Raw genomic sequence first — 449,638 nt, 5'->3', positions numbered from 1 at the left:
GAACAGATCCAACCATTCTGGAGAGCAATAGGAACTATGCCCAAAGAGCAATAAAACTGTTCTTACCCTTTGATCCAGCAATTTCAATTCTAGGTCTATATCCAGAAGAAATTATAAAAAAAATGTGAAAAGTCCTACACATTACAAAATATTCATAGCAGCTCTTTTTGTAGTGACAAAGAACTGGAAATTGAGGGGATGTCCATCAGTTGGAGAATGGCTAAACAAGTTATAGTACATGAATACTATGGAATATTATTATTCTATAAGAAACCCTACATGGTCAGTCTCTAGAGAAGCATGACATGAGTTACAGGATCTGATGCTGAGCAAAGGGAGCAGAACCAAGAGAACAATGTACATACACATCAACAACAACATTGTGAGATGAACAACCCTAAAGGAAGCAGCTCCGCTCAGCAGTTCAGACAGCTAGGACAACTTTATTAGACCAACTATGGACAATGTTATCCCCATCCAGAGGAAGAAAAACAAAAAAAGAAAACAGAAAAACCAACCCTTTAGAATGTGATGAACACTTTATAAAATTATCTCTTATGAATCTCTTTCCCTTAATCCTAATTCCTCATACTGAAAATAACTAATCTGTAAACATGTTTATCAAAAATATATATGTGCAATGCTAACCTGACTGTTTCCCATTAAGGGGTGGTGGTGGGGGTAGAAGGAAATTTTGTAACTTAAAAATAAATATGTTCATATGGAGGAAAATTAATTTTAAAAAAAATCAAAGTACGTGTTGCTTCCATGATACTATCTATCCATCTCATATTCTGCCAGCCCTTTTTCCTTTTGCCTTCAATCTTTCCCATCATCAGGGTCTTTTCCAATAAGTCCTGATTTCTTATTATGGCCAAAGTATTTAAGCTTCAGTTTCAGCATCTGATTTTCAAGTGAATAGTCTGAATTAATTTTTTTAAGTATTGACTAATTTGATCTCTTTGCTGTGCAAAAGACTTTCTTTTTTTTTAATTTTTTAGGTTTTTTTTTTTTCTTGCAAACAAATGGGATTAAGTGGCTTGCCCAAGGCCACACAGCTAAGTAATTATTAAGTGTCTGAGGTCAAATTTGAACTTGGGTATTCCTGACTGCAGGGCCAGTGCTCTATGCAATGTGCCATCTAGCAGCCTCACTGCTACCTAGCTGTCCTGCAACAGACTTTCAAAAGTCATATTTATACACACATATATACAATATACAAAATTAGGAAGAAAAGCAGTTAAGCACCCTGAGGACAGGCCAGATGAAGTCTGGGGTGGGGGAAGAGAGAGAGAGAGAGAGAGACAGAGAGACAGAGAGACAGACTTGGTTTATTCTGGCCATATGAGGTCAACAGTGCTCCAGGTAGGTTAAGGAAGACCATAAGAATGCACCATCTGATGGGAGCCTGGAAGAAGGAAAAAGATTTCAAAGGGGTGGCACTTCCTATTAAATACTTCTATGGCAGGTTGGACAGGTGGTGGTGCTTGGGGAGTGGTCTTACACCTTGGGTCAGTTATCTTCCAATGTTCTGGTCCTTCCTTCCCAAATTGCTCTACCCCCAAGTTCAACATCTCATTTCCTGTCACACCAGCATCTAGACCAAGGTTAAGTGAAGGGGAAAAATGAGGAACAAGATACAAAAAACAATATCAAGGGGAGGCAGGATACAATCAATAGGGAGTCAGTTTACATATCAATAGGGAACCTTCACCCATTTTAACAAGATTTATCAGCATTTAAGATTACAGTTTTTGTTTCTGCTACATTCATAATTCTCTACATCATTTCCCTGCATCAGTTGGAGATATAAGACTGAATGTTAGAAAGCCTGTTAAGATTGGATAAGTAGATCTGAGAATCATCAACATAGAGATAACTGAATACAAAAGAAGCGATGAGATCACCATGCAATGTAGTATATATAAAGGAAGAAGAGAAGCATGTCCAAGACAAATCGTTGGGGAACATTTTGTGGACTTGACCTGGATGAGTATTCAGCAAAGGTGAATGAGACAGATAAGATAGTCATGCCATGAACACCTAGAGAAAAGAGGTTTGAAAGAGAAGATGGTAATGGTAAGTATCAAAGACTACAGAAAGATCAATAAAGATGAGGACTGAGGAAAAAGTCATTCAATTTGAGATTGTTAGTAACTTTGGAAAGAGCCATTTCTATTGAATGATAATTGTCAGAAGACAGACTTAAGAAGAAAGTAAGAGGAAAGGATGTGGGGGCACCTATTGTTAAAGACTTTCTCAAGGAATTTAGTCACAAATGGAAGAGAAGTGGCAAGATAGTTACAAAGTGGAACTTTTTAAATAGTTTTCAGAAAAAAAAAGCCATTTTAACACTTTCTAGCAATAGCCATAATTTTTATTTATGTAGACTTTTATAAATTACATCGTGCTTTACTATTATTTCATTTAATAATTAGATGAATCCTATAGCATAAGTTGAACCTTTTGGATTCTAAAGTCTCTTTTAAAGCTGAGTTCTGAAATAAATACCAATTTTATAGATGAAGAAAGTAAGGCCCAAGAGGGGAAAGGATCTACCTGAAGGGATTTGAGTTAATAGTGGATCACATTTGGGATGATAACCCAACCTTTAGATATCAGAGTTTCTGCTAAATTATCATGATTGAATTTGCCACAGATCCTATTTTGGAAGTGAAGTAATTTGTGCATATTCTCCATTTTCTACAATTAGGCTTATGTCATCTTGTGGTAAGAGTGGTGAATTGGCTAATCATTTGCTAAGTTCCTCTCTGAGTCAGGTAAACAAGTTTGGGGTGAACAGAAGAGGACTGACTCAGCAGAGTTTGATGACTCCAAGTCACAGTTGCTAAAGAATGATATTTCCAGAGTTATGTTTGGGGTGACAAGTTTCTAGGGGAATTCATTCTTTTTTTTGGAAGTTATTGTTACTGACCCATTTTCTTTCTTTTTAAAAAGTTATTAATTTTGAATTTTACAATTTTCCCCCTATCTTGCTTCCCTACCCCTACCCCCACAGAAGGCAGTCTGTTAGCCTTTACATTGTTTACATGGTATACATTGATCTAAGTTGAATGTGTTGAGAGAGAAATCATATCCTTAAGGAAAAAAATAAAGTATAAGAGACAGCAAAATTACATAAAATAACAGTTTTTTAAAATTAAAGGTAATAGTCTTTGGTCTTTGTTCAAACTCCAAAATTCTTTCTCTGGATACAGATAGTATTCTCCATTGCAGATAGACTAAAATTGTCCTTGATTGTTGCACTGATGGAATGAACAAGTCCATCAAGGTTGATCATTACCCCCATATTGCTGTTAGGGTGTACAATGTTCTTCTGGTTCTGCTCATCTTGCTCAGCATCAGTTCATGCAAATCCTTCCAGGCTTCCCTGAATTCCCATCCCTCCTTCTAATTGAGCAATAGTGTTCCATCACATACATATACCACAGTTTATTAAGCCATTCCCCAATTGATGGACATCCCCTTGATTTCCAATTCTTTACCACCACAAACAGAGCTGCTATGAATATTTTTGCACAAGTGATGTTTTACCCTTTTTCATGATCTCTTCAAGGTATAGACCCAGTAGTGGTATTGCTGGGTCAAGGAGTATGCAAATTTTTGTTGCCCTTTGGAAGTGATTCCAAATTGTTCTGGAGAAAGGCTGGATGAGTTCACAGCTCTACCAATAATACAGTAGTGTCCCAGATTTCCCACATCCCTTCCAACATTGATCATTGTCCTTTCTGGTCATACTGGCCATTTGTCCAATAATTATGATTGAGAGCAATTTTTCATATGACTATGGACCACTTTGATTTCCTCTTCTGTAAATTGCCTTTGCATATCCTTTGACCATTTGTCAACTGGGGAATGGCTTTTTAAAAAATTTTACTCAGTTCTCTGTATATTTTAGAAATGAGTCCTTTGTCAGAAATACTAGTTGTAAAGATTGTTTCCCAATTTACTATATTTCTTTTGATCTTGGTTACAGTGGCTTTGTCTGTGCAAAAGCTTTTTAATTTAATGGAATTAGGGGAATTCATTCTTAACAGTAGCAATTTTTAATCCAAATGATCTCAAAGTCAAATAGAAATAGATCATTGAGCCTCATTCACTTAGAAAACTACAATTCGCATTCTGTTTTATTGTATTTTTATATTTTTATTGAATACTTCCCAATTACTTTTTAATGCAGTTCAGCTACATTTAGGAGTTTTGCAAACTGCATGAAGCCTGCAGGTTGTAAGTTTGAACCCTGTGCTCTAGTCAATATAAGATCTTTTTATAACCCTGATGAGGATGAGGTTGAGGATTAGCTAAATTAGGAATGATCTTTCAAATTCTTGATGAAATGCAGGGAGTAACTATCGAAAAGGACTTTATATCTTGGGGATAATATTTTGATACATGAGCTCTCCTCACAAATAATCAGTGTATGTCCCACATATATTCCAATCTTTCTCTTGATGCTATGGAGTTGATACATATCTTAGCAATAAAGAGATAACTTCATTTCAGTCCTTTTCAGGGTGGCCCTTCAACCACTACCCATGACAGGGAAATATGCCCTTCTGAAGACATTAAGGGAATACAAAGGAAGGAAATTGGAATAACATATGTAAGAGTAGCAAGAAATCAATATAATTGTAAAGTACAGGAAAGGGATAATATATAACAAGATGGATATGATGCAGAGGAAGATGGAGAACTAGATAAGGCAGAAACCAAACACTACAGTGAAGGGATCTTCAATAGGCCAACTTGCAAATAGCACCATGTATCAGGAGTCCGTGAGCATTCACTATTCACCAGTCATTGTGCTAAGTGCTGGTGATATAAAAAAACAGCAAAAACACTGTCTCTGCCCTTAAAGTATTCACAATCCATTGAAGATAACATACAGTTATGTACATGTAAGATATATATATAGTGAAAATCTGAGGTTCTTAGCATTTTTTTGAGTGTGTCCCAGACCCCTTTGGTATCATGCTTACATTCAAAATTGAAGGAAATGCTAAATTTAGAGACAAGTGAAAATAAAAGTATATATATTTACTCCCTCTCATCCAAGTCCCCCCATCCCCTGGGTCTGTAGACCAAAAGTTAAGCAATGGGGGCAGCTAGGTGATGCAGTGGATAGAGTATCCACCCTGGAGTCAAGAGGTCTTCAGTTCAAATGTGACCTCAGACACTTACTAATTACCTAGCTGTAATGACTTGGGCAAGTCATTTAACCCCATTGACATGCAAAAAAAAAAGTTAAGCAATGGTGTAAATGGAAGGTAGTCTCCATGGCAAGACAATATCATACATATTGAAAGGCGAGACCTCTCTGGGTTTTCCACCTCCCTACTCTGATCCCTAAATCTCTTTTCTCCCCTCATTATTACTTTCCCTTCTTTTAACCCCTATCTCTTTTAACAGACCAGAGGAGGAAAATTATATGTATTATTTCCTGAATAATGCCTTCTAATAACAAATGCCCACAATTCTTATTCTGAAAAATTGATTTAAATATCTTATATTTTTAACTCTTAAAAAACTGAATTCAAATGTTTTTTGCTTGTAGTCATTGGTAAATTTGTTTTTGTTTCTTGTGGGTCAGTGACCCTTGTTCAAATGAAAATACCACTGTGACTAAGGATATGGCTACAGTTGGACAAAGATGATATTAGGGATTGGGAATTTTAGTCATGTAACAATCTGATCCAAATTTGGAATACTACCATGAGCCTACTGCTCACTGGCTACTCTGCCTCCCATTTCAATTCTTGCTTAATTGTTCTTTTAATATACATGATTTTAACTTAAATTAGCCAAGAAATGATTATTTAACTTCTTTATACCAGGGATTCTTAACTGTTTTTGAAGTGGTTTCCTCTGGCCAACTGATCATGCCTATGGCCCCTTTCTCAGGATATTTTTAAGCATACAAAATACATAAAATAAATAAATTATTTTCAAAAAGGTTATTAAAATATAAAAAAATAAGTTCATAGATCTGAGATTAAGAAACTGTTTTAGGCTAATCTGTTACAGATTTAATTATATAACAATAAGGGAATGATTAAATAAACTCTCAAATATTAATATAATAGAATACTATAATACCACACTTATCCCACTCCCAAATATCACTAAGTGCCCATTGAAAATCAGTGGTTACACATAGACTAAGCATTATGCTAATTTATTGAGGCAACTCTTCTTTGTTAGAGAGAAAAGAATACTAATTGGCTTTGGAATCAAAAGGCCTTGGTTGGGGCACCTGGTGGCACAGTGGATAGAGTACCAGCCCTGAAGTCAGGAGTACCTGAGTTCAGATCTGGCCCCAGACACTTAATAATTACCTAGCTGTGTGGCCTTGGGCAAGCCACTTTAACCCCATTGCCTTGCAAAAACTAAAAATAAAAAAAAAAAAGGCTTTGGTCCAAACCAAAACTCAACTTTGATATTTAATACATGAGTGTTTTTGAGAAAGTTGGTTACATTCCCTGAGTCTTCATTTCTTAACTATAGAAAGAAGGACTTGGTCTAGATTATCTCTGAGGCCCCCTTCAATCTCTAAAAATCTATGAAATGCCATGGCCGTGTCTATTCATTATTCATATCCATTTACACTCTTCATGGTGTGAATGGAATTATGAGGCAGAGACTGGGAATCAGAAGATGTGGTTTTACTTCCTGGGGTAAATTATTTTTATCTCTGAGTCAGTTTCTTCAACTTTAAATTGGGAATAGTGATACTTGCAACTTTTTGAAACTTGGATTGTTGGAAGAAGACAGGGTAAAAAGCCTTATATTTAAATGTGAATTGAGAAGTCATGCCTTTAAGTTTAGCTTTGGTATAAGAAAAAAGAGGATTCTCTTTCTAGTTGAGGCTGGCCCTCTGGCTGCTGGGTAAGGAAAATAGATATTGGGGCTCTGCCTAGATTCAAACAACCTTTCATTTCTGATTCCTGGCTCATTCTCAGTCATAAGAGGACATATCCCTGGGAAGATGAGCCTGGTAATGTCAACATGTTTATTTTCTTTCCCTCTGAAAAACCCTTCGATTACGAAATATATACTGCTGAGAGACTGGTTTCCGGACACAGCTTGCAAAACCTTTCTTTCTCTGACAAGATCATGCTAGTTATATACATTCTAGGTTCTTCCATATTGTTACTAATTGGACCTCCAGTATCTTTTGTATTCCATCTGACCTTCACTTTGTATCTAGACTCCAGTGGGCTATCATAGAGATGTCTGCCTGGAAAAGTCAACAGCAAGCCCTGGTCCTATAGGCCATAGTGTCAGATTTTCCCAGTATCATTTTGCAGGGTTCTATAACTATTCTTAATAATTTGTTTAATAGGATCTCAGGTTGCTTCTAATATATGACTATGTGATAAGAACAGGATCAATAGCTGGGGAATATTTGAGAAACAAAGAAGAAGAATCAGGAATTAAGGATAATTCCAAAGTTATAAGCCAGGGCACCTAGAAGAATGGTGGTATCATTGATAGAAACAGGGAAGTTTGGTAGATAGGTAGATCTGGGGAGAAAGATGAAGAGTTCTGTTTTGGACATATTGTGCTTATCCAAAAGGCTGTCAGTGCTGTGGAACTGAAGCTCAAGACAGAGCCTAGGGCTAGAGAAATCTATTGGTGAGTCATCTGAATAGAGATGGTAATTAAATCCATAAAAGTTGAAGTCATCAAGAAAGAGTTTAAGGAAGAGAAGAATGTCTAGTATAGAGTTTTGGGAAATACCCATAGTTAGAGGGTACAATATGGATAGTGAGTCAGCAAAGAAAACATTAGACAAATGAGAGGAGTTAATAGCATTACAAAAAACCCAGAGAGAAGAGAGTCCAGGAGGACATATACATTGTCAAATTTAGCAAAGGGGACAAGGATAAAGAAAGAAAAATGTCCTCTAGATCTGGCAATTTTCAGATTATTAGTAGTTTTACAGAGAAGGGATTCATTATGGAGTCAGAAGTCAAATTTCAGACATTTGAAGAGTGAGTAAAAAAAGAAGGAAGCAGTTTTTTAATATAAGCATTTGGCTTAGAAAAGGAAGGAAGTATAAAGAGATGGTAAAGCCTAGTGAAAATCTTTTTTTTTTTAAGAATGGAGGAGTAGATTTGAAGCAAGATGAATCAGTAAACAGGGAGAGATTGAAGATTAGAGAGAGAAGAGGAATATTCAGAGAACAATTTATTAGAAAAGACAGGAGGGAATGGTATCAAAGTCACATATAAGTGACAGGCCTTGGCAAGATGAATCATCTCATTATTGGATACTAGGGTAAAAAGAGGGAAGAATGGACAATGCTAAAGGAATTTTGCAATGAAGGATAAGGGGAGAAGATATAATTCATGGCAAATGACCTTAATTTTTTCAGGAAAGTATGAGGTAAGGTCTGAGAAATGGGGAGAGTGAAATCTAGCTTGCTTGAGGAAAGAAAATTCTTCTCCTGGGAGTTAGATGGGAAGTCAATCAAAGAGAAATAAAAAGTTTGCCTTGGAGTAGTAGACTTAGTCAGTCCTATTGTGTGACTCCTTTTGGCATCTTTCATCTGTGTGGAAGTTGAAGAAGAGGCAAACTGTAGGAATAATCCAAGGGTGAAGTTTGGCAAGGCATGGGCAATAACAGGACAAGAGGGGTGAGGGATTTAAGAGTGATGAAAGTGTGGAGTTGAATTGATTAACTATAGGGTTGATATCGGGAAGGGAGAGAAGTGAAGCGAGAGTTAGTATAAATACAGAACAGGAAAAAAGACAGTAAATGCCATGTAGATGCTCCTCATTCACTTGTTTTTCAACATTTAAATTGTTTTCAGGGTTCCATCTCACCCATATTACAGGCATGAGTACCATGTAGATCTTTTTACAGAAAGTAAATTTTGGTTTCATTTTCTTAAATAATATTTCAGGGTGTATTCTCAACAATGGAATTAATGGGTCAAACACTATGATTATTTTTATAATTTATACTTTATATATTTATATATATATATTTATATATATACTTTATATATTTATACTTTATATAAATTTATAATTTATATGCCAAATTGCTCTCTAGAAGGGTCCTACAACCTTGAAATACTACCAGCAATGAATTGGTTGCCCTTCTTTCTTCACAAAGCAAGCAACAATGAGTTTCATTGCTTTTAGTTATTTGTATTAGATTGACAGGTATGAAATGTTACCACAAAATTATTTTAATTCCTGGGTAGCAGTAAGATTGAGCATTTTTTCAAGTTTATTAAAAATTTGTTCTTCCTCTTTTGAAAGCTGCCAAATCAAATTTTTGGATCATTTATCAATTGTGGACTAGGTAGTTAGGTGGACCAGTGGATATACTGCTGGTTCTGGAGTTAGGAAAACATTTTTTTAAGCTGTCTTTTAAATTTTTTTTTCAATGAAGGATCTAGATTTATTTATTTTATATTATTACAATAAATTTTTTATAAGAGTAAACATAAACTCTCCTCCCCCCAGAAGTTGAGAAACCTCAAGAATAGTGAGAGAGAGAGAAAAAAAAGTACTTCAGTCTGTGTTCAGATTCCAATGGTTCTGTCTCTGGGGTGAGTTGCTTTCGTTATCATAAGTCCATAAGAGAAGTTGCTTCAATATTTTTCCCACGGTTGCTATTACTTAGCTGTATTTCCCTCCACTTTATTCCTCCCCACTCTCATTTATTCTTTTCTCTCTCTTTCCTTTCATCCTAGCCCTGTCCAAAAGTGTGCTGTATCTGAGTATCCTCTCTCACAATCTTCCCTCTCTTCTATCACCTATTCCCCACTTCCTTCTCCCCATTCCCCCTTATTCCATCCCTTTCTTCTAATTTTTCCTCTAGGGTAAGATAGATTTCTATACCCTATTAAATGTGTATTTTATTTCCTCTCTGAACCATTTCTTATGAGAATGAAGGCTCACTAATCCCCCCCTTGCCTTCCCCCATTCCACTCCATTGAACAAGCTTTTTCTTGCCTCTTATGTGAAATTTCTTAGCTTCTTCTTCATTTCCTTTCTCTTCCTCCCAGTATTTTCCTTTATCACCCATTGATTCCATCTTTTTACTATATAATACCATTATATTCTGCTCCTTCCTGTGCCCTGTCTATATATGCTCCTTCTAACAGCTCTTATCAGTGAGAAAGTTCATATGAGTTATCAATACCTTCTTCCTATGCAGGAATACAAACAGTTCGATATTATTAAGTTCCTCATAGTTAGTCCTTCTCATCCATTCCCCTCTATGGTTCATCAGAGTCCTGTACTTGGAGATCAAACTTTCTGTTCAGTTCTGGGTGTTTCAATAGCAAAGTTTGAAAGTCCCCTGTTTCATTGAAAGTTCACCTTTTCCCCTGAAAGAGGATGTTCAGTTTTTCTGGGTAGTTGATTCTCAGTTGTAAGCCAAGACCTTTTGCCTTCTGGAATATCATATTCCAATCCCTACGAGCCCTTAATGTAGATGCTGACAGATCCTGTCTAATCCTGACTATGGAGCCTTGGTAGTTGAATTGTTTGTTTCTGGCAGCTTTTACAATTTTCTCTTTGATTTGGGAGTTTTGGAATTTGGCTATAATATTCCTGGAAGTTTTTCTTTTGGGATCCCTTTCGGGTGGTGACTGGTGAATTCCCTCAATTTCTATTTTACCCCCTGCTTCTAGGATTTCAGGGCAATTTTGATGTATTATTTCTTGAAAAATGAAGCCTAGGCTCTTTTCCTGGTCGTGACTTTCAGGTAGTCCAATAATTTTAAAATTATTTCTTCTGGATCTGTTTTCAAGGTTGGTTGTTTTTTTCAATGAGATATTTCACATTTTCTTCTAATTTCTGGCTTTTTTGGGAGAGTTTTATTTCTTCCTGATTTCTTGCAAAGTCATCAGTTTCCTTTAGTTCCATTCTGCATCTGAAGGAGTTATTTTCTTCAGAGAGCTTTTTAATCTCCTTTTCCAGCAGGCTAATTCTGCTTTTTAAGGCATTCTTCTCCTCATTTGCCTTCTGTTTTGCTTTTTCCATTTGGTCTAAATTGGTTTTTAACATTTTTTCTTCAGTATTTTTTTTGTATTTCTCTCACCAAGCTGCTGATTTTGTTCTCATGATTTTTCTGCATCACTCTCATTTCTCCTCCCATTTTTTCCTCCACCTCCCTTAATTGCTTTTCAAAGTATTTTTTGAGCTCATTCATAGTCTGAGCCCATTTTCTATCTCTCTTGGAGGTTTTTGGATACAGAAGCTTCGACTTTGTCATCATATGAGTATATGTTTTGATCTTCCATGGGACTAAAGTAATTTTCTATGGGTCAGATTCTTCTTTTCTGTTGGTTATTCATTTCCTCATTCCTAAGACTAATTTACAGCACTTCTAAGGCTTTGAGGTTTTTTTTTTGGGAACACCCCACTGGGACCTTTATTCTTCCAAGGTCTTATGCTCTCTTGACTGTGCTTTGATATATAAATGACCACAGTATTTCTCTCTGCCCTGGAGCTGTAAGGAGGAGCCCTGCTCAGCTATCTTAGAGTGGAAGGCCAGACTGCAACCTGAATCTGAGTGTGGGCAAACAGCCGAGTCCTGCCCAAGGGAGAGCAAAGAAACTTCTGCAGTCTCCCCTGACCCACTTACCATCTGTGGGTTGTATTCTGGAGGTGCAGGCTGGTTTCCCTTGATTCCCACTGCAGGTTCTGTGGCCGGTATTCCTCACTCTTCACTCATTCTGGTGTAGCAGAATTATCTTCCCACCCCTTCAAGCTGTTCCCGGGCTACACTGAGACAGGGGCTTTTTACAACTCCCCATCCTGGTGAAACACACTTTTCCAATGGAACTTCTAAGTTATCTTGGCCTGGGAAAATGTATCACTCAGTCTTTCTGTGAGTTTTGCTCCTCTACATTTTGGCTAGAGTCATAATTTGATGGCTTTTGCAATTTTAGGGGGAAGGAATTCCTGGGAAATGCTGCTTTCATGCCTCCATCTTGGCTCCACCCCTGAAAACATTTTTTTGAGTTCAAATCTGGCCTCACTCACTTACTGGCTATGTGATCTTGGGCAAGTCACTTAACTCTTTTCTTCAGTTTACTCACCAGTAAAATAAGTTAGAGAAGGAAATGGCAAACCATTCAGAATCTTTGTCAAGAAGGTCTAAATGGAGGTCACAAAGAATGAGACATGACTGGAAAAAAAACAAAAAATGACTGAACAACAACAGATTCATAGGGGAACAAAGAACATCTAAAGCTTTTTAGTTGAAGTGCTAGAGTCAGGATTAGAAACTAGGGCTCTTGACATCCTGGCTAAGTATTTGCTTTGCCAATATCTTGCTGTATTTATTCACCAAAAAACCATATTGCACAGACCTTTATGTGTGTGCACACATATAAATACAGACTCTGGCTTCCCCAGAGTTAGGGATATTTATAGGCATGAACCAGCTTGTTCCTCTTCATTTTGGACTCTTGATAGTACAAGCAGACAGTGAAGTCTGAATGGAAAATAGTTGCCCAGAGGAGAACCATCCCAGGAGTCTCTTGGGTCATGGAACTGGTTGGCACCTGTCTGTTCTGTGGTTTTCTTTTTTAAAAAAAATTATTTATTTATTTATTCTTAGGTTTTTGCAAGGCAAATGGAGTTAAGTGGCTTGCCCAAGGCCACACAGCTGGGTAATTATTAAGTGTCATGTTTGGCTTTGAACTCAGGTACTCCTGACTCTAGAGCCGGTGCTCTATCCACTGCACCACCTAGCTGCCCCATTAATTTATTTATTTTTGAATTTTACAATTTCCCCCCCAATCTCACTTCCCTACCCCAACCCCCCACAGAAGGCAGTCTGATAGTCTCTACATTGCTTCCATGCTATACATTGATCCAAACTGAATGTGTTGAGAGACCAGTCATATTCAAAAAATAAAGTATAAGAGATAACAAAATTATATAATAATATGGCTTTTTTAAAAAAAAAATTAGAGGTAATAGTCTTTGGTCTTTGTTCAAACTCCACAATTCTTTCTCTGGATACAGATGGTATTCTCCATCACAGATAGCCCAAATTTGTCCCTGGTTGTTGCACTGATGGAATGAACAAGTTCATCAGGGTTGATCATCATCCCCATGTTGCTGTTAGGGTGTACAATGTTTTTCTGCTTCTGCTCAGCTTGCTCAGTATTAGATCATGCAAATCCTTCCAGGTTTCCCTGAATTCCTATCCCTCCTTGTTTCTAATAGAATACTAGTATTCTATGATGTACATATACCACAATTTCTTCAGTCATTCCCCAATTGATGGATATTCACTCAATTTCCAATTCTTTGCCATGTGATTTCCTTTTTAGAGCAAAATACTTAGGTGCCAAATTCTTCATCAGAAAGAGCAAAGCCTCTTGGAGATGAGGAAATAATACTAGTTAAAGTCTGATTCCTGTTTTATATAATGTCTTTAAGATCAGGAAGGAAGGACTCTTGAGGGTTTGAAAAGATGAAATGACAGATAGCAGGGAAAGGCAGAAAGAACATGCTGTGAAATCAAAGGAACTGATTGAGAATCCTTGCTCTTCTAACTACCTATGTGACCTGGGATAAGACACTTCCCTGCTTTTGGTCTTAGTTTCCTCATCTGTAAAATGAAAATTTATTTATGGGTAATTTCTAAGACCCCCTTGCAGCTCTAAATTCCATATTTGCAAATTTACTGCAGAAGGAGTTCTAGATTGAACCACATAATTCTAGAACTCTGAAGTTGTAAGGCATTTTAGAAATCACTATCTATGCCATCTCATACCTATCAGATCCATAAGATGACAAAAAGGAAAAACAATCAATATTGGAGAGGTTGTGGGAGGGAGATTAATGCACTGTTATGGAGTTGTAAATTAATCCAACCATTCTGATGAGCAATATGGAACTATGCCCAAAGAACCATACCTTTTGACCCATAAAAAAATGGGAAAAGTCCCACATGCTCCAAAATATTTATAGCAGTCCTTTTGTAGTGGCAAAGAATTGGAAATTGAGTGGATGCCCATTAACTGGGGAATGGCTGAACAAATAAATGTTATGGAGCACTATTGTTCTATAAGAAACCATGAATGGTCAGATTCTAGAGAAGCATGGAACAATTACAAGAACTGTAACTGAGCAAAGGGAGCAGAACCAAGAGAACATTTTACACATCAACAACATTGTGAGCTGATCAACTTTGATGGATGCAGCTCCTCTCATCAGTTCAGAGAGCTAGGACAACTCTGGCCTGTTATGGACAATGCTATTCACATCCAGAAGAAGAAAACCAAAACAAAACAAACAAAAAACCAACAAAAAACCCCACAGAATATGAAGGAACACTGTTCACTTTGTAAACTATGGCTTTCTTTCTTTTCCCCTTAGTCCTAATTCCTCATGACTAACATGTAAACATGTTAAACGCAAATGTTCATGTACAGTGTTCACTAAACTGTTCACCAAGGGAAGGGAGGGTGGAAGGAAATTATATAACTCATAAATATTCATATATGTGGATGAATGTTAAAAAACTTTCATAACATATAATTGGAAAAATAAAATAACATGGCAATTGGGAAATCACTATCTAATATATCACCACATTCAAAGATCCCTTCTTTATGCCTGACAAATGTTTAGATTCTGCTTGAATACTTCCAGCAATGCAGAGCTCAGTTTCCTAGTAAACAATCTCATTCCAGTTTCATAGAGCTTTAAGTTTCATTTGTTCTTTTTATTTAACACTGTGCTTACTATGCTATTTTCCTAAACTTTAGAACCAAAAGACAGCTTTTGATTACTTGTAGGAAGAAAAAAAAAAGAAGCACGTTTAATCTTTCTACTTCTTCAAGGATGCCTTTACTACATTACTCAAATTCACACTAATTTCTATCTTTGCTGAAATCCTGTCCCAGTAACACACAAACTACTTCGTGGCTCAGTTTCTTCATCTTTAAAATGGGCAATGATGATGACAATGAATTTCTATCTACCAGGGCTCTTAAGAGACTCTAATGAGATAATGTAAGGAAAGGGCTATAACATAGATATAGTACTATAAAGTTTGCTCTTTATTTTCATTATGATAATCTTTCTTTTTTCCTTTTTTCTTTTTCTTTTTCAATTTTTATTTTTTTGCAAGGCAGCAGGGTTAAGTGACTTGCCCAAGGTCATACAGCTAGGTAATTATTATATGTCTGAGAATAGATTTGAACTCAGGACCTCCTGACTCCAGAGCTGGTGCTCTCTCCACTGTGCCACCTAGCTGCCCCTTTTTCCTTTTTTCTAATTGTTTTCTCTGACTTTCCAATAATAGTTCACATCTATATTATCTCATACTATTTAGAAAGTATATTTCCTATAATAATTTCTTGACATATGGTTTTAGGATCATAGAATCATAGATTTAAAGCTGAAAAGGATCCTAGAAGGTTTACCCTTTCATTCTACAATTAAGGAAATGGACAACCAGAGACTTTAAAGGCTTTGCTTGAGGTCAATAGGTAGGATAAGGAATATAAGTATTATTGTTCCTATTTTATGATCCCATCCATTGGCTTGTGCTAACTTTAGGAACAAATATTATTTCATCTTTATTACATCCTTTAAATTTTTTTTTATTTTGTGTGTAGCAAATACACTTGCACTCTTCCAAAGTTGTTTAACCTTTTCTCTCAAAGTTCTAGGATATCTCAAGGGATTGTAGATATTTCTTCTTTAATGCAATCCACTTGAGCCCCCATTGGCTATTTTCCCTCATAGTTAGGTGTCTGATGATTAGAATCACCAATCTCATGACCATGTGACCTGAGAGGAAGACCTCAAGGCCTCTTTTTTTTATAGAATTGTCTCTCATGAGATTCTAGCCTAAGGTAACAGGCCAAGACTAATTCATCTTTTGGAAAGACACCCCTAGTTCTGGTCACATAGACAGATCAAAAAGATTGCTCTTAATCATGTGGCCAGAGGAACTGTTTCAGAATGTGTATGAATGCTCCAGTCTATCCGATGTACTTTCATTCCATGATGATAACTCAGAGTCACTCAGGGCCAGGCTTCTCAGCTTCCCCACATCAGATGGCACTGTCTCAAGTATTCTGCGGCACCTGTGCCAGACATAATATATATAAAACATGGACAGCTAGGTGGCAACAGTGGATAGAGCCCCAATCTTGGATTCAGGAGGAACAGAAATTCTAATTTGACCTCAGAAACTCGATACTTATGAGTTGTGTGACCTTGGTCAAGTCACTTAACCTGATTGCCTCATATCCAGGGCCATCTCCAGTCACCCTGATTGCTATCTGGCCACTGGACCCAGATGGCTGTGGAGGAGAAAGCAAGGCTGGTGATTCAGTACAGCAACCCCTCACTCAAATTCAATTCATATGCTTGTCATGGGATCATCTCCCTGATGTCGTGGTCTTCTTTGAAAATGAAGGACTTGGGGCGGCTAGGTGGCACAGTGGATAAAGCACCGGCCCTGGAGTCAGGAGCACGAATCCGGCCTCAGACACTTAATAATTACCTAGCTGTGTGGCCCTGGGCAAGCCACTTAACCCTGTTTGCCTTGCAAAAAAAAAAGAAAGAAAATGAAGGACTAACAAACATTATTATAATTAATATATTTAACAATTAGCAAAGTAGTATGTTTATGTAATAAAAATGAATAAATGTACATTTGTGGAAAGGGTGTGTTAAAAACTTTATTTTAATTGATTCAGGTTCCTGAACCTCAAAGTTTGGAGACTACTTAGGGAAAAAGTTGTTTTTAATCATCAAAGTGACCTACCCTGGATTCTGAAGCTAACTTTAGAGGTTTGGTGCAGGCACACAGAGTGACCACCAGATGGCAATAAAGACCTTCCTCAGCTTCTACACAACCTCCATCTTGTTGAATAAACCCTTGGAAAACTTCAGTCCACTGGCAAGCAAAGACTATTTAGCATTATTTAGACACCTTCCCGTCCCTAGAATAGGTCCAAGGTCAGAGTGGTTCTCCTCATCAAGGTTGTGATTCCAGAGGTTGTGTTGTGTTCTTTCCCAGATTTCATTTAACTCCTTCCCTCCCAATTTTCCCCAAGGGGAAAACTTTAGCTTCTATTTAAATTGAGAAACTTCTTCTCCCAAACCTGTTAGTGTCATTGTTGCCTCTATTTCCTTCCAAGGTTAATATTCTATTTACAGAGTAACCTATACCCATAAGATCACAGATCCCCCTCATTATGTATTTGAGTTCATGTACAGGCATAGGTACATACATACACACACACACACACACACACACACAAACACACACACACACACACACACACATACATACTCCTTCTAACTCCTGCATCATGAGAATGTTCACATTTATCTGATTCAGTCACAAAAGTACTTATTATATACAAAGCACAATGCTAACCCTTAGATATAAATTAAAAAAAAAACCAGACAATTCCTGCTTTCTAGTTTGGGAGATAGCATAAATGGGAGGTTTTAGCTTCAGATTATATGGAAAGGTGCCATGGTTCTTAAGGAATAATGATAAAACAGAGGGTAATGCTTCTTTTTAAATGTCCTTTCTACTGATTAAATCTTAACAGTTTTTAATGTTGAACTGTTTGATGTAGCCAATGTAGGCATTAACCCCATGGGCCTCAATTTCCTTAGAAATAAAATGAGAAAATTGTCTTAGATGGCCTCTGGTGTTCCATTTAGCTTTATTTCTTTGATGGTGGGCAGTTAGGTGGTGCCGTGGATAGAGCACTGGAATCAGGAGGATGGAAGTTCAAATCCAGTCTCAGATACTTTATACTTACTAGCTGTGTGACCTTGGACAAGTCACTTAACCCTGATTGCCTTACCTCCAGGGCCATCTCCCAGTTTTCTTGATCCATATCTGGCCACTGGACACAGGTGGTTCCAGAGGAGAAAGTGAAACTGGTGACTTAGCATAGCACCCCCCCCCAATTCAAATCCAATTCACGTGCTACTCATAGCATCACTTCCCTGATGTCATGGTCTTCTTTGAGGATGAAGGACAAAATATCATCATTTCTATGAGTTAATGAAGTGATTACAAAGATGTGCTCTGACCAGGCAGAACAATCTTCAACTTTACAGATGAGGAAATTGAGGAACAGAGAGTTAACTGACTTACATATTATTGAAGGGTAAGCTTCAAAGACAGGACTTGAATATAGATAGACCTCTTGGCTCTCTTTCCAGCACTCCATAAGACATCAGATCATGGGAGCCAAACCCTTTTGCACCAAATTTTGCTCCTTTGCCAATTGTACAAAAGAATAAATTGTTTAATTTGACTTGTAAGGCCAATGGGAGTCATTTAAAAGTTTTGGGAAGAGGACTGACATGATTAAATCCATACACTGACATGACTAGATCACACACAAGAAATATTATCCTAGAACCCCTACAGGTGATGGATTAGAGCAGGAAAAGAGTGAAAATAGGAAGACTATGTAGGAAAACATTAAAATAATTATAATAATCGAGGCTGATATGGAACAAGAGCCTATAATAGAGTCAGTATGGTAGGAAGAGAGAAGAGGGGACAGATTCTGAAAACGTTTCAGAAACCAGAACTATAAGACTTGGCAAACACAGGGATATTTAGCATGGAGAAAGGAGATTTAAAGGGATGTGATAACTGCCTTCAAATACTTCAAGGGGGATTAGACTTGGTCTTCCATAGGGGGGCAGAATTAGGGGTAATAGGTGAAATTTTTTAGGAGCAAATTTCAATTTTTGTTTCCTTATGTATAAAAGTAAGTTGTTGGACTTTAAAGTGAACACCTGTAATCTTAATGACCAGGGAGGCTGAGGCTGGATGATTTCTTGAACTTAGTATTTCTAAACCACAGAGGCCTAAATCCATTGGATTTCAGCACTGTCTAGAATCATTATGACAAGCTTCCAGGAGCCTGGTCAAAGCTGTTCTAGTCAAAGTAGCAGTGAAATTAGACTCATGCATGAGTAGATTATGAATTTGCAACCTGGATGAGATAGGGAGATTCTGTCTAAATGAAACAAACAAACAAACAAACAAACAAACAAATAAAAGGAGGAGGTTGTTCATTGTGCACCAGCAATACCATTCCATTCTTCTCCAGAAGATTATCCTTTCTATAATCTCTACTCACTCACTAATCCTTGCTCTTTTCCCTATCTACAGCTGCTTCCCTACTATCTCTAAATATGCTCATATCTTCTCCATCCTCAAAAACCCCTCACTTACTTATTTCTGAAGGCTATAATTCCACATCTCTCCTCATTTTTGGAATTAAACTCCTTGAGAAGGTTGTTGACCATATGTGTATTCATTTCTTTTCCTCTCACTCTTTTTTTAAGGTTTTTGCAAGGTAAATGAGGTTAAGTGGCTTGCCCAAGGCCACACAGCTAGGTAATCATTAAGTGTCTGAGGTAGTATTTGAACTCAGGTACTCCTGACTTTAGGGCAGGTGCTCTATCCACTGTACCAACTAGCCACCCCTCTCTCTCTCACACTCTTTTTTAACTCTAACAGTCTGCCTTCTGAGCTCAGCATTTAATTGCATGATGAATGATTGATTATCTAGGTTACTTTAAAGTTACTAAAGATCTCTCAATTGCCAAATCTAATGGACTTTTTTCAGTTCTCATCCTTCTTTGCCTCTCCACATCCTTTGATACTGAAATACCTTCTCCCTGATGGTATCTTTTTGCTAGATTTTTGTCACAATTATTTTTTTCTGGCTCTTCTTCTATCTATATGACTGTTCCATTTACATCTCTTTTGCTGGATTATGATGACAATAACAACACTTATTAAACATCTACTACATGCTTAACAAAGCTTAAGAAGCTTACAACTGATGGTGGAAGAGAACACACAAAAGGAAACTGAAAGCAGTGAGAAGGTATGTTGGGGGTGAGGTGAGGAAGTCCCAAAGTTGTGGAGTCAAGTGAGAAATTAAATGTTTTATCTGAGTTCCCTCCTTCCTGAATCTTTATTCTGGTCACATTCTCTAATTAGGATTGAAACCAGGAAAACAAGCTTGGAGAAGGGGGCTTTAAGGATCAATGTGGGTTCCTTTTGAGAGAAGAAATCAACAGACTTTAATTTAGGAAGGTAAAAAAAGGCATACATTTGAATTCATAGGTTACTACAAAAAGTTCATGTTACTAAAAAAAATTCATGGGTTAGGTTCTTTGGAGAAACAGCAAAGTAGGGAATTTCAGTAGAAGTAGTGGAGTTAAGCAAAAAAAAAGCTACAAGCTAGGTTGGTAGAAACTTCAAGGATAGCTAAGAGGGAGGAAAGGGAAACAGCTATGAGAGGGTGACTGAGAAGAGGACATAGGGAGAACTAGTAACTTTTGACTTGTTTCAGCAATGTTACATTACTATCATATACTGTCAATATGTTTAGTGATTAGTCAATGAGCATCTACTTTGTTTCTAATTCCTTGCTACTATGAAATGTGATGCTCTAAATATCTTGATATTTTTTAAAAAGGATCTTTCTTGTTATTTTTGATGTTCCTTACTATTTTATTTTATAGAGAACTCACACAGGGCAAGCACTCACAAGATCTCTGAAGAACTTTGGAATTGATTGTGCAACATGGCATTGGACTGCTCAGCATGGATTACCCTCATCATAGAAGGTGCTCTATGACCTAAGCAGCATGAGAGGAACTTGAGATGCACAAATCTAGAGAATCTACCACAAATGTGCACATGGACTGTTTGTGCCTGATCTGCAGTAGACCATTCTCAGTTGTAGACTTGTTTTAGATTAGATGATTGCAGAAGTTCCTTTAAACTGACCCATCTGTGAACTGATTGGAGATGAGGATAGGGAGAGGAAAGTTGAAAGTAATACCATGGGTGGCTAGGTGACACAGTGGATAGAGCAACGGCCTTGGAGTCAGTAGTACTTGAGTTCAAATCTGGCCTCAGACACTTAATCATTACCTAGCTGTGTGGCCTTTGGCAAGCCACTTAACCCCATTGCCTTGCAAAAAAAAAAACACTAAAAAACCCCAGTAATACCAGAATTTCAAACATGGCAGGTTGGCAAAATGCATTGTTGATGCTGATAATAGAAATAATATAACCATATTTTCCCTTAATAGTATTTAGGAATTTCTTAGTACTGTATAACTTTCAGAAAAAAAAGAGGATGGAATGTTGCTTTGTCCTTGAAACTGTCTTTCATATCTCTGGCTAATGAAAAACTTCATGAAGCTCAATGTGGATAATTAAGTCCCCTAAGGTCAATCTATGGTCTATTGTTGCAGCTATTAGAATTTCTCTGTATAGATCTCCAATTTGATTCAAGATCCTGGTCAGACTGGGGCAGGTTCAAAATAACTCTTGTAGAAGATTCTTTCTGAAACTCCAGAAGTTATCTTTGAAACACTAAGTTAATATGTTTAGTTCTCAGAATTACAATGTCCTAATGTTGTGACCTACTGTACCTGGGCCAGTGACCTATCCCTTGGCAAGACTGGGCTTTGTTAAAGTTTAGACAAGCTATCCTTTGCTTGTCAAATTCTTATCCTTGCCTGAAAGACCATCTCAGAAACCATTTCTCTCAGTAGGGCTTCTCTGCCCACCCCCCCCAACTATCAACCACAACTATCCCCCTCGGAGCTTACAGTATTCTTTATACCTCTCTACTTTACCTACCATTGTAACATTGTATATTATAGTTATGTCTTCTACTTCTATCAGACTGTAAATTTTAAAAAGATGGAAACCGTGTCTTATCTAAGCTACCTGTTGCTCCTACTGCCCACTATAGTGTTCTTCAAATGGCAATTGTTTAATAAATGTCTGTTGAGTGAACAAATCTATGCTCTCTGAGTGAGAAGAGAATTTTAAGTTCAAAATTGTTGTGAAGTAAAGGTCAGAGATGGGGGAATTAACATCTAATCCTTGAATTCTCCTCTATGAAGAAGGAAGCAGAGGAGGAGGCAGAGGAGGAGGAGGAAGAGAAGGTAGAAGAAAAGGAGAAGGAGGAGGTGGAAGAGGAGGAGGAGAAGGAAGCAGAGGAGGAGATGGAGGAGGAAAACGAGTAGGTGGAAGAGAAGGATGAGGGGGAGGAAGAGAAGAAGGAGGAGGAGGAGAAAAGAAGAAAGAGGAGAAGGAAAAGAAGAGAAGAAAAGGAGGCAGTAGCAATATGATGCCTTGCAGGTGACAAAATACTTTTCCTTCACAACTCCCAATTTTATAAGAGCTGGCTAGCATTTATATATATATATATATATATATATATATATATATATATATATATATATATAGAGAGAGAGAGAGAGAGAGAGAGAGAGAGAGAGAGAGAAAGAGAGAGAGAGAGATATTTAAGTTTTGCAGAACTCTTTATAAATATCATCTCATTTTATTCTCACAACTCAGAGGGGTTATTATTATCCCCATTTTATAGATGAAGAAACTGACACTAAGAAAGGTAGTTGACTTGTCCAGGATCACTTAGCTAGTATGATTCTGAGGCCTTATTTGTACTCAGGTTTTACTGACCCCCAAGTCTAGAGCTCTACCTACGGTATAATCTAACTTCCTTAACTGGCCAAGGTCATATCAGTAAGTGTCAGAGCATTGGGCTTGGATTTTCTGGCTTCATTATACTTCCCAGTACCACATAGCTAGACTCTTCCAAAAACATGGGGAGGAGGGGGAGGTGATTTTCCAAAATAATCTGTTTATAGCTTTAATTTGATTTGGCACTCAGATCTCCAGGTCCACTAGATGAAGAGAGAACCAATTGAAGAAATTTTAAAATGATGTTTAAAAATGTTTTTGGAAAATATTTTTTAGGGTGGTTTAGTTTCAAGTTTGAATGTGAAGAATTAATGAAAGTATTAGTTCTGTATTTAGGGACAAAAAGGTTTATTTAAGTATTGTTGTGGTTAGCAAAAGCTAACGAGAGAAAGAGTAAAGGCCTTTGGAAGGCATGAATCCCTAGGGGGATTAGCAGCAGCAGTAACAACAGTAACATAAACTGCTGTGAGAGGATAAGCAGCAAGGAAAGGACCATGAGAGGTTACCCACAGGATCATGCTCTTCAAGAACGGGCTAACTTCACTGGAAGATGAATCACTGAACTCAAGAGATATTATGCTTTTAAAGGTGTACATAGGGAACAGTAGGGAAACAGAGGTAGGTGGGAGGGTGGGTAACCCAGAGAGTAGAGATGAGGTGAGAAGAGGCTGTAGCTCAGACTCAATCCTTTCAGGTCAGGGAAAGGGTCCATTGTTTTGTTGATAGGGGCTTGTCCTTGCCAGGGAGGAACAAGGTTCCTTACTAAAAATACTTTGACTTCATCTTAATAACTTGAACAATGGGATAGGGTTGGGGGCAGATTTTGTCTTCAGCAATGTTAAATGTAGGATACCTAGTCAGTAAGAGGGAATGGATTAATCATAAAACATTTTTCTCTGTCCAATATTTCCTCTAGTCATACTGGCAAAGGGATACTGATCCTGCCCTTGGCCTTAATGGCAATACAGGGGACAAACTATCAGTAAATGAACAAGCAACTATTGGGTACTCACTTGGTGCCAAGGATTGGGACACAAAGAGAGGTAAAAAAGGAATTTATGTTTTAGTGGGAAAGGGAAAGGGCAAACAATTATGGATGTATAATCCACAGAGTAAATTGGAGGCCTTGGAGAGAAATGTGTGTGTGTAAGGTGTTATATGTACATATGTTGTATGTGTGGTGTTACATGTGTATGTGTTGTGAACTATGTGGGATGTTGCATGTGTTATTATTATGTGTAGGGTTGTGTGTTTATGTGTGGTGATGTAGGTGTTTTGTGTGTTGTGTTTGTATGTGTGTTGTTTCGTGTGTGGTGCTGTGGTTTGTGTGAGATGTGTATATATATATATGTGGGGTGCTGCATGTGTTACTATGTGTGGTGTTGTGTGTCTATGTGTGATGATGTGGCTGAGTGTGGTGTTTTGTGTATTGTATTATGTGTGGTGTTGTGGCTTGTGTGTGATGCACATATATGTGGGGTGTTGCATGTGTTATGTAGGGTGTTGTGTCTATTGTGGTGTTGTGAGAGTGAGAGTAGTGTTTTGTGCGTTGTGTTCTGTGTAATGTTGTGTGTGTGTGTGTGGTGTGGTGTTGTGCAGTGAGCGGAGAGGCCTGGGGCGGAAGCTGAAGGCAGAGCCTTGGGGGCTGCCCCAGGCTGCACTTTCAGGGATGCAGGGAAAGCTGCAAGCAAATCCCTGGCCCCAGAGTCGGAGGAGCGGAGGGTCGGTGAAGGACCCCGGGGCGCAGGCTCTTCTCGGGTCCGCACGAGGGGAGGGGGGGGAGGAAGAAAAGAGGCCGCGAAGGCCCGCGGTCCGGCCCGGGGCTCCCGCGGCCTGGGGGTGGGGGTGGGCTGCGGCCGCGCCCTCCGCGGTCCTTCCCCGCCCCCGGCCCCAGCCCCGGCCCGGCCCCAGCCCCGGCCCGGCCCGGCCCGCCCCCGGCCCGGCCCGACCCCGGCCCGACCTGCCCCGGCCCGGCCCGGCCCGCCCCCGGCCCCCGCCCCCGCCCCCGCCCCCGGCCCCCGGCCCCGGCCCCCGGCCCCCGCCCCCGGCCCCCGCCCCCGGCCCCCGCCCCCGGCCCCCGCCCCCGGCCCCCCGGCCCCCGGCCCGGCCTGCCCAGCCCCCGGCCCGCCCCCGGCCCCCGGCCCCGGCCCCCGCCCCCGGCCCCCGCCCCCGGACCAGGGGGTGGGGCTGAGGGTTGGATTGGCAGCACAGGAAGGAAGGCGGCCCCGCGGGACAGGACGGGCTGGAGGGGGCCGGCCCAGAGCCCCAGCCCCGCGGCTCCTCGGGCGACCCCCAGACCCAGAGCCGCACTGCGAGAGGCTCCCACGCACGCGCGCAGCGACGCCCCCTCCACGCGACTCCCGCTCCCCGCCTCCACTGCCATGGCAGAGGGCGCCTACCTAGGATGGGACTTCAGCACCCAGCAGGTACCCGGCCGGGCGGCGCCCCCAGGGCCGGGCCGGCCGCCGCAGTCGCTCCTCCCGAGCTCGGGGCCACACGTCTCTCTCTGCCCCCCCCCCCCCCCCCCCCCGCCAGGCCTCCCTTCCAGGGGACCCTCCAGATCCCTCCCCTTGGCCTAGGTTTTCCTCCTCTCCCTCCCAGGAGGGGATGAACGTATTTGACCCTAGGACCTGTCACCCCGGATCTCCCTCCTGGTTCCCCCAGAGTGGCAGAGGGCAGAGGTGCCAAGGATCGAGGCGATCTAAGGATGAAAAGCCCCCCCCCCCCCAGATGCATCTCCATTCCTGGCTTCCCTGGCAGAGCTGATTTCAGGGCCTGGACTCAGTACAAAGGGCACGGCCACCTTATCATCAGGGGAAGCCTTTGTTACTGCTTGGCATTCAGCATATATGTATTAAGTACCAACTGTTTACCAGAGGGGTGCTAGGCGTTGGACGTGCATAAGCAAAACTAAACCAGCCCCTACCCTCGACAAGTTTGCCTTAGATCTGGGGGGAAACCATAAGCAAACAAGCATATAAAAATAAATAGAAGGTACTGGGGTGGGGGAAGCAACAGCAGCTGGCAATATCAGGAAAAGCCTCTCTTAGGTAGCCCTTGAGGTGAACTTCAAAGCTTCAGATCTGGATTTTCCAGAAAGAGATTTCATTTCCTAGGATATCCACCGAAGATTACAATTTGGTAAAAACCCTACCTCCTGATAAAAGCATTACTATGGTTTGGTTTTGTTTAGTAAATAAAAAAAAAAAAAGCAACCATACTTAAAAGCAAATCTTGTTTTACTTTACTATGGGATTTTATTCTGGTGTTGCAGGATTACTCTAGATGTATAAGAAATAGACATAGTTTGGATTCCCTGCTATGGAACTGGATCCTTTTATTTCAGGATTACTATAGAAGAATAGGTAGAGATAGTCTGGGATCCCCCCACTCCCCAGAAGAGAAATTTTTTTTTTTGATGGAGACTTTGAGTGATTTACCCAAGGTAAGTGTCAGGTATCTGAGTTCACATTTGAACTCATATCCTCCTGAATCCACAGTCCATGCTCTGATTACAGCACCACATAACTGCTCTTTCTTAAGGGAATTATGGAAAAAAATTAGTCCTTCTAGTTCTGTTCTTTGCTAGAGATTCTTAACCTTTTAAAATTTGTGAGCACCTTTGGCTTTCTGATGAAGTTTATGGATCCTTTTTCAAAAATAATATTTTAAATGTATAAAATTTAAAAAGACTAGAAAGTTATTATTCACTATAAAGATGCAATTTTTTAATCCATAGTGTCCTTGGATGTAGACCCCTGCTCTAAGCAGAACTTATGCTTAGAAAATAATGAATACATTTATCTTTGACACCAAAATGCAGAGCATTTTTTCCCTTCCTTCCATCCTTATTACTTTTTTTATTTTTTCCAATTACATGCAACAATAGTCCTCAGTATTCATCTCTTTGCAAGCCCCTGAGTTCCACATTTTTTTCCAACCCCTTTCCCTCCCTTCCCTTTCCCAATGGCAGCAAACAATCTGATATGGGTCACACATACAATCATGCTTAACACATTTCTATACTAGGCCTGTTGTGAAAAGAATTTGAACCAAGTGGGGGGAAAGATCATGAGAAAAATAACATTGGGGCGGCTAGGTGGTACAGTGGATAGAGCACTGGCCCTAGAGTCAGGAGTACCTGAGTTCAAATCCACCCTCAGACACTTAATAATTACCTTAGCTGTGTGGCCTTGGGCAAACCACTTAACCCCATTTGTCCTGCAAAAACCTAAAAAAAAAAATAACATAAAAAGTGTTTTAAAAAGTGAACATGTATGTGCTTTGCTCTTCATTCAGTGTCATAATTTTTTCTCTGCATGTGGATGGCACAAAATGCAGAGTATTGACTCTTTTCCCATACCAGGCCTCAATTTCTCCATCTGTAAAATGGAGGAGTTTGGACTAAAATAATTTATGATGTACCTAGATGTGTGTTCTTATAACATTCAAAAATGAGAGGGTTGGCCTAGTTGACCTTTGAGGACCCTTCCTACTCAAAATCCTGTGCCCAGCATTTGGTTTTTGTTTACCCCAAGCACAGTCTTTCAATCCACTGTTGTTCTGGTTTAACAAGTTTTATAACTCAGGTTTCTTCAAATCTTCAGAGGATTAGACTGTAAGCCATTGATACTTTCTTCTTGCTTTAGGCTAACACACAGAACTGCAGGCTCCTTAGGTAGTATCCGTAAGAAATCTGTTCATTCCTCTGAAAGGGTTGCATTTGAGTTTTAGAGTCCACTGCCCATTCTTAGTAATAACAACAGTCATTTCAACAAATAGTGATTTTTCCAGCTATCAATGAAGATTCAAAATGCAAGGTAAACAGAAAATACGAAGAAACATGATGGGTGTAGTTAGTTTGAGAAGTCTCATTAGATTTCCCCCACATATATCCCTAAATAATGGTGTATATAGTATTGCACATTTATGTATTATATTGGTGTATATATGAAAATGTGTGTATACACACACACACACACAAACTCATCTGTATACCCATTGCTTTGGCCCAATAGAACTTAAAGGCAGTTTTTGTTTTCATTTCATTTGTGCTAGCATCTAGCATACTTCCTGGGTTAAAATTGGCACTTAATAAGACATCGTTGAGTTGAATTGGTAGTTAGGATCTATGTATTAGAGAGGAAATTCCCAGAATGGAAATTCCTTTCTCCCTTCCCTCCCAATACAGATAAACAACTCTTCCCATAACTTAATCTAAGTATTATTGACTAGAGCAGTAGTTCTCAAAATTTTGGATCACAGGATCCTTTCATGTTCTTAAAAATTACTGACAACTCCCTAGGGAACTTTTATTTATGTGGCTTTTATCCATAGATATTTATTGTCTCAGAAATTAAAAATCGTAGTATTATTATGAAAATCCATTTGACCTCAGAACCTCCCTGAAAGAGTCTCCTGGACCTTTGGGGGTGCCTGGGCCAAACTTGAAGAACCATTGTCTAGGGCACCATAGTCACATGGCTAATAAGTATCTGAAACAAGATTTGAACCTCCCTAACTCTAGGTGTTGTTTTGTGTTCATTTTTCAAGTGAGTTTACTATGTAGCCCGGGAGGAATGATTGATATTAGTTTTAAAAAAGATTTTCCCTCAATTATATGTAAAAGCAATTTTTAACTTTTTAAAAAAAATTTTCAGTTTCTTTCTTCCCTTCTCACCCCTCCTTGAGATGATGATAAGCAATCTAAAATATTCATGTGCAAAATGAGTAACAGTTTTAAGGAAAAAGTTTCAATAATAGTGAATTATACAGGTAAATATTTATTACTACAATTATAGGAGAGTGCCCACTGAAATTTAAGCTTAGAATTGTTTCATCAACAGGTTTTTATATCATAAACAAAGGGAACAAAATGTTTTTTCACTTAAGACAATTTGGAACTGATAGAAAAAAAAACTAGACACCAAGGATTAGTAAAGGAAAGGAACATCAAAGAAAGTGCTGCTGTCCAGTTTTCCTGAATTATTTACATTCTTTTTATCAGCAAGGTCTGATGTTGTTAGGACCAAGATCTCCCTAAGATTAAATTAACGTTTTGTATTTCTGAGGAAACCTGCTGCCTCCTCAAGGTAAAGCTTATTCTCAATTAAGAATTAGAGCTTTTCCTTCTCTTTATCTACTAACAAGAACTGCATGAACACAAAAACTCCATTGATTGAAGTGTGAATGTATTTTAATTGGTATTGATGAAGGGAATGCTTACAGATCCATCAAAGTATTAAAGTAAATGGATCTGAAATTAATATGTTGGCCTTTCCATCGACAAGTATCTAAATTTAGAGGAGACTTTCAAATTGTTGGGAGGAGAGCACTTTGTAAATCCTGAATTCTATTTTTTAAAAAAGATCTGATTACCTAACTGTGTGACCTTGGGCAAGTCACTTAACTCCATTGCCTTGCAAAAACCTAAAAAAAAAATCTGTAAGTTCAGTAATAAGGAGAGTCCCAACCATGGAAAGTCTTTCCACCAAGGGAAATCAATCATTTTTCAGTTATGTATGACTCTTTGTGGCTTCATTTGGGCTTTTCTTGGCAAGGATACTGGAATGGTTTGTATTTTCTTCTCCAGTTCATTTTACAGATTAGGAAACTGAGGATGAAAGAGATAAGTGATTTGTTCATGGCCACATTGCTAACAAACCATCTGAGATTGTGTTTGAACTCAGTTCTCACTGACTCCAGAACCTAAGTCTATTTGATTGTCTTATTTCACTAAGTCTGTATTATTAACTGCAGGTTAAGAGGGAAAATGTGATTATAATGAAATACCATAAAAATAATGAGCAGGGGGCAGCTAAATGGCACAGTGGATAGAGCACTGGCCTTGGAATCAGGAGGATCTGAGTTCGAATTTAGCCTCAGACACTTAATAATTACCTAATGTGTGACCTTGGGCAAGTCACTTAATCATATTACCTAACAAAAACAACAACAACAAAAATGAATTATGATCAGGAAACAGACCCAGGGAAGCCAGAACTGGAAAACAGCATGATGCTAAACAAAGGGTTCTTGAACTCAGTTATTTCTACTCTTTGAACCTGCCTGTTTTTTGTATCTTTCAGTTAATGATCTATGACTATACCTGGAACTGGATTCAGTTTGAGTCTTTCTCAGCATTATTTGCTTAGTTTTGAAATGACTTTTTGCTTACCCATTTGGATGGCAGAAGCAGACTTTCTATGCAACCACCTTATGATGCTTACAAATATTGCTACCTCTGTTTTACAAATGAGAAAACTGGGGCCCCAAGAGGAGAAATTACCTCAGCTAGGATCAGAGCTTCCAATACATATTCCCACATCTTAAAAAATTTTTCAGTATTTTATTTTCCCTCAGTTACATGTAAAACCAGTTTTTAACATTTCACATTTAAAACTTTGAGTTTCAAATTCTTTCCTTCCCTCTGTCCCCCCATCCCCCATTGAAGAGGCAATTTGATGTAGGTTATAAATGTGTTGTCAAAAAGCACATTTACATATTAGTCATGTTGTGAAAGGAAAAAAATTCAAGAAAAATAAGAAAGTACAAAGCTTCAATCTGTATTCAAACACCACCAGCTCTTTCTCTAGTGAAGGATAGCATTTTTCATGACAGGTCCTTCAAGTTGTCTTCGATCATTCGTTGTATTGCTGAGAAGAGCCATCATCTTACTGATACAGCTGATCATGTTACAATATTGCTGTTACACATTACTTTTCACTTTACATCAGCTCAGGTAAATCTTTCCAGTTTTTTTCCTGAAAGCATCTTGCTCATTATTCTTATTGCAGAATAGTATTTCATCATAATCATATACCATAATTTGTTTAGCCATTTCCCAATTGATGGGCATACATTCAATTTCCATTTCTTTGCCACCAGAAAAGAGCTGCTCTAAACATTTTTGCATATATATATATATATATTTCCTTTTTTAAAAAATTTCTTTTCAGATATAGACCTAATAGTGGCAATACTAGGTCAAAAGCATGGTTTGATAGTTCTTTGGGAATAATTCTAAATAGCTCTATAGAATGGTTAGATAAGTCTACAATTTCATCAATAATGTATTAATGTCTCATTTTTCTACATCCCCTCCAAGTTTGTCATTTTTTTCTTTTCTGTCTTATTAGCCAGGCTAATAGGTATGAGGTAGTACCTCAGAATTGCTTTGATTCGCATTTCTTCAATCTGTCATGAGTTAGAGCATATTTTTTATGGCTGTAGATAGTTTTGATTACTTCATCTGTTCATAGTTTTTGGTCATTTATCAATTAGGGGAATATTTCCACATTATACCACCATCTCAGATACAATGGCTTGCCTCTCTCTCCTAAGAATACTATTTGATCTCTACTGGTTTCTTGTTCTGGAACTCTGTTTATTTTCAAGTCTCTTTTCTCTGCTTCTCTGGCCCGGTCCATCTACTCTTTGGCTCACCAATTCTCCTCATGCTCCTTTAGGCAATTCAAGAAAGGGACAGAAAGAGGTTGAGCTCTTTGCTATATCAAAGGGATGAGATCTTACAGCATTAAGCTTTTCCTCTGTGTAAAGAGAGTTTCTCAATTCCCACTAACCTAGTGTTATCAATAGTGGGCATAGAGGCCCCCTGTGGAATGGAGTGGCCTGGGGCTATATGTCAGAACAAGAAAGTAATGATAAAATATGAAAAGACCCATTTCAGAAATGGAGGTGTGTGCAGCCAGTGATGACTCTGAAATGTATCTAGACTGGTGGGTTGTGTGTAGTGGTATATGTAAAATATATGGAACTTTTATGTAGGGGGCATTGAGGAAGAAGATTGTGTGTGTGTGTGAGATATAGAGGATTTCTGTCTAGTTTATACATATATTTGTGTGTGTGTGTGTGTATGTGTGCATATGTTCAATGTACAGGGGTGTTAATATGGATGGTTTATGAATAATTCCACCCTGGGCTCTAGGTTACTGACCATTTCATTTCTCCATTTCAGCTACCCTTTCTCAGAACTAATCCTGGAGACATTGATTTTAATCTCCAGATGTTTTTCCCCTTTGACTATTTTTTCCCCCTCATTTTTTAGGGGTTTTTTTTGCAAGTCAATAGGATTAAGTGATTGGCCTAAGGTCACACAGCTAGTAACTGTGAGGCTGGATTTGAATTTAGGTCCTTCTGACTCTGGGACCAGCATTCTATCCACTGTGTGACCAAAGTGCCCTGCCCCCTCCCATTTCTTCATTAACAAAGATTTATTTTCTTTCCCTCCTACTTTTTCTATTTAAAAAAAAGAGAAAAAATATGAATACTCAAGCAAATAAATTGCTTTATTGGTCATGCTCTTGTAAATTTTCCTTGTTTCTAATCCCCAATTGAAGGAGTCATTTCTTGGTGGCTGAACTCATGTTTCTTATCAACCACTCTTGATTACAGCACACTTCCTCCTTTTCTTGCAGTCACCATGTTTTGGTGCATGGTTCTGGCATACTCTAATTTTCTCTTCTTCTCCTCATCACACTTTCATTCCCTCAAACATGATCTTCAAGATCACTCTTTTTCTGGTTTTATAAATTTTTCTACCTAATGTTTCTCAAGAAATTCTAAAACACAAATATTGTTTCAATAGTTTATCAATAGGAAGGAGTAATATACTGAACTATTGTGGTAGATGAAAAGAGACCTCCTCAGAGTTAGCAAAATCAAATTTCAGATCCTGCCTCTGAAGCATTCTGACCATGATTTACAAACCTTTGCAGCTGCAACCTTAGAAACTGCGCCATAGTCCCCCAGCTTAGATCCATGAACTTCTATCTTTGAAGGACAGCTAGATGTCACAAAAGTTAAGTCCTGGAGCTGGGGTCAGGGAGATGAAGCAAATGCTGTCTCAAATACTTACTAGCTATGTGACCCTAGGCAATTTGTTTAATCTCTGGTTGCCATAATTTCCTCATCTGTAAAATGAAGATAATAGCACTTATCTTCCAAGATTGTTGTGAGGATAAAATATATTTATAGAGAACTTTGCAAGTCTTAAAATATTATATAAATGCTAGCTATTATTCTTAAATTGCCTGGAATCAGATCTCCATGCCACTTCCAGTTGTTTTCTCACCATAGGGAGTTTTCCTAGTCTCTTCTCTCTCTCTCTCTCCCTTTCTCATTTCTTCTTCTTCTTCTTCTTCTTCTTCTTCTTCTTCTTCTTCTTCTTCTTCTTCTTCTCCTTCCTCCTCCTCCTCCTTCTTCTTCCTTCTTTCTTCTCTCTGTTTCTGTCTCTCTTCTTCCCTTGTCTCCTCTCCCCAGGCAGCTTTCTAAGATTGTAATTTATAGAACAACCCCTCAGGTTGTCCCCTGTGAGAGTATATTCATTCATGCTAAATTAAAGCAAGTTCATTTATTGATTTACTAGTCCAAGCTCACACTTAGCCAGTCAGGAACCCACTTGATGGTTGGTGTGCTTTTGTTGATACATAGACATTTGTAGTAGCAACAAAATGAAAATGCTGCACTGTTCAGAGTCATTGGGTAAAACTAGGGTAAAACTAGCCTGATAATCTTGCCAGACTTGACAGTGGTGCTGTCTTGAATTGCCTTCAAAGTAGGAGACTGAATAGATTGAGGTTAAGCACCTTCAGACTGGTTAGGGGCAATGATGACTCTCAAACTATGGGAGTAAGCCAATGACAGAAGTAGTGATATTCCTGGCACCACTGATATTTCAGTGACAAGTCAGCATACCCCTTATTGAAGCCTTTAGGGCTTAGTCTAACTTCGCTTTTTCCCTTTTGTTTTTATTTTAAAGTCTATTCTCTCTATAACTGCTGTCAGGACAGCATTTACAGAACTGAAAAAAAAAGTGTTGTGTGCTTCTTTCAAAGTTCAGTGTGTTTGTGTGTGTGTGTGTGTGTGTGTGTGTGTGTGTGTGTGTGTGTGTATGTGTTGCCTAGGAAGAAAGGAGGCCAAAGCCTTGGAGCACAAGGGTGAGAAAGAAGAAGAAGGAGGCTAGGAACCAGGCCCAGGTTTAAGAAGCTTTAAAGAAATTTAAAACCAATGGAACTCACCCAGCTATTAAAAAATATGGAAGTGAACCTGCAGATTTATAGAATAATAAAATGTGAGAAGTGGAAAGGGATCAGTCAGAGTCAGTCCTTATATTTTATTTATTTTACAGATAAGGAAGTACAGGCTCAGAAAGATGAGTGATTTGTTCAGGGTCACGCAAATGAAGCAGAACTGAGACTAGAGCCTAGGTGTCCTGATCCCCAGTTGAGAGTTTAGAAAGGTGGGGGGGGGGGCACCAACAGAAAATGGGATATATTGTTTTGGAAATATTGTATACTAATGATATTTTATTTCTTGAAGAGGGAATGGGTTTGGGGACCTGGAAACTGAGGCAGTCAGGCAATAATCAGTGAGTCTTAAGTGCCTGTTATATGTCTCACTGTGTTAGGTTCTAGAGATACAAAGAAAGACAAAAGACAGGGAGTTTACAAGCTAATGGGGAAGACAACATGCAAGCATTTGTAAACAAGATATAGATAGGATAACTATAAGATGTGGGCATTAAGGGGGAATAGGAAAGGCTCAGTAGAAAGTGAGATTTTAGCAATTAAAATGTTATTGTTCAGTTGTTTCTGATTTTTTTCATGACCCTATTTGGGTTTTCTTGGGGGGGTTTACCACTTCCTTCTCCAGCTCATTTTACAGATGAAGAAACTGAGGCAAACATTTTACAGGTGAGGAAACTGAGACAAACAGGATTAACTTATTTACTCAGGATCACACAGCTAGTGTCTGAGGCCATATTTTAATTTAGGGTGATGAATCTTTCTAATTCCAGGACAAGTGTGCTAACCTAGTTATCAGAGCTCAAAATACTCATTCTTGTTTGATAGTTCTAAGATGAATCTGTGGATCCATAGGGTTACTGAAGAATAAGTAAAATGACAACTGGAAAGCACTTTGTAACCTATATTGGTGTAGACTGGTACTCGAGAGAACTGAGCAACTGTGTGTGGGTGGCCAGTTTGTCTTTAAGAGATGAGACCTTTCATAGACAGCTATTTTAACACTTTCTTGACCTGATCCAATCTTCTCTCCCCACCCTCAATTTTATTTCAGGTGAAGGTAATTGCTGTTGATGAAAAACTGAATGTCATCTATGAGGAGAACGTTAATTTTGATAAAGAGCTTCCAGAATTTGGGTATGTTTAAAAGTGTATAATTTAAACTTCAAAGTCCCCTATTCCCTAGAATATGTTGCATGTAACCTACCATCCCAACTATTTTATGCTTAACCTGGTGGTCTGAAGGAATACCAATTTTAGGAACCTTAGTTTTTTAAAAGAGAAGAATGAGTTGCAGGAAAGGTCCCTTCTAATTCTAAATCCTATTAACATCCTTTGACCTCAGTTTCCCCAGGTACAAGACAAAGGATGGATTTGGATTTAGAGGACTTTCTTTCAAATTCCATCTCAGCCACTTCCTACCTGTGTGGAATTGAGTGATATACTGAAATCTCTCTAAATCTCAGTTTCCTCATCTGTAAAATGAGGGAGCTTGGTTAGATTATCTCTGAAGTTCTTTCCAGCTTCAAATCTATCATATCAATTATATCATATCATATCAGTCTTATCTCAAATATCATATATCTAGTCTATATGGTGAGTTACTCTGAAGAGATACATAAGAAGAAATAGTAGCCAGAGGAGGAGAAAGACCAGAACTATACTTCCAGGAACCAAGGGAAAAAAACCTTCCTTGCCTCAAAAGAGTATTAACAATGAGGTTTCTCTTTGGGGAAAGCTTTCTTTCTGCCTTTCTTACAAAAGGTCTGTAGATCAAGACTAGCTCTACAGATTGACCATGAGGCAGCTTCTTTATTTAACTTCTATTACTTTTGACCCACCTTTCAAAGATTCACCTTCTCCAAGCAGACTAGGATTCTGTCATCATATATGACTATATCTGTATCTATCTATCTATCTATCTATCTATCTATCTATCTATCTATCTATCTATCCATCTATCTCTCTGTGTCTATCTATCTATCTGTCTGTTTGTCTGTCTATCTATCTCTCTGTGTCTGTCTGTCTGTCTATCTATCTCTTTATCTCTCTATCTATCTATCATCTCTCTCAGATTCCTATTTGCCACCTACTCAGAATGCCTGTTGAGGAGCCAAGCATAGGAGCCAGGTACAGGTAGTACACAGTTTACTAATAGTTTGTAAACTATGCTTAGAATTGAAAGCAGGAAAGTGGGCTAGATTGCATGGGGGTTTTATTATATTTACATATTTCTCCTTTTTAAATCATTGTCTTTATTTGGAATATTTGATTGACTTTGATGCAACATTTTTTTTAATGATCAGCCTACTTCCATCTCTGAAAATTAAACAGTCTATTTAAGCAGAAGTTGGGCCATGTCTATCAATGCCCCTGAATGTTACTCTGAAACAAAGTCCATCTTTTTGACATTAGCATTCTTCCAGACCTATTAAATGACTGCAAGCTATGGACTGCCTTGGTCTCTAAAGAATTAAATTTAATGGTCACTCAAAAAGGAAAAGGAGAAGCTCATGCTGATATGAATAGGGAATAGAGCATTATTAGTGCAAGAGAAGCAGTGTAAAGAACATCAGCAGAGAGATGTGCCACTGCAAAAAGAAATGGATTGTGTAATTAATGTTTGTCCTTCATTCTTGAAGAAGATCATGACATCAGGGAGGTGGTGCCCTTACATGCATGTGAATTGGGTTTGAGTGAGGGAGTGCTGTGCAAAGTCATCAGCCTCATTTTGTTTTCTGGATCCCATGACCAAATATGAACTAAGATAACTGGAGATGATCCTGGATTTGAGGCAGTCAGGGTTAAGTGACTTGCTCAAGGACACACAGCCAGTAAGTTTCAAGTATCTGAGACCAAATTTGAACTCAGGTCCCTGACTCCAGAGCCAGTGCTCTATCTACTGCACCACCTAAATGATGGTCCACAGACTGTCAGATAGTACTATCTGACAGTCTGTGGACCATCATTATATTATTATATTAAATAAACAAGTTATTTAATGCTAACTGCCTCAGGTTCTTGTGAAAGGGAAATCATAGTACTACCAACTTCCTAGGGTTGTTGTGAGGATCAAATGAGATAATATTTGTAAGCTTTTTACAAACCTTATAACACTATATAAATCCTGTTATTACCATTAACATATTAAATATAGCTATAACAAATAGCTATAAAATCTATTTGGAGGGGAATCATCAATCATTTTTAAGAATGTAAGGGGTCCTGAGACCATTTAGTCAGTCAGTAAATATTTATTAAGCATTGATCACTATGCTAAATATTAGAAATGCAAGTATGAAAGGTAGTCCCTGCCCTCAAAGTAGTTTACAATTCAGTGGGGAAAGACAGCACATAAAAGAAAACTGAAAGGCAGAGGTAGGGAGGAATGGTGGAGACATCAAAGAAGTTCAAAATGAGTGTAATAGGGTGGTAAATGAGATGTCTGTTTTGTCCCCTTGTCCTTTAAATGGACAAATTTATGACTCCACCCTCTAGTTGGAGGAATGGAAGGTAATTTGGGGGGTATTCAGGAAGGATTAGTCCCTTCAGTGTGAGTTTGTCAGGGCTGCTCTTCCACCTTTGGCTCCACTTGATTCACCCAACTCTCACCTAGGACTCCAAGAAGCTGCTACATTCCTAGTGACTTCACCTCAGCAAAACTGGCTCCCCAGAAGGATTAAGCCAGGATGAGGATAATCAGCATGCTTGAAGCTCATCCAGGAGTTAGGGAAATGTCTACTTCCCCGCCCACTGAAATGGGCAGATAAGAAATTTGTTCCAATGACTATAAAGGCACCTTAGAGCTTGAAGACACCAAGATTATATACTGAACTAGACAGTTATTTTGACTTTTGTACTGCCATGGGATTTTGATGACTCTAGAGAGGTTGATGACTTTGTGCATCTCTCCCTCACTTAAATTGGATTTACATGAGAGTAGAGATATCAGCCCAGGATGTTATTGATCCTCTTCTAAAACACACTGAGGCAGCTAGGTGGCCCAGTAGATAAAAGTGTTGGGCCCAGAGTCAAGAGGACCTGAATTCAAATTCCAGTCTCAGACTCTTAGTTGTTTATGTGAGGATGAAGAATTCACTTAATTAGAGACAAAGCAAAACTGATTGGATGGACAGCTAGGTGGTGCAGTGGATAGAGCACCAGCCCTGGAGTCAGGAGGATTTGAATTCAAATGTGGCCTCAGACACTAGCTGTGTGATCTTGGGCAAGTCACTTAATCTCATTGATTTGCAAAAATCAAAAACCACCCCTCCCCCCAAAACCCCAAAATAAAACTGATTGAATCTTGAAAGATTATGAGATTTCCAGTTAAGATAACCTTGAACCAAGCCTTCACTTTTGTAATAAAGTTCATACTTCACTATGTTTTGAATTTTGTCCTGCCACTAGTCTCCAATGACTCTGGAAATGAGATGAGGCTGATAACTTTGTGCAATTTTGTCTCACTTAAATCCAGTTCACAAAGGTGCCAAGACATCACCCTATGATGTTATTGGTCCTCTTTGAAAATGAAGGACAAACAATGAAGTTCATGCCCCCATTAATACACTGGATTCATTTGAAATATTACTAATTTGAAAGTAATATAATAACTGATACCTGATCAAGAATCTTTTCTACATCCTACCCAGTAAATTGCTCTCTGAGGGCCTCTGTTCTATGAAGGTAAAGACCTTGGCTTATTTCCTCTCAATTTTCCATGATCATTTTTTGGGATGGAAAGTTTTTTGGATGGAATTCCCAAAATATTGTAGGCATTGATAATCAGGGATTTAATAGGAATTAGAAGAAATTTTCTAATTCCTGGTCAAGCAAAGGCACTCTGAGCAGAAACTGAGATCAAAATTTAATCTCAAATTGAGAGCCTACTAACTTTTGCTGAGTGTTTGATTGGGTCAGCCTATTAGATGTCTGTATTTTGTCCTGAAGCTATCCATCTGAAAAACAATTTTAACTCTCCCTTTGTGAAGAAGAGGCTTACCACTAGCTGCAGATAGATTAAGGAGGCTTAATTGCAGTCCAGCTCCTCCTGGAAACAAAAAGCAGTTCTGTGAATCCAGTTAAAATTCAGCTGAGATGCCTTGCCTAGATGTTACAGCCCTCATAAAAAAGCATCAGAGTGCAACATGAATATAAAACTCACAGCAGGTAGATGGTTCAATGGATGAAATGTTCAGTGAGTTGGAGTCAGGAAGACCCTCAATTACTGACCTAGCTGTGTGACCCTGGGTGAGTCACTTAACCTGTTTGCTTCAGGTTCCTCATCTGTAAAATGAGCTGGAAAAGGAAAATGCCCAAGCACTCCAGTATCTTTGCCAAAAAAAAAACCCCACATGGGGTCATAAAGCTTTGGATATGATTGAAATAACTGGATAACAACATATACAATATACTACATAAGAGATGAGAGATACAAAGGCAGAAAAACATACAAAGAATCTCAAAGAGGTGCTTTTGACTTTATTTTTGGGAGAGGGAAATGATTTTGCATATATATATGTATATATATATACACACACATATATATATATATATATATATATATATATATATATATATATATATATATATTTAGTTAGGTAAATGTAAAGGAGAGTGATTAAAGTCCTCTAGGAAACTAGAGGAAAGAAAGAACACTTCCTGCAGGAAAATTAGGAATGGTTTCTTAGAGGAAATAGCATCTAAATTAAGCCTTAAAGAAAGTTAAGGATTCTGAAGGAATAGATGAGGAAGGCATGGTGGATAGATTAATACACAAAGATGGGGAAACTGCATCTAGAGTTTAGGAATCAGGAAGTAGTTCATGGGCTGGATCAAATGGAAAAGGAAAAGAGATGAGGCAGAAGAACCTCTTAGGAAGCAATTATAGTGGTTGGGTAGATAAGTTTAAGAGCTTAAACTAGGGTAATAGTGCTGTGAGTGGGGGAATAGGGACCAGTAATGTGAAGGAAGAATCAATAAGACTTGGCAAATGACTGGATAAGGAATGTTACAGAGTAGGGAACATCAAAAGTATGTTCAAAGTCTCAATTCTGTGAGACGGGATAGATTATAGAGATTTAGTACTGTTAAGGGACATTAGAGGTTATCTAGTCCAATCCCTTATTCTTTTCTTTTGATAAGGAAACTGAGGTGTAGATAAACTAAAACTTCTCTCAGTAAGTGTCAGAGACAGGATTTGAACTCAGGCTTAATGAGAGAGTACCTAGTTGCTACCAATGAGTTTAAATCTCTTGTTCCAGATGAACTGCATATTAAAATACAAAGATCTGGAGCAATGAATGCCCTAAAAAAAAAACACTAGAAAAAAAAGGGTAGAGTAAAAAGAAGAAAAATTTACTGTTCACCACCTTAAGGAGGTCCTAGGAGGGAAACTTAGAGGAATCTCTAAGCTCCAAAATTCCCAGGTTAAGGAGAAAATATTGCAAGCAACAAGGAAAAGCTAATTTAAATACTGCAGAGATAGAATAAGAATTTCACAAGACCTAGCAGGACTTTCGGTATTTGAACTTGCTATTACTTTTTTTTTTAAATAGATATTTTATTTTTCCAATTTCATGTTATGAAAGTTTTTCAATATTCATCTACATGCATATGCATAGTTTTGAGGTACATAAATTTTCTTCTACCCTCCCTTCCCACCCCCCTCCCTTGGTGATGAACAGTCAGGTGAGTATTGTAAACATTTGTGTTTAATTTTTACAGATTAAGGGGCGGCTAGGTGGTGTAGTATATAAAGCACTGGCCTTGGAGTCAGGAGTACCTGGGTTCAAATCCGGCCTCAGACACTTAATAATTACCTAGCTGTGTGGCCTTGGGTAAGCCACTTAACCCCATCTGCCTTGCAAAAACCTAAAAAACAAAACAAAAAAAAACTTTTACAGATTACTCATTTTAGGAATGAGGAATTAGGATGAAGGGAAAACAAAGAAAACCATGGAACAGGAAAGAAATACATAAGAGAAATTTTAAAAAAGTGAATGTAGTGTTCATTCAGGTTCTGTAGAGATTTTTTTGTTTTGTTTTTGAACATGATATTTCAGAGAGCAAAAGAGTTGGAAGTGTGGCCAGGAACACCTTATCTAGCATAGTTGAGTAAAATCCTGAATATTAAAAAATCCCCAAACATTTAATGAACTGCAAGACTTTCAGGTATTTGTGACAAGTAGATCAAAGCTCAGGGGAAAATTCAATACAGAAGATCCAAAAGAAATATAAGGAAAACATTAGAATATAATTATAAGGGATTCATTCAAGCCAAACTGTTAACTTTTTTTGTTTACTTCTTATATATGAAAATGTTATCATTATTCTCAAATCTGTTATCAAATATTATCAAATCTGTTTAAAAGAAAGATCAGGTTTGAGATGAATATGATGGGAGTGATTCTAAAAAAATTCAATAGGAAAAGGTTAAAAAAAAGGAAAAAATTATTTTTACAAAGGGACATGAAAGGAAGAACTGATACAGAGGAAGCATGTTGGGTGGAGGGCTGGAAGTGCTGGAACTTTCACAGGATCTAGATTAAAGAGGAGACAACATATGCATCTAAAAGGATATAAAAGTCTTCTAAACTTATAATGAAGTAGAGGACTGGGGACAGGATAAGGGAGAAACTTTTAGAAGGGTAAGGAATAGGAAATTAAGGGAACAGAATAAGGTAATAGGGATAGGGCAAAAGAGAGTGAGGACAATAGTAAAAATAAGATGGAGGGAAATTCATGAATAGTATTTATAACTTTGAATGTTAATGAGTTGAACTTACTCATAAAATAGAAATGGATAGTAGAATGGATTAAAAAATCAAAAGCCAACAATATGTTATTTAAAAGAATTGCATTTAAGAATGAGAATTTTAACACAGAGTAAAAATGGAGGGTGGGAGTAGAATTTATCACTCCTTAGCTGAGACAGGAAAAAAAGGCAGGGTAGCAATCATGATTTCTGATAAAGTTAAAACTAAAATAGATTTAATTAAAAGAGATAAACGGAGTAACTACATTTTTTTATAAAGAGTACTTTAGAGAGGTAGCTAGGCTGCACAGTGGTTAGAGCACCAGCCCTGGAATCAGGACCTGAGTTCAAATCTGACCTCAGACACTTAATAATTACCTGGCTGTGTGACCTTGGGCAAGTCACTTAGCCCCATTGCTTTGCAAAAACCTAAAAAAACAAAAGGTACTTTAGACAATGAATCAATATTATTACTAAACCTGTATATACCAAATATTATAGCATCTAAATTTTTAAAAGAAAAGTTTAATGAATTGCAGATGGAGATAGATAGTAGTATTATAATAGAGGGGACTTTAATCTTCAGCTCTCAGAATTAGATAAATCTAACCAAAAACAAATAAGAATTAATAAAAAATAAATAAGAAAAAAAAAGTCAAGGAAGTGAATAAAATTTTAGACAAGCTAGTTATAATAGATATCTGGAGACAATTGAATAGGCATAGAAAAAATATGCTATTTTTCTCAGTGGTTCATGTTGTGTTTACAAAGATTAACTTTATATTAGAACATAAGCATTTTTATTTAAAAACTGAAATATTAAAAGTATCCATTTCAGATCATCATGAAAGAAAAATTATTTTTAATAAAGGGTCACAGAAACATAGATTAAAAACTAATTGGAAATTAAAACCCTAATTTTAAAGAATGAGTGGGTTAAAGAACAGATCAGAGAAAAAATCAATAATTTCATTAAAGAAAATGATAATAATGAGATGATAACATAGTAAAACGTATGTCATACAGCAAAAGCAATAACCAATGGAAAATTTATATTTCTAATACTTATATCAATAAAATAGTGAAAGGAAAGACCAAAGAATTGAGTGTGTAATTAAAAAAACTTAGAAATAGAATAACCTAAAAACCTCAATTAACTACTAAATTGGAAATTCTAAAAATTAAAGGTGAGCATAATAAAATTGAGTGGAAAAATTATTGAATTAATTTAAAAAACTAGGAATTGGTTTTTATGGGGAAAATGTACTAAAATAGATAAACCATTGGTTAATTTGATTTTTTTTAAAAAAGAGAAGAAAACCAGATCCCTAGTATTAAAAATGGAAAGGGTGACTATACCACTAACATAGATTAAATTAAAGCAATTATAAGGCTTTATTTTGCCCAATTATATGCCAGTAAGTTTTTCAATTTAAGTAAAATGGAAAAATATTTGCAAAAATATAAATTGCCTAGATTAGCAGAAGAGGAAATAGAGTATCTAAACTGATCTATTTTAGAAAAAGAAATTGAACAGGCCCTAAGGAAAAAAATACCAGGACCAGATAGATTTAGAAGTGCATTCTATCAAACATTCAAAGATCAGCTAATTCCACTATTAAATAAATTATTTGGAATAATTAGTAAAGATGGGATTCTATGAAACTCCTTTTATCAAACAAATATGATACTGATACCTAAACCAGGAAGAATAAAAACAGAAAGAACATTATATACGAATTTCATTAATGAATATGAATGCAAAAATTCTAAATAAAATATGAGCTAAAAGATTACCACACTATATTACAAAGATTGTACATCATGACCAAGTAAGATTTATACCAATAATACAGGGATGGTTTAATATAAGGGAAATTATTATATCAATAAGAAAAGTTTAAAAAAATCACTTGTTTATATAAAAAATACAGAAAAACTTTTGTTAAAAGTGTAACACAATTTTCTATTTTAAAAAACTCTTGAGAGTATAGGTATAAATGTATTTTTCCATGAATTGTTAAAAAAGCATTTACCTGAAACCATCAGCAAGCATTAATTGTTAATAGGGATAAGCTAGAAGCCTTCCCATGAAGATTAGGTGTGACAAAAGGATGCACGCTCTCACCAACATTATTCAATTTTATATTGTAAAACCTAGCAATAGTGATAAGAAATAGATGGAATCAGAATAGGGGATAAAATAAGAAAATGATCTCTTTTTGCAACCTATTTAATAATATATTTGGAAAAGCACAAAACTTAACTGAAAAGTTAGTTGAAACTAATTATAGCAAAGCAGTAGGATATAAAGCAAATCCACACAAATCATCAGCATTTCTACATATCACAAACAAAACACTAATTCACTTTTGGTGGAACTATGAAATGATCTAGTCATTTTGGAGAGCAATCTGGTATTTTTCCCAAAGCTTATTTGGGAAGCAAATAAGCAGCTTATTAAGCTGTTTATACCCTTGACCAAGCAATACCATTACTAGCTTCATTTCGCAAGATTACTGGGGAAAAAGAAAAAGAACCTACATGTTTAAAATATTTTTAGCAGCTCTCTTTATGGTGGCAAAGTACTAAAATTTATGGGGATACGTATCAATTGGGGAATGACTAAACAAGTTGTGCTATATAATTGTAATGGAATACTTCTGGGCTATAAGAAATGATAAACTTGATGATATCAGAAAACATTGATATATTTGCATGAAATAATGAAGAGCAAAATGAGCAGACCCAAGAGAATATTGTATGCTTAACATCAGTATTCTTTTAAGAACAATTTTGAGTGAATTGGTCATTTTGACTATTAAAAATATACAAATTAACTACAAAGGACTTATGAAAGAAGATTCTATCTCCATCCAGAGGAAGAATCGATAAATAGTAGTTTTGCGCACACACACACACACACACACACACACACACACACAAACACACACACACCACACATACACACTTACTTTTGTTTGATGATTGTCATCTCTAGAATTGGTGGGGGAAGGAAGGGAAAAAAGGGAAAAATAAAAGGAAGATATAACTTTATTATATATATTTAAAAATAATAAGTTGTGCTATTCTACTGAATGCTTTTTTATTTCTTAAATTCAAAATAAAATAAAATGAAAAACCCAACAAGACAAAGATGAAAGAGATAGTGGCAGAAGGGCACCTGAGTGAGAGAAGATGAAGAAGGGGAGAGAGAGTTCATGGAAAATAACTTCAATTTTTTTCCCATAAAATTTGAGGTAATGTCAGCTGCAAGAGTGGGGAGAGGGAGAACCATGTTATGAGGAGGTAAGAGTTGCCTTGGAGAGTGGATTAGTGAGTTGATTTAGAAGGTATAGCAGGATTTTTTAGCAGTTGTGAGCCGTTGAGATTTTGTTATATAAATTTGTAGTGAACACCATCTTCTTTCAGCAACATGTACTTAGGAGTGAAAATGATGACTAGAGGGAGTGATCCAAGGTTGATGCTGGGCTAGGTGTACTTATCGATATGAGAAGGTGGCTAGGAGCATGATTAGACAGTAGTTTCAAAAAGAAACTGGGGACCTATGAAGTTGTTGTCAAGCCATCTCTTGACTGAAAGGTGCTGGATGCAGAATGCAGATTGAGACATAAATATTTTAGGATTGTGGTCAATATGGGCATTTGTTTTGATTTACTGGCACATTTGTTATTATGGTTTTATTTTTCTCTCTTTTCTATGGAGAGAAAAAAGTAAAGGGGAACCAAATAAATGCTTGTCAATTGAAAGATACTTTCCTACCCAGACTAAGGGAGTAGAGGAATTTTTCTTTGTTTGCATGCAGGAATATCTATACCGAGGAAATCTTTTTAAAATTCTAGATTATTTTTATCATCATGTTACTAATAAAGCCTCTCAGGCTTAGATTATGTGAATTACCTATCCAGGGCTAAAAGGCCATCAAAGAGAGAAATTCAGGACTGGGATATTGATTGGTCTTTGGATCATAAGGGTGACTTTGCTTGTAAAGGTGGTAGAGTGGTACATGAAGGAATGTTGACTTTGAGGTGAGAGAATCTGGCATCAAGACCTGCCTCTTCTACCTGTTAGTTATACAGACATAGACATGTCTCCTTACCTCTTCAAACCTCAGTTTCCTCATCTGTAAAATGATAGCAATGCCTGATCATCTTGAGGAAAACATTGTGTAATTGTTGAAGTGAAAACAGAAATGTAAATGATTTTCATTAATCAGAATGTATCCATTTATTAATTTATCCATTTATTAATCATAATGTATCCATCTAGAAATGCAGTATTTGATCTTACAGAATAGCTAAGTATAATTTGCTATGACTAATAATAACAAAGTATTTTTATTTAGTTAATAATATTTGTGAAATTCCTACTGAATTTCAGTCCTGGGGCTACAAAGACTCTTGAGATCTAACCTCAAGGAACTTACATTTTCTCAGGGAAGAAAACATACATGAGTGTATAAAATAATTATTTTGGAGGGGGGAAAGCTAGTCATAAGGGATTGGGAGGAATCAGGAAAGGACTCATATGGGAGAAGATAATTGAACTGAGTTATAAAGGTTCTCAAGAGACTGTGGTAAGAATGAAGGCAGTGCATTACAGCCTTTGTACCCACCTTGATTCAATAAAATTACCTGCCTCTGAGCAGGGGCTCCTTGACATGGGAGTTTCTCTGATTTAGAGAAAATTAATAAGTTTAACAAATTATTTAAAAAGTTTTTCCTTCCTGTTAATCCTAGGATATATGTGTTTAGTTTCCCTAATGAATTTCCTCAGGTATGTTCATATGACCTATGTTGAAAACAGCTATTTGTGGTCCCTTTCTGTTAGTGAGGACATGTCAAAAGTTGATCATCCATGATGTGGTATGTAGCCCCTGGGGAATCAGATATAACTTCTGACACAGAAATAATGGACATGACTCCTTACCCTCAATAAGTCTTTCCTTTCCATGATGCTCAGTCACTAGCTTTCTCCTGGCAGAGTGTGTGTGTGTGTGTGTGTGTGTGTGTGTGTGTGCGCACGTGTGTGTGTGTGTGTGTGTGTGTGTGTGTGTGTTTTGAGGAGATTGAGGAGGAAATGATGGCAAAACCTTTTGTCCCTTTTTATTGTTCAATATGGGAGGAGAAAGGAAGACTGGTAACTGCACAGCGCTCTTTCACTTAAATTCAATTGACTTGCAAGCCATGATATCACATTTCTGATGACATGGTCCTCTTCCAGAAAGAAGGACAAATGATGAACAAACAATCCTATTTAATCAGAACTGTGATTTTATCAGCATCTTAAAATCTAAAAAGTAAGCAAGAAAAGCAGAGGAAAGTATGTTTCAGTAGAGGGAGCTCTCAGTCTAGTCTTGGACTTGAACAAATCTTTCAGAATGGAAGTCAGATTCTGTCCCTGGAAGAGAACTTCTCTGTGGAGAGAGTTAATGGTTAAACCTATAGACATTACTTAATGCCACTAAGGACCGCATGGGTCACTTTACCCATTCCATATCTTCATAATGCCTAAGACACATCTTGTCACAGTCAAGACTGATCTAGTTATAAATTCATCTATTTTGCCTCTTCCAATTCATGCCTTATACTTGGTTTAAGGGGAATATCTTGGCAGGGGTGGGATGGTGATGGCACAATATGAACAGTCTTGTTGCAGGCAGATGTGCGTCATTTTGGAAGGTGGTGAAAGGAAGTGGGCTAGAGTTAGGGTCAAAGAGTGGGAACTGAATGTAATTGCATGGATTTTTTAAAGGTATTTGGAAGGCTGTTTCATTATCCCCAAGAGAGTGTATCTGTCTATTTTTGACAGTTATTACTACTATCAGGTCCTTGGTAATCCACCAAAAATAATGAATGTAGGTGGAATATAGTTATACACCAGGACTTGGGCTTCATTATTGACAAGCCACAACTTAGGGAAAATCACTTAGATTCTCCAAGTTTGACTTTCCTCATTGGTAAATAATGGGATTGCATTGGGTAGTCTCTATGGTCCACTCCAGTTCTAACATTCTCTAATTCTTTGATCCATTTACAATGAGACACTGCATGGTATATTGGAGGTAGAACTTAGGCTTGGAGTTAAAAGATAAGGGTTGATTTCTGCTTTTGTCACTAACTAGCTGTGTGACATTGAACAAGTCATTTAACTTCTCAGAGGCTCAGTTAGTGATACTTGTTTTGCCTCCCTCATAAGGTTGTTGTGAGGTTAGCTTTATCAGAAGATGTCTATTTATTTATCATTTATTTACCTATCAATCATCTTCTATTTGTCAACTACCTGTCATCTCTGTCTGTCTATCCATCTCTCTCTTTCTGTCTACTTGTCAGCCATTCCTGTGTCCTCTATATCGTATATTCAGACAGTACCTAATGGTTACAGAGCACTGACTGTCCTTACAACAAATCTGGGAGGTAAACATTGTTAAGTATCTATGCTTTTATCTATGACCTGGTATAGAAAAACTCCACCAATGTATAAAAGTTTTAGTTGCTTGCTTGTAGTCATGTAGACAATATAAGATGAACCAAAGACTTTCTGTTTATAAGGTTAACCCATTATTATGCCAAACTGTACCCATTTATTAAGTATTATTAACTCCATTTTAAGATGAGTAAACTGAGACCAAGTCAGTCGAATTGCTTAGTTTCACACAATTTGTATTATTTTGAGATTCAAATTAGCATCTCTTCTTACTCCTGATCTACCTCTCTTTCCATTACATGAGGTTGCCTCTAATGCATATCTTATACTTTGTAGTCATTAAATACTACATCCATGGGGCCTGTCCTTTTTTTAGCATTCAGTTTTTTATACTCTGGACTTTTCCTGTCTAGCCAGTCTTACTACACTTTACTCCCCACCATGAAATCTTGGACTCAGCAATACTGTCTGTTTTACTGTTCCCCACTGAAGTCAATCCATCTTTGTGCTCACTGGCCACCTGCCCTCCCTGCCACCCCCATCTTTCTGGAATTATTTCCCTTCTCATCTCTGCTTCTTAGCATCCCTGGATTCCTTCAAAACTCAGTTCACAGGTGACCTTCTGCATAAGTCCTTTTTCATTTCCACTAATCTCTTGGGATTTTCCCTGTAAATTTACCATACTTCTATTGTCTTAAATTCACTCATTTCACTACACTTTATTTCTTCTCTTTAAATATGAGCTTCTCCCAGACAAGGATGAATTTCACTTTATTTTGAATCTCTGGGACTTACCATTATGCCTTTTGTAAAGTAAGTTTTTAATAAATGGTTGTTGATTATTATCTTTAGAAGGGAAGTTTCTTGAGAGCAGAGACACTTCTTGCCTGGGGAGTCTCATCATGACAAGATAGTATTATCTTTTATCTTTTCTTTTCTGATGCCTTTAGGGAATTTGTCCATCTTACCTCTACAGAAGAGAAGCCACTGTTGCCAAATTCAGGAATTCTTAAACTTTTTGGTGTCATGGTCCCCTCTGGAAGTCATGAGAAATCTTTAAATTTTTTTCTAGTTTGTTTTTTAATTTCATGAGATAAAATATAGGTCATTACAAAAGAATTATATTGAAAAAGTCTTCAAAATACAAAACAAGTTCTTGGACCCCAGATTAAAAACCCCTGCTCTAGTTCAGTGAGAAGTCCATTTTCTCCAGAGGAATCATTTTAACTCATTTACCTTTTTTTCCTCTATAGTCTTGCTTTTGTTCCCTTAATCAGTTTAATAACTTAATTTGTTGTCTTTTGGACTCCATTTTTATTCTTCTGCCTCTTTAATTGCCATGTACAAAATTAGACATAGTGCTGTCTAATCAGGGCTGGCCACTAGCTACTTCATGTGCCATCTTTTTTTATCTTCCTAGAACCAGATCCCAGGATTATGTTCACTTAAAAGAATTAGTGACATTAAACAAAGTGGCAAGTGACTGGTCCTGTGATTTGAAATCATGGTATTACATAGTTTAGCTTATCTGTTTTAAGCTAATGTACTTTATTGAGGAGTTTGTTTGGAGATTTATTGGGAAATTGTGTTGTGTCCAAAGTATGTTGATAAAGAGTATAAATGTAAAAACAGACAATGTGGAATAATGGATAAAGGTCCAACACTCGACCAGTAAACCCTAGGTTCAAGTTCTGTTTTTGACACATACCAGAAGTATGACCATGGACAAATCTTTTAACTTCTAAGTGTCCCAGTTTCCCTAGATTCATGGAAGAATCTCAAAATTCACTACATCAATGTAATCACAAAGTTGAACTGAAAAGTACAGAATTACATTTGGAGGCAGGTGGCACACCAAATCTGTGATTTATCCTTGTGAAACCTCCCTCTAGCAGAGCATATGAATACCTGCTCTGCAGTTTATTATCTTGGAGCATTCTGAGGCCACTGAGAAGTTAAGTGACTAACCCAGGGCAACTCAACCAGCATGCTACAGGAAGTATTTGAACCCACATCTTCCTTGATCTGATTTCTATCTGCCATGCAATAAAATATAACAGTTCTACCATAACTTGAGATCCCCTGTCATTTTTCATGGTTCTTCCCCTATCATACTTATATCTAGATAAGTAGTTCTTTTCTTATATTTCTGTGTTTTTTTTCCCTTCAAGTGCTCTTGACACTCCTATTGAACTTTCCGCTCTTACTATTTTTTCAACTCATTCAAGGATTGTTGAACATTCTCTAAGATAGTACTGACACAACCCCACTTAAAGTCTTATGCAGACAGAGCAAGAATCTGGGGATTGCTGCACGTAGAGCAGTGGTTTATTCTCCCCAGGTTTCTGTTTCTAAGGAGGAAGCAGGATCTTTGTGGAAGGGCATCATTGTCTTCCTTGACAGCAAAGCCAAAAGATTAAAGACATTCCCCCAAACATATCTTGAGTACCTTAGTATCATCTTATGAATCTGACAATTTGCTTTTTTAATAGTCTCAATGTGTTTTTAATATGAATTTTCTTTTTTATTATAAGCTTAACCTTAACTAAATAAGCATTTCAATATGTAAAGAACTGACAAGAGAATTCTTTATGTTGTTTTTATATTTATTTAAACCTTTCTCTGTTTTTTTTTTAGCATTGTAGTTCCTCATGGGGGCAATAGGTTTCATAAACTAATTCCTTATTGTCTGTGTAAACTATTATTTCATTTTAATTGTCAGAAAGCATCGAAATACAATGGAAAGAGTGTTAGATTTGGAGTAAAAACATCAGGAATCAAATTTTACATTTGCCACTTATTTCTTGAGTGACCTTGGGGACCTCACTAGGCTTAGTTTCACCTGTAAAATGAAGGTGTTGAAAACCCTTATGTGCAAAATACTATGGGTTACAAATTTTAAAATGCACAGAGCATGCAAATGACTTGTCTGGCACATATGATTGGAAACAGGTTTGTCTTGGGGAGTTTCAAGGTAAGTTTACCTATTTATTGGTGGCAGTTGAACATCAGTTGGTGTTGGTGGTGAGGATCATGGGCTTCCTCTCCAAAGGATTTGTTTCCATTGATGATGGCTATGGAAGCAAGGCTGGAAGCAAGGTTGAGGCTCTTTCTAAGGCTGTTGGGCTATATCCACTGGAATATGAGGGGAAGTGATAGTTGAGGAGATGGAGGTGTTTTGACTCATCTGGCACAGGCTTTCTCCTGGCTGTTTCAGTAAAGCATTTATTCTGGATAAGGATAATATTAAGTATTGTGGGGGCATGCAAAGATAAATGTGACTTGGGCCCCAGCCTTACCACAGTAGGAGAGATTGTTATGATGTAAAGGAAATTGAATTTTTTATAAGAAAGATATGAAGTACAAGATAATTCATCCCTGGTAGGGGAGAATAAGGAAGGAGGAAGCTCTTGAATTGAGCCTTAAAGGATGAGGAAGGTTTCTCAGTCCAAAAAGAGGCAGGAATGTATTTTAGACATAAAGTTTGAACAAAGCTGCTGAGACAGGTGAAAGAAAATTAGAAAGTATGGTTATCCCTTCCACATTGTGGAGACCTAGAAGCTTGATGCCCCCTTGATCTGGAAAAATCCATGTAAACTTTTTTGGTCCACCTTTTGTACCAGAGAAGTATGATTATGCTATTAAAAATAAAATGTTGATATTATACAATATTTTACACCTATTTTATGCATTTCTTAGTTTCTAAACCTTTTCTGTGATATCTGCTGGTCTTTGCATATTACCTATGACTTCTGCAAAATCTCTCCAATTTCCCATTTAATTTTCTTTAATTTCTTTGATCCATGATATATTGAATCCATGATGAGGAAAGTAATGGTGTGGGGAGGGATAACTGTAGTAAGTAATCTATTGGTTGTTAGACCACAGAATATATGAATGGGACTGGTTTGAGATAAGACTAAAAAAGGTAGGATTGTTCACAGGGTCATTAGATTTAAAGACAGAAGGAATCTTAGAGATTATATAGTTCAGTTCACTTATTTTACAGTTAAAGAAATTGTAGAGAAGTTAAATTACTTAAGTTAAGACAATGTAGAAGTTGAACTCATGTTCTTAGCTCCTTAACCCAATACTCTTTCCATTCCACCATTGCTTAGTAGGCCTTAATAATAAATAGGCTTTTAAAACCCAGGCTCTGACCTGAGTTGGCCTGGTCTCTTGCTGTCTTATTTGCTTTTCCATGTATGATTTCTCCATTTGATGCTCATTCATTGCCTGATTCCATTGAACCTTACTCAGAAAAGGAGATTTCTCCCCTTTCTGCCCCTGTTTTTAAGGTAATACTTTAGTTGTAGATGACAAGAAGCCCCTATTTTCCTTTTAGACTTATGGAACTTTAATTTTAAAACCTTTTTTAATGTAATTTTTTTCAAATATTTTTTCAAATCTAACCCAACTTGTTTTCCTTTCAAGGATTCTATTAGATTTCTTAACCACTCATTTTATTCTTCTTTCCAAAGATAGAACATTTATTAAGCCCTTATTATGTATTATACCTGTATTAAGTGCCAGGGAAATCAAGAAAATATAAATAATCATTTTATTATTCTTTCCAAAGATAGGACATTTATTAAACTCTTTACTGCATATTTAAAGGCCGTGTTTTAAGAGTCAGGGATAAAAATAAAAGCATGATAAATGGTTCCTTTCCCCAAGGGGCTAAGATTATGGGTGAAATGACAAAAAGGGAAATTGAGGAATTGGGGAGAAAGATATATATGTTGGTAAGTCTGAGAAATAATATGGAGGCCTGGAACCTAAGGTCAAAGCTGGTCCAGGGAAGACTCTCCAAGGGCAGAGACCAATTTTACTCTGGGTGGTGGGTGTACAGAAGTGATTGCCAGAGTAGAAATAGCTCAGCTGGAAATTTCCAGGGAGGGGGATATATTTGGTTGTATTTTCAGTGAACCTATCTTTAACCGTAGATTTTAACCACTTGTCAGTGGTGTACAGGAGAGCCAGTTTACCAGTCCAATGCTTAGCGTGATATAGCAGGAAGAATATTAGCCTTGGAGAAAGAGAACCTTGGTTCAAATCCTGTCCTGACATATAAAACTTTTGTGACTGCAAATCATTTTCTTGCTCTCTTTAACTTTAAAATGAGGGAGTTAAGTATATACAAGAATATTTATAGCGGCCCTTTTTGTGGTGTCAAGGAACTGGAAATGGAGGGGATGCCCATTCATTGGGTAATGGCAGAACAAACTGTGGTCTGAATACAATAGAATGTTCTTGTGCTATAAGAAATGAAAAGATAAACCTGAAAAGACTTAGATGGACTGATGCTGAGTGAAGTGAGCAGAACCAGGAGAACAATGTATATAGCACGAGAAACATTATGTGATAATCAACTATGTTTGACTTAACTCTAAAGTGATTAAAGACAATTCCACAAAACTTGTGATGGAAACCACATTCAGAGAAAGAATTGATGATCTCTGAATGCAGATAGAAGCATATATTTCACTTACTTTTTTTGTTTTTTCTTTTGTTCTTTTTCTTTTTTCACAACATGACTATGTGTTTAACATGATTGTACATGTATAATCTATATCAGATTTCTTATGTCTTGGGGAAGAGAGAGGGGAGGAGAAAAGTTGGAACTCAAAAATCTTTTTATTTCCAATTGATATTTTATTTTTCCAGTTACATATTATAAAAGTTTTTCAACATTTATTCACATGTATATGTATATTTACGTTCCATAATTTCCTTCCACTCTCCCTTCCCATCCCCCTCCCCTCAGTGGCAAACAGTCTAGTGAATATTATATATATATATATATATATATATATATATATATATATATATATATATTTGTGTTTAATATGTTTACAGATTAATCATTTTCTGCATGAGGAATTAGGACTAAGGGATAATAAAAAAATCAAGATAGGAAGGAAAAACATAAGAGAAAATTTTAAAAAGTGAACATGGTTTTCATTCAGATTCTGTAGTTTTTGGTTTTTGTTTTGTTTTGTTTTGTTTTTCTACATCTGGATGTGAATAGCATTGTTCATAACAGATCCCCCAGGCTTGTCCTAGGTCTGAACTGCTGAGAGAAACTATAGCTATCAAAGTTGATTAACTCACAATGTTGTTGTTAATGTGTTTAGTATCCTCTTGGCTCTGCTCCTTTGCTCAGTTCCAGTAATTCATTCCATGCTTCTCTAGAATCTGACCATTCATGGTTTCTTATAGAACAATAATACTCCATAACATTCATATACTGTAATTTGTTTAGCCATTCCCCCAATTAATGGATATCCCCTCAATTTCCATTCTTTGCCACTACAAAAAGGGCTACTATAGGGACAGCTAGGTGGTACAGTGAATAGAGTACCAGCCCTGGAGTCAGGAGGACCTGAATTCAAATCCAGCCTCACACACTTAATAAATAATTGCCTAGCTGTGTGACCTTAGGCAAGTCACTGAACCCCATTGTCTTAAATAAAATAATTTTTTTTTAAAAAGGGCTGCTATGAATATTTTGGAACATGTGAGACCTTTCCCATTTTTTTTTTTGTTATTTCCTCTGGATATAGGCCTTAGTATTGGAATTTCTGGCTCAAAGGGTATGATCAGTAATATTGATCTTTGGACATAGTTCCATCTTGCTCTCCCAAAAGGTTGGATTATTTCACAACTCTACCAATAGTGCATCATTGTCCCAATCTTCCCATAACCTCTCCAGTATTGATTGTTTTCCCTTGTCATCTTAATCAACCTGAGAGATGTGAGGTGGTATCTCATAGTTGTTCTAATTTGCATTTCTCTAATTAGTAATGATTTGGAGTATTTTTTCATATGATTATATATAATTTTAATTTCTTTGTTTGAAAACTGTCTGGAACTCAAAATCTTATACAAATAAATGTTGAAAATTATCTTTATATATAATTAGGAAAAATGTTTTTTACATTAAAATAACCTTTTACTAATTAAAAAATAAAATGAGTGAATTGGACCAGATGACTTCTGAGGGCATTTCCAGCTCTAAATGTATAATTTCACAATTCTTTGGTATATTGACAATTGTTAATGATGACAGATTACATTAGATTTGATTGTTAGGGACAAGTTGCAGCATGCAGATTTGGTCAATAGTTTCAATATCATTGATGAATTCCTTCAAGACTGTTGGGTGGGTGCCCAGATATAATTTATGAACTTGTTGCTTAGGTGTAGATCATGCTACATGTTTACCAGTTTCCTCTAAGGTACCCACCAATCTTCAAAGGTCAGTTTTAATCAATTCAACATTTACTGAGCACCTACTAAGTGCAAAACCCTTAACTTTGCTCCAAAGAAGAGATAAAGATAAATGAGATGATATTCCTCCAAGGATTTACATTGTCACAGAGAAACAATTTTAGAAATAATTATAATAGAAATTGAAGCATGACTGAGAAGACTACATGGTTCTTGTCCTCAAGAAACTGATAACCGAAATAAATAAAGGACAGAAATAAATATAATCTTAATGGAATACAACTTAGAATGCAGTATGGTAGAAGGCAAGCACTGATTGTTGTAAGAAATGGGAGATGGGAGAGAGATCTCTTGGGGATGGAAAGTCTGAAGGGGAGATACCTGAACTAAGCTCTACTTGAAAAGAAGATGAAAAGGTGAAAACTTAAGGTGAAAAACTTAAGAATTTGCTAATGGTTGAAGCAATTGGGGATGCTTAGACCTGGTGGGATTTAAATGATATGTTGCAGCTGTATTTATTATTGTAAAGGCTTGGTGTTGGAAGGAGAGATTTGATTTGTTCTGCTTGGCTTAGATAGGGACCAACTATCTATGGCCTACAGTCAAATCCAGTCCACTTTGTTTAGCAGGGTCAATCAGCTAAGAATTTATTTTTAATTAAATTTAAAAAATTTTTAATTCCAAATTCTCTCTCTCTCCTTCCATCCCTTCCTCCAACCACTGAGAAGACAAGAAATATAATTATGAAGTAATATAAAACATGGTTTTATTTTAGATAAGCTCTGGGGTGTGGGGTAAACCAGAAAAATAAAGCAAAAATATGATTAAGAATGGTTTTTACATTTTAAAATAAAATTTTATTGCATTTAAAAATGTAAAAAAGACATTCTTAGTTTTCAGACTATACAAAAAGATTCTTTGGACTAAATTTGACCCTCAGCCTGCCCTAATGTAGATGGCTGATCCTTGCTTTGAGTCCAAAACTAAGTCCAGTGAGTAGAGGTTACAGAATGGCAAATAGAGACCAGATGCAAAAAGGTAAAGCTTTCTAACAATTTGAATCATACATGTATGGGATGGACTGCTTTGGAAGGTAATAAATTTATTATCATGAGAGGTCTTCAAGCAAAAAGTTGGGTATGTACCTTCAGTTAGAGAGTGCACTAATGTTCAGGTATAAGTTGGAGTAGCCACTTTCAAACCTTTCAAAGCCACCCAATTCTGTGATTCTAGGATCCACAGAACTGAGGCTGAGACATCTTTAGAGTTTGTGTTTCTTAGGAGGAAGTGCAAGAGTAGAACCTCAAAAAAAACCCATCTATTGCTTTCTTGCTCAGATGTTTCAATCAGATCCAACTCTCAGTGACTCCTTTTGGGGTTTTCTTTGCAGAGATACTGGAGTGATTTGATTTCTTTCTCCAACTCTTTTTAAAGATGAGGAAACTGAGGCAAATAAGGTGAAGTGACTTGTCCAGGGTCATAGTAAATGTCTGAGACAAGGAAGAATGAGTCTTTTTGATTCCAACCCAACATTGTCTCCACTGTGGCACCTCTCTACCCTAACTATTGCTAATAACTAGCATTTCTATAGCTTGTAGCAGTTTCAGGGTTACAAAGCATTTTCCACATGCTATTTTATTTGATTCTCACAAAATTCTGTGAGGCAGGTGTTGATAATTATCCTCTCAAATGAGGAAATTGAGACAGAGAGAGAGAGAAAGTGATTTGCTGAGGATTACATATCTAGAATTTGAGGCAGGATTCAAATTCAGGTCTTTCTAACTCCAAGTCCAACACTCTGTTAACTGTAGTGTTATTGCCTCTTATTGTTATTGCATTATACTATCCCATTCCAATCCCTCTTTTTTTTAAGGTTTTTTTTTTTGAAAGACAAATGGGGTTAAGTGGCTTGCCCAAGGCCACACAGCTAGGTAATTATTAAGTGTCTGAGACCAGATTTGAACTCAGGTATTCCTGACTCCAGGGCTGGTACTCTATCTGCTGTGCCACCTAGCCACCCCGCAATCCCTCTTTTTAAAAATCTACTTTTTTCTTTTCACTCCTTTCCTCCTTTCACTTCCCTCATTTATTTTATACCATTTCTAAAGAGCTGAAATAAAGCCTGCCACTGAGCAATAATCTGGTGAATTTTGAGACAAGTAGGAGGGTCATTTAGATAATCTAAGTTAAATAGATCTAGTTTTTTCTAACAAAAAAAAATTTGAAAGGAGAGGGTCTGCATTAAATGTACAGGTTTGGCTTTTTGGGGGTAGTTAGGTAGTTCAGTCCAGAGTGCTGGGCTCATTTTCCTGGGTTCAGATTTGACCTCAGACATTTCCTAGCTGTATGACCTTGGACAAGTCATTTAACTCTATTTGCCTCCGTTTCCTAATCTGTAAAATGAACTTGAGAAGAAAATGGCAAACCACTACGAAATCTTTGCCAAAAAACCTCAAATGGGGTCAAGAAGAAATTGACAACAGCAATAAACAAATAACAAATATGGCTTCAGGGAGGCTAGAACTGGAAAGGAATAGTGCAGTTCAATTGAATTATCTTAGAAACAGAGGAAATAATAAGCTCAAACTCCTATTTCTTTATCCCCCTACTAAAGGACTTTGATTTTTTTTCCCTCCAGGACCCAGGGCGGAGTGCATGTTCATAGAGACAAACTCACAGTAACTTCTCCTGTTTTAATGTGGGTTAAGGTAAGAACCAAAGCTAACCATTGCCAATTCCTTTGATTGATTTACCTATGAACCCTTTATACCATTCTGAGCCCATGGTGCCTTTTAATGAAATAGACTTCATATGTTCCTTATGATCTAAGATGCCCCTTGTTTTCATAGTTTTAATACTCAAATGTGCAAAAAAGGAATGGTAAAATCTCATCGGTTGATTGATAGACCTTGCTTTTGAGGATCAAAAAAAGATGGGCAAGGCAAGCGTCATCTCTGGTGACCAAATGATGACCATTTGCTTATATTGAACAAGAAAGGTCTGGAAGTACCAAAATAAGTTGGGAAATTTTCCAAAGAATCAAGGCTTCCCACCCATTCTGAATGTGAACATGGAATTTAAGTAAAACAGGATGGAGATATCTTTGTCAGCATTCTTGTGGTTTTACAAGTGAGCTTCCTAAATGGGATAGTGAACATTACATTGAAGTTTGAGTCCTACTATAAAGACCTACTAAAACAACCTATTTTTATCTAATTATCCCTACATGATTTAGGCAAAATTTCAAACTGATTAATACTGATTGGAATAGAGTAGGTTTTACTTTTGTCATCATTTGGCTTAGTACATAGCAATAAAGACCTGAAAGTAAGGATTGTGTCTATTTTATAGTAGAGGTAAGAGAATTGTGGTTTAATGAAAAAAGCATTCAACTGGTAGCCTGAAGCTCAGGCTTGGGGCCCCACTTCTGACGTTACCAACGTTATGAGTTTGAATAATTCTCTTTGCATGTCTGAGCCTTCCTAATTTCCTCAGCTGTATATGACCTCTTATTGAAGGTCCATCCCAATCCTGAACTTATGCTCCTATGATTCATAAGTATGAATTTTTAATGATTTCTAATCTTCCTTCTACTCTAAATCCTATGAACCAATGATTCTAGCCATTGAAAACCTCAAAACTTGCTCCTATTTATTTCATAAAATCAGGTTATTGACTATTCAAGAAGCAAGAAAAACAAATATTTTCATATTAAAATTTGGGTCACTCTGTGGTTATTAATACTGAGTCCCTTGAAGACAAAATGAAAGGAAAAGAGGGTTTTAAGATTAGTGATTTGTAATTCAACTGGTTTAAGGAGTTTTTTTGGGGGTAGTTGAACTTTTTTCTTTTGATTGGTTCCTATTTACTTAATTAATTTATTCCACTGCTTAAGAAATCCCTAGTCATTAGATAATTCTTCATTATCTGCTGCAGAGCCCTCATCCATAATGGTAGGCACTTAAAAATTTAATTTTGAGGATTGTGCATTTGCCTAATTCTGTAGTTCATTACAATCACTCTTGATTCTCTTTTTCTCCTTAGGCCTTGGATATAATCTTGGAGAAGATGAAGTCTTCTGGTTTCAACTTTTCCCGAGTCAGAGCTTTGTCTGGGGCTGGCCAGGTCGGTTTATAAAAGCAAAACCATAAATAACTTAATCATGTACTGTAGCATTGCGGTAGAGTTTTACAAACCACATAATTACCCTGCTTAGAAAAGGGAACTCATCTCTGTTGGTAAGAGGCAAATGACTCCTATGGCATTATTACTGGGAAATTGTATTTAGAAACAATTCTAGGTTTTTAATGCTTATTCTCATAAAAAATGTTTTCTATAGTAAAATGAAACTGTCTTGTTGCTATTATGAAATATCATTTCTGAATCTCTTTAGCTACTGATGATCACATTATTGATTATGACAGAGTAGTGATAGACCTGCACTTCTGAAAAGATTGAAGGTGGAAAACCAAATTAAATGTATGATGTAAGGGAGAGAACTCTGGACTGGTTATCAGGAATACCTGATTAGAATCCTATCCTAGACAGATATTAGCTGTATAATTAAGGCATGCCACTCAATCTCTCTCAGGGTTAATTTCTTCATCTGTAAAATCGGATAATAATATCTACTTTAAAAATTTGGCGTCTGAACAACTTCCAGAGACCAAATCTGAGTCATGGGGCCATGTATATCACCGTGCATGAAAATCTTCACCCTCAGCCCTTCATCCATCTTTTTTCTCTGAGAGTTCAAATTACATCAATACTTTTTATTGCCTTGAGAAAGGACATGTCTGATTGTTCTACTCATAATTCTTCTGATTTACCAGACCAAAATATTCTTCCCTGATCACCACTCCCTTAACTGTGTTGTCCTCTTCCAGAATGTGAGCTTTTGAATTTATGCATTTAGAACAGTTTGATTAATAGCAAGTACTTTTACATGCTTGCTCACTCTTCCCTCCCTCTCCTTTTTCCCTTCTTTTCCTCCCTCTCATTCCTTCTCTCCCTCCCTCCCTTCCTTCCTCCCTCCCATCCTCCCTACTTTCTCCCTCCCTCTCTTCCCCTCCCCCTCTTCCCTCCCTCCCTTCCTCCTTTCCTTCTTTCCTTCCTTCCTTCCTTCCTTCCTCCCTCCCTTCCTTCCTCCCTCCCTCCCTCCCTCCCTCCCTCCCTCCCTCCCTCCCTCCCTCCTCCCTCCCTCCCTCCCTCCCTCCCTCCCTCCCTTCCTTCCTTCCTTCCTTCCTTCCTTCCTTCCTTCCTTCCTTCCTTCCTTCCTTCCTCTTTCTTCTTTTCCTCTCTCCCTTCCCCTTCTCTTCCTTCTTTTTTCCATTCATAGAATCATTTTTGATAATCAAATGGGATAATATTTACAAAGTACTTTGCAAACCTTAAGATACTACATAAAAGGTAGCTTTTATAATTATTGTTATTGTTGCTGTTAATAACATACTGCAAAATAAGACAGCCAAGGATAAAAATGGAGCAGAGAGTCACTAAAGGAAGCCAAGGGAACAGTTGCTAACTTATATCTGAGATAGGCTAATGATTACATTTGAGCACTGAATTAGGCTTTAGGTTTTCAGGTAATGAGGGCAAAAAAATCAGGTTATATCATTTTCTTATTAACAATAGAAAAGAAGCATACATTCATTTGCAGGCATGTTTTTTTTGGTCCTGAATTTACAGACAGAAATATATGACATATCTTCTAGCTGCAATTTTGTAAAATATATGGAAACTCTGCTTAAATGGTTTCCTCTTATGTAGACATTCAATCTTCACTTCTTAATAGGGGCTTGTCCATAATGGCTAAAGCAAGAGACCTACCCTGTCTGATTTCATTTGTCCATAATGGGTGGGTCAAGGGAGGCTACTGTTTATTGGAGAAAGACCCAGGATGTCAGCATCTAGAGGGAGTTGTGCCTGGATGTAAAGATTAGTTAAAGATAAATTGAAGAGGATGAGAGAGACAAAGACAGCCTTCTTCTATGACTGGAAAGAGAGCCCTTGGCTATATTGAAAAGAAAGAAGTGGAACTGTGAGAGTGTATCTGTTATGGCATTTTTGTACCTAGGAGTCCCAGGAAGAAAAAATTTGTAGCTATGGATCAAACAGGATGAATAACTACACTGGAGAGATGTCAACAAGCACCATATTGGCTGCCAAAACCAAACAAAGCGGAAGTGCAAGGGTAGGGGTAGGGGTGAGGTTCTGTACTAACTCTATCTGCTCATGAACAGGAGAGATTGTTTTCTCATTTCCCCATTTGTTTCCTCTAGTAATTATATTTTCACAAGAGCTTTTAGGAGGTTGTTTCCATGCACAAATTTCATGCATGAGAGGGAAGAGAAAGGTAGAAAATTAAGGGTGATTCTGTGATTTGTTTAATTTTTTTGCATCTTCTATCATCTTTTAATTAAGTACTTTGCTATTTGAGTTGGGATTCCTCCATAGTCTCTGAGTAGATAGACCTTGTTCAGCAGAATGGAGGTTGAGCATTCTTTGTATCATTTGTATTAATAGTATCCTACTAAGCCCAAAGGAAGCTTTGACTTCAAAGATATCTGTGGTACTTTGTTGTAGCTTATGATATATTTCTATATCCACTCTCAATAATCTATAAAGCTAATTAGAACCTCTGCTGTGAGTACCATTCTTGCTTCTCCATCTTCCTGCTTGAAATCATCACCTGAATATTAGTGGGCATCTCAAACGCACTGCACCCATAAATGAATTCATCACTTTCTGCCTGTTCCTTACTCCATGTTCACCATTTCTGTTGATGGCACCTGAGCTTCCATTTACTTAGGCTTAAATTTTGAAAGTCATTTTTTTCTTTCCTCACACCCACACTCTACATCCAGTCATTTGCTAGGACTTATTGATTTCACATAGTCTCATTTGTCCTTGCCTTTCCATTTATTCTGCCACCAGCTTAGTTCAGACCCTAATCACATCTCACCTGGGTTATTATTATAGATTCCCAGCGTTTCCTCCCTCTTGTCTCTTATTCTGACTAGTCTATATTTCATAGTATAACCAAAACAGTCTTTCTAATGCACATGTATACATACCATTTCTCTGCTCAAAAACCTTCCATGACTTCCATCAGATAACATATAAACTCCTTAGCCTCACATCAGAGGCTACTCGTACTCTGACTCTAATCACTTTGTCTAGTTGTATTTCACATTATTCCTGTTCATATATTCTATGTTCTAGCTAAACAGAACTGTTAATTATCATTCTTAGATCTGGGTTTGTATTTTTCAACCTTTGTGTATTTGTACAGTTTGTCCCCATGTCTGTATCACATGCCCTCAGATCTTTGTGGGTCATACCCCTTCTTCTTCAAGAAATAGCACAAATACCATTTCCTTCATGAAGCCTTTCATTTTCCCACCAGGCAAAAGTGATCTTTTCCCTTCTTTGTATTTTCTTATCGCAATTTATCCACATACCCTCTATCACATTCTTTTATTATACTTTATTGTGCAAAAATATGTATTGTAGGATATAAGATCATTGAGGGGAGGGATTGTGCCATTTTTTTGTCACCATAAAATCAGAACTTTAGAGGTGGAGGAGACTCCAATATCCTTATAGTCTATTGCATGTCTGAAAAAAAAATCCTTTTTATATACTACCTTTTCTATAAGGGGTCATTTAGCCTCTTCTAAAAGATCTCCAATGGGCAAGAACCTGCCTCCTCTCAATCTTTGAAATTTGAGTACTTAATATTTTGGGGGGGAATTGATCTATCATTGGTATAGGGACCTCCTACTGAAGAAATGTCTTCTACCAATACAGATTGTCACCTGTTTTTCCATCTAAAATTTTAGAGAGTTTCTTGGGGACATTAAAAAACTGTGACTTGCTCAGAGTCATTATCAAGTTATTATATTTTAGAGGCAACTCTTGAACCCAGGTCTTCTTGACTCTAAAGGTTGACTCTATCCATTATGCCACATTATTTCTTACCTTTCACATAGTAGGTGCAAAATAAATATTTGCTTAATGGATGATGACATCCTATAATACTAACCTTCTATAAGAACTGAGTTTAGAACGTGATACCTTGATGGCATTTCAGTAGTGGTATTTCTGTGGGAAAATGAGATATCAGGGTCAGGTACCTGACACCTTTTAAAAGATCCAGCCCTGGACTTTAAACCTTTCCAAATTGTGTGAACTTTCCAGAGCCTCAAATCATCCTTGAAACTGGGCCCAGAGACTTTTTCCCTTGACTTCAGACCTTTCTCCTTTGCTAATTTCTTAACTACATTGATCACTGAGCCCCAGTCAAACCTTCTCTTGACCTTCTTGATCCTTCAGTTTGCTAATCTTCTTGGATTTAGTGGTCTGCCTCTCTACCTGGTCTAATTCTTTTATTTCTACTATCATCACTGCCTGATGCAGCTGACATCTAACTGCCTCTTTTGTTTTGATTTTACTCTTTCCTCCACACATGCTAGTCCACAAGAGTTCATTTTCAAGAGAAAAGTGTTTATACTAAATAAAAAGCTTGAGTAAGTCTAGAGAAGTAGGTATAAAACAAAAATGATGCCATCTCAGGCTTCTGATCAAATTATTTAAAATTTCTTGGACCTAAATGGACCTTCACAATTCTATTTAGGTGTACATCTTACAACCATATTGTATTCTCTTTTTCTTGACTTCTGAATGACTTTTGATTATATTATTAATTAATATAACATTAATTAAATTAACATGTAATATATAATTATAATATAGTACAATAATATATATTGATATATAATAATATATATATTAATATTTCAATACTTTTATGCTATTTTGGGATTTGCCCATCACATTTGTTGATTCTAAAATCCTAGGCATACTCTGAGCCAACCAGGGAACCTTTTGATTGTTGACTGAATTTTTGGACTTTGTCTACTCCTTTTCCTGTCTAATCATTGACTATCTAACATGATCTTTTCTCTCTGACCAAAGAAAGAATGAGATAATAGCAAAGGTCATAAAAACAACTCCTTTCATTACATTTCCTAGCTATATTGGGATAGAACTTGGTGAACTAGCCAAATGGAGTGTTAACATGTCTATTAGACTGACTCATGCAAATATAGTATTGGATGTCTTAAGCATACCTTTGCCAGAAGCTGGATCACTGTCAATTCATGACTGTATTTTCTAGCCAGGGGTACTGATGTTCCATGATGGGAAAAGTGAGAGGTAGATGCTGAAAGCCATCTGACATATGGGGGAACAACAGTTTAAGAGCTGGATTTGTAGCTAAAAGTAAGAAAAGGCAAGTCATTAAGCTCCATAACAGTAACCCTTTGGCTAATGATATCTGTGTTATTCTCCCTATTATTTATTTCCTAAATAACATCATAATGTGGTAATACCTGAGACTGATTAATACCTTTCTGGTTTAAGATATACACACCACTGGTCTAGATCTTTGTAATGGGGGGATTTTTGACTATTTTCTAGATTCTTTCACTTAAAGATCCAAGGCATAGAGAGAATGAGACAGGGGAATAAATGAGAATTAACTACTGAGTGGCATTGTCCTCAACTTTTCAGGGTCTTTATTTTCTCATCTATAAAATGAGGGGTTGAAGTCTGAAATCTCTTCTAACGCCAAGTTCTAAGATCCTTGAAGCTAGGAAGGTTAATTTTTTTTTTTTTTGAGTAGGTGACACATTTGACCTCAAGGTAAATTTGACTTCAAGGAACTGTTTATTTCCTCCAGTTTACTTTTCCTGCCATTAGGGTATGATGTTCATTTAAGGCAAGGTCCCCTCACTGGGTCTCACTCCTTAATTTGTTCTACTTGATGAACATTCCATGTACCAAAAAACCAAACCCAAATTCAAACTGCCACTAAAGGTAGAATTGTTAATAAAAGAAGGTAAGTTTTTTAGTTTGTGACAGACAAGTAGACAATTCTGTTAACAAGTGGTGGCCATACACTAGTAGGGAATGTGGTGAGATAAAGGTTCTGAAATATTTTGCAGTGTGTGTGTGTGTGTGTGTGTGTGTGTGTGTGTGTGTGTAGTGGTATGGAAAAAAATTGTCTTTGAGGTATATGTTTAGTAGTGACCTTGCTGGGTCAGATGGCATGAAGAATTTAGTGACTTTGGGGGCATAATTCCAAATCAAGGCACTCATTTTGCAGATGACACATCTGACACCAAGAGAAGTTAAATGACCTGCCCAAGGTCACATAGATATTAAACATCAGGAGTGGATGTAAAGCCTAGGTCCTTTTACTTTTTAGCCAGTGCTTTTTATACAATGATGTAGATTATATCTTATTTTTCCTATTTAGTAGATATTCTTCATGATTTACAATGATGGGAAAGAAGTCATTATGATGGATATTCTTTTGAATTTAGGACTTTCTCCCTTAACTAGGCTGATCTTCAGATTAGACTTGCATTCATCACCAGGTTTGTGCTCAAAACCCTTCTAGCTTTAAGGATCTGTCCGAGTTTATGTCCTGCTTGCAAAGCCTTTGAGAATACATTGTTACCCTTCTGAAACATCCAAGAAAGACTTTACAGGGAGGATTTTTTTCTAAACTTATTTACTGTTAGAAACAACAAATATTTCTCAGGATTGATAGATTTTTGATAATTCCTTCAAGTAAAGAATAAAGAGAGATTTCTTTTTGCTTATCTGTTTTCTAGCAACATGGAAGTGTCTACTGGAAAAGAGGGGCTTGCCAAATTTTGAGGAATTTATTACCTGATCTTCCTTTACACCAGCAATTAAAGGTAAATACCTAATCAGCCAGTTTCCCTCTCTTCTTTCTGCTCTTTGCTCTGGTTCATTTTATGGGTTGAGGTGAGAGATATAACAAGGTACCTTCTAGGTCCTGAAAAACTGATGGCTTTTATCTACTGATAATAGGCAAAGAGCATGATGAAAGCTGCAAAAATGCCATTTTAGCCATTGCTGCATATGTGGATCCCATTTTATAGCAGCTTTTAAATGAGTTTATTGGTCTGGCAGTTAACTGGCCCTATAATGCAATTACAAGGAACTTGAGAGATCTTATTTCCCTTGTAACTCAAGGTAATTGTTATTGGGCTTATTTATAGAGATGATATAGAAATGACTATAAAATATGTAGCTTCCCTTCCTCGTAGCAAATGTGAACTATATAGACTCGGAGTGGTCTCTTCTTTGTGGACACAGTACTATACTGTAGCACAGTAGACTATGTGCTTCAGTTCAAGAAGTAGGTGAAGGCATAAAAGTTCAATGAAATCATATTTTTATCGTTGTTAGCACTCACTCCCCTCTTGAATGTAACTGAGTGAATTTCTTTTAATCTTGGCCTAGTCCGGGAAATGCTGAATGTTTAGTCTTCTCTGGTCTTCTTGCAACATCAGAGATGACTAACCATTAGCTTTTTTATTTTTAATTCATATATTGTGGTATAATAGGAAAAGCCTTTGGTGAGAAGTCAAAAGTATCTAGGTTCTAGTCCTTACTTTGCCACTCATAATTACAAATATAGGCCAAGAAGTGAGTGGAGGGTTTGTGATCTTCTTTCTATTTGTGTGTGTGTGTGTGTGTGTGTATGTGTGTGTGTTAGGGGTGAGGCAGTCCAGAGACTGAATTTGTCAGAGCTAGGACCTAGTCACATTTTGCCTTTGCAAGTATTAAAGCAGGGCTAAAGAAACTTTTATTTTTTGTTGTTCTTTGTTTTGGGTGTGAGTTAAAAAGAGACAGAGACAGAGACAGAGGTAGAGGAAGAGGCAGAGTATGTAAGCTGGGGTGGGGGAAGAGAAGAGAGAGGGAGATAGATTGATTTAGGAGTCATTTACATAAGCTAAAGACAGAAAAGAAGATGGTCAATCATTGAACCTTGTGGAATGTCTCTAGACCATAGGAGCATAGAGGAGATCCACTGAAGACAGAGGGAAATAAAAAAGGAAGGTAGGAGTACAATATTATGGAATTCAAGAAGAAAAGAAAATTTCATAGTTAGTGTAATCATAAATGCTAGAGTTTAAAGGGAACCCAGAGATAATCTTGATGATCAAGTATCAAAGGTGGGGCTAGACCCAGGGTCTCCTGACCCCTTCCAGTTCTTTCTTCTCACATTGCCATTTTTTGAGTGCCTGTCTTCCAAAGAATTTAGAGAGGTATTGTATGTCCCAACACAAACCTATGAAATATTTGGTCCAGACCTTTTATTCAATTGTTGACAGGCACTCTTACTTAGATGATTTCCTTCAGAAGACTTTGTACCTCTGACCTAGTTGTCGTGATCATTTCATTTGTGGTTTCTTTTTCATCAGTCCTCTTTCTCAGTCTCTGACTGCCCCATCTGGATGGATTCTAGCACCACAGTGGAATGCCGCAACTTGGAGAAAGCTGTTAAAGGAGCCCAGAATCTCAGTGATCTCACAGGGTCCCGGGCCTATGAGGTAGGCATGGGATGGTAGCTGACTGTTCCCTGTAAGTGGCTGCTATGGATCAATGGACCTTAGGAAGAGGGTGGGGTTGTCAAAACAAGTGAAAGAAGTATATTAGGAATAAAAACACTGTCAAAGGAACAGAGGATGCTACTTCTATTTGGCATCAGTACAAAGAAGCTCATTAGTTGGGGCAAAAAAATAAATTGGAGTCAGGGTGGCTAGGTGGTGGAGTGGACAGAGCACTGCCCTGGAGTCAGGAGGACCTGAGTTCAAATCCAGTCTCAGACACTTAATAATAATTACCCAGCTGTGTGACCTTAGTCAAGTCACTTAACCCCATTGCCTTGCAAAAATAAAAACAAAAAAAATCAGAGTTATGAGATCCTAGAGCTTAAAGGGACCTTAGTGAACAACATCTAATCCAACCACCACTTTTTAAAAAAAAATGAGAAAATTGGCTTCTCCCAAATTGTCATTGTCTTTATTATTGTTTGACTGTGTTCTTGAAGTCCATAGCATCAGGGAAGTAATGCCATGCCATGCAAGTGAGTTGGGATTTAAGTGAGGGGATGCTTTCCAAGTCATCAGTCTCAATTTCACCTTCAGAGCCATCTGTATCCAATGGCCACATGTGAATCAGGAGACTAGAAATGGCCCTGGATAAAGTTGGAGGCTGTAGCTTTTTAAAGGTCACTGTTAGACGATTCATTAATTAAGGTTAGATAAGAGAGAGATGAGGCAAATAGACCAGGAATGACCACTTCCAAAAAGGAAGATAAAAACTGTTGGGAGGGTTTTTATTGCTTAGTATCATCATCCAACAATTTGAACCCTGGCCCTTTAACTTCTTACCTGGCTAGAAGGAGGTATATTCTTCCCTTCTGCTGTGATTCTTAGGGAACTAGGTACAGTAAAGATCTGAATTCAAATCCAACCTCAAATACTTACTTGTTGTGTGAAGCTAGGCAAGTCATTTATTCCCTCTTACCTTCTATTTGCAGTTTCCTCTATTGTAAAATGGAGATAATAATAATAATGCCTAGTTCATAAAGTTGTTTTCAGAATCAAATGAGATAATATTTAAAAGCTCTTGGGGCAATGTAGGTATTATATGAACTTCAGTTATTATTAGCGAGCTTCATTTCCTGTTTTGTGAACTCTGAGGATCTCTAGCATACATCTTCCCCTTGATGACACAGCCTCCCTGACCACCCTTTCCAGGTACTGGTTGCACCTTTATACATTCTCCTTGGCTCACTGGTTGAAAGCAGGGAAGTTGGAATGCTCCTTGTTCTCCACAGTTACTTCCAGGTTCTTCCCCTTCCTCCAACAGTTATTAACCTCTCTTCCTTTGAGTTTCATGTTATTTGTACTTACCACTTAATCAAAATCCTAGTAGTTGCCTGTAGACTTCTAGATCATTCCCTTTCCTTCTTCAATGAGTTTGATATCTGACTCAGATTTTTTTTTTGTTCTATCCAACTCTTGCCCTCATACTAGGGGGCTTCAAAATACATATTGACTCTTCTACAACTACTCTAAACACTGGATATGTGCTGGGGATTAAAGTCTTAAGAAGACTGGAGAAGTAGGAAGCAGCTAGGTAATGGAGGGATTTAATTGCCAAATCAAACATTTTGTATTTTCTCCTGCAGGCTATAGGGAGTTTATTGAGTAGGGGGTGCTATGATAAGACCTGTGCTCACTTTAGTAGATGAATAGAGGATGTTTTTGGTTGGAAGAGACTTGAGGAAGGCAGATGGATCAGCTGGCTATTGCAATAGTCCTGTTATGAAGGCCTGCTCCAGGGTATGGGTAGTGCCAGAGGAGATAAGGGGGCATATTGAAGAGATGCTGCAAAGGTGAAATCCATAGACATGGGAATCAGCTTGGATATGAGAAGACAGGTGAGAATAGTAAAGAAGACTCAAGGATCACCCCTAGGTTAAAAATACGAGGGATTGTAAAGATGGTGCTATCCTCTCCAGTAATAGGGAAGATGGGGGCAATTCAGGGGGAAAGAAAATTTCTTTTATTGAATTTAAGATGTCTACTACATATCTAGTTAGAAATGTCAGAAAGGCATTGAAATTCAGGATTGTGGGTCATCAGAGTGATTGAGGCAGTAGGTAGATTTGAGAATCATTAGCATAGAAAAGAAAATTAAATACATGGGAGATGATGAGACCACCAAGTGAAGTAGTATAGAAGAAGAGAAGCAGATCCAGGCTGAGCCATGAGGGACACCTCTAGTAACAGGGTGCAGTGTGGAGAAGGATCCAATAAAGGAAACAGAAGGAGCAGTCAGAGAGAAGATATGGAGGAAAACCTTAATCCTGTATAAAGAGTTACCATAATCCTTCATAGTCCTTCATAATCTAAGGGGACCGTGTTGTCAAAAACATGATGACATGACTTTCACAATTATGTTGAGGGGAGTTTTGTTCAAAGATATCCTTCTCACTTACCTTTACCAGAACCATTTCATCTTATGGCCTAATTTTATAGGAAATAGTACATTTGGTAATGGTCTGGTGCTGCAGTTGACCCTAAGTATGATTTTTTTCCTCCCATATTAGAAGGCAACTTGGCACTCCTGCAATGCCAGGCAAAGCACCAGAATGTGATATCTGGATAAAATGGTGACTTGTAGCAATGCTTTAGTCTTCGACAACATGACTAATCCAAACCTCCATTCATGTGCATCCCTAATTAGATGATGAGGCCTTTGGCTACTGTAAGAGAAGACAGTTTCAAGGAGAGGAGAGTGGTCAGCAGTGTCAAAGACTGCATCGAGGTCAAAGAGAATGAGGACAGAGAAAAGAACACTGGATTTGACAACTAAGAGATCATTAATAACTTGGGAAAGAGCAATTTCAGTGGAATGGTAAGATCAGAAGCCAGATTGTAAGGGGTAAGAAGAGAGTGAGATGAGAGAAACTAGAGGCAACTGTTGTAAACAGTCCTTTCTAGGAGTTTAACTACAAAGGGCGGAAGATGTATAGGATGATATTAAGTAGGGATGGAAGGAGGAAATGAGGATTTTTTTTTCAGGATAAGGAAGACATAGGCATGTTTGTAGGCAGTAGGAAAGAAGCCAATAGAAAGAGAGAGATTGAAATAGGATGGAAATAGAATGGAAATAGGAGGGGTTAGTTTGGAAAAGGAGTAAAGCTGGGGTGGCTAGGTGGTACAGTGGATAAAGCACTGGTCCTGGAGTTAGGAGTACTTGGGTTCAAATCCAGTCTCAGAATTTAATGATTACCTAGCTGTGTGGCCTTGGGCAAGCCACTTAACCCCATTTGCCTTGCAAAAACCTAAAAAAAAAAAAAAGAAAAGGAGTAAAGCCACTTCATCATATGAGACAGTGCAAAGAGTGGCAGAAGGCACTTGAGTAATAGAGATGAAGAATAGTGGAGAAAGTGGAGTTCACAGCAAATTTTGTAGATTATTTTCCCTGTAAAATATGAGGCAAAGTTCTCAACTGAGAGAGTTGGAGAAGAGAGTAATGGAAGGTATGAGGAGGGATGAAAAGGTTTGGAAGAGTTACTGTGGAGAGTGGTTGTTATATGGTAGTTGTTATGGGAAATATTGTAGGATTGCCTAGCAATAGCGAGGGACCATTTGAGCGTATGCAACATAAATTTATAGTGGACTTAGACAGAATGTTGCGGTATTCACCACCTTTATTCAGTAGCTTGTATTCAGGAGCAAAGGCCACAAATGGTAGGAGTGATTCAAGTCTGAGACTTGGACTTGATTGGTGATATGAAAAGGGGACTAGGAACTCAAGAGAGAGGAGGAGGAGATTGAGCTGAATTGGTTCAATTCAGCTGTCTGTCCTATTGGCTGTTCCATGAATAAGCCACTCCTGTTCATCTCTGGGTATTCCCTCTTGCTGTCCCTCTAATTTGGAATTTTCTCCCTCTTTTGCTCTATTGCCCTCCCTGGTTTCCATTAATTCCCAGCTAAAATATCTCTTTCCCCAATTCTTAATTCCAGAGTCTTCACTCTTTTAATTATTTTCTATTTCTCCTGTATATAGCTTGCTTGTACATATTTATTTGCTTTTTGTCTTTCCTATTCCCTTGAAACCTCCTTAAAGGTAGGGACTGTCTTTTGCTTGTTTTTGTAACCTCAGTGCATATTATAGTACTTAGCACCTAGTAGGTGCTTACTTAATAGATATTTATTGTTTTATTGCATTTATGTGACCATCATTGAATCCCTTTATAGATAGCTGTTTCATTTGTATTTACCATTCCTGTCAATGAATCATTTCCAACCACTGACCACTGATTGCAGTATAAATGCTCCCCTTCCTAGACCCCCTGAGAATGTTTAGGATACCCTAGAAGTAAACAGCCAGGATCTCAGCCAGGAAATTCAGGATGTAAGTGCCCTTGCCTGCCCCACAGAAGATGTTTAGGAAACCCTGAAGACAAATAGGACTCACAAATTCACTTAAAGGTGTCAAATTCCTTTGCACGCTCTGGACTGTTTACTCAGAACAGTGCTAGTAAGGAAGTGATCACCTGGAGTTTACTCTGCAGATTACCCAGTGGGTTTTGATTTGCTGATAGGAAGTTATGGTTCCCAAACACAGACATGCAGAGTTCTCTGAGACTAGTCCTAACCAGTCATCTTGAAATTAAGAAAACTGAGGTCTAGGAAGTTAAATGGAATACTCATGTTTTCATATGTATAACCTATATTGGACTGTTTACTATCTAAGGGAAGGGAGGAAGGAAAGAATTTGGAACTCAAAACTTCAAAAATATTAAAAAGTTGTTTTAACATGAAACTGGGGAAATAATATATGTATACCCAAACATGTAAATATGTGCACACATACAGGTATGTACACAATGCAATGCAAATACTCACATGCATGTAGATATAGGTGTGCACGCAAAAATACATATACACGTATATGTACATACATTCAGGTACATATACAAAAATAATGCATAAACATACGTATGTGCTAAGCATTCCATATATATGTGAATGCTCAGGATCATTCAAGTGGGAAGCATCAGAGGTGGAATTTGAATACAGGTCCTCTCATTACAGAGCAAGTGTTCTTTCTCTTGGTTCACATAAACTCTTTTTTGGGGGGATGCTCTGTTTCTTCTTTGTTTCTGTCACTTTAACACTGGACCTTTTAATTTGTAAAGTTTGATGAATTAAGAACACGCTTTTCTTTATGTTTCTAGGTTAGTCAACTTTCTGTTCTTTTATAATGGTGAGCATTTATATACATCTTTAAGGGCAGCCAAAAACTATATGCATATTCTCATTTGATCCTTACAAAAGTTCTTTGAGGGAGGTTCTATTACTATCCCTGTTTTACAAAGGAGGAAACTGAGGCTGTTGGAGGTTGACTTGCCCAGGGTCACACACCTACTAAGAGTCTGATCCCAGGGATAGCCTACTACACCATCTAACTGACACCAGTTAATCTATTTCTTTCTGTTTTTTAGTTTTTGCAAGGCAGTGGGGTTAAGTGACTTGCCCAAGGCCACACAGCTAGGTAATTATAAGTGTCTGAGGCTGGATTTGAACTCAGGTACTCCTGACTCCAGGGCCAGTGCTCTATCCACTGTACCACCTAGGTACCCCAGTTAATCTATTTCTATAGGTAGAGGAGTTGCAAATTTTTTCTGTCCATAAGTTTGGCAGTATCTCCTTGTCAAGGAGAATGCATGCTCTGGTTTCAGTGGTGTTATCACCCCTTTAAGCGTCTGAAGCAGTCTTGTTTATTCTCTCTTGAAGGAATTGGTAACTCTTTATACAGGTTAAGTAACTTCAGTTTTCCCCTAATGTTTGAAAATCTGTGTCTTAAAAAGATGAGGGTTTCTGCATTTTTGGCATATTTTTTCCCTTTTGGGTCTGTGCCTTCTTTCACAACATGACTAATATGATATTAAGTTTTGCATGATTGAACATGTATAACCTATATCAAATTTCCTTCTCAGAGTATGGTGAAAGAGGGAAAGGATAATATTTATGACTCAAAATTTTAAAAAAGGAATGGTAAAAATTGTTTTTGCATGGAACTGAGGAAAAATTTGTTTGTTGAATTGTTGATCTCCCTTCCCCTTTCTACTGAGCTGTGCATCTTGGTTGGCAAGGCTCTTTTCAGGAATGATGATGACTGCACTGTCTGGAGTTTGGGGCAGGTAATAAGTGTGACTCCTTCCATAGAGCTGTCATTTCTGAGATTGGCATCATAGATAGTGATGCTCTTTCTCAAGCCTCCCTTTTCCAACTGGTGACTACAAGCGTCATCACAAGAGTATGCATGACTGTCTGCTCAGTGCCAATTATCTGCTGGGGGCCAGTTTCCATTGCACATCAGACAAATTAAGCATCCAGAGTGCATTGGACTGAACTCATTACATAGAGTTAATGATTATTGACTCTTCTCTTCTAAACACTTGCATTTCTTTCCCAGCGTTTTACAGGAAACCAGATAGCAAAGATTTTCAAGGAGAACCCCGATGCCTACTCCCAAACTGAGGTTGGTTCAACATCCATGTCTTTAATTGAAAGGCATTAATGAAAACCCCTCTGTCGTGTTTATCTGTAGAAAAAATGCATGGAAAACATGCATACTAAAAATAGTCACTTGCAAAAATGAAAATGCTGTTTGCTGGCTAATAGCACATCCTAACTTGTCTTCATTTCCATAAACATTGTTCAAGCTATTTAGTGCTGGAATGGGATCTGAGGATACACAGGCAAAAAAGGAAACAGCCCCTTGTCTGCAAAGAATTGACGTTTTATGTTGTGTGGCAAAGTAGACTAGAGAGATAAAATAGAACAGTAACATTTTGCATTTATGTCCCATTTTATGATTACAATGCTTGAGCCTAACAATTCTGTGGTGTAAGTATGGATGTCATGATCAAGGTCATGGAGCTAGTAAGGAGGGCCCTTACTTGAACTCTTCCAAATCTTATACACTCTCCCTCACCCACTATTCGTGTTGGCTTTGTTATCCAGAGCAGGGCAGTTGTGACAATACAAGATCTGGAGATCTGGGTCCTGTTCTTTTTATATTATCATATCATCATTGATGAGGAGCTTAAAGAGACCCTGGAGGATATGTAATCAAGGGGTTCTTAGCCTGGGCTCCATGGACCATCTGAAAGGTCCATGGATTGATTTCAGTGAATCTAAGAACTTGGATGAGGAAAAAAAAATGACCTTTTTATTCTAACTGGGTTCCTTTGTAATCTTATAGTGGTTTGTTTTTATGCATTAAATAAAAAATTATTCCAAAAAGGTAGACCTCACTTGACCCCTTGAGGAGCCTTGTGAACAAAAAAAGGGGGATTGTTTCTGATCTAGTCTAATTCTTTCATTTTAGGGATGAAGAAAGTGAGGCCTAGAGGACCCTTTACTCAAAGTCACACAGGTAGTAGGAGGCAAAACAGAGACTCACATCCAGGTCATCTCCAAATCCAGCCATCTTTTCAATGTCCTATTTGGGCTTTATTCATATTACTTATTCTTATGAATGGTTTAATCAATGGCCATCATGAGGCAGTTAGATGGCCCAGTAAATACAGTGCTGGGTCTGGAGTCAGTAAGGACTTGAGTTCAAATCTGGTTTCAGACACTTACTAACTGTGTCACTCTGAATAATTAACCTCTGTTGGCCTCAGTTTCCTCAACTATAAAATGGGGAAGCACTACCTCCTAGGATTGTTGAAGCAAATTTGCCTGACACATAGTAGACACTTAATAAATTCTTTTTTTTTCTTTTTCCTTCCCATCTCTCCTCTTCCCTCCCCACTTTCCATCCCTCCCCTCCAGACTTCTCCCTTCCCTTTCAACTCCCCTCCCCCCTCCCCTCCGTCCCTCTCATTCCCCTCCCCCTTCCCCTCCCCCTCCCCTCCCCTGAATAGGGCCATCTCAGACACTTGTTAATTGAAAGCTTTAAAGAAACTCTCCCCAAACCCTGGTCTAAGCCCTTGCTCACTGTGGTGTAGACAAAACCAGACACTCGGCTAAACTGCTAGACCTGCAGGAGCTAAAAGCAGGCTCTTAAAAGTTGCATATGAATCAGCTCAACACATTTCCTAGTTATTTTGATCTCTAAGTCATAATTATAAAATGATTAGCTCATTTCAAACCAAAGTGCCTTTTTAATCTTCAAAATTAACATAGAGTTTATTATTTAACTATTCAGGATGACAGACTGCTCTTCTGAATTAGTTGGTAACTTATACTTTGGGAAAAGGTGCCAAACCTAAATTCTGTGTCTAGAGCTGAGGTGGACTTCGAGGGGAGTAGAGGGATGGACTACCACTGTCCATCACAAATTGGAGTGTCCTCATTGGGCCATATAGCATAGAAAATGATTGCACCAGTATTTGAAATAAAGGACTTGGTGTGTGTGTGTGTATGTGTGTGTGTGTGTGTGTGTGTGTGTGTGTGGTGTGTGTGTGTATGTGTGTGAACATGTGTGTATGCTTGTTATTTCTTAAGAAATTCCATAAAACTGATAGTTTGGGTTTTGTCAATATCAGTCAATCAATATTTGTTAAATAATAGTTCTATTCTAGTCTCTAATCCCTGGGGATACAAGGGAAAACAAAAATAGTTCCTGCCCACAAGAAGTTTACATTCTCTGGGGAGGTGACATGTAGTTTGATCGATATAGGCAGGATATATCTCTAGTAGATGGAAGGTAGTCTCAGGGAGAAGGTGTTAGCAACTGGGCAAAACTTCCTCCAGGAAGGTGGTTTCTGAGCTGGGTCTTGAAGGAAGCCAGGGGATCCTAAGAAGGTAAGTAAGGAGAAGAGCTAGCATTTTCTAGTCATGGGTGGCAGCCCAGGCAAAGCATTTGCTCTGAATTTAGTGGATGTTCATTCTGTATCCCAAGAAGTCTCTCGTTATTATATTTAAAGGGGAGTTGCACAAAAGAGAGATATGGTGAATCAGGAGAGCCAACACAGTAACTGAGAGATAGAATCTGATAGGAAAATCACCTTCCCTTTCTCAATAATTTGTTTTAACTGAATTTGACAGCTTGATATAAGTCAGGAAATGGAAGAGGCAATGCCTTTCCAAGCTTCCAAGGTATTAGCCCTTTTCCTCCCTGCACTCCCTTGTCTGCTGATTGATATGCCTCAAAGTATTCTCATCTACCTGACTAAGGGCAGGTGTAGCTTGGACTTTTTGCTGAGGGGCCAAAGGTGGCACTTTTTATTTGAGTAATTTCAAGTCCTTCACTTTTGAATGATGTTTGTTAAAATGTTCGCTTGCTCCTGTAGAGTAGTACGGCAATGAGTCACCCTTCATTGTGCTGTTTCTCCCACAGAGAATTGCTTTGGTCAGTAGTTTTGCAGCTTCCCTTTTCCTTGGATCCTATACACCCATCGATTACAGTGATGGTGAGTCTTTTGTCTGTGGGAATGTATGTTTTGTGTCATGTTACATGTATTAAATATCTTCTTGGTTTTGTATGCTCAGATCATATAATGTGTAAAAATATTATGGGTATGTGTACCACATGTATGATTTTATATATACAAGCTTGTCTGTTTCATGTTGGGGACCTTGGCAGATTAGGATACCACTAAAGGGGTAGACTTCCTATTCTTCTTTGTTATAGTTTATATACAGTTGATTGAAAGGACAGGAGTATTTAAATTCATGATCCTCTTTTTTTTTAACATAAGCTAGAGGTTTTTTCAAATGCTAATTTTATGTGAATGGTTCAGTATTTCACAGTATATTCATTGCTAGCCCACATGTCCTATGCCCTAATCAGATCACACAAGGAAGAAATATTGCTTTCAGTTCTGGTGCTGCATTTTATGAAGGACATTAATAGGGTGGCCAGTGGACACAAGAGCAGGATAGAGAAGAGCCTTAAGATCATGATAGGTTGAAGGCACTAGAGGTGTTTGACTTAGAGGTGAGAAGATTCAAAGAGGATATGATGGCTGTTTTCAAGTGTTCAAAGGCTTGTCATATGAAAAAGGACATGTACTTGGTTGGAGATGTCCCAGTAGAATAGATACTCCAGAAGGTGGAAGGTTCCTCTTTACTTCAACTCTTTGAGCGAAGGTGGGATGTGGAAGGAATTCTTGTATAGATATGTCTTGAGTTGGATGCACTATGATTTCTTTTCATCTCTGAGGATCTGGGCTTATGTTGCATTGGAGACCAGGGAGTTGTCCATCTCTCTAGCTCCATGGTGTTTTTAGCTCATGTTGAAATCAGGGGAAACAGATAAAACATGAGACAACTTGAGAGTTCAACCTGAGTTTCTTCTGGATAGTATTGGTTTTTAAATCAGTGGGAAGGGAAGGGACAGGAAGAAGAAGAAATGTGTCATGCAACTATAATATAAGGCAGCCTAGATAGTAGGTGTGATAGGGGTTTTGAAATAATCCAGAAAGACTTTATGGAGAAGTAAGCATTTGAACTAGACCTTGAAGAATGGTGGGACTTTGAAAGATGGGAGATGAGAAGCAAGGAGGCACTTCAGGAAGGAGAACAAAGGATCTAAGCATAAGCTGAGAACTGAGAAAGGGTAAATAAAATATATTCATAAAATAATGAATTATTCTGAAGGTTTGAGGGAATCCAGGAGCTACATTTTAAAGACTTTGAGGAGTTCTCTAAACATAAGAATTTAAGAATGAAAAAAATCACAAAAACATTTCCTATACAGTTACCATTGATGAGCAAGGTGACCCAGGTAGAGTATGGAAAAACTATTGCATCTTTGTTTCTAGAAACTTAACACAATTAATTTAGCCCAAGATGATTTTGCTTTTTTTAGATGCCATGTCACACTGATAACTCATATTGAGCTTGCACTGCACTAACCTCCCCCCACCCTGCTCTTTTTTTTCAGATAACTAGCTATCAAACCATAACTCCCCTATCTTGTATTTGTAAAATTGATTGTTTTGACACTTACTCCTATTGCATTTCATCTTTCTGGATTCAATCTATTGTTCTAGTCTGTCAAAATCTTTTTGGATCTTCATTCTGTCATCTAGTGTGTTTGCTATCCTTCCCTGCTTTGTGTCATCTGTAAATCTGATGAGCATGCCTTCTATTACTTTAACTAAATCATTGTTTAAAATGTTAAACAGCACAGGTAGAATCCTAGATCTTGGACACTATGCAGGAGACATCCTTCCAAACTGATGTTCAAATTAATGACTGTTTCTTAAATTTGAATAGCCAGCCAGTTCTGCACCCAGCTAACTGTCTTATTCATCTAATCCACAAAGCTCCATGTTTTCCATTAAGAATAGCGTGAGATATTTTATTAAATGCTTTGCCAAAATCCAGGAAAAATCTGACAGATCAGATTATTAACCTTGTCAAAAAAGGAAATAAAGTTTGTCTGGCATGACCTTTTCTTGTTAAAGCTATGTTTGCTCATTGTGATCATTGTTTCATTTTCTGGTTGATCATTAAGCATTTAAAAAATTGAGTGTTTTCAAATTTTGCCAGGAATCAAAGTCAAGTTTGCTGTCAGATCTGAGCAGGCAGGAGCTTTGTCTTATCTGAGCTTTTTATCTCTCCATGTCTGGCACAGTGGCTTTGAATGGAATCAGTGCTTAATAAATGTTTGTTGAATTGAATGCACTTGTACATGCTGTAAGATTATTAATCAGCAGTGATGGGGGGGGGACCATTTACTGAATGTCTGCTATGTTCAAGGCTCTGTGAGAGGTGTTGGTGACTAGAGAAAAGGGTTAATAGATAGCTTCTGCCTTAAAGAGGCTTTTAGTTTAATGAGGAGGTTCCAGCCCTTGTATACTGTGCTAGCTGTCTTCCCAGTTGGCTCTCTATGGGCCAGCTTTTAAACTGGACCTGGAAGGAACTTAAGGGTTTGAAAAGATGATGGAGGAGAACATTCTGGGCATGAGAGAAGTCCTATGCAAAAGCATTGAGAATGTTGTGTAAGGGAGCCATAAGTAAGTCAGTTTGGCTGGAAGGTTAAGTGGCACAGGTGGCCAGTGGAATAATGAATAGAGAACTGGAGTCAGGAAGAGCAGTGTTCAAATCCAACCTCAGATATTGACTGTGTGACCCTGGACAAGTCATTTAACCTCTGCTTCAGTTTCCTCAACTGTAAAAGGAGATAATAGCATTTACTTTACAGGGATATTGTGAGGGTCAAAAAAGATAACATTTGTAAAGTGTTTAACACAATATCTGTTACAAGATATACAAATGCTTATTCTTTTTCCTCCTCTCTCAATGTACCTAATGGCTCTTCAGATGTAGCAAATAATCATTCATGTATTCATTCATCCAATACCAATAGTTATTAAGTAAATTGTACAATCGATATTTGCTTACCATTTATCATTATGCACAAGCTACCATTCTAGACACTGTGAAGGCTACAGAGATAAAACTTCCCTTGAAGAGTTCACAGTTGAGGGTGGGAAATGTGATATCCAACTATAGTACAAGGAAGTCTGGATCGTAAATGTGTTAGGGATTTAGAAATAATCCAGAAAGACTTCATGGAGAAGTAGGCATTTGATCTGGACCTTGAAGATTGGGTAGGACTTTGAAAGATGGGAGATGAGAGACAAGGAGGTACTTCAGGAAGGGGAACAAAGGATCTCAGCAAAAGCTGAGAACTGAGAAAGTATAATTAAAATATATTCATAAAATAGAGAATTACTCTGAGGGTTTGAGCTACAATTTAAGGACTTTGAGGAGATCTCTAACTCTGTGTAATTTAGCATTGCTGGGATCTATTGAAGATTTTTCTCAAATTTTTCATAAATATACCTTGTATATAGGTATATAAATATATATACATATGCACATATATACATATGTACATACACTTACCATATATATAGCTGTATGATTCCCTTGTCCTATTACTCATCATCCCTTTTAAAATCCCAGTGACATCCTAAATTCCTACTCATGTGCTGCTAAAGAGAACTACAGGAAGTTACAAAATGTCTATACATACATCTCTATATATACACAATCCATCCAAACACAAAATAAAGATGCATACCTACAAATATACATACATATGTGTTCTTCCCTGGAGTCAGCGCTATCTCTGCAATATTAACTTTGTACCCAAGCCCTAGCTGTCTACTCTTACTTTCATTGGCTTCGTTCAAACAGACCAACCCTCTGGGGGTTCTGTGGATACCAGATTGTATAGTGGCTCACACTCCAACTTATGTTTTCTGTTGTATTCTCTCAATGTTCCCATTGAGAGAGAGTTCCCACTCAACCTTCCAACTAAACTGATTTGCTTATTGTTCCCTTACACAACATTCTCAATGCTTTTGTACAGGATTTCTCTCATGCCTAGAATGCTCTCTTCCGTCATCTTTTCAAGCCCCTAAACTCCTTCCAGGTTCAGTTCAAATATTGCCTCTTTAGAAACTTCATCTAATTCTTTCATTTTCATTGCATAAATAAGGGGTGCAACTTATGCCACTGGTGAATTCATTCTGAATTTGAAGCAATTTTAGGGAAAAAATACCAAATTAACAGAACAAACAACAGAAAATTTTAAACAACTCAATTTCAGAGAAAGACATTGAACAAGCCATAAATGCACTTCCAAATTAGGGGGGAAATCTCTCCAGGATCAGAGAGATTCAAATAATTCTATCAAGCATGCTAAGAATAATTAATTCCAATATATGTATAAATTGTTTGCAAAATAGCAAAAGAAGGAATTCTACAAACCCCCTTTATGCCACAGATATGGTTTTGCTGTATAAACCAGAAAGAATCAAGATAGAAAAAAAAAACTTTAGGATTATTATCTCTAATAAGCACAGATGCAAAAATTAAAAAAAAATAGAGGGAAGACTCAAACAACATGTCACAAAGATTATATAATATGACCAGTGTGAATTTATATCATAGAAATACCAGGTTGATTAAATATTTGAAAAAATATAAAATATATATATATAAAATATATTTATATGTAAAATATAAACAGGTAGTTCAGTGAATAGAATGTTGGATCTGAATTTAGGAAGAACCGAGTCTGAATTTAAATACTTACTACACCGAAACTTGTCAGCTATGTGATCCTGGGCAAGTCGCTTAACCCTGTTTACAGATGAGTTTCCTCATCTGTAAAATGAACTAGAGAAGAAAATGGCAAACCACTCCATTATCTTTACCAAGAAAATCCAACTGGGGGTCATGAAGAGTTGTGCATGACTGAATGACTTAAAAGCAGCAAATTGCTTTCTTGGAACCTGAGGTCTAGACAAGTTAAATAATTTATTCCAAGTGATGGGGGTAGCTCTTGGATTTGAACTTAGAGCTTTGGATTCCAGATTTGGTTCTCTACAGCTCTGATCCTTGCTAGCTGCATGGTCGAAGGCTATTCTTATATCTGGACTACCTGTTTCATAGTGTTGTTATGAAGCTCAAATGAGATCAAATAGATAAAGCACTTTGACACAGTGGTTACATAAATGTAAATTATTATTCTGGTCTCTCTATGTTTCCCTATTAATGCTTCTCAGAGGACTTCAAAATAATTTTCTAAAAGGTTCCTTCTCCTTTTGAGAAAGGTGATGTTCTTTTATCTTTGTTTTATCACTTTATTTCAGACAGTCTCATTGAGTAATAAACCAAAAATTAATTTCAATTTTCCTGTGACTGCCCTTTAAAAGGCTATGCTGTTGTAAATTGAATTGGGTCTGATTTATTTTGACTTCAGAGTACTCAGAGATAGTTTGGCTTAAGTTATATGCGATATCAAAGAACAACATCTGGAATAGCAGTTATATTTTTCTGTAGCAGAAGAAAAGGAAGCCAAAAAGGTGTCTGGTTTCTATTTTGAATCATCAAAATTCCTACTTGCTACTAACCTAAAATCTGCCAAGTGTGATCATATCCTCTTATTGGCTATCTGAAATCTATCTTCATTTTGGTGGAACTTCCTACTCTGGGGATATATCTGCTGTCCCCAACGTACAAAGAAGTTGAGTCAATTATCCAGATAACACAAGCTAAACTCCCTCTACCCCACATTTTTTTCTCAATTTAAAAAAATTTGTCTTTTTGTCTAAAGGTATTAAGAAATTTTCTTAATTTTAAACTTTCCATTGTTATCTTTAGTAATAATAATGAATTTTTTAAAAAATATTGTATAACAACCCTAAGATATTAGGTGGAACAATATTATATCTTCCAATTTTATAGTTAAAGGCTGAAGCTTGATACAGGATTATATAGAATCATAAGTGAATCTAAAACTAAGATTCAGATCCAAGTCTCAATTAACTCTAAGTATAGAGCTCCTTTTACCAGACTGCCATACCTCTCTAATAAATATAATGCATCTGATTCAATCAGCATTTACCTTATTATTTTTATTGTATTTTTAATATTGTTCAGATAGATAAAAGGCAGATATGATCTGCTAGTTTTCCTATCATCCTTTAGTCTCATTGTGGAAAGCTTTGGGCTTCTAATACCTCAGGATTTCTATATTCATAATATGAAATATTTATATATTGTATTATAATGTTCTACATTTATTATGTGAAGAAATAATGTTGCTATTTCAGAAGTCAGAATCACAAAGAGTAGCCGGGCTTGACCACAAACATCAAAAAGGCATTCAGAAAAATACAATTTTAAAGTCAAATAAATCAAAGATTTATTTAAAAATTATATATATGTATTTATATGAGTGTATTTTTGTGTATAAATATACACAAAATACACACACATTATTTTAAAATAATTTATATACACATTCACACAAGAACAAAACAGAAAAGATCCTTGATGATCTTTCACAAAAAACAGCAAGGAAATTGTTAAAATATGAGCAATGAGTCAGTCTGTCAGCCAACTAAGATCTATTAAAGCTTTAGAATGCACCAGGCACTATGCTAAGTGCGGTGATACAAAGGAAAGCAAAAAATAACCCCTGCCCTCAAGAAGGGTACAACTAGACCCTAATTAGTGAGACTAATAAGCCTCCTGAAGTGATCTCATTATTTGAATTCCCATTGCATATTTCCATTTGACTGGATCCAATTACCATATTTTACATAATGATAACTTTGAATAGTGTGAATTCAAATACATGGGACCACTCAGAGCATTCATTATTCTCTAATAGGAACCTGGCAGTACATTCCAGTGAGAGAGACAACATGTAAATAACTAGGTATGTGGAAGATATATAGATGATGGTAATCTGAAAGGTCTCACACAGAAAGTGGGATTTAAACTGAGTCTTGAAGGAAGGCAGGGAAATGAAGAAGAGGATGTGGGTGACAGAAGATTCCCAGAATTGGAGACAGACAATACAAAGGTATGCAAATGGACTATCCAACTGTCTGAAGTACTTTAAATAAGCCATTGTGACTAGATGTTCGAATGTATGGAAGAAGTAAAGTGAAAGGTTGGAAAAGTAGGTAAGGATCAAATTATGAAGAATTTTAGATGCCAAACAGAGGACTCTATGTATTTGAACTAAGGGTAATAGGGAACTCTTCTTGACCAGCTCCAATGCTTTAGGAAAATCCCTTTGGATGACATTTTGGAATGGGGAGAGACTTGAGGCAGGGAAACCAAATAAAAAGGCTATTGCAATGACACAGAGAAGAAGTAATGAAGGTCTGAAATAAGATTGTAGTTGTATGAGTGGAAAGATGTTGATATGTGTTTTAGAGAAGTTGTGAAAAGATGAGAATTGGCAACAGACTAGATAAGTGGAGTGAGTTTGATTGAAGAATCAAAGAGGACATTGAGCTGTGGTCCTGGGTGACTTTGAGTATGGTTTCCTTGATAGTGGTATGGAAATTTGGAATCAGGGACATTTGGGAAGGAAGGATAATGAGTTTCTGTTTGGGCTTGTTGAGTTTTAAATATGTTCAGGGCATCCAGTTTGAGATATCCAAAAGGCAATTGGAGATGCATGACTGTATTTCAGCAGAGAGATTACAGTTGAATATATAGATATAAGAATCATGTGAATAGTGAAGATAATTGAACCCAAAAGAGCTTATGAGATCACTATTTGCTCTAGCAAACAACATCTTCCTAGTATTATAACTGAGAGGTAGAGATAATAAAACATTCATCTGTGAAAATCATTATTTGATTGGAAAAAGAATGCTGATTTTTCTAGACTTTTCAAGTTTCTTTTTAAACAAGGTTATAAATGCATATATTAAAACTAGAGAAGATGCTGTAACAGATGGAAACTCAAAGATAACGTTGGTTAAAGATTTTCTGAGTAAAAACTTCAAGTGAGTTCTCAAACAATCTTCCTTAAACTGTGTATAGAGTGGTAGAGAAAATCCTAAACAGGATAAAAAAGAGAATAAGGAATCCTAGAGATTTCTAGGGTATCCCACAGCTGATTGCAGATTTCATTGTTCTAATTGCATCAAACCCCAGAAAATTACCAAGTCTCTTCAATGAATTTCATTGTCACTTCTTCGCTTCCCAATTTCATTATTTTTAATAAAAAATAGTTGATTTAAAAGCACATTTTCTATAAAATTGAATAGCAGCCCATAATTTTCTTAAAGAAGGACCACTATTTGATAATGAGTTGATCCTTGAATTAAATAGAATGAAAAGAGCAAGCTGTGCAGTTAGGTGGCACAGTGGATAGGTGCCAGACCTGGATTTAGGAAAACCTGAGTTCAAATTTGACCTCAGACACTTCCTAGGTGTTTGATTTCGGGTAAGTCACTTAAGCTTCTTGTCTCTGTTTCCTCATCTGTAAAATGAGCAGGAGAAGGAAATGGCAAATCACTCCAGTATCTTTGCTAGGAAAACTCCAAATGGATTTACAAAGGATCATCTATGACTAAAACAACTGAACAACAACAAATTAGCAATTGGTGTCATATTTGGGAAAACCGTATAGCACTCTTAATGATTCCAGAGTGCTCTTTTATGCAAAAGTCTATCATTTTAACCTCAATGGTCTCTTGGTAATCACTACAGTCTCAGAAGATAATTGCAGGCAATCCGAAAGATAATAGAAAGATGCATACTGGGTGGAAGTAAGTTGTAACTTATTGCTAATGCTAACATATTCTAGGATGTCATAAAGGACCCTATCAAGGTCAGCTATGACCAGAAAAGGAGGTGGGCTGGTCATATAGCTAGGGAGTTACAGATGAACAACTCAAGTTTGGCATGTACTTATATAATATTAACAGCAGCAATAACAGTCAAATAGACAGCTTCATAATAGAAAGATGTAATCTGCTGCTGAGACCCCTCTTGTCAGATGTGTGGGCTTTTACCTTATCTTGCTACCATGCTATTTGGCAACTATTTTTAAACTAAACTGCCTACCTCCTCCTCATCTGCCTCCCACTGGAACTTGGATTCTGCTTCTGGGTCCCCAGGCAGTGAGTCCTCCTCTTCGCCTGACTGGAACCAGGCCATCGCACTCAACTTCTCAATTCTGAATGATAACAGCAATCATATATGTTTACCACTACTTTCTGTCTCTCCTTTACGTGTTGTCTTTGCCCATTGTATTGCAAGCTCCTTAAGGTTGGGGACCATTTTGCTTCCTTATTCTTGTATTCCCAGTCCTTAGCCACTGAGCCTAGCATAAGATAAGTGCTTTATAAGCACTAGTTCATTCATATTCTCAATGATTCATTCAGCAGGATTACTCATACTGCTAACATTGGAATATGAAGTATCAAATATTATAACCTCAGGTCCTAATTTTTCATTTTACACTTGTAGAGAGATTATTCATTCTATCCCTCCACCTCACATATTATTAATGCTCTGAATTTCAAGCGTATGAGATTGTAACACAACCAGGTATACCAGGGAAGAGGCATGGAAGCAGGTGAGAGCCAGGGAGTAAGAAGACTAGTGTGGACTATTCTCATTAGATTCCTGTTTCTCCTGCTTATTACTGGGTGGAATGAATGCCTGGAAGGCTTATGCAGGATTTCATTAGGTGTGGTATGTGAATGTTTTATGAGGTAGAGCTTGACACTTTGCTGATTGCGCCTACTCAGCTGCAGCTTAGGAGGTCAAGCATCTGGGCAGGAAAGAGCGAGGCCAACAGCTATCCACCCTTCTGGGAGTTCTGGGAAAAAAGTCCAGAAACAGGCATTTTCTGTGAAAGTTTCCAGAAGGAGCAAAGACAGACTGTCAGTTCATCTAAAGTTGCACAGTATAGAGATAAAAAGTGGATGTCAGTGACCTGCTGGTTGTGTTATCACTGTATGCTTATTTTTTTACCTGAGATGTTTACCAGTTATATACATATATATACTGGAAATGTCAGCTGACATCACTATAAGAAGACACATTTAAAAATGTCATAAGGAATATATCTTCAACTAGTTTATTAGAGAACATCCAGGGTTTTTTGACAGGAAAGAATAATCCAAGAAGGAAACAAAAAACCAACAACATAAAGCAAAAATGCCTAAAAACCAATATCAAGAGATTTATAAATGGGATGGAATAAAAAGAAAAGAAGAATTATTGCGGACCCACAGTTATAGAATAGACACGAGATAGAATATTAGGGAACGAACAGTGATATTAGAGCACAAGATTTGGTTTCAAATCTTTAGTTGTCTTCCTCTTATGTAAATTGATTTACAAAGACCAATATGATTCAGAAGTGTTTGCTATGGAAAGCACAAAAGCTTATTCAATTTTTGGTTGCATCAAAAGATCCATTATGTTAAGGACTAGGGACAGAATCATTCCCTTGATCTTTGCCCTGGTCAGATCACATCAGGAGCATTAAATTCAATTTTGGCACCATCTTTTAAGATGGACACTGATAAACTAAGAGCATTTGATGGAAAACAGTCAGGAAGGTGGAAATCAAGTCATTCGGGAATTGATTGCAAAAACTGGAAATGTTTCACTTGTAAAAAAAGAAATCATATAGGGGCACATGATAGTTGTCTTTAATTATTAGAATTGTTGCCACTTGAGGTAGGCATTAGATTTTTTCCCCCATTTCTGTTTGTCAAGAAAGGGTAGATCTAAAAGCAATGGATAAAAATTGCAGTAAGGTGATTTTAGCCTGGTATAAGGAAATACTTCCTCAAAAATAGAGTTATCTAAAAATGGAATGGACTGCCTCAGAAGATAATAGATTCCTCAGCTAAGCCTGGAGGAACACCTGCTAGGGATGTTATAGGAGGCATTTCCTTGTTCTTTAAATGTTTCATAACATTAGTTAGTAAAACAATCTGGATGGGGTTTACTTTTCTTCAAAATTTCATTTATAATTTTCCTGAATTTCGTAGATAAGTTGTTTGTATTCTTTATTTCCTCTTTTGTTAGTAAAGATTACATTTTTTGTAATCTTTTCAGTTAAAGATTACATTTTTAGTAGATTAGTAAAGGTTACATTTTTGTTAGGAAAGATTACATCTATGTAAATATCCATTCTATTTAAGTCTATTTAGTTAGTAAATATTACATTTTTGTAAATATCCATTCTATTTAAGTTTGCAGATGTATGATTGCATATAGAAGGTTCTGATAATTTTTATCAGTTCTTTATGCATTGTGAATTCCCTTTTCTCAAAAGCAATCAATAAGTTTCTTATCAATTTTTTAGATTTTTCTTGACTTTCAAATTTTCTATTATTTGTTTATTCAAGTGTTAGTTTTTTAAAGTTCTACTTTTCTTTTTAAGTTACATGCTTAATTCACTAGTCAGTCTCCCTAATATAATGTTAAAATAAAAAAAATCCTTCATGGCCTTAGTTACATCTCATAAAACTCGATAAAATATCTCATTGTTGACTATTTCTTTAATATAATTATTGTTTCTATTGTTTTATCCACTCATGATTTAGCAATAGGTTAATTAGTCTTCTTTTAAGTCAATGCCCTTTACCCTATATCCTTTATTCTTATTATGTTATACTATTTAAAGGTTATATTTAATATGTCTAATTTTCTGCATTTGTTTCTGGGTTGTTTTTGTCTAATCATGATGTCATTTCAAAAAAAGATTTTATTCTCTGGGATAAGAATTGCATTTCTACTTGTTTATAGTCCTGATAAAATGCAATGTTGTTCAATTTTTTTCTCCTCTGCACACATTCTAGTATTCAGAATGTACAGATGTACCCAGTAGCTTAAATGTCACTTTTAAACTACTACTGCCTTGGCTACAAATATGAGTCTAGTTTTTGGAAAGCTGTGTGAAATGCAGCCAGTGAGATGTTTGGCATCAAGATTGTGTTGGTGAAGTTCATTGCAACTTGATTCTTTTTAATATCACCAGTTAAATGTTCTATGTTGTGATGTAGTGCTCTCCACTTTTCTATGTTGGAAGATTCCCACACAGGAATAAGGGGTGCCAAGAACAATGCCAACTGTGGGTCCCTTTGACATTGTTGCTAGGGTGTTGGAAGTCATAGCTAAGTTCTGTGGAGTAAAAAGGTTTGCTTTTTGTGCTCATCAGACCCTTTTATGACCATTTTTAATACAGAAAAATGTGAACACTTTTTGAAATTCCTATTCACGACTATCAAACTACATAGTTTTTCTAAAAATCTTTTCAGATCCTTCTTTCTTGTTTTTCTTTTGGCTAAATTAGCTTAGATATCAAATATTTAGCAATCTGTAATCATTATCTTATTTTCTTAGTCTTCTTTCTATTCAATGCACCTTTCCTTAAATCTTTATATGATATTCTATAAGGTGCATATACATTCAATTTTGCTATTCTTTCATTTTCTGTGTTATCTTTAAGGAAAATGTCATTTCCCTGCTTTTGTCTCCTATCCATATCTATTTTTATAATTGCCTTATCTGGATCATGATTTTTGCTCCTACTTTTTTGGATTTAACTGAGGTATAAAAACTCTAACCAACAACTTTTTAACTCTACATGAATCTTTATATTTTTCAGTGTATTTCTAATACAGAGTAAATTATTATGTTTGCTTTCCAATAAATACATTATGCCATCCTCTTCCATTTTATTCATGAGTCCATCCTATTTCCATTCATGTGATTATTTGTTTGGTTCTTCAATAAATTTTATTTATTATTTCTTTCCCACCCCATCGAGGAAGAAAAAAGTAAATCAACACTTGGCATCTGTAGTTTATTTGACTTGGAGCAGTCTGATCATGGTTTCTTTTCTAGCTCTCCTAGCAATGACCAAATCATGGAATCTTGCCTTCCCCTTCTTTCCCGCTGTTTTTTGTAATCAGCTTTCAGTAGCTATAGTTTCTTTATCTTTAAACAATCTTATTCTCCCTTCACTGAAGAAATTCTCTTCCATTCCCTACTAAATTTTATTCCCTTGGTTAATCTTTCTACTACTATATTTCCCTCTCCCCCTCTTCAAATAAAGGTAATGTTTGTGATATCCCTTCTTTTTACTACCTCCATTTTTGTTTTTGAATAATCTTTGTCTGTGACACTCTCATTTTAAGAAGTATTAAGTCGATGACTATTTGTTCCAATGGCTATGAAGGTTGCTGAAGTAGACACTGTAGAGCATTGAAGATGCCTAGTTTTGAAGATGCCAATGTCATCCACTGCATCCCTTACCATTGCCAATTATCTTGATTTTTGTATTGCCACTGGACTTGGATGATTCTGGAAGAGAGTAAGGTTGATAACTTTGTTCAACTTTGCCTTATTTACATCTAATTCACATGCCAGTCAAGACATTACTTCATGATATAATTGATCCTCTTCAAAAATGAGAGAATGAACAACACTCCTTTTCTGTCTTTTTACTAGGGTATTTTTTTCCTGAACATTTAGGTCCAGGGCTTATTTTCCTTTGTTTTATATTCCCCTAATTTGGAGGTAGAATTCCTAAGGGAAAAGCTGTCCTTTCTCCTGATTTCAATATGTAAGCACTAGATATTCATTTTCTAGCTCTTTCAAACTATTAACATTAGCTTACTTTTTAAAAGTTTTTTGTGTTTTTATTTTAATGATGATATTGTTATTTTTTCAAAAGGAATTCATGAAAAATTTCAATCTAGGTTACATGAGGAATAAAGGACTTAGGAAGAGGTGCTAAGAGCTACTGATTCTGGAATCAGGACCTGACCTATGTCCAAATTTCACTTCTGCCACTTACTGACTATGTGACCTTGAACGAATCACTTAATTCTCTTGAATGTCACTTTCCTCATCCTTGAAATGAAAGAAGTAGATGACCTCTTAGATTCCTTCTAGCTCAAGATGTAGGATTCTAATGAGTTGTCTTCAAATATTTGAAGGACTATCATTTAGAAGAAAGATTTGAATGTGACTAGAATGAAGCACAATAGGTAAACATAGCAGAAAGGTAGGCATTTCACCATAGGATAAGGAAGAACTTTCTCTCAGTTAAAGGTGTTTGATAGAAGGTTGCATATGAGTTAATCATCTATTTGGCAACCCAGGGGTTTGAAGAGAGACTGAACACTCCTCCAGGAATCTCCTCTGCAACTTTCTTGATAGATGGTCAACTATTTGGAAGTTGTAATGGAATTTTGCAGTAAGTGGGCAAATTTGGCTAGATGAACCACCAAAAATCAGTGTCAACTCTGAGGTTCTATAATATTTGGAATAATTATTCTGGGGAGAGATTGGAGGGAAATTAGTTAGAAGATTCTTATAGTGATCCTTATGTGAGAGGATAAAGACCTTTACTTATGATTGTAGTGATGGGAATGGCAAAGAAGGTGTTAATCTTAAAGACCTCTCAGTGTCATAAATGATACAGTTTGGTAAATTATTAAATATGAGAGTGATATTTATAACCTATGTGACTTTGGACAAGTTATTTAAAGTTCCTGACTCCCCACTTTTTCTTAGACAAAGTGAAAGGTTTGGACTAAATGAATTCTTAGGTCCCTTCTAGATCCAGATCTATGATTCTATCATTATACAGAATGATGGTCCTAGAACTTTGAGTCTGTGACTAGAAGAATTCTAGACCCATTAAGAAAAAGAAGGGAGCATAGAAGATAAAGGAAACATGATGATAGACAGGAGAGGGGTGAGTTTTTGAGCATGTTGAATTTTCTGTAGCAGTACAAGTAGAAATGTCCAGGAGACTTATCAGGGTAAAGACAAAGTCGTTGGAGTCTTAACCTGGAAATGTAAAAATGGAAATGGATGATACATGAACTCATTGTACTTTTCAAACACACAATTGAAGATTTTTTATAAATTTGATGAGATCTTAGACTCACTTAGCCTTTTTAACATCCTCATTTTATGGATGAGAAAGCTGACATCTGGGGGGCGGGGTGAGATTACATAGGAATGATCACATTTAGAGCTTGGACTAGTAGAATTCAAGTCTCCCTGATGGTTCTTTTATTTCCCATTGCTGGTGGATTGAAATACAGACTCCCTAACCTTCACAAGTTCACTCAAACCTACTTCCCCAATCTGCTTTCATACATTCTTTATTTATGTTTAATGAAGCTAGGCTTTTAGCTGTTTCTTCAACTCTATCAAATTGTCTGTATACATTCACATAGGCAGGTCTCCTGTGCCTGGAGTGTTCTTTCTCATCATACTGTCTCATTTTACTGAATGCCCCAATTTAGTTGCCATTTCTGCAATGAAGATTTTCTTCCTTGATCTCTTACTCTCTCTACAAACTTTTCTAGAATATTTTTTCTGGAGGTCTTTTGCTTCTATCATTCCTGTTTTTGTATTATATTTTTGTTCCATCATGTTTGGATCTTTGTGACCCTATATTGAGGTTTTATTTCCTTATCCAGATAATCATCATCATCAAAATCATAATCACCATCAACATCATCATCATCATCATTATTATTATTATCATTATTATTTTACAGATGAGTAACTATGGGTTAAGGGACTTGTCCAGGGTCCCAGAGCAAATAAGTGTTTGAGACTGGATTTGAATTCATGAGGATGAGTCTTTCTGATATCATGCTCAGAGCTCTATCCACTGTACCAACTGCCCTTACCTGCATGTATGTCATATATCCCCCATTATGAAGCACCCACTTAGCTGCATGACATTAGGCAAGTCACTTAACCTCTGTCTTCCTTGGTTTCCTTACTGTTGAATGCGACAACCTTTTGGGGTTGTTGTGAATCTTAAATAAGATAATATTTGGATAATCCTTGTCTGGCATATGGTAGAAGCATAATAAATGCTTGTTCTCTGTTTCCCTAGAAGAATGAAGATTCCTGAAGGGGAAGGACTATTATTTTTATCTCTATAGTCCCAGTTCTTAACATATAGTATCTTGTGCATAGTAGATAGTACTAAATTAAATTTATATAATTGAGTTCTTAAAAGGAATAATACCATAAAATACTGAATTGTGACACTATTCTTTTCACTTTACTGTATCTTCTCATAAGATCCTTTCTTGTAGGTAAATAGTATTAAATTTTCTTTCCCTCTATAACAAATTCATGCCAAAGGGGGCTAATGAATTGTTGAAGGACATGGAGAGTGCCACAGGCAGAATCACGACTGGAGGGAAGAGGAAGGGAATGATCATGTATTAAGATCTGGCACCAGACATTTACAATTTGGTTCTTATGAGTCTGTGAGGTAGCTACTATTTATTTATCTGCATTTTGAGGGAATTGAAGCAGAGAGAGGTTAATCAATTACCCAGTGTCACACAGCTAAGAGAATATTTGGGACTGGATTTGAATTCAGATCTTCCTGTAGTTAAATCTAATACTCTATTGTATCAGCTAGCTTCCCAGAATAGGGTGGACATTCCAAGTAGTTAATGTCTTCTTAGACCTTCTAAGTCTCTCCTTTGAAATAATGAAAGACAATTTTTGTTTCGATTAGAATTTATAGATATTGCTTATTCCTCCAATACAGGACCTGAGTCTTTGCTCAGTCAGGTCTTTTAAAGGGCTACATCCACCAAAAATCTGTCCAGGCAAATCTCTTTCTCTGATCCCAGTTTCAGACCTGTGATATAACTGATTGCAGTATGTTGGTCATCAAAGTACTCATCTAATGACAGCTGCTTTATTTATCACTATATCATATGCGGTTATATATGAGATATATATGTGTCTGTTGAGTTTTATGCGTATACTGTAGGCTTTTCTTAATTTAGAAAAGCATAAAGGACTTTGGAATAGAAAATCATTCAATAAAGTATGACAGTAAATTAACTGAATTTAACACCTGGAATTTATTTCCTAGATTTCTAGCCAAATGAACCCAAAAGTAATTTGTCCCTGGATGTAAATGAAGATTTAAGAAAATTTTCTGCTTTTATGTTCCTGTGACTTTCTTCTTCCTCCTTTTCTTACCCCTGTTCGTAATACTTTGTCTTTTTTAAAAGCTCTTATGTTTAGTCACACAGACAAGATTGGTCATAGGTAAACTTGCAACGTGGTCATATTTGTTTCTCCTTGTCACCTGCTTCCTGCACTTGTCTTTAATTGCCCTAGGACCCAGGACTGCCTAAATACTCCTTATTTTTTACACCTATTCCTGTCATCAGATCTTTCTCGTTCTTTATCCAACTCTGTCACCAGCACTACCATCCACCAAGTCACTCAGACTAACAACCTAGAGGCCATCTTTGACTCCTCCATCTCTATGACCTCCTATTTCCAATTTATTGCCAAGTTTTGTTGATTCTTTGCAATGCCTTCTTCTTTCTTCTGTCTCCTCCTGGGGGAGTGTGCAGGTCCTCAACACCTCACACCCGGCTTGCTAATTGATCTCCCTGACTCAAATCTCTCCCCATTTTCCATTGATAATTGGTATAAAGGAGTTACCAAGGAGGTATAGTATAACTCATGGGTTTCTCCCATCCCCACCCTCTGCTGCTCCATTCTGGGTCCTTTAGTGAGTCACCCACAGATTCTGTTATTTTATGGCTGAGGGATCCTTTTTAAGCCATAACTCTTGAGTTCCCAGTAATGCATTATATTTTTATCGGTCAGTGGGATTGACTTTGTTGTAAAATATATATATATACTAAATAAACAGCAATGTAAATAAGCTAATGATATATCTAGCAACCTCAATCCCGTTCCCCCATGCACCCCTTTTCCTATTCTCTGAAGTTTTCCTAGGCATATCTATTAGTTAAACTTTTCAGTCAATAACTATAAAACTCTCCTCTCCTCAGCCAGGCTATAGGAGATGATAGAATAGCCTAAGTTAAAGTCAATTCTGCCATTTCAGTTGCTCAATAAGCACTATTTAAGCATCTGCTATGTGCCCCAAAAAACTGCTCTAAATGCTGGGAATACAAAAAAAGGCAAAAAATAACCCCATCCTCAAGGAGATACCAGTCTAATGAGGGCAGTAATTTGTAAACAGTTATGTACAGACAAGCTGTATGCAGGGTAAATTGGAGGTAATCAAAAGAGGGAAGGCACTTGGAAAAACTTCCTATAGAGGGGAGAATTTTTAACCTGGGACTTGGACAAAGCCAAAGAGACAGAGACACAGAGAGATACAGATTATATATATATGGGGAGAGAGAGAGAGAGAGAGAGAAATACATGGGACAGCCAGTGAAAAATACCGAGTCAGGAGATGAAGTGCTTTGGTTGAGGTGCAGGAATGTCATATCAGACATGAATTTTAGGAATATTAATTTTACAACTAAGTAGAGGATGGACTGGAGTGGGGACAGACTTGAGTCAGGGAGATCAACTAGCAGGATATTTATTGTCCAGGTGTGGGGTGATAAGGACCTTGTATCTCCCTAGGAGGAGACAGAGAGAGAAAAAGGCATATACCAGAGGTGTTGCAAAGACAGAATCAACTGGACTTGGCCAGTGGATTGAATACTGAAGGTCATAGAGATGGAGGAGTCAAGGATGATCTCTAGGTTGTTAGTCATGTGACTGGATGGGTGTCTGTGACAGTAACAAAAAACTGTGGGAATGAGGAAGGAGGATTTGGAAGGAAATGTAGTAAGGTCAGTTTTTGAAATGTTGAGTTGAAGATGTGTATAGGTCAGCCTGGTTGGGATGTCCAGTAGGTGCCTGGAAATGAAAGTCTGAGAGATTAAGGTTGGTAAAGTAGATGTGACAAATCATTAGTATAGATATGATAATTGAGTTTAAGAGAACAAAAGAGGGCCCACAATAGTCACATGTGGTATCTATGGTTAGGAGCAGAGATGATGTTTGTCCTTTATTCTTGAAGATGATCATGACCTCAGGGAGGTAATGTCATGACAAGCAAGTGAATTGGATTTGAGTGAAAGGGTGCCTACTTTCTCTTCCAGAGCACAGTGGCCAGATATGGATTAAGAAGACTGGAGATAGCCCTGGAAGTGAGATAATCAGGTTTAAGTGTCTTGCTTAAACAGCTAGTAAGTATTTGAGGCCAAATTTAAACTCAGGTCTTCCTGACTTCATGGCTGCTCTAGCCACTGTGCCATCTAGCAGTATAACCTAGAAAACAATCTTAGAAAAGAGCCTATGAGCAGAAGAATTTGGTTTCATCTTTTAAGCTCATCTGTTAATTTTATTTTTTAGCTCTTCATTGAATACTACTAAACTGAATTTTAATTTTCTTTTCTTTTACTGTCTCCTCTGAGTCTCTCTCTTCAACTGCTTCCTAAATTATGGTCAGAAGCACATCATAGTTCTTTTATTTTTGCATATTCCTAGTCCGAGGTTAATTTCCCCAGGGCTCAATTTTTTCAAGTGCAAATGGCATTGAAAGATACTTTGGTAAGGAAATTGTTTTAACCTCCCTGGTTCAAACCCTCTATTTTATGAAAACTAACAACTAAGCGTGCTGATTAGAAAATTCTGAGATGACATATATGACATCTATATTACATAGCCTGTTTTCTGTCTCCCTGTCTCTGGGTCTGTCTGTCTTCTATCTCTGACTCTGTCTTTCTATCTGTTTGCCTGTTTCAGCTTCTTATAAGAACACTACTACTTAGCTAGAAGGTTCATTCTGATACTTCATTTCCAGATGCCATGGGGTAGAATCAAACTTTAAACTTTTAGTAAGCTTCTACTATATAGGCATAGTATTTCTTTAAAAAATATCACTAAAGGCATTAGGTTATATGTATGTCAAATTAGAGAGGGGCAGCTAGCTGGATCAATGGAAGGTTTTGGAGTCTGGAGTCAGAAAGACCTGAGTTCAAATTTCTCTTCAGACCTTTCTTAGCTGTGTGACCCTGGGCAAGTCATTTAGCCTCTGTTTGCCTTAATCTACTGAAGAATGAAATACAAATCACTTCAGTATCTTTGTCAAAAAAAAACCCCATGTACAGCATGGTCCACAGGGTCATGAAGAGTTGGACACAATTGAACAACAACATCTGATGAAAGAACTATGATAAGAGAATTATTAAGCACTAACAAAACTAATGTCAGATAATTCAGAAATATAAAATGTGTTATCTAGGAGTCCAGGGCAGAGGGAGGAAAGGAGAGAAGAGGAAGGAATGGAGTTAAAATTCTGTGATATTGCAAAATAGATATATCTCATTAACTCTAGACAAATGTTTACAAAAAGCAAGGACTTGAGAAAACCAAGCACATAGATGTGATGAGTTTAAAGCTTGAAAGGTTATACTTTTTAAAAAAAATGGGAATAAGAAAATCTGATTTAATAGTTTTCAAAGTTCTGATTAAATATGGATTTTCCCACCTGGCATACATTTTAAATCACCATACATTTAAAATTTTCAAAATGTATTACACTTTGAACTGTGTTAACCATTTAATCCTATTTGATTTATGTCCTAGATCAGAACTGTACTGCCTTGCGCTAAGAGGGGTAGGGGAATGACCAATATGCCCTCACCATAAAAGGGCCACTTTTTTTTTTCCCCTAAGTGCTCTCCTTGCCTTCCTCACTTCTCCCCCAACAATCCCCCACATTCACACCAGAGTCTTGGTCTGTATTCTCCTGTCTACTCTCTAGACCTCTTTACTATCCTGGAATTCTTCCCTTTGACCTTAGAACTGATCATTAGTTGACAAAATCATGGAATACTCTATTGTTTCTTGACTTGGTCCTTTTCCCAAGCCTGGTTGATTCTCTCCCTTGCTCTGTAAATCATTCTTAATCTGTGTAAATGTTGCCATACGCATCGCTCTGCTCTCTTGAGGAAGAAACAAGATGACTTAACTTCCAAGAGAGTTTTCTCCTCCCTTGACAAACACAGCTGAAAATAGGAATGGGAAACATCCAGATAGAATACATTAATCACTTTACCAGCAATATCAACAACAATTAATAAAAATTCCTTGTGTTTCACATGCATTATCTCAATGGATCTTCACTACACAATCCTCTTAAGTAGGTTAGACAGGCATCATGGTCCCATTTTACAGATTAGAAAACTAAATCTCAGAACAGTGAAGTGATTTATTTACTCAAGTCATTTCAATGGCTCTGCTAGTCTTTGATATGATTTCTGAAATGTTGGTTGCCATTCTCTCTTGGTCTTTTGACAAGGAGTCTTGTCAAAGTTTCAGAGATGTGAACTTGAGAAAAATGGGAGTAAGGGAAAGGAGGAAATCCATGCTGTCAACATTCAGCTTGAAACAAATTAGGAGAAATGCCTCCATCATGCACTGTTATCAGTTAACTTTTATCGAGTGTGAGAAATGCACTGGAAGCAGGGAAGCAGCGAGCCTGGGGAAGTCATTACCTGAGGGGGTGACTGAGCCCAATGTACTAGCTAGATTAGAAAAAATAGATTTAATTTAAGTACCAATAATAACTAAGACAAGAAAACCCCAATTCTGGTTTAATGGTGTCATTATTCACCATAGGGATAAGTAAGGAAATGACCCAATTCTTTGGGAAACAAAATGACCCTGGAAATACAAGATCTGTGAGGTTAACTTCTCAAGCTGAGAAAGTACTAGAAGTAGAAAAAAAATCACAATATCAGTTTGTAAGTAACATCAGACATCATTACAGATTTTTTGTGTGGATGAACCCTTAGAGATCATCTAATACTCTCCTTTTACAGATGGGAAATTGAAACCTAAAGAGGTCTATGTTTAAGGTAATAACATTAGTTAGAGGAATAGTCAGGACTGGAACCCAGTTGTCAGCTCCTGCCTGCTTGCTTTTTTTCTGTTGTGCCCCATTGCCTTTAAGAGAAGAATACAAGATTCTCTGGGAAAATGTCAGCTTCTTGAGATCAATTATCATTCGTTTTATTTTGATTCTATGCATATTATAGTTGCGTCCTAAGTATTTGTTGCATTGGATTGGATAAAAGGGATTCCTAAATAATCATCAGGAGGAATTTATAAACATGTGTCCTGCTATTGGAGAGAGGAGAGTCATGATAAATGTATGCCACTTCTCTGAACACAGGATGACCAACCTGGTCTGTTGAAAGGCAATGGAGATAAAAGACAACTAGGACTGAAAGGTTAAGGAAAAGAAGGACTTTCCAACTGTATTTGAGAATATCATTTTTCTATCTCTTAGATATAAGTTAAAATTGCCCTTTTTCCCAGTGAGTGACCTTAATTGTTGCTTAATTTTCAGTAGTCTTTTCTACTTTCATATTGCTTTTTAAAAAATAGGTCAGAACCCCCACAATGAGCAACAAAATACTGTGCAAATTATTTGGGGAATAGCTGAAAGTTGAGAGAATATTGAACTAGAGTGACAAAAAAGATCGGGTTCTTTTGACAGTTTGCAAGTTCCCTTACCAGACCTTAGAACCTTTATATTAGAGACGAAAACATTTATAGGAGACATGAGAACCAACATTAGTAGTGTCTTGTGGGAAAAGGAATTAGAGCTTTAGTTATTAGTTCTTAGCATTTGTGGTGTGTGTGTGTGTGTGTGTGTGTGTGTGTGTGTGTGTTTCAGCAGTCTGGTTGAAGCCTATGGACTCCTCAGAATGCTATTTTGAATACAATATAAAAATATATAAGATTACAAAATATTTAAACATAATTTAAGTGCCTTATAATATATAAATACCTTAATCAAAGTATTACTTAAAATTCCACAGAACCTGGTTGAGAACCCATGAACTTTTGGACTCTAGAGACCAGAACTAATAGCAGTTGGTAGACGTTACCATATTTGCTAAATGTAAAGAAAACCTTCCTAACAATTACAGCTGTCCAAGGTAGACTGCATTGTTTTGACAGATAATGGATATCCTATCACTTAGAGGACATTAAATCAAGGTTAGCTACAATTTGTAAATAGAGGAAATGTGAGTCTCTTCTAACACAGAGCCCCTACAGTTCTGAGACAAATCAACTATTGGTGGGGAAGAGAGGAAATAGCATGAGCAGGATGAGTATTCATACACATCATATTGTAGACATGGGCTGAGAGCTATCTACTAGCATAAATAGCAGCCATAGCTTAGGGACATTTCAATGACTCCACAGCAGCTGTGTGGATACAGAAAGGTGCAAAGTGAGTTTCCAGTACAGCAGGAAATTAAAACACAGAAACTAATGGTGTTCTACTGCTGATTGAGGGCTCTGGAAATGAAGGCAATGAAGGAGAATCGTTTTTGTGTGACTCGGTTGGCTAGGTGGTGGTGAGTTCTTGAAGTCTCACTCTCACATACTAGTTACTTGAGATGCATATTAATGAATAATCTTTTCTCTGCCCTCTAGGGAGACAAGAAGGTAATTAACGGAGGATTCTCTGTTAGCCTAAAGGCAGAAAACCAAAGAGCAGGAAGCATGAATAAGGTTTACTTCACATTTTTGCAAAGAGAAAAGAATTTTAGTTGAAGAATAAAAATGATAGTAGTAGCTGTACAAACAGTATCTCATTTGATTCTCAAAGCAACCTGCTGATTTTACTGATGAGGAGACTGAAACTCAGAAAAGTTAAAGTTGTCCATAGTTCCAGAATGTGAAGGAGGAAAGTGAAATCAGGGAAGGACAAGAAGAACATTGTGAGTTATTTTAGGTGTTACCTTCAAGATGGTTTGACTACCCCTGTGTCCCTACTGTGAAAAGAGATCTTTCTAGTTAGAGCACTTGAGTTTAAATCACTTCTTTGATGTTTACCATCTGTGTGGTAAGAGATAGTAGAACTACTCCCTCTTCAGTGGCCTTCACCTTTGGAATGTGGCAGTTTATCAGCTTTTCAGCCATACTCTTTCCCTTCCCACCAGGAAGACTTAATAATCACTGCTCTATACTACTCTACCCCTAAAGGGAGATTTCTCTATAAATGCACATATGGGGAAAGAGAACAGTGGAGAACATAGTTTTGCACAATAGCGCCCATCCCCTCAGCAGTCAACAATGACAACTTTTTTTTTCTCTAAATCAGTTTTTTACCTGTGGGGGAAAATGTAAACTTGGATACGCTGCTTAAGGACATTTATACAAAATGTCGAAGAAATCAATATCAGTTAAATCTCTCTTATCTTGTTCAATAGTCCCCATTCTGAATAGAGTCCCCATGACTTTAAGCAGAGGGTCCAAACTTCTGTCACTTTCACTATCCCCTGGATGCCACTGTTTGTTCCTTTTCCCACAATTGACAGTTTATAAAGAATGAATCATATAATTCAAAGAATCTGTGAACTGGTCACTTCTTTATCTAGTTGGCATTCAAATTAATTAAACTTAAAATGAAACAAGTTTTTAAAAAATCTAAGTTTTGAATTTAATCAAAAAAATTCAAATATACTTGTAAAATTTTTTTAAAATTGTAATTTAATCCTGGGCACTCTGGGTTTTTCTCAAAAGAATATCTTAACCTTCCTAATATAAATTTAAACAAGATCCCTAATTAATAGAGTTGTTATTGGATTGTCTTAGACATATATAACCATATAAATAAATGAGTATAAAAAGATTTTGTATACGGTGAATAAAACTAGTCAATAAGGATTTGTGAATAGAGGTGACCTTGAAAGCAAGAAGATTCAAGTTCAAATCCTGACTGTAACACATTCTTGCTGAGTTATCTCTCAGTGCTCTTGGTAACTCTTTAAGTCTCTTAAATTTCAAAGATAGTGCTAAGCTACACTGGTAGAGCTTCTTCACTAAGATATTTCTCATACCAGTGAAATCACAAGTCTGGACCTATTCCTGTACAAGTCTGAATGAGGAAAGTCATGTAAATAATTGGGAGGTGTTTTGGAGAAGGATTTGAGATAGTTAGAAGGAACTTCCTTAAGGTGCAATGGAGAATTGAGCAAATTCTTTGTACTAGGATTGACTGTGGTTAAAATATGTGTTTTAGATTCTTGAAGGTCATTTATGTGTTCAGTGAAGAAGCTCAGTCTCAAAGGTCATTACAGTTATTTGTGTGGCTTAATAAAATGTCATTTTCAAAGTGATTATTTCATATTGTCATAACTTTACTTCTTAGGTTCCGGGATGAATTTATTACACATATGTAAAAAATCTTGGTCTCAGCCCTGTCTTGATGCATGTGCACCAGAGTTAAAGGAGAAACTTGGATCGGCGGTACCCTCAAGCTCAATACTGGTATGTGTTCAGCCCAATGAAAAAAAAAAAACATGGATATTATTTTTTAGGAGAATTTGTAAACACAGATGATTTTAGTTCAGTAAATAGATTATTAAGTAGAATTTTATTTAAATTACTTTGCTATTCTGAGGAATTACATAAGAATGGGAAAAATTAGGGGGAAAACTAAAGTAGTTTATTTTCTGAAGTATTACACAATTAAGAAAAATATTTTGAATACTAGAAGAAGATAACTTTGAGACAAATCTGTTCTGCCCACAGCTACTGTCAAAATAGTCTTCTAGGGTGGCTAGGTGGCACAGTGGATAAAGCACTGGCACATTGGATAAAGCATTGGCCCTGGAGTCAGGCATACCTGGGTTCAAATCCGGTCTCAGACACTTAATAATTACCTAGCCGTGTGGCCTTGGGCAAGCCACTTAACCCCATTGCCTTGCAAAAAAAAAAAAACAACTAAAAAAAAATAGTCTTCTAAATGTTCAGTTCCTGCCATTCTCTCTTCAAAAACTTTCCATGGCTCCCCATTGCCTATAAAATTAAATTTTAGCTCCTCAATCTGGTATCAAGACTCTCCACAAAAAGATTATAACCCACTTTTAAAGTTTCCTTTCCTACTATTTCCTTTCATGTACCATTATCTCACCTAATAGGTCTTCTGGGTACCTTATACTTAACTGCTTCATTTGATCTTTTTTCCCCTGCTGTTCCTTCTACCTGGCATATCTTTCCTCAATCTTTGTTGAAATTCTACCCTTCCTTCAAGGACTATTTTAAATGCCACGTCCTTCATGAAACTTTCCCTGAGTCCTTCCCTTCTCCCTCTCCAACACCCTTCTGTGATTGTTCCTGTGGTATATTGGACTTCCATAGCAGGTTGTTTCATGTTGGTTATCAAATTTTGCCCTGTATTATATTTATGTGTTTAATGAACTTATTTAGTGAACTTTAAACCCCCTGAGAGTTTCTTTGGGCCTAACAGATTATTATTTTTTTCTTTTCTTTTTTTTTTTTTAGGTTTTTGCAAGGCAAATGGGGTTAAGTGGCTTGCCCAAGGCCACACGGCTAGGTAATTATTAAGTGTCTGAGACCGGATTTGACCCAGGTACCCCTGACTCCAAGGCCAGTGCTTTATCCACTACGCCACCTAGCCGCCCCTGGGCCTAACAGATTATTGAACATAGTTTCTGATAAATGTCTGTTGATTTTAAATGAGAGAGTTGTTACTCAGAGAGATTACCATGCCAACCTCCTCCCTCCAAAGCATGCTCTTACATACTTATGTTTAACTCAAAGTTATCTGTCCATGGTCACAGATAGTAAGTGTTAGAAGCAGGATTTGAAACCAGATCTTCCTGACTCTAGGTCCTACATATTACTTCCTGTGCCATGCTTCTTTTTTATATAATTTTGGGTAGATCATCAGTAAATATTCTTTAAGCACCTTCTTTATGCTCAGTAGATGAGCAGAATAGAAGAGAGAAACCTTGCCCTTGACGAGCTCCAGAATATTAGAATCAAAATAGATACACAAGACAATTATAAAACTATAGCTTTGTCACACTAGACTTTATGTTTAATTATTTGTTGTTATTTAGTAATATTTTTAGGGGAAATAGATCTTTGATTTCATTGGTAGAGGAAACTTCTTGGTCAAAAAAAAAATGACAGCAGCAACAACAAACAAACCTCCCTCTACCAAAACATGTCATTATCTACTCTGCAGTTTAGCATCTTAGAAGGTTGCCTGGGATACTTTAAAGGTAAATGACTTGGCCAGAGTCACACAGTCTGTACATAAGAGGTTAGATTTGAACCCAAGCCTTCTTGACCTTAAGACAGAAATTTTCCTACCCACACAAAAAATTCCAAGTGGTAACCAAGTGGTAGCTGTAACTCTTAGTAAGGCAAGGAATTGAGTAACAACGGCTGCATGCCATAACTATCCTTAGTCTGTCTTGGTTCCTCTGGGTACAGCATCGTGAAGTAGGGACCAAAACATATGATCAAGATTAATGGGTGATTATCTTCATTCATATTGTAGGAGAGTTAAAAAACCCAGAAAAGAGGGGCAGGATATTCCCATTCCACTGCCAAAATTTGGAAATCAGCAATTGCTTGTTTTCTTAAGAACTCTATCTTATATGTACCTTCTCTTTTGCTTTCCCTGTTAAATTAGACCATCCTGATATGCATCACCCCAAACCTCCTCTTCCTCCTTTTCTTCTTTTGACTCTTGGATCCTTGAGTATTTTGGATATTTCCCTCTATTGGTGCAGATTGCAACTCAACATGATTTGTCAGTCTGTATAAATCTTGTCCCTGTCCTTCAATAAATCCTCCAAATACCATCTACCTAACACACTTCTGCTAGGTCTTTGAGTAGTTTCTGGATACAAATATAACACTTGGATTGTCCATTATTGCTCTATATTGCTACCTGACTGGCCTACCTCTTTTTCTAGTTTACATGTGCTTAATGATACCTTTTATAATATATCTCATATGCAAATCATTAGTGATATTGTGCTGTAGACTCCTTTCATCTCCCTTGTATCTCACTCCACTGTTCTTTGGGTGATCCACAATGTAGATTCCTCAGAGATCATGGTGTGCCATGATTGATAGCCCTATAATTAACATCACTTCAAGAATATTGCTGTTGAAGAAGTAGGCTTCTGTGTCAAGGAGAATCTTAGAATTGTTGAAGGCACCATGTGGTTTTTCAAATGTAATTTATTCTTCTTACCTCCTATTCAATTCTGGGACCAAATAATTGTTCCTCTGCAATACCTGTTCAAGATAAATCATTGATCACCTCTGAAACAGGCTGGACAAGTGACCCAACAAGTCACTCAACCTTGTGGTGCCCCAAACCTGGGTGTCAAACAAAAATAGAAATGGAGGCAAGGAGAGTGCCAACTCTGCAAGTCACATAAAAACAGTCTTAGTTTAAAAATATAATGTTATCTATATTTTATTGTATTTTAATTTATTTTGTTTGGGAATGTTGTTTGTGAGTAATGTTTTGCTACCTCTGCTATGGGTAACTTTCTTTTTTTTATTAATTAAATTTATTTTTTATTCTCATTTTGTACAAATGTTTTTTTACATTAATAAAATATTCTTGTTTACAAGTAAACAAAATACCCCTCCCCCCCATGAATATAGATAGACTTGCTTGGGCGAAAAAAGTAAAGGGGAGAGAAAAAAATTAAAATTAAAAAAATAATAGTAATAATTGTAGGTATGGCCAGGTGGCGCAATGGATGAAGCACCAGCCCTGGAGCTATGAGCACCCGAGTCCATATCCAGCCTTGTAAACCCAGTAATCACCCAGCCATGTGCCATGCAAGCCACCCGATCCTATGGGTAACTTTTTAAGGATTTAAGTTGCAGACAATGTACTGACGTGACTTGGTAGAGGAAATTTTGTGACACTATAGTTTTGTATGTCAATGGAACCACAAGTTTAGTCCCTTCCCTCTCCATGAACCTAATAGTCTCTGCCCCATACATATAAAATTCACTTGAATTCTATGTGAACTAAAATACTGATATTGACTGTGCATTTTAATGAAAAGACTATCTTAGCATCCATGGTTGCATGGATTCTTAGGTATTCAAAGAGAAGATCTGTAGCAGAGATTCTTAACGAGGTCAATGAACATAATTTTTTTTAAACAATTGTATTTTTAACATAATTTATTTCCTTTGTAAACGTAGGCATTTTATTTTAAAACATTTTTGTGAGAAGGATTCATAGGCTTCACCTGACTGTTATTTGACCATAACCAAAAAAAAGTTGATTTATAATGAGAATGGCAATAATGATGTGGTTTGGTCCTCCAAAAGAGTTTGAATTCATCAGTCATTGGACACAGATTTCACATTTATAATGCCACCAGTTAGATTAATGTTTGTAACTGATCTAGAAACTTTGTGATTCTTAGTATTTTCTTCTACCTTTGCCAGCATTGCACATTGTCACTAGGAAGGAAGTGGAAGGGGGCTGTGCAGGGCCAAAAGCAATTTTTTCAATTTTTTTTATCTACTTCTAAGGTCACCAGGGGCAGAGAATTCATCACTTCATGGTTAGTCTTCTGGTGATGAGTCTCCTTTTACTTAGTTGGGTTGGTCTTTGGATAGCAGACCCAATCTATTGATGTGTCCTTAATAAAATAATTTCCAGCTTGATAAAACCTGCCAGAGCTTATATTCCACTGGCATGGACTTTGAGAACTCGGTGACATCTCTATGCATCGATGAGACATCAGAGGAGGATTAAAGTGGAGACTACTTTTCAGACAGATGTAATTTCTTGGCTAATACTCTAGAGAGGAAAATGCCACTAGCATTAAAAATTTTCTTTTTAAAAACTTTTTTTTATATCACATATACTTCCCAAAGTTGTCGCTCTCCTCTTTTCTATCGTGAACTATCTCTTTTAAACAAGAAGTAAAAAGACGGGAAAATGCTAACTTAAATATTGAAAAAGTCTGACATAATGTGTAGTGTTCTATACCCATAGTCCCCAATCTCTACAAAGAAGGTGAAGAAATGCCTTTGCATGAATCTTCTTTGAGGACTGTCTTGGCCATTATAATCTCACTACTTAAATTGTATTGTTATAGATTTTTCTTTTCATTTACATTGTTGAAATCCTTGTGCATAGAATTAGAATTTCATTACAGAAATGTTTCCAATTCTGATCATGTATATCACCAGGGCTCTGGAGAACACATAAGAAATTCTGCTATAAAGGATTCAGAGCAAGGAAATATTAGCATGGATAGTGACTGCAGAGGACAAAAGGTGTATATTGTTCTATAAAATATTAGGTTTAGTCCAACATTTCCAATATGATTACATTAACTTTCCTTGGTTGACCTTTGATTGGGATGAACTTTGACCATATACCAATATCTTTGGGATCATAGGAATGGAGATTGAGTTAGATGGAAACTCATTTAGTCATACCCCACGCATTTTATAAATGTGGAAACTTAAATCCCAGGAAGAATTGGTACTTTTCCTATTGACTGAGTTGCAAAATCATCTAGCTAATGAAATGTTTTCTTCTAAAAATAGCATAAATTCCCGCCCCCCCCTTGTGGGTAAAGGAGTGCACTGGGGGTAGAATGTTGTGTTGCTGGTTTGTGTAATTTCTTTTTATTGTTCTTTTGGTGGAAGACTCAGTAATGGGGTGATGGGGAAGCTGTGTGCAAGGGGTAGATCTAGAAGAAAACTGGTATAAAAACAAAATCATAAGCAAAATATTTTACAAATTATTTTTTTATACATTACCAAAATATTCTTGTTTCAGAGTAAACATAATACCCCCTCCCCCTAAAAAATATAGAACCTCATGGGAAGTAAAGTAAAGGAAGGAGAAAAAAAATGTGCTTCAGTCTGTGTTCCAACATCACCAGCTCTGTCTTGGGTGTATCACATTCTTTATGATAAGTACATCAAAAAGCCATTGCTGATTGCAACTCCCTTCATTCATACTCCCCACTACCATATACTATATGTTTTCTCTATTTTTACTCTGTCCCTCTTCTAAAATGTACTGTAGTGTAGCTGAGTGGCAGCAGACTGATCACTGGCCCTGGGGCCAAGAGGCCCTGAGACTACATACCACCCCTAAGGCCCAGCAACCAAACCAGCCCCATGGTCCTGGACAGGCCACCCAATCCCAGCCACTTGAAAGAAGTAAAAAAGAAAATGGGTTATATCTGACCACTCTCCCCCATGATCCACCCTCTCCTCTATCACTCACATTCCCCCCTTCTACCTGTCCCCTTCTCTGCTTTTTACTCTAGATGTCTATACCTCATTAAGTATATAGGCTGTTTCCTCGCTGAGCCACCTCTTATGAAAACGAAGGTTCCCTGATTCCCCCTCGCCTTCCCCCCTTCTATATCATTGCAATAGTTTAATGCAATAAAAAGAAAAATCTTATTATATGAAATATCTTAGCTTATTCCACCTCTCCTTTTTCTTACTCCCATTACATTTCCCTTTTAGCCATCAACTCCATTTTTACAATATATTACATCTTCAAATTCAGCTCTCTCCTGTGTTTCATCTATAAAAGCTCCTTCTACTTGCTCTATTAAATGAGAAGTTTTATATGAATATTATCACTATCATATTTCAATGCAGGAATACATGTAGTTCATCATCATTAAGTCCCTCATACTTTACCCTTCTCCTCCACTCTCTATGCTTTACCTGAGTCCTGTATTTGAAGGTAAAACTTTCTGTTCAGCTCTGGTTGTTTCAACAGGAACAATTGAAATTCCCCTGTTTCATTGAAAGTCCATCTTTTCCCCTGGAAGAGGATGTTCAGTTTTGCTGGGTAGTTGATTCTCAACTGCATTCCAAGCTCTTTTACCTTCCAGAATATTATATTCCAAGCTCTACGAGCTCTTAATGTAGTTGCTCCTAAGTCCTGTGTGATCCTGACTGTAGCTCTACGATATTTGAATTGTGTTCTTCTGGCTGCTTGTAATATTTTCTCTTTGACTTGGGAGTTCTGGAACTTGGCTATAATATTCCTGGGGGTTGTTTTTTTTTTAAATCTCTTTCTGGGGGAAATTGGTGGATTCTCTAAATTTCTGTTTTGACCTCTGCTTCTAGAATATCTGGGCAATTTTCCTATAGGAATTCTTTAAAAATGAGGTCAAGGCTCTTCCTGATCATGACTTTCAGGTATCCCAATAATTTTTAAATTATCTTAACTGAATTTGTTTTCCAGATTAGTTGTTTTTTCAATGAGATGTTTCACATTTTCTTCCAATTTTCATTCTTTTAGTGTTGAAGTATTGTATCTTGACTTCTCATAAAGTCATCAGCTTCCTTTATCTCCATTCTACATCTGAAGGGTTTGTTTTCCTCAGAGAGCTTTCTTATCTCTTTTTCCATCTGGCCAATTCTGCTTTTTAAAGCATTCTTCTCAAAAACTTTTTGAACTATTTTATCCATTTGACCTATGCTAGTTTTTAGCATGTTATTTTCTTCAGCATTTTTTTGGATCTCCTTGACTAAGCTGCTGACTTCTTTTTAATGTTTTTCCTGCATCTCTCTCATTTCTTTTCCCAATTTTTTCTTCTATCTCCCTTACTTGACTTTTTCTTTTTCTTTTTTTTTTTTGTTTTGCAAGGCAAATGGGGTTAAGTGGCTTGCCCAAGGCCACACAACTAGGTAATTATTAAGTGTCTGAGACCGGATTTGAACCCAGGTACTCCTGACTCCAGGACCCATGCTTTATCCATTGCGCCACCTAGCCACACTTCAAAATCTTTTTTGAGCTCTGTCTTAGCCTGAGCCCAATTTCTGTTTTTCTTTGATGCAGGAGCTTGTACTTCCTCATCTTCAGACTGAGTATTTTGATCCTTCTTGGGATCATAGACAATGTATTTCTCAATGGTGTTCCTCTTTTTTCTCTGTTTACTCATTTATCCAGCCTGTGCCTGGTTTTGGGGTGCTTCCTGAGCTTTTGAGTATTATTGGGAACCCCCCCACACACACACCCAAGGATCTCAGTGTGTGAAGCTCTGACTTAACCTCCTGGTCTGTGAATGACCACAAGTGCTCCCCTCTGCCATGAGGCTGAGGTGGGGGGGGGGGGACCCTGTTCTATGGGAGAACCTAGACTCTGAATGTGGTCAGAACCCCAGAGTTCTGTTTCAGGTACAGGGGCCAGACCTCTGAAGTCTCTCTCCACTCCCCTACCTTTGGTGGGCTGAGCACTCAAGGCTCAGTAGCCTGGGGGCTCCTGCTTACAGGCTCTGCTCCTTCTTAGCGGCTCCATACCTGCTTCCTAGATCTGGGCTGCTGTGGGGCTTCCGTTGCTGAACTGACCATGTTGACTGCTGCAACTGCCCTGAGGGCCTGGGCTTCATGTGTTCACTCTGGCAGAGGTCCCCTACACTGATCCTCCAAATTATGCTGGTGCTCTCCAGGGTGTAGGTCAGGAAACTACCCCCCTGACATGAGTCATTCATAGGCACCCTGGGGCTGCCTCCCGGAGGCTGAAGTTTCTTCACTATGGCCAGCCGCCCCTCTAACCCCATGGAGTGGAGCCTTTACACTATTTTCCAGGTTACCTTGGTCTGGATAATTGCCTCACTGGATCTATCTGTGGGTTCTGGCTCTCAAAAATTTAGTTAGAATCATAATTTTAAGATTTTTGAAATATTATGGAGAGAACACCTAGGAGAAGCTCTTCTCCTGTAGCCATCTTGGCTCTGCCCCAATAAAATATTTTAAAATGAATTTTTTTGTAGAATGAAAAATGTAAAAACAGTGCACATATATATGTCAACAACTAAAACCAATCTTTTTCAAGTAAAAAGCAAAAGAAATTTAAAACCAATGTGAAAAGTTAACTCAAATCATCGTAATCCAAAGTATTCATTAATTAAGAGACCATCTGCATGCTTGGCCATATATACTAAGCAAAACAGATGTTCTTAATAGACAACAGTGAGTCAGACAGATGCATTAAAAAATGTCCCAACACAAAAGTATATATTTTTTTTATTTAGCAAGAATGTTCATTTTATGAAAAATTTATTTATTTTTCCAACAAGTTGCAACAGTGGTTTTCAATAATTATTGCAAGGTTGTGAGTTTCATATTTTTCTCCCTGCTTGCTTCCCTCCCTTCCCTCCTTCTGACAGAACACAATCTAATATACAATATAAATATACTTTGCATCAGTTCATGCAAGTCTTTTCAGATTAAAGTCCAGTCCTCCATGATTTCTTTTTTCCTAATTTATTTTTATTAAAGATATTATTTGAGTTTTACAATCTTTCCCCCAATCTTACTTCCCTCCCCCCACCCCACCCTCACAGAAAGCAATCTGTCAGTCTTTACTTTGTTTCCATGTTGTATATTGATCGAAATTGAGTGTGATGAGAGAGAAATCACATCCTTAAAGAAGAGACAAGAAGTCTAAGAGGTAACAAGATCAGACAATAAGATATCTGGTTTTTTTTCCCCTAAAAATAAAGGGAATAGTCCTTAAACTTTGTTCAAACTCCACAGCTCCTTATCTGGATACAGATGGCACTCTCCTTTGCAGACAGCCCAAAATTGTTCCTGATTGTTGAACTGATGGAATGAGTGAGTCCTTCAAGGTTGATCATCACTCCCATGTTGCTGTTAGGGTATATAGTGTTTTTCTGGTTCTGCTCATCTCACTCTGCATCAGTTGATGCAAATCCCTCCAGGCTTCCCTGAAATACCATCTCTCCTGGTTTCTAATAGAACAGTAGTGTTCCATGACATACATATACCACAATTTGCTAAGCCATTCTCCAGTTGAAGGACATTTACTTGATTTCTAATTCTTTGCCACCACAAACAGGGCTGCTATAAATATTTTTGTACAAGTGATGTTTTTACCCTTTTCCATCATCTCTTCAGGATATAGACCCAGTAGTGGTATTGCTGGGTCAAAGGGCGTATGCCCTTTGGGCATAGTTCCAAATAGCTCTCCAGAAAGGTTGAGTTCACAGCTCCACCAACAGTGTAATAGTGTTCCAGATTTCCCACAACCCTTCCAACAATGATCATTATCCTTTCTGGTCATATTGGCCTATCTGAGAGGTGTGAGGTGGTACCTCAGAGAAGCTTTAATATGCATTTCTCTAATAATTAATGATTTAGAGCAATTTTTCATATGGCTGTGAATTGCTTTGATCTCCTCATCTGTAAATTGCCTTTGCATATCCTTTGACCATTTGTCAATTGGGGAATGGCTTTTTGTTTCAAAAATATAACTCAGTTCTCCATATATTTTAGAAATGAGTCCTTTGTTAGAATCATTAGTTGTAAAGATTGTTTCCCAATTTACTACATTTCTTTTGATCTTGGTTACATTGTTTTATCTGTGCAAAAGCTTTTTAATTTAATGTAATCGAAATCATCTGATTGGTTTTTGGTGATGTTCTCCAACTCTTCCTTAGTCATGAACTGCTCCCCTTTCCATAGATCTGACAGGTAAACTAGTCCTTGATCTTCTAATCTGCTTATAGTATTGTTTTTTTATGTCTAAGTCCTGTAACCATTTGGATCTTATCTTGGTAAAGGGTGTTAGGTGTTGGTCTAATCTAAGTTTCTTCCATACTAACTTCCAATTATCCCAGCAGATTTTATCAAAGAGGGAGTTTTTATCCCAATAGCTGGACTCTTTGGGTTTATCAAACAGCAGATTACTATAATCATCTCCTGTTTTTATACCTAGTCTATTCCACTGTTCCACCACTCTATTTCTTAGCCAATATCAAACAGTTTTGATGACTGATGCTTTATAATATAATTTTAGATCAGGTAGCGCTAAGCTACCTTCTTTTGTACTTTTTTCATTAAGCTCCTGGAAATTCTTGACTTTTTATTTCTCCATATGAATTTACTTACAATTTTTTCTAACTCATTAAAGTAATTTTTTGGAATTTTGATTGGTAGGGCACTAAACAGGTAATTTAGTTTGGGTAGAATTGTCATTTTTATTATATTAGCTCTACCTATCCACAAACAGTTGATATTTGCCCAGTTATTTAAATCTGATTTAATTTGTGTGAAAAGTGTTTCATAATTGTTTTCAAAAAGTTTCTGAGTCTGTCTTGGCAAATAGACTCCCAAGTATTTTATATTGTCTGAGGTTACTTTGAATGGGATTTCTCTTTCTAACTCTTCCTGCTGTATCTTGCTAGACATATATAGAAAAGTTGAGGATTTATGAGGGTTTGGTTTATTTTATAACCTGCAACTTTGCTAAAATTGCTAATTGTTTCTAGTAGTTTTTTGGATGATTTCTTGAGATTTCCTAGGTAGACCATCATATAATCTGCAAAGAGCGAGAGTTTTGTCTCTTCCTTCCCAATTCTAAGTCCTTCAATTGCTATTTTTTTCTCTAATTGCTGAAGCTAACATTTCTAATACAATAGTGAATAGTAGTGGTGATAATGGGCACCCTTTAGGTATTTAATCTCGTCTTCATTTAACCTGGGCAACTTATATTTTTGTAAATATTCATCCATTTCACTTAGATTATCAAATTTATTGGCATAGAGTTGGGCAAAATAATTTCAAATTATTACTTTAATTTCTTCCTCATTGGTGGTGAGTTCACCTTTTTCATTTATGATACTAGCAATTTGGTTTTCTTCTTTCTTTTAATCAAATTGACCAGAGGTTTATCAATTTTATTGGTTTTTTCCATAATACCAACTTTTGGTTTTATTTATTAATTCAATAGTTTTTTGCTTTTGCTTTTATTAATTTCTCCTTTAATTTTTAGAATTTCTAATTTGGTATTTAACTGGGGATTTTTGATTGGTTCTTTCTCTAATTTTTTTAGTTGCATGTTTAGTTCATTGATTTCCTCTTTCTCCAATTTATTCATGTAAGCATTTAAAGCTATAATATCTCCCCTGAGAGTCGCTTTGAATGAATCCCATAGGTTTTGGTATGTTGTTTCATTATTATCATTATCTAGGTTAAAATGGTTAATTCTTTGTATAATTTGTATTTTGGTCTACTCATTTTTTAAAATGAGGTTATTCAGTTTCCAATTTGTTTTGGGTCTATATCTCCTTGGCCCAATATTGCATATGACTTTTATTGCATGGTGATCTGAGAAAGATGTATTCACTATTTCTGCCTTTCTGCAGTTGATCATTAGGTTTTCATGTCCTAGTACATGGTCAATTTTTGTATAAGTTCCATGTACTGCAGAGAAAATATTCCTCTCTAACCCCATTCAGTTTCCTCCATAAGTCTACCATATCTAATTTTTCTAACAATCTATTTACTTCCTTAACTTCTTTCTTGTTTATTTTATGATTCGATTTATCTAGATCTGAGAGCGGGAGGTTAAGGTCTCCCACTAGTAGAGTTTTGCTGTCTATATCTTCCTGTAGTTCTTTCAGCTTCTCCTCTAAGAATCTGGATGCTATCCCACATATATATCCCACATATATATCCCACATATATATATATATATATATATATATATATATATATATATATATATATATATATATATATATATATATATATATAGATAGATAGATAGATAGATAGATAGATATAGATAGATATAGATATAGATAGATATAGATATATATATTCAGAATTGAAATAACTTTATTGTCTATGGTACCTTTTAGGAGGATAAAGTTTCCTTCCTTGTCTCTTTTAATGCTATTTTTGCTGCTGCTTTGTCTGAGATAAGGATTGCTACCCCTGCTTTTTTCACTTCAGCTGAAGTAAAATGTATTTTGCTCCAACCTTTTACCTTTACTCTATATGTATCTCTCTGCTTCAAATGAGTTTCTTGTAAGCAGCATATTGTAAGATTCTGTTTTTTAATCCACTATTTGCTTACATTTTAAGGGAGAGTTCATCCCATTCACATTCAAAGTTATGATTACTAATTCTTTATTGCCCACCATGTTATTTTCCCTCTGTTTGTATTTTTCCCCTTTATCCATATTCCCCAGTATTTTGTTTCTGAATACGACCCCCTTCAATGTTTGCCCTCCTATATCACCCCCTCCCCTTTCTTTCCCCTTTCCCTTTTCCCCTTTTCCCTTCCCTTCCTTTTGTTAGTTCCCCTTTTTTCCCCCACTCCCCTTCCCTTTTACTTTCCCCTTTTCATACCTGAAATGTTGGATGTTTTATAAGTTAACTGAGTATGTACAAGTTGACTTTAAGCCAAGTCTGATGAGAAGAAGATTCAGGTGTTTCTCATCTGCTCCCTTCTCCCCCTCTATTACCATAGGTATTTTGTACCTATGAGATTTACCCCATTCAATCCCCTCCCTCCTCACATCTCTTTCTTGTCCCCCTTTTTAAGGAGGTAGTGTTTTTTAGATCATTCTATCTGAGTCATAGAAAATTCTGAGTATCTGTCACTTCTAGCTAAGTACGTTCTATCTAATAGAGTTAAAATTCTTGAGAGTTAGAGTTTTTCTCCAAAGTGGGGTTAAAGCCAGTTACATCCCATTAGATAGAAGTCTCATGGATAGATCATGAATGTCCATCATTTCTGGCTAGGTATATTTTCTCTGTTAGAATTACAATTCTCAAGATTTATGAGAATCTTTTTCCCCATGCTGGGATATAGCCAGTTTCAACTTATTGGATAGCAGTTTTTTCCCTTTTACTACCCCCCCCTTTTTTTAACCTTTTCATGTGTCTCTTGAACTTCCTATTTGATGTCCAAATTTTCTTTAGCTCTGGTCTTTTCATCAGGAATTTTTGGAATTCTTCCATTTTGTTAAATCTCCATCTTTTTCCCTGGAAGAGAAGGTTCAGCTTTGTGGGATAGTAGATTCTTGGCTGCATTCTAGGGTCCCTTGCTCTTCTAAATATCTTGTTCCAGGCCCTTTGATCCCTTAATGTTGATGCAGCCAGGTCCTACACAATCCTTACTGTGGCTCCTTAATATTTAAATTGTTTCTTTCTGGCTGCTTGTAGGATTTTCTCTTTTATCTGATAGTTCTGGAATTTGGCCACAACATTCCTTGGTGTTTTCATTTTAGGATCTTTTTCTGGAGTGGATCAATGTATTCTTTCAATAACTACTTTGCCCTCTGGTTCTATGATACCAGAGCAGTTTTCCATCACTAGATACTGTAATATTAAGTCTCGGCTTTTTTTCTCTTCAATGTTTTCCGGAAGTCCAATAATTCTCAGGTTGCCCTTCCTTGATCTGTTCTCGAGGTCAGTGGTTTTGTTGATGAGGTATTTTACATTTTCTTCTATTTTTTCTATTTTTTTGATTTTGTTTAACTGGCTCTTGCTCTCTCATGGAGTCATTAGTTTCTGTAGACTCCATTCTTTTTTTTAGGGAGGAGTTTTCTTCATTAACCTTTTGCAACTCCTTTTCCAATTGGCCAATTCTACTTTTGAAAGAGCTTTCCATTTGACCAATTGAGGTTTTGAGAGAATTATTTTCTTTTTTCATTTTCCCAGTTGAGGATCTGAGAAAATTATTCTCATTTTGTATTTGTCCAATTGATGATGTGAGAGAATTATTCTCATTTTGTATTTGTCGAGTTGAGGATCTGAGAGATTCATTCTCCTTTTGTATTTGTCCAATTGTATTTTCTAAGGATTTGATTTCTTGTTGCAAGGTATTAATTGTCTCTCCCAAATTTTCCAGTTGATTTTAAACTCCTTCCTTATTTCCTCAAAGAAGTCTTTCTGTGCTTATGACCAGATTGTATTCTCCTCAGAGGTTCTAGGTCTCTCTGAGTTAGGGTCTTTCCCTTCCAAGAATTTTTCTGTGGATCCACCTTTCTGCTGACCCTTCTTCATTTTGCTTAGAAGTTGAGTTGGGGAGGGGCTGGTTCACAGGGTCTTGGGATCACTAGAGGCTTTACTCACTGAATGCAATTTCTCTGGCTGGCCAGTAGGAGGTGCTGGTTGCTTTCTCTGGAGTGTCTGTGACCTTGATTGAGGCCTTATCCCTTTGCTTGAAGGGAGGAGTTGGAGCTATTGAATTCGCCTTCAGTCAATGGTGCTCTTTACCCTGGCCTGAGGTCATTCCTCACTGGATTGTCAGCTGGTTCTTCTGCTCATACACCTGTGCCTGAGGCAGAAGTAGTCCGCAATTGTTTGTTCCTGGAAGAGGCCGCAGCCATAATGGAGGCATGGACTCAGAGTTCCTCAGACCAGAGGAGCCCAGGGATGGTGTCTGCAGCTCTCCTGCACTGGAATTCTCCCCCCAGCCCTGTCCGCAAGCTCCCCGGGGGACAACACCAATACCAGTACCTCTGCTCCCTAGTTGACTCAAGCCCCTGCCATCTAGCCCCACCACTGATCCAGCAAGTCTGGCTCTCGGGCCCTCAGACTCTCAGCTCCAATTCAGCTGCTAATCTGGCTGATCTGGGGGCTGATCCGCCCTCTGAGCCCAGACTCACCCACCTGAATTTTTCCAATGCTGCTACAGGAGACAAATCCTGAGGTAGATGTTCTTTCTCCTGGCTTTTCTTTCTGGGTTTTGTGGGTCGGATTTCTGTTAAGAGGTTTATTTCATATGATAGATGGAGAAAGGGGAGATTTTAGAACTGTGCCTGTCTTCTCTCCACCATCTTGGCTGGAAGTCCCCCTCCGTGATTTCTTTTAGAACAATAGTTTACCATCATATATTATATTTATATATACCACAATTTGTTTGGTCATCCTCAACTGAGGGGCATCCCTTCAATTTCCAATTATTTGCCACAATGAGAAGAGCTGTGATAAATATTTTTGTACATGTGGGTTTTTTTACTCTTTTTTGTTATCTCTTTGGAATATAGAGCTAGTAGTGATATTGCTAGATCAAATGCAATGCACAGGTTTATTGCCCTTGGGCATAGTTCCAAATTACTTTCTAGAAAGGTTAGATGAGTTTACAACACTACCAACAATGCATTAGTGTTCCTATTTTCCCACATCCCCTTCAATATTGATCATTTTACCTTTTAGTTATATTGATTGGTGTTAGGTGGAACCTCAGATTTGTATTTTTCTTATCAATAATGATTTAGAGCATTTTATGGTAGGATTATAGATAGCTTTAATTTCAATGTTTCCTAACTTACCTCCTTTTACTCTTGTTTACATTGGTTTTGTTTGTGTGAAAGTTTTTCAGTTTAATGTAATCAAAATTAACCATTTGCCTTATAATGTTCTCTATCTTTTCTTTGGTCATAAACTGCTCCCCTTTCCACAGATCTGACAGGTAAACTATTCATTATTCTCCTAATTGACTTATGGTATCACCCTTTATATTTAAATTTTGTAGCCCATTTGACCTTATCTTGGTATAGGATATAAGTCTATGCTGAGTTTCTATCATACTGTCTTCTAGTTTTCCCAACAATTTTTATCAACGAGTGAGCTTTTATCCCAGAAGCAGGAATCTTTGGGTTTATCAAACAGCAGATTACTATAATCATGCACTGCTGTTTCTTTTGCATCTAATCTGTTTCATTGCTCTACTACTCTATTTTTTAACCAGCACCAAACAGTTCTGATGACTGATGTGTTATATTGTAATTCTAGATTTGGTATGGCTAGACCTTTTCATTTTTTATCATTAATTCCCTTGATATTCTTGTTCTTTTGTTCCTCCATATGACTTTAGTTACTAATTTTTTTAGCTCAATAAAGTAATTTTTTTGAAAGTTTGATTGGTATTGCAATGAATAGCTAATTTAATTTAGGTAAAATTGTCGCTTTTATTATATTAGTTCGACCTACCCTTGAGCAATTGACGTTTTCCCAGTTATTTAGATCTGATTTCATTTTGTGAAGAGTATCTTATAGTTGTTTTCATATAATTTCTGAATTTGTCTTGGCAGGTAGACTCCCAAGTATTTTATGTTGTCTACAGAATTCTTCTATCTCTTGCTGCTGTGTCTTGTTTAGTAATATTTAAAAATGCTAATGGTTTGTTTGAGTTTATTTTATATCCTGCAACTTTGCTAAAGTTGCTGATTGTTTCAAGTACTTTTTTAGATGATTTCCTAGGATTCTCTAAGTATAGCCTCATATCATCTGCAAAGAATGAAAATCTTGTTTCTTTATTACCTATTCTAATTCCTTCAATTTCTTTTTCTTTTCTTATTGCTGAAGCTAATATTTCTAACACAATTTTGAATAATAGTTATGGTAATGACTATCCATTGTTTCTTCTCTGAGAAGAGAAGAATTATTGGGAATGCTTCTAGCTTATCCCCATTACATATAATGCTTGTTGATGATTTTAGATAGATAACTGCTAATTGCTTTATTGAACATTTCATTTATTCCTTTGCTCTCTAGTGTTTTTAATAGGAATGGGTATTTTGTCAAAAGCTTTTTTTTAGCATCTATTGAAATAATCCTATGATTTCTGTTAGATTTGGTTAAGAATGTTCTTTTTAAATAAGAATTGCTATTTAATTTATGGATTCATATGTAATTATTTGTAGGTAGGAGAAAATGATATTTTTCATTGTAGCAGGGTTTGTTCTCTTTTAAGCTAAAAAAGACATCTTTAGTATGTAACTAGTAATGAGAACAGCAGCTTAAAGGAATATAAATGAATTGATTTTTTTTCTAAAAAAGCACTTTTAATCACAACATGCTCACAACCTGCCTGGGAGATGAGGAGGAGGGAGGGAGAAGCTAAAACAATGTTCTAGAGAATCTCTGTCTTTGAAATATAGCCTCTGGATATCTTTCTCTAGCTTTTTTTGGTAGCAGAAAATGGAAAGATTTATTTCCTCAGTAGATATGTCTTATTCTGGTATGTAATTCTGTGTTTTGCTGAGTGAGGCAAAGTATTCCTTCCAGATACCAGGAAAAGCTCATGGCTTTTTTTTTAAACTTCCTCTGGGTCTGAGGCAAAGTCAGGGAAAGAAAATATTTTTATCTCTCTTAATTATATTTGTTCTTACAGAAGCAGGAATGATGATGGAGTCAAATCAGTGGATATTTATTGTTTACTGTGGACCTAGTCTTGTGTTATAGAGGATATGGAAGACAAAAGAGGAGGAGAAGATAGAATCCTGACTTGAGGACCTCACAAAAGTCAATTTTTGATTCATTCTTGATAATGGAAAGCATAAACAAATATGGGATGTGAAAGAGGAATTGGAGAGTAGAGAGGCTAATAACAGGAGAGGCAAGAAGTAGACTACTACAATAGACAAGTTACTAAGGGTCTCAACTAACAACTATATGAGTGGGGAGAAAGGAACAGATATGAGATATTCTGGAAGTACCGATGACAAGATTTGGAAACTGCATATGGAGCATGAGGGTAAGCTAGAGGTAGAGGAAAGAGTCAAAGAAGATTTTAAAGTTGTCAGTTTGGTTATGGAAGTTTAGAGAAGATTTAAGAGTGATGAAAATAATTAATATTTATGTAGCATTTTAATATTTATGAATTACTTTACATTTTTTCTCATTTGATCAATCCTTGTGATATATAAACTCTGGGTTATTATCCTCATTTTACAGTTTTTTTGTATATCATATTCTTTTACATATTACATTTTCATGTTCCATGAATAAACTCAGGCATAGGGATTTTGTTGCTTATGTAATATGTATCACAAGCACATTGAATCTATTTCTTCCTGATTACAGGTCTTTCACTCTTTCATTACATTTTGATAACAGTTTTAAATGGTCGTGAAATACCCAGACAGAGATATATATTAGTCATTGGTGTTCTGGTCTTGGAGTTCTAGGGAGAGAGATTAGAGTTAGATAGAAAGATGTTGATGTTATCTACCTAGAGATGATAACTGAATTCATGGGAGCTATTGATGTTAACAGGAGATAGGGTAGAAAAAGAGAATCCAGGATAAAGTTTTATATAAAATACATGATTAGGAAGTGAGCAGTGGATAGATGATGATCCAGTATCTGAAAATGGGTAGTCAAATCAATATAAAGAATACCAAAAGACCAGCATCTTATAAGCTAAGAGAATCCAGGAGAATGCTCAACAGTGCCATAAATGACAGTCAAAAAGAAGAAAGGACTGAGAAAAATCAGATTTATCAGTTCAAAAGAAGAGAACTAGATCTGGACTCAAGAGAGAACTAGTCCTAACAATTGAAAGTGGGACTATAGGGGCAGCTAGGTGGTGCAGTGGATAAAGCACCGGCCCTGGAGTTAGGAGTACCTGGGTTCAAATCTGGTCTTAGACACTTAATAATTACCTAGCTGTGTGGCCTTGGGCAAGCAACTTAACCCCATTTGCCTTGCAAAAACCTTAAAAAAAAAAAGAAAAGAAAGTGGGACTACAGAGAAGACTCTAAGGAGAGTTAGACATGGAAATACTGGAGTTGAAAGTTGTCTTGGTCAAATATGTTCCCTATATGCATGTTTTGCTTGTATTGTGTCTACTTATCCCACAGATTTTTTTTATGTATTTGTAGGAAAATATGCCCTAGGTTTATGAGGGAGGTATTTTTATAGCTCCTTCTCTTTCTATGCATTTTAGTAAAGAAAAATTAAGTTAGCTGACTTTTTGTTTTTGTTTTTTGCAAGGCAGTGGGGTTAAATGATTTGCCCAAGGTCACATATCTAATAAATAATAAATGTCTGATGTTGGATTTGAACCCGGGGCCTCTGATTCCAGGGCCAGTGCTCTATCCACTGAATCACCTAGCTCCTCCCCCCCACCCCAAGTTAACTGACTATTAATGGAAAGCACACTGGTGAGGGATCATGAGCTGTATAGTTTCAGAAAGCTACCTTATAGGACCCCAGCTCTCAAGGGTGATTGAAGTTGGAGGTGGTTATTCCAAAGGGAGTGCTATATATAAAAGCATGGAGGCATTTGGGCTTATTTGTAGGTAGCAGGAAAGAAACCAGTACTTAAAGAGAAATTGAAGCTGAAAGGGGGCAGGAAGATTATTAAAGGCAAACTCTTGTGAGAGATGGAAAAGGATGAGATTAAGACTACAAGCAAAAGGACTGGTCTTGGTATGAAGAAGATTCACCTCTTCTTCAGAAATTAGGTCACGTGAAGAAAGTATTGGAGGGGGGTTTTGTTTTGGAATGGGGGAAAGAGGGATCTCATTACAGCTTTGATATTCTCAGAGAAATGGGGAAGTGAGCTTTTATGCTGAAGGGAAACAAGGCTATCTTTTTTTATTTTTTTTTTTGAGGTCACACCACAAGAAAGTGGCTATTGGGGTCAGCTAGGTGGCTAGAGCACCAGCCCTGGAGTCAGGAGTACCTGAGTTCAAATTTGACCTCAGACACTTAATAATTACCTAGCTGTGTGGCCTTGGGCAAGCCACTTAACCCCATTTGCCTTGCAAAAACCTTTAAAAAAAGTGGCTATTTATTAGAATCCTTCTAGTCTAGGCTTTTTTTCTTCTTCTTTTCCATTATATTCTGCCTCTCTGGAAAAGCATAAGAAGGGGTGGGATTGAGGGAGAAGGCTGGGGGCTCAACCCTCAGAACACCTCAGTCTTCTGTGGCTAGCCTCTGCTTCTTGGGTAAGGTCATGGATCAGGATGGGGACTATTTTCTTCTGGCTCCAAGAGGCTTTGTGACATCTGTGGCTAGGGGCCATCAGAAATATCAGATCCCCAATACAGATTCACTGGGGTGTTTTCCCTTCAGGGCAGGTCAGGGGAATCTAATTCCCTGGGACATAGTACAGCAATTGAGGGCAAATCCAGGGGAGGGAGAAAGGAATAACTTTTTTTAAAGAAAGATTTTATTTATTTTGAGTTTTATAATTTTTCCCCTCTTCTTACTTCCCTCCCCTCACCCCCCCCCCCCCAGAAAGCAGTCTGTTAATCTTTACATTGCTTCCATGGTATACATTGATCTCAGTTGAATGTGATGAGAGAGAAATCATATCCTTAAGGAAGAAAAATAAAGTATAAGAGATAGCAAAATTACATAATAAGATAAGGTAATAAGAAAGTTATAGTTTTTGGTCGCAAAGGAATAACTTTAAAAGGAAAGCCTCTTACAATGGCTCCAGAGCTGAAAAGCTAAGACAACCTCCCCCCCACCCCACACAAACAGACACACAAATATAAGGGGGATAGCCAGTGGCACAGCTGTAAGCCTGTAAGCTCAGAGAGGGACCCTAAAGCTTCAACAATAGATTTTAGGGGGGGGTAAGGTTATAAATTTCCCTGTTGAAACCAAGGGAAAATTTTTGGCTTTGCTAGGATTCCATATTGAATCATTACCACAGAAACAAAAATTTAGAGATGGACAGGACCTTCAAAGCCATTTGGTCTCATTTTACAGTTAAACTGAGGCCCAGAAATGGTGACTTTTCTAATTTTCTGATGCTTATACATAACTGGAAGAGTTGGGACTTGAACCATACATGTTGTAGTAACTCTCCCAGGGTGGGGGGGTGATCCAAAGGAGAGGTCATTTGCTATGTGAAGAAGAACACAGGGGTAACCAAGGAGGGAATTAATGGGAGATGCAGTGCTGGGGCTTTATCATTTGAGTATAGTAACTCTCCCTGGGTTGAATGTGGATGGTTTGGTCTGGAGTTTTATCCTGTGACAGAGGAGAAGAGACATTTGTGTGTGGATTGGTGTTAGTATATATCTGTTTTCTCTGTGGTTCTGTGTCTCCATGTATGATTGTCTCTTCTTCTGTCCAGAGTCTGTTTCAGTATGTGTCTATCACTCTAGTAATGTTGCCTCTCTGAGACTCAGAATACATCCATCTGTCCTTGTGTGTGCTTATCTATATGTATTGGTACATGCGGCCCCCAAGAGGCCAGCCTTGGCTATCTAAGCCTAGAAATAAGAGGCTTCTGGATAGTGGAGGGCTCCTGGAGAAGGTATCCAGCAGACTCGTACTACTTGCACTTGTGGATGTAGTATCCGGTAATATAGCCGAAGATGAAGATGACCCAGAACAAAATGATTCCTCTTACCACCTTCACGGTGATGTCCAGCTTTCTGGTTCATAGTTTGGTACAGATATGCTCACAGTCTGAACTCTCCAAGGCTGACACGTTCATGCTGACCTCAGCCTGGCTGTTGTTTCATCTGCTATACTGGACAGTGCTCTCCTGGGACTTCATTCTTCCAATGTGGGAATGAGAAAGCTGGGCTTCAATGGGTGGGGTGCGGGGGGCAGGGCAAGGGCTGTGGCTGTCAAGTCTGTGGCTCTGGGGGCTCGGGAGTGGATGTGGGATGCAGGGGTGCAGTCCTCTCACCTGGGGCTCCCCACTGGCCCCCAGACCCCTGGTCCTTGAGTTTTTGTGTGACCTTTGGCAGAAGAGGCTGTGGGGTCTTTTTTTTTTTTGCAAGGCAATGCGGTTAAGTGGCTTGCCCAAGGCCACACAGCTAGGTAATTATTAAGTGTCTGAGGCTGGATTTGAACCCAGGTCCTCCTGACTCCAGGGCCAGTGCTCTATACACTGCACCACCTAGCCGCCCCTGCTGTGGGGCGTCTTGCAAGACCAGGAGTTGAGCTGGCTGGGCTGTTCTGCATGGTGGGCTGGAAGGCAGGGATTAAGGAGGGGGAGGAAGCAAAGCTGTTTTGCTATGTACATTGTAATGAACAGGGAGAACAAATAGGACAGTTTGAAAACTGGAATAAAATTGCAATCCAGACACTCATTTTTAGACTTATGAGGTGCTTTAATAGACATATAAATATACTCTTAAATAACCCTTTAACGGATATATAAATGACCTTGATTTCCTCACCTGAAAATGAGCTAGAGAAAGAAATGGCAAACCACTCCAGAAAATCCCAAATAGGGTCATGAAGAGTTGGACACAATTGAAACTGAACAACAATAAAAAATAAAGAGTTCGGTTACTTGACAAATGTTAGAGAGTAATTGGTAGAGATAGATTTTGAACCCAGGTATCCCTTTATTTCAGATCAAACACACTTCCTTTTTTTATTTTTAAATTAAACTAACTTTTCAAAGCTGCATTTTCTCCATTCTCCATTCATTCTCCCTCCATTCTCAACTAGAGAAAGCAAAAATAAAACCCATGTTAATAGATAGGTATACTCAAGCAAAACAAATTTTCACATTGACCATGTTAAAAAATGGCTTCATCTGTACTATAAATCTGTCATCTCTTTATCAGGGGTGGGTAATTTGTTTCATCTCAAGTTCTCTGGAATTTTAGTTGGTCAGAATTCCTAATATTGTCTCTATAATACTGATCTTATATAAATTGCTCTCTTCACTCTGTATCAGTTCATACTAGTCTTTGAAATCATCTCCTTCAGTTTAGTAATGCAGAAGTTAGAGTACTGATCTTGTATCAGGAAGGTCTGAGTTCAAATCATGCCTCAGATATTTAATAGTTGTGTGATTCTGGGCAAGTCACTTTATCTCTCTCAGCCTGAATTTCATCAGTTATAAAACAGGATAATAACTGTACCTACCTTACCAATTGTGAGGATTAAATGAAATAACATGTATAAAGTACTTTGCAAAACTTAAAATACTTTATAAATGCCAACTATTATTAGCAGCAGGAACAGCAGCATTTCCTATAGTACAATAGTATTCCATCAAATAAATATACCATAGCTCATTCAGCCATTCCCCATTTGTTGGATACTCCCTTACTTTCTAAGTCTCTGCCACAATGAGAAGCATTTGTTTTTGTTTACATGGGTCCTTTTCCTCTTCTTTTGATTTCTTTAGAGTGTAAAGATCTGGTAGAGCATTACTATGTTTGCACAGTTTGGTAGCTTTGAGGATATAGTTCTAATTTGCTTTCCATAATGGCTGGACCACAGAATGTTTTTTTAAAAAATAAGTTTCTTTGAGGCTTCTTGCGGTCCCCTACCTCAGTACTGAGAATATGGGAAGATAGTTCATCTTTAGTCCTCTAGAATCAGGATAAATTAACCTAAACATTAACCTAAAATTTGATCTTTTTGTGTTATTTTTCTTTATGTTATGGCCATTATGTATCTTCTCTTGGTTCTTCACTCTGTTCATGAAATGAATTTTTCTGCATTTCTCCTAATTTGTTATTTTTAAATTCACAATCATATTTCATTATATCGACATAGCTCATTAGTTTATTCCTCAATCTTTGGATACCTCTTTGTAACTTCTTTTTTGCTTCCCTCTGGCTTTGATGCCTTAGAATATCTGTTTATTAATGATATCACTGGGACAAAAATATAAACAATTTAAGTTATTTTTCTTTCATGATTCCAAATTGTTTTTCAGAATGGTTAGTTGGAGCAGTTCACATCTCTGCCATCAGTCTTTTGTTATTACTGTTTCCCACAGCCCTTCTAAAAATGAATATCTATTTTCTTTTTTAGCATCTTTTACCAATCTGTCAGATGTGAGATGGAATTTTAATGTTATTTTAATTTATCTTCCTTTTAGCAATTTGGAGCATTTTTATATAGTAGTTGATAGTTTGAATTTCTTCTTTTAAAAACTGTTAGGGTCAGCTAGGTGGCTCAGTGGATAGAGCAGTGGTCTTCAAGTCAGTAGTACTTGAGTTCAAATCTAACTTAAGACACTTAATAATTGCCTGTGTGACCTTGGGCGAGTCACTTAACCCTATTGCCTTGCAAAAACCAAAAAAAAAAAAACTAAGCAAAAAAAGAAAACTTAGTATGAGATAAAATTTCAGAGTTACTTTAATTTACCTTTTTAATAATTTGGAACATTTTATATAGATGTCAATAGTTTGAATTTCTTTTTTTTGAAAACTGCTAGTTTCTACCCTTTGAGTAATTTATTTAATGGGGATAGAATCTTGGCCTTATATATATGTTCCACCTCAAACAATATTCTGCCTCTACAGAGAGGACTGCAGTGAATCTTTTCCTCCAAACTATCCCAGTTGTTACTTACTGACTGGAAACTTGCCTGAGCATCACAAAGAGGCTGGCAGTATCCTTCAGTATACATGTTTTTCTCCAAATTGAAGTGGAAAATGAAAGCTATAAAACTTTCAACAAAGGAAACAAATACCCATCCACCCCTATATCCACCCTCTTTTCTGTAAGGAACACCTCAAATACAGAAACTTGGAATTTTATTTTATTTTTTTAGTTTCTTCTCTCTCAATCTTCCTCTCTTCTAAGGATGGATTACATTTTTGATAAGTGAAAATCTGGGTATGTGTTTAATTTTCCCTCATTTTAAAATTCATTTCTGTACATTGCTTTCAGACGTGTTCAATTTCTTTTCAGCAGTAACCACCTGCTGTTATATGCTATTAATCTTTGAAGGCATGTTTTTGATTTTGCTTTCCTGGAAAGTTACCATATCTTCTCAGTAAAATTTCTCTGCATATTGCTAAATTTGAAGGATCTCATAGTTGATGATACAGGAAAGGTAACAATCATTGTTTTGGCTAGCAACTCACGGTTACTTTTTTGATGAATTTAGATTGAAGAATATTGGAGTAATGTTTTTCTTCATTTGTTTAAATATATTATATATGAAATATTCATATCTTTTTAGCTTCATATCTATATAACTGACTCAGCAGACTAGTAATGAAAAAATGTTGGTAAACTGATTTCCAGATGATTGCTGCTGTTATTTGGGGGCAGGATGGGGAAGAATGGTGCATATGGTAGGAAATAAACTCTCTTGATTTATGAATGCCATTCATAGCTTTGTCCTAGTGATCCCACTACTAGGACTGAACCTAAGGACTTTATTTAAAGAGGAAATACCTATCAGTATAAAAATTTTCATATTAAATTACTGATCTGTAATTTTTATTCCTATATAATCAATACTTTCTCTGAAACCTATAGTTTTAAATAATTTGCATGGAAGTAGTGAGAGGTTAAGTAGTAAGAGTTATTACTGAGGGTCACACAACCAGTATATATCAGAGGTGGGACTCTTAAGTCAGGTCTATGAGATTCATCTCTACATTCATAACTACTTTTTGCTGTTTACTCATAATTACTTTTTTAGTTAGTTATTTATAATAACAAAAAAACCTGGGGTATAAATAATGCTCATATCTAGCACCAAAAGAATGGTTAAATAATTTGTGGTTTTTAAATATAAGTATTATTGCACTATAAATATGATAAATTCAGAGAATACAAAGAGATGTAGAATATTAAAGGATTTCAAATTTTAAAGATCTGTAATGTATGCAATGACAATGATTAGATAAATGCTAACTGCTATGAAACTGAGAGATTCTTTTGGAATAAATGTGACAAAGTAGAGACATAACTAATTAACTAGATATAGTTAGAAGAGACCTGAATTCAAATCCAGCTTCTCTAACTTACTAGCTATTTGACATAGACTAATCATTAAGCCTCTCTGATCTATTTATTCATCAGCAAAGTAATGACAATAATACTCTTTTTAAAATTTTTTTATTTTGAATTTTTTACAATTCCCCCCCCATCTTACTTCCCTTCCCCGCCCTACAGAAGGCAGTCTGTTAATCTTTTTTTTTTTTTAGATTTTTTCAAGGCAATGGGATTAAGTGGCTTGCCCAAGTCCACACGGCTAGGTAATTATTAAGTGTCTGAGGTCGGATTTGAACTCAGGTACTCCTGATTCCAAGGCCAGTGCTCTATCCACTGCTCCACCTAACCACCCCTAGTCTGTTAATCTTTACATTGTTTCCATAGAGTACATTGAACTAAGTTGAATATGGTGAGAGAGAAATCATATTCTTAAGGAAGAAAAATATTGTGCCTTGTTGTTGCACTTATGGAATGAGCAAGTCCATCAAGGTTGGTCATCACCCCCATGTTGCTGTCAGAATGTACAGTGTTCTGGTTCTGCTCATCTCACTCAGCATCAGTCCATGAAAATCTTTCTGGGCTTCGCTGAATTCCCATCCCTCCTGCCTTCTAATAGAACAGTAATATTCCATCACATACACATACCACATTTTGTTAAGCCATTCCCCAATTGAAGGACATTTACTTAATTTCTAATTCTTTGCCACCATGAACAGAGTTGCTACGAATATTTTTGTACAAGTGATGTTTTTTTATACATTACTAAAATACTCTTAAGAGCAAACATAATACCCCCCCCCAAATATAGACCCTCATGAAATAAAGTAAAGGAAAGAGAAAAAATTGTGCTTCAGTCTGTGTTCTGATACCATCAACTGTCTCAGGTGGATCACCTTCTTTATAAGTCCATCTTAAAAGTTACTTCCATATTTTTTCCACTGTTGCTGTTTGTAATTCCCTCCATCCATTCCTCCCTACTACCATATATTATATTTTCTCTCTCGTTTCATTCTGTCCCTCTTCTAAAATGTACTGTAGGGTAGCTGAGTGGCACAGGGGACTGATCACTGGTCCTGGGGCTAAGAGGCCCCCAAGCCCACATACCACCCCTGAGACCCAGCAAACACCCAGCCCCATGGTCCTAGACAGGCCACTCAATCCTAGCCACTTGCAAGAAGCAAAAAAGAAAATGGTTTATATCTGACTATGATCTACCCTCTCCTCTATCACCCCCCTTCCCCCTTAACCCCCTTCTCTCCTTTTTACTCGAGATGTCTATACCCTATTGAGTGTGTATGCTGTTTCCTCTCTGAGCCATTTCTGATAAGAGTGAAGGTTCCTCATTCTCCCTAGCCTTTCCCCCTTCCATATCATTGCAAAAAAAAAAATCTATCTTTTATATGAAATATCTCAGCCTATCCCACCTCTCCTTTCTCTTACTCCCAGTGCATTTCCCTTTTAGTTATTGACTCCATTTTTACAATATATTATATCTTTAAATTCAGCTCTCCTTTGTGCTTCATCTATAAAAGCTCCTTCTACCTGCTCTAATAAATGATAAGTTTCATATGAGTATTATCAGGATCATTTTTCTATGCAGGAATACATACAGTTCATCATCATTAAGTCCCTCATATTTTACCCTTCTCCTCCACTCTCTATGCTTCACCTGGGTCCTGTATTTGAAGATCAAACTTTCTACAACAAGAACAATTGAAATTCCCCTTTTTCATTGAAAGTCCATCTTTTCCCCTGGAAGAGGATGTTCAGTTTTGCTGGGTAGTTGATTCTCAATTGCATTCCAAGCTCTTTTGTCTTTTGGAATATTATATTCTACCCTACAAGCCCTTAATGTAGTTGCTGCTAAGTCCTATGTGATCCTGACTGCAGCTCCATGATATTTGAATTGTTTCCTTCTGGTTACTTGTAATAGTTTCTCTTTGGCTTGGGAGTTCTGGAACTTGGCTATAATATTCCTGGGGGTTAGTTCTTTTTTGGATCTCTTTCCAGGGGAGATTGGTGGATTCTTTCAATTTCTATTTTGCCCTCTGCTTCTAGGATATCAGGGCAATTTTCTTGTAGGAATTCTTTAATTTTAATTTTTTTAAGTATTTGCAAGGCAAATGGGGTTAAATGACTTACCCAAGGCCACACAGCTAAGTAATTATTAAGTGTCTGAGGTCAGATTTGAACTCAGGTACTCCTGACTCCAGGGCTGGTACTCTATCCACTGCACCACCTAGCCACCCCCTAGGAATTCTTTAAAAATGAGGTCAAGGTTCTTTTCCTGATCATGACTTTCAGGTATCCCAATAATTATTAAATTATCTTAACTGAATCTGTTTTCCAGATCTGTTGTTTTTTCAATGAGATTTTAAACATTTCATTCTAATTTTTCATTTTTTTAGTGTTGAAGTATTTATTGTGTCTTGACTTCTCATAAAGTCATCAGCTCGCCTTAGCTCCATTCTACATCTGAAGAATTTGTTTTCTTCAGAGAGCTTTCTTATCTCTTTTTCCATCTGGCCAACACTTCTTTTTAAAGCATTCTTCTCCTCAATAACTTTTTGAACTGTTTTATCCATTTGACCTTTGCTGGTTTTTAACATGTTATTTTCTTCAGCATTTTTTGGATCTCCTTGACTAAGCTGCTGACTTCTTTTTCATGCATCTCTCTCATTTCTTTTCCCAATTTTTCTTCTATCTCCCTTACTTGATTTTAAAAATCTTTTTTGAACTCTGTCATAACCTGAGCCCAAATTCCGTTTTTCTTGGAGTCTTTAGAAGCAGGAGCGTGTACTTCCTCATCTTCAGATTGAGTATTTTGATCCTTCTTGGGATCATAGACAAAGAATTTCTCAATGCTGTTCCTTTTTTTTTCTCTTTTTACTCATTTCTCCAGCCTGTGCCTGGTTTGGGGGTACTTCCTGAGTTTTTGAGTATTATTGGGACACCCACTTTGGGGTTTTTTTTGGGACTCCCCACTGGGACCTTTATTCCTCCAAGGTCTTATGTTCTCTTGTGCTTTGATATGTAGATGACCACAGGCACTCCCCTTTGCCCTGGAGCTGTGAGGAGGGACCCTGCTATCTTAGTATGGAAGGCCAAACTACAACCTGGATCTGAGTATGGACAAACAGTAGAGTCCTGCCCCAGGGAGAGCAGAAAGATTTCTGCTGTCTTGCCTGACCCCCTTACCATCTTTGGGCTGTGCTCTGGATGTACAGGCTGGTTTCCCCAGATTCCAGCTGCAGGTTCTCACTGCAGGGCTGCTCTGAGGCCGGTGCTCCTCATTCCACACTCATTCTGGTGCAGTAGAGTTCTCTCACTACCCCTTCTCTCACCACTGATCCCAGGGCTGGGCTGGGCTGGGCTGGGCTGGGCTGAGCTGAGCTGGGCTGGGCTGAGCTGAGCTGTGGCCTGGGCTTTTTTCCAACCTCTGGTCCTGGTGAAACACACCTTTCTCATAGAACTTCTAAGTTATCTTGGACTGGGAAATTGTATCACTCAGTCTTTCTGTGGGTTCTACCCCTCTAAATTTTGGCTAGAGTCATTTAACAGCTTTTGGAGTTTATTGGGGAACGAATTTCTGGGAAATGCCTTCACACTGCCATCTTGCCCCACCTCCCCACAATAATACTCTTGAAGGATTGAAGGATTGACTTTGTTTTGTTTTTCTGCCTAGGGACCAATTTCTTCCTATCATGTTCAGCGTTATGGGTTCACCTCTGAATGTAAAGTGATAGCCTTCACTGGAGACAATCCAGGTGAGAACATTATATGTCTTCAGAAATAGATGTTTGTGAATGAACATGTCAATCCACAAGAAAAACAAATCGGTAGGACGATTACACATAGTTACCACTTCTTAGAATAGCTTTTTCATCATTTTGTTTCAAGGTTGGTACCACAGTCCTACTTCCACTTTATTCCATAGATTCATAGAATTAAATCTTACAGGATACAGGGACCTGATCTAACCCAAGCTCTGGTCCCATATAGAAATTTCACATTTAGCATCTTCAGTGATCTCATCTACTCTCCACTTGCACATTTGAAGTAAACAGGTGGTTACTTTTTCCTGAGGTAATATTTTCCATTTTGATTTGAACCCATGAATTTTTCTATATTGTTCCCAAAATCTGTTTTCCTTTAGCTTCCACTTATTAGTCCCCTTCAACCCTCTAGATACATACAGAATAAGTCTAATTTTTCTTCTTTATAATAGCCTTTCAAATATTTGGATGTAACACATTTTCTCCTAATTGTTTTTCCCTCCAGTCTATGTTTCCTTCATCCATTTCTCTATGACTTATGTTTTAGTCCCATCACTGCTTTTAAACTTTATGTAATAAAAAGAGTCTCATTTTATTTTTTAAAAAATATTTGGACTTAAAAAACATTTTTCCTGGATCTCATATTCCTTGTCCCTATTCTGGATTCTCTTTTTCTTCCTGCCCTTTAACTGTGGGCATACTCCAGGACTTACCTCTCTGTTTTTCAAAGGGCAGCTGTTTAAAGTGTAAGAATCTGTTTTCTTGCTGTAGCCCTCTCCCTAGAATCATAAGCTCTGAGTTTACAAAAGAAATTTGATTCGATACTGGAGATAGCTGAGAAATCATTGAATTTGACCATGCTTTTAAGGTTTCTTCTGAGATAGTAGTATATTTTCTTGATCTTTATAGATTTTAGTAAAAGACCTCCAGCTTGCATGCAAGCATTCAGCTAACAGCCTTTTAGGTGTAGGACAGTCTTTGTTTGAACTCACAGAAAATATACAACACCACAAAGGAGGTATGCTGAATGTAAATTGTCATGACAATTTTCCTTTCCTCTCCTTTAAGTCACATTTTCCTCTAAGGATGATGCATCTCTCTATATAGTACTCTACTTTGTGGTTTGGTCTTCCCACCTCAGAAGGGAATCAAATTTTAGATTAAACTTTTCCTTCCACGGAGTCTTTCATAGGGAACTATATGAGTCTTCAGAATTTTATTGGTGTTCAGGGATCCCCCAAAGGATTTTGGTTTTTCATATTGTCAAAAAGTCAATCTTCTTTTCATCAGACTTTGACATTCCAAATACTGAATCAGGTTTGCTACCAAATACCTTTGGCACAAGGGCTATATGTTTACTCTTTTCTACACAAAGCTGGGGCCATTCAGCAATTCCTACTTCTTCCTAGGAGATGCTGTCCAGACAAGTCCCCTTTTCTCTTTTGGATTTTGAAGCTACAGATTAATAGCTATAGAGCTGGAAGGGACCCCAGAGGCCATCAGGTCAACCCCTTATTTGCTTGAGTTCACATAGGTGGAAAGTGATAGAACTGGGATTTGAGCTAGTGCAAAGGCATTTCAGAGCTATCAGAACCAGAGCTCTTTTTCTCATCCAATGATGCCCCTCCCAACACATTACTCTGCCATGACAGAGCCACAGTTGCCACCATCTCTTGGGTTCTCCTCTCTTGGGGCTACATAGTTCACCCCTTTCCATGGATCTCATCTCCGAAACTAAGAGGCTCCACCATTTTGTCTTCCTATCTGGGTGTCAGAACTTTGGAACTAGGAATGATTGCATCTCATCCACTAGTCAGGGGGACAAGCTGAGACTAAGGCCAAATGAAGTTTTTTCATTTGTATTTATTGTCTTTTTAGGCTGCATCACACACACACACACACACACACACACACACACACACACACACTCTCTCTCACTCTCTCTCTCTCTCTCACACACACACACACACACACACACACACACTCTCTCTCTCACTCTCTCTCTCTCTCTCTCTCACACACACACACACACACACACACACACACACACACACACACTGTTATTGACCAAACTACTTGTCCTGCTTTAAAAAATTACCAAGAGGGAGCTGTGTGACATTTTAGGGGGTACTTAGCAATGATTGAAAAGCATGGATAATCTCTCAAGGAGGCAGAGCTCATATACCTGCTGAAGATTGAAGGAGAAGGTACAGAGAGGGAGAGTGAGAGGTTTTTACATCAACCAAACTGGTTCTGATTAGCTCTAAGACATGTAGGTCTGGGTCACTGAAGCCAAGAGAAAGATTATCCCAGATCATGCAGAGGAGTCTTTGGAGTCTGAGGGTAAATTTCCTGGAGATGGTACAATGACTAGCACTGTTGTTCTCAGAAAGGAAGGGCCCAGAGGTCAGTTCTAAAATAGCAGCAGAGCTGAGTCAGAGCCAGAGATATAGCACAGCTACAGTTAGCTGTGTGCTAGGTGGACACATGAGTGCTATATGTAATCAAAGGAGAAATTTGGAATTAATCTGACAAAAGGTGAGTCCCACCTGACCAGCAGGAAGCAGTGAGCTTGAAGAAAGAAATAGAGATTATCCCAATTCTCAGATAGCCTTATTCTTGTCAGTAAATTTACCTGTATCCTTTTTACTAACTTATAAAACCTCATGCAATCATAATAGTAAAGAAAATAATATGGGGGCTGCTAGGTGGCACAGTGGCCAGAGCACTAGCCCTGGAGTCAGGAGGACCTGAGTTCAAATCCAGACTCAAACACTTAATAATTGCCTAGCTGTGTGTGATCCTGGGCAAGTGACATCACCCCATTGCCTCAAATAAATAAAAAAAATTAAAAATAATAATAATAGTGATTATAATTATAATAATGATAATAGCTAAATTAATATACCTCAAAATTTGCTAATAATTCTAAATTTATTATTTCATTTTATTTTTAAAGCATCTTAAAGATATAGGTGCTATTATTATCACCATTTTGCAGATGAGGAAACTGAGCCTGGAAGGCCAAGCTACTTCTCCAGGTTATATAGCTCATAAACATGTGAAACAGGTTATGACTTCAAGTCTTCTTTACTTCAAGGTTGGAACTGTACCAACTGTATCACCTAACACTGAAGGTATAGAGAACTCTGATGTCATTCTCAGTGACAGTTATTGACCATTAATTTAAAGTACACCTGCAACATATATGTCTTCACCCCTTGTGGGGACGAGGCCTCTTGTATATCGAGTGAGAAGGATTACCCTCATCTGTGGATTATACCAATGCACATTTGATTTTCCCTGGAGAAGTTGTGGATGTCAGCAAGCAGGTAGATACCATGACTGTAATATTCACAGATCCTGTGAACACCTCCGTAATATTAGTGTTGATTGGGACCAAGTCAAATCTGTTCAAAGTACAAGCAAAACATCTCATGCAGCAAGAGCCCTGTTTTCTGATGAGGAGGCTCATTGCTATTCTGGAACAGCAATCCACAGAAGCAGGGTTGTATTTTTTGATGAGGTGGAGAGATTAGTGGCGGAAGAGAGCATCAAAAAAACACCATGCTTTTCACCTCAATAGTGGATGTAGAAAAATTGGATTTTAGTGAGTCTCTAATACCTACAGAATAGAAGGATCATCTAAGGAACAAATTCACCATGGAGACTAATGTCCTTTGACTGCATAAATGGCACATGTGGTATGCCTGTGAAACAATGAATAAGATCTACCTCAATAACTCCTGACCTTTTTGACATTATTAATATAAAATTGTCCTTTTTGAGATGGAAAACTAGAGTAATTATCTGAAGATAGTACCATAATGGAGTCCTGCACTCTGTGTGACTCCCTCATAGGGGTGGTATGGAAAGAGAGTGGAAAAATCTGGATATGCATAGACTATCAGACTTTGAGCAAGAAAATGAAACCCCATGCCAGAAGCTCATGATATCTTGGATGGTTGTTTATGAATTGAAATGATTTCAATTGAACCATTGTAATGTGTACTTTGAGATACCCAGGAAAAAAAGGCAGGAAGAAGGTTTCTTCATCTGCTCTATTTGAATTCTACCAGTTTGGAAATATACTCCAAGGAGTTTCTTAGGCATCTTGTTAGCATATTTGGATGGTGTCAATATTCCAAAAGGCATTGGAAGAGCATGAGGAAAGGCTAATGGAAGTATTCATTCTATCATTTGAAAGATGCTTATCTGGAGTTGCTAATTTAGAAGTAAGTATTAATTTTCTAGAGATGAGATACCAATATGTAGCCTTGTAACCCACAAAATTCCTGAGTGTGGTCCAAACCATATAATGCAATTTGGAAATATTTAACAAAATAAATAAAAATACAATAAAATATTGGTAACATTATGTTTTAAAACTAAGAGGCCTGTAGGGATCCTTAGGTGTAGATTAGAGGTCCTCATTTCTATTTGAGTTTGATATCATTACTCTAAAGCCTCTATCAGATCCATGAGGAAAATAGTGTCTTCAGGGAGGGAGTAAGTATTGACTCTAAAAAGATAGAAGTACTTGTCTCTTTCTGATCATTGGAAAACTCTTGCCATTATCATTGCATCTCTCATTGATCTGAATCATGTATACAGTTGAGAAGTAAAAGTGGTTCTTATATTTTGAACAATGTGGAGGCAGAAAGGCATATGTTTATTCTAAACTCTCTAGCACCATTTAGAGATGAAAGCTGGCTAACCTGAACCCCTTCACAAAATGGAGGTCCTTGGGAAGGAACTCATCAATGGAAGAAAGAGTTTGACCTGGTGGGGAATATTGCAGGGTGAGAACAAGCATAGTTGCATGTTCCAGGGGGAGGAGACCCCAGTGAGGAAAGTTCCTGTATAAGATGGCAGCTGAGGAATGATTTTGAAATCTGTCACCATGAACAGAGCTAGGAGGGAAATGAAACTCAAGGAATTTGTATATTAGGACATTTACTTTAGCACTGGAGTGAAAATGAATTAGAGAATAGAAGGAATAGAGGCAGAGAGAGACCAGTTAGGAGGTCTGTTATAATATTATATTATAGTAATATGGCCTGGAGTTTGACAGTAGCAGTTGAAAAGAGGAGGTAGATGTAAGAAATGTTGTGATAGGTAGAATCAATATGACTTGGTAGAATCAATTAATTAGTGATAGATGAAGAGTCAAAATGATTTAATGATTTCAAGCCTGGATAATTTGAAGAATGGCAATAATGTCAATAGAAATAAAAAAATGAAAAGGAGCCTATCCTTTGGCAGAGGATTGGTGGGATGGGGGGGAATTTAATTTGGGACACGTTAAGTTTGAAGTGATGGCAGTACATGTAGGTCATTGGAAAGGTAGGCCTAGAGAAGAGGAGGATTGAAAATAAAGATTTTTTTTAAGATTCAAAAAAATTTTGAACTTAACAAACATTAAACAACATAAGCATTTCCATATATGTTATATAATACAAAGAGGGGATTGTATATGGATATATATACATATATATATATATATATATATATATATATATATATATATATATATATATGAGGTCTCTGTTATATAGAGCTTGCTTTTCTTTTGAAGTATATAACTTCCAAAGTTATCCTATTTGTGTGTGAGTCTTTCTACTGTCTTCTTATTATGGGGAAATTCTAGCTTTATTCTTTCTTTTTTCCTACCCCTTCCCAAATGAAAGGAAAAGAAAAGAAAAATCCTTATAATCATTATGAATACTCAAAACAAAATCCTTTATTGGCTATGTCCCAAAATATATGTGCACTTCTGCCTCATAAGTCTGTTATCTCTCTGTCAGGAGGTGCGTAGCATGCTTTTTTTTTTATTGATCCTTTGGAATGATGAGTGGTCATTACATTGATCAGAGTTCTTAAATCTTTCAATGTTTTTCTTTACATTGTTAATATATAATATTTTTCTTCTGTGGTTCTCCTTACTTCATTTTGCATCAGTTCATATAGGTCTTCCCAGGTTTCTCTGATACAATTTCCTTTCATTATTTCTTATGATACAGTAATATTCCATTTATTCATGTATCATTATATGGTCATCTGTTCTTCAGTTGATAGACATTCCCTTAATGTCCAATTCTTCACCAGTATGGATGATATAAACATTTTGATACATGTAGATATTTTTTCTTTCTTTTTGAGACATAGGAGTGGTATTATTAGTCCAAGGTTTGATGACTTTTTGGGAGTAGTTCCAAAATGCTTTTCAGAATGACTGGGTGAATTCACAACTCTACCGAGAGTTATATTAATGTACAAAAGATATAGATTTCATCAATCACCTCTATAAAGGTGATGATTAAAAGCCTGGAAATGGAAAAATAATAATAATAGAGTTGAGGGTAGAAAGCCTAGGACAGAATCTTGGGGGAAAACCTTCATTTGGGAGATGGGAGGGAGGAAAAGGAAGAAAAGCCTGTTGATGATAAAAGGAATGATTAGGGAGTTGTGAGGAAAATTCAGTGCTATGGAAAGGAAGAGGATATATCAATATAGATCTAATCAATGGTGTCAGATGTTGCAGAAAGGAGAAGAAAGGAAGGAAGGAATAAATGAAAATAAAGGATGAAAAAAAGTAATTTAATTTAAGCAATGATCCTATTAGCAATACTGGAAAGAGGTTTCAGTAAAGTAGTAAGAATGGAAACTATATTACAAGAGACTAAGCTGAGATATGAAGTGAATGGTGGAGATGTAGAGACTCTGAATATATTTTTAAAAACTCTAGAAATTTGGCACTGAGGAGAGGAGAGAGGAAATAATAGTATCAAGGAGAGGCTTGTTTAGGAAAAGGTATACATATGCATATTTGTTTGCAGAGGGAAAGGAACCAATTGAGAAAGAGAGGTTGAAGATGAAAGAGATAGGGATATGACTGTTGGGGTAAGCCCCTGGAGGAAAAGGGAGGGGAGACAAATTAATGAATACATGAAGAATTATTACCTGCTTATTTTCAGGGAGCACAGGTCCTATTTGGAGAAGACAATATATTATAGGAGGGCTTAGCTTCAAGGAAGATAGAAAGGCTCAGTGATGCTAAAGCTATAGATATTTGTAAAGTTGTAGTAATAGTAGTGGTGGTGGTGGTAGTAGTGATAGTAGTAGTAGTGGCAGTAGTGGTATAGATGTAATAGTGGTAGTAGTTCCTCATGGCTAGCATTTCTATGATACCTATCACTCTGTTTTATAAATATTGCCTCACCTGATACTCCTCTTTTGACTCTGGGAGGGAGGTCCTATTGTTATTCCCATTTTATATGTTAGGGAACTGAGACAGACAGAAGTTCATTGACTTGCTCAGGGTAACTTATCTAGTAAATGCCTAAAGCTGAGTTGGAACTCAGGTCTTTCTGATTCCAGACTCAGTGCTCTTTCCTCTGTGCCACCTCATTGATCCTGGTATCCTGAGGATATATTGTTTTGTCACATGATGGTGACTTAGGGTCTCGGGTGGGAGTAGGGCAGGTAATAAAGGCCTTTCACTTTCCTGCCCAGATAATGATCACACTCCCTTATCTTATGGGAGGAAACCCATAGGCCTTCCATTGGTAGAGCCCTTGGTTTGAGAAGAAGGTTGGAGGAGAGCACTATCTATAGTTGCTCCATCAGATCAGATCTGGACCAGTAAGCTGGGGTGAAAGTAGGAGAGATAAACTATATGTGGAAGTTTTAGCCTAGGCAAGGTAGACCATCCTCTGGAGTTAGGAAGGAGATATAGACTGCAGAGACCCTAGGTTTTTCTACATCTCTAAACAAATCATGGAGACCCTTCAGTTGTTTTCTGATGAAATTTCATTTCTAATTGTGGGATTATTCTATGTTATTTTGTTAGTGCCTCCTCCTGTGACAAATGAAAGATTCAGAGTTATTCACCCATTAGATTATACTTGATTATATGGAAGCATATAAGTATCTCATTCAGCACAGGGATGCTCCACAGCTTCTTCTCATTCCCATAGGGGGAATTCTATTTGGGTTCCAAGGAGGCAGACTTGAACAATATTACTCAATCAGTGCTTGGGAGGAAAGAGTCTTCCTTTCCCATTGGTGAGAATTATTCAAACTGTTTGCTTATGAGCCCTTATTCTGTACACAGGAAGCACTTAATAAATGTCTCTTGTATTGGTTTGTTAATTGTAACAATAATAATAATGATGATGATGATGATGTGGCTGTGTGCTGATTTATTGATTAAACAAAGACTCCTTTTTATCTTTTCAGCATCATTAGCTGGAATGAGACTGGAAGAAGGTGACATTGCAGTAAGTTTTATTTGTTATAATGAACATCATTCAATTAATACCTGTTCATTCATAAAGGAATTCATCACATTTGTTTCTCAAAGCAGGAGTATGTTTCCCAAAGGTTTCTCTCTGGATCCCATTCAGAAGTAGGGAGTGAAGGGAGGGGCATCTGCACACTGAGATATCACTTATAGGCTGCCAAGTCTTCTAGCATTGCCTTATTGTGTGAAGGAGAGTATGGGGTCCCAGAGAGTGAGAGAGGGAGGAATGGGGGGGAATGAATGGAGGAAGGGAGAGAGGCAGGGAGTGAGGGGGGGAGAGAAAGAGAGAGACAGAGACAGAGGAAGAAAGAGGGAGGATGGAGGGAGGGAAAGAAAAAAGAGAGAGGGAGAGAGAGAGAAGGGAAAGGATGGAAAGAAGGGGAGAGGGAAAGAAAAAAGGGGAGAGAGAGAGAGACAGAAATGAAGGAGGAAGGGAGGGAAGGGAGGGGAAAAGCCAGAAGTAGAGAGAGAAGATAACATAGAGGAGAGAGAAATATTGTCCTGAATTAGTGTAATTGTCTGTTAGAAAATAACACCCTATTTTTAAGGAAAGTTGTTTTCATTTGCTAAATGAATACCTACAGAATTTCTGGCAGTGTGCCTTTCTAACTTGTGTCTTCTACCTTTTCATAGTTGTCCAGTGTGAGTCATAAAATTATAGAATGTTAGAATCATAGAGCCATGGAACCATAAAATCTCCAACTACAAAGGGACCATAGAGGCCATGTACCCTCCCATCTAATCCTAAAGTGAGGATTCTTAACATTTTTATGCCATGGATCCCTTTGGCTGTCTAGTGCAGCCCATTGACCCATTCTCTGAATAATGTTTTTATTTAAATCCATAAAATAAAATACCTGGTATTATAATTTTTTTTTAGATTTTTGCAAGGCAAATGGGGTTAAGTGGCTTGCCCAAGGCCACACAGCTAAGTAATTATTAAGTGTTTGAGAGCGTATTTGAACCCAGGTACTCCTGACTCCAGGGCCAGTGCTTTATCCACTGTGCCACCTAGCCACCCCAAATACCTGGTATTATAAGGGAAACCAATTTTGTTGAAATACAGGCATCAAAATATGTATTTAAAGAACATTAATATACTCCTGGTTAGGAATTCCAACTCTTCACCTTCCAGGACAGGGTGTCCTGTAGTCTCTGTACAGACAACATTCTGTAGTAGAAAGGGTACTTATTCTGAAGTCCAAGGCCCTGAGAACAAGCCTATAGCTTTACTTGTTACCTTTGTGACTTTGAGCAAATCACTTAATCTAATTTCCTTGTGTAAAATGGGGTGATTGGATTAGATAGTCAGAAAAGTTCTTCCCAGCTCTAAATCAATGATCTTATGGCATTTAAGATGAATTTGCAGCTCTGACAGTTCATGAGTTTGTGTATTTGTGTGTATGTGAAGGGTTCAAGGGCTGAGAAAGCAAAGAATAGGAAAGATAAGGCTATAATTTATAGGGTGAGAAGCTGAGATCATGCTCTGATCTTAAAAGTAAGGTTACTGACTTAAAAGTAAGGTTCTATTTAAAAACAAGTAATTTTTCACAGTGGTCTTAATTTCCTTGCACACACTTTCTGTGGAAGAAGTTTACTGTTATTTTCATTATGCTTTCTTATTGCTTAGGTCAGCCTTGGCACCAGTGATACGCTGTTTCTCTGGATCAAGGAGCCCACCCCTGCTTTAGAAGGCCACATCTTCTGTAATCCTGTTAATTCTCAAGAATACATGGCCCTTTTGTGGTAGGTTCTTTATATTTCAGTGTCTTAAAACAGCAGATTCACTTTCATTATTCTGTTCAATTGTGTTGAAACCCAATACACAAAATCTTTAAGATTAGGAGATTTGATAAAATGAATGCCCTTTAAGATGATACAGAAATAGGGGCAGCTAGGTGGCACAGTGGATAGAGCATTGGTCCTGGAGTCAGGAGGACCTGAGTTCAAATTTGACCTCACACACTTAATAATTGCCTAGCTGTGTGACCTTGGGCAAGTCACTTAACTCCATTGCCTTAAATAAAATTTAAAAAAAAGATGATACAGAAATAACCAGGTTAAAAAATGGTACAGTACCCAAGACAGGTACAGAATGCTCATTTGTATCATTTCCATCCCATGTATCTCATAAACGCTAGTGGTGTGTCAGCTTCTTGAGGACAAAAATATATCTTATTAACCTTATGCTTTTTTTTTAAACATAGTATTTCATTCCTTCCAATTACATGTACAGATTTTCAACAGTCATTAAAAATTCTTTTTGCACATGCATAACCTATATCAGATTGCTTGCTGTCTTGGGGAAGGGGGAAGGAAGGAAGGGATGGAGAAAATTTGTGACTCAAAATTTTACAAAAAATGAATGTTGAAAACTATCTTTACATGTACTTGGAAAAATACTATTAAAAATGAAAATAATTTTAAAAATGAAATAAAATTTTGAATTCTAAATTCTTTTTCCTCTCTCTCTTTTCTCTCCTGTCCCTGAAAGGGTATGCAATCTGATATATGTCATACATATTAATCTTATGTATTAAGCTACTGGCTAATACAGCCCTTTGCTTTATAGTAAGTACAGGATAAATATGCTTGGAATGACTGAGTAAATAACTACTAATACTCTTACACTCTAAAGGTCAGAAGCTCTGAGTTAATGGGGACCAGGTTCACTTGTAGGGAAGGTCTCAAATCACTTTCTTTGGTTTATTCACCCATACAAAGGTAGCCCAGACCAGTCAGATCATACCAAGTTGAAATGTGTGAGATCATAACTAAAAATGACATTTACAAAGTAGGATAGCAAAGAAAAATTAAAAAAAAAATTAAGTTGCAGTTTAATTCTTGGCAACCATATCAAGTGAGTTTTTGTTGTTTAGTCATTGCAGTCATGTCCCCATTGGGTTTTCTTAGCAAAGATGCTGGAATAGTTTTACCATTTCCTTCTCTAGATCACTGGAGGAAATAATGAGGAAACTAAGGCAAAGAGGGTTAAGTGACTTCTCAGTGTCACAGGTCTAAGGCCTAATTTGAACTCAAGAAGAAAAGTCTTCTTGACTCCAGGCCCAGCATTGCACTCTATCCACTATGCCACCTAGATGCCTATACCAAATGGGGGTTCTACTCCTAACATCTCTTGGGAGTGCTAGTCTTCTCTCAAATTAAGCTCCTTGTGTTTCCAATCTGGCAGGAACAGCCAATCAAATTTCAATCACTTCCTTTCCCATCTTACCTTAACTGTCTCTACCCTATATATTTTAGTAGACACTATTCCACATGGTTGCTATGTCCAATTGTGCTGCTTCCGTTGAAGCCTCTGATTGCCTTGCCTCTCACTCTTGCCTATTGCTTTTTGTCACCAATCTCTCTAGTTGTACCTTCTGTTCTACTCTCCAGTTATGTTGCCTCCTCTCAACTGCCCATTTCATTGGTAGTGTCATTGCTTGACCTTCAGTTATGTCATTCCTGGCCACCTGAGCCTCTTCCACTCGGCCTCATAGTTTTCAGGGTCGTGTTCTGATTATTCTTTAGATAGATCTTCTGACCACCTTCCCCTGATCCTTATGTATTCTGGAAATAGATTCCTTACATCCTTCCCAAGACACAAATTTGCAGTCCCTGCTAATCACACAGGCAATACATTCAATACTTATTCTATAATATTGTCCCTAGGTAACTATCCCAAATGCACACTATATATGCCAGCACATTGTGCTCAGCATCTCCATTCTAATTGCAGGCAGTTGACCCAGGTATGCAAACCCTGTACAGAAGTAGTATACATAGTACATAGAGCCAAGTTGCATTCCATAGACCTAATTTTTGTCACCTGCCAAATATAATATATGATACCTTGTATCAGATTCATATACTTTAGACAAAATCAAGAGGTCATATGTAAGATCATAGGGCAAGTTACAATACATCTCCTATCCAGTCAGGTTTGCATACAGTCAGGCAAAGTAGATGTCATAGGTACAATACCATATAATGTCCTATCAGGACAATGTACAAAAGGTCAAAAGAAAAGGCTTTCTGATCTTGCCTGCCTGCCTTCCTTCCTTCCTTTCTTCCTTCCCTCCCTTCTTTCTTTCTCAGGGTGCACTTATTTTACCAGCTAGGGGAACAATATGTGGAAACTTCCTCCACTCATGTATTTTAACATCTAGTCTGAAATTTATATCTTTAGAGAGTTGCCTGGGGCACCAAGAAGTGCCATACAACTACTATGTATTACTACTATACAGGTCCATACAACTACTGTGTATTAGAGGCAAAACTTTTACCTTGGTTTTCCTGACTTGAAGGGTGTTTCTCTGTGCCCTTTGCCATATACTGCAACTCTCACAGAGGTCATAGATGCCACATAACATCAAAGAATGAGTTCCCAGGTGAACTGCACATTACAGTTGCTCCACTAATGGGGCATCCTGTAGTTCCATGTAAAATCTATCTCCATTTCTTTAAGTTCCAGAGCTCCAGACCCTGAAAGCTGATCAGATAGGACTGATTCTTCAACTGTGATTTTCCATCCATTCTGTTCTATTAGCAGGTATATAAAATTAACTTGACTGATCCAAAGAGAGATGACTAAGAATATCCTAAGCTGAATTCAGTTAAGTTCAATATATAAAATATTTATTCTGTGTCACTCTGTAAGAGATACAGGATACAAAGGGGAAAATGACATTAACCCCTGCTCTACTTGGGGGTAAATCACTGAATGGGTAAGGGATACCTTAGGACATTGAAAGACAGGAGGGAAGGAATAAAAGAGGAATAAAGGAAAGAATAAAGGTATTAAGGGACAACCTTTCAATTGTTCTCTTAGGCTCAGCTGGAAGGCTCAGATCAAATGCCACAAATATAAATTATAGAATTTTGGGCTGGAAGGGATCTTAGGAACCATTTTATCCAACCCTCTTGTATGAGGAAACTGAGTTCCAGAGAAGCGATGTGCCTTGTGAAGACAGGTGGTATAGAAAATAGAGCAATGTACTTGGAGTTAGGAAGATCCAAATTCAAATGCTGCCTGAGACCCTTAATAGTTCTGTAATCCTTGATTAAGTCATTTAACCTCTCTTAGCTTCAGGTTTCTCTTCCTGTAAAATGGGGACAACATTAACACCAACCTCTCAGAGTAATTGGGAGGATTAGGTAATATTTGTAAAGTAATTTGTAAATCTTAAAGCACTATATAAATGCTAGCAATTGTTGATGTTTGAAGTCACAAAGTCAGACACTTGCAGAGCTGAGACTAGAATTCTGGTCTTCTTGGATAAGTCACTTCATTTTTCCCTAGTATGATCTCCAGGGACCATTCCAAATCTAAATTGTATGCTCTAATGATCCTATCTCTAAAGTTCATATATTTGTACCTTAATATAGCAATATCCATATTTCCATGTGGCAGAAATGCATACGATTTCTACTTCACAAGAGTAACAGATGCTCGATAAATATTTCTTTGCCTCATTGCTTGATACTTTATTAGAGAAAATTGGGCTTTACTGAGTTTGGATATTTGGAAGAAGAGCATCTGATTTTGGGGTGCTTTAAGAAGATGTTCTAGTTATATTAATGTTGATCAGTTCTTTGGGGAGTGAAACTAATTTTAAAATTTAACATTTTTTCTTTCTCTAGCTTTAAGAATGGATCTCTGATGAGAGAAAAGGTCAGAGACGAAGCAGCTTCAGGCTCCTGGGATGAGTTCTCCATAGCTCTAAGATCCACTGAAATTGGAAATTGTGGAAATCTGGGTATGTTCTTTGGAGGGAAGACAGAACTCCTGGGGCTCTTTTAAGAGCTAAATTTTCTGAGACTAAATAGTTCATGTTGAATGTAGAGGACTCAAGAGGACCCTATGGGATAGTATGAAAGAGATTTCAGTGTGTTTTGTTTGGGTCTTTTTTCTTTAAGGTCTTCCTGCAGTTCTCTTCAGAAGTCTAAGGTTCTTCTAATACAGTGGAGGATTTTTCATTGTGATGATATCAGAGTATCAATAAAGTGTGTTTCTTACTGGCTTTTTCTTTCTGTATCAGGAGAAAGAATTTGGCAACTAGATATCTTAGTTGTCATTGGGAAACTCTCCTTCTATATTAGATTAGACCTGTTAGATGACTGCTAGTTTAGTAGAAGTCAGCAGTGAGACTTGGCAGGAAAAAAAGCAAATACAATTTTAGAAGTGAAAGCTCTGTAGAGCTCCACCCTATTCAAACCATACCTGGAGTACTTTATTTCCTGATGCAGATCTTAGGCAAGGTAACATTTAGAAGAAGACAATTGGACTACTGAAGGCACATAAGAATATTTTGAAAAATATGAGTTTAGCCTGGGGAAGAGAAGACAGGGGAACAGGATTGCTTTCCATGTGCCAAAGACTATCAAATGACAAAAGGATTTGACTGACACTGCTTTGCCCTAGAAGGGAGAACGAGGAACAATGGGTGCTATCTGCAGAGAGGTAGACTTCATATCATTGAATGGAAAAACTACCTAACAGTTAAAGCACCAAAGTGCATGGGGCTGCAACTTAGAGGATTCACTGTCATTAGAAATTTTTTTTTGGTTTTTGCAAGGCAAATGGGGTTAAGTGGCTTGCCCAAGGCCACACAGCTAGGTAATTATTAAGTGTCTGAGACCGGATTTGAACCCAGATAATCCTGACTCCAGGGCCAGTGTTTTATCCACTGCGCCACCTAGCTGCCCCTGTCATTAGAAATCTTAAGCAAAACATAGATGATCACTAAAGGGGAGTATGATTGGGAATTTTTAATCAGATATGGGATTGCCTAGAAAGCCTCTGAGATGTCTTTCAGCTGTGGGATTTTTGCATTCTATCAATCTACCAACCAAGAAACATTTATTAATTGCCTTCATTATTGCTGGCATTGTGGTAGGCTCCTATTCTGTACAAAGGGGAAAAAAGCCTAAATTGTCATTGCCACACCAAGTTTTTGAAAAGAGACTAGAATATATGATTCTTTTTTAAAAATATGCATATTATTTATTGATCTATTTATTTTTTGACTAGGTAAAAGTAGCCATTCTTTGCTTCACTTTCTTATCCTTTATCACTACCTCAGATAAAGACCTTAGCTTAAAAAGGCCAGAGTCTTTCACTGCATCTCTGGTTATCCTGATCCCTACCTGGTCACTGAGTCCATCTCCAGAGGAGAAAGTGACTTTGTACAGTGCCCCCTCACTTAAATCAAATTCACTTGCATTTCATGGCATCCCCTCCCTGATGTCATGGTCCTCTTCGAGAATGAAGGACAAAGAACAAAATGTATGTGATGTGAAAGTCACTCTATTAATGGGAAATTCCTGCCTTATTTCATTTAAGAGAAATGCTTCATTTCATATTTGATTTTTACATCAAGAAGTTGTTTAAGGAATCTGATCTGTATAATTTGTAAAATATCTATTGGAGATTGGATTATTCCTATCAAAGATTCTGGGTTCTGAGCATGCAATAGTCAATTCAATTAAAAGCATATTTACTTAGCACTTCTGATGTGCACAATCCATTTTTAGGTGGAAACAAAAGCCAGATTACAAGGGATTTAGTAGTTAGTGGTTGGTGAAAAAGGGAAGACCTCAGTGAAAGCAGACTATCCTTTCTAGAAATTTATTGAGCATCTAGATTTAAAGGCCCCCCTTTTAATCCTAACCTGGGATCAAATCTTGGCTCTGTAATTTATTACCTGTGTGACCAAGAGCAAGTCACATAATCTTTCTGGGATCTGGGCCTGAGTTTCTTCATCTGTAAAATAAAACTATTGGATTAAATGATCTCTAATGGCCCTTCTGACTCTTAAATATGTCTATGTATGTAGCTTATGTATATTCCCTTTTGGAACAAATTTTTTAAAAATTAACTTTTGAGTATAGGAGAAACCAAAAATGTTTATTGATGGTAGATGGAGTCAATAGGAAGATATTAAAATAGAAGAAAAATAAAAAATGAAAAATCAATGAAATAAGGTTTTTAAGGCTGCCTGGAAGGAAGATAACTTGGGCAAGAATGAGAGCAGAGTCATTTCTTCCTCACACAGGCAGGAAGGTTGAGGGGAGGAAAGAAGAAGAAGAAAGAAATTTTGAAAGGGAGAGAATAGAATTTGAGTGAGGAAACTCAGATTAGAAGACTTGCATCCTCTCAGAATAATAAGAGAAGCTATTCACTGAGGAGATTACTGAGGAATATGTGGAGCAGGGGTTTGAGGAGGGTGGAAAAAGTTTGGAATAACTATTATGGGAAATTCAATAGAGAATCAATTGGCTTTGAATAAAAGGTGTGTTCTATCACTGATTGCATATATCTATTAGCTCTGTAATATGGGAGGTCTCATGGGTTGAGTCATGTTCATTCCACATAGTCTAGTCAATTATGTTCAGATATAAAGTCAAACATTACCTCCATAACATAATACATTCAGAAAATTAAAAGTCGTCTCAGGTTAATTCAAACAATTTGTTGTGTTTTCAATTCCAATGATAGTTTGATGGGTCTGAGATTTCATTAGTGTGAGAACTGCCTCAACCAATGCAAATCTCAACCCCTTCTCATTTCATCATGTAATTCTTTTCCATATTTTCCCATAAATTTTCCATAGAAAGTCTAATTTAAGAAATAAAAGCATTCTTTTTATGTTTAAATCTCTGGTGTATATATCAAACTCTATGAATTGTTATTCAATACAGTTTGATTGAATCATTCATTCAATAAATATATATTCAGCATTTACTTTGTCTAGTTCTGTTAGGTATTAAGAAGAGTTAAAAAGGGGTATCTAGGTGGCACAGTGGATAGAGCACCAGTCCTAGAGTCAGGAGTTCAAATCTGACCTCAGACACTTAATAATTACCCAGCTGTGTGAACTTGGGCAAGTCACAACCCTGTTGTCTTGCAAAAAAAAAGTTAAAAAAAAACCCACCAAAAACCCCCAACATGTGAAAACTCAGAAACAGAAAAGAAGACAACCATAATCGATTAGGAATTGTACTCAAAAATCACCAACAAGTGATTTTTCAACTTTAGCCTGAAGGCTACTGATGAGAAGGAATCTATCACCTCCCAAGGCACTTTTGAATAAGTCTTTTCCTTAAATCAAGGTGAATTTTCGTCCTCGAAACTTCTACTCATTACTTCATTCTATTCTCTGAGCTCCAAAAGAGCAAATTGAAGTTTTTCTTCCATATGTACCCTCAGGTATTTAAAGATACCTTTCATGTCACCCTTAAGCCTTTTCTATAGGCTAACCACCCTTTTTCCTCCAGTTATTTTAACCATTCTGCTTATTGAATGATCTCAAGACTTTTTATCATATTAGTTACTCTCTTTCTATATTACTCAGCTCACTAATGTCAGTTAATCATCTAATAAGCCTTTTTAAAGTAACTACTCTGCACCAGATACTAGGGATAGATAGTAAAAAATGAAAAAACACTTGAGCTTAAGGAACTCAAATTCTAATGTGGGAAATGAGTATATACAAAGCAAATGCAAGGAAAATTTTGGGACAAAGTCCAACTACTGGAGGAGCAGGAGTGGTTTCAAAGGCCGAGATGCATTACTTGACCGAAGTTTGAAAGTAACTAGGAAACTCCATTGTGAGGTAGAGGTGAGGAGAAAGTGTGCTTTAGGCATGGGTAACTGCCTATATGAAGGTAAAGAGATGAGAGATGGAGTGCTTTGCATGTGAAACACAGAAGAACAATTTGGCTAGACTGTAGAATATGTGTAGGGAAATAATCTATAATTATATTCTTCATGAAATGGGCCTGACCAGGGTGAGAGTAGTAGAATTGTCACTTGCTTAGGTCAGAACCCTGGGACTCTCTTTATGTAGCCAATCACTGAATCAGTATTTTTTTACATCAATGTTGTAGTATTCATTCATGTTTTGTGTAACTCAAATAAAATTCTCAAATCATTTTAAGAAGAATTACAATCTATTCCTCTCCCTTCTTGTATTCTTGAAGTTACTCTTTTGGTACCCAAGTTTAAGACTTAACCTTTTTAACTATGTCACACCACCCTATTAGATTTGGCCAAACATTCTAGCCTATTGGACTTTTTTGGAGCCTTATGCCATCCTGTATGTTAAATGTCTCTAGTTTTGCATCATCTGAAAATTTAATTAGCATGTCCTCTATGTCTGATTCAAGCCACTTATAAAAATATTAGACAGCTTAGATTCAAGGACAAATATCTGGAGAACTTGCCTCAAAGACCTCCTTCTAAGGCTTTCCCTATTAGATTGCAAGCTCCTTGAAGACAGAACATATCTTTTTTGTTATTTGTATTTCCAGTGCTTAGCACAGTGATTAACATATAGTAAGTATTTGAAAAGTGTTTATTGGGTTGAATTGTTGAACTGACAAGCACAAACACATGCCTGACTTCTCTGTGGGTCTCCAGTTTCATCTGTAAACAGCCATATAATTGTACTATAACCCAATGCACATCTCTTCATCTTATCTACAAGAATAGCACAAGAGACCTCGTCAAATGCCTTGATGAAATTTAGCTAAACTATGTTCACTCTTTAGGAACCCTATCAAAAAAAGGAAATGAGGGGTGGCTAGGTGGCATAGTGGATAAAGCACCGGCTCTGGAGTCAGGAGTACCTGGGTTCAAATCCGGTCTCAGACACTTAATAATTACCTAGCTGTGTGGCCTTGGGCAAGCCACCTAACCCTGTTTGCCTTACAAAAAAGAAAAAAAAACTTAAAAAAAAAAGGAAATGATGGTTTGTCTGTCATAATCCCTTTTCCCCACCAATATAACATGTTACCATGTCAAAAGAGTTAATTATATTTTTTCTGGAACTATTTTCTTCAGTAAACTTTACTGTCTCTTTTTCTATTTGGCCAATTCTGATTTTTTAAAAAAATTATTTATTTATTTTGAATTTTACAATTTTCCCCCTAATCTTGCTTCCCTCCCCCCACCCAAAAGGCAGTGTTAGCCTTTACATTGTTTCCATGGTATACATTGATCTGAGTTGAATGTGATGAGAGAGAAATCATATCCTTAAGGAAAAAATAAAGTATAAGAGACAGCAAAATTACATAAGATAACGGTTTTTTTAAATTAAAGGCTATTGTCTTTGGTCTTTGTTCAAACTCCACAATTCTTTCTCTGGATACAGATAGTATTCTCCATTGTGGATATACCAAGATTGTGTCTGATTGTTGCACGGATGGAATGAGCAAGTCCATCAAAGTTGATCATCACCCCCATGTTGCTGTTAGGGTGTACAATATTCTTTTGGTTCTGCTCATCTCATTCAGCATCAGTTCATGCAAATCCTTCCAGGCTTCCCTAAATTCCCATCCCTCCTGGTTTGTAATAGAACAATAGTGTTCTATCACATACATATACCGCAGTTTATTAAGCCATTCCCCAGTTGATGGACATTCACTCAATTTCTAATTCTTTGCCACCACAAACAGGGCTGCTATGAATATTTTTGTACAAGTGATGTTTTTTACCCCTTTTTATAATCTCTTCAGGGTGTAGACCCAGTAATGGTATTAGCATGGTTGCTTCTTGAGGAAGCCAAGCTAACTTTTTATGAAGGCCATTTCTTTCTTTTAGAAGGATTCCATTTCAGTGGAGAATAGAAGACATGTACACAAATAACTATAATTCCAGGTAAAATGTGAAAGTTTGATATGAAAAGTAAAATAAGGGAGGAATCTCAGAAGAGGGAAAGATGTCTTTAGTTTGGGATTAGGATACATCAAGGAGACTTCTTAGAAGATAGAGGTAGCATTGGTGGAGCTAGCAGAGGTAGGACAGAGAAGAGAGGGAACACAGAAATGGGCACATATGCTTGGAGAATGATAGGAGACAATTTTGACTAGAGGGAAGTTATTAAATATGGAGAAAAAGTAAAAATAGCCACCTACATTTCACCATTCAGTCAATTTATTATCAGAACTTTTCCTGGCTTTTAACTTGACCCATTTTTCTAAAGCAGTCTTTTTCTACTCACATTCACGTTCCAGTTTTCTGGGACAGCACATATTAAGGCATTGTTGGTAAATATTTACACTGTTCCATTCTGTGAATAAAGCATTAGAGGAAAAAATAGACCATTGACTTTGGGGATCTGCAGTTTTCTGGACTTTATGATTCCTTTGGAGCATGGGAAAAATAGGAACAATGACTGTTCCTTTACTATGGGCTACATCTACTGGCAAATAATCTCTTCTGGCATGGACATGGTATGGGATATTTGAAGTCTCCAGATGTGTGCAGTATGTGTTTCCATTGTAGTGTGTCTGAAAGATTGTTGGCCCATGGTGGGCTGTCTAATGCTTTACCTACATGCATCATTTATCCATGTTGTTTTATGATTTTTGTTCCTGACAGAAATTTAGAGTAAAGATATAAGTGCTAGAGAGTTATTTACTGGTATGTAAAGAGTTATTGCTTGATTGGGTCTATGGTCATGTTTTTTTTAACCTGGGGCCCATAAATTTGTTTGTTTTAATATTTTGATAACTGTCTATTCAGTATATTTGATTTCCTTTATAACTTTTTCTTTATATTTTTAAAATTATGATTTAGAGAAAGGGTTCTTAGTCTTTACCACGAGAATCTATAGCCCCAACATAGCTTAGATCTGGCCTTCTTAACCACAGATAGAGATTATCTTTTTCTCACCTTGAGGTCTGACTTTTTTTTTTTTTGGTCTAATTATTGGCACTTGCAGTGGATTGGGTTGTCTGACTTCCCTAATAAAAGACTTGATTCTATAATGACCAGATTGATCATGATAGTATAGGAACCCCAAAAGGAGATGTTAAGGAATCATAAAACACCCACAGTGGTTGTCTCAGACACTAGGGAACCAAAATCGTTGCAAAAAAAAAAGTATTTGAAGTTCTGAAGGCTTCAAGTCCTATCTTAGACATACCTTATAGGCAGTGATTTAAGTCCTAAATAGTACCTCTCATTTATCCTATATATGCATGTTTGTGTGTGTACATATGTGTTCATATATGAGTATGCACACATTCACAGGAGTGTAAAGAAAATATCCTATAAGTAATGTTTTTTATTTTTATTTTATTTTATTTTCCATATTCCATGGGTCAGCCTAAGTGGCTTCACAGTGCATCTTGCCTATCAGAGCCATTTATATGCTGAGCATGCCCATCTCACTAACTATAGCCTTCATTGGACAATGTGAATGATTTTTCCAGAAGCTCAAGGAGAATTTAGATACCTCCCTTAGAGTCAAAACTGCTAGATCATTAGATTTGCCAACTCCCACAGAGACTATAAATCCTGAGAGATTATACCAAATCCTTTGGACCCCACATCTGGACATTATAGGAAACCCTGGATTTTTCTCAGAAATATTAGTGAATCAGATGGTCTATGGAAGAGGAGGAATATCAATATGTGTTTTTTAATACAGTTGAGGTAGAGAAGTCCCTCTCCTCTTCCCTCTAGGCCACTGAATTTTGCAATCAGCAAGATTTCACCAATGATCAATCCTTTACATGTACTGCCTTCACCACCACTACCACCATCTTCTCCTTCTCCCAGTCACTGGTACCCTCCAGGAGTCCTTGAGTCCTCTAATAACCATAATATATGGAGAGAGGTGGCCTTGCCTTTAATCCCTCTTGAATCTCATCCCCAATCTAGGCTTAATTCCCAAGGGAATATTGAGTCCTTCCGGAGATACCAGAAAGAATGCTCCCATATCAACAGATCTCAGCGGGGCAGATGCCAAGTTATTGAGAAAAAAGGAGAAGCCTGATTCCAAGGGTGTGTAGTTTTGGAAAGTCACCACTTTGAAATACTACTGGAGAGATATTTGCTTCATTTTCCTGCTCAGTTACAACTTATCAATTTTCTAGGATCATAAAGAAATTGATTTATTGGTTTTTTGACTATACAAAAACTAATCTTTTCTTGACTCTGTTACAGGCTTTTATTTTGATGTGATGGAAATTACTCCAGAGACCAGTGGGCGTCACAGGTTTAATGCAGACAATCAGAAGGTACAGACCAGTGTTTGTAATTTCCCTAATATCACTTACCCTAAATCATTCTTAATGATATTATTTGATTTTGATTGAATTACCTATTAAGTTCTGCTGCTTCAACAGAATTCCAGGCCTCTGCAACCATTTTCTATAATTTTAAGATTTTTTTTTAAGCATGTTTAAACATCAAGTACATAGATATCGACAGATAGATAGATGATGGATACAGGTAGAAGATGGGGAGGATATAGATTATAGATAGATGATTAGATAGTAATGTTTTTGTTCTCCATTTTCGAAGAAGACCACGACATCAGGGAGATGATAACCATGACAAGCACGTGAATTGAATTTGAGTGAAGGGCATGTTGTACTAAGTCACCAGCCTCACTTTTTCCTCCAGAGCCATCTGGGTCCAGTGGCTAGATGTGGATCAGAATGACGAGATGGTCCTGGTTGCGGGGCAATCAGGATTAAGTAACTTGCCCAAGATCACATAGCTAGTAAGTGTCAAGAGGCTGAATTCGAACTCCTCTCCTCCAGATTCCAAGGCCAGTGCTCTATCCACTGCAGCACCTAGCTGTCCCTGATATATAAAGTATAGATATAAATATAGAGTATAGATTATAGGTAAAGATAGAAGATAGTCATTGATAGATATAAATAGATAATAGATATACGATGGATAGATGACATAGCTAGAGGATAAATGGATATAGATGATAAAGATAAGACAGACAGATGGTATAGAGTATAGTTTGATGATCAACAGATAAAGCAACATGATAGAGGATAGGTGATTAATATAGAGATGGTAGATAGTGGATAGATGGATGGATGGATGGATATATAGATAGACAGAGTTGGCAGATAGGTAGATAACAAATTTATTAAACCTTTAATAGTTGCTAGAATTTCTATAAACACTGGGATTACATATAAGTAAGAAAACATGACTTACTCCCTAGAAGCTCTCATATTATAGAGAAGACAACACATAAAGAGGTGTGGGAAATGTGGGGAGACCCACAAGGTAGCCTGGTGAGGAGACAATGATATATTAGGACTTGGGAAGGTATGAGGGGCTGAATCCAGTAGAAAGGAAAGGGGGAAGATATACTGACATCAGACAGCATGGTAAGGAGACAGCAGAGAATACTATATTAAATGGTATTATAAAGCATCACTCAATTTTCTCTGAATCAATTAATTCAGGGCTTTGCACAAGATAAAGCACTTAGGAAGTGGTCAGAAATACTTTTGGAATTAAATTGGATTTTCATAGTCAAAAGATGACTTACTTTTAAGAAGTGGTGTAATAGCTATCCCAGGGATGCATAACCAGAAAAAGTGGCAATATCCACAACATTCCCCAAGAGAGCTAGTCTAGAGGAAGGCTGTAGGATGTTAGGCGGGCCCTTTGTAGAAGATTTATGGAAGGATATAAAAAGCCACGATATGGATGGATTGCAGTCTCCACCAATAGCGGAAGCACTCTTTAAATCAGAGATCACAGTGTCATTGGCACAAAAAGCTATGAAAAAGACAGTACGTTGTATGTACTTAGGGACTTGACAGATGCTTATGTATCTAATAAATACTTGGGAAATGTCAGTACAGAATATTTATGTACTAAATATAATAATTTGTATTAGATTTTTATGCTTTGGTTACTTTTATAATATGTAATTATCAAATTAAAAAAGCTTTACTTGAAACTAAAATGACTTAATTTAAATTTTCTCCCCAGGGATAGACAGTAGATGGTTATCACTGCTGATAATGAAAAGATAGAAATTTGTATATAAATTTACTCATTTCTGTCCTCTACTTTTCCCCAAAGTAGATGTTATTTCTGAGGCAAGTTCTGCAATAACTGTTGTTGCCGGAGTATAAACAATAGAAAATTTTCATTTAGCAATAGAAACTTTCTCTCATGTACCAGTTTGGAGGGTTAACCAGAGATCTGGTCTATACTCTGCTATTTAGCACCCAGTAGTAGTGTGTTTATATGTGAGACAGAGAGGTGGGAGAAGAGTGGGAAGAAGAGAGAGATAAAGAGAAAGATGAGTATGTCTGGCTGAATTGTGAACTTGGGTAGTTATGAACTTGGAGATTGCAGATCTTTGTTTATTGTGTTCATTTTTTATTTTTTTTGCAAGGAAATGGGGGTTAAGTGACTTGCCCAAGGTCACATAGTTAAGTAAGTTTTAAGTGTCTGAGGTCACATTTGAACTCAGGTCTTCCTGACTCTAGGACCAGTGCTCTATCCACTGTGTCAACGAGCTGCCCTGTTGTGTTCTTTTAAAAAATTCAACTCCAACTTAATGGTAGGAGAAACTTTATTTCTTTTATTCTCTTTCTCATACAGGTATCAAACTTCCCCAAAAAGATGGAGATCCGAGCTTTGATTGAAGGACAGTTCATGGCCAAAAGAATTCATGCTGAAAAGCTGGGCTACAGAGTTAGTAAGTATTGTCATATTTACTATGGTCAAAGGCTGGTCATAAGATAACAAAGTAGTTTTTTTTATGAAGCAACATTTGATATGAGTTTGTTGGAAGGGAAAAAAAAGTACATTTCTTTTGTAGGGACCATGAAAAAAATCCCAGTGGCTTGAATCTTCATAAGCTAGGCCATACTTTGAACTTAAGGAGCTTCATTCTAACATAGTCCGGATGGGAATAAAACCAACACTTATAGGCAATGAAAGGCTAGAGAAATATAATTATGATCTTAGTTTTGATTAATTATGCTGTTTTTTTATTTTAATGTCTTTTAAATATTATAAAGAATTTAACAGAAAATTCCTCATTGTCTTGGGATTTTAGATGTTCATATTAATCATCTTCAGAAATGAGCTTTAAAAATAGTGCAGTTTTGGGGCAGCTAGATGGTGCAGTGGATAGAGCACCGGCTCTGGAGTCAGGAGTACCTGAGTTCAAATCCCGCCTCAGACACTTAATAATTAACCTAGCTGTGTGGCCTTGGGCAAGTCACTTAACCCCATTGCCTTGAGCCTAAAAAGCAAAAAAAAAAAAATAGTGCAGTTTTCAGTCATTTTAACTTAAGGTTTTGGATTTTGAGAGAAAGTGTAAAGAATTCATTTTGAACCTCGGAGAACACAAGGGACAGCCTAACAAGTAACTATCATACAAAATAAATTGAGAAGGGGTAGAGAAATAACAATTTGAGGGTGTAGTGGGGAGGATCATGAAGGACTTTATAGAGATAATTGAACTTTAACTAAGATTTGAAAGAAGAGGAGAATTCAATGAGGGAGAGATGAATAGGTAGTGTCTTAAGGTTGGAAGAAAAATTATGCTAATGAATGGCAGTGAGAGATGGACTATCTAGTTCAGAAAATAGTTTGGATCCAGTATGTCTAGAGAACAGTGTGCACCAAGGGGAGTAACATGAAATAAGAGCATATATTTGATAATATTGACACCTATGATCAAAAGCTTCCTATTATTTCATGTGTTTGTTGTTTTAAGTGACTTTATTTTCTCATATGTGTGTAAATCAGGGGCATTGCCAAGGCAGCCACAGGTGGGACTTGAAATTCAATAAATCTAGTAGCTTTTAAGGGGTGAATTAGTTGTTTGACCAAATATAGCCCAAGAATGATGTTATAAATATTTAAATGGCCTTTGTCAGAAAAATGTTCCCTACCCTTGGTATAAAAAATAAATCAGCTGAGAAAAGAGGCCAAGTTACTCTGGAATTCTTGTTTTCTAGTCTGATAAAAAAAATTATAGTAAGCCAAAAAATAAATAATAAAATTTGGTTATTATATTACCACCTTCCAACCTTGGAAGTATTTCATTTGCAATAGAATTCAGAATTGTGGATACTCTTAGGAGGTTAAAAAAAAGTCATTTTTGTTCTTTTTAATCTGGAGGACGAAATTTAATGGAATTACTGTAAATGACTGTGAAAGATCCTGTTACAATATGGTTCAGCTTCACCAATCTACAATGTGATGTGGGAGATAGGAAGTTTGACCTGGAGAAAGGAGTTCTGGGTTCAAATCACATCCTACACTCTTGTTGGCTATTAAAGACTAGAGAAATATAATTATGATCTTAGTTTTGATTAATTGTGCTGTTTTGTTATTTTAATGTATTAAATAGAATAAAGAATTTAACAGAAAATCCTCATTGTCTTGGGATTAATGAGCTCTAAAAATAGTGGAGTTTTCAGTCATTTAAACTTAAGGTTTTGAATTTTGAGACAGAGTATAAAGAATTCATTTTGAACCTCCGAGAACACAGGGGACAAGTATCAAACAAATCTGCATTTGAAAAGTATCTGAAAAATATATCTCTGTGATTTCTAAGAAGACTTAACAGGTAGAAAATGTAAACTTTCCCCAATAATCTCCAGAAAGCATTCATCATTGAAAATTATCACCATATTCTAGTTAGTCTCTCTAGGCTTGATGATTTTGGATTTTAGATTAAATCAGGAGTTTTGCTCCAGGTGCCTTTGGGCCAATTTGTAGGTCCCAGACTGGACAATGATCAGTGGGAAACAGTGCTCAGTAAGCATCTTAAATGCTAGTTAAACTGATTTTCATGAAAAGCAAGCCATTTGGAAAGGGAGAAGATTAAATCAACCATTTGTATCAAAACATACAATTTCAAAGAATTTTTCCTCCAGTAAATTGATGGGATTTTCAAAATTGATTAGTCAATTGACAAAGCTTAACTGGAGTTGGCTTAAATACTAGGATTCCTTCTGCTCCTAATACAATGCTACAATACAACTAACAAAGAATCAGACCATTCAGAAAACATTTGGCATGGTGTCCAATTGAATTTTCAGCAAATTGTGTCAGTGATCTATTTGATCTTTTCTGTAGACACAGATTTAGAGGTAATGCCTGAAGCCACCAGACATAAATGTTCTGAAAAAGCAGAAGTTCACCTCAAATAAACAAGCAGTAATTATGAACAACATAAATAACAACTTGTCCTCAAGCAGCATATAGTTGTTCCTTCCCCACCACTGGGGTTAGGGGCACAGTGCTCCCATGATCTGGAAAATCCATGTAAAACCTTTTGATTCTCTCTTCATACTAGAGGTATGAATTATTATGGTATTAAAAGATGAAATATGTTGATATTATATAATGCTATACATAATATTTTATGTATTTCTGATCTTTTTTTGTGTCCTTTGCAACTTCCACAAAATACTCCCCAAATTCCCATTTAATTTCTGTATGCCAATCTATAATATATGGTGAAAGTCACAATGTGAAAGGGATAACTGTACATTCTAGTAGGGGGAAACTACATGTTTTTATGGATAATAAGTAAATATAGAATAGATAGATAGGTAGTAGATAATAAGCAAATGTAGAATAGATAGATAGATAATAGACTAATTAAATGTAGAATAGAGAATGTGGATTCTGGTTTGATCTGCCTTCTCATCCATGTGAAGAGTTCATAGAGTTGGCATCAAGTGCCCCTAACTATTAGTGAGCACTTTGGGAATATGAAGTGCCATACAGATTCACTAATGTAAAAATTCTTCTTTGTTTATTTCTCTACCATTTGAAAATAAATGTGGACAATATAGGTGGAGCTGCCCTTTATACTATTCATATTCTTTTTTAAAAAATTTTAGTGATAGCTTTAGTTTTTATATCACATTCATTTCTGGTTAATAACCTCTTCCTCCCACCTACCATCCAGAATAGAACCCTCTTTGTAATAATAAAAAAGCTATTCAGCAAAAACAACCCATATAGTGACTGTCTTGATGTATGTAATACTATTTTCATCATGCCCCTCCTCTCTTCTGAGGAGAGAGAAATAGTTTTTATTGCATGCTTTCCCTATTCTTGTGCACAGTCTTGAAACATTATCATGGCTCTGAATTCCTATGCATTGTAAACATCCAAGGTCATTTTGCTCCTTTTGTTGGAACATAAGGAATATAATAGCTCTTCTGCTTGGCATCTGTGACTCACAGTAGTCCCAGTTCACTTTGGACTCATCCAAGCCCTATGACAGGCAGGTTTTTCTCTTACATTGTGCATTTCTAATGGAATACTGGTTTTATGTTTTGGGATGAATTGATCTGCCATTGCAAACAACCCATCCATTTAGCACAACATCTGGTTTCTTTGTACCCTCTCAAATTTGATGAGCATACTCTCTGTGCCCTTATCTAAGTCGTTGATGAAAACGTTAAACAGCATGGAGTCAAACCTAGAACCCTGGGGCACTCCCTGGGAGATGTCCTGAACTTTTCATTCTGCTCTGAATCCTTCTGGCCATATTATATCCCTATCTTTCCATCTTTTCTACAAAATGAATAATAAGATCTTTTATCAAAAATTTGCTTAAACTTAGGTAAACTATAGTCATATTATAGCATTCCTCTCATTTACTAGTCTAGTTATCCTGTCAAAAAAAGAAATGAGGTTAGCTTGGCATGACCTGTTTTTGATGAAGCAACACTGGCTGCTTGTAATCACTGCTTTCATTTTTCAATGTCCACCAACCATCTCTTTCAGGATTCATTCTACAATTTCCCCAGGAATCAAAGTGAAGCTCACTGACTATAGTTTGGAGACTGTTCTCTTTCCTTTTGTTGAAAATCAGGACATTTGCCCTTTGCTGATCTGTTTTCCATGATCTTTCACATATCACTGATAATGGTTCAGCAACCTCATCAGCCAGCCATTTGATGTAGTTCACTTAGGCCAAATGACCTGAATTCATCAAGTACAGTGAAGTTTTCTTGAACTAGCACCTAATCTGGCTATCAGCTGCCAGTTGGTTATTTTTGTTTCATCATTTCTAAAGTTCATTCCCCCTTGCAAAGAAAAGAGAAACAAAATAAAGTTTTATTTTTTTTTAAATATATTCGATAGGGAGGTTAGGGAAGGAACAGTGGGAGAGAGAAATAGTAAATGATTATAAAAAATAATTTTAAAAGATTTAAACAATTCTGTCTTTTTATCTTGTCAGTTATGACCATTTCATTCATCCCAGGCTAAGATCCCATTCCTTCTTTGATTCTCCTTTTTCTCCCACTATGATTTGATAAAGCCTTTTTGTTGTACTTTGCTTTCCTTGATTGCCTCAGCTCATTCTTTAGCATCCATTATATTATTTTTACAGGATCATGCCATACCCTTAATATTCATCTTCTGTTTTTCTGGCCTCATTTTCATCTTCTTTTTAAAAATTTAAGCAGGTTGGTATATTCTATCACCATCAGAATCTTTGGACAAATCCTACCTTTCCTCCTCATAGAAACTTTACTCTTTGTGTCTTCAGAATGTCATTCTTGAGCATCCACTTTCTCTCCTGAGCTGATATTTCCTGAATCATTTTACTCCACAGGATTCTTCCTTTCATTCCTCTTAACTCTTTGACATTTACTTGCCTAAAATCTAGGATTAATTTCAGAATTTGATTCTGTTTTTCTTTTTCTCTATCACAAACACTAGGATGAAGTGGTTACTTTTCCCTACTTTCCCCAGGAATCAAAGTGAAGCTCACTGACTTTAGTTTGGACACTGCCCCATCATTTGCACTCCAACAACCAGTTTCTTCCTGTTAGTGAGAATCAGGTTCAGAATAGAATTTCCTTGTTGTAGGTTTCTCCAACTTTTGAAGGCAGATTCAGAACTAATTATATTTTCTGCTTTTGAGGTTGAGGGGGAGGAAAGGAGACACAGAAAGGAGAGAGGGAGAGAGAGTCAGAGAGAGAGAGAGAGAGAGAGAGAGAGAGAGAGAGAGAGAGAGAGAGAGAGAGAGTGGGGGGAGGGAGACAAAGAGAGAAAGGGAGAGACAGAAGAAGGGAAAGAGACAGAGAGGAGAAAGAGAGGGAGGGAAGGAGAGAGAGAGAGAGAGAGAGAGAGAGAGAGAGAGAGAGAGAGAGAGAGAGTGTTATAGCAGATAATCTGGATAATTGAAATCTCTCATCACTACTATGCTTGTCACTTCATCAGGCTTGTGATGTTTTCCAAACTTTCATATATTTCCTGTTTCTGTCTAGATGATCTGTAATATGTTGCAGTGACAAAATCCCTATTTTTTCCTCTTTTGACCTTTACCCAAAGTCTGCTTCATATTTTCTGCCTTTGGTTCCTGGATTTCTTCACATGGTATTTCTTCTTAATAATAATTTTTTAAAAAGCTACCTCTGTCCCTTTTACCTATCCATTTTCTTTTAAATAAGGTATTCCCATCCAGAACTATAATCCATTCCTGACTTTCATCCCAGCAAGAAGCAGTTAGGTGGCACAGTATATGGACTACCAGACCTGAGTCAGAAAAACCTGTGTGACCCTGAGCAAATCATTCACCTGCTATCTGTCTCAGAAAGGGAGTAATAAAAGCACCCACCTTTCAGGATTGTTATGAGGATCAAAAGAGAATGTTTATCACAGTATCTGATGCATAGTAATGTTTAATAAATGTTTGTCAAATGTATGCTCTTGTGATAACATTCCTCTAGTTGGGTTAGGACCTCTAATTCTTCTTGTATTCTGCCTAAATTTTGGCCATTTGTGCCTAGACATGGCGAACCTGGGTTTTATGACTGACTCATTTATTGGATTTTTGTCTCCTGTGAATTTCTTGGTGTCTTAGTTGCTGGGTCAGGAAGAAGTTTGATAGACTTATTGTTTTGTTGTTGCAAAAACAGAACCTTAATTCCAGTATTTGTTTGGATTGTAGTGTTTTACAATTCTTGTCGTTCTGCTTTGCAGATCCTGGGCCAGGCTATGATCAGTCTCAGGAGCAACGTGAAAACCGCTGTGGGGCTCTATGACTTGGGTATTGCCTAAATACTCAGAGCTGAGTGCGCAGTGGGTGCTCTAGAGATGATCATTGACTAGAAGGAGTAGAGTTTTCAAACTGTGCTCCTATCCTCAGCATCATGTGGTTCATTTCTCTATTTGGATACTGAGTAGGGGTGACCCTTCAATGGAAACCTCCACTGATGACTCCCAGGGGTCAGGTCAGCTGTGTACAGGGTGGCTTCTGCTTCTTTGATTTCTTCAGGGTATAAAGCAAGATTATGTAATGCCGTTCCTGTTATATGTTGGAGAATAATGTGCATTATATTTGCATTCACTGCATTCTCAGTGTGAGCTGGATTAGTCTGTTTTATTGCAATTCACATAGCAGAAGGGGGGTCATGTATCCTTGAAAAGCACTACTGGGTTTTCCATTTCTGGCAGCAGAGAAGTTTAGGGTACAATTCCTTGACTGCCTACAGATTAAGTGGATGATTCTTCCCCACCCCTAAGAGGGATTTAAATTTTTCAAAGAAAATCAATACTAAAATGTTGTGCTGACTACAAGCTGGTCTCTCAGCGTGTGTTGCTAAGGGTATGGATGTTGTTTAAACACTACATGAGAACCTACTCTGTGTCTGATAGTTTTGCTCCAGTAAATAAAGAAGAATTTGTGTTTTAAGATAAAGGTACTCCTCCTTTTATAAGTTGTAGGTAAAGAAAATTTCAGAAATTTTCTTGATATTTATGAATCAATCATATTGATTATGATTGTAAAGTATAATAATCATGATGATTCCTAGCATTTAGATAGTACTTTACAAGTGTGATCTCATTGAATCCTCACAAAAACCCTGAGGGGTAAAATTTATTATTATTATATATATTTTGTTGATGAGGAAATAGAGTTGTTTAAGTTCTTCAATCATTTCTGATTTTTCATGAGTCCATTTGGGGTTTTCTTGGTCAAGATCCTGGAGTGGTTTCTCATTTCTTTCTTCAGCTCATTTCACAGATGAGGAAACTGAGGCAGAGTTAAATAATTTACCCAGGATCACACAGCTAGTAGATGTCTGATTTTGGATTTGAATTCAGGATGATTAATCTTCCTAATTCCAAGCTTAGGGCTCCATCCATTGGTGCCACATAGCTGCACTTGTGAGGCCATAGAGACAGAGAGGTTAAGTGATTTCCCCTGAGTAAGTAAAGGTCTGAGGGAGTATTTGGAACCAATTCTTCCTTACTTTCAAGTCCAGTACTATGCCATCTAGGAGCTCTGGTTTTCAGAAAAATAAAATCCTTTAATAGCCCCAAGTATTTTTGAGTGAGTGAAGTACAAAGAGGAGATGAGTAATTCATAATCTGGGTCCCTAGGGACTGTACAATTTAGAAGCATATCACATACACACCCTTTCATTTTTGTAGTACTTAATATATAGCTCTGACAGTGTGCTAAGCACTTCCCAGTTACAATAAGAACAGTTTAAAGTCCCTCCTCCCCAAAATCTAAGGCATAGTCTCCCCTAAGTACGTGCAGGGGAAAGAGGACTCAAATTTAGGAAGCATATGTGGCAAAAGGGTGACTTTGACCTTCTGGATGCTAGAAGTTTTCTTTCCCTTTAAGAGACTCAAGAAATTCCACTTGGGTAGAGCTCATCTTTTGCTGGGATTGGAGAGAGTTCTCAATCTGAGCCTAGTCTGTCCTTGGTTCTTGATATCAACAGTGTCTCTAACTGCTGCTGACCTTGAGGGATGATGCTAGGATGCTAATCAGAAGACCTGCTGACCTTCTGTTCTGGACAGAGGTTAACTGGGATACTCTTTCTTGGTTCATTGCTTTCTGGAGTTCAAGTCCCTTGAATAACCTTGGTTCTCAACTGACTTGATGTTTTATAGGTGAACCCTAGGACATGATTCCAAGTTTTCTTTGACTATCTAAATACTCTTCCTTTTCAGCTTCTCTTAAATTCATCTAATGACTCATCAAGGCTTTATTTTACTTCCTTGGAATGATTTTGATCGATTTAATTCAATCAAGACAAATTTTCTCCTGGTGAAGTTAGCAGGGTTAGCATTTTCTCATGTTTTGTAAGTGGGGTGGCATGAACAGATTGATTTTCATTCAACTCCTTCCTTACATTGCTCCCAGTTTTATACTGTCCTCAGAAAATCTACTAGAGTAGGGATGTCCAACCTTTTAGCTCTTCTGGGTACATCACCTAACAAAACTTGTGAAGGATCACAAATAGAATCTAATATATATTATGAATACAATGTAACCCATAGTACTAATGAGTATAATAATAAAATGTAATAATGAAATGAAATGTAATAAAATGTAATAAATTAAATAATAAAAGAGTAGAATAATAAAACATTTACTTTTTGAACACAAAGTAAGAACCTGCCACTTTTAATGTGAATAATGAGCTTGTTTTTATGATATCATTGTATCTATTTCTGGTTTGAGAGAGGTTTGTAGCGATGAAAAGAATATTTTCAAGATTCTTGTGTGAAATTTTTGTTCTATTTTTACTTTTTGTATGCTTCATATGAGGAAAAAAGTTGCTCACAAATATACATATTCCCCAAAAGAGGTATCATGAACATGGCATGTTTGTGAAATGTTGGACAATTTTCTATAGGCAAGTACAACTTACAAAAGTTCAATAAAGACACTAAAATAAATTTTTCTCTAAGATGAATATCTGATTGTAGGCAATGTGTTGATGTCAACTGAGAATGGAGTAGCAAATATACTGAAATGTAGTTGATGTTTTCTAAAATCTTCAAATCTGTTCTCACAGTCCTGTGATAAAATAGCAACTAATGCTGCATTCAGTAAAGTTGTATGTTGCAAATATAAGGAGTCATATATTAAAATAAAGACCTTGATTCCTATAGGCATATCTTTATTAAAAAAAAACAGAAAAACTCTGGTGGTCTGTGAGACCACACAATGTTAGCTATGTGAAAAAGTTCAGCTGTGTTAAGTTAAATTATTCTGTGATGTTGCAATGTTGGTGCATGTGCTCACTCATTTCTTCATTTTTTAGTTACACAAAGCTGGGCACATGAGTGGACTTTGAGGGTCACATGTGGCTCATAGTTTGCAGGTTGGACATACCTCTACTAGACTGTTTAGAAAAAAATCCATAGTCCCAAATCCAGAGAGCTCTTCAGTGACTTGAGGAATGGTTCCTCCAGTGCTTTGTACTAAAGAGCCTCCCCAAGTGGCATAATGAATGATCAAATCCAGTAATTGACATTCTTCCATATTTCCAAATACTTGATAATATGATTTAGCAAAGTAGTACCATTTTATAAAATTCCAATGGATTGATAATTCTTTTGTTGCTTGCAAAAGGACTTCCAAAGCTATTCCAAGGCATCCAAAATAAGAAAGATAGGGAAAAGAAGAAAACAAAAAGAAAATCATGCCTCACTGAAAATCTGGTCTCTTTTAAAATTTTCTGAGCATAAGGAGCTCTTCCTTTGGGATTTAGGACCTGTGGTTGACTGGAAGTGACTCCCTTGCCTTTCACATTTAACTAAAGCAATACTTTTGACTTAATTCTTGTATAAGTAACACTGGTCCATAGACTCTGGGGAGATTGGTTTCCTTGCGTTCTCCCCTCACCATAGAGGTCACTCAACTCTGGACTAAGTCAGGTAACTAGTTGATTCAGGGCTTGTTGCACCTTAACCCTTTCTCACATTTTACTGCTCTCTTCCCTTCCAGTTCCCACCCTTTAGGTGAGACAACTCTTAGTAGTCACAAAGCTTCTGCTATTTCGCAGTGTCTGGAAGGCCACGAGCTAAATAAACATCTTTCTCATCTTCCCTTTTGTGGGAAAGGGTGAAGGTGAAACATCTCCTGAATCTTATATTGGTTTTGTTGTAGCAGTTGGTACCCTCATAGTATTATGACAGCCTCGTAAAGTGGATGTAATGAGCTTACCTATAGTCAGGAAGATGTGCATTCCAGCCTAATGTCCAACACGTACTGGCTATAAGACCTCAGACAAGTCACTTAACCTCTCATATATACTCTAAGGCTATAAATTATGGAATGGTTGTTCATCTACATAGGTCGAAGAGGACTTCTCACAGTGAATGCTCAGGATAGATGAAATCACAGGTCTGAAGACATTGATCTAATTCCATGAAATTGTCTGCATATAGGAAAGTTCCTTTGCTGAAATGGCTGTTATTTTGTATCTTTTTTCCTCTCCACATCCTTGTCTCCCCTCCTCATCTTCTTTTCTTACCTTATGCTAGGAAAACTAAACAAGAAGACAATGGGGAAAAAAGATTTAATAAAAAAAGTATAGAAGGTGCACTGTCAGCCTCTTTCCTGACATGTTGATAAAATGCTGTCACTGACTGAACAATTGCATTTCCTACATAACTAGCAGAAGTCAAAGTATTTACAGCATGTGATTTCTGCATTTAAGCAATGGAAGATTCTTTGTGACTGACTTTGTATGAAATTCACACATTTATTTTCCCCCAACGTTTGAATAATTCACTTCATTTAGTATTTATTAGTCCCCTACTATTTACAAAAGAAGGAATGATTGTAAGAGTGCTGGGCTAGTAGTCAAGAAAATCTGGGTTCAAATCCCATTTCTGCTATTTATTAGTCCTGACCCTAGGCAACTTATTTAAACTCAGGGTCTCAAGCTGATGTCTCTTGGTGGAAGGAGTTTAAATACTGGAATGCAAATGTAAATGTAAAAACATTGTGATGAAATTATAAATCATTTAACTATTCACATATTATGTTATTAGACACTGGGATTATACTTAGCGTATCTGGGATCTCATTTGTTCACAAGTTCCCTTTAACAATGGATACTGCAACAAATTCATGTCTGCCCAACTTTTGTACTCTCATCCATTGTTCCCAACAGTTTGCCATAGGGTTTCTAGCAATGTATTGGAGGCACTGGGATTATGTAGAAAAAATGTAGTCCCTGCCCTCCCTGAGTTTATATTCTAGGGAAAGCAACATCATCCATCTATTTATGTATGTATGCATGTATGCATTTAAGTATGTATGTATGCATGTATCATCTCTATCTATTCTCTTTCTAATCTATTTATCTACTAACTAGAGATTTTAAATGATTCTAAGAGGGCGAAAACACCAATTATTGGGGGTGGTCTCATGTTGGTGGCCTTGCATGATGTATGCCTAAATTAGAGTTAGAATCTGTGTATTTGGATATGAGAGATGTAGATTGACAAAGCTTGATAACAAATGAGATGTAGAGGATTAGGACTTGACAAGAGCCACTGAAGACAAAAAGATTTTTAATTCTAGTGATGGGAAGGATGCTGATAAACTCAACAAAAATGGGAACATTAGATGAAGGGGTAGATTTTGGCTCCATGATATTTCATAAAGACATTTCTAGAATTAAAAAAAATTTAACCCAACATTTTGGTCAATCTTTAGAATATCCAGGCCCTGAAGGAGGAGTGCTATTATTATTCTTTGGTTATTTTCAGATTAGCATGAGTAATATAACTATTTTAATTGATGTTAGTATCAAATTTCTCATTTCATTTTTTGTTTTATTTTTTTCATATTTTTCATTTCCAATGACCAAATTCCTCATTTCTATTATATGAAAAAAAATAAGCTTACATGTAATCATCAAGACTTAGGATTAGTTGAAAGAGAAGATGATTGGTAGAACAAATTAGGCATACAGTTTACAGAAGCAAACACAGTAGCAGTGGTTAATAAACCCAAAGATCCTAATAACTGGAAAAAGAACTTAATATTTGACAAAATCTGCAGGGAAAACTAGAAAGCAGACTGATATAAATTGGGTCTAGACCAGTACTTCATAATACACACCGAGATAAATTCTAAATGGACAGATAATTTAAACATGATGAAACTAAGCAAATTAGAGAATCAAGGAGGAAATTACCATTCTGATAGATGATGGGGAAAGACTGAAATGACCAAAGGCATAAAGAAGATCAATAAAATAAAATAAAATGGATAATTTTGGTTATATAAAATTTAAAATTTTTGCCCACACAAAAATCAATGAATAAAAATTAGAAGGGACCTAGGTAAATAGAACAAATCTTTATAGCAAGTTTCCCTGTTAAAAGTCTAAGATGTGTGTGTATATATGTGTGTGTGTGTGTATACACATATATAAACAGATGGAAAATATAAGAATAAGCACTATTCACCAATGAACAAATGGTCAAAAGATATAAACAGAGCCTCTTTAAAGGAAGAAGTCCAAACTATTAACAACTAACCAAATCACTAATGATTAGAGAAATGTAAACTAAAGCAATTCTATGGTGCAGTAGATAGAGCACCAACCCTGGAATCAGGAGTACCTGAGTTCAAATCCGGCCTCAGACACTTAATAATTACCTAGCTATGTGGCCTTGGGCAAGCCACTTAACCCCATTTGCCTTGCAAAATCCGAAAGAAAGAAAGAAAGAAAGAAAGAAAGAAAGAAAGAAAGAAAGAAAGAAAGAAAGAAAGAAAGAAAGAAGGAAGGAAGGAAGGAAGGAAGGAAGGAAGGAAAGAAAGAAAATGACAAAAAAAAGGAAAATGATAAATGTTGGAAAGACTTTGGGTGCAGTTGTGAATAGATCTTGCTTTTCTGGAAAACAATTTGATACTATGCTCAAGAAGTCACTAAATTTTGTATACCCTTTGATTCAACAGTACTATTACTAGGCTTAAATCCCAAAGAAATCAAAGAGGAAAAGGGCAATAGGAAGTGGAGAGAAAATAGTGGCTTGTTAATAGGAAAATAATAAAGTAAAATAAAAATAACTTATTATGCCATTGGCAAAAGTTATACCACATCAGAAATCACAATGAGCAGAATTGAGTCTTAAAGGAAGAGAGAAGTCTTTAGGAAAAGTAACCATTTAGATAGCATGGGTGATGTGTTATCAGCTGCTGCCTGAACTGGAAGAAATTGGCTTTACCTTCTAAGAATCAGGGTTAGCTGTTCATCTGATACTGGTGATCTGATTTAGATGTATATCTCAGTCTAGCTGAGATAGATTATTGAAGTGAGGAATATGATCTGATTATTTTGGAGCCAGAACACCAAATTCTGGTAAATAGAAGAAAGTTAGGACACAACTTCCAGTATGAGCTTAGAGATATTTATTGACTTCCTTCAGAGCAAAGCTGTTTCCTGGCAGTGATTCCTGTTTCCTAAAATGATTCTTATCTGTATCTTCAGCCGCAATTTGACCTCCGACCTCCAGTTTCAAACTGGTTGTTAACATTAGATATAGGCTAATTCCTAATCCCAATCATGAACAGATTCATAGCCCAAACTCCAGATTAACCTCCTACCACCGATATTATTTAAATTCTTATTCTAGCAAAAAAGTGAACCCTCTTATTCCCCCAACCATAGAAGACCCTCTAAAATCCAGTTAATCATTGAACAAGGGCATGCCATTAGTGGAAAAGGGGATTTGGAGAAAAGTATATGAATAGTTTGATTGAAACCCTTCCTACTTTTTTGGAGACTAACAGTGCATGATACAACCACCACAATTTTATGTATGATGGATAACTTATACTAATAACTAACAGTTATATAGCACCTACTATGGGCTAAACATTTTACAATTATTAATTCATTTGATATAACAACCATAGGTGCTTTTATTATTATTTCCATTTTGCAGATGAGAAACCTGAGGTAAACAGGGGTTAAGTGAATTGTCCAGGGTCATACAGCTGGCATATGTCTGGGATTTGAATTAACTCCTGTGCCACCTAACTGACTCTACTATAATAATGATTATAGCTTGTTAATCTACTTACTATATATATATATATATATATATATATACACTATACAACACTTAGATTGATTAGTAGACTGATGACTTTATAGCTTTTGAGTTAATTATCTTATGGACATACATATAGTATTTAAGAACAGTGCTTTGAAGATATGAATTAATGAATAACACATCTCAAGACAGCTGCCATTGTGAAGGTCTTTGAATGTAAGGCCAATTATCTCAATTGAATTTGATGCTTGGAAAAAAAAAGCTTCATCCATTTTCCTGCCGGTCTTTGCTCTTTTTCCTAAGGAATTTTAATGTATATTAATTAATTGCCTGAAGTAATGCCAATAAATCTAACAAGGCTTGTCTGAAGCTTAAATGTACAAAGGAAACCATGTTTATTTCAAGGGGAACACATGCACATACACACTCTTCCTGAAAATAGCATTAAGAAAGTTAATATTAATTTAGATGGAACTTAATGAAATCTTTAATGACTTTTTAAAATTGTTTTATTTCACTCCAGATTTTAATTTGAATTAAATCATTACAATTGTTAAATTAGCTAAACACTAAATTAAGAAATGTAAATGAGGCAAACCCCCAATCCATTTTAGATACTGTTTTTATTGATATGTTGTTGGTTAGTGGGGTAGAACAAATACCCATTATGTTTGTTATTCCTAGTACAAGTTCTTGACTCTTCATTAAATGTAGTATATTAGATTAAATACTCTGTTGAGTAAGCAGGACTAGAAAGCTCCAGTTGAATATTTATTTACTTTACTACTTACTGTGTTAAAAATCATAGAATCTCAGTTAGATGATCTAGTTCTACCCATACATGAAGAGGAATCTGTTCTATTATTTTCCTGAAAGGTGACTATCCAGCCTCCACATGAAGACATCTAGAATGGGGGAGTTCATTTATACTATAGACCATTCTATTTGGGAGGCAACTCCACTGGTTAGGAATTTTCCTTCCTTCATTTGATCATTTGTGTAGTTACTCCTTCCACCAGAACACATCCCTATTCCTCAACCATGTCTTATCCATGACAGTTGTTGTCATTGTTGTCTGTGTCCTGATCCTTTTTTAAAATTTTTTATTAAAGATTTTATTTGAGTTTTACAATTTTTCCCCCAATCTTACTCCCCCCCCCAGAAAGCAATCTGTCAGTCTTTACTTTGTTTCCATGTTGTGCATTGTTGATCCTTTTTTAAAGTTCATATTAAAAATGTTTTGATGATGCTCTTTTTTTCTTTTTCACATCAAATCTCTTTTTCCCCAATGACTCCATCCACCCCAGAACTTTCTCTTTTAAGCAAGTAAGCACAATCAAACAAAACCCTACATTGGCCATGTCTGAAAACATATGCTTTATTCCACAGCTGTAATCTGTCACCTTTCTACTGAGGGGCGGGGTATATGCTTCACTATCAGCCTTGGGAAGTCACTATTGGCCATTGCACTAATCACAATCCACAAGTATTGTTTTTAATTATATTATTGTAAATTATCTGACATTCCATAATATTATCATGTAATAAATGATATATACAATTTAATGACTTTAAAATTATAATTCCAAATCATTTTCTAAAATGGTTGAATTGATACACAGTGCATTATTAATGTGCCTATTTTCCCATAGTAACTCTGTTCTGATGCCTTTCAGTGTCTTTTATCCTGGCCAATCTGATCAATATAAGATAATACCTACTGATTGCTTTAATTCATAGTATCTCCATAAATTTTTCATAGAGGATCTAGTCAACTTGCTAAAAGAATTACTCAGTCTTTTAAAAGATATTATATATATATGTATTTATATATACACACATATATATATATATACCTTTACTGAAAGATGTACTAACTCAATGAACTATCCATCCAATTGTATCTCATAATTTGAGCAAAGTACATTCTTCATCTACTTTTAACGTGTTTCTTTCTATATGGATTAATAGGCTAAATATGCTAATGATTAATGCAATCAGTATATCATCCAGGAACAGGATGGAAACATCCTGGAACATCTGGAAAAACTTCCCTATTTATAGGGAATCCCTCTCTGCTTTGAATGCTACACAGTATATCTTCTATGACAATAGATAACACCTTTGATGAGCATATGTGCCAGTTTTTGTCAGACTCCTTAACAAGAAGATCATCAAAGTTATTTCTGTGGTTGTGTTTATCAAAAAAATTTATGTGATTCTAATATATAGGCAGGAGAAAATTTTTTCAAAAGAGCTTTTAAATTGTGCTTTGCTCTATTAAAGCTAATGCTTCTTTAGAGTCAACAAATAATAAATATAATGACATTTTATATTTTCTATACCTTTCACTCAGTTAGGCTGTGAAAATGTACCTGCTGTGGACAGTGATGTACAACAAAAGCCACCCATTCCCTTCTCACATTTTCATCAAGCATGAGGTCAATGTAGTCAATGAATAATACTCTCTTGGCTTTTTTGGCATGTCAGGTTGCTTTATTTGGATTTTTTGCAAATATTCATGTGATTTATTTTTTCTTATCTTATTCATTGGCTGATATTATTGATTTGCCTTTCCACAAGACAGCTTGGTCAAATAAAATTCCTCTAACATTTACTTTGATTATTATCTATGTGTATCACAAGATGTATAATTCTTAGCTGTTATTAAGGATAGCATTTTATATCTGTTCTTGTAGAGATGAGTAAGGAGGCTTATGGGTTGGTAATTACTGTGACATCAGAGTTTTTTCCATTATATTGGGCTGAAATATGCTTCTCCTTGATGTCTACTCAGTGTTCCTAGCTCTGCCTTCTGAGGTCAAGCATAACAGGTTGACCCAGGAGTTCTCTATTTTTTATTTTTGTTTTTTTTTTTGTTAAGTGACTTGCCCAAGCTAGGCAACTATTAAGTGTCTGAGACCAAATTTGAACTCAGGTCCTCCTGACAGCAGGGCCAGTCTTCTATCCACTGTGCCACCTTGCTGTCCCTGACCTAGGAACTTTTAATCTGTTGGCCAGGGACCTCAAAGGGATTGTGGAGAGGTTTCAGGGGATACAGGAACCTCAAGGATGGGGGTAAATTATTACTTTCCCCCCAATATAATCGGCTTTCTTTGTGATCCAAAGCATTTTTATGTGTATGTTAAAATATTGTTATAAAAAAAAGGATCCTTAGGCTTTTCCATACCACAATGATAAATACTTTTGGGAGTCTGCTTTGGACGTGTGTGTGTGTGTGTGTGTGTGTGTGTGTGTGTGTGTGTGTGTGTCTACAGGATGTTGGGTTAGAGATAAGACCTCTGAATTCATAAGTCTGAGGAATTCCCTAAATGAGAAAATAACCATTGGATGTCATCATCTGCTCTACAACTTATTATTTTAGAGAATTGCCTAGGGCACTGGCAAGTTAAGAGACTTGCCTGGGGTCACACAGATGGAGTCAAAGACAGTCTTCCTCACTCTGAAGCCAGTTTTCTATCCACTGCACCATGCTGCTTCTCATGTATAAAATATGAACAAAATGAATGCAAGGCAGTTTGGGGGAGGAACGTATTGGCGGCTGGAGGGGATGGGGTGAGCAGCAGGGAAGGTAGTGATTGAGCTGAGTCTTGGGGAAAAACCCAATGGAATTAATGTAGTGGAGGTAAGAATGTAAGTACTTCTTTATTGAGGATTAGCCCCCCCCTCCCCACCCCCCTCTCTCTCTCATCCTGCTCTCTGTTTTTTTTTTTTTTTCCTCTATGTCTCTCTCATTGTCAGTTGTATATTAGGGCATATGATGTGTGGCAATATAGACTGATCTTCATCTCGAGATTCCCGGTGGTTAGATATGAAGTAATTGCATCTTGCAGCTCTGGCCTCTACAGACACCAGCTCTCAGCCCTCCTTAGGTAGATTACAGAAAGAAGGTTGAACTTAATGGTCCAAACTTATTTGGACCAAGGCCCATACTGGTGCTTTTCTGATCTTTTGGGTTATGATCCAGAAAAATCTAAACTGAAAACCTAACTCCACTAAATAGATTCCAAAGTAATTTGTACTGCCTAAGGATCCTCGAGACTATAACCAGTAGGAAGCAATCCGACCCAGTATGATGATTTGTTTTGAAGTAAAGCTGATGCTCTAATGTTACTAATCTTGTCACTCAGCTCCTTAGTAACTAACCTTCAATGGATCCCAAGTGCCTAAGAAATAAAGTCCAGTTTGGCATTCAAGGGCCTTTATAAATGGAATCCAACTTGCCTTCCCAGTCTCGGATGCCTTCAGTTCTCCATACAAATCCTTTGCTCCAATCTAACTAAAGTATCCTGATCTCCAAATAAAACACACTTTTGCTCCTTGGCCGATAGTGATTCTGCCTCCCCCCCAACTCTACCCCTTACTTATACCTATTCTTCAAGTAAAGTCTGCTTCCTCCATAAAGCCCTCCCTTACCTCCTTCACTCTTATTTTTTTTTGAGGCAACTGGGGATAAGTGACTTGCCCAGGGTCACACAACTAGTAAATGCCTTAGGTCAGATCTGAATTTAGATCCTCCGGACTCCAGCACCTCTATCCATTGTGCCACTTAGCTGTCCTATCTCTTTTACTCTAAATGGTCTTCAATACTCCCTTCTCGACTTCAGGTCTTGGAAGACTCAGCTCAGGTAGTGTTATTTGTCTTTTCTCATTGTCTAACTTACTTTTGCTTTCTCACTCCCCTGCATTTATTTTTATACCTTTTGTATTTGCTTACATGGAGGGGGGAAAGATGAAATGAGTGAGAAAAGAAAGGTTTAATCTGAGAATATCAATTTATTAAGCAATGCATACCAATAGCCTAACACAGCAGGAGAAGCAGACCTCCCTCAGCATAGGCCTGGACTCTGACTAGAGGAGACACACTTTTATACATTAGAAGCAATTAATCAAATAAGACCAATTTATTCAAAGGGTACAATACAACATTAAGTAAGCTGATTTCTAATTGAAGGAAAGATTAGGGACTTTCCAAGTTGGAAGGGTGAGAGCAAATAGGTACAATTCCCTGAATTAAAAAAGAGAGGTATCCCACTCCTCCCCAAATATCTATAAACATGGAAATAACTGATTGATTGGTGGGTCTAGGGCTAGTTTTCTGGTAAGACATGAGTTACTGGAGGTGAATTGTGAGAAAATTCCTTGCATCAGTCTTTGAATCATTTAAGGATCTCTAAGCCACAAGAGGTGGTCCAGCTTTCCAACCACATAGGACTACATTCAAATAATTCAATAAGGTTTTCTCCAAATTCTTACAATTGAACAAAGTTTTCTCACAAGGTAGAATTTGAACTAGACTCAAAATTGAATAGAAAGAGAAAGCTAGCTCCAAAATTGAGTCAAAGATAGAATCTGTAGCGTTCACTCAGTTCCTAATTCTTAACTATCCATTGCACTTAACCTTGGGAACAAAAGAAGGCTGGAGAGACAGTTAACAGGAAGATGTGCATTGGGACCTTAGATGTCTATCATTAACTGCAGATGCCTCCTTCATCTCCTGATCCTGGCCCCCTAGTTTAAGCTTTTTCTACTCAATCCACCTAGTTCTTCATAGAGTTTCAATAGATTGGCTCTTTAGGTGGCTTTTCTTTTTGTCATGTCATTAACTCAGCTAGGAGCTTGGCTCGGTAATGAGTTGATGGTTCATTTTCCCCTACAGCATGTGCTGTGTTGAAAAGAGAACTAGAGAAACCAAAATGTTTTTGAGTCAAGGATGAATTCATTGTCATTCACTTGCCCTATTTTAATGACTTTCTTTAGTGTGTTTATAGCCATTGCCGAGTTTGTGTTTTTGCCTCCCCCCCAGAAATTGGCTCAGATCCTGAAGCTTTTATGTTTACGAAACTGCTGTTTACTCCCTTAGGAGTTGCTTATGGAAGCAGGCCCATAGGAGCTATAGGGGTTTCTATGATCTTATTAGTGTTGATTCTCTATGTTCTTGCAGGTGGGGATGGGAAGAGGACTATGGTATTGTTGCAGCCCTTTTCTTGTATTGGAGCCTTCAAAGATTATAGTCAGACTTTTTAAGGCATCCTTATAGATGCATAAAACTGACTTGTAATAATGAGACCAATAATCAAACACTGAGTTGAATGAGTATTGTAGCCAGAGTCAGAAGAGATGGATTCAAATCCTGTCATTTACTGTCAGTGTGACCTTGGACAAGTCTTCTCCTTGGTTGCAATTATAAAATGAAAGTGTTGGACTGAATGGCTGCTAAATCTACGATCCTATGTTAAATTAAAGTTGGAATGCTGAAGAAGAGAAAATGGGTGGAAGTGGTCCTTTTTTAATGATGGAATTTTATATAGATTAAAATTGAGAGGAGATATCAAAATATAAAGCCGCTAGGTGGTGTCTAGCACAGTGCTAAATCTGGAGTCAGGAAGACCTGAGATGGAAAGTCACCTCAGCAATGTGACCCCAGGCAAGTCACTTAACCTGTGATTGCCTCAGTCTCCTCAATTGTGAAATGGGAATAACAGTACTTACCTTGTAGGGTTGTTGTGAGGATCAAATGAAATAATATTTGCTCTTTTTTAAAGGGCTTGGTATACTACTCTTGCTGTCTGTATATAGTGGGTGCTATATGAATACTTATTCCCTTCCTTTATCATTATAAAACAGAAAATGAACAATTAATAGATAGCATGGCAATAGGAGATAGAAGACTGGTCTGTCTTAGAGACAGTTATAGAGGAAACTGTCCATTTCATCATTTCTTATGGTGCAATAATATTCCTTTGTATTGATATATCATAATTATTTAGCTATTCCCCAACAGGTAAGCACCCACACCCTTAGTTTCCAAACAGATTTTCCACAAGTATAGGTCTGATAGTCAGGTGACAGTTTGAAGACTAGTTCTCCCTTATCTTTTTTTAAAATTGGGGACATTTATTCTTCTCCAAGGAGCATCTAGGTGGCATTGTGGATAAATTGCAGGGCCTAAAGCAGGAAAGATTCATCTTCCTGAGTTCAAACCCAGCCTCAGTTACTTACTTATTGTATAATGCTGGGCAAGCCACTTGATCTGGTTATTCTCAGTTTCCTCATCTGTAAAAATGAGCTGGAGAAGGAAATATCCAGTATCTTCACCAAGAAAACCCCAAAGGAGTTCACAGAGACTTAGCTACAGCTGAACAACAAAAACTTTCAGTTCTGTGGTGACTCTTCTATTTCCCTTGCTTATATATCATTGAAAGTGGCTCCACATTGATATCACTAGCTGTTAGTCTCTGAGGATGTAGTTCATCTGGTATCAGGCAAATCAAAGTCATCAAGGGGAGTTTCATAATCTCCTACTATCAACATTTTTCTTGGATATCACTGCCATATTAGCCTCTTTTATTTTGTTCTTTCAAATCCAAAAATCTTTCTCCTTGTCAGAGAGAACAAAAGCCAAAGATCAATTGAGCAGCTCTGCCTTTCTTCCATTATTCCACTTTACCCCTAAACTACAAAACTGTTCCTTTTTTAATCTTCCTCCTTCTCTTGAAATAACTTTTTCCCCTTTAAATAAATATTTCTTTTAGCTTTTGTAGCCAATGTCAGCCCAGTCTGAGTTTTGGCATACCTGAGACTGATCTAAAAGTAGTATTTTGTTACAACTTTAATATACATATCTTTTTTTCCTGTCTTCTGTACCTTTTTTTTTAGATCTAAGTTGGTTGGTGAGTTCCCTATGCATCCACATAGCTTTAAAAATAAGTCCCCTCTCCTCTTATCATCTGCAAACTGAGAGGACTGGACAAGATCATAAAGCACATAGGGGTATCCACCAGGGTCCCTGTTCCTGTCTCAGGCTGGCAGAGCAGTAACCTGTCTCTCACCTCTTGGTAGTCACCCATTCTTCATTGGTAGTGTTCCATTCTTGGTCTAGGTGTTGTATCTGGTTTGCCCAATCAGATTTCATTGCTTATTGTCTCTTCTACTTCAAGGACTACTTTTTTCCTTCATCTTCAGGGCTGTGTACCTCATTAATTTCCCTTCTCCCCACCTCATTAATATATAAAACATTTAATTATATAATAGGTAATATAGACAGAAACATTATTTATATGTGCCATATTGACATAGTACCTGGTCCATATTAAGAGGGTGTTTAATAAATACTCATTGGTAGTTTAATAAATTGTATTTTCATCTAATACCAAGGTCAAGACCCTCCCCAAATCAGGAACTCTTTCCTTGAATGACATCCATTCATCACCCAGCTCAGGAATGACAGTGTTCAGACTTTCTTGGTTATTACTCTAAGGACTGTAGAAGTATCAGTCTTATCCTTTGATTTCTCCTCATGTTCAGAAACTTCAAGAGACTTTGGTCTGTCCTGTAGACTCCCTTGTGAGAGTATGACATCCTTTATTTGACCTAGCATAGCCACACCTATTACAAAAGGATTAGAGGGGGAAAGAAAATGTAGACATTGCTTTTAGTCAAATTTCCTCATTTTACAAAAGAAACAAACTCAGAGATGTGAAATTGTCTGCCTAAGCCCATATAAGCCATATAAACCCAGGTTTTCTGGCCCCTGAATCCATGTTCTTTCTGTTATGCCTCACTGAGTTGGTATCTAACTCTAAACTCTATAATTTATGAACTGTTATCCTGCATTAATGAGGCAGCCTGGGATGTGGATAGAGAATCAGTCTCAGAGTCAGGAAAAACCTGTATTCAAATCCCATCTCTAATGTCTGCTAACTATGTGAGCCCCGCCCCCCAATAAATTCACACACCTCTCAGAGATCTAGGTAAAGCAGACATAATAAGGGAGTGATAAATATTTGCTGAATAGAAGGTCAGTTCTACCATATACTATACACACAATGAGTATTAATGTTGGATGGTATTTCATTGATCTATCAGGGAGGAAGGGGGCAGCTAGGTGGCATAATGGATGAAGAGCCAAACTTGAAATCTTGAGTTCAAATTCAGCCTCAGACATTTTCTAGTTGTGTGACCCTGGGCAAGTTGCTTAACCTTGTTTGCCTCGGTTTCCTCATCTATAAGATGAGCTGGAGAAAGAAATGGAAAACCACTCCAGCAGCTTTGCCAAGAAAACCCCAAATAGGGTCACAAAGAGTCTGACATGACTGAAAGGACTGAACAGCAATCAAAGGGGAACCTGGGGGTAGAGAGAGATTAAATGATCAAAGACAGACTATTCCCCTGCTGAGGCTTAGTGATTAAGCATAGGAAAATAGATTTGTAGGCTTCCAGGGGCAGGCCCACCCTGCTCTCAGTAAAGAGTTGGCATTGGAGAAGCCAGTAAACAGGTGCGGGGAATCCATACCAGCAAACAACAGACAGTTGGTGCTCACACCTCAAATGGGGAATTACCAGCAGGTATAATGAATCACATTACAAGCCAGCTTTTGCTGGTGATTCTCTAAGTCTTTTCCTCTAGAAATATGGAGCTTCCCTTGCTGCTAGGCTGGGATGGGAAGGAAGATAGGGCAGGACAAAGGGAGGAGTGGAATCCCCACTCTCAATAGGCTGGACTCTACTTTTCTCTCACATCATGTGTGAATTTAGAGAGAATCTCCGAGATTTCCACCCCAGGGAAATTAACTAAGGATTTAGGTTTGTATACTTATGTTCCAGGAGGGTGGGTGGTTAAGGGAAAACTCCACTTGTCCGTGCTGCTGTGGAACTGAGGTTTAAAAATCACTCTAAGTTAGAGAGGACATTTTAGGAAACTCCTTAGAATGATATTGCAACCCATATTGTACAGGTGGGTGTTTGGAGAAAGGTTAGTTTTTTTCTGAGTATTCCAGTGAGAAAGAAAACCTCTGAACCCAACTACAATGTCTTTTTCTTTTTTATACTATAAAACCCCAATGGAAGACACCTACCTGTAGAAGTATTAATCTGTACACCAGATTTGCCACTTCGACTTTAGCCACAGATCCAGATCTGTATCTCCATCCACCTTCACAATCTCTTTTGTTATTTATAAATTATCCAGCATTTTATTTTCCCTAGTTATATGTAAAAAAAAAAGTTTTTTTGAAAATTATTTACTTTTATTCTGATCTTGAACATTAAATAAAATGGGCACTTCTACATACATTGAGCAAAAAACACATTGTTTATGAATTTGGATCTGTTATGTGCAGCTTGCTTCTTAAAAATACTAAATATATTTATATTAATATAAATAAAATAAATTTCAGCCTCTACCTTTCAAAGTTGTCCTGTTTAGGATGAAGGTCTTCCTTCTATTCTCTTCTGTGAACTTCTGAAAAAAAATGCTTCATAGAATAGATTCTTTCCCCCTTCTCTCTCTCCCTCTCTTTTTCTTCCTTCCTTCCTTTATCTCTTTCTTTTCCTTTCTTCCTTTCATCCTCCTTCCTTTCTTTTCTTTATTCCTTTCTTTTCATTCTCTTTTCATTCCCCCTTTCCTTTCTTTTTTCCTTCCTTCTAGTATCTTCACCTGCTGGGGGGAAAAATAGAAGTACTTTTATACACACACACATGTAGAGACAGAGAGAGCCAAGCAAAGAAAATGCTCACATTGGCCATGTCCAAGGAATATATGACATTCTTTCTCTTGAGACCACTATCTCTCTGTCAGCTAGTGGAGTGTCTCTGGGTATAAGTCACTTAGCCTTTGTTTGCTTCAGTTTCCTCATCTGTAAAAGGGGAATAATAATAGCACCTCCCTCCCAGGATTGTTGTGGGTATCCAATGAGATAATATTTGTAAAGTACTTAGTTCAGTGCATGATATAGAATAGGAGCTTAATAAGTACTTGTTCCTTTCTTTTTCATGGACTCCCATCTCCTTGTATGTTTTTATTTCTATTTTATTGAAAGAGGGAATGAGCACTAAATTGGAGTCATAGGGTGAAATCCCAGCTCTGTCACTTGCTCATCGTGATCCCAGACAGGTCTTAATCTCTCTAGGTTTCAGGTTCCTCATTTGTAAACTGAGGCCTCAGTGTTCCCTTGAAACCCTCCAGCTACCATCCTACACATTCCTACTAATAATAGCCAGCATTTATAGAGTCCCTATCTTAGGGCAAGGTGATCTACAATTATTTAATTTGGTCCTGATGAGATGGGTATTTCTCCCCATATTGCAGATAAGAAGGCAAAGGGAAGTTTAGGTGACTTGCTCAAGGTCACATTGCTAGTAAGTGTCTGAAGTTGCATTTGACTTGGGTCTTACTCACTCCAACTGCCTAATATTAACTAGCCAATATGAACTAGTTTTCTTAATTTTTTTCTAAAGGGAGCTGAATTAGATAAGCTCTAGTTTATCCTGAACAAAATTTGCTTTCTTTTACCTAGCAGTCGGTGCCCTCCCCAATCTGGTGGCACCCCCTTTTTGGTCATATTTCATGTCTCCACATCCTCTGCAGCCAAAGTGGACTATATTCTGTACCCTTCCCTGTCTTCACTAATACCCATCCTTGAAATCCCAGTCTAAATGCTTCCTTCTTGATGACTTCTGCCTCCATCCCTCTAGGATGAAGGCCTTCTGTTAACACAGAATTTCACTTTGCTCATAAGGGACAGCCGCTCCCATTAAGCACCTAAGAAAGACCTCAGATCCGAGAATAACATGGAGAGCAGGCTCAGTTTAGGAGGGTTCCAAAGAAGCCCAAATAGAGTTATATTTGCTGACCTTTTCTCTCCTGAGTACCCAATTACAGCCAGGCTAGAAAGGCTGGCATTCTTTTGCTGATGATCATATTATCAGTGGAGGTTGCTCCTACTGGTGCATGAGTTGGGCATAATTTGGCCCAGGATAGTTCTGAGTTTCACAGGTGTGAGCATTGCGCAGCTAAGGAGCCCTGGGGAATCTAGATTAACTGCAGCTGTCTCAGATTTCCCTTTCCTGTTGGACCCTCTGTGTCAATTTAATGCTTCTCCCTGTGATTCCACGTAGTTTAGTAGGGGGAAAAAGTGCAGCATCTGGAGTCATGGCACCTTCATCAAAATTTGGATCTGATGCTTGCCACCTGTGTTTCCTGAGGCAAGTCACTTAACTCCCCCTGGGCCTCAGTTTTTTCATCTGAAAAATGAGGATGTTTCAAGTCCTTTCTAGCTGTTGAAGCCTGTGGTTCTAACTCCAGGGTAGATTGACCTGTGTGTGTATAATAATTTAGGTAGAAGGACTTTGGGGATCTGCTACTATACAGGCTATACCCAAAGTCTTAGTGCAGTTTAAGCTAAGTGTGTTCACTAAGATGAACATAGTGTCCCAGGTTTAAGCTGCACTAAGACTTTTGGGACACTTTTCATCTGTGGGCAAAGAAGAAACCTCAGAGATGGGTTCCATTTCCTCCAGGATAAAAAAACAGAGATGAATTGCTTTATAGATCCTAGATAGGGCTAAGAAAATGTTTCTGAGGTGCTCATACCATTCCCAACTAATGAGATCTGCACCCAGAGATGTGAATCCCCTCAAGCAGTTTGAGCTGCATTCCTTGGATAATTGGAAACTGTTGACCATTTTGAGCATACAAGTTGAGAGATGTGATCAAATCCATGCATTAGCGAGATTAATCTGGTCATGATGTCAAGAACAAATTAGAGAGATGAAAGAGGGGGGCAAGAAGACCAGAGCAGAGGCTACCTGCAATAGCTCTGCTGTAGAATTTAAGAAGAGTTTGAACAAGGCTGATGATGGTGGGAGTAGAAAGAAATATCTTGTTGGCAGAGACATGCAGTTTGGGGGCAGCAGAGGAGGCAGAGCCTTACCTCACTTCTGATTGCAAAGGGTTGTGTTCTTATACCTGGCCCATACAATAAGTACATGCCAGGGCGGCAAGGGAAGGGAAGGGGTTCAAAGCTGATTCTGAGATGCTTGAGCCACTGATTACTGGAACAATCAATGAAAATCAATAAGCCAAGAGAAAGAGGTTTGAGGAAATAGGAAATTCAGATTGGAATATCATTAAATAGCAAGCATTAATAGAGTGTCTACTATCTACCAGACATGAATAGATTAAGTTTGAGCTGTTGTGACTGTTCTGTCTGCATACTAGCTATTATAGTAGGTATTGTAGACAAGGGCAGTTTGGTGGTACTGTGGCTAGAGCCCTGGACTTGAAATCAGGAAGATTCAATTTCCTGAGGTCAAATATGTTCTCAGACATTCATTAACAGTGATTTTGGGTAAGTCACTTAACCTTGTTTTGCCTAAGTTTCCTCATCTGCAAAATGACCTAGAGAAGCAAAGGACCTCCAGCATCTTTGCCAAGAGATCCCAAAATGGGTTCATGAAGAATCAGACATGACTGAAAAAAATCAGTGTTTAGCCTTGAAGGGCTCTTAGAGACCATTTAATCCAACATGTTCATTTTACAGGTGAAGAAAATGAGATGAAGATCAAGACTTATCTTATGTGTATTAAATGAATGAATGTATATTCTACCTTGAATAATCATTCCCAAAAAGATCAAATCAGGTTGTTCTTGATTGTCTTAAAAAATCTGTGATTCTGTATTGGTCTAGACTCAGGTTCCTCATCTGTACAATGATATGGTTGGTCTAGAGAGTGCCTAATTCTAGAATTATTTTCCTTCTGAAGGGCCCTAAATTAACCTCATACTATTCTGAAAACCACTCACCATTTATTTGCTCTCACTATTCCAGAGCTTGGTGAAATCTATCCTCTGGCATTCTGCTGCCCCCCAAACAGTATTAACTGGAGAAGAAGCAGGAATGATTTGAAATGTCCTGTGGGTACTGCTTGGTTTTTAGAGCCCTGTTAATAAGCAATGTTTCATAGCATCCTGTTTAATTCATGGGGAAAACCAAGGGCTGAGTAGGGCTCTAATTGATGCTACATTTAGAGGGAGAGCATCTTGCTAAGTAGCAGAATTATGGAGGTTTGTTTAAGCTGCATAATTTGAAATTAAAATTTTCAGCACCTTGTTTCCTTAAATTGTGAAGTCAGATATTTGGGAGTTGTAATTGCTGAAAGAGGCAATTCTAGAAAGCCTCATAAATTTACTAAATGTTCGGATATTGGTCTAGATTTCAGGGTTTGTTTTTGCACATGAATATATGAAGTTATGGGAGTTGGGGGTAGGAAGTATTTTCCATAAATAGTGCTGTTTTCATGCATTTCATTCATGCATTTAAAATTAAGGGGTGCAAGGAGATCAGTTATGGGAAAAGAAAAAATACCCTTGTGTTCTTTATGAAATGAACAATCTGCACTTATCTCTTGCTCAGAAACCAGTTGCCCACTGATCCCATCAAAGGACCAAGAGCTGTGGAAGAGATCTAGGACTGATGATGTAACAAAAAGCAGCAGACCAGGAGCCCTTTTGATTTCATTGGTGCCAGCAGAGGGCATCAAGGGCTTCATTTGGAACCAGCAGATGTACAGATCATATTGGAGTAATAAGAGAGAAAGTTGAGCACACAGGTCAAACCTTCAGCTATTGTGGGGGGGGGTTAATCAGTCAACAGGCATTTCTTACATGTTATGCAAATTTTGCTGAGTCTACTGTTAGGACTTTTAAACCTCCAAATCCAACCCTCTTACAGTGGAGATTCCTCTGCCCCAGTGGCCTCCTCCTCAGATTGATGAGCACCTACCCATGGTTACCATTTCAAGAAGGGATTAGGTCAGTCCATTTATGTCATTTCTCTCCTGGCTCCACTCCAGACTCTCCAGACTTTTCTATCTTGGTCCTATGTAAATTCCTTTATCCCTACCCCTTCCCAGCTCTCTTTTATGTGTGATATTCCCTATCACTGCAAACTTCTTGATGGTAGAAACTCTTTTTTTTTTTGGCTGTATTTTTATTTCTGGTGTTTAGCACAGTTCTTGATAAACTCTATCTACCTATCTATCTAACTAGCTTTCCATCATCTATCTATCTGTCTTTCCTCTCTGTCTTTCTCCATCCATCCATCCATCTGTCCATGTTTGTCTATCTGTCTATCTATCTACCTATCTATTATATGTCTTTCCTTATATCTATCCATCCAATGGGGAAAACCAGTAGGAGAAAAAGTCTGAGATCAGAATTGGAAGATGGAATACCAGTTGGATGAGATCAGAAGGAAGTAGTTGGGAGATGGTATCTGAAGCATACTCGAGGATGGCAAAATAGCAGGTCAGGAGTGAATGGGTGAATAATTGGCATCTGTGGATAAGAGATCATTAACCTGATCAGTTCTGCTCACACTTGTTTTTAAAGGGCAACTTCTCTTCCAATTCCTTCTATGTAACTGAGTTCCTGACATTGATTTTTGGTGTCTGGACCTTCTCCTGAGCAGAGAGCCAACCTCTATTTCTGATGCAGAATAATACCTCAGGTTGATTCCATGTGTAATGTAATTTGTTAGTCACCAGTATTTCATGTGGTCCACATACCCCATCCTCCTGGCCAATGGGCAAGCAGATTTACCTCTAGCTTTGACATTTTTCTTTAATGACTTTCTGCTTCCCCATCTCACCTAGTATTCTTTCTTTCTATTCCTATAAATTGTCACCACTCTAGAGCTAGGGTCAGAACATAAATCCACTATACCTGTTCATGGGAATAGGGACCCAACAGTTGACTTCAATAAAGTATATATGGGGGTGGCTAGGTGGCGCAGTGGATAGCGTACTGGCCCTGGAGTCAGGAGTACCTGAATTCAAATCTGGCCCCAGTCACTTAATAATTACCTAGCTGTGTGGCCTTGGGCAAGCCACTTAACCCCATTGCCTTGCAAAAACCTTTAAAAAAAGGTATATATGCTTGATCACATATATTAACTGGTGTCATCCCAAAATGGAATTTTGCCAATGGTGCCATTAATTACATTCTCCTAACCAGTGTCCAGAGCTCCTAACCTTAGGGTAGGGACAGGGAATGTCTGACCTAAAGACTGTATATGGTCAGTGTAATCATTTACTGTGGTGCTGCCATGGCAATCACAGGTGAGACAAAAATTCAATAAATCTAGGAGCTTCTTAGGGGTGAATTAATTGACTAAATATAGCAGGCTCATTTTTAAGTTAATAATTTTGTGTAGCCCATGAACAATACTATAAATATCCAAAAACCCTTGGTAGAAAAAAAGGTTTCCCACCCCTGCTCTAGGGCAAGGTATGTAGGGCTTCCACAAAAGGATATGATGGGAAATACAAGAGCTATAAGGAATGAGATAATTTTGTCTAGCAGTTTTTTCCACAATTCGTTTCTACAAAACAGGGTGATCAATCAATCAATCAATCAATACACATTTATTTAGAAACTGACATGTACCAGATACTAGGAATATAAAGTCTAAAATGAAAAGTCCCATTTTGAGGGAGCAGAGGGAAGCAGGGAGAGGAAGGAGAAAGACCACAATACCCATTGTTTATCAGACATAAAAGTATATCCAAAAAAACAATTGTGAGCATCAGCAAAGGCCTAACATTGAAGGCACTGTTTGAGCTGAGCCTAAAAGGAAAATGTGGGCTCCAAAAGTCAAATATGAAGGAGCCTTGGAGGTATGGCCTATGCAAAGATATCAAGAGAGGAGCTGGAATGTCCTATGTGAAAAACAACAGGAAGGCCAGTTGCACTGGACTGTGGAGTATGTGGGGAAGGAGAGCATGAAGTCAGGGGAATTAATCTGTGAGAGAGAAATGACTCCATTGATCAACCTGGGAGAGCTGCTTCAGCTACAAAGGGAACAAGACCCCCCCCTGGAGTGGTCAGCTGTCCAGTAGAACCCACAAGGAGAGGAGCTAAACTGTGACCCCCTGCTTATAACCATCAGCATCACTCACTAGGGGGTTGGCATCTGAAGCAATATAAAAATGTGAAGATATATTTGAAGGTTTGGAAAGCTAGAGGCAAGATTAGAGATAACAACTGTAAGAGCCACCAAAGGCAGAAATCCTCCCTCCCCTGAAGGTGAAGGTTAACTTAGAAGGTATAAATCAGCCTGGGCATTGTTTGCTTACATCATCCTTTGAATATCTCAGGTCTGTATACCTGGAGACAAGGAGAGGTGACTTCTGTGCCTGAGAGGCACCATTCTGAACTCTCAGTCATCTCCAATCTTCTCCTGTCACCCCCATTCTTGTTTCCTGAACTTGCTTTTCAGCAGTGATCTTTGACCAGTCTCTCCATTTCTCTCTTTCTGTCTCTGTCTCTCCCTCTCCTTCCTCCCCCTCTCTCATTTCTTCTTCTGTAAAAGGAGGACATTGGACTAAATGATCTCCAAATTTACCCTTTTCCCTCCCTCAACCACCTTTAGCATCCTGGGACCTCAGAAGTGATGTTGTCACAGCCTTTTCTTTTGACTGCAGGAGGGGATTTCATTTTACCTACCTCTTAGCTCTGCATGATCTGAGGTGCTGGAAGTCTAGGGTAGTGGATGAGCATTGGATTTGGATTCATTGGCTCTGTGTGTATCCTGATTCTGCAATTTATTTATTGGTGTGACCCTGAGCAAATAGCCCCATCTCTCTGGGCCTCATTGTCCTATCCTACATTTATAAAATGAAGGGATTAGATTATAGGATCTCTTAGTTTCCTCTAATTCTGAATTCTATGATCCTAATATTTTTTGCAGGAAAAGTATGAGGAAGTAGAGATGGCAAGTAAGTGTATATAATTCTTCATTTCAAACTATACAATGCAGAATAAAGAGAACACTGAATTAGAAAGTTAGGATAGCAGGGTTCTAATCCTAGATCTGCTATAAGATAATTGTGTGAACTTGGGCAAGTTACTTCTCTTGCCTTCTGTTTTCCTTTTAATACTAAGTTGAATACATGTTTAAGTGAATATAACATTTGCAAAGTGCTTTCTTTGCAACAGTTTTATGATGTATGTCATGTATTATCCTCTCCATTTAAAAATTAAAGAAATCACATATGAAGAAGTGTGTCAGAACCCAACTCTTATTATTTGCACTACCCTTCCTTATTTGCCAAATAAGAACATTGAAGTTGATAACCTTTCACAATTCTTCTAATGGAGACATATATCTAAAACAGAGGCAGTTTTTCAAGCTGGAAGGTTTTGCAATGATTAGCTATCCCAACTTCCTCCATTTGACAGATGAAGAAACTGAGGTCAAGTGATAAAGCCCTTAGGTACTTAGTGGGAAAGCTGGGACTAGACCTTAGGTCTTGATTACAAGCCTTGTCCTCATTCCGCAGCACTACATTCTGAACTTTTGTGACCTATGATTTATCTTCCACCTTTCCTCCCCAGTATTTTTAGATTTTTATATGTAGAAGTTGATCAGCTTCTGAAGTGCTAGTCCTTGTCCTTGAAAAGCCACCATAGTCCCATTTCCACCCTCATGGGCTAACTACTGTGATGACTGGCAGAAATGTCCTTTGTCCCTCTGCACTGTGTGTTTAGTGGGACTAACTAGGCTTGCTATGGCAGTGGCCTATTGTTTGATTGGAAAGGCACCAGGCAGGACTCTTGGCAGTCATTTGCTCTTGTTTGTGGACTCTAGGATGATGGGAATTGGGTTTGATTGTTTATTTACACATTTGCACAGACCTACATATTGCTATGGGGCAAGCTTCTCGCTTTGTTGCTTATTTGTCATAAGTCGATTAAAGCTCTGAAATGATGAAAACTGCCTTGGCTATGTGGAAGCTAGTTTGGATATTATAGGTCCTATTATTTATTGGTAGTCTGTACTATACAACAGAACACTTTACACAGAGACCTGGAATGAGAAGATTTAGGTGCAAAGCCCAGTTTTGTCACTTACACATAGCTTTGGGCAAGTTCTTCAAATTTGTGCCTCCATTTTCTTATTTATAAAAGGACTAGAAGACTTGCATAACTTATAGGGTCTTTGTGAGGAAAGAATATTTTAACATAAATATATATGTTATTATATAAATATAAATGTTATTATAATATATTTTATGTTTATTCTTCTCTTTTTAATTCTGTATGTGTCTTTTCTATCCAGAGATGAGATGTCTTTAAAAAAATTTTAAGTTAAATTTTATATTTTAATCACCCAAAATCTATCAGTTCTCCCTCTTACTCTATCCCCAATTGTAAACAAAAGAAAACCCTCTTAATTAACATTTACAGTCAAGTAAAATAAAGTTTTACATTGCCCATGTCCACATATACACAAGTATTATGTATATGTATGAACATTGCAATATGTGTATGTATATATAGGCATACACATTTACATACATATTTATGCATATATATACACATATATCTATCTCTGTCTCTATTTGTATTCACTTTTCTATCAGGAAGTGCATACATCAGTTTTTGCCATTTGTTCTCTGCCATTTTGTTTGGTCATTATGCCAATCAGAGTTCCTAGGTTTTTCAAAATGGTTTGTCTTTATAATATTTGTTGTCATTGTTTCATTTTTTAAGTCATTTTAGTTGTATCTAGCTTTTCATGACCCTGTTTAGGGTTTTCCTGGTAGAGATACTAAGTGGTTCGCCATTTCCTTCTCCAACTCATTTTATAGATTAGGAAACTGAGGCAAACAGGGTTAAGTGGCTTACCGAGGGTCACACAACTAGTATCTAAGAGGCTGGATTTGAACTCAGATCTTCCCAATTCTAAGACTAGAGCTTTATCTGATACTTCACATAGCTACCCAACAATGTTGTTCTTGTGTAACTTATTCTGGTTCTACTCACTTGACTTTGATCAGTTATACAAGTTTTTCCAGGTTTTTCTAATTCTATCCCATTCAAAACTTTTTATAGAATAATAGTATTCCATCTCATTTATATAACATAACTTGTTCAGTTATTCCCTAATTGATGGGTACCCTTTCAGATTTCAATTTTTTGCTAAGAGATAGTATCATATACTCCCCTGTATACCTATATACCTTGAATAGGCAGGCACAGAGAAGGCATGTGATTGAAATTCTTTTCCTATATATTTTTAGATAATCCTTAGAGACTATTGCTGTAATATCTACACAATCACATAATGAGTAAGCCTTATAATTCCTGTTATCCTTAGTTTCTTCATCTGCAGAGATAATAATACTCCTACTGCCTCCCAAACACGGTTGTTTTTGTTTTGTTTTGTTAAGCTTTAAATCACTGAATACATTTGAGCTATTATGAACATTATCCTTGGAGGAAGACTGTAGCTGAAAGGTGTCTATAGGCTTTTCTAACTTCTCCATAATATAAAAAATATAAAACAAAAAGGGCTAGGATTTAGTATATTTAAATCCTTGCTTCCACTCAGCTGTTAAATGCTGTATAACTTTGGTAAAGATAGTTAATAATGATAAGAAAAACAATGATATTGTAAATTGCTCTAATAGATTTGGGAATACAAAAATACAAATTCAATTCAATTCATCAAATACTTATTAAATAAAGAAACAAAACAGTTCATCTCTTTAAGGAGATGACACATGCCTCTATATATAGGAGATAACACATATACAAGTAAATAAAGTATATGCAAAATAATTCAAATTGGAATTCTTTTAATCATAGATCTGTAGCTGGAAGGCTGGAAGGCTATGTAGTCCAACCTATGAAGTATATTCTTTGAACTTACTCTCTTGATCTCCATTTATATTGGAAAGTTAAACCTTCAGAGGATAGTCATTACTTCTATACTTAAGGTATCTCTTCTAGTATCATAGATCATGAGCCCTCAACAATATACTTTGCCCTAGAGATTATTAGTTGATATCTATTGATCATTGACACTTAATTAGCTTTTAGAAATGGTAAGATGATATAGGAAAAACTGTTAGTATAAACACCCCCCCCAGACTATTATACTCTCCTTTTAAAAAAAATTCAATTTTACTTTATTTTCAGTTCTGAATTCTCTTTTTTCCTCCCCTCCTTCTTTACTCATTGAAAAATCAGGAAAAACAAAACCTGTTATACATCTATAAAGTCAAGCAAAATAAATTCCTGCACTAGCTATATCATAAAATTTTATATGCTTCAATGCATACTCTGAATCCATCATTTCTTTGTCTAGAGGTAGATAGCATGTTTCATAACGAGTCTTCTGAAACTATTTCCATTGATCAGAGTTCCTAATTCTTTCAAAGTTATTATTTTTGCATTATTATTGTATAAATTATTTTCTTGGGTCTGTTCTTTTCAATTTGCATCATTTCTTTTTTCTTTTTTATTGTTTTTTGAATTTTATAATTTTCCCCAATCTTACTTCCCTCCCCCCACCCCCACAGAAGGCAGTCTGATAATCTTTACATTGATCAAAATTGACTGTATTGAGAGGGAAATCATATCCTTAAGGAAAAAATAAAATATAAAAGATAGCAAATATCTTACATAATAAGATAATTTTTTTAGATTTTTTTTGCAAGGCAAATGGGGTTAAGTGGCTTGCCCAAGGCCACACAGCTAGGTAATTATTAAGTGTCTGAGACCAGATTTGAACCCAGGTACTCCTGACTCCAAGGCTGGTGCTTTATCCACTATGCCACCTAGCCGCCCCATAAGATAATTTAAAAAAAAAATTAAAAGTAATAGTCTTTGGTCTTTGTTTAAATTCCATAATTCTTTCTTTGGATACAGATAGTATTCTCCATAGCAGATATCCTAAAATTGTCCCTGATTGTTGCACTGATGAAATGATCAAGTCCATCAAGGTTAATCATCACCCTCATGTTGCTGCAAGGGTGTACAGTGTTCTTCTGGTTCTGCTCATCTCACTCAGCATTAGTTCATGCAAATCCTTCCAGGCTTCTCTGAATTCCCATCCCTCCTGGTTTCTAATAGAACAATTCACTTTGCATTATTTCTTACAAATTTTCTCAGATTTTTCAAAAACCATCTCCTTTCTCATTTCCTACAGCACAAAGCGTTCTATTTATCATACACATATGCTCTATTTTATTTAGCCATTTCCCAATTGATGGTTTTCAATTTTTTGCTAGCACAAAAATGATGCTCTAAATATTTTTGTATTTATAGGTCTTTTTCCTCTTTCTTTGATAGTTCTTAATTATATATCTACTAGCAGTATTGCTGGGTCAAAAGGTATTCACAATTTCATTGTTTTGGGGGCATAGTTCCAAACTGCTTTCCAGAATTATTGACCAGTTTACAGAGCTTCACCAACTGTGCATTGATGTACTTATTTTCCCACAGCCTCTCCAGCATTTATCATTTTCCTTTTTGTCAACAAAAGGGCATGAGGTGATACCTCAGAATCGTTTAATTTTATGCTTCTCTAATTATCAGTGATGGCTATTGAATACATGAACTTCTCCCTCTGGAAACTGCATATTCATATCCTTTGACCTTTTATCAATTGAATAATGGCTCTGATTCTCATAAATTTCACTCAGTTCCTTATGTATCATGTGTCATATTCTCCTCCTAGTACATAGAGAGTTCAGAGAAAAGTGGACTCAAGCTTAGAGAGCAGAAGTGGCAAAGGGATTTCTAGGAATCCTTTTCTCCTTTTTCAGGGGTATTCAGAAAGTTCCCCTTGGGCATATGGTAGCCTTCCAGGCCCTTGTAGAGTCTTGAAGTTGCTTTCCTCAGTTTGTCCTCAGGTTGGCTTTGCCCTACAGTGTGGCCATTGCCACCAGCCTCTGTTTTTCTGGGGATGCTTCCAGGCAGCTGATAAGAATGCTAAATCCTCCTACCTTCCAAATTTCCAAATTTAGAGATTTTTTTAATGCCAATTTTGTAAAAGATGGATTGAAGCAGGGTTTTTAAAAATCGTTTTATAGATGAGAAAACTGAAGCATATATAGATTAAGTGGTTTGCCAAAACTGACCCAGCCAATAAATGGTGAACTGGAAGTCATCTTTAATATCCTTTGATACTCAGCATTCTTTCCTCTCCACTTCCTACTTAGGTCTTGATTTCTTCATCTGTAAAATGACATTTGAATCATTGACTTTTAAATCCCCATCACATCCTCTGTTTCTGTCTCTCTTTCATCCTTTGATCTGGGTGGGCTGCCACATTCTGAAGACTTGTTTATTACTGAATCTTTCAGAATGAGCAAACCTGTATAAACTGGTTTGGCTGTTTTTGAACTTTTAAGTCAGCTTAAACAAGTTGCTCTGCTAATAAAATTGCCTTAACATTTTTGTGAAATGAAACATTTTTTCCATGAATGAGCTTACACATGTTTTCGAGAAGGTACATAGGCACCTTCTCTAAGGAAATATAAGACCTTGAGGAGTAGAAAAAATAGCAATGGGCTGGGGTGTGAAAATATTTAACAATCATCTCTCTAGGAAAAAAAACTACACTCAGCATACTGTTAAAGTTAACCTGCACTATTAGCTTTTCTCCATCACTTTCCTAAGTCTAGACAATCAACAAAACAAAAAAAAGATCAGTCTTGATTTGTCATATTTACTGATTTCCAAGGTGTAAATATCCACACCAAAAATTTAACAATCAGCTCTGCATGATGATTCCAGAAAGCTCTTGGTTTGAATTCAGAAGACTAAGATTGAGTTCCAGCTCTAATTCTTACTAGTGGCAAATTGTTGGACGAGTCATTTCACATCTTTGAGCCTCAATGTTCTCATCTATTAAAAAAAAAAGTGGATAATGCTTGCATTGCCTTCTTTTAGGGTTGTTATAAGGGTCAAATTAGTTCCTAAATTTCCAGTTGCTGTGTAAATTGTAAATGGTGGGTGTCACTTATGAGCAATATTGATATTTGATTTCTGTTTTTCATGATATCTTATTTAATATAAATAATATAAATCTTCAACTTGTTCACACAGGATGTACTAGAAAAACTCTTCAGTCCAAAGGTGAACAAGAAGGCTCATTTTTGGGAGACAGAGCAGATATTATTTGGTTTGTTGGCTGATCTTGGTTGTTATTGTCTGACTGTGGACAAGTGATTTCACCACTCGGTCATTTGCTTCTTTATCTATAAAATGATAACATTGGATGAGATGATCACCCTTTGCCAGGTATCCCTTTACTAACTTCCTTATAATTTATATCCTTAGTTAACTAACTTCTTGTAATAATAGCTCACATTTACAGAGCACTTTACATAGTGATTTTCTCATAACAATCCTAATATAAATTGTGGAGAAACAAATTAGTTATCTTATTTTACAGATAAGAATATTGAGACCCAGGAACCTGCCCAGAGCCACCATGATTAGTTTCAGGGTTCAGTTTGAACTCAGATTTTCTGACTTTCCATAAAGTCGGGTGCTCAAAACCATACCATGTCTTTCTAAACTATGTGTGTGTTTGTGTGTGTGTGTGTGTGTGTGTGTGTGTGTGTGTGTGTGTGTGTGTGAGAGTGAGAGAGAGAGTGCGACTGACTATCTGTCTGGGTGTTTCTGTTTCTATGTATAGATATGAGCTATAGGTCCTTGTCCAAGAGCTTCAGCTGATGTTTTTGTCTGTTTAGTTCTCTGTTCATGCTGGGAAATTGCCTCATCTACCCCTTCCATGTAGGCAATCTTTGTTGCTGAGCCTGCAGAAAAATTTTTCAATAATTTTATACTTTGGTTTGAAATTTGATTTCAAAAACTTAACAAAACAGATGTTTGGGTTAAAGGATAGTGTTGTACAGATGTGGATACTTGTCAGTAGGATAGCCAGTTTTTCCACATTCATATAATGAATGGTTTTGAGTGCATTTATTGGGTAGCATTCTTTGTACAGTTGTTTTTCCTTGATTTCATTGGTATAAGAAACTCCTGGTATGAAAACGCCTTCTGCCAGTGAAGATCAGCACCTGTTCTACAATTTAGAGTCACATGGAGCTATCTGGGACAATATATATCAGATGAACTCAAACCTTCATCTTCCTGACTCCAAAGCCATCTCTCTCTATCCACTGTGTCTTGCTGTAAAATATGATCTTCTGGCTCATTTTAGTGGGACTTGCCTAGATGATTTCTGAGCAAAAGAAACACACAGGAGCATATGGTGAGTAAGGTAGATTGGTATCCCTTTTATCCATTCCCCACTTTGTCCTGTTCTTCCTTTCTCAGAGTCATAATAAGGGTGAATCAAGTGAGGTGCTTCCATGGGGTATGCATAGCTGAAGGATTTCGAATAACACAAAAAAATGCACCTACCACCACAAGAATACTATGGCATAAAGAATGGGCACAATGGGTAGAATGTTATATTCTTATCTGAGAAATAAATTGGTTAGTTATAATGTTGTCACCTCTTCTGTTTTTTCCCCAAACCTTCATAGATTGAAAACTGGAAGGCACTTTAGAATTCTTGTTTTACAGATGAGAAAACTGAAGCTCAGAGAAATAAAGTGATCTCTAGAGGATCACATGGCTAAAGTATCTAGGGCAGAATTTGAATCCAGGTCTTCTTGAGTTCCAGTCTAGTGTCCTATCTACCATGGCATGCTGCCTCATACTGCAGTGGAAAGACTTGGAGTTAGAAGACCTTTTGAACCAAACTTATTCATCTCTTTAAAAAGATGATTGGGCTAGATAGTTTCTGACATCTCAATCTATGACATTATTAGCTTATGACGTGGGTTAATCTCATTTCTGCCACTTATGAACCTTGTGAACTTGGGGAAGTTGCTTTATTGTTTCAGTCCAAGTTCCAGCAGTTTGCTAGATTTGATGCTTATTTGATATTTTGATAGATATATAGGGGAACTTCCTTTCAGTGATTCAGATAAATTCCATTTATTTCTGCTCATCTTTTGTGTGATTCTTATTCATATGCCCTCATAAATTCACTCCTGAAGATTCACTAATGGCACTTGGAGCCATCTTGTTTTTATAAAATATTTTATTTATTTTAAATTTTACAGTTTTTCCCTTAATCTTGCTTCCCCCTCACAGAAGGCAGTCTGTTAGTCTTTACATTGTTTCCATGGTATACATTAATCTAAGTTGAATGTGATGAGAAAGAAATCATATCCTTAAGGAAGAAAAATAAAGTATGTGATAGCAAAATTACATAGTAAGATAACTTTTTTTAAATTAAAGGTAATAGTCTTTAGTCTTTCTTCAAACTCCACAATTCTTTCTCTGGATACAGATGGTATTCTCCATGGCAGATACTCCGAAATTGTGCCTGATTGTTGCACTGAAGAATGAACAAGTCCATTAAGGTTGACCATCATGGAGCCATATTTTAATTCCTTTGACATACCAGCGGTCCATGACAACTGTCCAATGGCTATTCCACATTCCTACTACTTGACTGGCTCATTTTCCCCAAGTTAGTTCATTTCTTTGATGATTTCCTTTCTAGTACATTTCCTATAATATTCCTCTTTTATAATATGTTATAGTGTTTTGACATTCCTCATGTTCCCTCTACATGGTCTTTTCTGTAATCTCAAACTTCAGTTCTTGAGAGATGGTGGCATTCTATGACTTATACACAACAAATATCACTGAAAGATTGTGTTTTAAAAAACCAACACAACAAAAACCAAAAAACAGCTGTTGTTCAAGAGAGAACCTTGAATTCATTGAAAAAACTAGATGATTTACAAAAAAAATCTGCTTCATTGTCCTCCAGTTTACTAGCATTTGACCTTTCATATATTATATGTGTATATAATCTATCTATCTATCTATCTATCTATCTATCTATCTATCTGCTGTTGTTTCCCCTGTTAGATTGTAAACTCCTTGAGGGTAAAGGTTGGTTTTGCCTTTTTTTTTTTTTTGTATTCTCACTGTGTTAGCACAGAGTTTGATACATGGTTGGTGCATAATAAATGTTTCTTGGCTTGGTCTATACAGTTCTTTACATCCCTTGAATGGGAATAGTAATACTTGTTCTATTCATTTCCCAGGACTGTGTGAAGTACTACATATCTATGAGCTGTTCTTATTTCCTCTTTCAACCAGTTATCACCTACTCTTCTTCTCTTTCCTTTGTTCTCTTGGGATTCTAAGTTTACACTGGCTCCCTCCCTTAGGCTCTGCCATTCTCTTTGAAGTTCCCAAGTGAGGTGTGTTAAAAGCTGTGGAAGTTGCCTGTGGTATGCCAGAGAGCCCCCAGTTTGGGGAGGGATATTTTGCTTACCCAATCGCCCTTGCAATTTCATTTGTATTGTGTATAGATTTTTCTCTTCTCTCCCTGTCCTAAGCAGGGAAATATTGCTGTTTAACAGCTGCTGTAATCTCTCCCCAAGGTCAAGGCCACTGTTCTTAAATGGAGGGAGAAGTGATTGGTGTTTATTAAGCCCACTGGAATCCTTTAGAAAAAAAAAACGGACAGGAAGAAATGGAGACAGTTTAGTTAGCACCACTAAGAGGTAGTCCCTGCTAAAAGGGGGCCGTTATGGAATACTGGCAGAGACTGTAAGGTCATCAGATCATTAGATCTAAGAGAACAATATGGGGAGGTAGAAATTGTACTGGCTCCAAAGTCAGAGAACACAGGGGTAGGGGTGGGGGTGTCAAATCCTAATTCTGCCAAATGACTAGCTGTGGGATATTAGACAAGTCACTTGATCTTTTAGTCACTCAGAATCCAAGCCTCAGTTTCATCTTTTTTTTTTTTAACATGAAAGCGTGAACTAGATGACTTCTAATGCTCATTTGCTATATGATCCTACAACCTTTCAGGTTGTCTAATCCTATCACAGGTGGCAGCTTTGTGGTTCAGTGGATAGAGTGTTGGACCTAGAGGCAGGAATACCTGAGTACAAATCTGGTTTCAGACAGCCTGTGTTGCTCTGGGCTAGTCATTTGCCTTAATCCATTGAAGTAGAAAATGGCAAGCTATTCCAGTGTCCTTGTCAAGAAAACCTCTTGGGGTGGCTAGGTGGCGCAGTGGATAAAGCACCAGCCCTGGAGTCAGGAGTACCTGAGTTCAAATCCGTCCTCAGACACTTAATAATGACCTAGCTGTGTGGCCTTGGGCAAGCCACTTAACCCCATTTGCCTTGCAAAAAAAAAAAAAACAAAACCTAAAAAAGAAGAAAACCTTAGACAATATGATCCTCAGAGTCACAAAGAGTTGGACACAACTGTACAACAATAACAGTTTAGCCATACCTGAAACAGGAATCTCTTGTGCAGTATTTCAACTTCTACCATAATCTACCTGAGAAGGACTATTTAATTTTCTATTAGCAGGAACTATCTCATTTTTTTTCACATCAACAACAACTAACATAGTGCTTAGTGTACATACAATAAATGCTCAATTAATGCTTGTTAAATTCATTCCTCCTACCCTCACCATAATTATTTAACCCCTTGCAGGAGTATTTCTAATGGTATACTTCTTACCTAACTCTCTCTCTCAATCTCTCTCTCTCTCTCTCTCTCTCTCTCTCTCTCTCTCTCTCTCTCTCTCTCTCTCTCCCCCCCTCCCTCCCTCTCCCTCTCCCTCTCCCCCCTCCCTCTCCCTCTCCCTCTCTGCCTCCCTCCCTCTTCAAGTTTCTCCTATTGAATCTAAATCTATAATATCTACAGTGGTCCCATTGCTTGCCTATGGGGTCAATTAGAATAAAACTTATCCCTCTTCCAGACAATAGTCCTTAATATATTTGATATCCTAACCCTCCTTAATCTCTTCTTCTTCTTCTTCTTCTTCTTCAAATTTATATTTATTTAAGGCAATGGGGTTAAGTGAATTGCCCAAGGTCACCCAGCTAAGTGATTAAAGTGTCTGTGACCGGATTTGAACTTAGGTCCTCTGGATTTCAGGGCTGATACTCTATCCACTGCACCACCTAGCTGCCCCCTAGTCTGCTCTTCTGCAAGAAAAACATACCTCGAATTTAGAACTCAGTAGAATAAGTACTTTTTAAAATTTTATTTTTTTATTTTAAACTTTTCCCCCTACATACAAAAGCAATTTTCAACATTTACTTTCAAAACCTTGAATTCTAAATTCTCTCCCTTCCTCCAACTCTACTTCCTCCATTGAAAAAGCAAGTTGCTTGATGTAGGTTAAAAATGGGTAACAATAAAAATAACAGTACTACGAGGCGGCTAGGTGGCACAGTGGATAGAGCACTGGCCCTGGAGTCGGGAGTACCTGAGTTCAAATCTGGTCTCAGACACTTAATAATTACCTAGCTGTGTGGCCTTGGGCAAGCCACTTAACCCCATTGCCTTGCAAAAAAACTAAAAACTAAATAAATAAATAACAGTACCACAATTGTCTTATTGTAAAAGTAAACAAAGAAAGAGAAAGCTCAAGAAAAATAAAGTGAGGGAAAAAGTATGCTTCAGTCTGTATTCAGATATTGTCAGCTCTATGTTTGGGATGGATAGCATTCTTTATCATAAATCCATCCAAAAAATTGATTCAATATTTTTTCCCACAGTTGCTATTGCTAGCTGTATTTCCTTCCATCTCATTCTTAGCCCCCCCACTGCCATTTATTCTATTTTCTCTCTCTCCTTTCACCCTTTCCTTCCTCAAAGTGTATTGCATCTGACTACCTTCTCTCATAATCTTCCCTCTGTCCCCTTTCTCCCATCCCTTTCCTCTCCTATTTTCCTCTAAGGTATGATAGATTTCTATACCAAATTAGTATAGAACCAAGGTTCACTCACTCCCCCTTACCTTCCCCTTCTTCCACTTCACTGCAAAAGCTTTTTCTTGCCTCTTTTATAGGAAATAATTTGCCCCATTCTGCCTCTCCTTTTCTCCCAGTATATTCCTTCCCCCCCCAATAACTCCATCTTTTTTATATATTTTTAATATATTTAATATATTTATACCTTCAAATTCAACTCTCTCCTGTTCCTTGTCTATATATGCTCCTTCTAACTGCCCTAATAAATGAGAAGGTTCATATGAATTACCAGTATCATCTTCCCATGTAGGAGTACAAACAGGTCAATATCATTAAGTCTCTCTATGCTTCCCTTGAGTCCTGTACTTGAAAATGAAACTTTCTGTTCAGCTCTGATTGTTTCATCTGAAAAGTGTGAAAGTTCCCTGTTTCATTGAATGTCCATCTTTTCCTCGCTGGGTAGTTGATTCTCAGTTGTAATTCAAACTCTTTTGCCTTCCATAATACCAGATTCCAAGCCCTATGAGCCCTTAATGTAGAAACTGCTAAATCTTGTGTTGGCCTGACTGTTACTCCACCATATTTGAATTGTTTCCCATATTTATTAGGACCTTTATAGCAAATTTATGGGAGGGTGGGTCTTAAAGATTAAGTGGTAGCAGACATCTAAGGAAAGAATACCAACTTTGATGGGATAATGAATTCCATAGAGTTTGGGCATTTTACATATTTATTTCTTTATGTTCTTCAATTTTTTAAATCAAATGAGAGAATGTCCTTTTTGAATCTTAAAATGCTTAATAAATATTATTTTAATAGAGTAATATAACAATTTCTATAGCTGTTTCCTAACTATTGGTGAATGATATTATCAGTTTATTACTATCATCATCACCACCATCATCATCATTATCATCATTATTTTTATTAGGAACATAGCTACAGATATTTTTAAACATAAAGATTTTTTTAACTTCCATTCTGGCATCAGTTTTATGACTTTGTAAATTTCTGTAAGCTTACTCTCCAGATTCTTTCCACTTGCAATATCATTGGGAATGTATGAGTATACATGTTTGCCTGCAGTCCTGACATTATTAGCTTGTCATTTAAAGTAGGTTTTGTTGTTGGGTTTTTTTTAGGATTTTTGCAAGGCAAATGGGGTTAAGTGGCTTGCCCAAGCCCACACAGTTAGGTAATTATTAAGTGTCTGAGGATGGATTTGAACTCAGGTACTCCTGACTCCAGGACCAGTGCTGTATCCACTGTGCCACCTAGCCGCACCTTTAAAGTTGTTTTTTATCTACCAGTATGATCATAATTTTTTGTTGATATGATATATCAATTGTTTAATATGAAAACATCTTTTAATTACTGATTTTTTAAAATTGTGCTTAGTTGTGATGAATCAAATAAGAATCTGTGTGTGTGTGTGTGTGAGAGAGAGAGAGAGAGAGAGAGAGAGAGAAAGGACTTTGTAAACCTTAAAGGGCTATATATATAAGTTGTAGGCTGTTGTTATTAATTATTATTATATTATATTATAATATTATATATATTTATTATTATATTATATAATTATAAATATATTATATATATTATTCTATTTACTGACATTTATCATTTTGCACCTATAATTATTATTTGCATATGATTTTTTCAAGTTTTTTTAAAATAGATTTTAAATGAAGGCAATACTTGTTTCATAAAAAATTTGGGTAGAAAATTATTTTTTCTCTTTTTAATAGCAGTGTATTTCACTTATATTTGATAAAGATTAGGAAAACTTTGCTAATGAATCTAACAATTAATAATTTGCTTTTTTATGAGGTATGTTGCTAAAGACTTTATTTCTTCCCCTAAAAATTGATCTACTTATATTATTTATTTCCTGCTGTGTGAGTTTTGATAATCTATATTTTGTATTTTACTATTTTACTTATGTTCTCTGATTCATTAGCATGCAGATTTTCATAATATTCCTTAATTTCTTGAATTTTAAAAGATTGGTCATCTCACCTTTCTACCTTTTAATTTTAGCAATTTGTGTTTATTGTTCATTTTTATTACCTCATCCAGTCTTTTAGCAATTTTATTGCCCTTTTTAAGGAAAATAGTGATTTTATTAATCAATTCAACTATTTCCTTTTTATTCTGCTCTAATTTTTATTATTTCTGTTTTCCTGATGTTCTTTGATTTCTTAATGTCTTTAGGTAAATAATTTTGTTTTTCTCTTTATTATAAACATTTAAAGCTAAAAATATAGGAGTTTTGACTACATCCCATATTTGTTTTGATATTTAGCAGCTATGGTATTATTGTCCCTTTAATATTATGTTCTGACTTTTCATACTTTTCCTTTAGTTCAACTACTAGTTTAAAAATTATTTTTTAGTTTTTGTAAGACATGCCTTTTTTTAAATAATTTTTTTTCTGATTTCAATGCATTCTGATCTGAAAATATATGCATGTTTTCCCTTTTTAGTTGACCAAATGCTTCTTTGTAGCTGATTATGTTTATTTTTTATGCAAGAATCTTGTGAATTTGTAAATAATTTTCATTTAGCTCCCTGTTGATATCTGTTCATCAGAAGCATAGCATAATGGGGAAAAATGTTGAACTTCAAATCAGAAAGACTGGTTAATAAGACCCTGATGAGATCAGAAAATCTGGAAATGGGAATAAGGCTTGCAATACTTACCTTTGAACTGCTATTAGAAAAGCATTTTATAAATACTGAAACACCCAGCTTACTTAAAAACTATTCAGATTTGTGATTTTTCATTAATACTTCTGCTCAATTCATCAAATTCTGATAAATAAGTGCAAAGATCATTATTATGTGATATCGATTTCTTGTAATGCTTTAAAAAACAATTAATAATCATGTTATTTGAAGCACATTCATTTAATATTGCTAGATTCTCTACTGCTCCCTAAAGACCATGGGATTTTTTTAATCTGACCAACAGTGGAGTTTCTCTTTATGTGATTCTCTCTCTCTCTTTATGTGAATCCTTTTAGAGCTCACTGAGAACTCCTTATAGTTCTCTTTATATTCTGAGATCTTAGCACAGTGTTTTTTACACAGTAAATTCTTAATGCCTTTTCTTTCCTCCCTCCTTCCTTTCCTTCTTTTGTTCCTTCCTCCTTCCCTCTTTCCTTCCCTTCCTTCTTTACTCTCTCCTTTCCTTCCTCCCTCCCTTCCACTTTTCCTCTTTTTCTTCCTCCCTCCCTCCCTTCTTTCTTTCCACAGTTTTAATGATTACTGTTACTTTACTATGATATAATATTGTTGTCTATTTTAATGATTGATTGATTAAATACAGTGTTATCTGATTTAGTACTACTATTCTTGCTTTTCTTGAGATAACTATTGCATGATAAATCTTAACCCAAATTTTCAATTTTTAATGTCTTTTTTATGTCAAATATTTATTCTATAGACAACATAACTGGATTTTGTTTAATGACCCATTCCCTAACTTTTTAACTTTGATACATAGGGATTAAGTTAATTTTACAATTCTTATATTTAACAGATCTGCCATTTGTGGGGCTATATTTGCTATCAGTGGTATTAGAAAGGAATATAATACTAAATCATTTTCCTCATCTGTAAAAAAGGGGGGGGGACTTAGACTAAATGGCCTCGTAGATTCCCTTTCAGCCCTAGATTTATGATCCTAACACTAAATACAACTTAAAATTAAATTTTGGTATTTTATATAAGCATGTTTCTATGTTTTCTTGAAGTTTAACATGCCCTCTCCCATGTATGACAGAGGGAAAATTTGTTTTGAGAATTTCCCATTTCTTTCTCTTTTCCCTGCTCCCCTGCTCTCTTTTATCTTGTATCTAATTACTCCAAAAAAATCCTTTTGACCACATGCTAGAGGTAGAAATAGCACCTAGACATCTCAGTTCTGCCCGGCTTCAATTTCACAGAACAAGATGCTCCTTTCAGGTTAAACCCATTTCTTTTCTTCTCTTATCACCATGTTCTTAATTCAAACCTTCACTGATACCCACCTCCCTCAGTCTTTTCTCCCTTCTGAAGGATAGAATACTAAACTCCTCCAAATACCTTCCTTTACAGAGGATAGAAACTGAACTTTTCAAGTCACTTTACTTTGTATCTGTTGTCCTTCCTGGTTTCAGTTCCACAGAGCAAGGTGCCTCCTTGCCAGGCATAAGTCATCCTACCCCCCCCAATACACACACACACACACACACACACACACACACACACACACTCCTTGCTCCATTTTTGTTTTCAGTCCTTTAGGTTATAAGCTCCTAGAGGACAGGAATTGTCTTTTCTTTCATTCATTTTATCCCCAATGTTTAGCATGCCATATGGCAAAAAAAGGAACTTAATAAATATATATTTTTGGATGGGTTTGGATTGATGGGGAAACTTCCTCTACAGCTATAGATTGGTACCATCTCTGTGACAGTTTTTGAAAGTTGCCTCGAGCAATGTGAGGTTACATGAGATGCCTCTTTATGTGTTGAGGTAAGACTTGAATCTAGTTCTTTTGAATTCTGAGCTCAGCTCCCCATCTACTACACTAATCTTGAGTCTTATTTCTTCACTCTCATTATTAATATTTTTTTAAATCAGCTATAATATTTTAACTAACATAGTACATATTTATATTTGCATCTCTATTAAAGATGTTAGTACTTTATATTTAAATTCCCTTTATTCTTAATTAATTCTTTGATGATATTTGTGTTTAATTTTAAGGTCTTGTTTAGAGTTACATCTATCAAGCAGAAATTTTGGTCAATAATTCTTTGAAACCTTGTTTGCTTTTAAGATTTACTTAGATTTTGAGGGGTGGCTAGGTGGCACAGTGGATAGAGCACTGGCCCTGGAGTCAGGAGTACCTGAGTTCAAATCTGGGCTCAGACACTTAATAATTACCTAGCTGTGTGGCCTTCGGCAAGCCACTTAACCCCATTGCCTTGCAAAAAAACCAAAAAAAAAACCCCCTTCATATAGAGTTGTTTGCTTAGGGGGCAGCTAGGTGGAGCAGTGGATAAAGCACCGGCCCTGGAGTCAGGAGTACCTGGGTTCAAATCCGGTCTCAGACACTTAATAATTACCTAGCTGTGTGGCCTTGGGCAAGCCATTTAACCCCATTTGCTTTGCAAAAAAACAAAACAAAACCTAAAAAAAAAGATTTACTTAGATTTTGAAATGATTCTTTGGCTACTTGGAAACTAGATTTTATGATCTAAGTCTTTGTCTTTTAATCATGTATATTTTTGGACTAATTTGTCACTAAGTGATATAGTAGATAAAGCACTTGGCTTGGAATCAGGAAGACTCATCTTCATGAGTTCAAATCTGGACTCAGACATTTACTAACTATGTGATCTTGGGCATGTCACTTAACTCTGTTTGGCCCAGTTCCTCATCTGTAAAATGAACTGGAGAAGGAAGTGGCAAAGTATTCCAGTATCTTTGCCAAGGAAACCTGAAATGGTGTTACAAAGAATCAGACACAACTGAACACTAATTATTTCATTCCTCTTTTTTTTTTTGAGAATTATGATGAAATCCAGATAAATGCCTTTTTAAACATATCATCTCTTTGTTTATTCTTTTAAATTTTTTTAGGTTTTCGTAAGGCAAACGGGGTTAAGTGGCTTGCCCAAGGCCACAGAGCTAGGTAATTATTAAGTGTCTGAGACCGGATTTGAACCCAGGTACTCCTGACTCCAGGGCCCGTGCTTTATCCACTAGGCTACCTAGCTGCCCTCTTTATTTATTCTTGAAGTTTCTGGACTTATTTTTTCCCCCTTTTCTGTAGCTTTGAAATATTATTATACTATATTTTTAAGATTTGAAATTTGGATTCTCCTTGCTGGCATATTGTGAATTCTTTCTGATTGAAGATATTGTTTCTCCTTGTTAATTTAGAGAAATTTTCTTTAATCATTTCCTTCAGAATAGCATCTCAGGTCACTTCCTTTTTATTTCTCATTGGTAAGTCATTGGTCTTAAGATTCACTCTTCTGAATCTGTCTTATAGACTGCTCATTTTTTTCATGCACCCGCTACTCATTGTCTCTGGTTCTTCAGCTCTCTTTGAAAACTGTTTCTTTGTCTTACCTTACTCTTCCATTTTGTTATCCTCCTTTGTACTGATTAGAGAGAGATAGTTTTTCATTATTTTGAAGGATTTCCAAGAATTCTAAGATGAATTCATAATTCCTTTATTTGAGCTTGTCCCTTAGAATTTCTTGATAATTGCCAATTCTGCTCCAGTATTCATTATTCTTTGTTTCTTCTTATAGTGCAGAAAATGTATATTAGACTGGAAGTGCTTACTATGTGCCAATGGCTAGGAGATACAAATAGAAAAATGAAATAGCCTTTTTCTCATAGACTTCACTCTCTGATTGGGAGAGACAACACATAAGAAATGACTCAATTCAAGGCAGATAGAAAGACAGGTCCTTATGAGAAAAATAGTTTGTAAGATGGCTGGGCCTCAAGAAATCTTGGGAAACGATGGCAGGAGATATGGTTTCTTATCAAGAGAAACTTATGAGGTTCTGAGATACTTCTGGCAGAAAAAGGGGAGGGAGGTGAAGTTAAGTATCCAGATGATATGGACATTCATTATTTAGTGAGGATTCAGCAACAGGAGTTGAATTAAGGAAGCAAAGAACAGTGGCTTCCCATTTTGATATTTGGTAGTGATAATCATGGTAGATCAGATAATTAGAATTATAGATTCAAAGATTTGTAAGGGATACTTAGGCCAACCTTCTTATTTATGAATAAGAAAATTGTGGCCCCAAGAGGCTATATGACTTACCCAGCATCACAAGGCTGTTAAATGCAGAACTGAGTTTGAGACCAGTTCCTTTGAAACCAGATTCAGGCTTCTTTTGAAAACATACTAAATTACTCCCCCAGTTCTTCCCCAAATTTCATATCATGATTTCAGATAATCTGGTCAAACACCCTCATTTTCAAATGAGGAAATCAAGGCCAATAGATGACGTAAAATAATTTATTCAATAAATAAAGAGATGAGGCAAGGATTGAAAACTGGATTTCCTGACTCTTAGACCAATACTGGTCTGGGTTGGTTCTTTCTTTCTTTCTTTCTTTCTTTCTTTCTTTCTTTCTTTCTTTCTTTCTTTCTTTCTTTTTTTCTTTGCTTTTTAGATAAGTTTTATTTCCCGTGTCATTTGTTTCTGGAAATATTGTTGTTTTTTCCTTTATTCTTATGGTCTTTGATGATAAAGTTAAGGAAACTCGGTACTCACTCCATAATCTTCCCAGAAGTCCTTTACTCAGCTCTTTTTCAAAGTCAATGTGTTGTGCCACTGAAAGATTCAAAAATCCAAGTGGTTAAGTTTAATTTTCCTCTGCATATTCAAGAGATCTGGGAGTTATAAAGATTTCTAGCAGAAAGATGCACTCAATAGGGGATGTTGACCCCTGAGTACACTCAAGGTGAACAAAATAATGGAAATTTTAAAAATTAAAAATGGTACACTTTTGACCTCAAGATAAAAAACTAAACTCATGTGCATTCTCTACTAAGGAGGGAACATGCTCTCTGACTACTTTGGGCATCTTTTGGTTTGACATCAAGGGTATAACCCCCATCCTATGGAAGACCCCTGGTCTTAGAAACTTGATTGAATCCCTTTTTTTGTTCTTTATATGGTTGGTGGGTCAGTCTGTATTATCCAGAACTGCACACTATGAGCAGAGATCTTACAGACAAATCAAAACATAATTCTCTCAGCAGTATTTGTTGAATTTTATTGTCTTCAAATTATGACAACACCTACTCCCTTGTTTTATAGTAGATAAAGCACCTAAATATAGAGACAGCATTCTTTCTTTGTAAGAAGTTAGAGTAAAAGAACGAGATATTAGTCTACTGACCAAGTAAAGCCAAAAAGTCAGGGTAGGCATTACCCTTGGAATATATTCTGATTATCTAATGAAAATAGGAATTTTGTATGGTTCAAAGTAAATGTCTTTAAATCAAGATTTATATCATAGAATGCCTGCTGGAAGCAGGTTCCACAGTGCTTTTTTTCCTTCTGAAGAGTGGTTGGGGGTGAAAGACTGCAGGGAAAGACACAAGAACTTGCCTCATCTCTCAGCAAGGAATGCCGGCTCCCAGAACAAAGACTAACTTGTTAAAGATCAAAAGCAAATGGATAGTTTGCCCCAGGATGGAAAATTGACTTCCTTCATGTAGCAACACCTTAGCCTCTCAGCAATGAATAAAAACCATAGGAAGTTTTATAAACTCCCGCATACTGCTCTGTTCTTGCCCTCAGCTACGTTCACAGTTTCCCACAGAATTTGCTATTGAAAGATAAAACCTCAGTGGATCAGTGATTTGACTATTTAAGAAAACCATGTAAAGAGATTCACACTTAAAAGAAAAGCAACAACTGAATTTCCCTCTATTTTTACTGGTAATGGAGCTTGATCATGTTATTTTTCTGCTGAAATATCTTAAGTGGGTTCCAATTGCCTTCAAGATAAAATTATCCATGATTGATCCTGGAATTTATGGCCACCATTGATTTGACCTCCAAACTGTCTTTCTGGTCTTATATTCTATTATTTCCCCCCATGTAATTTAATTTTCAACCAAAATAGACCACTTTCTACCTACCTACTCCTCCATTCTCATTCTGCTGTTTTCCAAGCCTTTTCTTACCCTGACCCTCATCATTTCCCTTCTGATCTGTACATTGAAGTCTCTTTCCTTCAAGGGACAACTCAGGTACTATTTCCTCCATGAAGCCTTCACACTAAACCCCTCCCCTCAGGTTAAAAAAAAATCCCTTCCTCCATCTTTAAATGTCTTATAGTGCTTTACTGTGTAATCCAGCTCTGTGAGCAAATACATAATAGGAGTTCATTTTTTTTTATTTCTTACGTTTTCATTTTATTTATTTATTGGTTGGTTGGTTTATTTGTTTGTTCATTTTTGTGTATTTGTTTTGCCCATCCTCCCAATCTACTTGCCACATTGAGAAAGCAAGTTACTTGGATTAGGTTAAAAATGTTCAGCCAGGAGAGAGAGAGAGAGAGAGAGAGAGAGAGAGAGAGAGAGAGAGAGAGAGAGAGAGAATGAGAATGAATGAATGCCTCGGTTTGTATTCAGATACCATCAGCTCTATCTTTGGGATGGATAGCATTCTTTATTATAAATCCTTCAGAGTTCTCTTGGGTCACAGCATTGCTAAGAAAAGATAAGTTATGCATAGCTGATTATCTCACAATATTGCTGTTACTCTATAAAAGGTACATTTCTCATTGTATCTGCTCATTTAAGTTTTTTACTGAGAACATCCTGTTCATCATGTCCCATAACAGAATAGCATTTCATCTCAATCACATACTACAATTTGTACAGTCATTCCTCAGTCGCTGGGCATTCCTTCAATCTCTAACTCCCTACCAGAAGAGAGCTGCTATAAATATTCCTATACATATAGATTCTTTTCTTCCATATTTCATATGTTCTTGAATATAGCCCTAGCAGTGCCACTGCTAGGCCTAAGGGTAGGCATGATTTTTATAATCCTTTGGACATAATTCCAAATTGCTCTACAGAATTAGTGAATCATTTCACAACTCCTCCAACAGTGGATTAATGCTCATTTTCCCTATGTCCCTTCCAACATCTCTTTTCTTCTTCTTTCCTATTAGCCAATCCAGTAGGCATAAACTAACCCACATTTCTCCTATCAATAGTGAGGGAGGACATTTTCTAAAACAATATTTAGATTGTATTGATAACCTCATCTGAAAAGTATTCATATCACTTGCTCATTTATCAATTGGACAATGGCTTTTATTTTTTTATAAATTTGACTCAATTCTATATGTTTGAGAAATGAGGCCTTTATATGAAAAACCTGTTTTTTCCCTTACAGTTGCTATTGCTAACCGTATTTCCATCTTATTTCTCCTACCTCCTTTTATTCTATTCTCTCTCCTTTCACTCTGTCCTGTCTCAAAAATGTGTTGCATCTGACTATCCACTCCTATGATCTTCCTTCCCTTCTATTACATATGCCTCCCCACTCCACAGTCCCCTTTCTCCCATCCCTTTCCTCTCCTATTTTCCTCTAGGGTAAGATTGGTTTGTATACCTAATTGAATGTGTATGCTGATTCCCTCTCTGAGCCAATTCAAATGAGAATAAGGCTCACTAGGAGATAGTTTTTGATGCTCCATCCATATGATTGGAACAGTGACTGGACACAGGTTATCACATCCTGTAGTTATATAGTTCTCGCTTTATCTTGGGTGTTTCTTCCCAAAACCCCTTTGGCTCAATCCTGATCTATAGTTTCTGGGAAAAATAGAATCTGATTCATGTCTAAAAGGATACTCAGCACTTATACATGCATAAGTTTTGTTTTGGTTTTTTTTTTTTAGGTTTTTGCAAGGCAAATGGGGTTAAGTGGCTTGCCCAAGGCCTCACAGCTAGGTAACTATTAAATGTCTGAGACCGGATTTGAACCCAGGTACTCCTGACTCCAGGGCCAGTGCTTTATCCACTGTGCCACCTAGCCGCCCCTATACATGCATAAGTTAACAAGGCATGGAATTGAGAAAAAAAAATTATTACAACAACAAAAAAATGAAGAAAAGACTTGTACTTGAGCACAGTCAGAAAAACTTCCCTTTCCTTCTGCTACTCCCAGAGATCCAGACAATATACTACATTTAAAGTATTACCTTATATAGTTATCCTTTATAGGCAAAGAATTTTGGAATGTTAGAGAATCAAGAAATCCCCTTCATCTGGTGTGTCTCTGCCTCCCTAGAACTATGTAGCATTATAGGTGCCTTATTGGGCATACATTCCAAAGAGATTCAACTGTAGAATAATGATCCTGTAGAATCAGGAATCAGAGGACCTGCATTCAACTCTTGTCTCTATATGACCTTGGGCAATTCATTTAACCTCTCCTTGCCTCAGTTTTTCCATTTGTAAAATGGGAGGGGGTTGTACTACATACTTTTAAAGTTCCATCTAGCTTTAATCTATGATCCAATGGGCTATGATGCTTAATACCTACGCATGATCCCACCTTTAGTATTGATCTAAGAGTCTTTCCTGTGTTTTACCTTCTCTTTTTACCCCTTTCCATGTGAATTAGACTGTCACCTCTCCTTAGAAAACTGAAGGTCTTATCACTTCTCCTCCTGGCTTCCCCAGTTCACAATTTCTTCTGTACTCTTCTTCCAAATACCCAATCTCCAAATGGAAGTTTCTAGTTCCTGTGCCATGTGGGATCAAGATAATTGTCAGTGTCTTCTGTTAGGGTCAAATTTCCCCCATAATCAGGTTAGCTTTTCAAGCCTCTCACCATCTGATGATGACCAGCTCAAGAGTGTATTTGGACCTTTGTTGACTGTTTTCTTTCCAGCCTGTGGATTTTATCCATTCAATTAATGGATGCTTTCCTCAGAACCAATTACCATATCAAAACCAGTTGTTAGAGTTTTTGCTTTGTTTTGTTGAGTCTGTCAAAGTGCTAGTCTTTGATGGCTATTAGTGTAGGTTAAAGGAATTCTCTGCCTAGGAACAGCAAAGACAAGATGTTCAGCTATAGATTTTCCAATTCTAAATGGTTTGAATGGTGTTATTCCTTAGTGTGAATCTGTGTCCTGATACAAGAATTCTGTTAAGTGGGAGATAGCTAAGTGAGCCTAAAGAATCAAAATTTCAAGTTGCAATTCCAGCCCTATCATAAGTCACCTTTCTCCAAAGAATTACTCAACTCCTATAAATCTATATTATTATTTGTAGTAATAGTACAAGTATGCCTAGAAAATGAAGATTCCAATGTATAATTCTCAAAGGCAATTGTGAGAAATATTGTGTGATTATAAAAGTCTTTTCAAAGGAAGTGTTCTGAGCAAATATTAAAATGATTTTACATTACAAAGTCTTTAAAATTCAGATAATCATTTTGTGCTTAATGAGGATCTCAGAGCCACTACATAATTGCCACATAATGCCTTGAATTTGTATGTTGTCATGTCCCTAGTGGCATCAAATCCCTTGCAACTCTGATCAGTGGCAAAACATTATTTTAATTTAGACATCTTCTTTATCTATCTTTCTCATTGTGCTGGGTCCAACGAGCTAAGGACACTGCTGGAAGTTAGCAGATAACAAATTATAGCCATTAGAAGATAACTGATAGCAAACTATAGCCATTAGAAGGAAATTACATATATATATATATATATATATATATATATATATATAGACACATATAGATATATATATGTATGTATATTTATCCCCCCATCATAGTGATTGGAGAAAGGGGCAAAACCTCTCTCTTGCAAGAAATGCACTCTTCTCTTTGAGACTGCTTGTGTTTTTTGCTGTTAGTAATGATCAAATGAGAAGTGCTAATTAATGAAATATTCAATTGATCAGAAAGAAGTTAAAGAAGTTTAATAAAGTCATGGTCATGTCTACTGCTAACATATTACTAAATGTTATAGTGTCTCTCCACTTAGAGATACCATTACCACTTGTTTGATTTTAGTAGTTTCCTAAAAGGTACCATATTTCCCCATGTATAAGATGCACCTTATTTTGGGGGGGCCTGAAATTTGAAAAAAATGGTATTACATAAAATTATTGAACTCAAGTTTTATTCATCATGAAATTCAAGGACCTTCTGCTCATAGCTTTCAGGAATCTTTTGGGCAAATTTGGTGTGTGGATGCATGCTTAGTCCATTCCCTTTCATGAACCAGAAGCACTAGTTGTGTCCCTTGAAACCAGTTGCATCTTTTTTCCAACAGCAATTCTTCTTGTCTCGTGCTGAAAAATCTTTGTAGTCACAGGAATTCCAGGAATATTTGCTCTTCAATCCATATCTTCAATTCCCTCTTGAAATCAGGTCATTTTGCTGACTTGCCTCTCATGGCAAGTTTCAGTAGTGTTTTCAGTAGGGTTTCTTCTTCCCATGGCTAGTCTCAGAGGACCAAACATACATTCAGCAGCACAATTTCCATTCACTTTTGCAAACTGGATCACTTTGAACTTGAATTCAGCACTGCAAGACATCTAAGCCATTGAAAGACTTCTAAGCCATTTCTGGGTAGAATGTGGCAAAACCTAACCTAATATACTGATAACAAATGCAAAACAATGAGCTCAAAGACAACAAGCATGAAAAAGCAGGAAATGCAAGTAAAAAAAAATCTACAACCCCTGTATAAGATGATCCCAATTTTCAGACCCCAAATTTTTCAAAAAAAAAAAGGGTGCATCTTATACATGGGAAATTATGGTATTCATAGCTTTATTCCCTCCCCATTTCAGTCCCCCTTTCTTATATATGGATTTGTTCCTCTTATTCTTTTGCTCAAGGAATGTGACTCTATAATGCTGAAGAGCAGTAGATTTGGAGCCAAAGGATGTCAGTTCAAATTTTAGCTCTGTTCTTTTCTACCAGTATAATGTTGGCAAGTCACTTCTATTTCCTCAACTCTAAAATGAGAAAATTGGACTAGATATCCTATCTGTATCCTCCAGCTTTGAATCAACCCTGTGATCAAATTCCTTTTCCTGGCATTCAAGACTATATAAAATGTGTCACCAACCCATGTATCCAACTTTACCTTCTATTATTCCCTTCCACACTGTGCTTCAGCCAAAATGGATGGCTCTTTCTACTTGAAATGCTCTCCTGTGCCTTGGTTCCCACTCTTCTCTTTTTCCTCTCTTTGCCTGTTGAAAACCTCTATATCCTTTAAAGCCCAATTCAAAGACCACCTCTTTCAAGAAAACTTCTCTAAATTTTCCTCTCAGAAACAATTCCTTTCCTCCAACCCAAATTTCACATGGCACTTCTTTTTTAAATAATATATTTTATTTTTCTGTCACTTGAAAAGATAGTTTTCAATATTTCCTTTTGCAAGCTTTTGAGTTTCACATTTTTCTACCATCCTCCTTTCCCTCCTCCTCCTTCCCATGGCAGTGAATAATCTGACATAAGTTATACATCACATGGAACTTATAATGCTGTAATTATGTAATAGTATATGTTAAGTTGTATTAGCTCCATGAGGGCAGGAACCTGTGACTCTTCTAAAATCTGGCTATCTTCCAGTTCCTAGTTTAAAGCTTTGCATATGGGAAGCAATTAGCAAATACTAGTATGATTAGAACAAAATGAATGAATGATAAAGACAAGTCTTCAGCACTTCTCATAGAAATGAACAAACTGAAATGTAGCTTATTTGGTCCCCTGATGTATTGTTATTACAAAACCTTGAAAGGGTGACTCAAAATCATTCACAGTGAAGTTAGCATTGACACAGACATAGCAGATTAGTACTGTGAAAAGGACCCTGGATTGACAGTCCAATTTTGCTACCAATTTGAAAGATGACTCTAGGTGGCTTCATCTTTCAGGACCTCTGTTTTTTCATTTCCAAAATGAGAGGGCAGGACTAGATCAGGTTTTGGCAAATTATGACTCATGGATCAAATCTGGCCCACCAGCTCTGGAGATATAAATGAGTCTGTACCAAAAAAACTCCCCCAAAACAAAAAACAAAACAAAATAAAAATGAGGTTGTGAATCATAGTTTACCAATTATGTACTCTGAAGTCAACTTTAAATTCTGTGATGTTGTATTTTGTAATTACTATGTGTAGAGCCCTCTATTGGGCATTGGGAATGGAAGGTAAAAAAAAAGACAAAAGAAATTTAAGGATAGCTGATCACTCTTCTGGGTCTGATAGGAGGGCACACTGCCCTTGAAGAGTCTCTGGTTTGATAAGGAAAGATGAACCCTGGCCTCTAGGAGCATCCAATATGATGGGAAAAATCTAGAACTCAACTCTGGGAAGGTCTGAACTGAAAAGAGAGATTCAAGTTCTGCTCTTGGTAAATCCTTTCTTATGAGGAAAAAATGGTTTTGCTCATAGAAAGTCTATTGTACAATGAGGGAAATAAGGCACACACACATGTGCATGCACTTGCTAGAATTTAGAATATTTAAAAAGCATAGACTTTCAAGCGAATGAATACAGCTTAAGCTGATTTATCTTTGGTACTTTGTACTTAAAATGAAATTTAAAAGAAAAAAATACCAAAGGTTCAACAGCTTTGAATCTCTTGCTTTCTGACTTTGCCTTAGGAGTAAAAATAATTTAACATGGATTGAAAGTTAATATTTCTGCTATTTTTTACAAGTTAGTGTTTCAAATTTAGATTACTGTAAATATTCCCCAAGTGAGTATATAAGACTGAAAAAAAAAAGATTTTTCTTTCTTATAGAAAACTAACCTAACAAAGGCCCCAAGTTTGAGTGGCAGCCTGTGATTTATTAGCAGATTCTTTACACAATGCCTTCTACATAGGAGGGACTTGATAAAAGTATATTGAATGGAATCCAGAGTTAAAGAATTACATGGTCTTTTAGAACTTAAAAGACTCTCAGAAAATCAAACCCCTCATTTCACAAATATGGAAGCTGAGGTTTACAAAGATTATGAGATTTACCCCTGGCCATACAGCTAATTAGTGGTAAAACCAGAACCAGAACCCAAGTCCTTCTTTCCTCTCACATACTTCATCTTTTTAAATCAGATACATATTATATTGAAGCAAAATGTAAGATGTTATGTATTGTATCTATCACCTGTTATAACTAAAAATGCAATATGTTGTTATATGCATGCACACTATGTACTCCATCAAGGTCCCATGTCTCTCTTAGTCTGTAAGTAAACTGTTAAAATCATCATTTTAGAAAAGAAAAAAATATATATATATATAGTAATTCAGGATATAATTTGAAAAAGATTTCTTGAAATGCAGTGGGACAATGTTTGTTTCATTTTCATTACTGCTCACTTACAAGGCTTTTCTTTGCCTGCTTAACTGAGAAGGGTGGAAGCTGGCCCCAGAGGCTCTTGGGCAATTGAGGTAAAGAACTTAATGAACACAGATCACAGAATTTAGAAATTATCTCATATGACCTCCTTGTATTCTGGAGATCAGATGTAAAGGCAAAAAGTAATAGACAGGAGAGCCATGATTCAGATCCAGGTCATCTGACTCCCAAAGTAGAACTCTTTCAGCCAAACCATAGAGAGCAAAAAAAATTACTATGTACCAGTAATAGATATGATAAACTATATATATATATATATATATATATATATATGTATATATATGTATATATATATGTATATATAATATACAAATTTCTATAAATGCATTAGGTGAACTCAGTCATTTTCTAATTTATATACATGATAAACTCAGGTTTTATAGAGTAGCTTTTCTTAAAGTGGAAACCTGCTTGCCTTTAGTAACTATTTGTGTAAGTTGCTGACAGGATCAAATGGATTAATATATGTCAAGCATTTTTGAGACCCTTAAAACACAATCTATATGTACATCATCAGCATCACTGGCTCATTTCATCTTTTCTGATTGAATTCACATGTAACAAGTCACTATCCTACTATTATTCTTTTATGTTGAATGTTCTGTAGACCATTGCATAGGTGGACAAAATAACGCTCTTTGTAGTTGGATAAAATATTATTTTGTATGTAAGCCATCCTCTAAAGACTCACTGAAAGCACTGTGGGGACAATTCCAATAGCTGACAGGGTTCCAGGGATGATACATATCTCATTCTGCTCCCACATGATTTTGAACTCCTTTGATGGTCTCTATCTTTGGAAATTGTTTTGTTCTAGGTAACTTGAAAAATGTAAGTATCTGCTAGGAAAACATGAGTTTAAAATGTTGTTTTTCTGCTTTTATGACAATGTTACAACTTCATGATTGTGTGCAATGAGTTTTTTATAGTAATGATCCAATTTGGCTTATTGGTTGAGATCTCTCAAATATTTTGAAGTCTGTATTTATAGTGTAGAAAGCACAGTGTTATCTGTTTGTTCATATTAGATAATGAGCTTCTGATATATAATTCTAGATATGATACTACATTTTTACAATGATATGTTATACAGTTTCTGTTTACAAAATCTACATTTGTTACTGAGTTTGATCAAGTACCTCAAGGATAACTATTCTCTAATTTCTAATGACAGTGATCTGAATTAACATTATAAACCCTCTCCCTTCCAATCCCTGCCCCCAAAAAACATGTTAGTCATGGATTTAGGACTAATTGGAACTCCTTAAGTCAACTCACCCAATTCTTTTGTTTGACAGATGAAGAAACTGAGACTCAAAGAAACTGGTGATTTGTACAGGTACTAAGTGGCAGTGCAAGGATGTGAACTCAGGTTCTCTGGTTCTAAATCCAGTACGCTTTCCATTGTATTTTATTAAATTAGGCAGCCCTGGAACCCAGGTTTTTCTGACTTCAATATGTCAAGCAGCTGCTGCTGCTACTACTACTACTACTGCTGCTGCTGCTGCTGCTGCTTCATGTTCCTCTATTCCTCTAACAAGACACTCTACCTCCTAAGTCTAGGCATTTGATTTGACTCTCTTCATATGCAGAATGTGCTCTCCTAATTCCAGCCCCTGGCTTCCTACAAGACCCAGTTTAACTCATACCTTCTACTAGAAGCCTTTCCTAAATATTAATAATAGTGCCTTTCCTCTGTTGAATATCTTCAATTTATCACACTCATATAGTTTATACATACATTATTTGTATGTATATATATATATATGAAATATGTTTTTTACATTATTTGCATGTTGTCTTCCCATTACACTGTGAGGTACTTGTTTGCTTTGCCTTACTTTGTATCCTTAGTACTTAGCACATAGTAGGTGGTCAATAAATGTTTATTTACTGGCTGACTATTCCTACCTACCATGAGTAATGTCTCAAGATGAAGACTTAGATTGAGAAAACTAGTATAAAAAAGGACTTGGCAAATAACAGTGCCATAGGGCCAGGTAAATGACCTGCATTTGCAGAAACCTTATTTGTTTTGAGAGGGTTTTAATTTCAAGTGATTTTCAGTTTCATTTGAACTGAGCTCATTGATCAGACTATAAGACCATTCTTCTTGCTGATTTGATTTTCTTCGTTGTGAGCATCCTCATGCAAACAGAAGCTGTTTTTCTTGACCTATGTCAGGGAATGAGTTTGTCAGGGCAACTAGTGCCGGGAAAACAAATAGAATGTTAAACAATGTGGTCAGGGGCTGGGGATCTGAAAGGAATGTTCTATTAACATAGAAGGGGAAAATGCATATCATAAAGTCTTCTTATCAATCTTATGAAGCTTGTTTGAGAATCAGAGAATCTCAGAAATAAAGGGGTCTTAGAGCAGGATTGTACAGTGGAAAGAATCCCAGACAGGGAAAGAGAGAGAGGACCTGGATTCAACTCTCATCCCTACTACTTACTATGGCTATGAACTGAATCAAATCACATCAGTGAACCTCAGTTCCTCCTCTTTAAGTGATGGAGTTCCCACCAGATGATCTCTCGGGATCTTTCCAGCTCTAAATTTATTATCATCTAGTCCAATCTCCATTTTATACAGGAAGTAATTGGAGCCCCATGCCACTTACTTGTCCATGGTAACAATTAGTGGAAAGGGCAGAGTTAGGATCAAGTTCTTCTCACTCTCAGTTCAGTACTTCCTCTCTATATTCAACTATTCTGTAGAATGAATAGAGAGGCTCTGGGACAAAAAGACCTGAATATGAATCTTTTTTATCCCCCATTTCCTATCAATATGAATTTGGGAAGTCATTTAAATTTTCTCAGCCTCAGTTTCCTTATCTGCAAACGAATGAGGTTAAACTCAAGGTCCTCTGCAATCCCTTTCAGCTTTAAAACTCTTATGATCTTCTAATTCTGTGATAATTGACTTACCTAAAGTTGACTACTGGCAAAATTGGATATCAGATCCTGGTCTAATCCTTCCTTTTAGTATTTTTTCCCACTATAATAAGATTCATATCATCAGGGAGAATTTTTTTAAATTAAATTTTGTTTTATTTTCAGTTCCAAATCTTTTCTTCTTCCCTTCTTATCCTTTTCTACACATTAAAAAGGCAAGAAACAAAACCTATTACATATATATGTGTGTATATATATATATATATATGTATATAGTCATGCAAACCAAATTTCCTCACTAGTCATGTTTCCCACTCCTCAAAAAAGAAAAAGAGAAAAAAATATGCTTCAGTCTATACTCTGAATCCATCAGTTCTCTGTCTAGAGGTGGTAAATAACATGTTTCATTGTGAATCTTTTGAAATTGTGGTTGGTCATTGAGTTGATCATTTACTAAGTTTTTTAAAAGAGTTGATTATCTTTATGATACTGCTGTAAACAAGTAGATTGTTCTCCTGGATCTGTTTATTTCACTTTGCATTTGTTCATATAGGTCTTCCCAGGCTTTTCTGAAACTATGATCTTCATCATTTCTTACAGTGCATTTCTTTTTTTTTTTAGTTTTTTTTTTGCAAGGCAATGGGGTTAAGTGGCTTGCCCAAGGCCACACAGCTAGGTAATTATTAAGTGTCTGAGACCAGATTCGAACCCAGGTACTCCTGACTCCAAGGCCGGTGCTTTATCCACTACGCCACCTAGCCGCCCTGTTACAGTGCATTTCTTACATCACATTCATATATTATAACTTGTTCAACCATTCCCCAATTAATAGGTATCTCTCTGTTTCCAGTTCTTTGCCACCACAAAGTGTTGTTATTTAAGTTTTTGTATGTATTCATTCTTTTATCTCTTTGGGGTTTAGACTTAGTAATGGAATTTCTGAGTCAAAGGGTATGCACATTTTTAATAACATTTTGGTTATGGTTCCAAATTGCATTCCAGAATGGATGAACTAGTTAATAACTAAGGAGATAGATATGCTTTTTAAAAATTTTTGTTTTTAGGTTTTGCAAGGCAAACGGGGTTAAACGGCTCGCCCAAGGCCACACAGCTAGGTAATTATTAAGTGTCTGAGACCAGATTTGAACCCAGGTACTCCTGACTCCAGGGCCGGTGCTTTATCCACTACGCTGCCTAGCCACCCTGATAGATATACTTTCAAACTGATTTTGAAAGAGATGAAATTATTGCATCCATCAGTCATTTAATCAACCAATCAACTAAGCATTTATTATGCACTTGCTTTTAAGCATTCTATTATGGAGAGGAGAGTTCAACTAATACCCTAACTATTTTGTCTGTCTACAGCAATAAATGCTGACAATTTTTTAAAATTTTGGCTCCCCACCCATGGGACTTTTAAAATCTTTGGTTTTCCATTTCAGCCTGTCCAGAAAGATGCTACAAGTTCACCAAGTTGGGAACTTGTGGAAATTTATCTGGGAGGAAATTGTCTCCCCATTCAGCACTCCATTCCAGACACACAGGTCATTCTGCCTCTGAGGCAGAGGGACTCAGACCCAGAAATACTGTTCTTCTCCCTAGGAATAGCTATATTTTTTAAAAGGTATGTTCAACTGTTGGTTTTGAAATAGCTCCATCACATGTCCCTATTTTTAGCCTTTGAAAGGATCTGCTTTGGAAAATGTGGGTGTTGTTTCATTTCCTTGTTCAAGAGATGTACATTGAAAGTCCTGTATTAAATTTGCCCAAAGGACTGTAAAACTGTGCATACCCTTTGATCCAGCAATAACACAACTAGGTCTATATACCAAGGAGATCATAAAAATTGGAAAAAACCCACATGTGCCAAAATATTTATAGCAGCTTTTTTTGTGGTGGCAAAGAATTGGAAATTGAAGGGATGCCCTTCAATTGGGGAATGGCTAAACAAGTTGTGTTATATGAATGCAATGGAATATTATTATTGTATAAGAAATGATGAGTAAGCTTCTTTTTTAAAGATTTCATTTATTTTTGAGTTTTACAATTTTTCCCCTAATCTTACTTCTCTCCCCCCCACAGAAGGCAATTTTCCAGTCTTTACATTGTTTTCATAGTATACATTGATCCAAATTGAATGTGATGAGAGAGAAATCATATCCTTAAGGAAGAAATATAAAGTATAAGAGATAGCAAGATCAGACAATAAGATATCGGGTTTTTTTCTAAATTAAAGGTAATAGTCCTTGGTCTTTGTTCAAACTCTGCAGTTCTTTATCTGGATACAGATGGTATTCTCCATTGCAGACAGCCCCAAATTGTCCCTGATTGATGCACTGATGGAATGAGTGAGTCCATCAAGGTTGATCATCACTCCCATGTTGCTGTTAGGGTGTACAGTGTTTTTCTGGTTCTGCTCATCTTGCTCAGCATCAGTTCATGCAAATCCTTCCAGGCTTCCCTGAATTCCCATCCCTCCTGGTTTCTAATAGAACAATAGTGTTCCATGACATACATATACCACAGTTTATTAAGCCATTCCCCAATTGAAGGACATTTACTTGATTTCCAATTCTTTGCCACCACAAATAGGGCTGCTATGAATAATTTTGTACAAGTGATGTTTTTAACCCTTTTTCATTACATCTTCAGGGTATTGACTCAGTAGTGGTATTTCTAGATCAAAGGGTATGAACATTTTTGTTGCCCTTTGGGCATAGTTCCAGACTGCTCTCCAGAAAGGTTGGACAAGTTCACAGCTCCACCAACAATGTATTAGTGTCCCAGATTTCCTACAAACCTTTCAACAATATTCACTGCCTTTTCTGGTCATATTGGCCAGTCTGAGAGGTGTGAGGTGGTATCTCAGAGATGCTTTAATTTGCATTTCTCTAATAAGTAATTATTTAGAGCAATTTCTCATATGACTATGGATTGCTTTGATCTCATCTGTAAATTGCCTTTGCATATCCTTTGACCATTTGTCAATTGGGGAATGACTTTTTTTAAAAAATTTGACTCAGTTCTCTGTATATTTTAGAAATGAGTCCTTTGACAGAAATACTGGTTGTAAAGATTGTTTCCCAATTTACTACATTTCTTTTGATCTTGGTTACAGTGGTTTTGTCTGTTCAAAAGCTTCTTAATTTAATGTAATCAAAATCATCTAGTTTGTTTTTAGTGATGTTCTCCATCTCTTCCTTAGTCACAAACTGCTTCCCTTTCCATAGCTCTGACAGGTAAACTACTCCTTGAGCTTCTAGTTTGCTTATAGTATTTTTTTTAATGTTTAAATTCTGCATCCGTATTGATCTTATCTTGGTATAGGGTTTGAGGTGTTGATCTAATCTAAGTTTCTTCCATACTAACTTCCAATTTTTCCGGCAGTTTTTATTGAAGAGAGAGTTTTTATCCCAATAGCCAGACTCTTTGGGTTTATCAAACAGCAGATTACTATAACTGTTTCCTGCTCTTGCACCTAGTCTGTTCCACTGGTTCACCACTCTATTTCTTAGCCAATACCAGACAGTTTTGATGACTGATGCTTTATAATTTTAGATCTGGTAGGGCTAAGTCACCTTCTTTTGCACTTTTTTTTTAATTGAATCCCTGGAAATTCTTGACTTTTTATTTCTCCATATGAATTTACTTAGAACTTTTCCTAACTCATTAAAGTAATTTTTTGGAATTTTTATTGGTAGGGTACTAAACAAGTAGTTTAGTTTTGGTAGAGAGCAGACAGATTTCTAAAAAAAACCTGGAAAGACTTAGATGAACTGATACTGAGTTAAGTGAGCAGAACCAGGAGAACATTGTACATAGTAATGGCAATATTGTGACATGATTAACTATGATAGACTTGGCTCTTCTTAGCAAAACAGTGAACAAAGGTAATTCTAAAAGACTTGTGATGGAAAATGCCAACCACATTCAGAGAAAGAACTATGGAGTTTGAATTCAGATCAAAGAATACTATTTTCACTTTTTTAAAATTTGTTCCTTTTTCCTTGTGGTTCTTCCATTTTGTTCTGATTCTTCTTTCACAACATGGACTAATATGGAAAATATGTTTAACATGATTGTGCATGTATACCCTATATCAGAGTGTTAACTGCTTTGGGGAAGGGGGAGGGAAAAGAAGGAGGGAGAAAATTTTACAAAATGAATGTTGAACTATTGTTCTATTAGAAACCAGGAGGGATGGGAATTCAGGGGAGCTTAGAGGGATTTTCATGAACTGATGCTGAGTGAGATGAGCAGAACCAGAAAAACACTGTACACCTACCAGCAACATGGGGGCGATGATCAACCTCGATGGACTCGCTCATTACATCAGTGCAACAATCAGGGACATTTTGGGGCTCTCTGCAATGGAGAATACCATCTGTATCCAGAGAATCAATTGTACAGTTTGAACAAAGACCAAGGACTATTACCTTAAATTTAGGGGAAAAAAACTGATATCTTATTGTCTGGTCTTGCTATCTCTTATACTTTATATTTCTTCCTTAAGGATATGATTTCTCTCTCATCACACTCAATTTGGATCAATGTATACCATGTAAAGGAACAATGTAAAGACTAGCAAATTGCCTTCTGTGGGGGGGTGGGGGAGGGAAGTAAGATTAAGGAAAAAAATATAAAACTCAAATAAAATCTTTAATAAATAAATTAATGTTGAAAACTATTTTTACATATAATCGGGAAAAAAATTTTAAAAACTTAAAAAGAAGGCAGAAATGCTATATTAATGTTTAGAGGAATGTAGAAAAAAAGGCATTAAGTAGCTCACCCAAGTGTAATATACTTCATAAATATGCAAGTGACAGGAAAATTAGGAGAGCATTTCAAAATTCTCTATCTGAATGGATGCTGGTCCCTGACATGGAAAGATGGATTAATCACCTAAACTAGTAAAGACTGCCATTTTATTGATCTTCTTTGATTACAAGATGTGATCGAAATGTTTAAAAAGGTGAATTTGAGCTTGTGGAAATTCAAGGGGATGGGATAGAAGGATGACTGTAAAAGAAAGTTATGTGAATTCAAATATGTTTAACTGCAAAAAATAGGATGAAATCTTCATCTTGAATCAGATTAGACTTATTCTTGCATTTTTAACTTTGACATCACTAATCATCCCCTCCTTTTGGATCACCCTATTCATTCTTGGTCCTTCTCTCCTGTCTTGTTGGTGAAAATTTTGTGGTCTTTTATGAGAAGTGGGTCCACCCCAGCTTTCAGTCCTACAAGTAAATGTAGTCTATCTATGTGACCAGGTAACCAGAGCAACCTCCAGGTATCTGGTGATCTTGCTCCCATGGAAACAGTGCTGATTAGTCTTGCTGAAAGTTACAGTTAGGGCAGATTTCAGTATGATGGAGACACAAAGTTACAGTTTTAATAGGTCTTCGTTCTTTCCTTTTCTAGGAAACTAGAGAATGGCAATACAAGCCTCATTTTTGTCTTTAAGAAACTTCTTCATCCAAATGTAAGGAATACCAGATTCATATGACATATAGACTTGCCAATTACCTAGAAATATTAACTTTGTCCCTCTCAGAGACACTCAAGTTTTCCACCTTCTTTCCTCTTCCTGACTTGCATCAACTTTTACCTGACTCCAGAGAAGTCGGATTTGCCTTCCAGGTCTGCTTCCTATTTTCCCATACCCCTAAATCAGTTCAGAGATCATCTCTCTCTCTGTCCGTCTGTCTTGTTGCCTCTGTCTCAATGTAGCTGGCTGTTCTACTATCTGGAATACTCTTCCTCCTGTCCCTTGTTCCTTGACATTCCTGAATTTTTTCAAGATTCAATTCAGACGAAGACTAAATTTGACAGAATGCCTTCCCAGTTCCTCTAGCCCCTTGAGCCTTCCGTTTCAAAGTTACCTTGTTTCTATTTTACATGTAGGTAGATACTTTTTTCTCCACTAATACATAAACTCCTGAAAGGAAGAAACTGTTTTTGTGCTTTCATGGTTTTTTTGTATCCAGCTTACCACATGGCTTTTCACCTGGTGTTTAATGAACACTTAATGATTGATTCATCTTACATCCCTATCAATACAATTTTCCAATTTTAATACTATGACCAAAATGCTGCTTCCCATTATAAACAAAACATAATGAAAACCATATGCTCTGAAGTCATATGACCAGGGCTTTGTGACCCCTCTCCCTGTCTTAGTAGGGTGACAGTATCCCAAAGCCAGTAGGTAAAATTTAGACATCCTTTCCCTGTAACAAGAATGGGGTCAATTGATCCTTCTTCTCTTTGTGTAAAGGGTTACAGGGCCACAGATTCAGAGTTAGTTGTCCTCTTTTCCAACCTTGGGTGAATCATAGAATAACTATGTAAAATGGGTCTTGTTCTGGAAGAATTCATTAATTTTAATGAAAAGGAAAAGGTTTCATTTTATGATTTGATCAAAACTGTCTTCTGAGTGAAACAGGTGGAGAAAAGCTTACAATTTAATTACTTGGAAATTATAATTGTCAGGAGCTTGACTGGGCTGCCAGGTCATTATTAAATAAGTGAGGTGGCTGATATATGCAATAGGGGAAGTCATATTGCCTATGGATCAGGACAAGTATCCATCACAGAGATTCATAGAAATCTGTCTATATCTAGGTAGAAGCAGGACACTAAAATCAAGTTAAAAATCATAAGGGTAAGCAAGGTTCAAGGCAGGGAGAGGCTGTTCAGGACCCTTAATAGCTCTCAGGGTGAGGTCTTTCTTTGTGAGCCCTTCAGGGGACTCCTCAAAGCCTTCAGATCTATTGAAGCTCATGGAATTAGAGCTAGGAGGAATCCTAGAAATCTTCTATTTTAATCTTTGTATTTTACAGTTGAGGAAGTTGAAGCCCAGTAAAGTTGACTTGCCCCAAATCACATGGGAAGTAAGTGGCACAGCTGGTATTCAAACCTAAATTCTCTGACTCCAAATCTTTCATTCTTTCCACTTGTATCAAAAACAAATTGTAGGGGCAGCTAGGTGGCATAGTGGTTAAAGCACCGACCCTGGAGTCAGGAGTACCTGGGTTCAAATCTGGTCTCAGACACTTAATAATTACCTAGCTGTGTAGCCTTGGGCAAGCCACTTAACCCCATTTGCCTTACAAAAAAAAAAACCCTAAAAAAAACCAAATTGTAATCACAGCATCTTAGAGTTGAAAAGCACCTCAAAGATCATCTAGTTTAATGAATAAATAAATAAATAGGAACTTATACCAAATCTTCACAAGTGGTCATGTGACCTTCAGTTAAAGGATTCTAGTAAAGAACCAGAACATCATGAAACTACGAAGTTTTCCCCTCTAGGTAAAGTCTGTGTCTATGACATCCTTTGCTCTTGTCTCTCCCATTAGGGCAAAACAACAATTCTGGTTTTACTTTCATAATCATAGATAGCATGATAGATCTCCAAGGGATCTTAGAAATCTTCAGGTTTAACAACCTCATTTTTTAAATCCAATTAAGTGGTTTTTCTTTAAATTTGGGTATTTATTTACTTTTACAATTATCTGTAAAGATAATTTTGAACATTCATTTTTTTTAAAGTTTTCTTCCCTCCCACCCTAGGACATTAAAGAGTCTGATATAGGTTTAACATGTACTATTGTGTTACACATATTTCCATATGAGTCACACTTGAAAGAAGACTCAGAATAAAAGGAAAGAACCACAAGAAAGAACAAAACAAGGAACAAATTTAAAAAGTGAAAATAGTATATTTTGTTCTGCATTCAGACTCCATAAGTACTTTCTCTGGTTGTGGACATTATTTTCTATCAGGTCTTTTAGAATTGTCTTTGTTTGTAGTATTGCTGAGAAGAGCTAAGTCTATTATAGTTGATCATCACACAGTGTGATTATTAAAGTGTACAATGTTCTTCTGGTTCTGTTCACTTCACTCAGCATCAGCTCATATAAGTCCAGTTTTTCTGAAATCTGCCTGCTCATCATTTCTTACAGAACAATAATATTCTATTGCATTCATATACCACAACTTGTTCAGCCATTTCTCAATTAATGTGCATCCCCTTAATTTCCAATTCTTTGCTCCCACAAAAAGAGCTGCTATGAATATTCTTGTGCATATGAGTCTTTTCCCCTTTTTTTGTGATCTCTTTCAGATACAGACCTAGATCAAAGGATTCACACAGTTTTATAGCCCTTTGGGCATAGTTCCAAATTTCTCTCCAGAATGGTTGGATCAGTTTACAACTACACCAACAGTGCATTAGTATCCCACAATCCTTCCAAATTTATCTTTCTCTTTTTCTGTCATATTGGCCAGTCTGATAGAAGTGAGGTGGTATTTCAGAGTCAGCAACTTCATTTCGCAAGTGAGGAAAATAAAACACAGGCAGGTTAATTGGACCAAATAAATGACTGATTGGATGTCTGCTCTAAAAATTCTCCCTAGGGAGTCTTCCCATTGCACTAAATAATTTAGTCTGGTTCTCTAGAAATTGCATGAATAGTCCATCTTCTTTGCCAGACATACTGGTAATAAGGGTAGGATTTGAATTCAGGTTCTCTGGTCCTAGAGCCAAGACTCTTTGTACTCTTCCCCTTAGGAAGAGGAGAGGTAAAGTCTTTTAGATGGAAGAAGACTAACACAAGTAAAAGCCAAGAGCCAGGAATGGGTATGTTATGTGAAGGGAACAGAAAGGCCTAACTATGGAGTTTTTAGCCTGTGTGCATTAGACTAGAGGCTTCTATCATTTAACCAAACCAAATGTTTTATTCACAGGAATTTCCACATTCTCCTGGGATCTAGGGCATTACTTAGGGAATGCCTGAATGAGACTTTCTCCCCATCCTCCTCACTGATATAATTTTTTGATTTATCATCCTAGGAACCTCTTGCCCTAAGACAGGTGTAAGGGAGATGACCTGGGACCAGGACCTCATAATAATCATGGAACTTGATCTCAGTTCTGCCTCAGAAAAGGCCTTTTGACCATCATGACCATAATGATCCCTGAAAAGGTTGATTTTTGGTGGAAAGGCTTTGAGAAGTAATTAACGGGTGAGAGTCATGTTGCCCTGATTATTCTGAGTACATGCCGTTTGCCACCTGCTGTTTTAAAGAATGTTTTGCATTTTCATTTTGGACTAGTTATAATAACCATGGAATATGGATCTCAGCCCAGACTGTGTGAAAGTCCTCAGAGCTGCCAGAAGGCCCATTGAGGGAGGGGAGTGTTGTTGGGAGTGTGGGGAGTGCACCAATTAGTACTGAGAACAAACTGTTGAATAAAAACACTTAACACACAAACAGCACTTTCCATTTCCAAAGCCTGGAGAAGAGAAGACGGGTGGGGGGGGGGGGGGGGGGGGGGGGGGGGGGGGGGGGGGGGGGAAGGGTAGCAGGGAATATGAAAGGAAGAGAATCTGTATTTATTAAATGCCTACTATGTATGCCAGATATGCATTAAATACTTTTGCTCTTAAATATTACCTAATTTGATGATCCCAACAACCCAACAAATCAGATGCCACCATCTGATTTTCTACAGTGAGAAAATGGAGGCAATCAACAAGTGACTTATCCAGGATCACACAATTGGTTAGTATTTGAGGTTGGATTTGAACTCAGACCTAGTCCTAATTTAAGCCCCATACTCTGTCCATTTCACCACCTAGCTGCCTCACAGACTTCAAAGTACTGATGGGTTAGCAGGAGTGAAAGGAAGTAAATTTACCCTCTGTGACTTCAGAGGATGGAGCGTGGACATCAAGGGAAGCAGATTTAAGATCAATAGAAGAAAAAACATTCTAACAATTATTGATGTTTGTTAATTGAATAAGGTATAATGACAGGGTGGGAATGGAGCTGCCTATGAGGAAATTAATTTCTGTAAGTGCAAGATGGCTATTCCTGGCAGAGATGTTATAAAAAGAGAAAAGAGGGGTAAGGAGTTGGGCTTCTAACCTTTAGACCTTCTAACTCTTAAGTTCCTATGATTGCTATTGCATCTGAAATCTCAAAGGTGTGGGAACTTCCTCCGACAATGCAGATCACTGTTCATCCATTTCCCCTCATTCTCTTTGACTCATGTCTGTCATCTAGTCTTCTCCTTTTAGGGCAATTCTCCATGTATTCTGGGGACATCTTGTATGTAACCATGTATTTACATCTCCCCAATAGAATGGAAGCTCCTTTTGGGCAGGGATTGTTTTTGTCTTTCTTTGTATCTCTAGTACTTAGTACAGTAGCTGGTACATTGTAAGCATTTAATTAGCACTGAAGGACCAAATAAATGACTGACTGGCTGGCCACTCTATAAATTCTCCCTAGGGAGTCTTCCTACTGCACTGAATAGTTTAGTCTGGTTCTCTAGAAATTGCATGAACAGTTCACCTTCTTTTCCAGACATACTTTTGTCTGAAGCCACTCTTTATGTCCCGTCTTTTACACAGCTCTTCCTTGCTAATATATTTCAGCCTGTTCATTCCCATTGCTTTTTGGGTGACCATCTATCTGTCTGTAGATCTGCCATTCAAGTTTTTGTCTTCTAGTCTATTCAGTTTTTCTAATGCTTGGACATCAGCTTTGGGACAAATGAAAGATAATACAAGTATCTGACAGATTATCAGAGGAATGGAAGAAATTTGTTATTGCAAAGAACTAAAAGAAAAAAAAACTTTGATGGATGAACCAATGCCCTTAGGAATCTAACCATTTGACCAGCCCAGATTTAGTTTACTAGGCAACCAATGATTGCCAAAGAAGGATTGTGAAATCTGGGTCCTTGAATAAAACCACTCCTGTATCTTCACCAGCTTGATGGGTGGCAGCTGCTGATGTGAGCAGTGGTGGACATTCATTTAGTCAATCTCCTTAGAACACCATCAGTATGGTTTATAAGTTAGTTCATTAGTCTTTGGTCAGTTTAGTCAAAAAGACATCAGTCATTCATTGTGCCCACTTGTCTGTCAGTCATTAGTTGTTGCAGAGTCTACAAAGGTGCTCTATATTCAGCTCATTCATGAAGGGGTTGGATTAACTTGCCTTTGAGGTCCCTTTTAGCTCTAAGTCTGTATTTCTGTAATCATAGCACAGCACAAGGAATTGCCCAGACCTGCCCTGCAAGAACTCATCCTTTCCCTTCCACAAGTCAGGCTTTTATCCTTCCTAGGAAGAGTACTAGCTTAAAAGTTGGCTAAATTATCCTCCCCTTTATTTCTCTGCTCCCCACAGGGAGAGAAGACAAGATTGCTGCATGTATGTAAGTAAAGCTCGTGAACCTTTGGATATTGATTCTTTTGGGTACAAATTAAGAATAAAGTAGTCATCACCCTCTCACTTTTCATTGAATTTCAGACAGACCCTGGAGGAGGTGAGGTTGAGGAGAACTTCAGAGAAGGAAAATGTTCCAAGAATGGGGGTGAGGTTCCAGGGTGTTGGAGTGGGAGTAAGTGTGGTAAAAGAGTCCTTCCTGCCAAGTTATCATTACTTGTGATTTTGTTCTCTGTATGTGACTGAGTATGTGTTTGATTGGGGTTGTCAGTAACAGCAAAGCAGGAAGGAGCTCAAAGCAGTCACACTCTAGTCCTGTCCAGGAAAGGGGAAGAAGCAGGTGGAAGGAATATCAACACCTGGTGAGAGCATTGGCAGGAAATTACACCCTGGAAGGGGCGGTAATTACATTCAGGTTATATAATGTGAGTTCTGTCAGTAAGTGACTGCTGGTGATTTAGACTGGCCAATTGAAATTCTTCCAAAAAGGAATAAGAAGTGTGTCTACGGGGTGCAGGGTCTAGGGTTTGACATGATCATACAACTTATTGTGCTGTCTGGAATTCCTGAGACCTGATCCTATTGTAGGGATTTTTGTGGAACCTTGAAAGTTTGTTCAACTTGGCCAAAGACTAAGCAGGTGAATTCTGGCTTCTTCCTCCTAGAGAATGAAACCTGGGCAACACCACTGGCCTTGATGCATGAAATACGATGGGAATGACTAAGTAGAGATGGGGCAGATTATCATTTGAGAAATGTCTCATTTAAAGAGTAGATTTAGGCTTGTTTCCCTCATACCTAAAGGCAATTACCCTACTTTTAGGGCAGGAACCACATGGAGGCATATTGGTGTAGACTTAAAGACTAAAGAAATGAATTATTTGATCATGGGCAAGTCACAAAACCTCAGTAATCCTCAGTTTCCTTGAAGATGAAATGGAATAATAATGTCTGCAGCATCAACTTAATGGTATTATTGAGAGTTTTAAATAATTTAGCTTGCAAAACACTTTGTAAAACTTAAACATATCAATGCGAAATATTATGATGTGTTGATCATAAATATTTCTAGGATTATGTGGGATAAAATTATATAGATGTAAGAATTAAATGTGATTTCATATGACAATGTATTACATGAATGTGTTTGTGTGTAGGACTTCATTGTGATATATTGTAGGCACCTGCTTTTTGACACCAGAAATAATCTTTCAAGTGTTTTGATATGAATTGTACATCTTGGGAGTTTCCCAAGAAAATTCCCAGAATTTTAGAGTTGGAAGGGATTCCAGAAGTCATATGTAATCCAGTGGTTACCTGACCAAAAAATTCATTGTACAACAACCCCAATGAGTGAACATCCAGACTCCACTGAAAACCTTCCAGTGCTCCGAAGCTATCTCCCAAGAAAACCCATGCCATTTTGGGGGCAGCTCTCATAATTAGAAATATTTTCCTGCTATTAAGGCAAAATCGTTCCTCTTTTTACTTATTTATTGCTCTAGGGTCAAGTAGAGTAAACATAATTTATTTCATGTGACCTGAAGATTGCTATCAGTTCTTTTTTCTAGTCTAAGTAGATGTAGTCAATCTTTATATAGTGTTTTCTATCATAATGTTGCCATTTTTTGAATGCTCATCTTCTAATCAATATTTCTTAAAATTTGGCACTCAGAAATAAACATAGTACTCCTGATGTGGTTTGTCCAAGTCAGAGACCAGCAGGGCTCTCACTTTAATGAAATTGAGAATAGAAATAGTTCTTTTGGCTGCCTTGTTACACACTTCTTTGAACATAGGCATCATCCTCTTACCTCTCAATAAGCTTTAGACATTCTTATATGGATGAGCACAAAGAGATTGAAGGAAAATGTTAAGTAGTTTGTTCAGATATGTGCTAGTAAGTGAATAAATGAGTATAATTATGGGAGATGTTAAAAAAATAGGTTCATAGCCCCAGAGTTGGAAGTGACCTTAGAGATCACCTAAAATCATCATCTCTTCAGCTTGCCATTTAAATCCCTTCACAGTATGACTTTAGATTACCTTCCAGGTTCATTCCAATTTCTCTCATTTACTCTCTCTAAAACCAGGCTCCTTGCTTTTGCTGACATTAACACATCATCTTTTACCTTTGTAGAGATTGTACTTTAAACCTTGGATCCACTCCCTATCTCTACCTTTAGAATTCTAACTTCTTTCAGATCTAAAAATCATGTGCCATCATCTCTTCTGAAAAACCCTTTGGGATTCCCCTGGGGTTAGTACCATAGCATCCTCCCTTGTCACTAGATTGCAGAATGCTTAGGGAAGAGTGAAATGTAGGAAGACTGGAAAGGTCCCTGCTCTCCATACTTACTGTTATCAAAGACTTTGGACTTTATTATATATATTTATTTAATGGATTTGGGGGCAGATGAGTCAGGAGGACACAGCAATTCACTAGGAACCTAGAGCTTTGTTAGTATGTAGAAGACAAAATGAGGTGTAAGTCTAAAGGGGGTATGTGTTAGTTATCCAGGTGACCTCAACACAGTCACTGGCTCATAATAAACTGTCACTTAATAAATGTTTATTTATAGATTGATGAATTTCATTGGTTGATCATAAGATCATAGATCTAGAACAGGAAGGTATATGAAAGACCATATAGTCCAACCCAAAACCTTACAAATGGTTAAAAGTTGTGGGAGGTAATAAATCTTATGGTAGGATTTAAACTTAGGTTTCTCAGAATATAGATTTAATGTTCTTTCCACTATACCATGCTCTCTCTTGAATGCTCAAATCAAAGATATCCCTGCCCCTTATATTTATTCTCTGGCTCAGTTTTGGTGGTAAGAAAAGTAACCCTTTTAGCTTGGTGGTCACATACTGTGATTTATCAAGTATTTTTATCATTTCATTAGATTTACTTCCCCATTTGAAAGACATGTCTTCTTTTGACCCTTATCCCCTATTTTTCCATTCCATGAACATCAAGTCCTTGAATTTGTAATTCTTTTTCCCATATTATACTAAATGTCCTAGGATGGGGGAGGGGGGTTATATGTGGCGAGAAATCAAGGAAAGGTGGTATGCTTATTCAGCATTTAAGCAGACTTTGATGAGTCAATAGTTTCAGCTGAAATAATTGAAAATTGACCCACTTGGGAAGTCACCTGTCTGCTAGAATATTTCATTTTGGATCCATCTCATAACTGTGATTACAAATGTTGGGTGAAACCTCAGCATTTCTGCTATACAATTTTCTTGATTGGCATTCTTTCCCTGGGCTAGAATGCAATGTCTATAGTATAGGCTTCATTTTTTTATAGTCCTGGGCTTTTCTTGACAAATAAACTTACTTTGGGTGAGTGGGAGAGATGCTCCCCTCAGAAAAAAAGAATTTTCAGGCACTCCAATCTTCATTTAAAATGCATCATTATTTAAAATGGGGCTTCAGGTTGTATGAATTCCCTTTATTGTCCTTCCTTCTGTTACTGAAGAATGCAAACTCCTCGAGGGTAGGGATTGTAGTTGCTGTTTTTGAATCCTTGGTGCTTGCTAGAACATAATAAATTAATCAACACTTATGGATTATGTGTCTCTTACCTTTACCAACCTCCCTCTGCTCCTCTAATTCATTTGTTCATCATGTTAACATCTGATTTTCCCTTAATAATATATTTTATATGAAGCTTCTCTAGGATGTCCTGCAGTTTTTTATGGTACTTCCCTCACTTCAGTATGTCAATCTTGTTTCTCCTACTAATCACATTTCTTTCTTTTTTAAAAAAAAATTATTATTTCACTTTTAAAATGATTAATCCAACAGTACCAAGTAATTGAGCAAAGAAAATAAAAAGCAAAACAATGCAATAAGTATGCTGTCTTTCCAAGGCAATTTATATTCATTTTGCATTGATCTTTCACCAGCTCCCATAGAAATGACCTATGCACAGATGAGAGTCCAGAAATATCTATTTGAATCCCAGAAAATGGCAAAGAAGTATCTTGGTCCACACTCTTAGGGTTTGTTCACATCTAGATTTTTAAACAAGGAGACTAAAGATCATACCCTCTTCCCTCCCATATATGTATAAAGCATCATAAATCACAGGTAAATAAGAGCTGGACAGTATTAGTCACACATCCTGATAAGGAGTTGTAGTAGAGTGTGTATAGAGCATATTGTAAAATGCAGAGTATATTGTATATATGTGTGTGAGTTATATATATTCATATATACATATATACAAATACATACATACATGTTGTTATTATGATTATTATTATTATTATCTGCTTGCTCATACTTTTCCTAATTCTCTACTTTAGCAAGGAAAACTCTAATAAATTAATTAGAATAATAAATAGAAATCTGTACAAGTGGAACAGCAAGATCAGGAGTGGTCAATTGAATTTTTTTCCCTTTTTTTTGTGAGTCAATGGGGTTAAGTGACTTGCCCAAGGTCACAAAGCTAGTGAGTATCAAGTGTCTGAGACTGAGTTTGAACTGAGCTCCTCCTGACTCCAGAGCCAGTGCTCTATCCAGTACACCACCTAGCTGCCCCTGGTCAACTGCATTTCAAGAACAAAACAAAAACCAAAGTTTTGAGTACATAATGAAACATTTCTGTCCTTTCTCTGGAAAGGAAGAAATACAGCAAAGACCTGGAGTTGCTTACTTAGAAAATGAAAGCTATCATGAGATCATTGTTTAGGACATATGCTTATAGAGTAAATGAAGCTTTGAAAAGATTTCTTTTTGTAGTTCAGTCATTGGTGCTTAGATATGATAGTTTCAGCAGTACCACTGGGATATTAGTCTGACTTTCTCTGGCTACTCAGTCTGGTAGGAAACTTCATGTCAGGAACATGCCAGATCTGACATGGAGGCATTTTTTTCACCTAGATTTTGTGTGCCCTTTGCCAGAAACTTCTCTGGGTAACTCAGAAATGATTTCCTCAAAAGGGTTGACATATTTTTAATCCTAGGATCATGTTATAGATTATTATAAAGTAAAAACATATATTTACAGTCTGAATCAAACTCTGGGAGTTTGGGAGGTTTTAACTTCTTTAAGAGGTGGGGCTAGATATCTTTTTTGTTTTTTTTTTCTTTTATTTCTTAATAAAATGTTTTATTAGAAGTAAAATCAAAAGCAGTATAAACCATTAAATTTGCTTAGTAACTATTTCTATTTAAATTGATTAAATTTAATACATTGAATAATCTGTCAGTTATTCAATAAACAATTACTAAGACCTACTATCTGAAAAAAAGAGTCCCAGTCTTCTAGTTTACAACCTAATGGGGAAGGCAACACTCAAAAAGAAACTGAAAGCACTAGAGAAAAGATTCTAAGGCATGATGGAGAAGTTTTAAAAAAAGAGTCCAGCTTAGTGGCAAGTGAAGGTATAAGATGGCATAACATTATTTCAATTACTCCCTCAGAACCTCTACCGATTTCTCTGTCCAATTAATCTTATTAACTTTTCCTCACATGAGCACTAAAATTAGTGTATACTCCATTTTTCTAGTTTCTGAACTTTTCCTCCATTTTTATCTTGCATTATCTTTCCAGATTTCTTTGTATTCCTCAAACTTGTCAGACTTTACTGCATTATAGTATTCCTTCATATTAATGACAACAGATTATTTAAACACTTGCTTGTGGTTTGATATTTGTTTTCAATTTTTTAATGTGATTGCATATAGTACTCCTATGAACATCATTAAACAGTAGCTATTTTTAAAAACAATTAAAAATTTCAGGGGATATTCTGAACAATGGAATTATTAGATCAAAGGATATGGTTATTTTTGTTACTCTTTACTGCTTACTGCTTTCCAAATCAATTATACAAGTTTGCAGTCCCATCAGCAATGAACTGAATGTGCAGTTTCTCTACAATCCTGTCAGTATTGAATTTCTTTGCTTTTAATTATTTTTTCCAATTTGATGGGAATGAGAAGGTATCTCAAAGTTGATTAAATTTGCATCTTGTTGATTATTAGTAAAGATGAATATTTTTTCATGTGATTATTAACAATTTGTGATTTATATTTTGAAAGTTGTTTATTCATATCCTTTGACTATTTATCTCTTTTATACTGAGAATTACCACTGTGATTCTTTTTGTAGCTATTCCTTATGTATCTTTTTTAAAATTTTGTTTTAATTTTTTTGGTTCCAAATCTTTTACTTCTCCCTTACCATTAATATGTTAAGGGGTGGCTAGGCGGCACAGTGGATAAAGCACCAGCCCTGGAGTCAGGAGTACCTGGGTTCAAATCTGGTCTCAGACACCTAATAATTACCTAGCTGTGTGGCCTTGGGCAAGCCACTTAACCCCATTTGCCTTGCAAAAAAAATGTCAAAAATATTAATTAAAATATGTATAATTTTGCAAAATAAAATCCTGCATTCATTATGTCCAAAAAAAGAAAGAGAAAAAATATGCTTTAATCTCTACTCTGAGATAATCATATCTCTATCTGAAGGTGAATAGAATGGTTCATCATAAGTTCTTTGAAATATGATTACTCATTGTGTTGATTAAAATTACTAAGTCTTTCAAAGTTGATTATCTTTACAGCAGTGTTATCATATAAATTCTTTCCTGGTTCTTTTCCCTTCACTTTGATCAATTCATATGAGTTTTCCCAGGTTTTTCTGAAAGTTCCACCCTCCCCCCTTAAAACTTCTTAGAGTACTATAGTATTCTACCATACCACAACTTGTTCAGCTATTCCCCAATTTATGGCTAACCCCTCAGTTTCCAGTTCTCTGACATTACAAAAAATGCTGCTATAATTATTTTTGTACCTTATAGGTCTTTCTTTGATGGCTTTGGAACATAGAGCAAGTAGTGGAGAGCATGCACACTTTAACAGGTTTTTGAGCATAATTCCAAATTACTTTCCATAATGAGTGGCCTAGTTCACAGGTCTAACAATAGTGTTTTAATCTATCTGTTTTCCCACAGCCCTTCTAGTATGTGCCATTTTCCTTTTTTTTGTCATTTTAGCCAATCTGAAGAGTATTAGATGGTATCTCAGAGTTGTTTTAATTTTAATTTCTCTAATTTTTGAATATTTAGGATTTTTTTTCATATGACTTATAGCTATTGAATTTCTTCCTCTGAAAATTGTCTATGCATATACTTTGACCATTTACCAATTAGAGAATGACTCTTTTTCTTGTAAATTTGACTTAGTTCACTATATATAACTTAGAAATCAGAATTTTTATCTGAAAAACTTACTATATGAACTGATGCTGAGTGAGATGAGCAGAACCAGAACATTGTACACCATAACAACAACATGGGGGTGATGACCAACCCTAATGGACTTGCTCAGTTTATCAGTGCAACAATCAGGGACAATTTTAGGATATCTGCAATGGAGAATACTATCTATATTCAAAGAAAAAGTTGTGGAGTTTAAACAAAGACCAAAGACTATCACTTTTAATTTAAAAAAAGTTATATTATATAAGTTTACTATCTCTTATGTTTTATTTTTTCCTTAAGGATATGATTTTTCTCTCAACACATTCAATTTTGATCAATGTATAGCATGAAAACAATGTAAAGACTAACAGACTGCCTTCTGTGGGGGGTGGGGGGGTAGGAAAGCGAGATTGAGAGAAAAATTGTAAAATTAAAAAAAACTTGCTATAAAAATTTCCCTCAGTTTTCATCTTTTCTTCTAATTTTAGCTGCATTGGTTTTGTTTGTACAAAGATTTTTTTAATTTTATGTAATCAAAATTATTCATTTTACCTCCTTGAACTTCTCTATCTTTTGTTTGATCATGAACCCATGCTCAATCCATAGCCCTAACAGGTAATTAATTCTATGGTTCACTAATTTGCTTTTGATGTCATTCTTTAAAACTAAAGCATATACCCACATTGAGTTTATCCTGGTATGCGGCATGAGATATTGGTCTATAACTAGTTTCTGACAGACTGTTTTCCAATTTTCCCAACAGTTTTTGTTGAATAGTGAGTGTTATCTTTTGGTTTATCAAACACTAAATTACTGTGCTCATTGTTTCAGTTTTTTGCATACCTGATCCATTCCACTAATTAGACTATTTCTTACCCACTATCAAATTGCTTTTATGATTTAAGCTTTATAGTATAATTTGAGATCTGGCATTCCTAGACCCTGTTTCTTCTCATTTTTTTATATATTCTTGACCTTTTGTTCCTCCAAATGAATAATATTATTATTTTTTCTAGCTCTATAAAGTAATACTTTGGTAGTTTAACAGGTATATCACTAAATAAGTAAATTAATTTTGGTATTCTTGTCATTTTTATTATATTGACAGCCTCCTCATGAGCAATTAGCATTTTCCAATTATTTAGATGTCTTTATTTGTGTGGGAACTTTTTTAATTCTGTTCATATAGTTCATATGTGTGTCTTGGCAGCTAGACTTTCAAATATTTTATATTTATTTATATTTATTCTGTAGCTATTTTAAATGGAACTTCTTTTTTTATCTTTTGCTGAAAAAATACAGAAATGCTAATGATTTATGTGTTTCTTTTGCACTCTGAAACTGCTTAATTTAATATTTTCTTCCCTAGCCTTCACTGGACAAACCATCATATAATCTGTGAAAAAAGTGATAGTTTTATTTCCTTTTCTCTATACTTCTTTCTTTAATTTCTTTTTTCTTGTAATTACTATAGCTATAATTTCTAGTACAATAGTGATTACTGATGATGATAGTGAACATACTTGTTTCACCCCTGATCTTATTGGAAAGGTTTCTAGCTTATCCCCATTAAAGATAATACTTATTCTTAATGATGCCAAAAGCTTTTTTCTGCATCTATTGAAATAATCATATGATTTTTGTTGGTTTGTTGTTATTTTTTATTATTTAAATAGTCAATTATGTTTATTTTTTATTATTTAAATAGTCAATTATGTTTGTAATTTTCCTACTATGAACCAACCCTATATTTCCTAGTATAAATCTAGCCTAATTATAGCATATGGTCTTCATGATGTATTGCTGTTGTCTCCCTGCTAATAGAGTCATTTAAAATTTTGCATTAAACATTAAGGAAATTGATTTAGGTATCAAGATTATATTTGTGTCATAGAAGGAATATAATAGTATCCTTTATTTACCTATTTTTTCCAATAGTTTATGTGATATTGGAATTAATTGTTCTCTAAATGTTTAGTAGAATTCACTTGTAATTACATTTATAACTGTGGAAATTTGGGGGGACAGGGGCAGGTGGAAAGTTCATTTATGGCTTGTACAATTCCTTTTTCTAAGATAAGGTTTTTTAAGCATTCTATTTACTTTCTGAAACTCTGGAAAATTTATATTTTGTAAACATTCATCTATTTCATATAGATTATAAGTTTTATTGACATTTTACTGGGCAAAATAGTTCCTCGTAATTGCTTTTATTTCTTCTTCATTGTTTGCAAATCCCCCTTTTTCATTTTGATAATGGTAACTGCTCTCTGTGACGTAGAAACTCTTCCTTGCACACTACATTTATGTGAGATAATATAGATAATATTCCCTATTCTTCTTTTCTCCTCCATCTTTGCCAGTGCATTCCTTTTCCCCACTCTTCCTTTTAGATCAGCCAAACATAATAGAATCACACTGTTTAAATAGACTACCTCTAAGAGTCCTTAGTAGTGATAAAGTTATGTGGCGTTATCTGTAGTTTTTTCCCTTAGAAAAAAAATAAGTTTTCTTAACCTTGTTTAATCCCATATGATTTCTTAATAAATTTATCTTTTTATGTTACTCCTGTGAAATAAACTCCTGTACTTATATCTCAAAGTTTCTTTGCAGCTCTGTTCTTTTCATCAGGAATGCTTGAACATTCTCTATTTCATTAAGGATGCATTTTTCCCTCTGACAGTTGTACTTAAGTTTTACTGGGTAGTTTATTCTTACTTTATTTGCTTTCTGTAATACCGTATTTCTTTATAGTTTATATCACAATAGTTTATTTATAATAGCTCTAAAAATCTTGTGTTATCTTGACTGTGACTTCCATAATACTTAAATTCTTTCCTTCTGGCTGCTTGTAGTCCTTGCTTTAGGAGTTCTGAATTTTGTCTGTACAGAATTTAGTGCAATAAATAATGTGGAATGTGAATCTAAAACCCTTCCCAAGAAATAAATGTCTAATTTTCTGAAGTATATTGTGAAATAATTAATCCTTTTCCCAGTCTTTTTATTTTCCAGTGGTTTGTCCATTTGTTCAGCTATCTAGTAGTCAACTAACATTTATTAAACTCTTACTAGTAATACAAAGAAAGGCAAGACAGTTTCAGTCCTCATAGAGCCTACAGTCTAGTGGAGGAGAAATCAGGCAAACAATTATCTACAAATAATATATATATATATGCAAGCTAAACTATGCATAGCCCTCATATTCCACTGGTCTAGTTCACTGTATGTCACATAGTGCCAAACAGTTTTGATGATGATGATGATGATGATGATGATATATTTTTAGATCTAGTTGTGCAAGACCCTCTTCACCAGATTTTCTGATTCTCTTTTTCTGATCCTCACCAGATTTGACCCTTACTATTCTTATCCACTATTTTTCTATATAAATTTCATTATGATTTTTTTGTAGTTCTAGAAAGAAGTCCCCTAGAATTTTGATTGGTATTTCATTAAGTGCCTTTCAGATATCTAAAACAGCATGTCCAGTGAACATCTTAAACTAATCACCAAGCCTGTACTCATTGTCTTTTCCCCTAAACTCTTCCCCCACCCCCTTTCCTATAACTGCCAAGGATAATACCATCCTCAGTCCTCCAGGCTCACTAGGTTCCATTTTTTCTTTTTGCTCCTATCTCTCACCATCTTTCCCCATTCCTTATCCCCCACTTACACACACACATCTCCATGCAAAATCAAAGGCCTATTTCACCTTTGCAACACTTTTCCAATGCACTCCCTTCTCTCCTCTAACTCTGCTCCAACTCTAGTGCATCATCTCAAATTTAGATTATTTATTGCAGTAACGGCTAAGTCTCCACACCTCAGGTCTCTTCCCATTCCAATCCATGCTCCATTCAGTCACCAAAATGGTTTTCCTACCATGCACATCTGATTGTGTCATACCTCTCCCCTGCTGAATAAACTCCAGTGGCTTGTTTCACTTCTAGGATCAAATGCAATGTGCTCTGTTTGGCATTCACAGTCCTTCAGAATTTAGCCCCCTCCTTACCTTTCAACTCCTACATCTCACTCCTTAAGACATCCTCATCAATCTAGTGACACTGGCCTCCTGGGTGTTTCACAAGCAAGATGCTCCATCTGGGTATGTTCTTTGGCTATCCCCCATGCCTGGAATGTTCTCCCTTCTCCTCTACACTGATGGTCTTCCTGATATCCCATATATCCAGACTAAAATCCCAACTTCCACAGAAAAACCTTCCCTAACTCCTCAAGTGTTTTCCCTCTTTTAATTATTTCCTATTTATGCCACATATATAGTTTTCTTTGTATATGTTTGTTTGCATGTTGGCCCCTCTAGAATATAAACTCTTTGAGGATCAGGATTGTCTTTTACATCTTTTGTATCTCAAGCATATGATCTTAGTAGATGGAAGTGCTTGTAAGTGCACCTTTCTGAATTTCCTTCTGTGTTCTTCTGTTTTTAAAATGTCTTATTTTTTTCATCACTATCACTATTTACCATTTCCACATACTTTTCTTTCCAGAAGCCAAACAAGTTAACAAACCTGGAACATAATATGCTTAATAAATGTTTATTGAATATATACATTGTCTTAGGGAGTATTATGTTTTTCCAATCAGTTCATGAACATTGACTAGCTATCCAGTTTTTTAGGTATTATTATAGTTTTATAGCTGTCCTTTAAGAGATCTTCTTGTTCTTAGATAAAGGAATTCTCAAATATTAGATGGTCTTGGTTTTATAAATGGTATTTCTTTTTTTAATTATACTATTCTGATCTTATTAGGAAATAATGATTTTTGCATCTTATTCTGGGAGAGACAGTCTGACATGGTGGAACATTAGATCCAGAGTCCAAAAGACATGAAGTTAAACCCTAACTTCAGTCCTTACTAGTTATGTAATCTGAGCTAGTCACTTAACCTTGCTCAGACTTAGTTTCCTTATCTATAATATGAAGAAATGTTGGTCATTATTGTTTCTGGTTTTGTTTTGGGGTTTGTTTTTTTTTTTTTGGTTAAGATGCTTTGATTTGCTAGATATACTATCCTATCATCTGAAAATCATGATACCTCTTCATAGGCAATATTCCTCTAATATCTTTTCCCTATCTTATCAAAATTGATAGAAGTTCGGATACTGAATCAACTACAAACAGTGAGAGTGAAGACCCTTGTTTTGTGAACAAGCATCTGTGCAACTTTTATGTGGCAGTCATTGTATTAAGTGTTGAGTATGCAAAGAAAGGCAAATCAGTCCATGCCCTAAAGGAGTTCACAATCTAATGGAAGAGATAACATGGAAAAAACTATCTACAAGCAAGATATAGACAGGATAAATTAAAGATAATCTCCAAGGTAATGTACTAGCATTAAGAGGAATGGTTTTAGAAGGATTGTCCCTAATATATTTACACTGAGTATTAAGTTGGTTCTTGGCTTAAGATAGATGTATTTTATTGTGTTGAGGGAAAATCCCTTTATTTTCTTGGTTATAGAAAGTTTTGAAATTATCTTTTTATTATGAATGTAAATGTCAAAAGACAACTCAGCATACAAAGAACAGAAAAGAAGATTGTACAAAAAAAACCACAAGCTTTTTATAGTCTATTTTTTCATGTATTTTAAATTAGTATGATAACAAAACTTTCCCACTTGCAAACACACCTTTCTGAATTTCCTTCTGCTCTCTTCTGTTTTTAAAATGTTTTACTGATGCTTTTTTTTGCATCACTGTTACTATTCACTATTTCCAGATATTTTTCTCTCCAAATAGAAGCCAATCATGTTAATAAGGCTTTATAGCCAAGCAAGATAAACTGACAAAATGGTTGTATCTCTAAATGCATATTTCATCTGCATCTTTAGTTCATCACCTCTTTGCCAGGAGGTAGGTAGAAAATTCTGTCATTAGTCCTCTGAAGTCAGATTGATCTTTCAAAATTGTTTCTCTTTAAGTATTATGGTCACAATATAAATTTCCTCCTGTTTCTACCAACTTCATTCTGCATGAATTCATAAAAGTTCTCCTGTGTTTCTCTGAACCTGTCATATTCATAGTTTCTTACAGCACGGAAGAAATGTTATTGGGAAATAATTCCATGACATTAATATGCCACAATTTGTTCAGTCATTTCATAGATAATGGGCTTGGTTTCCAACTTCTTTGATATAAAAAAGTTTTGCTATAAATATTTTTTTATATTTGAATACTTTTCCTCTCTTTTTAGTTTCTTTGGTGTCTATGTCCAGAAGTAACATTTCTGCCTCAAAGGGCATGTATAGTCGAGGGACCTGGTGAGGGGTATAATTCCATATCTTTGTGTTTTTTTATATTTAAATTCATAATAAAAAGATAATTAAAAATATCTGCCAAAACAAAGATTGGACCTAGAGGGATTTTTCCTCACCTTGACCCAAGATTCAACACAATATGCAATGAAGAAACAATAGAAGCAATCACACTAAAACAAGTACAAAACAAGGTTGACCACTCTTATTGCTACTTTTTTTAAAATTTGACAGAATTCTGGGTTTTAGATTCATATCCCACATTACTTATTGCACTAAATTCTGTATAGACAAAGTCCTTCAGAATTTAGCCCCCTCCTTACCTTTCAACTCCTACATCTCACTCCTTAAGACATCCTCTTCAATCTAGTGACACTGGCCTCCTGGGTGTTTCACAAACAAGATGCACCATCTGGGTATGTTCTTTGGCTATCCCCCATGCCTGGAATGTTCTCCCTTCTCCTCTACACTGATGGTCTTCCGGATACCCCATATATCCAGACTAAAATCTGGAATTAAGTGACTTGCCCAAGGTCACACAGCTAGGTAATTACTAAGTGTCTGAGGCTGGATTTGAACTCAGGTCCTCCTGACTCCAGGGCTGGTGCTCTAACCACTGTGCCAGCTAGCTGCCCCTCTCATTGCTTTTGTTTTGATATGTGATGAAAATTATTGTGACAAGATAAGGAAAATGTTTTGAGGCATTAATATAAGAAGTGAAGAGGTTAAATTTCTTTATTGTTTACAGATCACATGATAGTATATTTAAAATCCAAACTTTCTACGAACATTCAGTCATGATAAAAATAATTTTTAAAATATGCTGTCTCCATTGGTAAAGATATGAATTATTCTACCTCTTCTGGTCCACTGATCTCAAGTAAAAATGAAGATATATGAGAAAACCAAGGCACATAGTATCTAAATGACTGGCCCAGTTAGTAAATGTCAGAGCCAGGATTCAAATCCAGGTCTTGTGTCCAAGATCAGCACTCTTTACATGTTATCTGCTCTCCTCTCTTTCTGTATAAGCCCTGGAAAAAGCACACTCAATCTATTTGACATGTGATAGAGAGGGAAGAAGGGAAAGAAGGAACAGATGCTGGGAAAAGGGGAAGCCAAAGTTCTTACAAATCAAGGTGTGGTATAACATTGTTCAGGGACTAAAAGAGATACAAGTCTCTATCTCCAACAGGGGGGCTCAGTTATTTATAGTTTATGGAGAGCAAACAGAGTCTGAATTAGGCATTTACTAACCCAGGGGAGATCTGTGTCTTATTTTGATCTGACTTCCTGTGAATTAAGGGGTCTCTGACCTAGGGGATTCCTCACAGTCCAAGCAGCTGCTTTATGGCGATCTCAAAGGGCAACCACCAACAGGGTAGAAGGCAAAAATGCTTTAGGGATTTACAAGCTTGAGGCAGCTGTGCTTATCCCAGAAACCATAGCAGCAGAATAGCCATACTGACAGAGACACCAAAGCTCGAGTGGCATCAGCAATTACAGAAATGGGAGCTCTGTTTAAGTGAGACAATCACCATCGATAATGGGATCTCCAGACAGTGAAGATTTGTGACTTCAAAGTAGCCAGAAATCTGAAGGCAATCTATAATCTAATGCTTTGCATTTGCTGTATCACTGAATACTTATCTATTAACTAAATGTGTATATATATATATATATATATATATATATATATGTACACACATATGTATATGTATTGAATCATATTTTCTCATTGACTACATTACAATTTCAGAGACATGTTCTCACGCAAAGTGTTTTAACCTTAGTATGAAATTTTGGTTATTTTTTAGATAGAAAACATTATTATTATTATTATTATTATTATTATTATTATTATTATTATGCCTAAATATTTTCCTTTCTCTTGTTTGAGAGAAGGGGAAATTACTTAATTAGCTAGTTTGATCATCTACAAATGTTCAGGCAGAGAACCCAAAGCTCGTCCGTTGGTTAGTCAGTCATCAAGCATTTCTTAATCTTCCTCTGTGCTGGACTGTTCTATGTGATACAAAGGCAGCCTCTACTCGACCTCTTCCCCAAAACCTCATGCCCCTGTCTTCAGAAGATCACATTCTAGTGGGGGAGATAACATGTAAACAACTATGCACATACAAGAAACATACAGATAAATGAGAAGTTATCTTAACGAGAGGGAAGAGGAGAACCAGAAAAGGCCTCCTTCAGACAATGGAGTTATAGCTGAGTCTTAAAGAAAGCCAAGAGGGAGGGACAACTGGGTGGCTCAGTGGATAGAGCACCGGCCCTGGAGTCAGGAGGACCTGAATTCAAATCCAGCCTAAGACACTTAATAATTACCCAGCTATGTGACCTTGGGCAAGTCACTTAACCCCACTGCCTTGCAAAAACAAACCAAAAAAAAAAAGCCAAGAGGGAATGGGGGAAGAAGGGATCACATTCAAGGCATAGGAGACAGTCAATGAAAATACAAAAAAATCTAGAGATAGAATGTCACATGCCCCTCCCAAAATACCAGCAAGAAAGCTACTTAATTGTAGGCTACATGGAAAAGAGAATCAAATGTAAGAAGAATGAAAAGGGGCCAGGTTAGAAGGGTTTTAAAAACCAGACGATTGTGTTTTTGGTCTTGGAGGCAAAAGGGTTAGAGAACACCTTACTTGACTGAGGTTTGGATTAAGATTATAGCCTGAAGAATTAGAGTAATCAGTCCTAAACCCATTGAAAGGACAGAATGTTGTAGGGGCAAGAATTCTTGATTTGGATCAGATTGAGTGGAATGCCTAAGGGTTTGACTCCTGGGTCCGAAGACTAGACTTAGAGACCTTAGTTGAATTAAGATACTTTGAAGTATCAATGCATCTGGCCCAAGATCATATAACAATGAAAAGAGCATAAGATTTGGAATCAGAAAGTTGACATTCAAGATACTTTATTTGGACCTCAGTTTCTTCATCTGTAAACTAGAAGAATTTGAACTAGATGACCTTAAAGATCCCCTTCAGCTTTGAGTTTATGATTGTCACATTGTAATTTATTCTTTCTCAATACATTATTCACAGACAGAATCATAGAATCTCAAGAGTTGGAAGGGAATTTAGAAACCATCATGCCCCCAAAGCAAGAATCCTCTCCATGGCATCCCTGGCAGTGATCTGCTTAAATCAGGGGTTCTTAATGTTACTTTGGATGAGAAAAAAATATATACCATCATATTCAACCTCTAACTGAAATTTATCATGTCCTTCAATTATTTATTATTGTTATGTTGTTATTATTATAATAATGATCAATTATTTTAAAATGTTATTCTGAGAAATGGTTCATAAACCTTAACCAGAGTGTTAAAGGGTTTCATGGAACACAAACATCCGGTATCTGCTTAAGCACCTCCAGTGATGGGGAATTCATGGACTCCTCGGGCAATCTGATGTATTATTATTATTGTTATAAAGTTCTTATGAGTCACTATAGTCTTTACTCTTGGGAACTCATGGAGATGGATCTAATTGGTCAGGTTATGCATTGAGATTCATAAGGGAGTCCTTGTCCAGGAAAGAATCAGAGACCTTGGCTATTAGATCCTTCCTGCCCAATTCTTTCCATTGCTATGTGTGGTCACAATCCATGTACTGTCATTTCGGAAATTATTCTGAATATTAGAAATTGGGAACACAATAGGATAAAGTTAACCTTTTTTCTTGTTTTTTTGGTTACTGTTATTTTTAGTGGGGCAGTGGTGTTAAGTGATTTACCCAAGTCAAACAGCTCATAAGTATCAAGTGTCTGATGCCAGATTTAAATTCAGTTCCTCCTGACTCCAGGACAATGCTCTATCCACTGTGCCACCTAGCTGCCCCAATGACTCCTTTTAATGACTTTGTATTATAAGTTGTATGGGACACGTCTTAAGAATAAAGGTTTTCACTGCTAGGTGTATATTCCAAAAGCATCCACAAAAAGGGGGAAAGAACCTGTTTATAAAGGGATATTTATAGCATCTCTTTTTGTGGTGGCTAAGAATTGGAATTCAAAGGGATATCCATCAGCTGAGAAATAGCTAAACAAGCTATGGCATATGCTATAAGAAATGACAAGCAGGATGATTTCAGGAAAATCCTGGAAAGACTTACATGAACTAATGCACAGTGAAGTGAACAGAACCAGGAGAATGTTATACGCTTTAACAGTAATACTGTTCAATGAAGAATGGTGAATGACTTAGCTGTTTTCAGCAATACAATGATCCAAGACAAACCCAAATGACTAATGATGAAACATACAATTAGCTTCCAAATAAAGAACTAATATTGTTTGAAGCATGCTACTTTTCATTTTATTTTTTTTATTTGAATCTTCTTATATAAAATGACTAATATGGAAATGTTTTACATGATTGTCCATGTATAGTCTATATCTGCTTATCATCTCAGATGGGGAGAAGGAAGAGGGAAAGGAAGGGAGGAAGGTTAGGATATGGAATAAGGATAGAATATGGAACATGAAACTTTAAATACAAATATTTTAAAAATCAGGAAAAAAAGAAAAAAGGGTTTGTAATTCTATTTCCTTATGAAGGAAACAAGAAAGACAATCTGTGGCCCTAAGCTTGTGATAAAAAGACATAAATTATAAACAAGCTTGATCAAATCAATCTCAGCTTCACTCTTTTCCTTTTCAGTGCCAAGTACCAAGATTCTAGCTACTGGAGGAGCCTCACATAATAAAGACATCCTACAGGTGAGTGTAGATGGCATCTACTAAAGCTGTTCATGTTAAATCCCTGATTTTGTTACAAAGTTGTAGAAATTTAGAACCATGGAATCTCAGTTAGAAGGGAGTTCATGGATTTCCTCTAGGCTAAAAATTTTTAGACTTCCCCTGTCCTTAAAACAAAATAATCCCTTCCCTTGATCTGACTACTTCTCCAACTCTCTCTTCTCCTTTAAAGCCAAATCTCTAGGAAGAATAACTATATTTGCTACTCCCTTTTATTGGTATCCCCTTACTCTTTAATCCTCTACAATCTGGCTTCCATCTTCTTCATTCTACTAAAACCACTTACCCTGCCCCAACCTTGAAGATTTACTGATTCCCAAATCTGTTGACCTTTTACAGTCCTATTTTCCTTAGTTTCTTTTAACATTTAACATGGTTAGACAACTCCCCTTTCTGAATATTCTTTTCTCTTCTCTTGGCTTCCATATAAATGCACACTTCCAATTATTTTCTTATCTTTCTGTCTCTCCTCTAGTTCTGCTGCCTCTCTACACTCCTTCTACTTCCTAAATATGGGCATCATCTAAGGCTCTAATGTGACCCCTCTTCTTTATGTATGTTCCATTTTTGGCAATCTCATTTATTCCCATGACTGTATGCTATTAACTTTCAATTTTTTTATGACAAATCCCATGGTATAGTTCCATATTTTCAGTTGCTAGCTGAACATCTCCATCTGAACATCATGCCAGCATTATCCTAAGCATGCATGAGCTTAAAGCCTATTGCCTTTTGTGGCCAGAGATTATCACAGAAACAGCCATAAGCTCCCTGGGGGAAATTCTGAGGAACATTGGCCAGAATTGTAGAATGGGATTACAGTGATGGTGCTAGGCCTATAGTTTCCTTAGAGAGATTTTAGGACTTGCAGAAGTGTAAAGAGGGGTTTTATATCAATCTTAGTCTGGTTGAAACTGGAGAGGGAAAATTGGGTGGAGTCTGTATAAAGATGAATGTCAACATTTGTGGGAAAATGAGGGCAGTCACACTGAAAATGGAATCTGAGCGTACTGCAGAAGTCATGATTTGGCAGAGAGATAAGGCGGGAACATGGCTTCAAGCAACTGGATCAAAGCAGCTGGCTAGTGTTTATGAAAAGAGCTTTTATTATGCTCTATATTGGCTGGGCCAAGTGAAGCTTTTATCTGCAAGCTGGTCCTTCTACCCCCAGTGTAGTCATGGATAGCCAACTGGCCCCATTCTTGCAGATACCTCAAACTTAACAAATCCAAAATCAAATTCATCCTATTTTCTGCCAAATCTGCTTTTCTGTTACATGTGGGATCTCAAAACATATTCTTAGGTTGCTTAGAAGACTCTATTTTTATCTAATAGGATTTACTAAGTGGCTACTTTGTGTGTGTGTGTGTGTGTGTGTGTGTGTGTGTGTGTGTGTGTGTATGTGTGTGTGCTCAGACTTGTGATTTCACTGATCTGAGAAATTACCTGTGAGTAAACCCACTCTGTGGATACAAACTTAAAGCTTCTCTGTAATTTGTAGAACAGGGAAGTGTCTGAAACATTAAAAAGTAAAATGAATTTGTAAGGTAATATAGTTAGCCTTCGTGAATGGTGTGATGTTATTGTAGGTCTTCTTGATTTAGAGATCAGTTCTCTATTCACTAAATCATGTTACCTTTGGGGGATGCAAAGATGAAATAAAAACTGCCCATGATCTCAATTAATTTACATTCTACTGGGAAGATACAACATGTAAAGTGAAAAACATATATATACAATTTGAGTAGGAGTAAGGGAGTTAAACATCAGATAATAAAATAGCTTAAAATGGAAAACAGAACACCTAATATTTTTTAAAGCATTTTCCAAAATGATTTCCATCTATCATTATTCCCATTTTTATCATTATTCCAATTATTCCCATCATAATTCTCATTCCTATTGAGGAACCTGAGAGAGATTAAGTGATTAACCCAATGTAAACATCTGAAGTAGGATTTGCATCTGGGTCTTCCTCACTCCAAGTCGGATACTGAATCCACTACTCCACATAGCTTCCTTGGAAATGTAGACTCAGAAAAGCTGCCTCTGAAATGCCTTCTTTTCATAAACTTAGTCTTTACCAAAAGAATGCCTTGCAATGAATAGAAAATTAATTATGTACTCTGTTGCACCATAGATGTGTTGAAAACTTGGACTTTTATTATATGTGTGATCCTGGGTAAACCATTGTCTGCCTCAGTTTTGTTCTCTGTAAAATGGAGATAATAGTATCTACCTCCCAAGTTTGTTGAAAGGATTTACCATATGTAAAATGTTTTGCAATCTGCAAATCTCTAAACAAAAGCTATTATTGTTGTTATTGGTATTATTATTATTATTACTTAATTGGGGTATTTGTTTTTTAGTAAATTTTAGTGATTGCTTCCCATACAAACCATATTACCACATACCGTCATAAGGTATCATGCAACCAGGCAAAAGAACACAGACACACATCTACATGTATGGAGAGAGAGAGAGAGAGAGAGAGAGAGAGAGAGAGAGAGAGAGAGAGAGAGAGAGAGTGAGAGAGAGAGAGACCGAGACCCCTAGGCTTGGAGATACAGTAAATAAATCATCGTCAGACCTGAAATCAGGAAGACCTGTGTAACACTAGAAAAGTCATTTAACTTCAATTTCCTCATCTACAAAATGAGGTTAACAGTAGCACCTACCTCTCAAGGTTGTTGTGAGGATCAATTGAAGGAATATTTGTAAAGTGCTTACTTAGCACTAGGACATGGTAGGGGTTATATAAATGCAAAACATATCCACATGAAGGAAACTTTTCCTTGGGAAACTCATACAACATATCAGCTCTCTTTGTATGCCCCAGATGCTCAGCTGAGTCCTAGTACATGCTCTTGGAGCCATCAAATCATCTATTAGCACCGAGGTCATTTTTTTTTTACCAAGCTAATTCCTCTTTCTTGCACTATCACCATTTTTTAACACCCATCTCTAGAGCAGCAGAATATGGCTCTTGGTTTCCCTGTCCTTAGTACTGACTTCAGGATATACTATCCCTCTAACTTTCTCTATTTTCATTGACAGTGTAATTATCTTCCCAATCACTCTAGGTTCAAAACCGGAATCATCTTGATCTTTCTTCTCTCCCCTTTAACTATTCAATTAAAGAGTCCTGGCATGTCTACCTCTGCAAGGTCTTTTATATCTACCCCCTTCTTTTCATTATTGTTAGTTCAGGTCTTCATCTTCTCATGCTAAACTATTATAATCATTCTCTCACTCACCTTCTGCCTCTATTCCTTTCCCTTTTCTGGCATCTTTCTCAGTGCTACCAAAATAATCATCCTAATGACAGTTCTAATTTACCCATTCACTTATTCAAGAGCCTTCAATGAATCCCATAGTCCATATAGTAAATTCTGAAATTCTAGGTCTCCCACAATCTGAATCCAATGAAATTTACCTTTCTATCTTTATTCTATATTATTCACTTTCATGTATGCTACATTTCAGCCAATCTGAACTACTCTTACCTTTCCTTTCATCTTCATGCCTTTTAGTCTATTGTCTCCCATTCCTGGATTGTAATCTTCCTTTTTTCTCTATCCAATGAAATCCTTTTCTTCCTTTAAGACAAAAGTTGTAGGGGCAGCTAGGTGGCGCAGTGGATAAAGCACCGGCCTTGGAGTCAGGAGTACCTGGGTTCAAATCCAGTCTCAGACACTTAATAATTACCTAGCTGTGTGGCCTTGGGCAAGCCACTTAACCCCGTTTGCTCTGCAAAAACCTAAAAAAAAAAAAAAAAAAAAAAAGAAAGACAAAAGTTGTATTGTTTCTTCCATGAAGCTAACTCAGATCATCCCAGCTGAAGGTTGTTGGTCCCTCAGAATTCTACAGATACTCCATATGGACTTCTCCTTTGTACTTAAAATACTCCAATTCATCTTATTTTTGAAATTATAAACTCCTTAATCACGGAGGTGATCTCATTCAATTTCCCCTTAATAAATGCCATTTGAAAATGTTATCTAAACTGAGATGAAAAACTCTACTCCAATAACCCTAACAAATAGCTTATCTGTCCTTTTTAAAATATCTTCACTGGTAGGGAGCCCATTACATCAATGTTTCCCATTTTCAGAAAATTCTGTCCTCTGAAGATAAAAATCATCTTCTTTTGCATGATAATCCTTCAAATGTTTAAAAAATAACCTTCAGATTCACTACTCACATATACTCCATCTTCATCTATATCTGTATAAATCCTCTTCTTTCATTAATACATAGCTTAGGCTGCCTCTTATTTTAAGCCTTCCTTGTTCCCCTAGCTGAAAATAAGAAATTTTTTCTTAAAAATTTTTCTGGATCTCTCTTTTGCCTTTATAACATTCAGCCTTATATTGTACTTATGTGTCTCCATGACATTGCTACCATGTCTATATTATAGTTAATATAAACTTCTAGAGGGCCCTGACGATGTAAATCTTCATGTTTATTGTCCCAGTTTTTAGCATACTGCCCTGAACATTAAGAGCACTTAATAAATATTCATTGAATTGAATTAAATTGGGATAAAAAATGGAGGCAGCCAAAGTAAACCACATTGATGAGAAGTTGAAAAATGAAAAAAAAATAAGAATAGAGACCAGACAATAATTCCAAGAAGCAATGGATTCCAGTGAATTTTTTTTTGAATTGGAAATTTGAATGTGTTTGAAATCAGAAGGCCAAGAGCCTTTGGAAAGGAAACTAACAGAATTAGACCTGGAAATGCCCATTTTCAGTAATGGAAATGATTTGTGAGATAATGGAAACTTCATGTTCTCCCACAGGTTTTGTCTGATGTGTTCAATGCCCCAGTGTACACTATTGAAACTGCCAATTCAGCTTGTTTGGGATGTGCTTATAGAGCAATTCATGGTAAGATTATAGATAAATATATACACAGAAGCAGATCCATAGTCCTCTTGCTGCTTTGGTATTTTAGCTTATGTTATTCACTCTTTTAAAAGGCTTAGTTTATGTGCCACCTTCTCTGATTGCCCTAGGTGGAAGTTATCTCTTTCTGTTCTAAAACCCTATAAGATTGTGCCAATCTACCTTGTTTCATAGCTATTTATGTACATGTCTCATCATTTTTGCTGAGTTGCAAGTTCTTTGAAAGCTGGAATTATGCCTTATTCATTTTCACATACTCCAAAATGTCTAGCCACCAATAAGTCAATCAAAAAACACCTATTTAAGCAACTAACATATACAAATCACTATGTTAAGATAAAAACAAATGTTTGTTGAATGAATGACTGAAGACTCTTCCATACTGTGTTTCTGATGACTTAACAGTCAACTCCTTTGGGAATGTTGGTATCGTTCCCCTCTTCTATTAAGAACTCTTCTGTTCTTCCACATTCACTGCTTTGCATCCTTTTGAACCAGAGAAGCAGGTAAGTATTAAAAAGCACTGAACACTGTCTCTCCCCATCACCAAGTTGGGGAAGCAATAGTACTGGAGAGAGTGGGGGAAAAGAAAAGAAAAGAACACTCAGTCACCAGACTGTAAGTACAATGGAACATCCAGAATACGTAGGTGAACTTGAAGACAGTGTCTTTGGTGAGGACAAGGGCTTTTATCCTCAGATTCCTTGACCTGCTCTGTAGAATTCATCTTCTAGATGGGATGTTCTGGTTATCAAAAGACCCTTATTCATTTATACTGACCTTGGTTCTTATATGACAAAGAATTCTCATTCCTTCTCAACTACTATAAGCCACACTCAATAAGGCTTTATGTTTTCATATCAGGTAGGCAAGCCACATCCTTTAGACTAAGTACTCTTCAGAAAATGCCCATGTCCCTTGGAGAGCTGAGATACTCTTATATGGTAAGGGTGGGAAAGGTCTCACTGCCTCTTCCCTAGATGATTCTTACTTTAAGGATCTATAGTTTATACTGCTCTACATTAGAGGTCAAAGGAAGGAACCCCATCCTGGGACTCTGATAGTATGGTAGGATAATATAAGAATGTGAAGGATACAGTCAATGGAACCTCCAATTCTTGTGCTAAAAAGAATTCCTGACTTTTTTTTAGAATCTTGTCCTGATGTAACCCCATCTCTTCATCACCCTGTTCTTCCTTTACCAGCCTCTGTGAAGGGAAAAAAGCCCAGGAAGGAAAGGAAGCTATGGCAGTTTTCCTGCTGCCAAGGCTAGAACACTCTCATTAAATCTAACAGTTGAAAAAAATCTAACAGTTGAATTCCATTCAAGCACCTTTATATCCTCCTGAATTCAGTGATTTCCCATAACTAAACTATTGTCCTTGAGAAGTTGGCCTCTCCCATCTCTCCCTTTGGTCAGCTTCTCTCTTGTGTGGTATAGACATGGATGTGGTGACTTTTTGAAGTTAGACCTTTCTTCTTCCTGCTCTGGTCCTTTCCTGAGAATTATGTCACTATAACCATTACCTTTGATATGACTGAACTGAAAGCCTTGTTTTTACATGTTTTCAATACAAATTCAAAGAAAAGCTTAATTCTGTTTCCCATCCACATCCCATTAGAAGGTGAGGGCTACATTTCCTAGTCCTTTTGTATGCTGCTCTATGACATTAGTGGAACAATATGCCATCTATATTTTCCAATAAAGCATTGGAATCACAAAAAATCTTAAAATTGGGAAAGATGAGTTACATGAGGGTCCATCCCTCAAATCAAGAAACATTTATTAAGCCCTTAATATATTTAAGAACTTAATGATACCAGTACATACTTCTACTACCCTTGGGTTTACAATATAGTACAGGAGATGATACATATGTATAAGTAACTACAATGAAACAAAATATGATAAATGAATAGGAAACATAGATGAGAATGAGATCACTAATGGATGAAGAGATCAGGAATTCCTGGTGAATATGGCATTTTAGCGAAGCCTGGAAGATAGGTGGAATTTCAGTGGAATCTATATGAATGAAGAGATAGAGACAAGGCATTCCAGATATAGGGAATGTAGTTTTAATTCCAAGGGCCATTCCTCCTCTCTCCTGAGGGACCATTCATTAATCATCTCTCTTTGGAATTATCCTCCATTCCTCTTCATTTTCCCTCATTCTTCAAGGATAATCAAGCTCTCATCTTTTCTCAGTGTCTAGCCCTCCTCATTTCTTTTCTGAAACCAATTCTCATGATTTTACCACTTTGGTCTAAAATAATGATTTGTCCTTCCAGGTCTTGCAGTAAGGGAAAATGTTTCCTTTGCTGATGTTGTTAAATTAGCCCCGGAGCCCAGATTGGCCACTACACCAACTGCTGGAGCAGCTCAGGTGAGCACATCTGGTGGGGATGGGGAGGAGGAAGAATGAAGTTATTTCCAGATTACTTTTCTAATGAGAGCTATTTAAGCATATTGTATGTCAAACCCAGTAAGAGCTGGGCTTGCATTTCTGAAATAATGAGACCTGTTCCAAGAAACCTCCGAGGTCACATTGCCTAAGAAATAATTGTGAAATGAGCCTCCTCTATCTCCATTGGATGTGAAAACAAGGAACTCTCCAGGAGCTTGCCCTCTTCCCCTCACTGGCCACTTCAAGGACTTACTCTGTGTGGCAAGAAGGCCCAGAGCTCCTTAGGCTAATTCTCCTTCCTTCCTTGAATCTTTAGAAGAGGCTGACCTGTTGAAAACAGTCAATCTCTACTGGGAGCCTCCTTTAAATGAGCCATCTGTCATTGTGCCTGGTATTTATTTATACACACGGCAGTTTTTCCTCAAAGGATTTCTAAGATCGTCATAGATTCATGCTTATTCTGTCCTCATAAAATGCATTCATATAACACGTTCATATGAGGCTGCAGGAATCAGCACTGGTCTGGGAGTCAGAACCATGGGTTTTAATCCTGGATATATCATTTGGTTGGTATATGATCTTGGGCAAATCATCACTTCATCCTTATGAGACTCAATTTCCTCATCAGGAAAATGGATGGAATACTTGCCCTGTTAATTTTGCTATAATATTTAGGAGATCAAAAAAGATAACGTAGGTAAAAGTGCTTTGTTAGATGTTAAATGCTTTGCGAAGTTCAAGAACCTAGATCTAGAGCAGAAGGGAGCTTGGAGATCATCTAGATACACTCTGCACCCCCTTTATTTTTGTTTATTGAGGCCAAGAAAAGATAGGTGACTTGCCCGAGGTCACAGAAGGATTAAGTGGTAGAAACAGGATTTGAATCCAGGTCTTCTGGATTCTATTATATATTTTCTACTATATGTGTGTTTCTTCTATATATTTTACAGATGAAGAAACTGAAGCAAAGTAAAGAAAAGGGATTGGTCTAGAGTCCTTCCTAGGAGTGGGTGGTTCTATTGAATTCCATTGAGCAAATCTCTCCTGAGCCCTTAACTTTGTGCAGGGTAGATTTGGAAATATAAAAACAAAAAGGATTTGAACACAATTTTATTTGTAGCCCAGCACTTTGTCCACCAACCTCCAAAGCCTCAGTCAAGCATTGATCAGTCTTCTCTCCTGGAACAGCTCCTCTCCCCAAACTAATCTGAACCAGCCAGCATGAAAAAAACAACCTGGAGACCTCAGAAGTCCATGTGAACAGACAATGAGATGCTACAGCTGCTGCATTCAGATTTTCAGATTCAGCCCTATGTTAATAATTTATTATAAACTGAAATGCTTGGCTTCTTGGCTAATTAAGCAAAGAGGCATAAGAGGAAATAGGATTATCCTGAGATAATCACATCTGACCATGATATGGAGTAAAATTCAGTTACAAAAGATCATAATAACAATCTCTCACATTTGTATCACATTTTACAGTTCACAAGGTACTCACATCCATTATCTCATTTCATCCTCAGAACAACCCTATGCCTATAAAGGCATAGATTATAGAATCATTGATTTGGGTCTGAAAAGGACCTTGAAATTCATCAAATACAAATCCTTTAATTTGCATAAGAGGAAACTGAGGCACAGACCTTTCCCAAGGTCACACAGCTAATAAGTGTCAAAGGTGGGAATTGAACTAGAGTCTTCTTGCCCTGACGTCCAGGACTTCTACTATACCATGTTGCCCCACTAGATTATTTCCATCTTTTTATAGAAGAGAAAGCTGAAGCCCGGGGAAGGAAAATGCTTGACTGAAGGTCACAGTGTTGAAAGGATCAGCCAAGGGGAAAGTTGTATTTTCCAGGGAAAGGTATAAGCTCAAGAACATTCAATTAGTAACTATATTCTTCATGAATCCTACTTTGACAAGCTATATCTTACACTGCTTTCTTATTGGAGCACAGACCCCAAGAAGTCAGATCTGATATCAAAGGAATACAGCTTCAGATTTCTATGGAGACAGTGTGATCAATGAGGAAAAGTTGGCATAGCAAGGGAATAGGAGAAAAATTGGAGCTGGAGCTACTGCGGGGATGGGGATGGGGATGGGGATGGGGACAGGTTCTGAGCCACAGAGCTTTCAAAATGTCAAATTTTGACTCATTGAGGAGGTCATTCACTGAATTTCATGAGAATCAACTAACCAAGATGCAAGAAGTGCAGTGTTTAAAAGTTATAGAGGATCACAGAAGAAAAGCTACCCACAGCAAGGGTGGAAGGCGGTCAAGATGGTGGTTCTCCCTAGTTTACAGGGGGGCACCTGGAGTTGAGAAAAAGTTCCCTTCTCAGACTTATTTGAGGGGCACAAGTGAAAGAACCTATGGAGGAGTGTGTAGCTAAGAGGATTGCTAATTTTTTTCTTTCTCTTTTTTACTTCTCATTTTCTTTTCTGTTTCAACTGAATGCTTTTGCTGATTATGTGTTCCAACTTGCTTGGGTTTCTGCTAATGCAATAATAATTAAGAATCCAGGCCTGAGTTGACTTTAGAGACCCTCAACGTCACACTGGGGTGAAGAGTTAAGTCATGGGGGCAAGGCATATTTACTGGAAATATCACCCATAAAAATGAACCCAAGTTTATGAGGCATTAATGAAGTGTGGTCTAAAGGCAACTTTAATAATGGCCAATAAGACAAGATACCTCCATAAGAGGCATATCTCTTTGCCCGGTATTCTTAAATCAGGATCTGTGAACTTGGTTTTTTTTTTTAAATTATATTGATAATAATGGTTCAATATAATTAGTTTCTCTGTAACCTGGTGTATTTTATTTTAGTCATTTAAAAACCTTAGTATTTATATAATATTTATGTGATATAAGTCAGGCACTCTGCTGAGCACTTTAAAAAACCAAATAATCTCCTTTGTTCTCATAACAATTCAGTAAGGTAGGTGCTAGCTGTTTTTATTTTCTCCATTTTACAGTTGAGGAAACTGGAAGTGACTTGCCCAGGGTCACATAGCTAGCAGGTGTCTGAGATTGAATGTGGATTTGGGTCTAGAACCAGCCTTCTATACCATTAACTGTCTCTATTCTAGAAGAGATCTATAGACTTTATTAGACTGCCAGAGAGTCATAAGACACATTAAAAGGTTAAGAATCTCTTCTCTGAACCCTGTTATCTCCCAAAATCCTTTCCTCAAAGGACAGAGCCCACAGGCCACTTATAGATCTGTTTACCATTTAGTGGCATAATTCATTTAAAAAATCCACTTAACATGGGTTTAGTGTGTTTCTTCCCAGAGCAAATAACCATGGAGACAGAAGAAGACCAGAGTTTTTTCTGTTTTTGCAGAATTTTCCATTTCCCAGTAGGGAAGATCTATTCTCTTAAGTCAGGTACTGAAGCTTGTGTCCAGCCCACAGCTATACCCCAAACACAACACAAAGACCTTTCAGACATGAGCAAGTTTCACACTGTGATAATGACTTTGGTGACTATCCCTGGGTCAAATCTATTAGGTTTTAGGATGATAGAGGGAATTTATATTTCTAAGTTGAATGTATTGCATTTTCTTATTTCCTTTAGAGTTAGACATTATTTATAGAAAAGAAATCATATTGCCTCAGGAATTCACTTAGGAGAAGGCATTTAAGCTGAAGTCAGTGAACTAGGTCATTAGAAATTCAGGAACAATATTCTATCTACACACCTATTAATATCTTTTTATCCCCTTAATAAGTTGCAGTAGATTGTCTAATAACTGGCTAATGTCCCAAGGGGATAATTGGGGTTTTCTGTTTTTAATATTTTTCAGCCAGTTTGGCCAAGGCCATCAGGGAAAATGCATTTTTTGCCTTTCTTTAACATAATTGGGATTTTAACATCTAAACAGTCTTTTCATTTCATTTAGGAATAAAACTCTGATCCCAAACAATGCCACATATATTCCCAGCAAGAGTAAAGATGCTATGCATTGGTATAATTGTTTGTTGTTATAACAATCCATTCTTACCTTATTCAAATTCCCAGATAGATTTTGCATATGGAACTAAGAAATACTAGTCCCTCTGTCAAGATGTCCATACCTATATCTCAAGGTACTTAGGCCAGGTAGCCACCATTACCAAATATTCAGAAGTAAATAAAAACATAATTTATTGAACATGCCACCATTCATATGACAAAAGGATAAAAAAAATGACAGGATAGAGATCATATGATCATAGATAGAGAGCTAGAGAGAGAATCTGATAGGCCATCTGGCCCAATCCCTCAATTTTATAATAAATAATGCATGTTAAAGTTTATATGAATTATATTAATAACATTAGTATTATTTCCCTATTGAAACAATATCATTGTTGTATGAATAATATTAGTATTATTGCCCTAATTGTACACCTCAAAACACTGATACTGGTAGCTTTGACTTAAATCAGACATTCTCACCCCAAACCCATGACTCACTCTACTGTGTAGTGTGGTACTATGTAAGGAAATGGTGGACTAGATTCAGTCTCTGTCACTTACTAATTTTGTGACCTTGGTCAATTCACTTAACATCTCTGTACCTCAGTTTCCTCATCCATCAACAAACAAAGAAGCTGGATTAGGTGGCTTTCATAGTTCTCTCCAGAACAATGATTTTGTGGTCTCTAAACTCCATGTTAGTCTTTAGGTTCCACCTCATTCTCACCAAACTCTTAAACAATTACTTGTAAGCAATGGTTACCCTTTCCAATCTGAGACCCATTCCCAAGCACAGAGGCTCATAATTCTGCAAGCTAAGACCCCAGTTGTCCATTTGGTCCAGGAAAGTCCTTGATCCCAGTTTGTACTGATGGAGAAACCATAGAAAACATGGTTGAGGGTGGTCACTGATGGTATACATAATTGGTTCTTTGGCAGTAGTAACAACTGGAAAAACATGTCCATCATATATTTGGCTGTAGCAACTTATTAAACTATCTACTAAGTCTTGGGGGAGGAATTGCACTCTGTCGAAGTGGAGAGAAGGCTCATGCTGAGGAAATCAATTGAAGTCTTTGAGGTACTATACTAAAACGCACAGAACCTTACAATTTTCTAAATCTGTTAGCTCATTTGATCCTCTTAGCTCCCCAGGCCATGACTGTGTTTTCTATTTCTCTTGTAAGTAGAAAAGTCAAATATCCCCTCATGTTCTGGATACATAGTTTAATTCAATAAACAAATCCGATGTACTATTTACTGTACTAGGCCATGACTATACAATGACAAAAATTAAATAGTCATTGTTCTCAAGAAACTTACAATCTCCAGGGAAGATATCTCATGTACATAGAGGAATAAGCAAGTATACACACATACAAAATAATCCAAAGGATAAGATGGGGTCAGTAACAAAACAGAGACCCCCCCCATAAAACATTTAAAGCAATACTTTTTTAATAGCAAGGGAACCAATAGATCCTCATTTTGTGATACATTAATGGAATAATATTATGCATGAACAAATGATGAATATGTTAAATATAGAGAAGTTAGGAGGACTTATGTGAAATGATGCAAAGTGAAGGAAGCCAAACCAGAAAATTACATATCTTTGTATCTATAGCTATATCTATATCTATTCTTTGGAAAGTATCAGTATTTCAATCTAGGGCTACCAGGGACTTGTTTCATAGGAAACAAGTCAAGATCTAGGGTTTGAGCTTACCAGAGTTCAATGTTTACCTTAGGTATTTGTTTTTGAAAAAGGTAAGCAAGTTGTGTGAAGATCAAATGAGGGAAGAAGCTCCAAGACAGGAAGTGACTTTCATTGTCTTTTTGCACTTCAAAGTAAATTATTAACTAGCAGAACCTAGATTTGAAGCCAGGTCCCCTGACTCCAAGTCAAATCATCTCAACATGATACCACATTAGGCTACCTTCTTAGCTAGTACTTCTCTTGGCTAGAGACTGTTTTTTCATTAAAGGACTTGAAGGTATAAATCCATCTTCTATAATAAAAGAAGTTGCAATTTGATCTATTTCGGGAATTTCAGGGAAGAATTCCTTCTGTCAATGTGGCTATACAACTTAGAGTCATCTTGACAATATGTGTCAAAGGTAGGACTTGAACCCAGGGCTTTCCTTCTGTGATGACAACTCTGTATCCACTGGGCCTTGATGCCTCTCAAATCCAGTTATGCCAAAATACAAAAAATTTTAAATTCCTTTAAGCAGGCCATATATGATGTGCAAGTCAAGACTGCAAATGGTTCTCTACCCTACCCAACATTATAACCTCCAAATTTTCAATTCAATTGTTCTTTTTTCAGGTCTATGGGCCACTTCTGAAGAGGTATGCTGAGTTGGAGCAGCAAATTGTCCTGCAGTCTGATGTACCACCCAATTGAAAAGCCACATTCCTAAAAGGCTGCCCCAGAATTGCCATGAATGTTGAAAAGAGGAATCAACATATCTTCAAATTCCCTGTGATTGCTTCTGTTTCATCCTTTGGTTAATCAAGCATCATGAATATGGGTCCTCCTCCGGGAAGCTGCCTTTCACCACTCTGGTCAATGCTAAGCAAGCCCTCTTCTGACCTACAGCAAAATTGATTGTACACTGCCATAGACTCTTGTCCATTTTAATGATGTCTTATCTCCCCAACTAGACTGTAATCATCTAAAAAAAAAGGAATCTGATTCCATGCATAAGTTTGCCCTGACCACTGTCTCACAGAGGTGCTAATAGATTTTAACTAAACTCCCTGATAAAATGCAACATTTTGTAAACAGTGTTGACACAGAAACATAACATGGTTTCACCTAAACTTACCCAGAATGGTTTACAAAGTTAGATGGAATGTTCTGTTCTATGGAATGTATCCCATCTGCCCAAGAATTCATTGAGAATTTCTGAAATTTCTGAAAACAAATTGAAACCAAAATAAAAATCATAATCACCTACACATAGAAATCTCTAAAGTCTGCACAGCACTTCATATATCTTATCTCTCTTGAGCATCACAGTTAAGTAGATACTAAAGGTATTATTATATCCATTTTATAAATGAAGAAACTGATAAACAATTAGGAAGTATGAGATAGGATTTGGATCCAGATCTTCCTCACTCTGTTCTAGCTACTTGCCACACCTTGTTCAAAAACTGGGTCACAGATCAGTGGTTGGTATAGACAGATTAGAGATAATGAGATGAAGGGAACAAACAGAGGATGGTTAAGATCCACCTGAGTAATAGGCAGTCAGCAGAACTCTATGTAGACTGATGATACAGTTTCAGGAACGTCTGAGTAGGAGTTAAGAACCTCATTTTTGACAGAGTAAGGTTAAGAGGGTAGATGAAGTCACTGGGAGACTGGTACAAGGTAGAAACTTGTCATTAAGGACTCACATGCACTGATTGATTTTAGGGGAAAAAAAACCTTACATTTTGGAATCAATAGACTTGAATTTAGATCCTAGTTCTTTTATTTAATACATTGAACCAAGGTATTTTCTTTCTTAAGTTCAATTTCCTTATCTGTAAAAATAGGTGGAAGTGGTTGATCTAGATCAAAGGTGTCAAGCTCCAAGGGACCAGCAAAAACTCTGAGTGCCCTGCAATTAGACTAAGATGTAATTGGGAAATGTTTAACAAAATAAATAAAAAATAAAATATGGCATTGATCATATTAATTTAAGGTTTTCTAAGTCAATCTGTGCCCCAAGAATCCATTTCTATTTGAGTTTGACACCATTGGCTTATATGATCTCCAAGGTCTGTGGCAGTTTTAACATTCTGTGATGCTTTAGGTACCATTTTAGAAAAAACATTGATGAATGAACTCGTAATCTTGTGAATCATCCATCCACCAAAGATATATTGGAGTCTCTTGGAGAGAGTATTGGTTTTGGAACCAGGAAGCCTGGGTTTGAATCCTGGCACTGCCTCTCAATACTATATTGTCTTGGGCAAATCATTCACCTTCTCTTGAGCTAGACTATTTGAAAACTAAGCATGGTTCACTTGGACAGGGATAGACCATTAATTATACCAGGGTCAGAGCTGTGTCTCAGACTTTCTTGCCTTGGGTGTTGGAAGCCATATCCTTGAAAGTTATAATGAACATCAAAGAAATGAAAGAGAAAGTTAATTAGCATCTGCCTGTTCTATAAAATGAGGCAGCTTGTATTAGGTCAGGGATTTTTAACCTGGTGTCATGAACTTGAATTTAAAAATATATTTTGGTAACTAAATCTCAATATAATTACTTTCCTTTTTCATCATGTGTATTTCACGTATTTAAAAATATTATCCAGAGAAGGGATCCCTTGGCTTCACCAGAATGCAAAGGGATCCAGAACACAAAAAAAAGGTTAAGATATCTAAAATTCTCTAGATCTCTTAAGATTCCTTTCAATTCTATGAAACTCCAAATCTGTGATCCTGAGTCATGCAGAAGTTCCCCAGAAGTCAAGGTGATCCAAATGGACACAAATATCAATGGATTTTTCCTTGACTCGAGATCCAGCTCAAAAAGTTCATGTCTAAGAAAATTACGGATTTGGAAGTTATGACTGAGAATTAAACATTTGTCCTTGCACTGAACAGAAATGTTGAGCTTTAAACTTGATGGTGCATACACTGGTAAGAGCATTGAATTTGGAGTCAGACCTAGTGTCAGAGACTTGAATTCAAGTATTCAATCCTATTTCACAAGTTTGAATCTTGATTGTTACTTGTTACTTCTTATTATTATGGTCCAATCTCCCCATCTCCCTAAACCTATCAGTAAAATGAGGGCACTGACTGAGGCTTCTAGATGCCTTCTAGCTTTAGAGCTATGATGCTATTGAAATATTTCTTTTAAATTTTGTTGTTTTTTCTAAACTTGGAATTTTATTGGTCTGGGTTCTTGCTTCTGCTGCTGCTGTTACTACTGCCATCATCACTATGATCCATTTCTTTCTTGGATTGATCCTCAACAATGTTGGTGATTGGGATGTATTGATTCAGAACTGAGAAATTACAAACTTGGCCAAAAAGCTTAAAGATATTTTTAAAAATGTAAATGTGAAGAAGAAACCCCCAGTCTTTAATGCCAGCAAATAGTAATATATGAATGTTTTCTTATTTTCTACAATTGTCCCTTCCTCACTTTTGTCTTTCCCCATCCTAGTTTTGACATATTGTGAGTAGGCATGAGAAATTAAATGGGAAATTTTTCAGTTTTGTGGGAGCCTCATGATACATGAAAACCAGCAGAAGACAAAAAGTTTAGAAATTCAGTGATGCATAAAATACATGGATAGTATTGTATAGTATTAACCCAAATTTTGCAATAAAATGTGGTTAACACTTCATTAAAAAAAAAAGGAAAAATTTAGACTTCTCTGTATGGAGAAGGCCAAAAACTTTTGGACAGATTTTCCAGATCATGGGGGCACCATTTCTTTAACCTCTGTGATATGGAAGGGATAACTATATTCTGCCCCCAGGATAGAATGACTTTCTTTTTTTCCATAAGTGAATTTTATTTTATTTTTCCTATTATATGCTATGAAAATTTTTCAACATTCATTCACATGCATATGCATATTTATAAATTACAAATTTTCCTTTCATCCTCCCATCCCACTCCCCTTCCCTCAATATGGTCTGGTGAACATATACATTTGTGTTTAATATGTTTACTTATTAGTCATTTTCTGTTTTAGGAATTAGGATTAAGGGGAAAGAAAGAAAAACATATGAGACATTTTTAGAAAGTGAATAGTACTCATTCATATTCTGTAGGTTTTTCTTTGTTTTGTTTTTCTTTCTCTGGATGTGAATAGTATTATCCATAATAGGTCTCCCAGGGTGATCCTAGGTCTCTGAATTGCTGAGAAGAACTGTTTTCATCAAGGTTGATCAACTCACAGTGTTGTTGTTAATGTATGCAATGTTCTTTTGGTTCTGCTCCATTCAGCATCAGTTCCTGTAATTTGTTTATACTTCTCTAGAGTCTGACCATTCATGGTTGCTTATAGAACAATAGCACTCCATAATATTCACGTACTATATGAATTGGGCATCCCCTCAATGTCCAGTTCTTTGCCACTACAAAAACAGCTGCTATGAATATTTTGAACATGTGGGACTTTTCTCAATTTTTATGATTTCTTCTGAATATAGGCCTAATATTGGTATTGTTGGGTCAAAGGATATGATCAGTTTTATTGCTCTTTGGGCATAGTTCTATAGTGCTTTCCAGATTAGTTGGATTAGTCCACAACTACACCAACAATGATCAATGTCCAATCCTCCCACAACCTCTCCAACATTGATCATTTTCCCATTTTGTCATCTTAGCCAGTCTAATAGGTATAAAGTAGTATGTCATAGTTGTTTTAATTTGCATTTCTGTAAGCCATAATGATTTAAAGTAATTTTTGTGTATAGCTTTAATTTTTTCATTTGAAAACTGCCTGTTAATAGATAGGATAACCTTCTTAACCATGAGACATACTGAGCTGCCTTTAAGCTAAAATACACTCATAACACCAAACTCCCCTTATTACTTCCCCTGGATGCTTCTGACCCCTTATAACTATTTGGGATATTCTGAGATTTAAATCATGATGTTTGACTAGGAGCTTCTAGTTGTGATTCCCTTTATCTTTTTAATTGTGAATTTCTGTTCATTAGAGAGCTCCTGTTGAGAGACTTCTTCTCCCAGTATGTACTGACTCTTCTCTGAGAAGTCAAGCGATTTGCTTTGACACCAAACGTGTCAAAGGCAGGATCTGGACTTGGGTCTTCCTGATGTGGAGGCCAGATCTCTGCTCTCTTTCTTTGGTGCTTTCCCATAGGGTGAAAAAACAGTATAGATGTTTCTTATCTTACTAAATAAGGTCACCTAAGCACAGTTTAGTTAATTTCTATATATAGAATTGTATTTTTCTTGTTGACTTTTATTTTAAAATTGGGACTATACCCCTCTGGTAACATCAATCCTTGAGAACAATCACCACCATAATAATAATATCTGATATCTGTCTAGCACAGGAGTTTTTGACCTTTTTCCTGTCCTGAAATCTAGGCACCCCTTCTCAGAATGATGTTAACAGCCTATATTCCTCATCAAAGGAAATACTAGCTTTCAGTTTGAGGTTAGTGAAAATAAAAATGTAGTGTTTTCTCATCTAAGTTCTTCTGATGAAATACTTAACCTAAGAGTCAGAAACCATGAATGCAACATACCTTCATATTTGCCACAGTGACAACAATCTATATAGTAACATGTGTGAGAAGACTGCAAACTAAATCATCATTAATTTCACTTTAGTGTGCTATAGCCTACAGATGAAGGCCTCTGTTTTTGACTGCATCACCTAGTTGCCCCTTGGGAAAAACCACTCTTGATAAAGGAGGGAGAAAGAGAAAAGAAAGGAAATGGGATGGGGAAATGAAAGGGAAGCAAAGACAGAAGGGAGAGAGGAGAGAAAGGGGAAGAAGAAGGGGAGAGGAAGAAAAGAAACTAATTTTCACTGGAGTGAAGAAGAGACACAACTCCAAGACAATTATTTTAAATGGACAGAACCCATTTACTGAAAGACAGTCAAAAGGACCAGAAAATGATATGAAATGAGTCTGGAACTTGAACTCATGTCTTGTGACCCTCTCAGTGCTGTGCCCTACACAGCCAGTTAGGAAAGAAAGAGGATTGAAGAGGATTCATCACTAAAACAATGCTGATTTATAGGCTTCCAGCTGTATTCACCTTGAAGTTTATGGAAGACTATGTGAGCAAATGGCCATATAAGACTCCAGGGAGCTGGCAGCAGCATAGAAGCAGCCAGGGTCAAATAAATGTTTGAGTGAGTGAGTAAACCACTGAGTGCTTTTTCATGTTCAATTTTGTGTTATTTTTTTTTTGTGGCCCCAACTGCTTTCCCTCTGGGAAAGGTGATCAGAAAGCTGCGGGTGAGTGTCCTTGGTCCCTCAGGTATGTGAATTGGGGGAGGGGAGTCACCAGCTAGTTTTGTGTTACTCTGAACTCTGGTCATTGACTATGTCAAAGCAGGAACCTAAACAGCAATAAGATAATTTCATTTTCAGTCTTTGAGTTTACTACCTAGAAGAGGTGATACTAGCAACAGGCAACAGAATATCACAAACACACCCACCCATGCCAGCTAGGTCTCTCAAGGGTATTACATTCTTCCAGTGGTATAGATATGATGATAGATCCATGCATTCTGATCCATCCAAATCCTAGACACATCCCCCTTCTCCCTTAATTCTACTTTTTACTTTGCTATCTAGTGGAGATCAGGGCAACTATAGCTACGGTGGGTTGACCCAGAGTTCGTATCCTGGAGTTGAACCTCATTATGTCATCATTGAGTTATGATGACCAAAAGCCTGGGCAGTCTTGATAGATGAATTGGTCTTTTTGTTAATTAATTTCAATAATTGTGAAAGTGGGAAGAGTCAAGGGAAAGCTGAATGAGAAGATCAAGACTGAAACTGAGATGCACCTCATCCCTATTCAGGCCCAGATCCAGGGGAACATGATATCCATGATCAAATATTTTAAGGGTTGTCACATGGAGAAAGGACTGGGCTTGTTCTGTGTTCTCTTAAGGGGACAGAACCAAGAGAAATGCATGCATATTGTAATGAGAGCAACAAGATTTGACATCAGGAAAACCATTCCTAACAATCTGAACTATTTCAAGAGGTAGTAGGTGCATTTCCCCTCCTTGGCAGTGTTTAAGCAGAGGCTGGATGATCATGTCAGGAATGTGACAGTGGATGACTCAGATGTTTGTTGGATAAGATGACCACTAAGATGACTTACAAGTCTCGAACTCTGTTGTGATGCAGAACTATAAGGGACCCCAAAGATTTGTAGTTCACAACCCCGCTTATTTTAATATGAGGAAATTGAGGTCCAGAGAAGTTTTAGATTTGCCCAAGATCACACTGATAATAAGGAAGTCAACCCCAGATCTTCTAACTTCAAATTTATCATTCTATAGATATATGACCATGAGGACCCCCTTGGGTCTGTAAGTTTCACAGAACCCATGAAGTCCTCAGATGCCTAAGCATGCTCAAAACCTTAGGCAGCTCTTAACTGCTATCAACTAGTGACAATAGCACATATTATAAAACTTTACATAGTTTACCCTTTTTATCATAATATTGTCAATGATAACCTACATTACCATTAAGCTCCCAACGTAGTCACCAGAGTGTGGATGGAGAAGTGAGATCATGGCTCTTGAGGATAACCTATCCTTTATACAATGATGTAGAGTGGTTAAAACGTTTCTAGGTCTCAGATCTCATCTATAAAATGAGGGAATTGAATAAAATGATCTCTGAGTTCCTTTTCCATTCTAATCCTGTGGAAACCATAAAAAGATGAGCCTCAAGAACACCACTTCTCACACAAAGGACCAGCATCAAAGACTCAAACTAGAAGGAAAATAAAAGGCACAGAGGCAGAGAGGCAGAGAGGTGAAGAAGTAGTGATTATCACAACACTGAGGTTGACATCAGAAAGCAAATGATAATCTCCCTCTTCTTGGGCCAGAAACCCCAAGAAGAACAATCAGAGCTGAGAATCAAGACTGGTAATTTGACCAAGTCATTTAATCTCCACATTTGGGGAATAAATTATTATTAAGAGACATGATGGGCACCACGAGAAACAGGGAGATCTTGGCCTTCCCTTCCCATTCAATCATGTGAATCAGTGACACCTCAAGAACCTAAATTATCGAATCTGCTCTCTAGGAGAGTGGCAATATTTTGGCAGGATGTGAGGTTAGTTAGAGGGCACTAGATCAGTAGTTTTACTCAAAGAGAAATGAGTGATGTTTAAAAAATATATTCATCTAATTCATTTCAGTTTAATTCAACAGGCATATGTGAAAGTCTTATATGTTAGGCACTGAGAAAACAATTAAAAAGATGGAAAATTGTCCCAGCCTTCAAGGAGCTTATATTTTACTAGGAAGATTAACTTATAAACAGCTATGGGTGATATAGGTTGGTTGTGGTTCTTGTCCTTTGTTATCGAAGAAAACCAAAATGATGTCACTATGTTTTGAGACAAATAACAGCATGTCCGACTGGTTGATCAGACCAATACAAGCTCAGAATGCTCTACCACAGGTCAGACACAAATAGTCCAGGTGAACACCTGGAGTGGGTATTCTAAACTTACAAATGTCACGTTACCTTTGACCACTTCAATTCTGCCTTCTTCATGAAGATGAGGTGATAGAGGTACACTGTATACCACAAACATATATTGTAAAGCACAAATACTATCACAGAACTAATTATCAAAGACAGATAGTTTTCACTTGGAGACCCACCTATAGATAAGGATAATATCTCATAGGAATCTAAGTGACCCTAAGCAAGTCACTTGTCATAAGATTGAGTTCCCTCATCTGTTAAATGGAATTGACAATTGCACCTAGCTCATGGGATTGTTGCGAGGATCAAATGAGATAGTATATGTAAAAAAATTTGCAAATCTTAATGTATTATATAAATACTAACTATAATATCATTGTCATCTAGACTTTAAAGAACTTTTAACCCATTTTATTCCATACCAATTGCATTTTACAAATGAGAAATCTAAGATCCAAGCTTGAATAAGTAAGTAGAAGAGTTTGGATTTAAATCCAACCCCTTTACCTCCAAGACAGCACTCTGTCTGGTTTGGCCTTCAGAGTTACAATTTTTTTTTCCTCATTCCTGAAACCATTCTTAGCTAAATATTGTTGGGAAGATGGCTACTCAGCAAAAGTAGCTCACTCTCAAATTTCTAGCAGAAGAAAATCTGCAAAGAAAATTGAATGTGAATTCAATAGTCCCACATGCCTTTTCATTGAGAGTAGAAATAAGTCCAATCAGGTTTGGCTACAGAATAGAAAATGAATGTTATTTGAGCAGACCAATGATTTCATTCATACAGGATTCCTCTATTAATGCAAATGAAATCTCTGCAACTTAAAGAGTTGGAGAGCTACTCAGTATACTGAGAAGTGGTGACTTGCCCAATGTCACATTGTCAATCTGTGTCCAAGGCAGGACTCAAACCCAAGTTTTCCTAGTTCTGAGGCCAATTCTTAACTACTACTCCATATTATCATTCTGAAATACAGTATGATAAAAGCTGACAGCCCCAAGTCAATTTTTAGAGATGAGTTGAGAGACTCCAATTGAAGAAATATTAGATAATCAGGCCAAGGAGGAGCGCCAAGGCAGAGATTCTGGATCCACACTGCAAAAATATATATAATTGCAATGGGAAGAGATTCTGCTGAACCTTAATTAGATAATACCACCTTCATTACAAGTAAGAAGCTCTTTAACTCTTTTGGATTCCAGCATGGTCCAATACAAACCTTGTTGGATCTTGAATTAGAGGACCTGAGTTTAAATCCCAAATCAGCCATTATACTATCAGTGTTAACTTTATCAAGGCATATAACTTCTCTGGGGCTCAGTTTCCTCATTCATAAAATAAGAAAGCTGGAGTAAATGACCTTTAAGTTTCTTTGTATCTTGTACTGTATTACACCAAATTCCTTCTAGAAACATGCTATGAAAATAAGAACGAGAAATCACAGTATAGCCTAGGAGAAGTTACCCCCTCCATCGATATCTCTGGAAGGAGTAGACTTGATTGACAGATGCTTTATTATATCATATCATATCATCATGGGAGCCAGCTTAAAGGAATAACTTCCTTTTGACTTCAATTGGAGCTAACTTTGGACTTTAAAAGAGAAACAGACAGACAAACAGAGATAGAGAAACAGAAAAGATATTTTTACAATGATCTGCACATTTTCCAAAAGACTCTGATTTCCTGTCATTCTCCAAATCTCTTGGCAACATCTTTTACATAACACCATTTTGGGAATTAGGACCTCATGTTACCTGACCGTTGATCAGTTAGAAAAAAGAAGGCATATGGCTTAGGTAGAACAGGTAAACTTTCTAACCCTACTAAATGTTTTCAACAACAGCTCATATTTCTGTAATTCTTACAAAGGCATTTTCTTCATAACTCAGAGATGGCATAGGTCATGCAAGTATTATTAACTCCATTTTATAGATGATATAATTGAGGTAAAGGGAAATCAGGTGACCTGCCATAGTCACAGAGCAAGCAAGTTTTAGGAAGAGAATTCAAACCCAAATCTACAAGTCCAGTGCTCTACTATGCCACATTCTCTCTTGAGAGAAAACATTCTATTTACTTGTCTCTCTCTTAGCCCGTCCTTGGCAAACTAAATTAATTTTGTCCCCAGCAATCTGTCTTCCTGGGACACTGGGACAACAAACAAGGTTTAATTAGCACTTTAAAGTGGGTAGCCTTGAAGTTGATGATATTCAATAAAGAAAAATTGTTTTAACCTCATTCACACTTTTCAATTTACTGATTAGAGGTCCTCCGCAACAAGTGAAGGGGATGGAACTAAGGAAGATTGACTGACTCAGCTTAGAGGAGAGCAGGGAAGTTATGGACTGGACAAGGGAGTTTGAGGGTGTCCCGGTCCCACCTCTAACAGATTCCAGAGGTCCAGGCAGGCTAGAATAGTGTTCAGAACAAAAGCAATACAACACTGGACCTGAAACTGACCACTGCTAGAACTTGAGCCCATATTCTGAGCTCCATTATCATTCCTCATGATCAACAAGCATGGCTCCCCCATTATCAATTTTTTCAATTCTTTGTATTCTTTCGAATGGACACCCAGACCCAGCCTTTGATTACAGTTTTAATATCTGGATTTCAGGGCGGCTAGGTGGTGAAGTGGATAGAGCAACAGCCCTGGAGTCAGGAGGACCTGAGTTCAAATCCGGCCTCAGACACTTAAAAATTATGTAGCTGTGTGGCCTTGGGCAAGCCACTTAACCCCATTGCCTTGAAAAAACCTAAAAAACAAAAAAATCTGGATTTCACAGACATATCTGGAAGCACCATGAGCTCTTCCCTATCCTTACAACTCCTCTAAAAGTTCTAGACCAAACCCTATTGGAGAAATCCAATAAATAATGACAGCAAATTATTTTTCCATTCTGGGCCAAAAATGAGAGACAGAGAGATGTATTTTTAGGGTCTAGCCAGGAATTTTTTTCAGGGAGCAATCCAATGTAGGGAGAAGTGGTACATCATGGCAAGAAGAGGTCCCAGACCCAGAAAGAGGGTCATGATCTTGTACAGGGTGCAGAAATAAATGAAAAAAGGCAGTTCAGTTCTACCCAGTTTAACAAAAAGCAAAACAATCTGAAGATCCAGTAGTCTGAAGCATGCAGAGAGATAATCAAATCAAAAATTCCAGAACCTACAGTTCTGAAACAGTAAAGCTTTCCAAATGGTTGATTTTAGCTGCTGAGTGCAACAGTAGTCTACTGGAACTCCAAAAGGGGCAAGACCACAGATGTATTTCTCAGACATAAAATCAGTTTGATAACTTCCAGATCTCAGTCTAGGAGACAAAAAAATAAGACTTTTCCCTATATCAGACCATTTTGGGAACATGGAAAATTAGTACACCCCCAGTCTGACTTGAAATTCTGGAATAATATAACTCCAAATACCACTCCCACGCCCCAAAGAAGCAAAAGAATAAGCCCAGAAATTCCCTTTAGAAGTCTGCAGGATTAATTCTAACATAAAGACCAAAGTCAAGAAAAAAAAACCTGGAAGAATGAGCAAACAAAACAAAACAAAAAAAGAAATCCCTCAAAATCAGGACACAATCTCAGAAAAAGAGAATGACTTCAATTACAAGCAAAGCCTCTAAGAAAAACATAGCTTGGGCACAAGTTCAACTAAAATTCCTGGAAGAGATGAAGCAAGAATTTTTAAAATGAGTTTAAACTGCTTTTTATAAATGAAATGAGTGCTAGAGGGGGGAAATGGAAAATAAATGAGAGCTATGGAAGAATGAATTGGAAAGAGAACTAATAACTTGGCATATGAGGTACAAAACTATGCCCAAGCAACAATCTTTCTAAAATTAGAATGGACCAAATAGAAATTAAAGACTTCATAAGACAATAAGAAATATTAAAATGAAGTCAAAAGGCAGAAAAAATAAGAGAAAAATAAGATATATTAAAACAATTAACTGGACTATTATATATTGAAAAGATAAAAGAGATATAATTTGAGAATAATTGTATTACTATAAAGCCAAGAACCTCACCCCCAATAAAATCTAGATAGCATATTGCAAGGAACCATAAAAAGTAACTGCTCAGATTTCTTAGAACTAGAGGGCAAAGTGGAAATAGAAATGGCCAATTCCTGAAAGAAACCCTAAAATGAAAACTTCCAGGGATATCAAACCCAAATCCAGAGTTTACAGTCAAAAAAAAATAATGTGTGACTAGATGGTGCAGTGGATAGCGCAACAGCCCTGAGTTCAAATCCAGCCTCAGACACTTAATTACCTAGCTGTGTGGCCTCGGGCAAGCCACTTAACCCCACTGCCTTGCAAAAACCTAAATATATATATTACAAGTACCAGAAAGAAAATTCATGTACTGAGGAGCCACAATCAGAATTAAACATTAACCAGTCATCACCATAAAAGAGCAGAGAACTTTAAATACAATATCCCAGAAATAAAAAATATAGGTTTACCATTAAGAATAACTTACCCAGAGAAACAGAATTCTACAGAGGAGAAAATGAGCCTTCAATAAAGTAGATGATTTCCAAGCTTTCCTGATGAAAAGACCAGAACTGCACAGAAACTTTGAGATATAAACACTTGGTATCAAGAATATCATTAAAAATAAACATGAATAAAAAATCTCAAGGGACTAAACAAAAATAAACTGTTTTGATCAATGTTCTTTCCTGCAGGGGTAAAGGTGAAGAAGAGAGATGCTTAGGAGGAATAGAGACTAGGTGACTTGCTTAGGCCAGAGATGTCTACAAATGTTGCTGCTGATACATATACAAACACACACACACACACACACACACACACACACACACACACACACGTGTGTGTGTGTGTGTATATATATCTTACCATATAAAGGAATATATTTTTCTATTTCTCTTTCTAGATATCTTTATATTATTATATATCTTTAACTTTATATCTTTATATTATAATGCATATATCTTTATATTATATTATGTATACATATTTATATATTTTATATGTATATACAAATTATTGTGTATTCTATAATACATATTATCTTTATATATGTATGTGTATATACATTATACGTGTTTATATGTCTATATCTACATTCCTCTACCAAACAAAGCTTGATATTTTAAATTTTTGATATTTACTGTCAATGTTATTTGTCCAAGTTAATATGGATGAAACAAAGGGGTATAATATATTTAAAACTCTGAGCTACCTTAAAGGCCATCTAACCTTCCCTCTCCTCACTTTATAGATGAGACCACTCAGGGCTCAGAGAGCTTAAGTAATGTCCTCAGTCATATCATAAGCCAGAGAGCTGAGATCCAAACCCAGATCCTCACATTCAAATTCCTCTTTTTTTTTTTACAAGACAATGGGCTTAAGTGACTTGCGCAAGGTCACACAGCTAGGTAATTATTAAGTGTCTGAGACTGAATTTGAACTGAGGTCCTCCTGACTCCAGGTCTGGTGCTCTATCCACTGTGCCACCTAGCTGCCCCCTCCCACTCCAATTCCAAGCACATTTTTCCATGATACAATGTCTCTCAAAATGTGGAACATCCCCTGGGATAGAGGCAAGGACAAGTTAGAGAATTTAAGTATCTAGAACCTAGTGACAGAGAGAACAGATCCAAAAGAACTACTCCCGCTGCCTCCACCCTAGGAAAGTCACATTAATATATTAGAATCCTAAGGGATTATCATTACTGTTGTTGATGTTATTGTTTCACCCACCCAAGACTGGAGCCCTCCAAGGAAGACAGTCTCTTGTTTCTCTTTGCATTTCTCCACCTTACAGCCAGATAGATGACAGGCCAAATAATCACACCATCCTCCAAGCAAGGGATTATGACACAGGAAATTCACAGAGAAAGAGAATAATCACCATATATGGAAAATGCATTGACTATGGAATCTCCTTTACTACCCCCATCATCACACCCACACCCACACCTACACCCATACCCCGCACACACAAAAATGCATACAAATACATTCTTACATACCCCCACAAGACACACAAACACACACATACACACACACACACACACACACACACACACACACACACACACCTGTTCTGACTCAGTTTTTCACAAACCACGTCACTCAGAAGCACTTAGAGGCCTAGAGAAAATTTCACATACAGGGGCTGAGTGGCCCAATTAACAGCATCTCAATTCATCTCCCTGTCCAGAGATGAGAGATTAAACCTTGGACGATGTATTAAACTGACATGTTAATAGAATTTTTAGATTTTCTCTGTTAATAGTTTATATATAATTGAACTCTGGGGAACGAAGGAAAGGAACATAAGTCCCACCCACCAGCCAAGCTAAACCAGAGCCCCAGCTCAGTGGTGCACCTTGGGGGTTAAAAAGGAATTTATTTAACTGAGTGTTAGAAACATGCCACAGGACAGCTTTGGCACAAACTTGGGCTGTCTCACTCCTTTCCAAACTGGGAAAGAGCTCCCCGGAGGAGGCATCATAAGCCCTGGGTTTGACTCTACTACTAACTAGTTCTATGAACCTGGGCTTGGCATATTCCTCTCTGTGGGTCTTAAATTTCAGAAAATCATAGGATAAGAGTCTTAGAACTGGGAGGGACCCTAGATATCACTTCAACTAACCTCTTTATTTTGCAGATGAGGAAACTGAGGACCATAGAGGTAAAAGTGATTTACTGATGACAAAGAAAAATGATATTTGAACCCTGGTCCATTGATTTCTAGTTAAGGGCGCTTTTCATTTTCTGCCTAAAGGAGTTTGGACAAGATAAGCAGTGGGAAATGGCAAAAAAGAGCCATGGATTAGAGACAGTAATGAAGGTAAGAAATTGGAAACCTGTGCTATATTAGACTAGGACATGGTGGCCATAATTAGTGCTTCTAGTACCCAAACATCACCACCACCACCAAAAAAAAAAAATCCTCTGTCCTCAAAAAACATTCCAGAAAAATGGAGCAGCCAGAATTAAACACAATACTCCTTCCCCTTTAAGTTTCTTTGATTTTCTTTCTCTCTTTTCTTTTTTTCTCTCCTTTTTTTTCTCTCTTCCTATTTCCTTTCCCCAGTCCAGAATCCTAAATGGTTTTTACTCCTTTTATTAAATGGAGATATTGGGAGGATGGGAAGCTGAGAGAAGCTTCTAGTCATCATCAGACAGCATTTGTGCCCATCATTAATATGTATGGTATGTGTATGGCCATGTTGGAACAAATACCCTCAGTTATCCCACAGTGCGTGGGGAGAGCTCTAGGGCTTGGGTAAATGTCCAGATTCCCAGAGAAAGTAGAAGATGAAAATAAAATACCCCTAAATAATAGAGAGAGAGTTGATTGCAAGCCTCAGGGACCAGATATGGCCTCACTGACTTTGGAGTATCAGAAAGGCCCAAGGAAAAAACGAGGGAGATTGGTCCCTGTTTCTGCTGTCAGCTGTTCCCCTCTTCCCCACATACCTCAGCATCTCTCGGCCTACAACATTGATGTTTTCTGTCTTTTTTCTTTCTCCCTTTTCTCTCTCTCTCCTCTATGAAGACCGTGAACACCTGCAGCTGGGAGATTGTATATTTATAAACTTTAGGAGTCTGGCTTTTGCCCTAATTCCAGAACCCCCTTGGAAGTCTCACCAGGTGTCGCTGAAAAGGGTCCTATTGTTGTAAGAAGGCTTTGGCAACCATCTGGGCTGGGATCTGGGAGGGCCAAGGCCTGGTCAATGGAGCCTGGGGCTGGCTAGAAGCCTGACCTCCCCCCCTCCAGGCCTAAGGAGGGAGGACCCCTTTGATTTGTGGAGATGATTTCAAGACAAGTTATTCCTCTTGCCATTTTGCGCCTGTGTTCAGGGGGGCCCCAGTCAATAGCAGACAATAAAGTATTATTTTGCGGGCCAGGCCCTTTGCGTGGAGCCCTGATTGATGGCTTTAATTTCTGCCTCTCTCCCTCCGGCGAGTTGTGTGACAGACGCTCCTCTTGGATTTTTTTTTTTTTTTTTTTTTTTGCTGTGCCTCACTCTCCTTGGCGCCAGGGGCGTTAAATAAAACGACATATTTATTATGTCAGATTTACTTGACAGATTGCAGGGCAGTATGTTTTATGTGAATGGTTTCTTAAATGGTTACATACCATTACATGGTGGGGAGGGGGGGGCAGTAGAAAGGCACAAAAACACACATCTGTCTAGATATTACATGCTGGGCCAATCATAGCTTTCACTGATTCTTCAGAAATAAACTGAATTTAAATGTTATATTTTCAAACTTATTATTGGAGATTGGGCATCAGAAGAAATGATTAAGGTGTGGATATTTTCTGTGAGTAGCCAGTTAATCTGACATGAGAATTCAGGGCCATTCAAGGCTTCCCATAATCTGATTTTATCTTCATTTCCTATAGGTCCCCAACTTGATCAGGATCTTTATTGTCAGGCTCATTTTTCCTCCCTGTTTTTGCTTACCCTTTTCTCTCACCAAAAAAATCTCATTTACCCCCATTTGCCATATTTCCTTTTCACTTACCTAATCTTTAATAGACAGAATCATAGAATTTTGGATGCAAGAATGTAAGCAGACATCTAATTTAACCAATACTGGAAAAAAAATCATCCCTACTACAACATACCTCCCTAATTGCCTACTACATACAGTTATCCTTTCCACATCTTGGGGTTTAGAGGTTCAGGACCCCTATGATTTGGAAAATTCAAAAATTTTTGACCCTCCCTTCAGTACCAGAGAAGTCTAAATTACTATGGTATTAAATTTTAATAGGTAAAATATATTGATATATTTTATGCATTTCTGAATTTCTAAACTTTTTCTCTCATCTGCCAGCTTTAGCTGGTCATCTAGAGCTTCCATAAAACTCCCCCCAAATTTCCATTTGATTTCTTATGCCAACCCATGATAAATCAAAACCACAATGAAGAAAGTTGCTGCTGGGGAGAGGATCACTGTGTGAGTGCCAGGCATTGTGGGGTAGAAAAATCAGAGAGGACCAGCCCCTGCCTTCCCAGGGGAGGATAAGACAAACATAAACATAAGTCTCATGCAAGGTATAACATAGTAAGAGGCAGTTTGGTGTAGTGGTTAAAAAGCTGGGTTTGGAGTTTAGCCTTTGGTACATTTTAGCTATCCAAGCCCTTGCCTTACACTGCTCTCTGAGTCTTACCTACTGAGGTTTCCCTTCTTTCACCATGGTGAAGGAAGTTTTTACATTTATTTTTCCCTCCACTGAGGAAATCATAGCCTATATTCTTGCCCTATGGAAAGGTCCAGAGTGACAGCAGAGATTTGAGAAGGGTGAGATCTCTTCTATTATCATGAAAGGGACCTTTGAGGTTATCTGATCCAATTCCCTCATTTGTCCAAAGAGAAATAGAGACCCTAAGAAGGTAAACAACTTGCCCAAAGTAACACAGGTAAATCGAAGAGCTGAGATTTGGACCCAGATCCACTGACTCCAAATCCAGTCCTCTTTTCATTCTAATCTACAGGGATCTGGTTCATGGAGGAGCAGGAGGAGGAGGTCTTAGAATTGAACCTTGAAAGTAGGAAAGGATTCAAGCAGCAAATCTATGTATTTATTAAGCACCTACTGTCTTCTAGACACTGTCTTTAGTCCAGGAACAGCATTCTGAAAATCTGGAAGAGAGTAAAGCATAGGATAAAAATGGCAAAAAGCCAGTAATCTAGTTTTAATGGAATGGATGTTGCATTGAGGGTTTGAGTATGTAATAAGATTTGACAAGTGGACTGGAACCAATATTGTTGAAGGCTTGGGATGTCAGACTGAGGGGTTGTTTGTTTTGTTTAAGCAATGAGGGGCCACAGTGAACTGTGAAAGAATGTGACCATCACTCTAAGGATGACTCTTGTAGCATGTATGAAATGGATTCCAGAAGGGAAAGCCTGGAGGCAGGAAGATCCTAGAAGGCTATTCAAATAGCCAAGTAAAAAGTCAAGGAGGCCTAAACCAGGGTGTTTGCTATAGGAGTAGAAAGGAGAAGATGAATTCCAAATGGTTCAAAAGCAGAATAAGAAGAAGTTAGTGACTGAATATACGAGTCTGGAGAGACAAGGAAGAAGTAATCATGACTCTTGAGATTTTGAACCTTGGCCAAAACAGAGAGTAGTGGTGCTATGGTCTAAAGTCACTTCCCATTTTAAATCTCTTAACCTAATATGAATGCTAATGCACCCTTTGTGTGTTCAAGGTAGTTGTCTCAAGGAAATTATATAACTTGTCTGAAGTGATATGATTTTTAAGAACTAAAACCAGATTCAAACCTAGATCATGTGACTCCAAGACTAGAGATTTTTCCACTCTTACTCTAATCCACTTATTTTACAAATAAGAAATCTGGAGCCCAGATTTCAGGGACTTGCTCAAAATTATACAGGGAGGAGCAACCTTTCTATTACTGTTCATCCTTCATTTCTGAAGAGGACCAAAGACAACATGAGAATGATATCTTGACTTACATGTGGATTTAAGTGAGGCAGAGTTGCACAAAGTTGTCAGAATCACTCTCTTTTTCAGTCACTGAAATTCAGTGGCAAGACAAAAGTCAAGATGACAAATATTGGCAATATCCTGGGATGCAGGGGATGACCTTGGCATCTTCAATGTCTGACCAAGCTCTAAGATCTCTTCAATGCTTCAGCCACTTTCTTGGCTATTGGAACAAATTGTTCATTTTACTGGGGGAAATTTTCTCATGCTTGGAGTAGACATCCTCCTAACTCTCTGATGGGTATAAGGCTTGTAGATTACCCTCAATATGGTTTACTCCATCTGCCAAAATGACTGGATGTGGCTGTTACACATGCTACGGCTTCTTGGATGAGCGAAACCTTTACTTCCTGACTGTAATCTTCACTTCACAGAATTGTGTTTCACAAACTCATGAATTGTTTTGAGGCAAAATGCTTTGGGATCTTGATGCACTTCTACAAGTCGAGTGACTGTTTCCAACAGAAATTGTGAATTGGAGGATGAGGCAGTTCCATTTTGGACATATTGAATTTGAGGTGGTAGCAGGAGAATCAGAAAGAAATAGCCAGCTGTGATTCATTTGCTTTGCACATGGTAAATCTCTAATAAATGTTTTGCCATTCATTCAGAAATGCAGAAGTGCTCCTGTGAGGAGGATGTGCATTTGGGAGTCAAAGTAACAATTGAACCTATGGAGGTGGATGAGATCATGGGGGTGGGGAGAGAGAGAGAGAGAGAGAGAGAGAGAGAGAGAGACAGAGAGAGAGAGAGAGAGAGAGACAGAGAGAGACAGAGAGAGACAGAGAGACAGAGAGACAGAGACAGAAAGAGACAGAGAGAGACAGAGATAGGAGGGAGGGGAGAGAACCAAGAGTAAGAAAGAATCTTTAGAAATAATTTCATTTGATGAGTAGAAGGAAGCTAGATTTTAGTTTTATTATAAATTCTTCCAGGATAAGAATGAGTGAATTGAATGAATGAATGAATGGAAAAGCATTTGTTAACCATTTCCCATATTCCAAGCACTGTGTTAAACAGAGGGATACAGATGGAAATAATAGTCCCTGTTCTAAAGGGGTACTCTAATTGGGAGAGACAATACACAAAAGAAAGTACAGTTGCAAGGCTGCTAGAAATGTCTGGAAATCCTAAGGGGAAGATATTGAGGTAGGTAGCAAGACCTAAGGGTCCTTGAAGGTATATTGGGGGTCTGATGACTACAGAGCATAAAGACTGGGGCAGTGGTAGAGCTTGGAGGATCTGAGAAAGCAATGGCAGGCAGTAAGGTCTGGTGGTTCTCACTCATACAAAATGGAAGAGAGTTGATGGCACCTATCTCACCCAAACTCTCTCATCTTGAATAGTCAAGAAAGGTAGATGAGTCCTGGGAATCCTAGAGCTAAGGGAGGAGGGGGTGGAGAACTGACAACTTAGGAGGGGCTTAGCAAGAAATGAGTTAGTTCATAAAAGAGACAACTTATCAATCTCTCATATTTTCTTTTTCTTTCTATCATAGAGACAAGAACTGCTGTGAACTTCTGGGTGAGAGAAGGAGCTACTACACTACCTCCCACCCAGCTACCATTTATCCATGAGTACATGAACCCTGGTTTTGTTGTTCTTTTTTCGTGATATTATGTGAATTGTTATTCTGAGAGAATAATGTCCAAGCAACTCTGTGAATTTGGAAGGCTGATATGCATGTGCAAAATCATGGCCCTCTTGGGTCATATAGTTAGAGTTCACTGCCCATCTCCTCCTGAGCCCCTTATTTTGTAAATGAGGAGGTTAAGCAGGGGAAGTTAAGTGATTGGCTCAAAATTACAGAGTTGAGTGCTAATGGAAGGATTTGAATCAAGGTCTTCTGATTTCAGAACAAGTGCTCTTTCCATTGGACAATGCTAATAGGTAGAGTATCTGTGTATGATTGTGTGTGCATATTTTCTCTCTGCTATGAACTGGGTCTAATATGTCCAACTTCAGGACCAGCATTTCCTTCTTCTGTATTGCTCTCCCCTCAGCCCTCCCATGAATCTTCCCCAACACACACATACACACACACACACACACACACACACACACACACACACACTGTGCAACAATAAATATCCATTGACACATCTGGTGCATCTAGTAATCAGCTATTGAGAGAGATACAAGTGGGCTCCAAGTCTCAGTCGAGATTTGTGGTGAAGAGAAACCAAGTAGGCAGGGTCCAAAGCTGTCCAAGTGACCATCTGTCCCCTTGTTATATGCACTATGATGTGACTATGTACTCCTCCATCACCTGTTCTGCTATTTTCCCACCAAGGAGTGCATGCAGAAATCCTAGAGACTACTCCTAGAGAGTAACTGACTCTTAGGATAAACTTATAGATTCCAAAAATCCAGAACCATAGTTACTAAAGTTAGAGCATGTCAGGGATAGAAGCCAACTTCAAGACTAACTCATCCAACCTTCTTGTGTTAACTAAGACTTTACAAGTCATTCACCCCATCCATTTGGCTTGTAACTCAAGAATTAGATCCCACCAAATAATGACATCTAAGGTACTTTTCACTGGACCTGATTACAGAATCACAGAATTATAAAACATATTTTTTTTGCATTAGAAATTATCTCAACTTCTAGTTCATTCCATAGCTAAAAGACTTCTCTGCTGTGTCTAGGGTCACCTATTTTACTTCTGGACAGCTCTTAGTGTATACATCTCTCTTCACTGGTGCTAATTCTGCTTTCTGGGACCAAATAGAAGTCCAGTTCCCCTACCGCATGATAGCCCTTTGAACAATTGAAGATGACTGCTATGTCTTCCCTTCTCCAAGCCAAACACTCTCAGTTCTTTCAAGGAATCATCATTTTATTACTCCCAAAATAAATGTCGGATTAATTCTAGTATAGGGCAAAGTCCCAAAGTCTATGACTTGGAAAATGTGCCTTTAAAAACCAAAAGATTGCCAGAGTGAGGCAAGAGGTATAATGATATCATCTATCATATAGACAGATAGATATAACTCCTTAGATAAATTATCTCATTTGATACTAACAACAGTCATGTGATAGTTTTCGATATTATTCCCATTTTATAGACACAGAAACTGAGGATCAGAAAAGTTAAATAACTTGCTCAAGCTCATATTACTAGTAAGTGGATGAGGAGGTAAATGAATCCGAGACTCTCTGGACTCCAAGTCAATAGTCAATAAACATTTATTAAGTACTTAATACTGCCAGGCATTGTGCTAAGGACAAGAAAGAAGGAAAGTGAGAAAGAGAGAGAGAGACAGAGAGAGAGAGAGAGAGAGAGAGAGAGAGAGAGAGAGAGAGAGAGAGAAAGGAAGGAAGGAAGGAAGGAAGGAAGGAAGGAAGGAAGGAAGAAAAATAAAGAAAGAAGTGGAGAAAGAGAGGAAAGAAAGAAGGAAAGGAGAAAAAGGGAAGGACGACTGTCTCTACCCTCAAGGAGCTTATAATCTAATGGGGAAGACAATACAGAAAAGGAAGCTGAAAAGAGGTAGGAGAGGTATCTGACACAGAAGTCCCACAGTAGTATAGCCAGATGGAAAGTTTAGTCAGTAGTCTTTCCACTGTGTCATCATGCTTCTAATGAAGACCCTATTAAGAGGTCTTCCAGAGATCTCTGGAATGGAATAGAATTGACCAGATTCCATGATTCATCATCAAGAATGGTCACAGGGCACAGGTTTGAGAATGGTGATCTGGGCTTTTGGTAGAAATCATTGAGGAATAATTAAGACAAACTCTCTGGATGTGGTAAGTTTTGAACCTGGCTCTTCAAAAGTAAGAGAAAAGAGGGAAAAAAATCTCTAGAATGGATCAAAAGCATTAAGTAAAGGGAATGTAGGAAGCAAGAAATGTAGGAAGAGAAAGAGGAGACAGGAGAGGGAACAAGAGAGCCTGACTGAAATGGGACACTTGGAGATTAAATATTTAACAATCAAATTACCTCTGATCTTCCTTTCAACTCAGAAAATCTAGGATAATTAATTTTAAAATTTTAGAAAAGAATAACCTTTGCCTATTTGTGAAACTTCAGTGTGAGCCACCTGGTGATCAGCCAATCACTCAATAAACATTCATTTGGTGCCTACTGGGTCCCAGGTACTTGTGCTGGGAGCTTGCTGTGCAAACACAAAGATGAAAAGGTCTCTATCCTCAAAGAGCTTATATTCTATGGGGAGAGGCAAAAATGTACACATAAGTGTATGCAAAATTAGGTCAAAATGATTGGGGAAGGAGGGCACTAGTGGTTGTGTAGGGAAAGAGGGAGTCAGGCAAAGCCCATGAAGGAGGTGGCTTTGGGTTGAGCTTTGTAGGAACCTAGGATTCTAGAAGTAAAGGTGGGGATCAAGCCCATTCTAGGTACAAGGGATGCAAAGGCACAATGACAGAAGATAAAATATTGTATGTCAGGAATAGCAAGAAGGCCAGTTGTCAAGACTGAACAGTTGGGGAAAGTTCCTAATGGAAAATAAGCTTGGAAAGAGAGGAGGGAGCCTTGTGAATTGCAAACAGAGGGAAGAGTTTGTGATTTGACCCTAGAAGAAATAAGGAGAAGTCACTAGAGTTTATTGGGCAGGAGAGTAATAATAGTAGCTTTTAAAATATAGTATGACTCGGGCAGCTAGGAGCACTGGCCTTGGAGTCAGGAATACCTGAGTTCAAATCCGACCTCAGACACTTAATAATTGCCTAGCTGTGTGGCCTTGGACAAGCCACTTAACCCCATTGCCTTGCAAAAAAAAAAAAAAAATATATATATATATATATATATATATATTATGTACACACACACACACACACACACACACACACATACATACACTCTCTGGTTTGTTGAGTAAATGGGAGACTTCAGGCAAGGAGACCAATTAGTAAGTTATGCAACAACCCAAGTGAGCCTGAACTAGGGAGGTCACCGTATTGGGGGAAGAGGAATCAAATGTGAAAGGTTCTGGGAAGCAAGGCTGTGTAGTAATTGTTTAACAACAGTGCTGTGTGTGGGTGTGTATGTGTGTGTGAAAAATGTATGTGCAAGATTAGTTTCCATTATTAACACTTTCTTAGGTCTACACAATTAACAAAACAGAAGTCAAGTGCTTTTTTTGTAGCAATTGCCACTATCTTCTAGAAATGACTCCAACACATGATTGCTATGAAGGTAGAATCATCAAGACTTGACAACCAACTGGACATGTGGCATGAAGAGAACTGCAGACTTTTGTGACTGAAAAAATTGTGATGTCCTCAACAGAAAGATGGAAATTTTTCAGATGGAATGGGAATTGTTTTTTGGGTTAAGACCATGAGCTGTAATTAACTGAATATTTATATACAATTTAGCCATTGCTGTGTTTTCTATAATAATAAAGTTTCTCTGAAAGTACTAATATATTCTGATATTTGCCTTTAATTGTAAAACATAGCCAAAAAAATTAAATATGACAAGATTTTTAGAAATGAATACCTAAGTCCAAGTTAATATTCTCTCTCATTTTATCTATTCAGCTTAACAACTTTGGTTTTCTCAGATCTAATGGGGTTTGTTCTAAAAGGGTTTTAAGATCAATGCAATCGAAGTAACTCACCAGAGAAGTTTTTTAGTCTATTCTCCTTGGCTTTCACTGGCCTATTCTTTTTTTCTTTTCTTTTCTTTTTTTTTGCAAGGCAATGGGGTTAAGTGGCTTACCCAAGGCCACACAACTAGGTAATTATTAAGTGTCTGAGGCCGGATTTAAACTCAGGTCCTCCTGACTCCAAGGCTGGTGCTCTATCCTCACTGGCTTGTTTTAAGGATTTGGGAGTGTTGAAGGCCCAGCATTCTCTTCACCAGATCATAAAGAGTGCCAATTCTAATGCCAATTTCTGGACTTCTCTTCAGGAAATCAACTCCTTGCAAACATGGCAGCCGATTTGGTGGAATGGAGATCAGGACCATAACTGATGGGGTTCAATCTCACCTAGAGTGCTACAGGGTTAGAGGCAGTTAGGCAGTACAATGGAAATAATCGTTGTTCTGAAATCAGAAAAAACAGAATTCAAATCTAGTCTATCACTTTCTAGTGTGACCCTAGGCAAGTCACTATCAGTCTCAGCTTCCTTTGCTATAAAAAGTGAATAATAATAAAAGCCCACCTCATTAGCCTGATGGTGAGGATCACCATGAATTAAAATTATCACAGTGGCTGGCACATAGATAAAATGTATGTTTCCTTCCATTGCCCTACATAGCCTTCCCATCATATTGGTGGTCCAAAGCTGGATTTACTTACTAGGGATGTTCTTTACAGTTTTCCCTACTCTCAATCCAATATAACTTTCCAATACTCATCCTATGGTCCCAGCAGGCCCATTCTCAAGTTATCTCTTTCAAATAACATATTCCTTCCCACCTCTTTACTCATGAAGTTTCCTGCATTTGAAATGTCCTCCTTCCTTCTCTTGGTCTTATCAAATCCTCTCCGTCTTTGAAAACCCAACTCAAATGCCTCCTATTCCAAAAAGCTGACCCTGAGGAGGCCAAGCTCTTACTGATCTTCCCATTCCCATTCCCATATAGAAGAATCTGAATGAAACACTATAGCTCCTGAGGACAGACACGTTATACTCTGATTTTGAAGACGGAATATTTTTATCAATCAAATAACTTCTGACCTCCCTTTCAACTCTGACAATCTAGGATAATTAATTTGTGCTCTCTGATTCTTTTACACATGTGAATCTCATCTTCTCCTAGACTTTGAGCTTTCTAAGGTCATATTCTGAGTCTGTTCCCCTTATCACAAGACAATAATACATACACCAATTGTTCAATAAATATTTGTTGAAGTTACTGGATTTCCCCCATGCACAGTCTCTTCCCTATACTCCCTCCCTCTTCCTCAGTCCCATACATATCCAAAGAGTAATAATAATAACAGATACTTCGAAGTGTCCAAAGTACCACAGCATCTCTATTAGGTAAGTAAGGTATCAACCCCATTTTACAGAGGGGGAAATTGAGGTTTACAGAAATGAAGTAACTTGCTGATGGTCATACAGCTACTGAGTGTCAGATAAGAACCCAGGTCTCTTCTGACAACAAACCCAATACCTTTTCTGCTCCATCACACTGAACTAGATTTTTAAAAATAACTCCCATTTATATAACTCTTTAGATTTTGTCAAACTCTGGTGTACCATGAGGATTTGTGTAACTGTCATTTTGCTGGGCTTCTCCTAGGAATCACCAAGCAATTTAGGGGAAGCAAAGAGTCCTGAATTGCAGCTAGTTGCTATAGTGACCCCAAAGTTCCATTCCATCATTATGAAGTGCTTATGTGTAGAACATATATGGGAGCAAGTATACGTGTGCATGTGTATGTATAGGCATGTGAGTAAGAGAACAGATATGTGTGTCTCTATATATGGGTGCATCTATGTCCATTCACCAGTTGTGTGTGCATGTGCACTCCTGTCTGTGTCTGTGTCTGTGTCACACAGGTGTGAATTTAAATACAAGAAGATGCCAAGTCAAAAAGCATTTTTAAGTGCCAGATGATGATGATGATGATGATGTTCTTTGCTCTTGAAGAAGACTTTGACATCAGGGAGGTGATGGCATGACAAGCACATGAATTGGATTTGAGTGGGGGGGGGGGGGGCTGTGCTAAGTCACCAGCCTCACTTTCTCCTTCAGAGCCATCTGGGTCCAGTGGCCAGTTATGGATCAGGATGACTAGATTTGGCTCTGGATGTGAGGCAGTCGGGGTTAAGTGACTTGTCCAAGGTCACACCACTAATTATTAAATATTAAGTGCCTGAGGTCACATTTGAATTCAGGTCCTCCTGACTCCAGGGCTGGTGCTCTATCTACTGCTCCACCTAGCTGCCCCCAATGTATCAAGCACTAGGCTACTATATACAAATGAGATGTAGAATGGATAAATTGAAAATAATCTTAAGAGAAAGGCATTAGCTTTAAAGGAGACTGTGTAAAGACTTTTTGCAGAAGGGGAGATTTTAGCTGAGTCTTGAAAGAAACCAGGGAAGCCAGAAGACAGAGAAGAGTGAAATAATAGCTAGTATAATAATTGGGCAACTAATTGCCTCAGTGAATAAAGAATGAAGATACATCTTACTGAGTTCAAATCTAACCAGACCCTTACTAGCTATGTGACCCTGGTCAGGTCACATCACTTAACCCTGTTTGCCTCAATTTCCTCAACTGTAAAGTGAGTTAAAGAAGAAAATGACAACCCTAAAGAAGAAAATAGGGGCAACTAGGTGGCACAGTGGATAGAGCACCAGCCCTGGAGTCAGGAAGACCTGAGTTCAATCTGGCCTCAGACACTTACTTAACCAAGTTATATGACCTTGGGCAAGTCACTTAACCCCACCACCTTGCAAAAAAAACTTAAAAAAAAGAAAATGACAAAACCCTAAAAGGGGTTCAACAAAAGTTCAACAAAGAGTTGAAAAGAACTAAAAATGACTGAAAAACAAAATAATAAATGGTTTATAGAGTGCTTTAAAGTTTGCAGAATATTCTACATCTGCTATCTCATACATTCATCTCATTTGAAAATGCCCAATGTTAGAGTTATAGTATTTTGTGAAAGGGATCCTGGGTGTACTAGGGAGCCAGGGATACTGGGTGGCAGAGTATATGGGGGTGGGGGGAAATAAAGTATAAGTATGAAAGGGAGGACTTAGCAAGGGTAAGAGAATTCTCAGAGGATTTTGTTGTTTGATCTTGGGGATGACAGAGAACCACTGGATTTTATTGACTAGAAGAATGACATGGTCAGACCTGTGCTTTATGTAGATCAGTTTTACAGATGAATGGAGGGTTGTCAAAGGTGGAGAGACATGAGTCAGGGAGGCCAATTAGAAGGTTATTACAGTAGTCAAGGTGTGAGATGATGAGGGTAGGTATTAGTATTAGGCTGATGGCAGGCAGTATGAGAGCAGAGAAGAAGGAATAGATGAGAGTTATGAAAATAGAATTGACAGGACTTGGCAACGGATTGGATATGGGAGTTAGAGAGTGGGGAGTCTCAGGTGACAACTAGATGGTAAGCCTGGGAGACTAGGAGGCTAGAAGTGCTCATGACAGTAATAGGAAAGTTGAGAGAAGGGAAGAGTTTGAGAGAAAAAAATAATGAATCACTTTTGGACATTTTGAGTTTAAGATTTCTTTGGGACTTCTAGTTCAAGATGTCTAAAAGGCAGTTAGAGATGCAAGATGAGGTCAGAAGAGAGGTTAGACCTGGAAAACTAGATCTGCCCAGAGATGATCATTAAGTCCATGAGAGTTTAGTAGTATAGAAGGAAAAGAAAAGAAGGCTTAGGTTGAGCCTTGGAGAACATTTAGTGCTACCTGAAGAACCAGCAAAGAAGAATGACTAGTAATTTGATAGGAAGAGAACCAGGAGAAAGAAGTGTCATAAGAACATGGAAGAAAGTTTCAAGAAGAAGGTAATTGGTGTCAATTCAAGGTAGAGGACAAGAAGGATAAAGAATGAGGGGCAGCTAGGTGGTGCAGTGGATAGAGCACCGGCCCTGGAGTCAGGAGTACCTGAGTTCAAATCTGACCTCAGACACTTAATAATTACCTAGTTGTGTGGCTTTGGCAAGCTACTTAACCCCATTTGGTTTGCAAAAAAACCCCTAAAATTTTAGTTTCTATCAATCAATAAGTATTTGGAGTTCTTTTGGGGTTTTTTTCCCCAAGACAATTAGGTTAAGTGACTTGCCCAAGGTCACACAGCTAGGTAATTATTAAGTGTCTGAAGTCAGATTTGAACTTGGACCCTCCTGATTTCAGGGCTGGTGCTCTATCTATCCACTGCACCACCTAGCTGCCCTCTCAACAAGTATTTGTTAAATGCTTAATTGCATTTTTTTTCTGTCAAGGACCATTTGGAAATTTATAACAAAATTAGCCTTCTATATTTGGTCAAACATTTAATTAATTCATCCCTAAAAGCTCCTAGATTTGCTGAATTTCAAATCCTGCCTGTGGTTGCCATGGCAGTGTCAGATCAAATCATTTCTCCCAGCCTTATATAGCTCAGGGATGGAAGCTCCCCTACTCTGGTTTATCTAAGCCAGACCCTCAGGTAAGAACTAGGGATGTAAAAAAATTAAAAAATTAAAAATTAAAAAAAAAAAGAACTAGGGACGAAACAATCCCTACTCTCCAGATGCTTACATCCTCACAGGTATCAACATTATCCATTGCATTTGTCAGAGTTTTGTTGCCTTTTAAAGTTTGATCATCTGGCCTTCAGCGTATAAGTCTTCAGAGCTCTCAGTCTAAATCATTTAGTCTTTGATCAAGCTACTGCAAATGGGCCTGTGGTGTAACCATCCCGATTGCCCCCCTTGTGCTCCAATAGCATCCACAGAGACATTTAATCAGTCCATTTCATGAGACATTAATTAATGAGCTTCTCCAATTAGATCACCAGAAAGGAATTAGAAATTATTCTTCATGGTCAAGGTGACATCATCTTCATTAGTCTCTCTCCATATAGTGCATTCTTCTCCAGCCTGGAGAAAGGCCCCTTCATTAGGGATAATTAATATTTGAGCTCATTGACTATGCCAAGCAGATAGGGTCAGAATCCCATTATGCTGAGTGTCTGGGCCCAGACAATCAGTGAAGGCTTCCTGGAGGAAGAAGGATCTCATTTGCCCCAGACCTTCAAGAACAGGCAGAACAAAATCAAAGTAAGGAGGAACCTGGGGAGAAGGAGGAAGATACTACTATACCATCTCAGCAGCCTCCCTGTCCACCCTAGCAGGATTTGACCCTGGAGCCTGCTCTCCAGATTGGTGAGTCTATGGCCAGGATCATCACTTCTTGAAGGGGCAGACCCAACACATCTTGGGGCTGCTTCACCCCCCACAAGCTGCCCTGCCCTTGATCAGATGCCCTCCCATTGTCTACTTTCCAGCTCCCCTCTAGTCTTTTTTTTTTTTTTAGTTTTTGCAAGGCAATGGGGTTAAGTGGATTGCCCAAGGCCACACACCTAGGTCATTATTAAGGGTCTAAGGTCAGATTTGAACTCAGGTTCTCCTGATTCCAGGGCTGGTGCTCTCTCCACTGTATCACCTAGCCGCCCCTCCCCTCTAGTCTTTGTCTTCCCCTATTAGAATGGAGATCCGGGAGAATAGGGTCCTGGACCATTGCCCATCATGTTGAGTATTGTCTTGCCAATGGACTTCCATGCTGCTAGAAGAGAGAATGAGGCTGATCACTTAGTGCAGCTCCGTTTCACTTAAATCCAAATCACACATAAGGCAAGATAGCCTCAAAAATGAAGGAGGAACATAGACTGTCTTTTTTATTTGATCTATATCACCAGCTTTTAACAAAGTACCACTACAAATAAACACTTCATAATGGCATGCTCTCTCCATCTCTGTCTCTCTCCACCTCCTTTCTCTGTCTGTCTCTGTTTCTGACTCTCTGTCTCTTTGTCTTTGTCTCTCTGTTTCTTTCTCAAACTCTGTCTCTGTCTCTGTTTCTGACTCTATCTCCTTGTCTGTCTCTGTCTCTGTTTCTGACTCTAACTCCTTGTCCATCTCTATCTCTGTCACTGTTTCTCTCTCTGTCTCTGTCAGTCTCTGTCTCGGTTTTGATTTGTCTGTCTTGTCTCTCTTCCCTCATCCCCAAGGTATTAACAATCTCTAGAGTCAAGACTAGTACCCACAAGAATCAATCCATCAATAAGCATTTATTTAACACCTACTATATACAAAAGGAGGCTCAAGGCCACCCCTACCCTGAAGGAGATCACAACCTATACTAGATCCTAAAGGCAGATCTTGAGCACTGGATAAAGGGTGGACATTTATCATGCAATATTGTATGTCGTAGCTCTCTGTGTTATATCTTCTCTCCCTATTGGACTACAAAATTCATGAGGGCAAGGATTGTATTTTATCTAAATTTAACTCTTTGACATTTTCTTAAATAGCCCTGTTCCCCATGAGTAACTCAAGAAAGTGATTAGGAACTGCTGTTTTGCTTCTCAGTCTTTAGGGAATATGGCAGCCTCATGGCTCTGACAGTCAACTTAGGTGGAGGGAATTCCCTTTTTCATTATGTTACAGATCCTCTGCCCTCTGTCCTTTTGAGGTCCTAACTCCTGCCCCTTCTGCCATTGTTTGGGGATGCCTACCCTTTGCCTGCCACCTTCCTTCTCCCCCTCCCCCCTACTTTAATAGCTTTTCTCTTTGTTAGATTGGGATTCTCTACCCCTCTCCTACTTCTGCTCTCTACTGTCCCTTCTCAGGTTGCTGGCATTCTTAATCACTCTTACCTCTTATTGTTCCTCTTCAATAATTTTTTATATAATTCACCCATCATAATTCCATATAATTCTTTATGTTATAATTCCTTACATAAAGAACTATCTAAATGTGAGCTATTACTATTACCCAGAAGTCTTGGAGACAAGAAGCTCTAACTCCAAGTCCTTTCTCTTACAAAAGAATATAAGCTCTTTGAGAGGAAGGATGATTTCTTTTTTGTTTTTATATCCCTAGGGTCTAACCTTTAGTAGGGGCTTAACTAGTAAATGGCTATTGATTGATTGGCATGCATTAGCTGTGTGACCTTAGGTAAATTACTAAACCTCTCTGTGTTTCTTGAATAACTCTTGAGACAGTGAAAAAAAGAAGAGTTGCCCACATCTCTGAAATCACATGTGCACTGCCATTCACCCTTTAAAAAAATTGTTTCTTTTACTGCTAATCTTAGTCTTACTGTAAGCAATATTCATCAGCTATCACCTTGGAAGCAACACTTCCCTGATATGTTCCAGAATTCAGGGGAGTTCTTGGTTCCTATGGAAACAGCTTCTCTGGCTCTTCCCTCTATCCTGGAGGATGGATCCAGATGTGACTTTCCTTTCAGAGGTCATAGGGCCATTCCTCTATGGAGAAGCCACTGTGCATGTCGCCCCTCAGGTCAAACCATCTCCCCAATTTGAGGAGGCCTCCGTGGTCAGGGGACTGAGCACACCCACTGTCTGCTGTGTTCCCAGGCAGAATCTCTTGGAGATGAGATCAGAGACCCATCCCAGGGCAGGGCTTTCCCTGGCTGGCTCTGTCTGGCCAGAAGTTCCCAGGCTATGAGCCCTAAGCCCTGACTCCCCAGCCGGCTAAACCCAACTCAGACAGGGGGATTGCAGGGAGAGGGACTGTAATTGTTAAGCAGTTGCCTTTAATTGATGTTTTTCTTTCGCTTCTGCCATTAAAATGCATATAATCAGCCAAGATTGGCCCTGAATTGCTTGGAATGGAAATTGAAATCAGGGGAAAGTGTCTGGGGAGGCTGTGGGGGAGTGCTGCAGCTGGGGGTGGGGGTGGGGAGGCTGCCGAGAAAACCTCCAGCCTGGGCCCTTCTTCCTCCCTAATCCCTCCTCCTAGACACTTAGGATGGCAGCCTAGTGTTGTTGAAGGATTCAGTGTCATCACCCACAGGGAGTTCCGCAAGACAAAGGCTTGTCCCTAGGCTCAGATTGTGGGCAGTCACCTTGGGCTCTCCCAGTCAACAAACCAAGACCTGAACCCCAAATCTCCACTCCTTCCAACTCCTCTTAACTTACCCCTCTCCACTTCCAGCATCCTTATCTTTCAACCATCCAATTCTCTGTGTCTTTTTTTTTTTAGGTTTTTGCAAGGCAAATGGGGTTAAGTGACTTGCCCAAGGCCACAACAGGTAGGTCATTATTAAGTGTCTGAGACCGGATTTGAACCCAGGTACTCCTGACTCCAAGGCCGGTGCTTTATCCACTCTGCCACCTAGCCACCCCTCTGTGTCTTTTCAGTTCTCTAATTCTCTTACTCCCTTAGGCTCTGCAACCTAGTCCTCCTTCCCCTCAGTCCCCAAAAACAGTTCCCTTCGGGAACCTCCTTTCCTTCTGCCATCTGGCCTTCACATTAGACTGACACAATCCCCAGGTCTTCAAATCCCATCTTATTCCGCTGTGCCCCCAAGATTTACATAACCCCAGTCTTCTTCACATCCATAAGGCTCCCCAATTCCAAGACCTTTATGTTTCTATATAGCCCCCAAAACTCTACTGCCTGGGGTGGGGCGTTCCTAGACCCTAAACACCAGTCTCCAGATAGTTCTAGGAAAACGTGTAAGTTGGCATTTGGTACTATCAGTGTCTGGGTGTACCACCCTCCTTCCCTGCCTCAGTCCAGGGAGCTCTTCACACTGGGAGGGGAGGAGAGAAGGATCTATCCATCCTTATTATGGAGGTATTCTTCTCTGGATGTATCCTAAGGCAGACAGGAAGGAGCATTAACACTGAAATCAAAGGACTGAGTTCAAGTCTCAACTAATGTTTACTACTTGTGTGACCTTGGGCAAGTCATACTTTCTCTATACCTCAAGGGAGTTGTATGTTTGTACTCCATTCAGTCATTTTCAGTCGTGTCTGACTCTTCATGGCCCCCTTTGGGGTTCTTCTAGCAGAGAGACAGGAGGGGGTTGCCATTTTCTTCTCCAGATCATTTTACATATAAGGAAACTGAGGCAAATAGGTTTATGTGACTTGACCAGGGTCACACAGCTTGTAAACGTCTAAGATAAGTGTCTAAGAGCAGATGTGAAGATAAATCTTGACTCCAGACTGGCACTCCATCCACTGTGCCCCCCATGTACTCCATAACTATGATTTTATGGGACCTTGAATTATTCAACAGCAAAGAAGCACCATATGCCAGCTACGGGTTTTTATGCTTCTCTAGTCATTTTGCAAATAACTTTTTCAGGTTGTCCTATTTGTCACCTGTACAGACTCAGAACTATTTTCCAAGGGTAGCTGGATGGTTGCGAGATGAGGATGCTGGGAGGCAGAGAGGGGTAGGTTAAGGAGATTTGGAAGAAGGAGGAATGAAGGTTTGAGGTTAGGGTCTTGGTTAATTGGCTGGGGAAGCCAAGGTGACTGTCCACAATCTGAGCCTAAGATCTATGAAATATGAAATAAGGACTAGGAACATATATTTCACAGGTAAGTCTTCCCAAGACTTGTTTCATTGTCAGGAGTAAGGAGGGACAAGGGACAACCAACAATCTGAGAAACCAAAAAACTCTATGTACATCCTGACCAGAGAGTAACAGTATCCTGTCCCCAACCCTGAGTAAAGGCAAGTCATAATTTGGACATAACCATAAATACACTAATGGCATGGGATGAGCAGCAACACTGACTATCCCTATAGTGCAGCTTAAATGAGAGTAAATATCAAAACACACACATACACATGTTCACACCATGACTTAACGAAGTAATGACATTTTTTTCTCATATTATCTCATACATGGCTTTTTAAGGCCATTATAAGAACTCTTATTATGGTCAGTAATGCTGGAATAAGTTTTTGATCTACCAAGGTGACTATTTTTTCAGAGGGGATGGGGACCTGAAAATCCTGTTTGTTAAGATTTGTTTGTTAAATAGTCATAGATCTGAGTGGATGACAGGGTTATCAGCCAAAGAATTAGCCAGGCCTCCCAGATTCCTGTCATTGGTAAGGGAGTTCTGTGTATATACTCCATTCAATCATTTCAGTCCTGTCTGGCTATTCACAGTTGTGAATTGTGACACCTATGATTTTATCAAAGTCATAGATAATAGCATTCTGCTGAATTCAACTCCACTGCCACAAAGACTGCTGAGATTCCTATTGTACTTTAAAGTCTGCAAAGTGCTAAAGTCTTCACACAAGATCTCCTTTCATCCTAGCCACAGCTTGATGAGATAGATTCCATAATTAACCCTATTTTATAGAGGAGGACATTAAGACTTAGAGAAGTTAAGTGTCTTGCCCAAGGTCACACAGCTAGAAAATGAATGAGGAAGGGACCCAAACCTGGGACTTCTTCCAGTTCCAGCCCTCTACCCACTACATCAATCTGCCTTATACATGCTAGAATTTTATATAGAAAGTAAGAGCTGTAAAAGCTGAAGAAGGCAAGATGAATGGGGATGGATGGTCAGGGGAAAGCTTCAGGGACCTAGGCAGGAGGGATCTGGACTCTGAGGCATGTTCCAGGCACTGTATCTAGCTTAAACTGCAGTCACTGGGTCTGTACATTGCTCTTAGAAGAGTGCTGAAAGTGAGCAAGTCCCCTTGGATGAAAGTGGTGTTTGGGAGGAGGATGACAGTGATTATGATGATGATGATGATGATGTTTGGGTTTTTTTGTTGTTTTTCTTGTGTTATTTTTTTCCAATTACATGCAAAGATATTTTCAATGTTCATCTTTTTGGAGACTTTTGAATTCCACATTTTTCTACTACCCCTTTTTTCCTTCCACCCTCCCCAAGATAGTGAGCTGAGCTGATCTGTTATAGATTGCACATGTACAATCATGTTTAACATATTTCCATATTAGTCATGTTGTGAAAGAAGAATCAGAACTAAAGGGGAAGAGGGGAAGTCATGAGAAAGAAAAAACATGAAATAAGTTTTAAAACACTTCATAGATTTTTCTCTGGCATTTACCATCACAAGTCTTTTAGAATTGTCCTCAATCACTGAACTGCTGAAAGGAGCTGAGTCTTTCCTGGTTGATCCTCTCACAGTGTTGATATTATTATATAAAATGTTCTGGTTCTGCTTGCTTTTCTCAGCAGATGATGATGAAGATGACAATGATAGTGATAATGATGATGATGATGACAACAATGGTGATGGTGATAACTGTTCGTGATCCTTTTTCAATGATAGTTCACAGCTATGCTATCATTTGATCCTGAAAAAAAAAATTCTATAAGGTAGGAAAGGCAAGGATTATCTTCCCCATTTGAGTAAATTGAGTTCCCAAAAGGTAAAGTAACTTATCTAACATCACACAGCTAGTAAGTAAAAGAATGAAAATAAATTACCCAGGTCTACTGATTTCAGTTCTGATATTTCCAGCATATCAATGATGTAGGTGTGGACAACCTCAATGTGGAGAAAAACCTAGGTCTTTCTAGTGAAATAAACCCAAGGCTTGTTCCAAGTTCATATTTGTTGTAGCTACACACCTCCCCGAGCTTATTATAACTTTCCTCACTCTCTTTCACTCTGATGTTGTACCAGATTTTGAGAATTAACAGGGACTTCAGAGCTCATTCTAATTCAGCCTGTGCCTAAGCAGAAATCCACCCTGTCTATAACATCTCTAACAACTGGTCAACCAGTGTCTGCTTGAACACCTCCAGCAGGAGGAAACTCACTACCATCCAAGAAACGACATTCCATTCCTAATTGTTAGGAAATTCTGATCCCAGAGCTGCATCTTGGTAGATCAATAAATAAACAAATAACCAGAAAAAGCATCATCTCGTTGATCCTTCTAAATCTCTGCTGTGTTTTTGTGTATATAGCCAACAATCAACTAATCAACAAGCATAAAGCTCTTGGACTGTGCCAGATGGTGTACAACCTCTGAAGGTACAGGTATGAAGAATGAAACGATCTCTATTCATACGGCATTTATAACATTTGTAAATATATACATAGAATCAATTCAAGTCAATTCATTAATCACAAACATCTTATATACACAGAAGATATAAGGTTAGAACTCTATTATAGTGTCTCACACTATCTCTGTCTCTATTTCTCTGTCTATCTGTCTATCTGTCTCTCACATACACACACACAAAAACACATTCACATGCCAACATTTCCATGGCACATGATCAAGGAGACACTTCTCCTTGTAGAGGGAAAACCTAGAACCATCAGGAAGATTTACCCCTGGGTAACTAATGGTAATGGGAAAGAAAGACTAAAGACCAGAGACTAAAGTAGGGATGTTGCCACTAAGACCTCAGTTTACCATCTGCTTAGCAGTCATATGATTAAAGAATTGAGTCCTGAAAGCTCCCTAGACTCCTCTTGCTTCCAACAAGACCCACCGTTCCTGCTGTGCAACTCCTCCAAGGACAGAGCATGTGTCAATTGTTTGGGTTAAATAGCAGCAAAGGGGATCTGGGAGTTCCGGCAAAAAAAAAAAGCCCTGTCCCTAGCTGGGAATTCTCCACTCCTACCACCCCTCCACGGAGAGCTGCAATAAACCTCACCAGTCAGTCTCATAGAGTTGCCTCATTTTCTGGGTTCACTCCTGGGCCCCAAATCTACCACAAAACCCTCATTCGTGGAAGAGAATCATCACAGAGGCCTCAGTGGTACTGGACTGCTAGTCATCCAGGGCCTCTTATGAAGTTTAAAAATTTATAGAGTTCTAAAGAAATGAGGTTAAGGGAGGGGAAACCCTCCTCTTCTACCCATAACATCTTTCTGTAGATCTTATGTGCAGAGAGGAAAATGAATTTAACAGGATATTACAGGCCGCGTGCAATATTTCTGGTGTTCAACAATATTATATTTGGGGTTAAACTTTATTACCGGCTTGGTGATAAAATTAGTTCAATATTGGCTGCTTTGATAATGTTATTTCCAATCGTGATGTTGGTTCATGGGGTAGTAAAGACCAAAACATGGTGGGAGGGAGGGGGGAATGAACTGAAAGCTGCAAAAGTCTGCCCATTCTGCTGCTTCCATTTATAAGGCAGTCCATGACCACCATCTTCCCTCTCCCTTCCAGGGACTCAAGAGAATGGCCTTAGAATGAATACTGTCCATCTGGGATGGGGTACCAATTTGGAGGCTAATTGGGAGAGTTTATATTTATCTACAGTTTTAAGGTTTGTAAAAACACTTTATATACACCTCATCTCATTTGAACCTCACAACAATTCCATGAGTTGAGGCTGGGGGCACAACCCTGAAGGGGCAGTTCTACAATGTCATTGTTATTATTCCCATTTTTATAGTGGAGGAAACAAGTTCAGTGCCTAGGATCTCATTATAATTGTCTGAGGTGGGGTGGCTAAGTGGAGCACTGGCCCTGGAGTCCAGGGGTACCTGAGTTCAAATTCGGCCTCAGACACTTAATAATTACCTAGCTTGTGTGGCCTTGGGCAAGCCACTTAACCCCATTTGCCTTGCAAAATTCTAAAAAAAAATTGTCTGAGGTGGAATATGAACCCTTTCAGAAGACTCTTCAAATCACCAGATCATAGAGAGTAAGAAAGAATCTTAAAGGTTGATTAATCCAACCCCCTCTTTTTATTAGAGGGAGAAATAGAAAGACTAAACAACTTAAGTGTTCTCAGTGACATGAAGGCTAGGTTTGGTGGGCAGCTTCTGAAAGGAAGACAGGTGGGAATTCTGTGTCAGTCCTCTCTGGGAGCTGAGATCATTACTAGAATATTCCTCCAATCACAATTTCCACCATATACTAACTCATTTCTGTCGCTCACTGTAGGAGGTCTTCAGGGACTCCTTTGCAAGTGAAAAATAGAACTGAGGTAGACCCCTTCCTTTTTTTTGTACACCTTACAGTGTTTAGCTTCTGTCATATTTCTTCATATTTTTCAAAGATCAGTAATTAGTGATTGATCCTCCCTCCACTAATACAGGTGAACGACCTTCTACAACTTTAGTAGATAGTTGTTATAAGTTGCTTTGGCAGAAAAAAAATCTTTCACCATAAAGCCAATCTGGTAATAATTTGACTACACTGATCCATAGATAACATCTTGGGTTCAACCTTGAAGGCTTTCTGCTTGGTAGGAACTAACAAATATGGTGCTGTACTAGTAAAGTCTTGGAAAGCTTAGGGGGTGTTAGGGTTTCCTGATTCTCTGTATTTATTCCAGAGCCCAAAGTCAGCTTCCAAATCTGGAATCCATGGGAGAATTTGTCCTAAGTCTAAAAGGAATTCCCATAAGAACCAGACTTTAGGATCATAAAATCACATCTTCAAGTTGGACAAGACTTTGAAAGAAATATACTCCAAATTCTCTACCAATACAGAAATCACCTATATAACACCCCTGACTGGCTAACCACCCTCCATAAATACTTCTGTAGCACTGCCCCCTCCAGGACTGCCACTCTCATTAGCCACCTGATCCCCAAAGGATGATTGATTATAACTCTCAGAGGTCTAAGGATAACTCTGAAGATCTGAGTTTCATGGTGCTGTTGCTTTCAAAGCCCCTACTGATGTGTTTCCCCATCTCTAATTAGCCAGGCTTAATTAACTTTTAGAAGGGGAATTTACTAAGCAGGTTTAGAAAAGACAGTTGTTACAAAACAATCCCTAACCAAGGGTTTACTTTCCTGACATATATACCGAGAACAAATATGGTAAAGATGTGATGTACAGTTCTCAATTGTGGGGAGTTTATCTCTCTCTCTCTCTCTCTCTCTCTCTCTCTCTCTCTCTGTGTGTGTGTGTGTGTGTGTGTGTGTGTGTGTGTGTGTGTGTGTGTGTGTTTCCTATAAATAACCCTTTACTAGGCTCTGAGAGCTTTTATCTTGCTTAAAGAGTTCTGGATCCTGAAGTTGCCTTGCCTCAGAGTATTGATGCATACTGATGGAGATGTTGCCAAGGACATTGCTATAGGTGCCAGTGAATACTCCAGATCTTCTAACCTTTCTAAGTTCACAAGGTCAAAATCTGGACAATGGGAGGGATCAGAGGAGAAGAATAGACAGAAAGGCTCTCCTCCCTCCTGCCCATCTACCCCCAAGTTCAACTCCCTCTTAGTAGTCAATTAAATCCTATTCACCATTAAATCCAACCACCACTCAATTGAAGAACTCCAAATTAAGATTACTGGTTTCCCTTGCCCAATAGAGCATGACTGATTCTTTCCAAACAATTACAAGATAAGAGGAGGTGAGTTCCCCCTCAATGGAAGTCTTCAAGATGACCCCTTGCTGCCTGTGTTATGGTGGGGATTCAACTGCCAAGTAGGATTTCCTTGGCTAAGTTTATCTCTTTGAGCTTTAGCTTTCTCATATTTAAAATATAATAATAGTGGCATTATCTACCTCAAGGGATTTTTAGGAGAAAAGACACATTCTAATCTGAAAAATCCAATAGTTGTGAGTCACTGCCATATTATTCAATGCTTCCTGGAAGGTCAACAATGGACTAAGTGATGCAAAGAGTTGATTTTGCTTCTTCCTTCAAGGATACATACTCATTCCTAAAATTGCACCTTCAAATGCTTTTGTCTCTAAGTGAAGAATGAAAGCCTAGAATAACAAAGGAGCAGGAGGTAGTGTAGGACATACAGGGGGAAAGGACCTGCATATTGTCTTGGAGTTGAATTCTAAATGCAAGCCATTTCCCAATTTTTGGTAGTTTGGTTTCTTATTATTCATCTGTGGATGCATCACATGCCTGCAAGAGAATGCAAACTCTTTGTGGGAAGGGACTGTTTTATTTCTTTAATTCTTTATTGCATTTTCTAAACCTCCATTCTTCTCAATTTCCCATAGCTGCCAACACCACCACCATGCTTGCAGTCACCCAGGTGCACAAGCCCACAATCATCCAAAGCTCTTTCTTCATCAGGCCTCACATCCAATCACTTGTCAAGTGCTGTCAATTCTACTTCCACAACAACTCACGTGTGTAATCTTCTCTCTATTCATATGAGCACCATCCTGGTTCAGACAATAATCATCTTTTGACTAGATTACTATAATATTCTTCTAATTAGTTTCTTTATTTCTCTTGATTCCCCCAATTATTTGTGCCCTCCCACCCAAGTGTGTGTGTGTGTGTGAGCACACTCATGTATATACAATGTGTATATAGAGAGATATGTATATGAATATATCTACATATATAATGCATATATATGTGTATGAATATGAAAATATATAGTTTACTTTTGACTGCTTTCTTCAATTGACTTCTGTGATTAATATAGTTATAATATATATACATATCTAGTGATTATGCATATAAAAATATTTATATTCTACTGGTTTATCTTCATACATGTTGTTTTCCCTGATAAAGTGTAACCTCCTTGAGGCAAGGACCATTTCCATTGTTGTCTTTACATACAATGGCAATCCTTGTAATTAGGGATGCTTAGACTGGTGGACAGTTTAAGCTTGGTGGTTCTGTGCTACATCAGGGTTAAAGCTGATCAGAAGTCTGCACTATCCAGATGTTGAACCCCTGGGAGGAACGGATGGGAGGCATCAGGTTGTTTGCTCAAATCAAGACAAGGCAGGTCAAGGCTTCTGTGATCATCAGTGGGGTTAGGTCTATGACTGGTCTCTATATCTTAAGCCTAGGTAAAGTAGACAGGAGAGGGCTCTCAGGTCTTTCTGACTACAGATTTGGCCCTCTATCTACTGTTCTACCTTGCTGTATTTAACTACCTGTTTAATTTTAAGTAGGTGCAGTAAATATAGCACTGGGCTAAGAAGCAGGACTATTCATCTCCCCAAGTTCAAATCTGGTCTCAGACTCTTACTAGCTGTGTGATCCTGGGCAAATCACTCAACCCTCTTTGCCTCAATTTCCTCATCTGTAAAATAAACTGGAAAAGAAAATAGTGAACTGCTCCAGTATCTCTTTCAAGAAAACAAATGAGGTCACAAAAAGTCGGACATGATTAAAAGTGACTAAATAAGTAACAATTAACCTTAGGTAAGTCCATGGAAGATGTATAGAAAGAGATGGATGAGACCCACACAGGATGAGAATGGGGAGAAGGACTGTGATTTGCACAATATCTGCAATGATAAAGTCATGGATTCATCCATTATAAGTGTTGTACTATTTAGAGGCGGTGTGGTGTGGGAAGAGGGTATTGCATTTGGAATCAGGGGGCATTGGTTTGAATTCCAGACTTCTTATCTTTTATCTTTGTGTTTTGTAAAAGTCACGGCGCTTTCATCTATAAAAATGGAATAGTTGGAGAGGACCTTTTAAAGTTCTTTCCAGCTTGCAGTTTGTGATCATATTATAAAACAACAACAACAAAAAATAAATAAATACATGAATCCCCACACTAGAGTCTCTGAGACCCAAGAGGGCAGGGAGGATGAGGGAGGTGAAGGCTGGACAGCATTGAGGAATATGAGTACAAAGAGAGTTCACAGGCTCTTTGTCCATTAGTCCAGAAATACTTCCTGGAAGGGATGGGGCTTTCAGGAATTGTTTGAATGACAGGAAGCAGAGAAGGCATTCAAGGTCACCACAATCTGGGAAAAGAGGCATCAAAGAAAGGACAATAGGATAAAAGGAGACCTGATGAAAGGAAGGAGGAAATGAGGGAAGAAGTTGGCAAGCAGAGTTTCTATGACAAAAGAGTTTGCTTCAAAAACGAGTTGATCAGAGATGGCACTTGTAGTGGGCAAGGGGTAAAATGAGGGCTTGGACTGAAGCTTGGACATAGAATTAGGTTGGGAATAAAATTTGAAGACAATTTGAGATAGGGTCAAATATCATAAGGTTAGGGTTATGATTAGGGTTGGAATATAACCAGACTTAATTTGAATGCTTTGGTACCTGTGGTAATGGTGCTAACCTGGCTTTTGTTAAAATCTCTAAAACCAGTCATTGTCCAGTCATGTCCAACTCTTTGTGATCTCATACACTAGAGGGCACAAAACCCTATCTGAGGGGAAAAGTACCCCCTCCCAAAGTCCCTCTTATTTTTCTTCCCCTCTATAAATTACTTAGATTTTGGAAATCGCAAAGTGTCACTCTCCCTAAAGGGAGATATTTACATTCATGAAATCATGGACCCAAAAAACGCCCAACAACTTAAGGAACATGATTGTCATACTCTTGTCTCAAAGGTCCCCAAAGGTGAGGCAGAGGCTAGATTGTGTTCAGGAGCATGAAGAAAAAGAAATTTCACAAGCTTACCTTCTCTGTTCATGAAGACTCCTATAGAAAAAAAAATATGTAGGAAAAAAATGGCATAATCAAAAGGCAGAATCTAAATTCATCGGCATCATAGGAGATTTCTGATTAAAATAATGATATGATTGTTCCTAGGAACATTCAGATCTCCCACAAATGCTCCTTTAATGTTTTTAAAAGGCATTCAGAGGAACAATGACAAAAGAAGAAAAAAAGACAAATGACTATGAGTTTCTCTATCCAGTCCAAGACTGCACAAGATTTCTAGCAAACAGCAGGTGGCCTAAATAAAAACTTGCCAGGGGAGGCAGAAACCAGAGGTCCAAGCAGGAAATAGGGCCAGGTCAGGGCCTAGGTAGTGTATCATTCATCATCATCAATCACCCTTGCTAGCATTTGTATAGAACTTTATAGCTTGTAAAATGCTTTACAAATATTTCATTTTCACCCTGCAGTAATCTGGGAGGTAGGTACTATTATGATCCTCATTTTACAGTTGAGGAAACTGAAATTAAGTGACTTGTCCAGCTTCACACAGTTAGAAAGGCTCTAAGGCAAGATCTAAACTCAGGTCTTTATGACTTCTGGTCTAGAGAACTCTTTACTATACCACTTAGCTACTTTCTGCCTCAACCTGGAAGCCTGTGTCAAAATCACAGAAGACAGTCAGCCTGGCATCTGAGTAGGGTCCCAAAGGAGATTTTTCTACCAAGACTATAGACATCATTAAAATGACTGAAAGGAGGAAACATGAAGCCAAGGCTTAAACCCAAATTAAGCCACCAAAGAGACCCTATATTTAAAAATAGAAGGTACTTTATAAAGTCATTTAATCCCTAGGGTGGGAATGGGGAGAGAATCTTTGCAGCAAGTTTCTCTGATAAAGTCCAATATCCAAGGTATATAAGAAATAGATTTATATATGTTAGGACTGTCCTTTCCCATTATGATCTAAAGATATCAGTAGACAGTTTTCAAGGGAAAAAGTTCAAGCTATCAAAAGCAATATTAAAAATGCTCTAAATCACTGATAATTAGATAAATGTGAATTAAATTAAGTCTGATGTCCTCTATCATGCCTATCAGATTGGCAAAGATGACCAAAAAAAAGAGAAAAGATAATTGATGGAGGGATTGAGGGAGGATAAGCATACCAATGCATCGTTGGTGGAGTAGTGAATTGGACCAGCCTTTCCAGAACATTTAAGTATCATAGCTAAAGAGATATTAGGTTGTGCATATCCCCAGACCTATACTCTAAAAAGATCAAATGTGTCTAAAATGGAATAGATATTTATAATGTACATTTATATGTCCACATTGTCTTCCCCAAAAGAATATATGAGTCCTGGATCTGTTGTCTTCCCCTATAGAATACACTGAGGTCTATATCTGTTTCATCTCTATCTTTATATTTCAAGGTCTAACATAGTATCTGGCACTTAAGGGATGATTGTTGCTTGACTGAATAATTGATAGATTGGACGAGGTAATTTCTGAGGTCTACTGTTTCTAACCTTCTATGATTTGCTGATTCTTTGATTCTGTGAAAGTCAGCAGATGGTGCCGTGGGGAATAGGAGCGGGGCTGGGAGCGGAGCCTGTGGAAGTAAACAGCCTCCTGTTTCCTAAATATTGATATATCTCTCCACAGACTAGGGAAACACGCGTGGTAGGGCCAGGGTGGCAGATGTAATTGGGTGAGTGTCTCTTCCACCTGGCACTGAACAGTGACAGCTTGATTCTATAAAAAACGCTGAGCCTAGTTCCACAGGGAGGCAGGCTCCCAGGGACAGAAACTGGGTCCTGCTCCATATCTCTCACATCTGTCCCTTCCTTTTCACCCACACTAATATCATCCTCATTCAATTCTTTACCAGCTTTCAGCCTGTATATGTTGCACAGTGATGTTCACATCACCAAGGCTTAGAAAACATTTGTTGAATTGAATGAATGGATGGATGGATGGATGGATGGATGGCTAGTTGGATGGATAAATGGATTTGAATAGTTTCCACACCAGGCTACCCCCAATAACTAAAATTTTTCCTTCTTCTGCACCTTCTGGCTTTACTTGGCTTCCTTCAAATCTCATCTAATATCCCTCTTTTGATAAGAAATCTTTTCCAGTCCTCCTTAATCTAAATGTCTTCCCTCTAAGATTCTATCCAGTTTAGCCCATATTTATTTTGTTTTATACAGATTTTTGCTTATTGTTTTCCCCATTACTCAGTGACCCTCTTGTAGGCCAAGACTGTTTTTTGCCTTTCTTTTTATCTCCAGTACTTAATACAAATAGAGTTAAGCACACAGTGAGTGCTTAATAAATGATTGTTGCTATGGAAATATGTTTAACATGATGGTACATGTATAAGCTAAATCAGATTATTTGCTGTCATCAGAAGGGAGAGGGAGGAGAGGGAGGGAGAAAAAATGTAGAATTCAAAATCTTACAAAAATGAATATTGAAAACTATCTTTACATCTACTTGGGGAAAAAAATTAAATCAAAATTTAAAAAGAGGTTTGAATCTGACTGACCAGTTAGCATTCTACTCTTCAGTTCAGTCTTACCCTCCTATCGTTACTTTTTTTTTCAGTTTTAACATTCATTTTTTTAGTTTTTCTCCCTCTTTCCCTTCCCTCCCCCATCTCCTTGACAGTAAGTAATCTAATATAGGTTATTATACATGTATAATTATGATAAACATATTTCCACATTAAACATGTCTACCTCTACTCTTCTTTAGAAAGATTTTATTTCTTTTGAATTTTACAATTTTTACCCTAATCTTACTTCCCTCTCCCCCCCCCACCAAAAGGCATTCTGTTAGTCTTTACATTGTTTCCATGGTATACACTGATCTCAGTTGAATGTGATGAGAGAGAAATCATATCCTTAAGGAAGAAAAATAAAGTATAAGAGATAGCAAAGTTACATAATAAGATAACAGGTTTTTTTTTTTTCCTAAATTGAAGGTAATAGTCTTTGGTCTTTGTTCAAAGTCCACAGTTCTTTCTCTGGATACAGATGGTATTCTCCATTGCAGACAGCCCTCAAATTGTCCCTGGTTGTTGCACTGATGGAATGAACAAGCCCATCAAGGTTGATCATCATCCCCCTGTTGCTGTTAGGGTGTACAGTGTTTTTCTAGTTCTGCTCATCTCACTCAGCATTAGTTCATGCAGATCCTTCCAGGCTTCCCTGATTTCCCATCCCTCCTGGTTTCTAATAGAGCAATAGTGTTCCATGACATACAAATACCACAGTTTGTTAAGCCATTCCTCAATTAAAAGACATTCACTTGATTTCCATTTCTTTGCCACCACAAACAGAGCTGCTATGAATATTTTTGTACAAGTGATGTTTTTACCCTTTTTTCATAATCTCTTCAGGGTGTAGACCCAGTAGTTCTACCTCTACTCTTAATGCACAAGTATGACCATTTTTCACCTCTGCTCAAAAAACTTCAGTGGCTTTCTCCTATTGTCTTTACATGTGAAGAACAGATGTTTGCACAGGTGAGCATGTTTCCTACGCCAATGGAGCTCTGCACAGCTGCACAGCTGAATAGCTAGTCTTGTAGGGTTGCTATAACTGAAAAATCTGGTAACTAATCTCTGGAAACTTAGATAGAAAGTAGACATAGAGTCATTGGCTAGCCTGAGCTCAGAGCTTTCCCAGTCTGGGAGACCCTGGTGAGATTTGTGCTCTATTGACAAATGTTTGAACGTCCAGTTTCATCCTCCTGCCCCACCCCCCGCCCCAGTCCCAGCATAATCAGGAGGGGATGGGAAAATAATAGTATTTTTGAATAGTTCCTATTATGTGCTAGATATTTAATCCTTACAACAACTCTGTGAGGTAGGTACTGTTATAATCCTTATTTTACAATTGAGGAAACCGAGGCAAACAGAAGAGGTTTTTTAATGCTTTTTTTTAGGTTTTTGCAAGGCAAACAGGGTTAAGTAGCTTGCCCAAGGCCACACAGCTAGGTAATTATTAAGTGTCTGAGACCAGATTTGAACCCAGGTACTCCTGACTCCGAGGCCGGTGCTTTATCCACTACGTCACCTAGCCGCCCCTTTTTAATGCTTTTTTTTAAAAAAACTTGTTGAGGGTCATATAGCTACAAAGTGTCTAAGGTGGCATTTGAACTCAGGTCTTCTTAACTTCAATTTGGCTGCTCTATCTACAGTGCCACTATCCAGTGGAAGCCTCCCTATTACCTGTAGAATAAAATACATCTCTTTAGCTTGCACTTAAGGATCCCTACAACCCGCTTCCCCTTCCCTTTTTCTACATATAATACCTCCCCTTCTCCACATATTGAGATTCCTTTTTGATTTTCCAGTCTAATTCAAGTATCATGTCTTCCATGAAGTCTCTCCTGATTTTTTCCCCTCACCTCTGACTAATCTGAAAGAAATCTCTTCTTCCTCAACTTCTGTTAGAGCACTTAACCTGGATCTCTTCACTGCCACACACTTCATCTTGTATCATAAGGATGCCAGGTGGTTTAGTGACAGTCAAAATAGAAGCAGGGCAACTAAGTGGCATAGTGGATAGAGTGTTGCATCTAAAGTCAGGAAGACTCACATTTGGACACTAACTAGCTGTGGGACCCTGGGTAAGTCACTTAATCCTGTTTGCTTCAGTTTTCTCATCTTAAAATAAGCTGGAGAAGGAAATGGCAAACCACTATGGGGTCTCTGCCAAGAAAACTCCAAATGGGGTCAAAAAGAATCAAACATAACCAAAATGACTGAACAACAACAAAATACAAGAAAAAGTTAGAGGTTTTGTTGGTATAGATATTCATTTAAAAAAAAAAAGACTGAACCACCATAGCAGTCTTTATTTGCAAAATTAATCAAAGAGGATCTTTGAGATTGAGGCTATTCTAAGCAAGGCAGCTTTCACAGCAGACTCTGTGGGTTTAGGGGGAGAAACAGAGTCCCCAGGATCAGTTTTGAGGTTACCTAGAGGTTATTACAGGAGTTAAATGAAATCCTCTACCCTTAAAACTTATGATAACTGTCTAAGACAAAGTACTGGAACTCTTCACCAGGAGAAAAGAGCAGTTATGAAGCTAGCTGCTATTAACTTTCTGCCTAGGTGTGGTACCTAATATTCATAGCTAAGTACTAAAAGTAATCAGACTGCCTGTGTATAGGAGAGTCTATTACCTAGATAGTCCAAAAGAGTTAATTCCAGTGAATGATACCAGAGAATAATGTAACAAACACATGACCAAAGGAAAAAAATCCATCAGAGACAGACAACATGGTGGCCAGCAGAGATCACTGTAGGGCGTTGATAGTTCTGTAGGAGCAAATGCACAAGTTTAATTCAGTTTTATTCAATATGCAATTATTTAGTTTCTACTATTTTATTAGGCACTGAGGATACAAAAAAACAACAACCCAATAACAACAGAAATCCCAATGCTCAAGGGACTTATATTCCATTGAACAATATATAACATGTACACAATTAAGTAAAGAAATATATATAGTAAATAATTACAGTTATTTTAGAAGATTGTAAGATGAAAGGAAATCAGTAAAGGACTCTTACAGGAGGGGGAACTGAGCTTCAGGGGTTCCAAGAAAAAAAGAGAGGTAAAGAGGAAGAGAATATGAGGATTGGGAGCCATATTCCTAATAGAGGCAAAGAGATGGAATGCCTTTTACAGAAAACAGCACATTGTCTGGAATGAAGACTGTGTGAGGAGAAGACAAGTCAGCCTGGAAAAATAAAGTGATACCAGATTGTAAAAGCAGAGATATGATATCAGAGAGACAATAGGGAGCCACTCAAGCTTCTTGAGCAACTGAGTGATCTGTGTTTTGTGAAGAATGAATTAGTGAAGGCTGAGGATGAAAGTAAGGAGACCAATTTGGAGATTGTTACAATAGTCTAGGCAAGAGGTAATAAAAACCCATATTAGTTTGGAGAGTGTGATTATGATATAAATGGAAAAGATTGGACAGAATAGAGATTTAAGGTAAGTAAGAAACAGAATGAGTAAGACTTTGGATATTCAGTTGGCTAGGGACAGTGGTAAGAATGGCAAAGTGAGACTAACTTGCAGGTTGTAAACCTGGGGGAGTGAACAAATGATTTTGTTTTGGACAGAAAAGGAAAATTTCCCTCAGATGAGGGAAGTAAGGGGAAAATAAGGAGTTTATTTTTAGACATAGTGAATGTATTGAGAAATCTGTATTTTTGAATAGATACTGAACAAGAGTGGGCTAGCTTTGGGGGGCTCATAAGTGAGATGTGGTCCTTGGGCTGTATGTACATTTAACACATCCCCTTATAAGTTCCTTAAGTGCAGGACCTGTATCATTTTCCATTTTTTTGTTGTTGTTTTTTAGGTTTGTGCAAGGCAAATGGGGTTAAGTGGCTTGCCCAAGGCCACACAGCTTTTCCATTTTTGAATCCCTAGGAGGGCAGCTAGGTGGCGCAGTGTATAAAGCACTGGCCCTAGGGTCAGGAGTACCTGAGTTCAAATGTGACCTCAGACACTTAATAATTACCTAGCTGTGTGGCCTTGGGCAAGCCACTTAACCCCATTGCCTTGCAAAAACTAAAAAAAAAAAAAAAACTAAAACAAAAAAAAAAGAATTCCTAGGGCTAAGAACAGTGCTTTATAAAAAATATCTGTTGATCTGAGTTTGTTTATTAAATAGGTGGCCTTTAAAAGGGACAGCTAGGTAGCCTAGTGAATAGAGTGCTGGACTTGAATCAGAAAGATTCCTCTTCCCGAGTTCAAATCTGACTTCAGGCACTAAATAGATGTGTGACTATTTATCTCAGTTTCCTCATCTGTAAAAATAAACTGAAGAAGGATATGTCAAAACCACTCCAGTATATTTGTCTTGAAAACCCCAAATGGTCACAAAGAGTCAGACATGATCTAAACAACTGAACTACAAGGTATCTAATAAATGTTTGTTAAATTGAATGTTTATTCTGCAAGATTCATTGTGGATTAGAACTCTGGGAAAAGAAGCATAGGATTAATCATCCCAAGACCCTAAGGAAGTCCCAGCACCTAAAGGAGATGAGAGATATCAAGTCTGTTTTCTTAAATTCAAGAGTTTCTTGATTAAACTTTCCAAGGATGACCAACACAATACTTCCCCCCACCCCAAGAATATACCAAGCCAATGGTCAGTGTGTCAATCAACAGCAGTGATTGAGTACTTCTTACCCCCCTCTTCAAGAAAGATTGGAAGACCTGAAGAATCTAGAATTTTGGAACTGAGAGGAACCTAAGCAGTTATCTGGTTCAGTAGTACAGAAACTAGGGAAGCTAAATAACAAGTTCAAGATTGTACAATAAATAAGAAGAAAGGCCAGAACCTGAACCCAGGTCTCTTGACTCTAAGGCCAGTATTAATTCTAACTCTAGAACATTTCCTCTCATGTGTGTCTGAATAATGGAAGGATATACACGAAAGGAGAAGCTTAGCCTTTGCTCTTAGGAAGACCCTGGTATAATAGGGAGGAATAGAACACCACTGCCCCGTCCTCACAAATATGCTAGTCTGAGGAGAGGCAGAATCCACTATCCACTAATAAAAGATGGAAGATCCTGGGGACAGAAGAAGAGGAAGGTGATTTGGGGAGGAGAATAGGCAAATCTAGTCAGGCTCAGACATGTGTAGAGCCTATCTGTCTGCCAGGCTATTGTAAAATAAAAATGGGCCTGTCTCCAGTCTTGCTATAAAGATACCTTACAAATTCTCTGAGTAGAGTTAGAGGGTTGCATCTGAAGACCCAGAGTTAGGGGGTAAGAGGGAGCCCCATGGATAACTCAAAGGGGTTCAGTGTTTCTGTATGAAGCCCATCCTGGGAGTTCCCTGAATCAATGAAATCAGATTCATACAAAACTAAAAATCCAAAGCATATGAAAAAACAACCCCAAACAACTTATAGTTTGCCAGAAACACCAAAGAATGAACATAAACACAAATTTTCAATGTGTCATTTACAATATAAAGCTTTGATGTTCTAATGAGTCACTAATAAAGATACAAGCCATCATTTAAATGAACTCAGTATGATGAATTTAAAATGGAGTCATTGACTTTTTAAAATGATAATGATTTTCACCTACTTTAGCCAAAGTCAAATCTTTCTTATTCTTTGAAAAAGCTGGAACTAACTGACCCATTTCCTTTTCTTTCTTGTGCTTTAAGTCCTTTCCGTCTTCCCTCTTCATTATTTCCCTTCATTTAGTTCTTCTCTTTTTCTCTCTACTTGATTCCTTCCTTTTCTCTATGTTATCTAAAATGAGATTTTGGAGTATTGAGGAAGGTCATTAGTAATCCCAGAAGGGCTTCTGCCCATCCATGGGTAAGCGGTCTAGTGTATCATCATCTCCTTTGCAGTCCTGACCACAAGCCCTCGATGCCTGTGGGTTTTGGTTGACACTTGGGGTGTGGATTTTGTGTGGTTTCTTAGCTTCCTTCCCCATAAAATATAAGGCTAGATGATTCTCTAAGATCCCTTCCAGCCTCAGCTTTTCGAGTTATTGTAGATGTAAACCAAGCATGGAGTTTTGAGTCAGACCTAAGACCAAGTGGACCTTGCTACTACCCAGTCTTCCTGTCCATCTTCTGTTAATTGCATTTACACAAACAAAACAAAAAAGTGACCCAAAGGGGAAGACAATTTTATCTCCAGACTCTCTCTAAGTACATCACTTTTAATTAAATCCCTGCATGAGCTGACAGCCCAGCCCCCGGCCCCTGCATGAAGCCTAATTGATATCAAAGCCTTCCTGAAAATCAATATTTTTCCTGCAAAAAAAGAGAGAGAGAGAGCGAAAAAGAGAAAAGCTCCCTACTCTCTCTCAACAGAATTCAATAAATAATTTTATAGTTGGTGATTCTTAACTGTAATCTTTACGTTTCATTTGTGCTGGGATAGAAAGGTAGATTTGTGGGGCTGACTGCCCATACTACTCCAGAATTTCTAACACCCCTGTCTATCCTTTCTCTTTTCCTATGTTTTAACATCCTTCCCTTTCTCCCCACTTCCTGTTTTCTATCCCACTTTCCCAGTCCCTCCAGATAGTCCTTCCCCTCCCTCCTTGCTCTTATTCTTCTTTTACCATGTCCTCCCTTTCCTCTCCCCATCACTCACCTTTTTCTCTCTTAATTCTCTCTTCCCTCATTTTCCCCAACCCTTCCCAATTCAATTCAACATTTAAGTCAACCTGCTATATACAAGGCATCCTCTCTTCTTCCTATGTTCTTTTTTTAACTTCTCCTTCCAATTCTCTTCTTGCATTTCAACCCTCTCCAGTTCCCCAAGGTCCTCTTTCTGCCCTTTCTCTTCCAGCCTATCTTTCCACATTCCTCTTTTTCCTCTTTCCCCTTCAGTCCTCTTAATCCCTGCCTGTCTCCTTTGCCCAATGACTTTCTTTGTCCTCTCTCAAAACCCCCAAGATAATTCTGCATATTAAAATAATGGTTCTCCAATTTCATCCCTATTCCATCTGGTGTGGCTCCTCCAGGTCGCCTGCTCTCCCAGGCTCCCTCCAACCTCAACACCTTTGCTCACATAATTATCTCACCTGAAAGCTTGATTCTCTCTCCTCTCCCTACCTTAACTTTTCATGCCCTTCAAGACTTAGTTCTAATTTCATCTCCTTCCGGAAGACTTCCTGGATTACCTCCCTTTCTTTGTCCTTTCTCAGTTCTTAGTATCTGAACCCTAATCAAACTCTTCAATTCACTTCACATTTGGTAAGCCTAGACCCAAGTACTAGGGACTGCAGGTATAAAAGTAAAAATTTGGTGAGGGAGAAGAGGGACTTGAACATCTGAGGGAAGGAGGAAAGATTTTCTGAAGTTGGTTGTAAATGAGTCAATAAGCCTTGAAAGGAGTTAGGGGCTCCACATGTGAGGAGATAACAGGAGAATCTAGAGGCTTAGGCAACAGCCTCATCACTCACAGTCCTGATCATCAGTTAGACCCATACCTGTTAATCCTGCCTATACCTTTCTCTGCCTCCACATTGCAAACACCCCATTGTCAGGGGTTGTGTTCTTTCTTTGTCCTTTTTAACTGCAAATAGCAAAGACTGCATGTGTAGGTGACTAGGAAATAGTTATTGGTTGACTGAGGACAATGTCCCCCTACATATTAGTCTGGGGATTACCTGGGCCCTTTCTGGAGAGGAAGAGGGACTGGACCTCCCAGATGAGAAAATTCCCTCTACCAATAAATCAGAACCTTCTCTGAAAATGAGTCTTCCAGTTCCCTGGAATCTGAGAGGACACGAGATTTTCCCAGGGTCCTACAGTCATGATGCAACAGACTCATGGATTTCCTGACAGACTGGTTTCTCTACTTCAACAGAAATCAAAATAAATTAGGAATATGTTTTGAAGCTAAGGTCAAAGAAACGGTGCTTTTAGTGGATTGATTCTCTTTTCCCTGTTGACCTACCTGGAGCCATTGGGTACCCTGGCTAAACAGAAATACTTGGCATTGACTTTTCAAGTATGAGCTATGCTTTAGGTCCTAACCTGACCAGCAGTTCCTGATACTAAGAAGGCTCAGAGTTGTTCAGATGGCTAAAGGTGATAGAGTGTCAGCACTAAGACAGGTACATTTTCTCTCTGACCTATATGAATCCTCTTCAAACTCTTCAATTCATTTTATATATAGTTAAGCATTGACTGTGTACTGAGTTCTGTAATGGGGGCTGCAGATATAAAAGCAAAAATGAAATAGGACCTGCCCTCATGGAGCTTGAATTTCATTTGGTGAGGGAGAAGAGGAAAAATTTTGGTATTGGGAAAAATAGGTATCAAAATATGGCGAACTCCTAGGAATGCCTTGATGGTGACATGAGATCACAAAATCAGAGATTCAGAGGTGGAAGGGGATGGATGTGAAGGGTGCTGCCTAAGGAAGGGTAAATTGGCCTTGATTAGAAACAAAGCAGGATAAAGCACTGGCCCTGGAGTCAGGAGTACCTGGGTTCAAATCCGGTCTCAGACATTTAATAATTACCTAGTTGTGTGGCTTTGGGCAAGCCACTTAACCCCATTTTCCCTGCAAAAACCTAGAAACAAAGCAGGTCCAAGCTTGCTGGCCCATCAATAGTGGGCTCAGGTCCATGAGGGCTGTTGCACTGTATCTGGGCAAGATAGAGAAACTCAGTCTCAAGGAAAAAAACTAACCCAGAACTCTTCTGTTATATTGTGAAGGTGAACTGATAAAGAAGAGGGCAGCCACCTTGGACTGGGAGTTCCTCAGACAGAGGGAAGAAGCTCCAAACTGGGATCAAATAGCAATTTATGATGGAATTTGGGAACATGTATAGATAATGGGGCATGGTTACCACCATGCTGAGACTGAGGTCCAGTGTCAGAGGGTGGCCTGATAACATATGCAAATGAATCCTCCAAGCTGAGAGCTCTTAAATTTGGGGAAAGGGAATATTGATGGAAATGTTTAGATAGGATTTCTATAAAAACAGGCCCTATTTAACAAGGTATCTTATGCCTAGGTGGCCTTAAATTGATATAATGGTAAAGTCAAATGACTCTCTAGAAGATGGTATGAAAGGGTAAGGTGAGAACTAAGAAGATTGTAGGGAGCCACTAGGGGATGAAGGCCTCAAATGCAAGAAACTAGGGATCATAAGAAACTACAGCCTCCTTAGGAGATTTACCATGTCCTGTATTATAGGATCATCAATCCCCTAGGATCAGAACCCCAAATAACAGCACTTAGGAAGGCAAAGGAACTCTGGATAGGTGGAACCTACCTGAAGAACTCATTCTCAGAATATGACTATATGAGAACTATCAGGACCATTGATTCCTATGTGGAATTCCTCCTTACAAATTTCAGTGGGTCAGCAACAACCAACCAGAGATAAGGTTTTCCAAAGTAGACAAAGGAGTCCCAGAGATAGAAAGAAAAAATATTTCATGGTCACACTGGAAATTATTTCCCTGTGATTAGTCAGTCAATAAACATTAACTACTTACTATGTTAATGTCCAAAAAAGAGAGACAATCCCTTTCCTTAAGGGGAAAGGCTTACATTCCAATCCAATGGAGGAAAACAACACATAAAAAGAAACTGAAAGACTTGGGAGCGAGGAAGAAGGTACCCAAGTCTATGAAGGAAAAGTGGAAAGATGGCTAGTTATACTCTCTTCAAATGGAGAAACCATCCAATCAGAGGGAGGAGCCACAGGATTGAAGATAATTCCAAGGTGTAATAATGTTTTTGGAACATGATGGAGAGGTCCAGAGGAGTACAGTCAGGAGATCAGGGTCCAGGATAGAGGAGATGGGCTCAAGTCTTATACCATCCTAAGATCTCAGTAAACTATGCCTGTTGCTTAGTGGTGATGTAGAATCAGAAGATTAGATATTTAGGGTTGGAAGAGAATTTAGAAATCATCTAATCTAGCTCGCTTAGTTTGTAAATGAGGAAACTGAGTCCCAGAGAAATGAAGGGACTTGCCCAAAGTCACTCAAATAGACCCAAGCTTTGAACTCAGTTCCTTTGACTTTGCATCCAGTTAATGTGGCAGCAGAGTGATCATGAATACCCCAGAAAGTGATGACAACTGGGAATGTGTCAAAGTAGAGATTCCCTTGGAATGAGGGTTGGTCTATCAGGGAAATAATCTGCTGAAATGAAGGGCAAGAAATCATTAGGACTAGGTAGTTCTGAGGAAAGTCAAAATTCCTCAGTGGAAACAGGGTTTGTGTAGCCTGGACTATTGTAGCTCAGGTAACCCCAACCTCAAGTGGAGCTGAGGCCAATGCACTATCCAATCCAGATTCAAAGAGCAATCTTTGTATAATAGTAACCAAAACCTGGAATTGAGATCATCTAGAAAACTAACCAGCATTCTCTCCATCTTAAAAATGGTCTAGAAGGCTCTTAAAAGAATAAGTCCAAGAAGATAAGACTTTTTAGTCCCAACTTTGATCCTATCTAATAAAGCCTCAGGCAGAGATGGTGGAGAAATTGATAGTTGGATCCCTTCTTGGTGGGATTGTTAAAAATATGAAGATGCAGAAGCAATAACTGGAGTGGTCCTTAGTACCATCCAATCTTTTGGAACAGTAGGAAGATTGATCCAAAGGAAAGGCAAAGAGTGATGTAGAGGGGTGGGAAAGGTGGGGTTGCAGGGTTGTTGTTGGTGAGATGGGGGAGGTGGTATAAATTCATATTGTCTGTAATGTTCCTGCTTGACTTTTCTTATGTGTCTCCATGATCCAGTGTAATGTGTCTCCTTGGAGAAGTCATGTGTACTAAACTGAGGTGTGAGCTGGCTGGGGTCCCCAATACAGAAAATACTAAAAGATTCAAAAGGTGATGGGTCTATGTCATGAGGTCAGCAATTCTTAATACATATGTAAAAGTAACAGATGAAAACCAAGAGAATTAGGTTCAATTCCAAGAATCATCATTAACTAGTTAATCATCATTAACAATCTGTATGACCTTGGGTAAATCAATTTCCTTCTACTCTTCAGGTTCATCTTCCATGAAGGTAGAGGGTTTGACTAAATGATCTCTTAAGGGTCCTTCCCAGTGTTGTAACAACACCCCAGGCATGTTTCTGGAGCAAACACTGTGATTTTACAGGGTGCCTAAGAATATTCTATAGCAGAAGAGGATGAATCTGATTTTATGGTTAAAAATGTCAATTTTCACAGCCCATTGAAGCTGCTTAAATGGCAAACAGACGGTTTCCTCATATTGAAAATCACATAAACTGAACAACTAATTTACTTACATCAAAGAAGAGAAGAATCTGGTGCCCAGGAGGCAAAGTGGGAGGACCCCCAGGGGCCATGAAAAGAAGGAGGAGACCTGAGGGCTCTTTCAAGGATATTTAGAAGAGTTGGACCTCAATTATTAAAAGGCTTTTGGTCCAGTGTTCTATGTAACAATGATTTGATTCAGTCTGTTCTGTGTGTGCTGGAATACATTTACTCATATCCAAACAACCAGACCTATGCCAGGTCTTTGTCTCTTTCTCTCTTGGTCTCTGTCTGTCTTTCTCTCCTCATATAAAAGAAATCATAAAAACTATGATTGTGTGGGTCACTTTGTCACCAACACTTTCTATTTCTGTCTCCATATTCGCAGCATATACATAAAGACTGACAGGATGCCACCTATAAGATGTAATCCCTAGAGTGTCTTTGGATTGCAGGCTGCCCCACTCACTCACCCCATCTCAGCACCCACCTCCCTTTCTAGCTTGCTGTCAACACTGAATGCTCAGAAGAAAAATGCTTCCTGCGTTTTTCTATGGTCAAGGACCTATTGGATCTAGGTCTTGAATGGTGAATTCTCTTTGCATCCATATCAACCTCTTTAGACTATTACCCCTTTTCTCTTCAATGCAAGTCTCTCTTTTTTTTGTTGTGAGAGCTTTCCATCCCTCTTGGACAGACCTTTTTTTTTCTTTTTTGTTTTTTGCAAGGCAGTGGGGTTAAGTGACTTGCCCAAAGTCACACAGCTAGGCAATTATTAAGTGTGTGAAGCTAGATTTGAACTTGGGTCCTCCTGACTCCAGGGCTCATACTCTATCCAGACCTTGTCTATAGAATTTTATTTCATTGATCCCTGTCTATCCTTCCTTTGAAGTCCTTAAAAATTTGTTTTCCTCAAATCCAAAGTCCATATCAGAGTATATCCAGCTTTTGTTTCCTCCGTCACAAATTCAAGATGGAATGATCACCCTTCCCCTTAAGTTCTCAGAATGTCTACTCTATTCCTTGTGAGTGAGAATCTGATCCATAATGAGATTTCCTTTGACCTTTTTGAAAGATGAAAATATCATTAAAGTAAGTCAGGTTGATTAACCATTCTTTCTAGTAGATGTCCAGAAAGGTGAAGTCTTCCAACACTATTTTATCATATCTCCACGCACATGCCGTGTTCTTTACAAAATTCAACTGTAATCTTTCTGTCCAGTTTTTGTTATTGTTCAGTCATTTCAGTCTTGACTAAATCTCTGTGAAAAGAAAATTGGGGCTTTCTTAGCAAAGATATTAGAGTAGATTGCCATTTCTTTCTCCAGCTTACTTTATAGATGAGGAAACTGAGACAAAAAGGGTCAAATGATTTGCCTAGTATCACACAGTTTGAGGCCAGATTTGAACTCAGGAAGATGAGTCTTCCTGACTCCAGTCCCAGAACTCTAACCACTGTGCAACCTAGCTGCCCTGTTGGCAATATATCAATGCCAATATTGCTTCTTTTTCTACTTCTATTGATCTTTATCCAAAGATACTGTGCTTCCTCACCTCGGGCTCATCACAGAAGTTTATCTTCTTAATGTGTGATACTACTCTTCCCTTGCTTATTACCTTTATTGAATTCATTTATGTAGTATCTAAGACCAAGGATATTACCATTTATTCCTTTCCTAGACTGCCTTGGATGAGCTAATATATGCAAATATTCAAAGTTTTTGTAAAGTTTTAAACACTATACATATTCAGTATACATATTCCCAAAGTCTAAGTATAGTTGGAAGTTTATTAAGATTACAACTGTACTAAGACTTTGGTGGGGGGGGAGAAAGAGAAAAGAAGAAGAGAGAGGAAGGGAAAGAAAACAGGGGTTGAGGGAGAAACAGAAAAAGAGACAGACAGAGAGAGAGAAAGAGAGAGAGAGAGAGAGAGAGAGAGAGAGAGAGAGAGAGAGAGAGAGAGACAGCTATAGAGATAGCATAGTGTACTAGATGGAGGTCTGAATTTGGAGTCTGGAAGATCTGGATGCAAATCCTGCCATTGATACCTAATTGGGTAATCCTTTAACCTCTGTAGATTTCATTTTGTCATCAGTAAAATGTAAATAATAATATTTCAGGACTTCGATTCACCGACAATTCACAAAGTTGGTGAAAGGCTCAGCTGAGATAATGTAAATGATTTTGCATGCTTCAGAATGCTATGCCAATTGTAGTTATTCTTTTTCTTTTGAGGACTTATGTGTCTTACATTTATTCTTCCCACGTTCTAGCTATTCTTTCTAGTAACCAGGGGAAAGCTCCCTCTGGAGTCAAGGGGCCTAGGTTCAGACATACCTTTATCTCTTAACTATCTGTGTGATTTTAGGCAAATCACTTCTCCTCCCTGGGCCTTATCTATAAATGAAGGGACTGGATTAATGACCTCTCTCTCTTTATGAACTCACAAACCTATGGCATCTATCTTGGTAGATTTCTTGTCTTTCCTTCCCTTTCAGCTTAAAGCCCTTTTGATTAGATTTGAAAGATTCCAGCAACTAGAAATAGATGAACAGGGAGTCCCTATCCTTGGCATCTTCTTCAGAGTCAGATATTGGGGGTGCATTTGAACTGATCTAAGTTACATTCTCAGTTTTGTTCTAAACAGTTCTAACCTCCCTCTCTCTGAATGACACGGGATGGAGAGGGGGGGTGGTAAGGGGGGGAGGCTAGACTGGCGGTAAATAGATTGGTTGTTCTTCCCCGATTTGCCACTAACTAGCTGTATTATTTTAAGTCCCTTCACCTCTCTGGAGCCCAATTTTCTCATGAAACAATTTCAGATGAAACAAAACCTTTGAACTTCCAGCTGGAACATTTTCTGATGGTTCTACCCCTTTTGCTTAGAGTTCCACACTCCAAGCTAGCTACTTTCCCTGCTCCTCACCAGGTTGCCTGTAATTGCTGGCTAAAACTCTTGAACGATTCCCTCACTGACAATGCAACAGGCCTATGTACATGCTGGTGGCAAGACAGTAATGAGTGTGGAAGTTGGGAACACCAAGGACATAATTGTGAAGAAATACAAATCAATAAAGGCTTAATCTCGGTTAAACGGAGTCTTACAGATTAATCAAATCTCAATTACAGCCCCGCTCCCCCAACCTGAGTGATCACCAAACGCATTGATTTAGTGTACACAATGCTGCTCAGCTCTCAGAATCACTTTTCAATGTTAATATAATTAAATAGCTTGAATTCTATCCCGGGGAATTATTATCCAGTGTATCTACCATAGGATAAAACTAGTGGAAATAGTCCTGGATTGGCAATCAGGAGGCTTGAGTTCAAGGGCTGTAATATGTTTGCTGTTTAACTTTGGACGTACATATTCCATAACCCTGAGCTTCTTCACATGTGGAATAGGGGATTAGAATTAGATTATTGCCAAGATCCTTTCTGGCTCCATAATACATATAAGGAAGTTTATTTCTTATATGCATATGTAACACCTTGCATGGGACTATTCTCCTAAACCTGTAGTCTCACTGGCTGGTTGAGTCCTCAGTTATTTCTTCTCTTAGGACTTCTGGGGTAACCCTGAAGAGTTGGATACATTTCTATAGCTCATAAGTGAACCCCCACATGTAGTATTCCCAAATATCAATCACCAGTTATCAATACTACAATATCAATTTGACCAACTGATCTCAATTTCAATTAGCTAGTTAATGTCAATTAGTTTTACAAAGGCATATTTACAAAGTATATAAGTATATAAAGTATATAAAAGTATAATTCTGAAGCAGGGCGTATTTGAGTCCTCTGGGGAGAGTGGACTCAAATTTAATGTACTGGCTATCAAACACTTACCTTAGCAAGTTCACTTTTAGGTGTAGTATGCTAGCTGAAGGATGAATTATTTGTTTCTTTGCAGGATGTGGTATCCTGCAAATAAGTACTGTTGAGTTGGGTCACATATTTTGCTTTTCAGGGCTTGTTCCTTATTGCTACTAGTAGACTCTCCAATGGATTCCATTTGCTGGGAATCCTTAAATTTCACAAGGCCATAATAATCTAGTCTGTCCTGACTATTCTTCTAAGATTAGGATAAAAGAAACACAAGAAAACGCTGTGCCAAATGTTCATGATCACATGTCGATTGGTTTGGGAGAAGCTCCTCTACCCAGAAGCTTAAGGTATTTCTTCAAAGGCCACCTAAAAAGAAAGATTGCATATATCAAAGCCTTTAGTATGCTCACTCAGTTCTAGGTCAGCAGCCAATTAAAAGGACTTTTGTCACCACATGGCAAGCTAATGGGAAAGAGAGAATTACCTGCCCATGCTCTACAGCAGAAAGGGAAAAAACTCAGCTGACTTGAGTATATTGTATATGCTTTAAATTTAAGGTCTCCATTATATATGAGTATGGACATATGCAAGTAGGTATGTATACATACATATATCTGTCATAAACATGTGACAGATAGCTGGCATATATATAAACAAATAAAAAGAATATTATGTATATACATTTATATTCACACATACATATAGAAATGTATGCATATATACCCACATATAGATATCCATACATATTTACATATACATTCACATACAAGTGTATATTATATAAATCTGGCTAAAATCTAAGCTACAGGACTCTTCAGAGTCCCAGTACTCATGCATTTCTTTCCTCCAATCAATTATTAATCCTTTCTTCCCTTTTATTACCACCGGCCCTATCATCCTCCTGGTTAATCAGACTCAACAAGATTTATTGCTGTTGTTTTTGTTGGTCCTTTATTTTTGAAGAGGACCAAAAAAAAAATCTTGAAAGACAAATATTTAGAAATCTGGAGGGTATTTTATAGGATATCTTGCTTACATATTGATTGAATAATCTGGAGGAATTATGGGCAAGCAATAGACAGAAGAGATACTTGAATATTGGGGGTAGTACTTGAGCACTGCACCTTTCCTGATTTTTAAGATAGTCTCGATAATATAGAAATTAAAGTCTAGGAGAAAGGGAATTGTTAGAATGTTTGAGTTGACAAGAACCTTACACATTATCTAGTGTAACCCCACTCCTCTAAAGGTCAGCAAGGTAATATTAAATCCAGTTTCTATGCTTCAGGTATCTGCTATGTAAAGGCAATAGGAATACAAAGGCAAGATAAAAAAAAAAGGTTCCTGTCCTCAAGAACCTTACATTCTTCTATGGTTGATTACAACATGTAAATAGCTAAATATATCATTCTCTTAAGATCACATAATGAGTCAGAAACAGAATCAGAATTCAAACCAAGTCTGGTGCTCTGTTCATAGCCATGCTTTCTGATAAATTTCTGGTATCCCAGATATACAGGGAATTGATGCAAATGGATAAGAACAAGATCCATTCTCCAATACATAAATTGCCATAGAAATGAAAATCAAGTTCTCAAGAGAAGAAAAGCAATAGCCATATAAAAATGTGCCAAATCCCTAATAAGAAAAATGCAAATGAAAACAACTCTTAGGGTCTACTCCATATCTATTATTTTGGAAAAGATAAAAAATGGAAAATGACACTTACTGGAGTATCTATGTCAAACAGAATATTGCACTGCTGGTGGAGTTGTGGATTGAGGCAACCATTATGAAAAACAATTTGGAGCTATGCCCCAAAACTCACAAAAGTAAACATATCTTTGACCTAGCAACATGACTACCAGGCAAATATCCCCAAAGAGATTTTTAAACAGAGAAAATGAATGGACATATATAAACACATCCAGAGTTGCACTTTTTTGTAGCAGTGAAGAACTGGGATAGAAGGTATTCCCATCTATTGGGGTAGGGCTGAACAAATTATGGTATGTGAATGCAATTAAATATTGCAGTGCCATTAGAAACATTGGAGGGCTAGAGTGAGAGAAACCTGAGAGGAACTGTTGAAGAGGCAAGGGAGCAGAGCCAGGAGAACCTTTTTAACAATGACTACAACATTGTAACAGAAAATAACTGAAATACTTCAAAACAATAATCAATATAATGACCAAATATGGCTCCAAATGACTGTTGATGAACCATGCTTCCCACCTGGTTGGCAAATAAGTGATAGACTAGAAATTCAGAGTGAGATAAATGTTTTCAGATAAGGCTCAAGTGTGAATTTGTTTTGCTTTGCTATACTTATTTATTACATGGGAGGACTTATCATTTGGGGTAATGCAATAATATCAAAACAGAAGAAAAGAAAGAAAAGTATCAATAAAACACAGAAGAGAACAGAAGAGCTTTATGGGGGACAGAGATGAGCAGAGTAATATTGGAAATGCATTAAATTTAACATGTACTTTTCTTTTTTTTGCAAGGCAAACGGGGGGTTAAGTGGCTTGCCCAAGGCCACACAGCTAGGTAATTATTAAGTGTCTGAGACTGGATTTGAACCCAGGTACTCCTGACTCTGGGGCCGGTGCTTTATCCACTATGCTACCTAGCCACCCCAACATGCACTTTTTTAAAAAGCTATCTGTAATAAAAATTTAAGATGTCATATGCAATGCTCTTTTTCTGTTTTCTGTTTATCTGAATTCATAATCAAAAGAAAATAATATTTTTTTTCTTTATAAGAAAAAGAAGGAACTCCTCTTTAGGAACAGGGTATACGCTATTTTACTAGATGACCTCTGAAGTTCCTTCTAACTTTGAGACTGACACAATTTCTTAGCACCTAGGTCTCCCAGTGCTTTTCCTTTCCCCAGCCCCTGAGCACATTCTTTTCAAATTCCAAATTTCCATAATTCAAATACACTCTACTGCATAGAATATTCCTTTTCATCTTTTCAGTGTTGCTGGGTTGGGGGCAGAGGACATTAGCAACTACCTCTCATTTCTACCCTCCCCCCAAGATTCTTTTTTATATCATCACCCCTCTTAGGCTTCTCCCCAAGCGGAGCTCTTCAAGTTGCAGCTGCTCAGGTTTTCAGTGTCAGGCACTTCCACGTTCATTCCCTTTCTTCTCACACCACATCCTCAATACACTACTGTGGCTCACACTTACCCACTTTGATCAACTCATATGCTACAATCTGGCACACAAATATTTGGACACACTTTTGATATAATCTCTAGCTTTTCTTCCATGAGAACCAGCTTCTCCTTAAATCACCAGACCAGTGTCCTAAATATCCTCTCCCCACAACCCACAAACAACTGCTTATAATCTCTAAAGGAATTCCTTTAGTGCTTTATCCTCTCTGCCTCTTCAGCCTCATACAATCCCAAATTCCTGCAGGGTCAGTGATCAACCTAGCTTGTTAGGGGAAAACCCTCTAACCTTCCCCAAATCTCCAGGAAGCAAGTCCCTGAGCTGAGAGTTCTTCCATACTCTGCTCCTCTCCAGAAAAATCCAGAAAATCCCTGTTCTCCATAAAGTGTAAATTCTTAGGTTATGACTAGACAGAAGTTAAGTCCCCCACACCCCATCTCCATGCAGCGCTGACCCAGTACTTAGATATACCTTATGAAGACTAGATTGTTACACCAACAGCCTAACAAGAAGAGTCCCATTTTCCTAGCATCATAGAAGAATGTTGTGTTAAATCAAAAAGATAACTTAGAAATCATTTGTTTCAACTCCTTAATTTTACAGTTTAATTAACTGAGAAACAGAGAGATTAAGATTTGTCTCAAGTCACATGCCAAGTTGCTGGCAGAGATGGGACTAGAACCCAAGTGTCCCAACTCCTTGTTGGGTGTTCCCTCCACTATAGTGAGCTGCTGCCTCCCTTATTCAATGGGATTCTAGTTTCCCGGCCAATGTGCGTCATTACACAAAGTTGCCATATGTCACTTTCAATCAATACAGCTGTGTGTTCAACAAACAATCATGCTAAATTCCCTACTAATAAAAATCCATGTTCTTCAGTCATCCTCTTATGTAAGTACATTCCCCACAAAAACACAAACTAAGATCAGGGTACTTCCAAGAAAAGTCACATAGCAACAGATGGGTGGCAAAGTGGATTTGATTCAGGACAATCATTCTAGGTTGAGCGTTTCTGCCATTGGCCCATAGCTCTTAGGTCATTTTTTATTCTGTCTTGGTCTCTGATGCTGGACCCTCAAATGACTCTGGAGAGCCAATTGATAAATTTTAAACCTGTGCATTCATATCTTAGAAATGTGCAAACCTACAAATTAGGGCTTGGTTTATTTTTTTGTTGATCATATATTGAAGAAAGTGATGCTGATAATGCAGATAAATCCTATAAATCTAGAGAGCTGGTTGTTACATATCTGCCAGCATATTTCTGCCTATATATCTATCTTGTCTATATACCTGCCAACCAGTGAGTGAACTCTGTTTAACATATAACATGGCATCATTTTTCTCCAATCTCTTCCACATTGTAGATGAGTACATGATTGGGTATGGAGTAAGGAAGGAAAGGACTGTTTCACAGACTTGTTTCTTTGCATTAAAGATGGTGGAGCTAGGCAGTTGTTCATGGTCTGTCAGATTCTAGAGATAGGGAAAGGAATTGGACTTCAAGGTTTTTGGGATAGGGGACTCTTTAACCAGGTTGGTACCTTCTCTATAGCTTAGAGTCTTAGACAACTGCTTAGAGCTTGGAGAGTTAAAATAATTTGGCTGATGTCCCACAGCCAGCATGCAAGAGGTAGTATTTGAACCCAGGTCTTCTTGAGTTCTTTTATCTCCAAGGCCAGCTCTCTATGAATTGTAATAGCTGTATCTTTGAGATATTCATAGAGAAGATCAGACAATATAGTAAAACACTGGTTTTACTGTGTTGGTGATTTGTTTCTACAAAGTAAAGTTCATATACATAACTTAGCAAAGATCTCATATATAAATTTCTAGATTTCTTCATCTGTGAAATGGAAGGACTTGCCAAAATAATCTTTGTAAAGTTCCTTCTAAGGCTAAAGTTCTGATCCTGTGTTCTTACTTGCTGGCATTTATATAAAGTGCTTTCATATTTATAGTCTCATGTGATCCTTGTAATATCTCTCTGAGGCTAGAAATAATTTTGTTCAGTCATTTTTGCCTCTTCATTACCCCATGTGGGATTTCTTTCTTTCTTTTTTTGTGCAAGGCAGTGGAGTTAAGTGACTTGCTCAAGGTCACATAGCTATTATTAAGTTAGTGAGGTCAGATTTGAACTTAGGTCCTCCTGACTCCAGGACCGGTACTCCATCCACTTCACCACCTAGCTGCCCTTCATGTGGGTTTCTTGGCAGAGATACTGGAGTGGTTTGTCATTTCCTTCTCTAGTTCATTTTACAGATGAAGGAACTGAGGCAAACAGAGTTAACATGACTTGCCCAAGGTCCCATAGCTTGTAAGATTCTGAGGCCAGATTTGAATTCAGGAAAAGGAAACTTTTTGACTTCAGGTCCAACATTCTGTACACACTATCCCAGTAATAGAAACAACCAGCATTTATTTAGCTCTTTGAGGGTTTGAAAGTACCTCACAAACATTATCATTTTATTCCTACAATGTTATTATTAGCCACATTTTACGTATGGGGAAGATGAGGTTTGCAAAATCACCCCCAAAAAGGAAACATGTTTTTTGAATAAGCAGATCCATGGTTCATATTAAATGTTGGGGGGAGGGAGCTCATAAAGATATTGGGGAAGCAGCACGATGTTGGGGAAAAATACTGGATCTTGCATCAGATGACCTGAGTTTGAAACCTAACTCTGCTAAGTTCCTACCCTTTTAGCCTTAAGCAAGCTACTTTACTCTCTAGGTCTCAGTTTCCTCACATATAAAAGGAAAGGGTTGGATGACATGATTTCAAAGATTCCCTTCTCATTCTAAGTCCTATGCTCTTAGGAATGATGAGCAGGTCACATGGTCTCTGAGAAAGTGTTGGGGAATATTCTTTTCCACACTTGGAATAAAATAAGCAATTTTGGAGAACAATTAATCAAAAGATTTAACCTGCAGAAAAGAAAAGATTTGTCTGTATCCACCACATAAAACCAGTTCACTCCAGGCACTTCAGTGGGAGTGAAAGAAAGGATGCAGGCAGAATGTAGACCCTGTGCTGAAGGAAATCATGATCATTTGGCTGATAATCTTGATACTCAGCTTTCTCTTTATATGGTTTTATTTGTTTTGTAATCAATAAGATTGATTTTATTCTTACTTCTTAATTAGAGAGTTAGATTTCCCCAAGTAATTAATGCACTTTTCTTCAACTCCATAGCCCATTACAGTAGTTAAAATATTAAGCTGTAAACACTGTCAAATCTAAAGGATTGGAAACACATGTTTTTTTTCTAGAGCTATTCTATCTTCATTTCTGAAATTACTAGATTCAGGCTGCTTTGTTCTCTGGGATAAGTAATAAGATGGGTCTGATTTCTTTGGAGAACATTGTACAAATATAAACTGTATTGTTACTTTTAATTACATATTCTACATTTTCCTGGTGACATTAAAAGTGATAACATAAAAACATTTAATTTCCCCTCTTATAATGGTAGTTAACAACCTACCTCCCAGAAGACATAGTATATTCAGGCAAAGAACTTCTAGGATTATAACTGGGGTCCAACAGTCTTGCCCTGTTTTGTTTACAACCTGTTTTTTTATATTCTCTGTCAACAGAAAAACCAAAACAACCTACCCATATGATCCCACTCAACCTCAACCCATTGTACCTATAGTCTTCAACCTTACCCTTCACCACTCTTCTTTCACATGCCCTACTATTCACAAACCCACTAGCACAACACAACCTTCTGCCCCTATTTTTACTCCCAACCCTACATCATCACTCACTGTTCCCATGTTCATAACAGCATCCAAAGTGTCCTACTCTTCTCAAAACCAATCCAATCATTCTATGTTGTTCCTCTCTTCCAAAAATCTGGACATCTTTTCCTATTATAAATGATTTAGGCCTGACTAAGCAGGTCTCCAGAGAAGAGTTCAAAAAAGGTCCCCCCACCTCTCTTCCTTGCAAAGGGGCAGCACTATAGTAATAGAATATTGTGCACACTATTAGACATAATTCATATATATATATAGTTTTGCTAAATTTTTTTCTCTTTAAATATTATTTGTTAACTGGGATGTTTCCCCTGGGTAGAAGAGGCAAGGGATAGTAGCTAAGCAATCAATTTAATAGAAAAAAACCAACAGTATAGTAAGCAGAAGGACACAAGGTCGAGAGTCAGAAAGCCTGGATTTGAATCCCACTCCTAAATAACTCATTAGAGCTACATTTATTCTACTCCAAAGGTCAAGCAAAATTGACTTAAACTCCTATTGCAAAACATTATATAAAACATAGGTTATTTTATTAAATGAAGTAAATGCAACCTACCACAAACTCTTATCTCACAAATCTCTTTAAGTTCTTTTTCTATTCTAGAGTCTCAGGTGAAGAGAATTTTAGCTTATTTCTGGAGTGATTTTCATGCCTCTGCTCTTACTTCTTACCTCTTGTTTGACCTTGGACAAAGTCTCTTAACTTCACAGAGAGTTGGAAGGTACCTCAGTGACCTTTTAATCCTAATCCATTCCCATTTCTGAGCCACAAGAAGGTTATATTCTAATGGAGAAAGATATACAAAGGGAAGGAGGAAAGGTGATGGCAATCCCTGCTGGATCTGAGGGACCCTGGGAGTAGAGTCCAAGGTTCAATTGGGTGGGGGAGAATATATATTGAAAATGATGGCCAAAGTTTAGATAGCTTAGTGAAGAGATGGCCAGGAAGTCAACTGGAAAAGACCTTAATTATCATTTATTCCAACCCCCTTGTTTTACATATATATATATATATATATAGAGAGAGAGAGAGAGAGAGAGATACATACATACATATATATATATATGAAGAAACTAAGATATGGAAGAATAAAGTGATTTGCCCTGGGTTACATAGGTAGGAAGTGATAGAATTGGGATTCAAACCCCACTGAGCCCTAGTTTACCACCATCAATAAAACTCTTGGGGGTGGCTAGGTGGCGCAGTGGATAAAAGCACCGGCCCTGGAGTAAGGAGTACCTGGGTTCAAATCCAGTCTCAGACACTTTAATAATTACCTAGCTATGTGGCCTTGGGTAAGCCACTTAACCCCATTTGCCTTGCAAAAACCTAAAAAAAAAAAAAAACCCCAACAAAACCAAAAAAAACCCCTCTTGAAATTAGGGTTGAATCCTTTCAGGGAAAGGGGAAAGTTAGCTTAAATGATAACTCTACACATGAGAGGAAATGTCATGGGTGGGTGGGTGGGGTGCCCTGGAAAAGTCCTTAAGAGACCCAGAAATGAGAAGGCTAGGGGTGACTAGGTGGCACAGTGGATAGAGCACCAGCCCTGGAGTCAGGAGTACCTGAGTTCAAATCTGGTCTTAGACACTTAATAATTAACCTAGCTGTGTGGCCTTAGGCAAGCCACTTAACTCCATTGCCTTATAAAAACCTAAAAAAAAAAAAGAAGAAATGAGAAGGCTTGGAGGGAAATAATAGTTGTCTTCAAATATTTGAAAGGCTATCATGAGGAAAGTGCTGCTTGGTCCCCAAGGACAGAATATTGGTGACATCATATAGATTAAACTGCCTAACAATTACAAATGTCGTAAAATTCATTGAATTTCTTCAGGGGATAGTGGGCTTGCCAGACTTGAAGCTAAGTCTAGATGGTCACTTGCCTGGAAGTTTATTTAGAAGATTCTTGGTCAGGTACAAGTTGGACTATGGTCTCCAAGGTCCCTTCCAACTCTGACATTCTCTGTTTTTGTGATTCTAAACAGGGTCTCAGAATTCCATTTTTAGCCTTTATTTACTAGGTTCCCCTTTTTTTCTGAAATGCTCTCTGGGCTTGTCTCTATCTTTCAAGTTCCTGCTTAAACCTCCTCTCCTTTAAGAAACTTCCTTGGCCCACTCAGTCCATTTAGATATCCTTTATCTAGAGCCAGACGTGTTTGAGCTCTATAACTAAACTAAACAGGTTGAACTGTGAGCATGGGTGTGAGTACCATTTCATGTGTGTGAATCTAGCTGACTAAACCATCTTCTCTTGGAGGTAGGAATCATGACTCTTTCTTTTCTCATCTTCCCTACGAAAGAGACCAATAGAGAGCAGGCACATAAAAATTCTCAGGAAATACTGGAGATTAAAAATAACAATACCTCACATTAAGATAATCAATATGGTATAGTGTGAGGAGCTTTGTGTTCAGTCAGAAAAACTTAAATTCAAATCCCAAGACTGTGTGACCTTGATCAGATTCTCTAGTTTCCTCATCTGGAAAATAAGAGGATTATTTTGGATGATCTCAAAGTTCTTTTCCTCTGATCCTATGACATTTTCTTAAACTTCCTAAAGCATTTTTACATTCATTATCTTATTTTATTCATGATAGCTTCGTATGGTGGGCAGGAGATGGTCCAAAAATATGAATAGGCAGTTCTCAAAAGAGAAACAAAACTATCAACAATCATATTAAAAATGCTCCAAGTCACTAATAAAATTGTCTCTTCTTTGGAGAATATGATCCCCTAAAGGTTTCACCATAAGGGAAGGGTGGTGGGACTATCTTGCTCTTTTTCATTGATCTTCCTTCTTAGATTCTTGAGGCAAGTTAAATCCCAGGACTAAGATCAGGTGGGTCAGTCTGAAGATTTTTAGAAGAAATCTAGCCTGGTCCACACACACTATCTGAACTTGCCTGACCAGGAACTCCTATGAATCTCCTGAGATTTAAGACTAAAATCAAAATTGAGGAGCAGGTCAGATCGAGTCACAGTGTTTGTCATAAGACTGGATTCAGTCAGAATACAATCAAGGAAAGGAAACAAAAAGGACTAGGCAGAGAATATCATTGAGCACCTTAAGATCTACTTTCTATTAAAGTTGATATAGTGCTCTACCCCAATCCCTGTGTAGGTGTCCATATGATAGATTATGCTATTGGTGGGGAGGAAGGAGGTAATGGGGTAGGGAGTGAACAGATTCAAGCCCCTAGTGATATAATTTAACTGAGGCCTTTAGAGGTGGAATGACTTGCCCAAATTTACATAAGTAGTAATTTACAGAGCTGGGATTTGAACCCAGATCCTCTGACATCAAATCTAGTGCTCTTCATTCTCAAAAGTGAATAAATGGAAAAAATGTTTGTTGAAGTAAGTAGTAACCAGACTATGAAGAACCTTACATGACTGAATAAAGAGTTTGGAATTTATCCCGAGGGTAATTAGCTGGGGAGAAGGATAAGATGAAGAAATAATGTGCCTTAATACTTTAATGATTTGTAATTTCTTTCTATGGGTTTCTCAACCACCAATTGAGATTATGATTCCTCTGTAATTTGATACATAATCTTTGAGAGTTTCTGGGATTAAAAAAATTCCTCACCCTATGGCCAATCTGATGATAAGTCTCTCAAACTTAAGATAGTCTTGTCTTTGGACCATAGATAGAAATGCCACCACTAGGTGCACACTCAGAATCTTTCCAGTTTGGTAAAACCCACCATGCCTCATTCATTCACTCATCAAACATTGATGATGTACCTCTTATGTGCAAAACAATGTGCTACCTAATAGGGATACAAAAAAAGGTAGATATTCCCCCTTACATACTCTACATTCCAGTCAAACAAACCTATTTGTTACTCTGTTGGCAAGACAGATGCAAGACACATGGGACTGCATGCAATAATAAAAGCTAATATTTAGATATCTCCTGATCTTGCAAATATATTAGTCTATTATTATGTAATATATGTTAATAGTACATATTATTATTATTATTATTCCTATTTTATAAATGAGGAAACTGAGACTAAGAGAAGCTAAATAATTTTCTAAAGTTCACACAGTGGGATTTCCACACAGTTACACATAGTGAATTTGCTCTCATTCACTCACCACTCAGCCCCAAGGTGGCTATCTAAAAACTGATTAGATTAGAGATACCAGAGAGAGAAGAGGAGGTATGATCTCAGAAGATCTAGTCCAAAGGATGCTGTTTCATATGGGAAAGTATCAACTGAGGTTGAAAGAGCAGGTGACAAGATACTCAGAGTGGACTTTTGCATTTATGGAGAATGGGTGAGAGTTGCCACCTCTAGGTCCTCTTGGCATTCCTGTGACTATCCAGACCCAAACTCTCACCCCAGGTCATCATTTCCCAATGTGTTCTTTTTGTAAGAATGTGAGATGATACCTCAAAACAAAGACTATCTGCTTGTATTTCTGTCCCCAGTATCTAGCACAGTGCTTTTCTATCCACTCACTTATTCTCTCATTTCCAGTCTTCTATCCACCATCTCTGTTTAAACTTGATGCCCTCCCCAACTAGACAACTCCTCTTTGACCACCTAGCTTCCTCCAAGGTTCAAATCAGCTGCTATCTGTTCCTCCAGACCTTGCCTAATTCCTCTACCACCATCCACAAATGCTGATGCCCTCCTCACAGAATTAACTTTGCATTTATTGTATATTTTCTTATTTGTGTACATGTTCTTTCTTCCCAAAGAATATCAGCATCTTGGGAGCAGAGAACATTTTTGCCTTTTTATAGCACATTGCCTGGCAAATAGTAGTTGCTCAATAAAAAATCTGCTGAATGAAGGACCTAATATCTGAATGAATAAGAAAAAAGAAAAGTACTTCCTACTTTCAAGGAACTTACATTCTTCTGTGAGATAAAATGATGCAGTAACAGAAGCAAGTACAGTATAATTTGATGAGGGTAAGAACAGGGAGAAGGCATGAACAGCTAGTCATAGTTGAATCCCTATTGACCTAGCCTTTTGGAACCCAGGAGCACTCCTATGAGGAATCAGAGAAGGATTTTAGTGGAGGACAAAGTGTTCAATGAATATTTGTTTAATTGAATTGATTAAAGTTCTATTTGAGGAATATTAGTTTACACAGAATGTGAAGAGGGGGCAGAAACTTCTACTATAGTTTGACTAGTTTCAGGGATTTGGGATTTGAGTAATCCCTACATCATCCCTTTCAGAAAATAAACATCCAAAAGGGACCAAAATGTGCTCTATCAGGAAGAAGCAACCAGCTTCTTGGGATTAAATGCAAGTCAAGTCAGTACAATCCCTGCTAGTTGGCAGGGGCAAGCATGTGGGGTAGAGGCTGGAAGGACCCAGACTTCTGAAAGCTTCCATTTTGCTCGTGGATTGGACCATGTAGAGCACACTTCATAATTCATTCATAACATGTCCCTGGGAGCACAGCTCACACACCCCCATACACACATGCCTATCGGCACGCCCACTCCTGCTTCTGCTGAGCAGACAAACTAAGTATCATTAGAAGTTTAAAAAATGGGGTAGATGAGCCAGCAACATTCTTGTTAGAGAATGTCTGAGCATTTAAATTTGAGGGCATCTGAGGACAGAGGATTGGGAAGGATTTCCTCTTGTGTGGGCCTTAGGCTACAATATCACAATTTTTATTTGTGTGTCCCCTGAATGGGTGTTGCCCCTGACTGATGGGTAACATTAATTATTTCCCAAGCTACTAGTCTGTTATAGGATCCAAATGTGCAATGCTTGCCAATGATTTCTGTTTGGAGCATCAGAGCCCTACCTGACTGCATGGTTTAGCTATCTTTTGGGGGTATTCATGACCAATGTTTACTCCTTTTCCTACCTTTCAGCAACCCCCCAGTTTGTATTCAGTAAATGCAAAGTCTTTTCACGTCAGTTCAAGGAAATCCACTACTGGAAAAATCCCACACTGCATACCACAGCCAGATGCACTGAGTTTATGGGTTATCTGTGTGGATAATTGAGAGGTGACTGTATAATTGAAAAGCAGCTGTATTACTTCCCAGACCAGATGTCCTGGAATGTTCTAGGTTGTAAGAGTCTGTCTGAGGCACAGACTTGGGCTGCCTTTCCAGTACTCATTTACGGGTTGAGGACAAACTGTACCCCTGGAAACTAGCCATCCGATCCCCTTCTATCTCAGCTTCCTCCGCCTACCCCCAACCTCTGCCAGAAACATTTAGCTTTCCGAATTTCATCCCTCACTGAGGGTGGGAAACTTTCTAGTCCTGCATAACATCCAGGGGAAATGGAAAAAACGATATAACAAAATGGAACATCTTGGTTGTTGAATCATTGATCCATGAGTGAGTGAAAGGTCTTCCTTTTCCTCCTTCTGTTCCCATTCTTCCATTTTTTGATCCACTTCTCTGCTTATTCTTCCAGTCATATGTCTTCCTTCCTTTCTCCTGCTTAAAAAATGTGAGATTTCTACTTAGAAGAGCTGTGTCCCATGTCAGCCATTAAGTACCTGTTTAACTTTGAGCAAATAACTTGATCCCTTCTAAACCTCAGTTTTTCTCATCTACATAATGGGAGTAATAATAGCAGTCTTGAAATTTGGATAGCTGATTGATTAGTTGAAAAAGCTAAATATAGTATATGGTGTTTGCAGACATTTTGTAAACCCCAAATTTCTTTACAAATGTAAGCGGGAATTTTTATTTACATTCCACAAACATCTATTTACCATTATTGCATTGGGGAGCCATGCTGGGTTTGTTTGGATGCTGACACATTTCTTGGGGGGACAGGGGTTCCTTTGAACTAGGCAGGCTTTCAAAAGAGTTCCCCACTCATATTATGGAAGGGACTGTTAGTCTTAGCATATTACGCTAGATCATGTTCAGACCCCAAACCCTATTACCAGTCAGAGGAGCCTACAGGTGATAAAGACGATGGCAAACAGAACTAAATGGATGCTTTACCATGGCTATACACTCACAGGAAATTAAGGAGTGGGTGAAATTGGACAGGAAAACTGATAGGAGGGAAGTGGCTCTTATGACTAAGTACATTTTTAAAAGCAGTTATATCTTTAATTCAGTGGAAAAATAACAAAATATAATACACGTCGAATCTTTGGCAGGATCTTCCTTCCCTTCCAGCTGACTTAGAGAGTGGCAGGAGTTGGAGAAGACAGGTTTTATAGATTTTTTTAGGACATAATACTATCTAGATATTAGCACAATGGAGTAGAGACCCCCCATCCCCCCCCCCCATCCTTCTCAAGAAATTAGTTCAGCACTACCTACTTGAAGAATATGGGCCCTTTTCCCACCAATGCAGATCAAAACCCCTCTCACATTTGACACATGGTCTTGGTGTATTTATTGGAATGGAAAAATCCATCACCCTGAAGCTAGCTTAGTGATGTCTCTGAACTTAGCTAGGCTGATTCAAGGTCTTCAAACTTCCAAATCAGTGTTCTTTTCACCTCTGACGTGGCTGTTTCTAGGTAGAACCATTCACATCAATACATTTTAATTCTGTTTCATTTAACAAGTATTTATTGGGTACCTGCTGTAAGCCAAGCTCTATTCTGGATATTGAGGATGGGGGACAGGGGCTAGACCTGGTATTTCAATGCCTTTTTCACACTGTGCCATTGTGGATGCCATCCTCCTATTTCTCTCCTTTATGTGATATTGTCTTCCTCCATTAGATTGCAAACTCCTTGAGGACAGAGATTGTTCTGTTTGTTTAAACTTGCAACCCTAGGTCTCAAGGTCTCTCTTAAGAACTTTGTGATTGGGGCAGCTAGGTGGCGCAGTGGATAGAGCACTGGCCCTGGGGTCAGGAGTACCTGGGTTCAAATCCTACCTCAGACACTTAGTAGTTACCTAGCTGTGTGGCCACTTAACCCCATTGCCTTGCAAAAAATAAAAATAAAACAAAAAAACTAAGAACTTTGTAATTGATTGTACAAGGGAGACACTGGCACGGGGCCATCCTCATCAGAGAAGTGCTTTATGAGCAAAGCAAAATTGAAGTAGCTCAAAAGAAATGTGAGATGGGCAAATTTAGAGAATCCACCCCAAAGATATACATGGAATATCTGACCCCCATCTGTGGTATTGAATTGGTCCAATCAGTCATACCCAGACACATGGTAACTGGACTCTAACAACAATGATGTCATATTGGACCTCTCTGAGGATGAAGGACAACAACCAACCATCCCTAGCATTTAGCACAGTATTAAGCATCTAGTAAGCACTCAATAATGTCTAGTTGTCTATATATATATATATATATATATATATACGTATGTATATATCTTTAGGTAATAGGTATAGTTTGTCACCAAGCACCACACTCTAAGTCTTCCCAGGTGCCCCCTCCCCAAGTTTGAACCAGCATAAACTTTGAGAACCCAGAGTCACTTCCATATCATAACATCCATATTAGAGGATCCAACTATTTAAGGAAAGTAAAATGAAAAATAATTTAAAATATTGGTTGGCTCTTAGAGCAATAGAAAGCATCTCTGAGACATGAGATGTTGCTTTCTAACATCATAAATAGGAAAGACTTTGGGGTATTTTGGAAGGGAACACTCTGCCCAATGTGTATTGAGATTTGGAGAAAGAAAAGCTTCAAAGAGGGAAGGTGTGTCCTCCTGAGAGATGGCATTGAGGATTTTTCTCCTAAGTGAGCTGAAGTGAGAAACCATGGTCTTCTGTCTTATTGCCATGAGCTCTTCTGGGAAAAGCTTTATCTCCACTTAGATCAGCAATGGAAATTCTTATGTTTACCCCTTGACTACTGTTAGCATGCCCAGAGAGATGAGAAAGGGGGGTGGAAATGGAGGAGGAAGAGAGTGAACAGAGTTCTTAAATATACAGAAAAGGATAGCTTTGAATACAAAGATCCAGGACTTAAATTCTGGTTCTTCCACTCACTACCTTTAAGATCTTGCCAAGTAACTTCACCTCCTTTGCTTCTCAGTTATAAAAAATGAGTAGATTGGTTTAGAGGACCTCTAAAGTGCTTTCTAAATCTATGAACTAGAACTGAGAAAATGGCCTGGCTCTGGACAGCAGAAAACTCCATCTTAGGATACTGGGAAAAGTGATTCAAAATTGTGCTACCCCAGAAATCCTAGGAATCATAAATCATTCTAGGGAATATCCAGTATGAGACTTTATGGAAATTGAGAATACCAGAATTCAGTTAGAACACATAAGAGGAAGGATGGTGTATTGTAGAATGTTGCATTTGCCACTTTGTGAAGGTAAATAACTGTTATCTTTCTGAGTCTCAGTTTCCTCATCAATAAAATGGGGCTAATAACCCTTGTAAGACCTACCTCATAGGATTTTTATTAGGTTTAAATGGAATAACATATGGCTTAGAAGAAAATTCTGTACACTGTAGTTAAGGCATAAGTCCATAAGAAACAATTTAATTAATTTAGATTATTCTAATATAAACATTTCTACTAAGTTAAGGAAAATGGCCAAGCAGTTCCAAATTTCAAACTCTATTACAAAGCAGTAATCATGAAAATGATCTGGCACCAGCTAAGAAATAGAGTGGTGCATCAGTGGAACAGATTAGGCACACAATACACAGTAGTAAAAGATCATAGTAATCTATCATTTGATAAACTGAGAAATTCAAGCTTTGGGGGCAAGAATTGAACATTTGACAAAAATTGCTAGGAAAACTGGAAAACAGTTTGGCAGAAACTAGGCATACTCCAAAATCTCACAGTGGGTATAGCAAGATAAGGTCAAAATGGTAAATGATTTAGACATAAAGAATGATATAAATGAATTAGGGAGAACATAGAAAAAACAAACCTGTTGGATCCATAGTTAGGGAAAGAGTTTATGACCAAACAAATACAGAGGAAACTATGGAAAGTAAAATAGATAGCTTTGATGACATGAAATTAGGAGGAAAATAGGAAACGGGGAAAAAATTTACAGTAAATTTCTCTGACAAAGGACTGACTCAAATTTTCTGAAAAATAAGAGCCTGTCTCTCATTTATCAATGGTGAAAGGATATGAACAGGAAATTTTTAAAAGGAGAAATCAAAGTGGTCAAGTCACATAAAAATGCTCTAAATCACTACTGATTAGAGAAATGCAAATTAAAACAACTCTGAGATACCACTTCACACCTATCAGATTGGCTAACATGACAGAAAAGGAAAATGACAAATTTTGGAGGGAATATGGAAAAATTGGGGCACTATGAGTGGAGTTGTGAATGAGTCCAACTATTCTGGCCTTTGACCCAGTTATACCTTTACTTGTCTGTAATCCCAAGAGATCAAAGTAAAGGAGGAAGAAGCTATATGTACAAAAATATTTGGAGCATCTCTTTTTGTAATAGCAAATAATTGAAAGTGAGGGCATGTTAAACAAACTGTGGTACATGATTGTGATGGAATGCTATTCAACCAAAAGAAATGATGAGCAGAAAAACCTGGGAAGACTTATTTAAACCTATGCAAAGTGAAATGAACAGAACTAGGAGAACATTGCATACAGAAAAGAACAATATTGTAAAGATGATCAACTGTGAAAGACTGAGCTATTCTGATCAAGAAAATAATCCAAGAAAATTCCAAAGGACTCTTGATGAAAAATGTATCAATTTCCAGAGAGATAACTAATTGAATGGAAATTGGCACATACTTTGTAAAACCTTTTTTTTTCTTGTTTCATTTTGTTTTATTTTTTAATATGGTAACATGGAAATGTTTTACGTGACTATATATATACATATGTTATATATATATATATATATATATAAAATCTATATCAAATTGTTTCTTTCTGAAGGAGGGACAGGGAAAGTGAGAATTTGGAACTTGAAATTAAAAAAAAAGATTGTTAAAAAATTTTACATGTAATTGAAAAATACTTAGTGAAATAAAAAATAATTTCAAAAGTAAACATTTCTGCTGAAAGGACCAAATATAGGTAGTTATGACTTTGAAAAGTTTCTCACAAACCATTTTCAATCTATAATTTTTGATGTTTTTAAATAATAAGATTTCACAATGAGATAAAATGTTTTAGAATTCTCAGTCAAGTTTAGTTTCATCCAACAGAACAATAATCCCTTAACTGTTTTGGTACACCCCTGCAGAATAAGGTTTCTATCTCCATTAAATCCCTCTCTGATCACTTTAGAATTCTCTTTTACAGCCCATTAAGGTATATACTACCTTATACAGGTAGTATATACCTGTAATCCCAGCTACCAGGGAGGATGAAGTTTGTGGACCTTTTGAATTCTGCCATTTTGAAATACTTGTGCTTTATTGATTGGGTGTCTGGACTAGTTTGCCAAATTTATAATTAATAGTGAGGCCCCCAAAATGGAGGACTATACTAGATTACTTAACAAGAGGTGAACCATCAAAAGTCAAAAATTTCCTCACTGGTCAGTAGTGGGATTAGGCTGTCAGTAGCCTTTCAGTTCTTGCCTAGTTAAGGGGAGACCCAGTCCTTAAAAAAAATAGATTCTCCTTTCCAGTTGGTCAAAGGTGAACTCAAGAGATAATTCCACTGATGCAAAGATCTCTTCTTTCTCTTAGTCTGATCCATAATGAGGTCAGGGTATGAGGAAAGAGGCTATGGCTCTAAGGTGGATCAATCATGGGCCTCTTGCTCTTGTTCAGTAACTACACTATCTAATTCATGAAGGGGCCTTTCCTGGAGATGATCATAAGGGAAGAACCTAGGGGGTGATTAAAAACTGTTTAGGCTTTTGATATAAATGGTTTGGAAAGATTATAGTATGAAATTGATAGTTAAAGAGTAACTGGAATAAAGTTTTTCAATCAGATTAATCCATAGGTTTCAGAATAGGATAATTTCTAAATACTTTCTTAATATTCTAAGAGAAATAATAACAGTGGGAAGTATTTTGAAGACATGACATGCAGGGGGCAGCTAGGTGGCACAGTGGATAAAGCACCAGCCCTGGAGTCAGGAGTACCTGGGTTCAAATCTGGTCTGAGACACTAAATAATTACCTAGCTGTGTGGCCTTGGGCAAGCCACTTAACCCCATTTGCCTTGCAAAAAACTAAAAAAACCCCAAACAAATAAATAAATGACATGCAATCTTCTTTGATGATTCTTTATTAATAAGATCTCCCTTAGCATGCTATAGCTAACATTCTTGCAAATGCAGATTTGGTGCCATTAAATGAATGATTAGTTGAGAAATCTATGTTCCAATTTAGGTGCTAGAACCAAAAAGTCTGATACTGCCCGAAATTAATCCTTTACTTTGTTCCATGGATATCTTAGTGGTTATAATACTACAAAGCAGAGAACATTTCTATGGGCAATATGACCCTCTAGAGCAGGGGTTCTTAACCTAAGGACCACAAATCTCCCCCGCTGCCAGGTCCATGCAAAGACTTCAAGGGATAGGTGAACTTGAACGGTTTTTTTAAAATGTGTCTTTATTTTCACCACTGCCAAAGTGAAATTCAGTATTTATTCAACTATTTAAATATTTTCTAAGTCCATAGCCTTATTACACTATCAAAGGGGTACTTGACAGAACAAAGATTAAGAATGCTTTTTCCAGATTCTAAAGTCATCACTAGAGTTGAGAGCATACCAGGGGCAAATCAGTTCTCAAATGGGTATTACAACTAAAGTCGGAGATGAAAAATATTATCTCTGACTCATATAAAATCATTAGCTCACAATCTCATATAAAATCATTAGTTTACAACTTTAGACTTTGTGATAAAACCACATGGTCTGGGAGTTGGGGAATGAGACTTAGGTCTCATTTCTTATTCTGCCATTGGTTCACTGAGTGGACTTGGCCAAAATCACTAACTTCTTTCACTATCAATCGTGATTTTTTTTTTGACAAGTTTTAAAATGGTAAGGATCTGCATGGGAAAGGGAATTGTCTCACTGGTTCCATTAGCAACAAAATCACAGATTCAATCTTTTCTCCCATCTCTACCTATAAAGTAAATTATAACACTTGCTTTACCTAACTTAGCAGAGGATTGTGATACAGTGTGTGAAAGCACTTTGATAGGGGGAAATTCCAATAAATATGTAGGGTATTGTTACTATAAAATATTTTCATATAATAGATGATATGCTACACTGTAATAGTCCAAAACAATGCTGTTCCAGAATCTGCCTTAAATTTGTAACTCTTAAAGTTTTAGGGCAGAAAACATAATTCTAACAAAGGTCCTATTCTGAACATCTATTTGTTGTTTTTGCTCAATGGTGTCCAACTCTTTGGTTCCTTGTGAATTATAGCACACCAACACTGTCCATTGGGTTTTCCTAGCAAAGAGACTTGAATGGTTTGCCACTTGCTTCTCCATGGATTCGAGCAAAAAACATGTTATGTGATTTGCCAAGGTCACATTGCATTTGAACTCAGGTCTTCCTGAATTCAGGTCCATCTCTCTAATCAATGCGTCTCCTCTAATCAGAAGACATGGGTTATTTAATTTTGACTATGCAAACTTTGAAAAGTTACTTTATATTGTTGATTCACAAGTCCTTATTAAACTGGGAATACTTGCTTAGTCACAAGTGGTTTTTTTTTAAATATTGAATGAAATACTATATGTGAAACAATATTTTAAAAGTTATTTTTAAAATATATGATTGCAAACTGTTGAGCTTTGTCTAGCACTTCAAATCAAAAGCTAAAGCTATTAAGAACCTACTAAAGATACAATTCCTGCCTCGGAAAGCTTTCAGTCTAGTCAGGAGATCCAAAATACACATAATTAATTGTTACCAAATAGAATGGGATAAATACACTAGAAGAGTAAATGGGAAAGTTTCCTTATAAAGGGGATGGGAATGGGCAGTGAAAACTCTGGAAAAGTGACATTTTAAATGGATATTGGAAAATGAGTAGGACTTCAAATAGATTATGAGGAAGATATTCCAGGTAGAAAGGATAGAACAAAATCATGGAGGTTAGAAAGTATATGATTGTGAATAGTCTAATTGGGCTACATTAAGGAGACCAGTTTGTTGAGGGCCTTGAATGCCAAATAATGAGCTAGAACTTGATTGAGACAATCCCTTCTCCTTATCCCTGGACTATATGGAACTGCCACAGGGATTATCTTCTAGGGAATTTTCAATAAGCTTTAGGTTATTAATCTCTGTTTACCACTTCTGTGTAAATCAGCTTCCAACTGGTGAATGAATACAATCACAGAATGACTGAAAAGGTCTATGATCTCCTGGGGGAGAAATCATTATTCTACTGCCTCCCACAATATCTCTGACTAAAGGTTGAATGGGTCTACTGCTTTCCTCCAACTGACCAATTTCCCCAACCTCTGTCCACAACACTAGTACTGATTATGCAATAATGATGGCCTCTAATTTCTTTTAGAGGAGGGCAGGGTCAGGCAGTAATGAAGGGAGGGCAAAACGATGGAGGTGGCACAGTTCATTGGCTATTTAACAGTGGTCATCACCAGACTCTCCTGACTGCCCCCCAAAAAAGAATTTTCTGCTTAGCTATTCCAGTGACTCTTTATCACCTCCAGTATCAAGCAGAAAATCCTCTGTTCAATGTTAAGAGTCCTTCATAACCTATCTCTCTTCCCCACCTTTTCCCACACTGACCTTCTGATATATCAGGAATAATATAATCCCATCTTTCTGTGTAGGCATTTTCTTTGCTTGCTCCCCAAGCCTGGAATGTTCTCCCTCCTCATATTTGCATTTTGACTTCCTTCAAGTTCCATCTAAAATTCCATCCCTTTCAGGAAGCCTTTAATAATTCTTAATTCTAGTGCCTTCTCTTTGTTAATCATTTGCTATGTATCCTGTGTATAGTTAATTTGGACATGCTTGTTGGCCTTTTTTTTTTTTGTCTTTTCCACTAGATTGTAAACTCCTTGAGGGTAGGGATTGTCTTTGGCCTTTTTGTACCCACCTTGGCTGCTTGGAGAAATAGGACTTGGAGGAATTCTCTAGTGAGGGGGTAGCATCTTTTTCTAACTTTAACCAACAGAAGTGTACTGTTCTGAAGGGGGCCAGATTTAATTCAACAAGCGCTGTCTTTATCATCTGACAGAACACCCTCTTTGACTTGAGCAGCTGCAGTTCAACAGTTTGTCATACTCTCTCTGAAGGAAAAGGGGCAAAATGCCTGAATATTTGGCATCTCACTTGTAGGAAAGGGAAGAAAATCAATATCTATATGGTGCCTATGAAAGAAATGCTCTTAAAAAAAAGATTTCATTAGGTCCTCACAACAATCCTTGGGGGTAGGTGCTAGCTGTTATCTCCATGTTACAGATAAGGAAATTAAGGCAAGCAGAGGCTAAATGATCTCCAGGATTATGAGGATGATGATATTTGTTCTTTGTTCTCAGAGGACCATGACATCAAGTGAAGTGAGACCATGACAAGCCCATGAACTGGATTTGAGTGAGGGGGTGCTGTGCTAAGTACCCAGTCTTACATTCTCCTCCAGAGCCATCTGGGTCCAGTGGCCAGATGTGAATCTGGATGACATGAGATGGCCCTGGATGCAAGGTAATCAGGGTTAAGTGACTTGCCCAAGGTCACACAGCTAGTGGCAGGTGTCTGAGGCCAGATTCAAACTCCTGTCCTGGCTCCAAGGCTGGTGTTCTATCCATTGCACCACTGAGGTTGCATTTGAACTCAGATCTTTCCACTCCAGATTCACTCCCCCAACCATACAGGAGCCACCAAGTGGGAGAATGTCACATGAATTTGAACTGCTTCATCTTTATATATTCTTTCTCCTCACTTTTCCCATAAAACCTGTTCTAACAATATCAGTTCTAATATATCAGGGATTGATGTTTTCATAACTGGGGAAACCGAATCACTAAGAGGATTTGTCTTCCTTAGAGTCTCACTATGTATCAGAGCAATGCTAGGGAGAGGATGCAGTTCTTTTAATTCTCAGATTTGGGCTCCATATACCAAATTGAAAAGCAGCGCTTTTGCTCTGAATGGAGCACACAGACTTTGAAGCTAGAGTCCTGATCTCAAATATTGCCGTCTTATGTGCAGCCGGGTGAATCGTGAAGCTTTTTGGTTGATCTGTGAAATGGACCTACTGCTACTTGAATTGTCCATTTCACCAAGTTGTGAAGGAAGCCCCGTTCTGAGCTAGCTTTTGAACCCATTAGTTTGACCTTAGTGTATCGAGTTCCTTCCTGCTCTTTAACTATCTTGCAGGTACCTTTTCATCTGTTCATTAGGGATGCTTTACTTCGGTTCCATCACTTTCATTTCCAGTTGTGTGCCTCCTGGCTCTCCCATCCAGCCAGCCATCCCTTGTATTTTTAAAAAGGGAAAAGGGGGGAAAATAGCTCAGCAAAACGAACACATCCAGTGTTTGATAGTAGAGGCAACACTCACCCATAGAGAACCTCTGCACTGAAGCCGAGCTGGAGATACATTTTCGCAACTTTGAGAGGGGCTGAACTTGGTTGAAATAATGCCACAATGTTAGCTTTTTACTTTGTTCACATTGTCGTCGTTGTGTCTACCCTTTTGGGGGTCCCTGGGCACCCCTCCTTTGAACAAGTGTTTCCACAGGATTGTGAGATCTCTGATCATTCCCTGACCAAGGGCACCTAAGTCCCTTGAAAGCTTCGGACGCCCTGGTGCGGGTGTTCAGACACCATCTGTGTCGTGTGACCCTGGACAAGTCCGTGGCTGCTCGGGGCTGATTATTGATACGCTGGACCCGAGTCTCCGGGCGCTAAGGAACTGTTGGCTGTTTCGCTTTTTATTCTTTGCTAAAACGAGAGTGCGGCGCGTGTCGGGGGGCGGCGGTCCAAGGCCGACTCCGCCGGGCGCAGTCCCAATGGGCATGGGGGGGGTCGCCCCAGTTCACGGCGGCCCCGGCCCCGGGGCGTGGGTGACGGGGGTGGGCGCCGGGGCCCCTCTCTGCCCGCGGACCGCGCCTGGGCTCCAACAGGTCCTTCTGGCGGAGCGGCCCCCCACCCCGGTGCGGAGGGGACCCCGGCTCCGGGCGCGCGCCCCGGGATCCGGAGGAGGCGCGGGAAGGGGCTCCCAGCGGGCGGAGCGGGGGCACCCCCTCCCGGGGTGGGAGCTGTCCACGAGGCCCCGCCCCCTCCCCGCGCTCGGGCCGGCCCCCCGCCCGCCTCTTTGTATCAAACATCCGGGTTTCCCCGCGGGCTCCGCTTCGCCTCGGCGGCTCAGGAGCCATTTTGGACTGGGTTCAGCTCCCCTCCCCCCGCCCCTCCCCCTCCCGCGCTCCCCCAGTCCTTTCATGGCCACTCCGGAGCCGGAGCTCGCCCCGGCCCCGCGTGCCCGCCGCCCCGCCGCCCGCCGCCGCCCCCCGCCCCGCCGCGCTATGCCTGCGCCCGGCGCGCCGCAGCCCCCTCCGCAGCCCGCGCCGCCCCGCTCCGCCGCCGCCCCCCAGCCCAGCTGCCGCCCCCCGGCCCCCGCCGTCCCCGCGCCCCGGAGCCCGGGCCGCAGCCGCAGCCTCAGCCGCCCGCGCGCGCCGCAGCTGCCCTGAGCCCCCAGCCCGAGCCCCGCAAACTTTGGGGTCCGGGCGCGCGCCCCGCGGCGGCCCGGGCGCCCCGGACGGAGTCTCCGGCGCGCGTGGGGAGCAGCGGCGGGGCGCAGCGGCGCGGCGGGGCCCGGGCGGCCGCCCCGCGCCTGCCGGCCCCGGCCCGGCCCCGGCGCCCCGCATCGCTCGCGGCGCGCGGGCTTCTTCCCGCCGCTCGGGCCGCGCGCGGCGGCCCCGGCCCCGTGGACGATGACGGCGCCGTGGGTCGCGTTCGCCCTGCTGTGGGGATCGCTGTGCGCAGGTGAGTGCGGGGGCTTCCCGGGGGCGCGGCGGGGCCCCCGGCTCCGACCCTCGGGGCGCCTGCCCCGGGCCCGTGTGCGGGGCCACGGGGGGCCGGGGGCGGGGCGCGGCGCGTGTCCGCGTGTCCGCGGGGCCCGCGGCGGGCGTGCACCACTCGCCGCAATGTTTACCAACAAAGGAACTTGCCCGGCCGAGCACCTGTGCCCGGGGCGCGCTGCCCCGCCGGCCCCCCGGGCCCCGGCCCCCGGCCCCCGGCCCCGGCCCGCCAAGGGGCGGCCTCGGCCGCTCGGAGGGCATGAGCGCGTCGCCGCGGGCCGGCGCCCCCGGCCCCCCGAGACGTCCCGGGCTCCAGGGGCGCCCTCCCCGGGGAGCCGGGGCCGGCCCGGAGCGCGCTGGGGAAGGGGCGAGGGGCGGGGCGCGGCGCGGGCTCCCGCCGCGGGGCTCGGGGGGCGGGGGGGTCCGGGAGCCTCCCGGCTGCGCTTTCGGGGCTCCCCCGCGGCTCAGCCCCCCGGGGGCGGGGGCGGGGGCGGGGGGCCCGGCCCGGGGCCCCGAGCGCAGCTGTGCGCGGCCGCCGCTCGGGGCGGCTCGTGGACCGGACTCCGGGGGAGGGGCGCGGAGGGGCGGGGCGGCGGGGGAGGGGAGGGGAGGGGAGGGGAGCCGAAAAACAAGCCTCCCGCTCGGGATTGGCGAACAATGCTGCGGGCCGGCGCGGGCCGCCCCCCGCACGCCCCCCGCACTCGCACCCGGGCCTCGGCCGCCCCTTCGCCCCTCCCCGGGGATTTCCCACGCCCCGAGGCCCGCGGGGCGGGGGGGGGGGCGGTTTGGAGGGAGCTCAGGCCCAAGTGGAGGGGGGCGCGCCGGCGGGGGGGCGGGGACACACCCCCGGCCGCGGGGCTTTGTTCGCGGGGAGCCCCCGGGGCCCCCACGCGGCCGGTCCGTGGGGAGCGGGGAGCCCCGAGGCGTCCCCCCTCCGAGGACCTTTGGGGTAGAAACTGCCGAAGCGAGAGGCTGCGAAGGGAGCCGGGCGCGGGTTGGATGAGGAGTCGGGGGCGGTACCGGGGGTGCGTGGGGAGGGGGCCCGGGGGATCGATAGAACCCACAATACCCAAAAGGACCCCAGGTATTTGTCTAAAATGCCAGGGCAGTTTGAGAAGCGCCTTTTCCCCGAGTGGTGCACCCCACTTGAAAGCGGGGTGCCTGTAAACCCTGTAGAATGAGCTAGATGCCTGGTAGGGCCCCCCACACCCTGCCATCACAAGTCTTAGCGCGGCCTTAAGCTACCTAGACTTAAATCGGCCCGAGGATTTTTGGAGCTTTCCGAAGAAATCTAGAATCTTCTCCTCTCACTCTTGCCTTTCCCCTCCTCCCAGACCGGAGTCCTGTAAAATATGGATTCAGATCCCCAGAAATTGGGGGGAGCGAAAGTACAATTACTTCATCATTTTTGGGGGGGGGGTCCCCTCCCACTTTCTTCCCACTCGATTGAATTCACCAAACATTTCTAGTGTCCAGGAAGAATTTGCTTTTTACTTTTACAGGCAGTGGGGGGCTGGGGGTGTGGAGCCTCCGAACAAGTTTAGCCTTAGGAGTGATGAGATCACAGGCTTTAATTAGGAAGATTATTTTGGTGGTGGTATGAATGAATTGGAGAGGGGGTATCGTGAAGGCTGGTACAGTAGTTCTGAGGGGCAAAAGGGTATGGAGGACTTGAGTTATGGAAGTATCTATCAGAGGATCGTAGGTCCAGAGCTGAAAGGAACCTTCCAGATCATCAGAACATCATCCTGCCTCTGTGGAAACAAGTTCAGAGCTGCAGTTCTTTTTTTTCCCCCAGTTTCTGTTTATTTTATTTTTAACTTATGAACTAAAACATGCATCTCCATGTACAACAAAAAAGAGAATTGCTATGCCACTTTGATGGTTACACAGTTTTAAGTGGCAGAGCCAAGATTCAAACCAAGGCCCATCAATGGCCAAGTCTTTCCCTTTCCTTAGTTTCTTAGCTCTAGAGTTCCTTTCCCCCCTATTTAGTTTTTCCCAGTTGCTTGCCAAGATAGTTCTCAACATTTCGTCCTTTTGCAAACTTTTGAGTTCCTCAGTTTTCTACCACTTTCCCTCCCCTCTCCCTTTGTCAGCAAACAATCCGATATGGGTTGTGCATTGCAATCATTGTTTAATATGTTAACATAAGAGTTCTTAACCCAGTTCTGTGAACTTGTTTTTAAAAAGATTTTGATAATTGGTCATAATGTAATTGTTTTTCTTTGTAACTACATAATTTGAGTTGAAATTGAACTGACTACATAGTATTCTTTTCTGGTTAAAGTTCCTAATATAAATACATTGTCATAGCTGGTGTGAGGTGGTAGAGTAACAATGGACATGGATTTATAAGATGCTGGATCCAGGATGAGAAGGGACTTTATTTCCACATTTTAGATATAGAAAAACCTGTCCAGAAAGTGACTTTTCCCGGATTCCTCTGTAAGTACATAGCTGAGCCTAGACTCCAGTTCCAGCATTCTTATCAACCATGGGAAAGATGCCACTCTTTACAAAAGATGGAGTCCTGATTCTGTGATGTACTGACTACCTTGGGCAAATTTATCTCTCCAGGCTACAGTTTCCTCCTATGCAAAGACTGGTAGATGTCCTCCTTACCAAGAGGGTTATAACTTGTTCACTTATTTGCAAATGGGTTGAAAACCTCTACTGCCCTTTTCCCTTTATGTCACCAAATATTTATTAAACTGGAAACTGGAGATAAAGAGACAAAAGAAAACTGTAGCAGCAGTCCTGGGTCACAATAAACTAACCTTCTACTGTAGGATTCAACCTGGAAACCCAGGACACAGCTAAGATAAATAATTTCAAGATGGTTAGAAGAGGAAGAGAGAACTAGATTTGGTTTTCCTAAGAGTTATTTTACACTTAAAAGAAAGCTAAAAAACGTTGAGGCTAAATTGAGGTGGAAATGTATTCTGGGATTGGGGAACAGACAATTGGTCCCTGAAGGCAGAAAAGTCAATACAGAGTTTAAGGAATGAAGGGTAATGTGAAATAATTCTTGAAAGGTTTCAAGTTGAGTATGACTCTTCATGACCTCATTGGGGTTTTCTTTGCAAAAATACTGGAGTAGTTTTCTATTTCCTTCTCCAGCGCATTTGACAGGTGAGGAAACTGCCAGCGCATTTGACAGGTGAGGAAACTGAGGCAAACAGGGTCAAACAACTGAGTATCTGAGGCTAGACTTGAACTCAGGATGATGGGTGGCAACTCATAGGATATGAGGAGAGGGAATCAGAAATAGCTCTGATGTTGCAAATTTATGTGTCTGGAAGAATGAGGGGGAAGGCTTCCACAGCAAGAGGATTCTGGAGGATCCCCTGGAAAGGGAAGGGAAAGAGTTTCATTTCGAACAAGTAGAGTTTGAGGTGTTTAAGGGAGGATGAGATACATTCATTCAGGAATTATCTAGGGAATGTAGATAGCAGATAAGACTTGGATGATGTTCCTGTGAAGATAGGGCAACATTTTTGGTTCATAGTTTTGAAACTGGAAGAAGGCTTGGAAAATATGGAGGGTGGTACCCTTGTTTTATATAGTGGGAAAACTGAGGCTGAATGGTTAAGTGACTTGGCCCAGGGTCACACAGCTCTGTGTGTGTGTGTGTGTGTGCACCCACAAGATTTGAACCCAAGTCTTCTAGGCTTAAAGTCCAGCAATCTTCCCAGAACTGAGACAGTGTAATTGGATTTGGTAATTACCAGATTATTGGAAACTGCAGGTGTAGGAAACCAGAATTTAAAAAGTTGAGAAATTCATGAAAGGTTTTGCAGGGAGGCAAGGGGTGTAGATGGCTCTTTCTAGGAATTTGACTGAAAAGGAAAAAGGACACTAAGGGGGCATTCTTAGGTGTTTTAAATAAGGGTTAGACTCAACCCAGGCATGGTCCTAGGTAGCAGAAAGGGAAATGGCACATAAAGAGAAATTGCTATTCAAAATCTGGCTCAAGGGCACAAATAAAGGGCTTGACCTTGACTAGGAGAAGGGCTACCTTTTTTGTGAGACTGGGTAATGACAGAGGCAGTGGGCTGGGGGGTATGGCGGAGCTCTGATCTAGAGAAGTTTTGAGGTATAACAGTGTAGAGAAAAATGTGCTTAAACTGCTATTTTTACAGTAAAGGAGGAAATGAAGTCCTGCTTGGGGAGGCTTGAAGAAAGGATTTGAGATTCAAGTTGTGGGGAAGTGCCATAGAAAGTCATTTAAGGAACAATTTAAAAGGATTGCCACTGGGCAGTGAGGGTCCAGTGGAGTTTGGAATTTTTTGTGTTAACAATTCTGCTGCTCCTGAGTAAGCAAGGGAAGGTAGAGAGTAGGGATATTCTAATGAGAGGGAGGAGTGGTTGACAAAGGTATAAGCAGGACTGGACAAGAGGAGTAGGGATTCAAGGTCAGGATTTGATTGAAATGGTTAACCATAGGGATAAGGAAGGTGAGATCAAAGTTGGGTCATAATGAGAATGAAGAATAGATCAAGTGATCCAGGAAAAAAAAAGGGTTAGTGGTAGTAGGTTGTGAATAACAGAATAATTTTGGAGATCTGAATGATGGTGATAAAGCAATTAGAAATGATGGTAAAATCAAAGGTTGGTTTCTGTTTGTGGCTGAGTTGGAATTTCAACTGGGAAGCCAGAAGGTATTGATGAAATCTCCCAGCAGTCAAGGTGTTATTCCTCAGAGGGAACATTCTTTGAGAAAGGAAGAAAATTATCTGGAGATTGGGAGATAATTGTCATTCAGTAAACATTTATTGAGTGCCTACAAGGTGCTAGGAACTATGCTAAACACTTATTGCGAACTAAGATCTGGAATGGGTGATGAGGAAATAACAATTCTTCCTCCTTTAAGGTTCCCTAGGAGTGATGGCAGCAGAGACAGGTTGGGAGAGATGGTAGTGGCAGAAAAGAACAGAGAATGCTCACCTACCCACTCTGCTAAGGGTGTAAGTGTAATGAGAGGTATATCCAGGAGGGAAAGACTGGTAAGAATATAATCTTTTGGGAAGGGAGAGGATCAGTTCTTCCATGAGAGGAAGAAGATAGAAGTGAGATTTAAAGGTGTATGACACAGGCATCATAAGGTGATAGATTTAGATGTGGAAGGGACTTGAGAGGTCATTGAGCTGAACCCCCTTAGCCTTATTTTATACACAAGGCAAGTGAATGACTTGCTTAGCATTCCACAACTAATAAGCATGTACGGCAGAGAATTTCAATTGAGACCTTTCTGAATATGAGTATAGATCCCATATATTATGCCATTCTGTATCTAAAGAAGGTTTTTAGAAAGGGAAAGGCAGAGAGGTATTTGAGAAAAGACTAGGGTAGAAGTGGATAGTAACGGGCTCTAGGAAAGTAGATTTTTACCTATTTAATGGGACTTTCTCAGGGATTAGGAAAAGAGGAAAGGAAAATCTGTTAATTCCGGGAAGAACTTTTTACCTGGGACTGACCTTCTCAACTGCTAAGTGATTAGTCAGGTGTCTTCAGCATGTAGATTTAGCCTTAGAAAATAGTTGGTGATAGAGACCCGAGGTGCCTCATTCATCTTCACTATCAGTTTCTCTGCTTCCTCCCAAAATGGTCAGAGATGACACAAGTCCAAAGATAGCTTGGACTGGGTGTGTGTATTTTGTTCTGGTTGAGCATGGTTTGTGTGGCTCCTCCCTCCCCACTTTGAGCTCCTGGCAATAAGAAATCCGGTGTCTGTGGGCTCTAGTCCTGATGATAAGAGACTCTTTTCTTTGTGGCTTTTGTCATATCCTTAGGTAGAACGGGGCCAGATACCTTCATGTATGGCAGGACAATGAGGCTTGTGAATCCAATCCTTGGGTGTTTGATGATCAAGAAGGGCTTGGGATGTTGCGATAAAAATTGTAAGCATCGTCTAGGGCAGTGTGGCTCAGTGGGAGGAGAAGGTCCTTTCTAGCCTCAGTTCTCCTTGTGAAAAAATCATTTGGATACTTGGATATACCCCTTCAGGTCAGGATTATTCATTGCCTTCCATCATTAGAGTTTTTTTTAATGTATTTATTTTTTCCAACTATATACAAATATATACAACTATATACAAAGATAGTTTTCAAATCTTTTTTTTTTTTGGTAAGGTTTTTGAGTTGTACATATTCTCCCTCCTGTCTCTCCCTCCTCTTCCATGGAGAGCAATCTGACATAGGAAACTGACATATACTTGTATAACTATGTTAAACATATTTCCAGAGTAATCATGTTGTGTTAAGAATCAGAACAAAAAAGAAAAAACTTGAGGGGAAAAAAAATCATAAAACACATGACAGATTTTCAAAATGGAAAACAGTAAGCTTTGGTCTGCATTCAGACTCCATAGTTCCTTCTCTGGATGTGGATGGTATTTCCATCACAAGCCCTTTAGAATTGTCTTTGGTTATTGTTTTCCTGGGGTGAGCCAGTCCAGAGTCTTCATTAGAGCTTAACAAACGTTTGAATTTAAATGAGTTGATTTGAATCAGTCTTGAATTCGAAAAGGCTTGTATTCCTACATCCCAAATCTGCCACCCTTTCTGAGCTTGTCAGATAATGATATATTACTTATACTACTTGAGAAGGTGTGGGACTTAGTGTTTAGAGAGCTGACCTTGTTGCCACAAAGACCCGAGTTCAAATTCCACCTTAGAGAAATACCTTCATGACTTTGGACAAATTAAGGAAATAGAGAAGGTGCAAATTACTAGAAGGAGGTTCCTGTGCTAGTGGGATCACTGACCCAACTCCTCAGCCTCGGTTTATACTGCTTACATCTCAATGTTTTTAGGAGAGGAAGACAGAGACAGGGAGACAGAGAGACAACAAAATGATGAGTTTTTGCTTTCAGATTTCCCTTTCACTGGAAGTTTTTGCTTCACCATTTCTAGAGGTTAAAAAGTTTGATATCTCTGGAAAAAATAAACCTCTTTTCTTTTGTTGGATTAATCTTGTTGGGATAAAGTACTAACTTATATTAAATTCTTTTGACCTATAAGAAAATGGTCTTAGAGTGGATGGATGATCTATCTGGAGACAGAGGGTTGGCTCCTACATCTCCACTCCTCCTTGGTCCTTCACCTCTTTGTTTTAATATCTTTAGACTCAGATGGGAAGTCTCAGGGTATCAGCCCACTCACTGGTAGAAGTAAGGGGACTGGACACTCCAACTTTGGTCCCCCTTCCAAATAGTTTACATTCTTTGGGTTGGGGATGGAGACAGGGTCCTTTCTACCCTCCCTCCACTTTATATCAGCAAATTCAGATTCAATAATAAAAATAAAAGGGAAAAAGTTACTTCGTGAACCAGTAGGTATTGGCTGGATACCTTCTATGTTCTCATTCTTGTGTTCCTTCTGTTTTAAAGAACACAAGGGAGTACAAACCATTCCAGTTCTTGGTTAAAACAGCGACACTTCATCTGTAAGATGCTTTTCCATAATCTGTCTTGATAGAAATTTTTTATCTTAACCTTTACATGATATATTAATTAATATCTACAGAACTATATATAATTATTTTATTTTTAAAATATTAACCCTGTAAATTAGGTATCATTATTTTTTCCCCAATTAACTTGCCTGTGCCTGTATTTCCTCATCTGTAAAATGAAATGAATTGCATTAAATGATTTTCCAGATCCCTTCTAGCTCCAAAGCGATGATAGAATTTAAATTCCATGAGGGCAGGGACTATTGCATTTTTTAATTTTAATTTTTTTTTGGTATCTCCATAACTTGGTGCAGTGCCTAGCATGTTCTTAATTAATTAATTGATCGGTGATCCTATAAGTGACTTCTCAGGGTTCGTATAGCTAGTAAACATTTGCTGCAGTATTTGAAGCCTGGTCTTCTCCCCTCCAAACCAGCACTTCATTCACTATGTGCTTTATTGAACAGATTGAGAAAACCAATACATGCAATTCCTCTGAGGGTCTAGTCCTATTCAATTCAATACATTTATTACAGATCTGTGTACCGAGGTACTCTGCTTAAAGTTTAGAGGAGTGCAAAAAAAATACCACATATACCCTGCTCATAAGTAGGAGCAAACCAAATTGGAGAGAGGGGTGGGAATGAATCAGAATCTACCCCTGCTGTGAAATTCTTGACTGTCTGGGAAGTCATGAAGTTGAAACTGCCTTGATTGGTGACGACGGCTGATTGAAGTTGAAGGCTTCATTTCTTGAAACTTTAAGTCCTGATATGATGACTGTTAGACACCAGTGCTTTCTATTTCTTTTTAAAATTGAAAAAAGTTATGAAAATTTTAAAATATTTCTTTTGATTTTTTTCAGTTCATTTTTCCCCATTCTTTTTCCTCCCCTTGCACTTGCTCCCCCAATTGAAAAGAATAGAATTCTTTAAGAAATATTTATGTTTAAGCAAAACAAATTCCCACATTGTCCATGTCCAAAAAGGAATGCTTCCCTGACACTTGAATTTATCACTTGTCTGCCATGAGGTAGGAAGTTTATTTCAAGATCAGCCCTCTGGAATCATGATTGGTCATTAGCACTGATCAGAGTTTTTATCGTCTCTCAAAGTTGCCTTTGTAAATTGTGTTCTTCTGGTTCTGCTTATTTCATTTTGCCTCAATTCATGCAAATATTCCCAGATTTTTCTGGAGCATATCTCTTTCATTATGTCTTACAACATAATACTATTATAGTCATATATCATAATTTGTTTGGCCATTTCCCAGTTCTTTGCTACCACACAAAAAAACTACTATATATGGATTTTGTATACTTGGGTTCTTTTTCTCTTTCATTGATCACTTTGGGGTATGACACCATCAGTTTAGTGATAATTTTAGTGATTTATGGGATGTAATTCTAGTATTTTCCAGACTGGGCACCTGATTTCTTACTTTTACATTTTCGTTTTCATAAAAACCCCCTCAAATATTTATCTTTAGGGGGGATTAGTAAATGTGAAGTAGAAGTTCAAGTTATTTTAATTTGGATTTCTCTAAGTGTAAGTGATTTGGAGTAGTTTTTCTTTGTCTATTGATGGTTTAGATGTCCTCCTTGAATTATGGGGAAATAACTCTTATTGATATAAGTTTTCCAAATGAGAACTTTTATCAGAGAAATTTTGGGGACTCTTATTTCAGAGATTCTTGTGCCGGATGCTGGATGTTAGGTGTAAGCCCTTTAAGTTCTAGTGTAGAGAATACATGAACATGGGGGACATGCATAGCCTCCTAGGGAATTCTCAATGTGGGAACTCTTTCCTCCCTAGGAAACACCTATAACTTTAAGTAAATGGCCTTGAATAACAAGAATCACTCACCTTCAGATAAGACAAGGTTAAAGTCCTGGTTAGTTTTTTGAAACACAGAGAAATTAATGACTTGCCCCAGATCATATAGCTAGTAAGTATCTGAGAGAGGATTTAATGATTCCAACCCAACAGTGTTATCCACTATTCCCATGCTGCATCTTGAGGAAAGAAATTACGTAGAAAAATCCTCTCTTGGCACAGTTTGGACTGTAGTGGGTTTTTTTTTTCCTCTTGGAAGAACCTGCAGCCGTGTGGTGGGTGTGGATTATCGTTGGGGAGAGGGAATCATGTTCTAACCTGGATCAGTCCAGTTCGACAGCTTTTCCGAGTGACACAGTGCTATGCAATTTTTTTTTTAAAGGGAAACCCTGCCCTGTGGGAATGAGGGGCATTAGACTTGCTCAAAGGGTTCTTTACTAATTAAAAGAAGCAGCTCATTATTGTGATACATAAAAGACAAGTTTTTCTGCTAGCAAAGTCTTGGTTGCTTCTGAGGTTGTATTCTAAGAAGATTGTGGCTGATCTTGAGGTTTTCCTGTTTTGTTTTTTCCTCTGGCAGGTTTGGGGTGTATGGTCTGTCACCCCCTCCCAACCCCTCTTCTGAAAGTGAAAGCCATACTGATTTAACTTCTTGGTTAAGGGCCGATTGTCTGTCAGACTTCCAAGTCACACATTGTGACTCCAGTTTGGTTTGTACCAGGAAAATAGCACGGTTAAGAAAAAGGCAAAAAGGACAAATATTTAATTGGACATGAGAGACATTCCCCAACCTGGTGCATGTTATTTCTTAAAAATTTGTAAGTCAGGTCTTTTGAGCCCTGTTTCTCTTAGAGACAATGTTCCCAGCTAGCCCCAAAAGCTTATTTAACCTTGAATTAAGCTGAACTTCAATTTGATTAGTATTAATTGAAGTTGTGTGGCAATCATGGAAGGGACTGGCAGGGGCAGGTGGTACAGTAGAGACAAACTTTGCACTTGGAATCACGGGAGATCTGACCTTCCTAGATCCTTACTAGTTGTGTGATCCTTAGGCAAGATCCTTAACCTCTCTCAGCCTCAGTTTCCTCATCTGTTAGGATAAGATGAAATAATATTTATGAAGCATTTTGCAAACCTTACTTAGTGTGTTAACCGTATTAGTGCTAGCTATAAGGAGAGTTAGACTACACATACGACTAGCCTTAGGCAAACTTTTGAAATAGGAGAATCTTGTTTTGAGCATTCCTAAGTCCCTCACTGTGTCCCTTTCCTGTCTCCTGGAGTCTTGTTCTTCAGCCCCAAATGACTTCCCTCTTTCCTTCCTCACTTGGCTGGCTGTTAAGATGAAAGCAGTCTGGAGTAATTCACGCTGATGAGAAGGGAAGCGAGTTCCCCCCAAATGAATCTCTCATTAGTGCAATTTCAAGCATTGTGACAAAATGAAGTGTGAACATATTCAGTCTCCTGTATAGGATGGTGCTTTGTGGTTGGAGGGAGCAGGGCTATTCTGGTGAAGAATTGTTCTCTGAACTGTCTCTTCTTTTTTCCCAGCTTCTTTCATTTTCTCATTTTTGAATCCACTGGTTCTTTTAAAAAGTTCAAAATGTTTGTGTTCTTAATAACCTAGGGAAAATTCCAGTAAAAGATAGGTATCAGGTAGTATTTTTATGGGTGGCTCACACACAGGGGTTATCTGTAAGGCTTGAAAGAGAGGGGGGCAAGAAAGAGGACTCCTTTTGTTTCTTTGTGACACTTTTCTTCCCTTAAAGAGCGGTAACAACCTATGGGGCCAAACAGGGATGGGATTGGGACTTCCCTTCTCTTCCTCCCCTACCCCCTCCTTGGGATAGGGTTTGATTGGGCCTGAGAATTTGAGATTGGATAGTCCCACTAAGGCAGGGTAGGTGACCAGGGAATGAGTGACCATGACTAGTGAAAAGAAAAATAGGTGACAAGAGGAGATCTAAGAAAGGAGACCATTGGTGACAAGTGGGAGTGTCCTTGCAGGCAGAAGGAGATATCTGGTGTCAGGCAACCAAAGTCCAAGGAGATAGATTCAGGGAGATCTGTTAGCAGATGGCAAGGAGATTGAGATTCAGGAGGCTGAATTTCATTCTCCTGCTAAAAAACTTTGTAAGGTAGGAAGGACTTCAGTCTTGGAGGAACGGGAACTCTAATCAGTAGATAAGCATACTGTGTCCTGGGCACAAGGGTAGGTGCTGGAGGATACTGAGGCAAAAAAATGAAAAAGTTTATATTTTATATAGTGTGGGGAGAGTATGCACAGTGTGTACATACATAAATATAAATAATATATATATATATACAAGATAGAACCTAGATAATTTAGGAGGAGAGAATTTCTAGAAGCTGTGGGGTGGGATCAGGAAAAGAGGTGTCTTCTGAGCTGAACCTTGAAGAAAACTAGGGATTCAAAATCAGGGGCATTGGGTTCTAATGGGCATCTAGTAATTATTATATGAGGGCAGTTTACTGTTTGCCTCAGTTTCCTCATCTGTAAAATGATCTAGAGAAGGAAACCACTCTAGTATATTTGCTTAGAAAACTCCAAAATGGGATCATAACTTAAGTGATTCAGCAACAGCAACCACAAATTACCAGTGGGTTACACCCAAAGGTGCTGGGTCCTAAGGATCCAGTCCAATAGCCCAGAGTCCAAATACATGGTCTATAAGGCTGTTTAGAAGTTAAACTTTGTTTCCATGGGGTCCTTATCTCTCCCCTGCCTGAGACTTGATCGATCCCAGGGCCTCGCTTATAGGTGGGAGCAAGAGGGATACCAGAGCAGGAAGCAAGGATGATCTTAAGAGTTTTCTTATCAATGAAATGGGAGATAGAACCATTTGTTGTTTATTCTGCCTACCCTCCTCCTTTAAGAGAGGTTCTCAGCCTTTTGGATGTTCTCATTTTAACTTCTGGATATAAACAATTCTAGATTGAAAATTTTCAGTCTCTGTAATCACTAGTTATTGGGTAAAACCTCCATTTAGCTCCTGTGAGATCATTTGCAATGGATCCCCATTGCCTATCAGGTAACATTCAAGGCTCCAGTAGACCTCTCTAAACTCATCTACCACTACCATCCTCCTGGCTATCCCTCCCAGTAGTCAGGTGCCTAATGCCCTTTCACACACAGACCATGTTTATTCTTGCCTCCTGCCTTTTATGTATGCTGATCTTCACCTACTTCAAAGGCTTTCTTCCCAACTCTCTGCCTAAGGATTCTCATTTATAGAAGATGTGGTCTGTTTGACCTTAAAGGGCAGAACCAAAAACAAGGGATGCAGTTCATGGAACTGGAAATCCTAAATTCAAGTCCTGCCTCAACTCTTAGTAGCCGTGTGATTCTGGGCAAGTCCCTGAACCTTGTTTGCCTCACTTTCCTCATCTGTAGAATGGGGGAAATATCACCTACTTCCCAAGGTTGTTGTAAAGAGAAAATATTTGTGAAGTATTTTACAAACCTTAAAGCTCTACAAAATTGCTAGTTGTTATTATAGCTTCAAAATGGCAGATTTTAGCTTGATATTGGGGGGAAAACTACCTAATGGTTATACTTCAAAACACTGAAGAATCTGTGATTTTGTTCCCTGGATCCAACTATACAGAACTCAGCTCTCATGGCTTGCTTTGTTTCTGCCTTCCCAGAACTTTGTCCCAGAGGGTCCAAAGTGCTGAAAGGTTTCCCTGCATCCTCTTGACATTTTGAACAGGTTTCCTCCTCAGGAGCAGATTCTTCCATAATAGAGGTCTACAAAATGAGATTGTTTTAGAGTTTAACCCCTTGTCAAAAATGAATACGAGAATCTAGGATGTGGGCCAGATTTTCCCAGAGGTGGACAGGTACAGATGGGTGATCATCTCCATCATTGGGAAGAATGTATAAGATCACAGATATCCATTTGGAGTACAATTCTTAGACCATTTTCCCTTAAATCAATTTGAAATTTACCCCTCAACACGTATCACCCATTGTTTTTTGTTCTGCTTTATTCAATGAAACAGACCTTAGGCAGAGAGGAGAAGAGAAAGTTCGTGCTATTGGTGGAATTCCTGTTCATACCCCTTGGACTAGATCATCCCTGGGTCCTTTCCAACCTGCAGATTCAGTTAGTAGTTTTCTAGAACCTAAATTGTCCTGCCTGCTGCCAGAGGCTAGCTATTCTGGGGTTCCTTCTTGGAGATCTCTATTTAATGTGTCCTGAAACTTGTAGGATCACAACTCCCTTTGGTTCTTAATCATCTTTTGTTTTATACCTCACAAGGTTGTGGTGAGAAAAATATTCTATAAACCTTAAAGCACAGAAGAAATGTCACAAGATTGTTGGGCTTTGCTTATGTCGAAAATCTCTCTTTGCTCCAAATCTCTGATCCTCTTATTGTTAAACATGCTGGAGAGGCAGCATTGACCAGTGAATTTGGAGTTTGAAGATCTGGTTTCAAATCTCACCTCTGCTACTGACTATGGATCTTGGGCAAATAGTTTTCTTGTCTGTAAAATGAGAAGGTTGGATCAAATGAATTCTAAGATCTCTCTTGGCTCTAAGATCTGGTCACTCTCAAGAGGAAAAAAAAATCCAGGACCTTTAAGGGCAGGGTCTTTGTATGTGCTTCTTTTCCCTTGAGTTCAGCACTTGATATCCAGTGGCTTTATTACTCTTTTAGTCTGTAGGGAAAAGAAAAGCATGGTGGGGGACAGAGATCTCTCTCTCTCTCTCTCTTTGTTCTTTGCATCCTCATTGATGATTTGACTTCTCATGATGGTACATTTGTTAGGAGAGCTGTTGGGAAGAGGCTTTTGCATAATGTTATTGTTTGTCTGACCCCACACTCGAATGTAGTCATGGGTATTGATTAGACCTGGGCAGGATCTTGGAACTTCCTGGAGAAAGGATCCTAGTTAAAGTGGAAGATGGATCACCAATTCAACTTCCTGATTTTGCAACTGAAAAAAAGCTGAGGTGTAGCTTTAACTCTCCCAAGGTCCCATTAGATCTTGAATAGCAAGACTCAGATTTGGACCCAGGTCTTCTGATGCCTGTATTTGTTCTTTTTTCATTAAATCATGAATACTGTTAAATATGAACTCAGTGAAATATAAAATAATTGGGAGCACTGGAGCACTTATAGGAACCAGGAAAAGTCTCTTATAAGGTATGGCACTTTAGGTGAACCTTGAAAGCAGTGAGTAATATGCAAGATATTGAGGTGAGGAGGGACACCATGAAATATAGACTAATAGCTATATGGGACATGGCAGTTTGAGAAGAGCAAAGGAGACACTGACTTAATGGGAGGGAGGGGGTGGTGGTGTCACAAGATTTGTGGAGGTTCATAAAAATCACCCAATTGAGAACTGGAAAAGGATTGTGGAGAACAGTGTAATACTCCCCTTCTATAGCTGAGGAATCAAGGTCCCAAGAAATTATGAGACTTGTTCAAGTCACCCAGAAATGGTATTCTCTAGAACCAGACCCCTAAATTCTAAGTGCTCAGATGGCTAAACCAATGTTCTTTTCCTTGTACTAACTACACCTGAGTTGGATTGTGAAAGGAAGAGGATTTCAGTCTTCAGAGGTATTAAGAGGTGGGGAAGGACTACCCCCCCACACATGCTTACAGGGATTTGCAGATACTGGTGTATGTAGAATGAAATCAGAGTGATTTCTAGTTTAACAGGAGTGGAAGGAAATAGGATGAAATAAGTCTTGAAAGCCATCTGGAAGGCTTTATATACCATACTGAGGTGTGTTAGTATTTTATTCTAAAGTAATTAGAAAGTTTGTGTGTGTGTGTGTGTGTGTGTGTGTGTGTGTGTGTGTGTGTTTTGAGAGGGAGAGTAAAATGAATAAACCTCTGCCTTATTTGGACAGATGTGTGAAAGATGAATTGGAGAGAGACTGAAGATAGGAACAGTTAGGATACTATAAGAGTCCAGTTGAGAGTGATGGTTGCTTGAATGAGGAAACTGGCGATTTGAATGGAGAGTGGAAACGGGAGAGAGATTTTTGGAGTAGAATTCATAAGATTTGGTGGCTGAGTGAGATAAATGGTAAAAGTTAGGGGAAAATGAAAAAAATCTTGAATTTTGAGGATGAATGATTGGACAGAAATAGCCAAATCTGAAGGACTGAGAGGTTTGGGTTAAAGAAATTCAGTTTCATTTTAGACATGTTGAACTTGAATTAAAGTTCAGAAAAAGTGTAGCTCTGTTCGTAGCTCAAAGGTTCTCATTAACTTATATGAGCCTGAGGTGTTTGGGTGATGGCAGGGTGATCAGACATGCCCTTGCCCATTACACTGTGCTGTTCTTAGCAGCAGTAACCTGGGCTGGGAAGATCCAGGAGGGAAAATTAGATTTTTTTTTTGCCTAGGAATATCCTAGGAACCTGAGTGTATTTCAGTTTTGTCTTTGTGTTATCTTGAGCCAAAATACCTAGCAGGGTGGCCGGTACCTAATAAATAGATGCCTCATATATGCTTGTTTAATCGGGTGGTCTGATCAGTTATGGTTGAGGTCAGAGTGTGGCCTCTGGTTTTGTGAGTATTGATTTAAAGCTTCCCTTCAAACCTTTCAGTTAGGTGAATGGCAACCAGCTTCCCCCAAAGCCCTAAACAAAATGCCTGTTCAAGAAAACATGTTAAATGTGCAAATTTTAAGTCTATAATTAGGGAGTAAGGAGCCCGCTAATTCTTCTCTCTTAACGCCAGAGAATCCAGTTGTCCTTGAATTTTCCTAGTGGGAGCATCGGGTTACATGGCAGGCGGTCATTGGGTGGCCTGGCCAGCCTCTAACTTTCCTCAGGTTCGACATGTATCCCTCCCTCCCACACACAATGTTAGTGACTTGTAGCAGAGGCTTCTCTGTTCCAGCCCCAGCTCCTTCAGATCAACACGACTCTGTTCTCACACGCCCGCTCTGGTCGGAGCTGGTCGCTCCAGAGTCTGTGGTCTGGCATTCTTGTGCTTCTGAGCCTTGGAGCAAGGGCTCACCTTGGCAGAGCAGTCATACTCTTTCTCTGGAGTGTGCCTTCACTAAGGGATTCTGGAGAGATGCTGCTGACTGGTTGGCCTGGAAACATAGATGGAAAACCCAAAAAGGATTTCCAGGAAGGAGGTAAATTGTTTTCTCATGGTAATTCATTTTTGACTCAATTCATATTCTCTTACTGTGAAGTAGCAAGTTCATTTGCATTGTTTCTGATGCTTTTGATGTGGCTGACTTCGCAGACCCAGGTTGTTGGTGTTTCTGTTGTTTGAGGTGGGGAGAGGGAGGAATTTCTGGGCCTGTGATTTCTTTCTTGTTGGGAACAGAGGGAGTGAAAATTCCTTCCACTCAAACAATATTTTCATAACTTAAAAATCTTTAAGAGAATTCCCCGGAGCCATAGCAAATATGTATTAGAGGCAGGATTCAAACTTGGGTCTCCTTGTTTCTAAACCTGGGTCTTAGCCGACTCGAGTCCCCCCTCCCCCTTTCCACTTAGCCTCTCATAATTAGATGGTAAACTCCCTGAAGGAAAGACCTTCCTTTCTTCTAGAGCCCTCCCATTGCAAGGTAGGGCAGGGCAAAGAAGGTCTGGGCACCCAGGAGGAGGTCGCTGAATGCTTTTGAAGGATTAGATTCCTGCGGAGCAGTGTTTACTTCCAGTGATTTCTGGCACTTGAAGTGTGGGCCCAGTGCAGGTGGTTCCAATGGCAGGATCTCCCATTGCCTCTCCTTGTGGCTGTTTCTTTGGAGCTGTTTGATGAATGTTGAATGGATGAATGAGACTTCCCTTCCACAGCCCTTTTGTGACACTGTTTATGGTTTGGAAAACTTAGCTGCAGCTGCAGGGTGTTTGTTCCCTTGCCTGCCATGAGGCAGAAATGTCATTTTGGTACCTTCATATTTACTTTGTTCAGAACTTATAGAGTAGAGGCCAAGCATGATCTGCCAGGGACTGCCCTCCCTGGCCTAAATCTCTTTAATTGCTTCTAGGAAGGCACTATTCAGTTAAATATTTATTAACCATCTCCTATGTGCCCAAGACTATGCTTAGCTAGGGTATCTGCTGGAAAATGTAAAATTTAGTTAAAATTCAGAGTCTGTGTTAGTTCTAGCTTTGATGCACTATTGTGTATCAATCAGTAATGTTAACAGTGTTATTATAAAGTGAAGATGGTTGGAAAACCTTGTGTCAAATAGTTCTTTAGAGGAGTTCATCTGAACTCTTCTGGTTGGGAAATTTTGTGTTTGACCCCCACATCACATTCAACTGAGTATTACTGCTCTGACAGGGACCAATTATTTCATGGTATTCACTTCTTTTCTCATATATAGGTTTGGGAAATTTTTTTAAGTTAAAAGTTTTGCTTAGAAAGATTATGATTTCCTGTTTTTTTTTGGGGGGGGGGTTAATGAGTAATTAACATTCCAGGAAGAGGCCAGCCTTGGAATTTTGCCCTTCCAGGTAGATCGTTCTATTCCTTATAAGTATTTTGTCAGTCCTAGGCTGCTTCCTCTGCTTTGTCCAGCTAAAGAGGATCTTTCATCCCATTCATCCTCATCTTTGCTTTCCTTTTCCCTCTTGATTTCTGGTATCTGATAATGGCCTTATAGATTCTTCCCTTAATTTCTCCATAGGAGTCTGACCCCAGAGCTATTCTCTCTCTCTCTAGCTCCCTCAAAAGCCTAGATTATTTTCTCTTATAAGATCCATGGAGAGCAAGAAAGCAATTATTGATTGATTGATTGATTTTTTTAAAATTTATTTTCACATCGCTACAGTAGTCTTGTAAAAGAAAGCATAATCCCCCCTCCCCCCACAAAGATAGAGGAACCTCAAGAAAAATAAAATGAGAGAAAAAGAACAAAAAGGGTACTTCAGTCTGTGTTCAGATACCATCAACTCTGTCTCTGGGATGGATGGATCGCATTCTTTAGCATAAGTCCATCAGAGAAGCTGTTTCAATATTTTTCCCCCCACAGTTGATATTGCTAACTATATTTTCCTTCATTCTATTCCTTCCCACTTGAAGGAAAGCTATTGAAACCAGTCTGTCCCATATCTTTTTTATCTAGTAGCAAGATTTCAGCTCCAGAGAGAGAGAGAGAGAGAGAGAGAGAGAGAATGAATGAGTTTTTGTGCATGTTTGTATCTGTCCTTTCTAGCACTTAGCATGAATTCATTTGTGTGTGTGTGTGTGTGTGTGTGTGTGTATTGTGCAGAGAGAGAGAAGGAAAAGGAAACATGCTTAGTGGAAGGAAAGTTCCTTGTTTCTTGCAGTTATTCTTTTCTTTCTGTTCTTAAAACTTTTTTTTTAAAGTTGATTAAGTATATCTCTGGGTAGTGAAGAGTGTAAAATTTTAAGAAGAATATAGATATATGTGGAGAACACATCAGAAGTATATTAAAGCCCAATTTGATGTTAAAGACAATCAATAAGACTTGTTCACCTACTTGAGAAGGAAAAGGAAGTTCAAGGAAGGAATGGGACATTTACTGGATAGAAATATGATTGTGCTTGGGAGGGACTCCTCACTTTGATTTTTGCTTTTCTGCCAAGAAGTAAACATCAAATTGAGAAAGTTAGGACAACATTGTTTAACCTGAGAATTAAAATCCTCCATAAGTAAGTAGATAGTAAGAGAATGCATGGTTATTCCCAATGAATTCAAGTCACTTGAACTGGACAATTGACTCCCTTAGAACACTGAAAGTTTCTGAATGTTCTTTTAGGCATTGATGGTAATACTTAAAAAATCATGATTAACAATAGAAGAGCTGCCATTGGAATAGAGATGGACAAATGTTAGTCTGGAGGAGGATACTTCAGACTAAGGCCTATGAAGTTGTTAAATTGATTTGTGGGGAAGTTCTAGAAGAATAATTAAAGGTATGGTTTATAAGTGCTTTTTGAACACCTCTTTCCTTTTTAGGACTTAAAATGAATTCATTTACAATCTGCACTTGTAATCTAACTCTTAACTAACTAACTGAATTAACCTCATTTGCTTTTTTGTGAGAGTTACTACATGATGTAGGAAATTTCTATAGCCACTACCAATACAGATTTCAGAAAGGCATTTGACAGCCATGATAATTTTGTGGACAACCATGGAAAGAGAGGAACTGGACAATTGTACAGTTCAGGTAATTTGCAGGCGTTTGGATAGACTTAAAGAATGTTTGTGATTTCTATCTGAACTTGGAAGAAGGTTCCAGAAAAAGGCCACAGAGCTGTTGGTCCTTAGTCTAGTTCCAGTCAACATTTCCATCAGTAATTTGAATTGATGGATAGAGTTGTTTAAATCTGCTGATTAAAAGAAACTGAGAAGGGTAGCAAAAAATACATTAAATAATAAACTTGAAATCCAGAGAGGCTGTTATGGAGGACAAAAACTAACAAGAATAAGATTTAATAGAGATAAATGTAAAGTTCTGTCTTGGGTTCAAAAGATTAGCTATCCAAGGAGAGGATTAGGGAGATGTGATTGTAATTGAAGTTTTGCTGGACCTCAGATACAGTCCTAGTGAACACTGGGATGTGTCAGTTTGGAAGATCTAATGTAATTAGGTTGCATAAACAGGAACTTCATTTCTGGCTTGAGGTTGATAAATCACTAGTCTCATTGTATTCTGTTCGGATTGAGGTTAGATCTATGGTATTGTAGCACCTGGGCTAGAGATTTTGTAGAAAGGATGTTAGCAAGGTGGAATATATTCTGAGGAGTGTGACTGACTGCAAGGTGAAGGAACTTAACATACCAGAGAAGGAATGCTTTAAAAAAACTCAGCTTTTTATTGACAAGAAAATAGGAGTACATGCAGGAAAACCTGATAGTCTTCAAGTATTTTAAAAATGGTATGTTGAAGTGGGATTAGATTTATGCCGCTTGGACCCAGAGGGGAGAACCAAGGCAGATGTATGGAAATTATAGGGAGGCAAAGTTATTTTTTCTTTAAAAATAATTTTATTGATCTTTTGTTTTTATAACACCTACATTTTCCAAATTGCCCTTCCTCCCTATCACATAGAATCATCCCTTACAACAAGAATTTTAAAAAAGAAGGAAAAGCAATTTAGCAAAAAGCAGTATTTTGGGAAGAAAAATCTCATTATCTCCAATGTTCTATATCCATTCCCACTCCCCCTCCTCAAAGAAGTGGAGAGGAGAGGTGACTTCTTTTTGAGGCTGAGCTTGTTTATTATCATTTTGGCATCAGGCCCTTTCAATTGCTTTGTTGTTATTGTATCTGTTTAAATAGTTGTTTTTATTGTCTTGGCTTCTGCTTACTTCATTTTTGCCTCAGTTTATGTTTTTTTTTCTCCCATACTTCTCTGTTTTTTTTTTTTTATCATATTCTGTTAACATCCCATTGATATTCATCTACCACAGTGTGGTTATCCATCCCACAGTGAATGGGCATCAGATTTCTTTCCAGGTCTTTGCTATGACCAAAAAAAAAAGCTGCAGAAAATATTTATATATATAGTTGTTGTTTTGATCATTGATCTCTTGGAGGATCATGCTTAAGGAAGTTAATTTCTATTCAACATCAGGAAAATCTTTTCAGCAATCAAGAGTTGTTTGACAATGGAATTTAATCATTTTGGAAGACATTTAAGTTTCCTGTGACTGTATATCATAGGGATAGTATGTTTAGATATGAAAGAAGCCATAGACATCTAGTTGAACTCCTTCATTTCATGTAGGAAACTGAAGTCCAGGATAGTTAAGTGACTTCCTCAGTAATGACTCCTATTTCTGGAATTCTTCAAGGTTTACAAATGTCCTTTATTAGATCACCTTTCTGAGGAAAATAGGAGAACTGTTATCCTCATTTTATAGAGAAGAAACAAGAGAGGTAATGTGACTTGCTCACAGTCACATAGTTTATATGTGGTACAAAATCCAGGTCTCCCCTGGGATCAGTGGACTTTCCACTTATGTCATCATGCCTCCCCAAAGTAACACAGCTACCGAATTCTCCCAAGATCTTCTAACTCCCAACCTGGGATTCTTCACCAGATAGAAGATTATTGGTAATACTGGAGGAGGCATTCATGTTTTGGATATGATGACCTTTGGTTCTCATCTTACTCTGAGGTGGTAGTCATTTGTTTTTCATAAACTTCCATAGAACTATCTTTAGTCACTGATTAGTGGGAATGCCTGGTCTGGATTCATTAGAATTAATGGAGCAGTAAAGAACAGAATTTTTTCCCTTAGTTTAATCCCCATTCTCTTCCAACCCCTGCTTCCCTCTCCAATAGTAAGCTAGAGTCTCCTGTCCCCAAAATACAACTTCATGGTGAATGTGTGAATGTAGCATATCTTTTGAGCAGTGCTGAAAGCAACCCACAGTGTCTCTAGGTCTCTACCTGAAACTGCACACCTATTTCTGTCCAAGGGATAGGAAAGAAGTAGGTTCAGAGCAAGACCTTTAAAGCCCATATTGATGGCAATAGGTGAGAGGTTTTTATTTCCAAATGTTTCTTTTTAGGTTATTAGAATTACACTGTGATAACCAGGCTAGACTAAAAATAGCATTTGAAACCGAAAGCTGGTTGTAAACCAACTTGCCTGGCTGAGGGAGGAGTCATTTTCCAAGCATTGTTGATTAGGATTTCAGAGTTCCAAGAATGGGTGACTAGGGGCTGTTAAAGTAACAGCTGTTCTCTGTCCATCCAGAGAAACTGTTTGCTTCCCAGATGAGGAATAATTAAACAGAAGTTATTTTCTAGCTACCTCTCTAATTTTATGCTAAAATGCTGTCTGTTTAAAAAGAGTTGGGGTTTTTGTTTTGTTTTGTATTGTATTTGTTTTAATTAGGAATTTCCTTCTCATTTTAAGTTTGAGTTTGCATTTTGGATTCTGGGTTCAGTGTTTCATTTCAAAGAGAACCAAGTAATCAAATCTAGCCCTTTCCCTCAAAGCAGATGCCAGGATAATTACCCTAGATAAGTATTTGTTGACCACTTTTCATGGTCAGTTCCCTCCAGGCTAGTCTCCTGCTAGAAGTTTGAATATTTCCAGAGGATTCGTGCTGGTGAAAGTTGCTCAGAACATATGAGATATAATGGAAAGAACATTGATGCAATTGAAATCAGAAGACCCAGGTTCAGATTTAAATTCTGTGGGAACTCTCTTGACTTCAGTTTCCTTATTTATAAAAAGAGGATTGGACAAGATCCCTAAGGTCTCCTAGAAGATCCCTACTGTTTTGAATTGTATTTTCTCTTGGAGCATTTGGGTGATTCAGGGTGATTTTTGTCACTAAACCAGAATCCATGGCATCTGTCTCTTCTTTTCCCTTGAGGTCTAACTTTCATTTAGTTTAAATGGTTCACCCATATCCAGACTAGAACTCCTTTTTTTGCTTCAGTATGGCTGCATGGTTAACCCAGGCCAGGAGCCTTAAGGACAGGCTCTGGATTTGTCTAAACTGGGAACTCCCTGGGAACTGTCCCTGTTGGGTTGTCCCAGGAACCAAATAAGGTTGAACATCCATAGCCTGATAATGCAGTATTGGATATAGACTTTATGGTGATAAAGACCATTTGGACAGTCCTACTGGCTTGAGGAGGTTTGTTGGGGAGAAATGAGAAGGATTTGGGGAGAGAGAAGGGTGTTAGTTGGGGTGGCAATGTTGGGAATTGTGATGGGGTTGAGAGAAGCATGTTGGTGATACAAATGATCATTCTACTCTATCCTTTTCTTTAGAGTAAAACCACCTGTGGAATGCTATAGGATACTTAAATTCATACCACTTTGATAAATTTTGCTTGAGTGATCTGTGGGGGAGGTCATTATTGACTCAAGAACATATACCTTTTATCCATTTTCAGGGTTCCATCCACTGTTCCCTTTTCTACTACACTACTGAGGTCTGGAGAAAAAAATCCAGTGACTGCTGGGGACTTAAAGAGGGTTTATCATCTGAGCTCAGTAGCTTAGTGAGATAGAGGCTGGCTCCTTTCCTTGAAGCTGAGCTGAGACCCTCATAGTTAGGAAAGCCAGAGAGGATGGAGAGGATCGGAAATTCTGCTTATTCTCTTTTGGTCAACTTTGTTAAAGAAGGAAGGGATAATTCTTTTTTTTTTTTTTTTAAGGATTTTATTTATTTTGAGTTTTACAATTTTTCCCCCTACTCTTACTCCACCCCCCCCCCCCCCCAGAAGGCAGTTGTCAGGCTTGACAGGGATAATTCTTAATATCAAGTGCTCTGGTGATGTAGAGTAGATTGGGTTTATTCTGACTTGCCTAGTTGTCTTCCTATGGAGATGAAAATGTTTGTTCTGTTTCTCTGAACTCATAGCCAATTTTCAATGAGAATGGATATCAGAAATCAGGAAGTAGCAGAATTGTTCATCTACCTATGTAAATATTTGTATCAGGTCTGTTTGTGAAATTGTAAAAGATTGACTCTTTAAGGTTTGATTGGTATAAGAATGCTGAAAACATTTTATCCAAGTTTCTATAAATTATTTCTTGCTCAGTATGAGAAAAATTAAGATTTCCAATAGGGAAAGTTTGTTACGGTGGTAAGAATGCTGAGTTTAGATTCAGAAGACTTTGGTTCAAGTTTCACATGACTCTTAACTGTATGATCCTTGGAAATTCACTTCATTTTCCTTGTCAATTTTTTGGTTCACAAATTAGAGAAAATGATCTTAGATAGGCAGTTTGAGGAAAGTGCTTTATAGAATGTCATATAAAGGTGAGTGATTAGTAATAAATGTTGATGATGATGATGATGATGATAAAATCTTAAAGCCTTGTCAGTTCAATCATTCTTGTTCCGCCCCCCATTTTTCTTGCCTAGCCTCTTGTAACAAACCTCCTATCTTTCTCCTCTGTAGTTCATCTTTTACATTGCTGACAAAGTCATCTTAATTGCTTGTTTGATATCATCATGGATGAGAGAGTCCATTGCTTCTGGACTTTCCTGAGATTATTTTTAGTGTTCCTCAGTATTGTATCATAAAGTGTCCCTCACTCCATGAAATACACATATACAAAAATATATGAGTGTATATGTGTATGGGTATTCTGTATAAAGTCTGAAAGCATGTGCTGTGTTGCAACACTCATAGACCTCCCATCTCTGCAAAGGGTGAAAGTGTCTTCTCATGTCTCTTCTTTTGAGTCAGGTTTATTCTTCATATTTTCTTGGCTCTGTTTACTTTATTCTTAATCTATTCAAATAAACTTTCCATGCTTTTTAAGAATATTTATAACTTTCAAAACAATAATATTCCATTATATCCATGTACCACAATTTGTTTAGCCTTTTCCCAATTGACGATTATCTATGTGTCTACCACAAAAAATGCTGCTCTGAATTTTTCATGTATACAGGGACTTTCTTAGGGGGCCAGTGATCTCTTTGGAATGAAATCTCAAGTTCAGAGACTATGGACATTTTAGTCATTTTATTTTCATAATTCTAAATTGCTTTCCAGAAGGGTTGTACTGATTCATAGACCGATAAACATTGCACTAATTTTCCTATCTTTTTCAATCATCCTCAAAAATTTACTATTTTCAGGGTGAAAGGTTGAACCTCAGGGTTTATGTATAAGTATGTGTATATTTATATTTATTTAGATATATGTATATTTATAGATGTGTATATATGCACAGAGAATATATTGAAAATAAGTGTTTGTACATATATGTGTGTATGTATATATATATGTGATGATAGAGATCATATATTTTAACAAAGTTATCCATGAAATAGATGCTATTTTCCCATTGATTTTTAATTTTGAAATTGAAGATCCACTACTGGGGGGGTATCCTACTTTTTATTTGAAATGTGAGAGGAGATTGTCATAAGTGGGGTGTGATGGGGATTAAGATATAGCATGATTGGAGTTTTTGCATTGCTTTCTTGACTTTGGGAATACCACCTTTATCTGTTTCCCAAATTACTTTGTTCTCAGATAAATTTGTAAGTAAACTTTTTAGGTTTTAGATTTCCTTGATTCCATAATATAGTTTACAGACTAATTGAGTTCCCTTTTTTTCTGTGAGTCCATGTATCCAGCAGAAGTAGAGGGAGATATTAGAGTCTTCAAATTATTTTATGTTTGTGGCTTTGGTTTTAAGAAAATAGTTTCACCTGTATAAGATTCTGTATTTTTAAAATGAGGAAACAATTGCTGGATAGAATCCAGGCCAACGAGCATTAACATTCACCTGTTTCATGTTAGGAGCTGGGGATAGGAGGATAAAATGAAAACCATCATGATCCCCAAGGAAATCACATTCTATTAGTGGAATACAGCATATAAAAAGCTGAATCTATGGATGATGATTGGAGAGGGGATCCAGGAAGGGCTTCCTCTTGGGAGGTGGTCCTTAAGCTGACCTTGAGGGAATTCAAGGATTCCAAGATGGGTGATGGAATGGGAACAAGGAAGATAATATACGAGAGTCATTTTTTATATTTTCTCTTTGCTAGAGCCTTATTGGGCTATTGACAATCTAAGATGTTGAGTTTTTTGATGGAGAGCAAGACTTCACAGGTTGATACCTTAACTTCAAATATACATTAGTATATACTTCAGGACCCTTGGTTTCATCCATGTGGCTTCTGTTTATCCCTCTATATCTTAACTTCTGTGTTTTGGATAGTATTCTGAGCTGTTGTGGCTTAAAAAAAATCATCACTTAAGTGGCCAACTCTGTGGTGATTGAACGTCTTTGAACTTCACTAGGCTGAGCTCAGATGACAGACATATAGTCTGTTGCTCTGCCTGTACTCAGAGTTTTTCCAGTGTACGTGGACCTGCCAGGGCTTGCATAGCCTTTAAGAACCCAGGGTCACCCCGAAGCCATAATGAAGCATCAAAGCAGGGCTTTAATGGGAGAACCTTTAGATATGGGTGGGATTGATAATTCATTCAGTAAGTATTTATTAAGATCCTTATACCAGGCTGAGGTGATCCAGTAACAAAAATGAAGTAGCTCTTGATCTTAGGAAACTTACATTCCCTTAGGAGGAAATAACACACATGAATAAATAAGTTAAACTATACACACATATGTGTACATATAGATTTACATATACACACATGTATACGTATATGTAAGTATGTGTGCACATATTTATACACACATACACACACACACACACACACACACACACACACACACAAAGTAAATGCAAACTAATTTCATGGGGGGGTGTCTGTGTATGTGTGTGAACTGAAGTCTTCCTGCCTCCAGACTCACTGCTCTATGTGCTGTGGTATTGCCTAGTTGCCCATCTATAAAAATGAAGAAGCTGAATTTTTAGCATTCTGCATTTCCTTTAGATTTTTGAGGGTTCTAAACTTTTGGGGTCCTGTGAATAGATTTGGGCAGAAATGGTATCCATGAATTTGGATAGGAGAAAATTACATTTTTATTTTCATGAACCTCTAAACTAAATTTAGCATGTCTTTTAATTATTTAAAAACATGAAAAACATCTTTAGGCTTCATCAGAGGGATCCAGAACTCCAAAAAGATGATTGATATCATGCTTTAGATTCAACCATCTCTCTTAGTCTGTTAAAAATGTTTTGGACTCTGACTCCAGCATCCAGTGTGTTAACTAACACTCCTTGTTCTAGGTTATCTGCAGTTTGAGAAGGATGCTTTCATTGCTGATCTCCAAGTCTTCTCTCATGGTGAAACCAGAATAAGCGGCCCATCTCTGTTGTGTTTATTTGTATCCTTGCCCTACTATTGTTGTTTACCAGCAGTCTGTTGTTTTACTTAGTGTTGCTAAAGGTCTCTTGTCTATAGAGATGCAAAATGTTTTATTTTTCAGTGATATGGGGTGTAAAGAGAATAGACTGGATATAATTGTATAGGTTAATAGGAATTTGTGTTGTGTAGTACATGGAAGATGGACATGGAAGTTTTTTTCTCTAAACTTTTTACTTTCTACTTAATGTAGTCTTAGGTTCTACCCTTTGGGTAGTTGGGAAAAGACAGAAGACAAAACAGCATTGCTGACCTTGACTTTGGTGGACTGCTCATTCTGGTTTCACCATGAGAGATGACTTGGAGATCAGCAATGAAAAGCATCCTTCTCAAACTGCAGATAACCTAGAAAACGGAATGTTAGCACACTTGATGCTGGAGTCAGGATCTAAAAAAATTTTAACAGTCTAAAGAAGGGGGCCAAATTTAAGATTAAATGCAGTGGAGACAAATATAAAGTCTTATGTTTCATTTTTTTAAAAATCAGCTTTGCAAGTACAAAATAGGAGAAGGGATGGTTGTTAGCTATTTGGAAAAGATCTAGGGTTTCAGCATACTGCAAGTTTGATAGGGGCAGCTAGGTAGGACAGTGAATAGAATATCAGGTGGGTCTAGAGTCAGGAATACTTACCTTCCTCAGTTCTAGTCCAACTTCAGACACTTACTAGCTATGTGACCCTGGGCAAGTCACTTAACCCTGTTTGCCTCAGTTTTCTCATCTATTAAAATGAGTTGTAGAAGGAAAAGGCAAGTCATTCCAGTATCTTTGCCAAGAAAACCCCAAGGGGGTCAGGAAGAGTCAACCATGACTGAAAAAAAAACTGAACAAAAGCTTGATAGGAGGAATGGGGGATGATAGGAATTGGAGCAAGTATAAGCTTGCCTTGAATAGAAAGGCAGGATTCCTAGCAATAAGATGGTGACTTGTGTTATCAAAGTCATTGGGAAACTGGAGAGGCATTCAGAAGAGAGCCAATAAATGGGGAAGTGTATCCATTTTAAGGAATGAAATGGGAATAGTTTCCCTGGGGTTGGGGGAGGCAGTTATGGATCCTCCCTTCAAGTATTTGAAAGGTTTTCATAGAGATAAAGGATTACATTTCATTCTGTTTGGCTCCTTAGAGTAGAGTGGTGGAAATTGCCAGAAGCAAAATTTAGAATTGTTGGAAGGAAAAAAACTTCTTTACACAACTAGCTACCCCCAAAGGGAATGGACTGAACAACCTGTGGAGTAGTGATTTTCTTTTGACTCGAGGGTCTTCAAGCAAAGTCTGAGCAACCAAAGTCTCAACTACTTGTAGAGTGTGTTATGGTGATGATTCTTTTTCTATATATATATATTTACCTGGATGGCTCCTAAAGTTCCTTCTGCTTCTGAAATTTTGAGATTCTCTAATCTTTAGTCTTGTTTCCACAGTGTTTTTTTTTTTCACTTAAAACTTTTACGTTTCTCCCTTCTATCTCCCCTGCTCTGAAAGAATAAAAACAAAACCTTTGGAACTGATGAATTATAGGTAAACAAAACAAATCCACAAATTAGCCACAAATGAGTTTCATTGTACTTAGTAGTAGTTCCCATATCTGTTAGGAAGTGGAAAACATTCTTCACCATTGGTCCTCTGGAAATACAGTTAATCATTGAGTTGATCAGAGTTCTTGAGTCTTAAAATTGTTCTCTTTTATAATGCTGATGTGCATTATGAATTGTCCTCCTGTCTCCCTAGTGAAAATTAAAGAGCATAAAGTCCATATGGCATGAAGCACCAAATTGATTACAGTCCAAGCAGAGAGAATGTGTGTGTGGTATTGTTTTATAAGTGAAGAGATCAGTGGAGGATGGGACCCAGGAGGGATGAGGGCTTCAAGAATGTGGAAATGAGCAGTGGCCCGAACTGGGTGACTGGAGCCACAGGATTTCATAGGGAAGAGGATGGGGATTAAATCTATGATTCCTGTGGAATGAGAAACTCCTGAATGAGAAGACTCCTTCTGCTAATGAAGTTGGCTTGAGGCACTGTGAGAGTGTGACTTAACCAGGATCCCACAACCAGTATGTTCCAGAGGTTTTCCTTACTCTTGAGGCCATCTCTACCCATTCCCCATCCAATTTGAAAACTAATACCTAGGAGAGAGGCTTTTGTGGCATTCATTGACCAACTAACTTGTCCTTGGTACCCACAGTTTTAAAATATTTGATTTAATCATGACTGCAGAAATGTATATAAAAAGGCAATAGAAGGAAGATGAAATCAGAATATTAAAGAAAAAAAAATGTCTCCCTTCTCTCAGCATACAGGGAGTCTCCTGGAGCAGAATTTTGTACATCACCAAATGATCAACCTTTTCCATTTGGGGAGCTTAACTATTTCTCCTTTGTCATAAGGGAGTAGTCATTGCTAGAAGATGTTGGGAGATATATCCAGAAAAGTGAAAAACAAAATTTATCAATTAAACTTTAAAAAAATGAAACCAAAAAAGATCCTATCAAATTCAGAAATACTCATTCCTATGAAGTACATCTTCTCTGCTACCTCCCATTGTGATCTCATAAGAGCTTTGGAGAAAGTACCAGAACATTCCTATCATTCTTAGGCTTTCGATCAGTCGGCCTTCGGGACAGCTGTTTGCTCAGGCCTCAGAGTGGTGGGTCTCTCAGCACCTGTTCCTGAAATACTTCCCTACCCCTCTTCACCAAGTTGCTCTCACAACACTTTTCTTTTGTGTGTGCATATAAAGAAAGTAGCTTTTAACCTAAATATTCAGTTCTGTGGTTCCTGTGCACGATAATTTCTTGGCTAAAATTGTATTTAAGATTTGGAAGCTTGGTTGTCTGGAAATAACTGCTTCCTAAAGGTTTTCTTCTCAAACTTCTAAAAAAGCTGGTTAGACCCTGGACTAGCCTTTATTCCCTCCTTCCCTGATCTGTGGAGGTCATAGAACCCTGTTCTCCTTAGCTGGAGGGTGGGGTGATGTGTATTGGGAGGCTTGGGGCAGGTTGTTCAGATGAGACTTTTTACTGCTCCAGAATAGGCAGTAGCAGAATTGGTTTTAACCAGTTGGTCTAGAAGCTGTCTCCAGATACCTTTTTGATGGATGGAGGCCATCCCTAGGGAACACACAGCCTAGCAGAGCTTCTTGTTTGCTTAGTGAGGGAGAAGGCAAGGAGGCTATTTTCTGGAGAGGATGTGAAAGCTGATAAGGTTGTCCAAGCCCCAATTTTTACAGGACTGGAAGTGACTTGTCCAAGGTCATACAAGAATTGAACAGCAGAACCAGAACTAGAATCTGGTTCATCTGATGGACACAACCCCCATAAATCAGACTTGGTTCACATTCACACACTCCACATTCCTCTTGGAATTCTGAACACAGCTCTCCATCTCCTTTCAAGGGACTTTTTTTTTTCTTCATCCAGGCTGCCCACCCTCTTCCCTCCTAGAATTTCTTTTAAGGCTTAGCTCCCACGCCCCCTCCCATTTGTCAGGGCCATCTATTTCTGGTTATTTTTCTGTATCTGTGTTATTCCAAGTAGGATGGGAACTCCTCAGAGAAAAAGACTTTCATTTCTGTGTGGATATCTCCAACCTTTTGCATATGGTGCTTTTTAAAATGTCTGTTGAGCTGAATCTCTTAGGTAGCCTATAAATATCGCATGCATAGTGCCTTAATAAATAAATGTGAGTACTTACTACATTTTTGTTGAGTTTTTCCCTTTCCCCGTTCCTGGCCTCCCTTGCATGGATAAGTGGTCACCAGTGGTCATTAAGGTTATCCCCATGGTGACCACCCCTGGGGTCTTAGCAGTTGGATCCCACGTGGCTGAAATGGGGGAGGGGAGTTGCCCTTTTAACCACATAGGTCTTTCTTTGTGTGGAAGGCCTGGGGGGGGGGGGTCTCTCTGTGAGACTCCCAAAGCTTTGTAGCGGGCCAGGCCAGGGGTCAGCTACCATGGCCTTTGCTTGAGGATTATATTTCAGCCACTTCCTGAAATAATGTTCTGAAGCTCAATTCTCTCCCCTTAGTCCTGGTTGGGGGGGGGGGGGGTGAACCACATAAAAACAACTGAATTTAGCACTCCCATCTTCCTGACAGGAGCTCTAGGATGCTGACTTAAGGGGGGAAAAATTTCCTAGTGATGGACTTATAAGATCAAAGGAGAGAAAAATGTAAAGATTCCCTCCCCCTGCCAGTGTCTGAAAGAGACCTAGTCTTTTTAAAGTTCCTGCCTTTTAAGAAAAATATGGTCTGTCCTCGAGGGCTTTTTAGTTTAAGGGAAGTGAGAAAGCAAAGAGCAGCTGTCCCCAGCCAGCCCTCTTGGTGGATTTTCTGGCCAGATGTTGTTTTCACCCAAAGCATTGGTTGGGTTTGATATGCCAGGGCCTGTCTGGCCCGTCTGAGGGCTTGAGGCTGCTTGCTGAGGAGCTGATGGTTCTCATGTCCGGAGCTCTGTCTGGGCTTGCATTTTTGGTTTGTAACCTGAGCTCCAGTTACCTAGACATCACTGCGGTGATAGCTACTTTTCAGAGGTCAACCTCCATCTTCCTGGCTTTATCTGCCACCTTTTGAGTCCCTGCTCTTGGCTCATTTCTTCCACACTTTTTTTTTTACTTAAGGATCCACATGACTTCAGACCTTTCCCCTTCCCCACCTCCTTCAGTTCCATGATCTTCTTTCCCATTCTGAAAGATACACAATTGTTTGCATGAACACTCTAGGAATCCATTTGTCTCATTTATTTATGGAGGGTGGGGCCTTTGACCTGCCCTTTCTGCTATTGCCTATTTGGGGAACAAATTCTCATCTAACCCTGTATCCTCAAAAGGAGCCTCACCCAAATATTTTAGGCAGTCCTGAGCTTATATTGGCCAAGGATCCACTCAGCTTGCAGAACTATTACCTGCTAGGACTCTCCTTTGTACAGTGTGTTCTTCTTCCTGATCCTGAATGTCTTAGAAACAAGAGCATGATAACATAAGAATTTGTCCTAAAGACTTGACTGATAAGAACTCATAAGTTTTTTTTTTTTCTACCACAGCCTCAACCATTGCCTATTTACCTTTCCAGCTGGGGTCATTTTTTAAAATTGGTGACATAAGGTAGGTTTTCACTAGTCCTGTTCTCTGAGAACAGCTGTGAAGATTCCTGACAAGGGTGGTCATCTGTTGTGTCCAGAACTGAAGGAAGGTCTTCTGTTGAAATCTTTCTGAAATCTCTTGACCTTCCCAGGAAGAAGACTCTGGGGGTGAAAAGGAGATCCATCATTTCATAAGCATTTGTTAAGGGTTAACTAAAGGCCTGGTACTCTGATAGACTCTGGGGATTCAAAGACAAAAAATGAAAGTTGCCGCCCTTAAGGAGCTTACATTTCATAAGGAGAATCATGTACAAACTTGCATACCCATAAGTACATAGAAAATCAAGACAAGGAAAGATAGGGGAGCACTGGCAGCTTTGGGGGAGAGGGGAAAGAATTAGGAAAGGCTTCATGAAGATCTGGGAGCTGAGCTTTGAAGGGAGGCAGGTAGGAGAAGGAGAGCCTGTAAAAGGGACTGAGATAGGAAAGAGGATGTGTAAGGATGAGGGGGAAGAATGGTTTTACTGCACAGGGGGAGAGAGATGCACGATAAACCAGACAGCTAGGCTGGGGCCAGATTGTGTAGGACCTCAAATGCTGAGCTTACATTTTATCCTAGCAGTAATAGGGAGCCGCTGGAGTTGATTTTGGCCAAGTAGGGATGTGGACAGACCTGTGCTTTTCAGGAATATTGCTTCGGCAACTGAGTGAGGATGGATTAGGGAGGAGAGACCAGGAGAGAAGATCAGCTGGCCTGAGCTTTGTAGCTGTGTGAGAATGGAGAGAAGGGGACACAGCATCTAGGAGAGATGTGGATGTAGAATCAGCAAGATATGGCAGCAGTTGTTTTTATATTTGTGTGTGTGTGAGAGAGAGAGCGAGAGAGAGACAGAGACAGAGACAGACAGAGACAGAGAGTGAGGAGTTGAAGATGAACCCAGGGTTGCAAAACTGGGTTATTGAAAGACTGGAGGGTTATTGACAGAGATGTAGCAAACTGAGGAAAAGGACTGGATTTTGGGGGAAAAAATAATGAATTCCATTTTGGACTGTGAGAGTATATAAAGATGTTTCTAGGAGATTGACTATGAAAAAAGGAGGAAAGCTATAGGATTATATTCTGAGAGAGATGGTATTACAAAGTGTGAGAATTAAAGATGGCAGAGAACAGGGCTCTGTGGAAGCCCTTTATACCTAATGAATCCTTTCAACACCTGTATGATGTAGGCTGGTGAGGAAACTGCCCAGGAGACTTTAAATACTTCACCAAGGTCTTACAGGGAGTTAGTGAAAGGACTAAGATTAGAATCTCGATCTTTTGAGTTTTGCTTCCAGGCTTTTCTCCTATAGCAATTCTGTGGTTTCATTTTCTTTGATCTTTTCCCTGAGGCATCAGTCACTTGTCTGATTTTGCAGCCTTTATTTTTACCCATCAAAATAGAGGTGCTCATGTAGCCGTGGAAAAAAACATAGATGACAGTTTGGCTGTAGACCTCAACTCCCTCTTTTTTTCTTTTTCTTTTTTTGACCTTCCTTAAAAATACTCATGGACTCAATTGACAAATTCAGTCACATTAAGGTAGAAAGATATTTGATTCCTTCTAGGGATGACTTTGCCTTTTTAAAAAAGGTGTCTAGGCTAATATTTTATCCAAAGGAGAATGCTTTAATGGTAGAAATTCAGGTACCATGAGAGGAAGTTGGAAAAAATATTTTTGATTATGTGTCTGCCTACTCTGTTTGGATAAAGTGCAGCTAAGGATTCAAGATTTTCACCATGTCTTGGATGACATATATTCCTGCTTGTTTGGAAAAATTTTTTTCCCTCAATCTTTCCTTTTCCACTTTATTCATAGTTAGCTGTAATCTCTTTGACTTAATCTGGGATCCTGAAAATCATCCTAGCAAGACTCCGAGAGGCCTTCTCATCTCAAAGGCCAGATGAGAAGAATTTACAATGGACTTCTTTTACATCGGGGAAGAATTGGGAAATTGCTGTCAGATGGCCATGAAATAAGCACGAAAGAAGAGACGCCACAGGTTCTTCAGGGATCAGTGATTTAGTTGATGTGAATATTTCATCTAGCAGAATACAATCCCACTACAATTCAGTACATGCTATTTTGGTGTTGCTGTAATATTCATCAGTCTGTGAAGACTGGTTCTCAGAAAACAGACATATAGATGGTTGCCAATCCTGTCCAATATTTAGGATGGTTGGACCTGCCAGAACTTGGACACCCCTTCCCCATAATCCTCAGGGACACAAGGTTACCTCTGTGACACAGGTAAAGGAGGAGTATTGTGGAGTCCTAGAATCTTTTTCTCTAGTTCTAGAATATTAAGGCATTAGTGGTTAAATGGTTCTTAGAGATTATATGTTCCTTTGTCTTATTTTTTAAATAAGTTTTATTGTAACCTTTTGTTTTTTCTTCAGTCACTTTTGGGTATGCCCCTTCCTCCAGTCAACACACACAATTGAGAGACCTCCTTTGAAACAAATAAAAACAGTTAAGGGAAACCATTGTGCCACAGCCATCTCATCCCACAGCTACCCTCTCATTTTGCTGATGAAAGGAATGAGGCCTAGGAGAAAGGTAAATGACTAAACTTAGAATCATCTAACTAGAAAATGTCAATTCTGGAACTAGAACCTAGGCCTTTTAATCTCTTGCACTTTCCAAATTTTCCCCTCTGAGATGCTCTGTGCATTCCTAAGGAGGATGGAAGTAAAGTGTTTAGCTCACAATAAAATTGACTTTTTTGAGCCACAAGGGAAGTTCCTACAGTCATTTTGTGGAAGAAAGTGATTCCCAGTGCTAGTCTATTAGGAAGTTTCTTGGACTGGCATTCAGGAGACCTAGGTTCTAGACCAACTTTGTTGTTGACAAACTGAGTTTTCTTGTTGCATTGGTAAGTAAATCTTATCATCTTAGTTTCGTTTTGGGGGGGAGGGATTCAATCTATTCATTCAGTCTCTAGAAGAGAATAAATGAAATCAAAGCAGAGATAGCACCCTCAGGAGGTTTCCAGGAGGAAGAATGCGTAGGTGAACAAGTAGGACATTGGTTGGCCAAAAACCTTTCAGTTAGTGTCATGCAGCCTCCTCTTTTCTTAATTTTTTTCTTCATTCAGTAAATATTTTTTAAATAACTACAGTTCTTGATGTTGAAGGAGAAACAGTTTCAATGAGAAAGAGTTTTTCCCTCCATAAAGCTTATTGTCATCAAGACAAACTATTGGATCTGAATTTTCATTGATGGTATTCCTTTCAATGCTACTGAACACAGTTTGTCCAAGTCTACTCACTCTGTAGGACTCTTGTCCATATACTCCCCTAAGTTCACTATAGGGGCTTGTCACGTTCTGTTGAAATCTAGACAGTATCAGTGGATCACAGGAGCTGTCTATTAGCTAATATTTAAGGTTCATTAATTTTTTTAATATTTTGATAGCTGCATTTCAGTATAATTGATTTTCTTTGCTTTCTTGTTTTGTTTTATGTATGCAAAAACATTCTTCTGAGCAAAGACTCCTAGACTTTACCAGATCATCAAATTGAGGGGTCCATGACATGCCAATACATATCTAAGAACTCTTGATTTCATTCCATCTCCTTTTCAGATCATATTTTTCTTGATTATTTCTCCTGTGCAGTTCTTTGTAAAGTGCTGTTACCTATTCATAATCAGCCTACTTCTACTATACAACATATAATTAAATATATGATATATGAAAATAGTCTGAATCATCCCACCAAAGAGTTTGGTGTTGCTCTCTTAATACTCCTAATCCAAGGGAGATGGAACAAATGCTTTAAAAATGATAAAAACAAAAAAAATGATAAAAACTTAAATAACATAGAAATACAATGATATAGTGAACATAATGGTATCATGTCAATCACGCACAGTATACTCACAGGAAAAATTCAAGTCTCCTTTTTTTTTAGGAACTTCCCATCAGGAGAAGGTTTCTGTGTTAATCCTCATAGATTCTTACAGAGTGCTTCTCTAACAGGACTCCTTTTTGATAGGCTATTTCAAGGCCAGATTAATCATTTGTCCTTGGATCCTACCCAGTGACCCAGCATCATCATCAAGACTTTGCCTGCCCAGCTCTGGGATGGGTTGTCCTCATCTTTCTTTGAGCTAAAATGGTTTGACTTCTCTCTGTCTGGACCTAGGAAGGGCTAAATTAGACTCATGCAAGTGGAGTCTGCTTTCTTAGTGCTTTATTTGTGAGGTGCACATTGGCATCTTTGACTATGGATTTATTTTAGAAAAGCCATTTTTAGCATTGGTGTTGGCTTCTCTAGACTGAGACAGTAGAGGCTGAAGGTCAGCTGTTCTGTTGACTATTTCCTGAGAGCTTGGGGCTGGGACTGGGACTGGGTAGAGATATATGGGAAAGGGGAGCCTTTGCCCTTCTAGTCAGAGATGACAGCTTTCCTGCACATATAAACCAACCTGAGATCTAGTCAGGAGTCTTTTCTTATTCTGAAATTCTCCATGTTTATATCTCTTGTTTTTGAGAGAGATTTGTAAGAGATCTGAGATTGGAATCCCCTTGGTCACTGATACACTTCCAGCACACCATCCAGCAGCCAGTTACTTCCCTCCGACTGTAATCAGGGAGTACAAATTGATCTTAATTGAACAGGGAAATAAGAAAGACAAAGGTCATTTGACTATTTAGAAATGAAAAATTGCATTTGTCTCAAAAGCCACCTATAAGTGATTTGGGGATTAGTTTCTCTTTTGATATTAGTGTGGCTAATTAGAGTTGTTGGGCATATGTATTGTACATGGATTCATTTCACCTGTCTCCCACAAACTGAGCACAGTGGGGCAAGGTGCAGATCATAAAACTGGAGTTGAAACAGGAAGCTAGGTATTGAGCCCTGGGCCTGGAGTCAAGAAGACCTGAGTTCAAATCTAACTTCCGATGCTCTGTTACTGTGTGACCCTGGACATGTTACTTAACCTCTTCTCCTTCCCCGCCTCAACTCATGAATCCTTTCTACAATAGCCCTATCAAGTAGACCTCTAGTGATGGGGAACTCACTGCTCCACAAAATAACTCATTACATTTTCAAATGACTCTAGCTGTTCTTTTGCCTCTTTGTAATTTCTCTATAATTTCTTCTCATTGGTCCTAAGTTCATGCCCTTTGGTAAAACACAGAAAATTCTTTTTCCAAAGTATATGAAGATAACAGTAATGTCTCTAATAAGTCAACTTTAGGATATCTGTTAAATTTTTTTTAACCATTCTCATGTGATAAGAGTTTTAAGCCAGCTCACAATCCAATTACCTTTTCTTCAGCACACTTTTAGCTTGTCAGTTGTATTTTGTTGTATTTTGACCAATAGAGTACAATGGTACATTTAACTCTTTTGATCTAGAAACCATATTTCTTATATACAGTTGTATTTATTTTTTGGCATCTAGATAACATTGTTGATTTTTTAAGTATGCACCTAAGATACCGAAGAGGTTCCCAAATTTTTGTTTCATCATATTTTATCTTTCCTGTAATTTGCTTTGTTATTAAAAAGCAAAACTATTCAAAGACTTAATATTTATTCTCATTGAATTCCCAATTATTTAATTTCATTCTTTTCAACATTTATTTAGCACTGGTTATATGTACTTTGCTGTTATAGGTCCTGCTAGATTTGACCCATTCTTTTAGTCTGTTGAGATATTTTGTTATCTGAATTCTGCCATCGAATGAATTATCAATGCAAGCTTTCCAGATTCAGGTCTGATAGAGATTTTAAAATCCATTTGAGAATTTTCCCTGGAATTGATGTCAAGCTCAACAATCTACAGTTCTAAAGAATCTACCTCCTCTTTTTTGGGGGGGGGAGGGGAATTGGACAAATTAGGACATTTTCCCTGACCAATCTTTTGACAACTTTCTTCATTTATACAACTTCTTAAATGTTTCTCACAGTCAATTTTTCAGCAATCATCTCTACCCATTTTGTTTTAGTGCTATGGATTTATTTGTCTGGGGCAGGAGACAAAGACTTTTCTTTAGAACTAATAGGTTTTCTCTCTTCTTTTTTTTAGAATTAAAATTCCCCTTTAACCATGTTTGACCCCCTCCCTACTCTGAAGGTCATCCACCTTGATGAAGATAATAACTGACATATGTGTCCCTTTGAAATCTGTAAAAAGCATTGCATACATTATCTCATTTGAGCCTTATTAATAACTCTTAGAGGAATGCTTATAGGCATTTTGATTCCTATTGTGTCCATGTGTAACCCTGTGCTCAGAGAGAAGTTATAATATTTGCCAAAGATTGCTCCTCTAGAAAGTGACTAAACTACAACTTGAACCCAGATCTGCTCATTTTTAAGAGCGGTTTATATTGCCAGGTACAAGCAAAATGGAAGTTGAGTTGCTCTGGATTTTTGCTGTTTTTTAAAGTTGTAAAGTTGTTTTTCAAGTTTCTTTTCAAGTCCTTTCTTCATCCCCCCCCATTCCCTTTTTCCTTCTTTTTCATTGACATTCCTTTCTCTCCCCTATCTCTTAAACAATGCTACTTGCCTTAAGCATTGGGCTTTTAAATTTATTTGATCTTTTTTCATATACTCTTTTTTTTGTCTTTAATATTTGGTGGAGGAGGAGGAGGTCAAATGAGCTTATTCTGAAATTTATAGCCGTCTTAGACTTTTTGTGGGTCTTAATCACTCTTATTACATCCATTCTATTCTGCTCAGCATCTTACTGTTTCTATGCCATGCATACACAAGTATATATGTATGCATGTGTGTGCATACACTCTTATATGTACATATACATTTTTTAAACGGAGTTCAGTGAAAGCTCCCTATATAGCCACAGCCAGATCACTTGTAATTGTGTCTTCACAAGTTCCTTTTGAGGGCCTTTTATCCCTTTTAAGTCATTTTTGCTATTTAGACCATATTTGTTTTTTCCCTGAACTTTGAAAAATCATTTCAATTTTCAGTAACATCTGAGGAATTCATTTGAATGCAGCAATCCTTTTTTAAGCACCCATGTATTCGGACAGCATATGGACCCACATGTGTGGACCGTGGACCACCCTTGGGGTCCTCTCCTTCATTATACAGAGGTTATGAAAATGGTGTCTAGGGACAGGAAAGGGACTGGTCGTGGGCTGATGAAATGAACAAATTGTGGATTTTGGAAATTCAACTAGAAAAAAGAGAATCTTTCCAACACCCATTCCCCATACTTATTTCTCCCCTCTCCACCCCAGGCAAAATAAGCCTAGCTGAAGAGAAAAATAAAATTCATTCCTTGAAGAAATTGAACAATTTTTAAAAAGAACATCACAATACCTCTTATTTTCAAGGACAGCTAATAGATAAAAGTCTTGTAGCTTTTGAAAATTTCAAGATAAATAAGACTTGAAGGTGTGTGGCTTCGGGGCCACGATGGCCTTGCTGTGCTGGGCTCTTATGGGTTAAATCTCAGATTCATTAAATCCCATCTGTGCTGGGAAGCCCTGGAGTCTGTGTTTCATGCCTCCATCTGGGTCACCCCTCTGTGACCAGCAGATGTGAGAGGTCCCACTTCTTTAGAGCTCCACAAAGACTCGGCCTTTTTTTCTCTTCCCTCTCAACCCTCATTCCTTTCTCTGGTTCTCTCCCTTATTCCTCCCTCCTCTCTAATTTTCAATCTTTCTTCCCCTGGCTCTTTCCTGCCTTCCTCTTCCATCTCTTGCATTTGATTCCCCCCCCCCCCTTTCTCTCTCTCCCTCTTCTCTCTAGTTTCTCTTGTTTCCCCAGCTAATTCCGATAGAACCCTTTGAAAATTTGGCTGCAGTCACAATCAGCTACTACTACAGTGTTTTGGACCCTGTCTGATCCAGAGTGTCCAGGGGGTTGGAGAAAAGAATTTGAAATGATAGATTGGTGGCAGTTTGCTGAGTTGGGGCAATGAGGGATTACTTCTGAAGGAGGAGCTCTCTAACACCCAACTTTCTCTTTTCTCTGAAGGTTTGTGTCAGCATTTCCTGATTGCAGACACTCAGCAGATTTGCCCCTTCCCCCTAGTGAGGCCCACCATGGCCTCATGGGGAAAGAATGGGGAACTGGTTGAAAGACACTCTTCCCAGTCCCTTCTGACACATCTCTGCTTTTGTTCTTTTTGAGGCAGGAGAGGGAAAGCTGCCTCAGTTGGATTGGAAAGAGAGAGAGAGAGAGAGAGAGAGAGAGAGAGAGAGAGAGTTTGTATGTATATATGTGTGAGTGTGTGTGTAAGTCAGAGGTGCCTTGTGTGTGGCCTGCTTGTACAAAGTCATGCCTGCACCACAAAAGCATGTGGCACATGGTGCCTGAGAAGTGATCGTGCGCCCCATGGCGAGGTGTTGGTGGGAGCCAGGCTGGGACCCATGGAAGGGGGGGAGGGACAAGCCTGGAACTCTGAATGGCCTAGGGTCCGGGCTGGACAATGAAGAGGGGCCCCACACCTGCTGTTACTGGGAGGATCGTAAGCATTTGCATTAAAATGGAGCCCTCCTCCTGCTGGGCTTTGAAAACAGTTGTGTCTGGAGGCATTTGACTGGCTGGCAGGCTGTGGGGGCATCATGTCCCTTTCCTCCTTCTGTGGAAGTCTTTGGGGAGAGGAGGATTGATGAGGGGCCCACCCTGCTGGAAAGGGAATGGTGGTGAGGGGACAGTGATTTACATTTCAAATCTCAGGCCTTTTCATAGCCCCCTCCAAAGCCTGAAGATTCCCCACATGAATTTCCAGCTTAGTTTACATGTCTCGTTCACAGTGGGGTCTCCTTCACAATGAGGCCTCCCATTGTTCTCCTCCCTGGGGCTGTGGGGAGAGGAGAGGGGGGCTGCCTCCTTGTGGTGGTCAAAGAATAAAATAAGCCCCCAAACAGTCTTCTGTCTTTTAGGGTGGCTTTACTTCTGGGGTTTTTGGGACCCATGGCCCCTCCTGGATAAAGCAGGCAACCTTTGACTTTAGAAATTAAACCCCTCCCCAAAGAAACCCTTTTAAGCTTACCACTCATTGGGTCCCTTCTTGCTTACCTATTTCTGAAAATAATAATAAGAAGAATGCTTTTATTCAGCCACCAAAAAAACCATTGTTGTCTTGTCCACCTACGCAATACATAGTATATCTAAAAAGTTGACAGTTGAATATTGACTATCTTGAGGACCATTTCTAGCTGAAATCTGTTGAAGATGAAAAGGAGATAAAAAATAATTTCCAGTTATAAAGGGTCTTAAACTTTGCATATATTATCATTATTGAACTTTACAACAACCCTGCTAGATAAAGACTACAAAGGATTCCCTCCATTTTACACATAAAGAAACTGAGTCTTTTAGAATTGGTGGGACCAACCTATGCTCACACATAGTACATTTTGTAGAAGAGATTCAAGTCCAGTTCTTTCTGATTTCCAAGTCTTGGGACTCTTCTCTACTATGTCTTGTTATCTTGGGCCGGGGGTGGGGTGTGGCGGTGGGGTGGAGCAATTTATAGACTCATGTATAGAGAATTAAAATTAGAAGGGATTTTAGAGGTGATTTAATCTATTATTCTCATTTTATGTGAGGAGACAGGGAATGTTTTGATCTTCTGTGATGAAATAATCTCTCATACACACACACACACACACACACACACACACACACACAGATTGAGTTATATTGTATTGCATATTTAAAGTATGGGTAGGGTGTATATTATATGATGAGAATCCTGAAAGGGATCACATCCCTGGGAAAAGGGGCAGATAATAAAAATTAGCATTTGTATGGATCCTCTCCTGTCAACCTCACCACATCCCTATTACTAAGTGCTCCTATTTTTTTTAAATGAGGAAACACAAGACCCTAAAAGAATTTAAGTCACTCATGTATGGTCCACTTAGAAAGTGTCCAAAGTCTTTCTGATTCCCAAATCTCCATGACTCCAATCTACTATGACACCCTGTCTTCAGGGAAAGGACCCTGAGAACACAGGAGTTTGGGGGAAGAGGAGTAGCCTGAACCACAGGAAAAAAATATGAATATTAATAGCAAACTGAATGTGTTATATTGTTATCCTAGCTCTGCCAGTGAATGAAGGGATTTAAATCACCAAGACAATTAAATTTGGTGACAAATGCAAAAGGAGTCATGAGCTTTGACAGAGGGAGAAAAAGGTAGTTAGCTGTGAGTGCTGACCAGTCATGAGTAGGACCAACTACAGAGTAGAGCAGCTGGCTCGATGGGAAGGTTGGACCTCAATTCTAGTTAGATTTAGAATAGCATTTCACAAAAGGTTGATATCAACCTTCATGATAAATTAGTGGGAATCATTGAGACAAAAACAAACCATGCATGTAAAATCATTGTCACCATTATCATTGCCTGCACACATTCTGGATTTATATGCAATAAAGAATGTTTTTAATAAATATTGCCGAACTACATACTCCCCCCCCCCCGCCGTAATTGAATTTTATTTTAGGTTTTAGTTTTCGGCATTCCTTTTTTGTAAGGTTTTGAGTTCCACATTTTCTCCCTACATTCCACCTCCCCTTGATAGTGAGTAATCTAATACAGGTTATATACATGTATAACTATGTTAAACATATTTCCATATTAATCAAGTTGAGAAAGAAAAATCAGAATGAATGAGAAAAAATAACCATGAGAGGGGGAAAAACAAATTAAAAAACAAATTTTTAAAAATTGAAAATAGTATGCTTTAGTCTGTATTCAGACTCTGTAGTTCCTTTTGATTGTGGATGGTATTTTCACAGGTCCTTTAGAGTTGTCTTTGATTACTGTACTGATAAGAAGATCAAGTCCATCATAGTTGATCATCACATAGATAGCGTTATTAATATGTACAGTGTTCTATTTTCTTCAATTTATTCAGCATCAGTTAAGCAAGTCTTTGCAGGCTTTTCTAAAGTCTTGCCACTCATGATTTCTTTTAGAACAATAATACTGCATCACACTCATATATCACAATTTGTTCAACCATTCCCCAATTGATGGGCATCCAATTAAGGAAATTCCTTTGCCACTACAAAAAAGAAATGCTATAAATATTTTTGTACATAAGGGTTTTTTCCCCCTCTTATGATCTCTTTGGGATACAGACCTAGTAGTGTTATTGCTGAATCAAAGGGTAAATTGCTCTCCAGAAAGGTTGGATCAGTTCACAACTCTACCAACAGTGTATCAATGTCCCAGTTTTCCCACATCCCCTCCAACAATGATCATTTTCCTTTTTTTTTTTTGTCATATTGGCCAATCTGATGGGTCTGAACTGGTACCTCAGAATTGTTTTCATTTGCATTTTTCTAATCAATAATGATTTATAGAGCATCTTTTCACAGTAGATAACTTTAATTTCTTCATCTGAAAACTATCTATTCATATCCTTTGACCATTTATCAGTTGGAAATGACTTATATTCTTATCAATTTGACTCATTTGTCTATATATTTTAGAAATGAGTTTTTATCAGGGACACTAGCTGTAAAAATCGTTTCCCAACTTGCTGCCTTTTATTCTTGGTTGTATTGGTTTTATTTTTGGAAAAACTTTTTAATTTAATGTAATCAGAATCAGACATTTTGCATTTTTTAATGTTTTCTATATTCTCTATGTCTTGTTTAGTCATAAACTCCTCCCCTTTCCATATAACAGGCTTATGATATCAACTTTCATGACTAGATCCTTACCCATTTTGACTTTATCTTGCTATAGGAGATCTTGGTCTATGCTTAGTTTCTGCCATACTTTTCAGTTTTCCCAGCAGTTTTTGTTTAAAGAGTGAGTTCTTATCCCAGAAGCTGGTGTCTTTGAGTTTATCAAACAGTAGATGAGTCATCTACTACTATTTCTTTTGTGCCTAATCAGTACCACTGATCCAGCACTCTACCTTTTTAACCGGTACTATAACCATACCATATACTCTTCATCTTTAAGCAACATAGAATAAAAAAGCATTAAAGATTAGAGCGACCTAGCAAAAGAAATAAAAATCATGCAAGACCCTGTCAACCTCATTGGCTTGTTGACTGCTGGTGTTTTGAGTGAGCCTGCAGAAAATGAAGTGACATTCCAGTATCTTTATTCAATTGAAAAAGCACTTATTTTATTCTTCTTCCAGTTGTCTGCAGAACATTCAAAATAAAAGAATAACTGCAGGGCAGTAACTTATCCTGGACTATTTCTCTGAACTCCATAAAAAAAAAGATAAAGAGGAACAAGATAATGATGATAGTTCATAGATCCAGTCCCCTCATTCTCCTCTTCCTATAAGAGTTGACATTTACATGTAACTTCTTAAAGTTAATAAAGCACTTTACATAAATTATCTAGTTTGTTCTGACAATCATAGAAGGTAGGTGATGATATCTTTTCGTTATATTTGAGGAAACAAGACTCCCATTAAATAAATTGCCCCAGTATCTTGCAGCTAGTAAGTTTCTGAGGTCAGATTTGAACCCAGATTCCATGATTACAGTTCCATTACTCTTTTCATTGTACCATGCTGATTTTAAACAAGTCAATTAGCCCTAAGCAGTGCCAGCCATTGGATATATATGGATATAGTGTTAAAAATGGGGCTGGAAGCCTGTTTCACTAATGAAAACTTTGGTCAAGCTATTTTATACTCCCTTTCTGCTCGGAGAACTTTTATACTTATCTTTCCTCCTTGCCTCACTTTCTAAGCACATTGCACTTTTTGCACATACCTCTCTTCTCTCTCATTGCCATTTTCCTGAGTCTTCATTCCCTGCTGCCTACCCCTTCTTCCCTCTGATTCTTAAAGGAATAAAATCAGTTATAAATGGTTCTGCTTCCTGGAGTGTAGTAAGTCTTTATGACAATAATATACATTTGTATAATGATTTAATTTTTGCAGAGCATTTTATATAAGTTATCTCCTTTAATCCTTAAAAAAAATCCTGTGAGGTAGGTGTGCTGTTATTCCTTTTGTACAGATAGGTAAATTGATCATCAGAGAAGATAAATGATTTGTCAAGGATCATACATCTGGCATGTCCCTGAATTGTGATTCAAATTTAGGCCTTCTTGATTCCTAAGACTGGTTGCCTCTTGATGTGACCACTTGCATGGAAATTTGATTTAAAGATAAAAATTCAGTGTAGATTCTTTAATTCACTACATCTTTTCTGAGTATAATTGTGTTCAGGCACTTGTTTAATTTGGGATATTTTTGCATTTGAATTACCAGCTGAATGTTCAGATATCCATATATGGCTGTTCTTTAGAATTCAAGAGATGTGGCTCTAGAATTCAGGTCCCATGGTTCCAGGATTAACTGTAAAAACACATTGCACATTGTTTAAAGCAAGGTTTGGGTAGATGAGTAGGGGTGAGAAGAGAACCTTCTATCACTGGTTGTTATGTCCAACCAATTAGTGACCTCTTCCAAGAAGACATTAGATTCCCTTTAAAAATATATATCTTAATCTACTCACACTTTCTCATTCTATAATGAGAATCATTACTATGTACTGAAAACATTACTGTAGAATTCTTGTCCATGTCCTACCATCACTCTTCCAAGAAGGATCTGTTCAGAACCTTGAAGATCCTTCTTTAGACCTTTGGATCATTCCATGGTAGTAATACAACACATGGGCTTCCCATCTCTTAATTTTAATTTTTCCTTATTACTAATCCACATATGCTGAATGAATTCTTTTCCACCACTCTTTGCAGAGGAGTCTTCTTTGTGAATATGGTGTTGCAACCTCCTTTGCTATTTTGATTCTTTGGAAGATTCTGGTATGCTGTGTCAGTGACCCTGGTCTATGCTAGTCTGTTGTGGAGTGGATGGTTCTGGTTCTGTGCAAAGAAACATTAGCCATTGCTCTGAGACTTGTAGGAGGAGACACTGGTGAGGAGAAAGAGGTTAAAGGTTAAACCTGCCTTTTATCCTGATCCTGGGGTCAACACCTATTTCAGTGTCTCAGGTATAATAATGGTGCAGACTAAGGAAAAGAGATGACAGGCCGGTGATTTCAGATCCCACATAGACAAATCATAAGTATAGTTGTAAGTTTGTATGATAAGTATAATTGTAAAGTTAACCCTTTACAGTGGTTAGATGAACTAGGAGAAATTATAGCTGTCTTCAGCTACTTCAAAGACTGTAATAGGAAGCAAAATGGGACTTGCTCTGTTTGACCCCCACAGGATTGAACTGGAGACTACTAAGTGGGAATTACAAAGAACTAAATTTAGGCTTGTTTTGGAAGAGGAATGGGCTGCCTGGGGAGAGTGTGGGTTCCTTGTTGGAGGTGTTGGAAGAAAGGATCCCTTTTTGCATATGTGTCCTTCCCAGCTCTAAAAGCTTTGATTCTGTGATGTCTCTTTAAGTCCTCAATTGACCTTTGTTGTGGGTCTTAGACTACATGTCTCATTTTGCCTTTTTTCCTTCTCTCTTTAATTAACAAAAAAGTAATGAAAACTCCAAACATCCATGTGAATGCATATGATAGAACTTTTTGGAGAAGAATCCAAAATTAGTGTGCACTTCGCCCAAAGATAAGAAAACCCTTCTGATAACTCTTATGATATATCAAAGGAATCAACTAATCAGCTATAATAGCTGCTTCCACTTCTCAAGTGAACTTGAAAAATCATGTCATATAGTATCTTGTTTGGTTAAACTATTGGTCTCTGAGGGAAAAGAAAAGGACCCATAGCTTCAATCCTAAAGGGCCTTGTGATCATCAGTCATTATAGGGACAAAAAGCTTAGTTTCCAAACCATGAATATCAGTTTTACGGATCCAGTCCATTTGTCCTAGGAAGCCATAAAATTTCACTTTAGATTTAGTCTGTTTAGTGTAGGACGGTGGGTAGCCAACATATTGAAGGATTTCCTTTTAGTATACTTAAGTAAAAATAGCGATGAACAAGGAGTCAGGAGGGACATTATAAATTTTGCCAGTGATTCTTATCAGAATCTGTTTCCTTACCTGTAAAATGGGAATAGTATTAGCTGGTGTATTGTGTACAGTGTTTTGTAAACCTTAAAACACTATGATGATGTCAGCTATTGCTAATTAGAGCTGTCCAGAAATAAAGTGGACTGCTTTGGGAGAAGCAAGAGAGGTGTTCAGGTAGATTGGATGACCCCTTGGGCCTTGTAGGAGGGAGTCATTCTTGAAGAAGGGATCGAATTAGAAGAGGATACTTTCCAGTTCTAAGATTTTATGATGCTTTTAAAAGTGACCTTGGCTTCAATCCCAATGTATAATCTCAAATTCACTGACTCAATCTTGTCACATATGGGGAAGTTGTGGGGGTAAGTAAATAGAAACTCCCTCTATCAATTTTCTTTGAGAAATTTCATTTTTCCTGAAACATGGGAGAGTTTGCTGTAGCCCCAGTCTCTATCCCTTTTTTAACATCTGCTCAGTTAAAAGCATCCTGCCAGAGACAGTGGGAAGAGCCAGAGAGCTAAATTCAGATCCTATCTGATACAATGAGTTTGGGTGAGTTTTTAAATGAGTCGTAACTCAACTGTAAAGTGGCAGGGTTGGATTTGATGGCCTCTAAAGCCCTGCTAGATCTAATCTAATAGGAGTGGTACAGTGAATAGAGCATTGGACCTGGTGTCAGCACAATCTGAGTTTGAATTCTGCTTCATATGTTAGATAAGTCTCTTGAACTTAAGCAACTTCCTCATTTTCCTCATCTGTAAAATGGATATAGTAATAACACCTCATGATTTGTGAGAATCAAATGAAACAATTTCTATAAAGTGCCTTACAGACTTTTCAGCTGTTATTAATTCTGTGATCTTATTTCCTTGTAGCATTTCTAATATTGTTCTTAGGAAACTAATAATCCCCTGCAATGCTTCTTGGTATATTTTTGTTGAACCAGGGACTAGTTTTAGCTAGGATATTCCTATGCCAATCATTGAGTAAACCTTTATTAGGTTGTGATACTCCTTGGGGATTGGGACTATCTTTGGCCATTTTTTTGTGTCCTTTGTTTATCATGAATAGTGGCTTATAATAAATGTTTACTGTCTGACAGCCCTTCCTCCCTTGGGAGGAAGACTAGAGGAAGTATCTGCCCTCAGGAAGCTTGCTTAGAATCAATTCAAGATGGTGCATGGATAAAGGTCAAGGAATTGTTCAAATTTTTAGATCATGGTTTTGTTAACAGTTATGGACATCTGTGTTTATGAATCTTCATTGGTATATACATGTGCCTGTACATGGACATTTAAATGCCTGTTTATATGGGTACTAGGTGAAAGATTATGGATTTGGAGGCAAAAGACCAAGATTCATGTTTGATCTCTGCCACTTATTCCCTGAACAATATTGAGCAAGTCTTTTAAATTCTCTGTATCTGCACCCTCTTCTGTAAGATGAGGGGCTTAGCGTAGATGACTTCTAAGTTCCTTTCTGGCTCCAACCCATGATTACTATTTAGACCTGTGTAAAAATCTATTTTTGTCTGAAGGACCATTTCCCTCTCTATCTGACTTGTCATTACCTCCGCAGCATTTGATTTGGGAAGAGGCATATTGAGATTTGGGCAAGAAGAGGAATGTTTTTTTTTTTTTAATTGCCCCATTGTCAGTGTGTTTACGCTATGTGATCTGTTCTATCTGTAGGCAATGTGGGGGTGGGAACTCCATGTATATTAAAAGCAAAAGGTTCTGTCAGTGGGACCAAGGTTGAGTAAGTAGTTGGTTTTTGGCCAGAGGCTATAAATAGCTGTATGTGTGAAGAAACTGAATGAGGGTGAGCATTGAGCAAAGGAAAGGAAAGCCCCTTTGGGTGTCCAGCTGGCAGCTAGGGATCCCCAGGACAGGCAGGGGTGACCACTGAACCATGTGCCACAGGGGAGGGGGCAAGCATCCTGGGAGCTGGTTTCATTCTGGTTTTAGGTTCATGGTTCTGATTTTTATTATTGTCTGGTTCTTTTTATCATTGTATTTGCATAGGGTTTTACAGTTCACATACAACTTTTGTAAACATTTTGTTTGATCTTAACCATGATTCTGAGGCATGGGCCCATGGCTATTCATCACCATTTTACAGACGAGAAAACTAAAATTGTATGATTTTATTACTTTTTGAGGTCAGAGACAGTATCTAGTTTATTCATTTTATATCTTTATCCAGTCCCCAGAACCATGTACAGTAATGGCCGACTCGAGTAGAAAACATTAAATGTTGCAAAGAAATTTAGATGGCTTCAGTTAAAAATCAAAACATGTTGATTAAAGTCTTATTCTGTACAAAGCATTTTGCTGAAGTGCTGGGGATACAAAACAAGAATAGGCCCTGCCCTCAAGGAGCTTGCATTTTACTGGAGTAGTAGAGTAAGGAAATATGAAAATATATATATTTATGTATATATATATAAGTTATCTCCACAAGGAGAGAATGCTAGGAACCAAGTGTCCAGGAAAGGTTTATTGTAGGAAGTAGCCTTGGAGGATAGCAGGCCTTCTAGGAGGTAGGGGTGAAGAGGGGTAGGGTGCATTCCAGAATGATCTTCCCTTCCTCTGTGAGGCAATTATCACAGAGATAAGAGTTGAAAGTGGTCTTGGGCTATCTCTCTATCCATCTATCCAACTCATGCCTGCCAGAGGATGCCTCCTACCACTTCCCCAACAAATGGTTATCCAGCCGCTACTTAAAGACCTCCCAAGGCAGCTCATTACACTTTTGGTTCTAATTGTTAGGATGTTTTTCTTACATCAGACCTGCATTCCTAATTTTGGGACCAACCAGAACCCTCCTGATCCTCCTTCCAGACAAAGGTCCTTCACAAAGCTTGAAGATGATCAGAATGTCCCCGGCATCCCTTAGTCCTCCAGATGGCCTTTTGAGATTTTCTCCTGATCCTGGTCACCCTCTCTTCTCAAGCTGATTGCACATTTCCATCACATGCTACCCTATTACTTGGCAGCATCTAGTGGTTGAAAGATCTACCAAGATTCAGTTTACACTGAAGAGAATTTTGCTACGTCTAGATATTTAGTCCATATTTTCCTCATCTTTGAGATGAGGGATCAGTCTCCTAGAGGACAGTGACTTATCCATAATAACAGTACATTGGAGCCCATCTCTTCTGAGCTTTCAACAAATGTATGGATAGTTATCAAATTTAATAAATATGTATTGAATTGGCTTAGAAGGAGGCATAATGTTGTATTAGCTTGAGTGCTGGTTTGGAGTAAGAAAATCAGGGTTTGATCATTTCTAAGAAATGAAGGAATCAACCCCAAGACCATTTAAATCTGTGATATTAGCTTTAAATCTATGATATTATGATTCTAGCTCAGCTTCTTATTTCCCATGTGATCTCAGGAAAATGTCTTGTCCTCTGAGCCTCAGTTTTATCATCTGTTAAATGAGAACATTAAATTAGATGACCTCTGAGGTGCCTGCCTCCCCATCCCCCTCCTTTTTCCAAGTGTAAATCGTCTGATCCTCTGACTTGAGTTCCCTGAAGTTACCTAGCTAATCTATTTAGTGGCAAATTGAAGTGTCCTGGTTCCTGGTCCAGTATTTTTTGCCTTTATAGCATATTGAAGGAAAAAAAAAGTCCTTAATATGTGACATCCCCTTTTTAGTTATTTAGAGATCTTGAAAATGCACCTTGGCAAATAGTCATGATTTTTCTAGAGAGGTTATATTTGTTTAGTCATTTTTTCAGTCATCTCTAGCTCTTCCTAGCCCCATTTTAGGGGTTTTTTTTTTGGCAAAGGTGGTTTGCCATTTCTTTTTCCAGTTCATTTTACAGATCAGGAAACTGAGTCAAAGGTGAAGTGATTTGCCTCCCATGCTGTACCAGGTTCTATTAGGGAAGTGGATATAACATGGAGAGTGAAATAAAAAGGAGCATGTGGAATGGCAAAGGTCTGGTGTTATTCAGAGAGGCTCTTGGAAGGAGAGATTTTTCTAAGGTCCATTGTAAAGTAGTGGAAACCTCTCCTGCAAGTCCCTTAACCCCTCTGGGCCTATTAACATCACTGGTAAAATGAGGAGGTTGATTCAGAGAGCCTCTGAGATGTCTTCCTTCTCTAGGTCTGTGGTCCCTCTTGCCCAGTGTAACTCTATATTCTTTAAATCTCCCTCATGGCCCTGAAAGTTGGGTTCTGGGTCCTCTGGGAGGGTTTATGGGAATAGAAGGAGCTTGTCTTGTTCGTTTAGCCCCTTACCTATGGACAGCCCTTCAGGTAGAGCCTACCTACCTCTTCCATCCCCATCCCACTCAGCCTGGCAGCCACTGGCTGCTTGTCCTTCCCTCTTCTTTTCTTTCATCACCAAAGTTATCAGGGTCTCTGGTAGCACTCTTTATATTCCACTCCTATAATCCATTCCTCCCTCCATCCATCCATCTGTATGTATATATTGGCTTTAAACTGTCAGTGTGTGTCCCTGGGTAGATTTCAAGCATTTGATTTGTTTGGTTTGCAGGAAAAATACATCTTTATTTTTTTACCCACCTTTGGTTTCCTTTGTAATCCTATGTATTTTATTTTTGCACATTAAAAAAAAAATTCCGAGAGGGAGTATCGTAGTCTATTTGACTACCAAAGAACACTGCTGACTATAGCTCTGGATTATTTTTAGCTTTGACACCATCAGAAATAACTTCCATGGGTTTTCCTGTTTAAATGGGCAGTATTTTCCCTCCCTCGGTCTTTTATGGATAGATGGGGGTGGGTGTTAACCTGAACTAATTCATGGTGTGGATTTCATTTACTTTTGTGTTTACTCTTCCTTCCCCCTCCCCCTTGGCCTCTCCTAGTGAAAGGGGCTCAGCTGGTCTGAGTCTTTGGGGTCTGGCCCTGACCATAGAACAAAGGAGCCTGATAGGGGGAGGGGAACAGGAAGCAAATAATGAGATCGGACTCCTTTTGAAGTGCTTTTACTTCTGTGGCTGCCTTCTTAGTGGACAGATATTAGAACAAGAATTGTCTCCAGACCTCTGGAAGCAGGGGGCTAGGGTTGACTTTAGTCCCCAGGATGTAGGGTATTAGTCCAACCTCTACCTGCCCAGTTAAGGAGATAGGTGCTTATAAGGACAGGAGGCTTAACTGGGCATATCTAAATCATTTTAGACTGTTGACCACTTCTGATTTAGGAAAATCTTTCTTGTCTGCTATGATAGTGAGCTCTCTTGGTTCCTTTTTTTGATCTTTTTTTTATCTTTCTATGTCATTGGGTCTTCTTTCTTAAAATGCAGAGACTTTCCGCAGTTATGTCCTTGACCCCTTTCCACTGTTATTTCATCTATTCCCAGGGCTTCAATCTCCTCAAACCAGTATTTCTATCCCTAAGTTTTCTAATAAATTCCGATCTCACATTTTCAGCTGCTTGCTTGAACATTTCCACCTGCCAATCCCTCAAATTAAATAACTCTCCCAAATAAGCTCTTCTTCTTTTCCTAACTTACTGGTTGGCCAGTGACACTGATTTCCCTCCCATGCACTCAGGCTCAGTCTTGAGATGCAGGATGGCACAATGGAACAAGACCTGAACTTGGAGTGTCTGACTTGGACTCTGGGCTCTTCACTTCATATCTGGGCTCTTCACTTCATATCTGGGTTGACCTTGAGGAAGTCAGATGACATCTAAACTCCCTTCCAGTTCTAAATTAATAAATTAATAATTTTCCTTTTCCCTCTGAAATCTAGTCCATCACCCAATCTTCTTGCTTTTGCTTTCTGTGCATCTCATTTGTTTCCTCTCTTCCTTTCTTCTTGCTCTAGTTCAAACCATCACTACATCTCCCTTGTACTGTCTTTTTGCCCTCCTTGACCCTAGTGTCTCTCATCTGATTCTATACATCATTCTCTTTCTCAGAAACCTTTGATGGCTTTCCCTTGCCTATAGAATAATGAGGAGAAAAAACTTCATTCTCTCTGAGGAAAGAGAATTCCCCATTAAAGAGTATGGAAAGTGAGTCAGCACACAGTGAATAGAGCTTGTATTTCTGTAGAAGCTGTACCCTCATTGTTTTTGTAAAATGCTTAGATTGGCATGGAGATTTTTATGGTTTTTCAGAGCTTAGAGCTTCCTTTGGTTCAGATGCCTAGGGGTTGAATTGGACTTTTCTGACACTTTGGTTTCTGAATTAGTGATCACTGGGCTGGTTTGTAAATTCTCAGTGACCAATTGGGCATATTTTCTCTTCTGTGATTTTGATCTTTGCTTGGTTATTTACTCCTATTAATAATTGTAATTACCCAGTGAGCAGGTTTTGAGGTTGTCTAAACAACCAGTATACAAGTTTTACCATTAACTGGAGTTAGGATGGGGGTGGGAAGCCCTTGTCCTAGGCTGCCTGTCTACTTCTCCCTGAAAGCTATATTTTCATTATCCACATAGAACCAATTCATTGTCATCCATCATAAAGCCAAAAAAAGAGTTAAAACCCCAACCATCCAGAGATTATTTTTATTACTATATCAGAACAAGCCCCCCCCACTTTCTTGAATAGTGCCTGAGAGTCACCTACCTTAAGGAGATTAACTGAGGATCCATCATCTTCTCCCTTTAGAGGCTTCCATAGGGATGAGGGAGTATCAGACTGTCTTATTGCTGGAGTCTTTATGGAGACAGTATCATAGGGTTGAGAGATCCTTGAATTGAGGGATAAGGACAGGGAGAAGGATTAGCTCTTTGATTGCATTGCTATAGGAAGCATCCTCTACCAGTGCAGGTGGGTACTTTTCTCACAATTTATCATCTTGGAGAGCTTCTGAGAGAACTGAGGGATTAAGAGAACTTTCTGGAGCCACAGAGATGATACACATATCCAGGTGTTTCTGGATTCAAGATCTTTCTATCTTCTTTCCAGGAGGGTAAACTATTATCTTTTTTTAGGATAGGTGGCACAGTGAATAAGAACACCAACCCTGGAGGCAGGAGGTCCTGAGTTCAAATCTTATCTCAGACACTAATTACCTAGCTGTGTGACCTTGGGTAAGTCACTTAACCCTACTGCCTTGAAAAAACCTAAAGAAAAAAGGATAGGCTAGGGAGAGCAGAATGTCAAAGAATGACCATTTCAATCCCTGTTCTTTCTCTCCATGGCTCACTGGGATTTTTTGTCATTATATTTCTCCTTATCCCTCTGGTTAACCCCTTCTCGAATAAACAATCAAAAGATACTTGGCTTTAGGCCATTTTTAGTAATCAGGGGGAAAATGCATCAAAAGCTGTCCTCTAAGAGAGATGTTTGTTGTTTGTTCTTCATTCTCAAAGAAGGTCATGAAATCAGGGTAATGCCATGAAGTTGGAATTAAAGGGGAGGGGTGCAAAGTCACCAGCCTAACTTTCTCCTCTTGAGTCATCTGGGTCCAGTGGCCTGATATGGATCAAGACACCTGGAGATGGCCTTGGATGCAGGGGTAAACCTTGGCTTTTTAAAGCTGTTTTCCACAGGTCACAGTTTGACTGAGGCAACTCCCATTCAGTCATTAAGTTAGATAAAAGAGTTGAGTCAAAGAGGCCAAGAATGACCACTTCCAAAAAGAAGAAAAAAATCAAGAGGCTGAATATCTCAGTGATAAAGGCAGGTGAGAAATAAAAGTAGCAAGGATCCTTTTTAGCATAGTCCACAAAAAAAAAAAATTATCAGCCTGGGAAGGGAAGACCTTCAGGGTTTCTAGCCAAACCAGAAACAATTGCTGTTTAAATTCACTACTTGTACTATATCTATGGTCTGTGTTGGTGGAAATTACAGAAGCACAAATTTATTTTTGCCCTATAAGACTCTTCTAACAATTATAGGTATATCTGGCATTGGTTTTTATCATTTTTTTCAGTGAATGCTTATCAAAAAATTGAAACCCACTGGGTGAGAGGGCAGGACTAGAAGCAAAAACTTCTCTACACAGAGTCAGGGGTAGAAGTTGCCAGTGACCACTCAATGTATTGTCCTCAAGACACTAGAAAGAAAAATGTAGGAGTAAACAAACATCCTAAAAAGGCCTAGACTAAGTTAAGGGATGGGTACCATCCTCTTCAGACTTCACAAGTTGATCTGAGTTGCTGGACAAATCCCCCTTGACACCCCCACAATGCCCCCCCCCAACTTGATAAACTGTAGCTCCCAATGCCATGGTGCTGGTAGAGGACTTTAGAGCCACACCTCCCTGAAGTCCTGCCTTGGAGCCCCCTGTTTGGACACTTTTGGGGTCCTGCTTCCTGCTCAGGAGTCCCAGCCCCTCCCCATTTTATACACCAAACACTATGATAAGCACTGTGCAATTATTATCTCAGTTGGTCCTCAAGGTAGATTCTGTTATTATCCTGATTTTACAGATGAATAAACTGAAGCAGACAAAGGTGAAGTAACTTGCTCAGGATCACACAGCCAGTAAATGTTGGAGGCCAGATTTAAACTCCAGTTTTTCTGACTTCAGTCCCTATCCTCCATCCACTGCGCCACCTAATTGCCTCATGATGTTAGATGGTGAATAATTCTGGAATTGTCTAAAATGGAATGGGCAACCTTGCTGGTGTTGTTATTTGTCCTTTGTTCTCAAAGAGGTCCATGACATTGGGAAGGTGACTTGCAAGTGAATTGGATTTAAGTGAGTTGTGGGAAGTTACCAGTCTCATCCTTTCCTCCAGTCATCAGAGTTCATTGGCAAGACATGGGACAGCATGACCAGAGATGGCCCCAGATACAGTAGGAGATCTGGGTTCTTTCTTTTATCTGAGATAATATTCATTCAATGATTTAAGGCTGGGTAAGGAGTAAGGCAAAAATTGGCCTAGGTTTGCCTACTCAAAAAAGTGCTTAATAAGATAGGGAGCTCCCTGTCACTGGAAGTATTCAAGTACAGACTAAACCTATCAGGGATGTTCTGTAGAACATTTTGGGAAGAGAATTGAACTTGATGACCTCTAAGTTTCCTTCCAACCTCAGATTTTACAACTAAAATTGAGATGAGGATTTTAACAGAGTAGTACTATAAAACCAATGAATTTACAAATATTTCTTATTATCTATATCCTGAGCTGTAGGGAAGTGTAAACACAATGAATTTAAAATAATCCATTTTCTCAAGGAGCTTATAAAAGATTAGAAAAGGAATTAGGAATTAGATCATGCAGTTTCCTAAATGACAGACCCTAGAGGAAGCCTTTCAAGATTTTTGAGTAGGGGAATAATAACATGGTGGATACTATGTTTTAGGATTATCCGTCTAGCAGCTCTGTGGAGGATTGATTGGAATGGGGAGAGGGCAGAAACTGGGAGAACACTTAGGCTGCCATATTGCAATAGCCTAGATAAGATAAGATGAGAGCCTGAACCAGGATGGATTCTGTAAGGATAGAGAAGGATAAGGGATGGAACCTAAGTGGACTTAGGTTTACTGAAACTTGGCAATGATTCATTGGGAGGGAGGGCAGTGAGAGAGAAAGAGGAGCCAAGGAGAACTTCAAGTAAGTAAACACTGGTCATTGACAGCTAGTTCTCATATGAGAAAGACATAGCCTTGCCTACATGAAGTCAGAGAGCTAAACCAATGTCTTCTTCCAGGTTTTCTGATTTTCCTCTCCAATTTTTTGCCCTCTACAGACTCGAGTTACCTTTTACCTTTACTGTTATTGGTGCGATGGATAGAGAACTGGCCTCAGAGTGACAAAAATTCAAGTCTCATCTTGGATCTTAACAAATTTTGTGACCCATAGAAAGTCACTTAACTTTTCTTGGCCTCAGTTTCCTTATCTGCAGAATCAGAATTTAAAGTAGAATCTACCTTCACAGGGTTAAGATGAGAATCAAATGAGACTCTCTCTCTCTCTCTCTCTCTCTCTCTCTCTCTCTCTCTCTCTCTCTATATATATATATATATATATATATATATATATATATATATACACATATATATATATACTCTTTGAAAATTTTTAAGGCACTATACAAATTCTTGATATAATTACAATTGTTTCATTTTGTTCCTTTGTAATAAAGAATTAGCATTTCCCTCCTTAATTATAGTGTCTCCCCTTGGTTGATTGTCTCCCCTTGATCCTTTATCTAGCTTGTTTATACAGAGTTGGTTGCCTGTTGTCTCACATTAGACTTTCAACTCTTTGAGAGAAGGGATTGCCTTTACCTTTCTTGGTATGCCCACAGCTTAGCAGTGCCAGAAATATAGTAGGCCCTTAATGAATGTCTGTTGATAGACTGGTATCTCTATACTTCTCCTTTATTTATTGTATTAAAAAAATTCTCCAAAACAAAAAAAACAGCATCCTGCTGGACTCTACTATATTGTGTTAGTGAAAAAACTGGCAGCCATGAAGACTATCTTCAGGGCCTTAAGATTTGGAACGGGGCAGTACATCTGGTACCCTTGACTATCAAATTGACAAAATCCAAAACACCTATCATAAGGAAATTAGGCCCACAACAGACACTCAGAGTTCTTTTCCTTGCCCTTTTACAGTTTTGTTTCAATATAGTCTCAGTGCCCTAAATTGTTGAGCTAAGATCTCTATATTAGGGTCCATAACAGCCCCCTTCTCCTAACCCAACCCTATCCTACCTTTCCCTATCATTTGCACATTGAGATTTTGATTGAGACCAAAAAAAACTTTTCAGCCCCTTTGCCCTGCGTAGGTATTATCTTATTAGTGTGAGAACAGCAGGAATAGAATCATTTTTTTCCAATGCTGCATGATGACCTTGGACTCCTACTCACTGTCTGGGCTCCTCCACATGAGATTGTGTTTATCCATTCCAGTGGTTGCTATGTGGACCCAGGTCGCATGACTCCGCTGTGATACCTAATGCTACCTTCAGACAAAACCCTAAACCTGATGACCCCAGGACTTCTTATAGCTATGTGAATGGAAAGATGAATATTTCTTAATAGCCACCTGTTGGTACTCTACTTAAATTGAAGATCAGACTTAGTAAGCTCACAGGATTGCTACAGCTTTCACTTGACCCCAGAAAACCCTTGTCCCTAGTCACTTTGGACTTATTCCAAGACTTTTTCCCTTGTCTTGGTAGATCTGCTGTTGGAAGAGCTAGACTATGTATTATGAAAAGACTCCTTGTCTTGGTAGATCTACTGTTGGAAGAGCTAGACTATGTATTATCAAAAGACTCCTGCAGCCTGGAGGCTGTTCTGGGCAAGACATGTCTACCGCTCATGCCCTTCCCCAAATCCCCCACCAAGGTACTCCCTCTTTAAGTTATTTCCTATAGAATCCCAGGATAAATCCTTTTATTCACTCAAGAAATCAACAGGATTTCTACAGATTGAAACAATATTTCATAATGCTTGGTGAGGTATCTCACAGTATATTTATATTTTCTTTCCCTTCTGTAGTATTTTAACAATGTGATTCATATCATGAGATCAGGAATAATCTTACATATATTAGCTTCCTATATATTGCTTTTCTACAATTTCCATTCTGCTCTCATTACTTGGTCTCCCACAAGACCTTCAGACTCTTTTGGTCATATCAAAGCTATTTAAACCTGAAGCCCTAACAAGAAAGCCCCAACCCTCATGGAATCCAGGATAGCCAGAATCTGAGGATACTTGTAACAAGTTGAGATTGGAAAAAAAAAAAGCAGGCAGTAGGTTTATTAGATCATTTTCTTTTTGTGAAAAGAATCAATCAGGGTTAGACAGGTGTGGAATAGTGGATAGGATTCCATCCCTGGAGTCAAGAAGACTTGGATTCAAATGTGATCTGAGACACTTACTAGCTGTGTGACCCTGGGTAGGTTACTTAACCCTGATTGCCTTACAGATAAAGAAAAGAATCAATCAAAAGTTCTTTCAACTAGTTTCCAAGCTATATCAATATGTAAGCCTATTGCCTTCATGCTGTGTCTTCTCGGAGTCCCTTTTAAAAAGGGGTTAAACATAGAATTTTAGAAACCTCCTAGAAAAGGGGCTATATGGCCTTCATGACTGTTTCGGAGCCAAGTGGTCATCCCTATGATTTCCCTATTTAATTACTATTTTCTATGACTGGTACCTTATGAAACTTGACCCTTTGCCCATTTGATGAAGGCTCTGGAAGAAGGCTATTGTTAAGATTTTAGCTGTTTTTCAAACCCTGGTCAATAAAATCTCAAACAGAGATGAAGGTCATAGGGAATAGAAAGGATATACCCTATACCCTTCCCTTCCCATACTGTATTTGTTCAACAAGTCTCAGGAAATACTGAATTACATGGCAATTTTCCCTTAAGACCAGAAAGTATGCTTTCTATTTTTATTTATTAATATCAACAATATTGCCACCAACTAAACTTGCTTAGTAATTGACAATTTATTTCAGTGCATAAATTTTCCATTACTCCTCCAAGCCCTGTAAGAACTCTATCCTTTTTCATCCACTCTTCCTCTTAAAGGTCATGAATAGTATGTACTTCACTAGTTTTGGTTCTGGTTTCTTTTAATTTTGTATTATTTTATAAAAATCTTTTCTAGTTTCTATGTATTCCTTTTTTGGTTTTGATAGACAAATATTTCATTACATTAATATACTACAGTTTATTTAACTTCTCTTTTTGGTTGGGCATTTTAGTTGTTTTCATTCTTACAGTTACTAGGATGCTGTTGAACAGCTAACTTTTTATTTTGTTTTAATACTACTTTCATCATAGCTCTATCTTCTTGGCATAGAGGATATTTTTTTATCTGAAAGCTCAGAAACCCTAATAATATTACCTTGCTAAAGACTTAGAGAGGTAGACTTTTTCCTTGTCAACACCTTCTACTTATGTCCTTGATATCCTGTCTTGCCCAGGAGCCTGTCTTCCTCTGTCAATCCCTTTCCTAAATTTTCCACCTCTCCTTATCTGCTGATTCCTTTTCTCTACAAATATGCCTCCAATCCCATATTTTATACAAACCTTTATTTGATTCTAACATCCTCTTAAGGAATTTGCTTATACCTCTCTTCTTTTTTCACAGCTAGATTCCTAGAAAAAGTTGTCTGTGCCCAATTTCCTCAGCTCTATGCTCAACTCAGTCTTCCAACTTCAAAAGAAACTATTATTTCTGGGGTCAATAATGATCTCTTCATTCTTGAGTTTGATTATCTTTTCTCATGCTCATCCTTCAAGACTTCTGTAGTAAATAGGGGTATCAATAGCTAACAGGTATTACTATTGAAAATCCCTCCCAGCACTAATACATTGTTGGTGGAGCTGTGAACTCATCCAACCTTTCTGGAGAGCAATTTGAAATTATGCCCAAATGGCAACAAAAATGTGCATAACCTTTGATTCAGCAATACCACTACTGGGTCTATACCCTGAAGAGATTATGAAAAAGGGTAAAAACATCACCTGTACAAAAATATTCATAGCAGCTCTGTGGTGGCAAAGAATTAGAAATTGAGTGAATGACCATCAATTGGGAAATGGCTGAACAAATTGTGAGATATATATATATATATATACATATATATATATATATATATATATATATATATATATATATATATATATATACATATATATATATATATACATACACACACATACGTACACACACACATACACATACATACATTATGGAACACTTTTGTTCTTTTAGAAACCAGGAGAGATGGGAATTCAGGGAAACCTGGAAGGATTTGCATGAACTGATGCTGAGCAAGATGAGCAGAACCAGAAGAACATTGTTCACCCTGACAGCAACATGGGAGTGATGATCAACCTTAATGGACTTGTTCATTCCATCAGTGCAACTATCAGGCACAATTTTGGGATATCTGTGACAGAGAATGCCATCTGTATCCTGAGAAAGAATTGTGGAGTTTGAACAAAGACTATTACCTTTAATTTTAAAAAAATGTTATCTCATTATATAATTCTGCTACATCTCATACTTTATATTTCTTAAGGATATGAGTTCTCTGTCATCACATTCAACTTAGAACAAACTGCCTTCTGTGGGGGGTGGGGGAGGGATGCAAGATTAGGGAGGAAACTGTAAAATTCAAAATAAATAAAATCTTTCAAAAATTAAAAAAAAAACTTCCCTCCCAGGCACTCTTTTAGTTTTAGTTTTATTTTGGGGGTATTGTTGTGGTTGTTTAATGAAATCCTCTCCTTTTTTTCTTTAAACATGTCTACTAGATGTTACTTCTCAATTTCCTTTGTAATAAAATGATTAATGTCCCATTCCTTACGTGTGGTTGTACCCTGGCTCTGCTCCCATCTACTTTTCTTTCTATAACTCTTTGGTTGATCTCATTAGCTTCCTTGGGTTATATCTGTGCAGGCAGCTTCCACGTCTAGATATCCATCCTACCTCTATCTCCTACATTCCAGTCACACTTCACCAACTGCCTACTAAGCAATTCCAGCCTGTGTCCTGAAGGCATTTCTAATTTAGTGTGGTCAAAACAAATTATCTCTCTTCTCCAGCCTTCCTCTTTTCCTCACTTTCCTGGATCATCTCTCAAGGGTACTACTATTCATCTAGTCACCCAAGTGCACCAACTTGGAGTCAGCTTCTTCTCTTCCTCATCTTCATCCACCCCCTTATCCAATGAGTTGCCAAGTCTTACTAACCCTTCTGCCACAATAACTACTACTCATCGTCTTCTCTCCACTCACATTTCCACCTCTCTGGATCAGCCTAGAGTGTGATGGTACCTCACATTGCTGTTCCCCCATCTTCCTCCCAGCTGCCAAATTGATATTCTTGAAGCACAAATCTGTCCATTCCCCTGATTAAGAAACTGTAATGGCTCCCTGTGGACTCTAGGATCAAAAATAAACTCTTCATTTTTGACTTTTAAAACCCTTTACAGTCAGGCTCCAGCCTCGTTTTCCAGACTCTACTGTACATCCCCCCCATTATTCATTTTGTGTTCAATCTGTATTTACTTGTTCATTGGTTCTCTGTCTCTCTCTCCCTCCCTCTCTCAGTTCTGTCTCTGTCTCCCTCCTCTTCTCTGTTCTCTCACCTTCCCTTCTCTCTCTTATTCCTTTTTACATCTTTATGCCCTTGCGTAGATTGTTTCCACTACCTACAATTTATTCTTGGTTTTCTGATACAAAGCTCAGGTTCCTCCTCCAAGAACCCAGTCCCATTTTCTTCTCCCTAGTCCAACAGTAGAGAGCAGATTCTGCTTAGATTAACAATAAATATTCAATGAATCCCTTACCCCAGAGTGACCCTGGGCAAGTCACCTAACTGCAGTTTGTCTCAGCTTCCTCAACTATATAATGATAATGAGGATAAGAATATCACCTACCTCCCAAAGGTGTCATCATGGTCAAATGAAATGTTTGCAAAACACTTAACCCTGTGGCTAGGCATTTCATAAATCATGTTCCCCTCTCATTGCCATGATCTACTTTATATCATATTTCTTTTTCTTTAGGTGACAGGGATTGTTTTGAGATTTTTTGTTTTTGTTTTTTAAAGATCCTTAGCAGAGTTGTCATAGTAGGCACTATATACTCATTTCCTTTCAATTACCCCCTCCTTTCTCCCTGAAATTACTTTGCTTTTTTTTTTTTAGTATATGCATTTCTATTGATTTTTTTCTTTATGTTGCTCTTGTTCAACTCATACATTTAAGTTCTTTGAAGGCAAGGACTTTTTTTGTTTCTGTTTTTCACCCCGCACTTCTTGCTTACAGTAGGTTCTTAATATATGTTTATTGAATTTGTGAGTGAATAATTCTAGAGCCTTTTAAACATCAGAGTTGTACTAAAAATATGAGAACTACCTGATAGGTCAGGCTTCAGGGACAGAAATCCCATAGTCTCATCCATTAGAACATTAACAGCAGCTGTTTCCTCACCGAGCTGCTGCCCCCCCCCAAGATCTTGACCTTAGTTAGGGTTTCTCTGGAGTCTTTGCTTGCCCTTACTCTTGACCATCTGACCATATCTCCTGCCAGTCTCTTGATGGCCTTGAGTCTTGTTGATCTCGCTTACATTGCCTTCCTTTGCCTAATTCTCAACTGGAATCAGCTGGGTTGGATAAAGAGAAGATTCCCTACTTTGTAGGTGAGCCAACCTAGGTAGAGATTGAAATGGACCAGAAGATGATGTCTTTGCTCTCAGTGATTTAGGATAAAGGAAGAATGGTTATCTCCTTTCCCTTGTTTTCCTGTGATGATGGCTTCCCTCCTACTGACCTTTCAGTTGTCCTTTAGTCTTTCATTTACATGCATTATAGCTTTTTTGATTACTAGGGAATTAGATTTGGAATTGTGGTATTTGGAAATGTCACAATGGATCGATTGCGGGGCCAAGGACCAAACACATTCTTGGGCCTTTCAGAGCATCTGTGTTGGCCTCTCTGAGTGTTCTCTAAATGAAAACCTTCCCTTAGCCTAGATGCTGCTCAGTGTGCTGAGTTATCTCCAGGAATATCCACTTAAAATATTTATTTTATTAGAAACTTGAGAGAGGCAGTGTAGAAGAATGACTACAGATACAGAGCTGTCCTAGAAACCAGGAAAACCTGGGTTCAGAACCCGCCTAGGACTTCTACCCTGGTTTTAAGTAAATATCCCTTCAGTCCCTAGGCAACTCTCTCTATATCAATTTGAAAGAAGGTGCTGACCTGCAATGACCTAGGAGTTTCCTCACCATTGTATTGATACCACAGATTCAGTCCCTATATAATAGAAGCCATTTCAAAACAAATAAACTTAGTATTTGCACTTTAATTGAATAGGTAACATTTTTCAATCCCTTGCTCTGTTTCCATCCAGATTTTTTGTGTATTCATTCTCATTCCCTTTTCCTTATATGTTCATAATTCACAGTGATACTACATTCTTGTTTGACTTTTATCAACTTATCATTATTCCTATTATTTCATGAAATGTCCCCTCTCCCCCAAGTTTCTTTGTATTCCTAAAATGACCATTCTTATAGTATCTTTCTCTGGCTGTTTTATTCCCCCAATTTACCATATACTCCTTGAGAATGGGAATTGCTTCACATTTTTTTTCTTTGTATCTACAATATCTTGTGCATACTAACAGTCAATAAATGTTTGCTGATATGAATGGAATATGATAGTGAGATCTCTGCTCTGGTAGTTTTTCAAGGCAGCTGAGAATCTAATTCTGAGCACTGGTGCCTTCATTTCTGGGCTCACAGTCACCCAAAGGCAAGACCTGTAATTGTTTCTCTCCTGATTTGGAAGCTCCTGAGTCTCCAGGCCAAGCCCTGTGTCTCTGCATCTATTACAAGCAGGGAGCCATACATGAAAGGGTGGGTCTGGGTCTCTGTCAGGTTTCCGTCTGTTGATTTGTGAACAGATGAAGGATGAACTTTTCCTGGCCTCTAAAATCAGGTTAGAAACTCTATTGTACACACAAGTTGATTTTATTTTGTGGATCTTTCCAGTTTCATCTTCCTGGGCTCTTTTGGCTTTAGGGACAGTCTAATTTGTGACTGCTTTGGATCTTCTCACCTGAATGACTGAACCTCAGTTTCCTACACTAAGGCATTGTGTTTTTTTTTTTTAAACAACTCATATAACATATGTTCATTTATTCACCCAACAAATATTGATGCCTACTATGTGGGACAAGTGTTGAAGGAGATAGGGAGATGAATATGAAAACTCCTACTCAAAATAGTCTAGCTGGTGAAATAAGATAAAAGTGACAAATAAAATATAAATCATCAAGGACACATCTGACTGGAAAAAGAAGGTGGGGTAGCCATTGAGTGATACAGAGGCATGACAATGACAAATGAATCAGCTGATTGTTGGACCATGAAATGTTAACTGATGAAATATTTCCAGGATGTTGGGTGGATGCTCTCTGGATACTATATAGAAAGATATAGAAAAGAATCACTCAGGAAGAGAGGTCATAGATGAACTCTGAGATTCATCCAGATATTGAAGTAAGAGATAAATAACAGTTCAATACAACAATTGAAGAGCTGTCACAAGGCAGAAGTGATTAATTGCCTAAGGAATTATACAGACGTTCTTGACCTTCTCTCTGATGCCAGATAAATTTGGGGGGAGGGGGATTACTGGGGCCAGAATGGTCAGGGAAGACTTCTTGGAGAAGATTGGCTTTAATCCTGGTTTTGAAGGATTCAGATTTCAATAGATTGAGGTAGTGGCCCATAAGAGGAACTAATGTGAGATTTAGCCAGTGCCAGAGTATGAAGGGATTGATAGAACAATTTGAATTTTTATTGGGGAAATGATGGGACAGTTAAGTTTTAGGAAGGATGTTTGTGTGTGTGTGTGTGTGTGATGAATTGTGAGTAGAATAAGGGAAATTGTAAATAGAGAGAAGTTGGAATACTATTTCATTAGTCTAGGATGAAGTGATGAGGACCTGAGAGAATGCAGAAATAAACAGGAATGGGGACTATATAATTTTAAAAAGATGTATTGTAACTGATAGTTTGATTAGGTAGGTTCTTTCTAGCTGAGAGTGAACTCTTTCATTTATTCCTAGAACCCCTCTTCTGACTACATTTCACTTCTTACTCAATTATATACTTAACTCTAATCATGGTCATAGACGTTTACCCTGGATAGTAAGCTTAGTGTGGTCAAGAATGACTTCCATTAAATGTTTTAATATTTATTGAATTTAATTGTTAAATAAAGGAAGGATTATGTGTCATGGAATCGTAAGAGTTGGAAGGGATCTCAGAAAACCATCTAGTTGAGCCCCATCCCTGAAACATCCCTCTTATTTCTACAAATGGTTATGCAACCTTTACTAGAAAAGCTTTGATGAAGACAAAATGGTGTAGTCCATTCCCTTTTGAAATTGCTCTAATTCCTGGAAAGCTTTTTCTTATATGAAGCCTAAATCTGCTTTTCTAAAATGTCTACTTTTAAAAAAAAAATTTTGTTTTTCCTTCTGTCAAAATCCCTTCCACGTGACATCCCTCTTGCTATATGAAGGCAGATATCAAGCCCATTAGACTTCTCTCCTAGAGACGCAACATTGCCAGTTTCTTCAACCAGTCTTCAAGTGCTATGATCCCACCTTCCTGGTTATCTCTTCTGGACACTCCCCAGCTTATTAATTTACTTTACCACACATAGTTTCTAGGAGAACAGAACACAGTTCTGCAAAGCAAGTGATGTCAAACTCATGGCAAACTTGAGCCAGCAAAGTTCTAAGCAGATTATTGTTATTTGGAAATGATTAACAAGATAAATAAAACCACAGTACAACATATATATTGTTAATTTGTAGTTTTCTAAGTCATTTTGCAGCAGGGATATCTTGCTGTTTGAGTTTGACACCATCGCTTTAAGGTATAGTCTAGCCAGGGCTGTATATAGCGCTCTCGAGACTTCCCTAGTCCTAGACACTGGTTCTCAATGAAATTTGAGATTGCTTTGGTTTTTTTAGTTACCATATCACACTGTTGAATCATTGCATGTGCAGTTCACTAAAATCCCCGGATCTATTTTTAAGGGTGATATTTTGAACCCCTAGTATAGAACTGTGGTAGCTAGGTGGCTCAGTACACAGATACTCAATACTCATCATTTTCCTGAGTTCAAATCTAGCTTCAGACACTTACTACTGTACAATTCTGGACCAAATCCCTTAACCTGGTTTGCTTTAGTTTCCTCATCTGTAAAATAAGAAGTAAATGGCAGACTTACTCCAGTATCTTCACTAAGATGTCAAATGAGGTCATGAAGAGTTGGTCATGACTGAACAACTAAAGTATAGAACTGTACATTAATCCTCATTACATTTCATATAAGCATACAATCTGTGCTTTTATTCAGGCCAACATACTAAAATACTAAATGGCATAGTATCAACAAAGACTTTTGAGGCACCCCATTGTTAACTTCCTTCCAATTACCATCACAACATTAATGTTTATTTTGATACCATTCAGTCAGTTCACATTCTATTTTATTCTATTGTCATCCACCCCATTTGCAAGAGAATAGTTGAAAGCCTCACCAAGTGCTTTACTAAAATAAACTATAACTTACCTAGTAATTCTCACTCCACCCCCACCTCCCCAAAAGAAAATGTGGTGTTATTCAAGCATAACTTTTCCTTAATGAAACCATGTTGATTTTTTTTTTGTGATTATAGCTTCCTTTTCCAGATATTAACTAACCATCCCTTTGCTAATACTTTATGATCTAAAATTCTTTCAAGAATCAAGTCAAGTTTACTGGCATATAGTTTGCAGAGAATATGATTCCTTTTTTGGAAAGTTTAGACATTTGCCTCTCAGTCCTGTTCCTCTCCCATTAGCTATGATTTTTTTCAGTGATAACTTGGGCAGTCACATCCATTAGTTTCTATACTACTTGGGGATGTAGTTCATGTGGGCCTTGGCTTAATTACTAAATTAGTAGGGGGAGTAGGAAGAACACCATAGGTATACTTTATCTAGATTTTAATGAAATATTTGACAGTTTCTCATGCTATTCAAGGGAACTTGAAGTCATCATTGATACCATTTCCCTCCTAATAATCCCCATTACTTATCTTGGGTTTCAGTAATTGTTTTGTTCTTTTGGGAAGGAGCAGTCAAGGATGCCTTTGAGATATTGGGCCTTGGCAACTGAGAGAATGATGGGTTGTAACAGTTAGCTGGAGGAAAGTTAGGAGGAAGAGGGGAGGTAGATGAAGTGAGCCTTGGTGGGTAAGGGAATGCTGTGTGTCTAGGATATAGGACCATTTAGCATCTCATTTTTTAGTCTTGAATCTAAAGCTATTCCATCATATTTTATGAGAAATTAAATGAATATTTTCTCTTTTCCTCCTCTCAGATTAGGTCCTGGTTTCACAGTCCCACTCTGATAACAAGTTGCTAGAACTACACAGAGAACCTGGCCTTTCCCTTAAGCCTGGGGGCTTGGGTTAGAGTATCAGGGCCTGATTACTGGGAGGCCTCAGTCTTCTTCCCAGTACATGCCTTTTAGATTATCATCTAAAGAGCCCAGAGTCTGAGGGAAGATTTTCTAGCTTGGACTGGTCTGAGCAGGAGGGGTTATATAGAAAGGACAGAGTCCCTTGGGGAGGAAGGGAGAGAGAACTGAGCCTCAGAATTTGGAGCTGGTCAGGGATCTCTGAGAGATGTGACCTTAAATTAGGATAGACCTTATATCAAATAACTTGCTTTCTCAATGAGAGAGATTGGGGTGGGAGGAAGGGAGAGAATTTGAATCTCAAGATTTAAAAAAAGTGAATGTTGAAACTTGTTTTTGTGTGTAACTGGGGAAAAGAAAAGAAAATAAAAAATGAGGATAGACTAGACTCTTAACTCTATTCTATGTACTCTCACTGCCTAGCTTGTTGATAGTGTGAACCTGAAACTGCTTACACCAGGCTGAAGAAACTTCTCATGTTACTTTCTACCTGAACATGATACCGAGAGAGGTGCTAGGGAAGATGGGCTAGGGTCTGGCTAGCAGGAGAGGATATGGTGGTTGTGAAAGCTGGTGATTTGTTCTGGTGTTTTATGATTCTGCCTCCTGAGGATTCTTCTATGGTGTTCCCAGTTGTGGGGTTTTTCTTTGGGGGGGGGGGTCTCTCTAACCTACCTCTGTGTACTAGCAACAAAATATAAATAGCTACAATGAAAACTTGAGAGATGAGTGCATTAGAAAGTTTCAAACAAATTACTGTGGGATAGAAAACTCATTCATTACTCTCTGGAATAGTGGAAGAGTGGCTCAGGGAAGACGACTTGGAGGAGAGAGAATTTGAATTGGACATTTAAGAAGTTGGATTTCACCTGGTAAATGAAGATTTTTGAGGGCATTCCAGGTCTAGGGACAGCCTGAATGAAAACACAAAAATGAGGAAATGCAAGTTCAGTTGGTTAATTCAAATTGTTAATTTTGGTTGGAATATAAGATTTATGGAAAAGTTATAGTAGGAGCTAAGTCAGTTGGCCCTAGTTTGTAGAATGCTTTCAATGATAGAGAAATTGCATTAGGGATCTAGTGAAGATTTGGAGGAATGATCTACCCAAATCTGGGTTATAAGAAACATTTTTTTGATAGCAGCATGAAAGATGAGGCAAGACTTTGAAGGAGGTTCCTGCTATCCTTCAGATCAATAAATATTTATATTTTAAAGTCACTACTTTGTTCATACCATGTCATTAATATTAATAAACTTTATGCCTAATAGGTGCTTACAAAATACTTACAGATTAATTGACTTGTGCAAAAAAAATAAAAGAGTTCCTCCCTTTAAGAACCAGGCAGGAGGTCAGGAGGGCCATGGGAATGAAGTGAGTAAGGGCAGGGGAGAGAGCTAGATTCCAGATTAGATAACTGGGTTGAAATGTTCTGATCTTGGTAAATTGGGTGAAGTTGTAGGATGACTGAAAGAAGAATTAGTTTTGGGGGTAAAAAATTGTATTTGAAGTGCTAGCAGAATATCCAGGTGCAAATATCGGAATCACCACCTCAGCAATTGGAGAGATATGAGTCAGGATCTTGAAGGAGAAATCAGGGTTGGAGATAAAGATCTGAGTGATCTATGTCAAGGTTATGGTTGAAGTTGTGGGAATGAGGAATATTGCCAAGGAGAGACTATAAAAGGAGGAGAATTAAAAGGCCAGGAACAGAATCTCTTGGGAGAATATCCTTTTCAGGACTTGGGATGAGGACCAGAACCTAGTTGAAGGAAACAGAGGCTCAGAGGAATGAAGTAAGTTCCTCAGTTGTTTCTGTTTCTATATCTTTTTCAGGTTTTTTTTTTATTGCAAGGCAAATGGGGTTAAGTGGCTTGCCCAAGACCACACAGCTAGGTAATTATTAAGCGTCTGAGACCAGATTTGAACCCAGGTACTCCTGACTACAGGGCCGGTGCTTTATCCACTGAGCCACCTAGCTGCCCCTTTCTATATCTTTTTCTTTGTATCCTTATTGCCTAATACAACATAGTAGGGACATAATAAACCTTTATTGATTCGTTGATTGTTTGAAGAACACTAATCAAATATATTTTGTCTGAAACTAATAGGAATCAATATATCTAAAAGAGAGAGAATGTAACCAAGAGTTCTATTCTTGAAGAGATGTCAAGTAAGATGAAGACTGAATGAAAGTCATCAAAAGAACAGTTTCAGTAGAGTGTTAAGAGGCAAGCCAGACTGAGTTTGAAGAAATAGATACAATTAGTGTAGCACCTTATTTTTCCCCTAGAAACTTGACTATTAAGGACAGGAGGCATCGGAAGAGTAGATAGAGGGGGAGATCTGATTATTTTGAGGCAGATAAGGAATGTCCATTTGGTGCAAAAAAGTGAGTCAGGGAGAAATTCATTTAAAGTATAGAAGAATCAGCTTGTCTTATTTCCATAACACCTCTGCAGCCTGGGCTGAGGGACCCAAGGACATACAGATGACTGTATCTGCTTCATCAATCACCTTCTCTACTTTTTCTTGCTTGTTCTTTCTCTGCAGGTCCAGGGCGTGGGGAGGTTGAGACCAGGGAATGCATCTACTACAATGCCAACTGGGAACTGGAGAAGACAAACCAGAGTGGCCTGGAACGTTGTGAGGGAGAGAAGGACAAGCGTCTTCATTGCTACGCTTCATGGAGGAATAGCTCTGGTACCATTGAGCTGGTCAAGAAGGGCTGCTGGTTGGATGACTTCAACTGCTATGATAGGTACTGCTCACCTGCCTCTGAGATTTCTCCTTAGCCCAGTCCCTACTTCTTCAGCCAGACAGAGTTCTCTTGGCCAAAGAACCATCTATAGTTTTGAGTATTTCTTAGTGGAATAGGCATTACAGCCCAAACGATATAGCTGTGACTACCTGCCTGTGCTTGGCAAGGGGGGTGTAGAAAGGATCAGGAGATGGGGCATCTTTGGAATACTTTGGAAGGAACACCTGGGCTACCTTCTTCCCCTCTTTACACTCTCCTATTAAACTATAGAAATCCCTTGTTGGGAATATTCCCATAGTCTCCTTGAAAGATTGAAATTTGTTTTCCTTAAAATCATGAAGTATTATTTGTCGGTGTTTCCAAGTGTAATTTTGATGCTTAGCCATCAGCAAAGTGGCTCTCAAGGGCTACTTCTCTTCCAACTGTGAAATGGAAGTAAACACTTGGGAATTATCACTCCACATGGGGCAGGCCTTCATCTTCTCAGCTTCCCCCTCCCCACACCCCCAGGGGTCAAGGGTAAGTGCTTAGAATCTAATGGACTCTAGGAGGAAAGTCTGGATGGCTTTGATAATGGATGTAACTCTTCTGCTTCGCTCATGGCAGGCAAGAATGTGTAGCCACTGAAGAGAATCCCCAGGTCTTCTTCTGTTGCTGTGAAGGGAACTTCTGCAATGAAAAGTTCACACATTTACCTGAGGTCACCGGCCCCGAAGGTGAGAGAAGCTAGGGTGGCTGTGGTGTAGTGGCTAAGGTGGTGAAGTCAACTGGAAAGGAGGTGATGTGGGGAGAAACAAAGCAATAATAACTGATATTTATCTGCCTTTAAGATTTGTAAGCATCATCCCATTTTAATTCCACCTTAGTCCTGTGAGATATGTATTTTAGGCATTATTATTCTCCCAATTTTACAGATAAAGAAACTGAGGAACCTCAGAATTGTGACTTACCCTTAGGAAAATAAAATAGGATTTTGAACATAGGATATTTTCACTTCAAATATTATACTCAACTGTGCCCTGCTATCCCTCATTCCCCCAAGTTCTGTGGTATCTCATTCTACAGAACTCCTCTTGCTTTGATGGTCAGCTCTATCATCAATAGCGACTTTCATTCTGCACTTAATTTCTGAGCTGTTGTAGCTGCATGACTAGGCTTAGATCAGGAAAAATTTTATTTTGGGCTATGTGAGGTCATTACGAGAATAGACGATGATGCATTCTTTGCCCTCAGGAAACTGACAATTTAATTTTAAAATGCTTAATTAATGAAAAGAAAATTTTCATATGGATTCAATTTTTAAAAATAATTTATTTTATGAAATTTACAAACATCAACAAACACAATTATTTCCATATTCAATGACTAGAAAAATAGGATTGTATATGACACTGAATCTCTGCTTAAAAGATGCAATAGCCTCTTACATATAGCTTGTTTTCTTTTAAATGTATATTGCATTTAAAATGCTAGTCCACTTTTGCCCTGCTTATATGTGGTCCCTTTGTCTACTCCCTTCTGTGAATCTTAAAAATGTTAATTAATGCTTTTTTTCTTTTGACATCGTTGTCACTACCCCTTTCCAACAGTCTCCCCCCCCAAAAAAATAAAAATAAAATCCTTTCCTATAATAAATAAGCATAGACAAACAAAAAATATATATGGGTTCAGTTTTTTAAGTATCCTTTGAAATGGGTAGGCTATCATCTGAGGCCCAGAACATGTATTTCTTAAATAGAGATTTTTGTTTTATTTTGGAGGGTGGGTAATGTAAATCAATTCAAACAAGCAGTTATATATTTTGTCAAGGAGAAAACTGAAGAGTAGGAGATTATTTTGAAAGGCTGCACTGAAGTCCTGTTCCTAAGGACTCAAATCATGAGCACAATTATAGGCTCTCAAAGACTATGCCAAGGGAGCAGCTAGGTGGCGCAGTGGATAAAGCACTGGCCCTGGAGTCAGGAGGTACCTGGGTTCAAATCCAGTCTCAGACACTTAATAATTTCCTAGCCTGGGTTCAAATCCGGTCTCAGACACTTAATAATTTCCTAGCTGTGTGGCCTTGGGCAAGCCACTTAACCCCATTTGCCTTAAAAACCTTTAAAAAAAAAGACCATGCCAGCGTAGAACAAACTTAGATAAATGTTTCATGGACAGTCCTCTAGACAAAAACTGTCTTTTCTTAAAGGACCCAACCAACTAAACTTAGAAGTTCTCTCCTAAGTGGACATGATAAAACTTTCTTTTAAGCCACAACAACTCCCTATGATAATCTGCATTGGTGAAAGAAGTGCCTACATTTATGAAATCACAGATCTTTAAAAGTATGAGAGTATTTCTACAGAAAGGAGTGAACTGCTCTCCTCTTTTCCCTAAATACAAGATCATATAGATTCATAGATCTGGAGCTTAAAGAGACATTGGACAATATCAAGACTAGCCTTATCATTTTTTAAATGAGGAAGCTGAGGCCCAAGGTGGTTAAGTGATGTGCCCAAGATCACACAGGGATGGGTCAGCTAGGTGTAACAGTGGATGAACCATTGGTCCTGGAATCCAGAGGACCTGAGTTCAAATGTAACCTCAGATATTTACAGGTGGTGTGACTGTGGGCAAGTTACTTAACCCTGATTCCCTCAATTAAAAAAAATCACACAGGAAATAAGAATTAGAGGTAAGATCCCACTAGATTGTCTCCTTTCGTTTTCTTTTTTTTTTAAAGTTTTTGCAAGGCAGTGGGGTTAAGTGGCTTGCCCAAGGCCACACAGCTAGGTAATTATTAAGCGTCTGAGACCGGATTTGAACTCAGGTCCTCCTGACTCCAGGGCTGGTGCTCTATCCACTGCGCCACCTAGCCACCCCTCCTTTCATCTTCCATATAGCTCATGATAGAACCTTAGTAAAGAATAGTTGAATGAAAATAAAAGAAAAAGAATTTTCCATAACAGTAGTGAAGAGAGTATGTTTATATTACATAGGGAAGAAAGAAATCATTCTGTTCCATTTGGAGTTTAATGACCAATGACCTTTTTCTCCCTCCCCATCTCTAAAAATAGAGTTGGCTTAGTTTTAAAGATTATATTTTCTGTCCTTAAACCTCCAAATTTCATATAATGCCTCATTTTTTGAGGGGCAAAGGAAAACTGGAAAATTAGCTCATTCTCTCAAATCTCCAGTTTCCAAAGTGTTAAGTGCTGATAATTTCCATTAACCATGTCATGGAGCTCCCTGAGATTTATTCATAGATGTGACAGTCATATCTTAAACTTAAAATGTAGGGTTTTTTTTTTTAAATTGAATTTGATTTCATCAGCATAGTGATCTCCTGGTGAGAAACTTCATCACCCTATAGAAATCATTTTCTCTGCCATTTAAGAGTCTTGGGGAGTCCCCTCGGGCATAGACAAGTTGTGTCTGTCCCAGAGCTTTGGAGCCATGGGTGTCAGGGATCAGACTTGAACCCAAGTCTTTCTGCTGCTGAAACCTGATCTCTATCTGCTCTGCTACACTCGTAGATGTTTATCATTGTATATAGTAGTAGCAACAAAGATCTCATACTTCTAATATTCTAAGGTGGATAAAACACTTTTCCTACTATCAACTCTTTGAAGTTAGTAATGTAAACATTATCCCCATTTGACTGAAACTCAGAGAAAGAAACCCACCAATAGTCAGACACGGAGTATTTCATCATTCATACAGATGGAAGAGTAAAATCCTGTATTCTGCAGGAAGCCTTCCTTCCCTAACCCCTCTTCCTTCCAGTGGTTTCCCTTTGGTTATGGTTTCTTATTTATTCTTTGTTTATATGTATTTGTTGTCTTACCCATTTACAATGTAAGCTTCTAGAGAACAGACACCCGTCTTTTGACTCATTTTGTATCCCTTGAACTTAGAAGGTGCTTATTAAATGTTTATTAATTGATGATATGCATCATCATAGTATTTTATAGGGATAAATGTGTGCATTTATATATTCTAATATAGTCATCTCTACATAGCTGCATCTGATAAAAACCTAGGACTATGCCCCTACTATATATTTTCCACTATGGTCTTGGAGGCCCGACTTGAGCATGTCAGATTACTCCACTAGTCTTTTTCCTGAATGGAGGGATAGTTAGTGGGGCATCTAGCTTTTTTGTCAGCTTTGCTGGCTTCAAAGGAAAGGCTAGCAAGTTGGGAACCATGAAGGCTGAACCAGGAAGAATGATGATGCTGTGGATGTGAAGAGGGCAGCTGCTTCAACATGTGAACAAAACCCTTTATCTTTACAGTTACCTATGAGCCACCCTCGACTGTCCCTCTGCTCACGGTGCTTGCCTATGCCTTGCTGCCTATTGGAGGCCTCTCTCTGGCCATAGTAATTGCGTTCTGGATGTATCGGCACCGAAAGCCTCCCTACGGTCATGTGGATGTCAATGAGGTATTCAGGGGAATTGAAGAAATAGAAACCTCTGAGGATGAATGAGGATGGATGGGGGCCTCTGGAAATTGAAAGAGAGAACATATTTAGTTTTTTCCTTTCCAGGGAAAGCGCTTCCCAAAGACAGAGGGTCTTGCTTTCCTGTGCCCATACTTCTTTAGTATTTATGGACACTTGTCCTTTGCCTAGAAGGCAATGAAAATAAGAACCCTCTCCATTACCCTTCTCTTGAATCCTTACCACCTGTTTCCATCTTGGGTCTTCATAGCCCATTGTCAAGGTCCATGAGCCAAAGAAATTCTCTCTGTTTTGCAATGAGAAAATTGAAATATTTAGGGTTCATATTGGAGGATGAAGTCAGGATATGAACCTTGCTCCCCAATTTCTAGCCAAGGCTTTGTATACCTTCTTCTGCGAAAGAGTAGCCACGTCAAGAACTCTGAGACATCCTTCCTGGGGCCTTGGCATTTTATAAATCTTGACAGGACACAAAAAGGAATGTTTGGAGGTTCTGAAGACTTGAACTATTTTCCAATTAATCCCCTTGTTATCATAGGACCCAGGTCCTCCACCCCCTTCACCACTTGTTGGCCTGAAGCCATTGCAACTGCTGGAGATCAAGGCCCGGGGACGATTTGGCTGTGTCTGGAAGGCTCAGCTTATGAATGATTATGTAGCAGTGAAGATTTTTCCATTACAGGTAACAACAAATTTGGGTTTTAGGTATAGTATTTCTAGGCAGCTACTAACAGAATTATAGGTGTTAATGGTCATCAAATGAGGTAATAATTGTTAAGTGCTTAGCAGAGTACCTTCCCTTTCTTTCTCCCCCAGCTCTCCCATTCCATATGAGATATAATAAGGGCCTGAACTAGGATGGGGGAGGTATGTGGATGTGTGTTTATAGAAGAGGCCTCAGATGTGAGAGAAATAATGGAGATAGAACATAATGGGCGATAGAAATAGAAAGATTAGGTGACTATGGTTTGAGGCCTAGAAGACTGAGAAGACAATGGTACTTGGACATAAATAGCAAAGTTGGGAGGAAGTGAGCATATTAGGATAAAGGGAAGGGTGAGAATACAGTTTGGGATATGTTGGGCTTGAGATGCTAGTAGAACACTTTAGGTATAAATGCTCAACAGATAATTGGAGACATAGGATTGCAACTCTAGGAAGAATTTGGAAGTTGGCCACATTGAAGTGGTTTAAGCTATGAAAGGAATGAGTGGACCGAGAAAGGGAGGAAGTGAAGGCAGAAGACAGAATCTTGGAGGTTACTCAATTAGGGATGTGGGAATAGGGTGATGAGAACTCAGGAGGAGCCTGAGAAAGAGGGCAAGGTTTTGGAAGCCAAAAAGGGAAAGAATATCCAAAATGAGGAGATAGTAGTGTTCAATGATGCAGAAAAGTTAAGGATGATGAAGACTGAGGAAAGGCATTTAAATATGATAGTTGAGACCCTTGTTAACTTTGGAGAAATTTGTTTCAGTGAATAATGAAGTTAGAAACTAGACTGCTAGTGGGTATAGGTCAAAGTGAAGGCTTTAAAAGTTGAGCAATTAAAAGGAGAAGAGCTGTAGCTTAGGGGCATAGCAAGGTTAGATTGGAGATACCTCTAACTATGTAGGTATTCAGAAAGGGACCAAGAGAGGGAGATACTGAAGGTTCTCGAAGTCCCAGAATGAGAATGGTAGCTCTATCGGCAAAGTCTTCAGAATTGTGATAGTGCTGCCTTTCTCCCAGATGTTCTCACAAGAATATGCTTTTGGGTTTTGGAAACAGGGAAGGATTTATCCTCCCAGCTGCTAATGTTTTCCCTTTTCAGATTACCTATTTACTTAATTATTTGCAGTACAGTTCCTTTTACTTCATAAGGGCTTGATACATAGTTGTTGATTGGTTGGAACCATTTGGGAGCTAAGATGACTCTACTACTGCTCCCAGGATTAGTCCTTGAAGTCTCAGAACTGAATGTTTTCTGACCCTTAGGATAAACAATCCTGGCAGAGTGAACGAGACATCTTCAGTACACCAGGAATGAAACATGAAAACTTGCTCCAGTTCATTGCAGCGGAAAAGAGAGGTTCCAACCTTGAGGTGGAGCTGTGGCTCATCACAGCCTTCCATGACAAGGTGATCCTGATGTCCCTTCCCCTAAGAGGACTCAACTTCTGCCCTCCCGAGCTGCATCTTGGGCTCCCCCTTGGATCCCCAGTCACTCCCTCCAGGACAAAGTTGACTTCTTATGGGTTTGTTTTTTCTAGAGGTACATTATCCTTCTGAATTCTCACTGTGCTTCTTCTAGGGTTCTCTCACAGATTACTTAAAAGGGAACATTGTTACTTGGAACGAGCTGTGTCATGTCGCTGAAACCATGTCCCGAGGCCTATCCTACCTGCATGAGGATGTACCTTGGTGCCGAGGAGAGGGGCACAAGCCAGCCATTGCCCACAGGTATGGAGGTGGGGGAAGGGGAGGAGTAGGGCAAGACACTGGGATTGAGAGAAGATTGGGGACTGGCAGAAGAATTGGTCCAGCTGGTATTTACTCACCATTACGTTCATATGTCTTTTGAGTGGACTCGAGAGGTGTGTTAACTAGAACTTCAAGATATCCTTGAGGGGTTTATTGGAGATGATAGGAATGAGTTAACATCAGTAAAACTTCTCCCTGCTGTTGCCCCTGATTTAGAGAGACGCCGGTGTTACTTCTATTTACTCTTCAGTCTTGGTCCACTCCCAGTCTCTGCTCTGGCCTTCCCCTAAAGATGGCAGCAGTTGCTGGTTGATTTCCAAGTGCCCTCTAGTGGCAGTTTGGTTTCATAGCCTAGTTTAGAATAATTAGCCCATGTGGGTCCAGGACTTTTTTTCCTTTCAGCTGTGGCTTTTTTTTTTAGCATTCTCTATTTATGTTGAGTAATAGGGGAAAGGTGAGGAAGGAAGAATTATTGAAAGTGTTTTCTCCTTTTGTTTATTTACCTTTCCAAAATTCTGAGTGGCTTCTGGATTTGGTGGAAATTTGGCAGGGGAAATAGGGGAAAAGGAATATGATGAAGTTTACAGATAAGGAGAACTGAAGGTTATGATTTACCCCTTTCCTGTGTGGTAAAGGAGAACTTGTGAGTACACAGGCCTTTGGTTCCCACACACTTTTTCCTAATGCAGTGGACTTTACTTGTGCATACATACACATATATTGACATAGAAGTTAATATAATTTTAGCTTTGAAAGGATCTCAGGGATCATCTAAACCAAGTTTTCTTAACTTAGTTGTTTTTTTTAATCATGGACCCTTTGGGAGTTTGATGAAGTCCGTGGAACACCTGTCAGAATAATGTTTAAATAATTGTAGAAAATAGAGGTTACTGAGAAGAAAGATGTGATTTTTTTTTTCCCTTTCCAAATTCACAAAATCCCTCTAAAATCTATGGATTCTAGATTAAGAATGCCTGAACTAGACTATCTCCCTCATTTTGCAGGTGAGGCTTGATGTTTGGTCATAATCATAGAAAGTTAACAAAAGGTCTGCCCATGTCTCCTACCTGTATCACAAGGACAAGTCAGTATTTATTGCATTGTTATTATATCATATTAAGTTTATTTGCCTGTTAACCATCCTCAAACATAGTAAGAGTGTTGAGTTTGGTTGCTAAAATTGTGAATTTGAGTTTGGCTCTGCCACTAACTAGTTGTATGAGCTTAGAAAGTAAATTTCCTTTGTCTGGGTCTCAGTGATCACCAAAGTCACATCTGTGACGTATTATGATTTTCCCACCATGAAGAGGAGAGCCATGCTGTGATTCAGGCAGAGACAAACTCCTGTGGATTTTCTTCTAGCACCTTTGGCCTTTACCATGCTAGAGATATGAAGGGATTCCCCTCTATTCTTTTGTATCCATAGGGGACATTGAATGAATGCATGTGGGGGTGGGGCAGAAGAAGGGAGACTTGGCATTTGGGGCTCATCTGTACCTCTAGACTGCAATAATAATTTAGTCAATTTTCAGGTACTCTTATTTTTTTTCTTTTTAATTTTTTTAAAAAGTTTTTATGTTGGGCCACATATTTTTTGCCCCTTAATAGATATGTGGGAATGATTATGGGAATTCACTTTTAGTTAATTGTGCTTATTGAAATTATAATTATAGGCTGGGATAGGTACAGGAGTGGCTGGATATTTTACAACAAGAAGCCCCAGGGAAGCTCCCAGGTGAACTGGAGGTTCTTCCAGATAAGGCTAAAGGTGACAATTGACATAGGTGACATAGTTCAGGCCAGGCACCAATTTAGAATTCTTATGAAGCCTAGCTTCCAAGTGAGTCCTGTTAGATGAGAGAGAGAGAGAGAGAGAGAGAAGAGAAGAATACCTTAAGATGTTTAATGTGCCACCTTTGAGGTCTTAGCTTAGCTTCTGTTCTGACTTCTTTCAGGGATTTCAAGAGCAAGAATGTCTTACTGAAGAGTGATCTCACTGCTGTCCTGGCTGACTTTGGATTGGCTGTGAGGTTTGAACCAGGAAAACCACCAGGGGACACCCATGGGCAGGTGAGAAGGGAGGGAGACCAAGGACAAGGGCCTTTTTGTGTGAGGCTTGGGATCACAATTAGCTTTTGCTGTCAAATCCCAAGTCCCTTCCTCTTCCTACCAATCAGCTTGCCCTTAGTCTGGAAACCAACATTCACACCTACCTGGACCAGATATTACTGAGAAGATAATCTGCTAAATGAAATTCCTGCAGTAGATTCTGAAATCAGATGCTAATGACTTTGCAATTAGGTGAACTCTCCTGTATACTACTAGTTGAATGGTAGCTAATTGAAAGCTAAGCATATAGCTTGACCCTAGTAACTTCAAACACTGATTTCTTCCCCCCAGTATCTCTTTCTCTTTCTCTCTCTCTCTCTCTCTCTCTCTCTCTCTCTCTCTCTCTCTCTCTCTCTCTCTCTCTCTCTCTTTTGTCTTTCTGTCTGCCTCTCTGTCTTTCCCCTTTTATGTAGAATACCTGTGGCCTGGACCTGGGCAAAAAGTCCAGGGAAGTCCACAAATCATTTACCTAGTGGCCCAAAGAAAAATAAAATTAAACAAAATAATTTATGTTCTCCCCAGAAAATAAAATACATTTCAAAGTCCAGTAGTATTTTAAAATGATTCTTGGTTTTGGGATTACTGTGTTATTCATTGTACCACTCTTTACTTATTTACTTATTTTTAGGGGGTTTTGTGAGGCAAATGGGGTTAAGTGGCTTGCCCAAGGCCGCACAGCTAGGTAATTATTAAGTGTCTGAAGCCGGATTTGAACTCAGGTACTCCTGACTCCAGGGCCGGTGCTCTATCCACTGCACCATCTAGCTGTCCCTCATTGTACCACTCTTAATGAAAGAAATGACATTCCTTATTATCATGGATCCTGTGAATCATAGCATGTTCTGGGTCAAGGAGACTTAGAAGTCAGAGTCCCAACTTGTTTGTTTTACAGATACCCAAAATGACATGTTCATTCCTAGCTTAGGTGGTTAGGTGACAGATTTAGGATTTGAACCCAAGCTATTCTGACAATATGACCTACTACGCCACTTACTTTTCAGCCTAAGACTCCCTATCCTGGTCCTTGTAGCATATCCTCTTTTCTCCTCTTACCCCCTACTTGTGTGGTCTATCCAATGCAGGTAGGAACCAGGCGGTACATGGCCCCTGAGGTCTTGGAGGGAGCGATCAACTTCCAGAGAGATGCTTTCCTGAGGATTGATATGTATGCAATGGGCCTGGTACTGTGGGAGCTGGTGTCTAGATGCACAGCTGTGGATGGTGAGTGCCTGAGGACCTGATGGTGGGAGGGATGATCTTCATCATGTTTGTGGAGCTCCCTGGCTTCAAGGACCAAGGACCGTGTCTTCTCTGCACATCATGATCCTGTTTAGTGTCCAGTCCAACATCATGCCTTCCTAGTTTTTGGTCTTATGTTGATAATGGCCATTAAGGTGGGATTGATGGGCCTGAACCAGGGCCCTAATATTGTTACTTGCTTTTTGCAGGGCCTGTGGACGAGTACATGTTACCTTTTGAGGAAGAGATTGGTCAGCATCCATCCCTAGAAGACCTGCAAGAGGTGGTGGTGCATAAGAAGATGCGTCCTGCCTTCAAGGATCACTGGTTGAAACATCCTGTAAGTGTCTATTCCTACCATCTCCCTCTTGCTTCCTGTCTTGTAGTTCATGCTCAGATATGGGGGAGGTGTCATATTTTATGAATTCCTGTGTATTAATCTAGAAGGTTTATCTTATTTTATCAGGATTGGAATGAATAATGTTGAGTTTCCAACTAAGGGCAGGAAAAAAGGAGTGACTCTTTGTAGTAGGAAGGCTTATGATATATGTTTGTAGTTTTCTAAATTATCATAGCATCTAAAACTAGAAGGGGTCTTAATGTAGGTAATGAAATGGAAGCCCATAGGTTATGTAAATGTGATAGTGGTCACACAGGAAGAAAAATGACAGAGCTGTGATTTCAACCCATTTCCCTCTCTTTGTCCTAAATAGGCAGAATGAATTGCAACTGAGTTGGAGGCAAGAGTTTTGAAAACTCATTACTTTATGATTACTTTATCTTTTGGGTCTTCTAAACTTACTGAATCCATGGAAAGAATGTGTTTGATTTTTAACTTAGCCAAGATCATGTTGGTTATTTGCCTTTATCTCTTAACTCAAGTATAAAAGTGTGTGTGTGTGTGTGTGTGTGTGTGTGTGTGTGTGTGTGTGTGAGAGAGAGAGAGAGAGAGAGAGAGAGAGAGAGAGAGATGAGAAATGGTTACCTTGCATGCTTTCTTTTATTCACTCACTCATACATTACTATTTCTTTTCTTTAATAAGTGGAAGAGAGCCCAGAGGAAGATGACTAAGATGATAAGGCAATTGAATTGAAAACTGCCATATGAGAATTGTTTGAAGGAAATGGAACTGTTTAGCCTGGAGAAGAAAAGATTGTGGGTGGGAACAAAAGGACATGAGAGCTGTCGTTAAGTAATTGAAAGATTGCCATGAGGAAAAGGGATGTGATTTGTCCTGCTTGGCCTCAAAGCTTGGAAGTAGGATTAATGAAAGACACTGAGGATGGTTTCTCAGATAGGTTGCTGTTAGAGAGATAGAAGAAATTCTTCCAAGAATTAACATTGCTCAAAAGTGGAGTGGACTGACTTGTTGAAGAAATAGTGAGTGGTGGGCTATTCTATGTGGAGGATTTCAAGTGAAAATTTGAAGAGTATTTGTCTGTGATGTTAGAGAGAAGATTCTTATGTTGGTACAGATAGATTAAACCTGGGGTTTCCTTCTTGATCTGGGATTCTATGAGTATTTCATTGGAATCTGGGGAGAAGGGTGATAAATAGGTGAACCATAGACCTTGGTTCAAAGAACTTATCCCCAGCTTGTTTGTAATTCATTCTGCCTTCTTAGGATAGAAAGGAAAGAACACTGGATTTGGAATTGGGAGAACTGGTTTCAAATCCTAGCTCTGCCATTTTCTTCCTATAAAACCCTAGGAGGTAGCAGTATGATTGGAATATGTGATTTGATTCCTCCAGAGGTTTTCTCTGATCATGCAGCCTATTCTACTTCTTCTACACTCTACTTTTCATAACAGATTTGGTTCTCTTTACTTTTCATGGTCAAATCTGGCATATTTTTAGTTCTCTAGGCAGGAAAAATTCCAGTCAATTAACATTTATGAAGTATGAACTAAGTGCCCTAGTTCTAAAGTTCTGAAGATTCAGAAAAAGGAAAAAAAGTGACCCAAATAATCCCTAAATAATCTCTATTTGGAGTGGTGTTGTTGTTGTTGTTGTCTCATAGTTTCCTTTTTAATCATGTTTCTCTCAAGCTGTTTCCCGAGCTAGCATTAACTGATTAAAGGGATAAGGAAAGAAGACATTGGGGGTTAGTCATTCATTTTCCATGGGTAATCTGGCGTGTGGCCCATTGAGAATTGACTTTGCACTGATTGACAAGTCTGTGTTGAGGCATTCCCATTGAGGTTCATTTCTGTCTCACTCTTTCTTTTCCTTCCTGCCCCTCCTCTTGCCACCAGGGGTTGGCGCAGCTTTGTGTGACAATTGAGGAGTGCTGGGACCATGATGCTGAAGCTAGACTCTCTGCAGGTTGTGTGGAGGAACGCGTGTCCTTGATCCGAAAATCTGTCAATGGCACTACCTCGGACTGCCTCGTCTCCCTCGTGACATCCGTCACCAATGTGGACTTGCCCCCCAAAGAGTCGAGTATCTAAGTCCTGGGTCCTAGGTGTCTTTTCCAGACCCAGTGAATTTGAAGAAGGAAAAAAAGTTAAAAACAAACAAAAAACCCACAAAAAAAAGAACCATAAAACCAACGAACACATGAATGCAGCTGCTATTTTATCTTGACCTTTTTATTATTATTATAATTATTATTATTATTATTATTGTTATTTTTGATTGGATCAATTTTTACCAGCATATTGTTCTACTGTATTGAAAACAATGGACATCTCAGCAAGCATTCAGGTCCCGACTCATGAATGCAGAAACGGTGTCCGCGCCGCAGAACCTCAACAACCTCGTTTTCCGTTTGTGATTCAGTTTTTTAGGTTTTTCTTTGTTGGTCTGTTTTCTCCGCAGAACATCTATGACACAAAGAAACCCATCTCCCATGTTAGGAAGCATAATGCTGCAAACTTTGGAGGAAACTTTAAAAGACTGTTACAAAAAGACACCTTTCTCCAAAAAAAAGGTGTTCCTTCCCCCAATCCACCCTTCCACAGTCCCTCACCCCCTTTAAAAACATTTTTTTTCCTTTTTAGACAGTGAGCTTCAAAAACAGCAGATGTGTCTTTTACGGATCTAACGGGTGTCATTGTAAAGGAGGAAGAACCAGGAAGAGGATGTTAACTCCTGGGATATGGGGGTTGGAAGGGGGAGGTAGGTGCTGGGGGGTGGGGTAGGGAAGGGGGCAACGTTGGACTTTGCAGCATTTGGAGAAACATCATTTGTTATGGAGCTACTTCTCAGGTAATCAGTGAGTGAGGGGAAGGACATTTTGGACACAGAGCATTAATAGCTAATGCAGAGTTTGGAGAAAGCACTTCAGAAAGCCTCAGCTGTTCTTTGAGTATGTGGGCAACATTACTTCTTACTTCTTCCATTGTCTTAGACTTGGATGCATATAAGATGGGATGGGAAGTCAAAGGCAAATGGATTTCTCTCCTCCCTCCACCCCAATCAACTTACAGATAAAATTCACTCTCATTTGAGAAATTTAATAATTTTTCCTCCCCTAAAATAAATAACCATGAAGTTATTAACCAAATATAATTTTTCAAAAAAGAAAGATCTTGTTTTTAGTTCAGTTTTATTTAGATGAATAAAATGAAGGGACCTTGCCTCCTCCTGGGGAAGTTCAAGGAATACCCCTATAAGGTTGAATAGTGGCACAACCTGAACAATTCCTTAAGACTATTAAAAGAAATACAGTAGAATTGCCTGCTCTTTTTAAGGAGAGATTTTTATCTGGAGGGAGGAATAATGATAATCGCAGCATTACTTTAGCACCCATCAAGATGACAGCAGCTTGGTGGGGTGGGATGACTTAAGAGCAGCCACCAGGATGATTTTTAACATCTTTTTTTTTCCCCCAAGTGGCTTGTTGATATGGCTTTCTCTAAACCCTGTGATGAAACTGTCTTAAAGTGGTGCATATCTTATGACCGTTATTCTATTATGCCATAAATTTGCTCTAGTCAGTGAATGTTCCTAATGCTGCTGATTCAACATTTAAATGTTTTTTAATTTGCAAAACATGCAATGTTTTAAAATACACACACACACACACACACACACACACACACACACACACACACACACACACATTATGCTACGTGGCTTCCGAGGTTTAAACTGAAAAGAAAAAAAAATGAAAACTTCACGACCACAGACCACCTCAAACCAGAAATACCTCAGAATTTTCTACTTGTATGAGTTTTATTATATATTTTGTTGTGTTGTCTTGTAGTAAGTATATTTTAATGTATGTTGGCTTTTATGACAAGGGAGTTTTAAAAAAAGAAAAAATAGAAAAAAAAAGTTCCAAAATCTTTTAGGAAGTGCTACCATTTCTTTTTTTTGTTTGTTTGGTAATGACCCATTGTAAATAACTGTGTCCGGTTGTAGAATGATTGCCTGCTTAAGGGATCCCTGGGCATTAGTCACTCTTATTTGTGAACGGTATTTCCATTCTTTGTTTCTTTGGTCTGTTTTATTAAAAAGACAGTACATCTTTTTATCTTAAGGGATGGAGAGTTTGGGCTTGCAGAATGGGGAAGTGATTTTATTACACTAGCAACTGACCTTCAGGGAAAAGTAGCATCCTTTTAAAAAAAAAATCATTCTTTGGCATTTTTTTCATCTTTTTATTGTCAAAATGAAAACTAACCTCATTTTCCCTCATACTAAAAAAAAAGGTAGTTCTTGGATCTACTAATTGTGTTTATTTCAACAAGGGATTTTCACTTTAAGTGTCACTTCTTATGAGAAATTACCAGAGGAGATAGAATAGAATAGATAGACGTGTGGACAAATAATTGCATGTCTGTCATATTTTGTCATTATGAACACCCACTTACTGTGACTTTGAGACTATTCATAAAACGATATCATTCTGGGAGCAAAATAGTTTCCTTCAACTTACTCCTTTGCAAATCATTTGGGTTGTGCGCCCATATCTACATGCATGCAGAATTCTATCCACTTGCATTACTGAATTTACAATGAAGAGTCGGCTCCTGAAACAAGATCTCTGAAATGATGTCTTGATGAAGGTAGCATGGCTAAAGAATGAACTTGTGTTGTGGTTGATTTGGGGCTGGAAATAAGGATTTTATTTGCTCTGTGAGTATATGTCAACACAAGGGCTTGTGTATGTCGGTAACTTTTGCATTAAGGAGTTCCATGGGGTGAGTTCACTCCCTTCTACTTTTCAATATTTTCCTCCTCTTCATCTTTAATATTACAAGGGTTTGAAATATGGGCCAGTCAAGGTTGTTTCCAAGTAGGACGTGGGGGTGGGGGGTGGGGAAGGTGTACTGTCTTTTTTTCTATTATGATCTCCACATTGTTTGGATTTTTTTCATTCAGAATTATTTGTAACGGCTAAAATATAGGCCTTACAGCAGTTGCTTTTTTGAATCTAATTTTTTAAGAAGCTTTAAAATATTTATTGAAAGTGCCATATATAATTTTTTTTAGCATTCTCTGTTACTCAATGTCAGTCATCTCAACCTTCTCCTACAGAAGGATAAATTAAAACACGTAAAAAAATGTAGCTTCTTTTTACTGCAGGGAATTGTTAGATCACAGGTCCTTGTCATCAGACACTGAACATATAAGGCCCTTGGGTGTTCTCTGGCTTTAAAGTTTTATGCAGGTAGTTTTCAGCTCTCTTTTCATTAGTGGGTTTCAGTAGAATCCATGAACATAGAGTAGGTGATAGCATTTGATAGTGGCTGAATTAGAAGGGCAATTCCCTGAAGGTATCATGGTAGAGTCCTCCCTCTGGTCCTGAGTCTCCTTGGTAGACAGTCCCTGCTGAACTGGGGAAAGTTGGTTTCCGCAAAAAAGGACCCTCTGGGAGATGGCTATTTGAATGTTCCTGGTGTTGGATAAGGTGGTCCTTCATCTTGTACTTCTATACCTTGTTCTTATGCCTGTCTTGGTTGTGCTGTCAGAGGCACAAATCTGACAGAATCGCATTATTTGGTCAGTGGTACAAAAGTCAAACTCTTTGCAATAATGTCATTGGTCCAGATTTGGACAATTAGTTTGGTGCAATTGGTAATATTGGATCACCTCCCAATGTTGCCAGGCCATGAGATGGAGCTCTGGCTGGCGGTATCTGGGTGCTTTGCCTTTCTAGAGTCTTTTTCTGTTTTGTGGCAGGTTGCAACCCTATGGCCCAGAACCCCTATTTATATTTCCTCCATGAAAGACTGACTATCTGGAGGAAGTGGGAGATGCCTTCTCTCCTCCTTCCACTACCTTTCTCATAAAGAATTTTCTTGACAAAGTATGTCTCCTTTTTGCCAGTAATGAAGTGGTAGGGAATAGCTGCAGAATGATGAAATGTACATTTTCAAACTTAGGCAGTTGTTGGTTGGTTTTTGCTTGACTGAACTTAGTTTTTACAAGGAGGGTTAGGTCATTGTGAAGTGACAGTGATTGATATGTAAATTTATACATAAAAAATCATTAAAGGAATTAATCTGACTCCTAATTTTAAAGAATCCAAAGCAGTCTTGATATTTTACCGTACTGATGCAGATGTCCCTGGGGACTTGATCGTATGGGGCCTGTCCTGACCTCTTTCCTTTAAGTGAGACTCAGGGGGCTTAAGCGAAGGGGACAGAGAACTTGGTGGTTCCAGGAATAAAGATTTCCAGGTCAGAGTTCTTCAGTTCATATCAACTTCTTATTATGAAGTTGGAATTTTGAGGGTGGGGTTGAAACTCTGGCCTGGGAAATTCTTATTCATGGTGCCATTTTTTATGTGCCAACACTTGGGTTTATGGCACTGAGGGTTAGTTTTATGGCAGGAGGATCCTAGAACTGCACAATCCTAAATTGGGGAGGTTAGATGGAGGACAAAAGCTAAGACACTGTAGGGCATCATGCCTCAAGGAAAGTCAATGCTAAGGGAAGCTCCAGGTAGGATGGTCAGTTCTCTTCAATGGCCAGATTCTAGAAGAGGCATTTGTGAGTCACCTATGAAGGTGGAGAATGTTGCTAGGGAATAGTAGCCATGGTGGATGAGTGTTCAACTGACTCCTTAAAGAAAGACCCTGAATCATTATCACTATTAACAGCAGGTAGTAGGAAAGTGAACACTAGTGTTCATATGGGTTCAGGGACTATTGCCAGAAATGTAAAAATCAAGACCAGTGTGAGGAAGACTGTGGCTCACACCTTGATACAGAGAGGTTGCCAGGGTGGGAGTACCCTTGGCTCATCAGTCCTTGCTCTTTGTTTTACTGTGCTGCCTACCCTAAACCTGCTTAGTGGCATTCCCATTCTAAATTCCTGGGGCCTGTTGCACTTGACCCCCAATTCTTTTTTTCACCAAGAATTAGTTTTTAACAGCTCTACAATTCAGATACAAAATTGCTTATCTCCTTACCAGTGACTACACATTGGTAAAAGAACTTAGTTCAGTGTCATTATTCGATGAGGGGAGTATCCATCCCTGACTTTAATAAAAGGGCTTGAAGGCTGCATCATTCCCAAACCTTTTACAATAAGGTAAGGGTCTTCCACCCATTTGAGAATTCTGGTAATTTCTTCCATCAACCTCCCGAATAGGATCGAACAATGTGTCTCTTATTTTTAAACAAATGGGTTAACAACTAAGAGAATTACTCATTCTGCCATGGCTTCTTTTTTTCCCTGTCACCATGGTCTTACTGAAGCAAATGTGCTCTGTAATAATGATGAACCATGACCATAGAAGTAGTAATCATCCTTGTTTTATCTTGGGGAGCTTCCTTTGTTGAGTACCTATTAAATATATGATTCCATTCAGAGAACATTTTTCATAACCTCTCATCCAATGAGAGTGAAATTGCTTTGTCCCAAGATGTATAAATGAAGCATAGAACTAACCTGCAAAGAGTAAGGCCTGTTTTGTACTCTGTCCCTCTGTAATTGAATGTTGTTTTGTTGTTACTTCTTCAAAATGGAATTTGAGTGTTGCTAGCACTTATTAGTAAAGCATAACTTCGTGACTGGAAATTCTTTTGTTAACATCCCATTGGCCTATTGATAGGTTTTCAGTCTTGAAAACGAAAAGCAAATAACTTCTCATTTTAATTAGTTAATTTAATTTATTATGACTATAAAGGCATTTTTTAAAAGGTCCATAAAAATTAACCTAGTTTAAATATCAGCTTTTTAACTATGATGGATAAGGACTAGTATTTGGGAAAAAAAGAAGAGACAGGTTACATTTTAATGTTGCTAAACCTATAGGTCATAAACTTGTCTTAAAAAATGAGTACAAATATTTCCTAATCTACAGACTTTTCCTAGAACACAGACAGAAAAATGAAGATTGCTTGTATGATTTTTCCCATTTACTCTGCATTGATTTTTACTTTTCCTAAGCCAGTCACTGTTCACAAGGCTCCCCTAATGAACATAACCTCACCAAGTCACATCTAAGCCAGCACACAATTAGAGCTATATATTTGACATGAGTTTTCATCATTGATTTATTTTCAAAAGAATAGTTTCCAGTCCTTAGAAATCAGAAAGTCATATATTCTGATGATTCAGAGGAATTTTAAGTCATGATCTTTTTTTCAGTATTTTGAAGAAATGAGCACACTAGTGCATGCCCAGAAATTCATTATTTATGTCCGTATTTTAAAATATTTAATCTTCCCTTTGATTTTGGTGCTAAGGAATTTTTTAATAAACTGATATACATGGTTGTCACAGCCACAGGGAAGTGTATAAATCTGCCCTGAAAATAGAAACCCTTTTTGGGGATGTGATAGCTTAGTTTTTTAGGTAAAGAAAACGAAATTTAAAAAAAAACTATCTACAAGATTTTAATTATCCTTGTTGGTTTTTCAGAAAATGATTTTATTGTATTATTAGTCCTGGGGTTCTTGATTTAAATATAAACAAATTACAAATGAAGTAGTGATGAAATTTAATGATTATATTTTAAGCCAATTTTGATTGGAATATTAACAGTTAGTTCACTTTTGACAAGATTTTGAATTAAAATATAACTCACTCTTTGGATTATTGTCAAGAATTTAACATTTTCTTATCATAGAATCTTCCATGAATGATTGAAGACTATTTTTTTTTAGGTTTTTGCAAGGCAAATGGAGTTAAGTGGCTTGCCCAAGGCCACACAGCTAGGTAATTATTTAGTGTCTGAGGCTGGATTTGAAGTCAGATACTCCTGACTCCAGGGCTGGTGCTCTATCCATTGTGCCACCTAGCCACCCCTACTGAAGACTTTCTGATAGGAGTAGCTCTCTTTTCACCCAGGGATGCCAAAAACCATGCACTTGAACTTCTATCTATGATGCTCTACCCTGAGAGCTCATACTCTCTATATTAAATTAAAATATCTACCTATATCTGTTGATTTTCATGAATGATTGTCCCTTGTCCCCAGGGAATATATCTGGATTAGAGGGCAGTTTTTGAGACTGATCAAAGCTTCTAGCAGTAAGATCACTTTTTTTAGTTTGTTTCCCTAATAAACTACAGAATCTTGAGTCTTTCTGAATTCTGAGGAAAGGGACAGTTATCTTGTTTATAGAAGATAATTAATTTTTAAAATAAATATATACATTTCTTTTACATGAATTAAAAATCAAATCCTTTCAATCAGAACTGTCAAACACCTGGCCCACAAAACTTAGAAGTATTGTCTAAATCATTTAACTGGGAAATATGTGAAAAATAAGATAAAATCTAAATAATATCACATGTTAAAACCAAGTCAATATGCAGGCCATGGGGGATTCTGATATATGTAATAATAGAACCATTTTCTATTTGAGTTTGACTTTCCTGCTTCAAATGATCCCATAAAATAGAACACAGGCTAGATGGGGGAGCAAATGTGAACATTAATACAAAAGGCCCTTCCCTTAATGTTTGCCATGGTAGCATGGTAGGTAGGACTGTTTTGCTAAGTGAAGTTACTGGCTAATGTCGGCCAAGTTGTTGAGTACGTCAAGATCCTCAATCCCTTCTCCTTTTACCCTTCAATCACTTTTGCATTCAGAATATTATTTAGAAACATTGTAAATAAAAGAGTAGGTTATATAGATAAATGACACTTGAAGTTTTACTTTAAAGAATATATATCTACATATATATTTAGTTACATAAACTAGCAAGAATTCTACACCTTGCGAATTGTTTTATACCACAGATTATTTTTATAAAGTCTAATGTGTTTCAACAAGAATGATTTTGTAATCAGAACAGCTGAAAAATTTACCTTTCAATGTGTGCTCTAGAGAAAATTAAAGGCTCAGAACTTAAAAAAACAAACAATCTAGCATGACGCTAGATGGGACTACAGTCTGTTTTAATATGGTTTTGTTTGGCCATGCCCAACCCTGTTGAAAACTCGTTTTCATATAACATAGTAACGTGTGACTTAAGCTATGTGCAGGAGATACCGAGAGGAGTGGAAGAAGATAACTAAAATTCTTAGAAACTACAAAAGATGAAACAAAATTAAGATTTTCTGACTTAAGACCAAATACTTTCCTTAAAGACTGAATTATTCTATTGGGTTATGTAAATTGATCAAAGTTAATGGAAAATGACCAATTCTGACAGTTACAGCAGTTATATCTGCTACTTGCATATAATCTGTAAAGAGATTTAGCCAATGGATTTAGAGACATCTCTATGAAACACAGGAGCATTATAGGGTCAAGACTTTAGCAGATTTATAGATTTAACTACTTTCCTAAAAGTTTAGTTTCATTGCCATATTAAAGGGAAGCTTTTAATTTGGGCTTGGATTTTTGTGATGTGGGTAAGGGTTGATGTGTGTGATTTGCGGTTAGAATAGGGAAGGAGTTGGGAGGGGGAGGGAAGAGTTCAATATTAAAACCAATTTCCTTTTTACTTTAATTGCAAATTCTGGATCTGTTCTAGAACCTGTGCTTCTCTGTTCTCCAGAGTAGAAAGTAGCCTGGGTTGGGCCAAAAGGGTTTTCCTGGAGTCCATTAGGTTCTCAAGTGCATGGTAAGAGCATTGTCTTAGATGAAACATAATTAAATAGAAATTCTGATTTGTACACAGGTAGAGAAAAATATTAAGATTCAGTCTCTTGAATAATACTTTAAAAAAACAACAAAAACAACAACCCACTGTTTTTCCCCTAAACATTTCTGCAGTAAAATAACAATTTTGTGATATCTAGTTACTTGCCCTAGAATGTAATTCTGTGTGCCTTTATTTTCTTCCCAAGTAAAAGCAACTGCTGTAAGCTTTTCCTACCTGTCTTTTCAGATTCAAAACTTAATCTCGCCCTCATTTTCCCTGTGTTTGTTTCTGGATACAGTCTGTGATCCAGGTATTTTAAGAACCAATTACCTCAAACCTTATGTTGAACAGTGTTGCTCTCTGGATTCTCCTTGATACCACAATATTGTAACATACACAAAAAAAGGAACCATGCTATATTTGGGTGTTTGGGAGTTTTTGAGTGGAATTGTTTTTTTTTTTCCTCCCTACCCCAAGGAAAAATGATTCCCAAGGACTGAGGAAGGGGGGGAAAGCTTTCCAATACTGAAATCAGAAGGGCTTTTTTGGCTAGACCAATAATAACATAGTGGTGGGTGCTTCAAGAGAGTTAACTAAAGTGCTTCCTGTTACTCTGCTAATTCTGTTTTCAGTGTTCTAAAACCTGAATAGTTAAACTGGTTAAATTGGCTAGGTTTGTATATAAATTATAATTTCCAAAGCTAAGGACTTTGTAGCAAGTTTTCAGTGATTAAAGTTCAAGTGTAGAACATTCCTTAAAAAGGTTGGGTCAAAAGCTCACCATGTACATACTTATACCACAGTGCATTCTGGAAAGAAGTTTGTAGCATTTGTCTCTGTGAAATGAAGGTTGTGGTTGTTTTGTCATTTGATTTTTTAACCAACACAGTGAATTTACATTGATATTTGAATTCCAGACTCAGGGGTAACAGTTAAGCCCCAAATTCCAAAGTGGTAACTCAGTAAGTAACAGAGAGCTACCTGGCTATGTTGTTGAAGTTCCCCTAGTGCAGTGAGACCCTGATCTCAATGTTGCCTGAACAAAGCTAGTGTGGAGGAAGGGGTGTGGGGAGTCCTGACTCGGCCCCAGAACACTGATGAACCCGTCGTTTTTGAACTATACAGGTGGACTTTCTTTTTAGGGTTTCACTCCTAGTGGGCCATCCAGAGAGCACTGCCACCAAGTTTCAAGACATTTTCAGCCAAACAATTTCTCCATTTAAAAAAAAAAAAACAAACAAAAAATGCATATCTAAATACAACCAATTTGAAGGGGGGGGATAATAATTCAGATGGAATGGGAAACATGCATTTTTATTTTTAAAACATAAGTGTTCAAGTCAATGTCAAGGGTTAAGTGTTTGATAATGAGACTTACAGGAATTCTTCAATAAACCCTTTAAAAAGTATTAAAAACCTCCAAAGAAGGAGGAACTTTTTTTTAAAAGAAAAATGCCAGTGGCTTCCCCCCCCCCCTTATTTTCTGTGTAAAGATGCAAAGAATGGTACTTGGGAATGAAGGGCGGTGATGGCTGCAGGTTAAGTGACATGCTCCTTATTTTAATTATAAATGCCATGAATCCACACGGTGCCATTTTTCAACTGTCCCAAATTTGTGCTTCTGAATTCTACATGATTTTAATGGTAGAGTCAAAGGTCTATTTCATCCTCCCTACACCAGTGAATATATTTCACATTTGTCCTTAAGTCTGACTAATTTTATGCAGTACTGCCAAGTATACCCAAGTTTCATTTGATGTTAATTCTTGTGGAAAGAGCTCTCTACATGTAAGATGAAAGTTCAATGACACAAAGCTCATGAGTTGGCTTTTGGAACCAGCATGAAGAACTGACATACCTCTACATTCACCATTTTAAACAATTACACATCAGTTTTTACCAGTTGTTTCTAAATGTATGCTTTATTTCAAAGGAAAAGGGGGGGAAAGTCCTAAGACTTGTCTAGCTTAGTATGTATATGTCAGTTTTAGGATGGATAGTTAAGTTATTGCGCTGTGTTCCTTAGCTTGTATATAAAGAGTAAATGTGTCAGAGTTCTGCTTCCCCAGGATTCATTTGGACAGATTAGTAAACTCTAAAGAGGTGATAAATACATGATTCAAAACTGCATTTGAGTTTAGCAAAACTGAATTGAGGAAGCTCTTTCAAATGGTAAAACTAATTTAATGACTTTTGATCCTTGGCTCCAATTCAATAAGTACTGTTTGTATACCAGGATATGTGAAATGTAAATGTTGTAGGTTATATTTCACTCGTAGCTTTGATATAAAACATTTTGTAGAACAGAGATAGCTTGTACTACTGAGTTCACAAATGTTATTCTAAAGTATCCTGTTAAAGAAAAGGAATATACAGAGTTAAGCTTGTTGCTGTTGCCCCCTTTTGGATTGAAAAAGTGTGCTGATTTTTAAAAATATATTTTATATGTATATATATATATATATATATATATATATATATATATATATATAAATATATATATATGTACACACACTCACACATATAAAATGGCCTAAAGCAGACATCCATGTATTGCAGTTGCAAATTGAAGAAATTTCAGAAAGGACATTGTATCATAGTTTCACATTTGCAGTGGTTCTTTGTTCTCCTTTTTACTGTGGTAATTTTAGAAATGAGTATCAAGTTTGAAATGAGATCTGCCAAGTTGGGGCTTTGCTGCACTGGGTCCCTGAATAAACCAGTATGAATGTAGTCTTTGCCCTGTGTGAAGAAGCAGCCATGCCCCAACAGAATAGGAGAAAAAAACCGTAGAAAGAGCGATTTTAAGTTTATCTTTTTTTGTATATGAAAATAAATGGTAAATTTAAAAAAAAAATCAAGTCTGTGTTCTTTGTTCATGACAAAAAAGTGTAGTCTTCCAAGGAGTGATTGCAGAAACTGTAAAAGGAGGAGGCAAGTGCAAAATGGGTATTGGGGTTCAGCTGCCTCCGATCCAGAGATGCCTTGTCTGTCCAAGGAAGCAAACTCTTGTGTTGTAAGGACTCCCTTATTATAAGACTTCTTGGAGAGACTCCTGGGAGTCTTTGCAAGCAGACCCCTTGTTCCTCAAATCTTGGAGACACTCTTTAAAACCTCCTGAATTGATGATACTTTTCTGAAGCAAGGCTTCTTGTCAGCTTGTTTTTAATGATAATAGGGGAAAGGGAATAAGCATTTATACTGGCTAAGTGTAATAAAAATCATAACTCACCTTTATGGCATGCTTACTGGTGTGACACTGCTAAGTATTTTAGTTTGCGGATTTGATTCTCACAACAGCCCTGAGAGCTAGATGCTATCCCCATTTTGAAGTTGAGGAAACAAAGACAGGATAAGTTGACTAGGAGCTAATAACAGCATTTTACACAGTGGCTTAAGGTTTGCCAATGCTTTACTTGTATTTGATAGGATCTTCATAATAATTCTGTGAGATGGGCACTATTAGGATCTCCATTTCACAGATGTGAAAATGGAGGCTTAGAGCTTCATTGACTTGCCCAGGGTCACACAGCTAACAAGTGCCCAAGGCAGGATTTGAACTCAAATCTTCTTGACTCCCTTACACTATCCATTCTGCCAAATGGCTCTCTTTTTATATTTCGTCTCACTGGTTTTACCAAATTTAGTCTTTTAACAGCTTGGCACAGAAGTCTAATCTTATCATTGAACTCAATATGCTGACCTAGCAGCATGCCCTTTGGAACCTGAAAGGTGAATGTGAGGGGGGGCTAGTTCTAGAGGTAGGCCAACCCTTGGGACACAAGGTGCCTGTAGAAGGGTATATGAAATATTTTAACATGACTTTTTCTAAAGGAACATTTTTAATGCCGGAAAATAGCACTTTTTGCATAGTATGGAGCTTTTGTGATAAGTGAGGTTCCAGGTGGGTTAGTTGAAGGCTTAAAACCTGATGAAAGTAGTGGCTTTCCAATCTGGTCTGGGAAGTGCCGATCACTCCAATAAATCTATAAACATCTCTGTGCCAGACACTACCTAAACTCAGGATGCAAAGATAAAAATGAGATAATTCCTGCTCCCAAGAAGCTTACATTTTAAAAAGGGAGATATACATATATAATAAACATATAAGAAAATGTACATATACACTGATCACAAGATAACTTGGGAAGGGAATACACCAGTAGGAAAGGCTTCTTAAACTGGAAGTCCATGAACTTAGGAAAAAAACTGATAATTTTCAATTCTTTTGATTTTCTTTGTAATTCTATGTAGATGATATGCCTAAAACATTATTCTTGATTTCATATACCTCACCAGACTGCCAAAGGGTCCATGGCAGACAGAAATGGATTAAGAACCCCTGATGTGGAAAATGGTGCTTGACTCAAGTCTTGAAGAGAAGAAAATTCCAAAAGATAGTTGGAGAGAAAGTACATTTCAAAGGGGACATTTGGGGCAAAAATAAAGACCAGAGATTACAATTATGTGTAGGGAACAGTGAGTGGGCTAGTATGGCTGATATATAGAATGTATATAGAATCAAAGGCTAAAAAAAGTGGAAAGGGTTTGGGTCATGAAGAGATTGATATTCTCAGCAGAAGAGTTTATGCTTGAATCATAGGGAGCTCCTCTGTTTACTGAGTAGAACAACAATTGGAGAGATGAGGTAGGGAGACAGATGAGGAAGGCATTGTGAGAGTCCAGGCAAAGGGATGGAGCCTATCTGAATAGAGGTAAGGGGATGAGATGAGATGTAAAAATAGGATCTGGGAGATATGTCAATTGATATGTTTAAAAGGAGTGAGAGTGAGGAGCTGAAGATTAGACTGGACTTGCTAACCTGGGTAAGTGGAAGAATGACATGCCTTAGAAAGTATAGAAAAGGTTTGGTGGGAGGGATGAATTCTCTTTAGAGATACTGAGTTTGAAATGCTTACAGGACATCCATTTGTAAATATCCAATGGACAATTGGTGATGGATTAGAATTAGAGACTAGGGTTGGATATATTGAACCAGGTGTTATTTGCATAGCAATGATAACTGAACTCATGTAAGTTGGTGAGGTCGTGGACTATAGAGAGAAGTCAAAGGGCCCAGGACAGAAACTTGGGAGGTACTCCTATCCATGGATGATGAATAAGAGGATTTGTTTAGGTTCTTTGGTAATGTTCTCTCCTATGCCATGACATTTTAGAATTAGTAGACCCCCTTACAATTTGGAAAGATAAGTTTGGAGATAAAGGAAATAATACTTTTTAAAAACATTCTTAATGTGTTTCCTTTTTTGAATTTTATTTAAAGCAATGTGATTAAGTGACTTGCCCAAGGTCACACAGCTAGGTGATTATTAAATATCTGAGGTCAAATTTGAACTCAGGTCCTCCTGACTCCAGGGCGGGTACTCTATCCACTGCACTACCTAGCTGGCCCAAAATAATACTTTTTTGGAGATTTATATACCAGCACATCATTTAAACTGTAAATATGTATAGGTTCAAGACAATTTCAGTATGTTATTAGGAGACTGATCTATAATATATTAAGGAAAGATTGGGATATTGGATAGTATAGGAAGGATTAGGTATACCATTCCATTCTTCATTTCTAATGAGGCATTTATGTGGCTTCCAGTCTTAGAATCAGAAAGAGCTAAGTTCACCTCTTGCTTAGACAAAGCTTCTGGGTGAGTCACTTAACCCCTTTCAATCTTCACTTCCTCATTTATATAATGAGAATAAGATAATTTGCCTTGTAGGTTGTGAAAATCAAGTGAGATAAAATATAAAGCAGTTTGCCAATCTTAATATGCTCTATAAGCCCAAGCTGTCTTCATCATCATTATCATCATCACCTTTGATTGACAGCTGAGGCTATTTCTATTGTTCAGAAGAAAGGTGATAAGAACCTGAACAAAAGGTAAGTAAGGATCACTGAATATATGTAAATTATTTTCTATTCTTTTCCCACTCTTTTTTTTTACTCTCTTACCCTCCTTGTTTGCTTATGATTCCTGCCCATTGATGGTACCCATGGTGTTTACTTGCTCCACTGAAGAAACCTTGAATTCAAGAAGTTGCTCCTATGTGCCCAAAAGAGTCATGAGGGCCTTCTAGAAAACTGATGGAAATTAATTTGCTGAACATTTTTAGTCATATTTAATCTTTGCATTTTCTCCAGAACAAACTTTTCCCCCCCCCACAAAGTAGGTGCTTAATGTTTGTTGAATGAACCTTCTCAATGAACCAAGTAAAGTTACCAATATTGGCCTCAGCCCTTCTTTGACTCAACATTTCTAGGTCCTTTATGACCTTCCTGATCTTTGAAGGGAGGTCATCCTGTGCTCAAATACTCCCTCTCATCATCCTGTTGCCAAGTCCCAAATTTAGCCAGGCTATATCTGGGGTTGAAACTAAATCATTTCTGGAAAAGGTCACGATCTTAAAAATCTGACACAGATCTCAAGAAGTTTGCTATAGGCTCTGTCTTGGGCTCTCTTCTTTGGTGATCTCTACATTTCCCATGGATTTGATTACTATACTTATGGAGATGACCTCCATATTTATGTCACCAGATTAATCTCTCTGGAACTTCAGTCTTGTATTACCAACTCTCCATTGGACAGCTCTACCTGGATGTGTGTTTGGCACTCTGTGCAAAAGGGATTTTGTTAACATTTCCTCCCCACCACCAAACCTATCCCCCCTCTAAACTTCTTTATTTCTGCTGAGTATCATCATTCTTTTGCTCATCCAGTTTTGTGGAGTCATCCTTGGTTTTTTCCTCTCTGTCTCTCATTTCTCATTTTTGATCTTGCCAGGTCTTACTGATTCTACCCACACGATGTCCCTTGTACCCTTTGCTTTCTCTAGTCACCAGTCTTGCTCAGGTGTTCATTCTCCACTTGCCTGGCAATCGCCTCCTGATTGGTCTCTCCTTTGTCCAATCTAGTCTCCACATAGCTACCAATGGTACTACTAAAACACAGATCTGTCCACATCACTATCCTACTCAAAAAAATTCAGTGGGTTCCTTTTGCCTCTAGGATAAAATAAAAATCTTTAGCCTGGTATTTAGAGTTCTCCAGAATAAAGGTATCAAAACATGCGGCTTGAAAACCCCAAGCAGTCCCACAACACTCCTGAGGAGACCAAAATCAGATTATGATGTAATTGGGAAATATGTAACAAATAAACATGCAACAAAACACAGATAGGAAAGTCAATATGCACCTGCCCTATGGATTAGTGACCCCCATTTCTAGTTTACTTTCATATTACTGCTCTAGAACATGGCTCGCGCCTCTGTTTGCAGACATTTCTTACTGTATTTTTTACCTTCATGTACTCTCAATTTTAGTCAAGCCTAACTTTTATCAGCTTTTCTCTGTACATGACTTTACATTTCCCACCTCAGCATTTGCCTAAGTGACCCCTCCCTACAAATCCCCAATTTACTTCAAAATATATCTCTGGTTCAACTTCCTATATGAGATGTTTCCTGATCCCCCTCAGTTATTAGTTTATTATTTGTTTTTCAGTAGTTTTAGTTGTATGATCCCATTTTGAGTTTTCTAGGCAGATATTGGAGTGGTTTACCATCTCTTCATCCAATTTAAACAGATGAGGAAACTGAGGCAGAGCTCAGTGACTTGTCCAGGAGGTATCTGAGACCAGATTTGAACCCATGAAAATGAATGTTCCTGACTCTAGGACCTACACTCGATCTACTGAACCATTTTGTGTGATTCTTTCAGGTTGCATGTGCCATCTCGTATGAACATATATGACATTTGAAATATGGTAGTTGCAATAGCAGTATATAATGAAGATCTTTAAGCCTAGAGAAAGGCAGTCTTGCTGGTAATGAATTATCCAGAGGGTGTAATATCTCAGTTAGTCACCAGGGGGCACTATAATCAAGCCACCAGTGATGTCCCATTGTTACTCCAGAAGGATAGTTTACTACATCAGAGTCCTATGACTGTGGGCAACTTGACAAGTTAAAATCCATGCCAGATGAATTTTGAGCATAGAATAAGGAAGTGTCTGAGACCAGATTTGAACCCAGGTAATTCCTGACTCCAGGGCCGGTGCTTTATCCACTGCGCCACCTAGCCACCTCAAGACCCAACTTTTTAAAAAGCTTAAGTAATGTTTACTTTTAAGATATTGCAACAGCAGGGGTACAAATAGTATATTTGTATATACCCTTTCCCCGCCAACATTTCAGGGGTATACTCCTCCCTATACTACCTCAGGGTCGGGGTTGAGGGGCTCAAACAATACATATATATAGCATTGTCTATCAAGTTCACATCCAAATGCAACTTTGTATCACAGCAGGAGACTTTGGTTCTACCAATCCCTGGATTGGGTCCTGAATGCCCTTTCTTGGAACCTCATGGTTGAGGTAGCTAGCCCAATTGATAACTCACTCTCTTGGCCTTTCAAAATTGACAAGGTCACACTTCTAGAATCTTCCACTTAGTGAAAGGATAAATGTGAGGCAAACAACCAAGGCCCAGGTTTATTGGCTCAAGGACTCCCCTTCTTCCAGAGTGATCTCTCTTTTCTCACCAGAATGCCTCTGGGCAAAAGGAGGCTAGAATATAGACATTTACAAAACATAAGCAGTCAATATGAAATCTATTAGGCATAGAAAAAAATTAAAGGAAAAAATGTTTTTGCTCTTTGTAGGGTCTTCTATCCAACTGTCACCTGCAAGTCCTCCTGACCAACTTTTCTACTCTGGAGTAGGACCCACACCATAAGGGTAGAGAAGAAAATAAGAGAGGAGGTGATGTGTCTAGAGTTCTGGACCTGAGAGTTTAAGCTAGAAAGTCAAAAACAGTATAAGAAATGGGGATTTCTCTACCTTTATTTCACCATTTTTATAGGCTCTAGAGATAGCTGGTGGATCAGGAAACAGAGCACTGAACCTGGAGCCAAAAAGACCCGAGTTCAAGTCCATCTCAGACTAGCTGTGTGACCCTGGGCAAGTCACTTAACCTTTGATTACCTGACAAAATAGATTCCCTGGAGAAGAAAATGGCAAACCACTCCAGTATCTTTGTCAAGAAAACCCCAAATGGAGTCATAAAAGGTTGTACATGACTGATAACAATTGGTCAACAGAACACCCTTCTGCCTAGCTGAAGTCACCAACCCTTTGTCACTAGTACTCTGGTTCCTACTTTCTGCTTGTGATCTGATCCACTCTACAGCCCTGGTCTTGGTTCTGAATTTAAATTCAGACAAAGATACGGGTTATGGTAGCTGTAAGGATCTAAATGCTCTGACCCTTAAGGATGGGTGGGAATCCTCAGTTCAACAGTGGCAATCTTCTGCCCCACACCCTGAATAGGAAGCAGTCTTTTTCTGGGGTATAGGAAGAAAGAACATTGGTGCAGCAATCTGCCGGTAAATGTCTAACAATTGACAAGAGGGACTATGGGAAATATAGTACAACACACTTAAATTTAATCTATATTGTTTATCCTCTCCACTTTCTTAAGTCTGTAAACAACCAAAGAATAAATCAAGCCCTGATTTTGTGGCATTTGCTTATTTTCAAAATGGAAAATTACTAACATGAAGACAAAAGTTTAATTCTATGCTCTAATTTAAATTTATGCTTATTTCAAACTAATTCCTGGCCTTTTTGTATCGAGTTAAAAATCAGGATATAGGAAACATTTAGGTAAAAGAAGGAAATAAGAGCATATTAGAGTGTCTGCTTCTACTAGACAGACACAGGGAAAGAAAATTGAGGAAAAAAAGCAGTTTTTTCCCTTTTTTTGTGGGGTGGGGGAGGAGGATGGTGGCAGCACATGGAACCATCCTCAATCTTTGATGAGGTGGAGCTTTGGCCTGAGTCTTTTGGACTAAAATACTTGAGTATGAAGAAGAGGGGAGTGATAAAATACATAGGAGGGAATGATAGCTTTCTTTTCATCTCTCCTTTTGTTTCTCTCTTTGCCTGCTGCCCTTTATTTATGGTTTAGATCATTAAGACTGAGGAAGCTGAGTCCTGTTGCTTCTGCTCAGCTTTTGAGATCTCTACTTCCTGTTGGTGCCTTGCAGACTGGAGGTATCTCTTTAAGAATTCCAGAACATGACTCAGTATCATCTTCGATATCAAAATATTGCCTTGGGGGCATCTAGGTGGTGCAGTGGATAGAGTACTGACCTTGGAGTCAGGAGGACCTTGGGCAAGTCACTTAACCAACCCCATTGCTCTGCAAAAACAAAACAAAATAAAAGGTAACCTTGTCTTTAAGAACGCATACAAATTTGAATGTAAAAATGTAAACTTAAGAAATAAAGGCTAGCCTGCTTATAAAAGAAATATTGCCTTGGTCCCAAATTTCTCTCAAGCAGTGGATAGAGGACCTGCCCTGGAGTCAGGAGTACCTGAGTTCAAATTTGACCTCAGACACTTAATAATTACCTAGCTGTGTGGCCTTGGGCAAGCCACTTAACCCTATTTGCCTTACAAAAAACCTTAAAAAAAAGGAATGGGGGGGAGTGCTAGCCTCTCTTAACTAGACTTCTGGGATGTCAGTCAGTTCTAAAATTCCAATTACATAGAAAATTCCTTAATATATTGACCCACATACAAGTCTCACCACTTCCTGATATCTCACCAATCTGTTGTAACCTTGGAACAGCTGGTTCAAGTCCACAAACATTTTTTAATCCTCTCTCCAGTGCCGGGCTGTGTGATAAGTAACCAGTCCACAAAGAATGGCGAAAAAAAGTCTCAGATTCAAGGAACTCACAAGGTTATTGAAAGACCTCCTTTGTAAACCATATACAAACAAGATATATTGGAGATAATTTCAGAGAGTAGGCTGTAAAATTAAGAGGACTGAAAAAAGCATTTGAGGTGGAGGACTTTTGCTGAGATTTGAAAAAAGGCAGGAAAACCAGGAGGCAAAGATGAGGCATGGGAGACAGGTGGTAGAAATGAAGGAGATCATGGTTACTATATCACAGTATATGGCTAGGGAGTAAGGTATGAGAAGATTGGAAAGGGTGGACAGAAGTCAGGTAATGAAGACCTTTAAAGGCCAAACAGATTTTATATTTGATTGGGGACATAATAGGCTCCAGCCATGAAGGCAGGGAGACAGGATCAGACTAGGGACCCCTAGATGAGATGGCACTATAAATACCCAATGCATCTACATGAATATTTGCCTATAGATATCTTGCTTTGCCTCTGTTTAATTTTGTTTTTGGTCCCTTACTTAAAGCACTTGAGAAATGGGTTGAGGG

At 38.0% G+C, this 449,638-nt stretch overlaps 2 protein-coding genes across 4 annotated transcripts; both read left to right on the top strand.

The window, feature by feature from the left end:
- Positions 1–24,773: 24,773 nt before the first annotated feature.
- Positions 24,774–267,328, top strand: XYLB (xylulokinase). Of its 3 annotated transcripts, none has more exons than XM_074198328.1 (19): positions 24,774–24,977; positions 34,651–34,733; positions 57,671–57,740; positions 59,077–59,157; positions 65,718–65,804; positions 67,341–67,469; positions 73,921–73,986; positions 76,798–76,870; positions 101,770–101,888; positions 131,320–131,401; positions 139,652–139,692; positions 141,346–141,461; positions 145,359–145,474; positions 153,673–153,746; positions 156,103–156,199; positions 248,045–248,103; positions 252,948–253,035; positions 255,346–255,440; positions 261,767–267,322. In XM_074198328.1, the coding sequence occupies exons 1-19, from the start codon at positions 24,933–24,935 to the stop codon at positions 261,842–261,844; spliced, it is 1,599 nt and encodes a 532-aa protein (XP_074054429.1). In that variant the 5' UTR covers positions 24,774–24,932; the 3' UTR covers positions 261,845–267,322. The 3 variants fall into 3 exon arrangements, with proteins under 3 accessions (XP_074054429.1, XP_074054430.1, XP_074054428.1); XM_074198329.1 differs by lacking the exon at positions 24,774–24,977 and adding an exon at positions 30,187–30,292 and having other exon boundaries at positions 261,767–267,326; XM_074198327.1 differs by lacking the exons at positions 24,774–24,977; positions 73,921–73,986 and having other exon boundaries at positions 261,767–267,328.
- Positions 267,329–362,624: 95,296 nt separating this feature from the next.
- ACVR2B (activin A receptor type 2B) lies at positions 362,625–430,487 on the top strand. Its single transcript, XM_074198321.1, has 11 exons — positions 362,625–362,779; positions 416,915–417,122; positions 417,729–417,838; positions 421,400–421,548; positions 422,105–422,248; positions 423,541–423,684; positions 423,857–424,005; positions 425,982–426,096; positions 427,218–427,356; positions 427,584–427,714; positions 429,631–430,487. Exons 1-11 carry the CDS (start codon positions 362,716–362,718, stop codon positions 429,823–429,825), a joined length of 1,548 nt encoding a protein of 515 aa, XP_074054422.1. The 5' UTR covers positions 362,625–362,715; the 3' UTR covers positions 429,826–430,487.
- The last annotated feature ends 19,151 nt before the right edge of the window (positions 430,488–449,638 follow it).

This window comes from Macrotis lagotis, chromosome 8, assembly GCF_037893015.1.
Source record: "Macrotis lagotis isolate mMagLag1 chromosome 8, bilby.v1.9.chrom.fasta, whole genome shotgun sequence".
NCBI lineage: Eukaryota > Metazoa > Chordata > Mammalia > Peramelemorphia > Peramelidae > Macrotis > Macrotis lagotis.
This window is presented reverse-complemented; position numbering and strand designations above follow the sequence as displayed.

Coding starts and splice junctions, on each gene's coding strand:
- XYLB (XM_074198328.1), top strand. CDS start 24,933: ATGGCAGAGGGCGCCTACCTAGGATGGGACTTCAGCACCCAGCAG. Junction 67,470..73,920: donor CAGGGTCCCGGGCCTATGAG/GTAGGCATGGGA, acceptor TTTCTTTCCCAG/CGTTTTACAGGAAACCAGAT. Junction 145,475..153,672: donor TGGAAATTGTGGAAATCTGG/GTATGTTCTTTG, acceptor ACTCTGTTACAG/GCTTTTATTTTGATGTGATG.
- ACVR2B (XM_074198321.1), top strand. CDS start 362,716: ATGCTGCTGACTGGTTGGCCTGGAAACATAGATGGAAAACCCAAAAAG. Junction 417,123..417,728: donor GACTTCAACTGCTATGATAG/GTACTGCTCACC, acceptor CGCTCATGGCAG/GCAAGAATGTGTAGCCACTG. Junction 427,715..429,630: donor ATCACTGGTTGAAACATCCT/GTAAGTGTCTAT, acceptor TCTTGCCACCAG/GGGTTGGCGCAGCTTTGTGT.